At 35.3% G+C, this 576,716-nt stretch overlaps 3 protein-coding genes across 4 annotated transcripts; 1 reads left to right on the forward strand and 2 right to left on the reverse strand.

Moving 5' to 3' along the window:
• The first annotated feature begins 124,769 nt into the window (after positions 1 to 124,769).
• On the forward strand, positions 124,770 to 402,641 carry LOC149087100 (nephrin-like). Of its 2 annotated transcripts, XM_089231349.1 has the most exons (17): positions 124,770 to 125,731; positions 302,186 to 302,318; positions 329,884 to 329,934; positions 334,909 to 335,244; positions 357,408 to 357,518; positions 361,895 to 362,098; positions 364,134 to 364,430; positions 370,554 to 370,844; positions 375,321 to 375,608; positions 376,603 to 376,905; positions 378,018 to 378,140; positions 378,352 to 378,379; positions 384,505 to 384,647; positions 384,770 to 384,939; positions 389,602 to 389,856; positions 396,642 to 396,697; positions 401,711 to 402,641. In XM_089231349.1, exons 2-16 carry the CDS (start codon positions 302,255 to 302,257, stop codon positions 396,666 to 396,668), a joined length of 2,691 nt encoding a protein of 896 aa, XP_089087475.1. In that variant the 5' UTR covers positions 124,770 to 125,731; positions 302,186 to 302,254; the 3' UTR covers positions 396,669 to 396,697; positions 401,711 to 402,641. The 2 variants fall into 2 exon arrangements, with proteins under 2 accessions (XP_089087475.1, XP_089087474.1); XM_089231348.1 differs by lacking the exon at positions 396,642 to 396,697.
• Positions 138,044 to 140,080, reverse strand: LOC149087101 (uncharacterized). The gene has a single exon (XM_089231905.1). The coding sequence runs from the start codon at positions 140,078 to 140,080 to the stop codon at positions 138,044 to 138,046; it is 2,037 nt and encodes a 678-aa protein (XP_089088031.1).
• On the reverse strand, positions 211,764 to 216,911 carry LOC149087102 (uncharacterized). Its single transcript, XM_089231906.1, has 3 exons — positions 213,286 to 216,911; positions 213,041 to 213,177; positions 211,764 to 212,572 (listed from the first exon to the last, which is right to left on the reverse strand). Exons 1-3 carry the CDS (start codon positions 216,909 to 216,911, stop codon positions 211,764 to 211,766), a joined length of 4,572 nt encoding a protein of 1,523 aa, XP_089088032.1.
• Positions 402,642 to 576,716: the final 174,075 nt, after the last annotated feature.

Genomic DNA, 576,716 nt, shown 5'->3' on the forward strand with positions numbered 1-576,716 from the left:
ACGTAGAAACTTAATAATAAACAATAATAATAAAAAATAATCGAAATAAAAAAATGGTTTGCAGGGTCACATGGATTTTTTTAACACGGGAGAAATAACTGAAAAAACAGCCGATACGTGACGCTAAACTACACAAGGCAAAGAAAAGATACGCAAATAACGAACAGAATGCCTCCAAATATGGTTTATTACAGCAGTAGGCCTATGTGTTCCACATGACCACCCCCACCGGGGATAGCACATTGCAAGCGAGCCACAAATCCAGCAACGACCGAGTGCAGCAGGTCCACATACACGGTATACAACGGTGAACTGATTGTGGATTAGGAGCGCAAATTCTTATAATCGTCTCATGTGCATACTTCCACCGAAGTCTTTCGTACCAGTGCCACCTATCGGCTGTTTTTAGTTATTTCGTTTCTCCTGTCTCAAAAAAATTTCCGTGACCTAGCGATGCTAACCCTGCAAAATAGCGTCCTTTACGTTGCATCCCTTCCAATATTCTTCTTGGGTCATGGCATCATCACATGAAAGCAATCCTTCGATAAAAGCTTTTCTGTAATGCGCTTCATATTTTAGATTATTCCTTGTCCATAGGCTGGATAAATGGAGTGGTATTCGCCGGGAGAAAGAGTAGTGTGACCATACGTCCCGTATTTCCTGGGACAGTCCCGGTTTTTTTCCCGTTTTTTACATGACGCCTACTTAGATTTCTATTCTTTATTGAAGTTCAAGATTGAAATTATTTTTCAACTCATACATTATATTATGATTATAAAAAACTATAAATAAGAACATGTATCTCCCACATTTGTCTTGGTGAACGTTTACTTCGTGGAATACATTTTAATCCACTGCAATTTCCAGTAATGCTTCGTTTCCCACCATTGCGATTTTTCGTAATTTCAGCAATATTTGGCAACTTTGTTCACTTTTGGCGTCGTTCTTGGCGATATCCCGTATTTTCCCGTATTTGGAATCATAAATACCCGTATTTCTCTAGAGGAAATATGTCAGCCTAAGAAAGAGGCATGTTATTTTGCCATCATCACTTTTGAGTTCACAAGAGGGATGTGTCGGGGTATTGTCCATTTCCAGCAGGGCTTCCTGCGGCAAATGCTTTTCGGCCGTATGAGCTCTAACTTGAGGCAGGAATACTTAGTGGAACCATTCTGAAAAAAATTGTTTGGTTCATCCAAGTAGTCTTTTGGGCATAATAATTCATAGGCAATTCGTTAATATTTAAATTTTTGAATGCACGGAGTTTTTTGGATTTACCAATTAAAAGTAGAGGGTAATATATTTGATTGCCGGTTGTATTTGCTCAGAGCATAGCAGTGATTCGATCTTTTCGGACCTAAAAATCTAGGGCTGTTTTTTCTTCCAGATTTCTTTTTAGACGATGACAGATAAAATAAACTGACGGTTGAACGAGTAACGGTTAATCGAAGTTTTACTGTATATCTTATTCTCATGGTCGCTTCTATTTCAAAATTCTTCAACGTTTTTACAGCTTCGGACTGATGAAAACAGTTAAATAATTTTACAGACAGGCGAAAATCCAAGAAATACGTTGCGGCAGAAAACAAATGAGTTAGGGAAATATTTTTATAGGATCCATAAAGATATGCATACATATGAAAAAAATAATTTGTGAACCAACAAAAAGTAAACAAGTACAGTGTATATGTAGCCAAATCCCGAAATCTACCAACTGCAAGTTCACGATGCGGCCGGTAATCCCTGGCCAAAGCCCGATAACAGAAGACACGATTCGGGATCATCGTCAAATTGGCATTATTTTTGTCGTGACAATTATGTCTACGGTAATTATGACAATCTGCCAAACCACAGTCACGATGCGGTTATAATTTTTTCTCCAAAATTTGGCGAGGGAATTCTGAAGTTTCACCTATTCTCTCTCTCGTCACATGGGGCTAATCCAATACAGCTGTTTTATATATATAGACATGGTAATGACGTTGGCGATGAAAAAAAATAGATTTGGCCCCTCAGTCACTCGATCTCAACTTAACTGAGGATTTGTGGGACACCACCTTCTAGTCAGAGGATATTAAGAGCTGCCATTTCGTTAGCATGGGATAATATTCCTCTTCAAAGGTTTCAGCAAATTGTAGAGCCCATGCCTAGAAGAATATCTGCTGTCATCAAAGTCAGAGGAGGTCTCATACGATATTAGTGTGAGTAGCAGGGCGTTCTTAATGTTCTGGCCACTAGGTGTATATATCAATTATATAGTTTTTCCGTCAAGTTTTAAAATAAAATGATTAACGGATCGTGACTGCGATATTATGGTTTGCCATTGCAAACTTGGACTTATTTATCACGAAAACATAGACAACTTCATGACGATTCCCGAATATGACATTTCTTTCCGGACTTTGGCCAGGGAATCTCCAGCCGATTCGCGTCTCGACCCATTCCTGACTTCAGCAATAGCGTATATAAAGCTGGTTCTGTAAATTTACTAGAAACCATCCGACAAAATATCTTTGCGTAAGCGAGCGTAAATATTCTAAAGCATCGTACGCGTTTCAAGATCGTACGCATGTCTCGTAAGCAAGCTTTATATGCATGTCTAATGGTAAGAAGGCTTTCTACACACATTTTCGTGAATACACAAATCCATCGGTGTGCAAGCCTACTACGAATATTTCGGTGGTACTAGCAGCATTATATACGGGGAACCACTAATCTGCAAGACCCAGGACAGTAGTAATAACAGTAACTCCTCTCGATTCCCGTCAGCACTGTATGGGCACCGTCAAAAGATGCCAAATTCAAAAAAAACAAAAACATACCGGCTTACTAACCTCCGTTTGTATAAGCACCCATAGAAACAAAATTGTAGCCGATAGATGGGCCACCAAACGTAATGGTGCTGAAGACTCACACAAATTCCAACGAAATTCTATCTATGATATAAGAGAGGAAAAAGAGATATAATCTTTTGTAAGGGAAATATAATTCAGCACTTGAAAAATACCGAAGAATTATTCGAGAGAGATCAAGAATATCCTAAGTTTTTCCGATATGTATTATATTCTAAGGTGATGGATGACCGAAGCTATATATTCTCTGATGGAAACATCGCGATCGCTGAAAGGAGGATATAATTTTTCTTCATATCAATCCTTTTGGGATTTAGATAAGATATACGAGTTGGGGTAAGCGGAGGCCATGGCTTTCTTTTATGTTTTCCCCTTTCATTTTTACTCTGTTATTTCTCTTCTTGCTTCTGGTCGTTGCCATCAAAAAAAAGAGAGTAAAAAAAAAATACAAATATTATCCGAAAATTTTCCAGAAATTTGGATTTTTCTCCCCCTTTTTTGTATTTTTACTTTTTCTTTCTTTTGGAGACTTTCTTTCTGATTTTTATCTATGGAATTTATTTCTACAGGGTTCTCGGATTTTATGCTTGTGTTTATCGTATGAGAGGAAAGCAAATAAATTTATTTTCGTGCATTTTTCAGGATTTTTTTTTTTTCTATTATCATTTTCTTCCGCCATTTGTGTTGCAAACTTTATCTAATTGATAAATTATGGGACTTTTGTATGCTTTATTTATTTACTTAATATGAATTGATGATTATATTGTGGAAAAATATATCTGTTTATACACTTAAGTTTTATATGAATGCTGCTAACTTCTTTGTCACTTATTGTGAAGTACTTAAAAAGCTTAAAGTAAAAAGAAGAAAGCTTTCTGTCAGGTGTACCAAATTTTCGTTTATTAACGAATGGACACTCACTTCTAACATATACGTTAACTAATCTTGCTAGTCGGTATCTATAATCAAAGTAAAATTATGACAAAAAAAGTTCGCTGATTCAGGATTTGAAACGTGGCATGTAGCCCGTTTATGAATTTCACGGACTCTCCTTGTCCTGATTCGCTTCATACGTTATCATGAATCGAACTGAATACAATAAAGATTGATTTTTCCTCATTTACATTCGGTAATACTGTTTGAAATAATTTGAAAACGCGTACGTCTATTTTACGCATGTTTTACGTATGCGTTAGGATTCAGAGGGGCAGAACTGATGACGAAATTTTGCTGACAAGCGGGGGAGGAGGTATCAGAGTTTTGCTGATAAGGTTTGGGGGGGGGGGTCAAAAATGGCTAAAAATTTGCTTGCGTAATACTTGAACGCCCCCTTACAGAAATAACACCGAGTGACTGGTTTGTGACGTTAAACTCCACCTTTTATTGAGTACTTTATTCTAGCAAGACAATGCGCGTTTTCAAATAGCCAACTGGTTTAAATCTTTTCCTCAATGCCTTTAATGCAACGATACCAGTTGGAAAGTCTCCAAAATTCAAATGACATTCTCGATCATTTTGATGCATGGTGTGACATAAATTTAACTAGGCCTCAACAAATATTATGGTCACATCAGAGCTTAGAAGAGACATTGATAAAACTTTCGAGCTGACGTTTATACATTTCCACTCTAATTTCAGTAAATGTTATAATTAAATTCCATTTCCTTATGCGAATCAGTGATACTTTATTTACCATCATGAGTCATCACACGGATGATACATTTTTTTATGTGCATTGATGTGATAATGTTTCCATTGGAATGCACCGAAAATATATAGTCTGTAAAAAATGAAATATTGACTGGTTATTTCAGTTATTATCATTTGATCGAATCAACGAATAACAAAGATGTCGACACTGATATCAACTAATTGTGAATTTTTCTTTCTGGTGCTATTGTACAATCCGGACGACATCACGGAAACCCCCGCTGTGTTGATTCAATGTAATTATTAATACCAATAATTCACGTAACCGGAACCGTGAAAAGTCCTTATCTCCGCCTTTTCAATGATGACTGGCAAAACTAAATGGATATGTGCCTATTCGTGGGTTCCTCCTAATGACGTGGAGTAGAATACGGCAACGAAAACGGTCAAGCTTGTAATCACGATCTGTGTGTGGAACAAAAGAGGAAACCATTACGAGAAACTAATGTTTGCGAATGGCTAATGGTGTTCACTTTGATTTCAATTTAACATTCGCGCGTATTTGTTATGCTAAATCAATCTGTGTAAGCGACTTTTACGAGAAACTGCAGATGACCTAGATGAGTTATTTCATATGAATTAGATATTTTCTGTGTAAAAATCATCGCAAAGTTCTGGTGTTTTCTTGCATTTTCATTTGTGTTTATTTGAGTCAAATCGAGTACAACATTTCTATCCAATTTAATGTATACCGATGATAAATTACGAAAAATTCGATTTTTCATGTTTATGTCGTAGATTACCTTCAAGAATGATTCACGACATTTTCTTGTTTTTTCTCAATGATAGAACGGTTAGTAATTTTGATCTTCTGCTGATTCACAATCTTTTTGACTACTTTACTTCGGGGAAAGCCATTTGAAGCTCCACATACAAAACTTTCGTGTTTTTACTCTGTGATTACTGTCAAAATAATAAACATACTGCATCTGCATCGCTTTTACACAAAGTTAACTGTAGCTGTCACATCATCACCTTTCACGAATAACAAAGAATGATCGATGTACGAATGATCAAAAAAGGTCTCAGAATCTAGGTGCGTTTCTCACCCTGTAACTGGAACATTTTGGGTTTGGTCATACGGTTCTTTCCGGCAGAACACACCGTAAAACTTTAATTTGAAAAACAGGGTGTCAGCGTGAAAGGCATCCTAATGTAGCTAGTAGACAGTGAGAGGGACACACATGATTACTTAGAAATTTAAGTTGCATTGAAGTGAGCAATTCCCCAAGTATATTTACTGGTAAATAAAGTTCAATGAGACTTCAATTATCTCTGTAGATGAACTAACTGTATCTCTTGTCAAGTGTGCTTCTCGTAGGCCTCAAGGACATGCGCCTCGTAAAATTCCTATGAGAAACTTCTTAGTGCACTTCGGAATCGTGCTTTACATGTATTGTTTCTCAGGAATTCCCGTCACGTGTTTCAAAAGTGTTGCCATCTCTGCCTTCCGAAATTATTAGTAAACAATTCGGTTTTTTTTTTGCCTGTCGTATTTTGGATCGAATGTTTTTTTTATAATTCTTTAGGTATGATTACATATATATACTCTGTGTGGAGAGACTTTTCAGAATAATAGATCAGTTTGCATTCGTGCCTCGAAGTTGGGAAACTACAGAAAATCAACTTCAGCTGACCACGGTGACCTCGCGCTGGCAGTCAGAGCAACTAAAGTGAAAAGCGTATCAAAGCAGTTGTGGATAATGTAAATGCGTGACCCTGGTAGAAAACTAGAGGAATACCCCCTATCGATACTGCAGCGCTTTCATAATTAAAACATTTGTAGTTCTGTCAGTATAAGAGCTTACTTTCGAATATTTTTAGCATGAATAGCATGTATATGAAGTAAAACAAGCTTTTTCCCGTGGGGGGATTTCATGGTCAGGATCTAATTGGGTGAGTGTTTCAAATTTTGAGCTGTTTGTTATTTTTCTCAGGCTTCATTATAATTTGATTTGGGTTGGTTGACTTATGAGTTTATTGTTATTGATGTGAGCAATATTTTTAATTGACATGATTATGATAATGATCGGATCGTTTCTAGTTGTTGTTAAAAATATTTTAATGTCATATTTTATTAATGATTTTTGTTCGGAGGGAATAATGAATGTAGAAAAATGTGACTACCTCTCTCTTTACAACGGATGTTTCAAAAATATATTTTTTCAATCAGTATGCTAATTTCGTATAGACGTTCGTTCCCTGATGACACGGCATTTACGAAGATATTCTTGAACAAGTATAATTAATATAATCACCATTCGAGGAATAATCTCCTTTCAAAAGAATATGCTGTAATTTTTTTCCCCTCTGTCTTCCGCCTAGAAAATTGAATTCACTATTATGTCTTTAGCGACCGCGCCATGTTGTCTAAAACATACATCGCAAGCAATCAATAACAATCCGGATATTGTTGTGTTAACGGTCTCTGCTCTCTCCAGGTACTTGGTAGTTGGATGAGCATTTCCGGTTAATGTTTTAATCAGTATAAAAGCCAAGCAATGGCTCCAGAACTGTTAGGCCACAACGGAGATGGAGGCTAAAAAACACAGGATCGAAATGACTTTACGAGGCAAACATAAGAGAACAAAAAAAAAAATTACAACAAAACGGGAAGACGAGCAAGAAGAAAGGGGATCAAGAAATAAAGGTTCATTCGCATCAAAACTTTTATCCCATTAAGGGACCTTTCTTTATGCTTCACTTATTCCCTATCAAGAAATCAGCCTATCGACAAGAAAAGCAACTGTAATCAATTCTTTCAGACCTGGCTGATCTTTTTCTTCCTTGATGAATAAGAAAGAAAAAAAGAAGGAAGGACATGAAGGAAAATGCACAACAGGAGAAAAATTAAGCCGCGGAAGACAGACGTAAAGATAATGAGATTGTGGAAGAAGTCAGACTTTTTCACTGTTGCTATTTGGATCTTCCACTGGGATGGAAAGAAACAAAAAAAATTGTAATTTAAAATATAAATTTGAAAAATTCATTCACTCTGATTCTGTACGTGTGCGTTATATATAACACACTTAGAAACATGGATTTTTGTTGTTGTTGTTGTTGGCATCAGGATAAGTACAGGGCAACAACGTTATAACTGGAAGTTAGAGCATAGGGGGTATTGTATAAAAATTAAGATTATTTATTTTTTTACACACTGTATTTTCACTCTCAAAACTGGTATAGTGTAATTTTTGAATGACTGTTGAGCGTTGTTTAAACTGGAATCATATCTCTACGACGGACGGTTGATGAGATAAAAGCCGTGCTAACACTTACGGGACACCTTGTATAAATAAATAAATAAATATATATATATATATATAATACAAGAGAGAAGAAGATGAAAAATGAAGAGGTAGTGAAAAAGTATCTTTTGAATGACAAATGCGCGTCGGGGAACAAGGGTTGGCATTTTTAATGCAATTAGGCATAGCCACCCTTCAGAACCATACATAGGGGTTCCCCCTGATGAAGATCCACTGCATAGGTTCTATTTCACTCTCATAAAATTCAATTTTTCCTTTTCCTTAGAAAATAATTCAACTGGTAAAATCCGGATTGTGGCAATAGCAGTGATTCATAAGATGAAAACTTCGTCGTCTTTTCTCTGATGCCAGATGTGTTCTGAAAACAAGGCATGTTATGGTGTGAAGACTTTTATGTCATAATTATGGTTTCACATATTGGCGTGTGAATGTTGTTTATGGATCCCAGCAAGATATATCCAATATAAACAAAACGAATGCACCGAGATTTTCAGCGTGGGAAAGAATGTAGTAAGATGTTAACTTCAAATAGAATACTTTTAAAGGGAGGAATTACGATCATACCAAAGCGCCGCTCGGGGTAGTACGACCACTGGGGAATGTTTAAAACATTTTGAAAAACAGTCCGCGAAAAACGAACAGCGAATCTATAACTATAACTAGTCGACAGAAAGCTAGAGGAATTTTCAAAATGTCTGCATCAAAGGATGGGAGTTAAATTCGGAGGAAGATATACAAGGTTGAATGATAAATCCCGGGCACATTTGAAAAATTAATAACAAATTCATCAATAGGAGCGTGGGGATTGCAGTAAAGTACTAATCATAGCCTAATGTTTTTGTTTTTTTTTGGTTGGTTGGTTGGTTTTGATAAATTAAAAAAAGTTAAAATTGCCTCACAGGTGGTGCTGTAAAACGTAAAACTCGATGTAACATAAAATGCATCACAAGCAGTGCATAATTAACGTTCATAACAATTTGCGTTACTTAAAACAATCACATTCCAATAACAGCGCCTTTTTTTTTAGCTCGGGCAACATCTATACGGGGGGATGGTGCTCATATTGAAATGTGATAGTTTTTATGCAACTCAAATCGTCATAAAATTAGTAACGTAGTATTACTGTTGCATTTCATGTGTCGTATCAACGTTTTCAAGAGACAGCACCACCTATGAGTGAAATTCGGACTTTTTGATTTATCAAAGAGAAACAAGGTCATGGTAAGTATTTTATTACTATCCGCACGTTTTTATGTTAATTGGTTGATTTATTATTAATTTCGAAAATATTTCCAAGAATTCTCGCGTTCTTCGTATTTTTTACTAAAACAGTTTTATGTAAATATAAAAATAGGTTTTTTTATATTTACTGACCGTAGGCGAACTCTTCAGGGAGCCAGCTATTAAGACCGGTAGAACGGGCTAATCAAGTTTAGTCTGGTCTGGTGTTTAATAACAGAATCAGACCTGGCTGATCTATTTCTTGATGAATAAGAGGAAGGTAGGAGATGGGGGAGGGAAGTACTCTTTTTTAAAAGTGCTGCTATCCCGAACCAAAAGCTGAGCAAAGGCTTTTAAGGCTTTGATCTCAACTCCTCCCCCCGTTTCATTGAGGTGTTGCAAAAGTTTCATAATATTCCGATGAACAGTTATACAGCTGTAAGCAACTCAAAAGCAGAGAAACTGCAATTATATGTACACTGTATATGCACTGAATGATTATTCTCATATGTTAACTAGGCAAGATTATTTCTAAGAAAAGTGGGAAAACAATTAAAAATACTAGCCTGAAGCTTTTTCGACCACTCTATTGATGAAATTAATTGAAACATTTATGTCTGCTCATTGACGTGAAAACTTGAATATACATTGACATAAAACTTGAATATACATTGACATAAAACTTGAATATACATTGACATAAAACTTGAATATACATTGACATAAAACTTGAATATACATTGACATAAAACTTGAATATACATTGACATAAAACTTGAATATACATTGACATAAAACTTGAATATACATTGACATAAAACTTGAATATACATTGACATAAAACTTGAATATACATTGACATAAAACTTGAATATACATTGACATAAAACTTGAATATACATTGACATAAAACTTGAATATATCATAGAATTTTTGAAATAAATGACGTAAACAGACTTTTAAATACAAAGAAATGTTGAGATGTGCTAGAGACTAATGATTTTCACCTCAAAAGATAGTCAGACAAAGCAAATAACGTATTAATTTCAATAATTAATATTTAATTCCCATAAAAGTAAAATACCTACTCTCTCAAGTAATGCCAAGTATGTATATATAAACACGAGTAATTTTCCATTTTCTAAAGAGGAGGGGGAAGCACATCATCAAAGGGATATACAGCAGTTCCCAGACACGACCGTAAACATGAAAGAAAACCAAATCTCTGGAAGCGCTCAAAATTTATGCGTGTGACAAAGAAATGAAATAATAACGTGAATAATGGAATAATAGCAAATAACAAAAGTAGAAGTAGAAAAAAAGAAAAACACACCGTGTAGAAAACATTAATCTGAGGTGAATTGAATCGTAAAATCTTATAATTTGAGAGTCACAGAGAAAACCTTTTTACGGTAAGATGACTGTTTTCTTCTAATTCGATTATTGTGTGAATCATCTGAAGCATGAATTTGAAATAATATTCGAGGCGCGATATACTACTCTTCACAGAAAATAGAGGGAAAAGATAGTAGTAGTAGTATTTGATTAATATTTTTGCCTCTCTTCGAACAGCAGTAATTAGTTTTCGTGTGACAAACACGTGCAGTTTTGTCTGAGAATTTATTGCGCGAGGGAGGAAAATTCGCCTCTCGCAAACTCACTGTTTTTCTTGTTGGTTTTCGAACCCGAAATTGTTTTCAACCGTTAAAGGAACGTTTACAAGACAATAGTCTCCAAAATTAAATTTTCTCACTGAACAAAGGTATCTTTAGTTTAAGATAAAAGGAAGGATATTTAAGATATTTTTGGTTGTGCTTTCGACATCTTGGAAAAATTCATTAAGGATTTCGTCTGGAATAATAACTTGAATATAAACAACGCTTATGTGTAATTTAGATAGAAATTACGTGTAATAAATCTTTGTACCCGTTGATTATTAATTACTCGAAACTGAAATTAACTAGTGTTATTAAAACTTAATTTTTAAGTAGAAGTCACACCCGGTGCTCACGTTCTCCTTATAAATTATATATTTATATAATTAAATAACTTCGTAAATATTTTATTGTTAAGGCAACACTATGTCTTTATTGTTAGAAGATGAACATGAGTTTTAATCTCTGTTATTCTGAAAACGCTTTGTAGTGAGTAAATGTTGGTTGACCTGTTTTGGTAACTACCAAAGCCAATCTACGAAGTGAAGTAAATAGCATAATTTATTCTGATCCAAAGTTTGAGTAATTTGAGTTCTTTTGATTTTTACGCTGATTACCATTGTTATTGCTCAAATATGTATTTCTATTGAGGACATACACAACAAAATATACTTATGCATCATTCCAACTCTTTACTATTCAAAAAGCGTTTCTATGAGATAGGTATCAATAAATTATTCTAGTCATCTTGTTATGATAAATAGTGATATTTCATTTGAAATGCAACTTGATTTTATTAGAATGAATCCATTTTTAAATTTAAGTAGAATTCAGTTATGTTTACGATCAATTAAATTTACCCTCGAAGTTGCAGGTTTAGCAGTTAGGTGTATGTAATTCTAATTTACTTGAGCTGCGACGTAAATAGTAATGTCATCATCATGCACTTGAAAATTAATCTATTTTTGTGTTGATAGGCTAGTATATCAAATATTTGTACTGAGGTCGGTATAGTATAAAAACTTCAATGAAAACACGAAATTTCTGTAGTTTTCTTTGATGAAAAACAAATTCTGATACGCCACTCGTAATTGGATTTCTCTAAGATTGTGTGTGTTGTAATTTTCCTATATCCATAGTTAGAGTATTTCTTTAAAACAACATTGAATAAAGAGCATTCCAAATGAACAAGAATGTATGCATGTATTTCACGTGCGTATATTTTCGTACTGGCAGTTAAAAAATGCTTTTAAACGGAGATAGAATATCTAAATGTTTACATTCGAATTCCTAGAAAGCAATTCACTTTGTGATGCGCGATGTATACTTCCGTTTATATACCTATTATTTTTCACCTGTGATTTTTCACTTCTCTCCAAGAAGCAATTGAAGTGGAACTATAAAGAATTCATTATGCTATTTACTCTTTCTGAGTAGAGTAAATAGCTGTCAAATTCAAATTTCTAGGGAAGTGATAATTGAATTTTTTAAATAATAATACATACAATTTTTACGAATTTACTTTACTGATTAATATACTAATATTTAATTTGATAATTAGTTTCATAAATAGCAATTATATACATAAATATTTTTTTCCTTTTCTTTCATAATCCCCATTTATTTATTCTATTGCAAATCTTCGATAACTTCTGAAAATCAGCGATCATCCGACTGGATTCGTATACATTAATATAATTAGAAATTATTTACAAAGTAAATCTTGAATTACCTTTATTAATAAGAATATATTATATTATTATTTAATAAAATAAAACAATTATCAATTTTTCAAAGTTGTTGTCCTCAAACACATTTAAAAAAATCACAAATGTTCCTAACGAAATTTATGAAAGACAAAAAAGGAAATATTTACGAATTATAAGGTGTACTTCTAAATGATTTTCCAGAATTATGACCACTAGTACGATAAAAATAATACTCCAAACTCATACAATTTCATTTGATCGGTATTCTAGTAATAGTTATTCGATGGGATTATGTGATGTTTCATTAATGAAAGAAATAATTGAAAAATATATCAGATGAAATCAATATTCAGTACAAAGCAAATTCTCTAAGACGGCTCTCGGCGTTCGGTGCAAAAAGGGGCCATCTGCGGAGGTGGCTGCCAAATAGAGGATTCAGCCACCTCGTTGGACATTTTGTCTGTTGGGGCCTTTGTATTTGTATGGCATGCAAAGCACTTAATGAAGGTGTGTCAAAATAACGGTTTTCAATGTCACAAAAAATTATATGCTCAATTTCTTTATGATGTCTCCCCCCCCCAAAAAAAAAGGAAACCAAAACAGATACGTATACAGTGAAACCTCGCCACAACGTTACTCGATATAACAATAAATGCTTCTTTTCAAATATTGTTTGAAAAACATAGTTTTGTAACGTTATACAGTTGAATCCCGTTATAACGAACACCAAGAGACCGGAGGAATCACTTCGTTAAAACGAAATTTCGTTATAAAGTAATTACATGTTACTTGGCATTGTTCCTATGTAAACTTATTTGGGGATCAAAAAAGTGCTCATTAAAACGAGATTTTCGCTATAACGGTATTCGTTAAAACGAGATTCAACTGTACTCCTCTCAATACAATAATGTTATTCATTACTACGATAAATCTCACTATAACGATATTTTTTGAGGATTTTGAAAACACTAGTACGTGATTTTTATTAATTTTTCGGTCGCGATATCCTTCAATGTATATTTAGATTTTTCACATATATATTTTAGTTCTTCGGAGAATTTTATAATAACAGTATTGTGGTGAGGGGCATCTCCTAATCACCGAATGTGTTCGGTATCACTAATTTTTATGTGATCACCTCGAAGTGTATTGAGATGAACCCCTTTACAAGAACAATACATCTGATGATTTTTTTTTTATCAGCTAGTCAATTAAAATACTAGGGTGCTCAAAAGTGAATTTTTCGGTTATACTAAGAACGTCGATTTCGAAAAGGTACCAACTGCAGCATAAATTCGATGACACGTGATGATAATGTTGCCCCTATGATATAGCACGTGATGATAATGTTGGCCTTATGATATAGCACGTGATGATAATGTTGTTGTACATAGATGTTAGAGATGGTAATGTTGTTGTTATATAGAGGAGACCGGGGTAAAATGGCGGTCACATAAGGAAAACTGTATGATACATCAGTAACTTGCCAGCTATTTTGCTGGCAAGTTACTGGAAAACCAATAATAATTAATGAAACGCACTTGCTATTTGCAAACAACATAGTTCGATTTATTCACAATTGTATATTTTTTCTCAAAAATAATTCAATAAAATATCTGAGTTAACCAGTATTGGAATAATGAAAACCAGTCAGTTTGTTCATTTAAATGCATATGCAATTTAGGAAAATAACACAAAACATGAGTTTTTATAGGAATAAATGTAATATTTAATCTAATAAGAAAAGAAAGGAAATGAATATATATAGTGAGCAAACATAATAACTAGCTTTTACTACAGAAGACACAAATGTATCTCTCTTCAGTCTCCCATCCTGAACAGTATTGATGAGTCAATCTTCCACATCTAGTACAGCGGAACCACGTCTTTCAATCCGAATTTCCGAGCGTTGTTAAGGCCTAGATTTTCTAATCTGGCCATTTACGGCAGCCCGGCATTTATTAAGTGAGCACCATTCCCGCAATGGAGTGACGTGACTGTTACTACTCAAAGAGCACGCCGTGCCACAAAACAGAAAAATAAAAGAATGGCATAATCAACTGCTGAATGGATAACATCATGAAATGGGGGGGGGGGCAGATATTATAGTACATTTGTAAGGTATAAGTTATCCGGCGAGTAAACAAAAATGAGTTCACTCACCACAATCAAAAGCAGTGAATTTGTACAACGTACAATATTAAGTTGCACATTCTAGTTCAGCAGCCAAACAAATACTAATAAGATGGTGATAGTTGCGTCAGTAGTTTCCTACACGGCCGAGAGTCTAAAGCACTTGTCAGGAAGCCCACCATCACCATAGCAGTGGTGGTCGGCTGAGTTTTCTGTGGTTCCCAACTTCGAGGCGCGAATGCGAGCTGATCTCCCCGTTAAAAAGCTTCGCCACAGAAGAGCAGCAGGACTCATGGGCGGAGATACGGGGAGGGGGGCTGGAGAGCATTGCCCCCCAGCATCAAAAGTAGAATGGGCAGATCTAATTTATATGTGTGTATATGAATTGACATCATCATCATCGTGCCCCTCAGCAATAATGACCTTGACCCCACACTTCCAAGTATATCTCCGCCTATGTGGCAGGACTATAACAATACAATTATTCAATCATTACACTTCTCTCATAGTTATAAAAAGTGATGGCAGATGGAATCACTATACACAACAAGCATTACATAGAAACAAACTTCACGTCAGGTTCACTAGACATACACACACACATTCCATACACACCAATTCGTGAGAAATTCCGCAGAGAAATATAAACGAAGTGCAGTTCAGTAGTAGTAGTAGCACTCGTCAGGACTACTCTACTGCATTTCATATTGGAGAAATATTTGTGACCGCGTGATTACCCCGTGACCTGCACTATTCCTGTCTCCCGTAAGCTGAATATAATATTCAGAACAAGAATTTACAGCGAAAGTGAATAATCCCATTTTTTATGATATTAAAAACAATAATTGACGTTATTTTACTGAGTGGAAGAAACTAAGTTCCATAATATTAAGCATATCAAGATATCAATTTCTCGAATAACTCTCATACATTTATCTAGTTTCCTTGCTTATAACCCCACAGAGTTTGAAGTTCAATGCAAGGCGAAAGGCACATAATACAAAGCCTCTGACAATAGATATGGAATTAATAAAAACCATCGAGTAGGTGAATGTACTAACAGATGGAGAGGAAATAATAAATCTTGATTCATATTATCTTAATTAATATAAAAAATGGGATCAAAAGGTTTACATCATGGTTAATGAAAACATTGCACGAGCCATTCAACTTCGGATTAATTGATGTATGTGAGATCATATTCAAGCTTTTGGCGATGAAAGCAAAGATACGATGATGATAAAAAAAGTTATTGGTAAGGGAAATTTATGATACAATTCACATCGAAGTCAGATTGACATTAATTATTCACAGAAAAATAATAATTATTAATATTAGCCGATAATTATGCGTGGTGAACCGTAGTAAATTACGATGGAATGGCAACAATTCATTAGTTTTTTTCTCCGGTGTGTGACATTGATTAATATATACATATTGTTTCTAACCAAATAAAAAAAAACAACATATAATTCGTTATATGAAGAAATTATTTCACGAAAGATATATTCTGATGAAGCAAAAATATACGAGATTCTATGGGCAAGATATAAAAACACGTAAATAAAACGCCAGAGAAAGTCAGCGACGTGAAAGTTTCATCAATTACAATTCTCAACGGAACATTATTATAAATGGTACATGCCATTATTAATAAGGCTCACGTCATATTCTTCTGACAGGAATGTCAGTTGCCTGTTATGTTTGTTGAAGAAGATTAAAGAAATTAATTACTTTCTTGGAGGAACGATGTTTTGGATGCATGCTATCAATTTATATCACACAAGCGGCAATCTTACATACACAAAATATATTTTTATTAAATTTTATTCCATTTTTGAGAATCACTCACAGGGCAATGGTTCACTCCCCAGTGTGCTTCACAGGAGATATTCAAATTCATGCCAGAAAGCTAATACGTAGAATATTTTCTTACCGAGGATAAAAAGGATTCCTGTTTTATGTAACGATAATACGGCAAGCATGGTTTGAATATCATTAAGCACAAACATACTGCGTGTCCAGAAAGTCCTTACCCTGTTCTTTTCTTCCTCTACCGTTGATCGTTGACAAAAACTTATGATGCTTTTACAGAAGTAAATAAATAAATAAATGTTCAAAACACAAAAATCACAAAATCTAACATTTTTTAAATTAAAAATCGTGATATTTGATTTAAAATCTTGCAATTTTTCGGTTATTTCTTGTGTTTAGAAGCTATCTTCCTTTTCTTCTGTCATTGAGAGGTCGGTGCAAAAATATAAGTTAGAGTTTCTAAAACTTAATTTTTTTCCTCCTTTAATGGCACCTAGTTTGCGATTCGCTTGTGTTTTACTATTAAGTGAAATTCTCTAATAATTTCGCTACATATTTCGCAAGCCGGAAATTTATGAATAAATTTGATTACTTGTTCGCAAACAAATGATTTATTGAGCTGTATTGATGACCTCCTTTTATTTTCAAAGCAGTGGAATATCAATCACATTTACTCAATGTATCAATTCAGGAGACGCGTTCCAAACGGTTGTCACTTTTTTTTTGTCAAGTAATTTTGTGTCTTTTTACACGTACGTAGGTCGGTCGTCCGAGATGTAATGCCCGTTTTCAAATAAAAAACTAACAACTTGCATTTTGTTACACTTTTTATTTTGCATTTCCATACATTATACATCCGTATATGCTACTTTTCTACATAGTTCCCATTTAAACTCAAATATTTGCCGTGTAAAACAGCTTTTGAATATCATCATCATAGTCTTCTGCCGCCGGCCTAGGAAGAAAAGCTGTGACCTCGTATTTGAGCTCTTCATAATTTTGAAAAAAAAATTTCTCCCAGAGAGTCTTTATATATGTGATGAGAGTCATAGTGATGAGTCTCTAGAGATGAAAGGCACTAGGAACTACGGCATGACTATATCAATGATAACTATCATTTATCACAAGTACTTGAAATGTTTTGTTGGGAAATTGCCCATTATAATGGATAATAGCGTTAATGCGTTAGCTTTTTATTGTGTATCGACTGACGCAGTTTCTTCATTGTGATGAACGCACAGATGGATCCATTACATCACCGTACACGTCTTTAATTTTTAAATCACTTGGGCGCACAGCAAAGACTGTCAGAACGCGATGCAAACATGTACACAGTAGGACAACTGACTAAAACTGGTTGACCTTGAGTCGGACACCTGCCGCCGGTGAAATGGCACGCATGCGCCAATGGGTTTAACTTTCTACGTAATTACGGAATAACTAATTATGGAATCAATTATGAATTTTGATTTCACAAATCCATGCATAAACATACACTGTAGTTATATTTTTATTACGAATCAATTTAATTTATTCCACATAAAACATTGAATGGAGATTTACTAAAAATTGTCGTTTATATTGATTTCTTGTACTTCGAATAATAAATAAAAATTTGAATTAATTGTCATTTGCTTCCAACTGATTAATTTATACCATCAAACATGGTGATCCGGTGAATATTCAAAATGTGTAACCACATGGAACGAAGAAACTGAAATACTCTATGCATAACCAAGATTCTTAGTGGTTAGAAATTAATACTAAATATTTTTAACTGTCAAAGTTAATTTGCTGTTTTTAGGCAACTGTGGATACTAAGTAATCGTATCGAAACACCTAGCAGATTTTTATTTTCATTTTTTGTTATAAATAATATCTAATAAATAGAATTTGTTATTTACTAGATATTATGATCTGGGAATACGCATTTGTGCAAATTAAGAAAAAGCTATGATTATACATGTTTATGAAATCACTTTTTTGCCAATTAGCTCTTAGAAAACGGAATTCTGAATCTTTTCACAGAAGTCACATTGTTTCAGTAGAATATTTTTGCTCTCCTCCCAAGAGAAATTAATTAAAACATACGTCACTTATTTTTATCATTTTCACATGATGTCTATTTTAAAGCATACAATGCCTTGAATATAATTTTATATAAAATCATATGAGTTATGTTAAATTTACCAACATGTCTTTCATAAATGTGTGTTAACATTCACTGTTTAACCAGCGTAACATTCTAGACTTTATACAGGGTGATTCTAAATTCATGACTCATGGGACAACCTTTAGGCGGTGATAGAAGACTCTTAAACAAGCCTTTTTTGCCGTAGAATGTGCGATCGAATCGCAATAGCAAAGGCAATAGAGAGTGATTTTAGAGAACGTTTTGCCAAAAAAAATACAGTATTTATACAGAACATATACAGTGTTTTGCATAACGAACAAAACTTTTGAAGAAATTTTGACAGGTTTAACGTCGAGGAACAGAGAAGTAAGGTGGAGTCCCTCAAATATATATATAAAATGAGGTTGGAGAAATGTGTGGAATGTGGGAATCTGTGCAAAACTCTGTAGTAAAGAACCACCCAAATAAAGCTGTAGCAATGTGCAATCAATGAATCTCTCCAACGAACACTGCAATTTACCGTTGCCCAGAAATTCTTTAAAAAGAGTTTAAAGCAGGTGTCATTGGATTAGGTTCTTTTTGAAAGTCACTCAAAAAGATTAAGTTTGCAAACAAAAGTGAATCTGTAAATCGACCTAAACGATAGTCTTCCTCTCTCTTTCGTCATTTAGAGTAAGTTAGTTCGTAAAAATTATCGTATTATATGTTTATTTATGGGGTTATTTACATTATGCATATTTTATTGCATTATGTATAATTATTATTGTGTTTCATTATTGATTGAATGCCGTCTTTTTAGCCATTTTTAGGGTAATGAATAATTGTGGAACGTATTATCCGAGTTTCCATTATTTCCTATAGGGATGTTTGGTTCGAATTACGAGCTATTCGGAAAACAAGCACGTTGGAGGAACGAATTAAGCTCGTTAACCGAAGTTCCACTGAATCATATTTTTCCGACGGATTTGTTGCGATATGTGCAATCAACCATTCGAGGGTGAATATGCACCTTCGAATTCGATTGAAGTTTGACTTTCGTTGGTAGAAGTACCATCAAGGTTATGCTGCGCCAAACAATGATCAAGTGGTACAATGAGTTGTGGTAGAATTTGTGTTACCCAGGTTCCATCATGAGGAGACCTACCACTTTACAATAATCTGCATCCTCAAATGGTTGTAGCAAATCCGACGGAAAATTATGATATTTGATTTTGGTGAAGTGATGTGCACTCTCTAAAAACGCCCTGTACTGCCTTTACTATTACGATTCGACCGCACACTGTATGACCAAAAATGTTTGTTTAGGAGTCTTCTATCAGCTCTTAAAGTTTTTCGCAAGAAATTAGAATCATCTTGTGGAGTTTTATTCTTATTTTATCATCTCATATCATACAGTATTATATACAATAAGGATATATTTATTCGGAATTTTTAATTGGGGTATCTGATTACATTTCAGCTAATTTTCTTTAGTTTCAACGATAATAGAAGCCTAGAAAAGCTGTAAATTCAATTCCACATGATTAATCTAAAGTGATATTAACTCAATTAAGAACTTTTTAGTTCATCAATAGAATGAATTTGCTTCCCGTGTCAAGGATAAATTTTCATTCTATATGCATTGCAGACATCGCAAAAAGTGAATTTTTAAAAAAAATGTTATACAAGTGCGAAATTTCAAGTCTAAAAAATAAAAAAGAATGACTGAAATTGAATCAGGATGTAGATAACAGTTGGTCTTTCTTCTTTGTCTGTTCCGAAATATATGATGTGCGTACGCTTGAACACAAAAAACTAATGCACTTTTCATGCCAAGATAAATGATTTCATGCAGAAAAATCTTTATTTCAGGCTTCGAAATGAATTTTGAGAAAAGAAACAAAAGGAAGTGAAAGAGTAATTTATAAACCAAAACTTTCTAAGCAAAACTTTGACGTATCATAAATTGAGTGAAACGCTGGAATTAATTTTGATATTCATCGTTTGTTTCACTTCGTTTTCTTTTTTTTCCTTTCATGTTCCTCTATGATTATTTTTGCTGATATTAACCGAACAAAACATTGCACAGATTCAATTCGACAGTCAATTAATCCTTTTCCTGTCTGAAATATTTACCTTTTATTTCAAACATGAAGGAAATTCGATTAGCGGAAGTCTGAGAAGAACGTGGAATATATATATAAAATAGAATGAAATTTCCGTGCTGGAACTTGTATTTTTGTATTCATAAACTTTCTGCTATTCATCTCATGTTCATTGGTTGTGAATGGTGAAGAGGGAAAAACAAACTGAAATATCTTCTATGAATGAAATTATAGAATAATATGGGAAGTTGTGTTATATATGAATTTTTTTTTTCATTCGAAGTCATCGGATGAAGAGAGAAGGATATTGATAAAATATTAACGTATTGCTGAGAAATATTTCGGCTAGGATATTATTTATGCATAATTTTCTGTTTTAGTTTCGAAAGCTATAAGACTATAAGAGTCAAGAAAATATTGGTAAAAATAACGTGTATTAATAATTATTTTTTCTATGATTTGCAAATACGATGAAAATCCTTTAGTTTAAATGATAGGCTTCTTTCTTTTTACATTTTATTTTTGGTATATAATTCATTGGCATTTACTAAAAAGTATTCAAAAAATATGTAGTTTTCTGTTGCTTTCAACGATTATACATCCTATGTGCTGAAATAATGGGGTTTAGTTCTATTCTGGTGGTCAGTACGGGTGAAATCCGTACTACTAGACAACTCATAAACATAATTTTTATTTTTGTTCCAATTATTTTTAACCATTTTACAGCATTTATATTAGTATTTCCAATATCTGTAATTTCCTATATGTTGGAAATTCCTGATTTACCAAACCAAAAAAATGCATGTAGAAAAATGCGCATCCGTATAAAAAAATCGTAATTCTATATTACCAATTAAAATATCATTTCATTTAATTTTATTCTATGGGAAGTTGTTACTTCAATATATTACAAATGAATAAATTTTTGACATTGCTATGATTATTATCCGTTACATCATGGGTGTTCGGTCTTTCGAATAATGGTGGTCAAAAAAGCCCGAGGGGGCCAATGAGTCACACCGCGGTAACCGAGTCAAAATTTGTTCCCAATTTTTGCTCGCTATGCGAATTGCTCGTTAACTGAAGTTCCCCGATAATTACATCGCCCAGCATCCTCATCCGGGCAATGGCTAAAATGGACAATGGTCGATAGAGCCTGGGCGGTGCACGGAATGAAATGAAATGAAATGTATTGATAATTATGAAAAATTCCTTTTTCTAATTTTTAACATGTTGCAATTCAAAAGTATATGCTCAACCTTATTCTATGAATTATACAGGGTGATTATAAAAACTCAACGTATAAACTTTTAAGGGAGGTAGAAAATATATTCAAAAACGAAACAGAATCACATAGGACTTTATGAACGGAAACCACAGCCTGATCAGCTGTAGGATAAACGATGTACAAATGACAAGCCAATAATGAGTGGAAAAAAACTCTTTATTTAGCGATACTTCACACGAGAACAGTACATGTACACATTAAGTTTCACAACAAGTGATCAAAGTTCTTACCATTTATAGTTACGCACAAAAAAAATGCGATTCTGTTCTGGGTTTTTTTTTGTGATTCTGTTATGTATTTGTGTTTTCTACATCCCCTAAAAGTGTGTACGTTGAGTTTTGAATCACACTGTACATCATGAAATATTATGCAATTAATAATATATTTACTCGGTTAAATCTGTCAATAAATGTCACAATGATATAGATTTCACGCGCTGTTTGTTTATTTTATCCCAGAGGAAATTAATTACTGCGCGACGAATCCATTAATTCCAGGCCATTAGATTACGGTCAGCGAAACCAGGTGGCCCTTCATATAATACAATCAAATAGAAATGCTAATCATATTTACTTTCCTTTAAATTTCTCCGCATTTTTTTTTTACCGCGCATAACTATACTCATCTGTGGGACTTATCATATTCTGGACTTCAATTGCTTCACTATTATTATTTTTTCCCATCTTCCCCGTGTATATATATACAATACCTACGAGAAAAGAACCATATCTGATATCAGCTGAAGTCACTGCCAGAGATAAGGCATATAACTGCGAAAATTGACGCATAAATCACGAATAAATTACATATAAATAATCCCAGGCAAGATATCAGATAGCGTAGTTATTCATTTAATGTCGCCGGAGTTTTCTCCCTTTTTTTTAGTAATTTTCCTAGGGAAGTGGAAAATTTTTCTTCGACTTGATTGATCATTTACCCTGAACATTACATTTCACAGAGAGGAATTTATTTTTTCTTTCGGTGTTGGCTGCTGAGAATGAATGGAAATGTGACACTCGTGCAATATTCTTCTACTGAAGCGAGGTTATAAATTTTCCTTAGAATTGTATAACGGGTCATTTGACTTAGAAAGAAAAACGTTCGCATTATTTTAGTATTTTTCTCCCCATTTATAACGAAAAAAATACAGGAATTACTTACGTCTTATGCTATAAATTTCTAAACATTAAAGAAAATATATAATCAGTGAAGTGTATATGTTACGGTAAATGTGATAAATCGGTCACACATAATACATAATAACCGGTTATTAGGCATTATTACCAATCGTCTTGGTAAGTTTGATAAATTTATCACTTTTACCGGAGGTTATGCATGATACCCACGCATCTTGGTAAATTCGATAAATACTGAAAACATTATCACTTTTATCGGCAATTATGTATAATAACCAGGTGATCTTTTTGCTGGTAAATTTCATAAATACTTGAAATCCATTGCCTATGTCCGTGATTATGCATAATACTCTAATTTAGTTGGTGAATTTGATGAATATGAAAATAAAATTTCCAAATGAGTCTGCTGATAAATGCATGTGTTATGAATGAAGTCGGACGCAAATATAATGATAACAGAGTTTACGATCGTACCCCGATGTAATGATACAATATGCATGCATGAATTATCGTGTACAGTATACCATATAGTACAATTTATCATATTTACCAACGACACGACACTTGGGTATTACGCATAATCACCAGTAAAGAAGTGACATATTTTTAGAACTCATTACATTTACCAACGACGCTTGGGTAATATGCATAATTCCGAGTAAAACAGATTGATCTAGGGAAATTTATCTCATATATTTTGTGTGCTTCTCCATATATTCGCACATTATGCCGCTGTGGTGGTCGAGTGGTTATAGTGACGGACTCGCGATGCGAGGATCCGGGTTCGAACCCCACAGTGGTGGTCGGCTGAAGTTGGTTTTCTGTGGTTCCCAACTTCAAGGCGCAAATGCGAGCCGATCTCCCCGTTAAAAAGTCTCGCCACAGAGAGCAACAGTCCTACAACGATAAATCATTCAATCATTACACTTCACTCATAGTTAGAAAAACGAGTGGCAGATGGCAGCACTACACATAACAATCATTACAGAGAAACAACAAAACTTCACATCAGGTTTCGCTACACGTACATGCACATTCCCGCATGTACCGATTCGTTGGGGGGTGTGGTGTAGTAGTAGTAGGTAGGGCCTCCAAAAAATGGCTCGGGGATCCAAGATGTTATTAAGTCAGCCACCTCGTTGGGCAATTTACCTGTTGTTGCGTTGTATTTGTATTATCTGACGGGTTTTTATACGGTGAAATCGCGATATAATACGCTTTGTGGACCACTAAAAATATTCCTTTAAAGGGATTAACGTTATATCCATCGGCAGCAGTTTAATATTAGACTATAAGCATTTCCAAACAAGAGTTGAAAATAATATCGTTGTAGCGAGGTTTCACTGTATTATCTGATTTATTCGTATATCATCCGATGCATTTCTTACTTGATTACAGGTAGTATTCAGCGTAAAATTAAATTTTGAACCATTTACACCGAATACAATCCCTTCTATCTGCACAAAAGATATTTGAAATTCATTTGACAGGTAAACGCAAATTCAATTAACACCTTACAAGATTACGCATATAAGAAACACACGTTCGATATAATATTTCCCTGTATTATCTGATGTATGAGATGTATTCGTACTTTATCCGATTTAATTCGTATAAAGATTTAATTTCGTGTGTTTTGCATTTATTATTTTATTTATTTTATCCGAAGTGTTGATTTTATCACTGATTTATAATTACCATATTTCTAATTTAAATTTTAAAAAAAATCAACGCTAACTAAAACCAATGTTCTGGAATGAAACGTGAAAACTCACTGTCTCTATTGTACATAGCTGGAAGAAAAATGGCTGATATATGGTTATCCATTCAGATTTTAAGTGTTAATTTAAAATAATACTTTTATAACAATTCAATCTGCTTGTAAAATACTCTTCACTGCGTTAGCATACTTGTAGATGAGGAGCTTTCTGGACAATTTTACTGTATTTTGGAAGTGTTCACTACAATGAACATTCAAAATGAAAGTGTTTTCATTGAATGCCGCTCTCTTTTCTTCTCTTCGAATAAACGATATTATAAAAAAACTGCACGAACACTTCTACTAATGAATAAAACATTAGATTCGTAAGAACCAGACATAAAAATATTAAAAACATGATTTCAAGGAAGGGCCGTTTTAAGAGCATCATGGGCACTCACGCCAAGTGATTTTTCCGAGGCACTACTTGGAAAAATTTTGAAAAATTCAACTACTTCTCGTTCTTCTGAAGCCCCACGAGCCGTGCCACCCGGGCGGGCCGATGCGTTAATACGGCACTGTTTCAAGGCTAATGAGCGGCGCGTATGATAACGCGCAATAAACCGTCAATTTTATATAAGCCTACTCTAACAAATAAGTAATTATTTTAAATGTTACTCTAGAACAGTATTTCCCGAAGTGGACAATATTGCTCCCTGGTGGGCGATGTAATGGTCCAGGGTGGGGGGGGGGGGTGATATAAGCTGCGAGTATAACATAGGACCCTATGGGTTTGCTTGAGTCGGAGGGCGATGAGAAAAATAAATTTCTGAGGAAGGGAGCGATGGAACAAAAGGTTTGGGAAACTATACTCTGGAATAGAAAGTAAGCAAAACTCACACTGATCATTTATGGATGACATTGAACGGCTCTCACATAATAATTATTTTGTATCTGACACTATGCTGTGAAAGAGAAAAAAAACCTTCACGAACTAATGTACGGAAGTGTTTTACCATATTGAACATTCAAAACGTGTTGATAATAGATAAATGTTTCCAATAAGGATTACAAGCTCGTCCATTACACGAGTAAATGCATACATACACAGTTAGAAGTTCTAACCTTTACTGTGGGAGGGGGAGATAACAAAGAAGTACTGGCATAAATTAAGTGCCATTATCTCATCATTTATCATTTTCTGTCATTGATATACAGGATGGACACTATGCATCTCCCCCAAAATCTACACCGTGTGATTCCTTGTCAAAAAAACTTACGTGGGAAAAGTTTTCTGTGACTAATAACTCCGGAGTCATAATGCTTTGAAAACTGACTACGTAAATTCTGAATCTTGCCAAATTCATCGCAATACAACAAATGAAACACCCTATACATTGCTATTTATGAAGCTGATAACTATGTCGTTTACTCTATGAGGAATCAAGAAAGCTAAATATGTGCAAACCAGTTTTTTTTCTCTTGTACTTTTCCCCCAAAGACTTAACAGTAAATTAGAGGAAATCACGGCATTTTTGGCAAAAAAGGATATTTCGGTTAAACAATTTTACAAATATATCTCATATGGCTAACACATTATAATTTAGTGATAAAGTGCTCAGTATGGTGAGCGAGGGTAACTAGGTTATATTATTCTACCTGTACAATGAGGGGAGGCACCAATCGTGAAAGAAGATCGAGCTTGGCTTCTAATCGGATTAAGTATTTCAGTTCATTTTCAAGATGCAACCGACCCTCTGCAGAAGGCCAAATTAAATTTCGTTGGGTGTTTAGCACGTGACTGAGCGGATCAGCGTCACTGACACGTCATCAAAGTTCAGAACGTCATAACTCCCGAAATATTCATCATATCCTAAAACTCTTTTCCATATCAGTTTTTAACAAATATGGTGTAGTTTTTAGAAGGTCGGTAGTAACCTCCCTGTATAGTTCAAACATGCAGAAAACTAATACTTTGGTATATTTAAAAAAGTTTTAATTTGCATCATTTTCTTAGATGGGAAATGTTTAAATTTTTTTACACCACACTATATATGTGTGAGTTTTAAAGTAAAAAACTCTTGTGTTTTTTTCTTCCTGCGGAAACATGGATATTTTGCGCATGATTACAGGAGCATTTTTTTACTTATGGGGTATATAGGGATATGTTATTTTTGTTGTGTTCTCAAGGATATGTATGTGCAATTTCAATGAACTAGAGCTTTTAATGAATTATTAAGGAAAGTATTTTTTTTAAATCTGAATCCAACAAAATTTGAAATTTTTCATTTTTTTTAATTTAAAAATTTTTAACAATTTTAATTTCAAATTAATCTCAATTGTCTTAGTTCATTATGTAGCCCTATGTCAGTTTAGTGAGTATGGAAATAATTCCGTAATGGTTTGTCAAACCATTTTTCTGTAATTATGCGCGTAGTGACAAAAATTAGTGTTTTGAGCGCGTTTAAAAATCGTCAGTATGAATTTAGATGAAATTATTTTTTCTCGAACCCAATGTTTTAAACGATGTTTTATTTATGTCATATGGATGTCCATGGTAAATTTAAAGGACAGGAAGAAATTTGGAATACTGCTTCATTAAAATAAAAATAATTGATTCAGTATTTAAATAAATTCTCATTTTTTTTCATTCGGTTTTTATTTTTCTTTATAAAAAAAATCATATGGGAAAAAATTCTGCAATCGTGCCATTCAAAAAGAAGCGGTACGATATATAATGGGTACAATGGCATGAAACATTGAGACTAATCAATAGCGATGATAGCGAGAAGAAATCGAACCGAAGAAGGAGAAATGTTTCCTTCAATGTTTTCTATTTGATTCTTTTCATTGTCGTCCATCTTGTTTTCGGATGAGGTTCGTTTAATGATGCGTGAGAAAATCTGAAATTTTCTTTTTCGTAGTTTGACAGCTTGCGTTTGACGCTATAGACGAAATGATTCGTGAAAGACGTAAGAAGTGGTTTAAACGAATCCTTCACTATTTTTTCCTCCTCTCTTATATATATGGCAGCATTTATTTGGCTCTTTCTTTTGTCTTTTGAGGAGATGTTCCAGAAAATACTGTAATCGTTTCCAAGTTTCAGACTGAAACAACTTCTCTAATACTTTTTCCCCGAAAGTTTGTTCCTAATTTTATGTAGTACATAAAGTGGACATGAATAAAAATTTTATTATTTGAAGATAACATGGTATTGGTTTCAATTCGAAATTTGAATGTTTACTCTTGAAAAATTCTGAATATTCATAATTCGTAATTTGAGAATTCCGTTTGATATATGGTGTGCAATATCGAAGCGCTCACCAGATAAAAAATAAAACTTACATGACTTTATCAATCAATGTAGCACCCGTTGTGGAGGACGTATTTCATTGGAACTTGGTATATACTTTATTTGGATCATGGGGGAAAATAACTGCGATAAAAAGTGCCGCGCTTTTCACCTGGTGGCAAAAATTCAACTATTTTTTATTGAATCTTTCTTTATGGTTCGTATATCCTATATATACCAACTTTCAACAAAATATCTCCGTCAGAACGGGCAATTGGCCCGTTCGGCCCGGTTTGAATGAATGAATGAATGGTTTTTTTCACTGGGCCATCGATATGTTACCCAGGAAATCTTTCATTAGTGCGATCTTAACGTTCAAAGCGGTACATCTAAATAGTGCACTGTCACGTACAAGGCTTTTTTACTTTGCTCTTTTTGGCAAGTGAAACGTTTTAATTACGTTTCTTTCTGAAATTCCGGTCGTTTCTTAATACATGATTCTGCAGGAGAACGTTGTACGTATAGGTGCGTGACTTCATCTGCTTTTTGAATCGGCAGTTTGATAATTAAATACTGATGAATAGTCATTGAGATATTTGATTAAAACCGATGTGGTTTCGAACTCATATCACTCACTTCATCGACCTTTTACACGTGAATTGACTTCTTTTAACTTTTCTTCTCTATGTTGAAGATATAAAGGAAAAGTAAAGTGGGAAGAAAAAAAAGTAAAGAATGTATGTCGTGCCCTTTTCTTGTTTGAAGTTTGATTACATCGTGTTATTGAAAATCACCGGATATACACCAAGAATTTGAATTTGAAATTATTTCAAAAGTAAATTACTCGTTTTGAGATTGTTCACATGTTATAGGAGTTCACTGTATCCTAAGAATAAACATTACACTTTGATTGATTTTAATTTCGATGATATACATGACAACGCAAGTGATGCAAGATGATATTAATGATCCATCTTCGACGGTGTCGTGCATGTTATTAGTTGAGATGTGTGCTGCCATTTATGCTATTCCATGGTTGCTGATGTGTGGAGGATGTTTTTTTCTCCCCGTTTCTCTCTACTGAAGAAGGGACTCTCTCTTTTCGTGGTGTAGAACACGGGCGATCTTCCCGTGGTCAGATCCAATAATGTCTGGATGATTTCAATTACTGATGTGAAAGCGCATTCTGCAAGCTTTTAGTTTGGTAAATAACATCCTAGTATTAAGCTGTTAACCTTTCTTATATCATTTTACCTTTTTTGGGGCACTTGTTTATATTTCTAATTAAGCAGTGTGATTTTTTTAATTTTGATTGTTGCATCTACATTTTGAACTCTTTAAGAATATTCTAATTTTTTTTAAATAAATAATAATTAATAATTTAATATATAATTTCAATTTAATTACACTTTTTTTTCTTAAACAGTTTTGTTTTCATATTTCATTCATGTTATCCTGGTAATGTTGTTGCTGTGTTTTTTTTTAAAGTTGAATAATGGAGTTTTGGCATATGATGAACTAATAGAATTTTTCAATTCGTAAACGTCGAGGTGCATCTTCCGAAACTATGATTTATGTGTTTATACAGGGTGCATAGGTAACAAGGCATATGGAATTTTACTAGTGAACTATTGTTCCTAGAGGCATATTTCTAATTAGAAAAAGTGTCCGAATTACGTAGAGTACTCAGATATATCATTCACTTTGCAATGGTTGTGTAGTTACAGTAAAACTTTTTTGCGGTCACCGGCGGGACAAAATAATTCGTGTGTAAAACAGGGGTGACCGTTAATCAGGGGTTTGGAATGCATACATTTATTACACGACGGAAATTATTATTAGACCGTAAAAGACAAGGATGAGCGCATCTGAGGTTTTTTCGTTAAGATGTGTTTTACTGTATCAAAATGAAAATTTTAACTTTTTATACGAATACCCTGTGCTCAAGAAACCACGGCCCTGTCCCTGCTGATGCCAGCTAAAAAAATTCACGTTTCTAAGAGCAATATTCACTGATATATTCAAATTTTGAAAGTTGGGGGAAAAACATCAAAAATAACGTATGATTGTTTTTTCACTCTCCATTATGCTGCTTTTCTCAAATTTTCTCCGTTTTTTTAATTCAATCAAATATCTCAGTGAATATTGCAATTATCACTATTAATTATAATTTAATTATGTTAACAATGGTAACTATACATCCCCTCGCAACATGGATGAGGTGCCTGAGGACTATAAGTTATTTTTTTTTTTCAACAACTGGCTGTTGCGAAGATATATTTTGGAAAGAGAGAAAATTCAATTGCCCCTGCGGGGAATCGAACCCACGTCCTTTCACTTTCCGGGTGAACGCACTAGACTACAGAGGCACCGAATCTTTCAATCTTTCCTTGGAGCTCGTGTACACTAGAAGGGACCGTACATGGACGGCCGGACCAGAATCAGGCCAAGCACACAACTGCTGACGCTGCCACCAGAAGGCGACTTATATAAGGATGACGTTACTCTCCGCTACCATACGAAGGGGTTTTTTTTTAACCTTCGTATGATAGCGGAGAGTGACGTCATCCTTGTATACATTATTTGTGTGTGCGTGCGTACTTTTTCCAATTACAAGTATGATTATGAGATCAACGCGTTCGCCAGCAAAATATGTGCTGTTAGCTATGCACCCTCCACTTTCAATACGATACTCAGTAGCAGTTGATACGCGAAATCACTGTTTTAATTTATTTATTAGGTTCCTGTGAAGTCCGATGACTCTTGCTCACCAGAAAAAAAAAAAAAAAAAAAAAAAAACATTGCCATGTAAAAAAAAATGCATGCAAGATCGAAAACTAATTACAAAATTAATGTAATAATCCATGTAAAATTTCAAATATACAGTATAGTTATTTTGAATGAAGTAGCATTTGGCACTCTAGACTGAGAAAAATTGATAGTTTCAGCAGAAGAAGTGTTTAAACATATCAAAAATTTGTATTCATGTCACATTTCATTTTTTCTTCTTACAGCTAATGCAGCATTGATTTTTATATGAAGTAAATGCGTTATCACGAAGCTTGAAAACCATCGGAAAACATTTGCCATCTCTAACTACTTTGAAGATCGTAAGCTGTTTTCTTTGATGAATTTAGACCACGAGATAGCGGTGAAAAACCTCCTTTCCAGGAAGGAACAAGCAACGCTCTACCAATTGCAGCAACTCTAGATTTCTTTAGGTGATTTGTTCCAGATATTTTTCTCATCTAATTCCTCCAGAAAACTAAACACGTCACATTAGTGCCGGAGACAAAAGAATGTTCTGATTCCTTTCACTTGTGGGGGAGAGGGCGGAGTAATTCCCTTTGAAGGTAACGGGTAAAGTGAGAGAAAAAAAAAAGGAAATAAGTTGGTAGGAAACCGTCCCTTAAGGGGCCCTTGAAGGAAGACCGAAACGAGTTTCGATTGACCGCTGGTAGCTCTTGGTCAATTAACCTCACCCTCTCTTAGACTTTTAGGAGTTTTCCCCTTAATTAAATGCTTTTCCTTAAAGAGGTAGTGAGCAAGAGAGAAAAAAAAAACCCACTGGTTCTCAAATGTCTTGTCTACTATAGGTTTTCTTCCGATTTTCTTATCCCACCTCTGTCTAGTTAGAAGGTAGAAAATCGAAGATGTAGAAGTGTTACTCTTGCTCTAAACGATGTCTAAAGGTGGTACAATTTCCCTTCCAACTGATTAATATCATTGGGATCGGTTTTCCTACACTTTCTTTTTATGTTGTTTCATTCCGTAGATAAGGGTGACCCTCGGGAGAAGGTAACCGTCTACTCGTACTAGTATTTCTTACCTCTTAAAGAAGTCGTTATCGGAACTCATTCGCTTTCACGGCTATGACAAATGATTGCCGACGAGATTTGTGTCTTGTAAATGGAGAACAACCACAAAATAAAATCATGGAAAATTCACGAGATGCATGTGGAAAATAAGTTATTTTTGAAAATACAGTGAATAAACTTTTTGGTGAAATATTGGTAATTTAATTTATTGTGTTTTACGGCCCTGTCTGTTTATCTTTTGGGACATGATGATTTTAGCACTATAAGAACATGGAAATTCAATAATTAATAAGATCAACCAACAATATCTCGACTGACTTGGATTGCGGGTTGGATTTTTTTTCTCGGTTTAATAGAAGGAATTGAAAAATTTACTTTTTTGGGTAGAGGGGCATATAGAGATTTCTATTTCCATATGCTGGCTAATTATATTTTTCTGGTGTAAAACTCTCATAGCTTTACTACTTTATTTTTGCGGATATCTAATGATATTCTACTTCAATTTCAGACTGAACCATAGGATTTAAAAAAAAAAATTCTCTGCGAAAAATACCCTGCGTACTTCTCATTTTCTGGAGGATATCACTGTTGAAAAGAAATATAATATAAGTACGGCGTGTCCCATAAATTCGTAAATAGTTCGAAAATTCATAAAAATTGAAGTAGTTGGTAAGAAAGTGATTTGAAGAAACAAAATTTTCACGAAGGGGGAATTGATTTTAGGACAAACAAAAAATAGTTGATTCACGGCAGTCATGCAAGAGTGATTGGACCTGAAAATCACTTCAATATCTTTTGTGTTGGAAACATTCCTAAATCTTCTGCCGGTTATATTCGGGGCTGAGGTAAAATAAATTCACAGTGTTCATCCACAAATATCAACATCAAAATGAAAACTTAACATGCAAGTGTCAGTGGCAGGAAAATTCAGAAATGAGCTGTTAGTCGCACATCTCGAATTAATCGGGCTGTGATTTGCATATTTTCAGGAATTCGGTTCCGTGCACAACACTGTCTATCACAAAAATTTAAACTTATTTTTTCTTTCACCAAGAAAAACCTCTTCCATGGAGATTACTTTTTCGTAAAACGCATTCAAAGATACCATTCATTTAATTTCTAATGAATTTCTAAACTGTTTACGAATTTATGAGACACCGTGTATGTGCAGCATATGATTTGATAAGTTGGTTCAGAAATAATAATAATAATAATCTCTGGTAAAACCATTGCCACTGACTGTCAGCTGTCACGGAAAAAGCTGATTATCATGCGTGTATTTGTAGAGAATTATTCTTTCATATATGAAATATGATACAGTAATCCTCATCTTTAACGCCTTGTCGCGTTCCATTTGATCGGAGCGTCGAAAAATCCAAATAATCTCGTCGGTCCATGAGAACAAACGCAAGTTACTCATAATGTTTTTCTTTAGACCAAAACTAATTTTTATATTTTCGTATCCTACCGGATAAATTCAAAGGAAGGAAGACGGTAATAAAAACAAGGAAAAGGATTAGTTGTCTCAGAGGGTAAAAGTAGGTTTGTTAACGGGACAGCATTCTGTTTACTTATAGACTTTCGATGCCTGCTACCTGCAGAATGTCTATAAACTTCCAACTATGTAGTGAAAGATTTTCCGCAGTGTCAACATTCGAGAGAATCAATGCTTAGTGTTTCCGATTTCTCACAAGACACTATGCTTCTATGCTTCCTTTTTTTTTCTCACATTTCCCATCGAGCAGAGATTCTACAACCATATTTGATTCCTATGTGACTGTCCTCACTAGATAACTTTGAATTGATTTCCATTGTTGGTCAAATTTATGGGGGTGATAGATCAAGCCTAAGCAATATATTTTTTTGTCAAGAATGCATTGTCGGAACTGAAATTCTGTAGTAGTGTGTTCTAAAAATAGCTAAACCAATTGAAATAATGGATAAATAAAGATTAAATAAGTACATACATTAAATCTTAGGTAACAAAATCAGGACCATTATAACAAGTGGTGGGGAGAAAACACTTTTCGTGCCCTTAATTATATTATCTCTGGAGGAAAAAGCTACCATCCAAAAAAACATGCATAACCTCTTCTTCATTTTTAACGGTTTTAAATAATTTTTAGTGATTCTTTTTAAAGTTAGGTTCTGAGTTAAACAAATCTGTACCCAACTAAAATGGTTGTAGTAAAGATATTGACGCAAAATATTTGCTAGTTAAGTTATTAGCTAGTTAAATAATTAATTTCTTTTTTTCAAAGATCATTTTGACAGGTTGTCGTTTTGAAATAATATCAGAATTACTGAAAGAAATAATTTCAGAATTTATGAGAAAAAAAACTTAATTTTAAATAAAAGAAAAATTTTTTAGAATTGATAAAAATTAGTGAAAGTAATTCCAGAAAAACTGAAAAAAATAATTCAAACTTATCCACAGTAATTTCTTCAGATTTAGTGAAAGAAATTTCTTCAGATTTAGTGAAAGAAATTTCTTCAGAATCGATGAAAGAAATAGTTGGAAAACCTTAATTTCGAGAAATGATAGAAGAAATTATTTCAAAACTGATGAAAGAAGTAATAACAAAAAATAATATATAAATCTGTGGGAAAATGATTTTATTGATAATAAAAAAATAATACTTCAGAATCGGGGGAGAAACTTATTTCAGCATAAATAAAAATCTTAAATTTTTTGAGCTCTTGTGAAGGGAAAGTGTTGCACAATAAAGAGACGCCACTGTACATCACATTAAGTCCTTATAAATCAAGATTCCATCTCACAATTCAGAATATCGGGGACTTGACTATGACTTGATTGATGTGGGGGCCCGCAGAATTAATGGGAAGTTCAAATTTTGGCCGCAATGTCTGAAAAGTTATAGTACCTTGGGCTAGGGCATTGGTCCTTAACATTTTTTTCTATTCCGTACCACCAGTGCAATGCGACTTACTTTCCTTACTCACTTCCTATGGACAATGCGCTTTTTATCTGTTAGATAATTCGAGTTTTTCTGAAATTAATTATATTAATAATCTATTAATTAGTTCTGTGAATTATTTTACTTATTTTTCAATTGCTTTTTCGGCTATGGCTAATATTTAGTTTCAACTTTATTTTATGTTCTAAATTCCATTCACTAAACGAAACTACTACCTTTTGAGGTATGAAATAGTATTCATTGAACAACTATTATTCACTTATTGATTCCAGCCGTAAAAACTACATATAAAATGTTTCTTTGACACTCTTAACTAAATTTTAGATACTTGACTAAAGTTTGACTGACGTTTTTCCTGAGTCATGCTCACGATAGTATCAAATCTAGGCACAGCTTGCTAATACAAATTCAAATACAAGGCCACAGCAGGTAAAAGGCCCAACGAGGTGCCTGAGAAACCATCGATCATTTTTGCCTCACCACGGTCATTTTTTGCAGGGACCGAGACCAAGCAATAATTCATTGCTGATTCCGAAAACGGCAACTTGTTTTTACTCACCGACAGGTTGGTGCACTAATTCCTCGGTGTGGGACGCCCTGCGGTAGCAGTCTTTTTCTGTGGTCATGCCGTCGTTTCTGATATACTCCTGCGTCAGGAAATTTCTGACAAGGACGAACCGGGTATCGAACTCACGACACCTCTATACATCCTTTGATACTTTAGGCGAGTATCTTATCGACCTGGGCAACCGCATCCAGCCTTATAATAACACGACATACCAGCGTAAACAAACCGCGAAATAGTTTAGGTACATAATGGTATTTTTTCTTGATCGAAATGGAAAACAAATACTAATCGGAAAAGAAGCTTTCGCAATGCAAATTTTGCGTTGACATATTTCTGCAGTGAAAGCTAAGAGATGAGATGTCGAGTTTTATTGGTATTACAAGATATACAGAAGACTGGATGTTGTGAAGATATTTATTATTTTAGATGTTAATTTTTTAAGGAAGGAAAAAACTCATCTCTGCCTCTACCGGGAGTCAAACCCGGGTCCCTCGATTGCCGGACGAGTGCTCTGACCACTAAGCTATAGAGGAGATAAAGATTTTCCTTCGCTAGAGCGTATATGTGCCGAACGGAACCGTGCAATGGACGGTCTAATAGCTCATGGAATTGATTTAGCTATTGGTATTGATTCACACATTTAAAATAATTAGAAAAAATTCAATTTTTTTTTCATTTCAATTTTCCTTAATAATCAATCAACATGTCATTTTCTTTTTCACAACTCGCTCACCCCAAAAATGCTCTCCTGCACCCCTAGTTGTGCGCGCATCGCCGGTTAAGAACCACAACACCCTCTAGAAGAAACAAAACAACACATATTTGTGAACATCATTCCAATGCCTTCAACGATCGATCGAAATTTCAGTAATTATATCATGAAAAAAAAAACAACTTTGAATGGTGAGTAAAAAAAACAGATTCGGTCGTTTGAAAAATTCTATAGCACATTCCTCTGTATGAAATCGTCAACAGACTTTTGTGTATTGCGAAATTTTGCGTTAAAAATTGAATGCGGAGAAAGTATTACATATGCGTGTATGTGTGCATCCAAAATGTACAAGAAATGCCTGGATTTTTCGATACATGAATCCGAAATGAAATTCTTTCGACAGAATAAAGAAGAGGGGGAGAATAAAGTAGAAATAGTCGAAGATATTTCATGTCACATCTAAAATCGGAATATTATGCGAGCTCGATTTTTTAGGAAGAAAGAGAAAGGAAAAGAAATATTCTTCTTATTTTGAATACAGAAATGAGAATTGAAAGCGCGTGGAAAGAATTTGTTGAAGGTGATAAAATATGTTGGAATGCGCAGATGATTGCTAAAATATTAAGGGGGGGGGGAGAGAGATGAAAATATTCTCGGTTTTAGGGAAAGAATAAAGAATGAAACGGCTATACAATTTCCAACGTTTTCGAAAAGAAATAATAATTCTGTGGTTGAGATTAAAGGAGTTTTGCATATTTCGTTGGTTCCAGTATTTGATCATTAGCGATTGGCTGAATTGCTCGATTTTAATGAGGAAAATTCTAAATGGAATTTGCTATTGAATAAACAGTCTCATGGCTTACTTCGTCTGACAATTCCAATTACGCCCACAACAAAATTTTTGAGTTGACTGCACAGTTAACGTCATCAAAATATTCCACGAGTAATGTACATGATAAAAAAAGTGCTTCAAAATATTCAAAATGTATGGGAAATATAATGGGAAGAAACTTTTTGGTCTTCAATTTTAAAATTAGTTATTTTTTCCAAGCTATGCTTTTGTTTTTTGTATAAATTTTCATTCTAATTATTTTTCATATTACTTCGAATACATAGTACATTTATCAGCTCTTAATTCATTTTTATATAATTTCCAAATTTTCTTACAATTTTTTTATCCCCTCTTTATCTGAAAATATATTTCCCAACATTTCTCTTTGTATTAAATATTTTCTTCGAGAAAAGTGAAAATTGGAGGAGTGAAAATCGTCGTTGAGGTATGATTGCAATTTAAAAAATGCTCAGAAGGAGTTACCTGCACCAATTTCGAAATTACTCTGTACCAGTTTTGAAAGTGAAGAATCTACATTTTTAAACGGTCCCCCTGTGCTCCAATTTCCAAGTATGAAATTTTTGCTGTCTATTTCTCCTGATGCGGAAGAAAAATCTTATTCTCATCCATCTAGAGATAATTTTTCTAAATTATATTTTCAAATATTTTGTTTCTTTATTAATTATTGTTGATAATGTGAAATTCAAACCAGTTTTCACATTTCTACTTCAATTTTTGATTTTCTTTTAGTTTTTCAATATTTTATTATCTTGAAATTTCTAAATATCTTTGAATTTTTCAATTTCTTATTTCTTATATTTGCCAAATTTTGATTATCTTTTAATTTTTCACTTCTGATTTTCTCACACTTTTCTTTAAATTTTCTAAAATTTTCTTCCAATTTCCGAATTTTTAATGTTCTCTAAATTTTTATTTTTTTATTTCCTTTTAGTTTTCTTTCATTTTTATTTTTTTATTTCCTTTTAGTTTTCTTTCATTTTTATTTTTTTATTTCCTTTTAGTTTTCTTTCATTTTTATTTTTTTATTTCCTTTTAGTTTTCTTTCATTTTTATAATTTTTTATTTCCTTTTAGTTTTCTTTCATTTTTATAATTTTTTATTTTATTTTGATTTTAAAATTTTTAATTTTATTTTGATTTTAAAATTTTTAATTTTATTTTGATTTTAAAATTTTTAATTTTATTTTGATTTTAAAATTTTTAATTTTATTTCGATTTTCAAATTTTTAATTTTATTTTGATTTTCAAATTTTTAATTTTATTTTGATTTTCAAATTTTTAATTTTATTTTGATTTTCAAATTTTTAATTTAATTTTGATTTTTAAATTTTTAATTTCTTTTTTCCTTAAAATTTTTATTTTTCAATTTTCAGTTCAATTTTTTGGATTCTATTACTGTTCATTTTTTAGTTCCGAATTATTCTGACTTTCTCATTAAATATCTCATTTTATTTTTTCTTGTTTCTTTTAAGTATAATCCATCGGTTTCTTCACCGAATGTTTTGTATTCTCCCGGCATAACAAACCAAATGTTCTACGAGATTGATGGTTATTCGGAATGAAAGCTTCACAATCATTTTTGCACGACGAAAATAAAAATCCAATCTGGAGCAAAAAATAATAATAATAAAGACCAAATTTCTTGAAACACATTCCCAGCCGAATCCTATCGAATCCAAATCCCGAACATAATTTCGATTTACACAGAATCAACTCCAGGAATAGCCACCGATCCCAAAATTTGTTTCTGCCCATATCTGTCTAACTAACTTTTCTTTACGATACCACTTCCAGACCGGATTCAAAGAGGAATCGTTGCAATTCCTTGAAAAGCTGAACGATGCACACGGGAGTCGTTATAACAGTTCAGCTTACGGTATATCCAATGTCTCTGAAGAAAAATGACTAAAATAAAAATAAAATAAAATAGTGGAATATATCCACCATAGGAATAAGAAGAAAATGGCTTAACTCTCGTCGTTATGTACACTTCCTATTTCACAATCGCCCCGTAACCGACACATACACATACGACTTGAAAACAAGAATAATGTATGTTTTACCATGAAATTCTTATCTTTTTTTTCGACTGCCATTTTAACTCTGTTTTTTTTTCCTTGTGGGGCTGTTTAAAGTGGCTGTGTCTCGCGGTGACTTGGGTAAAGCTATGAGATAAAAAAAAAATGGAACAATTTTTTTTTTTTAACCTCTCTGTCTATATATACGTTCCAAAGTAAATGGTGCATATAAGAAAGCGCAGATTCATGTTTTGTACCGATTACCTGACAGGTCTGGATGACGCGGCTGTCTTTAAAAATATATCAAAACACTAGGTACTATATACTATTACTGATATATATCCTCTAGGTTTCAGAATTATTTATTTCCATGCGTTGCCGTGAAGGGATAGTTTGAATAATGCATAAATGTGAAAAAGCGTTTCAAAGAATTTTGTTTGTTTTTACTTTGCTTGCACAGTTAGTGTTTTATTTTTCTTGTCGGTCTTGAGTGATGTATCACCTGGGTATAGGCATGAAAATAAAATTTAGCGGTTGTTTTCTCATTAGAAAAACTCACTCTCACACGAAACTGGATACAGCATTAGTTTTAATTAATATTAGTTTTTTAAGTTAGTTTTAATTTTTACCTGACGAATTAAGATTTAAATTGATATTCTAATTTTTTTTTCTTTCTGATCTTTGAATTTAGAGACATCAACCAAAAAAATCCATGTAATAATAAATTACTCTGCTTTCTAGATTTGCCCATGTCCATAGAAACAACATTAACGGTAAAAGCAAAACAAAAAAAAAACAAATTCTGTTTTTGCTCTTGAAAATAGGCAATTTAAAAAATTAAATTTAAGTGCTGAAATAAATGAAATTTTTGTTTCGTAAATTGAGTTTGGAATCTCATGCTCAGGGGAAAAAATCAATTGTTTTCGTGTCAGAAAAATATCTTTTTCCAAAACCGATGTTCTCTTTTGGGGACATTGGCCGTTAAAAGGTTTGTGTGCTATGCGTAGAATGTGGCGCTTCGATCATACCTTGTATAAAGTTTTCAGTCTTAGAACTTTTCAATTGCAGAATTTTTGTGGGAAGAGGGTATATACCTGTTTAGTTTGTTGCACTGTGGGAAAATATACTCATATTAAAGGTTATATTAAGGATATTTTTGATATCGTTATTACTGTTGTGCCAGATCTGACCCAAGCTCTGTCCCATATGGGATATTAGCACATTACCCCTGGGGGTTGGGTCACACTGGAGTATCGTTTTTACCTAGTACGAAAGAGTAGATCAACTGTGTCCAATAATACTCATAAATTACCAAAGAATAAGGTAAATATACGGAAATTACGATGACCCCCCCCCCCCAAATGCATTTAGATCCTTATTGCCTCGTATATAAATACAAATACAAATACAAATACGACGCCACAACAGGCAAATTGCCCAACGAGGTGGCTGACTTAAGAACATCATGGATCCCCGAGCCATTTTTTGGAGGCCCTACCTACTACTGCTACACCTTATATGCACCCCCCCCCCCCGCGAAACCCCCCAACGAACCCCCAACGAACTTTAAATAAGACATTTAATATATGAGCTTCTAAATCACTTAATATTTCTGTCGATTCCATCCCTCTTTCTCACGAAAATGCTTAGATAGCCTATATGCTGGAACATACTTGAGTAAGTATTGGTGAGTATAGGGACAATAATTTATTAATTAAACCTTTCCGCTGCAAGAAGAATCGATGAGAACGTCTTTGGAATTCCGTCATTTTCGAGAAATAAACTCACTAGTTCAAGATATATAACTGGCATTGGTTACTTCTTCTTAAAAAGATAGATACTTCAGATAATATCCTGTATCCATATGATATCCAGTATCCCCACATGAGGGTAGAAAAATTCACGAAAATTTGTTCTTTGATTAGCATAGAATCTGTCTCTGCTAAGAGACCAAAGCGCAACAGCGCCATATTTTCTTATTAATATTAAGATTACAGTGGAATATTTGTGAGCATGAACTGCAGGGGTTCATACGTGAATGGCCAATAAATTGGCCAATCAACTTATAAATACCCCAAAAACAGTTACAGACTATACCTCGAATTTCTAAATCACGATCATTACTCTTTTCTGACAATAAAGATCAGTTAGTGCATTGACTCTCTCTCTTTCTTTAGTTCCTACAAACAGAGAGAGAGAGAGAGAGCGACAGACGGAGTAGTGAGAGAGAGAGAGTTCTGTTATTACTATTATACGCAATCTCGAATAGGCAATTACGTCGAAGCCCTCATTAGGCAAGGCTAAGAGCAGCTGCTTCGCATATCGGTTGCTTCTGCAAGCCATTTATTGACTATGTATATTTAGAGAGAGGGAATTTGTGTTTTCCAGCCAATGTCATAGACAAACCCTCAGCTCATTTTAATTCTTCTCGAAGAAAAGTCTGGTTTGAATATATGTAAATACACATATACACATAATGGTTGTCCCAGCTGTTATTCGCACTTGAATAGCTTCAGCATGAAATTATTAAAGAACGATAATTGAAAATGGTATACGTCCCTTATTGTTAAGAACTTTTTTTGCCGTCTAAGATTTTGCTTGTTTTTTATGCATATATGCATAGTTTTCTTTTCTCATCCAATAAAATAGTTTCCATACATTGGTTTCCCTGTTTTACATCGATTGTGAATAAATGTGAAAAAAAAATCGAAATATGGTTACAGAAAATAGGTGATCCGTTCCATTTTCCAGCGAATTGAAAGAAAATATATAATTACTTACTTAATATATATATATATATATTTTGGTTCATATTTTGGGTAATATTTTCGTTTCGATAAAATTATTGAAATTACATCAAAACACCGACAGTGTATTGTTTTATATAGGCTCAACTGCTAATCCCTGATTATTCAAGTCATAGGCAAGTTTATTAGTACATACAAAGTGTTTTGAATTGTTTGTAGAGAGAACTATCTCTACACCCGTTGACTATAGAAGAATACTTCCAATTACAAACAGTTTTCATATGACATGAGGTTTCTTGAAACGCTTTAATTTTTTTTTTTGGGGGGAGGGTTATATACAGAAAAAACTTTCTGAATGAATGAACGCCCAAACAATGCCGCCGAGATCTCTTCCAGCCCAGCTTCATGTCATAGTATGAAACACTGCATTATCAAGTCAAAAGAAGGAGAAAAAAATTATAAATATACAAAACTATAGCAGCACATTTTCCCTGGACAATTGGGTATTGTAGTGATTAACAAATTTTGCGGTAATTAAAGATGAGATTGTGTTGGGAGTTGTGGATAATCTTGCACGATTTTTCGCTTTTAGGCTTTTAGACCCTGGTGCTACAAATGCGTTGGTTGCTTTTTTCCTCTCTGTAGAATTTGTTCCTTTGATATCAGGGAGTTAAAACCTGACATAAAGGATTGTGTAAGTATTGATTTAGGAACTTGGTGAACATGCACTTTAGGGACTTGCATCAGAGGGCAGCACTTAATGTTGAACTTTCGGGAGGTTTTTAAGGTGGCTTCTAGGAGAGAGTACCTCCGGGAAAAGTGTGGTTTATTACATAAAATTTGGCAATAGAATTCTAAAGAAAATTGTTTGTAAGATGAATACTCCTTGAATCAGCTTGACTGAAAAAAATTGAATGAAGTGCAATATTTCTTCACAGGAAATATGAAAATTTAAAAAAAAATAGGTTCTCTGACATTTGTGTTTTACTGCACGCGTGCACGCACTCGCACGCACACACATTTACTGCACGTAGTAAAGTAAACGGAATTATCACATCATAAATATATAAACGTGCATGTAGTACGAAGACAGGATAGCAACTAACAAACAGCCCGCGTCAACGCATGAAAGCGCTGTACTCGTTACGGAAATTGCATTGCATAACATCAGTACTCGCCCTGAATGCAAATTGAAACATATTGAAAATTCCAAAAGAAATAAATTCTCGGGACTCAAGGGAATAAATGTACTACTTCATTAGAGGCAAAAATTTCTATGTACTCCCTATGCGTTAAAACTTCTAATTAGGGAAATGTGGAACTGGCTTTGAAACAGCATTTAGAAAAATTTCATGTTTTTAAATGCAATATTTATGTCGACTTTAAATTTTTCAAAATTTATCAAAAGATTTTTCAGAAGATTGTGGTTTGCAAATCTTAAATTAAATCCAAAGAGTAAAAATTGAGTAAAAAATTCAATTTTCATTGTGACTAAAAAAATAAATAATTTCAACCCAATAACTTCAACATATATTGCCTTTACAATCAACATGTTTTACAACGAAACGATATTTCCAGTGGCTTTCCTAATGTGACCAGTGGTCAGGCGTACCGCCCGAGTGGCGTGATAAGATCGTCTATCAATGTATAAGTTGTCGTCACGGTCCTAGGTTCAAACCCCGGGAGAATGTGTGTGTGTAGATATTTTGCCAAGCGAACCTGGGACGACCACCGATAGATGGCGTCTTCATTTCCAAACCAACTCATAAATAGCAGTAAATTGCAATATAGCCAGAATTGGTGTTTGGTGAAGTAGTGATCAGGCGTGGGTCCAAGGCAATATGTTAGGAGCTTTAGAATACGTTGTGTTTTCTTTTTCTAATTTTATTTATTGGTTCATTTGAGAACCTATAGAAATAGGTTAAATGCATATTTTTCTGAAATATTTTTCTTCCCAGAAAGAAATTCCGATGAAAAGTATCTGAAGCAGTAAACTATGAAAATCATTCATCTTTTAAATGTAGGACACAATAATATAAATAAAATAGCAATAGTTGAGGTCATTCCACATGTGTACAGTCCCCTAAAAATGAAGATTCTCATGCTGATGCAAACACACCAACACAACGATAAGTCATCAAACACTGTAATAATACCTCTATAATATATTCAATAAATTATTTAAAAATACGGAATTTTTCATAAATGCCTTTTCCGAAGTGGTTCTGCATTTTAATTATTATTAGTTTTACCACGCGAGGAATATACAAGAAAGTTTATTTATTTCATTTTCTTAAGTAACAACCCTTCAAAAAATCAAGACATTTTTAAGAAAGCGCATATCATTTGCAATTTTTTTTGTAATGGGAAGTACACTTCTGAAGTCACCGGTTGCAGAGAGAGGCCCATGGACAAACAATTTGAAACACCCTGTATAATAAGGACCACACGTGACGAGTGCGAAGTTATCTTATACTACGAGCCGAATATTGTCATAGAAATAAATTTGCGAACAATAGATTATGGCTTCGTATTAGGAGCTATCTTCGTAATACGTACTAACCTCTATTGTGTTTCAGCAGCGCGATAACGGAAATCGCTTGCTGCTAGTGATTTCTAGACGGGCAGTAATGTTGTTGTAAAACATTATGAGCTTATGTGGTTCTATAAGACGTCACATTGAATGTGTTAACCATAACAGCAGCCTGGAGCAATGTTTGAAAGGAACTTTGCAACCAAGCATTTGATTTTTTTTTATTGTGAGATGGAATGGAAATCCGTATGATGCATGTTCGGCATACTGGTCTAACACTAATAGTTTTCAAACAGTTTTACCTTTGACATTTTTACCTCAATATTTCGACACAGTTTATACAGATTTTGTAACCATGCTATCGTAACGGAAGGTGTTCTTTAAAAGTTTCGCTAAAGATCCCTCGGACGATCGAAATCTCAAACTCATATTTGCGTGTTTTTGACGTTAATACAGTCGATGTTTGTTATGACGACAATTGTACCATGGAAAGGACATCGCTATATAGAGCGTTTAAGTAGATGTACACTGCTGGCCACCGTAAATGCAACACCCTGAAGGAAGCATGCAAATAATATGAAATTTACAACATGCATTAGCGGAGGTGAGATATGCAAATGATTAGAATTTCAGCGCAGACGCACATCACGCGCGCCTGTGGCACCACTTCAAAGCGCTATTTAAGGCTTGGAGATTTTGACGATTTGAAGTACGGCAATTGTGTTTTTCTTGTGGTTTTTTCAAAAAAACGATCAATTATGCCTCGTAGAAAACAGCGATCATCTTTTGATCAAGTATCCGAGTTCGACAGAGGAAGGATAGTGGCCTACCGAGATTGTGGATTATCTTTCAGGGAAATCAGTAGTCGTGTTGGACGAAACCAAACAACTGTAATGCGGATATGTGATCGTTGGATGCAGGAGGGTACGACGGACCGACGTGTTCGATCGCATCCACCTCAGTGCACCACTTCACGTGATGACAGGCGTATTGTGCGTATGGCAGTGACGGATCGCTCAGCCACATCACGAACCATAGCACAGCACATTCAGTCTGTACCGCATCATCCAGTGTCTGCGCGTACCATTCGACGCCGTTTACAGCAGAGTGGTCTGTCCGCAAGACGTCCATTGCTTCGTCTACCCTTGACGCAGAACCACAGACGTCTCCGCTGCCAATGGTGCGATGAAAGAAGGATGTGGACGGCACAATGGAATGAAATTGTCTTTACTGACGAGTCACTCTTCTGTCTGCAACACCACGATGGTCGGATTCGAGTCTGGAGACACCGTGGAGAGAGGATGCTGAACAGCTGCGTTATGCACCGCCACACTGGTCCTGCACCGGGTATTATGGTATAAGGCGGTATTGGATATCACTCTCGCACTCCTCTAGTACGCATTGCCGGTACTTTAAAAAGCCAGCGCTACATCTCCGAGGTGTTGGAGCCAGTTGTTCTTCCTTACCTTCAGGGCTTGCCCACAGCCATATTTCAACAGGATAATGCGCGACCACACGTGGCACGCATTGTCCAAAGGTTCTTCGTCAATCGCCAGATTGAATTGCTTCCCTGGCCAGCTCGCTCTCCGGATCTTTCGCCGATAGAAAACATGTGGTCCATGGTTGCTCAACGATTGACCCCGATTACATCCCCAGCTGCCACACCAGATCAACTTTGGCAACGCGTGGAAGCTGCTTGGTCTGCTGTACCCCAAGAACACATCCAAAGTCTCTTTGAATCAATGCCGAGGCGTGTGGCAGCGGTGATCTCCAGCAATGGCGGCTACTCTGGCTACTGATTTTGGCAGGAACCACACTTCACAGAAGTCTATAAATTTAATCATTTGATGCTTGGTCAACATGTTATCTACAAAATAAATATTGTTGCGATATCTCTTGTCTTTCTTGGTGTTGCAATTTGGCTGGCCAGCAGTGTATTTAGACGGAAAATTGAACTATTATTTGAAAAAAATATATATACAGTCCAAGTTCGTTATAACGGCTTTACGTTATAAATTTCGTTTCAATGATCGGCTCGAAATCTTCCAAATGTTTTCATATAACGAATACCTTCATAGAACGAATGCGTTGTCCTTCCGATATATTGACTACCCGATATAACTTTCGTTTTGGAAGGGATGGTTAGGGTCGTTATAACTAGTGGCGACTGTATTATTCATTTCATTATGTGTACGCAGTTGCAATGAAAACTCATCAGGTAAGAAAAACTTTAAAATTATAAAATTAATTACATCCATGTATCTATATATTGAAGTCTCCAATATCAAGGGTCAACTTTGAACACAATTTAGGCAAACAAAAAACTAATTTTGTACAATTCTTTGCTAATAAGAGTTGCGGCAGAGCTGAGTGTGGACTTTGTATTGAATTAAAGGTCTTTGAAGTTCTAATATAATTACAAACACCGTTGTTAAACGGAATGATATTAATACACTGTAACTACAAATATATAATACCTCTGTTTTTGTATTGGATGTGCAAAACAAGGTGGAATAAATGGAGAAAAAATCGGGACTTATCGTACTGATTGTTATATAATGGAACGGTTGTAATAACGTACGGTCGTTATAACGAGCATCATTTGTGTATAATTTACGGTATCTTGTAATATGTGTGCCATTTATGTTACATTTGTGTTTTTTTTATTAGTTCGATAAATACAGAAATTGTTTGAAAGATGAGTGGAGATGTACTCTGTGGACACTGCGTGCAGATTCTGGGGAAATTTGGCTGTCAATAAAGCTGATAAATGTTCTTCCAGAAGAAAGAATAATATTGATACTTGATTATATTCTGATGAAATAAAATTTATACACCATTCCATTCAACAAATTCTGAAGAAAATTATTTCACAAATTTTTCTAACATTGAAAAAATTTAACGATCATATTTTTCTCTCATAGGGTTTATTGCTTTCGCAAATCAACATACACAGTATACTGCGATACGTATAAAAACCGGTATATAAAATAAAATGCAAGTTGTAGATAAAAGATAATTCGATCTGTAATCCAATGCATTAACCGAAACGCGGCGGCTAATTTCCATAGAAATCTGGAAAATCATTTGATTCTTTTCAGAAACAGCTCGAAATTTGAAGGTAAGTTTCATAAAAAGACCAAGAAACACTGTAGAAAAATGCAAACACTGACAGAAGGCTAAGATAAAAAACTTCGAATGTGTGATGAGATGAGAATTAATTTAATCTTTAAATTAATTCAGTGTATACCAACGTGGGCCTTAACGCCCCCTAGGGGAGCGGTAGAAGCTACGGGTAGAACATGGGATCCTATGGGTTAGATTGCGTTGGGGGCGATGGGAGAAAACAATTTTGCAGAAGGGGGCGATGGGACCAAAAAAGGTTGAGAAACCATAATTTAAAGGAAGATGAAAAACTAAACATATTTTTATGTTAAACTATATACACTATGCAGTCGGGTTGGCGAGCCATAGTGAAAAAAAAGTGTATGATGTGATGCGCTATGTGATATAGTTAGCTCATTTCTCTCTTCGCACACACAGACAGATGGAAAAGATAAGCTTCTAACATGACCAGACTGTTCAGTTCAGTACTGATTACTACCCTACCATCACCACAGTGGTGGTCGGCTGAAGTTGGTTTTTTGTGGTTCCCAACTTCAAAACGTGAATGCGAGCCGATCTCCCCTTTAAAAATTCTCGTCACAGAGAGCAACAGACTTACAAACAGCACAAATGATATTCAATCGTAACACATCACTCACTTCACTTCTGAAATACAGATGGCGGCACAGAAAAATCAAACAAAACGCTACATACGCATTCAGACTGTTGGGTACACACACACAGTTACACTTCCGACACAATTCACTAGGTAGTAAATCGCCCATAGATGGTGATAGACGTGAGTTGTGCTCGGTTTGAAAGAATGAAAAGAAAGGTATATTGATTACTGTGCCCACCGAAAATATTCAAGTTCACGTCTTTTTTCTCTATTTCAGGCAATTTAAAATGAAATCAAAAATTTATCTGTTTTCGTACATACATAAAGGTTTAAAATTAATTTTTATAAAAATATTAATCATCCAGAAGAAATGATACCTGTACGGATGATTAAAAACTTGCATGGAAATTAAGGAATAGAATAAAATATACGATATGAACAGAACCATTAAAGACAGACACATATGCAACATAGAAAAAACAAAATTATGAACATCAAATAAAGAACGTACTGATAAACACACAACACAAAAAGACAAAATTCTTAATATATGACGAGAAAAGTAAAATAAAAATATCAATAAAAATTAATAATATATGGGGGGGGGGGAAACATGAAGCTTACACATACATAGACAATACAAACAAGAGCAAATTTTTGAATGAAAAAGATGTATATAAATAATTAAAGTAGCAAAGATATATTGGATAAAATATTACTGTTCCTCCTAAATATCAAAATAAGAGTCTACATCGTCTATTGAAATTAATAATTCAAATAATGCTCTTTTAAATGTATGTGGGTACATTCTGTATTTCTAGTAGTAATGAATTGTATAATTTCGGGGCTAAAAAAGTAAATGTTTGCGAAAAATGTCTTTCCTGAAAGTAGCAGTACGGTAAATTATATGAGGTCTTCGCTCAAGTACATCATCTTCTAAATTGCATAAGTTTTTATTACGGTTTAAGAAAAGAATAGTACGGAAAAGAGCATTATGATGCAAAGGAAGTAGATTAAGACTTATAAAAATTGTAAAAGAGTGAGACTGACCTCCGACTCAAAGTTTCGCAAAAATCTTTTTTAGATAGAAAATAAAGGCAATAAATTATAATCACCACATCCCATATAACTGAACCGTAATTTATATGTGAATAAAAACTTGCATAATACAGGTCTTTCAAAAATTAGCGGAAATTTTCTTACTTATATAATAAAAGTTATATAAAACACAACGAAGTTTTCTTTTAAGTAATTCATGGACATGGGATTTCCATTTTAAATTGCTGTCTACATTTAAATCCACAAGTATTTAATATAATTTACTTCTTGAATTGAATCACAATTACAAGGAGGTTACGAAGCACAAGCGACGGTGTGAAATTTAAGATTAAGATGAGAATCAGTTTACATAAACTTAAAATTAACGTATTTTGTTCTTTACAAATTTAATTTCTTTTAGATTAAATTAAATTAAATCTCTTAGATTAAATAATTTCTCTCTTAGTTTAATCTTAATCATTCATTTTACAGGGAATGCCTCAAAATCTCTCTGAAAGCGAAAGAGATGTTTATCTGGAAAATAATTCTGAGGTGGAAAAAATCTGGCTCGACTAAACAATATTAGCCATTGGATTCATTTTGATTTGCATGAAAATTTAGCTCATGATGCGTCTATGTTATGTTAACTCATGTATCCATATCAATCAAAATCTTTGTTACCTGAGGCAGTAAAACATCAAAAAAATAATCTTCGTTAGCCGAAATATTCGTAAGCCGAAACATTTGTTAGCCGAGGTATCTTGTATAATGTTTGATTAACCGGTTGAGCGGTGAAAGGTTTTTCGATTTCTATTTGAAAAACGGTGTGAGGTTATACGGAAAAATACTTGTAAAGTGGCGAAGCTTCTTTATCTCAAGTAGTGCTATCCCCCCCAACAAACATGCAGGACAACAGAGAAGGCGTGGTTGGTGGGGTCCATCCAAGTGACAGGTTGGCTACACCTATTCCTAAGTGATCCTATTCTTTACTAATACACACTCAACTTCAGTACCTGTTCTTTTGTTACAGTATTGGCCATTTTTTTTTTCTCCCTGTCGTGGTCATAGACATATTTAGAAGTTCATTTTTCCTATTGCTGTGGAACATCGCTAAAATGACACTTGATACAACGATATTTTTCAAGTATTATTTGGAAATGTCTGTACTCTAATGTTAATCGGCTGCCTCTCGATATAGCGATAATCCCACTACAGCGATATTTTTTCTTAGTCCGCAGACTATCGTTATATCGATGTTTCACTGTATATATATTGTACTTTTCTCACTAATTTATCAGCGAAAAGAAGCGTTTATATTCTCTAAATGCACAGCAACACTATAACGGGGTATCAGGGATTTCGCAACAAAGTTTTTCTTTTCATTTTTATTAAAAAAAATATTTAAGCCCGTTCTGAGTCTACGTAGAGTTTCATGGCGTTACAATACTTTATAATCGCACTTCCTTGCAATTTTTTCGTTCCTCTTTCGCTGACGTTGCATGCGACTTATCATTTTGTGGTATCACTAAAGTGTCTTAGCACATTTTATCCGAGAAGTGTGATGCACTTTTCCAATGCATACTTTTCAGTTTAATCGAATAGCTTTTTCGCAAGGGAAAAGGCTGCACAGTTTTGAACAGTATAGGAAATTTATGAAAGCAACACACATTATGTGTGATAAGGCACAAAAATATACATATATGGTGTACCTTGAATTTCCTAGAAAGTTGAAAATAACAGTAGTCCATGATTTTAATTATACAAATATCGATATTATATCTTATGAGTAAATTTGAAATATGCAATGAATTGGAAAAAAATACCTTCGTTTTTATTTAATCTATTTATACAACACGAAATGATTTATACTTCACGTAAAAAACTAACTGATTATAAAATATATCGATTTTATGTGTATATGGAAGGAATCAATTATTATGATGTATTTAATACATGCCATTAATAATGTAAGATACATTATAAACGCAAACGTTTTAAAAGCCTATTTGAGCCTCGTTTCGATAGGTGGCATGTTCAGCAACGCGATGTATCTTACAGAATTTTTTTTTCTTTTGATGAAATTTACTTTCTTTGATGATATACAGACCAAAAAAAAATAAAAGGTAACAAAAGAAATGGAATATTTGTCAAAATTTTAATTGAATCAACGATAACAACTGCTTTTCAGGGTTTATCTCAATGTAATGTCACATTCAGTTGGTCACATATAATTGAATTTTTACGCTTCGCATAAATTACATGTGTTATCATAGGATTCTATAAACACATTCAAAAAAAAAAAAAAAAAAACCCGCATACATACACACAGTTGTACCCGCTTATAACGAAGTTAGAAAAAACAGCGAATGTATTCAATATACGCGAATTCCAGCTTGGAAAATGATACGATTAAGCGAATAACACATTTTGCACGAGCGATACGCATTTTTCAGTAATCTGAACATTCTTAAAATGCAATATGTGATTATATAGAAAATAATATGTACCGATTATTATTTTTCTTGATATGATTGTAAATGTCAACCGTATTGCGTTTAAATCATTTTTGCCAAATAAGCATGTACAAAATATGTCTTTTATTTTAGTAAGTGCATAAACACCAAACAATTTTTGGTCTCTTTTTTTGAATCATTCAAAGAGAATGAAAGAATTATACAAAAGGAATTATATTATCAAATCCGGACCACAATCATCCCATTCTTTTTTGCATGCATGGTATGTATTACGAAAACTACTATATATACATCGAGTAGCTTTGTGTATCAAAATTATACTAAATACAACATAGGCGTTCTCAGGATTTTCTCAAGAATGGGGGGGAGGAGGGGTCAAATTTTTTTTCTTCTGAAGGAGGGGGAAAGTGAAGTTTTTACTGAAAAATAACGCTGTAATCTCGGCCAAAGCTTGAATCCCTTCTCCCCTTTTCATACGCCAACGAAACATTCCGTATTTGGGGGGGGGGGGATCGTTTCATGCCTTGACGCTGCTCAGAAAACATGTCAATTTCAATATTATTTTTGACAAACCGACATCTCTCTACGATTTTTTTTCTTTCAAATTTCACATAAAAAAGAGAAAATTGAGGAAATTAAGATGTCGGATAATACAGTAGATTTTGCTTTCGAAGACAAATTAAACATGCAGCACAATGTTTCAAAAAAGCCACATCACATACGTTTTCAAATAAAGAAAGTCTTGGTTTTGACGTATACCGCGTATGAGCTATTTCTTTATAAAATTTAGTTCCCTTGGTAGGGTGCAAGTCACATAGACTATTATTGCTTTCAAAAGAGAAAAAAAGTCTTTCTGATACGGTCTTTCTGATCGGTATGTCGATCTCTAAGATATCAATATACCGATTTCTTTGATCATTAGAGTTGCTGTCGCTAGCCATAATTATAAATGGTCACAATTATCACCAAACACTATGCCAACGTGGTGATGACCCTAAATCATAGGAATCGATACATGGGGCCGGTCAAAGCACAAAATTTGGACATTGGCTGGGCAAACTGCCCAATTTCGGGCTTCGCCACTGTTATGCAGGGTCGCAACTAGATGCTTGATCACCCGGGGCAAGTGCGCATTTTGCCCCCCCCCCCTGTAATGTTGAAGGTAAGGTTTGATAATGAAATTTGCTCCCCCCCCCCTCTGGTCCAGGGCTCGGTCGATTGTGCCGAAAATGGGAGTGTTTGTATTCCCCCCAACAGGTCGATTGCGCCGAGTCTGGAAATCGGGTTGTTTGGATATTGGGGTGAGCGCAATCGACCTATAAACGGTTTATCTTCTGCGCAATCGACTTACACCCCTGCTCCCTAGTTGCGGCCCTGCCCATTTATATATATTTATTTATTCAGACCAAGAAAGAAATATCGTTGTATATTGGTTATCGTTACATCAAGAGGCATCAATTTAACATTAGAGTAGTGACATTTCCGCACAAAACTCGAAAAAATATCATTGTTGAAGGATTTATCGCTTATCGTTGTAGCGGGGTTCCACTGTATTTAAAAAATTTGTAAAATATAATTAAAACATTTATAATTAAAACAGCAATTGTGTATTAACAAATAGCACGAAATATTATGCAAGTCTCAAGTTAAATCTATATACATAATAACTTAGAATAATTCTAAAAAAAAATAATAAATTCTGAAAAAAAATTTAATTTTAATTTCATCTTCCAGTCAATAAACCTTTTGTTGGATTTTAGTGGATTGCATACGTTTATTTATGTGTTTATATACAGTGAAATCTCGTTACAATGTCTCTGATACAACGATAAATCCATGGCCCCCACATCCTGGACTAGGGGCCCCTAGGCTGGAATCTTTTGCGGGCCCCCCCCCCCCGACCAGACTTTCGCAGGCCCTTTTATGATGGATTTATAGCGTTAAAAAACAAAAATAATGAAAATCGTCCCGGGCCCCACGGCTGGAGCCTTGCCCCACCCCTTGTGGGGGCTATGGATAAATCCTACTACAACGATATTTTTTCGTCTTATTTAGCAATGCCTATAGCCTAATATTAAAGTGCTGCCTCTCGATATAGCAGTAACCCTTCTACAACGATATTTTTCATGGTCTCGAGAATATCGTTATATCGAGATTTCACTGAAAAATTAAAATAAAATAAAAAAATATTTTTGAGAAAAATTTTGACGTACAGCTTCACATGTTGTGAATATAAGTGTGGAAAAAACAGTTCCCCTCCTTAGAAAGATAAACAGTTTCTCTCCCTCTTTCTTTGTACCACCCCTCCCTAATTCCATTTTAACAATCTAGCATTCTTACTTTCAAGATACCAGTAAAAAAGCCACACCTTATTCTGTACAGACGGTATTTATTGTGCCGGTCTATAACCAATTCATTGTACTGTTCAACTGAGCGCTTCATTCATTTGAAGGATTAGGAGGCGTTGAAGGTGTCAGTCAATGTACAATAGGTCAAGGGGGAAGGAACAGGTCTTCCATGACCCATATATTCGTCACCACCGCTCAAGGATTGGAAAAAGTTTGACCCATATAGTCGTCATCACCACTCAAGGATTGGAAACATTATGACCCATATATTCGTCATTGCCACTTGACTGGTTAAAGGGAACTTCACTCTTTTTTTTTCAGTATGATATCAATGCAATTACAAATTCATGCACATTACCATAGTAAGTCAACAAAAGGAAAATCATTGCTGGCATGGCATTAGAGTAACGTCTGCAGGAACAGTAACAGTAAAACTTAATGAATAATAGGGTGGAATAAAGCCGGAGTTTTAAGGACATCACCACTAAAAATCCCTATTTCAGTCTTTCTCCTTGAATATATATCCTTGGTAGTTCACGCGTATGTCTACCCACCATTGTTTGGTTCAAAGGCTCAGGAGCAAAAGCAGAGTTCTTCTCACTCTCCCATTCTTTTCTTTCAATCTCCATACGAGAAAACTCGGCTCTTTAAATAACTGTCTACTTCTCTTTCTGGTTTTAAGTGCGAGCGCGTTAATTAATGGGTGAGTGAAATTTATTGCCTTCTAGCTTTACTTCGAGTGTCTAAATAATGGAATAAACTTTCACCCTTCCAACTATCCTTTGACTGTATTTCTCCCCTTTTATTCTTTTTTTTTCTCCCGAAAAATTCTTTCTTTTCTCAGAAACTTCCAGAGCAGAACGAACTTTTAATTATTGCTTTTGCTTTAGTTTTTTTTTTATTATATTTTCTTACTTACTCTTGCTTATTTTATTTTTTTGTCTGAGACAGTGAGAGAAGAGCTATAATGTGATAAATGAATTAAGAATATAAAGGCTGTGTAAACCATTAAAATCAGAGACGTAATTGTTAAGTAGCAAGAACAAATCATTCTGTCTTCATAAATAACTGGAAATTAACTGGAAACGGGTATATAGGGTAGATTAGTAAAGTACAAGAGGAGTGGGGAAAAAAATTCGCAAAATTAAGACTCCGTGAAGAGATTCATGAGAAGATGAAACAATGCTTTTATTTATTTTTTTAAGTTTTTTTCCTTATAATAACAGCGTAAAGAACATTTTTATTATATATTTAAAAAGAAACAAATTTGTTTGAGTAATGGATGGATGAATTATATTTCCGAATATTCTGTTTACGGTGACCAAAAATTTTCTTCATGATTTCATCAAACACTCATTTTTCAAATCAATGAAAATTTTATATGGTGTAAATGTTTTTATCAAGTTTAATAGTATCAATCACTTCACTTATTGCTCGCCTCCGGATTTTATTTTAAAAATCCCTTTTTTAAATGTGTGATATGTGATTGAATTAGTATAGTGAGTCTTTTTTTAATTACATCGCTAAAGACAGCATTAAAAATTATTATTGTTAAAACAAGAAAATACAAAATTTTAGCATTCAAGAGAAGAATAATATATGAATATAATTATATTTCAATAGTATTACATTGAACGTCTCAGGTAAAAAAAAAGACTTGAGAATAACTAGAAGTAATTTCTAGAATAAACATAAAACTACGATTTATTCGAATTATGTGCGTATTTATTATATTCGGAAACTAATATTATACAAGAGCTAATTATGGAAAATATTTAAAATTTCTTACTTCTTTGATTGAGAAAAATAAGGGAATAAAAAAGATAAAAAATAAGAAAAAAATAGTGCATTTGATTTTCGCATAACGTTTGGAAGACATGGAAAAAGAAATACTAAAAAGTTCACGAAATACAGTCGAACGTGGTTCGAGAAAAGCAAAAAGTCTAGGGTTTCTTGTACAATTTTTCCAAACTAATTTTGCTCGTACAGAAATCAATATTTTTCCCCTCCAACTTCAAATCCTCCAAAATCTTCGAAAAAAGTTCGAATTAAGGAAGAAATTTGAACATTAAATTAGATAGAAAACTCAAGAGGAATCCGTAAACGTTTGAATTAAACAAATTAGAACCACGTTAACCAAGTTAACCACGTTCTACTGCATGTAAATAAAATTAACAAACACTCATAAATAAAATCAACAAAAATTTATAAGTTATATTTGAGTAGATTGAAATTATGATGTGTATGAATGAAATCATAGATATATACATAAAAATTGAGAGTTCGGCTATATTTTTATAAAATTAAAATTATATATAAATATAACTCTAGAAAAATTATAAATACATTTTTAAGCACAGCTTATGTATATATGTGAAAGTATGTATGTATGTCTGATTGTTCTTTGCTAATGTGAGGAAAGAGCCGTAAGCATATTCCGACAAAAAATAATTTTATCAATTTTTTTTAATGCAGAAATTTCTGGAAAAAAACCCTTTTCCCCCCATTTTTTAATGTTTTCAATCAGATATGCAAAGGTTTTTTTCTATACATAAATGCGCATTTTAACGGGTTTTACATCGTAATTTGAATTTTAAAAATCGGTCAACAAATAACGGAGTCAAATAGGTATTTTTGGTTCCACACGACATTTATGAGCACAAATGTTGCTTTAATCAATGCATTTTTTTTCTGTGTGTGTACAGGTGTTGCTGGGATATTTTTTTCCGCTGTGGTATGAACAACAACAAAATGCAATCACTTTAGTGAGTATTCGAGTTTAATCTTTGTGGATATATTATAGGATTTATTAAAACATTTCCAGGAAAAATTTAGCTTTAATTTCCTGATCCGTGACACATTTTATAATTGACGGACACGAAACAAAGCTGATTTCTTTAAAATAGTGACTTTTTGTATTTAGTGCCCTTTTTTATAGTTTTTGCCATGACAATCAACAAAGCCCCAAGGCCAGTCGTTAGCAGTGGCAGGTGTCAACCTATTTGAGCCCTGTTTCTCACACGGACATCTTTTCGTCGCATGTTCGAGTGTTGGCAATCCCGAAAAAAATTCGTATATCTACATACCAGATGGAAAAACAGAAAAATATTGTGTCCACAAAATTTTTAATTGAAACAAATTTTAATTAATATTGCAGAATATTTTGTCTTACAAAATAATTAATAAGAACCGACAAATTTTTGAACTTCAAAGTAATAAATCTTATTGGCACTTTTAACATTCTTGGATCACTTTATTTCAGATGAGCCTGGAAAATACTGGCTAATTGAGCTATACATACATTAATTTTTTCCGGGCAACGTCCCGGGTATCAGTTAGTTTTTAATGAAATTGAAAAAAGCTTATATAAATCTATTGTGAGTATTCTTTAAAATGAAACTTTTAGATATATAGTCAACCATAACCGAAATTCAATTAAATATAGAGAAGTAAACATAAGGATGATAGCGATATTTTCCTATGAACTTCCATAACAACACATTCACAAAAGATTCACTCTGAATAAAACAACTTCGAATTCAAAACGATTTCAAGAAATCCTATCAAATTTTAAGTATAAGCATTCTGTGAGAAAAAAAATAATGATATTCATACATATCAATTTGATAAAAACGAACAAATTTCTTTGAGTTTTTTAAACATATGTAGTGAAAAGTAAATAAATTATTTCTATAAAACCAGAAAATTGAGTTCAAACACAAACAGTGTGCTGTTGAAATAAAAGTATATAAATATTCAATATGTTTGCTCTCGATTGATTACTTTACGAAGAAGCAATTTTTGTAGAGAATAAAATCATTTACTCAATTTCAATTTACCTAAGATATGTTTGATGAAAACCCCTAAAGAATATCCACACACATGAAATATCAATGAATAATACACAATTTATTTCTCCGAATAATTAATTTCCCCTCTGATATATTGCAAGTTGTTTTTTCTCATAATAAACTCCACCTTCTTGATTAATAATTACTACGAATACTGTCTTAATGGTCAAATTCATCTTCTTTAAGTGGATTAAATGAGTTTTCCAGAGTGCTTTTGAAATATTAATTCAAAATAACCGAATCTAAAACATTTCTCTAGATAATGATACTCAACAAACTGAATCATGCAATTTTATAATGTAAAAATTATAAACTTTGATTGCGGAGAGTAGATTTCCTCCTAAAAAAATAATTCTGTTGAAGAATGTTTCGATACCCTTCTCTGACTTCTGAGCTGGAAAAGTTTGATTTAAATAATTTAAATATTCATTTATGGTTGTTTTTATTCATGGATCTCATAAAACCTTATTTTGTATGTTTGAATAATTAACTAATTTTTATTTAAATTCAATCAAATAATAAAATACTCAATTATACATTCGTTTAAAAGCATAGTATGTTTTAATGCACTTTTTTAGCAAATAATAATTTAGTTTGAAATTCCAGAATCAGAGTAAAAATCTTGTTATATGATAGCAGTGGATTTTGTGAATACATTTTTGTACAGCATTCGTAACATTGTCATAATTATATACTTATGGATATCACCAGTATTATTATAAAGAAAATGTTTAAATCGAGTCAGTAAAGCTTAGATACTGTTTAGAATAATATAAATTTTCTCATAACGTAATAATAACCAGATTAATACTGAGATATTTCTTACTTATAGAACTTGTTTTTTTTTGGAAATTCGTTAACAAAAGCGAAATAAGAATGAGATCATCAGATATATGTAACATCAATGAATTACATGTAGACTGACATTATCACATCAGAATGATTTTTTGCTAAATAGTTCCTTTTAGAATATGAAGCAACCGACTTCTACACACTTATTGCTGCAAATATAACTGGATAGTTTTGTAATTAAATATCAACTTTCATTAAAATACATTTTTCATTTTCAATGGATCATAGAGAAGGTTCTTTTCGAAGATTCGTTTACATTACGATACGTTTATTCATTCGTGTATTATGGTTTTATTTATTCCCTGTGAAAGGGAAATATAACTGCTAATCAAGCAATTTATTTGAACGTGATGATGTCAATAAAAATTTAAAACAAAAAAATGAACTTTTCGCATGCATAAATATGATTTGAAAAATGTAAAAAATCGTATTTCTCAAAAACGTCTACTTTGACTATAAGATGTAGCAGATTTGATTTTATATAACTTGAAAAAATTTAATACGATAAGGAAAATGAAAATAAATTAAACTATTATAGAATAAAAATCTAAAAATATTGCATTTGAAAGAAAAACTACATTTTTTGAAATATATTTTTTTACTTCAAAAATTAATTACAATTAAATTTAAAAAATTAAAAATATTAAAATTGCATTGCGATAATGAAAACAACAAATTTGAAGCGATTAAAAAAGAAATCTGGAACAAATCATTAAACTTGATTTTGAGGAGAATATTTTGCAAAAGCAAGGAATCAAAAAATTCAAAGAACCCTCATTAAAGAACTGGAAAAGAATAGTAGAGGAAATCGAATTGCAAGACACTGTTGGAAAGACAAGTTTGAAATAAAATTTTATATGTTCAATATGAATTCAAAAAGAAAATTAAAAAAATATTGAAAACTAAATTATAAAAAGTCCTCAGAAATCAAATTTGAAAATGTATCGAGAAATAAAATTTTCAAATTCTTCAAAAACTAAAATTTAAAGGTACTTTGAAAGCACAAAATTCAGTAATTATTTGGAAATTTCACACATTCCTTTCAGCACAAAATCAAGTAAAGGAAATATAACCAGATGATTAAAATTTATCTTTTATCACCGGAAAATAGTAATTGTTTAAAACTTAATTGTAATCGTCAGAGCGAAATCTTTTAAAATTTAATCATAATCAAATGTTTATAAATTATTGTTTAACAACCTGAATGCTGATTCTTCTTCAAAAATTTAAATTTGAACGTTTCCATATATTTAATTTTAAAAACTAAATAAAAAAAACCAAGAATGAATTTTTTTTAAATTCATTCGAAAATTAAATATTCTAAACCATCAACTCGCAAATATAAAATACATAAAATTTATCTATAATGCATTAGGGAATCTGATAAAGTCATATAACAAGCTTATAATAATAATCCGTATTATAAAAAAAATATTTTTATTTTATTTAAATCAAACCCAGCAAACAGAAAAATTCACAAATATGCAATGTAAAATTCACAAATATATTGTAAAATTTCCATCAGGATTATATCAGCCTACATTAGGATCAGAGGTGTTTCTAATAACAAAAAAAAAAAAAATATCCGTGGACAGAATAGATAGATATATTGAAGGCACAAGAGTAGGAGTCAAATTCACGCTGGTGTTAGAAAGATCCGGACAGGTGAGTTGTGTATGTGTTGTGTAGGATATATCCAGAAAAAAAGATAGGTTTTTTGAAGCTGGTATATATACTGCCTATATATATTTGTAAGTTCCGTTTCCCAAGAGGTCCACAGCAAGAGATTTTCTTTTTCTCTTATATTTTTCCTACCTCAGACTATTGCTGTAGAGGGAATAAGTAGTGGGGATAAAAAAAAAAAAAACCTCGAGAAGAAGTAGAAAAGCGAAGGATTTTCGTCTCGAGCGGAAATTTGAAAGGGAAGGAAGAATGTCAGGAAAAGGAGGAAACGTCAGACCGGATACTGGCCCTGGAGAAGGGAAACCATTAAGAAACTTACTGTGCGATGGAGGCACAGTAGTTGTAGTATGTGCTCATGGAAAAATTCGGTGTTGCCAAAAAAAGGAAAAAATAAAAAAATTTTTCTTCGTGAAAATGCCAAAGAAATATTCTTCCATCAGATTTCAGTTACCGTATCTTAAGCCCTCCAGGCTGCAATTTTTTTTTTGGAAAAAAAATTTCTTTTCGTCTTTTATTCCTTCTCACCTCTTTCCTTTTCTGGTACCGAAGTCGGCAGCTTGACAATTTTCAACTTTTCCTTTTATATATATTATTAATTTTTTTTTTCTCTTACTGTAGAAAATTTATCAGTGGAGATGTTCTCATTTTCTTCTATCCTTTTGCGAGAATAATAAATAATATATAAAAGAAAATTCCCCTCTCATCAATTTGAGCTCAATCAAAGGTTTTTATGAGATGGAATTGTCCGGAATAACGTTTCTTCTTCTTTTAGTGAATCTAGAAATGAGTGGGACATGCTTAGAATGTTTCTTGAGCACTTTCTTGACGGAAATGTCTGACGGTGTTGTAAATTTTTATGTCTTGGAGCGATTTCCGCGTTCTTCCGTTCTTAATGGTCGATACGTTACTTTCGATTCTTCGTAACAGTGTGGGACTTTTATAACTTATGTTCGGGTATTAAGGAATTTTTATCTGTTAATACAGCGTTTCGGAACCCAAGCGTCAGAGAAATGTCTGAAATAATTCGACGGACAACTTGTGTACCGTATTATGGGACATTCCTATGTTTTTAGTGGTTCCGAATAGTTTTATACATTTGTCCCGGTTGTTTTCAACGATGCTTACTTGAATTTGTAAAGCTTTTGATGGCAACTGGCAACGTCCCGTATTTTACTATATTTAAGAGATCCAAGTTTTCCATATTTTTCTCAATCGGATATGGTTATATAGTCATTTGAATGTTTTTTGTTCGTCAGGAGATTTTTTGTTTACTGCCATTTGTAGCAGACCTTTATTTCCTTAGCCTTCACAAATTTTTGCAGTAATTAGACAATTTGTCATAAATTGCATCCTATGACTACAATTAGTGATATCCCGTATTTACGAACGCAGTTCCCAGCATTTTCTTCGATGGTGTATGGTGAAGTTAAGTACGAAAGTGCAACTTTTATTTGAATCCATATGGATATTATTAATACCAATTACAACAAATGAATAATTTTTTCATTCAGTTAGAATTGAATTATCAAGTCTGTCTGCGCAACAACTATGCTATCGTCGCGGATTAGCTCTGGTCAGCGGACCATAGGTTGAGAAACGCTGTGTTAATAGATAAAGATAATAACAATTTATTTCCACATGCTATATATTAATATTGGTTATTGGTACGTAAATTGTTATCTAATTGTGCGTAAATTTTAACAAAATTAAAAAATAAATAAAATTTTCCTTCGTGAAAATGTCAAATAAATATACTGACTGTAGTTATCGTATCTTAAGCCCTCTATAACGTACAATTGAAAGAAAAAAAAAAAAATTCTATTTCTATTCCTTCTCACCCCTTTTTATGCGTTAACTCTGGTACCACAAATGAAAAAGCTTGAAAGAAAAATGAAAGCTTGACAAGTTTCAACTTTTCTTTTTTATATGAAATGCCATTTCTTTATTTCTTCTCTTCTTTTGCGAAAATAATAAACTGAAAACTTTCTTCTCATCAATTTGAGCTCAATCAAAGGTTTATATGAGACACAATTGACTTTCTTCTTTTGTGATTATAAAATGAGTGGAACATGCTGATAATGTTTCTTCAGCCCGTTCTAGACGGAAATGTCTCATGTTGTCAATTTTTATGTCTCCAAGCTATCTCCGTGTTCTTGTGTTCTTTCGTTCTTATTAGTCGATAAGTTACTTTCGGTTTTTTTCGTAACAGTGTAGGAATTTTTATTATGAAAATTTTATCTGTTAATAGATCAAGAAAATAACAACATATTTTCATATTATATCGTATACTGTTTATTATAATCATTGTAACATATTTAATGTCTGATAATGAAAAGATTCTTGTTTTTCATCAATTTTCCAAAACAAAGTGTGTAATTTTTTTTATGTATTCAATTTTTCTTCAAAAACAAAATTTTGCAAATTACGTAAGATGTACGGTACTCAGATTTTCAATTATTTAGATTAAATTTTCCATATATTTTTTTTCTCCATGAATGATGCAGATGATTTAAACTTCAATGCAATGTTACATTATGTTTCTTGTTTGGTTGCGGTTAGTGTTAAATGTTGATTACATTGTTGATTGTAATCTTGATTGTATATAATCTTGATTATTTTTTATTTGTTTTCTGGCACACCGCATTTTCACTTTCTAAACTAGTTTAAGGGTAAGTTTTGAACGCATTTAAGCAGTTTTTGAATTACAATCATACCTCTTTTACGGACAGTTGATGAGATAAAGGTCGCTTTAGATCTTACGGAACATCCTGTATATTTTGATTGGAAGAGTGTATTCTTAACCTAATTTAAGCGCTTGATCTGATTTTTCAATAGCAATCAACCTCAAAAATCGATGAATAATTTCTGTAAATCTTTTGAGTGAGATGTGGGAAATTTTTTATGGTTCAACAATTGTAAAATACCATGATTTTTCAACCTCGATCAAATGATATAAAATGACATTTTGATATAATATTGAATAAAATCCCAGAGATCAGCCAGAAATGTATAAACTTATTGAATGGGAAAAACTTTTTGTCTCTCTAATAATTTGAATGAATACGCGAAAGGATTCTTCCGGTGAAAAAGGAACCGATCTGCATAAATATAATTTATTGGTCGTGCTATGCTATTTACATAGGTATCCGGAACGACTCAAAATATGGAAATGAAATTTCATTCCTGGGAACTCATATCTATATATAAATCCAACGTTTGCTTATTCTCTGTCCGTTAGAATCGAACGTGGTGATTACCAGCCAGGGAGAAGGCACCTTTACTTTAGGATTTCAACGAAGCATTTCCATTTACCAAGAACTCACAGAAGCCCAAAACTATTGAAATACTGATGTTTAACTTCTAAGAGGATGGAGGAAACTGGAGCAACGCTTTTCCCATCAATGGGCTCGAAGTCGGTAGCGAGGAGATATGAAAGAGGAGGAATGGGACTTCTCTCCCTGTATGTTTCTCGTGCATGTCTCGTATACTCGTGGCGATGGTTGTGGGATTTTGCCTCAAAAGGGAGCGAGGTATATGTATGAACTCGCACTCGCACTCGCGCTCCCTATAGCCTATGTATATATTCAAATGGTAATGTAAATACGGAGACATTAATGAAGGAAAATGACTAAATTTATTCCTCCGTCTCTTTGAATTTTGTCGAATAATAACGAAGTTATATGAGCATTTGTAAGATGGGATGAAAGATTTTTGCGTTATGGCGACGCAAAGTTTCGATTATGCTTTGTAAAATCTTCGCCACTGGAGTTGATTTAGCGAAGTTACGTATATTCGAAGAAGAATGCGAGACGGTCCCACAATGGATTTCGTCATCGAATTCTGAATTTTCTGGATGCAATAATTTTATCTCATTTTTTTCTTATGTTGAGTTTTCAATACGACAAATATACAGGGCAACTGCTAATTCTACCTTTATCTCGTTAACCGTTCGTTGTAGAGGTTATTTCAATTTGAAAATGCCCAAATTTTGTTCGGAAATCACATTCACTATCAGGCTATAATATGTGGAAACATTAAAATGTGTCAAAAATAACATAATCTAATTTTTTGTATAGTCCTTTCTGACTTTGATTTCCCAATTGAAAGTTATTTTTCCGTCTCTTTTGAGCTCAACAAACAAGCTCCCATGGTTTAAATTGCAATACGCAATGAAATAATAGAATTTAAAAATCAGATATAAAGGTGGAAAGCAGGATCATCTCTCTCTCTTGTCGTTAGTTTATTAAGGGCGCATCTTCTGAACATATCTATGAAAATACTAACCTCCTACATATTCCTAGGGGTACGCAAGATGTTTAAACACATTTCTAAGAGTGCGCAAGCTGTTTACACACATATCTTAGAAATACGTGAGATGTTTACACATTTCTGAGAGTACGCAAAGTTCCTACGGAATTCCACATGTACGGATAGAGCATATATAGGTGTACGTAAATCTTATATTGAGATAGAGGAATAAAGACATCCTTCTTGTGCAAGGGACACACAAGCTTCTCACTCATTTCAAAGAGCAAACATACACATTTTACGAATTCCAAGCAGCATGCGCACAATTTCACGCATTTCAAAGAGCATATACGCACAATTTCACGCACTTCAAGAAGCATACGCACAATTTCACGCATTTGAATGGGAATAAATGTAATTACGTAAATTCGTGGAGCATACGCTAACATCCCATGCAATTAAAGAAGCATACACATACTTCCTACGCATCTCAAGGAGCATACACATACTTCCTACGCATCTCAAGGGGCATACACATACTTCCTACGCATCTCAAGGAGCATACACATACTTCCTACGCATCTCAAGGAGCATACACATACTTCCTACGCATCTCAAGGAGCATACACACACACACTGCACACGCATTTATAGAGGTACGATCACCATCTACATTCTTAGCTTCTGAACATGCCCACATTAAAAGCAATATTTTTAAAGGTATAGGGGATTTCTACGCATCTATTGCAGTAAGCATTCCCCCCTACCCCGCTGTACGAACGCTTCCTACAGATTAGAAGAAACACGCGAGGTCCCTACGCATTTCTATTAAAGTTCCTAAAGCGTTAAAGTTTCAGAAAACCCACTGATCTACAATCTCAGGTAATCACCATCACTGATAACATAAACAAAAAAAAACAAAAAAATCAATATTTTCATACAACATTAAAATTTCTATTCATTAAAATTGTATATCGTGCTTAAGAATAATAAGATCCCCGCGTATATATAATAAAAACACTTTTAAAAAAAAGATCAAAAACCAGTCGATCATTAAAATGAAACGAGAAAGATCATAAACATTAATCGATTCACTTATATATATATATAGTTGGGCATATATATATCTTTCTTTTTTCTATCTTATTTTCATGGATGTAAAGTAACTCCCATGTTAATGGATTGACCTAACGATACATACATCTTGCTAAGTTAGATCAAAATAGAATCTCGGGTATATGAGAAGAGAGGATATTAGTGTGTGTGTGTGTGTGTGTGTTGTCTATATATACATGTATATAAGAAAAATGTAAAGAAAAATTCTGAAAAAGAAAATTTGTCTGAAATTAAAATAGCCTTTTCCTGACCCTGATGGAAAAGATTAAAAAAAAACTAAAAAGAAAAGGGTATCTCATGGAGGTAGGAGCGAAACTCATTTTCTCGGTAATTCCACTCCGTATCGATTATCAGCAGTTAGCATGATCTCGTTTGTGAGATAAAAGAGGTAGCAGAGAGAAAGAGAAAAAGAGATAAGCTAGATATATGCATATATATATATATATTTCCCAGAAAGATCCTGGAAAATAAACTAATTAGATAAGACAACACTGATTCGATTCGGAATTGGAAACACCGTTAGCAATTTTTGGCACAGCCTCAAGAGAAGAGGATTCTTCTCCTTGTGGAGGTGGATATTTCCCCTCATTACACGCGCGTGTGTATATGTATGTATATGCGATCCGATCGATATTACAATTCAAAAACAAGGTGAACTACGGGAAATAAAATAAGAAATTGTTGTTGTCGTGAGAATTGTGCTTTTGCTGTAGGTTCATTTCTTGGAGAACCGAAATCCTGGTACTTTATTCGATTAAGAGGCAATGCTAATGCCAAAGACACGGGTCGACTTCGGGGAGATGCTTTTATCGGTACGCTTCGTTAAAAAAAGGTCAACGACTTGGATGTAATATTAGTAAAATATGCAGAAACGGTACGTTCGGGAATGCTTTTTAGTTGAGGTTATTATTATTTTCTTTTACGAAGTAAAACATGGCCGTACAATCTGCATATATAATGACGTTACTGGATTAGACGGTAGTGATTTGAACGATATTTTGTTGTTTTTTTAGAATAATAAAGAATATATATACTCTATTGGAAATATTTCGTTCGGAATACTCGGAATGACAGTGACAAATGAGTAAATGACCAGAAACGTGAATAAATTTTGAAGGGTATTTGAATAATTTTGGTGTTGTGTGGAAGGTTACTCTTTTTCATCGAAATTTATATCTATGAATGGTGCTGATGAATTTAAATGAAATATTTTATTCATTGCGTGTCCGGCAGTAAAGTGGAAACGCAGCACACGCCTATACGTCGATGGAACTATATCCACTGAGAATGCGACAGATATATGGCTGCACGACACCTGTTAAAGAATGACTCGAAAATCGTATTTATGCAATTATGCGCTTCCTGGAATCGGTCACATTGTCGTTGGGAGTGTGTATGATACTGCCAAAACCCGAAATCGGTCAATGCACGAAGTATCTGTCCACATGAATTTGTCAATTTAGTTGCAAATTGATCCGGCCAGTAACCGAATTTCGGGGTTTGGCCGGCCAGTTCGCGGTACAGAGCGGAGACCATGTTTGCTGTTAAAAAAAAGAAAAAGTCAGTTCGCGAAGTGGCCGGGGATTCCACGCCAAAGTCCAATAACAGAAAAAATGATTGGCGGGAATTCGACAGGTTTGCATATTTTTTCGTAATAATTATGTCCACGTTCGCAATGGCAACCTATCAAACCGCAGTCACGATGCGGTAATATTTTTTCCTTCTTCAATGTTTAACAGAAAAACACTATCACTTCAACATGAAAATGTAGAGGAGAGACAACTTTTGACAAGAAAAAAAAATATTCGTTGCATTTATATCAGAGGCATACGCAAGGAGGTGAGGGTTTCTCAGCGCATCCTCCCCCCCCCCCCCCACAAGCAGTCCAAAAATTATAAAAAAAAAATTAAATATCTCGGTGAAAAAATTAAATATCGGAAGAAAATACCCCCTTATATGCTCCCCTTATCACTCCCTTACATGCTATACTGAATTTTTTTTTGTTAATTTAAATGATCTTTGAAGGGTAGTAACTCAAAATTTCTCGAGAAAAAAATTCCTGTGCCCCTTCCAAAAGTCGATCTTGCTGACGCCCCTGACTTATATTACATCGCGCATTACTCAATTTTGATTATGCATATATTTTTACATTGTATATCAGCTCTTTTATATTCAGACGATTTAGTTTTTAACGCATGCTATGGATAACATATACTATAATATTATGCTACAATAAATTTGCACCTTGAGGGGAAAACTAGCGGGGAAAACTGTCTTTCTTTTTCAGCACAGAACAGTCGCTTTAAACCCCACTGATTCCTCTTTACGGTGGATGCAGCAGAAAATCATGATCCTCATTGGCAGAGTTTGCGTAAGTTTCCTGACCCTCAGTTTTATTGTTCATAATGCTATTTAGTACTGATGAAATACCATTATAAATAGTTCAAACCTATTCCACCTTCTATAAGAGCCATTTCTACACACTGTGAATGTCTCCTCTGTTTTCCAGGGTCTTTCCAAAGCAGATGTTGGCATGAAGAATTATCTAAAATCTGGCTCTAAAATAAAAACTGAGTTTGCCAGGTGAAAGGTCAGAAAAAAATGGTTTCTCCAACTCTCTTTGATAACAAAGAATAACAAAAATGTATAGCTAAATAAGAAATGTTGTTTTGTTTGGGAGCTTCTGCTGCTGCGCGAAAACTCGAAAAGCCATTTCAGCAAGCCCAGCAACATGACGCCAACAAATATCATTATTGTATTTTATTTTTCTTACCTGTAGGCATGTTACTAGTGAATATGCGTTGTGTTGTGTGTGCCATCAGCGAATGAGAAGGAATATACCTAAAAAAATAATAAATAACAACCCCCAACAAATGAAAAAAAATATTCAATTTATATACAAAGCAAGAGCAATGAAAATGGCCGTTCTAGCTATAAACATCGATATCTCCTGAACAAAACCTTCAATTTGTAATCAAATCTTTGTACAGGGAGAGAGGTTGAGAAATTATGAGAAGTCACCAAAAATTGAGGGTAAACAATTAAATACTCTCAAAATTACAGCGTTGCTCAAAATCAAAAACTGTCAAAATGACTGCTCTGACCGTTCTAGTGCAGTTTTGACAGATGACTGTAGTTGGCCCTTATACGAAAAATGCAGTCTGATCCTTCTAGTGTTGACTTGTACGAAAAAAAATGGCATTATGATGATGCTGAACTGAATATGTTCCTAGAAAAGCCCGTTGCGGAACTTTGGTGTGTTACACTAAATTTCGAAATATAGGGTGTTTCAAAAAGAATCACCCGATTTGAAATGCGTATATTGCAGAAAACTTTGAACATATAGACACTTAAGATTAATTTTATATTACATGACTTATCAAAGTTTGTTTTACAAACCAAATTAAAGGTGCTCACTTCATCCACCTTGGGATGCACAGCATACGTCTACGCGGTAGTCCAATTCGTCCCAAACTTTTGTGAGCATGTTTGCCTCCACTGCGAGTGGATTTCTGTGGACTATGTGCAAAACTTTGTCGGATGCGCTGCATATTTTCGACTGTCATGTGAGAACGGCCAGAGGATTTCCTTTTACACAGACAACCCGTACCCCGGAATTGTTTGTACCATCGCCTAATGCTCTGAGCGGTATGAAGTAAAACCAGGCTATTGTCGACGAAAAGCACGATGAGCAGTTGTTACGGACTCACACTTCGTGAAGATTAGAACAGAATACGATTTCCATTGTGCAGTCGCCATCTTCACAGACAGTGAAGTAGCGGCCGAAGGAAGAGCGTTAGCGCTACCTCTCGGAAACTGCGTGAAACTAGAGATTTCCCTCTTTCTACCTCTACACTATTCGATCAAACCGGACTAAAAGCTGAATAGTTATGATTTTATTAAATCGCATGATTCTTTTTTTACCCTGTATTTTTTCAATTCACGAAGAATTGTGGTTTTATTTCTGTACAAAAAAAAATAATAGTTTTCACCAATTTTCATTTTTGTTTAATGAACTGGTGCGTTCTGTGTATACTTTATATAAAAGAATGAAGAATATTTTATTTTATTCACAAACTATATCACATCCAGAGCCAACTTCATATTTCTTTCCCTGGAATAGTCCTTATCGAATTTTATATAGTACTTGGCTGAAGCGTGTCTGCAGTTTTTGAAATATGTGCTGGGACTTTTCTAATATCGATTTCGTTTTCTTCAACTGCCGGCAAAATTTCCACAACATATACTACAAATACATGGTTCTGCTCTCATAAATGCTCAATAACTGATTCCTCAACTGTTAGACTAAGAAATAACTTCCACTCGGACAAATGTTTTACTTATTGTAGCTCATCATGCTAAAAGAAATTCTGAAAAAAGTTATGGAATGTACACAGATTTCTGAGTCTTATAAATCATATTCATTTAAAAAAAAAAAAAAATTGCACCGAAATAAGAGATAAAATCGAATTCATTGTTGTACGACCCAAGCCAAATGAATTAGAGCTGTTACAGACGAGTTATAGCTCTACAGTTCTAATGTTCTAAAATATCGATATTTTTGTTGAGAAATAGGAACCATAATTAAAACTATTTAAGCGGCAATTAATGTTGTTAAGGCCAATTTTGAAGAAAAAAGGAAACCATCATAAGCACTCTAACAACACCTTATGTTATGCAACTGAATGAAATCCAAAGAAAGATTTTTTGGTCATTACACACAAATATTTCAAACGTCCCTATAAAGCTTCGCAGGAATGATACTTTTTCTGATATATCCCTGGCATTTGCGAAACTGAACATTTTAAAACTCGGGGTAAGATCTCGTAAATCGTATCTCAATAAATTTAGTCAATCGAATTTCAATAAATTTAGTCAATCGAATTTCAATAAATTTAGTCAATCGAATTTCAATAAATTTAGTCAATCGAATTTCAATAAATTTAGTCAATCGAATTTCAATAAATTCAGTCAATGGAATTTCAATAAATTTAGTCAATGGAATTTCAATAAATTTAGTCAATGGAATTTCAATAACATTAGTTGATCAAATTTCAATAACATTAGTTGATCAAATTTCAATAAATTTAGTCAATCGAATTTCAATAAATTTTTTCAATGGAATTTCAATAACATTAGTTGATCAAATTTCAATAACATTAGTTGATCAAATTTCAATAACACACATTAGTTGATCAAATTTCAATAATACACATTAGTTGATCAAATTTCAATAACACATTAGTTGATCAAATTTCAATAACACATTAGTTGATCAAATTTAAATAACACATTAGTTGATCAAATTTAAATAACACATTAGTTGATCAAATTTCAATAACACATTAGTTGATCAAATTTCAATAACATTAGTTGATCAAATTTCAATAACACACATTAGTTGATCAAATTTCAATAACACACATTAGTTGATCAAATTTCAATAACACATTAGTTGATCAAATTTCAATAACACATTAGTTGATCAAATTTAAATAACACATTAGTTGATCAAATTTCAATAAGGGGCCGTTCAAGTATGACGTCATCATCGATGGGGGGCGAGGTTGTTTCCGATTTGCTGACTTTTGATGACAAGGGGGGGGGGGAGGGTGGGGGGTTGGGTAATGCTTACGTCATCAACCACTCTTTATGAAAATATGAGTTAGAATTCAGAAGGGCAGAGCTGATGACGAAATTTTTTGAACAAGCGATTTTATAGTATCTCGTAACCAATTGAGAAAAATTTCATTAAAAATCTGAAGAGAATTATTATAGAGATTATATCAAGATATACTTATCAAGAAAGTTCAATTGTATATTATGTTCACGATATCATCAAATCACATTATATGCTTCCGTCATTTTGGGCACCCCAATATAACATTGTCTGCCCCTCTAAATGACAGGAGACATCTCCTTTTGTCGTCGAGCAGCACACGTTATGCAATGCAGTCTCGAAATCCTCATGGAACCAGTACACGCTTTGTTCGTACAATCACATGCATAGCTTCTGCATTTCAATCTACGAGTGGTATTCGACTCCTGTTCATAATATCTAACGGTACAACTCCGTCACGTCCGAGGTAACCGTGGCAAGGCCTTTTAACATATGGATCTATCCATGTACCGATTGTCTGAGATAATAACCTTATATTGTAATAAATAACATATTGCCTACTGAAATCAGCATGACATCGCGTCCAGTATATGCTTGACATTCAATAATACAATTAATCATTTGTGTCCGAAAGCAGAATATTCTGCCAAAATTATATGATGTGTGTGATCACCAGATATTCGGCATAATCTTTACCTGATTGCTTTGCTGAAATGGCAGATCGTTTTTCTTTAAATGAGATCAAATACGAAGCATCATTCAGTAGAAATTACGGGGAAACAGTCATGTTTCTCATGAGCATGAAACCTACTAAAACAACCCTCTTGACAATGTTTTCCAACCATTTTGATGACGCAGACCCTTTTAGTAAAATTCAATGCATCGCAAACCCCCCTTCTCTAAAGGTCAATTCTCCGCGAACCCCCTGCAGTGGAGGCCAATTTGCAGCGATCCCCCCCCCCCCACATAAAATCCAAAACGTACTGTTTCATGCAATTTCGCATATCCTAAAAAATAATGTAATGAATGACACATTCCACAGCACTAAATGTGTCATTCACGCAATGGTAGCGAATAAAAATCATACCACGGAAGCATTAAAAATTACTCACGGACACCCGGGAGTCCGCGGACGACAGGTTGGAAAAACACTTCTCTATAGGTTCATCCCAATAAAAACTATTGGTTTTAAAAACAATATAGAATACGGATATAAGTGGGTGCTATTAGATTTTTTTTTCGATTGAGAAATAACACATAAACACAACAATTTAATTTATTAGAATGAATTTTTCTAATTAACTAAAATCTTTGATTAACCCTCTCAGTAATATTGACGAGATATCTCGCGTCTTTAAGAGCTACTTATTGCATTGACAAGCATTAAAATTAGTAAAGTTGATTTATCAATGTGTCGGAAAGCACTTTTCCCTATACACCTTATTTTGCACTTTGCTGAAACTCAGAAGAAAAATTGTTTCACTGAAAAAACATAAGACATTTGGAAGGAGGTTTAGTGATTTTTATTAAGACGCTGGAAAAAAGTTTGACAACCAAAAAATTAGCATATCTCGAAAATCTGTTGATGTAAATACATGAAAGTTTTAGAGTGTGAGAATTGTAAGTTAAACATTTTACATAATGAAAAAAATTATTAGTGTTACACTATCACAGAAAAACCTTGTTGAATTTATATAAAAGGTCGAAACCTGGAGAAAATTATAAGGGCACAGCACTTGGGAAATTATGCACACCATCATTTTAATATCGAAGATAATCCCCCCTTTTCCCTCTTTTTCCCCCATAATCTTTATCATTCTGGATGTCATCGATCGAGATAAGTCATAAATAACTCGATGACATAAGACACGGGGGGGGGGGGGGGGTTCTCAATTTTTTTTCCAACGGCAGTGCCTTATCAACGCTTATCCGCGGCTTCCCAGACAGAAGCTTAACAAAGATTATCTTCGTAAAGCCTTTGTCAATGCCGATGCTCCACGAGGCACCTGACGAGGGTTGACGGTTCACCAGGGCATCGCGGCGCACAGTCTTAGAACCCCTAGACAAGGTCATCATTTTTTCATCGTTTATTTTCATATTGCGTGTCTTTTCTATACACTTCTCGGACCAAAATGAACCACAAGTTCTCTCTGATTGAAACCAGGCTACTGGCCACCCAATAAACAAGTTCCACCGAAATGACTTCAAACCAAGACCTTTTTAGACTTTGAAACACGTACAGAAGCATAGTCCTGTTCAAGCAAATACTGTCTAGCAGAAGTTATTACAGGTGCCTCAGCTAGTACATTTTCATAATGTACTGAAGATGGTACTGAAGGTGATGGTAACGAAGATGGTACATCCTCATACCATCACCGATTCATCTCCAAATTATAGTTTCGACAATATGGCTCTGTCACGGCGTAGGTTATGCCAATAATATTGAATATTACTAGCATGGAACCGATACAATTTAAATTTAATTGCATCGGGTTCATCTGAATTGAACTTTTCCTCATCAGTGAAAACAACATCATTCTACTTGGCACTAGAAGATACATGCTTTTTGGCGAATTGAACTCGCGTTTATATGTGCCGTTTTATATATAAGGTTAGGTATGCACTTCATTTTTCCATACTGGCCATTCAGGTTGTTTTTAACACATTACGAACTGTTCGACTTGTAAAAGGCATGTTGCATTTCTTCTAAATTAGGCAGAAAACTTTTATTCACGTAAAAACTGTGAATAATCGTCTTTTTTAAGAATTGTAACAGAAAGACGCCTTCTCGTGCAAGCTTTTCAGTCCACAATTCTCGGGCGACTTTATGAAAGTGTAACACAAAGTCTCCAATCTTTTAATTCTTCTCCCCCTTCCATGATCACACATCAAGTTTTCTCTGAAAGCAAGCCATGTATTTGTCATGCATATTCAAATATACACTGGACCGTAAAGTGTAGCTTGATCTGCAAGAATAAATAACCGTTTGTTCGATATAATCACAAATGGAGAACAACGATAAATACAAATTCACAAAAATTCCCAATAGATTTCGACACACCATAAGTGCCGCCATTAGATGATGAGTATAAACGCAATCACGTTGACCGGTGATACCACTTGGGTTTGGTTACCAAATCTTAAATCCTGGTTGCTCAGCGGAAAAATATATATATACGACTACTCAAGTCAAGCGTCATGGCCAGAATGAAGATGAACGCCTGCACGTGAACGCTGCTGAACGCTGCTCTAACGCAAGGTTCTGAATAGTCGCTTGCGAATAGTCCCATTTCCAATCAAATCGCTCTATTTCGCAAGCAACCAATCAGAACGTTGCGTCAGACTTACATATACAAGCGCTCAGCTTCATTCTGACCACAAAGTAAGACATCTATTTTTTCCGCCGAGCAACAGGGAGTAAATTTTTGGTAACCAACGTAAGTGAGATTCCCGGTCAACGTGATATTGGTTATATTTATCGACCCAAGACATCACCCATAATATGTCGAAACGCATAAGGAGTTTCGTATTTTTCCGTGTACTTGCTTTTATAGTTGTTGCCAATTTGTGATAATCCTGATCTACTGTGAGAATTTGGAGGGATATACTCTTTTTCATATGATTCGTTGTTACAACATCGGTATTAAAGCCTAAATTATTCGAAGACGCAAGAGGTATTGACTGTTGTTAGATACAACACGCAGTATCTTCTAATTATCTGAGGTTATTCACGAAGACAACATTTCCGTCTTCTTCCTGTACTGCTCAACTTCATCCAACTATCTCCGATGGCCAGCTCGTATGGCACGTATTTCTTACTTAGCTTCTCATCCTAGAGAGATACAGAGAGAAAAAAAATATACAAGACAACACGTAACTGATGTAAACTACACGATCTCTTCCAAATGGATATTAATGGAAGGATCCTTTGTGCTGCATTATTGAGCGATGTCCATTACCACTAATTCAGCAATGAGTGCCTAGTTTTTATTTTGTATTTGTTTCTTTTCCTTTGGTCTACATACTCAACTGAATTTCCAATATATTATATGATTTGGGATCAGAGGCTCCTCCCATTTGTAATACTATCATTTTCATTTCCGATAATCCGCTCGACGGGTACGATAACTGACGACTGAGTTATTACTATGCTTTTAGCCCCTAGTTTTTGCTAAAATTGAGAGAAAGTATATTTGCATTTTAATTAAATGATGATTTTAAAAAATGCAATAAATAAATAGATTTTCTTCTTTTTTGACATGAAGAGAGTAAACTTATTTAATTACAATAACGGAAACAAAGAATATAATATTTTATCTGAATGATAATATTACAAAACATAAATATTTATTATTTCTCATTCGATTTATTTCTTTGTTTTTATTGATTATTTTTATGAATATTTCATTTTTTTTATTATTTTCGTAAATTTCATTTTGATTTTATTTTCATATAAATTTCATTTTGATTTTATTTTCATAAATTTCATTTTTTGATTATTTTCATAAATTTCATTGATTATTTTCATAAATTTCATTGATTATTTTCATAAATTTTATTGATTATTTTCATAAATTTCATTGATTATTTTCATAAATTTCATTGATTATTTTCATAAATTTCATTGATTATTTTCATAAATTTCATTGATTATTTTCATAAATTTCATTGATTATTTTCATAAATTTTATTGATTATTTTCATAAATTTCATTGATTATTTTCATAAATTTTATTGATTATTTTCATAAATTTCATTGATTATTTTCATATTAAAATTCTTATTGCCCATAAAAAATATGATTGTCTTAATCTAAATATGGATAACTTTTCGTCTTGTGTCAATATGTTTAACCACCTGTCGCTCTGTAAATAGGGACTCCAAAATCTAACGATATACTGCAGTGCAAAACAAACTAGGCCCCAGACAACTGGTAGAATCCCATTATGAGAACCTGAAGACACCTGCTTTAGAATGAAACCGAGCATTGCGAACGCTTCTTTAACCACAGCTGAACAATGTTCGGAAAACCTGAGCCGCTCGTCAATGAGGATTCCCAAATCGGTAATCCTAGTAGCATCCGCAATGACACCGCCATTCAACTCGTAAGTGAAACGTGGGTTGTTCGAACCGAAATGAGTGGCCATGCTCTTGTCAACGTTAAAATGTCATGCCCAATTTTTTCCCCCATTTTGCAATACTATTCAAGTTCGTTTGGAGCCTCTCCCTTTCGTTAGCTTTCCCGACTACCCTCATAAGCTTCACGTCATCTGCGAATTTGCTCACAATCCCATCGATACCCTGCTCGAACTTATCGATGAAAAGGGAAAAAAGAATAGGACCAAGGAAAGTTCCTTAAGGGACTTTCAACCACCGCTCCTATCAAAATTTTTCCCGTTCACCATAACCCGCTATGACCTATCTCACATCGACGATTATATCCAATTCAAAATGTTGTCCCCAATCCCAATCTCATGAAAACACTTCCATGAGTTTACCATGTTCTACCCGATCGAATGCCTTCTGGAAGTCAAGGTAATCAATGTCGACGTTTTTGATTTTCCCCAAAGCCTCAGTCACGTGATCATAGAAGCAAATGAGATTGGTAATTCATGTCTTCCGATGTTTAACCAACCAAATCATTAACCAGTTTATCAACAAATTTTTCTATCTACTACGCGTAGTGAATATTCATTTCAGAAAGTCCTTAATCAATATTTTACAGTCGCATTACGTTTTCTAGAAAAATATGTTTGCTTACAAGTATATTTCATAATAATGTAGGGTGTTCTGTTAATGGACCGACAAACTCAGAGCGTTGTTAGTAGACATCAAGAAGAACAAAAATTGCAATGGAACATGTCGCGAGCCACGTTGAGAGCGTGAAAATATGTATTTTATTAATTATTCCAAGAAGTGTTGGAAGTGGTGCCCGGTGACGTCATTGCACAGTCTACAACGACGTAAAAATGCCGGACGCACTCGAAGATACCAGGTATGCTTCTGATGTCTGCCGCAGCGGTGACAATCCGTGCTATGAGATCCTCCTGTGTGCCCACAGTCCACGAACGCATTCAGCGATGTACTGACATCCACTTTTGGTGTCTTCTGGACTCAGAACCTGCATGCATTTTTCGCAATTTTCACCCTCTCAACGTGGTTTGCGACACCATATTCCATCGCAATTTTTGTTCCTTTAGATACCTACTAACAACCCTCTGAGTTTGTCGGTCCATTAAAAAAACACCCTGTATATTTTTAAGTGAGTATACTATTCCAGCAATAACTATAATGCAACAAATTAGATATTTGACCAAAAATAAAAATAAACACTGTTCACAAATACACATTGTTGACTAGAAAAATATCTGACCTCATCAAAAAAATCACGTGCCTTCTTCATTTCAAATTTTTGAGTAAATTATTACATATAGAACAACATCGGGATATACCAAATAACATACACGAGTAGGACGAGAAGCCCTGGACACATTTTAAAAATTAATAAAAGAATCAACGAATGGATATAAAGGCGGAATGGATATAATGTAAAAAGGCGAGATTTACACTATTATTATAGCGTAGAGTTTTATTTTGATAAATTAAAAAAAAAAATTCAAATTTCACATACAGGTGATACTGTAAAACTTGACATAAATATGAAATACATGAAATACACATGAAATGCAACACAGACAGTGTATAATTAATGTTTATGACGATTGGACATTTCCATGAGCTCCTTTTTAAAATCGGGCTATATCTATACTCCAGGTTTACATCTGAACGGATGAATGGGTGATCATGTTGAAATATAGTATTTATATACGATGGGGGCAAATTTTTATAAGCATTAATTATACACTTTGTTGCATTTTATGTGTTATGTCAAGTTTTCCGTTTACCAGTTCCACTTGATAATGAAATTTGAATTTTTTTAATTTGTTTAAAAAAGAAACTCTAGGTCACATGATAAGTATTTCAGTGGCAAACTGCAACTGTTTATATTAATTTGGTTGATTTGTTATTATTTTTTTCATCTTTCCAGGACTACTTGTCCACTGTGTGCCATTATCTTAAAGAAACATAATTACACACCCGAAAATCTGATATCACTAAAAACAATGTCTGATTTCGAAGGCACAAATCTTAAATGATTCATATCTATATATGTTATTAAAAACTAATTTTTCTATCATGAAACCAAGATAATGATATAAAGTAAAACCCATCGTAGATATTAACTATAAAATAAGCGGCTCTTTGAAATAATCTTAGAGGCGGATAATTGAAATAGCCTCATACAATCAGAAGATTTCACAGATAAAATTTTCTATAGCATATTATTAAACATTATCAAATTTATTGACAGTTTCACAGTGAATTCCCCTTAATCGAACCCAATACATTCACGATATACAATTTCACAACTGCAAATATCCACCAATATTATAACTATTTAGGGTGTTTGCGCTCTTGAAACACGCACAAAGTCAAACTTTTGAAAACAGTGAATTCAACTCGAGGAAGATAAATCACTTATAAAAATAATAGAATCGCAAGTGTAAAATAAATCACCAAAAGCCAAGCTAATGCCCTTAATGATTCCGTACTTTGGATGTATTAGCCGCGTTTTAAACGACTAGAACGCGAAGAGGTAATTTTGGAATATTTTCTCGCGGGTGGAAATCCCAAGCGACATTTTTCGGGGTTTTGCTGGAAAAGAAGGGGAAACGGGAAGCGGTGGGGAGAGGAAAAAGTAAATAATACATTAGACGAAGCTCCGTATAAAACTTAATATTTTTACTTTGCCGTCTTTTCTCTGTAATTCTCAACCACTAAGTGCCCCTGACACATTGTGCAGTAATTAAATACGACGTGAGAAAGACGATTCACCAGGGTAATATGAGGTTACGCCTGCTGAAATTTAAATGATTTCTATCAAATCTGATTTGACTCGCTCTCTCTTTTGAAAAATGAACGGGACCTGAATTTTCACCCTCCCCCTCCCCCGGTCTTTTCCGCCTCCAAAACGCCAGGGAAAATCGATTTTTCACAGCCTTGTTATGAACCGCTCCCACGTATTAACTAAATTAATGTTAAAAAAGGAAAGTTTTTCGTATATTTAATCAGCTTTAATTGATTGCTAATGTCAAAACGACATTATTGAAAAAAAAATTCTATAGTTGTATCGGGAATTCATTAAAATACATGGGAATTGGAGGTGATTACGAGAAGTTAGCGTTTTATTTTTCTTTTCTCTAACAAAAATGAATACAGTATTTAATTCATTTATTTCTTGTTTTTACTAGTTTTTCTTGTAACGATGTGTTCGCTTAAAACCATCTTTAAATTTTATGTTTATGGTTTCTCTCAAAATGTAGTTTTCTATTTTTACAACAACAAAATTTCATGTCTTAAAATTGAAATGATTAGATTATTAAACAATTTCAAACTCATTAAAAACCGTATTTAAATTGAAATTTACATATGTACCGTGTGCAATACACATTTTATGTTTGTAAATAAGACATGGGCCTACTGATTGGTTTTCAATTCAGTTATAATCTTATTTTGACATTTGTTATGTAATTAACAATGTATATGCCAATAATATAGTTGACCAATAATTCAATTTATAATTAATATAGTTGACCAATAATTCAATTTATAATTAATATAGTTGGCCAATAATTCAATTTATAATTAATATAGTTGACCAATAATTCAATTTATAATTAATATAGTTGACCATAAATAAAAATTGTGAAGGAAATCAATAAATCAAATTATAGTTGACCAGCAATGAGATTCATTAACAATATACTTTACCCCCAAAAGGGTTCATCAACAATGTGAGTTACGCCTGCTGAAATTTAAACGATTTCTATCAAATCTGATTTGACTTTCTCTCTGTTCTGAAAAATGAATGCGTCCTTCAATTCAGCGAATCAAATTGGCTTACCCCCACACATGCACAAAAATACCACGTAATAAATTCAGGGGAAAAAATATGTAAAATTTAGTGCAGATTCTTCGAAGTTAGTAGATTCCTACCAAAAATTTCGAATATAAATTTACATAAATGCAATAGGATACGATTACGTAATAGATTGAGGTTAATCGTATTCGAATGACTATTTGAATTTTTTTTTATTCGTAGAAACGATATTGTAACAGATTATTTGAGAAAATTTTCATTATATTATTAGCAATATGTTTTAACATAGTTATTTCTACTTTGATAATATAATAACTTGAATTTTTAAGTTGTTGATTAGTATAGAAACTCAAATTTATATATATATTTAAACAACGTTTTTTTTTGTATTTTTGGAAACGAAGCAGAATTGAATTACTAAAAACCTCTCGAATACAAACGGAAGACAATAAAATCATATCTAGAAACAGACATGAAAAAAAAAGTGATATAAATACCTAAGAAAAATATACATGGCAAAACAAACGGACAAGTACAAATGGTTTCGTTTCCTGATAATTTCCCATTAACTTTTGCGAGATGCATTGCTCACTCGAAAAAACAAGTGGCAGCCCGGCATGGCGTATTGCCTTTCTTTTTTTTTTTCGTATGCCGCCTCAGTTTTGCTTTTTATGCCGTATGAGTCATTTGTTCCGGAAAGCCGCGCTTAATCACAACGGACCGCTCGCAAATTACAGTCAGCATTAATAACGGCGTAATCGCCCAACCCTCGCAAAACAAGTCTTATTTTGTGAACCAGATGGTGATAATGTTTCAGCCGCAGATTATTACTGATTTACTGCTTCGCTCTCTCCCTCTCCATTTCTGTGTTCAACTATGATGTATAGATAATCTAGATGCCATATAGTTCACGGAAGAAAAACGAAATTAAATTTCTGTTTGTAATATATAGTACTCCATTTCTAGTTCATTTTTACCATGTCGTATTGAATGTTTTCACATTAAAAAGCATTGATCATCGTTAAGAGAAATGTTTGCTATTTCCAAAGATTTTCAATAATTTGTTTATATGTTTCAATGTTTCTATGAATCACACTTTGCTTCATAGAGAAATTCAAGAGGTAATGTAATATGTGTATAAAAATGATTGGGCAAATTGATGAATAATACAAATACAAATACAAATACAACGCCACAACAGGCAAATTGCCTGTATAATTATATTTAAAATGTGTTCAACTTTTTTTTCGTGAAATACACTTTAATTCACTGCAATTTGCAGTAACCTTCAATTACCCACTGACTGGCAATATTTCAAGAGTTGCGTCCGTAATTAGTAGTTTCCCGTAATTCAAAACGTTTTTGGGCGGGAATATACGATGGCCCGTATTGTACCGTATTTTTCTCGGTAAAATATAGTCAGCCTAGGAATGGAATTTACCGTAAAAATCTTTAGGGTTCAGATCTAAATAAGTGCGTAAATAGATTGTTGGTGAGTTGTGGTTGAATACGCTAACGCCAACTTTAGCTTGGCCTACAAAAGCTGGTTTCGGGATATTGCCTCGGGGAATTTTCGACCTTTTGTACTAGTGTTATACTTATTGTAGACAAGGACCATTCTTGGCCCACAGGCGCATATTGGCGAGATTAGCGTACACTCGCCGAAGTTTGCAGCGAAACCTCACTGACATATAGTTAAGCTCTAGTTTTACGTCTGCTCTATACGATGAAAAAAAGATAAGCAAGTCCATGCATCTCATATTCATATTCTGAATAAGAAATGTATTCATATCCAGTTCATAAGTTAATCAATCATGCCATACTAATACCGCCAAGTATTTCAAAATTTTCTACAGATAAGCGAGAAATACTTCTGTTATTTAACCTTAATATGACCATATATCCGTATGCTTCAGATAATGATAATTATAACAATACAGAGAGATTCACTTTCCACACCATGAATAACTTCATATGAATAACTTACGTATGAATTCGAGGAATGATCCTCGCAGTCGCAAATCAATCACAGTCACATGTCACACATGTGAATACATGGAGAAGCTCTCCGTTCATGAAACATTTACCGTTCTCAGATATTAGGCAGAAGACGTTCGTTTCTGCCTTTAATTGTGCCTCAGTTTTAATTCACGTAGTTCCGGGGGAATTTAAACTGCCTTAAAATTGAAGATCTGGGACGTGAAAGGACAAAACGCTAATCATCGCAGACCAGGAGGAGTGAATATTTGAAATACCTGTTATGCATTTCAGATTTCCAGCGCTTACACACGCATACATTTGTATGTATGAATATTCAGAAAATTAATTCAGGCGTATTTGCGAGGATTTAAACTAGCGTGAAACCTTAAGTCGATAAAATGGAGTCGGGGATCATGCACAGGAGTTAATACCAGGTACTTATACCAAATTGTTTCTTCGTTTCTCCGGGGCATAATGCTTTCTGTAAAGTATTCTCTCGATTGCACTATTATGTTTGGGAATTTTATTTTAATATTTTGAGGGTATATTCTAGATGCTGAGAACATTGAGAGATAACATTAATTTCAGAATTTATAGAAGTTAAATTTTAGAAGTAAAAGTTATATAAGTAAATTTTGTAACTGTAATGGTGCAGTATTTCACATTTTAATATAATTCTATATTGAACAGAGATTAGACAAACCAGTCGGCAGGGTTAACCACCCGAGTGGTGTGGTGGTAAGATGCTCCTTTACCAACGTGAAGGTTGCTTTCACGGTCCCAGGTTCACAAACAGGGGAGGCTGTAGGTAAGATATTTTTCCAAACGAGAGCTTGAGGCAATTACCACTAGACAGCGCCTTCATTTCTAACCAATATCATCAGTGACATTGAATTGCATTATAGCGATATGAGTTGGTGTTTGGTGTAGTGGTAGTCGATAGAGTTGCTTTAAAAAAAATGGAGAGAGGTATTATTAAAGATATCATTTTTCAATTGTTGAAATAAATACATTGAAGAACATATTTCAAACTCGATATAATAAAAAAATACCATAAGGAAATTTATAAGATTAAGGCCTATAATAATGGACTAGCCCTCAGAAATTGCGTATTCTTTATACTTGAGCACATTATCAGCCAATCAGAATCGAGCTGCAACGGCAACATAGAAAATCACTGTATGCGCAATATGAGAAGAGGCGATTTCTTGTAAAAAAGCCGTTTGATACGTTTGGCAGCTTATCGCCAAACACCAGGGTCTATTAACGTTTTGTCTTGACATTTAGTTGCTCACACGATAATATTACAATGAAATATAATTTAATAATACCATAATGTAACGATCATAATAATAATGATATATTAATATATATCATTTATTAATAATGATGACGAGGTCGCGTTTTTTTAATGTCTGCACTTGTATCGTCATTCTTTTGCGTTCGTCTTTGTACTTAAAATAGATGTTTTGAACAATAATTTCGTCGCTTCTCTGTGGTTCTACCCCTAAACAAAACAAACCACACACATGGAAGTCCCTATTTCAGAGGATCGTGGGGACATTCTAGCGGTCTATAGATCAGTGTTCTGAAATCATTTTCTGCAAGCGGGCTGATGTAATTAAGTAAAGAATTTCGCGGACCGGCAGGAGAAATAAGAAGAGGAAATTTCCTAACCTGACTCAATACCTTATGCTTATATTATATTATTATATATGCGAGAAACACAGCGTAGAGCTGGGATCCCTGGTGTTACCTACCAAATACATAATATACAAAATTATATCTGTTATAATTCGTGATGTAGACATTGGTTGCTGGTTTAAAAGCTGCGTGTACTATAAAAAAGAACAATATCCAGCACGGTACTATAACGGTATAAATTTTATTCACCCCAATGTTTGGCCGCAGAGTTGCAGTAAATTTTTGTAGGTCTCGAATATAAAAACATACCATATAGTTAATCTGACGGGCGGTAGGATATCTTTTGTGACAGACAACCCACTACGATGTACATTTTTTTGCAGATGGCAAAGAGGTAGTAAACGCAACAATAGTATATTCAATTATTGTACATAAGAGAAAACGCTATAAGCTAGCGCTTCTGCTGCCCCCCAATGAAATATAAACAAAACTGTCTGTGTTAATGCTTGAATTGAAATTGATTGCTGGTTTTACACTGGTATGCAGCATGAAAATGAACAATATGGGACATGATGACTTATATATATATTGTTTGTTTTTACATTGCACACTACATAGATTTTATGCGTAATATCGGTTGTTTTGGCGCTCAGAAGCACTGATTTTTTGTTAACACCTACAATTTACACCGGTGAGCATCATTAAAATAATGTATGTGGTATAAGAATCACATTTTGTCCTCGATGTCATGCTGCAAACTGGTTTGCGACCAACAGCTAACGTTAGTTAAAATGGTACAACGGATAGTTTTTTTTTATTTGATAGATGTCAGCAGAGGTCCCATATATTTGTATGATAGATATTTTTCCATATTTCTATTCTATACAAAAGTATCAGAACGGGAAAGTGAATAACATTCAAACTCATTCATCAATTTTCAAGGCAACATAACATAATATATCCTTTCTGACACACAAAGAATTACAGTAGAACGTCTCAATAACGCACACCCATGGGAACAAAATTTTGTCCGCTAATGGGGAGGAACGATATACAATAAAACCTAGTTTATACGACTTTCGCATTTATAGGACCTTTGGTTCCATTGATTCCTATACATTTTAATTACCGTGAAAGGGATACATTAGTGGGTATGTGCATAATTACTAGTCGTCTCGATAAAGAAAGTTTGATGAAATTTCACTACATTTATCATTTTCACCGGCGGTTATGGATAATTCCCGAATGAAGTTGGAAATATAGAAAAATATATAACCTTTCTCTTTTCTTCATTAAACCAATTCATAATTTTTACCTGTACATCATACGTGCATTACACCCATATTTTGCCTAAAAATTAAGTTAAATTAAAATAAGTGTGAAAAGAAGAGAAGAACACACACACACGTTCTCTCTCTCTCTCTCTCTCTGTCGTAACAACATTATCGGTCTTGTAATGTTAACTTTCTTCATACGTTTCAAAACAAACAAAATCCAATTCACCATCTTGGACCATGGCTATGATCAGTTAATTAAATAATAAAGTGATGATTCACCAACACGAGCTTGGAGCGTAATCTTAGTTGAATATGATAAATTCTCGGTTTATGAATAAAAATGAATAAATTAGAGGGGTTTTTTTTTGGGGGGGGGAAGAGTTTGCCTGATTTTGCTATTCGCTATCGAGTGTGTCCGATACTGGGGAGTGAAACATTTTAAAGCCCTATTCCATGGGACCGGGGATCAGAAAAGTGTCCATTAATGAGAGGTGTCTGTTAAAGACCAGTGTGTCCGTAAGGAGATATGAAGAAAATTACTGTATATATATGAATATAAGCCACTGTATATATGAATATAAACCACTGTATATATGAAGAAAAATACTAGCTTACTGCTCAGAACCAATTCAGATTATTATTGATTAGTCGGTATTTAAATGATACATAATTTTGTCACAAAATCATATAAAATTTACTATTTCCATATAAATTTACTATGAACAGCATTTTTTGTATATAATTAATTTATTCAATATGTATTTTTCGAATAGAGATAAAAATATTCGCAGTATAAGTACAGCTAGCATCTAAAATTTTGTTTTAAATGTGCAAGCATTGCTGTATGTGTATATAGACCAAGAAATACGGTATTTGATAGTAGCTAACGTTTTATCATATGTTGTGCAACATGATGAGAGAGGAAGAAAAATATCCGAGTAGAGAGAGTGGGAGCATGGGAATTATCATCTCAACATTGGATCTTTTGGTACCACTCATTGTAGTCTTGGAGTATTTTTCATCTTACAGTGTTGTCTTCCACCATGTCTCGAAAGCATTTCGATCTCGGTGAAAGAATCCCCACAACGCTGAAGGGCAACGAGATAATGTAACATCCCATTTTCCTATTCGCTTGATCTTTGCAAAAGAGCAGGATCAAAAGCTCCGCTATATACTGGACACAAAATACCAAGTATGAAATAGGATCGAGATCAATTTCGCATTCATACGGTGTCCCCCCCTCCGCTACAACACACAACATCCTTTTCGTCGAGAGAGAGAAATGCGTTCCATCAAGCCTTGGGAAAGCGAACATACACACAAACATGTACACGTACATTTCCTAAGGAAAACGTTTTAAGGCAGGATCCGGTCAAATGGTTTCAAATATCTATATGTCACAGAAAAGGGATGTGACACTGTTATCCGATTTCTACGGCGGTAATGGAAGCTGGAGCCGGAGCTCTTCTATGTCAACATATTCACTAACATGTAAAAGCGAGCGGGTGAGGAATGATAACTGCACATTATACATGCTCGTTGTTTGTTTACCTTGACTGCTGCAGTCTTCCTTAAACCATTTTTGAACTGGGAGACATATAGTGGAGTTGTTCGGAGAACATTTCAAGAAGAAGTGGCTAAACATACCGAAGATCAGGAGTGAATGGTATTCACGAAGTGCGTCACAGCGTTGTAAGGTATATATCCTGCACGCGTGATCTCAGAATTTATTATTTTCCTGCACAGAACACTGAGGAGCAGATTGAATGTCATTACTCCTGTTATTTGAAATGGACCATCTCCAACCAGAGCTCAGCGTAAAAAGATGGAAAGGTGAAAATCGCCGTATTTATCCTCTGAAAATGGTTCACTTCATAGTGTTCTTTATGTTGTGCAAAAGCGCAACAAATGTATGATAAGTCATTAATCAATCAGGCATCGATAACATTTGCTTAATAATTTACAGATACAATTTTCAAGATTTAATTTTTAAGATTTAATTTTTAAGATTTAATTTTTAAGATTTAATTTTTAAGATTTAATTTTTAAGAATTAATTTTTAAGATTTAATTTTTAAGATTCAATTTTTAAGATTTAATTTTTAAGATTTCATTTTTAAGATTTAATTTTTAAGATTTCATTTTTAAGATTTATAAGATATAATTTTTTAAGATTTTTAAGATACAGTCATTAACAAAAAACAATCAAAACTCAATGGTAAAATTAATTTTGCACGGGGTTGGTATGACGAGCTAAATGACTTTTATTTTACAGCATATTAGAGGTGGGGATGCCCAAAATGAATCAAGTATGAAGCTGGTACGATGACTTCGCATTCATAATACTCTGGATTTTTCAACGTGATGGATTGAAGAATGCTGACTGTATTCCTTTCTTTACCTCGCATCAACACAGGACATCACCATAAGGCAATTAACCTTTAACTGACCATTTTGTATTTGAATTGATTTTCATAATCTTTTCCTTTCATTTCCTCTTCTGATTCTCTAGTTTGGACATATCAACCGAAACATTCATGAAAAAAAAATATCCTGTATGGGTTCTTGACTTGTCAAGTCCATGCAAACAGCATTAAAATCAAAAACAATTTTCAATTTCAATTTTTTTTTCAATTTCAATTTCAATATTTTTTATTAATATGTTAGATGAATCATAACAATACATTAGATTAGTGAAAACCACCAAGGAGACACCAAGGTCCCATACTGGTTGTTACAATGAAGTTAATTCAATAACATTTCAATTCATACAGTGTAAAATAGTCACTATGTACTGATTTTGAGATTGAAAACAAAAAATCATGAAAAAAACATCAAAATAGGAAGGGGGATTGGGGGAAATGTGATTACACAAACACACATATAATACATAAAATACAAATATATATAAATAATGAATAATGCAACGGTCACAGGGGGGTGCTTTAGTGATCATAAAAAAAAACAACTATAAATCAGCATAGGATTATGTATGAATTGGACTGGCGGAGCAGAGTTGACAGCAAGGGTATTTTAATGAATAATTCGACAGCTGGAGGTGAAAAGACAGTAATACACACACAACAGGGAGTGATTGAGATTCCGTGGATGAAATCAGAAAAAATTTTCAATATTGAAAATTTGTCGCATGTGTTTTTTGAGGTTTTTTCTGAAAATTGAAAATGAGGGGGACTGTATGAGATCATTTGGAAGGCTATTAAAAAATTTAGGAATGAGAAAGCTAAAATGTTTTTTGAGGATAGTTTTATGAACTAAAGGCATTGAGTAAATAAAATTGTGTCTATTATAAACAAAACAAATTTTATTTCTTTCTCAAAATTGCGTTATGGAAAAAAGTAAATTTTGTGACATAAGTGTTTAAGTGAACGAAGTTTTTATTTTGCAAAGTAGGTTCAGAGTCTCACACCTTAAAAGAAGAAAAAACAAGTGCTTTCATGCAATTTTTTTCTTCAAATTAATAAAACCGATGTTCCCAATTGTTAAAAGTTAACCACCAGTTGCATTAATTCGAAAATCTTTCTCTAAAAAAAACTACTTCTGCAGTACAGAACTCTGCGCCTGCTCGGTGAATGTTAATATCAATTTTTACTTTCTAGTGACACATGTTCGTATGTCGAATTTTACTTTCGTTCTTTTCTTGGGAGAAAGAAAGGGCTTTGACACATGGTGTGGCATATTTGAAGACATCATTTATCGGTTAGAGAGTGGGAAGATTTTATCATAGATGTTCTCTGGAGATCGGCCTACAGACACGATGATTATTTATATGGTGCTAATCCACCATCATATCACTTATCCGCTCACGCCTGCTGACATTGTTTGTCTCACGCTGTTTTTTGTGTTTTTTGTTTTGTTATGCTTCTCAACTGTTTAACAATCCCTTAACATTTTGCATAAGTTCACCTTATACCCCCCCCCCCCATTACATTTGGAATTGTATAAAAGACAGGGTGTTAAACAGTTTATTACAGATATATACTCAGCAAAGCAATGATGATATATTGGTATTTAGAGAGAAACACCTGATCTTATTTAAAATATGAGTTCATTTTTTTGACAGTCAGGCAGGGCCGTCATTTCAACTTTTTCCAAGGAAGGGGGGGGGCAAATAGCATGTACTCAAATATATACAAAAGCAAGTGGGGAGGAAACACCCCCTCCCGACCCCACAAATGACGGGCCTGCAATCAGGTATTGCAAAGGTGTTTACACAAATTATTATTACTTTCTGATAAGGTAGCATAATGGAAACGATTTATTGTTATTTCGTGCCAAGATGGGACACCGAGATTAGTTCTATTTACAACAATCCATGGATAAGGATTGTTCTAGTATTATCCAAATACAAATAACAAATTACAAACCACTGCAGGCAAATTGCACAGCAATGTGGCTGGAAGAAGGAGAAAATAAAAATAAATAGATAGATTGATAGATAGATAGATAGAACCGCTCGCAACCCCGGTTGTGTCGACGACACCCCCCTCCCCTTTGCCCAGTACTCGCAAGTATCAAATCACTCGCGTCGAATAAAAATAAACATATTGGAAAAATAACATAAAATTTATGGCTGTGGTAGGCCTAAATACAGCTACCTAAAAATAATATGCACGAAAAGTAACTAAACAACTAAAATGTCTGCTCATAGAAATAATGGTTGCCATTCTTTAAATATGGATTAGTTTCTCGACTAATCCCACCCATCTCACCGTATTCAATTTTGAAGGTGTCTATCGTGAGAGGATTCACGTCATGAGAAAATAAGCTCTTCCATACATTTACAACCAACCCTCTTAGAGAAAAACTCCCTGCGACACAACCTAGAATTATAACTAATAAAAAAACCTAGTAGTAGACCTATAGAACCCTAACTAATATCGAACTGGTGTCCGCGAGTCAATTTTATTTCAACGGCAACGAGTGATAAATAGCTACACAGGGGCGTAAGCAGAATCGACTTTCGGAGGGGAGGATGCACAAAATGATGCGGAGTGACACACGATTTTATTTTCTTAAAAGCAATTTTCTCCCTTAATTTGCTATCTTTAAATGCATTTAAATTAACATAAATTGGTTAATACAGCATATAAAGAGTATTCTCTTTCGAAATTTCAATTTTCTCACCGAAACACTATTATTTTTCAGCTTGGGGGAAGGGCATTAGCTACTCTGAGCAACCCACTCCCCGTTCACGTCTCTGCGGCTATATATAGAGCTGTATTGCATCAGCTCCATATGACGTGAGAAAAAAAAATGAGAGGAAAAAACAATTTGTGTATAAAAGTATAGACATATGGTTAATTACTGTCGCATCGTGACCGCGATATGATGGATTGCCACAGTTAACGTGGCCGTAATTATATAATAAAAAACACGTTAACTTGTCCCATGACTTCGAATCATGCCTTTTCTTTTAGGTCTTCCCTATGGCCAGGAATTTCCAGCCACTTCGCGAACTGGCTTTATTAAACCAAACATGCTCACGCGTTAGTATTCCTGAGGAACTTCTAACTTATAGGGGGACGAGCTGAACAGTAAAAAAATACGTGAGGACAACATCCGAGGCAGGCCACGTGGCGAAATCACAGAACGTCAAAATGAAAATTTGTATTAATTTTAAACATGTAACATGGTTCGAAATATTGCATACAGGATAAGATGATCAAAAAACAAAATGCATATAAAATAAAATGGCGCGAAAACACTATACGGACAATTAAATTTGCGAATTGTGCGTAACATATACTTTGGAGAATTATTTGTGTATAGCTGGTGCAAAACAACTCTGTACAGAACAGAAATAAAAGAACACGCATCACTAAAAAGCTAAATTAAACACATTGCAGGGAAAGTAATACAAGACTAGGGGGACTGGATGGCCAAAGCCGGAAATTCGGACATTAACCGGGTCGATTCTCAACGATATTGGCTAATTCCCGAACTGGCCGATTTCGGACTTTGACCAATACACAGCCAATAGGTTGCTAGGGTTACGAGAATTCTGGCCGACTGGTATCATCACCACGTAGAGATAGATCTATCTCTAGATGGTGATGCTAGTATCCGCTTTGATATAAAATATTAATAACGCAGTCCCTGTTTCATCTTTTAGTTTCAGGTAATCTATAGTGAAAGGCAAAACGCCTTCACTCCAAGACTAAAAACACAACGTTATGTCAACACCTAATTTCTAACTTCCATGTTGTTTTTCCCCCCTCCAGAATCTCATCTCTTTTATATCACACTTTACTATCCTATATGCTGTTTTATTTCTTGTTGCCCATTTTTATTGTTATTTCCTGTAGCACGGACATCCGGTTCGTAACTCGGAAGATGAATTTTAAAAGAAAAAGTCTCTTTGTTTTCCCCTCTTTTCAGAATATATTTGATGTTTTTCCCCTCTTTCTCTCCTAGAACGTCAGAGGAAAATTCTTCCGGTTATTTCTCAACTGCACAAATATTTAAGGAATTTCTATCGTGTCGGCCGGAACTCAGAAGACAAGCTCTGACTGCACACTTCTTCAGAAAAAAGTAATAATAATAAATAGGAAAAAAATAAAATAAAATAAAGGATATATATATGAGGAAACGAGATAAATTTTCCTCACGCAACAAAAGCGAGATTGTTACGTTATTGCCGGGCAAAATAAAAACTTGCTTCTAAAAAGTTTTTTCTCGGGATTTTAGTAGAGTTTTTAATCTTTTTGTGATTTCATATCTCGTTTCGTGTGTGTGTGAGAGAGAGAGAGAAAAATAGGAAAATTCATAATCTGATAGTTGCGAGCGGCATTTGTTCACCTGAATAGAATTTGCGAGGATTTAAAAAAAAAATATCTATAGGGGAAATACAACGCCAAGTTATTCATTGAAAAATATTTAAAAAATTCTGTCCGTATACTCCAATGATCGAGCTACCGTTGACGTATACCGTTGCTTGAAATTCTTGTAAGGAAATATTCCTTGGGGGCACAGGATTTTGCTTATGGCGGCCTATTTTTAAATTCCATGGTCTATTTTGGCAATGAATGGAGCGCTCAAATAGTGCTTCTCTGATTTTATATTATTTTTGATGTGTCTTTCAATTTGCTTTTATTTTTGGTCTCTGAACGTCGATTTCTTCCTTGAACAGAAATTCCGCTATTCTTTCTTACTACCTCACATGGATGGATATGATCAGGCAATGACTTACAGTCATATCCTTGAACCAATTCGTTAGAAGTTCCACAGAGGAATATGGACGAGGTGCATGTCTGGTTTAGTAGTAGTAGTAGTCCTATCCTTGAAAACAGCGGTCTTGCAGGCCTATATGTTGGGTTAGGTTGCTCTGGTGTCGCAAATGGCATCTGCCGCTTGTTATGCTGTGAATGAAGCTTCTCGTCCAAGAAACAGAGGAGACACTGGATACGAATTGATCTCACTGGACTCTGAAGGACACGATGTTTTCTTGAAAATAGACATTTGGTATTCTTTAATAGGACCAAAGTGGGACGAAGTCGTACGAGAGCAGTTACAGAGATAGTGCCTTAGATAGCGACCCGGTTGATCTACATACACACTGTTCGTGAGTAGATTCTCCGAACCATTCGCAATAAGTAGGGAACGGGCCGTGTTCCGTGATTGTCTTCACTTGGGATCATACTTCTGTGTTCCATCGTACTTTTGGTTGGATCCTGTGCGCATCTTTGGCTGCCTGTGCAATCCATATCTGCCACCTGCGTATGAGATCGACATTGAGCAATCGCCAGTTCGTATCTTCAATCAGAAATGTCGAGCAAGTCTATTTGGAACGCTAACTACCAGAGGTCAATGAATTAGTAACTGCTACAAAAAAAAAAGTAATTTCTCTAAGTACTACTATTAGTAGTAATAGTAGTGGAGTAGTATGACGTCGTTTTTAGTGTGGAATTCGGTCATATTTTATCGAATGACGTCCTTTTTTGGACTATCCTTCGGAACAAAAATACGTCTTTTGAATGTGTACCTATAATTAAAATACCAATGCCGGTAAATTACTTGTGTATTTGTGCGTTAGCACGATATTTTTATGACATAAAATGTTTCCATCAATCAGAAAACTGCAGTCATACTCTGACTTACGCGATTATCTATGAGAAATGACCAGTTCTTGAATTCACCATAATTCGTTATTGTTATATATGCACTCATTGCCATAAAAATTTGCGCACCAAGAAATAATTGTGGGATCGAAACGAAAGTTGGCCTGAAGGTACATGTCGGACAGATATGCAAATGATTAGAAATGCAGCGTGATTGCGCATTGCGTAATGCTAGTAGCAGGGCGTTGAACTTCGTTCTCCTTGGAGTATAAAACAGGTAAGCAGAGCTTGCTGGAGTGTATTTAATCGTTTGCAAAGGAAATGCTGAGGTAGACATGCCGTTACGCCGCCGTCGAAGACCATATGAGCAGTTGTCAGAGTTCGATAGGGGAATAATCATCGGGATGATGGAAGCTGAGTGGTCAGCTCGGCTAGTAGCTCGTCAACTAGGCCGTTCTGATTTTACTGTGAGGAGGTGTTGGGACCAGTGAACAGAAGAGACGCCATTTACACGTCGACCAGGTTCAGGGCGCCCTCGACAGACCAGTCGTCGAGAAGACCGTCACAACATCCGAAACGCACGCGTAGAGCCAACTGCCTCATTGGCCGCTATCCAGACACAGGCAGCAGCTTCACTACGGGCCCCTGTGTCTTCCCGAACCATCGCAAGGCGCCTGGCTGAAGGACATCTGGTATCGCGGCACCCATTACGTGTGCTGCCAATGACACCCACCCACCAACGCCTCCGGTTGGAGTGGTGTCGAGCACGACGGGATCAGACTGCAACGGAATGGAACCAGGTCGTCTGCAGCGACGAATCGAGATTCAACTTGAGCAGTGATGACAATCGTGTTCGTGTGTGGAGGCCCCCGTGGTGAACGCTTCAATCCTGCCTTCGCTTTACAGCGACACACCGCTCCCACAGCTGGTGTCATGGTATGGGGTGCCATTGCTTACGATACACGGTCACCCCTAATATTGATCCATGACACAATGACAGCCCAGCGGTACGTCCATAATATCCTTCAGCCACATGTGTTGCCACAATGCCTGCCATGAGTGTGGCAGGGTTCTCAGGAGCCATTTTTGAACAAGACAATGCTAGGCCACACACAGCAAGGATGTCACAGGACTGCCTCCGCCACATTACCACCCTTCCCTGCCCTGCTCTATCCCCAGATTTGTCACCAATCGAGCATATCTGGGATCATTTGGGACGGCAAGTTGGACACCCTACGAGGTTGGTCGAACTAGAGGCGCATTTACAGCAACTGTGGAACGAGATGTCTCAGGACATCATACGGAACTTGTATGCCTCAATGCCTGCTCGTATCGCATCGTGCATTTGCGCTAGAGGGGGTCCAACAGAGTACTAAAACTTCTGTTCATCTGTACTTTTTTCTGCAATAAATGATCCTTTTTCTTGGATTTTCTAATCACTTACTTATATCAACGTAGTACTTACATGTGTGAAATTTCGTTTCATTTTGACGACTTCTTCTGGGTGCGCAAATTTTTGTGGCAATGAGTGTATATATATATATAATTTATTGTCTTCGAATTTTTGCAAGTGTTAAAATTCAAACTTATTAGTAATAAGTTTCTACCGTGTAACCACAGGCGTAGGTGGAGGTACAAGGCTTTCTCCATTAAGAGACATAAAATTAAAATATCGAAAGAAAATACCCTTTATATGCTATATTAACCAATTTCTGTTAATTCGAATGTTTTTTTGAAGGGTGGTAACTGAAAATTTCTATGGAAGAAAATTTCTGTTCCCCCCCCCCTCCAAAAGTAAATCCTAAGTACGGCTCTTGCGTGTGACCATGTGACCTATAGAACTTATACATGGAAGTTATTCAAGAAGTCAGGCACCACAGCTCCCAAATTGTTGTTTTTGGTGGATCCGAAACCTTCCCAAACGCATGCTATGAGAGTGATAGGCGCTTATCACTAATAGAACTTTAAATGGAGTAAAAACTACTATCTTCTTTAAAATCAGCCAAAAAGTCTTCAATAGATTGTCAGTATCGCTAACTGAATATTTATGATTAAGCTTCTGTGTATATTTGAATATACATGACAGATACATGGTAAAAAAAACTCATTATGTTGATACATTTTCTATTTTTTTTTTAGTACTTTAGGCAGTGCATGTTTTAATGTGATATCAGTGCAAAATTCGGTTATACAAGTGCGCTTTAATATCTGGGAAGATTCTATTTCCATCGCAGGAATGCATAATCTTTCAGTCCGCGGGACAGATATGTGGTATTTCTGTCACTCGCGGGTCAGAAACTGAAATATATAAATGGTGACCCCCATATCACCCGTATTTTACAAGATATTTCAATAATTTAATCCATTCCGACTTCTCTGTAAAATGTCCTGTTTTCCTCTATTTTCAACGAATCTAATTCTAATTTTCATTTTTTACTGAAATCAAGGAGTGAGATTATAAATAATATAATGATAATTATCACTCTAATATCATACTAAATTATTGCCAGATAAAAATATGTTCATTTTATATATTTTTCAAAAAATATATTTCATTTTTTTTTAATTACATTTCAATATCTATAAGTGAGTTATAACCCTCTGTTTGCTCTATCACGGGTGATTTTCCAGCAATTTCAACGATAGTTGGCAATTTTACTGGACTTTGACAATTGTTTGGCTACAATTAGCAAGTTTTATTACCTTTGACAATTTATCTGACTATAATTAGCAGCTTTACTTTGTTTCTCAAAATATTTTTGTATAATTAAAAGTTTCATTTGACAACTTTTTTTTTGGCTACAATTAATTGCACTTCCGTTTGACTATAATTTCTTTGGCTGTAATTGCCAACTTCACTTACCTTTGACAATGTTTTTGGTGGTAATAGGCAATGACCGTATGAATTTCAATTTCTCATATTTTCCATGAAGAAAATAAAATCAAGGGACCGACTTACTGACACTGGCTTATAGGGTGTAATTTTTTCATATAAAACAAAAAGTTTATACAAATACAAATACAACGCCACAACAGGCAAAATGCCCAACGAGGTGGCTGATAAAAAGATGCCCATAAAAATATGGATGTCATATGTTTCAAAAATACAGCAACCCAATTAAAAATGCAATTAACACAAATTACAAACAATATATACACATGATAAAATATTATACAATGCCCATAAAGAATACTTATGGTTGTCTTATTCTAAGAATGGATAGCTTCTCGATTTACCCCAACATGTTTATCGTATTTCTTTTTAAACGTGTCAATTGTGTTACAATTTACTACCTCCAAGGGTAAGCTATTCCATTTATTAACAACCCTATTGGAGAAAAATTCCCTGCGACACCATAACCTTGCATTGTCCCTCACCAATCGATACTGGTGTCCCCTTGTAAAAGCAGTCGATTGGCGGTGTACTAAAAGTCCATGGTCCATCCTATCCATCCCATTGAAAATTTTGAACACTTCGATCATATCTCCTCGACACCTGCGTTCATCCAATGTAAACATATTCAAAAAATGAAGTCTTTCTTCATAACTCAAGCCCTGTGTGCCAATAAGGACACGCGTAGCTCTTCTCTGCACCCCTTCAACCAAGTCTATGTCCCTCTGTAGGTATGGTCTCCAAAACCTTACAGCATACTCCAGTCCAGGACGAACTAAGCCTCGAAAAAGCGGAAGAATGACTTTAGGAGAACGCGAAGAGACCTTTTTGAAAATGAGACCAAGCATTCTATTCGATTTTTTGACAACCGCTGAACAATGTTCAGAAAACTTAAGTCGCTCGTCAATGAGAATTCCCAAATCGGTGACTCTAGTTGCATCCGGGATAGTGACAAAACGATTTATAAAATCCCACCAAATTTAAGGCATTAGAAATAATTTTCAAAGTAAAAATTATTCAACTCTTTGCAAGATACCATTTGTATATAAACAACAGTAAAATAAAGAAAATTATATGTCACCCTTCATTGGACATTATAATCAATTAAAAAGTCCACTTTGCATAATTAACTTGATGATTTGATGTATTGCTTCAATTAAAAAAATATGCAAAAACAACACTCATTTTCATTCATATTTATAATGTTTATTTCCAATAATTATAAAGTTCCTAACAGGGATGAACCATAGAGGATTAATTTCATTCACTTGATATATTTTATCATAGATATTCGGCAATAAAATTTGATCTTTTACTAAACCGATCTTTTAACTCTAAATGAATTTCTTAAAGAATACGGGGATCGTTTCCTTTTTCTCATCCCAAATTTTATTGAACATTTCCGAAGAAATACGGATTTTATTGATATGTAATGCATTTCCACGTTTTTACTCCGATGGCAGTTTATAGGAATGGCATTCAAACTACCCATTCGGAATCGCACTGACTCAGTAAAATCAGCAATAAAAAATAATACTGAACCATTTCAAATAATAATAAAAATATATAAATATTACTCCACGCTGGAGGAATATCCATAATTTGATGGAAGGGAGAGAGTTTGGAGTTTGCTTAATGCGAAACAGATAATAGATTGGCCAAAACGATGTAAACTCTCTCCCTCTCTCTCTCTCTGTACGAGGGAGTAAAATATTTCCACAATCAGCTGCTAAAAAGGAAATTATTTCCCTTTTACAGATTTTCCTCGCAAAAATTTATGTCTTAGGGGAAAGGAGCGACGAGGTGATGGCGAGATTCCCGACATTATTGGCATTACAATTTCCGTTCTTCCACCCTCGCTGTTAATTCGCCCGCCCGCGGATTAACATTTTAGGAAAACGCGATGGATTCTTCTGGAAAATTACTTGCATTCAATTTTCCCTGGAACGGGATACAAATGACGGCCGTACGAATTCTCCAATTTTTATCTACTTGGAATGTTGGGAGCAAAACTCATCTTGTGGTTATGGCTTGGGATTTTTCATCCACCCATAAATTTGTTTTGAATGTGGACATGAATTTTTATTTGCGTATTATGCAATAAGTCTTCAAATGAAATTTGAAATCTGTCTGAGAGAAGAAATTGGTTTTGCAGATTGAGGAAATACGTGCTTTCGACAGAGTTTTCTTATACAAATTTAATAGTGTAATATATAAAACGATGTTCTGACATATCAACATAAAGGCAGAGGGGGAGGGGGAGATAAGAGAACTATTATTTTGAAATGATATGCATGTTTATGTAAGAGATGACTTCAAAATAAAACTACAACGAAATGGGGAAAAAATATTGAAAAGCTCCAAGTTCTGTAGCTAAGAATATTATAACTTGAAAAAATTAAAAATATCTTTTGATTCAGCAAATTATAATTAAAATAAATCATTGTTTTTACATACAGGGTGTCCTGTAAGTCCTAATGCGTCTTTTTTTCTCATGAAATTTGTCGTAGAGGTATAGTTCCAATTTAAAAAATGCTCAAAATGTGTCAGCGTGTTTCATGTGCCAACATGAAAATTCCAGCCGAATGTCATAAACATACATAAAGGTATCGGTATAGTATGGATATTTGCACTGATTTTCTCCTCCCCCCCCATCTTTCCCTCCCTTATGTCTTATCTCCCCCCCCCCCCGTTTTGTATGTTTGTGTGTCAATAACTTATATAAAAATTATAAATTTATAAATAGCAGAAAATAATCATATAATAGTTGGTGTAAAATCCCTTATCGTTCAGTTACTTTGAACAAGTTTCGAAATTACTGCTCAAAGTATTAGCGATATCTTTCTGAATTTTCACGACATTGAACTACAATTTTGATATAAGTTGCATTATGTATCTGGCAATCAAATTGTGAAAACAATTTTTTTATTTCTTTCGCATGTGCTATTAGTAATCATTTACTATAAATTATCATATCTCATTAAGAATGAAATCGTCTCATTTTAAATTTCTACATAAGATGTCTCATGTAGTGTCAAATTTGTTTATGAATTTTATAAAAATTGGTTCAAAACTCCACATATTATATGCAAAACACATGCAATGAAAATTGGAGTTTTTATAGATTTTTCGTGGTATGAGAATATACGTGTATATGCATATATATCATGATACTATATCATATATCATGAATATACATATATTCATGAGAATATACATGCTATTCCCATGAAAATGCTCAGCAGTATGGCACACAATTAGTTTGATATTTGTTGAATTTACAAGCCATTTGCGGGTTTTTCTAATACAGGGTTGAGGAAAAACTTTTTTTTTCTTATTCAATTTGTCTTCGGTCTCCTAAATACACTCGTGACTAAATTTTCATTGCACATAATGAGTACTAATATCGGGCGCATATGACCGAAATTTCAGTAGTTCCATAACTGACCAAGTTCAGTATTTTTCTAGAAATTGGAGTGAAAATGTATAGGCTCCTAATGGACACATACTTTTGGGTATAAAGCGTGAATACTATAGACCGCCAATAACTGAACACGTGATTTGTTGTGAAAGGGTAATATAGAAAAGTTGTGTGTGTGTTCTCAGTTTTTTTATGATTTGTCTAATAATTATGGAGTTATAATGATTAAAACTGATGACTACATTTCAAATTCTGCCAAATTCACCGAACATGCACCAAACGTATAAATTCGTGATTTCAAGCAGATAACAATGCCATACAACTCAGAGTGATCAAGAAAGACATTTCATCAAGAAAGATACATCAGTAAGATGCTCGTCTACCACCATGAAATCTGCTGTCAGGTCCCAATTTCTAAACAACGGAAAGAATGTAGCTATAAAGAAATTTTCCGTTAATGAACTCGAGGCGACCGCCGATAGATGGTGTCTTCATACCCAATTCATCCCGTTAATGGCAGTGAAAGGAAATTTAGCGATGTAATCTGAGTAGGTGTTTAGTAAATTAGTTCTTTTTTTTTGCTTTCCCTCAAAAAATTTGGCTCAACAGTGGAGGAAAAAAATTACCATATTTTCGTAAAAAAGTATTGATTTTGGGAAAAAAACTTTTCAAATAAATGTGGTTCACAAATCTGACGATGAATTTTGCGATTATAGTGGGGCGAAGCTAACACGTAATAACAAGGTTAACATCACTCTACACGAAGAGGAAAAAGTGCCAATTGTGAAAGAAAATAACTGAACTTGGCTTCTAACGGGAGTGAATATTTCAGTTCATTTGTTGGGGATTTTGGCAGACAAGTCTCGAAGGTTGACGACTTTCATCACGCCTTTCATCACTTCGGAAGATTCCGTTTCTTGAGACTTCCGTTCGGAACTTCTGCAAAAATCCTGTTTTGGCGTCCAGCTTGGGAAAGCTCCGGGCCGCTGGGGGTATCGGGCCCAACAGATTATCAACTGAAGGTAACTGAAAGTTCTCACGTTCAACGCTGCTGTTCAACTTGGTCAGATCGACGCAGAGCCTGATGTCTCCATTCGGCTTTGCTGCTAACACAAGCGGAGCACACCTTGCTTTGCTTGACCTCCTAGACATATCACTAGAGACAACGAGAATAATTCATAATCACATCTATTTACATAGACGCCTAAACCAGAGCGTTCGACATGCTCTCTCGCTCTGTGTTGGAAGTGAAAAGAAGTGATGTATAATAATCGGAACGGGTGAAAAGGCCATGGGGCCGAAGGGATATAGGTTGTTGACTGTTGGACGACAGAGCATGTCGAACGCTCTGGTTCAGGCGTCTATGTAAATAAATGTGAATATAAGTTATTTTAGTTGGCTCTAGTGTATACTTAAATCGCAATATGTCTAGGGGGCCAAGAGAAGCAACATCCGGTATTCTCCTACCTACGGTATATATGATTATTTTACCTTCAATACAAAATCTCAAGAAATGAAACGTGGGATACTAAACTACCCCAAAACCAAAAAAGGGTTCACTTAATAACGAACAATGTAAACTAGGTTGATTAATCCGTCAGTATCCGGATCGATACGACAAAAAACTCAGCAACTGATACGAAAAGAATATAACTGGCAACACAATTTTCGGAATTGATGCTTTTATCATGGTTGGGATACTCGGATATCCCCAGCCTCAGGGCTTGGATAATCGAGAGGTCCGATTGATTCTCTATCAATAAATTTTCCAAAAAAAAGCGTTGCTATACTACGAAATAATTGTTTGTCTTCGGACATACTTTCTGACGTATTTATCTGGTAAAAAACTTGATTTCATTGAAATTAATGTTTCATATACTGCCCAGAAGAAGAGCGTTAATAAAATGATTTATTTATATAGAGAACAACTGCTTATTGAACTAGTCAAAAAATAAGAAAACATTGTATCTCCCCCCCGAACGAGCGATCGTAAGTACAATAAGAGCCCCGCAGTGATGATGACGAAGACGATGTCTCATTTTGAACGAGTGCAGCAATTACCTTGGACGGGATTCGAACACGGACAAGGACCATAAATAAAATGTCTGACTTCCGGCGGAAATAGCTCTGGGTACGTACGCTATTGATGTGGCAATTCTTCTTCTTCTTCTCCGTCAGACATCGGGCCAAGAAAAGCAAGACGAGTATATAGCAAAGTAACATTTCTTAACCGGACTAAACCGTGGACGTGAAGATTTAGCTGTTGAAGGCGGAGGTGGAGGACTCTCTCTCTCTCGCTGGAATATAATTTATGTCCTTTTAGGACACATTTAAAGCGACGGTTACGGTTGATCAAAGAGATAACAAATCATTTACTTCTGCTCTGGAATCGCGATGACGGTTCTAAAGCAACGTACCAATGAGGCTTATATTGCTGTTATTATTATTTTGTCTGCTCAGGTACCAGCTTATTCGCATTTAATCCCTCTTCAAAATTATTTCTTGGATTTATATATGATATCGTCTTAGACTCCATTTATTCATAGCATGTGAGTTTTGTTTACAGCTTATAAAGCCAAAATACAGGTCGCGGTAGCCCGGGTCGATTAGATACTCGCCATGAGTACAGAAATATGTTTTTTTAAGGGTGTCGCGGGTTCGATACACGATTCGTCTTTGTGAGAAACTTTCCTGACGAGGAGGTACAACAACAGATACGGCGACAGTATGACCGCTACCACAAGGAGTCCCAAACAGAGGGGTTAGCGCACCAATTTCTATGTGAGTATAAAAAAATCAAAAATATATCGAATGCTGCTGTTCGGAATCTGGAATAAATTGTAGGTCCCGGTCTAATTAGCCCTCATACGTAGAAAATGACCGTGGTGTGACAAAAATGATCAAATGAGCCAAAATAACTACACTGCTGGCCACCGTAAATGCATCACCCTGAAGGAAGCATGCAAATAATATGAAATTTACAACATGCATTAGCGGAGGTGAGATATGCAAATGATTAGAATTTCAGCGCAGACGCACATCACGCGCGCCTGTGGCGCCACTTCAAAGCGCTATTTAAGGCTTGGAGATTTTGACGATTTGAAGTACGGCAATTGTGTTTTTCTTGTGGTTTTTTTCAAAAAAACGATCAATTATGCCTCGTAGAAAACAGCGATCATCTTTTGATCAAGTATCCGAGTTCGACAGAGGAAGGATAGTGGCCTACCGAGATTGTGGATTATCTTTCAGGGAAATCGGTAGTCGTGTTGGACGAAACCAAACAACTGTAATGCGGATATGTGATCGTTGGATGCAGGAGGGTACGACGGACCGACGAGTTCGATCGCATCCACCTCAGTGCACCACTTCACGTGATGACAGGCGTATTGTGCGTATGGCAGTGACGGATCGCTCAGCCACATCACGAACCATAGCACAGCACATTCAGTCTGTACCGCATCATCCAGTGTCTGCGCGTACCATTCGACGCCGTTTACAGCAGAGTGGTCTGTCCGCAAGACGTCCATTGCTTCGTCTACCCTTGACGCAGAACCACAGACGTCTCCGCCGCCACTGGTGCGATGAAAGAAGGATGTGGACGGCACAATGGAATGAAATTGTCTTTACTGACGAGTCACGCTTCTGTCTGCAACACCACGATGGTCGGATTCGAGTCTGGAGACACCGTGGAGAGAGGATGCTGAACAGCTGCGTTATGCACCGCCACACTGGTCCTGCACCGGGTATTATGGTATGGGGCGGTATTGGATATCACTCTCGCACTCCTCTAGTACGCATTGCCGGTACTTTAAAAAGCCAGCGCTACATCTCCGAGGTGTTGGAGCCAGTTGTCCTTCCTTACCTTCAGGGCTTGCCCACAGCCATATTTCTACAGGATAATGCGCGACCACACGTGGCACGCATTGTCCAAAGGTTCTTCGTCAATCGCCAGATTGAATTGCTTCCCTGGCCAGCTCGCTCTCCGGATCTTTCGCCGATAGAAAACATGTGGTCCATGGTTGCTCAACGATTGACCCAGATTACATCCCCAGCTGCCACACCAGATCAACTTTGGCAACGCGTGGAAGCTGCTTGGTCTGCTGTACCCCAAGAACACATCCAAAGTCTCTTTGAATCAATGCCGAGGCGTGTGGCAGCGGTGATCTCCAACAATGGCGGCTACTCTGGCTACTGATTTTGGCAGGAACCACACTTCACAGAAGTCTATAAATTTAATCATTTGATGCTTGGTCAACATGTTATCTACAAAATAAATATTGTTGCGATATCTCTTGTCTTTCTTGGTGTTGCAATTTGGGTGGCCAGCAGTGTATAAAAAAAAATAACTATAAAAAAAACAAAATAACTATCAAAAATAACTCGACTGTGGTTAGGGAACATAAGTGGTTAGGGATCTAGCTTCGCACTTTGCAAGTCTGAGTTCGAATCCCGGTTCGGGCATGGATGTTTACTGACGATTCCCTGGATGGATCATGCTGATCCCTTGGGAATACGTGAGGATCATGTTATTATAAAAAATATATATACAGTTATATATAGTTTATATATAGTTAGGTGTTCGCTTATCATATGCCCCTGTGTTAATCGAGAAATGTATGTTATAACCGACATGTATGTTATAAGCAAGGTCTGGAAATGGCATTATACAGTAGTTGTATACATGCATTATTGAGATTGTCGCGGTTACAAAATAAGCTTATGCTGCACAAGAATGAATGTAGTGCACCATGAATTTCTGGTTGGATTTCTAGTTTCTGGTTGATATCTCCTGATGAATTTGGAAAATGTACTGGAGTATAGTACATGCACAGGATAATATAGAACGCGAGTTTTCTCTAAATCTAATGCATTGCACTGATATCATTTGAGTTTATGCTAATGGTTATCATGCAAAGTAGTCAGCATTTGTACAATGAATTTAAAAAGGAAAGAACCAATATTGATGAATTTTAACTGTCATCAATCAACGTGTTTTTGCATAGTATTTTAATAGGTAGAAGATTTGACGTAAAACGTAAATGGGTTTCTGCTTTTACCGATCGCAACAACTTTTCGTCACTGTCATCTACCAAATGATCGAGAATCACAGAAAAAATTTTCATTCAATAATTCCAGAAGCATATTCTATACAGTTTTGATGGAAAGACAGATTTTTTTTCAATAACACAAAACTTACTGTTAGAACGGTTATATTTTTACTAACAGGTGACACTTTTTAGCTGGGGACCACTACAGAGCTATCTCTCCATCGCTAATATTATTATTCCGAAATTGAACATCGAAAAACTGGACACACTCCATTTCACATCTCAGAGAGAGAGAGATTTTAAAGCGTTTCCGAGGGATGGGTGTATCCGGAAACTTTATTAAATAACAAAACCAACGTGGCAACAAAAAGATAAAATTATCAGCATAAAAGAATAATCAGCAATCAAAATTGTTATTATTTCGGCAATATATTTTTTTTTTCATTCTAAAATTGTCGCATTCCTACAATTCGAAGAGCCACATGAAAAATGTTTAGATTTCGTTGATTCTAATTTTCTCAATGATGGCTACATGTCATATTCTGGGAAAGATGAGTAAACTACGGAAAAAAGTAAAGGATGCAAAAATTTTGCCTGAAATGATGAGAAAATAGACATTTCGGAAATGGAATATCGGAATCAAACTTCGAATTATCCAAAACATGACGAAAAACACGAATTGAACGGGTAATTTCAACATTAAATCGAATAGAAAACTCAAGGGGGATTCCTAAAATTTGAATTATCCAAAAATTCAAATTAACCGACTTAGAATCAGCAAAGCTCTTGTGTATATGGAAATGAATGAAAGAAAAATCGGGGATTAAATTACCATATGTTATATGCATGGTTGTATGCTATATCCATGGTATGTTACGGTATAATTGTGCACGACTGTATTCATTATTTTATACTTGAAACCAGTGTGGAAGATTCTAGGCGCATTTAGATGAAGAATAGAAAATTATAGGCCAATAACATTCATCCCCATCTTCCAAAATCCTGACCAACCTGTTTAACTTTCTACTACATCTGAAAATTTTAATTACTTTCATAATATATATGACTTCGAATTGTTGGGGAACTCTCGTTTATTTATAGAGATCCGATTTCCCGATAATCCGAGATAATAGTCATCGGACACGTTCCGATTGGAAACGGCATTTTGAGAATCAGAGAACGATACTAAAACGAAGTTAATGAATGATCAAGCGCATTTTGTTTGGAGATACTTTGAATGATTAATGAACTGATTCCCGGAAAACTAAATTAAATTTGGAACGATATTAGAGACCAATAAAAGAACAAGTGCATTTCATGGAACGTATAAATGAATAATGATTTATCATCATAAAAATTAATATTAAACTGCTTCTAAGAAATGTATATTGTTTTGAACTTCGTTAGGCAAAGAAAATATGACTAAATGTTCACCGATAGTAAATATAGTATGTAGTAATATGAATGAGGTAGTTATATAAATGCAATAAAACACATGTAGTCAATATACATTTTCTACCGATATTTTGATATTGACGTTAATAAAATGAAAGATGGGAAAAAAATTATAAATGTCTCATAAAAAATAATAATCCATTTTGATCTCGTATAAGGCACAAAAGAAATGGATAATTTTATAGGAAATCGAATGTCACATTGCATAATATATTCGGCCCCGCTTAATCGAACATCAACGATTCCACTTAAATAATATCCGATTAAACGGGTTTATCCGATTATGTGAGGAAGAATTCTGTGCTTAAGTGGCAAAATGTTGTCACTTTTCCCAAAAAATTGAGTTGCTCGCATTCCGGAGTCTCGTTCTTTAAAATTTTGGAAGGTGGCAACATTTAATCTTTTTCTTTTAATGAGGAAACAACGGAGGCAAATTGTAATAAGTCAAAAATCCACAGTATCGCATGTTGGCAAATTATAATTTACAAATTCGCTATCGTGAAATTTTAAAAAATGTGACATAGTATTTTGCCACCCGAGTACAGGATTACTCAATTGTCATTTTGCAACGTATAAATTGCATATTGAAAACTAATGGATGAAAAATGTTCATATATCTCAAATTTAATAATTAAAAACTAGTACCTGTTCTCAAATGTTTTTTCTTAAATCTTAAAAGCATGTTTTCCATTAATTTCAAATGTTTAATTTAATGAAAACATTATGTGTATAGTGTTTGTTCATAGTGATGCGTGTATTAACAGTTGACATGTTAGGCATAATATTTGATTAAGCTCAGAAAAGTCGTTGAAAATATCATAGGAAGCGGGAGGAAGGAACTTTAGCATTGGCTCTATGAGAGAAATTTTGGTGCAGGAGGAATTTATTCGTTTAAGGAGGGATATCCACTTATCCGTTATCGAGTGTATATCCTGACTATTTATGTGTCAATTTTTTATGTACCACCCAGGACACATCGACGTGGTTAGGCAGTTTTTACTGAAAACATTACAGCATATTCTTACCAACGATTGCCACAACTTCAGTGATCCCGTAGTTAAATTTAGTTCAAGTTGGCAGGATAAAACACAAACTTTGATACTGTCCCGTTAGCAAAAACTATCAAGAACTCAAAGAATTTTTTTTTTTTTTTTTTTTGGCCGAATTGTCAGTGTCATGTCTACGCTTGTCGAGCGGTCCATGAAAAGTCGAGAAAGGTTGACCTATAGTTAAGAGTGGATGTATCCTCAATGTTGGTTTCCAATTTCTTGCATTGGTCTGCATCGGCCGAAATCTGAACATGAGGGTTTATTTCTTATATCCGCATTGTAACATTTCAGTGCCAAACAGCATATCGTTTTTTGGAAGACAGATAACTGCATGAGCACGTTAGGACCACACACACATATGCACGCGCGCGCGCACGCACACACACACACATACACAACACTTCTTTCATATTTATGGTTATTTTTTCAGTGTTAGGCCGGTCTTACACTATAAAAGTTTTCTCAAAGTCATTTTATAAAACTTGAAAAATTCAACCAATAAGATTATCGGTTGCATTTGCTCGAATGTAACCTATGAGCTTTATTGGTTGGATTTTTTGAGTTTTATAAAAGGGATTTTATCAAACTTTTATAGCGTAATACTGGCCTTAGTTGAATGATTCCCCATTGATTTTACGTTATGCAGAGAAGCTATTGTGAAATTCACCCTAGAAATCTTCGGGTTCCTAAGAACGGATTAAATTTTTTATTTTTATTTTTTAAATAACGTGATTTTTACGTATGTCATTCCCAAGGGACCAGCATGATCCGCCCAGGGAATTTGCTAGTGTTACGTTAGTAGACATCCATGCCCGAACCGGGATTTGAACTCAGACCTGCACAGTGAGAAGCTAGTTCCTTAATCACTCGACTGCCAAGAGGCTTAAATTAATGATTGATCATTTTTTAAATTAATTTAATACGTGATTAAATCATTTTAAATTGATTCCTTAGGCAGATATTGTTTTGGAGTGCAAATAACTCGGTTTACGAAATGGACATCAGGAACTAATTAAGTTTTAGATCGAGTGTAGTGACAGTTATTGTGAGGTATGCATAAAGTTATGCAGCGTGCCGTAATACAAATACAAGGCCACAACAGGTAAAATGTCCAACAAGGTTGCTGAGAATATACAGACTCCTTGTGTTTAGACAACAGCCATTTTATAAGCATCTTATTGAGAAGTAACTAATAATTTTAGTTTATTTTTTCTCATGTAAAAAAGTATGAAATGATCACCTTTTTTGTGCAATACGTCTCCGAAGTTGTTGACTTCAGGTGAATCTTGCTCTTTAGTAATAGACAACCACTTCAGTCTAAGGGCTTGCACAATTCTGCTCGTAAAACTTGAAGATATATGCTACAAAATCTTAAAAGCAATGCTGCATGAAACAAAAACACTTATATATTCCTCGAAAGTGATCAAAATGCCCATGTATTCTGTGCGCGTCCTTGATAACTGACTACGTCTATGAGAATGTATTTTTACAGAAACATATACGATACTCTCTATATAAACCCTAATATTATTTTCAAATTGGAAAATCTTCAAGGCTTGTATATCGAACAATAAGATATATGTTTGCCGGATATATACAGATATCAATACGTGAGAATTCGTACTTTAGACACGAATACGTAAAGCCAATGTATTGCTGCGGCATTAGAAGGATCAAAAGTCTTTGTGGACGAACGTGCGCTAGGAAACAGGCAAAAGAATCGGGCAGGAAGTACAATCTATATTTTCTGTGTTCCTTCCTCTTATTCTTTTCTCCATCCATTTCATGTGGACAGAGCCGTCTCAACAAGATATACCAAAAATAGAGACAAGATATAAAAGAAAAACGTTTTAGATTTGGACTCCAGTCAGATGGTCTCAAAAAAAAAAAAAATTCTATACACATGTATGTGTACTTATAAAGGAATAGATCCCTCTGTACCATTATCCGATTTGTGGAGGATGGAGCCTGGAAGTAATGGAAATGGAAGAGCGAAGCCGTTCTGAGTAAATACGCGGAAGTACATGGAATGTCTGTATGGATTTGTTTATCGAACTTCAGATCTTCAGTTCATTTCGAATATAATGCTCCCTGAAAAGAAGATGATGATGTCCCTTCGAATATTTTCTTCAAAAGAATTCATCCCAATAGCCCTGCCTACCCCTCGTTTCCGATCTCAATCTCTACGATGAATTACACGCGCGGGCAGCTCGAAAGTCAGTGAAAAATATGTCAAAATATCGACATCAAAAGATATTGAAAATAGAAATAAATAGACGTCGCGTAGAGGGAAAGTTCAATTGCGGACATTTCAAATATGAAAAATGAAACTATATGTGTAGAATTATTATTATTTTTTCGATATTAAACTTATTCATCCTTAGGGCTTGTCTAGGCTATGTCGGGGTCATTGCTGGCTGTATGACATTAACCATTACAGAAACGCACGTTCAACATTTTTTTAGCCTTGTTATTGAAAGAAAAAGTCAAAATCCACAGACTATGATACAAGAAAATTAATCAGACTTGAAAATTACAGTATACATTTTTCGATACTCAATCCAAAGGAAGAATGTATTCTGTAAAACATGTCTAAAAATTTGATTTGATATCGCCAACTCAGCTCGTGTCGGTATCATATATAGAACCTATCTCACTTTCAAAATCCATTCCACTTCACTATTGAATGCATTGCGGGCGCTGTAGTACAAGTCAGTAAGATACTCGCGTCAAGTCCAAAGGATGTTTGTGAGAGATATCGCGAGCTCTCTTTCTTTCTCTCTGTCTCTGTATCTCTCTCTTTCTCTCCCTCTGTATCTCTCTCTTTCTCTCTGTCTCTGTATCTCTCTCTTTCTCTCCCTCTGTATCTCTCTCTTTCTCTCTGTCTCTCTCTTTCTCTCTGTCTCTCTTACTCTCCGTCTCTCTTACTCTCCGTCTCTCTTACTCTCCGTCTCTCTTACTCTCCGTCTCTCTTACTCTCCGTCTCTCTCTTTCTCTCTCTCTGTCTCTTACTCTCTGTCTCTTTCTTTCTCTCTCTCTGTCTCTTACTCTCTGTCTCTTTCTTTCTCTCTCTCTGTCTCTTACTCTCTGTCTCTTTCTTTCTCTCTCTCTCTGTCTCTTTCTTTCTCTCTCTCTCTGTCTCTTACTCTCTGTCTCTTTCTTTCTCTCTCTCTGTCTCTTTCTTTCTCTCTCTCTGTCTCTTTCTTTCTCTCTTTCTCGCTGTCTCTTACTTTCTCTCTGTCTCTTTCTTCCTCTCTGTCTCTTTCTTCCTCTCTGTCTCTTTCTTCCTCTCTGTCTCTTTCTTCCTCTCTGTCTCTTTCTTCCTCTCTGTCTCTTTCTTCCTCTCTGTCTCTTTCTTCCTCTCTGTCTCTTTATCTTTCGCTCTCCCTCTCTCTCGATTCCATATTCGTCCTAGTCAAAAACTTCCTGACGCTAGGGTAAGCAGCAAGGGCGAGTACATGACCACAAAAATCCATTGCTACCGCAGGGAGTCCCACACAGAGAAATTAGTGCACCATCCATCATCCGCTCGGTGAGTATAAAAAAAGCGCAAATGTCAAACACTGCCGTTCGGATTCGGAAATATGTCCCAGTCTAATTATCCCCCTTGAGCAGAAAATGACTGTGGTGTGACGAAAATGATCAAATTCATTGGTTCAAAATCGAGAAATTTTCTAAGACATTAAAAGAAATCTTTAAATCAAGCGTTGACCAAGCCGATTGTGTGTAATGTGATTTTTGTTTGGATTGTGGGATATTCCTCTCCCATTGTTCATTTCGCCGTGACATTCTTAATGCACTACTTTTATGGCTAGATAGACAAGCTATATGTCCTTCAAAGCCCTGAAGTTGAGTTCAAACACATCAATATTTGAACATGAATATTTCTGTCGTTCTTTAGAATTTACCCACACGGCTTTGAGTTACTTGATCAGCTATTAATGCAAGTGTTTTCATGAAATATTTTAGTAAAAACGAAGTCTTTCTTTCACAAATAAAAAAAAATCAAACATACGAGAGAGTGAGAGAGAGAAGTAATGTAAAAAATCTATAATATTTCCTTATAATATTTGTAAAAACATGATTGTATGTTACACGATAGTCTTGCAAGTTTAGAGTTAAGTAAATAGCTCATTACTACTATGTATATTCTATTGGTTGAGAGGATAAAAAAGTTTATTTACGGATAAGATTTCAAGCAACTCAAAACTATATATATATAAGGTTAAAAAAAAAATTCTGAGTTACAAGCACTTTTACGGTATTTTTCCGGCATAATATTAAATTTTAAATGCAACTTTTATGGGTTGTTTAATTAGTGTGTTGACACCGTATGTAAATCTGACACCAGCATTGAGTACTACGGTACGTGCGAGCGAAATGTTTAGTCTGTAATGAACCAACTTTGTTTTTATCGTTTTACAACATAGGTCTGCAACTAATGCTTCGGGAAACACTATGAATTCACAGTAACAAAAAATATAAACATTTCTTATTAGTGAGAATATTGCATGATGGATATATAGTGTAAAAGCATGGTAATTTATCCGCACGAGTTGGTCTCACTTATGTATAGGAAATCGTAAGAAATGTAAAGGGTTATCATACTTATTATAATATATCACATCATTATAATGTATCACATTATCATAATATATCACATTATTATAATATATCACTATATATTATATATTATAATAAATGTTAAGTATTTTATTCATATATATTTATGTTTACGTATCTTTTATATTTTAAAATACATATGTATATATATATATTTGTTTTGAGACTTTTTCAGAATATTTATTTTTGAAATAGAAAGTAGCAAATGTAATCCGCTTCTCTATATTACGAGACATATTGTGCGAGTAATAGATCTCGATAATCTACTCTAAAAATATCAATGTTTTTAACGTAAATATCCGGATTATATAAATAGGGAATTATTATAATTATAATTAGGATTATTATATAGGGGGAATATGTTTGTATTTGTTTTTGTCTTCTTGGAACAGTCTCTGCTCAGAGCCAAAGATAAAAGCGTTAAAAATACTCTGTTTTAGACAATATTCACATCTAAAAGCACATTTTCTCCGCAAAATATGTACATTTGTGTGAACGAGTTTATGTACAGATTTTATACATATGAAACCGAAAATGAAATAAAATAATAGTTATTATTTTGTTTCATTATTTATTTATACATTCAAAGAAAATTAAAATCAAAAGACACCGAATCTCCAACAACACACTGAACCTTTATTTTTTCCATTTATAAAAATAAAGATAAAAGTTCCAGAAGAAAACGCGAAAAACAAAAAATATATATACGAAGGGTTCTTATGATGGGGGAGGGGGCATTTATGTACAAATGACTTCAAAAACTCCAATCATTTTACAAGAACACAAAATAAATAAATGAATATGATAATAAAGAGGGGGGAAAAAAGCGATGGGAATTCCTTTTTTCTTTGGTTTCCAGTACAAAAGAACAGTTGATATTATTCCAGATTCTTGTCAATATCCAGAAAAAAAAGGAGGGGAAAAAGCAATCATGTGATCTTAGAGCTCTGGTTTTATTTTTCTAATTCAACGTTTTGTTGTTTTCTTATAACTTGTGTTCGAGAATTCCTCGAGGTTCTCCTCCATTTCCCTCTTATTCTATAATATTCAGGTTCAATTTATTTTTATTTAATATATTTTTTTTTGTATTTTTAATGTAATTCTTCAACCAATTTGATAGTTTACGTGTCCACCTTTCCGCATCGCCTTTTTATTTTCTATTTTTTTTTTTCTGAGAGTAACTTCTTTCATTTACTTTCCTTGCCACCGCAAATATTTAAGGAATGTTAAAAGCGCAGAGAATGCAAAGAAAAAGGAGAAGAGATCACACCAAAAAAAAGAAAAAAAATATTATATTGTTTTTTTCCCTCTCTAAAGGTTGGAAACTGTATAAAAGGCCATTTAGTCAAAGGAACATGTAATATTCTAATTTTTATTATTACTTTTTTTAGTATATTATATGATAAAGAAGAGGAAATATTTTTTTGGAAACTTTGAATAACTAATGAAGAAGATACGTTTACATTAATTAGCTGTTTGACAACTTGAAGGTTGGTTTGTCTTTGAAGTCTTTGGTTGGAGAAGTTAAGTAGTCTTTTGTTTTTTTTTTCGTTTTTCGAATATTTTACACTTATTTCATTAGCCATTTAGTATTTTATTCTTTGTATAATACGTTAGTGTTGTAAAACCTATTGGATGTATTTCCAGAATCAAAACTGTTCACTTTAGTAGTGACTTTAGGACTCTTACACTTGTAAATAATTCTGAATTACGAAAGACATATATTATTACTTCAAACCTATGGGAAACTTTACATAAGATTCGTAGATGTTTTATTCAAAGTAGGAAAGCCACAACGGGATGAGATTTTTTTTCCGGTTCTTCAGTTCCCATTTTCTTCATTTCATTGTGATTCAGTCGATGCTTTTTTTTTAATATCAAACAAATACAGACTATGTGATAACAAATATTATATTTGCAAAAATTGCACCAAGTTGATAGAATTGAAAATAAAGTTCAATGTAGCAACTATTCAGCTTTGCTAAGCAAGATTTTATTTTTGTACAGATGGCACTAAAATCAACGCAAAGTGTATATTTTCACTTTAATTAACCAATTAACTAATTAAAAAAAGCCCACTATAACTATTTAAATTGCTGTAATGATGTATTGTTTGAATTATAAATATGCTGGCAGCACAAATTTAAATCCGATTATGCTAAAAAACAAAAACAAAAAGAAATGGCAACTATTCATTTTTGGCAAGAAATGTTTTATTTGTTTATATAGAGCAAACAGTAAAGTAAAGACAAACTATATTTTACCATTGATTGTTCATTGTATATTATTAAAAAAACAGCTGTAGTTAATTGAATTGTTGTGTTGTTGTTTTGTTTCACAACACTAAAAATTTATATCCATGGGTAAAAAAAAACAAAAAATGTAATATTTTCATGGGGGTGAGCCATAGAAGTATCAGGACCGGTATCTAATCTGATTGACCTGTATAATCCTCTGATCCTTCTATGACTGAAAATCGATATGCACTTCCAGATACATTCCAGTCCATGCTGCATTAAACTGCATTACTGTAAACTGCAATAATATAACATTTCCATATTGTTCAGTCAATATGGAAATGTTATATTTCATTAAGTCTTATACCAGGCCACTTTTTTTTGTCTGGTCTATGTTCTTCAAGTAGACCGTTTATAATTTAGTCTTTAAATCAATTTTCTTTGTGTGAAAAAGTGAAATCTTGATATTATTCTTGCAAAACTAAACTAAATTTTCTTAGGTCTAAAAAAAGAGGTATTTTATATTAGAATTCAAATCTCTTTCCATTCCATTTCGAAATGTATATTTCCCGTTTATTTATTCTGTTAATAAGGAAATAAATATAAGTGAAAGATGATAAAAATTAGTTTATGTTTAAAACAACACGAACATCTTATAATAAAATATTAATCTCAATTTAATTTAAAATATTTACGATGCATCAGTAATCATCAGTAACTAATCTGGAAAGTAAATAAAATAGTTCATGAATCATTAACATGTTTTCCATTGTCTATTGCATTCCCAACTGAAATCTGTGAAAGAGAAAGAATATTATATTTTTCAGCAATAAAATATTTAGTATAAAAGTGTGTGAATTTGTAATTTTTTTAAAACTATGAATTCAGAACAACATTTTTTGGTATTGATAATTTTTGTTCACGCCAAAAAAACATAATAGGTTAGAATTCTTAATAAAAGCCATTAGTTCAATCAGGTACAGAATCTCGAATAGTTTTTTATGAATCGATAGCTAGATAATAACATAAATGCTTAACTAATTCCGTTAAATCGAAAGTAAATGGTAACACGCACTACATGTTTACTTGGAATTTCTAGTTTTTCCAATGCTACATAAATATTTAACAAATTCTACCCACGATGGTACTTAGTTTCAAATTTGAAGTATGTGAATTTCCGCTATACTTATTAGAAATCATTAACACGCATTTTCCTCGAATATCATTATTTTCTGTAGAAATAACATTATTGCATTTTCAATAATATTGAAAATAACCCGTTAATACCTACAATTTTTCTGTAATTATCAAAGTTCACTTTTTCGCGATTACAAAGACAAGTAAAAACTTAAAATACAAAATATTTAAACATAATTTCAGACGTATAATATTTCTTGTTTGAATTGAATAGAGATTGCAAGTTTTAAAAAGTATTTCTTTCAATAATTACCGTTGACACACAATATTCAAATGTTTTAAACCATTTACTAACTAATCAATATTCATTTCAGAAATGCACACTCATTAAAAAACGTTCTTATTACTTTCATTGAAGATAGAATAATTTTCCTCAGCAATTAATATTTAGTTTCTTTCATAAATTTTTCTTTCTCTTGGTCCTTTTATCTCTTCTAAAAATGGAAAAAAAAGAGGTGAAGATCTTAGTTATCCACGTTATCATCAATCTGATACCAGCATCAATCGATAGCAAGATAACAACAAAAAAAGCCTAATGAATACCGTTAATTATAAAGTAAATTTAAATACTCACTTTAACGGTACATAAATATTTCACAATTTCTACCCACCGATGATAGATCCCGTTTCAAATTTCAAGTATGCAAATTAATTTTTCCGATTGATATTGTATAATCAAGACATAATCGTTTATAATAACGTTTATATATACATACAACATTTCTAGTTAAACACATTGGCATCATGCATGTTTCTGGAATATCGTTATTTTCTATTGAGGTAACATTATTGCACTTTCAATGGTAAAACGAATCCTTTAATATACACATATAATTTTTTTTAAAATTATCACACGTTCACTGATCCTCGATTACAATGGTACGTTAAACCTAAAATACAAAATATTTGAACATATTACCTTACATAAAATAAGCATTGCCTCGATTGAATAGGGATTTGATTTTTGAAATTTTTTCTCTGAAATTCAGCGTTGATATAGGATATTCAAATGTTTAAAAACCATTTACCAAATGATCAATATTCATTTTTGAAATGTACATTGATTAAAAAACTATTTTATTCCTTTCATGAATGATAAAAAAAAAATTCATATGTATTAATATTATATGTTTCTAACTTTTTCCAATGGAATTTAGTGTATCGGAAGTAAATTGCTTTTCCTTAGCAATTAATATTGTTTTTTCCTACAATTTTTTTTTCTTTTCTCAGTCTTTTAATATCTTCTAAAAATGGGAGAGAAAAAAAAGATCCTACTCTCTCTCGCAGTAATTGGCTGGCATAAGAACTAGTCGGGTAGTCGATCTTATCGTCAATCTGATACCAAACTGCCATCAGTCTCCACTGCCACCATGTCTAGGAGAGAAAAGTCTAAATCCTCGACCCCCCGCATCATCCCAAGCTGATGCTTTTTCGCTCAAACTGATAAGAGGAAAGAGAGTGGGCAAGAGGGAGGTATTACCCAGTTTTCGCGAAAAACCTCTCCTCCCATCTAGAATAATTAACTAATAGTTACTGCAAAGGTGACAGAGGATTACTTTGCTATCAGAATTTTGCTAATAGGGTGCGATAGATTACCCCCGAAACAAACTGCTTCCATAGAAGGAGAGAGAGAGAGAGAGAAGATTGCAATTAAGTGCCCTTCGAGTAATTATTTCTTTCTGCAAATTTGTAATTTTTCAGAAGCTAATTCACAGATTGTTGTTCCTTTAGAAGAAATTTCACTTTCTTCTTCTTAATTTTCCTATCCCAGATAGTCACTAGAATTGTTTTTTCTTTCTTCTATTATTACTTCTTTTCTCCATTAATAGAATTGCGAAGATGCTAATGTGAGAGCAAATAATCTCTTAGAGTGTAACTTTGATTTCTTTCCAATCGAAAGAAACAAACGCAGGAGAAACCCCATTTTCTCCCAGAGAAATATCTTTTTCTTTTGTTTTCATGGTTTTTCTCGTGTTTCCTAGATGAATTTAATTACATTTTCTTTCTTATGGACTAACTATCTCTTGAGAAATAAGAGAAATACCCTATGTTGCTTTATAGTGTTCGTTCCTTTTTTTTTTTGTTCTGGTATAGTTGTAGTTCGGTACGATGTAATATGAGTCGACAACCGGAATGGGATTTAGGTCCGTTTTGTGGTGCTAGAAAAACAGTAAATGATATTGACGATTCGAAATTGATCTACTGGTTTTCTAAACTTTCTATCCTATCATCTCTTAAATCTTCACAAGTTTTTTAGATCGGGAGACAAACGCCAGGAATTTGGTTTATTCTAGTGTTACAATCAGAATTTCGGCTTCATAGACTTTAACTAACCATAATGTGTTCAAATATTTTTCAATTCAAATTGGATCTAAGTTTATTTCATGTACATCACCAGAATATTGACAGCGTGATTTAAGTTTCCCCAATCACATTGTTCCTTTTTACCCACAAGTGCACGGGTTGGGTTTGTGAAACCCATGCATATACATTTCTCTCATTTGCCGACAGATATATACAGTATATGTTACTCCCAAAGTCCGAAGTTGGCCTCTTCCGGCCGAATATGACGAAGCCAATGTCCGAAATTCGGGATGTCGCCGGGCTTTGTACGGACCCTATATATCGATTTCCTATAATTCGGGGTCATCACCAGCTGGCGCATTTTTTATGTGTGATAATTATTGTCATTTACAATTAGCCATAGTTAACCATAATAATGATGGTTAGCTATGGCAATTTTAATGATCAAAGGAATGTGAATATCAATGTCTTAGTGATGCATACATAGGGATCAACATGTAGGAGCCATCCAAGTCCCAGCGAATGCCTGAAATTCGGACATTGATCCGGCCAGTTCGAATAGTGGCTAACTTCGGGCTTTGGCACATACATCAGGGACTCAGAGACAGAGATAGATACTTCGTGAATAGGTGGCAGAAGCTGTTTTCTTCAGACTCTTGATAATTTCACATTCAAACTCATGTTTGACTACACCGCTAACTTTGAGGGCGGTGGATATTTTATTTCTCTGAACTGTTGAAAGATTCATCTGTATCTGGGTCTGTTAGACCCCCACTCTTGCAGTCAAGCAATGTTTTGCCTCCGTGGGGAGGCTTGGCTGCTTTCCTCCATGCTCCCTACAAGTTAGAGGTTCCTGTTGGAATGTTATGTTGACGTGAGAGTGTGTGGCTCCGAGTGAAGCAATATAGTTTTTGTTTGTTAGTTTATATTGTTATTTTTAAAATGACTAAAGAGAAGGTGTGTGTGCGTGCATTAAAACACAAATGCCAGCAAACATCAAAAAATTCATTTTATTGTTGTCTTCATCACCTAGGTTATGCTTTAGTATAATGTTATGAATAATCTAGAATTGTTAATTCAAAAGTTACTATAAAATAGCACATGAATTGTTATTCACATTCCTTTTATATTCATAATGCAGGTGAAATGATACAATAATCAACAAATCAAAATACAATAAATAAAGCCTATGTAGTTATTTTGCATGGAATATATTAAAAGATGGGTCAGTGAGACCCAAAGCTTGCACTCATGGTTGAGATATTCAAGTTTTTCCGTCCCAGTGATCCTAAATCATCAACAATGTGAAAATTATTGCATTTTGATATTTATGAATATTGGCTATAACAATTTTTTTTTTGGCAAGAATCTAATTTATTACAAAATATTAAGGCGCATTAGATCAGAAGTCAAAGTTTTCTTTCGAAAAACGTTTACAGGTACTATTCCGAGAAGTGTTAAGGATGTGTACTGTCAACATCATAACAAACCATCTCAGATGAATTCTGCTGAATCTAAGTCAACCTGGGCCTTGTTGCTTACCTGAAAATTGTTTGCGAGTGAGTTTTAAGTTGATACATGACGAAAAAAAAAAGAACCATTCCATTCGACTGAAAACTACCCGAAACTGTTGACATCGTGGAAGATTTCCAGATATTAACAATTAGTATGTTATCAGCGATGAAATCTCATGATTCTGAAGAGGAATGCGACGAAAATGAGGGAAATTAAAAATTATTGACAAAAGGAAATATACTGCAGACAGCCTAGAAAAATCTGAGCTTGTTTATTGAAGCTCGAAACATTGACTGCGTTGAGGATTTGAAGAAGTTAGAAAATTAAGTATCTAGGTGTGGATCGAGTCCATAGTGTTTCCCCTCTTGTGTAATAATTATTTGGTCTTTAGAACGTGATTTCATGGCCTAAATCGTATGGTTGGGTGGGTTTCTTTCATTAAACTCTCGAATATTTTTATCGTATTGGTTATAACGGATATCGAATGCTACGAATACATTTCACGGTCTTCCGAGCAACTTTGTTAAACCCGGGCTGGAATGTATTTAGACAGCCGACGCTCAATATAACGACCATGCGTTATTGCTACCGTCCCATCAAAACGACAGGTACAATAAGTCCCGGATTTTTTTTTCACATAAATGCCATGTTTTCTTCATCCAATATTAAGACCTACAAAGACCAGTTATTCCGATACAACGTTCAAACTCAGCTCTGCTTTTTCATTTTATTTTACAAAGAGATGTATAAAATTCGTGTTTTCCGTTTGCCAAAATTTCGTTTAACAACGAACATTGACCCTTCATAATGGGGGATTTGGTAAGTAGGTGCGATCAGGCCTCAGAAAGTTAAAAGCTCTTATTTCAGTTCTTCCAAACTTGTGAAGTGCCTGAAATAAGCAGCTTGAAATTAGTAATAAAGAGCTGGAAAATGAATAAATTTATTCGATTTATAGTATTTCTATTTATATATTCTTATATAAATTTTATATTCTTATATAAATTTTATATTCTTATATAAATTTTATATTCTTATATAAATTTTATATTCTTATGTATAAAGTATATAATTATATACTATTTCTGTAAGTATATAAGTATTTATACATTCTCTTATATATATATATATAAAATAATAAAAAAATATTTACATTAATTTTTTATTTGGCCATTTCTTTGGTGATTTTTCTCTACTTCTCAGTCTACATGGACTTGACATTGGACATTGGACTCCTTAAACATGGACTTGTAAAAAATTGTATTGCCCGGCCCGGATGTAAAAGGTTTATCCGTAATTTAAAGAGAAATGAATTGCTTTGCTCAAGATGAATTTCCCCATGATGTTTTACTCACCTAAAAATAACTTACTTTATCAACCCTCTTTAATAGACGCGGAGAATATGAACATGGTCTATAGTCGGTATTCACTGCTGATGCAAACGCGTCACCCTGAAATAAATGTGATAGATTCAACAGTCCTACAGAATTTCTATAGACTAGCACTTTATAACTGAGCTCGTGACAGCGATAATCACTTGCGGTGTCAACAAAGCCATCAGGTAGAGCTTCTGTTGAATATTTGACACCACGCACAAGCAATGTAATTCCAACAGTATAGGCTACCCTGTGTGGTTCCGACGAGCCTAAGTAAGAGCGTCACTACGTCTGAGTCGAACGGCAAGAGTATATGTATTGCGGATGTGAATCCCGGAGCTACTGGGGTGAGTATACAATGGCATGCATTATGTATCTGGGGTCATTCTCTTAGGGTACTTACTGGATTATGCATGGAGCTTCAATTTCAAAGAGAATTGTTGTGTTCGTAGGGATCATGCATGAAATATCCCTGGAGAATATTCTATTTTTCTTTAACAAGAAACGTCAAGTGAATAATAATAATACTCTCTTCCGCTTCGTTGATCCTCCCACTTCAAAAATTTTGATCGAAATCATTCAAAAACACTAAACAACATAAAAAGACGTGAAATGATGAGTTTTTAATGGCAACTTATTTTATCTTCTCTGTCAATTTGACAGAGTATGACTCTAATTTGGGTATGGTTGCCGGGCATGTAAAACCCAGGTTGAGGATGCGGAAAGCTGAGCCAAGGACCCGCCTCTAAGATGCGAAGACTCCTGTGACCTTCTCTACTCATTATATTATATATTCCCATTATATTCCTTCCTCTACCCATTATTTTCAAGTAAAACTATTTTTCACTGAGAGGAGAAAGCGAAGATATTTTGGAAATCGAGTGAAGTCATTTTTTACTCTTGTTTTGGTCTCCAAAAAATAAAAACCACACTATCAAAATGACAACAATAATTTTGGTCTACAGAAACGTATTTCTGAAGTGGGGTGATATTTTGTGTCATTAAAATGTGTATTGTACAAGGTTTTTAACATAAAGATTTCGAATCGATACTTAGAGAGAAATTGAATTTTCTGCATGCCGAAACTAATATTTGGAAAGAAAAGCGATTTATGTCTCCTCCGGTAATCGAACCCGGTTCCCCTTGCATATCGAGGGGAGCACCAGAAACACAATTTTCAATTCCTTATAACACGCATTAGTAGCGAGAAGCGCTGAGTGAAGAGCAGCCTCCAGCCTACAGCAATTTTCGCTCCAGTTTGCGTTTTGTATTAAGAGATGGTATTTTTTCGGCCCGAAATATACTGAGAAAATGAATTTTCTGGATGTTTTGCCGAAACTAATATTTGGAAAGAAGTGATTGGGAAGAAAATTTTTGTAGCCAAGAGAGGCTGCTACGTCTCCACTCAGTGCTTTACGCTACAAATGCGTGTTATAAGGAACTGAAAAGCGTGTCTCTGGTGTATTGGTTAGCGCACTTTCCCGGTATACAAGGGGTCGGGTTCGATTCCGGAGTAGGAAAATCACTTCTCTTTCCAAATATTAGTTTCGGCATACCATCCAGAAAATTCAATTCCTCGGTATATTTCGGGCCGAAAAAATATCATCACTTGATTTTGAAGAAACATCGAAAAAACAAATATAGGACTAATTTGACCCATGACGATAATTTTTTCACTAAAATGTTTTTCAATTCTTGCGTTTTCTTCACATTGTTTTGAAACTATTCTAATTTATTCTAACTATTCTAATTTATTCTAACTATTCTAATTTATTCTAACTATTCTAATTTATTCTAACTATTCTAATTTATTCTAACTATTCTAATTTATTCTAACTATTCTAATTTATTCTAACTATTCTAATTTATTCTAACTATTCTAATTTATTCTAACTATTCTAAGTTTCTAAAAATGACCGTTTGTGTATTCACGTGCAAATAATGAAAATGATATCACAGTTATTTTCATCGTTTATCGGCAATGTTTTGGCAGATACAAGTATTGTTGTCTATAACATGAAAAATGAATGAAGCAGTTTATTGATCCATACTCTTTGAAAATTGTGAGTGCTAATACATTCCATATCCTCTTTTTTGTCTTACTATAAGTTTAAAAAATCATTTTTTCGTAATAAATATGAGGATTTACATTTTCATTTTAATTAAAGTATTTTTTTTATTCTGATAACTGGAAAATCTTATGGGATCAGATGAGCCCCTTTCTTCAGCTTTTCGAATGTTCCACGATTCTTTTGGATAGAAGGATTAGCTTAGCTAATATAAATGATATAAATTAACTTAAATGGACCAATTATCAATTGCGAATTACGAGAAAGGCGATTATCTCAGCACGAATCCATCAATGGAAGAATTGGGGCAGGGATGGTAACGGGTAATCGAAGGCCTGGCTCACTCCGTTTAACAGGTCACTCTACCTGACGGGGTAAGATTTTTACTTCCCCCGAGAATGACCCCTTTAACTTTGACTGTACGAAATGGGTACCCGTACAAAACTGTATTTTGCATTGTGCAAAATCCCATTCTTTCGGGAAATCGCACAAACCATCCCAAGATGGTTGACGTTCAGCGGTCATGCCGGTACACAATGGGATCATTAAGGTTGACGTAATCATGGAAGCGATAGGGAATTTTTGTGAAAAGGTGTGAGATAAGAAAAATGTATGAATAAAATTCATTATCCACCATTTATGTGACCTTATTTATTTTATTTAATCATAAAAAACCTATACGGTCTGTGTTATACAAGGTTGCAGTTATCTTACTTATGTATTGTACACACTAACTCGGATAATCGGAGTCGTACTGCAATTTCAAACCAAACGCTATTACTGTAGAAGTGATGTAGGATTGACTTCAACTGTCATGAGACACACGGGATTCCTTATTTTGACACTGGAGAACCGCGAATTCATTTTTTTAATTTTCAAATTATTTTTGTATTTTTGATACTGGAAAAAATGCATTAAAACATAAATTCAGCAAATTTTTCAATTTCTTTTCAAATTTCCAATTTATTTTCAAATTTCCAATTTCTTGACTAAATAACTTTGTTCAAATTTTGTCTAAATTTTGTTGAATTTTTTTTTGCCAAGATGATGCTGGGTATATTCATATTTGTGTAAATTTATTTATAGAATTTTTTATTTAATAAATCACTATACTAAAAGCTATCTTAAAAACCCTGAAAGTTCAACTTCATGTGATGCCATCTGATGAAAGACAACAGAGTTCATATTCACAATATTTCTAACTCAAAACTTTAAAATCCTTTAAGTCAGAGCATAACTCTCTGAGGTAAAAAAAAATCAGTCCAATGAGAAAGAGCAACCCACACAATTTGCGAAGCCAGGTTGTGTGAAAAGGTTATTTTCATAAAAAAGAACCGAAGAGAAGAGAATATTTTTCTCCGTGAAATATACACAATCAAACGTCGCTACAACGATACACAATATAACGCGATAACACCCTATACAATAATATTTTTCAGATCTGGTTGGAATTGCCTGTAGCCAAATGTTAAACTCTTCCCGATACAACGATTTATGCGTATATGAGTAACGTCGTATTATGCATTATTTACCGTCCAAGTGATAATGGAGTTGTATGTTATTACACGACTGTGCGGCAAACGTTCGTTGAACAACTGCCGCTGTGCGGTCATGTGGGCATCGTGAGGATACACGTTCGAATCCCGTTGTCACACAGCACGCAGTGGGCTGAAGTTTCTTTCCGGCGTTTTCCCGAATTCCTAACTTTTCGAGCGCAGGAATGCGAGTTGATAATTACAAAACTGTCAGAGACAATAAAATTGTAAGTGGTGACAAAAATTGTCTAATTTAAGGAATGTTCCCAGACAGCCATGGCGAGTTCAAGCTGTAAAATACGGGTTATATGTGATCACCTTACATACACAAGTTTCTGGCCCGAGAGCGGTGAAACTATCGCATATCTGGCCCTCAAACTGAAAAAATCGTGCTTTTTGCCGTAGAGGAATGTGTGCGACCTGCATTGTACGTTTAAAGTAGTAGTAGTAGTAGTGCGTAACAAGCCACTGAATTTAATTATAGCTAACTAACTAATCAATTACAATTTTTTTTTCTGTGAATAAATCTTATTTATTCACTTTGTGTTGGGACAAACAACGCCAACTCGGAAGAGATGCCAACAACAGCATAAATTTTAGCGACTAATGATAATGCTACCTATCTCGATATCACGATAAACTCTGTACAACGATATATTTTCTCCGTCCGCAGAGTATTGTTATATCGAGGTTTCACGGAGGAAAAAAACCGAAGTATCGGCAGGTATCGTGCAAAAGTTCGTCAGGTTATCCAAGTACGTTTTCACCTCAGTCTTCCCACAGATCCCATTTCCCTCCCCCATAGAAATGAAAAAAAAAGGAAAAACATCAGAGACGTCAGTTGAGGGAAAAGATCAGGATCACACAGGAATGTGTTCCTCCCCCCACCCCACCACCACTCCCCCAGAATAAAAAGCGCCATCTGTCGTTTTCGATCAGAAGCATCGGAGCTTTTGGCGTCTGCGCGGAACCATTGAGCCTGCAGTCGACGTGTTAGGCGCCGGATCAGACCTGTTCCGGACGCCAGGAGACCTTGCTCAGGACACAAGAGTTTTGCCGACAGAAAATAAATAATAATAATAGTAGTAATAATAAAAAAAACTTATACATATATCAATATCTGCACATATATACATTTATATGTATATGGAGTAAGATCGAGATTTTTTTTCTGATACATAAATATCCCTTTAGTACAGTATCTTCCTGCTCTTCTATTTATCTTCAGATTTTATCTCAGTTTTTATTTTTATTTTGAACTACTTTTCTTTTCTATCTCGTGGACACTCCGGTTGTACTCCTTCGGGATGATGTACAGAAGATCTGTGGTTTAGACAGGAAAGTTGTTTGAATTTTTTTTCCCCCAACAGTAAACTCTGTCAAAAATAAATTCACGTTCTCGTGATTTCTTGAAAACGGAGAAGAACTAAAGGAATATTACATAATAAATTGCAAAGACGAAAAAAACAAAATCATCACGTGGAAGTATGTGTTAAGGTGAGTGAAAATATTAAGTGTGCGAAAGAAAAAGACAGTATTTGCATACCTGAATAGTGATCTAAAAAAAAAAAAGAAAGACAGCTTTCATTTTAGATGTATTCACCTTTCAAGAACTTTCCGTAGTGCACAGTGCGTTTTCCCGGATAATGAAGTGTATTTCATCGCACAAATGAGAGTATTTTCTGTATTGTTATAGGGTATAATTATTGTTAGCCATGGCTGGATCATGTCTAACATATTCATTGACTTACGATACTCGAGAAATGGATGATTGTGCTTTGTGAATTGTTCGACCTGAATATCAGTGCTGCCGCAACGACTGGAAACTGTCGCCAAATACGTGATTTTTTTTTTCAAGAAAAAGTGAAGATATAGAACATTATTTTCTGATAGATCTTGGGAAAAAAAAAAGGTGGAAAAAATATTACATTGGAAATTTTTCGTCACCTAAAAAGGTAAGATATTCCTTGATACCTTTCGTGCATAAAAAGTAGAGAACCCAACTGTTTAAAATCGAAACTAGTTTTAGTATCATTAGTATGTAGTAGAAATAGCGGGTCATGCATAAAATTATTTAGATTTCATGATTCTGTAGAGTTATTGAATAACCGGGATATTTTCCAGACTTCTATTTCTGTACAATGGATAGGAATTAGTCATAATCCTAATACTCTAGCAGTTGTTGAATATGATTTTTTAAAAATAATTTCTAGCATTTAGATAAATTTGAAATTAAGTAGTTTTCAAACGTGGTTTTATCGTAAATGATATATGTTCACATTTTCATAATATTTATGAATTCTGTATCTACAATAATATTTTATCGTTCAAAAAGCTCTCGTTGAGGAACGTAAGAGCTTATTCAGAATTAACAGAGTAATTTCTTTAGCGTGTAGCCAATACATCATTTCTTTTTTTCCCCACGGCTATTTTACGCAGTTATTTTTCATTCGCTAGTATTTTGTAATTTGTTAAGCTATTCAAAATTTGGAAAATTGCACGTTATTAGCATTATCTTATATAACCGATCCTAACTGAAATAATGCAGTTAATTCTTCATTTTTACCATCTTCGTTTAAACGATTTTGGAAGGTTTATATAATTAAATAAGTCCTCAAGATTGATTTACGTTTTAAAAACACGTAAAAACGTTTGAAACAAATGCATAAATTTCTTGAATGCTTATGCTATGTTTTCTCTTAAATGGGAAATTCGAGAACGTTTCTTATAAAGCACATGTGACAATTATTATAATTTAGCACCTTGATATCAAATGTTTTTAACGTATCCCTTTCGAAAAAAAAACTTATTTTTAGACATTTTGTATATTTTTTTAATAAAAACGCCGATGAAGAAGTTATGGTATTTTACATATCTCTGACTGGTCTCGAGTAATATCTTCTCTTCTCGACCTTTTAAATCTGTAAAAGCCCGAATACGCTTCAGAAGTTAGGGTACAACTTTTGGTAGAATTTGACGAACATCAAATACGAATAAACTTTCGAAAATCGTCGATTTTTATTCATTGAAAAAAAAATCACTCATTCATTTCTAAAGTAAGAGGTGATAGTGTAATACTGTTCAGTTAATATCGTTATTCGCTTGCGGAAGTCAAAATTTTCAGCTATTGGCTTCTCCTCACGAAGCATATTATTGCAGTGAAAACAGCTCCAGAGTCAAAATATTTTTGGCCTTTTATCCTTATTTTCGCCTATGAAATACACAGTGAATTTAATTTCTTTTTTTCTTTCTTTCTGATAAAATCATTGAGTTTTCCCGAACGTTGGTCGAATTTTTGCACAAAACTGCCGCTCAACGATACGCTAACCTATGGTGACACCTACTTAAATTCCTGGTTAATATAGAAAATGTTAGTTTTTACATGGATATGTTTTCAAGTCGTAGAATGTGGAACATTAATAATTTATTATAAAAAATAATTTAATGAAGATCATTAATATCAAGATTTAAAATAAATTAATCCATATTGGAAAATAATAAGTCTCAATGCGTGAACATTTTACGCAATGCGTCACGTTTAAAAAAGCGATGTTATTGCACTTATGCGAAAATTTCATAAGCTTTATATATGCAGTATTTCTTCAAAAATATTTGAACAATAACGTAATTAGTTTTTCTTCTTCTTCAACATTCTAATATCGTTAAATAACTTGATCGCACTCCGAAGTAACACAATATATACGTCTAAAAAAATGGAAATAAATAACTTATACAGACACATTTCCATACCGCCGCCAGGCACTCTTAGTGGTTAGCTTCTCACTGTGCAGGTCTGGGTTCGAATTCCGGTTTGGGCATGGATGTCTACTAACCTAATACTAACAAATTCTCTGAACGGATCATGCTGATCCCTTTGGAATACGTGAAGATCACGTTATTTAAAAAAAGAAAAAAAATACATAATTTACGTATGAAAATATACTAAAATATTTCGAAATTCATTTACTTAAGATTTCTTAGCAACATTTCAGTAACATAATGCGTCACATTTTATGATTTTTTTAAACGTCTTAAAATATATGTATATATAAATATGTTTATAGGAACATATTTTATGAATATAAAATAAAATATCTTTACATCTAATTTTATAGTAAAAGCTGTTTCATATTTCGGTCTTCGAATATTCAAAAACATGAATGAATAAAAAATATAAAATTTTCCCTACCGCATAAATTTCATTATATAATAGTAGAATGTAAGTAAATTAAGAAATCATATCAGAATAAATATTAAGGTAAGTATTTTCTGTGAAACTATTTTCTCTACATAAAATTTAGCGAAAGTACACGTCTAAATCATTTTTTTATGTACTTCTAGTTTGTTTTTGACCCAAACTATCTCTCCACAACTTTTGAATTCAGAAAGTATCAAAGATCTCGAAGCTATTTATTATTCGAGGTTCAATCTGCTTCAATTGAAGCTTCTTTCCTCTAAAACGAGTTGAAATTAAATTTATACAGGGTGATTAAAAATTCCTGGGACAAAATTTAAGAGGTGATGTTAGACACCTGAACAAGTATTTTTGATCGAATCGGATTAGCAAAGGCGGTAGAGGGTGTTTTTGTGGAGAGGGCGCAACAATACTTCACCTACTTTACAAAAAGCAAATATTGTATTTAGATGACGGATTTGGTATTGCAATAAGTGCAATCAACCATTCGAGATTGCATAGTAGTGTAATGTGTGTGGTAGGCCTCCTTTGGGTTCAACATGGATAACACAAATTTTACCCCAAATAATTGTACTGCTTAATCATTTTTGGCACAAATAACCATGGTGGTCCCTGCACGAATAAAAATCAAGCTATAATCCGATTCGAAGGTGCATATGCACTCTCGAATGGTAGATTGCAGCACCTATCCCAGCAAATGCGTCGGAAAAACATGATTGTTTTTGATGCTGTTGTGCACTCTTCACTAAAACACCCTCTACCGCCTTTTTATTGCGATTCGATGGCACATTATGTGACAAAAACTGTTTGTTTATGAGTCATATCAATTCTTAAAGTTCGTCCCATGAATTTAGAATCACCTTGTATATGCGAAACAGCATTCAATCATCATGAACGATAATAGGCCTAAGTTACAAACAAGGTAATTAAGTTTCAGGAAAGATTGGATTACAGAATAAATTAATAAAAATAGCAATGACTAATAAGAGCTCAAAACAAAATAAACGTCAATATTTAAAAAAAATATGATGATAATAACTCAAATGCAATCTATCGTATAAAACAGTTATTCATTTGCATTTTTGTTTTCAGTAAAGGCAAACTAGTTTGAATTTTTTGAATGAAACTGCAACTTTCTTTTTGAATAAAATTGTTGTAATTTTATTTGAATAAAATCTTCAAGATGACGAGACATTTTCTTTTCACATATAAAAAAACATATTTTTTCTAACTCCTCCAATTAACTTCTTTATCAAAATATTTTTTTCTTTTCTGATGAACAGCCATTAAAAATTTGACATTCAAAACATTGTTATTAAAGAATCATTTCTTACCTAAAAAAAAGAGAAAAACAATTTCACAATCATCGATTTTTTTTCTCTATTTTCGAAGAATATTCCATTTTCGTAAATAAAATAAATTTGCATTCGTTTAAATTTCGTTTCGAGAAGAAATTTACCACAGAATAAATCACTTTTTTTTGTACACGGGAAACCTATTTGATGGGGAAAAAATTCTTCGAAGAAATTTCGGCAATTTTTCTTTTTTGTTATATAGTATAGTGACAGTACAAGGTATATACGTGCAACGACATTATTGATGAGTGTCTGGGGTAGTTCGTTTCAATGTTACGGGTAACACTTTACGGAGGTCTTACAACGTTATATGGGAACGTGTTTATCCTTGGAGACTCTGTAAAGCGTTCGAAAAGATTCTCAAATAGGATTAAAGTCGAGAGATTCCGTAGGATGCTCGCTGTAAGTAGAGTAATGATTCGATTTTCACCGATTTTCCTGCAGCTCGTAAAAGACAAACTAAATTCTGGATGTTGACTTGTAGTATTGATATCGATGACATGCAATTTGTGATCAATTGCTTCAGTCCAAACGAGAACATGTAGTTAATATTTAAGACTATTGAAGCATTTGCGATAAACTACTAAGAGAAAATCGAAAATACTGTATAGTGAATTCGGGTAATATAGAATACTGCTTTTATTTTTTCGATTATTCCAATTCGAAGCATGATAAAAACCTGGTACCTTAAAATCTATTCTTGTCTTTGCATTGACAAGGGTATCATTTTTAGAAATAAATATTATGTCTAAGGAAAAAAAATAATTTTCGTCGGGTAATGGTAATATAGAATACTGGATTTCAAATGAAGAAAACTGATTCAAATTTATCAAAAACAAGATTTGATGATTCTATGACAAAGAAAAATGTAAATTTCATCACTTGTTTTTGTAGTCTTTGATGTGGTGATGTTATAGTCTATTTACAAGAGTCGTAGATGTAATCTTCCTTCACTGCCCCAAAACAGTCAAGGCGGTTCCACAGAGATCAAAGCACACATTATTTCTAGACCTGTCTCTAGGTGGAAGTTACAAAACTTTCCATCTTGAAGATATACTCTAGCCCAACTCAAATAATAGTTATGGTGTTCCATATTACCCGACACACTATCTGTGAAAAAAATAATGTCTCACTCAAAAAGGAAGTATTAGTACCACAAAGCTGAGCACTGCACAATAGAATGCAACACTTGTTATGCACATTGCGCTTAATTTGAAATTATTGGACACATTTTTAATACTTTATAAACACTGTTGAAGATTTAGCACGCCCTGGAAGTTGAAAAACAGATATTCCCCTATATCAGCCACGATGATGATGATGATGATGACAATCGAACGACACAGACTCTATGGCATTAAGGAAGCATTTTGAAGTTGTTTATCACTGTTGCACTTGGAGGCCATACGTCAACTGAATCTGGAGAAAACTCGGCATTCCATATTATCTGACTATTCCATAATATCCCAATGTACTATACAGCTCTTTATTCTGCATTTTATGTCTGTAAATTGCTAAGCGATCAGCCTGTTGTCGGTATTCCGTGTATTTTGTGTCGACTTCTTTCCGAATTACCGACATTGCTTCGCATTTCTATCTTTTGACATTTACATCTAAATAGAAACGGGCTACTCGTGAACAAAGAGTTGACAGTTCTTTGACAGTATTAAAAGCACTTAAAACGTGTCCGGGATTTCTAAAAAGGAAGAAGTTCTCACAGAACGAATGCATTAAAGGGAATCTCTGACATTTGAGGTGATGCTTCGTGCCGGCAGGAGCTGGTGTATCATCACCAAAGAGTAGTCTTTCTCAATAATAAAGGATTAATTCACAGACAATCTTTAGTATTAATTCTTTATCTCATATTATGAATGGTGTATACGGTTTACATATGAATGCGGTTTTGCTCAAGCTCTCATCATTGATGGAAATTCAAGTTTTGTAGGTTTGTCAGAAATTGTTTCGTACTCTTCAAGTGGAAAAAAAAAATCCTCAAAAATAGTGCATACTACACAACCAGACTCCAATAAATTCATACTTTCCAACGTAAATTTTAGTTCTATGTAGAGGAAGACGTCCTCTTCTTTGTTAATATAATATATACGGAAAACTGATTGTTTGAACAGTTATTGATGTTTAGGAAAAGAAAATATATGACTTCACGCGAACTCGAACCCCAGTCTCGCGCATGCCAGAACGTACTTTACCTCTAAGCTATGAAAGCAGATGGAACGTCACCTCCTTCGATTTTATATATATGCTGAATAGTGTCATGGATGGCTAGTAGCACATCTTTCATTTCTAACTTACAAATGAAATCAAGACCACCAGGTGGCGACGTATGTGCAGAGAAAGACGTCCCGTTCGTTGTTAATTACATTTAGTCCTCGAACCGCAAAAACTTGATTTTGGTTTATAAAACTCAAAATAAAACCCACGATGAACGTTTTTCATTGCTTATAACCACGGTGGAAACTATCAATAATCACTTTATAATTTCTGATGTGTATGTCCCAAAAATGATGAAACACGAATTCACGTCACTCGGAATTTGGTAACAAAGAAAATAATACTATTACTAGCATCACACACACATACAAAAAAAGAAAAAAAATAGATGGAACAATGAGGAGGTTGTTGTTAAGGGGTTGTTAACCTCCCACATTGTCCCAAACAATAAGAATGTTTCTGATGATAGTAAACCAAATATAGGCATAAAATTACCATATGTTCTTCCGACATTTTTGCGATAGCAAGTTTTGGAAGTCCAAAAAACAGAAAGAAAAGCAAAATTGAGAAAACACAAGCATTAAAAATGACCAGAAAAACACGAAAGAATGCATTAGTAACAGAATATTTAAAGGCTACAACCACAAAAATGTGTTCAAAAAAGTTAAAAGAAAAATTAAAAAAAATCCTACCTGAAAATTTAACTTTTTAATTGAAATGTCACAACATTGTGATCTAAATGGCGTTAACTAGCAAGTCAAAGACGTGGGTGAAGTTTGAAACCAATGAAGGAAGATGGATAGCCGTTGCCACTCAAGATATTGAAAAAGTCCGAAAAAGCGTTAAGGGAATCATTTACATTATCATCACAAAAATTTGAAACTTTGCCTGGATTTAATTTATACAAAAATTGCCACGTTTTCAAGACAAATAAATTCAATTGGTCGAATGGTCGATTCAAAGACCACTCGGACGCAGCAAATACAAATACGAACTCTTCGGACGACCAGACATAAACATCACCCCTCCACGACTGATTCGTGTGAATTCTGACCACGAGGTCCTGATGACGGCTCTCCATTGAAGAGCCGAAACGCGTCGACCATTCAACCAATTGAATTTATTTGTCTTAAAAACGTGGCAATTTTTGTATAAATTTACATTATCGAATGATTTTTTTCTTTTTTTTAATTCTTGATAGTTGTATAAAAAATGTTTCTCAGAATTCTAATACCGATATTAGAATTGAAGTTAGATAGAAATTTAACTTTAAATTTAAATTCTTTGCTTTCATGAAAAATTCCAATAAAAGCAATGCAAGTAAACAGACAAGTATGTATTAGTTCAAAAATATTCGCAAATGCACTAGTAAAACAAGTGCCCATGGGAACCGCCTTGATTTGTTTAAAGATGTTGATGCCATTGCACAAGTAGTTCTCAGGGATGTGAAATTTTACCAAATTACTCCGAAAAAAGAATTTTCCAAGCGAATAATCTCCTTGTATTTTACCTGTAAACTCTTACAGATACAGGGTTGGCTAAAAGTCAGTATAAACATTAAAAATTCATAAAAACCGAAATAAAAAACAGGAGCAGCGTCGCTAGGTCACAGAACGTTTTTTAGGAAAGGGAAAAAAATAACTAAAAAAAACAGCTGATATGTGACACTGACGTACAAAAGTAAAAAGTAAAGATACGCAAATAACGAACAGAATGCCTCCAAATCGTCTAATACAGCAGTATGTGTTCCACATGACCACCACCACGACGATAACACATTGCAGGCGAGTGACAAATCCAGCAACGGCATAGTGCAGCAGGTGCAGTTACACGGTTTATAACGGTGAACTGGTTGTGAATTAGAAGCGCAAGTTCTTATAACCGTCTCATTTGCATAATTACACCGAAGTCATTCGTACCAGCGCGCCACCTATCTCCCCTGTTTCTTTACTTCTATCTTTTTCCTGTCAAAAAAATTCCCGTGACGTAGCGACGCTAAACCTGCAAACCGTTTGGTTATTATGATTTTCTCATTTTTATGAATTTTTATATTTTCTACGGACTTTTTGCCCATCCTGTATTTAAGATATTTCGAAATATTAGTAAACAAATTTGATTTTTTTTTTAATTTTTCAGCATTTTTTGTTCAGAATCTTATCTTCAATTCAGTATTTCTATGTATAAATACAAATACAAATACAATGCCACAACAGACAAAATGCCCAACGAGGTGGCTGATAAAAAGATGCCCATAAAAATATGGATGTCATATTTAAAAAATACAGCAACCCAATTAAAAATGTAATTGACACAAATTATAAACAATATATACACATGATAAAATATTACACAATGCCCATAATGAATACTTATGGTTGTCTTATTCTAAGAATGGATAGCTTCTCGATTTACCCCAACATGTTTATCGTAAAAACATTCGATTGGCGGTGTATACACACACACACACGGTAAAAATTTCCAACTCTAAGGAATCCCCAAGGAATTCACACATGCTTGAATATTTGAATGCGTTGTCTATATACGTACGTGGCACCACCGTATTTACGCTGTCAGAAATATGCGTGTTCCGTGTGCTAGTGATGATTCCATCTGTTTTCTTTCTATTTTTATAATAAGAATACTTCTAAAAAACGAATAGGTAAACACAAGCTGAAATACACGTTGAGTGCTTAAAAGTACTTATTCCAACTGATGTTTCTATTCCTTAGCTGCATATACACCCGGGATGAAGGAAACATCTGAGTCTGCGTTTTAATTCATTATCTTGAAAAGGAAAACAATGTTTTCTAATATGTACTGTGAACAATTCAGCGTACTAATCACTAATGTTACGTTGAAAAGATAACATTTTTAAAGGAAAAACATTTTTATTCTTCGAACTTTGGGTATGAATTTCGATGTTACAGTGGAGTGGTTAATTAATTACACGGATTTCATTACTCTGAGGAATGGAAGCAAGTTGATGTTCGTTACAAACTGTCGAAAACAAGAACTACAATTTTCCGCGTTTTTTTTTTTTTTATTTATTATTATGATCACGATGATAACTTGAAGCTTTTAATCACTAGTCAAAGAGGACGAGGGAGTGGCATTTCAGAACCGATCGAGTAGATAATAGATCGATTATCTCGGTCATTGATGTTAAATTATCACTTTATTCCAGTTTTTGAGATAATCTCACGAACCAACGACCCAAATGATGGCCTAGGACGTTGGAAAATACTGTGATTAATATCTAGCAGGTTAAATATCGGAAAACATGTCAATGGATCAATATGTAATTAAGTGATTCGGCCACTGATTCAAGTACGTGCTCGAATAACAACGATCGGCATTTTCCACGTGCCAGCTAAGAATTAGCTTTCTGAAAATCTAGGATGTATCATCAGGCTGCAATCATTCCAGAGTGCATCTTTAGGTATTTTAGACTGTAAGGGGGATCCCTCTGAACTTGTCGGTGGGTACATAACAATCGTAGAGGAGTGATGACTATGGATGTTTGATGATCTGTAGCATTGGAAATGGAACCAAGGCGGAAAAACTACTTTCCAATTCGTTGATATTAATGTCAATACAAATACTTGCGTTGGGATTTTGACTGTCAGTACCAGGCTTCCAGCAAGTATAAGTAGCTGCTGCGGTGGTCGAAAGGTTTTAGTGACGAACTCGCATCGCGAGGATCCGGGTTCGAACCCCACCGTCTCTACAGTGGTGGTCGGCCGAAGTTGGTTTTCTGTGGTTCCCAACTTCAAGGTGCAAATGCGAGCCGATCTCCCTATTAAAAAGTCTCGCCACAGAGACCAACTGGCCTCCAACGATAAATTATTCAATCATTACACGTCAGTCATAGTCAGGAAAACTGGTGGCAGAAGGCAGCACTATACATAACAATCATTACACAGAAACAAACTTCGTCAGCTTTTACTACACGCGCATTCCAACGTGTACCAATTCGTTAGAGGTTCCGCAAAGGAATGCGGACGAAAGGCATGTGTGGTGTAGTAGTAGTAGTAGTTGCAGCAAGTACAAATAAAAATAATTTTTGGTGCGAAGTGAATATGTCTTTTGAATAAGTGTGGTTCGAAACTTCGCTACTTGTGGACAGATGAGATTAATTGAGTAGACATAACTTATTTTATTATAATTAAGCGAGAAACATCGTTTATATGGGACTCCGGCTACTTTACCATATCCGGTCACATATCGCCATACGGCATTAATTTATTGGAGGGAAATGAAAGTGTCATCTATCGGTGGTCGTTGCCAGCTCGGCAGGTAAATAGCTTGTTTCTAATGTTCTATGACTGGATTTCAACCTCTTGATCCTGGCAGTAAGCTTCATAGTGGAAGACGAGCATCTTACCACTGCGCCACTCGGGCGCTGAACTCATTTGCTGTCACCTATAAAACATATACATATACATTATATATATACATTTTTATAGCACCATATCGGTGCAAATTTCATTCGCCGTGTAATATCGGTTGTTATATATTTATGTTTAGCTCAAAATGATTTTGCGGCAAATATAATATAGGAACCGGTATTATGGTGCATAAGATTTGCATCGGTATGTATCATGTAAATAAACAATATATGATACGTGTCACATACTATTTATTTTAAAGCTGCACGCCGGTGTAAAACCAATAGTCAGTTTTACTTGAAGAATTTTTTATAAATAATTTTGTTCTTATATAATAGGTAGAGGCAGAGTTCCAGCGCAAAGTTTCTATATCTCAATCAATATTTATTCGTATTTACTCTTCTATACAAAGGTATCGGAGCAGGGGAGAGGAATAGAACTCTACTGTTCTTCATTAATGCTTTCATTCTGGCACTGGCATTTTATTGATATAGCATCAATACCTGTATTGTCATTATCCCATGTTTTTCATAGTTTCCGAGTTGGGTCTGGTAACTTCCGGGGCTTGAGAATGCACTTCCAGAATTCTAATTTCTGCTTAATTTTCTCCATTGTTTGATGTTGTGAGACGGCCCTTAGGTAATCATCATCCCTATCTTTTTTATACCAGCATTAGCCACGCCTTCAGTGTTGTTTATCAAGTAAAAAGCCCTGCAAGAACTTGAGCTCGGCTCTTATGTAGGGTTTTTATTAGTAAGATGGCTGAATAATTTTGTTTCGCATAAATAGAAATTCCAAAAGCATCTTTCTGACCCCCCAACAATACAACTTCCTAATCATGTAGTTGCTTCGAGATCTCGGAAAAATGTACTAGTGGTTGGAAAACACTGTTTTGAATAATCTTTCAGAATAAATCGGGTGCTTCTCTAAAAACATACCGTATGAAAACCTACCAAAACTATTTTAGCTCATGTCTCGAGAAGCAAAAACAACGTGTCTACGTTTTTGGTATCAACAAACAGATTAAGACAAATCCAATAGTGTCTTTTAACTTTTCTTCCCGAGTTCACCTCAGTATAATATCCGGAAAATATCTGTCTTTTTAACGCTGTTATGTTTTCTGGATTGAGTACCGGGCACTGGAAAAATATATTTTGGAGTAACGGAACTGTTTCAATGCGTATATCTGGAGGATAGATACTATAAAACAAGTGAGCGTTTTTCACGTCGACGAATAGATATTGTTGATACAAATTCAGTGGTGCCTTGATGTAGTATTGATAAGTTTCCTGGTTTGCGTACCAAGTTCGCGGTACACGTCTTTAACGGAATTGCTTTATGCTGTGTGTCAAAACAGTAGGAAACACAAATAGACGACAGTAACGATCCTCCCTCTTCGTGGTCGAGTAACTGAACACGTACTCATTGATGAGTCGTCTTTCAAAACAATAATCATATTTATTTTGATTAAGGAGGATAGAGAAAAGTGCTACACAACGAGCACATCACACCTTACAACAGCACACTCATCATAATAATAATCAGGAAAAAAGACCCCAGGGGGAGCGTTTCTCTTTTCTTCTCTCTGTGGCTCCCGCGCTATATTTTTCAGGGTAGTTTTTCCCTCTTTTGCTTCTTCGTTTAGCAGCTTCCCTGACGATTCGTCCCGGAACCTTACTCGTCCCCCCTTGGGAGCTCATTGTCTATCTTTTTTTTCAAGACAACTGAGCTTACCACATTTAGGAAAAGAAATGAACAAAGAAAAACATGTTCAAGCACACATACAAAAAAAAAATCACAAAATCAACAATTACCATCGTGGGATCAATGAAAATACCATACTGAATACACATTAGTAATACATATGCACTGAAATGCATTCACATTTACAAACATTTTCCGTGTACTTTCCTAATATATACATTCCCCGACTGCTGAACACGTCTAAAAATTCTTTCGGTTTCGAATAATTGCCGTTGCTGTGAACTTCCAGCTTATTAGATAACCCCATTACGTGGTTCTGAATGTCCTGGACTGATTTCATTTTTATGTGAACAGGAGCGTAGTCCACATCTCCAAATTCTACGTCCTGATCAAATATCAGTCCCACGTGTTGTACTCTGGCAATGTATGGCCTCTGCTTGACTTGGGTTCTAAGGGTCCAATGTAGTCAACGCAGCAGACCTCGAATGGGTTTTCGGGTCTCACGATTGGTTGGATGGGTAGGCGATCTCTATACGTGACGGTGCGTCTGACTTGGCATTCTCGACGACTCCTACGAAACTTCTGAACATCCTTTTTGATGGTAGGCCAGTACGACGAATACTTCATGCGTTGTTTCGTTTTGCGCTCCCCTAGATGTGCTGCCAAAGGTATTTCATGGGCCATCCGAAGCGTTTCCATTCGTTTGCAGGTGGGAACGACAACCTGTACGATATTTTCGCCGTTTACGTTCTCGGAGTGAGTGAGAACACCATTCCTTACGCCATAAGGTCTTTGGCCCAGACGTACGAAGTCCCAGCCCTTCTCGAGATCGCCATCTCCAATTAGCAAACCGATAAAGTCCTTGTCTCCTTTATCGGGGACTTGTGATGCATCAGGGATGCAGTTCCCTCCTTCCACGTTCGAATCCAGGAGTTGTACGACCGACATCGTTGAGTCTCCGGTATGCCGAATGGACCCAGTGAGCTGCACACTTTCCGACAGCGCCTCGTACGCAGTTGAGCATATTAACATGTCGTTAACAAGTTTCTTCGACACGGCACAAGTTACAGGAATGTCGCTGTGCATACCATCATCGATTCTCATCGGGATAACTTTCAGTGCCGCTACCTCAGTTTCCCCGAACGCAGATATTATTCGTATAGTGCCTTCTCCGTCGCAGTTCGAAGGCACCAAATCCTCTCTCAGAACTGATATCTGAGCTCCATTATCAATAATCGCTTTAAATTTTTTCGTTCCGCATTTGATGGGTGCAATTTTAAGTTCATCGATTTTCCCCGTGACCTTCGCAGAAGACACAGGAACCGAAACCTTCACCGTCAAAATATTCGAGGCTTCACTTGGTTCCACCGTCATTAATTGACTCTGTGCATTCACAATGGCATGCCCTTTCGCATTATTGTTGCAAACCCTCGATATGTGCCCAACCGAGCCACAAGAATAGCAAGTTGGCTTCACAAAGGTTTTACGCGTTTCGGTTTTGAGTCCTGGCCTGGAATTCGGTGCTTTAGGAGGAAAACTTCTACTGTTACCATATTTGCCAGCTTCATCTTTCACGTTATCATTGCCCGAGCCCACCTTCCTGAAGTTTGACCGCACACTTTCGTATTCATCTAGCTTGTCAGCTAGGATAGACGGAGATATGAAAGAGGCCCATTCGTCCACGAAATGGCCACGTATATCGCCGGGAACGCGTCGTTTTAGTTGGTCAGTAATGACAAGGCTCTTCAGTGTCTCGAAGTCACCAACGTCCAGACCCCGGATCCACTCTTCGAAGAAATTCGATATTTCGAAGACAAATTCTCGCCATGATTTCGCCGGGTTGCGTTGATGTTTGGTGAATTTTTGCCGGAAATGTTCCGCACTTAATTTGAATTTCCTAAGGAGGATCTCCTTAATGTACTCATAATCATCAAACTTCTCTTCCGATTCTCGGGCGATTAATTGGGTTATATCTGACGGCAATAAGGTCAGCAAAGCTGACACCCAGTTTCTTTTGTCCACCCCGATTCTATTCGCCTGGCGTTCAAATATTATGAGAAATAAGGCGATGTCATCCTCCTTGGCGTCAAATTTTGGAACAAGCCTCGTCAGTTCCGTACTGAATGAGGTTAAATTCTGTCGTCCATTTGTGGACGCGTTCGTCCTTTCCATCTCCAAGCGGAGTTTTTCCATTCGAAAGAGGTGTTCTCGTTCTTCACGCATCCTCCCTTCAGCTAGGTCACGCTCTTCTCGTGCTTCCCTGTCTCCCTTGATGACAGCTAACTGCTCTCGGATGAACTCCTCGTCATAGCCGTCACATTTGAGGATGCTATTCCTCAAGTCCAATATGTTCGATCCGTCCTTGACCACCAGACCCAACTCCTCTGCCAAAACCACCAAATCACCCCTCCTTGCACGCCCGAGATATGCCATGTTGCTTGGTATATCGTTTTTTTTTCGCTTATAAATGTTCACACTTAATCTACGTGTATACGTCCACCGTCATATGTTAATGACTAATCATTCGTAAAAAAAAATATATACATATATAGATAGATATATGCTCAATAATACTGACGTATTTCAAACAAACCCAAAAAAAAAAAATAAATAAAATCGTACATTCAAAGATAATTGAAAAAAAAATTAGTATGTGCGATAATACTGCTGTTCAAAAAAAAAAAATCACATTCTCAATAATAAACTGACGTTTCAAAAAAAAATATAATTTTCTGAGCGAATAATACTGACGTATCTTTTCAAAAAAAAAAAAAAAATCAGTACTCGCATAATTACCGCCGTTTCAACACACAACAGAGCAATGATGCTCTCACTTGATAAACAACAGAGCAATGATGCTCTCACTTGATAAACAAAAGGGCAATGATGCTATCACACTTGATAAACAACAGAGCAATGATGCTCTCACTTGATAAACAACAGAGCAATGATGCTCTCACTTGATAAACAAAAGGGCAATGATGCTATCACACTTGATAAACAACAGAGCAATGATGCTCTCACTTGATAAACAACAGAGCAATGATGCTCTCACTTGATAAACAAAAGGGCAATGATGCTATCACACTTGATAAACAACAGAGCAATGATGCTCTCACTTGATAAACAACAGAGCAATGATGCTCTCACTTGATAAACAACAGAGCAATGATGCTCTCACTTGATAAACAACAGAGCAATGATGCTCTCACTTGACACACAACAGGGCAATAATGCTCTCACGTATATCACTAGAACTGATGCTCGCCACACGAACCGCCGGAGCAATGATGCTCGTCAACTATGCCGCTGGAGCTGATGCTCGCTGAATACGCCACTGGAGCTGATGCTCGCTGAATACGCCACTGGAGCTGATGCTCGCTGAATACGCCACTGGAGCTGATGCTCGCTGAATACGCCACTGGAGCTGATGCTCGTCAACTATGCCGCTGGAGCTGATGCTCGCTGAATACACCACTGGAGCTGATGCTCGCTCAATGCGCCACTGGAGCTGATGCTCGCTCAATACGCCACTGGAGCTGATGCTCGCCACCTACGCTGCTGGAGCTGATGATCGCCACCTACGTCTCTGGAACAATAATGCTCGTCAACTATGCCGCTGGAGCTTATGCTCACTGAATACGCCACTGGAGCTGATGCTCGCTGAATACGTCGCTGGAGCTGATGCTCGCCACCTTACGCCTCTGGAGCAATGATGCTCGTCAACTATGCCACTGGAGCTGATGCTCGCTCAATACGCCACTGGAGCTGACGCTCGCCACCTACGCCTCTGGAGCAATGATGCTCGCTGAATACGCCACTGGAGCTGATGCTCGCCACCTACGCCTCTGGAGCAATGATGCTTGCCACCTACGCCTCTGGAGCAATGATGCTTGCCACCTACGCCTCTGGAGCAATGATGCTCGCTGAATACGCCACTGGAGCTGATGCTCGCCACCTACGCCTCTGGAGCAATGATGCTCGCTGAATACGCCACTGGAGCTGATGCTCGCCACCTACGCCTCTGGAGCTGCTGGTCGTTGAATACACCACTTGAACTGATGCTCGCTGAATATGCCATTGGAGCTGATGCTCGCTACATACGCCTCTGGAGCAAATGATGCTCTTCACCTTTCAACTGCAGAGCAATGGTGCCCTCAGGAACCACCCGTCATCAGCAGTCCATGCTTTCTCTTTCTCATAGCTTGACAATGGAGGAACGCTGTGGCCATTTTGCCCTTCTTCATAAGTGTTATTCTTCAAAATGTTCCCCCGATTTTTTTTTTCAGTTCTAAATCCTACCGACTGCGCCAGTAACGATCCTCCCTCTTCGTGGTCGAGTAACTGAACACGTACTCATTGATGAGTCGTCTTTCAAAACAATAATCATATTTATTTTGATTAAGGAGGATAGAGAAAAGTGCTACACAACGAGCACATCACACCTTACAACAGCACACTCATCATAATAATAATCAGGAAAAAAGACCCCAGGGGGAGCGTTTCTCTTTTCTTCTCTCTGTGGCTCCCGCGCTATATTTTTCAGGGTAGTTTTTCCCTCTTTTGCTTCTTCGTTTAGCAGCTTCCCTGACGATTCGTCCCGGAACCTTACTACGACCATGGTAGTTTTCACTCAGCAGAATAAACTAATTGCATTGCAGTGTAAAGAGGTTTAAAAGACGTATTCAAGCGGCAAATTTTATCTGTGTGTCGATATATATAGCACAGCCTCCACCTATTTTTTTTCTTTAAGTTATCTAAATATTTGTGTGAATAGGACGACTTTTTCTAGTTTTTTTTCTCACGAGAATCACATCCAGGGGTGGATTTAGAGGTCGCCGTTGAGAGGGGTGATTTTATAAATCGCTAAAAAATTAGTTTTTGTCTAATTATTATTTTGTCAAAATTATCATTTTGTCTGTATTTTTATGACAGCCCCGTTTTTCTGTTCTATTTTTCCTCATAACGAATTTTTTGAAATATGTCGCAGTTTTAGTCGAAGTTTTCATGAATTTTTCGTTGAAATATTATGATATAGAAGTTCCAGAAATGTCATCAATCATCGCATTTCGGTTGGGGCCGGGGTTGATCACAACGATCACACCTGAAGCAGCGAAAGAACCACGTAATCCCAAGATTATGTCTCAGCTATCCGCTCTGCTCACGCTCTAGTTTATGCTGGAATGCATTCCACATAAATCTTAGCCGAATTACTAAACACTGTCAGCAATTCGAGTCCATGAACCCCACCGGCGCCACAGTGGTGGTCGGCTGAAGTTGGTTTTCTGTGGTTCCCAACTTTAAGGGGCGAATGCGAGCCGATCTCCCCGTTAAAAAGTCTCGCCACAGAGAGCAACAGGCCTACAACGCTACAAATATTCAATCATTACACTTCACTCACAATTTGAAGTATAGATGGCAGCACTGAAATATCAGACACAACACTAGCTACACACACAGACTGTTAGGTGCACTCAGTTTGTTCCAGACTCTGCCACGAAGCTGAGCTGGAAGAGATCTCGGCAACGGGATAAGTCCGGTGGCAGAGACCCTGGCGTTCATTCATTCAGCCCTTCGAGTCCAGGGAAAACATTTTATTTACTACGGTTATTAGGATACAGTCAAACCTCATTAAGCTGACGTCGTAGAAACACCAGAAATATTTCGTACTAACCAAACTTCGTTTTAACTAAGGAAACAGCGATTTAGTTATGTCCAACGGAAATCTTTGATTGCTATTAAGCAAAACGTGTTATTAATAAGCGAGTTTGTCTCGTAAAAGTGTATTGGTATGTTGGTACAGCTAGTATTTCTACGATACATGGATTGTTATTTAACTCTCAGATTTTACAGTCAACCGTCACCCTTTACGGCTAATGACTATGATGCCGACTGCGATGATTAGAGCAAAGAATGACGTATCATTTAAATTTTATCATTGCAATTATACGTTAAAGTTGTCGTTATTATTCCTTCTACTGTTTCTTTATGTTGTTTCCTTAGAATTCTGCTTCGCTCTACCATTTTGTAAGTTGATTGAATTGTTATTATCTACGAATAAGATATTCCTACAGAGTTTCTCGTCTCGTCTTTAGAAGCACTGCAATCGGTTTTCCGTTTTAATAGATCAGAAACATCCGTTCTACAGTAAAAATAAAAATTAGAAAATTGAACTAAGTGTTGTTTAAAAGCTTATGGAGAATCATTCACATACACACAATCATCAGTGAGCGCTCTGCTATCGATTCAAAGGATGAATACGAACTTATGGTGCACGATCTTGGCTTTCTATGATTTACTATGGGAGAAATCTCCTTCATTTAAGGAACATTTAAAAAATGTCCTATTCACTTTAGGCACTCAATTTTTTCCTCTCAATTACTATAGATATCCTTATATAATTTACCACGAGAATGTATGATTTTAATTGTTCGTTATTTTTTTCTTGAATTTTAATTTAAACAATATGCAACTATTTCAAAAATCACCAAAATTTACCCATATTTTGTGCCATAATTTTTTTTAAATAATGTTAATAAAAATCCTCGTGTTAAAGTATGTAACACCACAGTGTTGAAAAACACATAATGTTTCAAGACATTTCAGTGAATGGTTGTCTGAAAAAAAATGTCCCTTTTGTAATAAGACCCTTTGTAATAAGACCCTTTGTAATAAGACCCTTTGTAATAAGACCCTTTGTAATAAGTCCCTTTTGTAATAAGACCCTTTGTAATAAGTCCCTTTTGTAATAATAAAAAAACTTATTCTTGAGAAAACACCATTTTAGTTGAAAATATTAGAATATATAATGACTCCCAGGTAGTTTATATTGAACTATTTTCAAAATATTTCTAGTGCAGGTTAAGCAAATACTCGAACTCAGTTAAACGAAAAAAAGTTGTGTAGTATTTAAAAATTGAAATATATATATTCAAAAATGTTTTTTTTTAAATTAGCGTGCACCAACTCCCTTAAAAATTAGTGCAATGTGTGTCCGTCTCTGCGTGTATATAATATTAATAAAAATGCAAAATATTCCACTGAACATCATTGCATTTCACACGTGTGCCAAGCAGGACAGATGAAAATCACACAAGCCATTTAAAATTGGTCTTAAAGCTCAATGGCAAATTTCAGAAATCGTTAAAAAATATGCTGACAAGAATGCATTTTTTATTTGGCTTCAAGAATAACTTTAAGAATTTTTATTTCAATTCAGTATGGCTCCCAATCAATACGTTTTCTTGACAATGACAATTATTATTCATTACTTCACAATGCCACTTCTTGAAAGCTTTCAAACGCTCCAAGATCCAGACAGCGCCGATGATTTCCACTGCTGCTATAATATTTCAGTCTACTGTTAATATTTTCTCCATTTATTCGTTGCAATGTTTGAATTTCGAGGTTTAGAAAGCGGCTATTTTATACTCGAATACATGAAACAGATGATAAAATAAATATAAGAAGGTATCAAAATATCTGACTAAATCATGCAGAAAATTTCAATATCCATGCTGTCAAAAACATGAATGCTATTCAGAACACAAATATTCAGAAATTCAAGCCCGAAAAGGATCTGTTTTCTGATTTTTATCAATAAAATGTATAAAATACCATCGTAAATAAATGTTGGCAGAAGAGACGTGTCCAGTAGTATATTTGCATATGAATTATATGTACTCCAACAGCATCGCATAAGAATGTATGCATTTTTTTTAGAGATATATATATTTTTAATTCTTCCGAGCCCACTTGTGTTGCGGTGTTATTGAATAACTTCTAGAATTTATGTATCTGTGGGCGACTACCAGACTGAAGGCAGTTCATAATGTCAATGGATGTTTCCCCAGTTGTCACTACTTTCTATTCCGGTGTGAGAAATTGCTCAGAAAACGGTCAACTATCGTTGTAAACTGGCCGTTAGCCAATCGATCGGGATTCTCCTCCCACATGCTTCTCTTTGGCTACTACGGCGGCCAGTGCAACCGATCCACTCTTCTTGTTGTTCTCGTTCACGACAACAACAACAACAACAACCAAAGAAGAACATCATCTTGGTCGAAGATAAATAAAAAAGAATAAAATATAATGTATAGTTCACGAGAAAAGAAAAAAAGTTTTGTGTGTGACTTTCTTCGAATCTTTCGTCTTGGAATTCAGAAAACACGGGGAAAAAATGTTTGTTTCTCCATCGATACAGGTAAAAAAAAAACCGAAATTCAAACGATTTACTTCAATGTCTCAGGAGAAAAAAAATGTTTTCCTGTTTTATCTCGAAAACAAAATAGAATGGATATAAGGGAACAGTAGTTTGAAGAAATACAAGTCACAACTGGTTCACTCTATAAAAACGACCTCTCCATTGTTATTTTATAATCACAAAATAGTAACACGGGGATAGACATCGACATTTCAGGGCGTGATTACATGACGTAATGCGATGGTTCCCAAACTGTGGGTCTCCAGCCCACTGGGGGGGGGGGTCGCGAAAGGTTTCCCACACTCTTTACCTTGAAATAAATTCATTTTCTTCTTTCGCAACTTAACCCTTAACTGACGTGGTGGGGTCGTTTTGACCCCACGCATTCTTCATGTTGGCACCCTTTGCGCCCGAAATACATTTGGAGCCTCTTATTTTCAGTACCTTTCAAGCTAGTTGTTTACACGTGTTTGACAAACTTATGATGTTATTCTACTTCTTCTTCTCTCTATATCATTGATCGAAGTTCCCGTGGGGTCAAAATGACCCTAGCTCATTACTTGCGTAAGTCTTTTTATATTTTTGTCTGACGGCAGGAGTGTTCACATTCAAATGGCGTTAGCGCCAGTTTTCTCGACAACAGTTTCGAATTAGTCGTGAAACATCGGATATCCGAGGTGAGCATGAGGGGAGTGTTGTTAGTGAATTGTACGTGAGATCTGTGTGATCAACATGTCGTGGCGTTATTTACGAGTACTATGTTACCGACTTGGAATTATACTAATTTTGGCGCTTGTGAAAATATACAGTAAATATTATTTTAATTCGTAAATTTAATTTTCTGTTCATTTGTAATCATGAAAATTGCGTTCAAAAATTTTAGTGTATAATGTTAAAAAAATTGGGAAAGTCACGTATCCCTCCATTTTTTTCGAATGTGAGTCCTAACAAAAGAAAACTTTTGGAAAATAATTAAAGAAATTTGAAAATTTATCTAGTGAATTAATTGATAGATGAATGGAGTCGTAAAAAACTTTTATTTTTTTACGAAAATTTATTTTGTTGATTTTTTGAAATGCATTAATAATAGCTATGTTTAAAATGACCCCCACGACGTCAGTTACACACAGAATTTTCACAACGCCAGTTAAATAAATATGTTAAACCTAAAACACACCTTATCTCTCATCTGTGCTACTTATTCTTCATGTACTCACTCACTGGTCAAAAGTAAAGCACACAACTAATCACAATTAGTGAATTAGAAACTACATTGTGTCTGGAATAAGAAACCTCTCCCCATTAAAACTAAAAATCCTAAAAACAATAAAGGAAAAACAAAAATCATTATTTTTCCATGCTTGTGCAGGCAGCCAATGCATGCAACGGTATCGTCGGTACCACTGTATGTACAACCAACGGTACAAATCTTCATTCATTACACTTCACTCATAGTTCGAAAAATAGGTGACCCATGGCAGCATTATAATAGGCATTACACAGAAACAAACTTCATGCCAGGTTTACAACACGCACACACGCAGATTCCAACATTTACCAATTCATTTTAACTGCAAAGTCGCGCAAATGTATAAAAAAATCAGAACAAACAAAATTGCAGAATTGTCGAAATACCAGATGCAAGTGATCCGTCAATTTATTTCAGACGTTTTTGCTGGTCCTTGGGTTCAGAAAGGTTGAGAATATCTGGAAAGAAATACGTACATATCAAATATAACGAAATGATAAATTTGTTATAAATAGTTAAAAATATGTTGATGTTCCAGATTTTCTTGAACAGAAACTTGCATAAAACAAAAATTAAGGCATCACCGATTTTCTCTTCAAAATATACAATAATAAATGACTTCACCCTTGATCACGGAATTTACATGATCCTGTAAACATAAATACGTTAGAACAACGCATACAATCAGAACACACGTTCCGGAATATAATGATAACTTAGAAATTCCTCAGATAAATGTTTATGAGGGGTATGCACTGTTACTAGTACTATTTTTCTTAGTGGAAGGTCCTTCACTGTTGCATATGGCCCTATTTGCAAAGTTTTACTTTTTCCAACCCCAATAGATAACGTATGCATACCAACATTTTCCTAAAACGAAATTATTGATTTAGAGAGAAAAGAACATGTTTTCTGTTACTATGCCGTAAATCAAATGTTCAAAATTCCAATTAACTTTTTCACCGCTGCTAATGTGCAGTCGAGTCTGCTTAACTGTAGCACCGAAAAACTGTTTTAAGAATTTTATGAGTCTGATTAGGATTCAAATGAATATATAATGTTTATACCGAAAACATAAAGTTTAACTAGCTAAAAGGAATTCTCATGATTACATCTATATATGTGATGATGTTGATGAAAAAAAAAATCTTAATTTCATCGTAAAGTCTTTTTTTCATGGAACAACTTCGTTTTGCACATGAGAGAGAAATAAAATCGTAACGAGTATTTCGCTCTTATGATAGAAGACAAATTACAAAATTTATGGAGACTATAAATTGCCTATGGAGACTACAATTTCAAATTAATTAAAATTGAGAGGCAGCATTATACGAGTGACACAGACAGACGACCAAATTATACAAGTGATTCAAACCTATTGCAATTTCCCGCTTATGCTGCTCTAAAATTTGGAGGTAAATTGAATGTGGTGAGTCGCTGCTATGTTTTCGGAACCGATACATTGCTGACATGCTTACTGGATTTTTAACTGAACAAATATCGACACTTATTGCTGACAATATTTCGTTGAGATGAAAGTAAGATGTTCAGCCAATAGTCACGATTTCTTGCCTAGCATGCATTACAAATTACTCATCCTGACCATAATCAGGTCAACAAATATCTGCTAGATATGCTATCAATTATAATTAAGGGTAACATTAAGGGTTAACATTATGTGCTATCAATTTAATCATAAAGTATATGCCATATTTTTTTCCAACTTTTTTTCCAATCGGTTTATACCGTAAAATTTCACTAAATGTAATTTTAGTATTTGTATACTGTATGGAACATCATATAAATTCCCAATTGTCTTTCATTCTTACTGTAATCATGAAATATGGATATTTCAGAAAGCAAAAATGTTCCAAGGTACAACAAGGGGTCTTGTACCACGAAGCATGAACTGTTGTACCTTGAAACGGTGTAGCTGTACATTTTAGACACAAAAAATTAAAATATTACTGGAAAACTAATGTAATGAGTTAGAGCCCGGAAGTTCAGGTAAAATTCCATAAATGTTTTTGTTATTTTTTATTTTCCTGCCATAAATTATTATTTTATAATTCTTGTAGGTTTATTTGTGAATTTCAGAGGCCAAACGATTTGTTAACTTGGATATTTTGAGCATTGAGAACAAAAAATTGATATTTTCTAAATTTTCCAATTCTCAGTACTTTGATTACCATCAGAAAGCCCGCCCCCTCTTTTCCGAGCCCAATTCAAACTCAAATAAGTGATCTGAGAGGTAGAGAACTTATTTCTGTGTTGCGTGCATTAACTTTGCTTTAACCGGATTGTATTCGGCATGAATGATTTTGTTTCAGATGAACGCAATCCCCTGTTCCATATTAGAAAATCAGAGTAAAATTATAAATTTTTGTCTCCACATGCTTCACATAAAATGTCTCGCTCAGGCATTGGACTGCATTGTATATATATAGCTTACCTATGATGACCTATGACTGCCCTGACAGGTTATCAGTTGACGCCATGGCTCACGCAAGGCGGGCGTAGGAAAAACATGATAGTGCTCATGTTGATTTTGTTTTTTTACACCATAAGTGCACTGCTTGCACAGCCATGGCTGCTTGTTTTACATATATATTTACATATTTAGTTTTGTATTAAATGGACCCGAGTCACCCTCATGGGTGTGCGACATATGCAGCCACTCACGGCCTCGCGCTTGAAGGACTCCCGCATATGTGGTAATGCAAAAAAAATCTGCTTTAGTTATAGAAATGATAATGATTATTCCAATAATTAATTTCAATTATGATACAACAAATAAACGAGCACCACAGCTTATTTTCTCTACGGGCTCTGCGTCTGGTAATGGTGGCCCTGAAATTGACCTAATCCTGAGGATCTACTAGCATTTTATTTTGGGCTTGAAATCATTTCAACCCTGATAATAATGCAGTTATTATAAACTATAATTAAAACAGTACATGAATCAAGTGTAAAAGATTTTGCAACTAGTTTTTGAAAACTCAACATTATAGTTTTCGGTTATTTTTTCTTCCTTCCATAAATTATAAATGTCTTTTTTTAGTCCCTGTTTTAGGCATTTTCATTGCATTTTTGCCTGTCTATATCGACCATTTTAGTGCTTAAACTTCCGGGCTCTAGTAATCAGTATTTTTTATATAAATAATATATTTAGATAAAAAATAATCACACACAAATATGATTATTTACCCTATAAGAAATTTTTAACATTCTACTGATCCGCATTATAACTGCCACATTTGAAATTGCAAAACCTGCACAAATTGCCGCCCATTTACAAGAAGAATCTTTATTTTTTCTGATTGCGAGCTGATAACTTACTCTCCACCCTAAACAATGAAATTCACTCCGCCTATTTTTTATTTCTCTCGCTATGATTTTTACTATGAACTTTCTAGGAGGAGCAGTTACTGTGCTGAAAAAAGGGGAAAAATACACACCGTCTCTTATTCTCACTCATTCTCTTATCTAACCTCGAACAAGATCTGACTCCAACCACTGGCACTTGATTGATTGGAGGGGGAAAAGGAGAACATGTGTTTCATTGCAAAAAATAAACTTCAACGTGTTTTTATAAGCCGAGATATTTCGGGGTGGCTAAATTAAAGCAGATCCAGTTTGAAGATATGCCTCGGGATTGCCGCTAAGAGGGTTAATAGCCCTATATATGCATAGAAGTAACTACACTGGAGGTAGAAACGTATTTATATAGATGAAATGCATAATCTCATTCTTCCCAAGTACTCGCCTGACGTCAAATATGACGTGAAAATTTGGTCATTTTCTCTGAATGACGTCAGTCAAAAAAATAATCACGTTATTTCAAAGTCATTTAATGACCACGAGCAATAAAGGTCAGAAAATAACTTGATACTTGATGACCTTAATGAAATATCAAGTCTTTTCATGATCTACATTAACCATGAAACTCATGAAATGACGCGATATTAAATGGTGTAAATGATATTGCGTCATAAAAATCACGAATTTCTTTCGAACTGAAAAGTTATGTTCCGGATGAAAATATCAAAATTATTCAAAATGTTTGTTAAGGAACCTTCAGAGGATGTTTCAAAATTTCCCTAGGCCTATTCGTTACTGGTTGTCACAAGATAAATGAAGTACTTTTAATTGTGATTTTGTTTGAATGGAAATGTAAAACTTTTCAATGAGATGTTCATATAAATTTATCAACACGTTAAATTATAATTGCATCCATGTTTTTTACGGAAGGCCAGAGAATCTGAAATCTGTCAACAATTGAAAAAGATGGAACGCGCGAATTCTTTGACGTGTACGAACTAAAAAAATGAATTTTTTAAATTTTTTTTTTGATAATTATAAATAACGCAAATAATTATATTACTATATTTTTCAAGGATAAAAAAATAAAAGGAACCAAAAATAACTGCCTTTGGCTAAACTTAACAAGAGATTACTTAACGGTAATTGTAATATAACAAATTAATACTTTTGAAGTCTTCATAAAATAACACCAAGTGGGTACTGCTACGATAGCACGATCGGTAGAGGCACGGCGTGAAGATACATAGGGACAACCCTCGTACGGACTGGGCTCGAATCCGACCTGCGCCAGAAAGTGGCAAACCTTTTTTCTCCCGTCTCTTCGAATAGCGCCACCTATCTCCTGAAAGTCGAACTATTTGCAAATGGTCATTTTTTGACGTTTCCAAAATGGACATAACGACCATTTTATCACGTCATGTTCGAGACATTTTATGACTTACAAAAAACGTTTTTATTGACGTCAGGCGACAACTTCGGTTCATTATACTTGTAGAAAGGAAAACAAAATGTTTTTAAATCTTTAGTTCTGTCAGTCCTTTTGATGCTAGGTGACTGCATTAGAGATACAACGTCCGTGATGCCGACACATGCAGTACCTAACACTGATGAACAATAAAGCATTCTCTCATCTCTCCTCCTAAGGAAATTCACTTGGTAAACGTTTTTGTTAGACACATCCCACACTATAAACTTTTCAACAAATTTGACCAGGAAATAATCAGAGGTGGATCGAAGAGAAGAAATGAATGTAGTTGTAGTTCCTTACAGTAAAGAAGTATCGAACTAAAATATAAAACATAAATTGCATTTAAAAGTGCAAGAAGAATAGTAAAAAATTAGTGTGTGTACAGTCGAATCCTATTTTAACGAATATCGTTATAGCGAAAATCTCGTTTTAACGAACACTTTCTAATCACCCAGATAAGTTTACATAGGGACAATGCAAAGACTTGGAATTCCTTTATAACGAAATTTCGTTTTAATGAAGTGATTTCTCCGGTCTCTTGGAGTTCGTTATAATGGGATTCGACTGCATTTTAAGGTAAACTAGGAGAACTTCTTTATACTGTTCCGAGATACACGATCATTTTGTATTTCAAGGTGCACGATGTTGCACCATTTGTGAAAAAAATATCAATAACTTTTTCCACAGTGTTTGGTACGATTGAGCACTTAGTGCGGTTCCTCACAGCCACCTCGTTGGGCATTTTGCCTGTTGTGGCGTTGTATTTGTATTTGTAATGGCATTGCTCATAAATGCTATAGACACATTCATTATAGTTAGTTCTCAAACTTGTAATGATGAGAAGAAACACGGAAAAAACGCGCATAATTTTGTTGCTAAATATTTCCTGATTGCTAAATGTTTCTCAAGACCACAGCCAAAAAGCTGAACACACGTTCAGTTGCAAGGTTATTTGTTTCTAATCTCTTGCCCTCGAAAAAAAAATCAGCTAAAATACAATATCATTAAAACTATTTCAAGTGTTCCAAGATTAACAGGTAGAAGAGTTTCCCTTTGCAGGCGAGAACGAATTGAAAAACTTCCTTTGATTTTTGACATATACTTTTTTAATCGCGTTATGAAACCTCAATCTTTTTTCCCATCTTTCCTTGAATCCCTAGATGATCCACTGCCGATTTTTTTCCCAAATCTGATAAATATTAATCACTTCATTGAACGTTATGATGAATAAGAAATCAATGCAACAGTATCAGATTCTGTTGGAGAGTTGTAACAGATGGCGTTTCATTGTATTTCTCTTCTCTTCCAAATTTAATTCCATAGATATATATATATTTTTTTTTTGATAGTTTACATAATTGATAATTTTTCTTCGTATATGCGGAACATTATAAAGTTAGAAGGGTGAAAAATAACAGGAACACGTCGCGACATTTTTTTTTTTTTTCTAAAGGTTTTCTTGCTACTTATATATTCGATTAACTTGAAACATTTCCTCGTATGTAGTGATTAGAAATTCAGCATTTTTGCAATTTCAATTTTTTCAGCATTTGCTTGTTTTACATACTTACCTATTAATTAGCAAAAAATAATTTCAATTCCTGTCTCTTTTCACAAAATATATCATGCATTAGTAGTAATGGCATCTTTTTTTTTTTTATGTGAAAGATGTTTTGGTAATCCAGATGAAATGCATGAAATTAATTCTGTATTTATAGAATTAAAAGCTCTATATATACAGGGTGTCCTGTAAGTGCTAGCGTGGCCTTCATCTCATCAATCACCCGTCGCTGAGGTATGATTCTAATTTTTAAAAAAATGCTCAAAAAGCTTTCAAAAATCACCCTGTACCAGTTTTGAGAGTGAAAATACAGTGTATCAAGAAATAAAAAAATCTGAATTTTTATATGGTTCCTTTATCTTCTAATTTCAAATTGGAAAGATGATCCCCTGTCTCTCCTGAGGCCAACGAAAAAGAAATGTTTCTCGGTGCAATATTCGCTAACACATTTGAATTCAAAAATCAGGGAATGATTGGGGAAGAACCGTTGCTCTTATTGGATTGCTGTAATTTACGTTGTTTTTCCCCAACTTTTCTCCTATATATGAATTCAAATATTTCAGCGAATATTGCACCTAGAAGCATAAAATGTTTTTGTTCGCCTCAGGAGAGACAGGGTAACAACTTCCTGATTGAAAGTTATAAGAAAGTATAAAAATTTAAATTTTTTATTATGTGACACACCATATTTTTACTCTCCAAACTGGTTCAGTGTAACTGGTGAACACAATTTGAGCATTTTTTGAAGCATTACTTACTTTCAGGGGTTTTCTTTTCTCATTTTCCATCGTTTTATAATTACTCGTGAAATAATTGAAGATATATATATATATATATATATATTGAATTCTTGAATATATTGAATAGTCTTTGTTTTTTTCACAGGTATTTTCACTGATTTCTGTTAATAATAAAGCTCGTAACAGTTTATTGATGTTAAAATGCAGTGTACTGGGATATTCGATGATACGATTAGGTAAAGCATAATAAAATGATATAACGATTGACTGATCAGATATATCGCAATATCGGGTGCGTTGTATTCCTCCAGTTGAAAATAGGTAGCAAGAGAAAGATTATACGAAAAATTATGGAATTTTAAAAATGTTTAGCGATTTCTCCAATACAGTAGTTCCTCGGATAATGAAGAGAATTCGTTCCTGAAATACGTTCGTCAACAGAAACATTATTCCTTATGGAAACATATATAGAATCAGTTTAATTCGTTCCAGGTACTGCCCAAAATTGAAAGGTAAATTTTACAAAACACTTTGTTTTTTATAAAGAAAATGTCCATAAAGCTCATAATTGAATCCTATGAAAACTGAAAAATTATCTGAAATATGAACTGTTCCTAATGTTTTCTTCAACAAAGACGTGTCGTCATTCAGGAAACTCCAAATAATAAAATTTATATATCATTTTGATGACAAAAAAGCTTGTAAATCCAAATACTATTGTGTCAAACGTTGCAAATATAGACTATATTTAGTACAATTGCAAACAAACCTTTTTGTTTCAAAGTAGAGTTTACGTACTTTACCATGTCCTCATACTGTAAGTAACTGATATTATATCGAAATGACTAAAGTAAAATGTTCGTGAATTTTTTACCGGCAACAATCCTCTAAATCACGAAAAATGCTCCGTTAGAATCGTTTTTCTCAAGCAAATGTAATTCCATATCTAGAAGCAAATACTATATACGAGAAATACTTTATTTCACAATTTCCCATAAAAAATAATATAAAAAAAAAAGACACAATCAGCATTGAAGGAAATCACAGACACACGTATAGATATAGATCTTTCCTATTCCATATATAAATACATCCATCCCTACGCCATTAGTCACGTGAAATGCATCATACACGGAGACAGAAACCGACGAACATTCCGTATTCAGAACGAGTAGAACAATGATATCTCTCTAAGGGAAAGCGAGAAAATAAGCAAGAAGCAAAAAACGGGGGTTATAACAGATAAAAAAAAAAAGTGAATAATAATAAAAAAAATTTTATAGAACACCTAGACGACTACGAAAGCTGAGATTTATTGAGAAAACGGGGATATATATATACACACAGCGGAGAGTAAAATATAAAAAGTAAAATGGAGAAAAACTGTGAGGAGAAATGGCTTTATGGCATCCCAGCTTATATTTTCAAAACATGAGAACTATAGCAATAACGGCGTTTTCTCATATAAAAGGTAAAAAAATAAAAAGCATTGACTATGATGGAATTTTACCGTGAAAACGACGACTCGCTCCTTTTATATATATATATATACACACACACACACATATTGTGCTCGGAGGGCAAAAAGATCGAATATCGAAGGTGGCCCAAAGACGACAAACGCTTTTCCTATTGATTTATGTGAGTGGAAACAAGAGAGCAATAAGAACCTGAAAGCCCCTTGCTAATCAGTCAACCAGGACCATAGGATAGAAAATAGTTCCCGTTTTTGTGCTCCTATTTCTTTTTCCCCTTTATCCCGTCCTCTTATCCTTCCCTTTTTGCCCTATTGGCTTTTTATTCTTCTTCTCCATCTTTCTTACCTGCTTCTTCACCGTCATTTTACTCTCTTTGTTTCACCTTCCGGCTTCTGTACTTTTCTTCTGAGCTTATTTTCTGCTGAGTGGAACGCATTTTTCTTTTCATTCTTCTGATTCTTCTTTTATTATCATTATTACATCTCTCTTTTTTTTTTTCATTATTTTATTTTTATCCCATTCCTCTATCTCAGGAAGCTTCTATAATGGCATTTGGAAAGTAACGGATATCGATAGCTATAACCTCCTTAGCCGTTATGGTCCATATCTCCTTTTATCTTTGTTACTTTCGTCTTTGCACCGTTCTCGCTGCTGCCATTCGAGAAAGTTGAAACTTCGATGTTTTTCAGTCAATCAACAATCAGCTCGACCTTTAACCTTGTTCATATATTTGAGGATGATGGGAGGAAAAATGAACTGGAAATGGAGAGAAATATCTGGAGGAAAAGATGAGAAACGTGAAATAACACCTTACCAAATCGATTATTTTAAGAGTCAATCGCGGGCTGTGGGCTGAAAGTGCACGTGCCCAAATCCATTCTCAAAATATTTTGCATTTTAAAATTTTACGTAGGTATTCGCATGATTTGAAATTACTGTTAATTCACCTAATTAGCTGTGATATAACGAAACCTTGCTTACATACTATTCAATACAATGATACATGTTTAAATAATGATATTCTTTCGAATCCCTTTAATCGAATTCTACGTTCTGACGAATATGACTACTGTGACTGAAAATCAGTTTTCCCATATATATTTCTGATTTGAAAATAAATAAATATTTTGCATCAGTTTCAAGCCTGAAAATGCGCCCAATCACTCTTGGATGATGGCCTTAGAAACCTACTTAGTCATCCTCTGATAATCTGAAAGAACTGCCCTTTCTTGGATATAATTCTTAGAATGACGCATAGATGGCGCACAAATATACGAGTTAGTTTTTGCTTCCTTTCATTATTTCCCTATTCTCTGACAGGTTGGACGGTATAATGCATTCTTCCTTTTATTTTGTAACTTATGCGACGTCTGAATTTGATTGCCATCTGACTTTCCCAAAAAAATGGAAGGATTTCTTTTCGCTTGTGCTTCTTTTCTCTGTCGAAGCTTGAGAGAGGGATGTAGTATATCTATCGACTCTTTGCGCCGACAAAGGGTTAAAAATATTTTTCCCCGTGATACTTTCTGAAAGCAACTGAGACATTGTAGTTATTTCTTCTCTAACATACTTGTGTGCTCAACTTTCGAATACATGTCTGTATAATACGCATATAATATAATCGCTGAACTATATCTATGTTTCTTTAACAAAACGGATGGCAGGCATAACAGGAATTTAGTACATGCAAAACATTCACAAATGTAACTCGTTATAAGGTGTATGTAGCATAATGGAAACATTTATTTTCATTTTATGTTCACAATCCGGTAAATTGCATTGTTTCAATTCACTTTCGTTGCCAGGAAAGGCTGGGCTGTGTCAGGAATTTAAAAAAAAGTGCAAAATACAGATTAATAGGTTATGAGCGAAAACGACAAAAGCGGGAAAGAAGTTATTTCGAAGATCATGCAAGATTTTATAATGACCAGTGTAGCCTATTCTTCTTGAATAGGATCAGAATATGTAAAATGCAAGACAAGAACAATCTATGTGATGTGGAGAACCCAAAATATTCCTGGTGTTCTGATACGTACAGCCGAAGTGAAACGACGAAACTGCAAAGAAGTATTACACAAGGATATGTGCATATCTTAGAAAATTGGTTGCGACTTAACGAAGTAGTAGAACCAAAAACAATTAAAAGATCATGCATAACAAAAGAAATGACGAATGGATTACCAAACAGAAAACTATCGGCAAGGAGACAATGACAGAGTCCTGAGTTCGGTTCCAAGCGATCCCGTTCGAGCTTGGAAGAGATAATTTAAGACCCGGCGGGACGCCTGGGAGCCGGACTTTGACTCACATCCACGCATGCGCAAGATATATCCCCAGTTAATCATCAAACCACCAGTAATTTCAGACCTGCTGCCAAGTAATTCAATCTAAAAGAAGGTATATATATATATATATATATATATGAAGCATCTACATTAAAAGAGAGCGGAAAAAAAGAATTAAATTAATGGCTTGTGGAGAAAAGGAAGGTTTTTGGGGGAGCGGGACACCAGAAACAAGATCTGGTACTCAAAGGATAATGATGTCTCTAAAACAAAATTTCCAGAGGAGAGGGAAAAAAATTGAAGGAATAAGTATAGCTTTTGCTGATAGAGCCTAAATTTCGATGTTAAAAACCCCTTCGCGAAGATTTTTCATTCTCCCCCTCCCCCTTTTTATTTTGACCTGATATCTTCTCTTTGTGATTTTTGCTGTAATTAATGCTACTTGGAAAATGCGATATTAATGATGTTTTAACGATTATACCTCCTTTTTTTTTTAAACTTCCTTATTATTATTCTTGTTCTTCTCATCCTCTATACTTTCTCCACCCTGAAAGAATTTTTCTTATAGAAAACTCATTAGTGTTGAAAATCAAGTTCAACATTCGAGGAGAGGAAAGAACTTCAATCATTGTCTAAGAGTATTATACGTGTTTTTTTTTTCTTCTTATCAACATTGGAATATCCGATCATTCTTTTTGTTTTTCGATTAAAAAAATGTTCTTTTACTTATTGAATGTTTATGTAATGTGTGGCCTTAATATGATTTCCCCCCTTTTTTTTTTGTCAATCAAATCGTTCGATTATAAAAATGTATTAATATTCGTCGTGTTATTTGAATTAATCTTTTGGATAAAATTGCATGAGAGTATTTATTGAATAGTTTATCAAGTAACTAAATTTTGATGGTCAAAACTGTAAGGGGTGATAGTTCTCGCCGCACAAAACAAACAACTTTCACCATACAATGGGGGGGGGGTGGTGGCACCTGCGTGGGTGACAGTGGAGAACACAGTACAGATGAATAATAGCGGGGAAATAAGTTCTATTACCGAAAACTTCACAGTAAATACTCAAATGAGCAACGACCAGCTGCAATACATGTGTCACATCGGCGACGGATAGCAGATGAATGACAGATTCTGTGAAATGCGAAATATTCTGCATGATTTTTTTTTCATATTTCTGTGTATATTTGAATGAGTAGTATCAGTGATAATGTTTTCAAAACATTCTGAAGACGTGACCATGCGACCGTTTCCTTGTGAGTGCAACTTCTGAAAATTAAGGTATGTAGTTGTGGAATATACATTTATCCCGGGGGCAGATCGAGTGCGTTAAAAACTGAAAGAAAGATGAGCATGCGCTCTCGATCAGATCTCATTGTTTATTTTAATGATATCAAATTCCATGTAGTAAAATATTTTTTTTCTTTATGAAGGAAGTATCTTGAACACATCGAGAGTGCTTTTCTTCGTTTAAATTGTGTTCTTCACTTTCTTCAAATGCTGTTTTATTTTAATCTGCGAGTCAGTGTCGCAGTCGTTAAAAACTACTTCATTACTTACTTTGCCGTTGTTTTACAGAATTTCTTGATATGTGTAATTTTTACTCAGATCAATCATCTGCTGAAAGAATATAGATGTTCAAGATCGTGGGTAAAGGAAACGCGTTTCCGCTTCATAAGAATGAAATCTGTCTAACCCCCTCGCAGTCTGCTGGGGAAGTATTTTACTACTTCGGCATCATACATTCCCCAATTAATACAGTATGATGAAAATACCCGTTTAGCTAGGCATACCCCGAATGAAATCAAGAGAAAATAATCTCTTGAATCCAATTTTTCCGTCGAAGGCAGTCAATCCATCATGACGAAAAGTTCATTTTCCGTATATAATCCGAGAAAATTCGAATCCCATCAACCTGAAACAGATGTATCAAGTTTTGTGGAACTCAAAACTGTAATTCAGAGTTAACCGTATCTGATCCATTTGCACTCGGATAAAATTGTACATATTTAGGTTCCGATCCTCATACACTTCTTAAAGAGCCAGAAAACCGAGAAATCAATCTCAAATCATCCGCGATAACAAACCGCTGCATCCTGGAGCTATTCCTCCATGAACATCTCCAGTATACATGTGCGTAGGTATTCAAGAAGATCTCGGCTAAACTATATTTAAAGAGGAGCAGAATGAAGTCTGCACCTGGAAATACTCTTCAATATTAGATTAAGTTGCGAGAGATAGAGACCGAGAGAAACTGCATAACTAATGACGGTTATCTCAAGACTCAATGTGGAAGGAATCTCCTCATTAAATTGAGCAGGAAGGACGACTCTGACTCTCTTCTTCTGCCTGCTTCCTCCCCCCCCCCCTCCGAAGGCGAATGCAATTCTGTCGACGACTTTGACGCTGTCTCCGGTCGACATGCAAATAAACAAGTCATCTAAATTCAGGAAACGCAGAAAATGAAACACCCGCGACGAAAATTCGCTGCTGATGAAAATCTTTTCCCTTCACGGAATTCTGTTTTATTCCATATGATGCCGACGACGAGTACTAGTGACATTCCTCCGAATAATAAATACATTCGGAGGAATTAGAGTCGACGCGCTTCGGCTTGTATGTAAGAAAGACCATTGTTTCCTTACATGGTAAAAGTTTTCCCTCACTTCTCACGACCCTTCGCCTTGTCTTCGGAAAAATCGTTCGGGGGGGGGGGGACTGATCTTCACAGCCGAAAGATTTTTGGCGCTAACCATTGTTTATCTAGGCTTTGATTTCGATGTAAACTCGGGAATGAAGCTGTAATGAGCTGTTAGGAATCGACGTAGATGGATATACTGCCGGTCTGTACTCAATTCACCGACGGGGATTCACAAAGAAAGATGTATCTAGTATAGAAAGATTTTTTCACGCATAGGAACATTTTCTTGAATGAAATGAAATTCGAACAATGGTTTTTCGAGTGGAAACTGCAATTATTGTAATGGAAATAACTAGAAAAGATTGAAATTAAATAAAGAAAAATAAATGTCTTTAAAGAATTGAAATATTCACCTATTTTCAACATTGAAAAGAAGCATATCTTCTGCGGGAGTGTGTGAGCGAGTTGCATGTACTGTAAATTATAAATAGTAGTCGCATGTGCATGCGTTTTGATATACTTTTAAGAAAAAATATAGTCTCATAATAATTGCTGTAGCTTTGACTGAAAAAAAATCACTAGAAAATAAAATTAGTTTGACAGAGTGGCATGCCGTATTTATATACGTCTTTATTTATGTATCAAAGTCACAATGATACTTATATGCACAGACGTTCATACACACTCACGGAATCAATGCAAAGAACAAAGAACTTGTATAACTTGAAGAATCTTTCTTACACATTGAGCATTGTTATGTAAACTTGTTACTTTATGTTACCTGGAGTAGTGATTGAAAAATATACGTTAGGTAGAGAATTGTTGAAAAATATTTGGAGCATTTTTAAAAACTATTTGATCGGTGGAGCATTGTTGAAACATATTTGTTTCATTGAGAATTATTGAACATTTTTTCTGTAGAACATTCGTAAAACAATTTGTTCTGTGGAATATTGTTAAACACCTCTGTGTTGACCAGAACATTTTCAAAATACCTTGTTGAGTAGAATAATGTGGAAACACATCTTTTGAGTAGAATAATGTGGAAACACATCTTTTGAGTAGAACATTGGTGAAAACATCTTTTGAGTAGAACATTGGTGAAAACATCTTTTGAGTAGAACATTGGTGAAAACATCTCTGCTGAGTCTGTCAATTTTGTTAACAAAAATTGTTATTGCTATTTTTATATGCTATAAACGCCTTTTTATAGCATCTTTGTTTAACAAACATCTTTTGTTATCTTATACATCACGGGGGGCCAATTTCTTTCTGCTCGTGAGCCAACATAATGGTCGGCTGCAGCGTTCCAGGCCACACCATTGGTGCGAGTATATAAAGCACAAATTATTTAAATTAATTAATTAATTATTGAATCAGTTTCGTCACTAGAAGTAAGAAGTTCGTGAGCAGTTTGTGTTAATCAAGAAATCTGCTGTTAGATCTGATAGCTCAAATAATGATCACAAATGTAATTTGATAGACGGTGCTTTTACTTTGTCGGGAGCCGCACAAAACCATTTCACGAGCCAGCTGTTGGCCAGCATTATTATACATGATCAAAGTACCTTTATTAACCCGACAAGTAGTAAAAAGTAATGTATTTTTTAAATAATATCAAATCAGTATGTTGCTTTGAATATTGTTAAATCGTCGTGGTTGCTTAAAAGTTTCTTTAATTTACTTCGTTGCTTAAAACTGTTTCTTAGGTAATTTCTATTAAAATAAACAGATCGAAAGTACAAATAAACATGTCAACCGCTCAAATCCATGAAAAAAATATTTCTTCAACAATTTATAACCATAATACGCATTCCTAATACCACTTTTAACACAGAAGGAAAAAAAATATTAATTAGTTTGATCCAATATAACAATAATTTTTTCACGCAATAGTTTCATTTATATTGTTCAAGAAACGTATTGTGCAAGAAATGACTGCCACAAGCACAACACATGATAATCTTTTAGTTTCAAATCAATTTTGTGAAAAATTTCGAACTTTTTATATGAATTATATTTTTGTATGTGAAAAATAATATCATATAAAATAGATATATGGAAAAAATAATATAAATCGCGCGCAAAGAATTTAGATTTTGTTATATATGTATAAGAGTAAGCTAAAAAAAATATTAACAAAAATTCGGCATAATGAAAAGTAAATTTTTCATTAAGATAATTTATCTATTTAATTGGTTGAACTTGTAAAATTACTCATTATATTACTACGCTATATTATTTAACTTGTTAAAACAGCGTATATCGAGATCTTGATTTAAGATCATATAATTGCATTAATTTTTTATAGGATTTTTTTATCACACAGCACGGTGCGTTACATCAGTACTAAATAGATCTTCTTTATGGTGTAAAATTATTATGGTGTAAAATACCGTTTTAGCAGAGGGATTTGTTTTTGAAAATATATAATATAAATATTTCAGAACGTAAAATCACGATCCACTAAGGGGAAAATAATACGCATGTCAATAAAAAATACAGTAGGTGAGCTTCTACTCATTAGCGATAAAAATATATTTTATTGTATGCATTTTCAGATTATTCGTACATTTAATTTTAGTCAGTAGCAATTTCCCACGGAGAAATTTCAAATTCTTTAAAGAAAGTTCTGGATTTTTAGCTATTAAAATTGTTAAAAATGTATTGAGTTAATTTTTCTTCACGTGCGCGCCAACCTTAATTACTTTCATTCTGCCGCAAAGTAATCGAAATAACAATATATATTTTTTTCCTTTTAAATGATTAGATTCAATTTTATATCTTCAAGAATAAAAAAATAAAGAAACAATAAATTTCATTCAATACCTAATAGATGTTACTTCCTTAAGATTATTCCAAAAACAAATTATTGAGATAAACAAAACAGAACAGAATTTAATTTATTTCGTCGTTTCCAAACCCAATGTCGCTGTTTGATGACTTGCCAATAGCCTTTCTGAGGCCTGAGGCGTTGTGAAGAAAGACAAGTTTATACATGTATGTTAAAATGAGTGAGTGTGTTTGAGCGGATTAAACAAAATCTTAAATCAAAAGTACAAATGCAGTATGCGTTCCGAAAAATCCAAATTAGGGGGAAAATTAAAATATTCACCAATTCAAAAACCGTTGGCAGATACAGCAGGCTCACAATTTTTTCTGGGCAAAAATAAATAAAGCAAGTTGCAATTATCAATTAAAAAAAAAAGTATATATATGTACAGGGTGATTCAAAACTCAATGTACAAACTTTTAGGGAAGGTAGAAAACACAAAAGCAAAACAGAATCGCATAGGAATTTATGAGTACTTCACAAAATCCAAACTCTGGCCATATCGCGATTTATGCCATTAATGAAATGGGTAGGAAATGAAGGGGCTGTATATCGGTGGTCCCCTCAAAAGTTCATTAGAAAAATATCTTATATATATATCCTCTCTCGGATTCGAGCCCGGGACATCAATGATCACGATGAGAGACGAGCATCTTACCACCACGCCACTCGGGAATGGAATGTGCACCTGGGAACCTCAGCTTGATCAGCTGTAAAACTCTTTTTTTAGCGACTACGAGAGGAATGTACGTGTACAATTCAAGCCTCACAACAAGTACTCAAAGTAAGAAAAAACGTGACACATTCCTAAGTGATTCTGTTTTGTTTTTGTGTTTTCTACCTCCTCCGAAAGTTTGTGCTAAATCACCCCATTATATATATATATATATTCCTTAAAAGATCAGTAGTGTTGAGTCAGTATGCGAAACCCTTTTTGGCCTATGGTATCTGGTTCTCTAGAATGGGTGGTAATCCACTATTTCATTAAGATAGCTATTTCCGGAGTTCTGTGTATAGATGTATATAGTGTATATGTATATAATATAAATCTTAATAAATAATTACTGATGTGAAGTCCTCAGGTAGCATAATTGAAAAGTTCAATAGATATTTTTAAAATTATTCCTAGACTGTTTATTTATATTTATTAGATAGTAAATGTTTTTTAAATTTCTAATTAATAATTCACTGATTATTATTTTATTAACATATACGAGGTGTTTCAGAATAGACTCCTCAAATGAGATAACTTGGAAACAAGCATAGATAGAGAAATGTTGAATAAATAGTACGTTTGATAGGAGAGAACGATTGCAATTTCAAATGCATCAGTTTGCGAAATTAGTTACAATTTTAACTAACAGATGACCATTATTTCACTACTTTTCAGTGTACGGTTTTTTGAACGTCATTGCTTGCAACAAAAGTCCTTAAGCACAGTCTCAGTTGTAACAGTAGATTAGCATCCATTGCAATAGAGAAATTGCAGATAAGTGGCCTTTAACTCCACTCTTCAATTTTGTCATCGCTAGGTAAGGAAATCACTTCGAAATCCAATGCGAGCGATTTAATATATTGTTGCGAGACAATACACCCACTTCTCGAACTACATTGCATCGTGACTTTAGCGTCATTTATTATTCAAAGTTGTTACTAATTGCACAAACCAGTGAATTTGAAATTCCGGTACTGCTTATTGGAAGAACTACTTGTTTCATTTCTCTATTTGTCACTGTTTGTCATTCATTATAAAGTTAGGAAATATTTTCTGAAACAATCTGAACTATGTTATATGTTGATATTAAAATAAATAACTAAACATTGAAGTTATAATAAAAGTACCAAACATGATCCGACTACTACATCAATGACCTCCCTGCCCCCCAAAAGGGCATACTGGGACTCTTTGCGGATGATGAAATTATTATCACCAACAACAGAAAATCTGATAATTGCAGAGAAAATCTTCAGGAGACTCTGGAGGAGGTTGAAGACTGGTGTGAGGATAATGCTGTCGAGCTTAATCATGCCAAGTGTCAGTTCATCTAGCTAAGAAGAAGAACCAAATTCACTAGAGCACCACTCTACCTGGGCAGAGAAGTAATAAGACCTGTGAAGGAAGTGAAATATTTGGGATGTATTCTAAACCAATCATTATCCTTCGTTCCTCAAATAAATCACGTAAGAACTAAGGCTACCCAAACCATGGGAACGATGTCACGCATTACATTTCCAAGTGCAAGACTAACTCTTAAAAACAAAGTCATATAGTTTAAATCAATCATTAGACCTATCATGACCTACGCCGCCCCAGTATGGGCTCATGTTTCAAAAACCAACATGCAGCATCTGCAAAGTCAAGAGAATAAAATACTGAGAACTCTTGTGCGTGCCCCAAAGTACATCAGAGGGGCTGACATTAGAAAAGACCTGAAGATTCCAACCATCCTTAGCTACATCCAACAAATCTCAGAGGATCACTTTGAAAGGATGAGGAACTCAGAATACGAGCATCTGAGAGAGCTGGTCGATTACAACCCACGTCAAAGACTAAAATTTCTCAGGCCTCAAAACGTGCTGCACGTGCCATGGTCGGTGCGTTAGGGTCTGAACTACTGAGCTGCATAATCTTTGTCTATCTATCATAATATTTTTGTACTTTTAATTTGCTATCGAAATAATCGATCAACTGTATTGCATAGAGTGACATTGTGGTTTGATGCACATGACTAATCTTGCACTGCACCAATTTGTATAATTTCGGATAACACACTTGTTTTCCCATGACTTCTTTTGTATGTTAGATTTATTTTTTATTATTATTTTCTCATTAGTGCATTATGTAGCATTTTGGTGAATTGTACATAAGTAATTTCATTTTTGTGTTTTTGTGTATATGTGTATGTATATATATACATTTTTTTTTTTCACTCTATTGATTTTACCGATCAACTGCTCTATTGCATAGAGTAACATTTTGATGAAGTTTGGCTGATCTTTGTGCATTTTACTATTCTGATGGTAGCATTTATCGGACTGTATGTGTTTTTTTCTATTAACTTACAAGCACTTCACATCTACACAAACACGCACAAACTTGTCTATAACCCCCTTCATAGCTAGCAAGAGCAGTCTGTAAGTCGCCAGGCAGCCCCTTTGGGCTGGGCAGCGACGAGAAAAATTAAATTCTGTCTGTCTGTAAACATGATCCGACTAATGATTTTAGTATTATCAACTCTATCGCATAGAGTAACATTTTGATGAAGTATACATTGCTGATCTTTGTGTATTGTCATGGTAACATTTTTCGGACAGGATGTTAGTGTTTTTTTTTTCATTCTTTAATACAAGCACTCCACATTTAACACAAACACGCGCACAAACTTGTCTTCAACCCTCTTCATAGCTAGCAAGGGCAGTCACCTCGGACTGGGCAGCGACGAGAAAAGTTAAATGCTGTCTGTACATGATCCATCTGAAAATGAAACCTGACTGTAGTAAGTCTACCCTAGAAAATATCGCAGGACGTAACTGTGTCCGTAATATGCTGAGTGCCCGGGATGAAAGTGTCCAGTAGTAATATAGCAAGCATTACACAGAAACAATTTCACATTATGTTAACGCACATTCCAGTATCTACCAATGTTCGTTAGAAATTCCGTAGAGAAATGTGTACGAGATGCACAGGTAGTAGAGTAGAAACTACCATCTTACATTAAGAGAATCATGCATGCTTAGTTATGGAAATTATGGAAGCGTTGCACCGCCTGGCATCACTAAAAGTCCCCCCCCCCACTAACCAGGACTAGTGCATGCGAGGACTATGAAGTGTGATGATTAAATAATTGTTCCATTGTAGGCCTGTTGCTTCGCGCACTGACTGTCAATCAGTATGTGGATTCCACAACGTAAAAGGTTCAGGGCATGCTTTAGCCAGCTGAATCTAAAACAATGGCACTTGTTAAACGCCATCCACGAATCGAGCTGGATGCGAGGGCCTCCCACATCCGTATCAATGGCGTTTCCCTGCAGCAGTTGATTTGGCACCACCTTGAATATTACTATAAACATGATAAGGAATCGAAAACCGTTTGGACATCTGCAGAGTCACTAAAGAGGTGCTCATATATTTCATGAACCTTCAAATAAATTTGAGCAGTTTCTCTCATTAATGCAAAAAAATTTTAATACTGTCCATATGTGTGGGTTTTCTCACTATAAACTATTACTTTTGGGTACCTTCAGCCCGGATACCCTGTATATTTTCATTTTTCAAGGTAAGAGTGAGAAAGAAACACCGTTTATATATAGTAATGATATAAAATAGAATTAGTGTCCATGCCTTCTTTGTTGTGGTACTGCAAAGACGATCGAAATATAAAAATTGAGCACAATATGTTCGGTGTTATTTTTTGTTTTCTCCTTTTTGTATCCAGTTTAGGAACTAGTAATGCCTACACCAGCGTCTTCAAGGTAACTTTTTTTTTACCCTAGAATCTTGTTTCAGGAAAAGCCATAAAAAGCTTTCGGAAGCAGCTATAAAAATAGGAACAAGACATTTCAAACTAATTTTGTGAATTATTGAAGATCTAGATATTGCTGGTATATAACATTGTAGCCCCATAACGAGCAATGTGTTTTATGTGGCATGGGATAAGACCGAGGACCCAAGAAAAGAGGCGTTTAACTATTAGGCTATTACAGTATCATATCGTGTTTGAGGCTTTCGTATATTTATTTCCATGAGTAACTGGCTTTTAAAAGGTTATTGTTTTTGGTCGCGATGTGTGTGTGAGGTCGATCAAACTCGGTTTTCGTCCAAATTGACGGTGATTGGAAATCCTATTTAATAAGATTTAATTAGATACCGGAATGGATTCTTATTGAGTTTGCTCACAAAATATTCATGTGATGGTTTGAAAGTTAAACATATCGACTCTCTCTGACGATACTGGGTACATCCGCAGAAAGTTGCGAAACAAATCAGTTCAAACGCTCATATCTCGGGAAGTTTGCAAAATATATCGGTGTTTTTTATGTCTGCGGGTAGAAATCATTAATACAAGTCTAATGATATCACTCTGGTTTAAACATATCTTCTGGTCTTGGCAAAAAGCTCGCTACCCGTAAAACTTTTTACTCTACATCTGGAAAGGTCCTGAATAAAAATTAAAGCCAATGATTTTGTCTGACAGGCATTTCTGAGACAAATCAAGTGATGCTGCCTACTTATATTTTAATACACTTCTCCGTCTAGGCACCAGGCTCGCGACTCGCTTCCTTACCGAAATTGATATATGCTATATATCTAGTGGTTCGCAACGCAAATAATACCAGTTGTAGGCATTTTTTAGACACATCCAATAATGCTACTCTGGATTTAACAAATCCTCCTGTCTGGGCACTAGGCTCACTGCACGCTTCCGCGACAAAATTGTTTTAATCTATATCTCTAAAGGTTTACAACGCAAGCAAAAGCTCATGGTGGCATCCGATAGGCATTTTTAAGACAAATCCAATGGCATCACTGGGATTTTAATACCTCTTCCGGTCTGGACATCCAGGCTCGCGGCCCACTTGCCTGACGAAATTGTTTTTACGCTATATCCCGGGAGGTTTGCCACACAAATAGAAGACAATGGTTTGTCATCTCATATTCTTGAGGCATATCCAATGATACTATTCCAGTTTTAATACCTCCTCCGCTCTTGGCACCAGACCGGCGGCCGGCATTCGTAACGAAATTGTTTTGTATCTCGAGAAGTTCGCAACGCAAATGGACCATATTGGTATCTGTTTGTTAGCTATTATAAAGACAAATCCGATGACACGCATTTCCTTATGTATCCCAAGTAACGTATTCACGTCAAAACTGGCGGCCCCGTCTAAGACGCAGTATAACCCAATTTTTAGGTTATGAAATGGAACACTGATTGGGAAAAATATCAATTACCACAAGAAGTCTCAAATTTTTTTAAAGGCCAGTTATAAAATTAAATACAAACTGAGACAATTATTATAATGTTATTTTACAAAAATTAGGGAAAGAAGAGGATGTTCTCCAGTTTTGTCTATTTTAATTGCTTTATTTTAACTTTTAAATATATTAATGATTTGAAAGCAGTATAATTGTGTTCCTCATCTTCTTTGAATCCTACAATTTTATCCCCTTCTCCCATATTTATGCAACTAGATGGCACACTACCTACCATTTAAGCGTCCATAGACTTCGTAAACTTTCCTTAGGTGAACTTTCAACGAATTCGGGCCATTCGGAATGTGCCTTGTGTACACAACGCTCCTTGTTGTGTACCGTATGTGTTCAAAGAGTTTTCTCATCTGTCTCCTGAATTCGAAAGCTTTAACGGGCTGGGTCATTTTGCTTGTTATATTGTGAGTGAATTTCAAATGTTGAGAACTGGTTTATGTTCTCTGTAGAGAGACTTTATACTACTTAACCGAACATGCACCTAGTGCACATTATCTCAGCGGAATTTTTAACCAATTGGTTGCATGCCGGAACATGTGTGTGTGGCATTATCGTATTCATTTTGTTTATGTCATTATGAGTAGTGTTTGTTTCGTGTTCTTCTGGTACGTCCACCAAAACATGCTAAACTAATCCATGGTTATAGATTTCTTCTTGTACATCATATTGGTGATTTATTTATTCATCTATTCAAGATTTATTGTGGTATGAATTTTGTGATTCATATTCAAAAAATAATCAATAAAATTTCCGAATGTACCGTTCGTTCGTGACCGTCTCGTAGGAAGTCGTGTGTCCTGACCTTAAATGCTCAATATGGTCATAACATCCGCCTCCCATATTTTGAAATAAAGAAGATGAATAATTAAATTTTCATTATAATTTTCAATTATATAGAGAAATTCGATACTTAGAAAGGATGAATACACATACACATCATTTCATAATACCGAAACAATTAAAAAAATATATTATGCTCAATAATAATCACAGTATTTATGAATATTTCGTAATTTCACGAATCCACATGCATAGTGAATTTACTATCTGAACATATAAAAAAAATTGAAACCTCCTTCAATCCATTAATAACTGAAAATATAAATTTCCGAAAGAAAAAAAATCTTTTTGATACATTACATCAGACCGATAAAAAATTACATAAAATAAAAGAGAATATTCATATTGAAATATGACCTCAACCGATCCCGCTCATAAAATGATCGACTAAAAACCACTGCAAATAAAGCTTCTTCATCAAAGGTCTCAGTTTTTTTTAACAAAAACAAAAATTATAAAGAGAAAAAAAATCCACCCCGTATATATGCGAACGCCATCATACTCTGCATTAGTAGCAAACATTAACTTTCCATTAGAACTCCTCCCCGAAATCCATCTAGTTTTCTAATATTTCCGATGGTATGAATTATTATAAAATTCCACCGCAAAGCATTAAAAAAAATTTTCTTTTTCCGAAGTATCTTTTGACTTCCGACCTACACACAACCATTATTTTTTTCCCCGAAAAATATAAAAACGTGTAGAGCTGAGGGGAAAAAAGGATACATATAAAAAAATATTTTACATCGGTTATTGGGTTCCAATACGTAAGAAAAACCAAAGATCAAGAGGGGAAAATAAGAAGTAAGAAAAAAAACAGTAAAGTTGAAGAAGAGTGATTCAAGTATAGAAGAGAAATAATAAAGAAAAAATATCCATTTTTTTTTACGAAATATGAATAATCCTGATATTCCTAGTTCTGATGGAATTTTGATGATCTTTCTTTCGGCATCTACGAACTCGAACATTTCATCACAAAATGGAACGGATAAAGTGAATATCCCAAGAAAAGTCTTTAAAAAAAAAAAAACTTGCAATTCTTATCTAGTTCATATTCTTAGAGTTCTTTAACCAGAACTTTTTCTTTCGACTATATACAACGAATCTCGAACCTTTTATATTTTCTACTTCTTTTTTCCTGAATTTTTTTTTTTCATTCTATAATGCACTCGTATTACAAGCACGCAATAAGAAGAATCGACAAGACGTAATAAAATTTGAAGAAATAAAATATATAGAAAATGATTCATGTATGTATCTACTGTATTTTCATCCGGAATTCCAAGTGGAAAACTTTATTTCTGAATCCATTGATGTCTAATATGAAACCTCTTTTATGGCGGAATTTATTTCTTATTGTTAGTAGTTGTTTGATGTTTTGAAAAATTCCATTTCGGTTTTATTTATTTATTTATTTTTATTTTAGTTTTTTGTCGAAGCACTGATGTATAATCTGGATTCTACAGATTGCAATGTGATTTGTGATGAAATATATTTTGTGCCTTTCTAAACCTTGTTGTCGAAAGTGTATAGAAGTTACGTATATGTAGTTCAGAAAACGGTATTATGGTATTATTTGCAGTCTGAATATTTGCGATTCATAAGATGGTTTTTTGGCTTTTCTATTTTTAAACCTTGTTTGGATAGTTTACACTGGATTTTACACAGGTTTGGATAGATTAAACCTTGTTTGGATAGAAACCTTGTGGTTGAAAACTGTATCTTTAAGGGAGGCTGGGGCACAATCTTAACTTCCTATGGTTTTCTATGGGAAAAATCTCCTTCATTTAAAAAAACATTTAATTTTCTTTTTATATTTGTGTGCTTTAGGTACTCAATTTTTTTTCTCAAATACTATGGATATTTTTATACGATTTAACACGAGCACGTAGGATTTTAATTGTATGTTATTTTTTTTTCTAGAACTGTGTGCCTTTTTTTAATTGTATTAGTAAAAAACCCTCGTGTTAAAGTATGTCACACCACAGTGTTAAGAAACACACAAAGTTGCAAGACATTCCAATGAGTGGTGTCTGAAAAAATGTTCTTTATCTAAGAAAAAAAATTTAGTTTTGAAAGAAGAGCATTTTAGTTTAAAACATAAGCGTGTATATATAATGCCTGCCAGCAATTTATATTAAAATATAAAAAAATATATTTCTAGTACAGAAAAAAACGTGAACATAGTTGAATGCAAAAATTCCATAGTATCTGGAAATTCAAAAATTCGAGAAAATGTGTTTTTTAAGAAAATTACGTGCTCCAGCCCCTTTAATATGGTGCAGATACCGGTACTATTATTAAATTATTGACGTGTAATACTACACTGACATTTTTGTAGATAATTTGATTTTATATCACACACACATATTCAGTTATTGTTATTTTTTTCTAAATACACTCGTACTACAAGCACGCATTAAGGAGAATATATAAGACATAATGATATTTTAAGAAATAAAATATGGGAGATGATTCATTTATACGTTTATATACTGTAGATTCATTCGGGGTTTCAAGTGGAAAATTTTATTTCTGAATCCATGGATGTCTAATATGAAACTCTTTTATGATGAAATTTCGTTTTTAATGCTAGAAGAGTGATTTTATGTTTGGAAAAATTGGATTTGTGTGTTTTATTATTTTGATTTTGCTTTTTGTCTATGCACCTCTCTATTCATAAGCTGTATTCTGTAGAGTGCGATGCCATTCGTCATCAAGTATATTTTCAGTCGCTATCGTCGATGGTTAATCACAGATGAATATTTGTAGTTCTGAGAAAGAAATTACGGAATTATTTTCAGTCGGAATATCTGTAATTCATAAGAGGTTTCTTTGTTTTTTCCTTATCCTTCTTTCAATTTTGTGTGATTATTCTCTCGATTGTTCTTAGAACCTGGTGGTTTAAACTGTTTTTATCTGTAATGTGTGGCCGATTCCGCTAGTGTTACTATCTTCTTATAGTGTAATACTGCTCTAACTTTTATTGTAGGTAATGTAATTTCACTGTTAGTGAGAAGAACTGTACATGTTAAACGTTTATCATATAAAATGGAAGCACCAGATTCGTATTTTTTAGTGACTATACTTATTTTAATTGTTGGTGCACTCGTATTCTGTAGAGACATATTAAAATAGGGGGGGGGGGTTGGTCACCCATTTGCCCCTCCAAGTTGTACACCACAGAAATTAACTGTGGTGTAACTTTACGCGCGGATCGTACCCTAGTTTTTACACGTGTAACACATCACGATACTCATGAGGAATTATTAACATCTTTTATTTATGGAAATCAAAATTTGATTCGAATCTATTGAACGATTTTATTCCTGAATTTAAAATAACTTTCCGGATCAACGATGATATAGGATGCGTCATAGTAGGCCTGATGTAACCGAAATAAAGGCTAAATATTTTTTTTCCCATGAATCTAATTATTTAAACTAACTTATACAAAATTTTCATTTTTTTTTAATATTTACTCTTACCTAAATATATATGTATATATATATATATATATATTTCTTTAGCGAAGCCGCAATGCCCACCCTTCCACTATAAGAAAAACGTATAACATCTCTTGGGACCGTTTGATATTAGATAAACTGAGTGTTCTATTTATAAGTTGTGTGGATACTGGTGCTGGAATTAACTGTTTTTAATCATTTTCCAATTAAAAATTCCTCCGCCATTCTACGCACATGAATCCAAGCACTATCCGAAAAATTAGCTTATATACCTCTACGTCTCAGCCTGGATACGCCATAATAGAATGCTCACGTGACCAAATTTTCCCATAATTTTGGGTCATTATGCATTTTTTTATAGAACTACCCCATATATTCAAAAAAGCCTTGAAATTTCATTATTCACCGAAATCAAAACCTAAAATTGTTTTCCCTATAAAATAATTATATTATGGTAATTATGTATATAGCTACGAATATTCATTTCACATTCCGTAGAATACATTTTTATCAAATTCGATTTCCTATATCCCCCCCCCCCCCAGGGAAATATGATCAATCTACCCATGAGTAAATTTCAGATTTTAAGCTAAAAATATATTTATTATACATACGGAGAGAGAGAAAAAGTGTTTTTGGAGATACTAAGGGCACAAAACGTCGAGTCACATTCTACACGAAACTAGATTATCATCATGTCATCTTTAGGTTGTTCTTAATATGCTCACAATGATTATTTTTCGAAAGTTTGCACGAAAAAAAATAAGTAAACACATATTTTGTTTCGGAACATTATGTTTCCTAAACGATTTTGAAAGAAACGATCTCTTCCACACATTTGTGAAAGAAAACGAAACCCCTGCCGAAGACTACTATACACACATAAGATGTGTTACACCCTAAAAACCCTTCCAGCTCTTCACGGGAAAACAATTTTTCCTGGACCGTCTTTTCTTATTCACTTCTCCTTTCTTTCTATATTCTTTCCTTTGAATTCTAAACCGATTTTCTTTTTCAGTTCTTTCTTTCTTTCTCTTTTTTTGTGGAAAAATTTTCCACGTGGACACGCTCAACCCAGTTTTAACAGATTTGCGCTCCTTACGCTCCATCCGTCGCAGAAGTATCCTTTTCCTACTTTTCCTTATTCTTACTTTTCGCTCCTTTTCTAGCAACTCTGGATGCAAAATGATGAATATAAGAGAGGAAGAAACGAAAGAAAGAAAAATCAAAAGAAAGGAGAAAACTGAGAAATTTGGGTCGAGGCGAACGTTTCTACGCCACTGTGCACACGAAGTTTCCAAATTAGGGTGTTTTTTCTTACTTATTTCTTTCTTTTCATTTTACTTAGACTTCGGAATGCGATAAGACTATGGGACTCCACACACACGCATTTATACATACTCATAGGAGGAAAAAAAACTCTCTTTTACGTTTGTATTCGTTCATCCAGATACAGAAAAAAAGGAAAGAAATGCACTTTTTTCTAGAATTTTCTTTTACTTTTCGATTTTTATGCAAGGAATCCCTTTTTTTCCCCCCTCTAGCTTAGTTTTATTTATTTTTCTTTCTCATTTCGATTTTTTTACTTCGCTTCGGATCCTTTCATGAGTCTCCTCTTACAACTGGATCAGTTGGATTAAAGGTAACAGATGAGGGATGAGTTGAGAGAGCTTTGAGTGATTCATGGATATGCTAAAAAATCCGCTCTTCACTTTCTTTTTTCTGTGATCGAAGCCGAAAATATTCACGCGTAAGTGGAGATTTATTTGATGGTTCACCTTTTATATTTAGCGCCTGGAACAAATTTGAAGGAAATGAATCAGCGTTGGATAGGAAATTGCTTCTTTGAATTTACTGATACGCAGATAAAATTAGTGACGTTGTAATCAAATGTAATTTATTTTCCTGCGTATAATCCGCGTATGGAATTTAAAATAAAAAGAAAAAAAAAAGAAAAATCCTCGGCAGCGTATTATCCATAGGATTAAAAAAGTAATTAAAAAAGAAATCTACCTTCTGCTTCAATGATCAAACTAGTGTTACACTAATTAATGAAATTTAGTTACGAAACAATAGCGTCATTTACACACGAAATCAAATTTACAGTTTAATGAAAAACTTTCAAAAATTCAGACTTATCAGAATACTCTTCAGGCTGGTAACATCATTTTCTGCATATTATCCTCAACGGTAGTTATTCCGTATTTTTTAATGTACTGCCACTTTTTTAACAGATAAACCGCGGATTGTACAGAGTTATATACGATATACATGACGCGTTTATATAAATAATGCATTGCCTGCTTATTATTTTGTTTCTCTCGAAATTTTTTCGGATTTTCAATTTTTATTCTGTTATTTAACGTTTTGAAGTTCTTTAAGATTTCCATACCTCAAGCTGTCTGTTTGATACGATGGATCAGGAGTGGCCAACTGGTGCGCGAGCAGCATGTGGCCCGTGGAGTGATTTTGTGCGGCTCGCGACAAGGTAAAAGTACCGCGAAAAAATTAAATTTGTGATCATTATTAGAACTATGGATTCCAACGGCAGATTTCTTGATTAACAAACGGCTTAGAAACTTGTCATTTATAGTGACGAAATTAATTTAATAACTAACAAATTAATTTAATAACTAACAAATTAATTTAATAACTAACAAATTAATTTAGTAACTAACAAATTAATTTAATAACTAACAAATTAATTCAATTAATAATGGAGCGGCTTATACACCGAAGTTGCACCACTGATGCTGCCCGCGACGCTACAGTTGACCATTATGTTGGCCCGCGAACAGAAAAAAGTTGGCCACCCCTATAATAGATGATTTTTATAATGCACAGAGATGGTTATTCTGATTTTTCACTCGCGTTGAATTTGGCAAGCTTTGTTAAATTTTTTTCATATAAATTTCATTCAAATTTTTGTATGAAATGAACATTTGGATTTAAAAGGTATAATGGGCATCATAATATTTTTTTAATTTGTTTACTATATGAAATTTTATTTTTTATGATTTTTTTTAAAAATGAAATTTTCAGAAATTTTATTCCGATTTGATTTTCTGACCTGAAATTTTCTTTCTGACCATGAACACAAATATATATTTTTTAAAAATAGAAAAAATAATAATTTTTTTCCGAAAACTTTTTTGTTACAATTTACATGACGTTTCCTAAAATTAAAAATTATTAATGATTTTGATTATACTAAGATAATTAATTTACGTTAATTAAAAAGTTATTTAATTGGAAATTTACATTAAGTACAATGAAAAACACTAAAATGATGTCGATTTTTCGAGAATATGTTTTGTAAGTAGCCAATCATCAGATATGAAAAAAATTGTGTGACTTGGTCGCGAAATGTTAAGAGTAGTCAAAATTTGTTTTAATATACACAGATTCGGGCTAAAATATTAAAGCCACCAATCCAATATTTATCTCATACTAAACATACAACATGGTTCAAGGTCATGAGGATAGTACAAACAGATTTAAGATGTTCTTGCAGTCGGTGATGTTTGTTAAAAGACGTTGTTTTTTTCTGTGGTTCTCCAACTTAGAGTGCGAATGCCAGCCTGTCTCCCATTTGTAAAAGTCTCCAGAGAACAGGCAGACCTTTAATATTATACAAAAATTCCAGCATTCACCATCTTAGATCCAAATATGGAAGATATGCATATGACGGAACTATATACCTAGAACACGAAACAAGCACAAATCTTTCAGCATAAAGTGTTACGACCACGCATACCATCAGAACACATATTCCGGCATATACCGATTCTTTAGAAATTTCGCAAATGAATGTGTGTGAGGTACAAGTACGGTTGATTAGTTTGATCATTTTTCTCGAACCACGATTATTTTCTGCACACGAGGGCAAATTAGACGGAGTGGAGTTATATCGATGTTCTACAAAGCCATGGAGTTATATCGATGCCCTAGAAAGTCAAGCAGTTATATCAATGTTTTTGGAAGTCATGGCGCTACATCGATGCTCTAGAAAGACAGGAAGGTATATCGATGTTTTTGGAAGGCATAGCGTTGCATCGATGGCCTAGAAAGCCAGGCTTTCATGAGTCTCCTCTTACAACTGGATCAGTTGGATTAAAGGTAACAGATGAGGGATGAGTTGAGAGAGCTTTGAGTGATTCATGGATATGCTAAAAAATCCGCTCTTCACTTTCTTTTTTCTGTGATCGAAGCCGAAAATATTCACGCGTAAGTGGAGATTTATTTGATGGTTCACCTTTTATATTTAGCGCCTGGAACAAATTTGAAGGAAATGAATCAGCGTTGGATAGGAAATTGCTTCTTTGAATTTACTGATACGCAGATAAAATTAGTGACGTTGTAATCAAATGTAATTTATTTTCCTGCGTATAATCCGCGTATGGAATTTAAAATAAAAAGAAAAACAACGTATAATCCTCGGCAGCGTATTATCCATAGGATTAAAAAAATAATTAAAAAAGAAATCTACCTTCTGCTTCAATGATCAAACTAGTGTTACACTAATTAATGAAATTTAGTTACGAAACAATAGCGTCATTTACACACGAAATCAAATTTACAGTTTAATGAAAAACTTTCAAAAATTCAGACTTATCAGAATACTCTTCAGGCTGGTAACATCATTTTCTGCATATTATCCTCAACGGTAGTTATTCCGTATTTTTTAATGTACTGCCACTTTTTTAACAGATAAACCGCGGATTGTACAGAGTTATATACGATATACATGACGCGTTTATATAAATAATGCATTGCCTGCTTATTATTTTGTTTCTCTCGAAATTTTTTCGGATTTTCAATTTTTATTCTGTTATTTAACGTTTTGAAGTTCTTTAAGATTTCCATACCTCAAGCTGTCTGTTTGATACGATGGATCAGGAGTGGCCAACTGGTGCGCGAGCAGCATGTGGCCCATGGAGTGATTTTGTGCGGCTCGCGACAAGGTAAAAGTACCGCGAAAAAATTAAATTTGTGATCATTATTAGAACTATGGATTCCAACGGCAGATTTCTTGATTAACAAACGGCTTAGAAACTTGTCATTTATAGTGACGAAATTAATTTAATAACTAACAAATTAATTTAATAACTAACAAATTAATTTAATAACTAACAAATTAATTTAATAACTAACAAATTAATTTAATAACTAACAAATTAATTCAATTAATAATGGAGCGGCTTATACACCGAAGTTGCACCACTGATGCTGCCCGCGACGCTACAGTTGACCATTATGTTGGCCCGCGAACAGAAAAAAGTTGGCCACCCCTATAATAGATGATTTTTATAATGCACAGAGATGGTTATTCTGATTTTTCACTCGCGTTGAATTTGGCAAGCTTTGTTAAATTTTTTTCATATAAATTTCATTCAAATTTTTGTATGAAATGAACATTTGGATTTAAAAGGTATAATGGGCATCATAATATTTTTTTAATTTGTTTACTATATGAAATTTTATTTTTTATGATTTTTTTTAAAAATGAAATTTTCAGAAATTTTATTCCGATTTGATTTTCTGACCTGAAATTTTCTTTCTGACCATGAACACAAATATATATTTTTTAAAAATAGAAAAAATAATAATTTTTTTCCGAAAACTTTTTTGTTACAATTTACATGACGTTTCCTAAAATTAAAAATTATTAATGATTTTGATTATACTAAGATAATTAATTTACGTTAATTAAAAAGTTATTTAATTGGAAATTTACATTAAGTACAACGAAAAACACTAAAATGATGTCGATTTTTCGAGAATATGTTTTGTAAGTAGCCAATCATCAGATATGAAAAAAATTGTGTGACTTGGTCGCGAAATGTTAAGAGTAGTCAAAATTTGTTTTAATATACACAGATTCGGGCTAAAATATTAAAGCCACCAATCCAATATTTATCTCATACTAAACATACAACATGGTTCAAGGTCATGAGGATAGTACAAACAGATTTAAGATGTTCTTGCAGTCGGTGATGTTTGTTAAAAGACGTTGTTTTTTTCTGTGGTTCTCCAACTTAGAGTGCGAATGCCAGCCTGTCTCCCATTTGTAAAAGTCTCCAGAGAACAGGCAGACCTTTAATATTATACAAAAATTCCAGCATTCACCATCTTAGATCCAAATATGGAAGATATGCATATGACGGAACTATATACCTAGAACACGAAACAAGCACAAATCTTTCAGCATAAAGTGTTACGACCACGCATACCATCAGAACACATATTCCGGCATATACCGATTCTTTAGAAATTTCGCAAATGAATGTGTGTGAGGTACAAGTACGGTTGATTAGTTTGATCATTTTTCTCGAACCACGATTATTTTCTGCACACGAGGGCAAATTAGACGGAGTGGAGTTATATCGATGTTCTACAAAGCCATGGAGTTATATCGATGCCCTAGAAAGTCAAGCAGTTATATCAATGTTTTTGGAAGTCATGGCGCTACATCGATGCTCTAGAAAGACAGGAAGGTATATCGATGTTTTTGGAAGGCATAGCGTTGCATCGATGGCCTAGAAAGCCAGGCAGTTATATCGATGTTTTTTGGAAGTCATGGCGTTACATCGATGCTCTAGAAACCCAAGCAGTTATATCGGTGGTTTTAGAAGTCATGGACTTATATCTATGTTTTTGAAAGTCATGGAGTTGTATCGATGTTCTAGAAAACCAAGCAGTTATATCGATGCTCTGAAAGTCATGGAGTTATATCGATGCTTTAGAACGCCATGGAGTTATATCGATGCTCTAGAGAGCTATGGAGTTATAACAGTTCACTAGAAAGCCGTGAAGTTATTTATTTATTTCTTCACAACAGGCACCAGTCCAGTTCCAGTGATGGTGCTGTAGAAAGAAATGAAATTATATCGATGTTCTAAAAAGTCATGGAGTTATATCGCTGCTCTAGAAATCAAAGGAGTTATATCGATGCTCTACAAATCAAAGGAGTTATATCGATGCTCTACAAATCAAAGGAGTTATATCGATGCTCTACAAATCAAATGAGTTATATCGATGCTCTAGAAATCAAAGTAGTTGCATCGATGCTCCAGAAATCAAAGGAGTTATATCGATGCTCTAGAAAGCCAGAAGTTATATCGATGCTCTAGAAAGCCAAAAAAGATCCATATTTCAAGATATTTGTAAACTATACGCGTTCACTAACTCAAACCTAGTGAAAGAAGCCCCTAATATTCACCAGAAGAGATAATAGTTCGAAATCTTTGTCAGTATTATACACGGTTTTTTTCTCGAGAAATCCCATGAATGTCTTCGTAAACTTCACATGGGGATATCTGTTCCACTCTACCCATTACTCTCGCTCATTTTCATGGGTTCTAATCGCTTAATTCCCGTATAATCCATATAGCTATAGAAACTAGAATAAAAATATTTCACCGGATTAAAGAAAAAAAAAATCAAATACCTGAAAGAAGATATCCATCTTTTAATCAGGTATTTCGCTTGGGGGAAAAAATAAAGTATTCAGAACACCGCGTAATTAAACGATGCATGTATAGAGAGACCTGAATTTAAAACACACCACCTATTCGGAAAAAGAGTTTTTGAACTTATCACGCGATATTCATAGCACGATCGGGGAAATACTCATTAAAAAAATAATATATATATAAAAGAAGTACCAGATAATGAGCCCAAAGTGATCAATTCCAGAGAAAAGTAGAGAAAGAGGAGAGATCATCCCACCGATGAATGAAACCGAAAAGATTCAACCGGTGAAAACGAATTTTTCGTTAAAGACCCCGGACATAAAGATAAATCTATCTTCGGCAACAGCAGTAGCAATACCAAGAAATTCTCTTCGCAGTTTTGCATCTAAAAGGTTAATTAGAGTTTTAATTCCGTTCTTTCTCTCTCTCTCTCCAGCGCTTTCGCTGGCGTAATCTTATTATTGGGATGGCGATGGTAGTGGAGTAACAGTGAACAGCGTCCACAGGAGAACGGGAGTAACGTTTTAGATTTTTCATTTTTATTCTATTATTTACTTTATTTTTATTATTATTATTACTATTTTATTTTTCATTATTCTCTTCATTTCCGTTTTCTCGTGCTTTTACGCCATTGCATCTCTTCTCTTTCCCCCTTTATTTCCCTCCTCTTCTTTCGATCCGCTACTCCACTGAGAGGCCCTTCAGTGAAGCTTGTTGGTTTGGGTTTTGGGTTTTTGGTCCGTCGGTTAGAAGCATGGTGTCGGTGGTGGTGGTGGTAACCGTTGCCACCAGTTTTCCAATTAGAATTGTTTGCAGGTCTCGGTATTAGCGGTTAATGAGTTTGAGAGTTTGCGTAAACTGTTAATTTGTTTATTCGTTACAGGATGTGGAGATGATGGAGGGGTTGCGGGGAAGGAACGGGATGGGGAGGGCGGTGAAGATTTCTGTGTAGGATCGTTGCCCTCCGAGCACAAAAATAATATTCAGAAATGGAAATAATTGCGCTAATTTTTTTTAATAATCTCGTAGCAAGTAGAATATTTATATCAACAATGCATTATATCCACTTTCCATTCATCGGCTGTAACCTGTTGGTGTCGATATCTGTGTATTGTAATTTCCTGTGTTCCTAGGACGAACATTTTGCATTCCCTAAAATTAATACTTCATACTTAATACTTAATCATACTTCTTCTTGGATCGATGAAAATTTATTGAAACATCGGTAGAGGACGCAGAACAAAATTCTCATCATCTCCACATAAGTTGGACTGCATCCCTGAAACATTATGTAAAGTCTTCCGGCTGATTCAGAGAAAAAAACCGATTTTCGAACTTCAACAGCAGAATTTTAGTTCTCCCAAGTCCGTAGCTTTCGCAAGTGATAGGAAACGCAGTTGTTTTCTTACATTTGTTTTCATCCTTCTCATATTGAAATGCAATATGACTTTATTCGCTGTATTTTAACCGCATCCGTAAGTTAATCAAATTTTTTTTTTATTTTATAGAGATATACAAGCGTATGAATCTCGTTTGGACATGGGGAAAAATGTTGCTAAATTACATTGACAATTTAAAATAAATGAACAATGATGCTAGAAAGCCACAATTTCCCAAACAATTTTCACGACAAAAGTGAAGTTGATTACCACACACAAACTTTTGTAATTCCTGTGTAATAGGATAGGCCTATGCATCTGCCATTGGCAGGTGCTAATGATGTCATCCAGTACAAGGCTTCAACTGTCCATGAAAAGACAAAAGCTAGTGTGCGTGTGTGCAGAACTGGTTATGGAATCATTGCTTTTGCTTGGAGCCGCAAAAAAAACTGTTCGGATTTCGTTCATGTAACTTTTTTTAAATATTGATTGCAAGTTATCTTCTGTAAAACCATGAAATAAAGAAAATAATGACTGAGAGTGTGATAATTTCCATGGAGTTTGAATAGAAAACCCATGGGGAATACCTAAATTTAAAATAATTGAAATATTCAAATTAACTACGTTCCAATAATCCAAATCCCACTGTATTGTGCAAGTTCAGTTTGAAAGCAAGTGTCTATGCATAATTTCAAAACTAGCTACTCCAATGGAGTGCATTCAATGACCGTGTTGTAGTAATTTAACTATGGTGTGTATGAGTATGTAACCGTAATTGAGTGACGTTTGTTATAGAGACGATACAAGTGTGTGCATGTGCATATCATACGCTTATTTGAGCATGACATGGCCGGTAAAAAGGGTCAACTGAAGCAATAATTTTCCACTATTTTGGACCTAAACAACAGTAAAATGTACTGAGAAAAATTTCGTCGGACCAGTAAATTATGCAGTTAAATGTTTTATTTCATCTCTTTGGGCATATCTTTCTTTCAAACTATATTAGTTCATTTATTAAATATCAGAGCTGGTCCGATTAATCGATTAATCGATTCGGTTAATCGACTCGATCAATCCGATTAAAGTTTGCGTAAAAAGTTTTTAATTTATTTTAATTTTTTTAACGAAGCCGATAAGATGTCTTGAATTATGTACCTATACTTAACATTTTGAATAAACGACCAAATTTAAAAATATTTAGATCAATATTTTGATTGAATTTTTCGTTATGGGAAAATACAAGTCGAGTTAATGAAACTGATTGTTTCAGTTTCGAATTGAGTTTGCTGGGGAAATTCAGAACACAAGACCAAAATATATTGTCTCCGTGAATAGCAATTTCTCGTATTTCTCTTGGAAGCATTAGCTCCACACCTCACAAGAACCATTTGGGAGAACTTTATAGGATTAAAAGCAACAATCAGTATCATCTTAAGAGCATCATGGTCTTCCGGGTAAATCGATTTTTCTGATGACCCCTTCAGTCCTAGGGCGTTAAACTGCATCTGTGTCTGATGACCCCTATCTGACTAGAAATGCCTGCCTACCAATTCACATGCTTAATCTCGAAAATCTACACTAGATCTCATTATCACGGAAGGCCCCTTTGCACTTCAGGCCCTCGGGCCGTGCCTGGGTGGGCCAATGCGTTAAGACGGTACTGGCGACTGTATGATCGAAAGTAGTTTCAAAATCAGTGACAAACCTAAAAAAAACAGTTTAAAAAAGCGTCAGGAACTAAGTGAAGATATTCGAGGATATGACAAATATATTCAGCATATTAAATTGCTTCACGCAAGCAGTCCTAATTTTTTAATCTATTCATATATTTATTTACATCTAGCGAATAGGTGCGTTGGGGAGGAATAAATAAAATATATTTTTTCATAGCAATAATTTAATATTTTTAGTTACAAAAAATATTCGATTAATCAGTCGATTAATCGGTCAAAATATTTTGATTAACCGGTTAAAAATCGTAATCTATTCCCAGCCCTATTAAATATACATACGGTGAAATTGTAATTCTAATTTTCAGTTTTTAATCTTTCTTATTTTCACAGATCACAGGTTGAGTGACACAGACTTAAAACAAATGACTAAAATGAAAACACAAATACGTTCTTGCCTTATTTCATCTGACTGGTGTGTAGTGTGCATGATTATTCACTCCTACCATGTTTTCATATCGATGCTAGCAAAAAAAAAACACCATTCTAAAACATCTTGCTGCGATGCGTATAACATTGTACACGTACTAAACTCAAAATGTACGCAATATGTATTTCTCTACGTAGACGTAGTGGGATATTCGAGTTTAATCTAAAATCAAATTTTGAACATGTCATTATCCAAACAGCGATCGATTTTGGAACATCAAGTTATTGAAAAATAAGGACATACATCTTCAGACCCGTATTTTAATCTTAGAGAAATACCCCACATACAATATGTACGTGTACAAGAAGGAAAAATTTTCATTATTTTCATCATATTCAGGATGGAAAAAAAGGGGGGTCTAAAACTTCATGCGCTTATACCCCCTAGAGTAAAATGAAAAAAAAGAAAATGTCAAAAATTCCATCATTTTCTTTATTTTTTCCACAACTCGTACCACCACCACCACGGACCCATTCATCCGCTTTCCCCATCTATATCCGCACATCTAAAATAAAATAAAATAAAAGAAAAACTTCATGTCACAAGCTTTCATCGCAGTTGAAGATAAAGCACGTTGCTCCGGAGAGTTCGAACGAATCAAATATAAGAGCAAAAATGAAGAATAAGGAATAAAATATTAAAAAAAAAGACAACAACAAAAAACAAGAAAATAAATATATATAAAAAAAATATATAAAGAAGGGTCTCGTCCTTTGAAATTTATAACGGCTTGGAATAAGAAAGTGGAAAGCGGAAAAATAAAAGAAATAAAAGAAATATATATATAATAATCGATAGGCCGTCGGCAAAGGCCTGAAAAATGGGCGCTTGAACGATTCCTAAGATCAATAAATTTTACAGGAAGAAAAAGAAAGAAAATTACTGAATTATTGCATTTTTCAAATAGGTAAAAAAAAAAGAATTGCAACAACAGAAAAATTTTAGGTAAAAATAAATAAATTATCGTTATTCCCTATACAATGTCCTTTTTTTCCTTTGTTACTTTTCACCTTTTTACAATCCTTATCTACGTTTTTGAACTTCTTTTTTTCCACATCCTTAAATATTATTATTTTGTTTCCTTCATCTTGTTTTCCTTCATCCATAGTTTATTATCGCTAATGTCTTGTACTTTTCGCTAAAACGTGAACAAAGAAACGGTGTACCCAAGATAACAATTTTTATAACTTTTTTTATTATTTTTTAAATAAAATTTATCTAAAAGATTTTAAATAATTACTATCATTTTTTTTTCGTTACATGTTTCTTTTATTATTTTGTGGGCGTGTTTCTTCGGGCATAATACGCGTCTGTTGAGATTTTATTATGGGAATAATAGACTGGTTTCAAGTTTTGTACCATATTCGGGGTATTATATTATAATGATCATCTAGAAGATGCCATCATTACCTTTGCAATCTTCGTGTAAGTGATTGAGGGACCTGAGTATGTAGGCTATATTACACTTTTTTAGCAATTTCAAATAATAATTACTTTTTCAATAATTTAGCATTGTGTATTATCTTACCGAAAATGGGAAAATAGTTTTAAAATACAAAGTAAATGTCAGTTCCTTTGATTGTTGTAGATATGTAATAATACTAATACAAATACAAAAACAACGCCACAACAGGCAAAATGCCCAACGAGGTGGCTGATAAAAAGATGCCCATAAAATATGTATGAGTTACTTACCTCGACCCGGTGAATATGAATCGCAATACGGGGTTTTCCCGCAGAAACCTTTTATTTTCTCGAACGAAAAACAAAATGTATATAGTAATTGATAAGCCGTCAACAAGGCCAACAAAATGGTTGTGCTCGAACGATTCCTAAAATAAATAAATTTTATAAGAAGAAAAAAGAAAATTGCTGAATTAGTTCAATGTTTTTCAAATACACGAAAAAAATTGCAAGAAAACGAAAATTGAAGGTGAAAATATATAAATTATCGTTATCATCTACACAATGCCTTTTTTCTCTTTTACTCTTCACCTATTTACAATACTTATCAACGTTTTTAATAATTTTTCTTTTCCCCATCCTTAAATATTACTTGTTTTCTTCATCTTACTTATATTCATTTGAGCTTATCATCTCTAATGTCTTGTACTCCTCACTAAAAGGTGAACAAATAAATAATAAATCGTGTGGGAAAGATAACAATTTTTATGACTTTTATTTTATTATATTTATGTATTTATTTTTTTGACAAAAATGAAAATTTATCTAAAATATTTTGAATAATTACTACCATTTTTCTTCGCAGCTTTTATTATTCTGTGGCGTGTTTATCGGACGCATCCGTTGAGATTTTGTTATGAAAATCAGATTGTTTCCACGTTATGTACTCATGTAAACATTGCAATCAATATCTTCATTATCTTCATACCGATCAGTTAGGGATGTACAACTATACATATTTATTTTTTTTTAGAATTTCGAAAATTTTTTTCACGTTATGTACTATATTTAGGTTTTTATATAATAATGATCATGGAAAAAAATGTTGTTAATATCTTTATCTTCAGATAAATCAGGGGTCTCCGGCCTTTTTATTTGGGGGTCTACAGTTTAATTTTAATATCACAAAAAATAATTAATTTTAAGTTGAAAAATATATGAATAATATAAACAAATATTATTTGAAAAGTTTTAATCAAATTCACGTGCAAAAGCACCGTTGCAACGTTGATAGACTGTCATTGTAATGTTGTTATGATGTGAAGAAAATTATACTTGTGCTGACATCTCTCACATTAGGAATATAAAACGCTGTTTACGTCCCTTAATGACTATACAGGGTGTATTGTAGATGCTAACGCGGCCTTTATCTCATCAGCCATTCGTCGTGGAGATACGGTTCTAAATTTTAAAAAAATGCACAAAATGTGTCAAAAAATCACCGGACCAGTTTTGAGTGTGGAGATACAGTTGCTACAAAATAAAAAAATCTAAATTTCTATACGCCCCCTTCCCGCTTCTCCCAACTTCAAATGAGAAAGTTGTTGCCTTTTCTCTTCTGAGCCCACCAACAAAATGACCATGTTTTTAAATGCAATATTTGCAGGGATATTGGAATTTAAATACCGGAAAAAAGTTGGGAAAAACAACATAAATGGGAAAAAGGAAACGTTGCCCATTAGTTTTTGCTGTTATTTCATACCTTTTCTCCAATTTTTCAGTGCTAATATCAAAGTGAATATTGCAGTTAAAAACATAGGGTTCTTTTTTTTTATTGGGCTTAGAAAAGACAGGCAACAATTTTCTAAATGCAAGTTACAGCATAAAGGGACCGTAATAAAATTTAGATGTTTTTGGTTTTTGACACACGCTGTATTTTCACTATCAAAACTGGCACAGAGTAATTTTTTGACTCATTGTGATCATTTTATAAATTGGAATCCTACCTTTACCACGAACGGTTTTCCCTGTTTTTTTTCAAAGGATCTTACTTAAATTTTGAATCTGCACTAGAATCCGAGATGAAGTTAATTTTCGTAATTTCTAAACTATACATTTTGTTATAACAAATATGACTAAATATTCATATAGCATATTTGTAAAATTTATCATTGGAAGTAGAAACATCAGATTGGTTTGATTCTTATAACTTTTCGAATTCAAAAGAGTTATGATTGAGAAAATTCCCATAAAAATATATCAAACATTTTATTCTACGTCGATATCCGTAGATGCGAATGCCTTTTGTCAAGACTTGAAGCGTTCACTTCAGTAAAGTGAAAGTTCTAATCATGCCAGATATATTTTTCGCGATTGAATGAGAAAATTCTGTTGAGCAATTCACTGTTTGCGTATTGATTTTAGAAACGCTTAATTTATTATTAAAGGGCTAGCTTAGCCAACGCTGATGTTTGTCTTTGTTTTCATACGAAAGGTGTATTTTTAAAGAGCTATTAAAGGGATATAGATCAAAATGAATGTTCAATAAGTTTCTAATCTAATGTAAATATATTTATTTAATGTAGATAAAACTGTGTAAGAATGGTTCGGAGCATAATCATATTACTACCACCCTCAAAATGATTTTACTGGATCGCATTTAGATTACTAATTGGAAATGCTATTCATTCTTTGGTAAATCCTCAGTAAGAAACATTTAATTGCAGAGGGAGTTATGGAATTGAAAGTCAATTTTTTCATGTCAGAGTATGCAGGTGCATACAACAATTACCCACGTCTAGCTCACAAGCATTTTTTACCGCTACGATGTATTAGCCCCATGCTGTGTGTATTTCGATAAATATGGTATCATATATTGTAGTATGATTTTTTTTTACGTGAATTCGTCTTTTTTAAATCATCTGAGAATACCTGGTGCATTCGCAAGAAGTTTCATAACGAAATAATTTGAATGCTAATATCACAGGAAGTATTCAGAATCTATCAGTGTTTTGTATGTCTGCAGGTAGATCTCATTATTACAAATCCAATGTTGCTACGTTTTATTACCTTTTTTTTGTGGTCTGGGCGACAAAGCTCGCGGCCCACTTTCCCAACAAAAATCGGTTTACGCTATACCTGAAGGGGATTGCAAGGCAAAGAGAAGCTGATGGTGTCGTCTGATAGGCACTTTTGAGACATATAATGGTGTGGTCTGATGGACACTACTAAGAGAAATCCAATGATGCTACCCAGGTTTTAACCAGAAGTCGAAACCACAGGTTAAAACTTACCTCCACCTGTCTAGGCATCAGATCCGCTGCCCGCATTCGTAAAGAAATTGCTTTATGCCATATCTCGGGTGTTCCGAAAAGCAGATGGAAAACAATGGTGTCGTCTAATCGTCTAATTTGAGACAAACTAGACTACACCTAATTTTTGTCGTCTTACAAAATTATTATAATTAATATTGTATCAATTATTATTGAGACAAATCCATTATCCGTCAAGAGGTCTTGATACCCCTTGGCACTATACCCGTGGCCCATCTTCGTAACGAAACAATTTCACGCTATATCTCGGGAGGTTCACAACGCAAACAAAAGTAATGTTATCACCTGTTAGAAATTCCTATATCACAAATCCGATGATACCAATTTCACTATGTCAGTACTCGATTCAGCCACTGTGCTGGTTGAGTGGTCATAGTGACGGATTTCGCTAGAACGAGCCCCACCGTCGTCACAGTGGTGGTCGGCCGAAGTTGGTTTCCTGTGGCTCCCAACTTCGAGGCGCAATTGCGAGCCGATCTGCCCGTTGAATAGTCTCACTACAGAGAGAGACCTACAAACAGTACACATATTCAGTCATTACTCATCACCCACTTCACTTCTGAAATATAGATGGCAGGACTGAAAAATCAGACACAACACTTACACACACACTTCCGACACAACTCACTAGGTAGTGCATTGCCAATGGCGATAGACCAGAGTTGCGCCAACACTTTCTGTAACACAAAGCCTCCGCGCGAAACTCGTGACGTCACTGCAGTCATCCATTTCACCTATAGTCATTTGATATACTACTACTACTACTAAACCACATATGCACCTCATCCATATTCCTTTGCGGTACCTCTAACGAATTGGTACATGCGGGAATGTGCGTGTACGTTTAGTGAAACCTGTCGTGAAGTCTGTTTCTGTGTAATGTTTTTTATGTGTAGTGCTGCCATCTTACACCAGTTTTTCTAACTATGAGTGAAGTGTAATGATTAAATAATTTATCGTTGTAGGCCTGTTGATCTCTGTGGTGAGACTTAGTCATTTGATATACTGCAAAACTAAAAAAGTAAAGATTTCGCATACCTGCTATATTCAATGGCTACAGGTGAAATGGACCACTTCAGTGACGCCAAAGCTTCGCGCGGAGGTTTCCTGCTATAGAAGGTGTTAGTTGTGCTCGGTTTGAAAGAAAGAAAAGTACACGATGCAAGTCACAAAGAACGTATTCATATCACAACTTGCGGCAGTATTTATGACACAGCCAATCCCGTTCTTTAGTGGAAATTCTCGTGAATATAGGTGTAAACAAAAAAATATATTTATAATTTATTACACATGTATATTGATCGTATAGAGGTCGGGGTGAAAATATATCAATGGCATTAATTCGTTAAAATACATGGGACAAAGAAGAGGCATTTCCTTTAATAGCCGGAGTCAGTTTTATGTTTCCCCTCGGTCCAGCAGCTTGTCTTAATTACGGCTTAAACTCCACTGTTTCTCGTTACAACACTTCGCCTCAAGGTCTCAAAAACAGCGAGTGTCATTATGATACTTTTGGCGACGGGATTTCAACAAAGTTCGTTCCACAGATTTTCTTCATCAGCTGCTTCTTGCAGGGTTCAAAGAATAAAAAGAAGTAAAATAAAACTAAACGACAGGAGGTGCTAATGACATTTCGCTACGACATGCGAAATATTGATTTTGTTAACGCGATTTTCTTTTAAAAGAGCAAGTACAGAAATAGTTCTCGAGTCCTTGAAGAAACTAAAGTAATGTTTTTGCCATTTGAGACACTGAACTCCGAAGCTGTTTTACATTTCTTTCTTAATTGAAATTTTGATTTCTATCCTGTTATGCGTGTGCCCGGATTAAAAATTAAGATCCTATTTGAATTTCTCCCTGAGAAAATCATTTTTCTCGTTGAACAGTTTTTTTAACAGAAGAAAATTAGTGTCGGAAATTTCTCTCCAATGAGCTAATATTTTTCTTAACGTTATATTTTCGTAATTTAGTTATTACCAATTCGCGATCATTAAAATAAAATTCGATCAAAATCGAGTAATGAAAAAATTCTCTATTGGTGGAGGGTGGTGACGGGAATCATGTTTTCAGCACAAATCTTCAGTTTCTGACCGATTTCTGCCGAATTTTGGAATGCTTTAAAAAATAAACAGAGCATGAAATCATCTATATTTATTATCATCAAAAATGTCCGACAAAAAGCACAAAAATATCTGGTATAAGCACACAGGTTTATTACTTCAGCACCTATTCATAAAGTGATGATTTCTAAGCCTAAGACTCTCAAGCAGTATGCACTGCCAAAAAATCAGAAATGTGTCTGCTTCTTTACAGTTGTGCTTTGCTTTATATTTATGTAGCTTTGCATAATGCAATTTCTATAGCCAGTGTGAAGATGAAAATTTAGAATTGCCTTTGCACATAAAGTGAGGTCATGTTCCTTCCATTTTATATATTGAATTTATAGAAATACAAATGCCACAACAGACAAAATTCCCAACGAGGTGGCTAAAAAGTGATGTCCATAAAAAAATTGATGTAGAATATACAGTATGTCTGAACTACGTATATCAAAAATACAGTAACTCAATAAGAGCAATAAAATAACCCGTAATTTGGGTAAAATATAAATATGCTGTCCATAAAAAATTATGGTTGGCTCATTTAATTCAGTATGGATAGCTTCTTGATATTTCTTTTTAAATGTGTCAACTGTGTTAGAATTCACAATCCTCAGGGTAGACTATTCCACTTATTCCCTATTAGAATATTCCTATTTATTCCCTATTTTTCCAACCCTATTACAAACAAATTCTCCGCGACTTTTGCTGGAAGATGTCCTAATCATCAACAACAACTCTCTGCTTATTGCAGAGCATGCGGGGCTGTGATTTCGCAAATGTTTTGAAATATTTTGTTCGCATTTACCTTGAAGTTTGTAACACGATTTTTTTTGTCTTACTATGGTTTGGATCGCACAAACAAGATAGTTATAAATTTGGAATGTAATATATTACTTGAATGCATTTATTTTATGGGCGATTTTTGAGGCTCTGTACGGCTTGTTTTAAAGCCCTGTATAAACGTTATAATTCTAGACCGATTTTTTTTAATGAATTTTCAGTCGCTCTATATACGTAGCATTTACTATGAAAAACATTATCAACTTTAAAAAAAATAACATTTAACGGTCAATGGTGCAACTACGCGTTTTACAAAATCCCGCCCAGTATCCGTTTATTTCTAGTAGCTTTAAATAATCTGAATTCATTAGAAAAATAATTAGTTTTCTAAAAACAAAACATTATTAAGTATTAGCAAGATTAATAAATAAATTATGCCATTGTTCGTCGAGCGCTGGTCGTTGGGAGTTTCTTTTCAGTCACGAAGCATTTTCCAAATTCTTAAAGCCACTACGTGATCGAGAAGCTGCATCATTTGCGAGGTGAAATGGATGCTTTTGAAATTTCTATTCAAGTGAAAATAATAATTTTCAGCCGCATCAGTAATAAAACAAATAATAGACAAAGCGAATGAAAGCCATTTTGCAGCAGTAATGAAGCACTTTATATCACAGAAATTACGCTAAAGTCATGCATGTTTTTTTTTGTTTTTTTTTTCACAAGAAACAGCAGATTTCTAACTACTAAAAATTGTGATTCGCGACACTAAAACAATGAAAAATGCCTTATAATTGGTGTCTTCTGCGGAAACATAAAAACATATCATCTGGTACAACATATGGCGCATAAAATTTGCTACAGCGTGCATTATCAAAATAAACGAGATTCCGAATATCGTGATCATATATTCATTTTCATGCTACAGCACCGGCATAAAACCAACAATCTATTTCGATTGAAGAATTATAACAATTATTTGAGACACATTCAGCGGTATTCAATCAACATACCGTATATACTCGTGTATAAGCCGAGTTTTTTTTGTGGAAAAATTCGTTCCTCAAGTGGGGGGGGGGGGGTCGGCTTATACTCGGGTTAGTTTTTCATGAGAAAATATCGGCCCTACAATCAGTAGTCATTTTTGTAGCAGTGTTCGAGAAACCGGCATTATTGGTATGAGATATATTCGAACCCCACAGAACTGAGAATGTCAAAGCCGAGGCAAAGAAATCGAAAACATCATTGGCTTTGATACCAGGTACCAGGTGGGCTAACGTCGATTGTAAAGCATTTAGATGTGAGCATCAACAAGTCTCTCAAAGACTATTTGAGGAATTTCTGGATCGCGACTGGATGAGTGCCGATGATAAAGAAACTACAAAAAGTGATGCCTTGAAGAAACCTGACATTGACCTAGTGTGCCAATGGGTTCATGAGGCGTAGAATTCTGTTTCCACCGAAATTATTATCCGATCCTTCAAAAATGCATCAAGCTGTAAATATTCTTGTGGCATCAGCAATGCGATGGACGGAACTGAAGATGATATCCTCTTTGAAAGTAACAATGGCGATAACAGTCCAGATGAGGATAAAAACGAAGATGCCGCACCCCCTATGATGATCTGATGGATTACGATGAGCTTGGAGACAGAAGAAACGGATTAAAAAGTTTGAATCATTTTTTATCGTAAATTTCCGTAGCTTGATTATTATTAGTTAATTGCAAATATATATTTAATTTCTCTGAAATGCACGGATCTTTTGGGGTCGGCTTATACACGGGTTTTCAATTTATTGCGGATTTGGTGGTCCTGAAAGGGGGGGGGGAGGGGGTCGGCTTATACACGAGTCGGCTTATGCACGAGTATATACTGTATATTCAATCGTTGCACTTCAGTTATAATTAGACGGTAATAAAGTTTCACGCTTAATACTAGCTGAGCACTCAGACTGCCAGGTACACATATTGCTTCCGGAATGATTGATTCGATAGTAAATGAGTGATAGACTGGAGTTGCGTTCGGTTTGAAGGAAAATGAGTACATATACGATCCGCAGTAAGATGAATGGCCGCTGTGGTGGTCGAGTGGTCATAGTGACGAACTCGCGAGGATCCGGGTTCAAACCCACCGTCGCCGCAGTGGTGGTCTGCTGAAGTTAGTTTTCTGCGGTTCCCAACTTCGAGGAGTCAATGCGAGCCGATCTTCCCGTTAAAAAGTCTTGCCGCAGAGAGCAACAGGCCTATACAACGGTATAATTATTCATTCAATATACTTCAATCAATACGAGTTAAGAAATAACTCATAGTTTAAAACATTGATTGCAGGTGGCAGCACATATAACAAGCATTACACATATACAAACTTCGTGGAAGGTTCACTATAGTTACACACACATTCCAACCAATTCGTTAAAAGTGCCGCAGAGGAATATCGTCGAGGTGCTTGTCTGGTTTAGTACTTAAATGAAGGAAATATCTGAAATATAAGCTCGCGCGCGCTATTTATTTATTTTTTTTCTAATTGAAAGTGTATGTTTCCATAACCAACATTTCAGAAGATAAATTCCTCTGTAATTACTTTCTGGACAAGCTGCAAATATTTTTAGGTGATTATATTATTTATTTTTCATTACGTATATGTTAATGCCAAAGTCTAAAATTGGCCAGTTTGCAACGTGGCCAGATTTCCCTGGCTAAAGTCCGATAGCAAAACATATGATTCTGAGAGTTGGCGTGTACTTTTGTGATAATTATGTCCACGTTTGCCACGACAACCCACCCATCAATCTGCAGTAGCGATGTAGTAATTATACTTTTTTTTTCCAAAATTTGATGGATAAAACTACATGCCCCCTCCCCATATTATTATTTCAATAGTTTTTCCCACAAATTTTTCATTTTTTTCTCTCTCGCCATATGGAAATATTCTAATAAAGCTGCTATATATAGCCATGTCGGCGATGAACAAAATAGATTTGGTTCTACCGTACCGTCTTACATCAGCACATCGAACATTTGCCAGTTGTGTCCGTCACTTCACGAGTTGGCTGGTCAAAGCCTAAATCCTTTCTAAAAATCGGGCTTCGGCCAAACCTCACGGCCATTTCGCGAATTGACCGCACATCGGGCTTTGGCAGTAACATTGATACACATCTCTTGCTTATTTCTTTCAGAATATTTTCTGTTAAAGAATTTTCGTGAATATTTTGCATAAATTTCTTTTTTGGAAAAGAATAATGCAAGAATCACGAAAAAAAGACGATATATAACAGCAGATAGAGAACCTTTAAAAGAAAAAGCCTGGTTTTTTCTTAAGAGAAACAAACGGTATCAGTGATCGCGGTGCTTTCTTTACTGTGGACAGAAAATGACTTTTCTTTATATTTCTAGTTTTTTTCTTCCTTATTTCTTTCTACCGTTACCTTACAAATAATGTATTGACTTTTGTTGAAGCATTTCCTTCACGCCCAAGAGTTTTTTTTTGTTTCTTGTTGTTTCTGTTTGTCCCTCTAGAGTTTTGTTCGAAAAGACCAATAATCGAATGTTTGGCGATAAAGAAAGAAAAAATTCCAAAATATAAGAACAAAAGTTCTAAAAAAGTTCAAGAGTACAAGAACGTTTGGCAACAAAGTGAACAGTGAAAATTTTATTTCCTCCTTTTACTGAATTTTCCCGTAAGAAAAAAATATAAATAAATAAATGAAATTGTAAAAGTGAACGTTATGAACACATTCCATAAACTTTAAACGTTATAATGATACTAATCCTCTTCGAAATTTTCCACTTAAACGAGTTCCAGCGTAGTAGGAATTTTCTTTTCCCAAGCAGGTAAATTGAATTCATGACATCATCAAAGAACATATATATATATACACTTTTTTTAATGTCTGTAGATAATTATATTATGGTTTTTTAGTGTGGAAAAATCTAATTACAGTTAACAAAAAACGAGCATAATTTATATTTCAGTTAAATTAGTTTTTACCGAGGTAAATTCAATCTTAAATATCTTTTTATGCCCTCTTCATGTGATTTTCTGGGAATGCACATTATTTTATGAATTATTTATGGTATATTCGTTTTTTTTTAAAGTTTACAGTTTAGTTAGTTAAACTAATCTGTGCTAAAAAGCGATTCCTGACTGAAATGCCAATGTACGGTTACCGTGGTACTGTACGTATTATAATGATATCCTTTTTAAGCGCAGCAGTTATCATTAATTGGTTTTACCACAGTTCCTGAAAGATAAGATCAGGATTTTGAAAGTCAGTTTCATTTTTGCGTCACAGTGAGGGTGCGACGTTTTCGTTTCAGTAATGGTAAAAAGTCCATATATAGGTACCTTAACAGGTTATCAAACTGTAATGGCCGCCTTGGTGTAGAGGAGCCCCAAAGTTTCTTTTTTTTCTGACAAGAGCGAAAACTTCAGAATTTTCAAAACCTTTTAGTCTTACGTATTTTTTTTTATTTATTTCTTTATTATACAAAGAACTACAGGAAAAACTCTTTTAACTTATTCGTAGGCCGTAACCTACAGATCCACAGAGTGATTCTAAATTCATGGGACAAACTTAAAGAGGTGATATAAGGGACCCAAACAACCTTTTTTGGTCATGAAATGTGTGGTCGAATCGCAATAGCAAACATGGTTGTGGTTGTTTTAGAGAATGTACAATAGCGCTTCACCAGTACTTCACCAATTATAATATTTTTGCAAACGGATTTTCTGCGATATGTGCTATCAACCATCCGAGGGTGCACATAGTTCTAACATAATGAAGTAGACCCAGTTTGGCTAAGAGAAATTTCTAAATTACTTATATAAACACTGCATTTATGTTTCACGGATCAGATACGTCGAGCTCAATATATGGTACCCGTTTCTCTCACGAGTTCTTTTTGTGAGTCTATCTCACAGGAATCGTGCACGTGATTCCTATTGCCATCTTTGGGGACCTCATCTCCAAAATTAGCGTCGTTAATGTGTCATCAGTGTGTTTAAAACGGAGTTTGCACCTTAACCTTTCATATTCGACCACACATTTCATGACGAAAAATGATTGTTTGGATAGAACCGCACACAGCCCCGGACTGATGCAAAGCACTTTACTCCCGTGATTGTTTAGATATGTTCCATGACACCTTCAAGTTTGTTCCATGAATTCTGAATTACTCTGTATACTTTCCTTCTATTGGTAAAGGAAGGGTTATTGTTAGTAGCAAATTGTATTGTTGGTAGCAAAGGTTATTGTTAAATACTCCTTTGATCAGTGCATTTCACACTACATATGTTTTGTCTTGTCATTATATTACTGGGGTATTTGGTTACCACCTTTGATTTGAAACTATAAAAAGTACTCGCATACTACGGATTTTATATAGAATATAATACGAGTAATAAGATGCAACATGGGGGTAAAGTTGAGCGTGTCTATACAAAGCCAGTGGAAGAGAAAATCCAGATTAGGGAGGACGGGAGATAAATCCTTCGAGACACAAGATAAGATTTGAGGCATTAGGGAGGCATGTGCGAATTTTAGGAGGTTCGATCACTCACTGCATTGTAATGTTCGAAAGCATCTGGTTGAATTGGCAATACGATTGAATACTTGAATGTAACTGAAAACTAATTGTAAAACTTTGTTTATTTTAGTCAATATCGTTCTCACTTTTGTTCCTCGTTGAATCTGAATTTAATCACCATCAATTTGATCAGAACTCTTCCACATCTGACCGGTTCTTATAATGAATAATATTTAATAAAATCCTCCTGATTATCTGAAAAATACTTAATGAAATCATAGGCAAAAAAACAATACCTTAACTTGCTGATGGGTCAACGAGCCTGAATCTTGATAGTTTGAAAGTACAAGGTGGTTCGAAATTCACACACATCATAAATTATGAATGTTTTATCAAATGGGATATGACCATTTAACAAGAAATAGCCTATTAAATTTATGAATTAAAATTTTATCTTAAAATAAAGTTTAAAAAAACTAGAATTTACAGTAAATGTTGAAAATGTTGGACTCTTTCATGGTCACATTGGCAAATTCATTTTACCAGGTTGCTCGAGACTTGACGAAGTCTTCGAGAATTATGTATCTGATATTGCATTAATGATGTTAGTGTTGAGTTAACGTGAACAGTCCTTACATTATAAAAAAATGTGTTTGGTGCTCCTATATCACTCCGCCGAATTCTCGTACCTGTTTTTTTCCGATTCCATTGTTGATGCCAAACCAAAGTCTACACTGACGTTATTATTCAGTTCATTTCACTGATGAACAGTGACGAATGGTTCTCCTGGGTTTAAATAAGATAGTGCCACACGTGAAAAGAAAGTTTTCACGTTTTAGTTGAATTTTTGTCGATCGTGTCATTACGCTGGGACTCGAGCCGCCTCTTTCACCAGACTTGTAACCTCATGACTTTTTTGTTTGGCATTATCTTAAAAAAGTGTCATACTGTAATAATCCTCATACGATTGATGAACTCAAGACTAACATCGTTAATGCAATTCAGACATTAAGTCTCGAGCAATCTGGTAAAATGAATTTGCCTATGTGGTCATGAAAAATGCCAACATTTTCAATATTTATTGTAAATTCTAAGTGTTTTTAAAATTTCATTAAAGGTAATGTTTCGATTCATAAAGTTAATCTGTTATTTTTTGTTAAAAATAGCCATATCCATTTGATAAAACATCCATAAATTATGTTGTATGAGCATTTTGAAACGCCCTGTAACAAAATATACATTCACATAGACTACTAACTCAAATCTCTCAACGTTAGCCATGTAATTGTATAAATCTATCGGTTGGCGAACTACCTGATAAACAATGAAATATATGTACGCATTTACATGACGTAAAATGACACTATTGATAAGAGACTATTTTTCTCCGTTAATGGAAACTATTTGCATATGCCAACGACGGACGGAAATAGATTGCACTTTGTTTCAATTAGTTTTACTGAACCAGAAAGAAATTCGATTTCTTTTTTTTTCTTTCCATTTACCATGTCATTCTTCTTTATTGGATACATAGGAAAGTTACAGGTACGCCTTCGTAATCTATTAACCCACTAGAACGCAGATTCCTTGACGTCTTACTAAGACATAAATTGCGGGACATAAATTTTGTTGATTGATGTTGAAAGGTTGATATATCGCTTAGAACATTAGAGAGAGAAAAGAATAATTATTTCCTTCATGTTGTTTTCATTTTTTATTACTTTCACTTCTCGTCTTTCCGCCAAGCTATGGACGATGATTCCACCGTCATTGTTCTTAGTTTTTATTCATTACATTAAAAGTAGTTTATATTAATGAAAGAATGACCGAATTTGATTGTGGATCCTTTACAATATTATTTTTGTAGTAGTTGGAAATTCAACATGATTGAAAATATGTTTTGGATTCTTCAGAAATCTACAAAACAAGTTGGGTTCAAATTTGATACGGTGGTGGTTAAAACGACATTTCCACTTCCAAAGTAAATAAAAAAGAATAACTTTTGCCAGAAACTGTAGAGGAATATTGACAACGTGATGAGGACAAATAACAATTTACGAAACACCGATAGATGTTTCGGCACTCATGGGTGCCGTTATCAAGGTAGAAAAACAAGCACGTTCTGGTCCAACGAAAAACGTGGTAAGAATATCTACGCACCCATGAGTGCCGAAACATACGGCAGTATTTTGTAAATTGCTATTCGTCCTCACGTTGCCAATATTCGTCTATACACAGTAAATAATTCGAGATCTCGGCTGGTTTCTCATAGAGAATGCTATTAATGATCGTTCTTATAACGTCTATGGAAATGAAACCCAACCATCTCAGAAATAATAACTCTTTAATCGTTTATTTCGTTTTATTTATTTGTCATTCTTATCACGATCATGAGACCTGTATCAACACCACCTATAGAACAAGGCCTCCGCACGAAGCTCGTGACGTCACTGAAGAAGGTCATTTTACTTATTCCCATTGGATATAGCAGGTCGACGCATGCGATATCTTTACCTTTTTTTTTGCAGTATATCCAATGGCAATAGGGGAAATGGCCCTCTTCATTGACGTCACGAGCTTCGTTTGGAGGCCTTGTTCTATAGATGGTGTTGCCTGTATTGGGGCGTTTCTGTAACTTAGCCTTTGCAGATGTTTTATGAAAAATGTTCTGTCGCCATTCCCCCCCCCCCAGTACTTCAAAGTGCCGTACTTTTATGATGATTTTTTTTTTGTTCCCATCGAAAATTTCCTGCATCCTAAATTGTAAAGCCCAGTATTCCCCCCCCCCCCCCTAGTTACGGTCCTGATACGAGTATCATCTCATAGTACCTAATACTGTAGTAACGGCTCTGCTCTCTGCTCGAGACTTTTTCAAATGGGAAACCACTTTGCACACATTCGTACCTCGAAATTCGATAACCACAGAAAACCAAATCCAGCTGACCACCACTGCAGCTCCAGAACTAGGGGTTTTTTTTCGTGGGGGGCTGGATTTTGCCGCCCCCAACTTTAAAATGCGATAGCTTTGTAATAAGTTGTTACTTTTCAAATTTTCTTTTGGAGTGAAAGTCGTCATTTAATTTTGAGATCATGAAATTTCATTAACTAGTCAGCCTATATGATCAATTTCTCCTAATCGACATTTTTTCATGATTATTATAATATACAGGATGGGGAAAAATGTCCGTAGAGACTTTAAAAATTCATAAAAACCGGGAAAATAAAAATAGTGCCCATAAAAATAGTTTCATATTTGACTTATCTAAGTGTGGAAAGCTTCTTATTTGACTCCAAATGTTTATAGTATTTATTTTCAAACGTGCCAATTGATTTGCCATGTAAACCGTTTTCTTCACTGCACACTAGTTATTGCACTGCATTTCTCGCCGAGAGTCATTTACAAGTAATATTTAATGATTTCACTGACTTTAGGCAATTATTTTGGTGCGAACCCGTATTTATGATTCCTATTCCCATATTTTCCTCGATCGAATATCATAATTCTAATGACAATGAAATAAAAAGTTTGTGCATAGTATTAGATTAAATCGCATTATATTTTTCGTCGAAAACAAGATCTCCAAAAGCTTTAACTTCGAGTAAAGCGATACCTCGGTTATAACGTCAAAATTTCAAGTAATCTTCGATGTGGTTATGGATTGTTGAAATTCAATTAAATTATCAAACATTTTAATGTTGTACAACAATCGTATCGTACGGAATCTCCTAGTTTGGAATGATGTTTTGGAAACAGAAATTAACATAAGATCACTGCAAACGTCCATGATAATGTTTTTAAAAGACCGAATGCCGGATGCGCGAAGAAATATGGTAATATAATGAAAAACATACGCATTAATTTAGTAATATCAGTAATCTATATATATATATATATATATGATGGCATGTCCTGACTGATTCATCATCGCTGATCTGAAACCACTACTTCACCAAACACCATTTCTGGCCATATCGCTAGATTGCAATTTACTGCCATTAATGAGATGGGTTGGAAATGAAGGCACTGTCTATGGGTGGTCGCCTCAAGTTCGTTAGGGGAAAATATATTATCTATATCCTCCCTCGGGTTCGAACCCAGGACTGTGACAGCAACCCCTAAGAAACGGGGTGGGGGTTCAAAAGTTATACAGAGAAATCACGCCGAGATAAAGTCCCTGAATCTATATTTAATGGAATTCGGTCAGTAGTTTTATTTTATCACGGTAAGACTCGCTAAGATGGGTTTTTTTTTTCAAAATTAGACCCTTAAGGGATTCATAAAGGGGTTATAATGCTATGTAGAGGAATCATGCCGAGTGAAAACTGCTGAAACTATAAATTTGAAATTTGGTCAGTATCTTCATTTTATGATGTAAAGACTCGCTAAGAAGGCATTTCTCAAAACTCACTCCCTAAAGGGGTCTCAAGGAAGAATTTTCGGATCAACAAATTCATGAGAGCGGAGCCGCGGGTAACAGCTAGTTTACGGTAATATAATAACTGTAACAGTATCAGATGTGTTTCCTGCCGCTTCTCCACAACCTCTTCGCTCTAGAATTACACTTATGTGTCACTCATTTGTAACGGTTTCAAACGGTTTTAAAGGTTCTTACCGATTGCTTTTTCAAGACCTGAGTTATGTGAACATTATCTTTACTGAAAGTTTTCTAGTAAAGATATCGACCAAAATCAATTAATAATTAATTAATTAGTATTTATTGAAGAACATTTGACGTACAATAAATCGATCGGAAAAAGCCGCTTAAAGTGGTCACATCGGGACTCTTGATTTCGATAATAATAACCAATCGATAACTATATCCGGGAAAATCTCGGTAATAAGAACGATGACCAAATATCCCGTTTGGGCAAGTGGGACGTATAGAAATGGGATAACTTTGTTTTTCTCTTCCACATAACAGGTTTCAAAATGTTAAAAATCGTGTTTTTTTTAATTGTCCCAAAACAGATTTTTCTCTTTAAGCTAAAATATATTTTTTTCAACTCAGAAACTCTGAAGTTTTAGAATGGAACTGCATAATGTTTGATGCAAATTACAATACTTTCTATGATGTGCGGTACGTTGTATAGACTCCCTCGTAAATGTCTTCCGCCCGAGGAACTGCGAATGCGTCCAGTTGAAAAAACTATCCAAGAACTGTTCAAAGGGTTTTTTTTTTTACCTTATACATTCCTTCACTACAGGAAAGACACTGCAAAAGCAATGCTACACGGGTTCATAACGGCTGCCACGGTCCACAATGGCCTCAGAGCATTTAAACTGAATACGAAAATTTTTGTTGATAAGAGACTTCCTACAAAGTTTTACAAATTGGAAACGATAACTAATTTGAGAAAAATGAGTTTGATTCAACCATTGTTTCAAAACATTCGAAAAGAAAAACGTTCAGTGATCAAAATCGATAATATAAACAGAAGTCCTGATAACAATAAAAACATTTTGTTCCACGTGATGGTATTGGTACGTCCCGTTCTTAACGAAAGTGATAACAATATCCAAATGATAACATTATCAGTGATTTCAATACGTACCGTCGACTATTATCGACATAGTATTGTTATTTGCATGCAAGTTATTCGTTTGTATTTGTATTTATGTTGCAATTTAATATAAATAACTAACAGAACTCACAAATATTTCGTCATATTTTGATTGATCTTACACTTGTCATCCACTATCATATTTCCTGTTTTTGTAGAGCGCTCTACAACACTGTCGTTATAATAACAAATATATATCTCGGAATATACTGAATTGGTGCGCAATTTCAACAAAATATCGCAAAATCGAAATTTAATTCAAAGCTCATCAAGGTTCGAACATAAACTGGTTAATCTCCAACAAGTGAGAAAAACCGATAGAAAACATGAATAATTTGTCGCAATTCTTCAGAAATTCCACCCACTTCCACGGAAAAGAATGCCATTCAATCGGCTATCAGTAGCGCAACCAATTCATATCCACAATAAATAAACGTCTTTATAGCCGTTCATTACTAATCGGTAAAATTCGAATCCCCCTGCATGCCATTGATAAATCTCGTTACACTTTTAAGAATCCCGTAATGAATGAGACCTTAGACACATACACTTGAGTCTTATAATTACGTTCTCCGCCTCTCCTGGACGGAGATAAGTTTTAAACAGAGTTTCAGAGACGCACGCTTGTGTGTGTGTGTGTGTGCTTGCATGTATGTATGTATGCGTGCATGCACGTACGTGTTTGTATATGAGAGTACGTCTTTATATGGAAATTTGTATTATGAAAAGCATATAATCCCTTCGTAAAATCCTGGAAATTACCAGAGAACTACGTTAGCATGTTGCGCTCGTTAAATTGATTGGATTTCTTCGGGGTTTTAAGCTCATATCGCTCCGTTGCTGTTGGTTGTGGGGGACGGCGGTGGCGTTGCCGTTTTGCTGCTCTTCTTCATCAAGATACGTCGTGCTGTCATTATTGGAGCTTAAAACTTCTCTCTCTCTCTCATTCTCGTGCTTGATTTCAAAAGAAGTATCGAGATTAAGGTCAAAAAGGGGGATTGGGAGGCAACAAACAGGATCAATTAACGAGCCCTGGCACAAACCTATCAGTCAGGGGGGGGGGAAGCCCCCTGAAGAGCGTTGGCACTCATTACGGCTAATGAGCGATGACGATGAGAAGCAAATTATCGAGCAGTTCGACGGCAGTGAAAAGGGGAACCGGTGGTGAGGACTCGCAATGAAAAGAAGCAAAGAGTGCACAGTGATCTTTGCGGTGAGGCGCGAGAAGATTTTGCAAAAGTCCACTTCGTTACGTATAGATAAATGAAAAGTCTAAGAACAATGGTTCGTAATTTATTTCTTTGATACTTCTTGAGCACTTTTGGGAAACTTCGTCGATCTTCAACCGGTTTTGAGCGATAAATGCCATCCCTGTGAAGATTTTATGGAGAAGATTCGTTTAGAAAATATTTCATTCGACACAAAGGAACCAGCAAAGAGATGCATGGGATATGGAAGTATTCAGATTTTTTTTTTCGAACAACTGATGACAAAGTCTGGCGTTGAACTAGTGTTAATCCTTAAAAAATATGCATTATTCAATTTAATATTTTTTTCCGAGCCAATAACACTGCTCAACAATGGGTTTTTTTTCATGTCCTTAAGGAAATTTTAATTGTTTAAGAGAATTTGGGTGGCTGCTGGTTTTCCGTGTCTGGCGTTGGTTTTGTCAGATTGGCTCTAGTATTTGAAATAAAGTGAAAAATTAAATTCCAATAGTAAAACCATAATCAGCGCATAAACCACATTGAAACTGTGTATTGTAAATAAATACGGGTGCGATAGCCCAGGTTGGTAAGGTATTCGCCTAAAGTATCGACGGATGTTCGGAGGTGTAGCGAGTTCGATACCCGGTTCGTCCTTCTCACACACCTTCCTGACACAGAGCTATGACAGAAACGGTAACATGACCACGGAAAAAGATTGCTACCGCAGCGAGTCACGCGTCGAGGGGGTTAGAGCACCAACACCTCAGTGAGTATCAAAAAGACTGCCGTTCGGAATCGACAATACATTGTAGGACCCGGTCTAATTGACCCTCGTGTGCAGAAAATAAGCGTGGTGCGACAAAAAATACAAATGATCAAGTGACAGGGGTTACAGCATTTCAACTTTTAACAATTCCGTCTGTAATAAAGTTGATTACCGCACACAAACTTTTGTATTTCCTGAGTAGTCGGATAAGCCTATGCCTATCCTATGAAGTCGTCCAGGACAAGGGCCCAACTGTCCATCGAACTCTGTACGCCTATGTTCTGGATGATTGAATATTTGTATCTCTTTAAGTAAGTCTGTTACTCTCTGTGGTCGCCACAATGTGGTGGGACTTTTTAACGGGGGAATCTGTTGGTATTCCCACGCTTTAGAGTGGGGAACCACAGAAAACGACCACTACTACGACTGTGTCGTCTTCGGGGTTCGAATACGTATCCGCGCGATGCGAGTCATTCACTGGGACCCACACGACCGCTCAGCGGCCAGCTATTCCTCACTGAACAGGGAATGGCGACATATGCTAAAAATCTTGGCGCTATAAGCAAAGAATGATTGAAGTTGAGAAACTTTTGAGGCTGAAGCATCACGGTGTGAACAGAAAAAAAAAATGTATTGGTTGCGTAATTTTCCTAATCTTTCGCCAGCACTAATGACACTATGTCATCGAGAATTTAGTGCTGCCATTTATCTGCCAAATTAGAAACCACCATTACAAATAAATGAAAAAATATATATATATATTGTGAATATTTTATTCAAAATCTTTGAAAGTTACAAAATTCAAACGGTAGTTTCAAACAAAATAAATTTTTTGAAGCTCTCATATCGCAAGTTTGAAGATTTTGGTTGCTTCTTTGGCTGCCCACGTAATAATAATAATAATATAAATCCAATTTGGCACTAATCTTATTAATAATGAATAACTGGTGGTAATGAAAAGGCATTCTGTATAATTTGTGAATACGAGCCGCCTTTATCTTGAAGGTTACTCCTAAAACCAGCTTTGTAATAGAGGAGCTTATTGATATACAACAGCGTTTCTCAACCTGCAGTCCACGGTGATAGCGTAGTTGGTCCGCACAGGCAGACTTGATAATTCAATTATAACTGGATGGAAAATTATTCAATTTTTTTAACTGATATTCTAGTACCATCCGTTTCGATTCACAAGTAAAAATTGTATAATTGTATAAACATACAGCAAGGTTTACTTGACAATGTGAGATTAATATTTGTGTTTATACCCAAAATTATCGTAAGTCATAAAAACGCTCTTTATTAATGATTTTAGTGGATATTATAAATTTAAATTGCATCAATAAAAAAACGGGACATATGTATAAAAAGATATCCAGAACTAAAAATACAGAAACCTAAATACGGGATGCAAGTGATCCATCGAATTCTTTCAGGCATTTTAATGATCCTTGGGTTCCAGAAAGGTTAAGAAACACTGATAACACTGGTTAACAAACACTGATAACACTGGTTAACAAACACTGATAACACTGGTTAACAAACACTGATAACACTGGTTAAGAAACACTGATAACACTGGTTAAGAAACACTGATAACACTGGTTAACAAACACTGATAACACTGGTTAACAAACACTGATAACACTGGTTAAGAAACACTGATAACACTGGTTAAGGAACACTGATATCAAGATAAGAAATAAGGTCCTAGATAAATAAATGTCCATTCCGACCCACCATGAATCGGGCATAAATAAATGAATTGAAAGAAATCTCACTGATATTTTCCCGCTGTCTTTGTGAGACCTCGAATATTTCCCTCGATGTTATTCCCTAAAAATATAAATTATTGAAAGAAAATGTATCATTTTTATCCAGTACGGGCAATATCCCGCATTTACTTCCATTCACACAACACATTTCGAAAATTCAAACGGCATTTCGGTTTCGGTTCAGCGATACCACACGTCGACGAGAAGAATTCTAATTGCTCTTCATGTTAATGTTTAATACTAGTCTCGGCGAAGGTTATTTCCTATGCTTTATCTCTCTCTTCTGTTTTTTCGTATGCTTTGATTCTATTTTTCTTTTCCCATCCATAATGTGAGGAGCTCATTCGTATGCAAAGCATGAAGCCCATCGACGTTTTCCCCGAGACCTTTTGCGGTTTTAGTTAACGACGTCCTCGCGCTCTCATCACGCTGGGGAGTTGTTAACATATTCAACATGCCTCGTTTAATTTTCTTTAATTCGCGGAGTTCGCTTCATTTCGTTCGGATGTTTGTCACTGTTCGCAAAGAATTCGTTTCACATTAATTTCCGTAGGAATAAATAACCTTTTCGTTGAGCGATACCCTGGGGGAAATGATTCCAACACGACATCCTCCCTCGCCCGGCTTCCCACTACGTCGCTTACCTTTTGTACTATTATTATCATGATTATTATTATGCTTCAATGACCTGGTAACTCATTTGGTTTTCCTCTTTGTATGCAAATCGTATGATTTCACTTTGACGAAAATTCGGTAATTACGCCATTGAGTATTACAAAATCAACTTCATGTTTCACGGACGCATTTTGAACGCGTTATCATCACAAAAAACATTGTTTTTGATTTTTCTGTTTGGATATGGAGTATTTTTGGAATCAGGATATTTTTATTGAAATTCCATTTTCTGCTGATATTAGAATATTCAATACACAAAAAATTCAACAGTTATTTTCTAAAATTCTCTTGTAATCACATTCATGCAATAAACATTAATGTTAAATGATGTTAATTCAATAAGGTTAATTTATAGTAAGTAATTGATAAAGTTTTTATTTGAATGGTAAAATTGCTATTTGGTTTTTCACATGTTTATAGAATACGCAGCCAAACGCCAAAAATCGCGTTTGGCTGAGTACTGAGTTCTAGTCACTCATGCTCGTGGAATACCTCCATCTCCTAATCCGATAATGCATACTTTATGCTCGTAGGCATACTCATGAGTATGTGATCGGGACTCTAGAAATTGGAGGGAATGAAAAATAATGTGTTTAAGTGGTTTTTTTCTCAATGAGATACATCTATTCACACACAATAAAACTCCCTTTACCATTTACGTCCAAATTATTTGTATTTTATGAAACAATTTCATAAAATGCCTCCAAAGTTTTTTATCCATCGATTTAGTTTTTCTTTTACCGAGTGGGTAGACGTGTTTGGGATCTTTTAACATTCACTTTGCTTTTTGCGGACTGCCGTATCACCAGCAAAGTTATTCGAGTACACAATGTTTTTAGTAAAATATGGAAAAGGGATATACCTTTTGTGGTTGTTCGTGTTGAACATCTTGAGCTATCAAAACATACATCAACTTTATGTCCAACGTGAATAAGATAGCTATTAATACGCTTAAATTATCGACGTTTGGGTTCACCCAAAATTCCAAAACGAACACGGCTAAGTCGTGTCACTAACATAGCCGTGTTCGTTTTGGAATTTTGGGTAAACCCAAACGTCGATTATTTAATCGTATTATCAAACCCAAAAGGTAATCCATTTCTATGATAGCTATTCTAAACATATTTCCAATTTATCGATCAATTAAGTGACCCTTGACCTTTTTCCAATGTTCACCAACTCCTGTAGTGTCGCTATAAGGGCATACAATAACTCACCACCGATCTAATTGGGTCGTATGTCTTTCATACTTCCGTCGTCGTGACGGATAAAGAGTAGTCCGCGCGGCGAAGGCATATTCAGGCGAAAACTGTCGCTGGTCCGATACGGAGGGGAATTTTCTTTGTCGTTCCCTGGGATCGAACCCGTGAACCGGTCGGTTGCGTACATGGTGGTAGACTAACATCTTACCTCTGCACCACTCGCAACCTCCAAGAGTGTAATCAATAGGCGTCTAATTGTAAAATATTTTTTTCCTACGCTATAAATATCAATGCTTTCCATGACAAAATGGCATGAAAGACATAACATGAAAATTTTTGCATATGAGCCATTCGGAACTTCTATCAATATCCATCAAATATTACAAAATTGCAATTTCCTTTCACGTAGAGTTATTTTCGACATCAGCTAAAAATTGCCATCAAACAAACAGACAAAAAAACAGCGTCTCTCATTCATGTGAAAAAGTGATAGTGATAGATATGATTATCTCCCCCCCCCCCCAATCCGATATCGATACGTAGTATACAAATATCTTCCCTGATAATACAACGTCATCGCTTACTACGCGCGCCGAAACGCAAAACACATAAAAATTTTATAGTACGCTATTGACTCATCAATCGCCGCATAAAATTTTCAAAACACGTCATTTCTCTCGCATAACGGATAACTATACCAATAACCATTCTTCAGGAGACAGATATAATAACAACCAATATACATATACACATATTATATCGCATAAAAATACATTCGAAACAGCATAGACATATATACATCCGTCCGTTACATTATGATATTATTCATAAATATTCGAACGAGCCTCCGGAATATTTCGTTACACATACTTTCCGATGATACAGTACCAGTTCCGGGATTGCTTCCGCGATTACGTAAAAGCACACAGAGTGTATATATGTACATATATATTGGTACATGGTAGGGAGCAAGGATAGAGAATCGATGATACTGCCTAGGGAACTGCCGTGGTAACACTGTGCTAGTAGCATAGAGGTTGGATGGCTGAAGAAGGACACGGGAGAATAGAAAAGAGGATGTCTGATAGGAAAGCGATGCATTTGTTATTCAATCCAGTGCAATTAGGAGTTGTGTTCAGTGAGTACGCAAGTGCCTATTTTTTTTATGTTTCTTTTGACATACTTGTCTCGGTTGGAAGAGTTGGATGAAGAGAAAGTGGGGAAACCGAAACCAACTTCGTTATGAATTCCCCACCAAGACTGACGGGGAGTGTTTTATTATTTTACTTGGAACCACTCTACAAATGCTCTGCTTCATCCGGATGATACCACACGTTCTTCTATCCCATTTCATCCGACATAACATTACATTATATATCGGTGTAGGTCTGTTTCTTCTTTTCCCCTTCAACATGGCGTAACGTAAGGTTTCCATTCCCTTAAGTGTACTTTAAAAATTAAACAGGACTTCCCCGTCTTCCGTCTTGATCGATTTCTCCTGAGACGAATTTCGGAACAAAGCGTTGGTTTCTCTCTCGGATAATTTATTTTTCTGTAGCGAATTACTTGCGCAATTGTATTCTTTCCTTTTGTTTTTTTCTTTGGTAACGTTTAGTTTTCAGTTAACTCTTAAGAATTGAAATTGTTATAAACGATGTGATATATTCTCCAACTAGCATTTATAAACCACGTAGTATCCATTTTTAAACTTGACTGGAGGGTTTATAGCTGATGATAAACTTTTCAAAGCTGATATCCTCTTTCTGATGTGTTTCTTTTAGAGTTGCAGTCGAATCCTGTTATAACGAACTCCAAGAGATTGGAGAAATGACTTCGTTATAACTAAATTTCGTTATAATGGAATTCCATGTTTTTGCATTGTTCCTATGTAAGCTTATCTGGGGGGGGGGGGTTAAAAAGTGTTCGTTAAAACGAGATTTTCGCTACATCGGTATTTGTTAAAACGGGATTCGACTGTATTTCTAGAACGTCAACCGTTTTCTTATGATTTCGTATATTTCCTTAACACGAGCGCGAACATTTTTTAGTATTCTCTCCTAAGCAGTCCTTATGTGTTATGTAAAGACGGGTCCAAACCATATACGCTACGTAATTTTGAGCTGTGAAAAATCAGTTTTGGAGGAGTGGTTACACAGAATCGACCATTGAAATGTGAACGATAACTCACTCGAAAGAAGTGGACTGTAAACACTTTTAATAATTTTACGATGATTTTAATTCACAAATATAACAAATGAACTCGCACGAAATCCCGATCGAGGGAATCGTTGTACAATTGACCAGCTCGAGGTCTCAACTTCTACTCACTCACACACACACACTGTCACACACACATAAAAACGCTTTTTTTTTCTCTCTCTCTCTCTCTCTCCCTGGGGACGGGAGGGGAGCTCTCATCACCTTTTGACCTCTGCTCTCTCCTTACTTTTCTTCTTCTTCTTTTTTACTATTATTATTATTACGCAGCAACATACCGCCGGGCGTTGCAATGTTCTTTGAACATTCAACCAATTGCAATTATAATGTAACAATATATAAAACTGATCGTTTCAAAACCTGAACAAATACAAATTTTAACTAAATACGCAGAATAAAGAAAATTGACACACTCAATTACATTATAAATCAACACCTGTCGATACATAATAAAGCATAATATACGATATTTACATTAATTTTCCATAGGTAAAATACACAATTTTGAAATAGGTCGCTTATATGTGCCTGAAGCCGTTTTCACAGCAACCACTCTAATCTTGTTATCCTGTTTGCCAGGATATGTTTCCGTAATTCGACCTATAGACCATTTACAAGGAGGTAAATTATCCTCTTTAACAATGACCATGTCACCTATTTTTACGTTTTCCTTTTCGAAGAACCACTTATTCCGTTGCTGTAATGTACTCAAATATTCTCGATGCCACCTTTTCCAAATGACTTGTACGAATTTCGTTGTTTGTTGCCATCGGTTAAGCCGATTTTCTGGCACCGAAGTCAACTCTGGTTCTGGAAGTGAAGTGATCGGTCTTCCAATAAGAAAATGACCAGGTGTTAGGGCCTCCAAGTCATTTGGGTCTTCTGACATGGCAGATATTGGTCTAGAATTTAGGACTCCTTCTATTTGAATCAAAACAGTAAGAAATTCTTCGTAAGTGAGCCTTGTCTGGCCGATGGTTCGTTTTAAGTGGTATTTGCAAGATTTCACTCCTGCTTCCCAGAGACCACCGAAGTTTGGTGTTCGGGGAGGAATGAATTTCCAATCTATGCCATCCGAGGATAAATAGCCAGCAAGGTCCTCATCTGGTTGAGCTACAAGGTTGTATAACTTTTTGAGCTCAACATTTGCTCCCACAAAATTTTTTGCATTATCTGAATACAACTTAACACACTTTCCTCTTCGAGAAGTGAACCTTTTAAGAGTTGCAATAAATGCAGCAGTGGTAAGATCAGTAACAATATCCAGATGGATCGCTTTCGTCACTAAACATACAAAAATACACACATATATTTTATTCAAGGTACCCTTTCTTTGATTTTTGTACTTTATAGAAAAGGGTCCACAAAAATCGACACCAGAAATGTTGAATGCAAAATCTCTCGTTACACGATCCTTAGGTAAAACACCCATAATTTGTTGAGCCGTTATAGGTTTAGCTTTAAAGCACACAATACAATCATGAACAATTTTTCTACATACACTTTTACCATTTATAACCCAAAACTTTTGTCTGAGTTGATTTAATAATGCTTGTGGCCCTAAATGCAGATACTTATTATGATAATGTACAACAATCAACTGGGTTAATCGGTGTTTTGTGGGCAATAGAATAGGAAACTTCTGATTATAGCCCAATGTACTATTACTTAATCGGCCACCAACTCTCAAGATTCCTTTTTCGTCCACAAAAGGATTCAAACTTTTTATCGGACTGTCGAAAGGGACCTTACCTTTTTCTTTCAGACCTTTGAGTTCTGGTTTGAACTCCTCACCTTGAATCAATTTCACGAGATGCAGCTCAGCATTATTGATTTCTTCAGCATTTAAAGGACTATATTTTTTCTTGTTTTTACAATTATTAAGAAACCTAAAAATGAAACTCAAAATACGAACAATCTTAATATACACATTACTAAGATTCAAAAAATCACTGATAAATGATCGAACTGAAACACTAAAAGTTTGTATATCACACATATTGTCACTCATACTGCAAATTTTGAATTCACGCTGAAAGTCATCTTGTATGACCGCTGACGGGATCGTTCTGTTTGGGTATTCACTGTCCGTAAGAAACTTCGGACCGTTCCACCATAAAACACTTTGTTCCAGTCTCTCTGGAGCTAGACCTCTGGAAATGAGATCTGCAGGATTTTCTTCGGATGAAACATGTCTCCATTGTTGCACAGTTGTTAGTTCCTGTATTGTAGCTACACGATTTGCCAAGAACGTTTTCAGAAGAAGTGGTTCTTTCTGGATCCAAGACAGCACAATCATAGAATCACTCCACAAATACACTGCTGAAACGTCGAGCTTTAGTGAAGCTTTTATACTCTTCATCAACTTAGCTAGTAACACTGCCGCGCACAGTTCCAACCGCGGAATAGTTGTACGTTTAATTGGAGCTACTCTTGATTTGCTCGAAACCATTTTTACTCTCACGCGTCCGGTAGATGAAGTAGACTTGCAATAGATAACAGCCCCGTATGCAGATTCAGAGGCATCTGCAAACCCATGAATCTCGATCGTAGTTGGCTCAGATATCAAAAGACATCTATCTATTTTTAGGTTATTTATAGACAGAAGAGATTCGATGAACTCGTGCCACTCTTGTGCCTCTTTTGCTGGAAGTGGATCATTCCAGTCAATTTTCAGAAGCCACAGTTTCTGCATGAAAATTTTTGCTTTTGATACCACAGGTCCTATCAACCCCAGTGGATCAAAAAGTCTTGCGATGGTAGATAGAACATTCCGTTTGGTGAATACTGTATTGCTGCCAGCTTTCACACTGAAAGAAAAGCAATCTTCACTTGGCTTCCAGGAAATTCCCAGAGCCTTTATTTCACTCGGGTCGGAAAAGGTATAATCACAATCTGAAAATAATTTTGGAATGAGCGCTGGATTATTTCCGCACCACTTATGCAGATTCATGCCTGCAGTATTGAGGATGCCTATCAGTTGCTGTTGAAGCTCCTTCGCTTCCAGCAAGGTTGGTGCCCCGGATAGGACGTCATCCATATAAAAATCACTGGTTAGGACAGGAGCCGCTAGAGGAAAATTGTTTCCTTCATCCTGTGCGAGTTGTTTCAAGGTTCTCATGGCGAGAAAGGGTGCGCTCACTGTCCCGTAAGTTACAGTTGACAACTCATAAATTTTTATGGGCTCGTTCTTGCCTTCCTTCCACAAAATTCTTTGAAGGCTTTTTTGACTCGGATGAATTTTTATCATTCGGTACATCTTTTCGATGTCCGCAATGAAAGCAAACTCGTGTTTCCTAAATCGAATCATTATTGAAAAAAGATCCTCTTGGATCACTCCTCCGTTATACTGAAGAGAATTCAAAGAATTGTCCCTTGTGGTAATCGTGGAAGCATTAAAAACAGTTCGTAGTTTTGTAGTCGTTTTATCAGGACGGTATACACCGTGATGGGGCATGTAATATGTGACCTTTGGCTCTGTGGTCTCATTCACCTCACTCATATGCCCAAGTTCTAGATATTCTTTGAGAAAATCTTTGTATAATGCCTGATAATTTTCGTCTCTCTCTAATCGATTCCACAGTGAGTTTAGTTGTTTTAACGCCATACTCTTGGACTCTCCAAGGCACCCGGGATCTTCCTTGAGAGGCATGGTGACTATATACTGCCCCTTATTGTCTCTCATATGAGTCTCCTCGTAATGGGTTTCACAAATTTCGTTTTCTTTTGATATTACTGGCTTTTCTCCAACACTTTCAATTTCCCAAAATTTTTGCATTGTTTTATTCAAGTTCTCTTGCTGAACTAGTCCACAATGTATTGTTTGTTTCTCTTTAGTGGATAATGCGCCACTTACAATGTACCCGAACACTGTATTTTGTAGAATTAAATCGGTGCCACTAGGAGAAATTTGTCCTGTCAATAATAGTTCATAAAATATTTCAGCTCCCAGCAATATATCTATCTGTCCTGGTTTGTTAAATTCTGGATCAGCTAAATTTACGTCCCTCACCCCCTCAATAGACACTTCTAACTTTTGGGAGGGAGTGCTATTTGTTATTTTCTCCACTATCAAGAAATCCAATTCCCTCTCATAGTTCTTTCTTCTATTAGCGAGAGAGGCTCTCACGCATCCCTTGATTGGCATTGACGCCCCGTTTAAGCAAGATACAACAAGATTTATTTTTTCTTTCTTCAACTCAAGTTTCTCTGCAAACTTTCTGGTTACAAAGTTCGACATAGAGCCCCCATCTAGCAGCGCTCTACCATTGTGGTATTGACCATCCTTATCTTGTACAAGGCATCTCGCTGTACTAAGTAAAACTGTCTTTTTTTGTTTGTTTCTCATGCAGCTGGTGGCTGTTATGGGGTTGGCATCGTGCTGTTTCGGCGTCGTTATATTGCTCGGGGGAGAATGTGTCATCCCCGTTCTTCCTGCAGTAGCAGCAACAACAGTTTCTTCTTCGCGGGGGAAGTGCAGGGTCACGTGGTGTCTTTTATTGCACTTGGGGCAAGAGAACCTTGACCTGCATTTTTTCACCCCATGGGAAGATGACAGACAATTGAAGCACAAATTATTACTTTTTACAATTTTAATTCTCTCGTCCACTGATTTGCTCCTGTAATCGGAACACTTGTACAATGCGTGAGTTTCAATTCCGCATTGTACGCATAATGAGTCTTTTGAATCCGAGAGAAACACCTTTGACACATTTTTATTATTTTTTAAGTGGAAATTTCCTCGCTGTTTTTGAAACCCACTATTGCTCTCAGTGAGAGATCTACCTCGTGAAGCAAAATATATGTCACTCTCTTTAGCTAATTCAAGCGGTCGAAACCATTTTCCTCCTTGCCTCACACTAATATGAGAAGCAGTTTCTCTATCTAATGTCTCAAACAACTTATCTGCAACAATGAGGTCTTTTAATGTGTCAAAATCTGACACTCTTCTGAGCTTCAGATAGTAATCGAAACTCGTTTTTAACCTCGACGCAAATTGCACATGTGTTTCATTATTACGATGAGCCCTTCGAAAATTCTCTAGACAAACCTGCGGTGTAGGCTCGTACTCTCGTAAAATAATTTCTTTTACCTTATCATAATTTGACAGTTCTTTATCGCTTATGTGAGACAAAACGTTGGTTGCCTTTTCACCCAACAAATTCAATAAAATTTCTGACTTAAATTTCTCTGGCACTTTTTTTGTATTAAATGCTCTTTCAAGTGATGTGAAGAAATACCCCCAACCTTCCGGCTGATTGGGTACTCTAACAGTTAGAGTTCTCACACTTTTTATGAGAGATTCAATTGTGTCTTCCTTTACTTCTGTTTTATTATGTTCAGTGCCGTCACAATTTAATTCTACTCGTACTCTAACTAACTCTAATTCTGTTTTGACGCGCTCTAATTTCATGCGTTCTAATTCAACCTCTCTTAGTTCCTCTGACTTTCTATCTGCTATTATTGTGGCTAGATAGTCTTTTACAAAGTCGGGATCTTTTACACATGCTTGATTTTGCAAAATAAGTTCTTTTAACTCACTCACCTTCGCATTCTCGATGACTACTTCTCCAAGGTCCTGAGCAACTTGGATCAAGTCCTGTTTTTTGGCTCCAGCGAACATTTTGACGATGAAAGTTACGTATTCCGAATTATTTTAGCACTACTCACAGTTCTTTCGTGGTCACTCAAGAACTCAACGAATACAAACTCGCTCCACAGACGTCTTCTCCGATTTGAACGACATTTTTCACAGTTCTTTTTCTCCGTATGAGACGGACCAGATGGACGATAACTCACTCGAAAGAAGTGGACTGTAAACACTTTTAATAATTTTACGATGATTTTAATTCACAAATATAACAAATGAACTCGCACGAAATCCCGATCGAGGGAATCGTTGTACAATTGACCAGCTCGAGGTCTCAACTTCTACTCACTCACACACACACACTGTCACACACACATAAAAACGCTTTTTTTTTCTCTCTCTCTCTCTCTCTCCCTGGGGACGGGAGGGGAGCTCTCATCACCTTTTGACCTCTGCTCTCTCCTTACTTTTCTTCTTCTTCTTTTTTACTATTATTATTATTACGCAGCAACAAAATGCGCTAGTCACGACTCAAATCGGTTTTTTCGTAGGTTGAAACTGTGGAACGCTGCGGTTGTTGGTCTGACTTAAAGACAGACATTTAACTATTGCAAGTTCTATGGACTACGTAGGTCTTCCTCCACTTTCATTGAGTACGGTATTTGTCTACGTATAATTATTTATGTTATATTATTTTTTAAACGATTTGTAGACGGCGTATTGATGCAAATAGAAAAGCCAACCTTATTTTTCTACAAAAATGGGACAAAAAACCCCACTTCAGATTTCATTATTGGCAAACACAATTTTCACATGTGGATTATACGTTGGCAAAGTATCGAAAAAGGCTCAAATTCGATCTCAAAGTATCGAAATTTGCATCTGCGGATTATACACGGGAGATTACAATATTCTTTATTGACAGAGAGAGATATACACAGACACCAGAAAATTTATCAATGCTCATTCATAATTTTGTGGTATTACGTGGTTGTAAATGATTCTTCCGTTGAAAGAAATGTTGAAAAATAATAACCGAATGAAATATTAACACTTATTTTCAATTCCGGGGATAGGATTCAAAGATAATTAAACTTTAAACAGTTTAATGAAGTGTTGTTCAACGCTTGCTATTACGATTCAGTGTTATGTGAGTACATCATGTGTAACTGCTTCTGAGGTGGGAATACATATTCTGACATGAAGATCAAACTTGAAAAAAATTATACTTGAAGAAATAATGAAACCACGGATGAACAATCGACATAAGACCAGAATGGCTTCATATAGAAATGACAATTCCTTGCATCGGTCCGGATGCTGATTATATTCGGTCAAAATTAACAAGGAAAGAAGGTCCAGACATTTAAATAAAAACGAACACAGGGATCGTCATGACTGAGAAATCATATTTTCTGAATGAGACATTCACACCAAGAGTTCTATTACTACTTTACCGGACCTTCGTAAGACAGGTTAAATTCCTACTATTGATAGGTCAGGTTTCTCTGGATTGACACGGTAGGGTGAGGCTTCTGCTTCAGGGCTTAGATTTGTATCTTTGGCATGAGCCCCACGACGGACATTAAGCGGGTGGCACCTTCCCTCGAATCGCTCTCCACTGGCACTCGACTCGGGATTTATTTCCGTTTCGCCCTACCAAGACATGAGCTGAGCAGGATTGGTGGCGTTTGATCTTCAGGTAATTACCGCATGGCCTGAGGCCTCAGGGCTGAGTCAGAGTAAGTTTAATTATCTTACTACTTTACCGCACACCAACTCCGGTTATGTGTGTACCATCCTACCCGGAGGTTGAGATGATTTTTTTATCAGATTTTGTTTCTTCACTATGGAGCCCCCCCCCCACCACCCCACCAAAAATCTCAGCCTAGTAGCGTGCTCGATGACGTAGGGAGCCATTCTTTGGCAATACATGCTTTCAAAAAAACAATAAAAATTGATTAAAAATCAAATCATTGCAAAAAAAATAGAAAACAATAATTCTGCAGTTGGTAAGCAGAGAAAAGTCTAAGTCTTGAGTATCATGCACACACAAAATTAAAATCGCGAACAAAGAAAATTTCTGCCAGGAATTATATGAAATTTCATCACTGTATTAATGAGTATCGTTGGTGTTTTCAACGAAATGAATTCATTCAGTGCACAATGCGATCGGCATCGAAAAGCTGTCTTAGGAATGTATCTTACATTGTTCATTATTTGGCTGTTAAACACTGTTTTTTCATTTAGCTCATGCGATGCCTTCGCAAATTTCTCAAGCGTATTAAAGCATATAATACTGAAGCATATTAAGTTCTCCTTGTCAGTGGAATGTCAATGAGAATAAATAGTCGTGGATTAAGGAGCTCACAAAGTCATACATAGTCAAACCACTTTTCAAAGTAACAAAACACGTGATTAGTGTTTGTCATAACCATCCCTTTTGTCCAAAATTTTTATACACATTAGCGAGAGTTCAATGCAAAAATAAGTCGTAGAAACTGAATATATACTGTTTTAAGAAGTTTTTCCAATCAAGGAAAATAACTTTTGTGTTTACTTTTCCCTACTTTCGGTCAAAATGACCGCAATCCGTCGTTCTAGGTGGGTTTGAAATTTCTGTTGTTCTAGAGCTAATGGACCTTGAATATACACTTTTATAATAACGATTATAATTCGATGTTGGAAAGTGTGATTTAAATTGCTGTATGATATGTCAGAATTCTTGTTTGGAAAAATGTTCCTATAAAGTTCGTAGAAAATTAAAAAAATCAGATGAGTCAGCATATCATTCATTTGTATCAAAATGTATCTCTCTAGATATGCTGCAATATATCGACGACAGTATAACACAGCGTGACAGGAGTGACATCCTTATTATCCGGCAAGCTGCTATTATGGAAGTGTTATTGATTTCCAAAAGGATAACCCGAAGCAAAATTCCCATTGACCAAGTGGCTCGTCTAACATTAGAAATGTTAAATAGATTCATTATCTATGCCGTCTCTCTTGAGACGGGTGGGAGGATATTGTACACATTGGAGGGTACAGCTTGTATTACTTCTCTGTTTCGTGATTCTCCTCCCATTTCCCATTTTGCCCCATAATGGGTGGAATGGATAGCCAAGAGACATGGAAACGAGTGAATCCAGATATTTCAAGCCATCAACATTTGTATATAAAATTAATATCATCACTGCATAATATCAGCTTTGCAATGTGATCATTACCTGAATGGATCATTACCCTTTGATCATGGCGGGGGGAATTGAGGATCCTCTATTTCAGGATATATGGCTCTAAATTAGTCCAATCGTATATATGCAATCCCTTATTAATATTCCTTTATTAATACACTGAAGTGAATTGCTCTAATTCTCTAGTTTATGCTGAAACGTCCATAAAATAATATCTTGTTTTGGTTGGCACGATATTATTCCATGGTTGTAGGTACTCAATTTGCCGTCACCTAGAGGTATCAATCGTCTGCTTTGTGATAAATATGGTTGAATAAGAAGGTCTCATAAGAGGTTCTGGAAATGTACATCACGAATTATAGGAACGAAGGGCGTGGAATTTTGTACTACGTAATGTGTGTCGCTACTTCAGTGATTATACACATCGCGTACATAATCACGTTCGTACATACTCAGTACGTTTGTACATAATCAGCACGTTCGTACATACTCAGTACGTTTGTACATAATCAGCACGTTCGTACAAATGACACTTTGATAGAAAACAGTACTGAACCTAAAGAACCATGTGCACACCACGATTCCCATGTTATTCGATTTCTAACCTACCCGAACAAGGATGAATGCAACTGTAAGTCACAATCTCAGACACCGCGTCCAAGAGGCGCAGTGATAAGATACTTGTCTTCTAAAATGAAGGTTGCCGTCAAGGTACATGGGTTCGAATCCAACCAAGAAAACATCAGAAAAAGTTATTTACCTGTTGAACCTGGGGCGACCACCGATAGATAGCGCCTTCATTTCCTACCCACCTCCACTAGTTGGAAATTACCATATGGCGATATATGACTGGAGTTGGTGTGCGGTAATGCAGTGTCTCAGGCACCCTCACTAGGAACATTAACGCCATCTCGAGACGGAAGAGAACATTGTAAAATATATAAATGAAATTATCGATTTGTGTTTTAGTCCTGGTAACGCGCAGAGAAAATCTAAAACGTCGCAGTCAGTTGTATGTTGCTTCTTTGAATGAACTGCCATCTGTCTTGAAGTGGCCATCATAGCAGCACCTCCTATAGATAGAAAGCCTTCGCAGTCTGCTTGTGACGTCAGTAAGTAGTCCATTTTCCCTCAGAATATTAATGGGGAAAAAATTCCCTCCTCACGTCAGTATCATCGTTGTGAGGAAAAGAAATGATCGGGTTCAGAATTGGCGATTTCTATGCCCCATATCCAATATCTGCGGTATTTGTTTGCCAATCAGGAAGATTCTACGCCAAAAGAAGAAGAAGAAACGAAATAGGATGCTGTCTTTCAAAATGTGGCAAACGTGCTAGGTAGTCCGAATGACATTTATGGCAAACAGTACAGAGGCCTTCTATCTCTAGTAGGTGCTGATCATGAATGCCACAAACCACGTTCGCAGTGATCGTGCTGTTTCTCTGCAGGAAATGAGTTGCAGGTGACTCAACAGCATGTATCTGTAAAATTAGTGAATTATTCGAAAATCGAAAATTCAGTTCGGTAAAAATAAATAAATTTTACATTTATCTTAAACAAAAGGCTGGGAAAGTGATATTGTAAATTAAATGGCTGCTCAATATGAATACAGAAAAGAGTCGTACATAATGGCGGCTCGTGATCGGATATTCTGGGGGGTGGGGGTGCGCAGATTTCAAAATATTTACTGCCAACTATTGATGAAAATGTGTAGTCAAGTACTTACAATTAGTAAAGTACGCCTATTGCACTGAATTCAAAACTGTCACTTTTGTTTTCGAATTGGTTTTTACACTATCTGTATTTATTATGCAGTGAAAAAATAATAATGCTCTATCAACGCAACATTAACGCAAATAAATTAACAACAATGAAAATCGGCAATGGTTTCCGGTAAAACGTTCATTACAGCAGTATGTGTTATAGTCACAAATCCAGCTACGGAAAAGTACAGCAGATCCGGATGTATACATGGCACTTCTCGGCGGATCGTATCTTTCAGTTCCGACAGATTGGATGGACCGGAGATCGATACAGCCGGGATTATATATCCTCATAACCAGAAGTCTGCCGCTGTCAAATTTGGTGACCGAGGAGGCCATGGGAACCTTCAACGTCTGCTAACGATTTTGTCATTTTGTAGCAGTGTGAATATAGTTTCTCCATCTTGCATAAGAGTGACGGTTGAAAGCGCATTTCTTCCACGCAAACATGGCACTACTTCCTCGCGCAGAAGCGTTAAATACCGCTGCGCATTCACCGCGCGCGTTTTACACCCATTTACTGCGCACTGCATTTCAATGAAGAAGGGTCCTATGATAAACGAACCTGTGAATCCACACCACACTGTCACTTTTGGGGGAATGCAATGGTTTCTGCGTGTACTCACGTGGATTAGACGTCACCCAGATGTGACAGTTAGGGGTATTAACGTCGCCATGAAGCTAAAAATGAGCTTCGTCTGTCCACAAGAGATCCAGATGGGATTCTGTACAATTTTGGAGAAAAAGCCCAATTCGCAAAGGCTTCCCTTCTGTACGGTATCCGCTGGTAGATAGATAATGGACCGATTACATTTACAAGTCAAATAGCAGTGAACATCCCATTGAAAGAAAAGACACAAAACATAGATCTTGTAACAACGGAAACGAAAACTGAACCCTCAATGGTATTGAATAATAAACACTCTACATGACCTACAGCTTTTCTATGTAGAAGATAGCGCGAGTATGATTCCTGGTTCACGTAAAACAACTTCACCAACAAGGCTGTATCCTTCGCACACTCAGCATCCTCGTTCACATACACGGTTTACAACGGTGAACTGCTTGTGGATTAGGAACGCAAGTTCTTTTAACCGTCTCATTTGCATATTTCCACCGAAGTCGCTCGCACCGGTGCCACCTATCGGCTGTTTTTGAGGTTTTTTTTTTTTCCTGTCTTAAAAATAATTCCCGTGACCTAGCGATGCAAACCGTTTTTTATTTCGATTATTTTTCCGGTTTTTCATGGATATTTAAAGTTTCTACGGACTTTTTGCCCACCCTGCATATTCTAACCTAAAATATACAACATATTTAGAATGTAGATGGCAGCATCAGTATCCACGGCACGTTTTCCAGCGCGGCCAAAACGAGTGTTCATGAAAACCTGTGTGCTTAAATATAACTCTCCCCCTTTTTTCCCCTTCTCTCGTGTTTCTCAGTAGTGAGGGTATCTAGTATTGGCGCAGGAGTAATACAGAGCTATTTAAATGGAAAGCTACGCCTAACTTTGACCATATAATGTATATATGCCGTGCTATATATATTTTTTAATCAGTTGCCCTCAGAAAATACCGTATATTAGGACGACCCCCCCCCCGCCTCACTTCAGGGCCATCAAAACCGCAATAAATTGGAAACCCGTGTATAAGCCAACCCCAAAAAATCCGTGCATTTGAGAGAAAAAAAAAAACTTATATTTTCAGGCAAAATGAATAGCTTACGGAAATTTACAACAGAAAATGATTCAAACTTTTTAATCCGATTCGTTTGTCTCCAAGCTCATCGTAATCCATCAGATCATCTGGGCTGTCTCATCGCCATTGTCACTTTCAAAGAGGACATCATCTTCGGTACCTTCCATCGCATTGCTTACACAACACTTTTTGAAGGATCGGCGGAAACAGAATTCCATGCCTCTTGTACCCATTGGCACATTAGGCCAATGTCAGGTTTCTTCAAGGCACCACTTTTTGTAGTTTCTTTATCATCGAAATGCATCCATTCGATCAACAAATTCCTCAAATAGTCTTAGTGAGGGTTGGTTTTCGGTGGTTCCCAATTTCAAGGTGCGAATTCGAGCCGATCTCCCCTTTAAAAAGTCTCGACACAGGTAACAGAGAGCAACAGACGTACAAACAGTACAAATGTAATTCAATCGTAACACATCACTCACTTCATTTCTGGAATATAGATGACAGCACTGAAAAAATCAAAACACAACACTACATACGCACTCAGACTATTAGGTAGACACACACAGTTACACTTTCGACACAGCTCACTAGGTAGTAAATCGCCCATAGATAGTGATAGACCTGAGTTGTGCTTGGTTTGAAAAAAAGAAAGAAAGTCTTTGAGAGGCTTGTTGACGCTCACATCTAAAGGCTGTACAATCGACGTTAGACCCCCCCCCCCCCCGATATCAAAGCCAATGATGTTTTCGGTTTCTTTGTCTTGGATTTGACATTATCAGTTCTGTGGGGGTTGAACATATCCCACACCAATAATGCTGGTTTCTCGGACACTGCTACAAAAATAACTACTGATTGCGGGGGTCAATATTTTCTCATCAAAAACTGACCCGAGTATAAGCTGACCTCCCCCATTTGAGAGGAACGAATTTTTCCCCTAAAAACTCGACTTATACATGAGTATATACGGTACTTCTGTGTTCTAATTTAGCAAATTCACTTGATAAATAAAGGGATTCAATTGGTATTGAGTTAGTACCAAATCCATTTGAAAAATTGCATTAATGACTTGAACCGTACACACCCTCTTCGTGTTTGCTGAACTGAAAATGGAAGGAGAGAAAACATTTGTTTACCCCCAGTTAAATTCCCACTGTCTGGCACAACAAACTCAATCACATGGCTCCCGCAAAGGTAAGGCTCACGGGGCTTCACTCCGGGAACCCCAGAGATGAATCTTATTTTTTCCCACACTCTTAATATATTGAGAAGAAGAGTGAGAAATCTGCTGCAAGATGTGGGGAAGATCCGTAATCAAGTCCGTGCCCATTATTTTACTGTTCTGAACCGTGAGGATAGGGAAACAATTGGGAAAGATGGTAACGAGCACTTCTTAAACGTGCTACCTGATAAACATTCTTCTGGGGCAAACGAATAGGCTACAAGCAGAAATGTATTATGTGTGCGTGAGTACATATACAGAGTTTGCACAAATGAATGCCACGATTGAAAAAAAATTCAAAATTCTCACATATAATACAGGGTGTTTTAAAAAGAATCTCATGCGATTTAAAAAAAATCATAACTATTGAGCTTTAAATCCATTTTTACCGAATAATATAGAGGAAGAAAGAGCAAAATCTCGCGTTTCACGCGCTTGCCGACAGATAGCACTAACACGTTTCCTTCGGCCGCCACTTCAGTGTTTCTCAATATTGGCTTTTCCCACAGTTAGAAATCGATTCGAATGACTTCATTTTCCATCAGGACAGGGCACCACCACACTGGAGCTTGGACGTTCGAGAACTTTTGAACAATCGCATTCCTAAACGATGGATCGGCCGTACGGGACCTGACGATTCAGTTAAACATCACTGGCCTTCAAGATTGCCGGGCCTCACAGTGTGCGATTTATTGTTATGCGGTTTTATAAAATACTACTTTTATATGCCCCCCCCCCCTTCCACGATGACATATCGTGTCATTCATTTGTGCAAACCTTGTGTACTATATCCCCTAACGCGCGTGTATTCACGTTATCACAGATTTGTTATCTCGTGTTATACTGGTGCTGCCACCCAAATTTTCCAAGTGAAAATGATTGAATGTTCATGTCAAGTTAGCACAGTTTTGACAGCGCTATCTGCGGGCGGAGAAACTTTTTCAAATGGGAGATTGGCTCAAATTTCCGGTACAAGACACTATTACATTTCAAGCGTTTACTGCAATCATAGCAACGTCAGATATTTTCACCAGTTGACTATAAATAGCAATTAGAATATACCATTAATATATTCAGTTTATCATGAAAGAATATTCAAGCTCGTACATGTTGTTTCAATCATTTCTAGACGATAATACATGCATCCGAATATATTTTTGATAAACACGAAATTCTTTGTGTAAGAGTCACTAAAAAACATAAAAAAATAACGTAATGGACTGTTTATAAAAATTTGAACACGTTATATATTACGACACTGTCTCTTCCAATGGTATCTTTTTTCTTGTCCAAGCAAAAAAGAAAAAGGAAAAGATCCTTTCTCTTTTGTATTCTCCAGTAAGAAAAACGAGACTGCCCACTGAGTTGAGTCCGATTGCAACGGCCCCAAATCTTTCTCCAAGACATACAGTGAGAGATCCAAATATATATATATATATTCCTAGAAAGCAAAAGTATCTGAACATGAAAAGAGAAATAGTGCGAAATATATGTGTTTAGTGTGTTTCGAAGCACATATGAATGAGAGGGGGTAACTTATCTCTCCCTTTTGTACATTGCTTCATTTCTGGTTTTTCTTTTTCTCCCCCGTCCGCGATTTTCTTCAGTGATAGTACTTATTTCCTACGTTCAGGACGTGGTTATATATATATGTGTGTGTTTTTTTTCTAGAACCGAAGCTATTAGCTTCACACATACACAATGCCTTATATAGCATTCGGAAGAATAGGTCTTGTGAAGCTAGAAAATGTCCTCATCTGTCCTAGACTTCTCATTCAGAAAAGCTTTTAAGCGTAAGTGCTTCTGGATTTTTTTGCCGTGGATCGGGGAGGAGAATAAAAAAAAAATATATACATTGAAGTGTTGGATGGGAAGAGGACGACATACGAGAAAACAATGTTTTCTTGGATATAGAGTATTGTGCCAAAGTGTGCCATGGCAGAGGGAGCAACTGCAAAGATACATGAAGAAAAGGAACAGACGGAAAAAGAAGAATGTCTACAGGGTATTTGGAGGGTAAAGGGGAGTTGGTATAAGTCGGAAAACATCTACGAACACAAAAGGGACATTTTGGCGATATAAGATGCAATAGGACGACGGAATTTTTTTTTTTTGCTTTTGCTCTCTAAGGAGTTGGATTTACTTCGATCAACTTGTTGATAAATGGTCTTTGACGCTATTTTCTTTTTAAAAAACAGAGGAAAAGAGAAGGTGGTATTATTTCTGAATCGCCTCCTACAGAAGGATCCGGCTCCCGAAATTAATTTTGTGTTATGGGAGTACATATCTAGATATGAGCAGAGTGTAATGTAATGTGTCTGAGATTTGAAATGCCATAGTTATATGTTCTAGTGTTGTTTTGTTGTTTCTATTCTATGTCGTAAATCATATCGGCAATTTATGTAATCGATATAGTTTTTTTCTTTCTTTTTTTGTGTGTGTGTTTACTTGAGTGCCCCTGGGTTTACTGTTTCCTTGTGAGTTATTTGATTTGATGGTCCTCCAATACTTTCTTTTTTTGATATTCTTGTGTGAGAAAACCTTTCTTGAAACTCGGTGTTCCATTGGGGTATTCCATGCCGTCAAAATAGGGCTGAATTGACTTCACCTCATTGACGATCGATTATGATGACCCATTGCAAATATATGAATATCTAGCAAGAATATCATGTTTCTTGTTGAGATGACATTTGGTTTATTATGAGATCTGGCAAAAAGTTCTTGAGTTTGAAGTCCTGTTGTTTCTTCGGTTCTTCAGTTTCGCTTGACTTTTAATGGATACACGTGAAATTTTTTCACTACTGCTTATCAAAGCCCTAACTTCGTTAAAGACATAAATAAAGCGAAGCTTTGGAAACTCCGTAATGCATTTGATGATTCGGATGATCTCCCCGTTAAAAAGTCTCGTCACAAAGAGCAACAGGCCTACAAGATTACAATTATTCAATCATTATAATTCACGCATAGTTATGAAAATCGGTGGCAGATGGCAGCACTACGCGTAACAAGCATTGCAGAAAATTTTGCACAGAAGAAAATTTCACATTTGGCTCACTACACGTGCCCACACATTCCAACATGTACCAATAGTCGAGGACATTTTCATTCAGAAATGCATTCTCCAACACATAAACACAGAAAAGTGAAATGCCGAAGAATCTTGCAAGAGTTTGAAATGGCATAACTGATACTGCAAGAGGATCTGCAAGTCCCATACGCGTATTAACAAATGTTCAAAAACTACTTGAAGCATTAACAGTGGCACGAGATCCACTATTCTGAAGCTTCTAGAGCTTATTGTATACTGTAGGTTTTAACTCGGAAATTATGTCGAAATACATTTCGGTGTTTTAAAAATTCAGTGGCATCAAGTTTGTGACTCTGGCTCATTCCAAAACATTATCCAACATGGTTTTTATTCAAATAAAATTCGAAAAATTTTCCTTCGGCGGAACACCACACCATTCCGTATTAAACTAATCATTTTGAAAAAGAAGAAGTAACGCAACTCTTATTATTTTATTCAAATACAAAATATACGTACAGATTTGAAGAAAATAACAAACGATATTATATCCTCTTTGTGTCTCTTTTATGGTTTTTTTTAGAAGCTTTCTTTAACGGATTCGTTAAAAAAAAAAAGTAGAATAAGGAGAAGCTGCAGTTGAGTAGGCATCTCGCGTGCTTTTAGAAATGGTTGAGGCCATTCTCATTCAGAAAGGAAAAAAAAAATCTTGGTAAAAAGTTCTAGAAAATTCTCCAACTCACACACATACATACATACACAGAAAAAAGACGAAATGGCAAAGAGCTTTAGCTCAACCAACCAGCAGTGGTCGTAGTAGTAGTAGTAGTCGTATTATTCGTCAGGCAACATTAAGTGACGAGGCGTTCCCTTTGGGCGCGCAAGGAGAATAGTTTAGGAAAAGTAAAAAAATAAAGGATAAACTACGGAAAAAATAGATAGTAGGTAGGACTTTAATGCAGTTCTTTTGGCCCGTTAGTTCTTTTTAACCAGATTTTATCTGCCTTGAAATGGCAAACCACGTTTCGATTCCCGTAGAAAAATAAACAAACAAACACAAAAAAAATAAATAAATAAATAAAATAAGTAAAGAGTAAACTCCACAGCCATTAAACCCAAAGAACGAAACGAGAATCAATAAAAGGTAGTAAGCGAAGAAAAGTACAAAAAAATAGCGAAAAATAAATAAATGAATAAATGAAATAAGTAGAAGACGAAGAAGAAGTAAAAAAGGAAAAATAAATAAATAAGAAAAGTAAAGATCGCTATTGACTTCTTACAGGGACTCCTGTCTCCGGGTCATCGGCTCCTGAAAAATGGACTTGTGGCGTCTTCTGGGAGATGCCATTGAGATGGTATTGTTCGTTGGGTGTCTCTCTCTATCCGTGTTAAGACATTGGCCTTTTTTTTCGTGTCTTTCCCTTTGGTGTCTTTGCATTAGAATGATTATAACTACACGGTGATTTCTCTGTTATCTCTATTTGGAACAACAAGGAAATGTTTGTTTTCTTCGGAATGAACTAGAAGAAGAAAATTTTGGTCCATCTAAAAATATTTATTTCTCTCAATTTGTTTATTCATCCACATAATGCACCAGAATCCGATGTATATGAAGTTCAAAGTTTCATTCTTAAATGAAATATATTCATGCATACGTGTCTGTGTATGTGTATATATGCGTATGAATTTGTAAAAAATTCTTGTAATTTCAGTCTCTCTGTGCACTTTCACTGTGGTCGAGATATGTGTGGATATTTAGCTTATATCTCCTCTGGAGACAGAGCAGGGCCGCACTCGGATTGACCGTGATCTCTCTTTTGTGTACGGTAATTTACCACGGTTGACCCTGAACGGATGGTCTATATCAATATTTTTGCTTGTTCCACATTGATAGTAAAAAAAAAAGTTTTTAGATTTTAAAAAAAATTAACAAATGATGAAAGCCATCTTCAGGTAAGTCACCGTACGGTGGCAAAAAATTCCCCTTGGAGACAGTTCAATTTTCTTTTCATCTTCGTATCACCAAAAACAAATATCACATCCAAGTTCTTTTCTGGCTTGAAATGGTAGCCAGAATTGGCTTTCATCTGTTTGTATTTACAGTTTAATCCAGAATACATATATTTTTTTCCAATGTGGCGCAGCATTGTTTTTTCGGAACTTGCAGCACAAAAAACACAGCATATTCGACGTCAGCCTAATTCAAATGTGGATCTATTGATTACGAAGAAACGATCAATTTCAAACAACGAGGGGCCGGATATAGTGTCCTGTAGCCATTGAACTAGACATTGAAAGTTAAAGGACCGGACACCCCCCCCCTCCCCGCTTCCCATCTCAAGGAGATATCGATGCGTTCCCGAAAAATGGGTGCATTCGGAAGTTTATTAAATTAGTATCACCATCTATGGGGGATTTACTACCCAGTGAGTTCAACTGCACATACGCATTATTGCTATACTACATCTAGTTTCGTATGGTAAATATTCACACTCGCACGTGTGTTAAATTTCCGACTGAGGCACGCTAACTGGAGACTGTAGGGGAGAATATTACCCAAAATTCCATAACACGTGTGTGGGCGAAAGTAAAAACCATCAGCTCAGTTACGATATCGTGAAAATAAATAGAGAAAGCGCAAAATATTTTCTCGTAATGTCAACCGTCACTCGTTAACCGAGTCACAATATGTGTTCAAAATTTTTGCTCGTTATGCGAATTGCACGTTAAAACAGAAGTTCCCACTGTGATTTGCATCACCATCAACAGCATTTCAGCACACTTATACTCAATCGAAGGTTAAACAAAGGCGAATACGAGAAGTAAAGTTAGCGATGCTATTCGTTTATTCACCAAAAACACATTTTCGAATATACATACGAAATACAACACGAGAAATTCCTAAGATCCGATATCACTGTCATTATTTTTCATTAATTAAGGAAAACAGAAAGCAGTTTTAACAACCAATTATAAATAACAACTTCTAAATTGATAATTTCATAACCGTCGTAGTGGTCGAATCGTCTACACAAAAAACCATATCACACATCCTTAATTAGAAGTATTATTAATATATTTTTATAAAGGCTTACAGAATCGTACCAAAATCAGAGGTTCACAACAATCAACAAAACGATAATTACTAGAGTAAATAAACGAGAGGAGAGATAAAGTGTATCAATCACATAAATATATTAGTTTTAATTACCATTAAACTTGATATTTTTTTCGTTTAAATATAAAAAAAATACACACAAATTAACCATCAAGTCAAATGCTACAGATAATGAGTTTCTTGTGTATCTTCACTAATTTAATCCTTCAAACTTCTCAAGACAAATGAACTCGGATAATACTTGCGGGAGGAAAATTCCGGCTGAAATCGGATCGAAACTTTTCTCTTCTCCTTCTTCTCCTCTTAAGAGATTCGAACCCGAATTTATTCGCATATAAGAGAATGGTAGTGCTGGTAAGGGGGAAAGGGGCGTAAAAAAAGAACAAAAACACTCCAATTAGCATGGAATCCTCATCTAATTAACTGGCGCTTGATACTAATTCAGGAGATACTCCAAGAGAAAACTTCCTCTTCCTTCCGATCTCTGCTGGAATGAACTAACTTCCTTTTCTCTCTTGAACAAATGGTGGTATCCTCAGTCTATACCTTGGACGAACGAATCAATATCCAGCAAGTATAAAGAGTAGCTATACGGAAGGAAAGAGAGATGGAAGCCATGACTTTTTCTGCTGTTGGTTTAGGAATATTTTTTTCTGAAGAGGGTCAGTCAGTCTCTAAAAGAAAAATGGCTTCTGTATTTTTTTTTTCGCGTACGTGCACGAATTATTCGTGCTTCGAAGCCGTCCTTTCCCGAGTCTGCAAAATTCACCGAGGACAGTTAGAGATTGAGGTGAACAAATGAGCGAGTGGATGAATGAGTGAGCAAGTTAAGAAGTGAGTGAACGAATGAGTCAGTGAATGAGATGAGTAAGTGAGTAAGCAAATGAGTAAGCAGGTGAGTGAGCAAATATACAAATGAAATGAGTAAGTGAGTGAACAAGAGTACAAATGAATGAGTCAGTGAATTAGCAATGAAAATAGTGGGTAAGTGAGCGAATGTGAATGAGTGATTAAGTAAGTATATGAATGAGGAAGTGAGTGAGCAAATAAATCAGTGAATGAGCATTTAAGATAATGTGTGATTGCGTGAGTGAATAAGAGCATTTAAGAGAGTGGGTGATTGAGCAAGGGAATGAGCAATTAAGGGAGTCCATGAATGAACAATTAATGGAGTCCATGAATGAGCAATTAAAGGAGTCCATGAATGAGCAATTAAGTGATGAACAATTCAGTGACACAGTGAGAAAATAGCTGAGTGAATGAGCAATTAAGTGACCAAATAAGTGGGTAATTAAATACGCAACGGAATGGTTCAGTGTGCAAGGAAGTGAATGCGTGTTCCAAGGAAGTGGATGAGGGACCAAGTTATTGGATAATGGACATGTGCGTGGGTTAATAAGAAAGTGAGTGAGCAATTGAGTGAACGAGCAAGTCAGTGAGCAAGCGAGCGAGTGATTGAGCGTGTGAGTGAATGGACAGATGAGTCAGTTAACGAGAAAATGAGTGTTTTTACGCCCGAAGCGCTAGCCCGCCCCTGTTACCAGATGAGTATAACTATATCACCCAATTAGAATTTTAATTCAAATTTTAAAGCAAATGACGGAATCTTTAGTCTATACCGGTATTTAGTTTTGATATTGCGGACTCTCTGTAGTGAAGATCAATGCATCGTGGACTCTTCCCCCCCCCCCCCGTAGCGTCAGAAAGTCAATTACGACACCATCCTCCTGAAAAATTCAAAAAAATTATAGTTTTTTTTTAAATAATTTGTACATCATAAACAATTGAATAATTTGAATTTCACAGCATAAAATGTGCGATTCATAGGAACGTAATAAAATTAAAATGATCACGCGGACCACTGAAAAAGGAGCAGCAAAAATTTCAAATCAATGGCAGCAATGGCGACACTTTTCAGGATTTATTTTGCCCTGAAACTGGAATATTGCGCTATTACATGGAGTCTACACATTGTGTAGAATTATGTCCACATTGCATGAATTAGGTCCGACCGTCCATATACGGCCCCGTTCAGTGCACCCGATCTCTAATGAAAGATTGTGTTCTTTGTAGATTTGTAGTCTAGGTCGCTCATTCGGCAAGTGAGCGTCGGTTCGGACGTGAGTTCGATTCCCCGCTCGACAGTTGAGTTTTTCCTAAATTCATCTTCGCATCAGCCAGCTGTTAAAAACCAAAGAATGGCATAAGTACTACTGCATTTGATTTATTTTTTTCAGTCATTAGCATGCCGAAGATGAAATTACCTTTGCCTTTTGTACAAAATTGTAAATACTGTAATTGCCGATTGCGATCTTCTTCAACTTGTAGAGTTCCCCCCCCCCCCATTTTTAAGATTCATAATGTATGTAATCCATGTCCTGTGAAACCCGATATGTTCAATTCAAGCATTAGAGAATTTCTCAAAATTTATGTTATGCGATTATGGAATGTTTGAATATTTAAACCCCTATCATCATTAGTGATAACACCAAGTGTGGCACATTAGTGTAAACACAGTTCCTGGTTTAATATTGAAATTTCAAGTTTTCTTTCTTCATCTTAGCCATTATTGCAATTAGATGCATGGGATGTTTTGTTGGCATCAGAAGATACAGGACAACAACTTTATAATTAGAAGTTAGAGGTCAGAGCGGACCGTATAAAACAATAGGAATTTTTATTTTCTTTGTGACACACTGTATTTTCATTCTCAAAACTGGCACAGGGTAATTCTGCGGTGTTTGGTCAGAATATTATATCTACAAAAAAAATCGCTTTTTATCTAAAAGTAAGTCTATACGTGCCATGGGCGTAGCGGGGGGGGGGGGTACGACTTGGGGGTCTGGTGTCCCCCCCCCCCGAAATGTGAGAAAATTACCGAAAAAAGGGAAAAAGATGGCCAAATCCATTGTTTTGTCACTTTGGTCCCCCCCCCCGAAATGAAAGTGGTCCCCCCCCCCCGAACGAAATCTCTGGCTACGCCCCTGATACGTGCGTACGGCTAAACAACATATGCTGATGTATGACATTTTCATTTGTATTTGTGTGTATGCTTTATTTTTGATTTTTAAATGAGAATGAAAATGCTTATATCTCAAAAATGTGATTTTGGAGTTATCATGTTCTGACCAAACAGCAAAGAATTTTTGCACTTCGCCAACTGAGCATTTTTGAAACTGGAATCATACGACGGACGGTTGATGAGATAAAGGGTGTGCTGGTACTTACAGGGCACACTGTATACATATTGTTACCGACTTTTTGTTCTCTTGAACATTTCCACTATTTACCTGCATCTATGAATGAATCTGTCTTGAATTTTCGTATCAGTATTTTAAGTATTTTCCGTATCATGTTAACAATCATTCCGTTTGTTAATGTATTTGTATATCATTGTATTTCCCTTCTTTTGTCCATCTCTATAATTGGGCAATGCTTGCTTGTTGAGATAAATAAATAAATGAATTATAATACTCTCACGGATCTCAAAGGGTTCACGGACCACACGCTGAAAATCACTGGTCTACACCTCGAAGGAGGAATCAATATCAAGCAAGTGTAAAGAGTAGTTTCACGGAGAAAAGCGATGGAAGTCACATGACTTTTTTTTTTGCTGATATAGGAATCTCTCCTTCTTTTTTATCCTGAAAAGGGTCAGTCACTAAAAGAAAAATGACTTCTGTATTTTTTTGCGTATGTGAGCGAATTATTCGTGCTTCGAACCTGTCCTTTTCCCTTGTAACCTCTATTATTCTCCTCTCTCTTTTCCCCCTCTCTTTTCTTTTGTGTGTTTGTTTTTATACATACCTTGGACTTAAACCGCAACTGCTTTTTAGGTTCATCGGAGTTAAGTGCTTTTTCTAGTAACCGCTAGCGATTTCCGCAAAGTCAGGACAAAAAAAAACTGTTAAAAAAAGGGAAAAAAAATGCGGAAAATGTAGAAAATGTTGGTGTGGAATAAGCTCTTGTTGTTCTAACGATGACAGGTGAGTCGAAGAGAGAAGGTGCGGACTAACAAAAGAAATAGTAGAGAATTTTTGTTTTTTCTTACCAGATAAAAGGTAATGGAAGTCCATTTTTAATCAAGTACTAACTCTTCTCCCTTCCTGACATCTCTCTCAAACCCAGGAATTTACTCCAAACACTCTCTCACCAGCAAAAATCTCGAAGAAAACAACTATTCGACGTTTTAATCAAAAGCTAAATTAGTATGAGTTTCATTCGAGAAATAAAAGAGAACTATTTTTCTCTCTTTTTCCAATTTCTTTTAATTCCAAGTCAAAAATAATTAAGAGGAAACAGAAACTTGATTGTAATTTTTTTTTCCTGTCTTACCTTATAATTCTTATCTCTTTTTATTTCTTTGTCTTTCACCTTATAACAATGTGGAAACTCTTGGGACATCCCGGTTCAATTATTTGATGGGTATTGTTTTGTTGTTTGTTCACGTGGGTCACAATTCTCTGACGGAAATTGTACTCATGGAAAAAACCAGAGCCGATGAGAATTGTCCTTTGTATAAGCATCGTTTTTTGACTTTAATCAAAGCGAAAATAATGAGAATCACACACAAATGCAATTTCATCTCCTTTCTTTTGATATATTTTGATCAATCTTCGAATTGGATGATTTAATTTGAGTTTCCGGTAAAAAAACCTAAATTCTCACTATATTTCAGATAAAATGTATACCACGTATTATTAAATCATAAGCTCGTCGGTTTTCGCTTTATTATAATTACGTCACTCGAAAATTCTTATGATTATATATCTGTTTCTGTTCATATTAGATATTATTCAATTTTCTTGAAAACATTGTATCATCTAGTCTGGGTTGGAGTCGATGTACTGTAATTTGAATTTATGCTAATCGAATAGTTACGATGTCGTGGGTTTACTTTCGTAATACATTTGGTTCCAAAGTTTTACGAAACTTTCCTGCTTTTGTAGCTATGATTATGGATTTTGGTTTGCTGGAATGTGGGAATTTAATCAACTATATTACTACTATATTTGCAAAATATAGTCGTAAACCGAATTACTTGAGTAGTTCTTTCCAACACTAGCGACTTATAAAGTCGAAATAAATTCTTCACCGTTAAAATAAAGCCCGTCGAGTTTTTTGATAACAAATGTATAGCGTAGCTTAGTGACCCGTGGGCCTGGCTAAAACTGAAAATGTTGCCTGCGATGTGTGAGCAGTTGGAGAACCCTGCAATATGCCCACTCTCCGCGATGCCTCTAGGAGCCACAACACACCCTTTGAGAACCACTGGCTCTTAGTTTATTAAGATTAGATCTGCCAAGACCGATGACCTCTTTATAAGAAATGCAAACAGGGGGGCGTGGGGTCCTCATAGCTCACGCCTGACATCCCTGGGATGCAAATGTTATTATTTAGCCTATTTATTTTTATAGTAATTAAATATTTATAGACCGTGGAAAATTCTTGCATGCGCTCCCACTAAAGATGCCAGTATTGAGATCAAGAATCCTTGAAACTGAAATCGCTTGCATTCAGTGGAAGAACCAAACAAAAGGAATACGTAAAGCCCTTTGAGAGAAAATTTCGAAAAATTCACAGCACCTTGGATTATCCGGATACTCGAACTTTCGACACGAGAATTATCGAGACTCTACTGTAAAGTTTTCTATAAACTATGCCAGACTTTTGTAACCATCTCTTCCTTTATAAACGCATATTTGTATGAGCCAATTTCAATCTTTGGTTTTTAAAGAGTGGTTTTTCGTAGGGCTGCCAAACTATTTTCTTCTAAACGATGTGGTCAAACACTTTGGTTTGAGGACGAATTTCTAACACATAATTTTGTGATTAATTCATTTTTCATCTGACGTAGAGATATTTTCTGATCAGATGTCATTCTTACAACCCCTCACTGTAGTCGAAGTCTTTGTACGTCGACTTTCTCATCGTGATTTTTGCTTAGAATCTATATTACTGTTATCATATATCCATCACAGGATAAATTCTTCTTTTAGACCGTTTTAAAGTATTCGAAAATTCCTCTACACCTCTGTCATTTTATCTGACAGCTCCCAAAATCTACAAACTTCAGTCTTGGTTTCGTGATGACCAGTTCTTCCTATTTTATATCGCACACACATGACGCTAAACCTTGATTGTCCAATCATACGCAGCCATTAATTTGTGTAAAATGACGTTTGCGCCAAAACTTTTCAGAAACCTTATCTTTATGTTTTTATGAGCTCAGTGTACGTGATCGTAATAATTTTTTTTTGATCTGATATGTATTATACTTGGTCTTATGCTTTTTCTAATTTAAGTTCAAATCATTTTCCTTTTACATTCAACGTCCAATATTTTCCAGAAAAAACTTTTGAAATAGACTGTATGAGAGGGATGGACAAATCTATTGCCCGATGTGCACGAGACATGCAGAAGCTTTGACCGGACATGTATTTCGACCACTTGCGGGCATGTTAAAAAAACTTGAACATTTTCGTTTATTTTTAATTATTTCATCGACAAGCGTTTCTACACACATGCGTAAAATTTCACTGAAATTCTTTCTTTGGCAGACATGATGCAAATAGGTGATCAACGTATTTTGATTTATTTTGACGGTCTTAATATTTAGCAGCTCGATGGATTCTCATACACTGCAACTGGGCAGTTCTGAAAAACGGTAAACCTCACTTCCAGCGAAATAGTATGCCATAATGGTATTCACGGAAGCGAAAAGACTTCATAGTTTGCATTAAAAAAATATAAATATATTTTTCCAAAAAGATTATGTATTAATGTAGTATATGGTCCTTCTATTGTTTTAAATTTTTTTAAAAGTGTTCGAAAGGGATGAAAATTGCGATTGATTCTGAAATTGTTCAAAATATTTGTGTGCCGCACTTCTCTTCTACACAAAAATAAATAGCACGAAATGTAGGACTCCTATACTGCCACCTATGAAATAAAAACTGAAGTATAATTTTCAAGTTAAATTTGGTGTTGGTTTCAAACCGGTGCATGGCATGAAAACTAACAATATATATGTGTTGTGGTGCTATATATTATTTTCTATGATGCACACCGATGTAAACTTTTGTACGCATAGTTTCAAAACACATGTTGCTCATTTATTTTTATACTGCACAGTGATTTAAAATCAACAAAGGTTTAATTTTGAGAATAATAACTGATAATTTTGATTTTATTCAACAAATGACAGCAGGGGTCCTAGCTTATAGGGGTTTTTTCCCTGGTACTTATAATACTAAAGTAAATAAATCCAATGATAATATATTTCGGGAGTGGGAAACTCATTCACGCATTTATTATTCTAAGTTACATGCCCGGACGGGCAGGCATGTAAATTTTTTGAGATTTGTCCAACCTTTCTGTATAACCAAGTTGTGCGTTAAATACAACGACATGTGTGCATAGGGTATTAATCTGAGTTGCTTTCACATCAAAAAGAGGGGTTTTAATGAACGCTGAATATTCAGTGTTGGAACTGAAATATATTCTAAAATGTGAATTTATCGTATATGTATATAATATTTTTCCATTGATATCGAGATTTAGATCCCAAAAATATCTCCAAAATGCAAAAATAAATCAAGATTAGTTTTAAGCGCGCAATTTGCCGGTAGAATATCGAAAACGTCGACGTAAAAGCACATTTTCTTTCCAACTTTGATACATCGATTCATTGCATTCACGACATCAACCTCGACATAATATTAGTCTGAATAAAAGACACTGCAGTAAAAGAGTACTTTTGAAGGATACTTTTCTTTGAATGAACTTGGTTTCAATGTCCATTGAGGGAGCAGTTTGGGAGCCAGATGGCTCCCTACTGAGTTATGTTTATTGGCACTAGCGCCATTTACGTTAAGATGATTGTATTTGATAACCTGCTGATCACTTACCGGGGCAATAAATAAGTATGAGAACCCCTAGCAGTGCTACGCGACTTCAGACACAGAGCCAGGGCATAATATGACCAATGCGAATAGCCCGACGGAAGACATTAAAACTGACAGGTTTCAGTTTATGAGGAAGTCGGAGAGAGAAGTGAACGGGGTTGGAACTTCATGGCGTGTGTGTTCGAAATAATTCGGTCGTTCCTGCAATTTATGATCGCAACAAGGACGGATGTGTTTCACCGCCGTTCCTACCAAATGAGGTGATGTCGAGGAAATCGTAAACATTACTCCAAGACCCGTATTTATACGATAAAACTCGTGAACGGAGAGCCGTGTCGTTCACCGCTGTGATGAGAAACAACTTTTATTTTAGCTTCGTAATTATTATTATGGCACGAATACTAATGAACCTTGTGATAGAGTGGAAGGAATCGAGATACTGGAGCATGCAGTTAATTCAAAGTTGTGTGTATATATCTTCATCGATATCTACAGTTTTATAGTTTTTCCACCTGTTCCCTCACGTACGAAAGCCTTAAGTATGAAGTTGCATTGTTGTTTTCAATCACTTGTGACACCTATGATATAGCCGTGCATGTCGCAGAGGGAAAATGTGTTTGATATAATAATAAACACACATACACAACACAAAAACAATATCGTAATAAATATTTATTTAAATGAAGAGATGTGAAGTTTCGAGTCACAACCGTCACAGCCACATCGTTGGGCAATTTACCTGTTGTGGCGTTGTATTTGTATTTGTAACAAAAATGTTTGCATGCATTTGGTGAAAAAAATTAGCTTTTTCATCAAGTTCGTAAAAGATCTTTATCAGCAAAGCACGTTTTGCTTTTTGAGTTTGAGGGGCCCATCGATAGATGGTGCCCCACGTTGTGCCACCCAGTCTTTCCTTCAACATAAAGTGTGATTCAGAGTTCCATCACGTGGACGAGAACAACTTGACACGTGAACACCTATCCATCCTTCCGGCTGAAACTCCCAACTTCGACCTGCAAATGCGAGTTGACTTCCCATGCAAATAGGTTCACCACAGTGAGTACTATAGGAACAACACGTTTATCTTTCATTAAATACATATATACTTTCAGATTCAATATATACTACACACCGATTTGGAAAGGTCGTTTATTAAAAACACGCATAACACTTAAAGCTGAACAGCACTATAAGTACAACAAAATAATCCTGACACAACTTATCTCTTCCGATTAAAACGGTAGTAAATTGCCTCCATTGCGATAAAGATTGGTTTTGGACGGTTTAAATGTACACACTGATGCGCACGCACGCGTTCTCGTGAACTCAGCGTCATACTGTTTGAAAAAGTGATAGTAATGAATATATTTATGGTTTCAGATACCTCGCCGTGAAGCTTGAGCACTTTCACATGTTTACAAAAAATTTAGCATCTGAACTATAATTAGCATATACGGTACAATACCGTTGTAGCGATAAATGTCGTAACTGGATTTTTATCCTCTAAATTTTTTGTCCATTCCTTCATAAGATGTCTGCGAAGTTTCCCCAACTTTCTGATGAATAGTTACGGCTGTCGACTGATTAGAATAGATGACTTATAATTATGCACACCCAGTATCAGTTAATTACCCCGGTTCAGCAAATCATATTATAGTGAAACCTGTCTTAGACGGACATTGTGTGAGACGGAAACCTGTCTAAAACAGAATATTATTTCAGTCTGTTGACGTTCCACTTCGCACAGGTTTCACTGTAGTTAAATTATTAGCATTTATTTTCTGAATGTAAAACAAAAAGACAATTATTTGCCACTTGAAGCTTCATGGCTTATTCACCTCCTGTGCGAGGCCTATGTGTGTGTGTGTGGTGGGATATACTTTAATATTCTACATTTTGCAATCAGTTTTTAAAACAAAGAAATACAAGTTTAATGGACAATTTCCTGATAGATTCTACCACACGAAAAACATGCCACAAAGTGACTTTATCGAGAACCAAACTTGAAGATATTTTCTTTTTGGGGATGCCTATTGGCTAAAGATGATCACATAGTAGTAGTTCTTTTCGGAATTCGTCTATGCATCACGGCTACAATTTGTTGTGACGGTAGTCGAATCTAGGAAAACAAAACAGTTTTTGATATAGAGGACTTCAGGAGGATTTCGTTGAAGATAAGACGTAAGTGAAGCAGGCCATACATTAGAAAAACAAGGAAAATAAAGATGTGTTTGAGTGTATAATTTCATTAAAATAAATTAAACGCACTTATCGCAAAACACTTTCACGACATTAAAATTAAATTTTGCAAAACCTAGAGAATATCAAAAACGTTAAACTATTGCATGCAGTAACGCGATTTAATCATTTATGCCATTAATACATATTATCAACGAAAGACACCAATACTCGGCATATCGTTTCATTATGTAATAGTTCCTTACCACTTCCTCGAATCGAAATGAATGAGACTGAACCTATTACTGATTGTAATAATATCGTACATGAATAAGTATTTCCATCGAAAGAGTTAGAATAGGGTACTTCAAAATTAATAAAGCGATAAAAATGGTATAAATTCATTTGTTTTATTAAATAATCTCTTCAAGATCTAAAATAATAAGCTCAAAAATTATTTGCATTTTTCTTAGTAACTGACCTCACGAAAACTATCATCTCATACGTTAACAATTCATATACGTAAATAAAACTATTTTGTCTGTATATGGGAGATTTTACTGTTTTCAAACCATTTCATGGAATAGATATTCAACAGAATGAAATATAAAAACTGGATCCAAATGAAATTTCTAAGAACATCTCCTACCATATTCCAAATTCCATCATACGGTTGAATTTTGCATGGATCCACGTACTCTCATGACATGAAAATCCAAGTTTAAACTGAAAGGTCAACATATATAAGAGAGAATTCAAATCTCCATCGTTGATAATATCGGAAAGAAAAAAGTCAATAAAGACAAAAGAACGTCTTTTCCCTTAGAATTCTTCAGACAGAAACGAACTGAAATTCCATTCTTCTCCTATATAAATATAGGAAAAACTACGAATATTACCATGAAATAATGAGGTTTTTTTTGTGTTTTTTGTTTTTCTCTTTTCTTCCCATTTTATCATGATGTACGGACAACATCCTGAGTCGTCATTTAAGAACCCCAAAAAGAAGTTGTCTATATTCATGGCATCATTGGAAACAGGAAAATGGCGGGAGCAAAAGAAACATGGCTGCACACGTAAAAGTTATAGTAGTAAAAAAGGCAAGGGAGAAAAAATAAGGATGGTTACGATTTGTGTTTTATATTCATTTTATTTTTTTTGAAACGACTCCAGAAGAAAATTTTCTTGATTCTATATATCCATATATATATATTTTTTTTCATATATATATATTCTTATATATTCTTCTTAGTTGAAGCATTGCCTGGCGGCGGAAAGCACATAAAATATCATGGGCCCAACGTTTCACTCTTTTTCTACCATCGTGTCGCGTTCAGTTTCGTAGACTACAGTTTTTGACTCCAGCCCGTGAAGTCCTTATCTACGAAAAACCCTGCAATTTCTTTTATATGTATTTATGCTATTTCATTTATATATTTTTCCCCCAGTTTCCTACCACATTTCTCGTATTTGCGCTCCTTAAATATTTTTTTTTTCTCCTCGAACTTTGCTATGGAATTCGTAATACGTCCGTGTATATGCGTATGTGTGTGTATGGATATTAATATAAAAATAAATATATAAGCATCCATATACCATTCGGGAAACATTTCTGAAACTTTTATTCGCGATATGATATCACTCGAAAGATGCTGGAAAAAGGAATTAGTGTGTAATAATTTTCATTCAAGTGTTTCCTTACTATCTGAATGTATTCAAAAGCTTGACCAGAATTTATAATGTAATTTGTATATATGTAGTATGATTTTTCTTTGAGAAAGGCTATCAAATCCATATAGTGAAAGTAAGAATATTCCCAGTAACGCGATAATTTTTTATTGCAACTAATAAATGTTTCTGGCTTATTTAATAATATCATGAAATTTTTTTTATGAAAGATGTCCGTTATGGAATTTGAATATTGGAAACTTTGTGCAATCACAAAGTTGTTACAAAATTATTAAACTATTATCAGAAGACCACTGGTGAAGTGGATGAAAGAGAATAATATATTGTCGAAAACCAGCATGGTTCAGGATGAGGAATTCATGTGTAATCAATCTACCTTTTTCCTTCTATGATCACGGGACTAAAACTTTGGGCAAATACAAAAATCTACGCTGTCTATCTTGATTTCCAAAAGGTATTCGAACGGGTCAAACATAGGGAACTGTTGAATTGGATAGAGGGAGAGAGAGAGAGAGGGTTGTTTCGAGATAGGTGACAGTAGTTTATGCTGAACAGGGGATTTTCTGATTGGACAGATGGGAAATGTGGACTCTATCAGGGTATCGTTGCGATTGTTAGCAGATGACGCGAAGCTAATGGGGGATAGTCGGGAATCCAATCGAACTTTAGACGAACTTGATTATGATTGAAGCACCCGCTAATGAATGGCACATGACTTTCAGTGTTGTCGTGGTGCATGATCGCTCATTTTTGTTCGAACAACCCACTCTTTGTTTACGAGTTGAATAGTATAGTTATTCCCTATGCAACGAGAATCACCGACTTGAGAATTCTCATTGACGATTGGCTTGGGTTTTCTGAACATTGGGCTCAAAAACGCGAATAGGGAATGTTCAGTTTCATTCTTAAAGAGGCCTCTACGCATTCTCCTAGATTCATATCTCTGCTTTTCCGAGGCTTATTTCATCCTGGACTGGAGAATGCCTCAAGTTTTTGGAGACCATATCTACAGAAATATATAGATTCGGTCGAAAGGTTCAAGAGAAGAACTACGTGTACTCTTAATGGCACACGCCAAAGAAAGTCGTGGTTTTTCGAATACATTTACATTGGAAGACCGGGGGGGGGGGAATATGATTGAAGTGTTCAATATTTTCAGCGAGATAGATAGGATGGACCACGAGTTATTGGGACATCATCCATCGACAAGGAGACAAGAGTGCTTAGAATAAGGTACAACAGTATCGATTGGTAAGGGATAATTCCAGGTCGTGGTGTCGCAGGGAATATTTTTCTAACAGGGTCTTAAATAAATGGAATAATTACCTGTGGGGGCCACGCATTCAAACACAATTGACATGTATAAAAAGAAATACGGTGTTTAAATTCGGATAAATCGAGAAGCTATCCATACTTAGGCATACACAAAAAATTCAACATATTCCTCTCTGAGAATATTCAGAGCCACACTGATATTTTCCCCTTTTTAAAATACCCAAATCGGCTATGAAGAGTGTGGCATGGATCGATTCCATATGGATCGATAAGTCCATATTTTTGTATGGAACAGATTATTATATTTTATCATAATTAATAGTTTTTTCAAGAAAATTAATAATATTTAATAAATATTTTGTATTTGGGTTGCTTTATTTTAAGATATAATTGAAATCCATATATATATATATTTTTTTTTCTCATCCATATTTCTTTGAAACCTCGTTGGGTATTTTGCCTGTTGTGACCTTTGAATTTGTATAATTGGTGTGGAATTTTATTCGAGAGAGAGTTAAAGTTTTATTATGAAATCTGAATTTGCAGCATTTCAGAAAATAAAACATGTGCAATTTAGTTTGCATGATGAAAATACAACATCCGTGAAAAGATTCAACACCTGAGTTCAGAATGATAACAGCGAAAGCTTTAGAGAATAATTTAGGTTAAAAAATGCATCGGAAGTGGAGCATTTACTTTCCATCGTCTCGAGTATCTCCGTCCTTAAATGCTCGAAATACACGTTTTTTCGCAAAACTTTTTACATTATTTTTTTCCATGTAGATATCTATTCACTGTCGGTTAAAGTTTTGGAATCGATCCGTGCCACACTCTTCATAGCCGATTTGGGTATTTTAAAAAGGGGAAAATATCAGTGTGGCTCTGAATATTCTCAGAGAGGAATATGTTGAATTTGTTGCGTATACCTAAAATTCAATGAATTACTAGATTGTAGTGATGGGAATATCTTAAGCTTCGCTGGGTTTGCGTTGGATGATTGTTATGAACATGCCATTTTTAAAGATACTACCTTGAATGTATGTGAATATTGATAATCATTTCGTTTCTACTAGGTAGTATTATTCCATTGCGATACTGATCGCAACACCTTAGATATAGTTCCGCATATTTCGAAGAAAAATTCCCATTCGCTATGCATATAGTTTTGCAATTATTGTTGTAAAATTTGATCGGAATTGTGCAGACAGATTCATTAATCGATTACGTAGATGTTTACGTGTTGTTTGATGGGTTCGATTCTACTAATGGATTCAAATAATACATACCGTGTTTCTAATGTGATCTCGATAATTGTTTTACTTCTAGAAACTCATCATTGCCTTTGCTTGGATAAAAAAAAAAGTTTTGGCAAATATACACCTTTTACAAGCAGAGATGTTCGTATACTAAATATATCTGACATGAGATAACTAATAGATATGCTCATTTCCTAAAAGAATATGACTGCATAGATATGACTACAACATAATTGCTCATATATAGCTTATTTAACACTGTTCAACTACACATGTATTAAGCCTTAACTTACATTTTAGTGCATTAGTCATATTTTTGTTACCATCGTTTATGAGGATTTGCCTTGTATTTAATGAAAACGATTATTTGTGGGGGGGGGGGGGGATACACACATTCTTGAACATACATGAAAAAAATTGAAACAAAACCACAAATAATAATTAGCATAATGAATACAAACCATGAAAAATTTCCTAATATATCAATTGTTTTCAAGGAAAATTGGTGAATAGTAACATAAATGCTCCATAACGTAACGAGAAAGATTTCGACGTTTGTCTAAATCTGTATTCAGCAATGATAAATTACGAGCATTGAATATATCACTTACATATACAGCAGTATTCAGCAAGTGAAATGAGAGAAAAAAGCCAGTTGCAGGGGGGCAAATGCTATTTCGGATGTTAAAATTGAAGAACAAAAAACCCTTGATGATAAATAACAGCCTCGAATTTTCTATACAATTGTGGAAACAAATAATTTGTTTTTATTTTCATTTTTCAACTCAAATGCCATTTTCCCTTAATTTACTACAAGATAAAAGTATTTCGTTTTTACTTATTTATTTATTTATTTAAAAAGACATAGTATCTAAAATTTTTCGTGATACAATTTTCCTCTGGGTTAGTAGCACTATCTTAAGCTAAGAAAAGTAAAAAATTGACTATGACGTAAAATGAATGAAAAAAAAGGGGATGAATTTGGAAGGTAAAGTAAGGTTCGGGCAAAATATATACTGTATATATATATATGCAATGTGTTTTTGTGTTTTTTTTTGAAAAATAAAAAAAGGGAAAAGTAGAAATAAATCGCGGACATCCAAAATTGCATTTACTTTAACCTTATTTTCAAGGTAATGGTTTCCTGAAAGGGTTGCGTTTGAAAGATAGGGACGGTTCCTTTTTAAATTCTTTTTCTGCCCACGAAATTTCTCTGCACGAAATGCATGTATGTACATTGGAATCGGTAGAGGATGTGGAAAGAGAGAGAGATTCGATTCAAAAAGATTCCTCCACGCTCGAAGAATCCCAATCGCTTACTACGCAAAGGCTTTCCTCTGTAATAAATAAATATATACCCATCAGGAAAAAAAAACTGGAAGAAAATTTAATTCGAATAAACAAGAAGCCTGATCCCGTTTCAAGGGGAAAAAAATATTTTTTGGAGAAAAAAATTAATATATATATATATATGTGTGTGTGTGTGTACATACATATACAGGGGAAAAGTTTCTGACGAATATAGCCTATATCACGCATATAGTACTCTGGGAAAAAGTTGATAACAATACATTAAACAATTTTACCGTTTTTATCGGTATTTCTCCTTTTCTTTCCTTTAAAAATGTAAACATATGAGATTATGAATAATGGACAATGATTATAAAACACACACACAATATGAGAATCGTATACTAAGTAAGTGTTGAAGGTTATATCAGGAAAATATAATCAGAAGATATCAGCAAATGGTGCGCATAAACGGGTAGTGTCAAGTACAAATACAAATGCAAACACAAGAGCCACAACAGGCAAATCGCCCATCGGGATGGCTACTACTGCTACTACTTAACCGAACATGCACCTCGTACACATTCCTCTTCGAAATTTCTAACGAATCGGTACATGCCGGAATGTTTGTTCTGAGTGTATGTTTGGCTGTAACATATTTATGCCGTCGAGTTGCGCTTTTTTCGTGTTCATGCTGCCATCTGGATTCCATTGTCTGAAGTAAAGATGAAAATGCTTGAATTTTCATGTTTTGTCAGTATCGTGTTGTAGGCCGGAAATCCTGCTCTCTGCGGAAAGACTTTTTGAAATGGGTGACTGAAAAATGATGTGAATAAATAATATAGAGGCCAAATATAACCAAAATACAGCAACCCAACATCAAAGCATATACGTATATAATGCACAATACATAAATACATGCTTCTTTTAAATCTAAGAATGGAAAGAAACAGAATATAAACTCTACAGTCCGTATAAAAATTTAGGTGCAATAGAAGAACTTATTAGGGAGAGAAGAGGATACTCTTGCAGTGATGTCTTGATGGCAAAAAGAAATTATTATTTGAAGAAACATAGAGAAAATAAAATTTTCTGTATACTTCCCCTCATTATAATCTCAGAGATTGTCAAATTTATTCAATTTTATATTTGAACACAAAAAAATTAAATAAATAAAAGAAAAGGGAAAAAATCACCCCGTAAAAGTTGAAGAAAATCCGCCGAAATATCGGTGATTGAAATCCTTGATTTTCACTGTTGTCACATGGTAAAATATTCAAATCTCACAAAATTGCAGGATATTCAAATGAGAATAAAGAGGGAAAATCAGAAACTCTCCTATCACCGATATCTCAGTGAATTTTCAGCAAATAATACGTGGGTAATTTTTTTCCCCGTATATTGAAAAGAATCAAAAGTTTCTCATTGGCAATTTTTTGGTTTGGGGCTGTCTGATTAAACTAAATTTTCTATATTTTTTTTCAAATGTCCATTTTCGGTGGATTCCACTATCACAGCGAAATTCTCCGCCTTTTCGATAGTTTCTTTTCAACTATGTATAGTAGAACTTCATTTTTATGAAACGCCCTTTATTTTTCAATATAGACTATTCTCATAACCCTAATAAAATACAGTTATTATACTAGTCCTTGCAGATCCATGTATGGTAAAATCTCAAAGCATTTGATATTAAATACAGACAGATAAAAAAACAACAGTATATTACTGAGGATATTTTTTCATTTATCTTCGAAAATTGAAAACGAAAATGTAAGGAATACGTAAAGTGAAAAAAAGTTTTTAAATTCCCATCTCTCTCGAACAAAAAATGAAATCTCACATCAAAGACGAATATTCACGTTCGATTGACAGAATAATAATAATAAAATGGAATAGACTTCTCCGGTATGGAGGAAAAATACTCATTTTTATTCTCTATTTATTTTTTGTATTGAAAAACGCCTGAAACGATGACAATGCATACCTTGAGGAAAGAAAAGACAGCAGTAAAGGAAAAAAAAAAATAGGATTTTTGATCCAGACGTGTCATTCTATTCTTGCATAAAGCAATATTCGTCGACTCACTGTTGCGGTAGTACACACACACATACGTGCATATACATACATACATCAGCGACACACAGCGGTGAATACAACGAGATCGGGGGGGGGGGGGAAAGGAGGTGTATATATGTATAAACGTGATTTTTTTTTTTTTGTCACTTCTCTTTCGACTTCTTCATCTGTCACTGAGAAATGAAGAAAATCGCTTATGTGAAGAATCTCTTTCTCGAAAGTTCTGTTTTCACTTCTTATATGAATAAAGAAATGCAAATATATTCATATTGTTTTCAGCATGAAGCCTGAAGCCTTCGATTTGAATGGTTCCTAAATATGTGTAAATGATTATGTGTCTGTGTGTGTGTGGGATGTTGTTAATTATTTTTATCAATTAACCCCTCCACGGTCACGGACGTAATATTGCGTCCAAGCGAGAGTGGAATAAATTCAAACAAGTTTTTCTTTCAATTTCCTCTCTCTTCACCATTGCGAAACTTTATAGTAAACCCTAGCAAATGAAGCTGCTGTGTCTTTCCCTCCTTTCCATTTTATATACTCATGTTGATATTTTTTCGCCACATATATATAATGTATCTTTATACAATATCAACGTAAGAGCGAAGGATAACACGCAGGATGAGGGTGAAACGAGATACCTACTTGTATATGCTCTTATCTATTTATCTATTGTAATTTTTCCTTTTGTATTATTTTTCTTCCCCTTTTCTTTTTCTAACGTGCGGTTAAGTTAGAACGAGAATTTATCGCTGATTCACCATGTAGAGATAATCTGAATTCGGTGTGAAAATCTTGTACGCGATAAATACAAAATTAACACCAGAATCGTGGAAATTCCACACTATATATCACGACGGTAGCAGTCATTTTGACTGCAAGAGAAATAAATATCAACATAGATTATTTTTCTTCACCGAAACATGTTAAAACATTTTCTGTTCCGTTAGTTTGACTTAATTTTGTAATAATACCAATTTTTTTGGAATTTTGGTTAAATGGCTCGTTATGACAAAACTAATCCCATGTTTTGTTACTTTTTAAAAGAGGTTTGACTGTTATTTTTCGAGCCCCTTTAATCCGTGGATCATTTTTATTTAGTAGTCCACTGACAAGGTTTGAACTGCGATACGCGCTTGAGAAATTCGCAAAGAGATTGCGTATGTGGAATAAAAAAAACGGAATAGCCACAAAATCACGAGCAATGTAAAATACAGTACGTAAGAACGTTTTCCGATGCCTATCGCATTGTGCACTGAATGAATTCATTTTGTCAAAAACATCAACGACACTCACTAGTAGGCTAATGAAAGTTCATAATTTCTGACAGACATTTATCTTTGTGTGACTTCAATTTTGTGTGTGCATGGCACTCAAGACCTAGATTTTCTCTGCTTATAAACTGTAGAATATATTTATTTTTGCCCCGCTCATGGGAAAAATAGTGAAAAATGGATTGTTTCGTAGTGCGACATTGCATCAACGGATGCAATGTAGTGAAAGCGCAAAGATTCATAGAAACGCTAAATGAATTGAATAACGTACGACAACGAGTTTCTCAAAAGTGTACCCGTGAATGGTACGGAATGGGTACTGGAGAAAAGCTTATTAATGTTCACATTAAAAGATTCTCTATTTATTTTTCCGTTTGGAATCATATTAAAGTATATATTTTTGCAATCATATTAGTTAAATATATTTATTGCGGTCACAATAACCACAACCGCGTCGTTCCAAGTATATAACTTTATTCTACCACTAAACTAAGAAAACTAGAACATTCTTTTTCTCTCTCTCTCTCTCTCACTCATACACTCACATATATATATATTAGTAATTTAAGATGAGAAAACGTATGAATTTCAACAGCCTGAGATATACCGTTTGTGTGTAATCACATGTCAAAGTAGCTTTGTGATCAAAATTACCGATTAATTCGTTCTAGTGTTAAAAAGAAGGAAAAGAAAAAAAAAACCACAACAACAGCCTGGTTTATCCTGAACATCTCGATATTATTTGAAACATTAACTTACTCCTGTTGGATGTTTAAAAGTCGGTAAACATTGAAATAAATAAATAATTTATTGTAAAACATGATGTATTTTTTGAATATCAAAAAGGCAAAAGCATCTTGAAAATTCCCAAAATTGAATGCTCGGTTCTGAAAGAGTTAAAAGGGAATATCTAAACTATGAAGTATAATTGACTACATTTTTTTCAATAATTTCGTTTTAAATTTACAGCGATCGAATCAATGATATGAATATCAATATACACTGATAATGACGCATTTTGTAAGTAATAATTAGTATTTGAACTTGCTCCACACCCTGAAGCGATATCCATCATTACGCAAGACCAATTAGGTAAAACTAAAATGTCTCTCCGCGAAATTGTCTGACTGAAATAATACTTCGGATGTCAGTTAAGTTAGTGATTATGTGTGCTAAAAGACGTGATTAAGATATCACCCAAATCATAACAAATTATTTGTTAGTCGAGCTTAATTTAGATTAATCACTTCATATATACAGAGAAATTTATAAGCGTCTAACCACTGGGAAGTATTGGGATGGAACTAGGGCAGTTTTGAATTTTCTATCGGGAAAATTGAGAATAATATGTGGTACTGCTGTCGATACGATACCTTAACGAAAAGATATAAATTTGCAAAATTGAATGAGGATCCAAACTACAGCTACTCCATTAGATAGCTTTAAAAGACGGTGTCTTCTGAAGAATTTCGTGTGGACTAGCGCCAGCACACCATTCACTCGACAATATTTCAAACTGGGTGTTGATTTTCGGATTATCGCGACACCTTGAAGGGCTTTCCTTGATCTCCAGATTTTACCAAACTAGAGTATTCCAGTCTACATTAACTGTTAGAATAGATGACTTTATTTGGTGGGCTGAACTCTTTTGCAGCATTACCTTCCCCCCAATAGGGTTGTTAATAAATGGAATAGCTTCGGGGGGTGGGCGACTGTGAATTCTAGCACAACTTGCAAAATAAATAAATTAGGATAAATCTAAAAGCTATCCATACTTAGATAAAACAAAAATAAGTCTTTTTATGGATTATGCATAATATATTATTAATAATTTTCGAGTTATATGATTTTATATTGGGTTTCTACTATTAAACCAGAGATGCACCTCTGCGGAACTTCTAACAAATTGGTACATGTTGGAATGTGTGTATGTGCGTGTAGTGAACCTTCCGTGAAGTTTTTTACTGTGTAATGTTTGTTATGTGTATTGCTGCCATCTTCCATCAATTTTTCCAACTATGCATGAAGTGTAATGATTGAATAGTGTCGTTGTGCAGGCTTGTTGCTCTCTTGCGAGACAATGTATTGGGTTGCTGTATTTTGGTTATATATTTGATATCTTTCTTTATTTTTCAGCCACGTCGTTGGGCAATTTGCCTGTTGTGGTTTTTTTGTGTTTGTATTTTCAGTTATTTATTTATACCACTAAGTCGATGCAATCACCACAAATACAATATACACAAAATTCCGTCAAATAACATCAATTCATACGCACACACACACACTGTGTATGTTTACATTCAACAAAAAAATTCAATTCACACCATATAATACTCGTGTCACACAAATAAGTTTCCGCCAATGACGTGAGGTTTAGATTCTTTTCAGTGGATATGTCATTCCATGTCCATCCTTGACACTTCCCTATAAAATATATTTCCATGTATTTTGCTCGTCTCGGAGATTTGTAACGTTGATACACGGCTGCTTTTTTCTGACCATCTCGGGCAATATATATTCTATTTGCGTGTCATATGGCTATCTTAAATTTAATCGCAACAGCTATGACATTATCTCGTAGAGAATATACAGGAGACACATGCGTATATAAAAATAAGAGACTCGGCCAATACGTGTTGTATGCGCTACCTAAAAGAATCCCCGTGACAGCAGGAAGGGGTGAGGATAATGGTATATGTATTTTATCTCTCCTCACCCACAGAATTCGTACTAAACGAATGCATCGTGGAAACGCATCTGAGAGATGGCATCAATATATATGGAAATGAGAAACAGAGAATCGCCAAGTAAGAAGAACTCACGGGGAAAAAAAATAGAAGGAATCCTTATTCAGCGTTTATTCGGTAACAAATTCTCAGAGATTTCATTGGTTGTGCAACACTGCTGCACCATACCGTGGTGTCACTCCACTTTTGAGATCATACATATGGAACACGAGTAAAATGCACCATCTTTTTATATATATGTTAAGACCGAAGATATATACCTGGTCGGAGAAGGCAGTTGCTGTAAAAACTGAATTTTTTTTCTTTTTTACTTGAAACATAAAATTTAGATCGGAATGGAATCGGTGCTAAATACTTGATTATATATTCAGCTGATGCATCATTTTCGGAAGGGATGTCTGGTAGTGAGGATAGATCGTTTTCAACGTCTAATATTATCGTACGCAGGGTGGTTTCTGTAGTACATACGCGTGATCGGAAGCGCAGGGTAGGTTCTTGATTGATGGTGGTAATGTTCGCCGTTGTTCCAGGTGCGGACATTTTCAGCGAAATTTGCGGTCTTCTTAATGTTCTCATCAAGTCCAATGATATCGATTGCGTTCTCCCCGTCAGTTGCTTTGATGTACTTATAATATCCTGCGGGGAGTAAATATTCTGAAATCAACGATAAGATTCGATGTGCGATCTTCTCAAACTATTTTATTCATCATAGAGGTACAGGGTGTCCCATACATTGGTAAATTCACAACATTGAAGGAATTGGTGTATTTGAATGCAGTTTATGTGAAAATCATTCTCATAGACAGCGATTTATATTTTTAAATTTTTTATGCGGAGAAATTAGTTCGGATTTTCGTTGACATAGGGTGCTGCATGAAATAAATCACTGGAAATATGCGAATTAGAGTCCTATAAAAATGCAGGGTGTACGACTAACATCTTATTTCCTGAATCTTCCTGTTGCTCGCACTCACATGAAGTTTTCATAATGATAGTGACATTCGTGATGTAGTTTTACCTCAGCCACGAATCACCGGCTGAAAATTCACGAACCTATCATGCACAGAAGAGGTTGAAGAAAGGTTCAGATCTAAAATTGTGATTTACTTTCGCGCAGTGTGATTTACTTTTTATCGACAAAAATTTGGACCAAATTTTTTTGTACTTTTTCCCATTCGTGAAAAAAAAATCGCAAATTACATTCAAATATATCAAATATATCAATTCCTTCAATTTTCTAAAATCTTAAATTTATTTCAGATTTATGGGACACCCTATGTCTTCTATATAAATGAAAAACTTTATTGAAATCTGCACTATTATTCATTTCCAGTTCAATAGGCAAAAATATGTTTTGATGCTCTTGACGCACATTCGAATTTATTCATTTTCTCTGAAAGAAAACCTTGTAAAGGATCAAAACAAACGCGTCTTCAGTTAATTATATATTTATGGGTTCCCCGAATACAGTCTTTGTAATTCATGCTGAATTGAAGAATTATCTTCTCGGAAAAGCATATAAGCGTAATACAAAAATTTTCATAATAAGTTTTTCGAGTATGCATCATTTTTAAATTCACGATTTTACAAGAGGAATATTTAGTTTCAACAATCCTAATTTTTAAGATCACAAAAGAAGGAATCTAATAATATTTTTGACGCGTGAGGAAAGACGTGTTTCTTCTCCATGAAAGCCGAGCTGAGTTTGTTTAATTCAGCGAAGTGGGGGGCGAAGATTTGCGATTTTAATTCATTTTTTTTTTACATCGATTGTGGGAATTTTTGATTTTCGATACTTTATAAGTACTACAATAACGTATTCGGAAACAGCCTTCAATAAATTCATAGAGAAAAAAAATTTGAATAATTCGGATTTATTTGATTCGGGTTTAATTGTATTTTTGTAGCTTTTATACGGTCGTATAGTAACTGCAATTGAGGGCAAATTTCTGGGCATTTAATTCTACTCTAAAAAATCGCTAACGAATAAGGCAAATACACCAGGAAATACTAAAAAAATCCTTTTTAAAATATAGCAAAATTCCCTGGTATTCGTTGAGTAATTTTTTGAGTGTTATCAGGCAAACCCATCTATTGTTCCGTATCTCTATACAAATACAAATAAATACAAATACAACGCCACAACAGGCAAAATGTCGAAGGAGGTGGCTGAGAAAAAGATGCCCATAAAACTATGGATGTCATATATTTCAAAAATATAGCAACCCAATTAAAAATGCAATTAACAAAAATTGTAAACAATATATACACATGATTAAATATTATACAATGTCCATAAAGAATACTTATGGTTGTCTTATTCTAAGTATGGATAGCTTCTCGATTTATCCCAACATGTTTATCGTATTCCTTTTTAAACGTGTCAATTGTGTTACAATTTACTATCTCCGGGGGTATATTCTATTCTATTTATTAATAACCCCATTAGAGAAAAATTCCCTGCGACACCATAGCCTTGCATTGTCCCTCACCAATCGATACTGGTGTCCCCCTTGTAAAAGCAGTCGATTGGTACTAAAAGTTCATGGTCCATCCTATAGATCCCATTGAAAATTTTGAACACTTCGATCATATCTCCTCGACACCTGCGTTTATCCAATGTAAACATATTCAAAAAATGAAGTCTCTCTTCATAACTCAAGCCCCGTGTGCCAATAAGGACACACCTCTGTAGGTATGGTTTCCAAAACCTTACAGCATACTCCAGTCCAGGACGAACTAAGCCTCGAAAAAGCGGAAGAATTACTTTAGAAGAACGCGAAGAGACCTTTTTGAAAATGAGACCAATTCTATCGGATATATTCTATTCGATTTTTTGACCACCGCTGAACAATGTTCCGTAAACATAAGCCGCTCGTCAATGAGAATTATCAAGTCGGTAACCCTAGTTGCATCCGGGATAGTGACACCATTCAACTCGTAAGAGAACCGTGGGTTGTTCGAACCAAAATGAGCGACCATCACTTATCAACGCTAAACGTCATGCTCCATTCATTTGCCCATGCTGCAATCCTGTTCAAGTTGGTCTGGAGCAACTCACTATCATTTTGTTTCCCGATTACGCCCATTAGCTTCACATCATCTGCGAATTTGCTAGTAATCCCATCGATACCCTGATCGAGTTTATCGATAAAAAGTGAAAAAAGTATGGGGCCAAGGACACTTCCCTGAGGAACTCCACTTGTGACGTCTGTCCAATCAGAGAATTCCCCGCTCACCATAACTCGTTGCGACCTATCTCTTAACCACGATTCTATCCAATTCAGCAAGTTGCCCCCAATTCCAATCTCGTGTAAACGCTTCAAGAGTTTACCATGTTGGACTACTCTGCTCTTTCGTTGATTTTTTTTTTCGATGTTAATACTGAAATCCACTTTAGATTAAGTTTGTTCTTCATGAGTCATAGACGACTGATTGTAATAAAGCATTTACGAATATAACCTGCTGTTTTTGAGGTAAAGGCCGCTACACGCTACTTTGATGCGACGTGGGACCACGTCACGTTAGAGTAGTGTGCAGCGGTCTTCACATGTTAGTTTTACACACGTAGGAGCCAATCATACTCATACCACCAGTTCAACTTTGACTTTTAATAGCTCTGCTTTCATGATTTCCTAACAGAATTTAAAATTGAAACTTTTGAAACAGATATTGGTAAGCCAAATGCTCGTCTTAAGGTATCCGACTACGTTTAAAACATCATTTTGGAAGAGAATATCGATTTTTTTTAATATTTTATATGAAAACCCTATTCGCTGTGATTCCGAAACATTCCTTGTTTTGTTTATATGATGACGCTTAGAATTGAAGTCCACTTTAGTGTGTGGCATTTTTACGACAACTAACTTGTGTATAAAAACTTTAAATGCGTTTTTGTAAAAATATTTTTTTTGACATTTTACTTGAATGTATTTTTTTTCCTAAAAATCTAGTGATTGTATCATTACAAAGTTATTTTTTGATATTATACTATATCCTCTTAAGGCTATGACCCAAAATCTAAGGTCTTTTACTTGTATTCGTCTAATTACAGCGCAGCAGGGCCACCTTTATCAGTCGCGGGCCCGGGGCGAAAATAATTTCAGGGTTCCTGACCCAATTACAAAAATTGGGCAAATAAAGATTCACGCATTGTCACAGCTTAAATATACAAGAAATTTTGAAAAATGCCTATTCACTAATGAAAATTCAGTATTAATGAAAGAAAAATCCCGCAATTGAGAATAAATGAGATAGGAAAAACCCATAACTGATAGAAATTCAGAATAGAATTAATAAGAAAAATAATTCCAGAATTCATTGAAATTCAGAATTGATGAAAATTCTAGATTCAAATCAGCTGAAGGTTGTTTACTACGAAAAAAAAAAATGTATGCATGCATTTTCACTTTTATTACTATAAATGCGCCCCTCCCCACAACCAAAAACTCATCGCCCGGTGCGACCGCACCTGTCGATACCATTGAAATTTTGATTCATAACTTACATCATCACTTATCCAGTCTATAAAGACAACAACACATTTCAATCATAAAAGTTTTTGCAATTGTGTTTCGAATATTGCATGAGTTTTACCTAAAATTTGACTTACAAATGACTTATGGAAAATTACGAAGTAGTCCAAGATTTATTATTATTTCCACCATTTTGAGACACTTTATTCCAAAATGTGAAATTATTTCGTTGATTTTGCGTTGAGATTAGATTGTTCGGGGGAAAGTTTGATAGACTAATACAGTGAAAGTTCGTTATAACAAGTATGACTTATAACGAGTGATTGCCAAATAGCTAATTTTAGTGATACAAAAATATACTCGGTTATAGCGATTTAAAAATTAGAACGCAGCCACTATAACGTTAAAAAAATTCTCAAAAATGCCAGCTTTCCCTTTTTTTTCTTCCAGAATTGCACCATGATAAGCGTCGTCATGTTTATGCTATTATGTTTCTCGTAAAAAATCATTCTGAGGTATATACTCCTAACAAAGAAAAGACATAAAAGAGTAAATTTTTTAACTGCTTCTTCCTATTCTTGGGCACATCCCAGTGGTTCAGAGACGATGGAACCAGAACATTCGTGTCCAGATCTGAAAAGATCGAGATAAAAAAAACTTTCCGATTTTAGCTGGAATATGTTGAAGAGTTGGAAGTGAGCAGTGAAATAATAATTGTTAATTTTAATTGCTTAGTTGGTTGACAGCATCGCTCTGATATTACGAAATGCTATGCAAAAATGGCTTACAGCATCAACGGATGTGAGATCAAAAATCAATTTCATGACTAGATTTCTGTTTATTCGATAATATTGGAATGAAATTATCTACAAGACGTTTTATTGCAGATAAAGTAGGAATTTTCTACAATTTTTTATAACCTTACAGAGTGAAAAAAAATCGTATATTTATTTATACTCGCTTATAACGAGAATTTCGTTAAAATGAAAATTTTCTTCACGATTGTGAACCGTCGTTATAACGGACGTTTACTATATTATACTGCTTTTATTAATCATAAAAATATGTTACTCTGCGCTATCAATGTCTAAGAAAAAACGTTCCTAGACGTAAAAAAAAAACCACCACAGAATTTATCCGTAGAACATCGTGTACTTGGAGGAAATCTATTTGATGGAAAAAAGGGCTATAGAGGTAGAGCTTTCTTTTCCCTCTCAAACCGTGTGATATACGAAGCCAATAGCAAGGTGTTAAGCAAGGAAAGAGATCAGATGAAGGATATGGTTATACGTTGTTGTTGTTATATGGGTTGAAGCAGTATTAGTAGTAGTAGTTGTAGTCGAGCAGAGAGAGCACTTTTATTCCTTTGCAGCTTTGGCTACACCTTACGTGACTGTTTTGAGGAAAAACTACTCGGTTTACACACATCACGATCTCCTTCAAAGAAGCAAAAATAAAGTATAAGACGAGAGAAATATATATAGAAGAAAAAAAAATATATATATATATCGGGCTGGTATAATGGCCCGTTGTTTTTTTTCTTTTACTTTTATATATCCGTCCTTATTTATTTATCTTTTCTTTACTTATCACAGATGATGATGCTAGATATAGGGCGTCGTGAGTTATTCATTCATCCTCTTGCTCTCCTCCGAACGCATTTGTGTGTATTCGTGTATACGTGAGGTGAAAAGTTCAGGAATCCGAAGAAACGGTATGATATTTTGCGCAATACGCACCTCGAATATCTATCGCGGCAAGATTGATTATGGCTGATCTTCTCTACCTTACTTTCTCCGGTATATTATATACATGGAAGAGAGAGACACTATGACCCAAATTTGAATAAAATATACGTTGTCAGGGATAGATTCGAATTAAGTATTAGACTTTTTAGTTTGAAAACCTATCGGAAAATTGATAAACACATCGATATGCAACTAATAACCATTAATAATGTCGTTTCTTTTGAGATTTTTTTTTGGATATTTTGATTCATTTCCTATTAAATCTTTTCCATTGTAACTTTTCGGACGCAAAATGGAAATACAAAGGCCACAACAGGAAAAAATTCCCAACGGAAAAAAAAATAAGAAGAAGAAACTGAAGAAAATATGAATACAGGAAAATTACCGATCGTCGTTAAATCAAAAGTGAGAAATGTCACCAGTTATCGCTGAAATAGCCCATGGTGGAAAATGAAGAACAATTGCAAATTACAGTGGATTAAAATGAATTCTAGTGGGGAAAAAAGAAGTTAACAATGGTAAATATCAGGCCCGTCATTTAGGGGGGCCCTGAAAGTTGAAATGACGGCCCTGGGGTAAATATGTGAGATGAATAAGTATTTATATATGTACTCTCAATTGAGATAAATGCATAATTTCTTATTATCGGCTAAATAATGTAATATTTTGTTTCAGTGATAATAATTCAAGTACGCTTCGTGAAAAATATGGGACACCTTTATAAGAAACATCGAGTCTGCCCGAAATATTAAGGAATAACTCAGAAAAATGGCCGTATGGTCATCAAATGCAATCCCCGAAACAGTAAGTTCTATAGATTCTCTGGTGGAAGTCTCCCGGTCGAGGAACTGTGAATGTAGCCACTTGAAAGAAACTGACTGAATTGAAGAAAGTCACTTTTTTGTTTTACTTCACACATACTTTCACTCTACTAAAGCTATTGCGAAAGCAACGCTACATTCACATAGATCATAGCTGCTAATTACGGCCAGATTAGGGTAGTGCGGAAATTGTTATCAATAAATGGAACTTTCTGACCTTTACATGGTCTTATGGATTGATAACGATAACTTATAGGGAATAATGTGTCTGGTTCAACGTTAGCTTCAAAATATGGGAAAAGAAAAATGACTTTCGATGAAATAGGAAATTTAGATTAACAGAAGTTCTGATAACAAAAAACGAATTTTTCCCATGTATGACGCTGGTCCGTTCCATACTTTGCGTGATAACAATAAAGTTATAGCAGTACCCAAATGATAACACAATCCGTGAATTTAATAAGCATCGTCGGTGATTCGTGATTTCCTGTAAATGCATGCTCAAAAATATACCCATAATAGATACCGATGTCAAATATAACTAAAATACAACAATAAAATAGAGCAGTTATCACGATAAAACGAATACCATTAAAAGTAAAACTCATGGAAATTAGAGATTATGATAATATGAGATACACTGCAATGAAAAATATGGTTGTCCCTTATATAAGTACTGGTAGCTTCTCGATTCATCCCATTATAAACATCGTATTTCTTTTTATGTACAAACAACATTATTTTCAATGCGATAATTTTCATATCGACATCCATTTTGGTGTTCAAACAAAAAGAATACCCGACGAACACTTATATCAGTTGATGGATGTAGCACATGCATTGAGTTACGCAAGCTCTTATAGGTTAATGCCATCTACCCCTGAGTTTCTCTTCTAAATTACACAATTTGAAGCAAAAGCTAGTGTTCTTAACAAAATTATATGGAAAAAGAACTTAACAAAATGAGAGCGGAGATAGTTCAGAGGGAAAAAAAAGTCAAAAAGAATTTGAGGAGCAAAAAGTTCCAAGAAACACTGTGTAAATAATAATGCAATGTAATGTTTATGTCATGTGCAATAAATGCAGTCGATCCTGTCGATAACGGGCACCCCGGGAACCGTAAGTAATACCCGTCTTACGGAAAGTTCACATAAATATTTAGTGAGATAAATTGAAATATTCCGTTTGATGCGGAAAAGGTTTCCATGACCGGGAGGTGTTGAATGTCTATGGTCCTAGGCTAGGCCATGACTAGGATTTTCGGAAGGGGGCAACATGATTTCTCCCCCACTGTGAAATTCGATGTTTTGGTAAAGGTGTTTTTGTTCACAACCTAAAATTTGAAACATCGGGCAATAGCCGCCTTTATCCCTCCCCCCCCCCCCCAGTTCTGGCCCTAATGGTATATTTAGGTATATTTCTGTATATATATATTTTTTACAATAATTTTTTCCCGTACGGGACCATACCTTAAAGCACTGACTCTTAACAAGATGTCCATGGATCATTAGGTGGTCTTTCTGAGTAGTATCAGATAGTCCATATAAGTTTGGATGAGAAACCAATTAACGCATCGTTTATAAATTATTTTGCGATGAATATTATTCTGTAAATAGATCTGTTAAAGGGGGGAACCTGATTTTCGTCTTATTGGCACAAAGGGCTGTGGTTAAGAGACAATGGTCGAATAACACCTTGTTTAAAATAAGCAATGACCTAAATTATCTTGCGGTAGAACCTATAGGATTTAGTGGGTTTGATTCATCCCAGAGTGTGTTACTGTTTTGAAAAAGAAAATTGAAACACTTGATACACTATTCATAAAAACAGGCACAATCCTAAATCCTAAATATGGCATAGTGGCCTGTGGGTTCCGACTGAAATTGGCAATCAGTGCATACCCCTGAGTCATTTCTTAGCCATCCTGGACTAGTAGTGCTATTTTCGCCATGGCTGTATATGTTTTATTTTAAACTACTTAGAGTTTAATATTACCCATATTGGGTTATTAATCTAGGGGAAAAAGAAAGCTTAAGTAGGCTGGAGGAGAAATAGAAAGCAGAAAGTGTCACTCAACAGGGCAGTGAATGAGAGTATTACCTACTCTCATTTTTATGTTCAGCGTCAACTATAGATCATATTAATAAATGTGATTATATGTTATTAAATGCCGTTAATTATGATTATTTGATTAAATATATATTATCTACAAAATTTGATATTTTGCAGTTGGTCTAATTATTTACACTATATATAGTTGCTTATATACATTTTTCACAATCCCGGTACCTCCGGTCTTTTCATAACCAGAAAGTTTTGGGTCTGGAAAAAGCTGATATCTGATCTTTCGGGTAAGTGGATATTTCCCTAAGATGTTGGTATTCTGACTCTTCAAGAGTTTGGAAGAGATTATTAGCCAGCTTTTGAGCAAAGGCGTGTATGGTGGGCATTCCTATATCGTTTCTTATACTTCTATTCCTTCTATTCCAATTGGCTCCCAGCATAGCTCTTATTGTTTTGTTTTGATATTGTTCTAATTTAACAATGTGTTGATTGCTCGAGTAGAGCCACACTGGTGCAGCATATGAAAGTATGGATCTGATAGCCATTTTGTATACAGTTAATTTGTTCTTGATTGTCAATGTTGATCTGCTTGCAAGTATGCGTTTTAAAGTGTGTTTTGCTACGTCTGCTCTTCGTATTACATAATTGCATTGTTGCACAAATGTCAATCGTTTGTCAATTATTATTCCCAGGTATTTAGTACTTATAACAGGTTCAATGAATTTCCCCCCAACCACTATTCCGGCATCTGGGGGTAGATCTAGTTTTCCTGTGATCCACATAAATACTGTCTTGTCTGCATTAAGTTTAACTCTGCTGTTTTCGCACCATGTTTCGACTTGATCAATTAATTCTTGTAAATTACTTAATGCCTTCTGTGGTTTTCTATCTGTACAAATTATCATCGAATCGTCTGCGTACAGCGCAGTAATACCCTTAATTGCCACTGGAAAATCATTCATGTGATAATTGTGGAGGCAAGGTCCTATAACACTGCCTTGCACTATAGATGATCTAATTCGTCTAGTTGTAGATATTGTGTCATTGATTTTTACATAAAAAGTTCTTGCTGCAAGATAATGACGTACAATTTTAATTATGCTAAAGGGTAGGGCCATTCTAATCATTTTATAGAGCAACCCCTCATGCCACACTTTGTCAAATGACTTACTTAAATCCAACAGTGCAACTGCAGCTGTATCATGATAAATTCTAGCTTCTTGGAGTGTTTCTATAACTCTTAATAATTGTGTGGTTGTAGAATGACCGTCTCTAAATCCATGTTGTTCGGGCCCAATTGTTGGATGAGATTTTTCGTAAGTGTTGATACGTGTTACCACAACTCTCTCGAATAACTTTCCAAAATTACTAAGCAATGAGATGGGTCTCCAATTGCTTGGAAAGTGTAAATCTTGGCCAGCTTTTGGTATAATTTTAACAATTGCTGTTTTCCAGTTAGATGGGAAATATTTGAGCTCCAGCAATCTATTAAAAATTTTGACAATATATTCTAAAATATTATTGGGCAAATTCTTCAGTGCCATATTTGAAATTAGGTCATGCCCAGATGCTTTCCGAATTTTCAAATGTTTTATTATTGTTTTTAACTCATTGATATCTGTTGGAGTGAGAGCTGTTTGTGTTTCAGGTGGAGGATTATCAAAATATTCATTAATAGTTCTAAGCACTCTCTCGACCTGAACATTTGAAGTATTAGTGTTTGGTGAGAATTGCAGTTCAAAGGTATCTGCAAATACTTCTACCTTATCTTCATCTGTATATACCAGTCCATGCGGGCCATGTATAGATGTAAGTCTTTGGCTACGGGGTTTTTGTGCTCTATAAATTTTATAGAACGACCCATCCTCACAATTAGCATCTTCTAGGAACCTTATAAATCGTTCACTTATAAATTCCCTGATTTCTCGACGTGTATTGTTTCGTAATGTTGTATATCTGAGCCTATGTGTAGCATCTCTGGTTCTTCGCCACCTTCTTCTAGCACTATTCTTTTCTCTTATCATTTCCCTCACATATCTGGGGAGTGCTAATGGGTTGTTTTCGTTTGACCTTTCCCGAGTGGAATTATTAACAGTGTCCTGCAGTTTTTGTGGTACACTCACTAGCATTATCTGGTGTTTCAATTCCTGTAAGCACTTGCCTATATAGTGGCCAGTTTGTAATTTTTTTGATTTTTTGTTGTATGGGAATTTCGAAATCAACATCAATAATTGTTGGAATGTGATCTGATGTAAGTGCAGATATTACCTCTACTGCTAACGGAACACTGAGGTTTTTGACCAGTGTAATATCTAGGACGTCTGGTGTTCGGTTGCTGTCATCCGGATAGTGTGTCGCAGCACTTGGCCCGTATGTAATAATATTTTTATTTCTGCAATACTGCTCTAATATACGTCCTGCTGCATTGTAATTATTTGAATTCCAAATTGGTGATTTAGAATTTAAATCACCGCTAAGAATTGTTGCATAATTGCAGTCAAATATATGATTTAACAGAGAGATATCAAATTGATTATTTGGTGGTTTGTATAAAACACAAATTCGGATTTTTCTAGTGCTAGTGAGGTGCAAATCCACTGCCAACGCTTCGCAATCTCGGGAATGTGGGAGGTCAACAATGTCATAATTTAAATGCCTTTTGATATATAAGGCTACTCCCCCTCCTCTTTCGTGCGTTCTATCTTTCCTTATACAATCATAATTTGCTATCTTAGCTGTATAACATGGTTTTAAAAATGTTTCGCAAATTAACATCAGATCAAAATCTTCATCTGCAACAATTTCTCTTAATTCTTGGAGATCACGAATAATACCTCTGGCGTTCCACGCTATGATCTTGAGATATTTTATTTGTTGTGAACTATTATTGAACATTGGTGAAGTTTACCGATAATAGTTTCATAGATATTTCAGTAAAGCTATCAATAAATACTGAGTATTTTTCTTGATATGTCTTAGCTTGTAATATGTTATTAAAACATTTTCTCATTAGACCCATTAACTCCTGTAAGGCGAATGATATCTTATTATTACCGGTATTCACAATCTGGGACACATCTCCATCTATCCTGTTGGGAGGGATCTTTGCGGTTACCTCATTATTTACACTTTCCCTACGTTCAACTGCAATAGTTGATGTGGGTATAATTTCTGGTACAGAGTATACATTATTGTTTGTTTCAGTCATGTTAACATCTTTTGATGTCATTGTGTTTTTGTTAGTTTCTATTTTGTTATTTTCCACCTCTTCGTGGACATTTGCAGCTTTTGCATATGTCTTATGCCTTCTTGTAGGTCTATTATTTACTTCTGTTGGTTTTTGCTGTTGAGGTAATTCCTCAGCTTCAATGTCTATTTTCTCAATTTCATCGTCACTTGAACTTGTGACGGAAAAAAGCCTGGGCTTTGGTGGTCTAAGTTTTTGTGACCTAGTAATTGCTTTAGGACCAGGTTTTTTAAGGTTCCCCGGGTACCTTTTACATCCTCGGAAACTCGCCGGATGATTGAAGGAACAGTTTATACACACTGGTAAGTCCTCACCCTTTACCTTATCACACTGTGATGTGTGATGTTTTTCTGGACATTTGACACAGCGGGCTTCGTTATAACAATTTCGGGCTGTGTGCCCATTCCAGGCTTGGCAGTTGTAGCACTGCGTGTACCCCTTCCTTCTTTTGTATGTTTCTACTCTTATCTTTAAGTAATTTAATGAAGATAATTGATATATTTCCTTGCTTTTATCTGTCCTGGGCAAATCAATGAGCCATAGTGGTATTGGGACCATAATCTTTTCACCATCTTTATGACGGGGGCTCTTTAGCTGTACCACACTAATAATTGTGTAACCCAACTCCACGAGAGATTCTTTGATCTCATCGCAAGATGTTGTTGTATCCAAATCCCTAATAACCACTCTTATGTTTTTGTCTGACTTTAGTGTGAATGTGCTAAAATTTACTCCCTCTTTTTCAAGCATTTTAGTCACAGCTCTATGATCATTTTCTGTTGTTACGTGTAATTGCAGTGTTGTGCCAGTTTTTTTGGCATCAAAATTTAATTCACAAACACCCCTAATTTTAACTGAGAGTTCTTTCCAGTTCTTGTATTTTGTCAAATTTAATGGGGGTATTCTGACTTTTTTCTTCTTTTTTTGAACCAACTGCCACTCATTTGTGTTAGTGGGATCTGGATCATTTGTATTTTCTTTTTCAACATTTTTACTTATTGACTTTCCATTAGCCCTGTTGGGCAAACAATTATCAGGTTGCTGAGATGGGCCAGCCACCTGATCATCTGCTATGAGTTTTGTTTTTTCTTGTTGAGTGTTTTGGGAAGCCTGGGATTCATCCGCAGTCCGTGTTTCCTTTTCAACAATTACCTTTTCGTTGACAATAATGTCAGGAGTTACTTTAGTTTTCTTTTTACTTCGCGTCCCTATCGGATATTTTTCGTCATCCCTACACTTACTTAAATACAATCCAAACGATTGTATAATTTTTTCATACTACAAAGAATTTCGGTACTAATTATTTAATCAGACGCAGCATCTTTTGAATTTTCGTAGTCTCCAACTAATTTTATAATGGTACGTAAGATACCATCAGTTTCACATTCACTATCAATTTCACATAGCCATTCACTGAACTTATTATGATTTATGAACTCTTGAATAATTGGATCCAGTTCATAAAAAATAAACTCTATAGTGTCCTGAAGAGGTAGCTTTTCATCATCTACAGTTTCTTTGATCTTACCAATTATGTTACTAACATTTAACTTATCATTATTTAGCAATACACTATGCGCAAAGCATACCATCATCTTATTTTTACCAACCATGGTTCGCGACATTTGCACTACTATTCACAGATGAAACTCGGCCAAAAAGAAAATGACAACAGAAGCAGCACTTACCATTTTGTCGCCGCTAATACAGTTATCCATTCATCTAGCCGATATATATCCAATAGGCACTAAATGTCTCGGACGTGGAATCCAAGGTATCAAAATTTGCAGAAATACGTTGGTCTCGTTAAGACCTTCCCGCGCAAACACTTTTTCCTAAAAACAGGCACAAGCAAAACAATTCGGAAAAAAAAATACTACTGTAACTCTATGTTAACTGCAAATAACATAGTGATGAAATTGAGTGTCTCAAATTATATTTCAGACGAACATAAATCAGATATGGTGTTATCAATATTTCCTAGAAACGCAACGAACAATATAACCAAAAACTAAATCTGGAAACATCTTGTACCCAGACGGTTTATAAGCACTAAAACTCTGAAACTTAATGATATGTTTCCGTTGCGTACTTTGATTACAATTTATGATAATCATATTCTTAAGGTCCCTTTCATTTCCATCGAATAAGTTAGTTTGCGTTCCTAATTATCATGAAAATATTTACGACAGAAAAAGAAATATATGAAAGAACTTACATACACATATCGGATATACAATATACACACACACACACATATATATATATACAAATATTCTCAGTACTCTCAAATCCAACAAAAAAATACATATACACACCGAATCATAGATAAAATAATTTATTCCATAAGTAAAAGTCAAAACACCAAAGCCCCATGTGCGGTACATACCGGGACAAAAAGAGAAAAAAAATCGAATCTTATAGCATAAATATCCCACGAGAAATCAGTTTGTTTGCATCACTTTCAGGAAACATGCAAACGTGACATCTCATAGGTTCTCCCTCACGGAATACATACATATATATCGTCCAATATCAGGCCGAACCTAAGCCAAGCTTGCGTATGCATATACGTATTTCCGGATGCAGTCGTAAACGAATTTCCCGTTAATGATATTAGCCCTAATTGAATCATGGATTCCCAGCGAAAATCCCAAAGAGAAGCACTTTGCGTTACCCTTTTTCTATTTTTCTTTTTTTTTCCCCCTCCTTCGACTTCCCGATAATCTTGCGTCTTTCATTTCGTGACTTACCAGCGCCATAAGCTAAGAGCGGAATCCTACGGCGCATAAATTAATAGCAAGTGAGTAAGTATTATATACATACGTAGAGGTGAAGAGGGGGAAAAAACCATGTAAAAAAATAACAAATAATTCGAAGAAATATATTCCATCAGAATTATCCATGTATTGGAATCAACGAGATGATCACCAACTTCCTTATGAATTATTACTATTATTATTATATATTATTTATCATCTCTATGCATTAGTTTGGATATCTTGTGATTTTTATTTTATGTCTCGATATTTTCCATCAGACGGTCTTGATAGAGTTTTGTCGTTATAATATCTTAAGATGTTATTCGGAGATTTTTTGTCATGTGTCGTATAGGATGAGATTTTGTGGTAAAAGTCACCATATGTTATATCAGTAGGTTCATAACCTTTTTCAACGGCGACCCAAAGAAACAAGATCAGTTTTGCAACACATGGGACTATTTATTGTTTTGAAATTGGTGAAATCAGTGATGTAGTAAATGTATTTCTAACAGGACTGTAAATAGGGTTTATACGACTCATCTAGGAAGCCCCTGCGAATCAAGTCTATGCTGTGACCCATGGCTGAATAATCTCCGGCTGTAAGTAGATTTGTATGACCCGTCTCGGAAGCCCTGCGAATTAAGTCTATGCTGTGACCCATGGCTGAATAATCTCCGGCTGTAAGTAGATTTGTATGACCCGTCTCGAAAGCACTGCGAATCAAGTTTTGGCAGTGAGCGATAGCTCACGAATGGCTGCAAGTGTACTTGTGCGACCGATCTCACTTGGTCGCACGAATACACTCACCAAAAATTCATCAGAAATTTAGGATTCGTCAAAAATTAATTTTCGACAGAAAAGCAAAATGGCAGAAACTTCCATCACAATAACAGGCTTACGCATTACAACCTTGGAAACCCCTGCGAATCAAGTTTGGTTCGTGACCCATAGCTCAAGAGTCGCTGACTGTAAATGCATAATTGCACGACCTACCTCGGAAGCCCACGAGAATCATGTTTGAATCGGGACTCATAAATCAAGAGCCTTTATCTGTTAGTTGATCTAACCGACCCATCTCGGCGACCCAAGTTTGGGTTGCGACCCATAGGTTGAGAATCAATGTGTTATATTTTGTGTGCGCGTGTGTGTGTGGTGCTAATTCCTCTTTCTCTAACCAGATCATGGCCCACCGCTCTGTCTCATTGAAGATAATATCTATATATAAATCAAATTAATTAAATTAGATATTATTTTAGTAGAAGGTCGAAGAAGAACCGGGCCATACCAGAAAATATGCGTGTATGTGGTGTGAACCCCTAAAGTGAAGTTTGTTTCTGTGTAATGCTTGTTATAGTGCACTCAATTCTTTTCATCTGCCATCTGAATTTTTTTTTGAAAATTGGAGGGATTTTGTGAATAAAGAAGCATTGTGAGAGCTATGGCTGAAAACTATGGTGTATAAATTAATAAATTATAAGCAAGTAAGTAAGGAAAGAGAGGAAAAATGGTGTAAAATTAACAAAAAACCGAATAAATAATTCCGTTAAAATGATATATATATACAGTATATATTAGGTTGGGGAAGAAGAAATCCATTATTTTTACGTGAACTTCAAGACTTTATTTAACATATTTCGGATTACCAATTTTGGTCAAGTACGCACCGTTTTGTTCTATAATTTGTTGCCATTTTAAAACCTGCGTTGCCATTTTTAGCTTCATAATGCCTCTCTCGTAGAAGTCTTGGTCCCTATTGGCGAAAAACTCTAGTAATCGATTTTCACAATCTTTTCTTGATGCCAATTTCTTATCACCAAGGAAGTTTTGCAATGGAAGAAAAACATGGTAATCGCTTTGTGCCAGGTCCGGACTATATGGTGGATACATCAAAACTTTCCAACCAAGCTCCAGGAGAGGTGTTGTGTTCCATCAGGACAACGCCAGGCCACACGCGTGTATAGTGACACGCCAGAAACTCCGGGAGCTTGGTTGGAAAGTTTTGATGCATCCACCGTATAATCCGGACCTGGCACCAAGCGATTATCATGTTTTTCTTGCATTGCAAAACTTCCTTAGTGACAAGAAATTGGCATCAAGAGAAGATTGTGATGAGAAGATAGTTTTTCGGCAATAGGGACCAAGACTTCTATGACAGAGGCATTATGAAGCTAAAAATGGCAACACAGGCTTTAAAGAGGCAGCAAATTATAGAACAAAACGGTGCATATTTGACCAAAATTGGTAATCCGAAATATGTTAAATAAAGTCTTGAAGTTCACGTAAAAATAATGGATTTATTTTTCCTCAACCTAATATATATATGTTCGAAATATTCTTTAAGACGTTAGAATTCAAGATTAGTGAAAAGCTGGGAAAGAACAACATAAATGAGAGAAAGTCCGTTAGATTATGTTGTTCTTTCCAAACTTTTCTCCAATTTTTGAATCCCAATATCTCAATGAATAATGCACAAAAAAGGGAATTTTTGGTAATCTACTTACTGGCTTAAAGAACGAAAACAAATTCAAATAATTAAATGTACCGAAGGCAGTTTATACGGCCATTGTGGGGTGGTCATCTGAAGTTAGTTTTCTGTGGTTCCCAACTTCAAGGCACGAATGTGAGATGATCTCCCCGTTAAAAAGTGTCGCCACAGAGGGCAACAGACCTACAAATATAATTCAATCATAACGCATCATTCACTTCACTTCTGTAATATAGATGGCAGCACTGAAAAATCAGAAATACAACACTACATACACACCCAGACTGTTAAGTACACACTGTTACACTTCCGGCACAACTCACCAGGTAGTAAACTGCATAGATGGGGTAATAAACCTGACTTGCGCTCGGTTTGAAAGAAAAAGAAAGGCAGCTTATACGATTCGATCCCAAAGTATAGGTTTGTTTTCATAAGTTTTAACAAACAACAGTATTTATCATCATTTATAAATTCTTCATTTAATAAAAGTACTGTGTGCCACGTCATTTTGATGTATTTTTTCAGTTGTCGCGCGAACAATATTTGACTAAAAGGTGAAATTATTACATAACAGGGGATATTTAAAATTGTCTCTCTGGTAGAAATTTTGGTTCCAGACAATTTTATCCGTGTAAGTGACGTATATGTTCATCTGTTATCCGATTAAGCCGGTCCAACTGTACTTATCTAAAGCAAAAAAAAACAACATAAGTAAAAATAACCAGAAAAATAATAATTTTAATACATATTTTCCATCAGGATTATCCACGGAGATCCATCGCAATGAGTGTCAAAACTTCCTTATGAATTATTATTTTTAACATATTATTTATGACGTCTATGCCTCTTACTTTAGATATCCTCTGATTTTTATTTACTCCCTCGATATTTTCCATTAGGCGGCTTTGAAAGTGTTTTCGTCGCTGGAATTTCTTAAGATGTTTTTAGAGATCTTAACTTCACATGGTCGTGTCTCAGGATGAGAGTTAGCGTGATAAGTCGCCATCTGTAAAAGAAAGAAAATAACTTTATTCCGCTATTTGATTTTGACTTCGTGGAAGAACAGTTTTACCTTCACAAGATCGTGTTTGAGATCGTCACGGAGTGATTAGAGAAATATTTGAAGTTTTAGTTTTTCCTCCACAAAACCGAAATTCATCGAGAGATAGGGCTTTGAAGATTCCTGATTAATTAATCTCGTGACATTTGGAATGTTGGAATTTCGTGTTTATCGTCCAATCTTGATGTTATCTTCTATAAATGATTTTTACGAAATTCGTAAAGTATTTGCCGATTATTTTTTTTTTGGGTTTATCGTTCGTATATTTGTTAATTTGGCAAAATTTTAATATTTGTTGTCTAGTGAAAGTTCTCGATTAAACAGTTACGGAAATTCAATGACATAAATTTAGTATTTTCTTGTTTTGTAGATTATCGATTCATGAAGTAAATAACTGCAGCAGTAAATGACGCAGATTATAATTAAATTTATAGTGCATTTATATTAATTATGTAAGGAAAAGAAATTTGTGATACGGATACAAAGAGATTTGATATAAAAATTTCTTGTCTGTTTATTAATTTTTTGCAAAAGGAGTGATTGAAAAATTGTTTTTTTTAAGGAAGGGGGGGGGGATAATTTGACTGATTGTGTTGAACATGATGATAAAAAATATTTCTTAAAAATTTCAGAAAGAAAATTAAAAAACAATGAATGATTTATAAATATATATCACACACGCAGCTGCCACAGGGAAGGCATCGAACAAATTGTGGTTGTAATTCAACAATATCATTGTGCAGATAATATTACCAGGGTATATGTAGACTCTAGACTTATTGATATATTGGTGGAAATTTTTTTGAGAATATACTTCACTTTTGTTGCACTATACTCACGAATTAAATTGTTCAAGCTGATTCCGAATGTCTTCTACCCAAATTTTATTCATTAGTTTCAAAACTTTTGCAGTTATTCAGGCATAGTAGTAGTTCCTCGTCAGAGAATAGTTTGTGGTTAGGGAGTGTCTCAATTACCCTTATTTTCATAATAAGTCTGCGCTGTATGCAAATTGATGTATACCGCTGTGGTGGTCGAGTGGTTATAGTGACGGACTCGCGATGCGAGGATCCGGGTTCGAACCCCACAGTGGTGGTCGGCTGGAGTTGGTTTTCTGTGGTTCCCAACTTCAAGACGCAAATGCGAGCCGATCTCCCCGTTGAAAAGTCTCGCCACAGAGCGCTAAATCATTCAATCATACCACTTCACTCATAGTTTGAAAAATTGGTGGTAGATGGCAGCAGTACACATAACAAGCATTACAGGGAAAAACAAAAAAAAACTTCACGTCAGGTTTCACTACACGTACACGCACATTCCCGCATGTACCGATTCGTTGTTCCCTCTTACGAAGGAAAAAAAGGCGTGAAGTGGGTGCTAACAATCCCAATGCACTACCGCAATATTTGCAATTTTGTGAACGGGGCTTTAGTAGTAGTATTATATATATACCCGTACTACACTTTTTTTTTTTTTGCAAATGAAATTTCATCTTAAAAATTAAATGAAAATAAGTATTTTAAGGGAAATATAAATTGTTATTAGTCTTGGGATGTTGGTTTTTTTTTTTCAAACATAATCGACTTCTCCGATCGAATAAATCCTCCTAGACTGAAATTTGAGCAAAATGCTCGGTAAATTTGATTGAAATTCATTATCAACTTATCATATTTACCATTACGAGCTGGGGATTAGGTATAAATGTGATAAAAATCCGCAAAATATATCAAACTTACCAAAATTCTCGGCTATTATGCGTAATTACTGGAGATTATGCGTGGTAACAGGTGATTATGCATGACAACCGATGATTATGGGTGACAACCAATGATTTTTCATAATCACAGGATGTATCACATATACCGCAACATGTATATTTTATTGCGGTAATCGTTCTCGATTTTAGAATTCATTCAAAGTTTATGAATGCTTTGTATGTGTAGTAGTACAAAAGTGCCGGATTAATATTGGGTCACAGATGAAAAAAAAAATTCTGATTGCCAAAAGTATGATTATCATTTATTTTTTGCGCATTTCTGAATTTTGATTTTTGATTTTTGACCGTAAACTATCGGCATGTTATTAGTTTTGTAAAATATATTTTATAGCGGATGTCAAAATGACCACACGATGCCAGTTCCGCACAGAATTTTCACAACGCTAGTTAAGGGTTATAATGTACTGTTGAATACTTTTTCCCAGATAAGCAGGTATAAAATTTTATATTTGTAAAAATTTGGTGTTGTTTGCTATAAAAATTAAATGATCTATATATGACTTTTTAATAGTAAAAATTTTGCAACGCAGATATTCACTGCGTGCAACGGTAATCCTTGTGGAAAACCCCCTAATGATTATGAAAAAGAAAATATTTCCTTTTCGGATGGAAAATCTCTTGTAAAAACATAGTCTATTGAAATAAAATAAATAAGATATGACTGAAATCTGACGTTTCATTTTTACGTAGCAAACGAAATACCACACTAATTAGTAATTTTTTAGTCCTAATTAGTCCTACAGAAGCCAGTTCCCAAAATTTTGTTTTTAAAGACACCAAAAAGATACATTTTGTTAAGAACAAATAATAAATAACACAGCAGTGCCAATTATAATACCGAATAACTAACTTTATGCTCGGAAAAGCAATGTGGTAAATTATTTTCAGATAATATTAAACTTTTTTATTTCACGTTACTATTGTTATTTCTGTTATTATTACACTAATGAGTGAAGATATCGAACACGAACAACAAAAACGAATCACAAAGACGGAAATTACAGCATTTTCATAAGCTTTTCAGTTTTTCAAACATGATTTATTTTTGCGACGCGATAATTATTTATTATTTTTAAGACAGATTATATTAGCATTTTGAATAGGAATTTTTTACTTATGTGATGACACATTCATTATTTATATTTAATCTATTTTTTCTGAAAAATATACCTATCCGATGATATTTTTCAGCGCCTTAAGAACTTTGACAAAAAATTTTGGTTTATGGTAAACTCAATGTCGTGCAGTGAAATTAAAGCCATGGAAATAAAAGGATGCGCTTGAAGATAAATTTTTTTGCACTTCTCAAATGTATTTGGATTCGACAAAAACATCAGAAATAATTTCTATAAAAATATTGCTTCTTCCCTTACTTAATAGTTACTTTAATGAATATACAGTTGGTGGATACTTATTTTTAATGTTTGAAAAGAAATCCTGAAAAGAAAATAACAAACTTTGTGTATAATGGTATTGAGAGAAGAAAGAAAGGAAGATAAATTTGTATATTTCAGTTATTTATGTTCAGAAAAATTTCTTGGAATTTCTTTTTTTAAATTGTTAATTTTCATTTTCCTTGTTTAATTTCTAATATAAATGTATATGAATTGAAAAATTCCGAGAAAAATTATATTGAGCCAATTATTTACGATAAATAGTAGCATATGAATACTTACACACATAAAGAATAATTTTTTCAATGCTCCATACACATGATTTAACGTATAACGTGTTTGTTAATGTAAGCGCACACAACTTGAGGCGTATTTACGGGGAGGGGGAAGGGAGACTTAGTAAGCTATGTGTCCATCGTGGACGTTGAGAGTGGCGGCAAATTCAAAAAATGGCTGGTTAACAAAGTTGAGATTGGCCAGCCCACAGGTTGTAAAATCATAAATCCGCCTTTGTCGAAAGGGAGTGAGGGGCTATAGATTAGTGAACAGCCAAAGGAGCTATTTAGAGTGTTTGGATCATGTAAGTGTTCTGAAGCAGTTCTTCGACCACTGTTCCGCGAGCCGAAAATAATTTCTCCAAATTCTTAATTCTGCCGCTATTGGAAGAAATTGAATGCAGTGAAACGTCTCTACAACGATACTCAATATAACGATAAATACCTCCACAACGGCATTTTTAATGTCTTGCTTGGAAATGCCCATACTACAATGTTAAAATTTCGTCTCTATATCGTTGTAGAGGGAATATTGTTATATTCCCTCTACAACGATATTTTTTCCAAGGCCAAGACTATAACTACCCATACATATTGTAACAGGCGTACAAGAGTGGTAAATTGGATGATCATTTTGTAAATAATTAGCGTGTTGTTGATCGATCGATAGAGCCGATTTCAGTCGGTATAATTTGTTGAGGACTTCTTTGGCTTGATTGGATTTCTTGATAACTTCAGAGCAGTGGCATGTGATTGGAATACGTTGTCAAGATTAATCCAAAAGATTTTAGTGCGCCAGAAGGATAAATCATGTTGCCTTGATGAATTATTCAAATTCTATATGCTTTCCCGTTCCGATATTCTTGTGTGGGATAGAAATGCGCATGAATACTTCTTAATATAGAGAATTCAAGCACTATTCATGTGGATTTCTCTCCTACCCAAAATCATTAGAAAAAAATATGTAATACAAAAATATGCAGCATCTGCTGCCACCTATCATATGAATACAAAATTATAGGTTGTAATTTTTTATGTGAAGTTAGTTGTTGGTTTGGAACCATTTGCAGCGTGAAAACAAACAAAGTGTGTTGTATTGTTATACACGATTTAATTTCACGCTGCATATTGGTGTAAATTTGATGCACTAAAATATGCATGTTAATTTGTTTTTCAGTTTGCAGCAAAATTATTCCTCATAAGATTAGAAAACATATCAACCGGTATTTTAGAGCATAAAATTAACACCGGTATGCCGCGCGGAACAAACCAATACACAAAATCATAACACACGTTGTTCATTTTTCTACTGCACACAGTTTCAGTACTATCAAACAATTTCACTTCGATAATTCCAACAGATAATTTTCTTTTAATTTGATAGGTGGCAGCAGTAGAACCAGCGTAAAGCTGGACTGCTGCCACCCTGTTTATTTATAATAATAGGGTATATTACTTTTGCATAGACCTCCTGCTGTTATCTACAAAAATAAAATCGCGTTCGGAAAACAAAATATCACCCAACGTAAGCACCGCATCTCCATATATATTCACGATAAAATTCAACTTCGTATAATTTCTACTTCCATATATTTCATACGAACATTTTTATAGTAAATGATCACGAAATGCTACGTATAAATTACGAATAGTTGAAATTTAATTGCATCGCATCTGAATTTGATACGATAATGTGCGTAGCTTCCCAGAAATGATAAAAATATTCTCAGAGATAATATTTGTGGAAACAAAAATTACCATATAGGTGCATCACCATTGTAAGATCTCCATTTCTGTAGCAAACCCTCCGCCGCCATTATATTGTACTTAAAAAAGTGTCTTAATGAATACTCGAAGAAATACGGTAATATATCGATTTCATGGATAATAAATTCATCTGATAAAGAGTGACGCGATATTTTCGTCACAACTTTTCTCTCTGAACTTATTAATATGTCATGTTGAGAGGGGCTAATAAATATGTTTCAGATGGGTAGAGATACATCTCTTGGAGACACGAAATGATTACAGATAGCATGGTAATGAATAATCAGTGACATGTGAAGAAAATAGAAACTGAGACGAGGATATTATATCCCTCTTTATGAGCATTATTCATTTTCATTTATGTATCGCTATAAATTCCAATTTCTGTGTGTATTATTCGGAGAAAGAAAAAGAAAAATTTACATAAATTTTTGTGAGGTGAACTCTTTCGCGGATATAGTTGCTGGAGACGCATTAGAGCACGTAAAACATCAAAGAAACAACGCTCCGAAATCAGCCACGATGCGATGCTGAATTTCCTCAGGTTATGTCAGATTTACTGATCCGGGCGCAATTGTTGCTATTGAAAGGATCACTTGTGAGTGTATGCGCACACCTATATCTACAATTCCTCTACGTTATATGAATAAATAAATGCAACACGATCTAATTATCCCACAATTCATGTTTCTTCCATTTCACCAAGTCGTTTCAATGCCAGTGGTAGAGCTTGAAATCAAGCTTTGAAGCTCTTTGTCAAGAATCCAAAAGCACGGAAGTACCTTATTACGGATGACTTTTATTGTATCTCCTCTGAAGTTAAAAAAAAAAAAAAAACCACGTAGATCATTATTCGGCCAAACAATTCATTATTATCGTAGGCGCGTCAGCGTCAACGTAAGCCTTGCAAGCCTTTACTATATGCTTTCAGGAAAACAAGTGTTTTAATGAATCGGTAAAGATATACGGTAAAATCTCAATTTCGCAGATAATAAATTCATCTGGGAAAGGATGCAACTTTTCTCTCTGAACTATTCTAATTATCAATATGTTTTGTTGAAAGGAAGGGGAGGGGGTAATAAGTACAATGAATAGAGTATTCAATAGCATGTAAACGAAAGAAAAATTGAGACGAGGATATTTGACCATTTAAGACCCTGCATGCACAAATGTATGGATAGCTTTTTCTCAATGTGGATTTTTTTAGACCTCAGGGAGTTAAGCTCTGACTTAAAGTATTGTGTAAGTTTTGAGATAGAAATATGGTGTATGAATATTGGGGGTTTTCATCAGATGGCAGCTCTTCTTCGAGTTGAATTTTTAGGGCTGTTTCTCTAACATGAAAAAAAAAGCTTCCGGAAAAAAGTGTGATTTATTACATAAAATTCATGTGAATATGAATACACGTTTCAACCTGTTGGTTAAAAATATTTGGAAAAAAAGACTTGCGCTAACAGTTATGATTTTAATACATTTTTTGAGCAAAAGCATCTTGAACATTCCAAAAAAAATGAATTCTCGGGGTCTGAAAGATTTATATCCCCGTCATGAATATTATTCGTTTTCATTGATCGCATCGCTATAAATTCCAATTTATATGTATTATTCAGTCAAAGAAAGGAAAAAAAACACATAAATGTTTGTGAGAGGTAAACTCTGTATTTAGTATAACAGTCGGAGCCTCATTGGAACATGCAAAACATCAAAGAAACAACGCTTTGAAATCAGCCTCGATCCGATGTGGAATTTCCTCAGGTTATGTCAGATTTAGTGATCCGGACATAATTGTTATTGAAAGGATCACTTTGCGCGCGTATAGACACGCATATCTATAATTCGAATAAATATATACGACGCGATCTAATCCTCCCGCCTCATGTTTCTTCCAGTTCACCAAGTCGATTCAATGACAGCGGTCGAGTTTGAAGTAGAGTCTTTGTCAGGAATCCAAAAGCACAGAAGTACCTAAAGTGACACGCGCTGTGTACCTCCTCCCTTCTCTTACTTCATCAGGAAGAGTTAAAGGATGCATCCTGGATGCACATTCATTAATATCGACCTTCAAGTTGTAAGCCGCCGGATTACGTACCGTCCCAATCGATCGGCTTCCTGGCCGGCATCGCAGTTATCTGATAGTCGCCGTGCTTGTCCGTAAGTGAGATCCAACTTCAGTCGGTACCAGTTGTAGCTGTAGTATATCAGGTTAGACAACACTGGGATGTGAAATTGGAAATGCTTCGGCAGTTCGGTTCGAGCCTGACCGCCCACTATCCCGGGTAATTAGCCTTTCTAATGTCCGCCCGCTGAATGTTGGATTGGATGAATAGAGCGGAAGGTGGAGGAGAGAGGACCGATGGCTGTATGTTCAGGAGAGGGCTGACGGGCGTTTCAACGGATGGACAGCAATCGAGCTGGAATTGGTTGCAGACGCTTCGATTGGTCAGATGGATATATATATATATATATATATATATACACATACACACATTTGGTGGTGCAACACTACCAGTCCTTCTCGTTCTCCAAGTAATTAGGGAATCGGAGCTTATTGCGATCCTGAAGAAAGTATGCCTGGAGGAAGATCTGTCTGTCAGACTGTCTCCGAACCGTCCACTGGGTCGAGTCGGAAGAATGTGGAGGGGGGTATGAGAAATTCCTTGTGTTTATATCGATTTTTATTCCCGATAGGTATGTTTCGTTTGAAGTATTTACGGCTCCTCGAATAAAGATATCGCAGCCAATTAAGCATTCGATTTATGCTTCCCCGAGCAAACGTTTTCACAGGTGAATGATATTCGTATTTCAACAGACGTCATGATTTTATTATACGCCCATTTCTATGTTTACGAAGGATCCAATGTTAGCAATCGAATCATGATTTTATCAATTCCTTGAGTGAAACTTGTTTAAACAATCTCAAGAGCCTGTCAGAAATGGCTACTGATATTTATCGGATAATTATTTTTTTAATTTTGTCTGGATTTCTTTTTCCGTATTCGCGGGGGTTACATTCCAGGGGTAACCGCGAGTAGCCCAAACCCTCAATAACTCTTCTTCAGTCATCCTATTTTGACAGAATTTTCTTTGTGCTGGAGAAGTGGGAATTAAAAGCGATGCTTTCTGGAAAGGACACTTTAATGTCTGTTAGTCGTTTCTCCTAAATTAAAGTTAATTGGTTTGAGTATATATAGTAACAAGGCTTCCTTTACCAACTTTTCTACGAGTAGAAAAAGTACTACATATGGATATATGTACAAATCATGCAATGCAAACTTCGCTTGTATTGTATATATTTTTTATCGCATCCCCAGAAAAAAAGCACTTTATACATGAGAAACATATGGATCTAGGGCATGTAATAGCAGGTGCTGCTACAGCAACGACTAATTAAATTTTACGTTCTTATTTCTTGATTTATTTTACTGTAGACTCATTGATGCTGTAATAACGGCAAACCGCAGAAATGAAGGTAATCTTTGTCAATGTTTCGTATTTTGCTTGCAATTTTTTCAACTTTAGAAACCTTTCAAACAGCAGCCTTCTATAAATATTTTCAGAAGCACCAGTAAAACCTTTAAGAAGTATTTTTAAACGTTTATTCTCACAACACGTATAACTTATATTTTACTCTGATACGAGAACTACTACTTCAACAGTGTTTTCGAAGGGAAAAAAAACTGGGAACGAATACGAAAACAAGGAATATGAAATCCCCAAATACCGACGGCCGACTGTATGTTTTTCTGTTGCTATGAAAGGACCATCTCTTCCCAGGACTGATTTTCTGAGGGAACTAAGGCTCTCAAGTAATCCTTTTTATAAGGAACAAGGATAAACTATATGGTCTTTCAAAACATTCATGACTAATACATACGCAATCTACAGTATTTTATTATTTTTCCGTTTAAGTGGAAATAGTATAGTACAGGGTGTCTACGATTAAAGTTGGAATTTTCTGAGCTGTCTACTTAACTAACCAACACAAAATTATGACACTTCATGAACGTCCTTTCTTGAATGAAGACATAAAATTTAGAAGCATTTTTAAAGATTCGTAATCAAATCTCCACACAGCTTTCGCGTTTCTAAACGTGTTTAACCAATAAAGAATGTTCGTGCTAACTGAACTTCATACTCTACAGCAGCGGTTCTCAAACGGTGCTCCGTGGAGCCCTTAGGGCTCCGTGTGAACTCCCAGGGGATCCGCGGCCGCTCGAGAAAAATAAAAAACCTAGTAAATTTGAAAGTATTTAATATTTTTGAAAAATAAAATAAAATACAAATAAAATCAAAAAAATAATTATTAATATTTTTGAATAATAAGGCAGAAACTTTGATGAATAAATAAGAAATAGGCGTCCGGGGCCCCGCCATACAAATTACATACCGGAATGGCTCTGTGTGTCAAAAAATGTTGAGGACCGCTGCTCTACACTGAAGAAAAAAAGAATGTAAATAATCTCGGTTAAGAATGTCTCAATACCATGCTATGAACCTTGAGCGCTCTGGTTCCCTATTACCAAAAAATTACCATAGAAATGCACCCTGTAGTAGTGAATGTAAGAATAATTATTTTTTCTTTTGCTCTCAGATTCTTTCTTTTATGTTCATTAGGATGCTCCCAAAGATTCATATTTTTCTGAGATAGGCAGTCGTAGTAGACTATTAAATGAATGCAACTACTTCAAATTTAATTACGGACACCATGCCAATTTCTGTAAACTAAAAAAGTGGTTTTTTCAATTTAACTTTGAATTATATCACTTAACACATAGAGTAATTGAAAACATTTCCGAAAGGAAAGGTGGTGTGGATTATGAAAGCAAAAAGTAAAATATGAAAAAAATCTGTAAATGTTAGAATATTCATTCTGATATTTTCACACCCTTCAAAGTAATTGAATAAAATATACAAGCATAAATTTTAATGCGACACCTATTGAAACAGTGTTTATTAAGTAAAATTTATCTCACATAATTTTACCGAAAAGAAATAATTACTTACCCTACAAAATAATATCCCGATATAATATATATTAAAAATATCCCAAGAGAAGATATTAATATTTGAGTTCATAGTTTTTGCTACTTTAACATTAACATCGGACATATTTAATTATAAAATATTTCAAAATTGATAATATTATAGTTATTGATATCTCAAATTTTTTTCTCCAAATTTCATGAACTTTCCAGCTTTAATCTACAGCATTAATATATACACAATCAAGAGCGATACCAATTCTGCGAATCTAAATTGTTTTGGCTGGGAATCGTATTTTAACTATCAGGAATCAAACAAGATCAGTTTTTGTGGCAATCACACAATTTCCATTCAATTTTAAAATTCTTATCATAGATTGTGTAACTTTGAGTAATATCTTGTTAACACATATTTTTCTTTCGCAAAAAGAGAAAAAAATACATTATCTCGACACATTTTTTTTTTCAAACACATCTTGTATGCAAAATATCATTGCATCATATTCACCATATTATAAGTTGAGATATATCAAACAGTTTATCAATGTCGTGTAATATACGCCTAACAAAAGAAGGAGAGTAGCAACAAAAATACTTTCGAATACTTTTTCTTGAAAAATTCCCGAAAATTGAGAAAATATATACTTTTCCCAAAGTTTAAAGATACATATTATTTTTTGGATACATGGTTTTTTTTCCATTCAAGGAATATAAACTGGAAACGTATTACCTAAAGCGGTAGAAAAATATGTTATTTTCGTTCCGAAATAGCTCTTACAGGAACACGGGGAACACTTGGGAAATCTCAGGGAAAGCAAATCAAATGCGAATAAAATAGTGATGGTTTCTCTGATCCAGACTCTTATTATAAAAAACTGTAACTACCATAAGAATAAAATGTTAAAACAAAAGATTTTCTGAAATAACATTTTAATCTAAAGAAGGGATGCACAAACTACTGCTGGAGGGTCGAATGCGACCCGCCAAGGGGTTCCATGCCATCTTCAAAACTCACTCCTGTAGAAAGGTATCAATTTGCATGCAACACGATAGTTATACCTAGGCTGACCATTTTTTTTCATTGAAATACAATATTTTTCAAAAAAAAACAAATCGTATTTCAATGTTAAAAAAGTTCAGATCAAGTAAAGTTGCGAGTTATAACTATACCCAAAGCAAGTTTCCAGTAAAAAAAAAAAATTGTTAAAAGCAAATTAAGTTGCAATTCAAGCCCGAAAAAATTGTCAAAGGGAAATAAAGTTGTAATTCTCAGTCAAAAAACTGTCAAGGGAAGTAAAGTTGCAATCCGCAGCGAAAAAATTATCAAAGACAAGTGAAGTTACAATTTTCGCTGTGGTAATGTCGCCACCCATCACTAAAATTACTGAAAAATCGCTAATCACTGAAAACAATGGGTTTTACAGGTCAAAATTTAACTCACCAAAATAACGCATATGTTGGGTAAATATGCGAGAGGATTATTAATAAATATATATCGATGATATATATGAAAGTATTCTTAATTCTTGATTTCAAAAATTCTACTAAGCCCTGTTGAAAATAGGGTGTATATAGCCAAAGTTACGGGAACATCCCAAAAAAATACGGGTTGCATGGTCACTGTTTATATTCAATTTTCTGGGCCCTGAGTTACAGAAATACAACAAATCTGTAACGCGGACCGAAAAAAATTATACACACCAGATCCAAATAAAATAAATATATATTATTAAATCGTGAATGAACAAGGACTTACATATGTTTCCGAACACCATTAAACATTTTAAAATCGAAATAAAAAAGATAATTCATTACCATCATCTACTTCAGAGGATAATGACGTCAAAAGTATCGTTAACGATTCCGTAATGGATTTATTAGTCATGAAGATATAGTTTCATTTTTGAACGTTTTTCTTCTGCTGATTCGCAAAAAAAAACAGGCTAAATTGCTTATACCATAATATTCTCCAGCGAATGATTCATTCTGTTGTATTTTTATATTTTTCATTTCTTTTGGATATCAAGAGAGGAAGTGTTAACAAGAAAGTAAATGAAAATTTCTCGCTGTTACTTAGAGAACTCGCAGTTAATCCTTTTACATTTCCACGCAAGAGAAACATGTCTACTACTTGCGGGATTGCCAAAAAGAACTGAAATTTCTAGAAAAGAGGAGAACGTGAAAACGGGAAAGAGGATTAGAAATGAAAAAAGAAATTGAGAGAAAGGAAATATATAAAACACGCTATCCTTGAAGTGCCAATTAGAGAAATGGTTCAAGAGATATTTTCTGGTTTTTTTTTTAAAACTTCTCATCGGAAAGTCTTTTGCTATTTGATATACTTACAATTTTGATTTTTTATTTCTTTTATTTTCTTATAGAAATACTTTATGTATTTTCCCGCCATTTTTTCCCTACCCTTTCACATTCTCTACGATCAAAACCATTATCTTACCAACATTATTTCCTCGACATCCAGTTATGAAACATGAAACTGAGTAAGTAACTGAGAAAAAGAAACGCATATATATATATATATAATATGAAGTTTCTCCAAGTAGAAACCACTACATCAATGTCTTGTAATTTTCTCAGAAACTACTGAAGTTTCACTTTTTTTCACCCTTGACGGTTTAACGCCATCTTTTAAAAAAAAAGGCAAAATATTTTTTTGATCTTTCTGGATATCGAAAACTGATCAGTTATGAGCTTTATTTCTTACTTTTTGTTTTCTGTCTTCAGTTTTTCGGTTGGTCTTTTTTTTTACGTATGTTTGTGTATGCGTCCAGGAATTAATTTGATAATTATTTCAAGTATTAATACATTTCAGAACAAAAGTGTGTGAATTAATTAAATATGAAAAAAGCATTTTGATCGTAATTCCACGTTTTTTTTTACCAGGGTCAAACATATAATGACACTTAATATTTATTTTTCATAAGTTTTGCCTTTGCTATCAGAAAGCCATTGCAAAAGCAGCTCCACACGTACACGGGACACAACAGATACTATGGACTGATTACAACATTATGTACGAAAATGTTTGTCAACAAGGGTGGGCCATCTTCTAATATCCCTTTAGACTCCCTTGCAGCCTCATAACGATAACTTACAGAGAAAAACCTATGTCTGGTTAAACCTCAACTTCCGAATGTGCAATATGTATATATATATCGACTGTAAAAAATATTAACATTATCCAAGTCCCCGATAACTATAAACGAATATTATAATATATAACTCGATAACTTAGCTTATAATAATGTTTACCATGTCATCATACTGATCCTTTCCGTTCTTAGCAAGAGTGATGGATAACAATATCTAAATAATAACAGTATCCGTGATTCCAATGAACGGCGTCGACTGCATATTCATTTTCATATAGCAGATGAGAAAGTCAAAACTACTCATGTGAAAGTCGTTAAACTCACTGGTAAAGAAATTTTCATTTAGGTAGTACATAAAAAAGGGTAGATGTAAATATAGAAATGGAAAAGTAATTTTATCCGGTACATATTTTCACAAGAAAAAGAAATACAATATTAGGCAATATTTCTAATTACATTTTATTCGTTTAACACGTCAGAAATATTGTGTATATCGGTATAATCACACTCATAAAGTAAAATTCAAAATTCGAAATACATATTTTCATCCCACTCGGTAAACTCATATAAAGGAAATTAGATCCAATTTTGATAGTTTTTTTAAAAATTGTACCAAAATGTAATCTCCATCCAATCAGATATACACACGAAAGAAAACATTACAGATTTTTAATATTTTATTTTCGTTTTGGAATTCTAGGAAAGCCATCTGCTGATTTATATTGAAACTACGACCATCAAGTAATAAAATCAAAAATCCTTCTCTGGAAACGAAAATAATGGCCTTCATACAAAACAATTCTAAGGATTATTTTTTTTTAATTTCAAAATATCAGAGGTTGTATTTACGGCTGAAAGTAATCAGCCTTTGTGAAGGCTGTTCTTGTATAACTTAAGCAAAATAAGAAAAGTAAGAAGTAAATATGTATGCTTTTTCAATATATATGCCAAAGGTAAATATGATAAATCTATAATAACCGGTTATTATGCATACTTAATAATCGTCTGGGTAAATTTGATAAATTTATCACTTTTAGCGGTGAATATGCATAATACCCAAGTGTCGTTGGTAAATTTTATAAACACTAAAAATATTATTACTTTTACCCGGTTATTATGCGTGACACACAAGTGTCGTTTATAAATTTGATAAATACTTGAAATTTATCGCCTTTATCTGTACGCATACTACCCCAGTGTAATTGGTGAATTCGATAGAAATGAAAAAAAAAATTAATTGAGTCTAGTATGTGTGATGAATATAGTGGAACCCCAATAAAACGCTAATAAATTTTACGATCGTACCCCGATATAATGATACAATACATGCATGGATGCTCATGTATAGTATATCATATACTACGATTTATCATGTTTACAAACTACTCGAGGCTTGGGTACTATGCATAATCACCGGTAAAAGACAAATTTAAGGAAATTTATCAGACTTACCAAAATGCTTGGCGATTACGCATAATAGTTGTTTATTATGTACAGCAACTGGATTTATCCCACATTTACCGTAACATATATATTCAATGTTGATGTTTCTTTGTAATTCAATTTGTTCAAAAAAATCCACATTATTTTATTGGAATACAAAACTATAACCCGTCACTCAATCAGATACAGGGAAGAACAATGTTACAAAAATCTTATATTTTATTTTTCATGCAGATGAAACAATCTGATTATCCACATAAATACAAATTAAAAAAAAGTACAAAAAACATAATGATTATTTCTAAAAAAAAAAATGTCTTCAACACAAACGATGAAACTGTAACCATCAGTAATAAAATCAAAAACCCTTCTTGGAAACGAAAATAATATCCATCATCCCAAACAGTTCTAAGAATTGTTTTTTAATTTCAAAATAGCAGCGGTTGTATCTACGGCTCAAAGTAATTAGCCTTTGCGAAGGCTGTTCTCGTATAACTTAAGGAAATATAGTAAAAACAAAGATATACGGTATGTGTGTGCCTTTTCAATATATATCTACGTAAAAGAGATATAGGGAACGAAAAAGAATTAGACAAAAAAAAGAGAGATTTCCGAGAAGAAAACTAATGGTCGAAATGGAAGTGTAGAGAGCACAGGCATTACATTGCTCTCCTATTCCTACTCTCGGCTTCATTCCACACTCCATTTTTATTTGGCCTTCTTTTTGTTTATTATTTTATTTTATTTTTTTTTCCAATTTTTTTCTTTTATTCTTGAGACAAGCAAAGGAACTCTAATTTAAAGTGCATCAGAGCTTGAATTCTAATTGGGAAACAAAGAGATCCGCCAAACTACTCAGCAGGAGTCTTCGCAGACTTTCTCGTTGATAAAAATACAGAAAAAGAACAAAAAATACAAAATGAAATTCAAGAACAAGTAAAGAAATGCAATAGGAAAAAAAATGTAAATGAAAGATGGTGGCTAGGGAGATGGAAATGATTTTTTTTTTTTTTAATACCATTTCTTACTCCCTGGGAATTTTTTTTTTTCTTCATCTTCATCAGGAGAAACCATTAGTTGTCCCATAATGCAAGTTGGATTACAAAAAAACTACCTTATACTACATGTTTTTTTATTAAACTATTCTGTTTAAGGGTTAGGTTAAACGGAATTAAGGTAAGAACGATTTTTAATTCCTCTGCTTTTTTTTTTTAAATTTCATTTTATTTGTTTCTTATTTGTTCAATGTCTGAATTCCATTTCAATGAAATCGGTATAAGAAATTGTGTTTTTTTGGTGTTTTTTTTTTTGGATTCGTGGTAATAAGATTTTTTTTTTTGTTCCTGTGTGGATGGGTTAAAGTCATTAGAGAGAAAAATAGAAATATACGAAAATGGCAGCAATTGATTTTTCGTGCAAGTGTGATGTTCTTTTGTCAGTATGTTCTACCGATGTATATGGCGACTTCTATACCTGTATTGTGAAAGCTAAGATGGAATTCGTTTCACGATATCTGCAGGATTTTTCTGAATTTTTATAACACGTTTTACTGTGAGATAATGTTTATGGAGAATTTTCCTCGAAATTTATATAGAGCATAATATTTTAAATATTATGGTAAGAAAGATTTTTAATTCATCTCCGTTTTTATCTCATTTCATTTATTTCGTATTTATTCAATGGAAATATATTGGTATAAGTAATCGTGTCTTTTTTTTTGGATTCGGGGTAATAAGATTTTTTTCTTCCTCTGCGGATAGTTCAAAGTCTTTAGCGTATAATAGAAATATACGGAAATGTTAGCAATTGATGCTTCGTGGAAGTACGATGTTCTTTTGTCAGTACGTCTTATCGATGTTTATGGTGGCATATTATAGCATCATCTTCAAGAACAACCATTTTCAATCCACTGCTGTATGAATCTCCTCTAAATTTTTCCATTTTGCTCTGTCTGATACTTTAGCCATCCAGTTGACTCCAGCCACTTTCCTGATCTCGTCAATCCATCTTGCGTGGGGACGCATTCTCGGACGTTTCACACCACGAGGGCTGTGCCGTCGCACAGGCCCACCCGGTCACGGCCCGGGGGTCTCAACAGAAGAGAGGGCCTCACAAAAGGAGATCTAATTGAAATTTTCTAGAATTTATCAGGTACGGACTCAAAAAAACCACTTAGCCCGGAGGTCCATGATGTTCTTAAGACGACCCTTCACGAGGGTACCAATCTAGAATACTTCTGCCCAGCCCATTTCCATTTAACACGTTTAATTCTTTCCATGATATCATATACCTTTGTGTGGTTCCTTATCCAAGTGATTCGTTTTCTGTCTTACCTAGTGAAGCCTTGCATACATCTTATATATATATATATATATATATATATAATATAGCCCGAATAAACGATATATATATATATATACATATATAGAGAGAGAGAGAGCTTTTTATCTTGAGGGTTATAGCAGAATTCACTTTGAGGTACTATTTATGCAGAATTATTCTCAAAATATATTCTCAGTTTCTTAACTTTCAAACTCAGTGTCTTGATATTTTATTATTAACTCAGCTTTTTCATATTTAAGATAAATATATTCATCCCCGGTTTGAACCTGGAACTTGACGGCAACTTCCATCGTGGTAGACGTATGTGTTATGGATCTATGTAAAGTATGTTTCTGTGTTATGTGTTCTGCCATCTGCCATCAATTTTTATAACTATGAGTGAATTATAATGATTGGATACTTGTAACCTCGTAGGCCTGTCGCTCTCTGCGGCGAGACATTTTAATGAACATTGGGAGATCGGCTGGTATTCGCGAATCGAAAAACTAGGAACCACACTCCAAAACCAACTTCAGCAGCCGGCCAACCACTGTGTAGACGTTGGAGTTCGAACCCGTGCGAGTCCGTCACTATGACCACTCGAACACCACAGCGGCGGGTAATACATACTCATAAGTGAAATTTAAACGATATTCATTATCTATTCCAATACCGATTTAATTCGGAAATTATGCATAATCATCGGTAAAAGTGATAAATGTGTGATAATTTATCCAACCCAGACGATTGGCGACTGAACACAATATCCTGTGGTTATGGATAATTACCGATTTATCGCATTTACCGTAACGTATACAATACGCACCTAATGCTAACAAAAATTCGATGGATAAAGAAACTACGCATTATTACGAATTTAAATGTCCATATGATCCTATTTTGATTTAGGAAATAAGTATAACACCAGTATGTTTCTTAAAGGCATTCGGAGTATAAATCAGCCTTGGAAGTTACTTGACATTCTTTGAATACCTCGAATTCTTATACTAACGAATATTACATGCTTTTGTCAATACCCACGCCTCACTTGTCTTGATTAGAAAAAAAAAAAATCCCTACGAATATTCCCAAAACATGCGTAGTGGAGCATTGTCACGCATGCAAAAACGCAAGAAGAAAAAAAAAATTGAAAGATATATAATTTTCCCATTTTCCCGTTCATTTCCAGGAGCCCCGACCAACGTTATAAGCGATGAACAACTCAACTACAGACATTTCAAATCTCTTGTTACAAGTTCCTGGGATATTGCCAGTGACAAGTTTGAGTTTTCTAAGTGGGACGTGACTCGAATAAATTCATATAATATTTCTTTTTTAGGGTCTTATCAGGGAACCATAAAGATTGTGTGTGTGTGTGTATATATATACTATATACATATATAAAAGATGAGGGGAAAAAATCTCGCGAGGAAAAAAGAGACGAGATGAGGCTATTCGTAGCGTGTTATGCTAATTTTCTAGAGTAATGTTGATGAACTGGGCTCTTCGAAGCGTTAGACGGGCAAGAGCCCCGTTTAAGATTCTTCTCAGGGACAGCTTTCGTAATTTATCGCAACATCGTGTTTCCTTGCAACAGAGCTTGTCATAAAATAAGTGTTCCGCAGTTTTTTTTTTTCCCTTATTTTATTATTATTATTTTGCATTTTTTCCTCTTTTTTATAAGAGTGTTTTTTTGGAATTTCTTCGCATACTCTTAGATGAAATACATTCCAGTTTCGCAACGATTTTTTGTCCTTGTATTTTTTTTTCGCACGTTTTTCTCTCAAAGATAATGTTCTTTTCAGTCCTCTTTAGTGAACCAAAAAATTATGTATTTTTAAGAAATTGTGTATATCATAAACAAGACAATAAACTTTTTTTCCCATCTCTCTGTCGTTGAAATAACGACATTAAAATAATAATAAATAAAAAACCATAAAATATTTAATATGGTTTGTTTATTTTATGCACTCGTAATTTGTAGAAACCAAATATATTTGGTTTATACAAATATTACACAATTCCAAATATATTTGGAACTTCAGTATAAAGGATACCGGATCGTGTTTTGTTTCTCTTTGGGATCTCCTTCTTCGTTCTTGTGTGGCATGGCCGATTTCGTCACTTTCCTTCTTCGTTGGATCGCCATCACTGTGCTTAGAGGAGAAATTATCTTCTACGGTTGTGCATCATCGATAGGGTCATCTATGTTGTCATTGATGACGGCCTTTTTTTCTTCATTGAGTTTTACATTTCTGTAGACCACGATACGTTTCATCTCTGGATCGATGAGTCGGTATCCTAATGATTGAAGAGTATCTGACGAAGGTCATTTTCTTCGATCTCTCATCCAGTTTCTTAGAGCTTCGGGAGTTAGCACGTACGCACTACATCCAGAAACTCGAATATTGTTTAGATCAGGATCAGATCCAAGCTTCAGTTTGTAGGGTGTACAGTTCTTTACGGTATTGCTGGGAATCCGATTATGCAAGTAGGAAGCAGCTCGAATTGCTTCGCCCCACATTTGCTTTGGCAAGTTGACTTCAAATATGAGGGCCCGCCCTTTTTCCAACAACATTTGATTCGCTCGTTCAGAAACTCCGTTCAACGTTGTCGTATAAGGCGGAGCAGGATCAATCATGATATCGTTTTCTGTTGCCTAACGAATAAGTTCACCTTTCACATTTTCACTAGCATTATCGCATCTTAATAAATTCTTTCATCTTAATAAATAACGAATGTAGTAACAGAAAAATATTATAAACAATGTAACGAAACCTTTCAAGCAATACAGTAATAACTAATGTAAAAAGAACGGAATAGTTTTAAAATCCGATTAATCTATGTAGTAACAAATAGTGTGGAAACATAATCCTGTTAAAGAATGTAATAATAAACGATGCATTTTCAAAATAATGATAAACAATGTAGTAATAACGAATGGGTTCTAAGACGTGAATATTTTGGAGAAAAAACTAATTTAGATCACCGTAATGAACACTGTTGTAGAAAAAAGAGCATTTTCAGGATCTAATATATTGCCAGCAGGGTAATGAAACATGTTAAAAAATAAATTAAATAATTTTAATTTTTAAAATTGTTCTTCTCTACGAAAGGAGCTATGAAACTCTAATAAAAGGGTTTCTGTATTTTTTTATTTATTTTTGATTGCCGTGCTTTCGCCAAGAAATACGGTACATCGGTACAGTCAGTTGCATAGAATTACCCTATGGAAATCATAATCGCAAAATAACTTAAAGCTATACGATAATAAATTGTTTTCGGGAAATATATGTTGTTGACACACACACACAAACAAATTTCCGAACAGTGAAATTATTTACAGAGCCATACAGCTGATATAAATTGTTTTTCATTCATATAAGTAAGCAATTAAATTTAATCAATTTAACTCGAAAATGTCTTCCTCTAATTTGTACCTCTCTTCGTAAATAGACTGATTGTCTACTAAATACAAATCAGGCCGTTTATACTCGTAGCAAAAACTAATTCGAGTTTTCCTAAAACTTATGAGAAATCTCGCAACAATTACTATTTTTCTATGATTAACAATGCAGGGATACTAATAAATATCCCAATGTCATTAAAGATACTTCTCATACATCTCCAAACAATAATGTAAGTAATTCTTATTTACATTAAAATATAAAATTCACGTTTTACAAACACTCATTTCACAAATATACATATATTTATGAAACTAATTTACTAGCAATCACAAATTTCGCAATATTAAAAATATACAGTACATGTATTTGTTTATACTAAATATGTTATTAGGAGATATTTCCAAGTACATATAATATAATAAATATTATAAAAACGTGCTTTTTTTTTCTTTACTAGTATGCGATTCTACAAATTTTCGATTCGTTTCAATGGTTCTAATGAGCATAGCAAAACAAAGGAATAATCTCATTCCGTATAATCTTTTGCTGTTTTTTTTTTGGAATTTTTTCTTGTTTTTTTTCGTAAGAGAAAGGAATTCGAGTTATCAAATTACTCTGCAATTTAATGACTTGGACATGCAAACGCAGGGAGTAATTTCGAGTCCTGAAATGAAGAAATAACAAAAAAAAAAGTTACAATAAAATATACGTAAAAGAATTCATCCATGGAAGTAATTGGTCAAAAAATAATTTGCATTTTGACTACAATTTTATTTTATTTTCTCTTTCTTGGCATCGCTTTTGTTTTCTGAAATACAATGTTCTGTTTCCATTGAAGTGGGAAATGGTTTTTTTTCCCTACTGTATTTTTCCCGTCTATCTTGTATTTCTTGCAAGTTGTTTAATGCATTTTTTTTCCCTATTTTTTTCGTTGATTGTTATTATTTTGTAGAAATAATTTTGTTTTTCCTGTTAAATGTGTTTTTTTTAAATGGAAAAAAGTCACTCCTCAGCGTATGTTTCTGTGTTTCTTACGCTCCAATGAGCTGTATTTTCCTGTTTATTTTTTTTATGTAATTCAGACAAATCGCAATAGTTAACGCCTATTCAGAGATTTTGTTATGTTGTTTGTAGCGAATAAATAATCTTCCGGTTCTTCTTTTAAAAGTCTAATTTAGTACATGCTGACTTTTCAAAAACTATTCGTGCGTTAAATATTCGCATTAATAAAGTTGTCAGCGTAAGAATTATTATCATGTATGGTGAAAGTGTTTTTTTTCTTCCACTTATTTCAATGGTATGAAACAAAAATTTCAATTTTCAAAGGAGCGCAGAAATTATTATAATGATTTCAGATCCGATTTACATATTTATTTTCAATGAATTTTAAATTTATAAAAATTAGAAAATTTTCTAGTTTTTATCAATAATAACTTCTCTCAAACGAAAATAAATTTTGGAATATCATTTAATATTTACCTTTTTTTTTGCTTATCGCCACTGCTTCATCAGTGTAATATTTTAATTTATCAATTAACTGGAGCTGAAACTGTTAAACCTTTCGTTGTTTCGGCATTATATGGTTGTTTGAATGAAACATACAGATGCCTGAACACAAATCAAAATGGGGTTTTATTTATGTATTTATTCATGAAGGCATAAAAATTATTTAAATTACATTTAAATTGCATTATTTAGATGGAATATATTATATTATATTATATTATATTATATTATATTATATTATATTATATTATATTATATTATATTATATTATATTATATTATATTATATTATATTATATTATATTATATTATATTATATTATATTATACTAGCTATAATACCCGGCGCTGCCCGGGTTTTCTTCAATGAGGCTTTTTTGGATCACGTGATATCTCCCTCTATTTTTCTTGAGGGACATACAAACCGTGTCCAAGTTAACCAATATGGCGACCTGCGCGATTCATGAAATAAGCAAATCTAGATTTACACAGAAACGTACAAATGAATATATATTTTTCTTTTTTTAAGGGGCGCTAGGTATTTCGATCCCCCCCCCCGAACTTATCCATCTGTGTGTTCCAGCTTCCAAAAATCCTTAGTTAAAGCTGTGGAATTTTTCCGATGCACTTTTCACGGGCTCATAACTAATTTTAAAATATCCTAACCCACATGAATTTATGCAAATAAATATCAAAAGCGACAATATGGAGATATCAATTTTCATACTTGAGAAGGTATAAATGAAATCAATGATATTGCTGGAATATCCAACTCAAAAGTATAGGTTTGGCTAATTACTTCATATTTAATCTCCTGGGCTTCGTATATCTCTAAGCGAACTGAATATTTCAAAAATGGAGAATTCAATACAATTTTTAAAATTATTGATGGGGCGGAAAATCCCACTAATTTCCGCATTTCTACAGTAAAATCGACAATTTTAGCACTGATTTCTATGAGGATCACCCTTTTCCTGACTCTCAAAGCGATGCTGATGATGATTATGACGTCTATTCATAAAGCTTCATTACTGAGAGTATATTGAAAATGTGGCAAACCATTATAAAGGCATAAACTATCATACATATACTAACAGGATTAAAGAAGTGACAAACCGTTGTAAAGGCATATACACGTCTGAAACGCATTGCTAGGGAACCACGGTAACCAAAGTAAACGTTCGGAAAGTGATTGTTGAGGCCCAAAAACCATTGTTGCCGGACAGTTTTTTGCCCATTTGGGGCATTTGCCCTGGTCTGACGAAATTTTAAAGTAGCCTATCGTTCAAGTCGGGTCCCATTTGGTATATATGCAAAATTTGGTGACGATCGATCTAAAATTGTAGATTTGTATAGAGAACATACACACACACAGACACACAGACACACAGAAAATCAATTTTATATATATAGATTATATTATATTATATTATATTATATTATATTATATTATATTATATTATATTATATTATATTATATTATATTATATTATATTATATTATATTATATTATATTATATTATACATGTATCACCAAAAAGTAATAATAATTGATAATATATATAATAATATACACTGACTATAAAAATGTTTATGGTTTTCTTATCAAAGTATCGATAGCTTCTCGATTTATCCCAATATGTCTATCATACTTCTTTTTAAACGTATCAATCATGTTAAAATTCATGACTCCCGGAGGTGAGCTATTCCATTTATTCACAACCTTATTACAGAAAAACTCCCTGCGACACCATAGTCTCAAATTGCCCCTTTCTGATCGATACTAGCGTCCCCTCGTCGGAGCAGTGAACTGACGGTGTATTAATAACTCATGGTCCATTCTATCTATTCCGTTGAAAACTTCAAACACTTCGATGCTATCTCCCCGACACCTGTGTTCCTGAAATATAAACATGAACTTGATTCAAGAAATCAAGTCCAAGCCTTGTGCGCTAACACGAGCGCCGTAGCTCTTCTCTGCTAACCAACCCCTCAACCAAGTCTATGTCCCACTGTTGGTATGGTCTCGAAAAACCTAACGTAATTCATTACCTAACAATATTTTTTAAGGAGAGTGAAGTTTTATTTATTTTATTTTCCAAAACTTCGATAGGTAATTTAGTTCTCATTTGAAATAATCATAAATCATCATTAAAATAATTTCGCATAATTTTAGTGAATGTGTTATAACTAACACCAGTATTTTTTTTTCATTATTAGTATTTCTTTATTATAAATAGATTTATGAAAATCTATAACTACCCTGGGAGATGAAAATGGTAAATTCTTGGAAATTTGGATCTTGAAAATTTTGAGGGTTTATTGCGTTTTTAGTTTTCTATAGCTGTGGATGCGTTGGCCTTACAAGCGTGAAGTGTCCGTGTGACCAATCTGCCCTAAGACAGGTTGTGGATATGCGTATTTAAGAAACACGTTCGCATTCAGGTTGCAGTCAATGGCAGACAATACAGTACTGAAAATACAGTTCTATAGTCTATATTATTACTACAACTTGCCGATTCACGGCATCCTATTCCCTTCGGGTTAATCTTTGCTTAATTGCTTGTTCCCAATTGGACTGGATAATGATCCAGAATCACTATTTTGAAAAGATTTAATATTTAAGTTACTTATAGTATGGAAACTTGATATGCTATTATTTTATAAATACAGTCGAACATCAAGTCCAAAGACACCAAAGCAAGGCGAAGGTGAAAAATATTAAAATTATTATGAGCAAAAATTTGGAATTAATCCTTTAATTGACGGACATTGAAATATCCAAAGGAGAAATATTTTGAAGAGGTTATATCCAGAATGAGGTACCTTAGATGCTAATAGATGACCTAAAAAGTTATTATCAATATTTAAAAAAATATATGATATGTTGCAAGTTAAGGGAACCCACTGTATTTATGATTTACATAGATTTTAATAGCATTAAAATATAATTTATTGTTTGCCATCTTACTTTTCGATCATTGTGGAAGAATGCACTGCAACATGTCTTATTCACACATGGTGTTTCCCTCCAAAATGCAAGGATCCAAAATCGTTTATGCTTGGCTTGTCAAGAAATAAGAGACGTGTGCATTTTATTGTCATTAGACAGAACAGAACACATAACAAAATACATAAGAAAGACGTAACAAGATAAAAATGCACAAAAAATAGAATGTAATTTCCAATAAAGAATTTCTATTTTTATTTAAGCAACCTGCCATAGCATTCCATTTACATACATAGTATATACCTACACACTATGCACACGCATGGAATTTTATTATATCTCATAAAAATATTTCATTAGTAATTCCAGATTAACAAAATTATATACCTGTTCATAGTATCATTTCCTCACGCTTCGATAATTAATTAATATATAAATTTTTATTAAATATAGATATTTTGGAAAAATATTCTTGTCCTTGAAAAACATGCATCTGTATTGTGAAATGTGAAAAAAATCTGTAATACAAATATTTTTATTGTATTAGTGTTTAGAAAATTGTTCTCTTTGCAAAACAAAAAATATTATAGTATGATATATGGTGTGATATTATGTGATTAGTAAATAGCTGGATGAAGATTCAATATTTTTGGAGCAGTGTAACTAAAGTTTTTTTTTTTTTCAACAGCGTTTTGTTTGTTTTTGGCACTTGATATTCAATTCTTAGTCTAGTAGATGCTTTATTTTGATTTCGCTTATCAAACCCAACCATTCTTCATTTCCTATTCCGAATTTCATTATCATGTAATACATAGTTTTGTCTTATGATTAATGTGTTACAATCAGTTCTGTTATTGTTAGATGGGTTATGTTTTTATTAGGAATTGATTTCATTGCATGTATAATCTAATTTATTTATGTTAAAGTAATAGGCACCTCTCGAAGCTCAGATTCCATATGTTACAATTGAGTATATATATATCCATTCTTATAAAATAAAAGAATCTTCTTGTATTGAATATTTTAAGGCTATACTTGAGTCTATATTTGTATAATACTGCTTCGAAATTTCGAATATTTTTAGTTATTTTTCGACCATGCAAATTCCATTCCTGTATTCCTGTATTATTATACCCAGATACACAGTTATAGTAGAATACTCTGTTTATTTCTTGGCAGTTTCAGTGTGATATGATTTGATTAAGGAAATGGTTATTTGATACTGGTTATTACAGAATCCCATTGAACAACACTCAAGTAAAAAAATCGAATGATAAAGAGTTTCTTAGAAGCAACAATACCGAAACGAGCTCAAAATATAAAATGTCTCCATTTTGAAAAATATATTTAATAAACTTATTTTCCTTTCGAGTGAAACACGGCCAAGTAAAGGGTTTAACGCATTCGTCCTAATGAACTTCAACTGTATTAGAGCTCAGTTATTTTAAATTACTCGTGGTATACACGAATAAAATAAATAAATATGTTATGTAATATTGAAATCGATTGACCACAGGAATGTTTTGTGAAGAACTTTCCGGGAACTTTTCTCCCGGAACCGGCCGCCAAAAGCGGACGTGGGATCCATGTAATGACCATCGGTGAGAATTCACATCTTTCGTTCTTTTTGACCCCGTTTACGTGACTTTCCGATCAACGACCTGAGACAAAATAAGATACGTGATACTACATCACGTTTTACACCGAATATAAAAATTGAAATGGCGGAAAAACAAAAATTGTTTTAGGGGTTATCTGTTCTGGAAAGTGAGTAAAACATTTTTTCCCAGTGACTTTATGCGTATCCTTGTGGTTTTACATTCTAAGAGCTACGAGAGGGCGCGTGTAAAACACTGCAGCAGCAGCAGCAGCTGCTCATTTTCACAGGTTTCGGAATCGCAAAGCAGAAATGCTGAGTATATTAAATGAATAAATTTATATCTTTTGTTTCGAGGTCAGATTTTCAAAAATTGATGTTTTCATTCATTTCACGTTAGAAACACAACTTGGACACGTCTCAGTGTCGTAATAAAACCACCAAGGTTTTTGTGGTTATTACTCTTTTTCTCCTAGTTATCAAAGCCAATTCCGTTTATTAGATTTCCCCTACAAACTGCATAATACATTCGAGAAGAAAAAGATTGATTAATCATTAAACCACCACCATTTTATTACCACTGAGCTTCAGTATTTCATTCTGTTTAAAGTTTCATAGAAGATCACTCGATTTTTTTCTCCTTTTTGTGGGGAATTCAGATTGTTTTCTCCATGATGCAATGCTTAGACTCAATTAATGAATGGCAGGAATATTAACATTGCAAATACATGTGATTAATTTGGAATATCCATAAGTATATTAGTATTGATGTGGTGCCAATGGTACTTTTATGAAATCTTAATAACTTCTTGTATATGATATATGTGTCATGTTAAAACAATTAGGATTTGATTTCAGTATTTCAAAAATTCAACGAAAGTCATTTATGATGTGTAGTGTTGAATATGTAGTTGTTGTTTACTCAATATAGACATTCTTTCAAACCGAGCACAACTCAGGTCTAACACCATCTATGACCTATCTACTTCCAAGGGAGTTGTGCCGGAAGTGTAACTGTGTGTGTGTGTACCTAATAGTGTGAGTGCGTATGTAGTGTTGTGTTTGATTTTTCAGTGCTGCCATCTATATTTCAGACGTGAAGTGAGTGATGACTCAATATAGACTTCTGTTCAATGGTGTTCGTTCAACAAAGTACAGATAGAAATTATACACTCTGATGGGACCAAAGAATTATACCTTAAAGCAGCGGTTCTCAACCGAGCTTCTAAGGGCTCCTCCCTGGGGGCTCAGCAAATTAAAAGCTCGAGTAAATTAGAAAAAAAAACCGGTAAATTTGAAAACAATAATAATTATTAGTATTTTTTAACAATAAAAATAACTCAGTAACTTTGATGAATGAATAAAAAATATGCCTACGGGGCTCCGCTATAGAAATTATATACGGGGAAGTGTTCCGTGGGTAAAGACAGGTTGAGGACTACTTCCTTAAAGGAATTATTGTTGCTGGAAGAGCGTTTATGCCAAGGTAAAATGAGTGTTGTCTTTAAAGAAACGTATTTGCCACTCTTATTTCTGAGAGTTGCACTGCCGAGGCCAATTTCGGACAACGTAAAATAACTAAGAAATAAGTTCCTAGGCCGATGTGTGGCTGGGAAGAGCAAGTATCATTACTCAAACATACAAGTACTTCGTATGTTTTATTCCTTTGGAAAAAAAAAATCCAATAATTGGGTGCATGCCGGAGCGTAGCTATTCGTATTTTCCGAGGATGATATCACTCTCCGCTATTCATACAAAGGCTTTTTTTTAACAGCTGTGGCTGATGCGAAGATATATTTAGGAAAAAGAGAAAATTCAACAGTCCCTGCGGGGTTCGTGAATCGAACCCACGTCTTTTCACTTTCCGGGTGAACGCACAAGACTATAGAGGCAACGGATATCTCAATCCTTGGAACTCGTGTGCACTGAACTACATGTACGGTCGAACCTAACTCGGTCAAAGCTCAAAATTGCTCATAAATTCCATCTGGGGAAGATTGCGGTATTCATTGCCTCTGTAGTTTAGTGGTCTAGGGCGTTCACCCGGAAAGTAAAAGGACGTGGTTTCGATTCCCCGTAGAGGCAGTTGAATTTTTCTCTTTTTCCTAAATATATCTTCGCATCAGCCAGCTGTTAAAAATAAATAAAAAAAACCTTTGTATTCGTATTTTGTGGCATTTGTGTTCGTGTTGCGTAAGTGCATATGTGTGTGGCCCCTAACGTGCTCGATTAATGTTGTCCGAATAATGAGAATTCATAGGAATGCTGCAATCTGTCTTCAGTGTTAGAATTGAAAGTGACAGATGCCTGAATTTCCGTATTATAAGTTTATATCGCATTGAATGCCCGCCTGCTCTACGCGGAGCGGCGTTTTCGAATCGAAGACCGGCTTGTTGAAGTTGAAAAACCGTAGAATAACTTCCCCCGACCACCACTGGGCCACCGACAAGGTTTCTGGATCGTCTGCGATGCGAGTCCATGTTAACGCTCACACGATTGCACAGTGGCAGCGAAGAGCAACTCCAAGGAGTCGGTTCCTCGGCAGATATGATCCAACGAAGAGCAATTCAAAGGAATAGGTTACTGGGCCGATATTAGTAGGCGAAGAGCAACTCAAAGGAATAGGTTACTGAGCCGATATTAGTAGGCGAAGAGCAACCCCCAAAAACTGGTTCTTGGGCCGATGGGACCCAGCGAAGAGTGACTCCAAGGAATCGGTTCATAGAGTGATGGGAGCCAGAGAATAGCAACTCGAAGACATATATTTCTTTACCGTTATAGACCAGGAAGAAACAACCCTAAGAAATTGGTTTCTCTACTGTTATAGACCAGGAAGAAGCAACCCTAAGAAATTGGTTTCTTTGCCAAAACAGACCAGGGAGGAGCAACTACACAAAATCACTTCCCCAGACCGATGTAGTTCAGTGAATGCCAAGTCAGGCCAGTCGGATAAATACCAGACTGAATTATGCGAAAGCATCCCTGAGTTTAATTAGTCAAAATTAGCTACAGAGTTTCTGAAGGTTCTGGATTTTTAAAGATCAAAATATCTAGCACTGTCGTTGAGGGAAGATATGTAACGCTCATCCGGAATACTGAACAGGCTGCATTTGAGAAATTGGTAAAATATCGAGTTCAAATTATATGCATACAAAAAAGTGGAGTTTTCTACTATTTTATGCATTTCAAAACCAATTCTACAGGTCTTCTCTGAAAGCGACTAGAACCCACAAGAAAGAACTGCCGACACAGTTAATTCTTTCTTAGTAAAATTCCTTCATCGTAAAATTATCATTGGCGTAAATAGTTATCACATGACAATAGTATGATGACATAGAATATCTCATACAGTAAAACCAGTTACCTCAACATTTATGCTTATCATTTTTTGTTTTGTTTTGCTATCCTTCATCTCTTGCGCATGCGCAGTAAACTAATTCCGAATAAAACTATACGTGCAACAAAATTAATTAATAATACAAAGTTAATTGATGAATACAGTTCAATTCTGTATTTCCAATGCATTTCCACCACAAAAACTGCGATTATTGTATTACACGGTATTTCAAGCATTATATACAATCTTCCGTTGGAATATGCAAGTGAATAATAAATAATTCAAATTCCCGTAACACAAATGAAAACGTATATAATTTTTCTTTCAAATATCTAAACTGAACTATCACGAATAATCATCTAAATATGTAAAGATCACCAGTTATTTCGGATGTATTCTACCTTATCATGAAACAGTCTTGGATTATTGATAAAAATAATAAAACGATGAATAAAATATAATTCGTAAATAAGCTCATCTCATACATACAGTTACTCTTCGAAATACACGTGTGTGCATCTGCGAATCAATGATTGGAAAATTCAGAACTTATGACAAATGAATCCGAAATTCCTTTCATAACACTGAAAAAACACGGAGAACTCGCCACAGATAACAAAGCAATAAAAAAAATTGACTAAAAATTAAAATATAAAATACATAAATAATTTTTTGTTTGAAACATCAATAGAAAGATACTTCATATGTATAAGAAGGATGCATATTTTTCTTTCTCTGCTAACAATATAATACATCTTTTCTACTAGATTTCCGAATTCAGTATGGAAGAAAAAAATAGTAAAACATGAATCTGCACAACATTCGGATCGGAAAAACAATTTATTCTTTTCGCTCTGGTAATGAAATGTATTGCATAGAAATGGAAATATCCCTTGAGGTTATTATTGATGGTAAGCACACAAACAAAAAAAGAAGAAAATAGTGCATCTTGTTATTATTAGGTCCTTTATACATATATTGTTTGGTATATGTTTTTTTTTTCTATCGTTTACTTTCCGAACGGCAACTGATGAAGATGTTTATTTTCGCTTCTTCTCTTCTACAGGAACCCAAATTACTTCCTGAAACTAAAGAAAAACAGGATACATACACACACATCTAGCTAATAACACAAATGGAATTTTATTGGACAACCATATTTTATGTGCTGTTGTTTCTTCAACATCGCATTTCAGCAGGTAATATACTATTTTCGTGTATTTAATATTCTATACAAAATCATTTTATAGTCTATTCATTGTTTAGTAATGTTTCAGTATTTTAATGATGCATGTTTAGTGTAATTGTTTTTTTTTTTCTCTTTTTATATATTTTTATACTTGAAACAATAAGTATAAGCCGGATTCTTTACGTAGTTTACATCGTAAATTATAAGCAAACATGCTTCATCATAAAGTCCCCCTTGTGATTCCCAAACGATGTGATGAGGTAATTTTCTATGCCTGGGTGATTAGGGAATCGAAAAATATTTGAAAATATTGTATATTTTATATCTCAATAATAATAATTATTATTGAGATAATTATTCTCAAACAGTGTTTCGCGACACTTGCAGGTGCTACAAGACCGTACGTAGATGGAATGGAATAGAATTCACAGAATAATAGAACTCATAAAATTTCTGAGCTGGAGTTGAATATTTCCGCTCATATTTTCGGTCCTCTTTTCACGTTTACGTTAAGGGCAGTATAGAAGCTGTATCGCTTGTTTGAAGGGCAGATTAAACCGCTCACAATATATTCATTATTAATTCCTATAATTTGCTTTACAAAGCCATATAAAATGCTGCGATGATATCGGTAAGTGGTTGAAAAGTGGTCTGCGCAATCGCGATTGCGAGTCGATCTCTCCGTTAGAAATTCAATAAACCTGCAACGATACAATTATTCAATCATTACACTTCACTCACAGTTTGAAAAATAGATGGCAATGTTAGCACTATAACATGCATTACACGGGAACGAACATTACGTTATATTCACAAAACGTGCGCCCAATTCCAGCATGTATCAATTTGTTAGAAGTTCCGCAGAAGACTATGAAAGAAGTGCAAGTATGGTTTAATGGTAGTGGGTCTGCGTAATGCGTTTCAGAGGGAAAACTGGAATTGGAATTAATGTATATCGTGTGGCTAATGGTACTGCACAATAATTTTTCGATTTCCTCAATTATTTGACCAAAAGATTTATCGGATACTAAAGCGTACGCTGGGGAAGGGGGGGGGGGGCTCAGGGTTATTGAGTTCCCAAAATAACCAAAAATTTGAAGAAAAACAATAATAGTATTTCCGTGAATACAATGAAATATCGTAAGAAATTAAATATCTAAGTAACAATATCTTATTATAGTTCGTGGATACCACGATACAGAATGGTCTTAAATATGGAACTCGCAAATATGTGATATTTCAATAAAAATATCAGAAAACATGCAGTGATTATTTACAAAATGAAAAAGAAATTGATCGATGAACATGTTTTTAAAGATTTATTTCATGCATGGATATGTACAATAATTAATAGCATCAGTAATTAGTGCCTGGGGAGGAGAATATTCGGAAATCAGTTAATAATATATAACACAATAAGATCTCAAATATTGATAGGTAGTTCCAAATTATAATGCCATACTCTATCTTTGAGACAAAACTTTTTGTGCAGAGTTATAAAATTTTCACAATTAAATGAAAAATACTTAACGAAAAATCAAAATAGAACAACAAATTGATATAATCGAGTTTATCAAGTGCCAAAACCTATTAAAACATTGCATAAAAATAGTTTTTCTTACATTGCCCCGAAGATATTAAATATTTATCACAGTGAAAATCAACTTAATTATAATAAAAACATAAATCATATATTTGAGTTCGTTAGAAGCACAGAGTAAGAAAACATTTTGATGAATGTATTGCCAGAGTATATAAAGCAATGTTGCACAGAGTATGGTACAGCTCAGAGTAAAGGGTACAATAATGAAAAAGAAAAATGATGCGTTATAATCATATTATATTTTGCTTCACGATAAGTAACTTAATTCTGACCTTTATTCAAAAATGTGCACAAATGGAAAAAAAAACCCCATTTGAACTTATAGTATATGAGGTAAGGCTGTTGCAAATATATATTTTCAGTATATAAAATTATATAAAAGTAAGCGCGCGCACGCACACACACACACACACACACACACACACATATATATATATATATATAGGGTAGTCGAAAATTGAACTTTTTCGACCACCCACGGTCTCATTAAAATGGCCTAAAAAATTTGGCTCTATTCGGATAAGCAGTTTTTGAGGGAGAAACTACTACTCAATGCGTGTGCGCGCGCTTACTTTTATATCATTTTATATACTGAAAATATATATTTGCAACAGCCTTACCTCATATACTATAAGTTTGTTGAGTAGTAGTTTCTTTAGTTTGTTGAGTAGTAGTTTCTTTAGTTTGTTGAGTAGTAGTTTCTTTAGTTTGTTGAGTAGTAGTTTCTTTTCCCCCTTACTACTACTCATATTGAGTAGTAGTAAGGGGGAGTACGGAAACTTTAATTTTTTTTTTGTTATCACCCTATATAAAACAAATTATGGTTTTCTATGAATAAATTAAACATATTTTAATTGGTATTTTTACTATAACCGTGTAGTGCTGATGGAAATTTACAGCATCAGGTTAATTATTTCGTTCTTTAAATAAAGTTTTAAAACAATTTTCTGGCATTAATTAGAACTAAATGACCAAAAAATTTACGTGATTATTACTTCATTTTCTCATAACGTAGTAGATAAGTACCTCTCCACCTATCTGAAAAGAAGGACCAGTAAAATGTCTGATACACTTTGCTGGGCCACTTGTGTCCCGTATTACGGGATATACCTGTAATTTTTGTTGTTCCGATTTCTGTTACACATTTATCCCGTTTTTTCAACGATACTTGTTTGAATTTGTGATATTTACCAAAGTCGTGAATATTAATTACAATTGGCGATGTGCCCCGTATATTATGGATTAAAATTGACGATCTCTCAATTTACTGAATTTAATTTTCTTTGTGAGATTTAGTCACTAGATCATTTGAACATTTTTTTAAGAAATACATTTTTGTTTATTGCGATTAGTAACAGCCCTTTACTTCCACACTTTTCAGCAATTTTAGCAGTGATTAGCAAATTGCATTTAAGGCAATAAATTGCAGTTTTTACAAAATTCAATAATATCTCAAATTGAATATCGCAAATTTCCTGCATTCTTCTCTAGGATGTAAAATGAACCCAAATATAAAGGTTTTTATTTGAATAAATATGGATATCACTAATATCATAACGACTAAATAATTTTATGGAGTCTGCCTGCGGACCACTTACGCCATCATCGTGGATCACTTCTGGCCCGCGGACCATAGACTGAAAGACACTATGGTAGATAATGTGTTAAGACAAGATGCAATGGTGTTTCTTGAGATCGGAAATGGGTGCTTAAAATTTCGGAAGCTTGTTTCAAGGGTGCTGCGTGAAAGACTTTGGAAATCCTGATTCAAACTATGAATTATTTCTCACAGACACTAGTCATCAAATTACGGTCTTATTATTTAATTTTTTTTCTAGTAAGGGGCCGTTCAAGTATTACGTAAGCAAATGTTTAGCCATTTTTGACCCCCACCCCTTGTCAGCAAAATTTCGTCATCTGCTCTGCCCCTCTGAATCCTAACGCACATTGGTGGGATCAGAGACTTTACAGGGGGAGGGGGCATGGGGAGCTCGTGCCCTCTCCCCCGATCAAAAATTTATTTTTTTAATTGAAATTTCGTAAGAAATACCTTTATATGCTATTATAATAAATTTCTGTTAATTTCAATGTTATTTGAAGGCTATGTGAACGCAAAATTTATCTTTAATAAATTCATTGCGATCCACTCTCTAAGCCATACAATAATAAATCGCATAAAGGCCCTTGGCCCGCGGACCAGTTATAGCACCTGGGGGTTATCTGATGCGGCCTGCCCTCTTCAAACCTAATTTTGTAAAAAAAATGAACTAAGCGACACATCTACAGATCGCTTTAGTGTCCCGTGGTACAATTCCAGAACACTAAAGCGATCCGTAACACATTTAGAGATCCCTTGAGTGACATGTGACGTAGTTTTAGAGCACTTAAGTGGGTTCCCAGTGCGGTTCTACATCACTCATGTTAGATGAGTGATGTAACCCCCCTCACATCGATGATGACGTAATACTTGAACGGCCCCTAACAGTATTCGAGCATTCAAAGTTAAATTGATGCGGACATCGTTTCCTTGTGAGGATGAAAACCTTGGAAAGACACTGGATGCGGAGAACTGGATGTGGAGAACTGAATCCCGGGGCATCTGTTTCAGAGTAAGGCATGCATTGGACGAGATTTCCTTATTTTCGGTCCCAATATATAAGGGGTATATTCTGATTCGGCTTCTTCTCTCTCACTTTGCTCGTTGTTGTCCTCGTCGTCCCCGGACAGAAATCTCTAGACGGTTCTCATGGATGAGAAGGTGGTTTGGCATTTCCAGTGGCGGCTGTTTTCGGGGGTGCTGGGGGGGGGGGATAATGCTCCAGGGAAAGAGAAGATAATGGTGGGTTTTATCAGCGCCCGTGAACGATTCACATCAATAACCGGAGCATACATACATACAGTATGAGGCGCGTGCGCGTTATCTTCGACAGACAGCAGCAGCACCAAGGGAAAGAGAGAGAGGCTTTTCCTTTGCTTTTGCATGCAGGCCGAGCCGTATAGTGTTTGCAGGATATGCTGCCAGTCCCTCGTCATTTCGCGCTGTTATTAGCTAGAAGAGAAGCGTATTTCAAATTTCGCTCTTGTTCTCCATTTCTCAGTATAAAAGAGGACTTCCCAAACGCATACACATATTTCTCTCTCTCTTCAAGGGATCTGGTTCGAAATTAATTTAATCCTCTTTCTGTAAGCATGGACGAGTATTCCAAAATCATTGTGAGGAAGGGAACAATGCGTTTCTGTTTTATCAATAAGCAAAATTCTGTTTAAATGACGCTGGGAGGAATATCAAATCTGCTGATGATATGCAAGAATATGCAACTAATCTGGATATCGTTACACGTTCATGAATGCATCCTGCTTGACACTTGTTAAATGTTATTTTCGTAACTAACATTTGTTTTAATTTTCGATGACATCATAAAAATTAATTCAAACACAAATACAAACACAAAAGTCTCAACAGGCACGTTGCCACGTTGCGGTTGGCTGAAGAAAGATGTCCATAAAAGAAAGGATGTCAAATATACCTAAAACAAATTTATTAAAAACCAGCTTATACCCGTTGCTGCGATCTCAGAAGAAAGTAAATTCAAGGAAACTCGTTATCACATAACATTCAATTTACATTGTGTCATTTTTATTGGAACTTATTCATTTTCATATGGAAAACATTTCAAAGCGTCGTTTTAATTCTATTTATTTATTAGAGTGCTTGTGGATACACGATATTATTTTTGTTTTTCCGTCTGGTACGTACACGAATAAATCAGAAGGTTTTCCGACCGACATACAGTTGTCCATGTGAGAAGCACGGATTCTCCAAATCTAGCCCACACACTTGCAGCGATTGTCCTTGTGCTTTGTTGATGGTCATTGCAAAAGCGAGTCACACCGGAAACTGTAAACGTTTGAATTCAAATGCCAAATCTGTTAGGATCATTGGAATACGTGGCAACAATACATCTTCCCCCTTGAATTTCTCATTCAAAATTGTAGCTCGATGGCATTGTTCATCATCTTTTTCACCGAAAGTCTTGTACCGTTGCAAAGTCGTGGTGGATTGATGTTTCGGTGAAGAATGATAGGCACGCCAATTTTCAATGTTAAAATGTGTGGTGGCATACTTGGCAAATCGAGTGAATTCAAGAATTCCGTTGGGTAATTGACAACTTCGTATTGATTCATCACAGTATCGATGGACGTATACGTTGTCGCTTCGCCTGGTATTCCGTTTTGAACGCTAAAATTGATGGTATTGACATCGTTGTTCGTAGCTGCTAATATAGCACGTGCACTGAGCCACTGATGATTTTTATAATTCCGCGCTATATTTGGGAAAACATTTTGAATCAATTCGTCTTTGGTTGATGTCATCTTACAAAAGTTTGTTGGCAATGTGTAGATCTGTCGATTGCCATCTTCCCATTCCCAATATCCAGCAATTCTTTTGTGAAAGGTTCGGCGGATGCATCATTTTGTAGTTGAACACGCATATTGGTTTTCAAAGTCAATTTCTCTACATGTCGACATAGAACTGATGATTTGAGACATGCATTAAGTTCATCAGCAGGTTTTGAACGTGGTATGACTTGCAGAGTTTGTCGAAAATCACCAGACAATAAAATGAGGGCTCCACCGAAGGGCTGCTCATTTCCCCTCAAATCTTGCAGTGTACGATCGAGCGCTTCCAATGCTTTTTTGTGAGACATTGTGCACATTCGTCCCATATGATAAGTTCACATGTTTGGTGAACTTTCTCCATTCCGGAATTTTTGGTGATATTGCATGTTGGCGTCTCGGTGGTTTGCAAATCAAACGGCAATTTCAGTGCTTAATGCGCTGATCGACCACCATCAAAAAGTGTTGCCGCAATTGCAGATGATGCAATTGCCAGTGTAATTTTAAAATAAAACATAAATCGCCGTTGTCTGTAATCATGTTTCTATCTTTCGCCACCTGAAACTTGGTAAAGGCCAAAATACTGATTTGTCTCTAACTTTTCGTTTGTTTAATTGAAGTAGAAACGCGCACATTATGTTTATATGTACAGCCCTTTAGTCAAAAAATAAAGCTAAGTCGGTGTCGCAGATTGATGTTCCAATGAGTTTTGCTGCCACCACTTCACATTTCATTGTAGCTGATCTGTGGTATACGCATGCGTGGCCACGAGGGCTTGTTATTCTGCCAAGACGATCAAAAACTTAAACTATTTTTTTTATATTTTTGTAAAGGAAATATCGAAAGGCTAAATACGAAAGATCAATTAGATACCTTTATCAGTTATTTTAATAAATTTCTGTTGAATTATTTGTTTTTTGAAAGTTAATAACAAAACATTTTCCTGGAAGAAAATGCTTGTGGAACCCCCCCCCCCCCACCCCTCCGAAATCTTTTGGGATCGCTCCTGCGTACGCCCTGGGTCTCATGGAAATCATTATGAAGGCTATGGACAAATCTGGACCAGGTTTCTCGCACCTGAAGGAAAAATTAAAAAAAAATTAAATGAGCCAAAACTAAAAGAAGGAGTATCTGTAGGTCCTCGAATAAGGAAACTATCGAGCGATTTTATTTTAACATAGAACTCGTTGCATGGTAGTCATTCACATCTGAATGAAGGGGTTTTTAGGGAGCCACAAAGAAGAAAATAACCAACAGCTTATTCAAGAACTGCTACACTTGTTCTCATTGTGCGCACAGGAAGAACAAAAACAAAGATTCCACCAAGCCATTCAAAGACATTATATGGAGAAGGCCGGTGAGACCCTTGAGGCCAGTGATGAGTGATTATTGTTGGCTTTTAAGCAGAAAGAAGACAACAACGGCAAAAACATATATATATTTCTTAAATACTGGAAAAATGCGTATAAATTTCGTTTTGTGTACGTGCATGATTGATATTATTTGTACGTGTAAGAAGGGAAAGAAATGATTGCTTTTTCATATATCACGATGCACGGATATGATAATATAACAATCGTAATAAATATACGTATTATAATTTGCAATTAAGAATATGTCAATTATCTACATTTTCAACATGTGTAATTTTGTTCTTTCTCTTTGTAAAACATCTTTTCCAAAGTGTAATTTTTTGATATGTAAAAAATTCCTTTATTTTATCGTGAAAATTTGAAGAACAAAAATTAAGAATTAAGATTTTTGATTACATTTATTTTTAATGCATTTTTTGAGTATCAAAAGTGCAAAAAAACATCTTGAAAATTCCAAATAAATGAATGATCGAGGTGGAAGGAGTTAAATAAATTTATCAACGTTGAATGAACGTATTCTCTGCACTCTACAAAGCAACATCCACGTACCAGGATTAATCTAGATTCTCAATCAACATGTTAGGTGCATCCGCTAACTTTACTTCCTACCTTTCTTTTTTTAAATTTAAATTGGGCAACCCGTACGTGACATTAACGAACAAGACAACTCAACTAATTTGCATTGAAATACGTCCCCGCAATCCAAAAAAAATAAATTAACATACACAAATTCGTACTCTGCATATGTCATACAGTGAAAGTACCCAAGTCACCGGGAAAATTTTCCGAAACCTCACCCTTCTCTAGAAATCTCGTTGTTCATAAGTTATAGAAGTTTCTATTTGTACCGCATTTCTCAATTTAGTCACTGTCATAAAAGTGTGTTCCGCCATTAAATAGCCCTCCATACGTCTTTTTTTTCACGATATCGTTGAGGTAAGAGAAGAGAAATTTAAAAAAAATGAACAAGAAGTTTCCTGGAAGCATAATTACATTTGACATGTTGAATAACCGGTGGAATGAAAATGAGAAGAAAAAAAAAACAATCTGGGAAATTAATTACTTGAAATGCGCATCAAAATAATTCTCGTAATGCGTGCGTAATGTACCCGGGGCATCCAGCAGTTTTTGTAGGAGCAAAATGAAAAATAACATCTCGCTTGTCTCTTTCGGTTCTGAACCCACCTTAACGTCGCCAAAAGGGTAACATCTCGCAGCCGTCTGTCTCTGACGTGGCCACGATCAATAGCAAACAAATGGCTTTGTTTCATTCCTTTTTTCGCTATTTTTATGTATTTTCACTATTACTTTGTTTTTTTTTTAAAGTGTTTGGAACTCCTCTTTCGTTCCGGGAAACATGGAACCCATGTGTGTGTGTGTGCCTTTTATAAATATATAACAGTTTATTTATTCATTCTTTAGAATTTCTTTTCAAACAATACGCTTCTCTTCTTTCTTTGAAAATTTAGAATGTAATATGGTGGGTTTCCTTTTGGATATAAATGATTTTTCTGAATCTTATCTACAATGATGTCTGTGGGCCTATGTCTCGTTCTTATTTCGAATGATATTTTACTGATTCATCGTGTCTCTTATGCATGCTGGAAAATGTTTGTTTTTTTTGACTGATTATTGACTTCTCTATGAAAAGAAGGATGACAACAAATATTGTATTTCGAAATATATCTTTTAAAATGTGAATGATGATGAATGCGACATAATTTATTGGAAGAGTTTTTTGTGAAACGAATGGTTACCAAAAATAATTTTCCCTTACTCTTTTTATAACAACGGTATGTGAACAAATGCTGTAAGTAAGCAATATATCCTTCAAAATAACTGTATGTAAACAATACGAGTTTCAAGAATACTGTAAATAGCAATACGTGATTCAACAAACGTTATAAGTAACAATATTTATTTCAACAAATGCTTTAAGTAACAATATGTGTTTCAACAAATGCTTTAAGTAACAATATGTGTTTCAACAATGCTATAGATAACAATATGTGTTTCAACAATGCAATGGATAACAATATATGTTTCAACAATGCAATGGATAACGAATGTTTCAACAATGCAATGGATAACGAATGTTTCAACAATGCAATGGATAACAATATATGTTTCAACAATGCTATAGATAACGAAATGTGTTTCAACAATACTATGAATTGCAATATTGGTTTTGTTCAATGTGAGATAAGTTCAATTTACATTAGCATGTTTCCAGTATGAAAGCTGAGTAAGATATGCTGAGTAAAGCAGAATGTGGCAACATCGATTGTAGTTTCAGTGTGATTGGAGCTTCCAGAGAGGAAGCTCCAGAGAGGACAGCAAATTCACGAGTTTTCTGTCAGGAGAGTTTTCTTTAATCTGTGAACCCAATGAACATGTCAAGGCATTTTCAACAGTTGTGATGAATAGAAGGGTCAATAACGACTGTGTTTCAAAAGTGCTGAAATGCTTCATGAATTTTTTGTGGAAGAGTAAGGCACCCCTTTTGTTCAAAGATTCATGTTTAGTGCAAGTTGACGTTCCAACTTGCACTAGTTTTTTTTTTTTTTTTTTTTTTTTTTTTTTAATAACACACAAACACATATACAAACATATACAGAAACACATTAAACATACACTTTTGACCCCAAGGGACATGCCTGTCCTTCCAGTAGGTCTACAGGGTTTCTCCGTAGATTATTTTTCTTAGCAACAGCCTATTATGGTTTAGGTCGGTTTATAATTGTTCAATATACAGTTTATGAGTTGACAAGAACACGTTGTTCACGACAAGGGCACGTTGACATAGAACACGTGTCATATGCCAACTTGCAGTTTTTTACAACAGCAGAAAAATTGTGTGAAAATAACAACCACCAGCTAAATCGAGCGATCAACCTATTTTCTTGGTGGACATGAAGCTATGAATGTGATGACTTTTTCTTGTATTTTTTGGTTTATTATCCTCGTGATTTGGAACAATAACGAGGATCTATAAACAGTTTGGTCTTTTTTAATATTTATTTATTTATTTACATCCACAAAAGGCTGGTTGCACTTATATTGCGGAGAAGAAAAGAAACAGCACGATAAAAATCAAAAGAAAAATACCAAATCATAGCATACTGTACATACATGGGTGGCATTAAATTAAAATGAATATCTGTTCAAGGAACTCGAAATGTCAAAGCTTGTAATAGTCGTGTGCAAAATAATGCGTACGTCGGTGCAGAAACGAGATCGGGTGGAAGTATATTCCAAGCTCCGCCAACCCGACATAAAGATGAATACTGCAATCGGTTCCACCTCGCAAGTGGAATACGTATGCACAGCTGGTGACTTCTGGTGCGGGAGTTCATAAACTTTATGTTCGATGTAAGAGTCGATGTGTAGGTTAGACCATAGACAATTTTAGACAGCAGTCTCAAGTCGTTGATCAGCCTACGCCATTCTAGAGAATGTTGCCACAAGAGCACAAGAGTTGCAGTCGTTCAGAATATGAGAGATCCGGGAGACTAGGCAGGTACTTCGTGAAACACTTTTGGGTTTTATCAATTTGCTCGATGCACTGGCAATACGTGCTTGAGAAGATTTAAAAAATCGTACTAAAAATTTAGGGGATTCAAAATAAAATTCAAGGTAAAAACTATTCAAATTTGCTAAGCGATTTTATCTATTTGTTTACAGCGTTAAAATCGAGGCAAACTATAATTTACCCTCAATTTATCATTTTAGCTAATAAAAAAAAATCCACTCCAATTAATTAAATTGCTGTGCTGATGTATTGTTGTGTATTGAAAATAAACTAATGTGTAAAACCCATTTACATCTGTATCTATATATATAAAATTGATTTTCTTTTCGTGTGTGTGTATGTTCTCTATACAAATCTAGAATTTTAGATCTATCGTCAAAAAATTGTGCATATATACCAAACGGGACCCGACTTGAACGATAGGTTACTTTAAAAGTTTGTGAGACTTGGGCGAATGCCCGAAATGGGCAAAGCACTATCGGGCAACAATGGTTTCTGGGCCTCAACAATCATTTTCGGAATGTTTATTTTAGTTATCGTGGTTTCCCCTAGAAATGTGTTTCAGACGTGTAGGCTATATAACTTTAAAATGATTTGTCGGTTGCTTAATGTTGTCAATATATTTATAATAGTTTACATGCTTTTGTAATGGTTCTTCCCACTTTTTCAATCCTCCCCGTAATGAGGCTTTTTGAATAGACGTCAGAATCATCATCAGCATCGTTTTGAGGGTCAGGAAAAGGGTGATCCTCATAGAAATCAGTGTTAAAATTGCCGATTGCAGTAGTGCGGAATAGTGGCATTTTCCGCCAATCAATAATTTTAAAAATTGTATTGAATTCTCGATTTTTGAAATATTGAGTTCGCTTAGAGGTACGAATCCCAGGAAATTAAATATGAAGTAATGAGCCGGACCTACATTTGAGTTGGATATCCATGCAATAACATTGATTTCAACTTTTTATTTACACCTTCTCAAGAATGAAAATTAATGTCTCCGTATTGTCTTTTAATATTCAACTGCATAAATTCATATAGTTTAGGTTGTTTTAAAATTAATTATTGGCCCATAAAGTGCATCGAAGAAATTCCACAGCTTTAATTAAACATTTTTTGAAGCAGAAACAGGCAGATGGATAACTTGAAGTTCGGGGGGGGGGGGAAGATCTAAATACCTAGCGCCCCTTAAAAAGGAAAACAATTATTTCCACGTTTCTTTTTAAATCACCATTTGTTTCTTTCTTCAAACGTGCAGGAAGTCGCCATATTGGTTAACTTAGACACAGTTTGTATGCCTCTCAAAGAAAGAGGAAGATATCCCGTGATCCAAAAAGCCTCATTGAAGAAAACCCGGGTAGCGCCGGATATTATAGCTAGTGTTCTAATAATAATATAATACCGATAGCAGACCGTACCTCGCAAACCCAAATCTGTGCACTCTAGGGTTCCAAATTTGTCAGTTTTTTTTGTTTTTTTTTTTAAATTTGAAAACGTTACAATTTTTTCAAGTTTTAAAGTTTTGAAATTTGAAATAAAAATTGACACAATTTCTAGAATTTATAAAATGAGTAGTAAATTGTAGAAATAACGAAAAACCATGCATGCGTAACTTTCAGTGATGTCTTTCAATAAACTGTAATTCCAGTTTCTTGGAACTTGTAAATTTACAACAAGTTTCGGGTACTTTAAAATTTCTAGCAGTTCTTTTGAATCTTCAAATATGCAATTTTTATCATAACCATTTGAGTTGTGACAATGTTTAATAATATTTTTGAGGCTCTAAAATCTGAATCAATACTTCGTAATATGGGAAGAGTTCAGAGAGTACGTGAAAATTATGTGAAACAACGAATTTTGCAAAATAATTTAAACAGATTTTTCACCTTACAAACTAAAAATTCTAACGCCGTTTCATAACAATGCAATAAGAAAATGTTATCAGTTACAATGGAATATAAATTGCATCTTCAAAACATTCACCTTTTTTGTTGCTTTTTGAACATGATGGTGTATACAAGGTGCCCCTGTATAGACGTGCTACTGCGAGTATTATCTTATTAACCGTCTGTCGTAGAGGTATGGTTGAAATTTGAAAAAAAACATTCAAAAATTACCCTGTACCAGTTTTGAGAGTGAAAATACAGTAGATATAACAAAAAAGATCCAAATTTTTATGCGGTCAAATTAGAAAGTCGTTGCCCTTCATCTCCTGAAGCTAACAGAAAAATTCTAGGTTTCCAAGTGCAATGCTCGCAAATATATTTCAATTCAAAAATCGGCGAAAAGTCATGAAATAACAGCAAAAATAAACCGGCTCATCGCTCCTTTCCCTCATTCATGCTGTCCTTTCCAAACATTTTCCGAATTTCAAATCCAAATATTTCAGCGAATATTACACTTAGAAACTTAGAATTTTTTTTGTTGGACTCAGGAGATCAGGGCCGCGACTTTCTAATTGGAAGTTTGAAGACGGGGGAAAGATATAAAAATTTAGATTTTTATTTTATTTCGTCACACACTGTATTGTCATCTCAAAACTGCTACAGAGCAATTTTTAACGCCTTTTGAGCATTTTCTAAATTGAAACTATATCTCTACGAGAGAAGGTTGATGAGATAAAGGCTGCATTAGCACTTACATGACACCCTGTATATGTTCATTGAAATAAGATCAATCCATATTTACAAAAACATCCTAAAATGTCTTCTATAAAATTTGAATGAGAGAGAATCTAGTGCGTTTAAATGGATGTTTCAAGTCCCAGTGAAAGCTTTTAATAAGCTTGTAAATATTCCGTACTTTTCTAAAATTAAGGATATGGTCTATCAAAAGGCTTAGAAATGATAAACACTCCCCGATGCTATCATAGGTCCAATAAGTCCTTTCTTTTGATATTTCATCGACTGTACACGCTAATGGAAATATAATGTTGTCAATTTTCATATTACGCAGCTATCAATTTACACGAGCAACACAGATTATTTTTGCTAGTATCCAATACTTTCGGATCTTAATTAAGAGATTGATAAATTTTCTAGATGCTGGAGAATGAAAGAGAAAGTGCACGCTAAAATGAATTTCTTTGAAATGTGTTTGTATGATTATTATTTTTAATATAAAGTATATTTAAGATGTACTTTTCACTCAGAAATGAAAAAGAAAATAATATTTGAAAATATAAAAAAAAAATACCTTTTCGTTGTTAGAAATGTTTTTGTTATCCAAGAAATTCGGAACTCATATCGTACCATTGAATCGCGGTCGTATTGGTAGTTGAAATAGACCAATCATACAAAGACCAATTCTCTGACCAGAGACCAATCTCTACAAATAAAAAAATATATATATGTATTACGTGTTCTTCTTCGGGAAATAAAGTACAAGGAAAACTGATATACTTAAAAGAAAAATGAGGTTACCACAGATGCGTAATAAGGAAAGGATTAAGGATTGGGTTTGAAGACTTCCTGGAGAGCATCGAATGAGAATTGAAACCAATATTGATAAAATAATTTCTATAAACACAAGACCCAAACAAACTTGAACTCATTTGTGAACGGAAATTGTATCAAATAAAGAAATTCTCATGTTCTTCTCAATGATATTAATGGGTGCAAACAAACTATTCCAAGTTAATCATTAAGCATATGAATAAAAATATGTTTAATGGTGAATACTTTTCAAAGGGTGAATAGGAATGAATAGAAAAACAAAGCTTCCCAAGATGATTGAGAGTTTAAAATGTTTTGAATTGTTTAGAACGGGGTGGCCAACATATATCATGGTGAAGCGCAGTTTCGCAGGCCGCATCAGGGACCGCCGGTATATAAGCTACGTACACAAGGGGAGAGAACTCCGGCATATAAGCCGCCCCAGTATGATTGTTTGCTATAGCATTAGGGGCCGCTGCGGGGTTGAGTGGCCATAGTGACGGCCTCGCATAGCGACGATCCGGGTTCAAACCCCACCGTCACCGCAGTGCTGATCGGTTGAAGTTGGTTTTCTGTGGGTCCCAACTTCGAGGCACGAATGCGAGCTGATCGATCTCCCCGTTAAAAAGCCTCGCCGCAGAGAGCAATAGGCCTACAACAGTATAATGATTAATTCATTACACTTCACTCACTATGAGTTGAGAAAAAAACTCGTAGTTAAAAAAAAATTGATTGCAGATGGTATAGCACCACACATATAACAAGCATTACACTGAAACAAACTTCACAGAAGGTTGACTATACGCACACACACACACTCCAACATGTACCAATTCGTTAGAGGTTTCGCAGAGGAATATAGACGAGGTACATGTCTGGTTCTTTAGTAGTGGTAGTATGGTATCTGGGAGAGGGGCACAAACATTTTTATTGGATCTATTAACTAAACTGGGATGGCCACCAACTGACCAATGAAGTGATTTTTTGCGGTCCGCAACTAGGTAAAATTCTTGGGTATTAAATTGATTTTTTTATCATTTCCACAGCAGACCTGATAAACAGACTATTTACATTCTTCAGTCACGATGCTAATTAGTAGAACTAGGAACTTCAAGCGAAATGCCGTAAATGCCTTTTTTGCCTATTTTCAAACTTTTTTTTTAAATTGCCGTTTTGGATTTTTCTTGTTGTAAATTCTTATTTCGGTATTGTGTTGTGTTCATTCGTGAATTTTAGAGGTCATATTCTGTAGAACTTAGATGTTTTTAGCATTGAGAAAGACCCAATGCAGAAAGACCCCTGATTTTTTTTTTCATTTTGAACCCTTTGTGTCAAAGGGCTCGGTCGATTGCCCTCCAGATGGAAGGGTGTGAATTTTAAGCGTGTTCCAGTAACAAGCCCATTGCCACCCAGTCTGATTTTGTTCATTGTAGACGTTTGAATGGGGGGGGGGGCGTGGAAACTTTTTAAACATGTTATTTAATTAACTAGTCATCATATGTAAAAATTATGTAGAATTTGAGTTAACCATTTGTCTGACTTGCCCGTGTCTGACATGAGTAATTTCTTCCCGAAATTGACTTTGCTCGTGTTGCCCCTTAGCGCTACGCTACCGAAAAGTGAACATTTAATTGAATTTGTACAAATGATATAGAAACGTTCAATAACAATATAATGATATCTAGATGCATAATCGTGTAATCTAACTACACAGATACATTATGCAGTTCAGTTACATAATCTATCTGAAAATTAAAAACGAGATAATTTATATTACATGCAAAAACATTCAAACCACAATTCATAACCTAGGATTTTTAAATTTTAATATTAAGTGTAATTTTCAGTAATTGTCTGTTATTCCTAGTCATAGACATATAAATAGAATGAAAAAAAACACATTTTTTCTGTGAATAAAATTATCAACCTATCAGGTAAGTGGTTAAGAAATCGTAAGATCGGTCAAAAATGTGTCTATGCCTTTGAGAGAGAGGAAGAGTTATATTATCATCATACTGCTTTTTTATAAACCTCTGTATTTGTAGCTGAATGCATATTTGGTGTCCTGCTCACAGTGACGATAATTTTTTGGAAAAGGATGCCGAATCACAATTACATTTCGAAATTACAACCGACTAAGCAAAGCTAACGCCCAATAATTATTCCAAAGAGCAGAAATGTGTCATAGGAGACGGGTTCATACTGCGCCGTTGAACACCAGAGTTGTACACCCAAACACGATGATTTTTTTTCGTGTATCTCAAAAACACAGAAGCAGCCATCTCTAAATTTCGATATAGCAGGTTGGTGGCATCCCACGGTGAAGCGGACTAACACTTTCTCGAACTAAAATACCGATATTCAGTTCCAAGACGGTGACTCAAGTTATATGAATACATGTATCAAAATTCTGGTTTCGTGTAATCTGGTGGACGTACGGGATAACCAGGAAATGGTGCGTGTGCGCATCGTTTAACATCTACAGATATGTTTGGCCCATGTGAAGCTAATCCATTTTATCTTGGTACCGTTACGGATTTTCCCGTGATAGTCAGTACAATTTCTTACCAGACCAGACTCATTTTTTGTCCCTTTGCCCAGCCCTAAGGGAGTGATGTTGAGATTATCAAACGTTCTGAACTTTATCTTTTCCTGAGATTTTATGATTGGGGATTTTTACCCTTCTCTCGAGTTACTTCCTCATGTTCGCTTTTCTAGTTTACTTTTTTTACAGCTAAGTACTTGATGAATATTCTACCAATAGACGGCAGCACATTAGTTTTATATTTTTATTCAAAAGCTTACTGAACCACTCGACTGAAGGGATTTTAATTTTTTTCCGCACAGAAAATGCCAGGTTTATTTTTATTCCCCTCCTATTCACAAGCCTATGACTAGGAATAACAGACAGTTGCAGAAAAACATGACATTTTTTAATTTAAAAATCTTGAAATTTCGATTCACTTATTACATTCTTTCTTAGAAAAAGATATATATATATATATATATATATATATATATATATATTTGTTTTTTTCAAAAGCTTTTACTTGAATTTTTTTTTGCCCGAAATATAAATGGAAGACATTATAAAGAGCTTCGACTGTACAATTATTTTATATGACGGCGCACGTGGCGATCTGCAAGCTACCAAGTAACATGAAATTAAAGAAAAACGAATTCAAAAACAATAATTTTCTCAATTAATTAAACATTCAGTTTCTGTGCATTGAATGTTGTAACGAATTGAATTTTTTTTATAATGTTAGGTGATAAATAACAAAAAGAACTAAAAAAATATTTAATGGGCTCTCAAGTCTTTACGCTACTGAAAGAAAAATAGCGAATACATTCACAAATCTCACTTTAAAGAGACAATACGATATAATAATAAATTGAAAACTTATCCCATTGTGTGATTTAACAATCAATATGATTTCGAAACACAAAAAGGTAAAAGAAAGAAGAAAAGTCTTGGAGGTCACAAGATTCCATAAGCCGATTTCAAAAGCGCTTGTTATTCAGCAATTTCCAAGAAAATCTCGAAAATCGTACACATACATATTATATATAAGCCTTGGAGTATATCCATGCATTCATACCGAGGCAAAAGTTTTTTTAACCGCTATTTTCACGAAATTTCCTTAGCTGACGGTGGATTGTAACAGCCTTAGCCATTTTCCACGAAGTTGCGAAAAAAAAGAGAAGAAAAATAATTCTTTTTTTTCCTCCTTGAAACTGAATTTTCAACGAAAACGAAGCTTAAACTATCAAAAAGACACCGGCGGCACCGCAACAAATTTTCGGTAATCCGATTTGGTTGCCGCAACGCAGACAGCATTGTCGCCAAAAAGAAGAACCTCACGAAGCATGAGGGACTTTTATTATTATTATTATATATTTTTTTTTTAGGACTCTTTCAGTTTGTTACGTTGGCTATGGGTGAGAAAATTGGAATAAAAACTTAGTATAAGAAAAGAATAAACGTACAGCACAACAACATACTCCTCTGCTCATACCACCTCAACAGTTTCCTTTGTAATACCCCTTAACATATAGCAGAAAACTCTCTCTCCATCTTGCAAACTGGCTTTTATTATTTTTGTTTCTAGTAAAAGAAAGGTTTCTTCCAGAAAGGTATATAGTAAAGAGAGAGAGAGGAGGGGAAAAAGAAAATGGAGAAATACAGAAACCAATTCAAATGGAATTTCGACACCGATTTTGAGATTTTCCAAATTCTTACCAACAGTACTTTTGTAAGCCGTTTTTGTTCCTGGTTTTTACAAGATTCGATATTTCTCTTTGCGAATTCTTCTCCTTTGGTAATCCTTTGAACTTGATGCTGCAGGGTGAAAACTGAATGGGTTTTTTTTTTTTTTTTTCGTTTCTTCTCCTTAACCCTAGAAAAATAATAATATTGTATAGGAAGATATAGAAAAAAATACCCATTTTTATATAAAATGTATGAAATAAACTAAAATTGTATATTATGGTTTTTTTTTTCTGCTTTAAATTTTTTATTCGCATCAATTTTGAAGATTATTGGAAGAGGGGGGATTGCTATTGTTATTTTATATAAGGGATTCTCTTTGGTGTTTTTGTTTATTTTTAAATAATATATAACTTTTAGAATGAAAACGAAAATTGTACATAAAAGTAGGAGTTGAAGTACTGTTATATATAAACTCGTGTACAGTGTATGCCGAAAATTTATAATAAATTCCAAAAATTATTGTGAAACCAACCGATAGTCGTATGATATCGAGTGTTTTTTTCATAAAATGTTAGTCGTACCGTCAAAAAAAAAATTGTGGGAGAAATACAGTCCGTACCGCTTATTAGAATAACGGATAATGGTGTCAGTCGGGTATTGTTATCACTTCAGTGAGGAACGGAGCAATATCATAACATGGGAAAAAAATCGTGTTTTTTTTTTTTTTGTTTTCGGTTGTCTGGATTACGATGATGCTATTAAATTTTTTCAATTCGAAAGTGTTTTTTTGTGTAATCTAAAGCTAATTTTTTCGTGTGAGTTATCGTTATCCGGCTGTAAGACTATGTGGGAGGCTAGAAGGTGTTCTTCCCCCCCCCCCGCCTTGTTGACAAACATTTCCGTACTTAATGTCGTAATCAGTACATGCTATTCGCTGCAGTTCATATTCATGAGGAGTTGCTTTTGCACTGGCCTTGTAAGTCATATGTATGGCGTGAAAAAAAACTCTTTGCTTCGGTTCTTAATCAGTTTCTTTCCGTTGACCACAAATTTCAAATCTCTTTTCCCGAGAGACATTCTTAAGGTATCTATGAAAAAAGTTTTGTTTACATTACAAAAATAATTTTATGTAGTAATTCATGATGTACATTACACATTTCCATTTAAACGCTTCAGAATGGCTGGAAAAAAAAATGCAGAAAAAAAGGGAGGTCCCGTTTTAGAATGGAATAAAAAGAAAATGGAAACGGTTGAACATCTTGCAACCAATTATATAGGAAAGAAAAAAAGTTACCCCATGTTACTAACACCCGCTTACCACGTGTCCCGTTCGACGAAACGGTATATATGGTCACGGTTTTCGTGAACTAAACTTTTCGGATGTATAAGTAAAATTTGGTTATTATTATCTTTCTTTAAAACTGGGCACATCTCCGGTCTATCGCCATGGGCAATTTACTACCCAGTGAGTTCTACCGGAAGTGTAAGTGTGTGTACACAAGAGTCTGAGTGCGTATCTGTTGCTATGTTAGTTTTCAGTGCTGCCGTATAGATTTAAGAAGTGAAGTGTAATTACTGAATTTTTTATTGACATCAGAAAACCCGAGCCCCGATGTGATCACATTAAGCGATGTAGACTATAGAGTTCAAAGCAGGCTGTTCTGAACTCTACAGCTCAGAACTTCAACGTTTTGATAGTTTGCAAAAATACACTATAATGTGTATTTCCTGCTGTTAGTAGTAGTGAAATGTGCGTTTCTGGGCCGCATAATCTCCTATGGGACACGGAGAATGTCTGTACTTAGTAGTAGAGACATTCGACGTCTCCCATAGGAGCTTCTACGACCCATAAACGCACATTTCACTACTACTGCTGTTAACAGCAGTTTTTGAGTAGCAAAAATTTGACCCAGACCATTTGCAGTTTACATAATACTGTTGTTTATTTTATTTCACCCCACGATATATATATTTTAATTTTATTCCTTGAATTATTGCAATTATCTGAATATGTACATTTTACACTTCATTGACTTACACAAAGTTTGAAAAATAATTTTTCTGACTTAGACGTAAACTGAATATGACTGACATACAGGGGGGGGGGGGGGGTAAAAATTTCGTAGAAACTTTAAAAATTTATAAAAACCGGAAAAATAACCGAAATTAAAACGGTTTGCTAGGTTAGCATCGCTTGGTCACGGGAATTTTTTTGACAGGGAAAGACTCAAAAAACAGCTGATAGATGGCGCTGATGTACACAAGTCAGAGAAAAGATACGCAATTAACAAAAAGATTCCCTCCACATGATTTATTACAGCAGTATGTGTTCCATATGACCACCACCACAGGGGATAACGCATTGCAGGCAAGTCACAAATCCAGCAACGGCAGAGTGCAGTAGGTCCGTACGTATGCATGACACCTGTCGGCGGATTGCATCTTTCAGTTCCGACAGATTGGATGGATGGGATCGATACCTCCCGGATTTCAAATATCCTCATAACCAGAAGTCTGCCGGTGTCAAATCTGGAGACCGAGGAGGTCATGGCAACCTGCAAAGCCTGCTAATGATTTTGTCTTCCCCGAACGTCTGTATCAGGAATGCCTTGACCGGAGTAGCAGTGTGACTACTTGCTCCATCTTGCATAAACGTGACGGTAGAAAGCTCATCTCTTTCACGCAAACACGACACGACCTTCTCGCGCAGAAGTGTTAAATAACGCTGCGCATTCACCGTAGGCGTTTTCCACCCATTTGCTGGGCACTGCATTTCAAACAAGAAGGGTCGTATGATAAACGAACCTGTCAACCCACGCCACACTGTCACTTTTGAGGAATGCGATGGTTTCTGCGTGTACTCACGTGGATTAGACGTCACCATGAAGCGAAAAATGAGCTTCATCTGTCCACAAGATGTTAAAGACCCAGGTGGGATTCTGTTCGATTTTGGAGAAAGCCAACCTCGCGTATGCTACCCTGTGGGCAGTATCCGCTGGTGAAAGTTCATGGCACGACTGCAATCTGTATAGGTACAGTTCAAGGATTCCTTGAAGAATATTGAGTATCAAGGATGGTGGCAGCTTCCCGAGCACTGCTGGTCGTTGCAGCTGATTTGGATGGTAACACTTCTATTTCGGCTGCAACACGAGGTGAACGTGGCTGCCTTAAACATGGTCGTTCGGCTCTTACACGATCCTTCCGCGTTTCCTCAAACCGCTCAACAAGCTTTATGAGGCCTGTCGCTTCGAATAAATTTGTCGCAGTGAGCAAAACACCAAATGTACGTCCAGCTAAAAATACAGAGGCCGCAACAGCAATATATCAAACAAAGTTCGTGAAACCATCTTTGAAATAGATTGTTCTCAACAAGATGAGAAACACAGTCTTTTGGAACACAATGATTGTATTCCAAAAGACAATATGTGATGAGGACATAGTAAACTATTTTCGTCACTAGCAATAATGAATATAAATATTCTGTTGTGGGAGCCAATAGATAAAATAATGTCACAAATTTAGTTTAATACATAGTACTTTTATCTTGTCGGGGGGCAGCACAAAATCCCAACTCTCCGGACAGCTGTTGGACACTTGTATCATATCCGAATTATTTTTTAAGTTAATAGAGTGTTTTTGGTACGTTATATCCAAGGTATATCTTTTATACGCAGTATGTAAAGATGGAGATGAAAATACATGGAAGTATGCGAATAGTTTAAAAATCGGGGATTACAGAACCGTATGTTATGTCCAGGGTATGTTTTAAGTGTACTCGACTGTAAATTATTTTAATAACTACATGAATCCGATGATAATAAAGACTAAATTATTGAAATTGTGCTGGCGTATCCTAATATTGATATATGTATCATATAGTTCGGATAGTGTTATAGGCGTCTGTTAGATAACAGATAAAGTGAGTGTAGATGTAAGTTTCGCTAGAAATACCCACGTTTATCGGAACGTATGGATTTATAATAGAAAATTTAGGAAGCTTATTATAATTAATTGTGATAGTCATTGTGACCACAGTCAATTATCGCAACATAATTTAGAAGTCATAAAAATCACTTTAATTCTTGGTATCAAAAATTCAGCAAGCATTGTTGAAAGTAGGTTGAAAAACGGGAAATTTTATAGATGAAATTGGGACTGCCAAAATTACGCGGATGTCCCGTAGCATACGTCATATATGACCACTCTTTCTACTTTTCTGGTCCACGAGCGGCTGAAATACAGCAAATCTGGCCCCGCCGACTGAAAATATTAGGCAACTCTAGTCTAAATGATTCTCATCGTCACTATCTAATGGGTTAGCTATTTATATGTTCTCCCCATTTTTTTTTCTATGGTGTATGCAACAAGAATGATGAGAAAATTAATCGTAATGGATCGATTTTACAGCTCACTGAAGAACCATGGGAATGTTTTGCTGATTCAGTAATGATCAATAATGCATTTTTCCGCTCAATAAGGACAGAAATCCCATTGGTAACGGAGGATTACGGATTAGTATATATATTGCAGGGGTTTTTTTTTTTGTTTTCTTTTCCAAGCTGATGTTCGCGATATAAAGAAAATTTACTATGGTGGAATATAATTTAGCGGTGCTTGTCCTGGAAATAGCCTTTTTCTTGTCGCGTAATTCACTTCGTTTTGGGAATAGATACAGAAAAAATACCCGACTTGAATTGTCGGGAAATGGACAGTAGAAACGTTTTGGTTTCTGTAGGCAATAAAAAGCATTTATTTGGAAAGGGTATGAGTACAATACGTCGCTGTTCAGAGATTGATGAATTTTATTTTGTTTTGAAAATTTTATGGGATTGTATTGTTGGCTGAGAAAATTCATGGATCTCTCTTTCCCTCCCTCTCTGTACTATCGCCATCTGGAAATGATTTTCTGAATTTATTGAGGTTGCAGTCCCTACTTCAGGCGTATGCATCTGCGTTATAAGGGGTCATTAGGCTGATTGCGAGAGAACGGAGGTTTAATTTCAGATTCAGATCAGCGAACTTTTCTTTTTAAGTCTGTTTTGGCTATTATATTTAAAAGTATTTTTATATATATATATATAGTTGCGATAACTATTATAATACTTCTATTTATCGCATAATATATTGATTTTACTTATCAACTGCTCAATTGCATAGAGTAACATTTTGATGAAGTTTGGCTCATCTTTGTGTATTTTACTATTCTGATGGTAGCATTTATCGGACTGTGTGTGTGTGTGTTTTTTTTTTCCTATTAACTTACAAGCACTTCACATCTATACAAACACGCAGAAACTTGTCTATAACCCCCTTCATAGCTAGCAAGAGCAGTCTGTAAGTCGCCAGGCAGCCCCTTTGGGCTGGGCAGCGACGAGAAAAATTAAATTCTGTCTGTCTGTCTGACTACTAACAGACAGGATTTGTTAAAACTCTTAAATTAGCAAACTTGGCGATATACTGTTGCCAAACGAGAAATGCGAAGCTACGGCGCGAATCATGCAGTTATTTCTGGAACGTTAGTTTCCTGCCCGTCTGGTGGCGCCGCCAATTCGGAAACTGTAAGATGGAGTTTTCTGGAATCTTCTTTTTCTCGAAGGTTCGACCGTATCTATAAAAAAGCGATGTGATCACAAGAGAGTCGTCAGTGTTGTTGGAATTTATCCTCAACGCGAAATTCTTATTTGTAGTTAATTCTAGTTAACAGTTGTAATTAGCTGTTGTCTGTGAAGAAATCTGTGACGTCCTGCCAATTGTTTCATCCTCTGATAATTTCCAGGACTTGTGAGACATTATCCCGAACAATATTTATTGCAAATGACTCTGAGCTGATTTAGATATGGATTGGTTGAACTTTCTGCAAAGAGTAAGGCCGCAATCGTGACAATACTTTCTAGGAATCAAGATTCTTTTATTGGCAATAATTATATTTTTAAGGTAACATTGATATTAATAACTGGAGCTTTGAAGTTCATATTGATCCGATAAAATCAAAAACTGTCTTGATACTGATATGACAAAACTTATAAATTAGCATAAGTTATAAGCATTATAACTTATCCTTTCTAAACTTTTCCATGTCGAAGACATTCTCCAGAATCACTTCCTCAGAGACTCTTCACTCTGAAGCACCGAAAGTTTTCCTCCTCACCGATCTGCTCAAAGATTTGAAGGTCTCGTCTTTGTATTCCTACATAACAAACTAGCTGGAAACTACGTCGAAAAACAAGGTCATGTCGCCACATCTCCGAGGTTTTGAGACAAGAGCATCATAACTTCCAATTATAATGATTCTGACTTTCTGTAATATCTAAGGCCAAAAAAACATACATACAAGATACGTGCCCGAATTTTGAAAAATATGTGTGCGCTTGTGTACATATATGTATATATACAGGGTGATAGATAGATACATAGGACAGCTCACAGCGCCGGACTGATGGAAAGCACCTTACTTCCGATACCTCAAAAGAGGCAGAGTGTGGTTGGGTGATTATAATTAAAATTACCGTGCCTTGAAAAGGTTTTCCCAAAACCTACTCATCCGAATATAGCCAAATTTTCAGGCTCATGGGCAGAGTGATTGAACAAACTTCTATGCAATAAAAATTAGTTCAATGTTTGACCACCAGTTCAAAAGTGGTGCTTTCTTATTGCATTTCCCTTTCTCCCATGGTCCATATAGCGAATATATCAACTTTTAATGAAATGAGGGAGCGGGCCACGAAAACGGCGCTACATGGGTCTGAATAGTGCCGGTGTACCGACATGCACGACATTTGTTTCAGAAGTGTCAATATACTCTGTGTTGCGTCCGTTCTGGCGGACGCATTCCATTGAAACTTTGTATGTACGCTTTATGGGACATGGGAAGAAAAGTAAATGAAATAAAAAAGTGCCACTTTTTCACCTCATGCTAAAAAAAAAAAATCTAACTATTTTTTATTGCATAAATCCCTCTCCCGTGTTCTCATTAAGATATCCTGAAAATATGACTGGATGAACGAACGCCAGAATTTGCCACCGGACTTATCTCTGGAACACTTTATTTTGAATAAAAAAAAACAATAGTAAACACATAGCAAATTTTGGCAATATATTTTGTCGGAGAATTGGGTACCGTCGCGATTAACAAATTTTGTGATGATTACAGACCAGATGGGGTTGGGAGTGGGTGAAGCGTTCCGGAGTTTCGTCAAGGATTAATGTACACATATTCGAATGAAGGCATATTTTAGTATGAAAGTAAATGAAAATATGGCTGAGTTCGGATGAATGGTTTTTGAGAAAAAATATTCAGATATGGGAACTTTTTTTGAATTATAATCAACCTGTATATTTGTAAGTGTTTAAACGTTCATTAGTTCACCTTCTTTCAAGACAATGCTTGAGACAGCTTTACCGATATGTGATGAACTAATGGATATAAGACAATCTTCCGCAACAAAATCTTATTTTCTTTTTTCTCGATTGTTTCCCTTCATATATTGACATTGTATGCTATATTTTATGGCAGTGTAATATTGTGTTATTCCAGATGAAGGAGAATAGGGGTCTTTTTGTGTGCTATGCATAACGGTCACGGAAAGATATTCATGAAATCCGTGTCTGCGCCAGAATACGGTATAGTGCGATGATAACTATCTCTAAAGTGATGAATCTACACCACGCATGTTCAAAATTATGCTAAGAATGATGCCAATCCAAAACGGCAGATAAAATATCTACTGTATTATACGGTTGAAATTCCTTATGCGAGCAATTTTCAGCTGTAACGATAGACCATATTTTGTGCCGTTGTGTAGTCGTGTAATCATAGTGATTGAACCGCATCGGGGAAAAAACGGTTTCGAACCACCGCCTGCACAGTAGTGGTCGACTGTTGTTGGTTTTTTGTGGATCCAAACTTCGCAGCGCAAATTCGCGCGAGAGCCAATCTCTTCGTTAAAAAAGTCTCGCCACTGAGGGCAATGAACCTACAATGATAAAAATATCAATTTCATTTGTCTTTAGTTTGAATTAAAAAAAAAGACGATAGCAATGAAATTTACGCACACAATACTACATATGTACTGAGACACTTGGGTAGTGCACACTTCCGACAAAATTGATTCGGTAGTAAATTTCCCATATCGATTGATCGGAGATGTGCTTGTTTCGAAAAAAATAATAATGGTAAAAGTGCTTGTGTAATCTGTTCCTTCTCCAGGCACAATATGGCATCCTCATAATATCTTTCCATCATCACTCTTATCCTTTCTTTTTGTTTAATTATCCTATTTTATATTTTTTAAACGACTTGTATAATGCCAAAGTCACGCTCGTCTCAACGCTTGCTCAAATACATTCCAAATTTGACTATGGGTAAAGATTTTGAAATCTCAACTGTTGGCATTAGCCATCAAATGTTAGAGGTTGGAAGAAGGGAATTGGATGACTGGTCGAAGGGAACGACCAGGAACTTTCAGCCTAAGTCAAAGGAGCAGCCTTCCTTCCAGATCTTCTAATCAGTCTTTCCACACATTGATTGAAGAACGCCATCAGTCCCAACACACGTTGGCGTATAAAATTACTCTAGAGGCAAATATATGTCAAGGAGCATTGAGCCAGGCTGGGCCAATGTGTAGCCAGCCTTCGCCGCTGCTGCTTCTTTGCATCAGGAGAAGGCAAGTATTGGAACCAAATATTTCCGAATGATTCCTCAAGGCAAAAAGAAAGGTAAAAGAAGAGGTAAAAAAAAAAGATCGAACACCATTTCCCTCCTCGGTTTGGAAACGCAATTAAGGATTCCGCTCTCGGCATCTTTCTGCAGCTGAAGAACGAGTTTTATATTCCAGACAGACGAGGTTGGACTGAGATCTAAGCCCCCCGCCCCCTTTTGCGATGTGCTGAGAACGCACACATCCACGAGCTTCCGAAAATACTTATTACAGTTGATTGATATAATTATTAATTTACATATTTGTGTAAGAGAGAAAACAATTCCTTCGTTTTTCAATAATGATATTTTTCTCCTCTTTTTCATTAGGTATACCAGGTATAAAACTGAGAAGTATGAACATCGAAGAAGATAATTTACGTGAGTGATATTTCATGCATCTATTTATATTCCAACGTAATATTCAAAAATATGTAATCACAAAAAATATACTTTTTTTTAAATTTTTAATTAACAATTCATATCCTTCTTATAAATATCCCTTTTTATAAAAAAAAAAATGAAATTCGGAACTCGTTATTTCTCAATGTTTCATGTTATCATATCCATCTTTTTTGATGAAAAATAATTGTAAAATGGTTCTCTTCTAAATTCTAATTATTTTGTATTCTAAAATACTCCAGTATAGGGTAGGTTCAAACACCCCAATGACGCGTACCATAACGAAACGAGATTACTCGAAGCTACTCAAACTAATATGTGCTTCCTCCTTTCCTTTAATCTCATAAGTACTGTGGAACATTAATCACTAATGAAATTTAAACGAACTTAAGCCACCAATTTAAAACGCATAACAACATAATCACGTCCCTCCCCTTAGATAATGCATTTTCTATTACATGAAATGATTGATCAAGTTTCTGAGAACAAAATACCATATCCTGTTTATTAAAAATGCTTTTAAAACACGCGGATTTAAGGATTAAATTATAATTTGCATGAGCTCTTCAAACGGTCTATGAATAGATTCTTTTAGCAAATGGCAACAAATATGTATCATAATAAATATGCTGTACAGGTTTATTCGTGCATTCGTCCAATAATTGCGTCTGAATCGTGCATAATTGTTAAATTTCAAGTGAACATGCATTGAATGGCTCCCCGCTCGAGTTGTTTTCCTCTCTCTCTCTTCCGTTATTACGTATTCTTGCAGAGTAGTACCACAAATATGCAGGTGAACAATTCTGAACAATCCATAATTTCTTAATCAGCTGGGGGGATTTTGATGGCCGTGTGCCGAGATGAATTACTCGGATTCAGGAACAGGACAGATTTCCCGAGCGACGTAATTCACGTGTTAAAGAGGAGGACACCCCCGTTTTATTAGAAACAATAATTGCAATGTTGGAGTTTCGAAAGCTGTATCGATGACATAAACATCAGGTTTCTACGACAGCCAGTCCTGTTTTGATAAGGATCCCGTCATCGTAAAATGGACATCCCGCTGAAGGATTTTACGAAATTACGAAACAATCCACGTCACTATCGCCCATGCTTCCTAAATTTGCTAGGATAAATCCATACGTTTCGATAAACGTGGATATTTCTAGCGAAACTTACATCTACACTCAGTTTATCTGTTATCTAACAGACGCCTATAACACTATCCGAACTATATGATACATATATCAATATTAGGATACGCCAGCGCAATTTCATTAATTTAGTCTTTATTATCATCGGATTCATGTAGTTATTAAAATAATTTACAGTCGAGTACACTTATAACATACATGGAGAGAAGTTTGTGAATGGTTTAAAAATCGGGGATTACAGAACCGTATGTTATGTCCGAGTAACATAGGACATAACATACGGTTCTGTAATCCCCGATTTTTAAACCATTCACAAACTTATCTCCATGTATTTTCATCTCTATTTCTACATACTCCGTTTAAAAGATATACCTTGGATATAACGTACCAAAAACACTCTATTAACTTAAAAAATAATTCGGATATGATACAAGTGTCCAACAGCTGTCCGGCGAGTCGATATTGTGCTGCCCCCCGGCAAGATAAAAGTACTATGTATTAAACTAAATTTGTGACATTATTTTATCTATTGGATCCCACAACAGAATATTTATATTCATTATTTTTTCTAGTGACGAAAATAGTTTACTATGTCCTCATCACATATAGTCTTTTGGAACACTAAGATTGTTCCACTACTTTGTTTGCAATATTGCTGTTGTGGCCTCGGTATTTTTACATTTGGTGCTCTGCTCACTGCAAAGAAATTTATTCGAAGTGGTTGCCAACTTAATATCTTGAAACTTAACCGACTATCTATAAGCTACGCAGACTCTAATAATTCTAAAGGGCTAAAATGTGTCTTACTTGACAGCGGGGTTGATATTGGACTGTTGACCAAGGAATTTTACACCTGAACGTAGTGATTATGTGCGTCGCAAACAGAGAAGCATTCATATTTAAATTTCTGCACGGCAGGTTGATGGTTTGCACCACCATGACACTTCTTTAAACCGAACCACCGATATCACGGTTGAAGTAGATGACTCATGTATAATGAGTTCATGTCACTAATCTGGTTCGGTATAATTTTAAAATCTTATCAGGATTTCTACTTAAAATATAATTTTAAGGATGTACAGGAGCACCAAAGAATGATGCACGTTCGTGTATCCTTTCACATCTACAAGTAGTCTGTGTGGTCCATGCGAAGCTAGTCCATCCCATCTTGTTACTATCACGTGTTTATTCATTCCAGACATCCCCGAAATATATATATATATATTGCACCATTTACTTATGAGTAATTTTAATTGCCCAGCTATAAAATACAAAATTTATTGTTTTGTTGTTTCTTTTAATAAATTTCCATATAACAATTGAATAAATTACAATTTCACAGCACAAAATACGTTATTCATTGCAATCGTAGTAAGTGAAAATGATCCCATGGACCCCTTGTAAAGTACTCACGGACCTGCAGGTGTCCGCGGAATAGAGGTTCGAATTATTGATATGTTGCATGCAAGTGATATCTTGATGTTTTTGTTGTTTTTTTCACAGAAAGCCGTGAGAATTTTTATAATAATTTATTACTGCACTAATTGCATCAACGACGGAAAATTGTTACCAGTTAGTAACGAATATAACCTATTGTAACAATTTTGTGTTATTTATTCTACGTCTTTATATATAATTAGAAACTACATTGAATATGCTCTTCAAGTTATTGAATTCTTTTTCTTGGATCCGATAACATGCGTCCATGTTCTCTTCATTCTGTTTGTACTGTACTTCAATAAATTTCAAAAATTTATTTAAAGATATCAACCAAGAACTATATTCTTGCAGCATTATTTAAACCTGCTGCATAAACTTATTTTGTCTAGGACAATCTCAATAAAGCACTTTATGTATATTATACAACTGCTATGCATGCTAGTTCTAAGACATTGCTTATAACATACACGTATATATATAGGTTATAGCCATACACTTCTCCAATCATCGAGGGACTACGCCATAGGCAAACTCAACTGCATTCGTAAAGAATGTGGATATCACGATGAAAAAGTATCACCGTATAAGCCTCAAGATAAAAAAAAAACCTCAATAACTCAACATTAGTCATAAATAAGAGAAAAAATGACATTATCACCACATATTTGACATGTAGACATATTTCATTTATCGTGAATAAACCGAATTATTATTCTTTCCCCATATTGTCTGTGTCATTTCTTCGGCCAGTGTGAGGATAAATCTTTCTTTGAATACATACAAAAGAGAATCATTTCTCGTTATATATTTTTGTGTGTGTTAAAAGGAAAAAAAAAACCCCAAACTTCACCGTTCGATCATTGTACTTACATTTTACAACCATTAAAAGGTGTCTGCGACAGGCACTGCTCGACGAGGATGATGGATATGCTCTTGACTATGTGTTTTTTTTTTTATATATATAAAAAATGGGGAATCTTCTGGGGAAATAAAACTTCCTTGCCGTTCGCCATGAACTAATGTGAGTTTTCCAAGTTATTTTAGTTACCATGAATAGAGGAATTTATCCGCCTACAAGTTGTTGGCATACATTTCCTAGCTGTAAATTAGGACACTGTAAATTTATTGTACCGAACATCTCATTGCAACTGATTGACTGAGAAAAACACATTTTATCACAATGTACCCAGATTATTAGCTTTTTTATGCTTCCAAACACCATAGCAAGCTTTTCACCTTGAATCTACGCTCTTATATCGGGGTGCCGTACATCAAACTGATACCTCTTTCTGTCATAGTGATACTTATTACGACCAGGGGATGTTGTAATTTGTGTTGAAAATTTTACACTGGGTATACAGAGTGTCTGATAAATTTGTAAACAATTTAAAAATGCAAAAGTTGAAAATTAAAAGAGTTGGTGTACGTATTTGGATGCGGTTTTACGAAAAAATTACTCTCACGTAGAAGGATATTTTTTTTGGTACAGATGAAAACACTTAGTTCAGTTTTTGTCACTATAGAGCACTGCATGAGATTCCTGTGCACCTGAACCTTTCTTAAACGCTTCTGTGCCCAAAACATTCGTTAAGCTTCAGCTGGTCATTCGTGACAAATTTTTCGTCAGATTCCCTTCAATAGAAAGTCATTTTATAAACTAAACAGTTTCCTTTATTTTGAATCAATTTCACTGCTGTCGTGATATTTTGGGACGCTCGCAAGATGTTAAAAATACATTTTTCTGAAATATGCAAAAACAAAAAAGCATTGGAGATATGTAAAACTTCCTACAAGCATTGAATAGTATGTACCAGGAGTAGCAAACAGTTGGGCCGCATGCGGCCCGTCAAGTGATTTTGTGCGGCTCGTGACAAGGTAAAAGTACCGTGAAAAAATTAAATTTGTGATCATTATTGGAACTATCGATTCCAACAGCAGTTTTCTTGATTAAAAAACTGCTTAGAAACTTCTTATTTATAGTTGCTAAATTAATTTAATAACTGACTAATAAATTCAGTAATTAATTGAGTGGGTTGTACATCGAAGTTGCACCACTGATGCGGCCCGCTACGATATAGCTGACCATTATCTTGGCCCACGAACAGAAAGAAGTTTGCCACCCCTGGTATATACAATCAAATATATGTGTAAAAAATTTGATATTAATGAATGGTAAAAAAGTAATAATTTTAATGATATTTCCACTGGAGCAAATTTTTTTTTATAGATTTTCTCTATGTAAAAAAGTAGGGGAGACCGCTTATATTTATTTCACAATTTTTTTACATTATGTGCATTTGAGATATACTTTCTCTTCTGTTATAATTTTATTGACGTATTTTCTGTTTTATCATCACAGCTTTGCCAGAATATCAAGCAGTGCTGGGTGGCCGCGCCGAACTTCCGTGTAATATAACGCTCTACTCGCCCGACGACAAAGTATCTCTCGTGCTGTGGTACCGAGAGGAAGCGAGAGCTCCTATCTACAGCGTCGACGCTAGGAACAGTCCGCTAGAGAAAGCAAAACATTTCCCAGGGAGTATCCTGGGTTCGAGAGCGACCTTCGAGACTAGCTCGAGACCCAGTGTGCTTCGCGTGGAACCCATACAAGAAAAAGATGCCGGGATATACAGGTGTAGAGTGGATTATAGATGGGCGAGAACTTTCACCAGTAGCCTAATGCTCAATGTTATAGGTAAGACTTTGAACATCTTTCCTCTGATCAATGCCTTATATATTTTTTCTATAAAAACGGTTACGAATTTCACTGACTAACGATTTATGAAAAGGACTATCAAAAATGAGTTTAGAGATTAGTTTAAGCCATGCAGCAGGGATTTGTGGTACAGGCCACAAAATTTATTAACCACAGGTCTCATTATTAGCACAGCCTCTAACGAACAAATAGCGCACTGCAGGGATTTTCTTTAGCGTTTTTCAAATGATTTTGAGCCCATCCACAATGTCTTGGGTTGATCACAAGTGAAATGCGGATTTTTGCAAAATTGTTCAATGCCTCAATTTTGCATTTTCCCAGAAAGAAATCTATGCAAACGTGTTATTGCTCTAAGATCCTACACTTTTGATTCCGGATGACATTAGACATTTTGAGGTTATCGAAACATGATATTAATTTTTTGTCGACAGTTTCTGCTGCAACAACACAATCTGCCAGTGAGATATTTTAGCGTTTTTCAAAATATTGCTTTTGAAAAACTGCCAGTCGTTCCATCATCGGAGGCCCGGATTCAATAAATGCAATCGCCATTAACAACATGACGATGTCACAATATTTTCACACAAATTATATCCCTTCGCCTTCATGAGAATACCTTTTCTAAAACCATAATTGAAAGGGTATACCAATTTCTTCTATTTTTATCAATTTTTTAACTATTTCCGAATTTATGGAACACCCTGTACTTCTTTGTACACAGGATGTCTGCCAGAACTCTGATAACTGGGGCTAGGATTTTAATGTCCTAAAAACTTCTAAAAAGTCTCTGTAAATATGAATTTATGCCCTAAAATAACTGTGAATATGCCCTATAAAGCGAAGAGATATGTCCTACACAAATTTTCATTCCTATCTCGGATAACATTAGTTTATGCAAAATAATATGAAAATGGGAAGTGTTGTACAAAAAATTTTTCGTAATTCAATATGAGTATCAGAAAATCAATAACACCTTTTTCTTCTACAGTTAAAGTACCAAACGCACACAAAGAAACTTTTTAATATAAAACAAGAAAAAAAATCCACGGTTTTTCATCGTCGTCTAGTCATTGAAGACCTCGTTTATGTTTTTCGTTGTTGATGTGGTGCAGAAACTTCAGTATCGCACAGTTCGCAAAACAATACGTACAGAGAACACTTTCTCACCATAGAAACGAATTTCTTCAGTCTCTCTGAAGTCCTTCGCTTCACTTTAGGCACGTTGAAAATTCGATTCCAAAATATAATACACGAATCATTTACAATCGATACAAAAATTATTAACAGTTATTATAAGGGCAACTTCGAGAAAAAATTGAAAATATTGAAGCCCTACAGCTTTTTTCTGGGTCTGCACGAACTTGATCAGATGCAGTGATGGCAATCTCATCGAGCCAAAATTTCCCTTCTAAGTAAGTTTTCCCTCCACAGATTCAGAATTAATGTACAGTCATGTATAGGTGAAAATGCAGGATGATTCAAAAAGAATCATCTGATTTAAAAAAAAAAATCATAACTATTCAGCTTTTAATCCGTTTTGATCGAATAATGTATAGGTAGAAAGTAGGAAATATCTCGAGTTTCACGCAGTTGCCGACAAGTAGAGCTAACGCTCTTCTTTCGGCTGCCACTCCAGTGTTTGTCAACATTCGCTTTTCCCACAGTTAGAAAACGATTCGGATGGCTTCATTTCCCAGCAGGACGGGGCACCAACACACTGGAGCTTGGATGTTCGAGAAGTTTTGAACAATCGCATTCCTCTAAACGATGGATCGGCGGTACTGGACCTGACGATTCAGTTACACATCACTGATCACCATCCAAGATCACCGACCTCACTGTGTGCGATTTCTTCTTGTGGGGGTTTATAAAAAACTACATTTATGTGCTTCCCCTTCCAGCTACATTAGCCGAACTGCAGATACGTATAACAGCAGCAGTGGATGAAAATATTCTCTCAAAAGTTTGGGACGAATTTGACTACCGTATACAAGATATATGCATTCCGAGGTGGACATATTGAGCACCATTAATTTGGTTTGTAAACAAACTATATGATTAGTCATGTAATATAAAATTAGTATTAAGTGTCTATGTTCAATATTTTTCGTAATACGCATTTCAAATCGGGTGATTCTTTTTGGAACGCCCTGTATATAGCCAAGAATTTACCTTTAGAAAAGCGTCGCACAAAATTAAAAAAAAATAATATTTATAATAATTTTTTTTATTTAATAAACAATCTCAAAATTTCGTTAAAAATTTCCCCATGAACGAATTTTGGCCAATTTTTCCCATGAGTTACAATCACCGATTCAAAAATGATTATCTATTTGCAGTCGCACACACCAGTGTCATTGGAGGGCTAGTATTTTTATGCTCTAAAAATTCAATGTCATTGCTGATTCAATTGCTGATTGGTTGAAAAAAGAACTGACTTTCAGTATTTTTTACCAATCAGTAACGACGTTTCACTTTTAGTGCATGAAAATCCTAGTCCTAGAACACACGTCAGAGGCGGGAACTGTGAAAAAAAAAACACTCTGAGGCGGAATTGGAATAGTGGTGAAAAATTTTACTTTTTATCGAAAATCATGGAATATGCAAAATTTGCCTTAAAATTTTGAAAATACGCACTATCACGTAAAAATATCGAAATATGCAAAAAATTAAAAAAAATATGCAAAGGCATAGGAATCAGAGCCCCAATGATAACAAAATGAGCAATGGTAACGTACGCCTTCACAGAAAAGCGATTGAAATATTCTATAACCACACAGCATAAATCAAAAGGAGGAGACGATGAAGGTGCGCTCGCAACTCAATGGTGACGTACGCTGTGCATTCGAAAAGCACGTGAATAAATACAATACGTTTGTCGCCATTTTATGGTTATAGAGTATATTGGAATAGGGCAAGTGTCTCATCTGATACAGTGAACCAACAATGTTGCATTACATGCATATGAACGCAGCAATGTCTCCGCTCACATCAAAGATTGAACGGAGGAACATTAACACTTGACGCTTACGCAATTATTATAATTATAATTGCGTAGCAAAATCGGGTCTTAGTTAACAGTTTCTATAATATTTTCTAGAGTTCCTTTGAATCGGAGGAGAAGGAAGAGGAAGGCTTCAGTTACTGTGAATCAGAGATTTTCGGAATTCGACGCCCCGAAATGTCACCGCCGCTTAGCGAATATCTCCCCTGGGTTGACGTTGTCTTGACGTGCCCAAATACCCATAACGATTATTATAATCAGATTTCTCCGACTAACTTCTCCGTATGAATTCAGTTTCGGGGGGGGGGAAGGGGAAGAGATGAGCTAGAGAGAGAGAGAGAGAAGCGTTTTCCAGGAATTCATGCGTATTCATGAGATTCTCTGTTATTGAATCTTGCGAGGTCATTGATGATTTGGTTATTTTAGCAACTAGCTATATTTGGATTTGAGAGGTGCGAAGATTTTAGAAGCTAATTATTTACTGATGATTTTGAAGACGAGATGGAGGAGAATATTTTCGAGAGAACTTAACTCACGGAATTTCCAGGAAACGTAGTGTTTGCGTGTCTGAATCGGGACATTCAAAGCAATTGTTCATCATTCGAAAATTCTCTTGGTCATGGCGGAAACAAGGTCTATTGAATCGTTATCGAATAGATAAGTTGTTTTGTAAAGTGTCGAAATGTATCTGAAAAGATAAAATAAATTAGACATTCAATAAGAAATGGGGACACACACACAATTAGTAATAATACTATGAATGATTTCGCTGGTTATGTTATTCCATGATGTGTACGCTCGTTTAAGTACTAAAACTAATATTCAGGGTATGATCCAAGTAATGCTTGGCTAGTTTAGTTGATGGCTTGAATTACCGATTGACGATAAAGTCCGGGCCGTGTGTTTGTCCAGTTGGAGTTTTCAAAAAAGCCATGAAGTACGAGGATGTGTCACTCTTCGCTATCCATACGATGGTTTCCAACAGCTGGCTGATGCGAAGGTGAATTTTATGTGGGAAAGAGAGTTCAGCGCTCGCGAGCTCTAAAGAAAGATTGAGAGTGAGAGATTTGTTGCCTATGTAGTCTAGTGGTCTAACCGCTTTTTCCGATCTCGTAAGCTCCAAAATGATTTCCCCCCCCCCCAACACAAAATAGTAATAATAATAATAGAAAAAGGGAGGGAAAAAACTATCGTTTTCTGTTATTTACACGGTAAGCATAATCATATAAGCATAAGCCGCCTGGCAGTCGAGTGGTTAGGGAACTAGCTTCTCACTGTGCAGGTCTGGGTTTGAATCCCGGTTCGGGCATGGATGTTTACTAACACTGACAAATTCCCTGGATGGATCATGCTGATCCCTTGGGAATACATGCGGATCACGTTATTATTATTAAAAAATATATGTATATATATATATATATATATATATAACTACCACGAAGGAACATAAAATTGGGCAAGGTAGCTGAGGTTGGTAAGATACTCGCTTAAAGTACCAAGGATGTTTAGTGTCACGAGTTGGATTCGTCCTTGTCAGTAAATTTCCTGACGCGGGGTACAACAAAAACGGCGACCACAGAAAAAGATTGCTACTCCAGGGGGTTAACGCAACAACCTCTCGGTGAGTATAAAAATAGGCAGACGCTCGGATTCGGTAATAAATTGTAGGCGCCGGTCTAGTTAGCGCTTGTGCGCAGAAAATTACCTTGGTAAGACAAAAATGAGATCAATGATCAAAGAAAAGAAAAAAATCCTTCGTGTCCCTTTATGTTATCAGACTTTAAACATAAGCTGACACTGCTCAGGATGGGGTGTGGAGTTGTTATCAGGCGAAGAAAACTTACAACAGTATCTGTGGTATTGGGGTTGCCGTTTTGTGAGAGTTTTAAGAACCTGAAAGATTTCTCGGGATTTCGCCGCTGTAAGGATTGAGGGCCATTTGCGCGGACAGCTCAAGTTCCTGTATTGACAGTCAAGAAACACCATTTCTTATTCAACTATAGTATATGTTATCGAAATTCTGTTAAGGAATATGTACGAGGTGCATATACGGTTAAGCAGTAGTAGTAGTATTCTCTTCAATCAATGTTGATGATACTTCTTTTCCGATCATTCACCTTGCAAGCTCAGTTTTTATTTTGGTCAGACTTTTTATGGCTCTTCATGCCATTACCTGCTTTGAAAGCTCCCTTACAGAGTTTCATTCATGGGAACAAAACACATTAATGGCTGCAACAACATCAAATCCGTATTCAAAAATGCAATTTGATTAGCGTGTGCGAGACCGGAGAAATCACTTCGTTACAACGGAATTTCCATTTAAAAGAAATTCCAGGTTTTTCCATTGTTCCTATGTAATCTTACCTGCGGAGGAATAGAAAAGTGTTCTTTAAAACGAGATTTTCGCCATTACTGGTATTCGTTAAAACGGGATTCAACTGTATTCTGAAAAGACCGTAATACTCGTATAAAAAAAAGTACACACATGATCGAAATGGAGCAATCTACGGTTCGATATAAGTGCAAAAAAATGCCTATGTATCTTTTCGTTTTTTTTCGATATGTCTATTTTTTTGTGCATATGTTTGAAAAAAAAATCTATTATTCAGAGCTCGTGCAATACTTTGCAATAAAACAAAGTATAAGACATTCTTTTTCGTATATCAGCAAATCTTGTAAAAGTGCGCATTTCTAAGTTCTACAATTTTTGGCGAGAAATGCATTAACTATAGAAATATCCGTTACGCAACTGGACAGTAATAAATGGACTTGCGGCGCACAAAAGTAAAAAAAAAAGTTGCAGATGGATGGCAGGATTGGGGCTGTATATCACGTATTTCGAACAAAGTTGGGGCGTCAGATTCAGATTGTCATACGTAATTGATAACACGAGTAGGGAAGGAAGAATGGCGCGAAATAGAATCTATCAGTGATTCGAATCTGGGAAACTTTCCAACTGTCAATCTCATTTCTCTCCAGTTCAATTAATTTCAGAATTACTGGCGTGAATCAGTTGCTTCTCTCGTCTTGGTGCCACAAAGGCCTCCCCTCACAACAAAATATACATGTTACGCGCAGTGAATGTGATAAATCCGGTTACTATGCATAACTGAAGAACATTTTGGTAAGTATGATAAAGTTTTCCCTACTTTTACTGGTGATTGTACGTAATACCCAAGAATCGTTGGAAAATTTAATAAAAATTTGAAAAAAAATAATATATGACTTTTATACCAGGAATTATGCATAACTCCTCTAAGCGTCATTGGTAAATGTGATAAACAACGCAAAGTTCACCAAATTGCCGATTATTATGCATAATTGTCATTTCGTGTTGGTGTATTGAAATATATTCGAAATGTAATCGGAAAATATATATTCCATTGCCCTGATTCATTATTCGGATGAACGTACTTCTGAGTAGTGTCTGAACCGGATATAATGAACTCTGCTTTACCGAATTTTTCCAAACACCAAATAACTACTTAGACGAACTCTGAAATCGGATCTTCATTTAATAAATTCTATGATTTACCGAACTTGACAACTTAATGTGCGTGTCAATCATACCCCAATATAGCAAACTCCCATTTAACAAATTTTGCAGTCGAACCCCAACATGTCTTATTCGTTTTTGACGAAATTTCTACAACCCAAACGCAATGTAACAAATACTAAAAATTGACGAATTTTACGATTGTACCCCCCCCCTCCCCGACATAATGTTAACTCTCACTTAAAAACCCGAAATATAACTTAACTACAACCAACGTTGATATGACATTATGCATAATTGCGGGTAAAAAGTGCTAATATTTTTTTAGCATTTATTAGATTTGCCAAGGGTTTTTGGGTGTTATCATAATCACCCGTAAAAGTGATCAATTTATCAAACTTACCGAGACGATTTTCTACATAATAGGCAATTTTTCGCATTTACCGCAGATATTTGTGTATTAACATACATATAAATCATGCAAACAATGAAATGTTCATTGGAAAAGAAAACTGAAATATGTATGCTATGGTAAATGTGATAAATGCAGTTATTATGCATACTTACCAAGCATTTTGGTAAATTTTAGAAATTCCCCGAAATTAATCAGTTTTACCGGCCATTATGCACAGTACCCAAGCGCCGTTGTCGAATTTAATAAGTACTAAAAATTATCATTTTTACCGGTGATAATGTATAATACCCAAGCATCGCGTCGTTGGTAAACATGATACATCGTACTAAGTATATGATAATGATAAAGCAAGTGTGTGATAATGCATACATGCATTGTATCATCATATCGGAGCACGATCTTAAAATTTTTTATCCTTATATCGGGGTCCGCATTATATTCACCAATTCGCCAATTATATCAGAGTATTATGCATAATCGCTGGTAAAAGTGATATATTTATCGAACTTACTGAGACAATTGGTAAGTATGAATAATCGTCTTTATCTACGGTTATGCATAATACCTATTGGTTGGTTAATTTGATAAATATGAAAAAATAAATTCCAATGTATCTAGTCTGTGTGATGATTCTAGCCGGATCCCGATACATTGATAGCACATTTTACGATCGTACCCCGATATAATGATACTATTCTTATTATACGTGTTACATAAATGTTATATATTATGTATCATAAAGTACGATTTATATCATGCATACCAATGACGTGCTACTTGGGTATTATGCATAACAGCCAGTAAAAGTGACTATTTTCAGCTTTTATTAAATTTACCAACGACGCTTGGGTGCTATACATAATCGGCAGTAAAAGTGATTAGTTTAGGGAAATTTATCAAACTTACTAAAATGCTTATTAAGTATGCATAATAATCGTCTATTATGTTTAATAACCACATTTGTCGCTTTTACCGTAGCATATATAATTATATTTCTTCTTTTTTTCTGTTTTGAAATGAGAATGTCAAATTCAACCGAATCATCACTATTATTATCACATTCAGGTGAGGAGCTCTCCAGTGATAAATCAATGTTGGAATCAGTTCCATTTCCCGCTGTTTGTGCCTGGAATCCAAATGAATTCTCAGGCGTTTAGATATCGCATTCCTTTATTCTTCCTCTTGTTCATTTCACTACCTGCACTGATGATAGCAGAGATCGAAATTGAATTTGTATTCAAATTCTGAGGATTCTTCAAAATAAGGAAGAAGTAAAGATTTTGGTGGAGTGGGGCAGGAGGAATCAAATTTCCCAAGGAGATAACCGATCACTACTGCCTGCACGTTTCTTTTCAGCAAAAAACACACTTTCATTTATTCCGATGCTTTGTTTGAGAAACAAACGCCAAGAGAGAGAGAGAGCGCGAGAGTTACTCTGTGCTCTCCCTATAGGGCATACATAGTAATGTCGGGAATGGGTGGTGAGTATCTCTGTGCAAAAGGTAAACTGCCAGCGAATTTGCAATTTGAATCTCTCTTCCATTTTCCTCTCCTTCACCCTTCCCGTAAAATCAATATTTGACTCCGCTTGAACTGTCTGGCAAAGCAAATGCATTGCCCGTTTCCGAGAGCGGAAAGATAACTTCTCTGTGTTTTGAGTAACGAATTCGAGTTTCACGGGGGCACAGAAGGAACAGTATCTATCTTGTAAAGTGTATCGCGTTTTAATGGTTCTGAACTACTAAAACAGAATACGCTTGAGCAGCGTACGGACTAAGCCACGGTCGCGTCATTAACTTCGAATTGCAACCCCCCCCCCTCCCTTCCGTTGGACGAATGGGGGGGGGGGTAGAACTTGGATGGTGTTTGGTAAAGGGTTGTTTAAAGAGTTACTAGTCTCCACGAAGGTTACATTCTATGTTTGGTTATTTGATTGCATGTGCAAATCAAATAAGGGTTCGTTGGTGCCCTTCGTTTCCCGTCTCTGTCCCTCATGCTCCTTCCTCATTGCGACAATTACAAATGCTTTAAAGAGCGGAGAGAGAGTATATATCAGTTGTGTCGGAACGATTGGATTTTGTCGTATCTCGCTTTAGGTACCTCTACAAACTGATTCCAAACAGTCGGATTCTAAATTATTTAAATTCGAAACTTTTGAAGTCGACAGTTGGAAATATCCTGTAAGGGCTTTTAGAGTGAAACTCAATTTTCCTCAAAAGTAACAATTCGGATTCGTTAAAAGTTTGATTGTAATTATTACTTCGTTCTATTTTATCGGAAAACTCTGAATGTTGATTGTATCTATTGTGTGTTTGGAATTTTTACTTCAAATATTTTGTCTGGCAACAAACGAGTTTTCTTGCTCGGGGATTGGTTTGTCCTGGTACCGCATTGAGTATGAAAGCTGATGGAGTAAATTTGTTTGTTGGTGTAAACATTGGCGGTGCTTCGAAAAGATTTATGCGTGAAGGCAGGACACTGGTTTATCATCATAAGGTTTTTAAAGGTGCATAGACATGCAAAAGATTCATGCACCCATTGATGTGTGCGCGAAGTTTTATTTATGTGCGGGTAATTAATTAATTATTTACTTACATCAACAAAAGGCTAATTGCACGTCGATTGCTGGGAAGAAAAAAAATAGATAAAAGAAAAGAAGTAAATAAAATATTATACTGTACATCGGGGGGAGAAGGCGGGTGCAATACATTGTATATGTATTACCATACGCTGAAGAGTGGGTGATTCACGAAGTGGATGGTCAATTCGCGAATTGGCCGGGAGTTTTGCCTTAAGTCCAATTTTCAGACTAAAGTGGCGGAATATCCTTGGTCAAAGTTCGATGTAGAAGATTGTCCGGTAGACGCCAAATCCATTTTTTCTTTCATAATATGTGATACAGTGCTATATATATAATGACTGCATTGGATTAACTTCTAATATGTGTCGAGAGAGAAAAACAAGAGAAGAAAAAACAAACTACAAGAATAAAATAATATGAACGCATAGTTTTTTCATCGCCAAAATGAAAGAGCACACGATGACAAATCGAAATCACATAGGAACATATGTGCCTAAACGCCATCTGCAAGCAGCAGACGTAATTTAAAATAATACGTAATACAAGGACGACGAATAATAATAATTCGACCATAATTTATTAAGGAAAAATATTACTACAGTAGATGCTGAAAGTTTTTTTGCCAGACGCACTGATGCACGCATGACATGGATGCTGCATGTATTTCCACACATTCTCAAAAGTACTAGGTGTATGACGAACCCAGGTGTATTTACAAGTGTGCGACGTAAGAACTCCCTGTAGCAACTCCGGATGTCGTTTGTGCACCTATGTTCCTATGTGACTTTGGATACTTATCATACGCCTGAATTGCCCTTTCATATTGACGATGCTTTTTTAAGCACCCTGCATATAAGTACAGATACAATGATCTTAATATAAGTGTTTTGGATCACATATCACATTTCAGATCCACTTTAAGAGTGTTTTTTTTTTTAACTGCACACACAAGTTTCACTATTTTTGAACAAATACAATAAGAGAGACATTTCCATATGATTGAAGTAACAATATCACAAATTATTCTCCTGGATTCTAATTGGAAATTATTTACATTATTATTAGAACGAGTGCATTAAATTTGGACATTTGAGATTTGAATGTTCTTATTCTCATGTTCTAGAGTTTAAATGCTCCAATATCTTACGTATAAACTGTCATATTCTCAAAAGTCAAAATTTAAAAAGAAATTATATTAAATTGTTATAAATAAAAATCAGTGAATTTTATAATATTCCCACACAAAACATCTTTAAAGAAATCAATAATACGATCCGTTTCGAGAAGACAAAGTTATGTTACCAAAAAATGTCATACATATATACTATCTAATTGGATAACATCGAAATACCCGCAAAAAAATGTGATAGTTTCCGTATTATACGTATCAATAACTATTGTGTTTATCGGGGGGAAAAAAGGATACTCCGGGTTATTATCCTTGATTTTTTTGCCACCTTTGCAAAAGGATCAATGAACATCCGTATTGTTTATTATTTCCAGAATCGATACGACATTTTCCTCGCGGATGCTAAGGATTAACTATAATCCCTTCCGTGTAACAGAGGAAAGGCGGCTGAGGTGGGCAGGTTGGTCAGCTGAGTAATTCATTATGAACCACGCTCGCTATTCTGTGCGCATGTCTCTCATTCTATCCGTCCTTTTACCCTGCACCACGCAAATCTGACCTATAAAATTGCCTTATTGATGTGTGTGTGCACGGGTGTGTTCCAAAAGCTACAGAAATTCAGATGCTAGTGAAATTTCACGGTACTGGTTAGATTAGTTCAAGTAATAGACACCCCAGAGTTGAACTCATTTTCACTTGACTTTCAGCAACATTGATGAACAAACTCCTGGCATTTTCTGTAGCCCTGGATGCGATTGAACTATTGTCGTTATTAGGAGGTGTCTATGTTTTCAATACATCTTGAATTCAAAACCCTTATATTGAAGCAATAGTATCTTATTTGAGAATGTTTTATTGAAGATTTTTTTGGTTTTTTGTGAATGTACAATGTGGGCGAAAAGTCCATGACACATTTTGAGAATTGGTAGAAAATCAACCGATTGGTATATAAAAGTGCATCCAGGTTGAACTCCATGAGATTATCTGCATCCGTAGTTGTAGTATTAAAGCGAGCCTTAGAAATGTATATTCGTCTCTCTCAAACTTTTCCATAGTGGCGAGTCAACCGAAATTAGCCACGAGTAAACGAGGGTTTATGAACATTGTACCTGAGAGCTGGAAGAGACCGAAGAAAAATTACGACTTAACCGGACTGATGACATATTAAGGTGATGACTTATCGAGGTCTTACTGTATTAAGAACCATATACCTTAGTTTATATCAGGGATGGCCAACTTCTCTGTTTGAGAATCAACATTATGGTCAGATGCACTGTCGCGGGCTGCACCAGAGACGAAACTCCGGTATAAACGCTGCATGCAAAAGGGAAAATGATTCCGGCATATAAGCCGCATCCATAATGATTGCGAGGTATGGAATCGTGGCCAACAAATTTTTGCCGGGATTTATTAATTAAATTCTTCATTAAATTAAATAATAATTGTAAATAATTATCAATGAATTATCAACTGAACTATCATTTTTTGGCAAAGAATATGAATAATGAATATGTCCTATCACAAAAACTGAAATAATCCTAAAAAAAAACTACGTAAATAACTGCAGGATGGACTAAAATTTCTTACCAGACCACATTCAAATGTCCCCCTCCCCCATGCACAGCTTTTAGGGCTGATGGTGGGATCACAGACGGGGTAGAAAATAGCCTTGGAAGGTGTATTTTAAGTACGTCAGTAAGAACAGACAGTCATCAAGTGAGTAAGTTCATCTGCTTTTGGCTCCTCACTGGATAGAATTTTTGTAAATTTATGTCAAGTCGGGTGTGGTTTACTCTAGAACACTGGACAAATATTTTTGGTGTTGACACATCTGATCTTCCTCAAGCTTCTAAGAAACTCTATTAGATTCAGCGAAGTGAGTAGATCCTTTATGTGCGGTCTTAGAAAATACACACTGATGGCTGGATATTGTACTTTGCTTTCCTCATGGTTGCGAAACTTTCCCCAAACACTTCGCGATAGAAATGTGGTATTGGTATATCTTTTCTCTCGGTTTTTCAAACATGGGTGAACTTAATCATCTCGTGAAATTTTTCTGGTTGGGGGTTTTTAGTCATGAGTTGATGTTGTTAGTTGTTCGCTGCTCTACCGAATCTTTTTTTGTGCGCCCTGCGTATTGTTTATATTGGTTTTATTTAAAAGGAAGATTTTTGAGAGATATTTTGCTCGTCGAGATTACCATCTCCCATCCTCGATGATTACTCAAGTAAGTTTGCTACTGTTATTTCCATAACTCCCACAGTTGAAAGACTATCCCACTGTATTGAAAGAGGTTTTGAGTTAAAGAGTTGAAAATATAGATTGTTTTTGTGAAATCAGAAATAATTTTTTTCTACATCAACCGTAATTTCATCAATCGAAATTAATATAAAAAATATAATGGTTTATTTTTGAAATCTTTTCGGGGGACAGCTGTTGGTCACCCCTGGTTTATAACATACAATAACGTAAAGCACGCGTTTTTATTCTAAAATATTTAGAGAATGAATATCATCACACGGAGTTCGTCACTTGGAACAAATGAAACAATATTGATAAAAAAAGAAAACCATTTATCATCTATAACACAGACTTTTTCTTTTCTTTCTTTTCTTCTTCACTCCATGTACGAAATATTCATTTTGTATTCCAAATATTATTCGCTACCATGCATATGTTTCCGTTTCACAAGTAAATAGAGATATATATTTGTTTCCCACACGTTCCGAAAATCTTCAAAAGAGAGGAAACGGTAGCTACTGCTGTTGCCAATAATCTCTCCATCAAGGAAAGTCATCTCCACAGACGTATATGTGTTCTGAACATACGAAACAAAAGAAATATTTTCTGTATTAAAATAAAGACCAACCACAACAAAATACATATCTTTCACTGTTTTTGTTTCCTATGATCGCTTATATACATATTAAAGCGGAAAAAAAAATCGAGAGACATTCGCTTTACCGTAAATTTGATTTGCTTCCATCATACATCGAATTTTTAGGGGACAGGAACAAAAATTGAGATTTAAATAAAATCTCATCGTTTCTTTTCTCTTTGAAATAAGCAAGAAATGGAATGATATATCTTTTACGAGAGAAGTGAGGAAAAATAAAATATCCGAGCTTTTAAGGGATTTAAATCCCTTACATCATGCAGGAAGAAAAAAATTCAAATGGACAAAATATGCAAGTTTGTAGAGAAGAAAATAGGAAAGCATGTAGATATTGGAAACCTCCATGTTTGAATTTTATATGGGAAAGAAGAAAGATGAAAATTTGGTTTTCAGTGAAGGATTTTCAAGCTCTGTCAGCATGAGAATGGATATTTATTTCATTCTAACATCAGACGTGTATATACATACATTTTATACAATTTATATTTCCATGAATTTGTTATAAAGGGGTAAGGAATTCGTATTCGATGTGGAAATAAATATTGGGACGATTCTAGGAGAAATTTAACCTTGAGGACCACATGGTGAATTTGCAGTGTTACATTACAGCGAATCAAGTTTCGAAAACCGTATATGACGCGAACGAAGTTTGAATATTTTTCCAAGTTTTTCATGTTCATTATATCAGGCTAATTTATGTATTGAAAACAAATTTTATCAATGCATGCAAATAATTTTATTTGTTTCTGAGTTATTTTCATGCATTTTCAATAACGTATTTGAAAACGGTGAGTTTTTAAAATAATTATGTGCATTGTTATACATATATAACAACAAGTTTCTCAATACTCAGAAATTGTTGGGTATATTTTTGAAGAAATCATTACAACTTCCATAGTATCATGCCGTATTACGCATAAAAATCCTTCATATAGATGTTTTGATTTTATTTATGCTAAAGAATGATCTCTGTTATTAAAGATCATCTCAGCAGAAGTCACGTGAAGTTCATTGAAGTAAGAAATTCCAGTTGAAATCATTTGAATAGAGGTCTATACGAATTCTTCTTGGTCGAAGCCTTGTTGAACTCATCTGAGTAAAATTTTAGTTTAATTCATTTGCCTAGGGAAATTCGCGTGAGTAAATGTTGAATTGCGCAAAGATATAGATGAATTCATATGAGTTAAGGTTCAGCGAGATTAATCTGAGTACAGGTCTAAGTGAATTTCCTCTGAGTCAGTCTTGTGTGAATAATCTGAGCAAAAATACTAAATTCAACTTAGCATAAGTCTAGTTGAATTCATCTGAGTAAAATTTTACTCGATTCATCTGAGTGAATGCTAGAAAAATTTATCTCCAAGTAAAAGTCTAAAAGAACTTATGTGAATGAAAATCTAATTGATTCGTCTCAATAATTGAATTAATCCGAGTGTAAGAATGTCAGTAATTCTCAACCATTTGTCACCAGCAGCTCCCTAGTATAGTTTGATAGAAATTTTTCCGAATAAGAACCAGTTCAAAGCATAAATTGGCACACAAATGAAGATCTACAGTTCGTCACGACGCACACTCTGATCGAGGTTTGATCAGTTGACTTCAGCTCTCACGGACCCAAGACAAGGCGGGTGAAATTCATACACGAAATAATAAATTGAGAAATTTTACAAAGATAAGAGGACATCATTTAATTAATTTGGCGTTTCCCAGATTGATGAGGCTGAGTGACGACTTACAAATAGCCTTTTTGATTCCTTGTGAAGAAGAAAGACAATTTTGTACATGCGTAAAGCATGAGTGTGTGTAAATTAAACATAAATCAAGTCCAGCATCATGTCCAAAGTACAAATGCAGTATACGGTCCGAAAGATCACAATTAGGGGAAAAAGTAAAATATTCAATGTGTTTAAAAAAAATCGTTGGTAGACAAAAACCATACAACAGATATAAGATATAGAGATAACACGTACGGATACAAGGATGATTACTAGAGCCCGGATTATATGTAAATGCATATGTGCATATTCATTTGCATATTTTGACCATTAATGCATATTAATGCATAAAATTGAAGGATTTTCAGAATAAGTGCGTATTTTTGGAAGTTTATTTAAGCGTAATCACTTTTTTATGATTTTTCAAGTAAAATAGGTTTCAGTTGCTAATAATGCAGTAAAGCCTCTCTTTTGCGTTCTCCGGATAAAAAAATTTCGTTCGTAAAAGAGGGGTGGCCTTTGACCAGGGATTTGAAATGTATACTTCTAATATACAAGGGGAAATATTAGTTGGCCGTAAAAGAAGGGTGACCGCATTTGACAGGTCTCCGTTAAGAGGGGGGTGGGGTTTACTATTATTTTTATAATATCGGTTTTTCTGTCGCAGGTGGAATTTAGTGAATTATTAGAGATGTTCGTATTTTCCAAATATCAAGTATTCAATTATTAAGGCTATTTCTGGAGATATGTCAAAAGCGTTCAATTTTTTCAGAAATAGTGTTGAAATTCTTTTGTTACTGGTATTTCGTTACTGAGCAGCTACAACAAACTAGAAATTAAAAATGTGTAGAAGTTTTTTGCATGTGCAGGTATATGTGGGGATATTTTTTGTAAATCAAATATGCACTAAGAAATAGAAAATATTCATTTTTAAACTTTTTCATAATTTTTTTAGTGTATATTTTGAGTTTTAATGCATATTTGGACATTTTTGAGTGCATATTTTGGTATTTATAAGTGCATATTTTCAGAGCATATTTCGTCACTTTTTAATGCATATAATCCGGACTCTAATGATTACAATGTACCAGTCGCAAAGCAGATAAAGTGGAATATAGTAGGATGACATACACAAAACAATAGAAATGCACAAGATCAATTTATCTTTTTTTGCAATTTATTCATTTTTTTCTATTTTTTTAAAAATTTGTTCTTTTCTTCGTATTCCTTTTTTTTCTAATTTTTTCTCGAAAATATTTATAACAATCAGTAGAGTGTCCGGTCAGTGTGTGATACCTTTTTTGGCCTTCGGAATATTGTTCTCTGCAATGGGTCGTAATCAACTATCTCGTTGAGATGACCATATTCAGAGTTCTGTAGTTTGTCACAGTGGGTCGTAGATAGCACCTTGAATAGTCCGGTATTCAAGTTTACAAATGTAAATTATATTATTTCAAGCATTTTTTAAAAGTAATATTGATTACTATTTGTACCTTTATAAGCAGTTAACCATGTAAAAAATTTATCTCAAAATATTTTTTAATTAACAATTAAGAACACACTTTCATTTCTGATAGTTTGATTTGAAATTTCAAATTTTTATGATCGCTGCTGACATTGGAAATGTATATATACATACATCATGGCAGTTTCATTGTGACATATAGGTACCGTCACAGCTATGATAATAAAGAAACACAAGTAATATGTGTATTCTTGAAATTCTTCTATAAAAATGTGTAATTCTAGAATTTGAATATTTCGTATCATGGAAAAGTGTTCTGAAAGTTTGAAAATTCCATATTATAAGCTACGAAAATTGTTTAAATCACGAACGTAACGGCAGTGAAAATGCGGGAAGTACAGCACATGTTTTTCCTTTAAAGAGGGAGCAGGCAGACCCGCAACACGAAAATTGTTATGGTACTCACACAGCGGCCACCCAAAAATATAGTGTTATCAAATACAGCAAACTTCATTGATGATTTCAACTGTAATTTTAAAACATTCCACAAATATCTCCTAATGCCAACGACAAGAATAGAGTAGGTTGTGCAAAGCAGTGTTTCTCAACCGCCGATCCCTGACCTCATTCATACCGGGCCGCGAATGATCAGCCGTTTCATTTTTCCTCATCATTCATTTGCCGTTGATCTTGCGTTTGACTGAGCCTTCCACTCACAAAAATGAATGAAACTGGGCCGTGGACTTACCAAGGTTGAGAACCACTGGTGTAAAGGATACACGTACCATACACGTGTTTCCGTAAATCATCTGAGGTAAAACTATGTAGTCCTAGCCTTTGGTATTTAAGGAACGTGTGTGATGGAAAACTGTGCAAAACTGGTGGACTGTTCAGGCGTCCTAATGAGAAAATGGCCTAATAAAAAGACGAAAATGAATCTGCTCAGTCTCGAACTGCACAGGCCGACCGGAGTGGGTTTCCAGCTGCGTCAGTCCAGTCTGACTGAAGCAGCAGTTCAGTAAACATGAGCGGGAAATTTGTGGAAGAATTTAAGTTGTGTAAATTTGAAATATTCGTGGCTTCTGACAGTTGCCAGAGATCCGTGGGCCCGCACGGGTGAGGCTGACAGGGCACCAGCCCTGGGGCTGGATAGAAACTGGCTTCCTATAGCCCATGAAAAGTCAGTCTTGGGGCCACTAGGTATCGGCCTAGGGTCCCTGTTCCCGAGTGGCGCAGTGGTAAGATTATCGTCTATCACCATCAAGGCTACTATCACGGAAAAACATGGCTAGCAAGTTATTTTGCCCTACAGAACCTGAGGTGACCAGCGATATAGATGGCATCTGCACCACTGACACAACTCGATCAGTAGTAAATTGCTGTACAGCGGTATAGTCGGATTTTGTGTATGATTAAGTAGTAATCGCCTAGGGTTCTTTCTCTAATATGTAGGAGTCATTCGGAAATCTCAATGCCACCGCAAGTCCTAGTGAAGTAAAATACGTAGTCATTTGCAAGTGAGTATCCAGCTTCACCCTGGAGAGGCCATATATTGGATTTGTCTGATTAAAAATATAAATTTTTCTGAGTAAAAATATTATTCAAATAGTGTGAGTAAAAATCTAATTAAATTTTTGTGAATAAAATTTTGTGTGAGTAAAATTCTAGTTGAATTTTTCAGTGTAAAAATCTAATTGAATTTGTCCTAGTAAAAACCTAATAAAACTTTTGTCAGTAAAACTTTGTGTGAGTAAAATCGAATAGAATTTTTCTGTAAAAATTCTAATTAAATATTTGTTGTGAGTAAGAATTTAATTAAATTTTTGTGAATAAAAATCTATATACATTTTTCTGTGCAAAATGTAATTGAATGTGAGTAAGAATCTAATTGAATTTGAGTAAGAATCTAATTGAATTTGAGTAAGTATCTAATTGAATTTGAGTAAGAATCTAATTTAATATGAGTAAGAATCTAATTGAATATGAGTAAGAATCTAATGTGTAATTCATCTGAATTATTGAATTAAAAGCCTAGGTGAATCCCCATCTGAGTAAAACTCTTGTGAGAATTACGTAAGCAAAAGTATAAAATTCACCTCAGTAAAATTTTAATTGCATTCATCCGATTGAAAGGCTAAGAAAATTCATCCAAATAAAAGTTTAATTGAATTTATCTGAGTAAAAAGTCTATTAGAATTTCTGATAAAATCCATGAGCCACGTTGACCCGTCACGTGGAACCATGTGTAATTCAGATTTTAGTTTCTGTTGATTCTCGTATAACATTTTTTTCCCCACTCCTATGTTATCCTTTCTCGTAATGCAATACAATGACACTGTCCCTGACTCGTGAAGAACTATCACTCATGTCTGTTTGGAACTTGGTGTTAATTAGACGCGTGCCAGAAGCGATTAATAAACGCGATTGCCTCGTATGCTAATTCGAAGACGCGCAGTTTGTTCGAGCGTATCTTCCAAGATACGCACCAGGCCGTCTGTCTACGAGAGTACGACAGAGTGTGAGGAAAAGGGATTCAGATGTAACACCCCCCCCCCTCCTATTCCTTCAGTAAAACTACAGCAAACCCCCCCCCCCCACATTCCGATTCCTTATCTGATGCAGTGATGGAGATTAATGTTTACTTACGGTATCTGCTTCCCTGATTTAATTGCCGCATCTGTCTTCCTTTAAGAAAAGCAGTTCCCTTGAATGGCAAGGACATTGCTCTAGAAATGGCCGACCGAACGTTATTCGGGCCATTTCCCGAGTCACGACATCCACCTTCTTTGCCGAATGCTCGAGGGAGTGGTTAACGGCCCTTTGCGCCATCTTCGTTCCAGAAAATAAACACGGGGTTAACTTTATATTATGGGGAATCTATATTTGTGAGCTCATTTTACTTACAAGTTGATTTTGTTAGTTTCGGGTAAACAATGGGAAATTATCCGGTTCCTCTGTGGTTAATGGAGACTATACATGGACGGGGAATACAAAAGTACACGAAAGTTCTACCGTGTTGTTTCGCCTAATACCCATTGGGATAATTGTACAGGGTATGCCAAAACTAGCGGGCCTCCATTCGAAAATAAGAAGGATTGTAAGGGAAAAAGAAATACATTTATTGCATTGTTTTAAGATTAGTTAGAAAATTTCGCAACTGCTGATGTTGCTGTCTGAAAAATTAGACTGATATTTTCTAAATATTCTCGGTTTGCAGCACAAACGATGGTGTAATCTCGAATCAAAATTTCCAGAAACCCATGCAAATATCTCAGGTTTTTCATATACACTCATGTCCATAAATTAAGGATAATTCAGAATCACACGGAAATCGAAATCTAAAGTAAAAATTTCACCTGTAGAATTATCACACACATCCACAAGAAAAATATGCAATTTTCAGGAAGCCACCAGATGATGCCGATGGTACATCACAATGACGAGAGTGTAAGCGGGGGGGGGGGGGGTATATAAGGAATGGTGGCAAAGAATTAAAATTGCTCACAAGAGTTCTGTAAGGCGCTTAGTGCCATAAGCGAATAGTTATGACACAGAGGACGCATGTGGATGATTTTTTACGTGGTAGAATTGTCGGCCCCCTGACATTTGGAAAACGTCGTATTTTGGTTTCTTCCCCCATACTGTAGCGTCATCTGCTGCAAAATTTATAACTAATTTTAAAATTCTGTCTGAATGAAAAACGTATTGTTTACTCAAGGAAGACGTAATAAACGGTGCAACTCTATCGCTTCCCGCTCTTTTATTTCTTCATTTTTCAAATGAGCTCGTCAGTTTTGAAACACACAGTATTTGCAATATTTACAAGTAATTATCACGAATTATCATTACTTCCTAAACATCTGAATAATCTTAATAGAATTATGTAAACGTTTTCTATTTTACGTTATAGCAGCACTATGGAAACAAAAGTTAAATATAAAACGAAAATTAATGTTACAGGTATTTTATTCTCGACGAATAAATGGTCAGAACTGATGAGTAGCCATTTTCTTTACTACATTTGGAATTTTATATGTGCCGCTTCAATAGAAGTCGATATATTACGCGGATTATGAGTTCATTAAGGACAAGTAGAATCAGCATAAATCCATAATAAATGGCTAAAGTTCTCTAGTCAATGAATCCTGAAGTAAAATCTCATTCTGGTATAGACTTGAAATTATCGATTGAGCCAACTTCAGCATTTCTACATTTATGCTCCATGAATGAGTTAATATGGGAGATGGAATTTAGAATCAAAAGAGTTTAAAAACAACTTTTTTCATAAAGAAAGTATATTTTTAGCATTATAAATACTTTTTTTCCGTGTTAAATGCCACAACTGGGGTTTTCTTTCTTTCCTTATTTTTTAAATTGGTTATCATGAATAAAATTTTAGATAAGTTATATAATTATGAGTGTCGCTGAAAAAAGTAGCCGAGCTGAATTTTTCTGTGCGTGAACCAATGAAGCTATGGAGGTGTTGTTCGGTGTACATGCGTACGTAATCCTAGTGCGAATGCTTGAATTTTTCCCCTGCCTGCAGAAGCTGCCAGTCACCGGCAGACAGCCGATGAGTGAGGAAGTAGCAAGTCAGCACCGTCGAATTTTTGTTTTTGACGAAATAGCAGGAAGAACTTAAACATCGTTACTACATTAATCGTGATGGAGCTGTCATTTGCGAAGCAGAACCTAATCTCTTGATAGTACTCTTTCGTAATGGTTCCGCGGTGCGTACTCTTGATGAACCACACCACTGGAGTAGAAAAAAGCGGTCAGCATGACTTTCATATTGCATCTTCTGAAGACTAATAAATCGTAAGTCAAAATGAAATGAACGAATCCAGTGCTAATGATCGGCTCGTCTGCAAGTTCTGTGATCCTAATCCGATGACCCTGCGTCACCCCAGTCCTTGCTTGGCCAATAACGATCTTATTTTTGGACGATGAGGGCCTACCAGGAAATGATTCACTCTCCATTGATGTGCGGCGATCTTTGAAGCGGTTGTACCACTCCTTTATCGGTGTAGTGCCCATTTGTTCTTCTCCGAAAGCCTGCGCAATCTTACGGACTGCTTTCACTCGGGAATCACCAAACTTCACACAGAGTTAAATGCAGTTCTGCTGTTAAAGTTTTTCCTGTCATTTTGTCCAAAAAAGAAATGTGTCGACGCTCGCTTAATCTTCCTTAATCCTGTTCTGCAAGCAGGTGAAAATTTAAGCATGCGCCAAATCACGTCTCCCTAGCTTCGTTGGTATATTCACAAAAATTTATGGTCGGATACTTTTTTAATAAACCTCGTGTGATACGGACCATGAGAAAAACGTTTTTCTTCAGTAAAAATTTTGGTATATGCGATTCAAACTTTAATGCCAAAAATGTTTGTTAGTATTATAATATTCTTTTAGTTATAGGTGTAGTAACTTTTGATTTTCATCTGCAGTGCCTCCCAAAGAAACCGTCATATTAGACGAGGATGGCCAAGAGCTGTCGGGAATCGTCGGTCCTTACGACGAAGGAGCAGAACTTGCGTTGTCATGCGAATCACTCGGAGGTATTACACAGTGGTCAACTCCAATATTTTTGTATTTAAAGCTGTGTCAATAACGCTGTTAGCATTTGATCCTGCTAGAGATATGAGTCAGTAGTTTATAGGAGCCCCTAGAGGACATCCAAAAATCGCTCAAAAATCTCAAAATCATGCGTTGAATGATTTTGGGGTGTCCACTAGGGGTTTCTGTATACAACTTGTGTTATCACCTGTAAGAAACACACAATTATTTATTTTCAGTTTTTTTTATTCACCCTTTCAACAGCAGAAATCACTAAATTCGATGTGAAATGTCATATTTTTATTTTATGAAGTGGTTTCACTCTTCCAATTTATAACGGTCGCAAAGTTAGGATAAATGGGGAATGTGTTTTATTGAGAAATCAGCTTTACAAAACATCTAGGGCTTCACAATAAAAGACTTTTAAGAAGGCAATATATCTCATCAATACTAGAGAGAGAGAGTAAAATGTGCCTTTTATGACTTAGATAAACAATCAAATAAACATAATACGTGATAGTATAACCAGGTCAATAAAATTGTTATCCACCAATTACACATTTATAAAATTTATAAAATTGTCACCGCTTTCTTATTCTTTTTTGGGTGCTGAATAATACTAATTATAAATTCCTATTAGCCAAATGACGGAATATTTAACTATGACCTCTTGACACTTCTCAGAAATGCAATAAAAGCCCGGTAATTATATTTAAGTTGTGGTGAATATGATAAATTCGGTCATTATGCATAATCGCCGAGCATTTTTGTAAGTTTCATAAACCTCCCTAAGTTTATCACTTTTACCGGTGATTATGCATAATACCCAAGCATCGTTGAAAAATTTAATAAGCACTAAAACTTATCACTTTTATCGGTGATTACCAAACTTTTCACTTTTATCGGTGATTACCAAACTTTTCACTTTTATCGGTGATTACCAAACTTTTCACTTTTATCGGTGATTACCAAACTTTTCACTTTTATCGGTGATTACCAAACTTTTCACTTTTATCGGTGATTACCAAACTTTTCACTTTTATCGATGCTACCCAAGCGTCGTATCTTTGGTATAAACATGATAAGTCTCGTACTGTATGATATATTATACATGATCATTCATATGCGTGTATTGTGCATTATACCGGGATATTATCGTAAAATTTGTTATCAGTACATTGCGTTCTGACTGTCTCACATGTATCGGACTCATTTGGATATTTTTTTTCATATTTACTAAATTCACCATTTACACCAGGGATTTGATAATGGATTACACTAACTTTATTATGCATATTCGCAGATAAAGGCGATAAATTTCAAATATTCAAATTTACCACGTATGCTTGGGTATTATGCATAATCACCGGAAAAAGTGAAAAATTTATGAAACTTATCTAGACGATTGGTAAATACGCATAATAACCAGTTAATACGTGTAATGACCGATTTACCATAAATATTAACCGTAACACATGTACTTTTTTAACAATGTATATAAATACCCCTATGAAAAAGAACGAAAAAAACCAGGGATTTCAATTTTGAAAGTATTTATGAAAATCTCAAAACGATCAGAATTTTTTCGATATTCCAAATGGAAATTTCTGATAGAAATAAGCATTAAAGTCATCTGGCTAAGACTGCATATACCGTCTCTCATGCGGATTTTCGGTCTTTATTACGTGGATATGACGGAATAATTCGTCATACATCTGCTGCCACGTCATCCTTCAACTTTATTACCTCACCAGTAGTGTTTAACAATCATATTTCAAGTTCCAGGGTTATTATTACTACGGTATTATCTTCGCAATACTTTGCAAAGCTGCATCCTGAAGCTTTTTGTTTTGTTATGTTCTATCTTATAATTAGTAACACGTACAAGAAAAAATACAAGATTTACATGCCACTTTGGTGAAATATTTCCCTGCATTCATTTTGAACAAAAAACCATGCTTGTCATTGTATTTAATTAATTAGGTATTCAACATTTCTATTCAGAAAACTAAAGTTTTACTGATTATCTTTTATTATTGTTATTTTCATGAATTTAAATATGCAGCAAAAAACATCAGTTTCAATGGGGTTTTTTATGAAAAATTCGAACAAAAAATATATTTTAATAGATTCAAACTTCTATAAAAAAAAAAGGACAAAAAAAGGAAAAAGCGTGCGCATCTGTCATAAAAAGGGGAAACGCGAGTATCACACGGAGAAATTAATTGGCCTGATGACTGGGTAAGACGTCACTCTTTGTCACTGCAAATAGGCCGATTGCATATAATTCGAATCTTTAACAGGAATTCATAGAAGACTCTCAATCAATATCCGTCTCATTATGACGCTCACGGCCGGGAAATTACTATATTCTTCCAGTCAATTGAGACATACAAATATATACGTGGAGAGAATGGAAATGAATTAGACACCGTAGGTATCGGAATCAGCTTTTCTTCTCCTTTTAGCCCTCATTTCTATCCTAGTAACGTGCACGGACGATAGATAGAAAGAGGGAGAGAGAGGGAGAGAGGAGTTACACAGGGCGATGCTTATCTGCCAGACTGCGTCCATCTCCCAAACGTGTCCCATTAAGACCAGGGTCTCAGTCCCAATCAAGCTGCTGTCACAGTCAGATGGCTCTTAGTACTCCAGGGACCTGTCAGCTGTCCTTCCGCGCCACTTAAGGGTTTCTTGGAGGCGGATGTGGTCAAGGAACTTTCTTCTACATCTTGCTCTTTGCTTTGGTTTGTTTTTTCTTTTCTTTTCTCTCTTGTCCTATCTCTTTTATCTTTTCTTGCTCTTTCTGTCTGCTTCTCCTTGGAACTTATTCTTCTTGCAATCGCAGACTTTCTTTTGCCTTAGGCCAAGGTAAAACTTCGGTTTGTTTTTGTCCGTTTTCAGCTTTTATCCACACATCTTCACTTCTGAGTTCTGTTTTTATCCCTACACATCTCTATGTGTTTGTTGTTCTAGTAAAAATGCGTCAAATGCGGATATTGTGAAACAACACTCGCGCTTGCTTATCAACCATGCGTGAATCAACCATGTTGTTTTGTAAATAGCCGGATTCGTGAATTCGTCTTATCAATAGTTTCTCTCGAAATATTCAATTCTGTTCTATTTTACTAGCTGAGTGATTTTGTCGGGAAGTTAAGTCTTCGTATTTTTCTGTTGTCACATAAACTGGTAACGCCGGGTCTTCAAGGTCTCCATTTCGGTTTATAATGCTCACGATATGCTAGCATTCTACAGATGTCTCGTTTAGATCGATATAATCCAATAGAAGTTTGAGAAACAGATTCATTCCCCCCGTGACTTCAGTATCTATATTCTCTATACTTCCTTATCCGAGAACTGAGCGAATTTTGGCATAGTATTTGGCTCACGTAAACAGTCAAGGCTTATGTAACAACAAATGAGAAACGTCCATTTGTGAAGTAAGTATAAGCGGCATATTGAAATTTACATGAGTTTGATTCTGTGTCTCTATACTTTCAAGCAAAAGAACTTAAAAACGGATTTTCAAACCTGGTAGTCAGTGAATATGTCGATAGTCTTAGCACTCATGGTATGTTTGGAAGCGGTTGTAGCGATAACGTTATTCTCCCGAAAGTAGGAGAGGTTTGGACAGAGAAAACAAAATTAGCATTTTTATCGATGGAGGGCCCTGCAGAAAAGCAAATCACTGGAAATATGCATATCAGAGTCCTATCCTATGCAGGAAGTGTGATTATTTATTTACACCATATATTAACACCTGTTACTGGCACTTACATAAGGTTTTCAGTGTGATGATGACTGATAGATAAAGCACTGTCGGTGAAATTGTTTTTCCTCAGACTTGAATAGACGGCATAGGCTCTACGATAGCTCTACGAAGCTCTACGAATATTTAGGACACAAAACACTTGAAGAGAGGTTCAAGTCCAATTACTCCTACCGTACTGGTTTCTCTCGCCCTCTAACGTTAGAAATATTAACTTTTTTTTTAGCAGAATAAAAGTCTCCTTTCGTGGGAAAACTTTTTCCCCAAACCGCAATCAGGTATACCAATCCCTTAAGAATTTTTAAGCTATTTACGAATTTATGGGACACCGTGTACATTATCCTGGATAATAAATGAATCCGTTGAGCACGTGATAGAATTTTAATTGTATAGGCTACCTAAGTAATTAATTAACGTGTAGGCTATTTCTGCAAATCTTTTATTTCCGTACCGCATACGTATTATCATAATTTGTTTGTGAAGCTGCCACCTATCTCGTTTCAAATTTTCTGGTGACTTGATACAGTTCGAAAATGGCATAGGCCATTTAAACGGATATTAGGAGCGAAATGAACTTTGCCGCTGACATTAATTCTAGTTTTGTTGCAGGCAATCCTCCTCCGACTGTCACGTGGTGGCGAGCTTCGACATTGCTGGATGACACATTCCAGCTAATGTCGGACGGCGTCGTGAGAAATGACTTGCTTGTCGAAGAACTCAAGCGAACTGATCTTATGTCAGTGCTTACCTGCAACGCCAACAATAACAATGTCACCGTAGCCATTACCGCATCAGTGAAACTAGACTTGAATCGTAAGTTTATATTCGAAATATATTGAAGAGAGAAAAGTAAAATATTATTTTTCTAATTTGGATATTCGTTTCTACTTTCTTACGAAGTAAAATAAATATTTTGAATTTAATAATGTGCGATAGATTGATTTGTTTCAACTACATGTAGCACTTATATTCGATACATGGAAAATGATTACTGAAATTTTGCGGCAAACATGCAAATATAATAAATGATATTAGGACTTATGGCATAAAATTTACACTGATGTGTAAAATGGCAATAAATGATCTTTGATATCATACGAAAAAAAATAATTTTGGTGCTGCAACATCGCGTGTCAATTTTACTTGTACAAATGTATTGTTTTCATTTGATAGGAAGCAGCAGGATTCACAGCGCCCCGCTTTTAATAGCATTGTAATCAATGCTGCTATCTCCAAAACTACCCTTGAAAACAAAGTAACTGCTCATGAAATTTACACCAGCTTGCGGCGTAAAAACATTTTTTTTCAGTATTATTTCATAAATCGTTCACTTCAATGCTTCACACTGGTTTTAAATCACTAAAAAATTTTCCATTTACAACTATGGCGCATAGGTTTGTTTTGATTTGAAAGATGGCAGCAAAAACAACCTCTGCGCCCGAGTGGTGCGTGTCTTCCACCATGAAGGTTACCGTCAAGTTCCATCGGTTCGAATCCGGAGGAGAACATCAGAAACAAGATCTTTACCTACCGATCCTGAGTTGACCACCGATAGATGACGCCTTCTCTCTCCACCCAGCTTCGTTGGTCGAGAATTGCCGTAAGGCGATAAACGAACGTAGTTGGTGTGGGTCAAGCAGCAAAAAATCTCGGCTCAATATTTCTCGGATGTTTATTTTTTTTTAATCGAATACATACATACACACATAATCAGAAAAAAGTACAAAAACGCAGAGAACGTCGAAACCAAAGAAAACATAGATAATCAATAATAGAGTTTTACCCATTAAAGACGACTTTGATTCTTAGAAAGAAAGAAAAACTCTGAGTGTGGAACTAAAATGTCGAATGACAAATTTTCTTACCAGCCGGCGCCAATTGGTTGTTATGAAATATAATAAATCAGAAAGTAGGAAATGTTTGCTTGTATTATTCATTTTTTGCAGGTATATTTCTTATTTATGCTGGTCCACTTAATTTCTGACCCAAATTTTACAGGACCGCACGTATTAGGAGGTTGAAGAAAACTGTTATGGGACTTTTCCGAACTGTATTTATATAATGAAGTGTGTAAAATCTCGGATATATTATAAATTTCAAGAAATATATTCATAATCAAATTATAATTGATAAAACTTAATATACTAACTTTATACGGTCGTATTCACCGACACAGTATAAACTAAAATCGCAGGTTAAACGATTAGCGATCGACACGGATTGGTTAAAATCCTGAATTTAACCAACCCGTTTCAATCTTCATTCCTTTCACCGGTGATTGTAGTTTGAACTGTGTTGATGAATACGGCCGTAAGACTTCAAGTATCATATCGGTAAGTACCGTATAATAAGGGGGAACTTAACAAGATACCTCTCATATGTCAATATTTGCTGCAGATTGCATGTGCAAACACACTTTATGAATACATATTTGTTATGTCTTTTCCGTTTTAAACTTCAGCCCCCATTCCTGAATATATATAGGAATACTTCACTAAGAATTATGAATACTACGAGTAAGTACGAAAATAGAAACTCCCATTCTATGTACCATCCTAATATACAGCCTATCTTTAATTTAAACTTTTATTTTTGGTAGAATTGAAAAAGTTGAAACAGAATTAAATAATAAATTCATTAAATTTTCAATTATATGTAAAAACATATTATTAGTGGTCAATCCGATAATGGAATCAATGTTAATACAACTTGGCAAAACGGGAAAACTTCTTAAAATTAATTTTTTTTCTTTAACTGTGACGGTATGTATATATTCGAAATATTGTTTTCTTTTCGATTCTCCATTATCTATATATAACCTATTGCTTTTTTTTGATCCGAATCGCAGTGAAACCGCTGGAAGCGAGAATAATATCTCCCAGGAGAACATTATCTGCAGGCAAGCGTGCTGAGATCGAGTGCATCGCCAAGGGATCGAGACCGAGCGCCTCGATAACTTGGTGGCTGGGATCAACGCAGTTGCTCAACACGACAGAGAATTCCTCACGGGATCGCAACCAAACCATCAGCCTCCTCAATTTTTGGCCATCGGGAGAGGACAACGCTAAGTTTCTAGTCTGCAGGGCCGAAAATCCTAGACTTCCGGGACAGAACGTGGAAGATGGATGGACTCTGAACGTCTCCTGTAAGCATTGACTTTAAAAGTAATCACAGCCGGGTATAAATGAAACAAATCATTGAAAATCAAAATAAATGAAACGATCAATGCAATTACTACAGTGTTTTCCAAAAGAAAATAAGACCCGGTCTTATATTCGTTTTTCCTCTAAAATATGGGTCAGGGCTTACTATTAGCCGATTATTTTTATTGCGCATAAAAATACATTTATGGGATGTTACGATCACTGAAGTCGATTTTTTTTAAAAATCACTTTAAAAATACTTTATTCAATGACAAACGAAATGCGAAAAAAATCGTGTCAATCGATTAATTGTTTTTTTCCAAAAATGAAGAAAATATTAACGAAGTATAGTTTGAATGTACACAAGAAAAACGCGTTGCACGAGATTTTCTCAGATTCCAGTTTTTTTAGTTCATCCGTAAGATTAAAAAAACTGATATATCAAAAATACGAAATATTTCAAAAATGTTCTTTAAACATGTGTCAGTGAAATGAGCCTCAAACTTTGGGATCTCACTATTCATTAGCATTTCGCGAATTTTTAAACTTTGGAAAAATATATATTAATTTTACACAAATCTGAAAATTCAAAATTGTTTATAAATACTTCTCAATGCCAAATCTAAGATGCACTTTACTAACACGTGTCGAATAAACAAATCTGCATAATCTCAAATTTTTTTGGTGCAGTAGTTCTTTTTTTTCTTAAATCTTACGGATGAGCTCAAAAACTGCAATCTGAGAAAATTGCGTTCAAAGAGTTTTTTTTCTCCCTTATATACATTAACACTATAATTCATTAATTTTAAGAGAGAAAATTAATCGATAGATAAGAATTTTTTTTGAATTTCGAAAGAAATAAATTTTTTTTTCATTCAAAGTCATTTTCGGCAAATTGACTTCAGGGGTCGTGGCACTCTTTGAATAGAACGGTTAGTTAAAAAAAAATATTAAATGCACAGGAAAGAAAAATCTTATTTTTTAATTTGCCAAAGAGATTAGGATCAGTTTTCGAACATCTATGAGAGAATCGATTGCAAAGTGAAACATTGGGATGAAGAAAAAAAATCCCAGTCCATCCCCCTTTTCCTGAGTAATTTCGAAATTTTTTGTAGGGATTTTTTTTTTTTTTTTAATTCTTTACGCGGATGAGCTCAAACACTTGCAATCTGAGAAAATTCCAATCAATGTAATTTTTCTTGGATACATTTACACTATAATTCAGGAGTTCTCCGCGGCACGCTGGTGCGCCACCAAACTTTGTCAGAGGCGCCACGGAGCGGTGAACATGGCAAAGGTTTTTCGAAAATATTCTTTGTTAAACAGCTCTTGGGAGCCGGCGGAACTCGCGGATAAGCATTGGATAGGGGAAAGGGGCACCTCCGGTGGAAAAAATTTAAGAACCCCTGCTATAATTCATTGTTTCTTCCTATTATTTTGAAAGAAAAAATTAAACGATTGGCACGAAGTTTGTTGCATTTGATTAGCAATTGAATGAAATATGTTTTTGAAATCGTTTTTGAAAAACCGACTTCAAGGGGTCGTGGTTATTGCCGCCTTATTCAGGGGTTCATTCATTTGTAGGGTAGATTTGATAAACATTCCACGGTAATTTCTCTTTCCAATTCCCATTTCAAAATGGTCAAAAAATCTGTCTCGTCTCAACACCAACATTGACTCTCTGACAAATTGGTTTTCTATTGTTAATTTGGCCCATACGCTAGCATATCATATGCTTACTCTTCTAAGTGTTAAGACAGTCCTGTCTCCAATAACTTGTTCATTAGGCCTACAATTCCATGATAGGCTGCATGAACACCAGAATTTTGCCGCCGGACTTATCCCGTTGCCGAGATCTCTATCAGCCCGGCTTCGTAACAATATCTGGAAACGGGCTATCATTCTATCGGGAATCCTTACTCTCGTGACCATTTATCATCTAAACTGATATCCCATCTACCACTTGGGTATTTACAAATAATTAATGAAAAAATTGATATATTGTCATTTATTCATAGGCGGAGACACGGGAGAGGGTGTCCCACCCCCAGCGTCAAAGGTGGAGTCGACTGATCCAAAGTATGCGTGTATATATAAATTTACACCATCATCATCGTGGCCTCCTCCCCCAGCAATAAAAGCCGTGCCCCCCCCCCCGTAGACTTCCAAGTATATTTCCGCCTGTGTATTTATTCTTAGTATAAATGTCAATCGTGCTATTGACATTATGTGAGCACCCTCGATAAGACAAAAGACAGGTAATGAAAGGATAATATGCAAAGAAAAAAGAAAATGGTCGAATAATGAAACACATATGCTCATATAAATCATGCCGCCTGGCAGTCAAGTGGCTAGGTAGCTAGCCTCTGACTGTACAGGTCTGGGTTCGGGCATGGGTAACTAATACTTAGAATACGTCAGAGGATCACAAGTTACAAAAAAAGGCAATGCATTAGTCGCGCGTATCAGCAATCACAGAATATGCGTCCGTCTTGAAAACAATTTCAACTAGGGCTTAAGTTTTTGGTGCGGCTTACATTACGAGAATTATAAGAAATCCATCTAGGGCTTATTTTTTTCGTCAAGTCCTATTTTTGGGGTAATACATAGTACACAAGTCTAAATATTTCAAGATTTTCCTCGACTTGTGAACAATAAACACAATCGCGAATAAATGAAACAAAACCAATTAAACCTCTTCAATGAATGGCGATCAATGCAATTAACAGAATCCGTCTGGATATTTTTCAAGATTTCCCTTCCCTTAACAGTAAAAACAATTATTCAGCAGGAACTGCATGGTAATTGATTCTCACGTCTTTATATTCTAATGAATATGTAAATCATGCCAAAACAAACGTCATTTTTAATGTACCGATTACCATATACAATAGTAATTACATCGGAACAGTTATGTATTTTAATAATGCAAACATTTTTTCCAACTTTTTCCCTCCTCTTCTACGATATATTGAGAAAGAAAAAAAAATATATTTATACATGAATATTTTTCCTCTCGGAATGTCCAATCAAGGAGAAAAACAATCATATCGTATCTTTCGTGACACGAAATAATTCGCATCCAATTTTGCTGAGTCTTTATTAAAACAAAAGAAAAATAGATTATTGATTCTCATTTCCTTTTCTTAGTCACAAATTAATACTAAAAGAGTAAAATCCAAACGAGAAAAAAAATGAGAAAGACCCGCCTCAAGGAAATTACATGGGAAAGATATATTCATCTTGTTTTCTGCCAAAGCTCTTTGCTGTTTTACAAATGCCCATGCCAGCCGTAAGTACGGCTTTTGCACAGCGATGCATAAAATTCCTCCGATATATTCTCTCTCTCCTCGCCTTCCCCCCTTCTCTTCCTTATACCGAATACTTAATGATACTTCTCCAGTAAAGTTCCAGGACCCGGTCCCCGTCTTTACCCTATATGCATATAACTTCTGGTTCTCCAAAATGCTTACGGATCCGCATCTTCTCGCTCTCTTCCGCCATCATTGCCGATTCCGAGTCCCGGAGAGCTCCAGAAAGTGGGGTGGGATTGGGTAAAGGTCGGGGGGTGGGGTGGGTTTTATCATTGAGATGCGGAAAACGGTCATGAATTGCAAATTTCCAAATTCCTACAGCGCCAGTCGCCACTTTAATTAAATATCAATTTTTCCGGTCGTGTAACCCTGAGCCTCCTCGTGACTCTTCATTCAGTCGTTGTTCTCTTTTTTCCCCCCTCTCAGTACACAATCTCTCTCTCTCTCTCTTCTCCAATGTCCGTACCCCCTTCTGAAAAATACCCTGGTACGGTATTCCTAAAAGTCTGATTCACTTAATGGACGACGGAAATCGTAAGACATGGAGGAGACTATTTGGTAATTCAAAAGTTAAAAAGGAAGGAGTGGAATTTTGTTTTCTTTAGCCGAAGTGTTTCATTTTGGAATTGACGTTCTTACAGATGTTCAGAAAATGATCCTAATCTTCGGCAAAAGAGAAAAATGATATTTTTTTTCTGTGTATTTAATTTTTTTTTTAAACTCACCGTTCTATTTAACCGTTAGGCTGAAGGAATAGCCGAAGAAAAGCTGCTCTTTTTGCGTTTCAGAGTGAAAAATATATAGATTTTCTTTGAATTGTCTTTCGTGAAAAATAGATTGCAATCTAACTCAGACTTGGAAATTGAGTATAATCGGGAAAATAAAAAAGTGTGGTTCAAAGAAAGAGTCTGGATTCTAACCCATAATCACCGACAAAATAGCGATTCGTTTAGGCAAGCACGGGTGTACAAGTAATCCTGAGAGAAAGCAGAGAAATGATACAAAAACTGCGTCTATATACAGAAACATAAAAGCTTATATATTTATTTTAACGTTTGCGGAGCGGTCGTTTCGAAACGGGACTGGCGGAACTGACTCAGGCCAAAGCTCATAACTGCTGACGCTGCCACGACATGGCGACTTTTGAAAGGATGACGTCACTCTCCGCTATCCATACAAAAGTTTTAACAACTGGCTGTTGCAAAGATGAATGTTTGGAAAGAGAGAAAATTCAACTGCCTTTGTGGGGAACCGAACCACGTCTCCTTCCTCTTTCCAAAATTCATCTTCCCAACAGCCAGTTGTTAAAAACCTCCGTATGTATAGAGGATAGTGACGTCATACTTCCATAAGTCGCCATCTGGTGGCAGCGTCAGCAATTGTCAGCTTGGCCTGAGTTAAGTCTGGCAGTTTATGCACGGTCCCTTTCAATGCACACGACCTCCATGGAAAGATTGAGAGATTCGTTGCCTTTGTAGTCTAGTGCGTTCTCCCGGAAAGTGAAAGGACGTGGGTTCAATTTCCCGCAAAGGCAGTTGAATTTTCTCTTTCCAAAAATTCATGTTCGCAACAGCCAGTTGTTAAAAACCTTTGTAAGTCAAGGACCTTATGGTTGTTGTTAATGATAATGTTGACTTTTTCGATGAGTGAGAGAGAGTATATTGTTCAGTGCTTTAAGAAGTATTTTTCCTCCAGTATTATTGTAGCTCCCAGTCCGACATGTTACAAATCTGAATTTTATTGGTTGCTTATGCATTATAGAATTTAACTGTGGAAAATAGAATGGAAAAGCGAGAAAATCATGTTTTGTTCCTAGTTTTTGTCAAATGCAAGAATTCGTTTTTTGATTATGTTAGAGCTATTGTTTATGAGAGCGTAAGTGTTGTTATCTGCATATTCCTGGATGGACGTCGGATTCTGTATTGCGCATATACTTGAAAGATTATTGTTGTTTGTTGGAGTTCTTGAGCTACCTAGAACGAGACACCTGTCAGCGGTTTAGCCTCGGACGATCCCTCCTCACCAATCCGAGCGAAACACCCTCATAATCCCCGTTTACATGTGCAATAATGCGGTAGCATTGGGAGTCCCAGCACCCATTTGACGACATTTTTCCCCTTTCTCGTGGGGAAAGAAATGGGGAGTAGGAATTGCCCTTTCTTTGTTGAGGATACTCGGGGAGTGTAGGAAACCTCCTTTCCCATAATCCATTACGCGGTGAATTGAACAGGGCGACCGACGTGACCTCTGACGACATTGAAAAGTGGGGTTGAAATGCCGATACATGTAAACGGGTATAGGTGAAAACCCTTGAAGTTGGTTTTAAACCCCTTTTTTCCCCATTTCCCATGTAAACGGGGCTATATACTCCAACTCGGACTAGTGCGGGACCAAGTTACCAGGGGCACTGCGAGGAGGTAGACTAACTGATTTGACCATCGGTAATATAGCACCATCCGACCGTGCTCCTAGATATAGGGTCAAGTACGATGTAAAGCAACAACTTAGGCGTCTCCTGATTACGTGAACTGCTAGCGTTGGAAAAACGTTGAAGAACAAATAAATTTACGTCGGAGACGGCTGTTTACACCAAAAAACCACCATCAGAAAAGATGAAAAATCTTTCCTATATTTTATTTAGAACATAATCATTTCATGTCTTTACTAAAAATCTCTCAAAACTATATATTATTTTTTTTATTGTAATACATGTATCCCTGTATACAAATAAGAATGTATAATCTCCTGATGTTTGGTTGGAAAACGTATGTGCATGATGTTGTTTCTCGTTTTTTTTTGTTCTCGTCTAAGACATACCACGAGTCACGCTAAGTCTAAGAGCCCACGGGAAACAACAGGCAACGACAGAAGGAAGCGACGTCTATTTCCTGTGCGACGTGAAGGCCAATCCCGCGGCATCCGACGTAGGTTGGATTTTCGAAGGGAGGACGTTGTATAATAACCCGTCATTCGGTTTCATCATCAGCAACAACTCGCTTCTACTCAAGAAAGTGCAGCGAGAGCACAGAGGGCGGTACCAGTGTCACGCTACCAATCCAGAAGGACGTGGAGAGAGCGAACACATATATTTAAAGATTATGTGTGAGTTATTTAACCGTGTAAAACTAATACTTCTGGCAATATATTATAAAGGAATAATTCATTGATACATCAAAAAAAAATTATTTTCACACGGTCTATTTTTATATCACAATAGCTTTAAATTTAAAGATATTTAAGTTACACTGCCTGGTCAAATAAAAACAAAGACATAACATATTTCTGCAACACTTACTGTTCAGTCCTTGAGAGGGAGTTTTGTGGTCTGGGTTGTTTGTGTTGTTCTACACTAGAATCATCAATACAGTAAAGTCTGCTGAGTAAGTATCAAAGTCTGATCGATGACCATATTTACATACAGCGTTGAACATTTTCTCTTCTTAAAGCAATGAAAAATTTCGCAATTACGATGACAATATATAGGGTGCATATCTAACAGCAAAACACTGGCGAACCGGTGACCCCAGAAGCATACTTCCAGTTTTAAAATAGGGTCCAAATAACCGTAGACCTCAGACACGTCATTCATATTGCAAGGTGTTGTAAAGTTATTAAAATTAAAATTAAAAATTAACTTTTTATAGAACAGAAACACCGGTCTTCCCTAAGGCCAAAATAAGGTTTTTAAGTGCGATATTCGCTGAGATATTTCAATTCGAGAAAACTCAGCTCATATTACTGTTCCTCCCTTTCTTTTTAGTGAATCTCAAAATGACACAAAATGACCAAAAATTAATGTTCCAGTTTGGCTCTTCTTGGTGCCTAAAAAAGGCGCCAAGCTAGTTAAAACATATTTTTTTAACTAAAAAATATATTTTTATTAAACTAAAGGCCCGTTTACACGAGGCAAGCGCTTTAGTTGGTAACTTAATTTTAACTTACCGATTCTTCTTGAAACTGTCCACACGATAAGTGGTAAGTAGGCGCTCATTGGATAATTTTTACGGAGGTGAGCGCAGTTAGCGCATGCGCGCTTCAGTCTACTCAAATCCACGGAAAGAGACAGACGCACAACGCGCGGGAGAATAATAATAATAATTTTTTATTTATCTGGCATTCAGAGAGGTGCTTTGTTTAAAGCTCATAGCTTTCGTAACGATGGATGAAGATGATCAGGTAGAACTTACGATTACTGTGATCAGAGCCACATTATATGATATTTTTTTTAAAGAATATAAATTTATTCATTTTCACTTACTCAAGGGGGGTATAGTTATATGATACACATTGAGGACGATGTATATTCTGATTCCAATTGAAGAAACGGTTGATAATATTTAAGTTCATTTAATTTTAAAAAACTATTTTCATAGGTTAACAATATTAATTCCACATAATAAAAAAGGAGAAACTCTGAGAGCAACACACTGAGTAAGAAGTAGGTCACGCAAGGGAAACAGTTCGCTTGTCCCCTTTTTTCGCCTCCTGCCACCCACGCAAGGGGGCGAGAGATGACGCCACAGGGGAAAAAAAGAATACACAAAATATTATAAACTTAAGTAAGTCATCGAGAAGAAATATAAGATTTCTCCTCTAAGTTGTAAATACCGATTATATGATATTTTAATTGATGTTAAAGAGGAGATAATTATGAATTATGTAAGCCAAAAATACGGGAGAAGATTCTTGGCATTCGTAGGAAATTCTAAGGGTTAAAAATTAAATAATAAAAATTCATTAAACAAAAATTATTTCCAAATTTTCGAAATCATTATTTTTTAATTTGATCTATAGAGATGATATCTTTATGTTAAATATTTGATCATGTATTTTTACAACAGATGGCAGCAAATTCGTTCTGGACGAGAGAAATATTCGAAACCCCCCTCTCCAGTTTTTAATATATAAATCCTCCCCACCAGATAAAAAAAAATGAAGATTCAAAAATATATAACTCCTGACATCACGTCCACTTAACCGGAAAAAATAGAACCGTTCTTATCTCACTTACCAACTAAATCACTTGTGCACTTGCCAACTAAAGCCGTGTAAACGACCCTTATCGTCTGCATACATTGTATCGTACTTGGCAACTAAAAATTAAGTTACCAACTAAAGCGCTTGCCTCGTGTAAACGGGCCTTAAGATGTCTGAAATTGTTATTATACTGATACTGAAATGCCATTAAAGCATTTTTAGCAAGAAATATACAGTAATAAGATATTTTCATTTGAACGTCATGTGTCTCAAGTCAGAAGTGAGGGCTTATATAGAATTTATTACGTAGGTGTGTGTGAGGAGTCATTCAAAACTTTCAGGACCACCCAGGATCTGCGTGAGACATTATTGGAAATCTGACTACAAATGGTTGTTGAGATACATCGTGAACTCATAAAAATTCATGACTCGGCCCGAATGTCTAATTTATTTTCAGTAAAAGCAATCTAAGAATGTTCAAACATTTTAACTTTTTTTCGCCAGGCATTGTAAATTCATACACAATATCCTTCATTCAAAATGAAGTATCGTGTACGTATAATTCTTGATATCCACATGATATCAAAAGGTCAATTATGTTTAATTTTAAGTATGTTTGATAGAATTTAACGAATGCATTGGGTTAGATAAGAATTCTCAGAAAGGAAACAAAACGAGTCGTCAGAGGATTTCGCGTATGTAAATAATTGCCGGACCGGCAACAAAATTTCTGCGCATGCTATTACAAGGATATACTGAAAGACTCTACGATAAAAATTGTTTGCAAAATCTCTCAGCAGAGAACACTTCAGCTGATACATGCAATAGAAAATATAAACAGAATGTTATTGCATTAATTTATTTTTCTACATAAGTATTAAAAGTTCCACTAAGTCATCTAATATCGCTTTACATATATGTTGCCAATCATAAATTTGCGCCATTTAAAGGCAACGAATTGCATGTTCAACCACAGACCATGAGCTCCACACACGCAGTGAAATACGCACTTGCTGTCATCATTAGTAGGTTCTCTCCCCCCCCCCTCCACATCAATATACAGGGTGATGCAAAAGTTAGTTAACATGCGAAAGTTCAATAATTTACGGTGAGATTTAAAAATTTGCGCACACGCTGGAAACGACATGTGGTGTTTTATTGAAACCTCAAAAAAATCATCAGAAAAATATCCCAGAGGTGGCACTTTATCTGATAACAAAACTGATAATTAGCGTTACAATGCATCGCTTAGCAAAGAAACTAATATATTAATTATTGTCTACAAAACTGTTCCCTGCTATCTGTCGGCTATTTTTGTAATTGTTTTTTGAAGTTTATATGAAACCCCCCATTTTCCAGCAGTACATCAATTTCTATCTCGTTGCGTACTTAATTGAGTGGATAGTTAAACTTGGTGATGTTAACTGGTTTTTTTTTTTTTTGGATTACTCTGTATATGTGAATCGGCGATGAAATGAAATACAATGGCTTAAAAGAATTATATATTAACATATAACTGAGAAAAACTGGTGGCAGATGGCAGCACTACACATAACAAGCATTACAGAGAAACAAAAATAAAAAACTTCACGTCAGGTTTCACTACACGTACACGCACATTCCCGCATGTATTGATTCATTGGGGGGTTCCGCGGGGGTGTGTGGGCGGGGTGCATGTGTGGTGTAGCAGTAGTAGGTTAGGGCCTCCAAAAAATGGCTCGGGGATCCATGATGTTCTTAAGTCCGCCACCTCGTTGGGCAATTTGCCTGTTGTGGCGTTGTATTTGTATTAGTATATAATTGGACAGACACCAACATTGTAATAAATAAGGTCAGATGAGTTACAGCTACTCATTGCAGGCCCGGCTTCACACTTAACACGGTTACCGGCATTGCAAAATCGTGAGCGCAATATGTGTAGGTTTTGCTAAAGTATGTTTGCTCCAGAGGTTTTAAGATCCGGTCATATTTTTACGTGCAAGCCGATCACTCCATTAAAAAGTCTCGCCGCAGAGAGCAACAGGCCTACAAAGGTAAAATCTTCAAACACTCATAGCTCAAAAAATATGTGGTAGATTGCAGCACTATAACAAGCATTACACAGAAACAAGCTTCCCGTTAGGTTCAGAACACGCACATTCCAACATGTACCAATTCGTTAAAAGTTCTGCTGAGGAATATGGACGAGGTACATGTATGGTTTAGTAGTAGTAGTAGTAGTCATTTTTTAGGATTTTAAATGGTTTTTAATGATTAATTTTTCAAGTTAAGACTTGAGGTATACATATTTGTACGCAACTGAAATAGTTCTGGTAAAGATATTGACCCAAATCGGTCGATCAATCAATTAATTTTTTTTCCTTTTAAATCACATTTCAACGTACAATAAACACAAATTTATCAAACAATTTAATTGTCAATACTATTAACAATTTAATTGTCAGTTTTGACGGGTAAAGTTATTTGTACAGGTTTTTTGTAATGATCTAGTATTGGTTAGATCTTAAGAATGAGTTGAAATTACCAAATAATTTTATGATCACTGTATGTTTCGGAATCGATTAAAACTGATGATACTATCGTTTTAATTTATGTTTCAAGATTCACCTGTATGTCAGACCGGTCAAAAGATAGTCTACGGAGTGGCCAAAGAAGAACCAGCGAGAGTTGAATGTGAAGTGGACGCCGAGCCATCAGACGTTAGCTTCCGATGGAGCTTCAATAACACCATGGAGCAGAGAGATCTCGTGTCTTTCACAAGCTCCGGGCCACGATCCGTAGCGACTTATATCCCAAGGACTGTGACTGATTACGGTTCGCTGTACTGCTGGGCAAGAAACTCAGTCGGCGAGCAGCAATCCCCCTGTGTTTTTACAGTCATCGCTGCTGGTATGGTTAAATGTTCTTGAATATACAGCGTGCATAACAAACAGGAAGTATTAAATTTATTGGTGAACCGTTGTTCCTAGAGGTATACTTCCAATTAGAAAAAAGTTTCCAAATAACGTGTAGTAATCAGATATGTCATTCATGTTGCAAGGGTAAAGTTATATAGTCATTAAAATAAAAAAATCATTTTTATACAGTCCCCGTGTGCCCCGACACCCAACCAGAAAGTTGTTGCCCTGTTTCTCTCGATGCCAACAGAAGAAAAATTTCATGTTTTTAAGTGCAATATTCATTGAGATATTCGAATTCCAATTACGGAGAAAATTTGAAAAAAAGAGCTTTAAATGCGGGTAAAACGGTTTTTCCGCATTTAGAGCTGTTTTTTTCCCAAATTTTCTGTGTTTCGAATTCAAATATTCAGGGAATATTGCACTTAGATACACGCAATTTTTTGTAGGCATCAGAAGACACAGGGTGACAACTTCATACTTGGGTTTTGGGGCACACGGGGACTGTATAAAAAGTTAACTTTTTTATTATTTTAATAACTGGACAACCCCTTGAAACATGAATGACATATCTAATTACTACACCTAATTAAGAAACTTTTTCTAATTGGAAGTATTCCTCCAGGTTCAACGATTTGCCAGCAAAATGTCTTACCCCCCAGTTTGCTATGCACTCTGTATAGAATCCTGATGCATATGAAACATCTGCATCTACTATCTCTGAGATGTGATCGATTTATAAATGAATATAAAAATATTATATTCTTAGAATAAGACAACCATAAATACATTTTATGGGCATTGTATAATATTTATCATGTATATATATTGTTTATAGTTCATAGTTTTTGCAAATGATTTTAATTGCGTTCCTGTATTTTAGAAATACATGACATCTGTATTTGTTATGGGCAGCTTTTTCCAGCCATCTCGTTGGGCATTTTGCCTATTGTGGTCTTGTATTTGTATTTGTATTATCCTTACAGGTCCACCAGATCCAGTACGGAACTGCTCAGTGACGAACTTCACGTGGGATTCGATAACAGTCGAGTGCGAGGAAGGGTACAACGGTGGTCTACCTCAGAGGTTCCACTTGGAAGTTTACATACAGACTCACGAGAGTCTCGAAGCTAATATCACGTCTAAAGTCAGTCCAGTATTTCTAGTGACGGATCTGCCACCGTCAACAGAGTACATTCTCGTTCTATACGCTACTAACGTTAAAGGTCGGAGCTCGTCATCGGTCGTCCTAAAGACGCGGACAAGTGACGCACCGAGGTCTGAATCCGGTGAGTTGATATCGATACGAGTTGCATTCATCTCAAAACACAAAAAAAAAACCCTTCGAGTGAGAAATACAGTGTGAACCTCCCTAAACGGACAACTCTCGTTAACTAACACTTTTTAATTCTGTCGGAAAAAGAGGGGTTTTTAGTATTTTACTATCGATTAACACTAGTTCTCAACCTGGCACCACATTACCCCCCTTGAGGAGCTGGGATATCCTAAGGGGGTCACAAGTGGAAATTAATTAGAAGAGAGAGGCGGCTAATGGAGCCAAGAGAGTTATGAAGAAAAATGCAGATGTGAAAAAATGGAGCTTTTTTAAGGTATCCGACTTGGTTTTGTTCATATGACACTCAGTACCGAAGTTACGTCCACCTTGGTGTAGCGTTTTTATACACCAGTAATGAGGGAATAAAATCTCTACGCATGTTTAACCAAGAACGCCATTTTTGAAATTTTACTCAAGTTTGATGAAAATTTTGCGTGTTGATAAAAAGACAATCCTCTACAACGATATTTTTCTTGGCCTGCAGGATATCGTTATATCCAGGTTTCACTGTGTAATACGAGTTTCATGCAAAAGGATTTTATAAATGTTTAGGATGAGACTATATTGCAGTGCTTTACTAGACAGTCCCATGTTTTAATACATTTTTGTTCCTCGAAATTTCTCTCGCATGAATGTCCATGTGTTATTGAAATCATAGGTAAAGGCTATACCCATGACGAGCTATGCCATGACCAGAATGGCAACTAAATACATTTTCATTTATAAGATTCGTCATTGTTATTACTTTGTTTGTTTGTTTGTGTGTGTGTGTGGGAGGGGGGGGGAGGAGAGGGCACACAAGTCATTTTAATTCACAGTGATTTTCAGTAGCTCTTTCTTTTTGCAAAAATAATAATAACTAATCGTTTGTGATTTTGCCTACAACTGGGAACCTATTTTTGCTGACAATGAGCAATATCCTGTATTTTCCCTTTACTTGGCATTCTAATTTATCATATTTTTCTCAGTGAAATATGATCACACCAGTGATATCTATATTTGGCATGATTTGTTGTGTTTCCTGTCAATTAAACATTAGCAATTACAAATTTCTGCATTTTACAGCACTTTCGACGGAGACAATCAATATTATTCTTGGCGTCATGATCGGAGTTGTTGCGGCTCTAGTATTCGTCGCAGGGATAGCTGTTTTTATAATACGTATGCGAGAAGAAGAGCGAGAAGCAGGTAAATAAATCATTTATTATACGTGAGAAACAAAAATTCAGACATATTGCAAGATAAATGATAAATAGCGTGTATAATTGGCTGAGGAATATTAGAGGGTTCTTTTATAACTGCATTAGAATAAGAGGTGATTAATGACATCGAAATGTTCTTATTTGGTCAGTTTTTCGAGTAAATTCATTAATTTTCATCTTTTGGTTTGATCTTTCAGGTGCCAGGGAAGGACCCAGCAGAGAAAAGTGAGTATGATTTATTCAGCTTCTTTATACACATCATTGTTTGTAGTCTCGAGGAATTTTTCTTCTTTCTATACTGTAAAACCAAATTTTTAGTGTTGTATATAATTAGTGAGATACTTCATCAGATCATCCAATGCAATTTATAAAAGTTACTCTCAATTTTGTTTCATACAGCGTTCTCGCGGATTCTTTTCATCAGCTGCCTCCCTAACAAACACGAGTTTAGTCGCCCTAATAAATATGTAAAATTTCAGGGAAGTTCCCTCTTTATAGAAACTGTAAATAGAATAAAAGTATGTTTCGCGATTTTTAGTAGCTATTTTTTTTTTTCAATATCTTCTCGTGGAAAGTGAATAAGAAACACCGATTTTCGATTCAGGATAGATGAAGTGGCATCTTAGTTGATAACAGAAGACGAACAAAACCGTAATTTAGCTACCTTTTTCCGTCTTTTTAACGTTGAAACGAAAGCTCTACTTTTTTTAAAAAATAAATTCACTCGGGCCTTTCAATTCGTCTGAATTTGTCGCCAAATCTCTGCCAGTAAAAAGGTTTATCGCAGCAGTTTAACTTATCTGGAGGCAGGGTTGCCTGGTGAAAGAAAAGGGATAGCCAAACGGATTCAAACTGCTTGCAATTGGCCAAAGGAAATCTAAAATTACAGAAGACGTATAAGTTAACTATTTCATGGGAACAAAAACTTGATATTGCCAGTGGACACTATATCTATCATGATTTAAATTAAACCAAAACTACTCCAAGAAATTCTGTCTTCACTGAATTGAATCAAAAACACTCATAGACTCATTGAATGCAAAATAGAAGTATGACAATAAAAAAAAACCACTAACTTGCTGATCCGACCGTCGACATTCCACGGTTTCCCCAGTATCCATAAATAGATACTAGATTGGTGACTTTGATATTTTACTCACTCGCTAAATGAAAAATTTCGTTATGGTTTGGCGCAAACATAGCACGATTACTGATTTCACGTTTATCAATTTCTTTTTTCGATATTATTGATTGACTCAATAATATTAAGTCAAATTAGTAATTTCATTAGCCATCAATATAATTGAATTCTTGTCCTTATAAACAATCAGAAAAAGCTGCAGCTTATAACTACCTGTAAAAAGAGCACACACGTTTTAGGCATCTTAGCAATATAAGTATTGTTAGAGGATCATCCTCTGCAGACGAAAGCTTCAAAAACATAATTACGAACTTTATGATTAGAAAATACAAAGAAAGGCAGCATTTGATGTCTCCAAGCGGCTACCAAATTGTCTGCTTCCATTAAAAAAAATCCTTTTTTTTTCAACTGACGATTTTTTTTCAATTTCACATTATTTCGCAATTTAAATGATAGCGATGATGATGACGATGGGCTATAGGGTACACTCGAAGTTCGAAGGAAAGGGAGGAGAAGGTGCCTATTTTTCGCACGAGGTACGAGCTCGTAAAGCGACGGCCATAAAAGCCCGGTTTTACCGGTGGTAATTGAATCGTAAACGACTGGTTCACTGGACATTAATCTAATTTGGAGGGAACAACACTTCCGATCCTCAAATTACTGTTTAGGGAGACATAAATTAGCGCATAAAAGAAGTATTTTGAGTCCATTTCACGCTGTTTAGGAATAATTACGGAAGAAGTTTTCTCATTATCGGTTCGGTGCATGTGTCTGCTCTTTGCGTCCCTTCCCATACCTCGAATCGCCCAGCTAAAACTTTCTTTGCTGCTGTTCCGCAATCACGAGAAGAACCAGCCAGCCACGTTCCGAGCAACAAAAATATTATCATTTAATCTATGTCCGCTACGTAAATTAGTATCGAATATGCATATTTATAACTCCTCGATGAAAATGAAGAACACGTTTCTTGCAACTTGGATTCTTACTTGGAAAATCCCCAAGTGCTGCATAATGGGGAAAAATCTGAATTAATGTTTTGAGAATTGAAAATGTTCGATTATATGGTCGAAGAAAAAGAAAAGAAAAACCGATTATCAAATTTTCATTCGGATTCAATTCCAGATATTCATTTTTTAATAACGTGATCTATTTATTGTGAAACTGAATGATATTGATTGATACTTACTTATATCTATTGAATATTTTGGACATCAGATTTAAATGGTATTTATTGATACTGAATGTCGAATGTAATATATTAGAAAATTAAATGGTTGCATGATCGAATGTCATTGATTTAAAAACTAACTGAATGATGCTGAATGGTATCGATTGTAAAATTGAATGGTATCGATAAAAAGATCGAATGGTGTCGATTGAAATAGTGAATGGGATCGATTGAAATAGCGAATGGGATCGATTAAAAGATCGAATGACATCGATTAAAAGATCGAATGACATCGATTAAAAGATCGAATGACATCGATTAAAAGATCGAATGACATCGATTTAAAGATCGAATGACATCGATTAAAAGATCGAGTGACATTGGTGGAAGCATGTAATGCTATTGATGGAGCCATCGAATGGTGGAGATTGAAATATCGAATGGTGGAGATTGAAATATCGAATGGTATTGATTAAAAGGTGGAATGGAATGAATTAAAAGACGGAATGGAATCGATTAAAAGATGGAATGGTATCGATTGCAATAATAAATGGTACCGATTAAAAGACTGAATGATGTCGATCAAAAGATTGAATGATGTCGATCAATGATTCAATGGTATCGATTAAACGATTGAATGTACTGATTGAAATACTCAAATTAACCTTGATTGAAAGAATCAATTGGTGGTGTCATTGAATGCTACGGAATGAAAGATTGGATTCTATCGATTAAAAACTAAATGATGACCGATTGAATGGTATCGTTTGAAATACTAATTGATATCGAATGATTGAAGGATATCGATTCAACACATGAATGGTATTGATTGGTACTGAATAATTGAAGTTATCGGTTGAAAAAAAATGCATTAATTATATGATAGAATGTTATGGATTGAAAAAATTAATGACATGGAATGATCATATGTTTTTGAAAAAAAATGAATGATATTGAAAAATATTAAGTGTTATTGCTGAAAATTTAACGACTGGATGCTTTGGATTAAAATTTCGAAATGAAATTCTGAAATAGGCATTAAAAAAACTGAATATTGAATTGAACTGAGTAGAACTGAATATTTATCTGTTTGATACCCGGTTCGTCCTTGTGAGAAAATTCCCTGATACACGGGAACAACAGAAACGGCGACGTGACAACGAAAAAGTTGATCTAGCGAAACATGATCGATTCTCAGAAAACATGGCGGAATCCACTTATAACCGATTATATCAAGCTGATAAACTTTTCTTCTGACCTAGATCATCTTGTAAGATATAAGGCAATATTTAATCCGGTTGGTTAAGGTCGTAGTATCATGGCTGAAACCAGACAACTGGAATAGAGATAAGCGGGTTTTTTAGCTCATTTTTTTTGTTCTACTCTCATTATTTTTCCTTTGATTCTCAAAATTATTCGAAAAGAAAAAAAAACGGTAATTAAAATGCAAAAAGAAAGACTTAAATTGGAATTCACGGCTGAAAGAATCCTGATCACGAACTCCATAATATGCCAGGATGACGATGGACAATCACCAAATCATCCAAAATAAGAGGGGGGATTCTTTATCTTTCTTCCACCTTCCAGCAATGATGATTAAGAAATGGAAAGATTTCTATCTAGTCTCAGCAGAATAACAAAAAAAATATATTGGAAGAAACTGGAGATATATTAATATTCCAGGATATCCGCAAGCTCAGCAAGATACATTTTACTACACACGCTACCAGAGTTCTCTTCGGGGGTCTTTTGGGAAAATTACGGGCTCTCGATACTATATACAACACTCGTTTATTTCATTTTTATTCCTTCCGAGAACTCTTACTTGCTCTATATACAGTATGTTGGTGGATGGGTATGTGCGTGCGTACATGGTAAGGAATGACGTTTTCTACGACGCTAATCTCATTAGGATCTGGATCGTTTCCTTGTCTGGAATCGTGTCCCTACTCCTCCCCCTACGGCACACACAATCATGCCTTAAGCCCCTCAACCTGCAACCTCTAAATTTCCTTCGTTGCCGATGGCTGATAGGCATTGAGAAATACACAAGAAATAATTCGTCTTGGAGCTAAATTTCCCTCAAATATGAAGGTTTGCATTAGCGGTAACGATGCATTCGCGTAGAAATGTGTATCTGTCAGAAGCTTCATACATTTACGAATAGAGGCGTTATTTTATTTCTTATGACGTTATCAGCAAACAATCTCGAGCAAACATTCGTTAAGATCTTATTTGGGTCTTTGTCTATCGTCGCTGTAGCCGACTTGTTACATGATTCTATTTTCTTTGGGTTGTAAGAAAGCTTTGGCACATATACGGCATCTTGACAATCTTGTTGTTTCAATGTATGTAACTTTAAAAATGAAACTTCCTGATATCATTATGAAGTTCAAGAGCATATTTTCGACCATCATTATGGAATGTATATACACGCACATACTGTTAGTGAAATATTTTTCTCTTAATAGAGGAATTGTTACTCTGCAAATACACAAAATGAATGCTTTATAAAAAAATAAGAACTATGGGAGATACCAAGGGGAGTTTCGTATCCCTGGTGACGCAAAAAACAATGGAGATGTGTTATGGAAAAATCAAGGAAGCATATTTTGTATTAAATTTGCACTTCAGTGCTCGACTGTTTCGCAACTGAGGTGCTCATCGCATTTTTGAGACACAGAAATGTGTTATGACATTCGGTAAAAACTTTTTCTATAAAGCTAACCTGACGATACTTTAAAGTCCCAGATTATAATTTTTGTTTTGAACTAATTAATTGTTTCAAAAACATTGTTTTTGTTTTGTTTTGGTCTTTTTTGTCGTTAATTAGAACTAAACTGTCCTATCAAATAATTTTCATAATAAATATCAATTATCTCATCACATTTATACTTTATTTTAGCTTATTATAATTTTCTTCTTATTCTAATTTCCATAATGTTGGATATAAATTGTTAAAATGAAGAACTCGTCTACTCAATTAATAAAAATGACCTCCGTCTGAGGGCTTTGTTAGTTGTGAACAAAACTTCTAAAAAATCAGGTTTCTGGTCATCCCGAAAGCATGCAAATTTCAGTTATACAGGGTGCCCCGGTATTAGGGTTCTTACGGTTAAAAACTTCTAGAAATAGAGGACTTAGAATCACATTGTAATGCATGGTTAAAAATACTTTCTTTAACGTGGTAGGTGGCATTGTACGGGCGCGGGAGTCCCGGGTGTTTGATTAATTGGCGTGCTCGATCACTGAATCTATCATGCTGGTATAACATATTTTGCCCCTTAGAGATTATCTGTTCTATGGCAACGCTGTGGAACCGGTTGCAAGCATTACAGGGGAAGTCCAAAACACATGGACTTAATCCTCCAGAGTGTTCACAATTCCATGCTTCGCAGGTACAGCTCGTAGACTACACTTTGAGAATTTTTCTTCGATTTCTGTTACTCTTTTGTTGATATACTTTTATTTTTAAAACCGATAGTCATTTACGGGACGTTCTTTCACTTCTGGTGTATTCTGTGTACGTTACTGAGAATAAGGGAAGTATTTCCGACCATGCATTGCGATGCGATTCTGAGTCGTCTGGGTAAACGCTACTCACTCCTTCCTCGTAGAAGTTTTAACCCTGGTACCAGGGCACCTTGTACAACCGTTCAGTTCCATGGCACAATATTTCTGGTTCAGATGAACTGGGTAATGTGTATTAGCTAGCAAGTCATTTCGAATTTCGAAATATGCAATACAAGGTTTTACTCGCCGAAATATGGACTAATTGATCAAACAATGCTAATCAAATAATTTTACCATATGAGGAAGTAGAATATTTCAGGGGAAATTTTATGTTTTCCCGTTATTCCTGATGTGGAAATTGGGTTCGGTAATCATCGGTTTTGGCATTTGTCAGAGTTCCGGAACGAATTAACAAAGAGAGTCCCGAGGTATTGTTCTTTCTTTAAGAATGTTTTCGTAACTCTATCTTTTTATAATGGGAAAGTAATTCAAATAACCATTTACGTTCTTATTTATGTCTTCTTTCAGAGATGCTATTCTTTTGAAAAAAAATCTTGTTGATTCATCTGAACATGATGCCAAGGATCCAGACGTGATTCCTCCGCAAAACGTATACTGCGCTGAAATGGAACAGCCCGAAGTCACGACTACTATGCTACTTCCGCCAGCAGGTGGGATTGATGCAAATTATCGCAAATTATTCACAAATTATTGGAAAAAGTACGATTGAAATTGTTTTAGAATTTATTCCTCCATTACGTGTAACATTATTTTTGATTTTTTTAATACTCAGATTACATGTCGGGTGCCGATGAGCGTCAAGCGTACCGTATGGATGGAGGTGGTTCTGTTGTCGGTGGCGGTGGTGTAGTCACTCAGGATGTGAGTGTTTACGACCAATTGCCTAAGCAAAGTGGCCTTTATGAAGACGGATACACAGGAAGTCTTCAGAGGAATTTGAAAGTTCGTCTCATTCTCAATAACTATGCAGTGCCTGAGTGTGTATTATAAAGGCTGTTCTAAATTGCTTGTATAGCAGATATCTCTGAAACTGTAAACTTTAGAACCATGCTTTAAATTTCAAAAAGTCAAATAACCCGCAGTTAATTAAAATATCAAAGTTTGCTCGATAGGTCCTACCTATATAAAATAAAGAAACTAACTTTTTATATAATCTTCGTGTGACAAATCTTCCAATTATTGAAATGCAGTTTTTGCTTTCAAAAGTAATTTGCAAAAAAATTCATATATTCAAATTTAATATCTATTGCGATATCACAAAAAGCACCATGTTTTGGCATCTGATCACTGTTTTGGTAAGTTTTCATTGGCTCAATCACAAAAGTTACCATTTTTATGGACTGCTCACAAATAGAATGAACTGAACTATTTTTTTTTATATTCGCAATAAATAACAATAATCACATTTTTGGCAATTATTTTGACTATTACAGAATTTTAAACAACTTTGAATATACATTCCGAAATTTTCGAACCACACTCTGAAGCATTGTCGATAAATGCTGAAAGCTCCAAAGTCTAATATCACCGTCAATATTGTATTTAAATTGTAATACCAATTTTTCTCAATTTCTCAGTCTTGCATTTATATTTCACTAATTAGAGTTTTCGGCATACATATATGGCCTACATAAAAAGCTAATTCATACATTTTCCCCCCTGGTAAATTTGAGACATTTTGAGTAACCTCACGCTATTTGAAAACTTGAAAGTACAGTGATCTGTCAGTGAGTGTGTCGGTGCAAGAGAACAAGAAAAAAGATGCATAAGTGACGCCCAAAAGTGAATAACAATATTTACCTACATCTTTTACCGGAAGTTCAGAAAATCCTCATGTAAGTGAGAGGGTGTATGACTGCAAATTTCTAAAATGAACGGTTACGGAGATATCCACGGTGCAAACAATTTGGGACAGTTTGTAGAGGAAAAACTATTTTCCAATTTTCAAGTGAAAAAAAAAAAAAACATGGGGACAAAAACATACATAGAAGCATAGACTTTGAACACTTCTACCTTAAATTGATAGCTATTTGAAATTACGCACGTTTCACTGAAAATCGAAACATTAAAACATTCTTCAGTTAACCATCTGTAAGAACTATGTAAAAAAAAAAAAATACAAGGCAATACGATTTGACGGCATGATTAAGGTTATTAAACAACCAATACACCAAGTATACACTCGTATAGCCCTTTCGCTGATGGTTAGCCCAATACATTCTCCCGATAGACATATTCCGCAGTTACACATATTGAAGATGCTACTTAAAGTACAAAATCGTTTCTAAACGACGTCGTTTACACGATATTCTTCATCACAAGACAGCCATCATTATTTTTCATCCCTAATATTTAAGCGGATCCTAACTCCCACAGTGACGTATTCGACCACAAAACAATAAAGATGACGTTGTATCCGTTTATTGCTTTGTTTTTTTGTTTTTTTTTTCGTTTCTTCAATAAATCGTGAATTTTCCGTTTTAGACAGAAGCCCTGTACTTTTATGAAATTGCTCGTAATTATCGGGGGGAAAAAAAAAAAAAAATTAAACGAAAACCATGTGGGAAACGAATCTTCTCGTGAAAAGCGGACATTTCTTCTTCGCTCTTTATTTTTAACACCGTTTTCCTAAAAATCATTGCCTTTATTTGTTCCCCCCCCCTTTATTATTTTCCCGTTTTGTTTTGTTCTTGGGGGTTAAGCTAAATTTCCTCATCGATATCTTTTCCTAAAAGCCTTAACTTACCCACACACACACGCGCACGTTCATACACACGGTTTTCATTTCTTTATGTGAACCACAAATGTCTTTACTTTTGGCGCTTGAAGTTTTCTAATGGGTTTAATAAATTGATTCGAAACTGTTCCTCTAGAAAACTGACAAAGCTCTTTTCTCCCTCCCTCTCTCTCTCTCTAGCAAGTACTTGGTTCTATTCAATTTAGTTGATCGATTTTGTGATTAGTGCCCACTTTTAGAAAGATATCTCCAGGGAATGTTTCATCTTTTTTTTTTTCATTTATTATTATTTTTCCTCTCTTTTCAGTATAATGTTCTTTTACTATAACCCTACATATATACCACACACACACATTTTGTTCCGTTCCATTTTTCCTCGAAAAGCCTCTTCAAACACCTTTCATTTTCCTCTGTTCAAGAGATTTTCAAAGTTTTATTCTTTCTTTTTTTCGCTACTATTTTATTTTACCGATCAGATGGCGATCTCGATGGGCTATAGACATGAAAACGGCGAACTAATCGATGCTATGAATTCATGAGTGGGAATAACGATTGTCGATATTCATAATTAGTGTACAATGTGGCTGGCTACTGAGGGAACTTTTATCTGCACTTTGAAATACTTCCAGGATTAGAATGTGTAGATGCAACTATTAATGTATTGGGATTTTGTTTCGATAAATGCTGAATTTCAATTATTTAGGTTCCTATTAAAAGGGTGTTCTGCGACGACGGTGCATACTCTGAAAAACAAGAATCCTTGCCCGGAAAGGATAAAGTAGGGAAAGCGCCCAAAGAATAGCGATTACGAACAGTCTTTGAATATCAGCATAGCCTTTGGTTACGTCATGTGGCATCGGGTGATTCTATTGTTGTTGTTTTTTTTCTTCGCGATTCTATACAGGGTTAGAAACGAGTTTATCGACTGCACTACGTATGTTACTTGTTCAACGTTTTCAGTACTAGTTTGGCATCCTGTGAAATTGGCTTCTGGCTTCAAGGCGAAATGAAACTGTGCACATTCTGTAAACGATTTATTAAAAATCTGTCAAAATATCGGAAGATAACCCAACAGGATTCTCTATTTTCCTGACGATGATGGCAAGATAGTCGCAAATGTAGACAAAAGACACGAGAAGTCAAATTTCAATTGATCATGACTTGGTCTGAAAGTATCTTCTCATCATTAAGCTTACTATGAAAGCTTTGATTCTTCCATCGCAATAGATCCTCATCTTCCCTAGGAGAGAAAGTTTATCTGCTTTTTTTGGAAACTATAGTTTTCATACGCATGCTTTCGGATAGCACGCAAAACAATATTTATCACGCGTTTACTAAAAAGAAGTTTATCAGACGCATAGAAAATTTTTGTTTTTATGCAATTCCTCAAATTAAAATATGCTAAACATTCCCACCGTGACATATTGAAAATCTTCAAGCGACATTAACGGGATCCAAAGAAGCTGGATCCGCAAAAGGGGATTATACTTCAAGGCGAGAAAGTTCTAGTTCGATACGATGATTCCCTCAGATCCCTATGATGAGGAATCAAAGAGAATCTCAACTGGGTGATAGTACCGTAATTAAACCAGACTTTCACTGACAATTTGAATGTAACATCATAAAGTGCCTGCGTCGTCCGAGGGAGTACCATCTCGTAATCATTCCTCTACGGAATTTCTAACGAATCAGCACATGGCGTAATGAGTGTATGTGTGACCCTAACACATTTGCGTTGTCAGAAATATGCTTATTTTGCGTTCTTACTGGTACTGCCATCTCTCTTCCCTCTCTTCCATATTTTTTGGAAGGCGCTAAACAGCTCTTCAATAAAGTCCACTTAGAAAAATAAAATGAACACAGATAAACCAAAATAAGTTCTAAGTGTCCTTTAGATCCGAGCACTGATGTTTTTGGATGTTCAAACAATTTTTGCATTTGTGATAATCGAAAAATGCATAAAAAATATAAATTTCAACAAATCTTTATTTTTTCAATTTTTTTTCAAATTTTAATTTTTTTCTGTGAAGAAATAGTTCACTTCGTTCAATTTTTTTCAGCCAGGATGATGTAGGCACATCGTTTTTTCCAGAAAGTTTATTGCTACATTTTATATAATATTTGATCACTTTTGTCGCATCACGGTCATTTTCTGCTCACGAGGACTCGAGACCAGAGCCTTCAATTTATATTTTATTAATATCAATACTCACCGCGAGCATGGTGCGCTAACCCTCGATGTGAGTCTCTCTGGGGTAGCAATGTTTTGCTGTGGCCATTTCGCCGTTTATGTTGTACCCTTGTGTCAGGAATGTTTCTGACAAGGACCGACCGGGTATCGAACTCGCGACACCTCCAAACATCCCTTGGTACTTCAGGCGAGTATTTTATTGACCTATGGCTACCGCGTCCAAATTTTACATAATAAATCACACTTTTCCTGGGGGCACTTTCTCCTGGAAGCCATCTCAAAAAACTCCTTAAAAGCTCAACTTCAACTGCTGCCCTCTGATGGAAGCCCCCAAAGTACGTATTCACCATATTTCCAACTCAAAACTTCCGCAATCCTTCAAGCCAAACTTCCCTCCACTTAACTCCTTGAGGTCATCTACGGGGGGGAGAAAGCAGCTCACGCATTTGTGGTCCCAGGGTATGGAAAGGGGTAAATATTTGGTAGATACGTATTAATATACTCATCTGTCGGCAGAAACTGATTTTAGACGGTATAACAGTTAAAAAAAAGTGAAAAGCATTAAATTCAAAATGGCCTTGAGGACGTTTAAAAACACATATTTTACGTGGCACGTGAATTTTACTATTTGATATGCGTGAGCTTGCTTTCTTCTAACCTTTCAACCTCTTTACAGCACCATAGGCAAGAAGTCTACACCGATTTTTGCCAGCCTCAGTCGGCACTAGGTCCATCGCTGAACCAGTACGAAGGGAGTGTGATGCCTTTCGCTACACTTGGCCGATACGACCGGAGAATGCCACAAATGCCGCCTCAGCAGGTTCAGATGGGAAGTGATAGTAATCCCGAAATGGAGGACGACAGGAGGATTCCACATCGGGGACGAGCGGCTCCTCCCATGCATAATGCGGCTGCTTACCACGGTAACAGGGTAAGTCTTGTTGATTACCACGGGATATATATACAGCATGACGATCTTGAAATATGAAGAGAGAATGGTTACAATTATTACACACAACAACAATTTATAAAATTTAAGTAATCATTCAAACAAAATTCATGAACACGACATAATTAAATTAAACTATGATAAACATTCTTTATATTTGATTGGATGAAAGTTATGTGATTACATAATGGCCATACATGCCCCTAAACATTCAGAAAAAAAAATGGTTTTAAGATTTCTTTAGCCTACGATGCCTATTTCGCTGATTTTGCATTGATCCATTCACTATATTTCCAAGCTTATGATATAACCTCGATTGATATCGCAAGGTATTTTAAACATATTCCACTTAGCAACAGATTTTACCAAATTTCCCCCGCCATAGAGGGTTTCTATATCTTCTCGTTGGACACTTGATAGTTATAAGACTACTAAACTACACATGCACCTCGTCCATATTCCTTTGCAGAACTTCTAACGGACTGGTATATGTCAAATAGTCATAACACTGCACCGCTTAAGCCTTGATGATGATGAGGTTGTTCTACGAAATTAAAAAAATAAATAAATAAATAAAACCGTGTGTGTGTCCCTACTGCCAGCGCAACAGCATCATAGACCCTGGACAAAATAAAAGAAGGATTAGGCATCACTTCAAATTTACGCAATTATTGTCAGAAATTATTGTGCCAGATCGTATCGTGGAAGCTTCTTATGCGTATCAGGCTCCCGTGCCGTGCCCAGGTAGGGCCCATGTGTTGAGATAGCCCAGGATATCTCTCAAATTATATAAATGAATTCCCGTATTCAAATATCTCACTTCTAGTTGATAAAAAAACTTCGAAACAAAAACATTTTACAAATAAATACAAGCACAAAGGCCACAATAGGGAAATTGCCCAACGAGGTGGCTGAAAAAAAAAGAAACTCTAAAAAAATATGGATGCTGAATACAATCAAAATACAGCAACCCGATCTGAAATCATATATCACGAAAGTTATGAATAATACAATTATAATACACTGCCCATAAAAAAGATTATAGTTGTCTTATCAAATTATGGATAACTTCTCGATTTTTCCTGATATATTTATCGCACTTCTCTATAAACTTGCCAATTATGTTAGAATTCACGACTCCCGAAGGTAAACTATTCCATATTTATTAACAACTCCATTAGAGAAAAACACCCTGCACCACAACCTGGAATATTTGCAGCAGTTTATTTGCGGCGTATTAATAACTCCTGATCCATCCTATTCATCCCTGTGAAAATTTTAAACACTTTGATAATATTATCCCGACACCTGCATTCTTCCAATGCAAACATATTCAAGAAATCAAGTCTCTCTTCATAGCTCAAGCCTTGTGTGCGTGCCAACAAGAGCACGCACTCAAGGCTCTTCTCTACACCCCCCTCAACCAAGTCTTATGTCCCTGTAGGTATGGTCTCCAAAACGTATGTAGTTTTCACAACTTATAATTTACCGATGAAATGGGAAATGACGTTTATGAACTTCTAGTTCGAAAATTCGATGCGGAATAATGTAATGTTTTACTGTTTCTAAGTTATTTAGTCATCTAAGTGGTCTGATTTTGTTTTATTTAAACTCCACCGTCTCCTCAAAATTCAAAATAAAGAACAGCTTCGCGAGTATCAGTAACAAGAACGTTTTATTTCCTTTGAAAGCTCTCCAAGTTCCGGGGTTTTTATGGATTTAGTGCCGTTTGATCATGCAGAACCCTAAAAAAGTTGTCGCGGAACACCAGTTGGAAACCCAAACCACAGAGGAAGTGCTTTGTTGCTAAACATAATTTCCTGAGTTATACATAGAGTGGTTATTATTATTTCACGTGAAAACCGTCTTATTCAAACCCGTGACTAACCTCACAGGACATTGCTGGTAAATTTCTCTCCTACCAACACGTTTTATAGGAGCACGTCAAGTTACCAGCAACTCGTTACGGTCCGGCATGGTATCCAAATCCCTTGAAAGTACTAACACTGAGTGTTTCTATGCGGGGAATAAACGTTGAACGTAAAGGACGATCAACGGTAAATCTCCGCAGGCGAAGTTGGCAATCGTACATGTGCTATATCAGATTCGTAACGCATAACTCGAAACTATGCCATGCAGTCATCATTATTGGGCACTGTCCAACTTCAGACGAAGCCATAAGAGTGATAGAGTTAATGGTCGACGTCTGCGCTGGCGGCAAGAATTCGGTCCGGCGTGGCGTTTTGCAATTATAAATGATCTCCACGGAAGTCTCTCTCTCTATACATTGAACAGACGCGACATATTCATATAAACATTGCATTCTGGGCAAGGAAGATAGAATTTTCACTATTAACCTCAATATGGTCTAATATCTATCAATTATTCCTCACAGACTGACCATAATCATTACTGGTACGCCCCAACATAACCAATGCTTTAATGGACGTAATTAGAAATATGATTGGCCTTGTTGTAATCAAAATCACTTCCTGAAGTCTGACGAAACTTAAATAATCTATTCATGCATAATTTCTTGGGACGCATAGCACGAGCAGAAGCCCTATCCAATAAAGATTATTGAAAATATGTTTATGCCCGCTCTTATCCCAGAAACAACTACCGACAATAGTAAACGTGGAAATCACTCCGGAATTAGTTCAAATTAAAATAATTTGCTATCCAAACCAGCGACGGTACCAACCATCTGGTATCATCGCAACCATGTACCATAAAAGTGATTTTATCTCGGATGCGTGTTTCAAGATTTTCACTCATTCAAAGTCGGAAATAAAATCAGATCAAAGGGCATCGAAAACGCTCATTAGAACCAAATGGCTGTGAGTTGTTGCAAAATGAGGATGCCCATTATCCACATAAGAAGAGAATAGGTCACATGTAGAAAGGTGACGAGAACTACTAAGCATAATATCGCATCGGTGTCACTACCACCTCACTTTAGATCCTGTCATCCCATGCAACAGATACGCTCACCGTTTCGTACTTATTTAGCAGGAGCATTTGACATCTGTTCAGGTCGGAACACATTAGACTGTGAACTTGAAACCATCTGAGCAATCGCGAATGATAGGGGGTTTAACATTAAGATCTTGACGAAATTAGTAGAAAATTCAAGAAACCAGCACGCGGAACCAATTCAGTAAACAAAAGAGAGGCCCCTTAAATAAAGTGCAGTTATACCTTACACTCACTGAAGGATCAGATTCTCAGAAAGTTAAATTTAACAACCACAGATGCGTCTACTAAAAACTTAAAGCCCCCTAAGTATGATTTACCACTGAATAAACAATGGAGCTTTTATTACATTCCATGTGGTGATTGTTTCTTGGTTACATAAGACAGACAAGAAGATACATAAAAACAAGATTAAATGAGCACTCTCGCTATGTTAAGAATCAAAAATGTGAAAAAATCGACCATCGGGGACTGTTGGCAAGAGGGTCATAGATTTAAATTTCAATTAAGTGAGTGAAAGGTTTTTGCAAACTAAAAGTCATAAGCGCTGATTTACATTTCTACGAATTCGTAAATATTTGAGCCTTCAAAAATATACTAGCAAATGATAATAAATCTGCATCTCCCGATCGCAACATCATGGCTTGAACTCATTTCGAGCGGGAATTCTTAGAAAATTCGAATACACCAATTGGGCAGCTGCGTTCCGCAAGCGTCCCATTAGGGTACTGCATCAGTCAGTCTTATACGCAGGCTCTCTCTCTCTCCATTCATTGAAGTGAACAGACGTACATTTTAACCGCTGAGCAATCGAGAGTAAAGATTTGGTAACCTACCCAAAGTTGAATCCTCGATCAGCGTGATTAGGGGTAATACATTATTCCTCTGAAGACGACACCTACTGTGTGTATCGAAATACATTAAGAATTTTGTATTTGCCTTATTCGTTGGTGTTTCTTTAGCGATCTTGGGGAAAGTTTATCTACCCTTCCATATGATATTACATGCGCCAGTTAGAGGTAACTGCTTTTTGTCTGAAGATATCATTTCAATTGCTTGAAATGATATTTGCACATGCACCATAGTTATGTGTCCTCATCAGCGAAGATCTTTAGCTGTAAGAAAATATATTGGACAACCAATCGGGAAATCTCTTTGGAATATCGTTCAATTCGGAATAGGAAACTGTAATTTCGAATGCCTTTTGAAAGAGGCCAAATACAAGCGAAAGCTAGAGGGTCCTTAGTGTTGGCAGGGTGTTTAACTACCTCTGTCTTACAAACAAATTTATCGGGAATATTAGTTGTTTCTTCTGAGACACTTTGAGGGCATCATCATGCAACAGCATAGCATCCATGTTCAACATTCGAGGGAGTTTGCTCAAACGCTGGATGTGCAATATCTAGCATTAAGTACTGACTGTTGTGACTGCCACCGTTTTTAACACTCGATGGTACACCCTCATAAAAACGCATTGAGATTTTTTTTACTAAAACAGATGTAAATGAGTGATGTTAGCATATTTTTATAAAACAATACAGCAATTTAATTAATTAAAGTGTTTTTTTTGTGATTAGCTGAAAAAGCTAATAAACTCAAAAATATACAGTTTGCCTTGATTTTTATGTTATCTATAAACGGATGAAACTTTTCTTAACAAAGCTGTGCTGTTTTTACCTTGAAATGTATTTCCAATCCCCTCAATTTGGTGAGAATTTATAAATCTCCCAGTACGTGAAACTTCGACATCCATCAAAAATGACACTGATAAGGAATCAACTCTATCTAGATGAAAAAAAGTTTTATACATACGGTTATGCAGCTGTATTTTTGTATTGAAATTACGCTATGAAAGTTGTACTTTCAAAAAATAGCAAAACAAATTGAGAAAGAAACTGATAATTCCCATTCGTGATGAAATTTTTGGCCATGCATTGGCCATTTATATTCAGATATACGCTGGACCATAAACGCTTAAAGAACTCGATCAGCGGCTGTTTGTCATCAAAAATACGTTCTTTCTTTGCTTTTATCATTGTTTTGGATTTGATTTTCGGGTCCTTTAGAATAATTTCTCTGTCGTAACGAATAAAGTCAGCCTTGCGTAATATGCAATAGCCATATTACACCGTGTAATACTCTATACTACACATACTCATCCCATGACCCGTGTGCCAAATGTGGCCTGCGACCCCTAACCTAATTTCGTAAATGAACTAAGCGGTACATTGTCAAACCACTAAAGTGACCCGCGGTGCAATTCCAGAACAATCACCTCACACATTTTTAGATAAACCTCAGCGACACATGGTGTATTCTTAGAGCACTTAAGAGATCTGCGGCATATTTGAAGTGATCCGCGGCACAATTCCATGGCACATTAGTGACTCGCGACACAGTTCCGGATAACTTAGAGTAACCCGTAGCACATTTTCAGATCAATTAGGTGACTCATGCCACATTCCTAGATCACTTAAGTGACCTGCAACATATATATAGATCAATTTAGTGATCCTTTTTATATTTCCAGAGCACTCAAGTGACTCGCGGCATATTTATTGATCACCTAAGACTTAGGTTGGGTACCTAAAACGGGTCACTAAGGCTGAGTGACCCGGTTCACAGTTCAGATTACTCAGGTCGTCCGCGGCACATTTCCATATCACTTAAGTGACCAGCGCTTAGGTCGAATCACCTCAGTATCCCACGTCACAGTTCCACATCATTTAAGTGGCCCGCTTCTGAATTTCATATCACTTGAGTGATCCGTGGCACAGTTGCAGACCACTTAATTGCAACGCTGCACATTTACATATCACATAAGTAACCTGCGGCGCTGTTCCAGATTGCATTATTAAGTGGGCCGCAGCATGTTATCAAATCAACGAAGTGGACCTCACTCTCCTAAAGGTTGAGCGCCCTTGCACTATACCCGCTGTGGTGGTCGAGTGGTCACGGTGACGGAGAGGACCCGGGTTCGAACCCCACCGGCGCCACAGTGGTGGTCGGCTGAAGTGGGTTTTCTGTGGTTTCCAACTTCAAGGCGCGAATGCGAGCCGATCTCCCCGTTAAGAAAGTCTCGCCATAGAGAGCAACAGGCCTACAACGTAACAAATATTCAATCATTACACTTCACTCACAATTTGAAGTATAGATGGCAGCACTGAAATATCAAGCACAACACTAGCTACACACTCAGACTGTTAGGTGCACTCACTTTGTTCCAGACTCTGTCAGGAAGCTGGGCTGGAAGAGATCTCGGCAACGGGATAAGTCCGTTGGCAGAGCCCCTGGCGTTCATTCATATACTGTGCACTAGGCTCTTGCATATTTTTCCCTGCAAGTTCCACCTCTTCAGGTAATGTGAAACCTTTTCCACCTTATCACACACTTCCACAGGAAAATATCGAAATTCCCATCGCATATACAAGTAATAAATATATAATCATAAATATAACAAATAATGATTTCAAATTGTTTTCCAGTGCAATCTAAACCTCATTATCTAGTATAAAATAACAAATAATATACAAAAACAAAAATTATCAATATTGAATAGATAGAGGATAGGTGAATCTCTCTAAAAGAAAAATTTGTCACCAACGTAATTTCTCATTTCTATCATTAAGAAATCAAATTTCTTCTTCTTTCTTTTGATTTATCTCAAATTTCTTTATCCAAATAACTTGACTGTCTGATTTTCTTTCTCTCTCTCTCTCTTTATTTTTATTTTTAAATCAAAAATCCTAAAACTAATATATTTCATTTTCGTCATTTGAATATATTTTCAGTACTATGTTGAAACGGAATTCCCATGAGAAAACAAGAAAATCGAAGATAATTTCAGGTCAGTTGAGAAAAATACTACTTTCTTTCACCCTTATCATGTTTATTCGGGTGATGGTGATGATTTTTTCCTTATATTTGCCCTCACATGATTAGAATGCTGTCAGAAACAGAATCGCATTTAAAAAAAAAAATGGAATCCGAAAATATATTCAATTGATGACGATAATTATTCGGAAACAAATTCATTTCTTTCTTTACATTTTTTTTTGTTTTATAAAAATATTTATTTCTCTTTTAGGTGATATATTTTATTGACTTGTTCACCTTATTCTTCTTATTTCATCGTACGATAAAAAAAAGTGCACAAAAATTGAGGAAATTAAAAATTTCAACCCCGTTACAATGCATATTTTAAAACTAAATTTTAAGTTGTCCGTACCTGTAGGAATTCAATTTAATATTCAGTATAGAAAGAAATTAAAAATATATATATATTAAAAATACAAATGAAATTTATATTTCAATATGAAATAAATATGATGCATAATGATCCATTGTTTTCTTTTTCATATTTTATCATTTTAATGTATTACTCGTATTGGAATTTCAAGTGGATAAAAATATCGAAATTAGAATATGTATTTCTCATTAATTTATATTAAATATTTTCATTGTGGTTCATATACGTTTAATACATTGCGTTCTTTTGCTCAGATTATAATAATTTTTTTCATATTCTGCCTGTTCTATTTTCTATTCAATTCATTATATGTGCGTATATCTATATTAACATAAACTAAAAATAACGTCTCAGCTTCCTGTGCAACTGGATTATAACGACATAATATTTCAAGAAACATAAAACTTGGAATTTCTTTCGTTTCGGAATACTGGATATAATGAGTAAAAAACACAAAGATATATGGAATTCATCATTATCTTTCCAAGGCTCATTCTGTCTGCTTCTGTTCTAATGGGAAGGAAACTATTATAATGATTCCATAATATAATAACGAACAATCCCTTCATACAAGTATGATTTAAAAATGTCCCTTATTTTTATTAGAAAGGGAAAACATCGAGACATATTTGTAAAAAGACAATGTAGAACCTGATCTCGCCGAATTCCAGGAAAACAGAAAAAAAAATTTGTAGGAAATCTGTTGAATTTAAGTATATTTAAAAATCTGTATTCAATTATATATACAGTGATAACAATAAGCATTTCAAGAAGAATTTGATAACTTTTAGAATGATATCTAACGTATTGCTTACGTGTTCCTTAACGTACAGAAAAATACATGTAAAGCCTTTGGTGTGAGATCTCAGATGTTTATATTTGAATTACATTATGAAATTTAGGTATATATGAAGTTAAACACGTAGTTGAATAAAAAAATGCATAAGTTGATACGATTACTAAAATACTTCATCAAGAAGTCACCAACGAATAAGGCAAATATTCGAAAATTACAAAAAACCCGTAATACATTTCAACACAGTCATCTTAGAGGAAAACAAATATTTAACAACTAATCACGCTGACCGAGGATCCCACTACGGATGGATGACAGATCTGAACTCTCGGTCGCTCAGCAGAAGAAAGTTTTGTCTGCTCACTTCAAACGTCATGGACGCTTGAAAAACAGAGCTACCTGATTGGTCTATTCGAATTTTCTTAGAATTCTCGCTCGTAATGAATGTAAGCCATGCCGTTGCAATCGGTGGTGTTGATTTATTGCCATTTACTAATCTATTTTTAAATATTTGAACGGTCAGGAGACTCATAGAGAGACATAAAGAATTCGAGTTACCACAATGTGCATAGCCTTTATTGATTTTGAGAAAGCGTTTGTCTTTGTCTTCGCATCCGCCGTTTTCAAAGCTAGATGTCATTGGGGTAGAGAAGACTTACATCAATATCTTCAAGAAAATATATGACGAAGCAACTGCAGCCATTCGTTTGGATAAAGGAAAAGCAAAGATTAAACATGGAAAAAGAGTCCGATAGAGAGATAATATGGCACCAAAGCTGTTTAGCGCTGTTTTAGAAGAAGTATTCAGAAAAGTGGATTGGGATGGGAAAGGAATTAAAATAAATATAGAATTTCTGAACCATTGGCGTTTTCCGACGACATTATTATTATCAGCAATAATCCAGACGAACTAAATGAACGAAAATAAATGATACAAGAACTGGTGAAGGCAAGTATTCAGGTGGGTTTGAAAATGAGTCTGCAAAAGACTAAAGTTTTGTTGACCTCCTATTCTTTGAAGAAAATTTAAACGATCTTGCTCAACAACACAAAGATAGAAGAAGTAGAAAGCTATGTTTATCTGGGACAATAAATTACCATTGATAACAAAATATATATCAGGATCGGGTGGAACACTTTTGGCGAAAACTGTGTTATTCCAAAGAGCTACATGCCATTATGCCTGAAAAGAAAAGTGTTTAACCAGTGTTAGCTAAAAGCACTGACTTATGGAGCTGAAACATGGACGCTTTCAAACAGGACGATACAAACGCTACAGAAAACACACAGGAGCATGGAAAGATGTAAGTTAAGCAACACAAGGAGAGACAGAAAAAGTATCACTTGGATAAGAAGCCACACAATATATGGTATCGTGAAAAGAAGAAAACGTTTAAATAGAAATTGGCTAGACGTATTGCAAGAAGACAAGACAACAGATGAACCGCAGGTATTCTGGATTGGTACCCTAGTGGTGTTAAACGTTCGAGAAGATGTCCCCAAACAAGAGGGATCGACGAGGTCCGAAAGTGGCGGCTGGAGTCAACCGGATGGCAAAAACGTCAGACAGCGTGAAATTAAAAAAAAATTAGAGGGGACCTTAACCCATCGGTGGATTTAATGGTTGATGACGATGATGATATGGGCCTTCTTAGCAGCTGTAAACTGACTTAGGGAAAAACTTTCATTTCCCGAAATATGAAATTTATGTCCCTCTTGTCAACAGTGGGTACGTTCGAGGTGAATCAGGAATGTGAAAAATCGACCATCGCCGCTCACTGTTAGCTAGAGGGCCATACATGTAATGTTCAGAAGGCTAGAGTTCTTCACAAAGTGAAGTCCACACCTGATTGGGATTTCTACATGTATTCAAAAATATATTAGTGAACGACAATAAATTAAGACCGCCGATTGCAACGCCATGGATTATATATTCATTACGAGCAGGAATTCTAGAAAAATTCGAATCTACCAATCGGGTAGCTCCATTTCACAAGTATCTGTCAGAGCACTGCATCAGTCTTATACGCAGGCTCTCAGCTTCATTCTGACCATGACGTAGAAAGTGAACAGACATTTTTTTTTTCCGCTGAGCTACCAAGACTTACTTAAGATTTGGTAACCAACCAAAAGTTGAATCCTCGATCAGCGTGATTGGTGAAATTCCTTTTCCTTTCAAGACGACACCCACTGTGTGTCGAAATGCATTAGGAGTTTAGGAATAATTTTTGTATATATTTGTCTTATTCGTTGGTGACTTCTTAACATTCTGCACACAACGTTTAGTTTTGTCTATTCTCCCATAAACTACTTTATATGACATATTCTGAAATATCAAGATAAGGTTGCCCGATAATGAATACCAGAATTTTTATTGTTTACCTCATTTTGATTGATTGGAAAAGTGTTTGCACAAATGAATGGCGCGATTTGAAAAATTTATATTTTCAAAACTATTACACATAATACACATATACACATAATATATTCTGTGAACACTAAAATAAAGAAAAACATATTACATATCATCCCGTTGTTGATCTAGAACTGTTCACAATTAGCAGAATGCGCGATTAGGTGCTTAAATATATTCTGAAAGATGCTTATGATTGTTAGTCAATTGCTTTTTCTTTCTATTTAGGAATTACCATAACTCTGTAGAAGTTCTTGAAACTTTGATTAGTCAAAATCGTACGAAATGTAAACGAAAAGTAGTAATTATTGGATTCATAAAATCATGATGATAAACTTTTTGCTTGAATTATTGCTTCTTTACATTAATTGGGTAATTTCTTAAGTAATAAAATGTAAACACATTGCATCATTACATACTTGTCGGAGTTTGGATAATTTCAGAATCTTTTTCTTTTTTCTTTCTGACCTTTTAATTCGAAGTTAATTGTATGCAGAAGGCAGGAAAAATATTATATTTGGAATCAGTCCAAATATTGGAACATATAACGTTGGAAAATATAAGTGTCCAAACGAAGTTGGACACTTATGGTACCAAATGAGTACAAACTTTGGTACCTTAATATCAATCTGATAATTTAAATACCTGTAACACCCCCCCACCCCCACCAAAAAAAACCTGTATTTTTTTCCAGTCAACATGATTTCACACTTTTTTGTTGTTTCAATAAAACGTTGTGGATATAAATTAATTATTTTCTATCTTTGCCAACATGCCATCACCTGAAGAAAACTTAGCTTGAAAATTGACTTGTTATTTTCATTTATTTTCTTATTAAGGTTCATTTAATTTTCTCACTTAATTGTTAAAAGCTGTATGAAAAAATAAAACTACTAGTTTTTCCTTAACTGTAAAAGAAACTCAAGGAGAAGGAACTCAACTGAGAGAAATACTTAAAAGAAAAACTGTTTCTGAGAAACAAACTGAAAAAAATTACCATTTTTCCGTTGTCAAACATCTTTTGCAGAATTCCTACAGGCTAGTATTATAGTAACCATCAGACGAGTGCTAATATAGCTCTGAGAGTAGAAAAAATTATTGTTCTAAAGTTACTCCGGAATGCTGGGTAACTTTAGGAAAACCGAATCAGGTCTTTCTCCTATTTATTTTATAAATAATTTTAAATGATCGGTCCTGGTAAGCAAAATGAGGGTTGTAGCTATATTATCGTCCAGAAATCATGTTGTTAAAACTCACAGTACGGATACCAAATTCAAAAATGTGCAATTCTTTTGCCCAAAAATTTCTCTGTATATCCTATTTATTGTTTTCATTCCATTTATATATTTATAACTTTCGTACTTCCAGATAATATTAAAAAAATATTGTCTTTGTCTCGTAGGTTTTCTTCACACCGCCCCGAGGAAGAAGAACTATATCGACACCAGTTTGACCCTGAAGGAGCATCGCTATTCAATGAATAAGGAACCGGGAGAAAAACTGAACAAAACCATGAGGAATTCATCAAACTTTATAAAACTATAGCATACAAGTTGTGCTCAAAGTGGCAGAGAAAGAGGAAAGAACAAAAAAGCAAACAAAGTTTACACTTCCAAGGAAATTATAAGGAAAAAAAAAGAATTTACTGTAGGAGGAACGCTCTTCGATGCTTACTTAATCCACTCCAGAAGTGAAGAAGTAATACGATGGATTATGTTCTCTCACAAGTGTATTATATTATATATATATATATATATATACATACATATAACTAAATTTAAGAGAAAAGCGCTGTCTCTTATCGTAGGATTTAAAACTCCAGGAGAAAAATAAAACAGGAAAAACTTTCGCCTGCAACTTGTGTGTATGTGTACTTGGGACAAAAAAAAAAAAGATGTTTCGATTGATTGTGTGTGCAAAGATGTGCATAACGTGTAAATTGTTTTTTCAATCATTCCAATCCACTCTTCAAAACAATAATACAAGAAATTTAAAAAACAGAGTTCGATATTAAATATGCGTTCCTAAGTCAATTAAAATAAGATTATACGTAGCGCATGCATTTTCCTTTGTCTAAAATGCTTGCGGCAACAATCGAATTATAATGTTATTGATTATCCTTATGGAACATAATTGTATTCTGGAATTGAAGGAAAAGAAATATAACAGATTACATTCGAGGTAACTTCGTATGCAGTCTTATCTCGTCATGCATGTAGAGAATTTTCCATGCAGCCAATTGATTTTTTTGTTTTCCGAATCATTTTGCAAATATTGTTATGCGCACATATGCTCATCGTGTGTTTTATTAAATATGATTGTTGCCGATAGAAGATTTGATTCATTTGCTTGTCTTTTCTTGTCGTTGTCTGAAACCTATATAAAAACCAATGTAATTTACATCATTTTATATGAGGTGCTTAGTATACCAAGATGCCGCTGCGCGGTGATGTGAGCATCGCGATGGACACTCATTACGAGGATCCAGGTTCAAACCCCGGTCATGGCCCAGTAGTTGTCGACTGGAGTTGGTTTTCTGCGGTTTTCCCAACTTAACTTTGCTCGTGAATGAAAGCCAGTCTCCCATTTAAAAAGTCTCCACAGAAAGCAGGCAGCAACCAGAACATGATACGTATATACCATGAAAATTCAAGCACTTTCCATCTTTACTCCAAAATATCGACAGCACAAGCCGAACACGTACGACCAATAGGCACAATTTTGACAGCATAAATACATCAGGGCCGCACATACACCCAGAACACATTCCGGCAGGTACGAATTCGCTGGAAATTTCGTGGAGGAATGTGAATGAGTGCATGTACGGTTATACAGAGGTATGCCTATATCAAGATACACTTCAAACACCGCGTCTATCCCTTATATGAGAATCGCTGTTTAAAATAAAGGGGGATAATTATTGTGGCTTTCATTCGTAGTCCTCACCATTCATTAAATATGATGGTTTCTATTTTTATGTATTCATTCGAAGGTAATGAAGTAATGTAGCCCAGCCATGAGTAAATTATTTCTGTTTATCCTTACAGCGGCAAAACCGAGACATCTCTACTAACGTGATCTACTGTTGGCAATCCCGGAATATCTCGGATTCTTGAAACGCTCTTATTTCGGCATTGACAAGCCCAGCTAGTTTTGCGTAACAATCTTTCTCTGATAACAAGTTTTCATCTCTCCCGTCTTGTCAATCAACTGTCTGAGGAAGGGAGGAGTCACCCTTTGTTCAAAGTCTGCTAACAGAAAGGGGGAGAGAGACGATGTTTTTTTTTCTTCAATTTCGAGATAGCATAGTAGTACAAGGTGGGCAAAAATAAACTTTAAAAATGTATAAAAACCGAAAAAAATAATCAAAATAAAAAACGTTTTGCAGGGTTAGCATAGATAGTCACGGGAATTTTTCAAGACAGGAAAAATAACTCAAAAACAGCCGGTAGGTGGTGCTGGTACGAGCGAACTTACGCTCCTTATCCACAATCAGTTCACCGTTGTAAACCGTGTACGTAGTCCTGCTGCACTCTGCCGTTGCTGGATTTGTGACTCGCCTGCAATGTCTGGTGGTGGTGGTGGTGATGTGGAACACATACTGCTGTAATAAACGATTTGGCGGCATTCTGTTCGTTATTTGCGTATCTTTTCTTTGACTTGTGTACGTCAGCGCTACCACCTATCGGCTGTTTTTTTAGTTGTTTTTCCCCTGTCTTAAAAAACTCCTGTCACCTAGTGATGCTAACCCTGCAAATCGTTTTTTATTTCGGTTATTTTTCCGGTTTTTATGAATTACGGACTTCTGGCCCACCCTGTATTACTTGGAGCATATTAACAGAAAGTAATATTTTGTTTTTTTGCTTTTCTTATTATAAATATTACACTGTTGGCCACCCAAATTGCAACACCAAGAAAGACAAGAGATATCGCAACAATATTTATTTTGTAGATAACGTGTTGACCAAGCATCAAATGATTAAATTTATAGACTTCTGTGAAGTGTGGTTCCTGCCAAAATCAGTAGCCAGAGTAGCCGCCATTGTTGGAGATCACCGCTGCCACACGCCTCGGCATTGATTCAAAGAGACTTTGGACGTGTTCTTGGGGTACAGCAGACCAAGCAGCTTCCACGCGTTGCCAAAGTTGATCTGGTGTGGCAGCTGGGGATGTAATCTGGGTCAATCGTTGAGCAACCATGGACCACATGTTTTCTATCGGCGAAAGATCCGGAGAGCGAGCTGGCCAGGGAAGCAATAAAATCTGGCGATTGACGAAGAACCTTTGGACAATGCGTGCCACGTGTGGTCGCGCATTATGCTGTTGAAATATGGCTGTGGGCAAGCCCTGAAGGTAAGGAAGGACAACTGGCTCCAACACCTCGGAGATGTAGCGCTGGCTTTTTAAAGTACCGGCAATCCGTACTAGAGGAGTGCGAGAGTGATATCCAATACCGCCCCATACCATAATACCCGGTGCAGGACCAGTGTGGCGGTGCATAACGCAGCTGTTCAGCATCCTCTCTCCACGGTGTCTCCAGACTCGAATCCGACCATCGTGGTGTTGCAGACAGCAGCGTGACTCGTCAGTAAAGACAATTTCATTCCATTGTGCCGTTCACATCCTTCTTTCATTGCACCATTGGCGGCGGAGACGTCTGTGGTTCTGCGTCAAGGGTAGACGAAGCAATGGACGTCTTGCGGACACACCACTCTGCTGTAAACGGCGTCGAATGGTACGCGCAGACACTGGATGATGCGGTACAGACTGAATGTGCTGTGCTATGGTTCGTGATGTGGCTGAGCGATCCGTCACTGCCATACGCACAATACGCCTGTCATCACGTGAAGTGGTGCACTGAGGTGGATGCGATCCAACACGTCGGTCCGTCGTACCCTCCTGCATCCAACGATCACATATCCGCATTACAGTTGTTTGGTTTCGTCCAACACGACTACCGATTTCCCTGAAAGATAATCCACAATCTCGGTAGGCCACTATCCTTCCTCTGTCGAACTCGGATACTTGATCAAAAGATGATCGCTGTTTTCTACGAGGCATAATTGATCGTTTTTTTGAAAAAACCACAAGAAAAACACAATTGCCGTACTTCAAATCCTCGAAATCTCCAAGCCTTAAATAGCGCTTTGAAGTGGCGTCACAGGCGCGCGTGATGTGTGTCTGCGCTGAAATTCTAATCATTTGCATATCTCACCTCCGCTAATGCATGTTGTAAATTTCATATTATTTGCATGCTTCCTTCAGGGTGTTGCATTTACGGTGGCCAGCAGTGTATTTTGTATATTTAGGGAAGTGACATTCCGTAATCAGAAAAAAAAAATGTTGAAGCAGGTGAAGATTTCCATAAGGTTTAGTGTTTTTCAATATGACAGTTATAATGCGGATCGGGAAAATTTAAAAAAAAAATCGCTTAAAAGATTAAACAGCCAACATTATGGTCAGCGGCAGCGTTCAAAGTTTTTTGCACACTTTTGAGATGGGATTCAAATAAAAACAAATTCTTGATATGTCGCTTTTCAAGTGTCACCGCGAGGACGAAACAGCAGCATTGCGAACCGCCATCGAATCGGACTGAGAGCAGTAAGGTACCCGTGAGATTCAGCGTTATAGCCCATGGAAAATATAACCTTATCGAAAAGATATAGCCCATCTCCAACATTTATCTCCTGTGACTGCAGTCATCAAGAGTTGAATATTGAGTTCCGTATTTCCGATAGGGTTTACTGAAGTAACGAAACTTTCCAATGGATACCTGTGATATTGACATATTTGTAAGGTGTTGATATACAGTATATCGACCAGATCGAAAATTTTATGTTGCAATATATTTTATACGCACAATTCCTGTTGAAGATAATTTATATTTTTTAGAGATTTGTGTAATATAATCAAATATGGCATCATACCAAACTAAATCAATTGCTTCAAAAGCATACTGACCAAAAAACTGTGACTTATTATCACACTTTTTATAAACACGTGAATTCTATCCTTAGAATAATGTATTACTGAGCACTATTTTGTTTTACATCAAACAGAATACTTGACTTTCAATATTCTGTAATTCTGTAAACGAAATCTCATTTTTCTCAGTACAAGGATATATAACAAATATATAGATTTTTTTTCGAATAACGAACAACAGTTAACAAAAACTCTGTGAGTCACGTAAACAAGATAAATCTGCACTCAGTAAAACCAGGATTACTTCAAGAAGGGATTTAAATATATCCGCAACCAAATACCATTCATCCGATTATCCTTCAACTAGTTAGCTCCCGAAATCGAGTCTGTTTCTTTGGTCCAGAGTTCACGTTGAGAGAACTGGAAGAGCATGGAAACAGTCTCTGATCTTTGGGATACTTTTATTTATTCGATCGTTTAGTTAGTATTCCATTAATTTACCAGTATCCACTTGCCTTTACCCACTTAAATTACTGTTTAACTATACATACACTTCGTATGCATTCCTCTGGTGAATTTCCAACGAATTGGTATACTCAGGAACGTATTTTTGTGAGCGCATATGCGTGGCCCTAACGTATTTTTGTGGTCAGAGTTATACTTGCTTCGTGTCATACTGGAGCTGTCATCTGCCTTCCATATTTTTAAAGTGAAAATGACAAGTGTGTGAAATTTCATGTTATATAAGTATCGTGTTGAAGACTGGCCCATACTACTCCACCATTTATACACCTCCTACACATTTCTCTCTCAGGGCCGTCATTTAAACTTTTTCCAGGGAAGGAACTTTTTCTGGGGAGGAGAGGCAAACAACATGTACTCAATGTATGCATATATATATATATATATATATATATATATATATATATATATATATATATATATATATATATATATATATATATATACCATTTTTAGTGTATTTTCAAAGGCCAGGGGGGCCCCCCCGGGACCCCCCCCCTTCCCAAATGACGGGCCTGATTTCTCTGCGGAATTTCTAACGAATCGGTACATGCTGAAATGTGTGTCCCAGATGTAACAACAAAACTTCTTCATACCAAAAAACAAACAGTTTTTTTGAAAATAGACTTTTTAACGTTCAATAAAAACACACGAATAAATGTGTATCCTCAATTAAATATCATTGTGGTGTCAAATAGTATACGAAACAAGTAAATCGATCACCAGCAGTAATTATAATAAAACGAATTGTGGATATTCAACCAAAAAAATCAGAAAATCACGTAATTGAAAATAGATGCACTTAAATTGATGTTTGAGAATTTTCTCTGTTGAATATTATAAATGTGGTACTTTTTTAACGTTTAAATAACACATTTAATATTATTTTTCTCCATGTTTTCAATCAATGCATTCAACAGTTCTATGATATGTAATTCACATGGAGAGATTACAAAAATGATTTTCCAAACATTCACATGGATGTGATTGTTGAAACCTTCGAATTTATCTGATAAACAAATCATAATCGTATCTGAAAGTGAAATAAACGTAACTTTTTCAATGTGCTATTGTCAAGTTGAATTCCAGTATTTAAAGACTTACAGAGTGATTTGGTAGGTTTTGTTTGTTATCCCGTCAAGGACATAAATTCATCTTCAGCTACTATCCCGGAAATGTTTTGAACTGCATGATTTAATTCATCACATTTTTAAAATCAATTTTTAATTTCAATTTATTCATGCAAAAAGGACCAGAAAAAGCAATGCATCATCATTGATGGGATGGAGATTACAAATAAATACCATGTTCCCCTACTGGTTGTTACAATGTACAAATTCAAGAATACATTTTGTTTGCGCGCACGTGTGTGTGTGTGTTTTGTGAAGAACTGTTACACCAGAGAGATTCGTATTAGACCTACACTGAGTGGCCACTTTGTTATGGCCTACTACTGCTTAACCGTATATGCAGCTCGTACACATTCCTACGTGGAATTTCTCACAATTCGGCACATGCTGAAATCTGTGTGTATTTGAGTGAGTGTGTACCCCTACCCCTAACGTATTTATGTTGTTTGACATCGGTATTGTGCTGTGCTATCTGACCAAAAATAATCGAAACATTGATTTGTGGATAACCACTTATTATTCAGCTTCTTTCAGCAAGTAACTAAAATTACAGCTCGCTGTATCGCCGACGTCTTTCTTAATTTTTGCGAAATACAACTGGGATGTTTATATAAGTTCCACTATATATCTGGCACCCAAATTATGAAAACATAAAATTGATATTTCTTGCACATGCGCAATTAAAAATTATTTACTCAAAATACCTCACACTGAATATTGAATTGTTGTATTTGAAACTTCTTTGCAGTATGCCTCATGTATAGTGTCGGATTTTCTGTAGCTTTCATGTAAAATGTTAATTACTCCCCATATACAAATACAAATACAACGCCACAACAGGCAAATTGCCCAACGAGGTGGCTGACTTAAGAACATCATGGATCCCCGAGCCCCTACCTACTACTGCTACACCACACATGCACCCCGCCCCCCGCGGAACTCCCCAACGAATCGGTACATGCGTGAATGTGCGTGTACGTGTAGTGCAACCTGACGTAAAGTTTTGTTTCTGTGTAATGTTTGTTATGTGTAGTGCTGTCATCTGCCCCCAGTTTTACTAACTATGAGTGAAGTGTTATGGTTGAATGATTTACCGTTGTAGGACTGTTGCTCTCTGTGGCGAGACTTTTTAACGGGGAGATCGGCTCGCATTTGCGCCTTGAAGTTGGGAACCACAGAAAACCAACTTCAGCCAACCACCACTGTGGGGTTCGAACCCGGATCCTCGCATCACGAGTCCGGCACTATAACCACTCGACCACCACAGCGGCCCTGAAACAATTTTTCATCCACCTCCATGATGATTTAACACCCTCGCTTAGCGCAGTATAGGACACCAATGCGCTAAGCGAATGCCTTACACGTTAAAAAGATCAGTGCAAATTTCATCAGTGCATGAAGAAACATGCGATGGAAATCGGAGATTTTATATGAAACGTTGATATACGTGTTATTTCCCGGAAATTCACACACGTATTGCACAAAATGAATAAAATATTTATTTGATAATATAATTTTATAAGTTACAAATCATTTGCAGTTTTTCAAGGTACAGAGTTGATCAAAAACATTTTTTCTGTGTTCAATTTTTCGTGGGTCCCCTTAAAACTTTCGAATCCACATTGGAAAGTTTCAGTTCAAATAGTATGTTTACATTCCTGAAATTACAGAACAGCGAGACGCCTACTTAATTTATTTAAAACCATCAGGTGCTCGCAATAAAGTGTATACGAAAGGTCACTCAGTGTATTTTCTGGTTCAAATAGAAATATATGGATACATCCACCGTGTATCGTATTGAATTGACGTGGATATTCCCGAAAAAAATCACAAACAGATTTAGAAAACTATATAACTGAGAACTTACTTTTTTGTGTGTGTGCATTATTTATATATAAACTTACTTTTTTTGAAATACATTATTATACTTATCGTAGAATTCCAATCATAAATGAATTAAAAATTTACTTTCTAATAATGGTTACAAAAAAAAAAAATCTGAAGCTGTATATACTATCATTAGAAATCCAAAGGAAAAAAACGTAATTATTCTCTATTCAACTCGGATTTCGGCTCCATGTTATTTTATGCACCATTTGATTTCTTTCATGGACACGGCCGACTTGGATAATCAACATCGTTCCTTTTCCAATACCATAAATGGTGAAAAACAGAGAGAGAGAGAGAGAGAGGAAAAAAAAATCAGCAGTAAATTAGAAATCCATTAAAGAGTTAACATCTCAATTCGCAATCTATTCCAGGAATCTTACTTCAGAGGCGGAGAAAATATCGGAAACTGGCAACACCCTTTTCCCCGTTTTCTGCTTTTTCTCAAGGATCGAAATTCATAGATGCAAAAATTTTAATAGTCTCTTCTCTCTCCCTTCTTATTTATTTATTATTTTTTGACGCAAAAGATTTCGATCGAAACAGAAAATAAAAAAAAATATATTATATTAAAACCAAAGCTTCTTAGAATTGTAATAATCTTCAAAGATCTTTAATGGACTGCTAATCATTCCTTCCTACATCTACCTTAAAGGTTAAGACCCACAAAATAATGTGTTCACTCGAGATTGGAAATCGCTGCTATGGGAACTGCTATCTGCTCAGTGAGCTTTTACTGCATTATCTTTTTTTTTCTATATATAATAATACCAATAAACTATAATCTGGTAATATCTCTCCGTCAAAGAATAACATGGACGAAAAACGTGCTTCCGGAATTTCAAAGAGTTTTAAGCTTTTTCTTAATGTAATATTTATAGACTCCGTTTGCTGAGGAGGATTAGTTTGATCACCGAACGGACTTATGCATGTGTTTAAAGTAATAATTCATCGCTGAAAGCAGATTTCATCTACTTTTTTAAAATAGTAAAACAGTCAAGTGCGTTAGTGATGATCCGTTGTCTATTTTGTGTATTTATATTGTCCCGTTGTCTATTTTCCCATTTTCCGATAACTTCAATTGCCTATTCAAAGTCACTTTATCCATTCGGTTCTGACGGTAGTTCAAAGTAATGCTAACTTTCTTGGGAGATGAGATTTTCTGAAGGATGAGAGCAGTATAATTACTTCACGATTACCAGATCACAGCAAAAGTGTGGGACAACTAGTTTTTAAATATCACGAAGATTTATGAATAAAAATCCACTTTTATAGTCACATCATTGTAAGGAGCTATAGTTGCAACTTTGCAGAGGTGTAATACCAAAGACATAGTTTACCTCACTTGAATACTTTGGTTCGGGAACCCCTTGGATACTATGCATTTATACAAATACAAATACAACACCACAACAGGCAAATTGCCCAACGAGGTGGCTGACTTGAGAACATCATGGATCCCCGAGCCCTTTTTTACCCTACCTACGAGCCCTACCTACTACTGCTACACCACACATGCACCCCGCCCACAACCCCCCGTGGAACCCCCAACGAATCGGTACATGCGGGAATGTGCGTGTACGTGTAGTGAAACCTGACGTGAAGTTTTTTTGTTTCTCTGTAATGCTTGTTATGTGTAGTGCTGCCATCTGCCACCAGTTTTTCAAACTATGAGTGAAGTGTTATGATTGAATGATTTTTCGTTGTAGGACTGTTGCTCTCTGTGGCGAGACTTTTTAACGGGGAGATCGGCTCGCATTTGCGCCTTGAAGTTGGGAACCACAGAAAACCAACTTCAGCCGACCACCACTGTGGGGTTCGAACTCGGATCCTCGCATCGCGAGTCCGTCACTATAACCACTCGACCACCACAGCGAGTGGGCCACCAATACGAGATTCACAGTAACATGAACAAGCATGTATAAATATATACGCAAAAGTGCAAGACTGTACGAAAAATAAAAATTGATCGAGGGCCTTGGTTTGTGAACTAAAAGACCACGAGTCATCATGTTCATTCCTGTACGATTTCAAAAACCATGAGCAATGCTGAAAATAAAATTCTGTTCAAATTGAAAACAATGAAGTTGTACAAGAATTTTAGGGGAGGGGCTATTTTTTGGGTGCTTTGAGGACCCAATTGACAATATAAATTCAAATTAACGTGTATATACATAAATATAATACAAGAAAATATAACTGCAACTTATAACGTATAAAGATATGACCTATGTATACCAGGGTTGTAAAAAACCCGGTTTTTTATAAAAAAAAACCCAGCCCGGGCTGGTTTTTCTAAAAACCGATGATTTTTAGGTAAAAAAAAAACCGGGTTTTTTTGGGAAAATTGAATTTCTCATTTCCGCAACCTCGACATATTTAATTTAAACATGTATGTACATCCTTTATGTGTACATCTTACATCGTGCCTATATATACATTTTTGGTGCACGTTAAACTATGTATTTGATTAATGAAATTGGCCATACAACGAGGGAATAATTGTTCACACATAAACACACCCACTTCTGCATAATTATATCTGAACCTTGGATTATATACAGAACTGCAGCAAGAAAATTATTTGTGGTAAATCAAATGAATTTGGATAATGAAAATTCTGAGAAATCAGGGTGGTGTCTGAGAATTTTTTTTCTCCAAATTTTTCAAACTCTGCAGAAAATGTATTTAAAAAAGTCCGTCAAAAATAAAACCTTTAGCCATGTAACCAGAACCATTAATTTTTTCTTTTTTAATCGAACCCAAACCTTCAGGAGCTAAAGTCACGCTTTTCTCTTTTTCTTGAGTTCCTCACATTGTTGAAAAATATCCCTGCTTCATTAAATTAAATTCTAAAATATTTTTAAAAGAACAGTAATAATTAAAAAATGATCTCGTTAAGAGGAGGAGATAACAGTCATTCTGAGGATTCATTACTCTGGAGGTGTTTCCCCACTTGTTCAAATTAGTCATTTTTGGGAACTTAAAAGTACGGAATAACGTGAATTATCATTAAATACAAATGTCAATAACATTATTGTATATTAATATCACTTCATACAAGACAACCTGTCATGTATAGCAACAGAATTCCTTCATCTGGCTGACGATTTTAACAGGCTAATTTTCGGATGGTTGGGCTTATATTATGATCATCTGTAAAAATCAAGCTAAGACTTATTTTCTGGTTAGGTGTTACTTTTGGAGAAAAACTATACTTTTTGTTCTGTTCACTTGAAGGTGTTCGCTGCCAATGTTCAATTCAAGAATCCCACAAAGTTATTTTCTTTTTGTTATGAGATAATTTTATTTCTGTCTCTTGATATTTCAGTTATGAAAGTCTGATGTACCTGTATAAAAATTATAAAAATGTAATGCAAACATATCAATATTTTTTGAATGAAAATTCAGTTTACATAAATTGGTTTACTTCTTCACAGAGGGTTCAATTTATTTATACAAGAATTTGCGTGTGAGTGGGAAAATTATAATGTATTATAAATAAGCAATAATTTCTTTGGATATGTTTATCATATATTACACGTCAGGTATATTATATATATTACATATCTAAGTCCATGGTTAAATTTTCTGTTTGCAGTTTCTTGTAACATTTTAATACGTGAATCTCTTACCTAAATGTTTACATAAAAAAAAGTAGTCGGAAGAATTATAAAAAACTGTGTTTGTATTCCACGAAATTATTTATCACATTTTTGCTCCCAAAAAAAAATCTTTTAAAAATACTTTAAAATATACATATTCTAAACACTGCACTATGCAGCAATTTTTGGAATACATAACTAACCTGAACATGAAATTTTAACCTGAAAGCAACACATTTTCTTTGAAAATAAACAATTATCCCCGAAAAAAAACCCCATTTACCCAAAAATCTCAGCCTATACGAACAAATATTTTTTAATTGAAATTTCGGAATACATTTATATGTTGTTATAATCAATTTCTGTTAATTTCAATGTTATTTGAAAAGTCCATGAACTCACACAAAAAATGTATCTAATGAATTCATTGCGACCCACACTTTAAGCCATATAATGATAAATCGCATGAAAGCCCTTGGCCCACAGACCATACATGGCCATGGGGGTTATCTGATGCGGTCTGCCCTCCTCAAACCTAATTTTGTAAAAATGAACTAAGCGGCGTATTTACAGATCGCTTAAGTGTCCCGTGGTACAATTCCAGTGCATTTAAGCGGCCCGTGGTACATTTTCAGATCACTTAAATGACCCGGGACACAGTTCCAGAATACTTAAATGACCCGGGACACAGTTCTAGAACACTTAAGTGATCCGTGACACATTTAGAAATCCCTTGAGTGGCATGTGACGTAGTTTTAGAGCACTTAAGTGACCCAAAGTAGGGTTCTACATCACTCAAGTTACCCGCGGCGCATTCTCAGATCATTTAAGCGATCCGCGGCTTATAACTACGGATCACTTGAGTGATGCGTGGCACAGTTCCAGAGCACTTTAGCGGCCCGGACACATTTCTAGATCACTTGGATCCCCGAAACATTTAGAGATCACTAAAGTGGCTCTGTAGGGCACTTATCAATGGGGAGAATGTTACTTCAAGTGTCCACAAACTATCGAAAGGTTTTTCTCGTTGTTGGTGGGCGCGGTAGCCCAGGTCGATAAGATGCTCGCCTAAAGTACCAAAGGATGTTTAGAGGTGTCGCGAGTTCGCTACCCGGTTCGTCCTTGTCAGAAAACTTTCCTGACACAGGGTTACAACAAAAAAAACGGCGACAAGACCGCAGGGGAAAAAAATTCCCACCGTAAGGCAGCAATTTTTTCTGGCAGTCTTCCATCGAGGGGTTAGCGCACCAACCCCTCGACGAATATTAAAAACAAGCCTGATGTTCGGAATCGGCAATAAATTGTAGGTCCCGGTCTAATTAGCCCTCGTGTGCCGAAAATGACCGTGGTGCGACAAAAATGATCAAATCATCGTTTTTGGTGCACCGAGTAAGATCCATAGGGAATAATTCATATTTTCATAAAGGGTGGTTGATGACGTAATCATTATCCAAACCCCCCTCCCCCCTTGTCATCAAAAGTCAGCGAATCGGAAACTCCCGTATCCCAATCGAAGCTGACGTAATACTTGAATGGCCCCTAATAAAGGTATGAAATTGTTCTCGCTTCTACTAATTATGATTTCAGTGAGAGGAAATTAACTTTCTCCCTTTCTTTTTACATTGTGTTTTTGCTAAGTTCAATTCAGTTTAAGAATCGACCATTTGATTTCCGCTAGAAATAGTGGACACTTTTCCTGAAACACACAACGTACAATTATAAACACAATTATTAAATTATATTCTTTAAAATGCTTGCCATTTCGCTACTGTGGGTGATTGATATTTATTCCCGCAGTAACACATTTCTTCGGTCGCTGTCGAACGAGCGGAATTTTTGAGAGTCAGTGTTAGGTTTGAAGGAACTCGCGCGCATTCACACACTGAGTAAATGTTCCTAAAGAGTTAGCGTATATTCCAAGATTCGCGAGATTAAACTTTCACTCTCTGGAGCACTAACCGAATCTCTCATTTTCCTAGTTACTGGCATGGAATAATTACTTCCCTTCTGGAGGGAACGAGTTTCATAAGCATTAATTATCTAGTTCTTGTGAGTGAATATGCGTATGTGTGTGTGTGTGTGTTTTACGCATTTGACTTTAATCTCAAGATGGCGTTTACGAGAAAATTCTGGATTCCACGATTTTGAAAATTTGAACGAAATCTCCAGAAATGTATAAAGTTGTATGTAGGAGTTATGTGTGTACGTGTTCGTACATCTCCCTCTCTCCGTCTTTAACCTAACAATAAACACTTTCGAGTAAAACATTCCGCGAATGTTAAATATCGCGGAAAAGGCAAAGACCTTCAAATGCAGGGAATAAAGTTTAAAGGTAGTAAATACACGTTTTAATTCCTTTCTCACTCCTACACTATTTTCAAAACTGGATATTGCTCGGATACCCTTTCCCTTGTAAATATCTGCGTGAAACCGCGGACTTCTCGTTGTCGTTTAGACTTGGAGTGTCAACGAAATTAATTGAAACTACGTGAAATATCCCAATTAACACCAACTTGAACTTTTAGGTTGACCCTCTACTCCCTCCGTCTCCCCCAATCCTTTTGAGCATTTATGGCTTCGTTAAATCCAAGAGTCAACACGGAACTCCAGGGTATGACATCAAGGTAATATTTCGTACAAAGAGTTTCGGGTAAATAAATCCAATAATTCAAAGGAAAAAGTTTTAGTCAATTAAGTTTGGATTGTATCAGGTATAGCGATTAGAATTGCAGCTGATATTACATTGTTAATTAGTGATATCAATGGTTTAGAGCAGTGTTTCTCAACCACCGGTCCGCAGACCGGTACCGGGTCCTAGTATCATTCGTACCGGGCCGCGAGTGATTAGCTGTTTAATTTTTCCTCATTTATTTTCTGCTGACCGTGTGTTTGGCTGGGCCTTCGACTTACAAAAATGAATAAAACCGGGCCACGGGCTTGAAAAGTTTGAGAATCACTGGTTTAGAGCAGTATCATTCGACATTTTTTCTACTTGCGTACTGGTCAGATAAAGTGAACAATTTTGCGGATCGGCATGAATGGAATCGACCGGGGGAAAAAATAATAGAAGGTTATAAAAGGTACAATTTTCCTCCTTTCGCTTTCACAAAATCGTTATACGGAGACCCCTGCTGCTATCTATCAAATACAAACAAAGTTATTTGTTATAATACTGCAAGTAAAATTGGTTGTTGGCTCTAAACAAGTGGGTAGCATGAAAATGAATATCATTTCGTATTGCAATTTTTTTTTTCATTTTCATGACGCACACTGGTGTAAATCCTAATACCTGCTACCATTTTTTGTACACAAATAGCAAATAATATGCGCTGGTACCCCTACTACTCAAATAAAAACAAAACTGTTTGTCATAATTCTTCGAGTAAAATTAGATGTTGGTTTTAATGCGGTGAGAAAACAAAAATAAATAGTAAGGAAATCATGAGGTATGACCCCCCTACATACACACACATTGTATTATTTTTATGCTACACATTGGTGTAAGTTTGATGCGCTATAATATCGATTTCTCTAGGCTTTTATATTTACTGAAAAATAGTTTTGTGGAAAAATTGAAAAGATAGCAACCGCTATTATATATGGTGCATAATATTTAGATCGGTATGCAGTATAAAGTTAAGCAATGTCTTATTATTATACCAGCTATTGTTCGTTTTCACATGCGTATGTGAAATCGTTATAAAACAAACATTCAATTTTCCGTGAAGAATTAATAGGCTTTATTTCATAGTTAGCAGCAGGGGTTCAATTACAAAGCTTCTTCAAGCAATGCTCTTCTGCATTTCATTGTATTACTAGTTTATCTAGTAAACTCTAGTTTTAGTTTTTTACTTAGTAGTTTAGTAGTTAAACATGCGCTGTTTCTTTGTTCACACACATACATATACTTGGTTCCAGCTCTATTCCGGCGATATACAACACAGCGACAACTTCCGTTTGCTTCCACTGTTTGATTTTCATTACTAAAACGGCTGAAAAACTTACTTTATTTCACATGAATATAGAAACAACAACTTAACCATACATTCACCTACTACACATTCTTCTACGGAATTTCAAATGAATTGGTGCATGCCGAAATGCGTGTTATGACCTAACGTGAAGGTTTTTTCTGTGTAATTCCTGTGATGTGTAGTGCTACCACGAGTGAAGTATGATGATTGATTAATTGCACCGCGCTTCGTTGGTCTGTCACAAATTGCGGCGAGAATTTTTAACGGGGAGATCGGCTCGTATTCGTGCCTTGAAGTTGGAAACCACAGGAAAAACCAATTTCAGCCGACCACCACTGGGGCGTTGGAACCAGAGTTGTTCGTGACACGAGTCCGCCACTATGACTACTCGGCCACCACAGCCCCAGCGTGAGCCGGTCTTCCATTCAAAGAGGTATCTTCGCAGAGAGCAGGCCAACCTTCAACGAGATACCTTGAAATAAAAATCCAAGCGTTTGCCAATATGTTCTCTATATTTTCACTTCGAAATATAGAGAACATATGACAACACCATATGTGGAAACGAGTGTACCAGTTGAACAGAAAACTAATTTAATGGACATGATGCTACCACAGGTATATGCACTTACTGTAAACATGTAATACAGTCGAAGCCACTGAGTGTGATCGCCTGGTGACTCACGTTTTTGATAACAATTACCTATGGATAACTACATAAGAAAGAAATATTGGTTGTTGTACGATGGCCATGCGTCTCATTTAAAAACCGGCGTTTTTCCCTCTTCTTACGTTCCAGCTCCACGGTCTTTTTTATTTTTAAATCAGCTATTATAAATTTATTATCCTCCATCATCGACATGCACGAACGCAAAACCATAATGAAATGCACCATAGCTGATGCAACAGTATGTATCGTCCGATAAGGGAGTACGGAAATATTTTTTCAACAAAGGGGGGGGGGTATACCCTCTTACCTCTTGCATAGTCTGAAGACACAAAATATACCTTATGAAAACAAAGAGTGTGGTTCAAACTCAGCTGCAAAAAGCGCAAAAAGATTGGGACAGAAAAAGGTTTGATAACATAAACCAAAAATTCCTGGTAACTGAAAACTTATTTTCCTCCATGCTATATGATATTGGTCCGTTCCCTTTTTAGGGGGAAAGTTTTTACAATACAAGAATTATAACTGATACTGTGAGTTTAATGAGTACCGATTGTACTTTCCTTCGTTAGTCTATAGATTTACAGTATGGATGATATTATTATTATTAGCTTTGTAAACATGCAGTTGCTTCAAGAATTTTGCGAAATGTTTCGCGGAGCGGAAGTGGAAGAACACAGGTTTGAAATTTCATTTTTTTAAGTTTCTGTATTTTCATATTATGGATATCCGTAGTTTCCATAACATAACTTTTTTCACTTTTTATCGACAAACTCGATCAGGGTATCGATGGAATTACTAGCAAATTCGCAGATGATGTGAAGCTAATGGGGGTAATCGGGAATGAAAGCGATAGGGAGTTGCTCCAGACCAACTTAAACAAGATTGCAGCATGGGCAAATGAATGGAGCATGACGTTTAGCGTAGATAAGTGCATGGTCGCTCATTTTGGTTCGAACAACCCACGCTTCTCTTACGAGTTGAATGGTGTCACTATCCCGGATGCAACTAGAGTCACCGATTTGGGAATTCTCATTGACGAGCGACTTAAGTTTTCTGAACATTGTTCAGCGGTTGTCAAAAAATCGAATAGAATGCTTGGTCTCATTTTCAAAAAGGTCTCTTCGCGTTCTCCTAAAGTCATTCTTCCGCTTTTTCGAGGCTTAGTTCGTCCTGGACTGGAGTATGCTGTAAGGTTTTGGAGACCATACCTACAGAGGGACATAGACTTGGTTGAAGGGGTGCAGAGAAGAGCTACGCGTGTCCTTATTGGCACACAGGGCTTGAGTTATGAAGAGAGACTTCATTTTTTGAATATGTTTACATTGGATGAACGCAGGTGTCGAGGAGATATGATCGAAGTGTTCAAAATTTTCAATGGGATGGATAGGATGGACCATGAACTTTTAGTACACCGCCAATCAACTGCTTTTACAAGGGGACACCAGTATCGATTGGTGAGGGACAATGCAAGGTTATGGTGTCGCAGGGAATTTTTCTCTAATAGGGTTGTTAATAAATGGAATAGCTTACCCCCGGAGGTAGTAAATTGTAACACAATTGACACGTTTAAAAAGAAATACGATAAACATGTTGGGGTAAATCGAGAAGCTATCCATTCTTAGAATAAGACAACCATAAGTATTCTTTATGGGCATTGTATAATATTTTATCATGTGTATATATTGTTTATAATTTGTGTTAATTGCATTTTTAATGGGGTTGCTGTATTTTTGAAACATATGACATCCATATTTTTATGGGCATCTTTTTATCAGCCACCTCGTTGGGCATTTTGCCTGTTGTGGCGTTGTATTTGTATTTGTATTTATTTGGATTTGTATTTATTTGTATTTGTATTTGTATTTATTTGTATTTGTATTTATTTGTATTTGTATTTGTAACATGTGTCAATATTTTTAATATTTATTAGCTTAATAATTATTTATTAGCTTAATGATTTTTTATTAGCTTAATAATTTTTTATTAGCTTTTATAATTTATTAACTACAATTTCTTTCTATACTCAACCAAACAAGCTTCCTTAAATAATGTATTATATCTTTGTGCAATCTATTTTTAGTTCTTCGTCTATTAAAATTAATTGGTTATTTCGGATGAATTTTATATTTCGAATCTCTTAAAATCAACGAAAAATAACCATGAAAATCACGAAATCCCCAACAGAGAGAAGACCTAACAAGCAAAAAGAGATCAATTTTAAATAAACATTCGGTAATTTCCTCTGCACGCGACTGCCCAGTCTTGAGGAATATAATTGAGAGATAACATCGTAAAAAATGATCATAATTGCATTCCTTGTTAAATTGTGAGAAGGACTATAGAACTAGAGGGCGATTCTGAATTCATGGGACAAATCAAAAAACGAGGTTGATATGAGACTCCTCTAAACAAGCATTTTAGATCACAGAATGGGCGGTTGAAGTGCAATAGCAAAGGTGGTAGAGGATGTTTTTAGAGAATTCACAACATCGTAATCACCGGAAAGGGACCATTCAAGTATTACGTAAGCAGATTTTTAGCCATTTTTGACCCCCCCCCCCCACCCTTGTCAGCAAAATTTCGTAAGCAGCTTAGAATATTTCATATATTCAAAAAGGGTGGTTGATGAAGTAAGGAACCTCCAAACCCCCCTCCCATAAAAAGTCAGCAAATCTAAAAATCCCTCCCCCCTCAATGCTGACGTAATACCTGAATGACCCCAAACAAATATCATACTTTTCCGACTGATTTGCAGCGATAAGTGCAATCAGCCATTCGGGGTGTATCTGCACTTTCGGAAGGAATTTGAGTTTCTTTTTTTGTTTTTTTATTTTATTTCAAGGATCATGAAGGTTATGCTGCACCAAACAATGATCAAGCGGTATAATGATTTGAGGTAGAATTCACGTAACCCCCCCTATTGCGATTCGATCACAAATCCATACGCAAAAATGCTTGTTTGGAATTTTACATCGCTTCGTAAAGTTTGTCCCAGGAATTTTGAATCATCCTGAATACTCAAAACGGGAATAATGCTTCACCTACATTATACCGTATCTCGTGTGTGTGTGTGTATGGATGTATATATATTCAACACCTTCTACTATTATATATTCAAAATTCAACGCAACTCTAATCCATTGTATCATGGACCTAAATAGTATCATGGACCTAAATAGTCACTTATCCATCACATTTCAATGCACCCTAAAAGTTTGTATAACAACGTATCATCTCCAGATCTCATCAAACGTTTTGTATGCGGTTGTAGTTGTAATATACTCGTATGCATATATTTATATACACATTACACCCCCGAAAACATCCATTTCTGTTTTCATCGTGAAGATCCGATCGATAAATTCTATGCCATTATCTCGATCATATCTTGCTGCTACTACTGCTGCTCTCCTTTCTTGTTAAAGCAAAATCATAATTATTTAAAGCAGGTCGGGGGGCGCCACACACACTTCCACTCTCACCCCCCCCCTCTCACGTTCGATATATCTTAGAGCCCCCCCCCCCAACCGCGCCACATAATCTGAATTTCCAAAAAGGTTATTTTTTTTTTATCTGCCTCTCTCTCTTCCCTGTTAAGCTATTTACGAAATTTCTCTCCTTTAAGACCTAGCGTCAGATGAGGGAGAAATATATGCAATAAATTGCGGTTGGGAGCCTGCCCCTGAAATTACCTTTTCGTGTGTGTGTGTGTTGCGGAGAGGGTGTACGTACTGTATGTGTGTGTGGCTTAATGTTCGTAAGAGGGTATGATGGGATAGAAGATGGTGTAATGGAGGACGAGGGGGGTTTACCTGACAGGTCCAGGGCCCCCCCCTCCCCTTTGAAGAATGGTTAAGCGTGCGTGTTGTGAAAGTTGAATGTATGGTGGATGGGATTTCCCCCCCCCCCTTACACATCTTCTCACCCGCTATTTTCTTGAATATTCTCGAGAATACTCTTCCACACTAGATTTAGCTAGTTTCATAAAAGAGGTAGGTATAATAACGTTTCTATTGAATTTTCCTCCCTCTTTCTCTTTTTTTCCCCCACGTAAAATGCTTTATTTTATTTATTTATGTAATTTTTTTTAAAATATTATTATTTGACTTCAAGCAGCGTTGGAATTGTTTACTTCATACTTGTGTTGTTAAAATATATTATGTGAGAACTATTTTCGATTTCGTATTTTGTTTCTTTACATTTATCGTGAGATATTACAGGTGCGCTGATTTTTTTTTTTACTTTCGAAATATTTGAATTTTCGCAACGTGATTACTTATAATCTACGGGATCCGGAAATTTCAGTTTCTGATACTTATCCTCTGGTACGTTTTATCCTCGGATTACTTCGCTCCGGAACTTTCGCCCTGACCGTATGAGTGATCAAGTGAGTGGCCAAGTCACTTATGAGTAAGTGTAACCGGTCGTGAGTAAGTGTGAGTGATCGTATGAGTAAGTGAATGACTATATGAATGATCAAGTGAGTGTCTATCAGTGAGTGAGCGGCCGTAAGCGTGACTGCATAAGTGAGTGAGTGACTGTATTAGTGATCATGATAGTGACCATTAGTGCGAGCCATAGTAATGGCCAGATAATATTTTATTTTTTGTGTATATTTTAATCATATCTGTTCAGTTTACAGTTACGTTCCGAAACCGTAATTGATAAATCCATTTTTTCCGAATGTGGGTCTCTATAAAAGAAAATTTTTGGGAAGAAAATATTTAAAGAAATTTTATCATTTTTGTCACACCACGGTCATTTTCTGCACACGAGGGCTAAGTAGACCTGGACCTACATTTTATTGACGAGTCCGAACGGCAGGCTTGATTTTATACTCATCGAGAGGTTGGTGAGCTATCCCTTCGAGATGGGGGACTCCCTGTGGTAGCAACTTTTTCTGCGGTCACGTCACCGTTTCTGTTGTACCCCTGTGCCAGGAAAGTTTTCTGACAAGGACGAACTGGGTATCGAACTCTCGATAACTCTAAACATACTTTGGTACTTCAGACGAGTATCTTATCGATCTGGGCTACCGCGCCGGAAGGAATTTGAAAAATGATTTAGTGAATCAACTGACAGATGAATGAAGTCATGTAAAAAAACAATTGTTTCTTTGAGGACTCTTTTTGTTGAGTTTAAAATGCATTAATATACTTACTGGGATGAAAATGACCCCCACGAAGCAAGTTACGCATAGAATTTTCACAACGCCAGTAAAGGGTTAATACACTAGCATAATGCGTTTGTTGTTTTTCTAAATTTCATATTTATCGACTGTATCTTGTTAGTGAGAGAGAAAACGATTCGATCACAACATTAAAGACAAACATTGTAAAAACAGTAAAATTACAGAGGGAATCAAATACCCCTCAAAGACTACTGTAAAGACTCCGCCGTTTTTGAGATTTTATTAGCAGAAACTCATACTGGGTATAGCAAATATGTAAAATTGTTTGAAAATATATTGTTGATATTTCCTAAGATGATGTGAGAACAAGTCGGTTGCCATTAAAAAACATCTTCACATTTTACTTTTTATGATTTTTTAAATTGATGCGAAGTAACCCATAGGCGCGAGTCACTTATATATTGATTATTTCTTAGCAAGGCAATGTTTTGAAGCATTGTCAACCCACTTAAAATTTATTTTGTCACCACATAGTACTGTGGAAAACTCATCAAAATTCACAAAAGTTCAACTCATCTCATTGTAAAAAAAAAACAACTAATATGAATGGAAAATTTTGAATTATTCTAACAAAAGAAGGAAAAAATTTTGAAACTAATAGGATTGATAATGAGCTGAATCGAGAATAAAACGTATTAAAAAAAATTATAATTTACATAAACTACTTGGGGTTTGCCCCACACGACTTTTAGATGGTGCAAAGTATCCCCAATTTCGCTCATTTCATTACCATTAAATTACTATCTAACATATAATAATAAATTTGTGAATTCCGACATTATAGGTATGATTTAAAAGACAATTATTTTCCATACACAAAAAAAAAACGCACTTACGTTCTGAAATAGTCGGTTTTTGACAGCAAATTTCAATTTTTTCTTAACAAAATTTCTACGTAAAATCAACTGGCACAAGCAAACGATATTAAAATAGAGGAAGCATCAGTAACTCAATACACATGAATTGATCGATAATATCTCCTGTCGCGAATAATCAAAACAGTTTCGAAATTTTCATTAAAAAATAGCTGCTACTCAACAATGGGTTTTTTTTTCATAATTGCAAAATTACCCCTTAGGCACAAAGTAGTGTCGGATTACGGTGTCTTCATTTCTATAACGTGCCATACATATTTTTTGTCCTGAGAAAAGTTGGGATAAAAATAAATAATATTCACACGCAAAATCATTTTTCAAAGACATCGGATAGCGTCTGAATGCCACTCATCACCATTTGTATCTACAATAACAGATACAACAACCCCTGACAATTCATGAGGTGTGAGAAAGGATTGTAAAGATCAGTGTATCGGAATATTATTCCCAAAGATCTTACGTAAGATTTTACCTTTTTTTCGTTTGTCATCGTACAGTTCTAATTCAAATAACAATTTTACCTTATTTTCATTGCGGTAAGCAAATACCATACGACAAAAACGGCATCTATTTTTCATCATTTTGTTGCATAAAATATGATAATCCTACTCATTTCTGTTCAAGCAATATTTTATTTAACAATGATTGTTATTTGCCCGTAAAGTCAAGAACACGAGCTCGTCGAAGCTTCTCGAAATTGCCATGAAAGAAAGAAAAAAAAATAGTAGTAATAATAACGACTGTGTGTGTGTTGCTTGTTAGTTCTCTTTTTCCTCGAAATCGGATTTGCATATCGATTTCCAATACGTATATAAATATCGACATCTACAAAAATCTTTTTCCAATATTGTTTCTTTGAAATTCTTATAATCATTTATTACCCGCTTTTTACTAATAAATCTTGGAGGAAATGCATTTTCAGTGAAAAAATTCGTGATTTTATCGGATTTATTAATCCATTTACTTTTTTTTTATTACCGCTCATAAAATGAACTTATTTATGGATCAGGGATCGATGAAATAATCTAAGTATTTGAGCTCGAGTTGCACGTCTTCTTTAGCAAGACCTTCGCCAGATTTTCCCTAATAAATGCACATGAGATTAATGTGCTTTTCCGAAGAAAAATTCCAGAAATTTTTTACGAATATTTAACTAACCAGTGGAGACTGAGTCAAGTCATCTTCATCGCCTTTTATGTCATGTTAGAAGGGAATCTGTAGATCAAAGCCAATTCTGAGTGATTGCATAGAAGCTTGACTCAGCTGGGATTCAAAATCACTCTTGACTTCGGTACAATTATTGAATAAAGTCATTCCTTCATAGATTTAGTGCAAGGGTGCTCATCCTTCAAGAGAGTGCGGGCCATTTCATTGCTTTGAAACGGGTCGCGGGCATATAAATTAAGTGATATGAGACAGCGTCGTGGATCACTCAAGTGATCTTAAATGCTATCCGGGTGGCTCAAGTGAGAAAGAACTGCACCATTGAGCGCTTGAGTGATCTGTAATGGCCTCGCGGGCAGCTTGAGTGATCTTGAACTGTGATGCGGGTCCTTGACTGATGTGAAACTGTGTTGTGGGTCATTTAAGTGATATGAGAATGTGCCGTGTGACACTTCAATTATCTGGGACAATACCGTTACTTAAGTTATCTGTAAATGTACCGTGTGACACTTCAATTATCTGGGACAATACCGTTACTTAAGTTATCTGTAAATGTACCGCGGACAATTATAGTGGTATAGAATTGTATCGTGAGTCAGTCAAGGGATACTTAAATATGCCACGTGTCACTGAAGTAACATAAAATCCTTTAAATGTGCAGCGGTGATGCGGATCTGCACTGCGGGTCACATAAGTGATCTATAAATGGGTTCTGTAAGTGTGCCTCAGGTCACTTAGTTTTTCTAAAATTATAAAATCATGTTTTGCGGTATCCGGCAACATCGGATGACTCTGGGACACATTTGGCCCGCGAGTCATTTGTTGAGCATGTATGTCTTAGAGCACCGGTTTCCAAACTTTTCAAGTCATGGAACACTTTTTAAGAGAAAAGTTTACCGCCGAGCACGAATGTTCACAGAAACGCCGAAAGTCGCGTTCGACCCAGGTGCATTGAGATTTTATACAGTATATGTCATCACCATACGTCCCGATCTGGACAAAATATCTCAGTCAAGGGAGCCTGGCTCGTGTGAGAAAGGAAAAAAAATTATTTCTACATGAAATGTGCTCTCTAACTTTTTTTTCTCAGATAGTGGGCGCATTCTCTTTTATTTCACCTGCACAGACCTGTAGTTTCCCTGCTCACAGAATTTCGTTATTTGTGACAAAGCAACTTGCTACCTTATAAAATAGAGGGATTTGACTCTGATTGGCAATATACGCTGTGTGCAGGGACGCATTGAAAGTCATTCTCAGTCTCTAAACGTCCATACTTCACATCATGAAAAAATGATGCCTTTCTTTATTATCTAACAGGTAAAAATAAAATTTTATCCATAAAATGTGCCTTCTGGAAAATGTTGAAAATAAGCGTGCAGAGTAATATTACATGTAAACATTATTAAACTGAAACTACTGCTGTCACCTACCAAATAAATACTACAACTGCTGCGATTCTTCAATTGAAATTGATGATCAAACTTCAAGTAATGCACCGTATAGAGAAAGTCAATATTGCACGAAATTAATAAATATATTATAAACAATAATATTAGTTAAATTTTCAAGTTTGCTTCAAAACTTTAACAGTTGTTTGCGTGCGGTAAACGAATATTAGCGAAATTCCCAAGACGTAGTCCTCCTAGTTTTATTTGTAATCGAAAGGGATATAAACTAGAACGGATTCTAGCCTATATTTTCGAAAAGTCAAGGAGTATGTTTTGCACATCTTAATAATGTTAGTTTACCACGCACAAACAACAGCCGTTAGAATTTTGAAGACAGCTTAGCAATTCAACTAACATTATTGTTCACAAAATATTTATTAATGTATAGTAGTAGTCTTCTAATATAGTAGAAAAATAGACTTTCCGGCGCATTTCTCAAAATTCGATGTTCAATTTCAATCGATGAATCACAACAGTTTCATTTTTTATTTAATGGGTAATATCCGTAGTTCGGTTTAATGATATTTGCATGTTTTATAATATATATTGTACTATATAAATATTTTCAATATCTCCTAGAAGGAGCATTTTTAATTATAAAATTTTATTTTTACCTGTTTATTCATTGTGGGGAAAAGTAAGCATCAAAGAAGCATCATGTTTCGTGGTGAATAAGTTTGCAAATTATGGAAGTTTAAAGACTAAAACTGCTTCCCGGTGCACCGAGTTTTTTGCTGAGCAGAGGAAAATCCCTATAATGTTTAAGGTAGCGTGTTATTTTGTCACGAATTCGAAATTCTGTGCGCAGAAAAACAACAGGTCTGTGAAGGTGAAATGAAAGAGAATGTGCCCACTACCCGGAATAAAAAGTAGATAGCACATTTCCATGTAGGAATAAAAGTTTTTCTTTCTCCCATGAGCATCTTGGTGCGCCCCCACAAACTCCGATACATTTTACCACACTGAAAACATTTGCTTTCGTTGACCAAAAAAGAAGATATAGCTCTCAGTTTCAACATAGCATGAATGTAAATTTTTGAAACATTTAGAAAAATGATTTATTTATTTTCCAATCCCTTTGCGGGCACCAAAGTTTCACGTAAGCGGAGTAATACGTAATCCTTAATTAGGGGTACGGGGGGGGGGGGGTTCACGTCTTCTTCTTAAAGCCATTCTTGGTTTTAATGACAAGACCAGACCGGGTGGAGAGTTTGGATAGTGATTACTTACGTTATTTGGTGTGCAATTATTAAAAAGAGGGGGAAATGGGGTTTTATTCAAATCAGACGAAAATCGAATATTTAAAAGAAATAATTCAGAAAAATCTCTAAATTACAGAGCGAAGAAGTTCTTAATTACAGAGAAAATAAGCTCTCAATTATAGAGTGTAGTAGCTTTAAAATACAAAGTGAAGAAGCTCTTAAAATACAAAGGAAAGCAGCTGTAAATTACAGAGTAAAAAAGCATTAAATTGCAGTGTGAAAACACTTTAAATTACAGAGTGAAGAGGCTCTAAATTATAGATAATGTGGACTGCCTTCATGCATTTTAGAATACTACGTGTGAAATTAATATATATATCTTTTCTTTTTCTCATTCGCCCAAACATTATTTGAGCTTTTGTTTTGGACGTATGTAAGTACATGAATTTTTATTGTGAACGAAAAGTTTTTATTTTACGTGAAAAATACTTATACGACAAATACGACAATGCACTGAATTCAAACTCCATTTATAGCTCGATAAACCTTGAACATTTTTCCTCGTTCGATCATCTTTTCTTGTTGGAATTTATTCACGTAACGCCATTCCGCTGTTCCTTTTAATAACTATCTACATCGAGAGCTTGATGATATGATGCGTTCGCGTCAAGTGATAATCTCTCTTTTTTTTTCTCTCTCTCTCGTATATCGCGTAATGTGTCAAAGCAATTCCAAAATATATAAAAATTGGGGGAAAAAAAAAGAATTCCCGTTTCAGGAGACACATCTAACATAAAATACCTGTTATCACGGCTATAAAAATATGTGGAGGGAAAAGTTATTTTACGCGTTATACTGGTATAATTTTTTTCTTGTACATTTGAAGCCCCGTGAATTCGAATGTAGTCTTTACATGAACACTTTCTAGCACACATTTTTTCCTATCCTCTATTTTTCTTTCCTTCCTTGCATTTCTTGTTCTATTTAGAGATTCACCAGCCTTAAAAGACGGTGACTTTTGAAATTTCCTCACCGTATGCAAATGATCTCTCAAATGGTTTGTGTTAGATTTTTTTTTCACTTTTTTTTGTGTTTAAAAAAGAATATGGTACTTGTTCAAGTCTCGTCTTATTTTTTTCAAGTTGACATATGTGTGTTTTTTTTGCTTGTTTAAAGTACTGTTCGACTAGTACATTGATCTTGCGACAGTCTCTGGCGTTTAACCATGTCTCATGAGTTTTTCAACTTCAAAACACCGATAGTATCTTTTAAGAAGTGTTTTGGCGTAGCGAGTGATGAACCACATCGTTCCCAAAATGATTATTGCTAGTTCAGAAGTTCCGAATCTTATTTTATTTCGGGATAATAAATATATACAGATACAACCTGTATTTATTAGGTGTCTCTTTCGAAGTAACTACCCTGTGCACAATTATGGATTTTCCCCATTATTCATATGAAAATGTAATTGCAGATTGCAAGCCCTTTTTTTTTCTCCCATCCTCTAATGTAGGGGTCTTCAACCCGTGGCCCGCGGGTCACACACTGAGATTGATTGGAGGCACAAGGAATCTCTGAGGAAAATTTAGATTTACCAATTTTCAAAAGCATTTTCAAACAACAGAAATGTATTAATATAGCAAAAAAGGCATTTTTCTCCACTATAATTTGAAATGTTTTTTTTAAATCATTCAAAATTAATTGTATTTTAATCTTTTTTTAATATTTTGAAACATATTTAGTTTGTGACCCCCTCCCCCTCTGCCGTTAATGAGTGGATCGCGGAACTCGACAAATGTTTTATGTGGCCCTCGAGCGTAAATTGTTGAAGACCCCTACTCTAATGCCTTCGCGAAAGATTCGGGGGGTGTGGGGAATAAGCCTGATTGTGAAAGTATCTGAATGCGATGTTTTTTGAATATATGTATATATATACATCGGTTTCAAGTTAGTTTATATCATCTTTTGAATCTGAGTAATAAAAAATACGAGACTTCTCTAAGATGGCCACTCGGCATTCAGCAAAAAGTGGCCGTCTGAGGATGTTACCGCCGAATAGAGGTTACATGACAGGAAAAACGCATTTGAGGGGTCGTGTCAAACTTCTCTCGATACAACGATATCCTTTATACAAATACAAATACAACGCCACAACAGGCAAAATGCCCAACGAGGTGGCTGAGAAAAAGATGCCCATAAAAATATGGATGCCATATATTTCAAAAATATAGCAACCCAATTAAAAATGCAATTAACAAAAATTATAATTAATACATACACATGAAAAAATATTATACAATGTCCATAAAGAATACTTATGGTTGTCTTATTCTAAGAATGGATAGCTTTTCGATTTACCCCAACATGTTTATCGTATTTCTTTTTAAACGTGTCAACTGTGTTACAATTTACTACGTCCGGGGGTAAGCTATTCTATTTATTAACAACCCTAAAGGCGACGGCAATGAGAAGATGTAAATTTCATTCTTAAAGACATGAACATTTATTTACAGACACACGGAAAAGTTTGACAAGTTATACGCGACATCCATTCTCTACGACGAAATACAATCAACTGATTAAAACGTTCGAAAAACTCTCTGGCGATCCGTTGCTAGGTTACCATCCATCGCAAGGCGAAAAACGCTACAACGGGAAAACGTGACATCGTGACGTCACAGAGCATCGTTTATGATCGGTCACTACACACTCCCCCCCTAGTGTCAACGAAATTTGTGATCGAATATCTGTCGGGGAAGTGGACGTGACGACCGGAGCGAGTCACAGTTGCTGGTACTGCTTGTGCTGGCAACGCTGTACTGGATGACTGAATGGGCACTTCTGAAGGTACCTTAAAGCTATCTCCAAGGGAAGCTGGAATCAAACGATCAATGGAGATCCTCTTGCTTGCCCCATTGATGCCAATGTCGAAAAAATTTTCTCTGCGATCTTTGACAGGAAACGGGCCTTGATATGTTTGTTGTAAGGCAGGATGTGGTGCGTCGTTGCGTACGAAGACATGCGACGCGGATTGCAGATCACTAGGAATATACGTCGGCGTGTATCCGTGAGTTGTTGTAGGCACCGGCTTCATTGAACGCATTAGCTTTTGGATTTGATGGACGAAATCGGATTGTATAATGTCTGGTGTTTTCGAAAAATACTCGCCGGGCAACTGCAATGGTGTTCCGTAGAGGATTTCTGCGGAAGAGCATCCCAGGTCTTCTTTCACTGCTGCTCTTAGACCCAGTAGGGCGAATGGAAGAGCATCAACCCAAGCAGGATTCGATTGAATACGGCATCTCAGGGCAGTTTTCAGCGATCGGTGTTGTCTCTCGATCAGCCCATTTGCTTGTGGATGATAAGCAGTCGTTTTATGATGTTGGAATCCTAGATATCTGCTCAAGCTTTGGAAAAGCTGGCTCTCGAACTGCCTGCCCTGGTCGGTGGTGATCCTATGCGGTATGCCGAATCTTGAAAACCAAGTGGCAATTAATGTTTTGACGACTGTTTCGGCAGTTTGGTCTGGCATTGGAGAGGCTTCGATCCACCTGGAGAATCTGTCTATTATCGTTAGGAGGTACCGAGAACCTTGGCATAATGGTAATGGACCAACTATGTCAAGATTGATATGCTGAAATCGGTTGTTAGGTACCTTGAATTCAGCCAGCGCGGATACATGCTCTAGTCCACTCACGACAGTCAGATCTAATTGAAGGCCAAACAAACCTGTCGCTCAGCAGTTTTGATGTTGCTCGGATGCCAGGATGTGATAAGCAATGCAATGATTCAAACGCTCGCCGTCGCTGAGAAATTGGTACAAAAGGCCTTATTTTGCCGTTTGACACATCACACCAAATTTCGGTTGTTGCGTCAGGAAGGCTGAGTTTTTTCAGTTGTAAAGATGATACACTAGAATTTAAGATGGTTTTGAGATCGTTGTCATTCTCTTGGTCAGCTGCGAGTTGCACATAATCTAAAGGTGTGGGTACAGAAATGGCCGATATTCTAGAAAGAGTATCAGCTGGAATATTGTCGACACCTTTTATTGTCGACCCTGTCGTAGCTGGCGTGGTGAGCACTTTTCTGGTTTCTGCCTGAACGCATACACCAACGGCTTATGGTCACTACAAATGCAGAACTGTCTTGCTTCTAGCATATACCTGAAGTGCTTGACAGCAGAATAAGCTGCAAGTAATTCTCTATCGTAAGCAGAATAACTTCTTTGTGCGCTTGAAAGCTTCTTCGAGAAGAATGCAAGTGGTTGTAGCTGATTATCGTTAGATACTTGATGCAAGGCGGCACCTATAGCAAAATCACTGGCGTCCACATGTAAAACTAATGGTGATGATGCTGAAGGATGGTGCAAAAGAGTGGCACCAAGATTAGCGAGCTGAGTTTTGCATTTTTCGAATGCTTGTCTGGTCTCAAGAGTCCAAGGAATTGATGTCTTGTCATTCTTCTTGGTGCTGGACAAGAAGGAATGAAGTGGTGCTTGCACAGCTGCTGTAGATGGTAGAAATCGCCTGTAAAAGTTGAAAGTTCCTAGAAATCTTCGAAGCTGCTTGATGTTTTCTGGAAGAGGAAATTCTTGGATTGCACGAACTCTGTCTGGAAGAGGCTTCGATCCGTGTTCATTGACCAAATAGCCCAGGAAGGAAATTTCCGGTACATTGAACACGCATTTAGATGTGTTGATCGTCAGTCCGTACTTATCGAGTCTTTCAAACACTTCTCTAAGGTGCTTGTGATGTTGTTCTGCGTCATGGCTGGCGATGAGCACGTCATCAAGATACGAGAAACAGAAGTCGAGATTGCGTAGCACCTCGTGGATGAAGCGTTGGAACGTTTGTGCAGCGTTTGAGAGTCCGAACGGCATGACTACGAATTCAAACAAACCAAAGGGAGTTATGATTGCTGTCTTGGGAAGGTCGTCGGGATTTACAGGAATATGATGAAATGCTTTGACCAGATCTATTTTAGAGAAAATTTTACATCCATGCAGATTCTGCGCAAAGTCCTGTATATGTGGCACTGGGTAGTTATCCGGCACAGTAATTCGATTCAGACTTCGATAATCACCAGTTGGTCTCCACTCATTCGGTCCTTTTGAAACCATGTGCAACGGGGAAGCCCAGTTTGATTTCGATGGACGACATATACCTTGGTCCAACATCATCTGGAATTCGGTCTTGGCAATCTTGAGTTGAGCTGGGTGCAATCTGCGTGGCTTTGCGAAAACAGGAGGACCTTTAGTTTCTATGTAGTGCAAGGTATTATGGGAAGCTTTCCTCGAAAACGGACGAGGTCTTGTTAATTCGGGAAATTCCTTCAAAATTTCAGTTATATCACTGTTTCCTGAGATTGTTTTAATCGTTGTCGAAGGTCCATTGTAAGTAAAACCTTTGCACGTGAGAGAAGTGAGTGGATCTATAAGTCGCTTGTTTTTGATATCGATGATGAGTCCGTAGTGAGCAAAGAAATCCGATCCGATAATTGGTCTCTCAACGTCAGCGAGGGTGAAATGCCATTTGTAATTCCGCCGTAAGTTCAAGTCCAATTCCAGGAGTTTCAAACCGTAGGTAGATATACGGGAACTATTTGCTGCGAAAAGCTCAAAAGTTGTCGGTTTGCCGTTGCCTTTGTAAGGTAAAATTGATATATCAGCTCCAGAGTCAATTAAAAACTTCATGCCGCTTTTCCTTTCCATAATGAACAAACGGCTATGGTGAAGACTGCTATCGCCGCCACCGCATGCCGTTACTGCGGGGGGCTTGGACCGTTTCCCTGAATATTCTGAGCGTTGTAAGCGCAGGGGGACTTGCATCTGGAAGCTTTATCTCCGAACCTGCTATGATAATAACACACTTTAGGGTTTTCATCGGAGTCTCGATATCGCGAGCGATTCCTAGAACCAGAATAACGTCGGTCTCGACTGGAATTTCGATAGCGGTTCCGGCTATTCCTCGGATATTTGTCCAACTGCTCAACTCTTTTAGTCAGCTCCGAGATTTGCAGTTTAAGGTCTCTTATTTCCGAGCAAGACGAGGCTTCTGCTACATGACCGTAATTGGGTTCGGTGAGCTCAGCTACTAGATCAGCTAACTCGGCTAGCTTGTCCAGTTCTTCGCTGCTAGCTGCTAACACCGTTTGTATACTCTTTGGTAGCCGTTGAAACCACAAATTTTTGAGGAAAGTCTCATCGCTGATTCGCCCTGTCGAAAGCGCGCGCATTTTACGTAGCAACATACTAGGCTTCTGATCACCTAGGGATAGATCTTCTAATAATATCTTGACCTCTTTCGCGGCTGAATGTTTATACACAGCGAGAAGTCTCTCCTTGAGTTTCGAGAACGGATCCGATGCGGGAGGATCGAAAACAATGTCACTTACCGTTGACAAGATCTCCACATCTAGGCAGTTGACTAGGTAGTTATATTTGGTTCCTTCGGCAGTAACATGGTTGATCTTGAAGGCAGCGTCGAGCTGGACGAAAAAAAGTTTGATCCTGTCCTTCGAGAATGTCGGCAGTTTCGCGTGGACAGGCTTGAATTCGAAGCTCGCTCTCTTGCTGTTCAGCCATGGCGATAAGTTCTTGCCAGGTTCGGTATCACGTCCGGGTCACCAGTAAAGGCGACGGCAATGAGAAGATGTAAATTTCATTCTTAAAGACATGAACATTTATTTACACACACACGGACAAGTTTGACAAGTTATACGCGACATCCATTCTCTACGACGAAGTACAATCAACTGATTAAAACGTTCGAAAAACTCTCTGGCGATCCGTTGCTAGGTTACCATCCATCGCAAGGCGAAAAACGCTACAACGAGAAAACGTGACATCGTGACGTCACAGAGCATCGTTTATGATCGGTCACTACAACCCTATTAGAGAAAAATTCCCTGCGACACCATAGCCTTGCATTGTCCCTCACCAATCGATACTGGTGTCCCCTTGTAATAGCAGCTTTACTTCGATATACCCCTCTATAACAATATTTTTAGGAGGATTTCGAGACAACTACAATGTTTATTAGTTCTATTCATTTTTTGCTCGGCATGTCCTTCAGTATATTTTTTATCTCATCTCAAATGTTTCAGTTCTTGCGAGGACGTCTAATAATATCGGTATTGGGCATCACCTAATCACCGAAAGCGTTCAGTATCACTACTTTTTTCATGATGCACCAAACTGTGTGTAGTGATAAATCCCTTATCACTACAGGGGTAATATGAAATATTTTGTCACGAATAAATAAATACTCAAAAGCACATGTTTTGGTGATACTGAGAACACCGATTTGGAAAAGTTGCCACAACAGCATTAAATTGATGACACATGATGATAATTCCTCTATTTTTTTCATAGCCCGGTATTTTTATGTATAAAATGAGGTTTCACTGTAATTTATGCAGAACTTGAAATACCAGATCAAAGTTGCATTAAGAACTTAACTTTCAAGCGGCTTTGTACCAGATCATCAATTCACTTCCTTAATCTGTATTATGTGGTTCTTTCTTTATAATCACGTACTGTAGACGTTCTTTCCTCACATTTATTTTACTCCCTCACTCTGGTTCTTCTGAATCTCAGCGTGCTAAGGTGTGAAGAAAGTATCCGCACAGCCAAAAATTTCAATTCTTTTACCTATTGAGGCTATTTTTGTATGGTTTACCCCGTCACAACGGGATCAAATTTTAAAACGTCTTATCAGCTAGCAGCAACCATATAAGATTAGACTTTGTCATCCTATTTACAAATGCATCCAATCTGATAATGTTACACATGAACAGAAAATCCGATTGATCCGAAAAGGTATTTATGCTGATGTATAAGGATTACAAATTTACACAAAGAGAGCTATCAGCTCTGAATGCATTAGAAGAAAACAACGCATAAAAACTTGTTTTTTTTAACGCTTATCTATAAGAAAGTCGCCGTTGACTGATATAGAGGTGGCCGCGGAATAGGGGAGATTTTTATATTATGCCCATGGAACCTATTGTACATTCCGAGAAAAACTGGCCGTGAAGGGAAGTTGGCCGGGAAATGGAGGTGGCCGCCTATGGAATTAATTCATTCACGCCGACTATTTCACTATAAATAATAAAAACTGGTAATCCATAATACCCGCTCTTCTTATTCTCCTATAAAATCCATTATTTTCACCTATCATATATAAAATAAACTTTTTTATGGGTCTGAGATCGATGAAATAATCTTTTGAGTTCACAAGTTTCACTTTTTATTTAGCGAGACATTCGCAAAATTTTCTCTAATAATTGCATATGACAGATTAATTTCGAAGAAAAATTCCCGAATATTTTTTTGGATATCTAATTAGCCAATGACAATATTGACTCATGTCATTTCCATCATGTTGGCCGAAAATTTGTAGATCAAAGCCAATTCTGAGCAACTGGATAGGAAACAAGCATGTCATGATACTTCTATATGTTTTCTTTTACATAGTAGTCTCACTTCTATACCGAGAAAGTTTTTTTTGTCTCCCCAGGAACGCTGGTTTTACAAATGGGATTAACTTAAGAATCAATTGCTTACTATAAAGAAAACATTCTCAGAACATTCATGAATATTATCAACTGATATACTGTCTTGTCCAGATCATCAAACTCCGAAAAAAAAGGTTTATACATTGAGATGTAGTTTATACAGTAAGAAGAATATCTAATAGAAACATATACTCTCAAATCGAAAATTATTATCGGCTCTTCTTAATCCGATTTACGTACTACAGGAAATGGCAGAGTACGCGCAAATTATTCTAAGAACGTTGTTAAACCCGAGAGGGGAGAAAACCGTGTCTGAAAGAGGAAAATGAGGAGAAGCCGAAACAAATTCTGCTACTTATTTCCATTCCCTCCACAAAATTATCATTTCAAGTAGTCGCCTTTGGGCACGACGATGTTGTTTGAAATAATTATTTGCCATTAACTCTCCGCATACTCCGTGAATCTTTCGTGCATCAGCAGGCCGCCCTTCCCATGCAAACGCCCTTCTGCCAAAACCTCGTGCCATCCGTGCCCTTGCAAAACCACCCTGTTTATTAGCTTTGTAGTTAGCTCTTAATATCGTTAGGGGCATAATCAGGTTATGTCAACCGGAATATGTTTTCCGATATCTACCGTGGACGAAACGAAGGCAACATGGCAATGATGCTTCGTTGCCGGAACTAGTTATAAAGAGTAGTATGTATTTTGTACGTATATTAAGGATGAGCTTGCTGCTTGCTGCGCAACGGCATACGCTCTGGTTGTACCTTATGCTTGCTTTGCTCCTTAATATACCGTGTCAACGAAGAAGACCGTGGAGTCAGTGTGTATTCCTCACCGTCCGCAAATACTTGCATATTTGGACTTTCTCTTATTAAGCATTTCTCATACGTGCGTGTATCACATATAAAAGCCATTCCGTAGTGTACAGAATGGGATTTCGAAAATGCACCAATGATTTTGTTCATAATAAGTTCAACTTTTAATCAGTCTTGGAGCTAAAAAATCGTAAATTTTCATGGTTTTTTTTCAACACGAAATTAAAATTCAACATTCGCAGTTGCAAAATTTTCTCAGAGGCTATCAGGGTGCAACAGGGTTTGAAACATAATAATCTGGAATATATTGGAAAAAAATTACGAAGAAACAAATCATGGTTCAGCTAGATTTCGAAGGTATGGAATCTTTAATAAATTGGAATATATCTAAAATAAATCTAAAGAACCTTGAAATTATTTGAAATAAATCTAAAGAACCTTGAAATTATTTGAAATAAATCTAAAGAACCTTGAAATTATTTGAAATAAATCTAAAGAAGCTTTAAAATTATGCGTAAACAATATACGCTTAAAAAAAAGAAATGTACATCTAGATTCACTTTTATTTTCAATCATCATGAATATACAGGGTGTCCCAATGATTCGTAAATGGTTTAAAAATTCATAAAATCAGAAAAAGAATGGTTTGTGAAAAAATTATTCTCACGAAAGAGGATTCCTGTTGGTGCAGGAAAAAAAAATAGTTCAAACCTTCGTCAATAGAGGAAGCTGCACGAAAGCGAGTCAGTGGAAAGATGCAAATTAGAGTCGTATAAAATGCAGGGTGTACTATTAACACCGCAATTTTGAATTTTCCTGTTCTGACGCTTACATCATAACAAGGTTTACATTGTGATGTTGGCATTGGTGAAGTTTTTTTTTTACGGCCACGAATCGCCGGATGAAGCTTTGCGAACGTTTCTAACATGAAAGAGATTAAAGTAAGGTGTTGGTCCGATGACTGCTTTCAGACTTTCATGCAGCACTTTCTGTCGATGAAAATTTAAACTATTTTTTTCTCTGTAGCAAAATAACAATAATAATAATAATAATTCCCGTTCGTAATAATAAGTTTTTCGCAAAATCCATTCAAACAAACCAATTTATACAAATTTTATGAATTTTTACACTATTCACGAACTTATGGAACACCCTGTGTCTCTATAGTATATTATTTATACTCCCTATGCATATTATTTATTTTGGTATAATATGCCTTAAATGTTCCTAAGAGAAATCCTTTTGTTATTTTTTCATGAAATTACTCAGTTCTAAAAAAGTTTTTCATTCATGTGCTTTTTACCTTATTTAATTACGTTTATCTAAGAATATCACATTCAATAAAACTTTATTATACGCTTTTCTGATGACGATCTTCCACCAATAATCTGTTTAATGCTATTTTTCTACCCCAACACTGTATTCAAAAACATTATTTTTTCCTCTGTCTATACTTTATTCAAAGATACTTTTCTACTATTTACTTCAAAAGTTATTTAACATTATACTCCACAGACATTCAATGATTTATTTACTCCAAATTTTATTTTCAAAAATGTATCTTTATCTTAAAGAGAACAGCATTCTAAGATTTTCCCCACATAATGTTCCATTCAATAATGTTTTCAGTAATACTATATTCAATAATACGCTTTAGACAATCTCTATGTCATTTTGGTTTTGTTTTTTTATGTCAATCAGGCACTCAATAATAACTTTTTTCTTTCCCTAACAACCTGTTCATGATTCTCTCACTTGATAATCACACAACCAATTATTTATTTTCTTAAAATTTTCCTTTCACAAATTTGTCTAAATAACAACGTGCAACAAGATTTCTTTCAATAGCACTGTATATTTCAATCAACAGTATTTTTTTCAACAAGGATTTTTCAGCGGTACCTTATTCAATAATAGTATGTGTTACTCCTTTGATACTATGTATACGAAAGACCAATACTCCTTCAATAATGTTTTAAACAATATGTCCCATTCAATATCATTTTTAAACAATAAAACAATACTCCATCTCACTTTTTTTCATGTTTATTTTTTTTTCACCAAACGCAACCCCTTCCAATTTTTTTTTCGTTTTTTCCTACCTTATTCAATAACAGTGATTACAACGTATAGAAATATAAAATTCAAAAACATTTTCCCAAACAATATTCAACTCTACTGAATTTTTTACAATAACTTCAACTCAAATTTCAAATCTTTCCTATTTATTTTTTTTCATGAACTTTAAATATTAAATTAAGTTCAATATTGTGTTTAACCCTTTGCACTCGAAACCTTTTTCGCTCTGGCGAACCAGCAACTCGAGACGATTTTCCGCATATTTGGTGAATTTCTTACAGCTAACTTAAAATTATTTCACACACACAATTTAACGTTTAAAACTTTTATATTTTAACATTTTATATATCTTTATACTTCAAATAAATAAATAATAACTTAAAGAAATCTAATGGTTCTTTTATGCGTGAAGATACTTGTGGTTCTTCCGCCGGATACAAACGATATTCTTTGCGGTATTTCTTTGGATTCTGTGCACGTTATCCATTCCGAATTTTCTGTCTCTTCCGCGGAATCACTGTCGCTTTCACATTCACTATCTATTAGCATGATTTTTCGCCTTCTTACACCTCTTACTTGAACGCCATCTTCATATCACTGCTTTCCTCCTTTCTATGTCAAGTAGTATATACATAGACGTAATTTCGTTCTTCGTCAACGAAAAATCAAACTCTTCTTCACTCGAACTGATTCCTTCATCGTATTCCATTCTTATTGGGCTCCGTAACTTTGGAAATAATATTCCTATTGTCACAGCTATTGAGTTCGAACTAACGCGAAGACATATATAACAATAAATCTAAAAAAAACGTATTTCAGATTAAAGATTGGCAGTTGTTTTACACGCATTTATTATTGAATACACTCATGAAGCGATAGTGCGCAAGCCAAGTAAACATCGTTATCGCTCGAATTATCGCGTCAAACCGAGTTGCGACCGAGAATCACCTCTCGAGTGCAAAGGGTTAATAAGGTTTTTCAAACGTTTGAAATAATCAACTTAATTTGATTTCTCTCAGTGTACCGATAACACTTTTCTTTAGACAATTTTTTGAACATGATAGTGATACACGAATTTTTGAACATGTATTAAATTTCGTGCATTACTATAATTATCTCACCAAAGCGCTCTTTCTTCAATTATATAGTTTTTATACAACTTTTTATATTTATTCTTGAAAATTCTTATAAACACGAATTTCTACAAATATAAAAACAAACAGAAATAAAGATTTTAGACCAGATGAGTTAATTAATCATCAATATACATATGTGCATTCCAAAAAAAAGCAACATGAAATGAAAATCATTCTAGCTATATATTCAATTTTATTTAGGTGTTTTTGTTATGTTACAGAGCTACGTGATAATAATAAAAATGAAGTTTTAACTAAATTTAGCTTTTGTTAATAGGTGACGCTACCATTTCCTGAATTATCTACATTACTTTTTCACACGCGCTCATTCTATATGCGGTTATATTGTTTACTTTGAGAATGACTTCCAAGTTCGAAAGCAGATTCACCAAAACACACGAAAATGCGTTCTTCATGGTGAAGGTAGAGAAGTGTTTTAAATGTTTCATTTTTATTTGGAAATTTCTCTCTTTCTGTGCAATGTCAGTTTCATGCAACCGAGCTCCTGCCGACGGAAGCAATTCCCAACCATTAGCGATATCCTTTATGAGGTTTCACTGCACTTTTAACAACTTACCACCGCATTTGCCGAACCGACGTTGCTTACGTCACTTGGGTAAAGTACCACCGAGTCTCCTTCCATCGAGGAGAAAAATTTTTAGTGCCTCGGTAACGGCGAATTTAATTTAAGCTTCTACTGCGAGGAGAGAGCGAGTTCTTACTCTCAGCACAGGACAACTATCAAAATGATTCATGCGCCGCAAATTATTCACAAAGTAGGACTGACAGCACAGAGTAAGAGAATTTCACCAAGAGGTTTTCTCTTTAAAGTCTGAATTTGCTTCCTCATATGGTTTGTGAAAGAATTTCTGTAAGTGTGAGGTTGATCACAAACCTTAGTGTGTATTGCTTTTTAGCAATACATAACAATATAAATACTCACATATATTTCAGGTTTCAATCTCCATACACAGAAATAACATAAATATAAGAATTTAAAAAAAATTACCAATTATAGCCTACGCATTACAAGAATAACGTAGATGTCGATTGACGAGCAGAGAAGATATTGAAGATACTTTGACGTGATAATCAACTTATTTAAATTACTGCTGCTTCCCGCGTATTATCCACTAATGCAAATTTCGCAGCTTTGAGAAAATATATCATCGCATAGTCAGTAGCGGTGATGATCCATGTGAAAATTTCATTCACCAACTGTAGACGGGACGTTCATTCATAAAGGGGTTGTTTGTTCTGTTTTCATAGAAAGAATGACAGTTTTTCCATTCACATCCATAGACTATCTATAAATATTCAAAAACTTATTAATTTCAAAAATTTGTAATTAATTTTCAAAATATATAGTTCTTATCTCACGGAGAAAAAAAAATGTAGCTAAGGACTCCGGGTATATATAATACGTGGTAAGAAATTTGAATGTTTCATCTAACGTATGATCACTGTTTATTCGATGGGTAAAAATTTTGAGCATTCTTTTACTCCTACTCAGATCGTGGCCGGCGTTGTCGTTGAATGAAGCGATATAAAAAAATGGTCAAAAAAGACTAGGACCATACTACAAAATGCGTGCGTGCGTGTTGTGAACCTAGCGTGCAGTTTATTTTATCGTGCAATGCTTGTCACGGTGCTGCCATCTGACATCAATTTTTGTAGTCATACTTCAATGATCAGTTTTTCCCACTTCAAAAATTCAATTCATTTCAAATCAAAATCATCTAATTTGCAAACCATGACTAAAGTGGGCAGCAGTTCTGTCAATATTTTGTCATTACCACCAATTTGCCTAACACCAACTCCGGATACATCTCATAAAGCAATTTATTACCGATCGTGTTGGGTCGGGAATGACAGCGTCATCTATCGGTGGTCGCATCAGGTTCGATAAGGAAAAGAAGTGTGTATGTGTAAATTAATCATTAGTTGCTAGTTATCGTATAGAATAGAATGGCTACCGATTTTTTTAAATCGTCTGTACATTCCGAGTTCAGTTGAAGGGAGGATTCATAAAATTTGTATTCATTATTCTTTGATGATTGATGGTTTCCAGTCGGTGAAAACTATAGCTTCGGCTGTCCTCCTAAAATGCTTAGTGTGTCCACCGATTACATTTTTCAAAATTGGAGTTTCAGGTAGGGATTCGATTTTTTAAACTCCAATGAACCACCGCCACATCAAGAATCATTAAGCACCGCGACAGTTCATCATGACACGAGAGATTAAAATTTCGAAATAACAATAAATTTCCACGACGTGACGTAACGGTGTTCCCAAGACGTGAGGGAACGTAAATTATCTGCAAATTCTAAATATAAATGTGCTTTCCGTGTAAGAGAGTCACTCGTCTCTTTTGTTAATTCACTTAATGGACATCGGCCATCACGTAATATATTTAATCATTAAAATGGTTGAATGCGACACCACAGAGTATATTGTCTTCGCGTGTGTCTGTCTGTCTTCAGAGAGAGAGAGAAATCCTCGGCGTTCCAAAATCGCATTTCACAGTATTTCCAGTTAAAAGACTCGACCTCTTCTTATCTCTTAATTATACCTCGGCAAAAGTTCCCTTTTAACACAAAAGGGCCGAGTCAGAGGCAACTGCAACAACTTCTCCCGCAGTTGTCCTTAAGACTTCAGAGCTCAAAGTATATGGCCTGATGCCAAGCAGCCATTCATTATATAACGTGGAGTGGCGGTAGATGTTTGAAGGGAAGGCACACATACAGTACTCATGTTCTACTGTACGAACCTGGAAAGAGGGGGAGAGAGTAGGAGAAGAGAGAACTTTCACTCTTCAAATCCAAGCCAGCCTTACCCTTCCAATCCTTGACTGCTTTTCTATCTTTACAGAAAAGTAGGTATATTTATGATGCCGGCTTTAGTTAATGGAATGGAATTTTCGTCGTAGTATTATGCGGTGAATTCCACATTTTCTCTCCTCTCTCTCTCTTTACGGTGTTGCTTCTCGAAGATGTTATGCATTAGCTTTAAAAGCAATAGTTTAATTCCGTCGAGAGACAAAAGGAGAGCAAGGAGAGAGAGCGAGAAGCTCTCTTTCCATCCAGAGCCGCCTCCGGTCGACGAATTTAAAATTGTTTAATAACAATTTTCGTCGCGGATCGCAAACTTTTGAAAGATTATCCTTGTTCGAACTAACGGTGGAGTTTGGGAGGCTCTCTTAAAAGGAAAACGCCGCTGTGCTTCCCTATCCGCCACTTATCCTTATCCGTAATTTAAAAAATTGCCTGCTTTTGTCGATGCGGAAGTTGATTTATATCGTTGCGTTTCCTCCATCTCTTGGAAATTCCAGTCGGCTTCTCTTTGGCTTGGAAAAAAGCATCGGTTATAATGGAAAAAAAATGTCGTTCGAAAAATATGATTATCTCGATCATATATGCTCTACATTGGAAGAGACAAACTCTATCCAAGTCATGGGTATACTACGACCCGCGGGCTAGATACGGCCCACTTAGAGGTTCCATCCGGCCGCCGTAGATTTGAAAATACAAGTACAAGGTGCGGTCAATAAGTTCGGCGAATGGTCTCAGAAATGGCCAAAACTGGAAGAAGTGTCCACAAAATAGTACCAAAAGTTTCATACAAAGCAAAAAATTCGAGCAGAGAACTTGTATTTTTTACAACCAATCACGGACCTTTTCCAAATTACCTTCACCGCTTCAAAAAACGAGGAACTCGAGATCGCTGTCTTTGTGGTGAAATTGACACTCCCATCCATTACTTGACAGCATGTAAATTAACTGCACATCTAAAGCACATGGCTGTGCCCGCTGTTAAAAATGCCACACTCTGGATCAGAGAGGTTTTTAAAAACATAAGTAGAATAAATAAAGTCAAGAAAATAATTAGATGGATTGAATACAATGAAGAGAAAGTCATCCCACAGACGCCATATCAACCAATAGCACAAGGACAAATTGCAGCACCTCGCCGTTCACAAAGAAAAAAGAAACTGATCAACTATAAAGAAGACTGACTTAGGAACAGTATAATGCAGTAGAAATCGAACGATTTAAATTGATGATGAAATCGATTATGAATTTTATCTGATTCATTATTGATTTCAATATGCGATTTTTAGGATTTTATATTCGAATTAAGATTAATATGGAATATAGGATTGTATGCTTGATTTCCGGTTGTATACGTAGATTGTGATCTCGCAACTGATATTTACTGAGATTATATTTTATACTTAGATTATGATTTTATTGTTGGTATGATTGTAATGTATATTTTGTAATGTACGATTTTTATAAATAAATTGCCAGAGGTATATATATCCAGTCCGTGAGGACAATGAGCCGATATTGCATTTGGCCATGTGGCCTGGGTATCTTTCGGTTTGACGGTCTCAGAAAATGAAGGAAACAGGAGAAACAGACAAAATACATTTATTAGCCTTCGAAGTTATCTCCATTAGCTAGAATACACTTTTGACAACGGTTGTAAAAACGTTCAGCAAAAGCTTTTTTTGGAATCGCCCGAAGCAACGATGTCACTCTTACTTGGGCGTCCAGTACGTCAACAAAGTGCAAGCCTTTCATGAGTCCCTTGAGCCGGGAAAACAAAAAGAAAGCTCGAGGGCCTTGCTAATCCCCGATGCATCCGCTATCATTATTAAAGCCATCCGCCGACTACCCACAAGCATCTGCCACACTTGTTCAATTATCTATGGTTTTCTGCTCGTTAATGGTCGACAACAAACCCAGCTCATCATCAACAGATTCCTTTCCGTCGCAGAAGCGTTTGAAAAAGTCGTAAACACATTTTTTCCTCACTGCATTTGTTCAACTACACTTTCATCAGCATTTAATGGGTCTCAATCGAAGTTTCCCCCCCCCCCCCATTTTTGTAGCATAACTATATATTTGCACATTGTTCCTTCGGATTGTGACATCAACTTTCACATTCAATGCGTTGCTCCGGGCAATTATGCTTCAACTTAGTGTTTTTGACGCTAGGTGGCGATTTTTTACATGCCTCTCAAAGCGCATGCGTGAACGTACGTTTCTAACACACGATGTTCTTTAAATATTGGACCATTCACCGAATTTTTTTGCCGCACCTTTTAGCATAGAATCTTTCAATTTTAGTGCTATAAAAAATCATACACAGTGCAATTAATTACTCAATTCCTCTTGCCGCATTTACTGGCGAACCGTTGACCATAGAGGAATATTTCATATTAGAAAAAATAAATAAAACTCATAAGTCATTCATGTTGCAAAGGCGTTGCATAGTTATTAAAATTAAACAAAAAAAATAGCTTTTTAACAGTCACCCTGTTCTCAGAAACTCAATTGAAAGTTGTTTCCCTGTCTGTCATGAGCAAAAAGAAAAAAATCACGTTTTTACGTGCAGTATTTGTAAAGATATTTGAATTGAAAATCGGAGGAAAGTTGGGAAAGAACAGCATAAAAAAACGGACGATGCTTCTTTCCCTCGTTTTCCCAACCTCTCTCCGATATGGGAATTCAAAAATATCTCGGCGAATATTGCACTTAGAAATGTAGAATTTCCTTTGTTGGCGGCCTTAAGAGAGACCGGGCAACAGCTTTCTAATTGGAAGTTAGAGGACAGAGAGACCGGATTTGGATTTTTTTTATTTTAATAACCATACAATCCCTTGCAACATGGATGACGTATCTGAGTTCTAAACGTTATTTGGATACGTTTCCTAATTGGAAATATACCTCTGGGATCAACGGTTCGCCAGTAAATTGCGGCAAGTGGTGGTAATGGTGCCAATCACCCTGTATGTAATCCTTTTGCATATGGAAAATGTAGTTGTGAGAATTGATAGGAATAACCGTTACTTTATAAAAACATTCGCATTAGCAAAAATATAATGAAACACATATTCAATAAAGTCATTGAAACATAGGCCGACTTATTGTATTTTTCACAGTTGCAAAGGATAAACGTTTGGGTTTTTCATTTGCAATGAAACCATGACTTTCTTCAAAGTGTACAACAAATTCCCACTTCATTTCTGACCATAAAAATTCCAATTATGGATCATTGTCCAAAAACGTCCAGCTCGCCAAAATTTCTTCTTTTTTTGATTTTTTGACCGCTGTTAAAAAAGTTTGTCCATCTATGCTATGGGCAGTGTGCGTGGGAAAATACAAATGATACAAGTGACACGCTTCATTCCATTTAATTTCAATTAAGTACATGAAGAGCTGGAAAGAAAGAGAGAGTTTTTGGGGGAAGACCGGCCGTTGCCAGATGATATGAATTAAGCACCCAGAGTTGAGCTTCAGTCTTCTTAATATTGTTTTCTCTATCTTAGTATATTTATCATTTAGCAGATCGGTGAGGCGGAAAAAATCGTGTTACAGTGAAGCGTCCGAGGACGCAATTCTTAAATCGTTGTAATTTGTAAATGCTGCTCTTAGATGCTAAAGCCCAAGCTGGGGCATCATATGTTAACACTGGGCGAACGATTTGTTCGTACATCAAACCCTGTTCTTCAAAACTGAGTTTTTACTTCGGATAGCAGAATCCCTATAGATTCTCCAAGAGGATCTGAGCTCTTTTGATTTTGTTCTTGGCGTAGCTCCTGAAGTTGTCTTTCATCCAGGTTGGCACCCATTCACTTGGTTTGAGTGGATCACCCGATATCTTGTCACTCTATGATGATCTTCGTGTTGGATGGGATATCTCGGTTTGTGGCGTTACTCTCCGCTACCGTACCAAGACTTTTAACAACTAACTGTTGTGAAGATTAATTTTTGGAAAGAGAGAAAATTCAGCTGTCTTTGCAGGGAATCGAGCCCGCCGCTGTGTGGTGGTCGAGTGGTCATAGTGACGGACTCGCATTACGAGGATCTGGGTTTGAACCCCACCGGCGCCACAGTGGTGGTCGGCTGAAGTTGGGTTTCTGTGATTTCCAATTTCAAGGCGCGAATGCGAGCCGATCTCCCCGTTAAAAAGTCTCGCCTCAGAGAGCAACAGTCTTACAACGTAACAAATATTCAATTATTACACTTCACTCACAATTTGAAGTATAGATGGCAACACTGAAATATCAAGCACAACACTAGCTGCACACTCAGACTGTTAGGTGCACTTACTTTGTTCCAGACTCTGCCACGGAGCTGGACTGGAAGAGATCTCGGCAACGGCATAAGTCCGGTAGCAGAGCCCCTGGCGTGCCCATTCATTCAGGGAATCGAGAGCCCACGTCCTTTCACTTTCCGGTTGAACGCCCTAGACTACTATACACGTGCACATGAGCTCCAAGGAAAGATTGAGAATTTGGTTGCCTTAATAGTCTAGTGATGTAGGGCGTAGTAATCACGTAAGTGGCACGAGGCGCTGTTCAAGATCATTTGAATGCAGAAGATTTGGAAGTACGCCACGGGCCACTCAAGTGATGTGGCGCTACATCGCGGGTCACATGAGTAATCTGGAAATGTGGCGCTTTTCTGATTTTCAAAGAATTATGTTTGGGGGTCGCGGGCCACATCAGATGATCCCGGAGGCTACATTTGAGCTGCGTGACAGGGGTGGAGCATGTAAGAAATATACTACTTCCTCCCATTTTTATGAACTTTCCAACTATTTATGGACACCCTGTATTTTTCCTCTAACATCTGGAAGTTATTAATCAAATAATAATATTTGTTCTCAGAGTCACCATCAAATGCCATCATCTTTATTATATTGAGTAATGACCGTTTCAATTTGTACACTAGTAAGACAGCCGCGCACCGTGTCATTTGGTCTCTCTCGCTCTCTCTGCCCTCCATCTCTAAATGCTTCCAAGTTTCATCGTCCTCATGTACTGGAAAAAATTCTTCTAGTTCCCACATGAAGACGAATTCCTACATCTTCAAGAATTCCGGGCGTTTTTTCCGATATCCGCAAAGACTTGTACATATCCCACTGCTATTTTTTTCTGTTTTTTACGAAGTTTTTTTATCTCATCTGGGCTTATTGATACATGATGAAGATTAGAGTATATAAATATAAAGCGTATGAACGAGCAATACTCAGTATATATATATTTCGGACTGTTCATTAATCCTTAATACCGTGGGAAAAGATATTTAATCTGTATCAAGGATATACTAAGGTATGATATAGTATACAGGATGTCTTGTAAATGATAGCACGGCCTTCATCTCATCAACCTTCCGTCGTAGAGGTATGATTCCAATTTGAAAAGTGCTCGATAGGTGTTCAAAAATTACCCTGTGCCTGTTCCAAGAGTGAAAATACAGTGTGTAACAAAATAATGAATCTAAATTTTGATACGGCTCTCCTGTCTTCTTACTTCTAATTGGAAAGTTATTGCGTTGTGTCTCCTCATTAAGGAAAAAGAAGAAAACATCAATGTTCCTTTGTATGGAGATATATGCGAATTCGAGGAACGGAAGAAATTTGGGAAAGAACTGCATTCGATGCGGAAGAACCGTTTTACCCGCATTTAACGCTGTTTTTTTCCTCCCGCCCCCCGTATTTGAATTTGAATTTCTCTGTGAATATTGCACTCAGAAACATGGAATTTTATTTTGGTGGCATCAGGTGAGGTACAGAGTAAGAACTTTATAACTGGAAGTTAGAGCTCAGGGGGACAGTATGAAAATTTAGATTTTTTTTTTATTTTCTTACACACTGTATTTTCACTCTCAAAACTGGTAAAGGGTAATTTCTGAATGCCTATTAAGCATTTTTCAGATTGAAATCATACCTGTACGACGGACGGTTGATGATATAAAGGTCTTGTGCTAGCACTTACAGGACACCCTGTATAAACGGTGTTATCTAGCCTTTAGTAGTTTTCTGTAGTTTTAACGCTTTATCTACACTGACGGTACTTTTTGAAGTACGTACCATTTCCATTTTTTAATCCCATAACATCTTTTACGTACGTTGTTTGGTGTTGGTATTTTCAAGTATAAACACTGTATAACCATTTTACAATTATCAGATGACAGCATGAGTGTGGTAATATCATTTTTATTAACCTACATACGACACCAATGAGTTTTATTTACGTTGTGAACCCCTTGAGATATACCATAAAACAATTTCGTTACGAAGCGTGCCGCGAGCTTAGTGCCCAGACCGGAATAGATAATAAAACCAGAGCAGAATCACTCGATTTGTGTTTACGAGATTTACCCGAAAACATCAAAAACACTGATATATTCTGAATACTTCCTAAGATATGATCGTTTAAATGATTCTGTTACGCAACTTTTCGCGAATTCTCCCAGTAGGCCGCAGATGATTTAAAAAACCTCTTCACGTCAAAAAAAAAACTACTCGATATCTCGCCTATAATGAATCTCATGATGCGAAAACGATCTCGAGATGCGTACCCAACAACACACATACTCATCACCTCCATTTTTTTTGTTTTCTCATATTCCATTTTTTAAGGTTAAAAAAAAGTAAAAAAATTGCTATCAAGGGTCTAGAGAGCGTGTAAACCCTCTTTTCTACACAAATATGAAATAAAAATGGCTTTTTCCCCCCCTCTCTCCCTCTCTAATACTATTTTCCGTAAATATCGTTGGAAAAGTTGAAGTGTTTACGCCATGGAAAAGCATAAATAAAGGAACACCTTTTCATAAATAGGATGTTGAAGGGAGAGGGCAAGGAAAAAAAACATTCTCACTGAGATTTCATCACCATACAATAAGTAAAGCACAGATATTTTCATTTACGGGAATAAATAATTTTTTTTTTTTTTTGTATTTTTACAATTTTGAAGGAAACTTCTCCAAAAATTCCTCATCCGGTAGGAAAATAAGCAAAAAAAATAAATAAATAAAATAGGAAAGACGTAATCTCGCCAACGTATTCTTTCTTCGCATCTTTACAAAGGTAATTTAAGAACCGGAGATTGCCGCTTTTGCACTTCGCTTATCTAAATGTGTTTCACGCTCGGCGAAACGAATCTACTACTGGGTTCACGCTCCGGTAGAAATGTTTGAAACATGGCCGCCATACTCTTTCTCAACACACATCTAAATTTGTTGTTGTTTTTTTTTTCCTCTTCCCTTATTCCTTTTATTTATTTTTACACTACTTTGCTTTGAAACGAAACAAATCTCTCAGAATGAGAACCGAATGGACATATATGCGGGTAAGACACCTCATTCCTATACGAGTTACAAACCGTATTCCAGATACGTATAAATTTGTTTTTTTTCTCCCCTCAGAATACTGATCTGTCTACGGGATTGAACATTATACGGATCCGAACCGGTATAAAGTAAATTTTTAGAGTTGTCTGTCTCTATGGAATTTTTCCTCCTTATTCGCTGTAGAAATCGCCGTACGTAAGAGTGATAATGTTGAACGTGTTCGTGTATATTTCTCCATTCCTATGAATACACAAGATCTTGAAGTGTTCAGATGCGTCAGTACCTGGGAAATAGGTAGGGGAATGTATAAATATAGCATAGAGCCAAACAAATTTCTTCTAGATAGCATTGCAAATACCGGATTTCAGTATTGAATGAGAGAGAGGGAGAGGATTCGTGGAAATTTATTATTCGGCATTGTGTGTAGTCGAACAAATGCTGTTTGGGTATATGCATAAATAAGCAAAACGAATTTGACGAGTTTAATTGCGGTGGAATTTGGTACGGAATGTCTTGGAAAAAAAATAAGAAAATGTGGACACATTTGAGGTTTAAAATAAACTTATATTGAAAATTTGAGTGGAACACCTAAACACACGCATAAACAGGAGAGATCCCCATTTCTGACTTTCGAGTAATTTCTTTGCAGTTATTAAAATGTTAGATGAAATAATCAATTAATTTATTTCTGATATACTTTCAGTCAAGAAGTATACAGTCGAATCCCATTATAACGAACTCAAAAAGACCGGAGAAATCACTTCGTTATAATGAAATATCATGTTTTTGCATTGTTCCTATGTAGACTTATCCGAGGGGATTAGAAAAGTGTTCGTTGAATCGAGATTTATTCGCACTAACAGTATTCGTTAAAACTGAACTCGTCTGTACAAGAGAGTGCGTTAGTTGGTTGGGATACAGATATGGCGTCACCATATACTTTCTCTCAAGGTATCTGATCCCCCCCCCCCCCCTTTATCATTTTATTTATTTTTATATTACTTTGCTTTCAAACTATACACATTTCTCAGAATGAGAACCGAATGGATATAAATTTATATGGGGGGGAGGGGGGGGGGGTAAGACACCTCATTCCTATACGAATACCTACCGGATTCCAGATACATATAAATTTGTTTTTCTGAGAATACTGATCTGTTTACGGTATTGGACATTATACGGATCCGAAGCAGTCTAAAGTAAATTTTTAGAGATGCCCCTATGGGATATGTACTGTAGAAATCGCTGTACGAAAGTGCGATAATGTTGAACATGTTAGTGTATTCCCCCATTCCTATGAATACACCAGCATTTGAAGTGTTCAGATGTGCCAGTACCTGAAAAATAGATAGAAAATATATAAATATAGCATATAGAGCTAAAAAACTAATTTCTTTTAGATAGCATTGTAAATACAGGATTTTAATATTGAATCAGAAGATTCTTATAAATGTATTATTCTGCATTTTATAGTGGGAACAACTATCCTTTTGTAATACATGGTGTATGCATAATGTTTCAAAAAATTTAGTGCCTGTGGGGTGCTTTTACGGAATTTTTCTAGAAATGCAAAATGTGGGTATTTGAAGATCGAAATAAACTTATAACTGAAATTTTAGTGAATCGCATATACAGGGGAAATCACCATTTCTGACTTACGAGTTCTTGCATTGCAGTTATTGAGGGGTTAGGTGAAATAATTAATTAACTTATTATATATGCAATATTTTTGGTAGAGGCTTATGTATGAGAATGCGCCGGTGGATACAGAAATGACACCACTGTACTCTTTCTCAACACATCCATCTTTTTTAACTATATTATTTTATTTATTTTTATACTACTTTGCTTTGAAACAAAACAAATCTCTCAGAAAGAGAACCGAATGGACATATAAGCGGGTAAGAGGCCTCAGTCCTATTGGAATACCCACCGTATTCCAGCTATGTGTAAATTTGTTTTTTCCGAGAATACTGATCTGTCTACGAGACTGAACCTGTATAAAGTAAATTTTTGTGATGTCCCTGTGGAATATATCCTACGCCTTATTCACTAAAGGAATCGTAGTCCGAAAGCTTGATAATGTTGAATATGCTACAAATTCCTATGAAGACACTTTAACTTGAAGTGTTCCGATGCGTCAGTACGAAGAAAATAGAAAGAAAATATATAAATATAGTATATATAGCCAACAAATCCCTTTTAGATAGCATTGCAGATACAGGATTTTAGTATTTATAGAGGATTCGTGGGGGGGAAATATTTTTCTGCATTGTATATAGTGGGACAAATATTGTTTTAGAATATGGGGGGGGGGAGCATAATGTTTCACGAATTTCAGTGTAGTGCAGTGGTTCCAAACCCTTTTCAGTCCCCGAACCCTCAACTAGCTCGGTTCTTTTCCGCGTACCCCTATCTCTGAATCCTCCAGGGATGTTCCCCCCAATCTGTTTCATCCATTACAGATTCCGAAAACTTCTACAAAAATGTATATGTTGAATTAAATTTAATGGTCTATTTCATTATATATATTTTTTGTTTTTGAAGAAAGCAAACGGATTAACACAAAGATTGGGAAAAATAAAAATTAAAGGGATAATTTGTGACTGCATTTGAATTTCAAAGTTTTGAAAAATTAGGCTCAAAAGAGAATAAATACAATCTCAAAAATCCGGAGCTTCATTCAATTTGCTTCTATATTTATTTTTTATCTAAGTATATGAAGAAAAAGCGCGTTCAACAAGCTCCTTGCTAGTAAACGGCAACAAAAACATTGCTGAATTTCTACCGTTCACCGTATTCGTCACCGCGAAGATCCTAAAAACTGACTAGGTTCACCATTCCGCCATTGAAGAGAATCTTCAGAGTGGTATCTGATGTTCCAGGAATTTCTCCTCCTCTGCAATCGACAATGAGAAGCCACAGTTCAAAATACTCTTCTTTGAAAGGATTAGATATTCACCGATCATCCATTTACGGTTCTGAAAAATATTTTTCAAACGAAGATTTTAATCTTTAAATGTTCTCAGTTATCTCATCACCGACAGTTAAATTTAGCTCGGCTTGTGAAAAGAAATCGTGAAGTGTTTCGGACACTTCAAGTTGTCCTTTTTTAATGCGCTTTGCCCAATTCCTGTCAATTATTGAACTATCAATAATTTCTGTCAATTTTTTTTCATGTAATCACTATTGTCAACAACATGAAAAATGCTGCAATTTTTTTTAAGTGAAAGATTGAGTTTATTAATCTGGTGGAAAATATCACTCAGGTATACAAGGCTCTGCAGCTATTAAAAATCCAGTCACCTTCCGCTTCCGCACGGATGCAGTTTTTAGGGGGCCGTTCAAGTATTACGTCTGCACATTTTTAGCCATTTTTGATCCCTTCCCCCCCCCCTTGTCAGACAAATGTCGTCAGCACTGTCCCCTACCTCCTAACGCATATTGGTGGAACGTACGCGGGAGGGGTATAGGGGGCTCGTGCACCCCCCCCCCCCAAGTGAAAAAAAATATTTTTTTAATTAAAAAATTTCGAAAGAAAATACCTGTGTATGTTATTATAATCAATTTCTATTAATCTCCGATTGATTATTAATAATCCAATGCTATTTGAAGGGTAAGAACTTAAAATTTCTCTTTGAGAAATTCATTGCGAAACACCATTTAAGCCATATGTGGTAAACCCTTGACCCGCAGACCAAATGTGGCCCTTGAAGGTTATCTGATGTGGTTTGCCTCCCCAAACCTGATTTCGTAAAACTTAACTACGCGGCACATTTACAAATCCCTTAAATAACCCGTGGCGCAATTCCAGAGCATTTAACTGGCCCTTGGCACATTTTCAGATCACTGAAGTAGACCTCAAAGATCACTTTCACATCCAAAGGACACTTAATTAACCCGAACACAGTTCCAGAACACGTAAACGATCCGTAGCACATCTAGACATCCCTTGAGTGACATGTGTCACAGTTTTAGAGCACTTAAGCGGGCCTCATTGCGGTTCTACATCACTCAAGATACCCGCGAAACATTCCCAGATAACTTGAGTTATCCGTGGCATAATTACGCCCTACCCATTGTCATCAAATGTCAGCAAATCGGAACCCCCCCCCCCCCCTTGATGCTGACCTAATACTGGAATGATATATAGCCACTTATCCATGGTGTAAACCACGTGAATAGTACGTGGTTGGTAGAAGTTGATTTTAGGAATAACATGCACACGCCTCAATGCAAACACTCACAACAAAAATTAAACGCACCGGGCATTAATTTATTTTTTGTTTTTATGCACAGCCCGGCATGCGTCAAAAATCAAATCTAAAATACCGAGGATGAGTGACCCGCGACAAACGAAAGCGCCAATCCTCATTGGTTGTTGGGCGCGGACGGGACGAGGGCAAACCGATCCTTCCAGCAGACGCATCTCCTCTTTCATCGAAGATTTTATTGACGGGGAGGCCAATATTACAACTGACGATATTAGTGACAACCTCTACCTAATTTTAAAAATTATTTTCAATCTTTTTTTTGATTATTTTGTTCTTTTGTTAGCTGGGTGGCAGCCATTAACATTTTCTTTTCGCGTACCCTCTAACGACCTCTCTCGTACCCCCCACCCCCCCCCCCCGGTTGGGAACCGCTGGTATAGTGGAATGTTTTTACGAAATTTCTAAAAAAAAGCAAAATGTGGATATTTGAGGTTCAAAATGAACTTGTGTATTTAGAATTTTAGTGAGTGACATACAGAGAGGGAAATCACAATTTCTGACTTTTGAGTTGTTACAAATCACTGTAACTAAGGGATTAATTGGTTTATTTATTTTTTACAATATTTCTGTTTGAGGCTTACAAAGAAAGCGCTTTTTGGTTGTGATATAGATATTAATTAGTTTACTTTTATGCTTTTAGGACGCGTAAACATGAATGAGATGTGCGTATATGATTATAGTTTTTTTTTAAATAGTGATTATATCATTTGATTGTATGTGAGACGTTTTATACAGGGTGTCAAATAATTCAATTTTTTTTTTGTAAAATGTAATTTTTCATATTTTCTAACTGTTTTTTCCATAAAATCACATTTTTGAGTTGCTGAATTTTAAAATATATTTGATATTCATACTTTCATTGACATTTTATTTTTTGTCACGTCGTTAAGCAGGTCGCCTGATATGGCCTTTGCTTTTTGTAAATTGTAATACCTAAAAGAATGAGCTTGTGTGTCTGGTTGTGTCGTCGTTATATGCGTGGTTGCTGCTGCCACCTGTAATCGAAATCGGAAGAAAAAGTTCAGAAACAGAGTACCTCGCTAGTCGTGCAGTGGAGAGATGCTCGTCTACCAGCATTAAGATGAGCGGCAGGTCCACGGGTTCGATTCCAGAGAACGGCAATAAAAATGTCTTTCCCTATCGGACCTGAGGTGACAGCCATAGAGAGCAAGAGGCCTTACACCGTAACAATTATTCATTCATTACACTTCACTCATTATGAGTTGAGAAAAAACTCATAGTTTAAAAAAATTGATTGCAGGTGGCGGCACTACACATAAGCATTACACAGAAACAAACTTTACCGAAGGTTCATTATACTACATACACACACATTCCAACATGTACCAATTCGTTAGAAGTTCTGCAGAGGAATATGAACAAGGTGCATGCCCGGTTTAGTAGTAGTAGTTGATAGATGGCACCTTAGTTTGCTCTTGCCGTAAGTCCCTTCAGTACAAGAAGGGGGCAGGAGTATAAGATGTCTCACTCTCTGGGGAGCAATATTTCCGACCTAACTCTACCAGTTGTGAATTATTTGATCATTTTTGTCGCACCACGGTCATTTTCTGCACACGAGGGCTAATTAGACCGGGACCCACAATTTATTGCCGATTCCGAACGGCAGGCTTGTTTTTGTACTCATCGAGAGGTTGGTGCCTCTAACCCCCCCCCCCCCACCCCCGAGTGGGGACTCCCTGCGGTAGCAATTGTTTCTGCGGTCATGTCGTCGTTTCTGTTGTACCCCTGTGTCAAGAAAGTTTTCTGACAAGGATGAACCCGTTATCGAACTCGCAACCCCCCCCCCCTAAACATCCTTTGGTACTTTAGGCGATCATCTTATCGACCTGGGCTACCACGCCCACCAGTTTTAAATCATATGACGAAACGATCAGAGTTTTTGAGCGATGGAAAGGGTATATTCTATAAAAGGAGTCGTTGGGATCAATCTTCTGGCACTTTTGCGTTTAATTTCCGATCACTCATTCCACGACAAGAAGAGAATATCTTGACATGTTCTACTGCCTTCCCTGGACACCTTGTCCATTTTTTCGAACCACCCTGTATCGATATTATCTGTGATCACCTCAGCCATAATGTTTCTATTAACATTACTATTGAAAGACCATGTTGTTTTCTACTTCGATTGTGAGATATTAGTGCGCGTTACTCAGAGTGGAATGTTCTTTTTATTGCATCCTTTTAATGATTTATATATATATATATCACCAAATACTTTTAATGAATTAATATGCACGATCAAATAAATCAGAAAATTTCAAACAATACAGTCCAACTCATTGCAGACACAATAATTCGTAAGCTATAAACATTTTATAAAGACAAACTATTTCCTCAGACAATGGGCACGTTAAAATTTCGCAATAATTAAGTCATATTCAAACGCAAAAACGTATTTTCCTGAAAAATAGGAAGCGTTCTAATTTAATACATTAAACACCACACAAATTAATGCCTTTACCATTAATTACCGAAGAGAAGAATTTATTCAATAAAAAAAAAAATCCTTCCATCAGTGGAATTCTGCTTGATTAGAAAACACAACAAATATATCCTCTTTTTATTTTTAAAAGAGGAAAAGTAAAATGCAGATAGTGCTTAATAAATGATTCTTCTAAAAACGTCTAAAAACATTAAATTCTCCAGAAAAGCAATACTTAATTCAAACCGATTTAAAAACAGAAAGAGAGAGAGACCGTACTTAATTATTTCGTATGAATTGATTCACTTCAATTTGAAAGAAATTAAATTTATTTTCCTCCTTTTAATTGGATTATTTCTTTTGTTCGAACTGTTCGGCCTACTTTATTTACAATCACGTTGAAAGCGATCATCATCAGCATCGTCCACAATTTTCTAACAGTATTTGCTTGCTTACAGCATTGATCATTAAAACAATAGATGAAGGGTGGCTGGCTCCGAGTATCCACAATTCCCTGAATATCCCTATTGAATTTCTATGAGTATTTTTAAGACACTCGAGTAAGGAGAGAGCGTGTGCTCTAGAAATGCGTGCATGGAAATTTTTAGTGATAGACAAGAAAAGAATGCGGAAAAGGAATGAAAATAGGAAAAGAAAAGCTTCTTGAAGAGCCCTTCCGTGATTGGTTTATCTTCGTCTTTTTTTTTTGTTATATTTTATTTTGCTATTCAAAATCCATCGTCTTGGCATCTACGGAAATTTGAATGCATTCTTGTCTCCGGATGAATGGAATTTCAATAGAAATTTCAAACAAATTTTCCACACGATTTTTCTTTTTCTTTTTATTTAAAGAAAAAAAAATCGTTCTCTTAAATGGAACTCTCATTTTCTATTCAAAAGTATAATTCAATATTTTCATTCATATCATAATCATCATTACCATTTCACTGCGTTTATAAATTGAACTTATCCCCAGACTTCAAGTTCTTTTAGAAAGAAGGAGAGAGAGAGGAAAATGTGATTGAGAAGAGATACTGTGTGTGTGTGTAGAGCTCTCTTCTTTGAATATTACATAACATCTTTGGATAGAAAAGTTTTTCCTATACGACGAGACAGTTTTCGTTTATTATGAAGAGTTTGATGGAACATGTATGAGAGGTTATAATACGAACTCATTTAAATAAATCGGTTATATAATTTCCGAAGTCGTTGGTTCTTAATTTGAACTTGTTTATTGATGGTAGAAGTTTCGATTTTCATGTCGGTATGTGATAAATGGTATATGTTTGTCTATATGAAGACTATATTTCTGCTAAAGTATAGTTAGGGAAACAATATAACGCAACCCTGTGTGCATTCATGAATAGACCCTGAAGTTTCTACAGAGAGTAGCAATTTTGAAGTCATTGTTTGCTTAGATAGTACTCTAATGAGATGAATTAATAGGAAAACTTTATTTCAACCCTTTCTCACCCACATTATGAAAAAAATGAAATAATCATCATTTAGTAGAAAAATGGTAGTAGATAAGTAAAATATAGTAGATAGAATTCTGCAATTGTAACTGAAATGGCCTACCAAAAATTTGGTAGGCCATTTCAGTTACAATTGAAGCCGTAAACAAAAAGAATTGTTTCAAAGAATTATTTATAACACAGTCAGAATAAGAACTAATTAAAAAGAACTAATGGAAAGTTTCATCAGCTCTATAAGGTTATAATGGAAATAAAAGATACCAGTTCAATTATGTTAAACAGTATATCATAATGAATACTTATTTTTTTTACCAGAAAGAGAGCCATAATTTGCTTTTTACATTTGTTAGTGAACATTTTGTAGAAAAGCAGTGATATACTACCTCAAACTTTCTTGAAATGCAGTAAATACTTTTACAGGGGCTAAATAGTTAACTGGTGTTTATTAATTAACGTATTTAAAAAGTTAGTTTCCCCATTCTTGTGCTGTCATCTAGTGAACGTAGAGTAGTTCAACATCCTTCATATTGTACCGCTTAAAAATAGCAGCACCAAACAACGTATTCAAGGAGACGATTCAGGTGAAAAAAAATTAGTGGTGCTTTAAAGTACCCCTTCTGCTGCCCACGTGTTGCGAATGGTACACTATGGTATGAGAAGTGTCACGCGAACGCGTTACAAAAATTAAAGAAACTCTAATCCATTTTTCAATCAAAGAAATTCTCTCCACCTTTTAAACAGTCATTTTTCTAAGGAATGATTGTCTTGCAAGTTGCCAAAAATTTGTATGTTAGGAACTCTTTAAATAATAATTATGCGATGAATTTCTATTCAATGTGTTTCTGTTCAGTTTTTCATCATTAGGATAATTGCTAGACGTCTCATGTGTACGTGATTCAGGATCATCCTCATGGGGGATATGCACTGTATTACCGTATTTTAACGTGTATATGGAACCCCCCTTTTGCAAAAAATTGTGCCCTAAAAATTGGATAGGTCTCTTATACATGGATAGTATTACAGATACATATTTTCAAGTTTTTTCCTTAATTTTTGCTCCAAAAAATCGAGGGAGGAGGGGGTGTCCTTATACACACGATAATAGATGGTGCATTGCATCGCATATAATATAGTAACATGAAATTAATTGTGTATCCGGTGGAGGGGAAGGTCCTCTCACAGAGCTTATTGAGGATGCGGAGGGCTAAGTACTCTGAGTTCATAGCTTCAGGTGTCTATGCTGAACATGGTGTAGGTGAGATGAACTTCTACCGGCACACGTGCATATACAATCTGCATTGCGATGATCGAACTAATGACAGAAATAAAACAGTTTAGAGCTCAAAAGAGTAACCAACTGAACATTTTTATGAAAATAAGAGGACAGCCAAACGATATTTTGCATTGAAACGGAGATAATGTTCATATTCAGTAGAACGGCGTGTATGGTCTGCGCATTAAAATTCGTAGAGGGGCGCGCAAATCGAAAATAATCTTGATTGTGGCACGACTTGAAAAAAAGGTTCGCCATCCCTGGCTTAGTTGCTCACTACAACGTACCACTTTATTCGAGAAATATCCAGATGTAATGAATTGCTTGAATGCCATTATATAACATGACGCTTTGATAAGAAAGCACTGTTACATTTTCCAAGTTAATGATTGTGTAATACGAAATAAATCATTGCTCAAAAATATTTTAGGACCAACATTTTACTTTTAAAACGTTTCAGCATGTCCATGAAATATTATCCCGGTAACGTATTGTCACGAAGACTGTACGAACGTTAATTCTTTTGTTTGTAATTTATTAATTTACGCGTTAGCGCTCTTTTGTTCGAAAATACACTCAGATTCGCATTCTTTGTTGATAGATAAAACATGATTATTTATTCTTTTTCCTCTGTTTGTTCATTTTCTACAAACGCTGGGATCAAGTGTAACTTTAGAATAATTTGAAAACGTATTCTTAAAAAGCGAGTTTAACAGTAGTTTGAACATGAAAGTAACAAGTTTATAAAATGTTTTGCGCCTGAAAATTTTAAAAAACAATTCGTAAAATTTCATGAATAATTTTGTAGCTGCCTTTTCACTAAATAGAAAAGTAATCGAATATCTCAAAACGAACACGTTTTTACTCCTTAAACATGTTTCTCTGGTCGTTTCGATTTAAATTTATTTTATTTTTGTATTTTGTTAACTTGATTTGAAAAACACAGATCAAAGTAAAATATTATAGATATGATACGAGTTAATACAAAAATACCTGTTATATAATCAAACGTCGCAATTATACAACAGCTGCAACATTACTTTAAAATTGACTGGTTGTTGGTAAGTTTTAAGTTACTCTGACAAGAGATATTTATTTTCGATTTTGTTGAGATACTGTTGCTTGCATAGTTATGAATGTATACGTAAAGTACTGCAAGGTTTGTAATTCAATAGCAACCCATAAGAGGGTTGACTACTGAGGGGTGTTTACAGACAGTGCAACAATGAAAAGTGTATTATTATTGTACTATTTAATGAATTAACGATATTTTAAAAAAAATTACTCGTGCTCCATAAACATAAATTTCTGATTAGCATCGCTCATTATGTCACATTATGCCTGAGGGTTTTTGGGTAACACAACATCAGCTACTCTCCCTCACCTAATGTTCCTTCAGAATATGTTCAAATATTGTATATAGACAAATGTTCCTTCAGAATATGTTCAAATATTGTATATAGACAAATGTTCCTTCAGAATATGTTCAAATATTGTATATAGACAAATGTTCCTTCAGAATATGTTCAAATATTGTATATAGACAAATGTTCCTTCAGAATATAGTAAATATTTCTTGTGATGAGTGCTCTGAATTCAAAGATCTGTAAATTACCCATTTGGATTGATATTAATTTTTTTTTCTAAACATACACACACACTACACTAATGACACGCTAGTACAAACTTGTCTTTTCCTACAAATGCCACACCCAGGCAATTTGTAGGTCGGAAGAGAGCCTGCAAAGGCTAGGAACCGACGAAAACATTTCAATCAATTCTGGTCTGGTTGAAATATTGTTACTGGAATTTTCTACAAAAATATTTGGCACGGATTTTTTTTAGAATAATATCGATAACAAAAAATGCTTTTATAAAGTTTTTACATTTCTTTTCAGTTTCGTAAAAGATGCATTAATCGAAAGACCAGTGTATTTATTGAATTGAAGATTGCACAAAATTCAATTTGAACAATTTTCTGTCCCCAATATTCTCTCACACTGTATAAAATCCATATTAATCTAGAAGTCAGTAACACAATCTTTATATAAATCCGTTTCGACATACATCTATGAATAAAACGTATATACCTATTTATAGAGGCGAGTGTCCTTCAGCAGGGCGACATCCAAGCCTACGTCCATTATTCCTATACGAACATTACCATAATTTCTTTCTGATCTGATCAAATTTCGCATCACAGAAAAGATGGAAACACAGAACTGGAACGTAATCTAGTACATATACGTTTTTTATATATATATTCGTCATTCTATCGCTCAGTACCTGCAACGGATAAGAAAGCATTAAATCTTGCTACGGTTTAGAGGTCAAAGATACGACCAATGAAATATAAAAGACGAGGGATAAAAGTATATACTGTACATACAACACACACATATAAAAATGTCTGTTTCTTTCTTTTCTCTTGTAGAACGTGATTTTTTTTCCCCTGCTTTCGTCTTTGTAGGGCACTTAGGTTTATTGAATCCACCCTTATCCTCAATCTCTGTAATGCAACCAAAGTGAAGTACTTTGGGGAGAATTTTCTGCGTAGTAAGAAGATGGCGATATAGGCGAAGAGTCGAGAGATTCCCCTGGAGTCATCGCCATCAGTTATTGGTACAAGGGGACATGGAAATCCTTTGATTGACTCTTTTAGAAGGGATTGAAAGGTTAAAAATATATATTTTTTCTGAATTTAAAATAAAGAAGAAACAATAAAGAATTCAAGATTCCGAAAGCACATTTTCTTCACCGTTTGGTTCTGGATTCAAAGATTCTCCGGGAAAAAAGCACGGGTTATCATTTCTATTATTCATTCCACATTTTCGGAAGCGTAGGAGAGAAAACATCGGAAACTTTGGTCTTATGTAAATACTGTAGGTAGAGAATTCAGTGAAATGATCTACCTAGGCACAAAAAACACTTCTCAATATTTTTCAGCATGGTATGTCTTGTGAAACAGTATTATAGTACGTCTGTGCATTCATCTCGGTTTATACATATGTTATATTCCTAAATTCACTCGTATGGATTGTAATTTTGTTTTGCCACCACGGTCTTTCCATGCACTCTGACTGGCTAATTAGTCTTTGAATATAAGAATATACAGGGTGATTACTGAATTCCTCTTTCCGCATTTTACAGGCGAACCTTTGATACTAATTGGATGCACCGTTTCACTAGTAACCGTTGATCCTAAATGGATGCACTGTTACACAAGGAACTGTTGATTCTAGAGGAATACTTTCCATTAGAAAAACCATCCAAATAACGTGTGGAACTCAAATAAGTCGTTCATTTTGCAAAGGGTTGTATAGTTGGCAAAAAATAAAAAATACAAAAAAATTTTATACCGACACCTTGTACTCAGATACCCATTTAAAAAGTTGTCCTGTCTTTTCTGAGGCTAACAAAAAGATCCACGTTTCAGTGCAATATTCGCTGAGATATTTTAATTAAAAAAACGGAGAAAGTTGGGAAAGAACGACATAAATTGACGGAACAAAAACCTTTGCAAAACCTTCCAAAAAGCAAAACCTTTTTAATTGGGTTTATGAAGGCGGATTGTCCTTATAAAAAAGTTTATATTTTGATAGCTATATACAACTTCTTGTAATATTAATGACATATCTGAGTTCTCACGATATTTGTGCTCTTTTTTCAATTGGAAGTATGCATCTATGATCAACGGTTCGCCAATAAAATGCGGCAAAGGGGAATCGCGGAATCCCCCCTGTATATAAGCAGTTATTAGAATCATATCAGCAGTGATGAATGTGGAGCGCAATAACAGCGATACTTTTGGTATGAGTGTCTTCGCACACTAATACTAAAGATGTAGCTACCATTATAAATGCGCGTATAAGATCTGCAGATACAAGAGGCTAATCATCCATCAATTCTAATTGGATAAAAAAAAAAACCTACCACCACCGACTGAAAATTATGATAAAATTGAAGAAATCCCTCACATAAAAATATGGTTGTCATAGCTCACATACAGCAACTAGTAAAAAAATTTCAAATAATTAAACTATTTCAAATAAGTAAACTAAACAAAAAACGTTAACTAAATGCAGCCGGCCCACTAAATGTATCACTGCCCATTAACCTCCATGATTCACCCCCATATGAAGTTATTTATTTTTTCCCTACAAATACCGATGTAAATAAGTGCTGTTATCACATTTTCAATTGAGAAAATGCATCATAAAAGCAATTTAATTAATGAAGGTAGATTATTTTTTAATTTGTTACAATGACTAAAATTTAGGGAAAAATATTTTCTTATTATAAATATTTTATTATATTATTATAATTGTTGCTTTATTTAAAACTGCTATCTATGAACACAGATATAATCTTGTTTGGAGAACTTAAACAGTACATTGAATTTTATTTCCCAATTCGCCCAGTTTGGTGAAATTTTATAAATCTCTGAACACGTAAAAGTTCAGCAGCTATCAGAAAAAATGATATCTTCAAATAATAAACTCTCTCCAGAAAATAAAAAGTGTTGTACTTACGTAGCCGAATTTTGTACTGAAATAACACTGGAGATGTAATTGATAAAATAACAAAACATTCGAAAATAAATTGTCGTAATGGTGTTTTTATAGCGGGGAATTGTCATGTATATCCAAACATATACGAGACCATTGTGAGAGTTAGAAATATTGTAGCTCATAAAGTAGGGATAGCTTACTTCCACTAAGCTAACCATATATATGTTGCCGCGAAAACCCGAAATTGGCCGGTTTGTGACGGGGCTAGCCGCTTCGCGAATTGACCAATTCCGTTAAATATTGACCCGGCGAGTTTGTGTAGTGACCGACGGTCCCTGGTTAATGTCCGAAAACAAAGCACAGGTTTGCGTATTTTTTCGTGATACTTATTTCCACGTTAGTTATGGTAACCCATCAAACGATGCGGAAATCATTTTTTTCTTAAAATTTGGCAGAAAAAACAATAGGTTTATATAATTATTTTTATAGTTTTTCTCCGAAATTTCACTTTTTTTTCTCTCGTCACATGGGGCTAATCCAATACAGCTGAGATATATATATATAGACATGTATCATACGTTGGCGATTATAAAAAATGAATTTAGCTCCTACCGGGCAGTCTTACATCAGCACATCGATCTCTGGCCACTTCGCGAAATTTCCGGTGAAAGTCCGAATCATTTCTGTAATTCGGACTTTTTTCCAAAACACATGGCCGCACCCCGGGCTTTGGTATAGTAACATATACATTAAAAAAAATTTCACTACGGCAGAGGGCAAGATATTCCATGCATTTGCAAAATACCGTTAGAAAAAACTCCGTGTGAAACAACAGACTGAAATTGTTTCTAACCAACTGAAACTGGTGTTCTCGAATCAAAGGATTTGAATGACGGTCGTGAACATTGCTTCTTGATCCATCATATCAATCTTATTGAAATAAATCTCACGTACTTCAAACATTATCTCAACGACACATGCGGTATTCCAAAGAAAACCTCGTATCTCTCTTCATAGCTCGAGTCATGTGTGTCCACTAATGTTCTAGCGACTGTTCTTTGACAGAAAAAGTCTATATCTTCCTGATGACATGGTCTCTGAAACCGAACCATGTAAGTATCTATGCACATTCCATCTGTCCAAGTTCAGTCCTGTGCCAATAATAATCGACCAATATTCAAAAAGCGAGGTGAACAGAAACGTGGCTATTTCTTTTCCGATGCCAAAAAATCTGCACGGAATATCATAATTGATGGTTCGGTAGACTTTAAAACTTCTAAACAGTTACCGCATTGCTTTTAATTTTAAATAAATATAAATTTTTGTATTTATTTAAAAAGGTTTGATTTTTTTTTTTTTAATTTTCAAGCAAATAAATCCATTAAAGAATGTTTGGCAATAACTGTCGGACATGAAAACATTGGTTCAGGCATGCATTATGTTATCATTATTCTTCATGCCCGACTGGGAATGTGCATTTTTGGAGATACGGGGTGATTATAAAAAAACTATCCCGACATATGGGCCCCTAACTATCATATCATTCACAGAAACTGAATGAAATTTTGGCATAAGGTATTTTGATGTATGCGCTCAAGAATGATATGGAAAACAACAGTGTCACTCTAACAGTTACGGTTACAGTGAGAAAATTTCGAAAATATCAAATGGCAACACCAAGTTTTTTGTATTGGAATGCGATCTCCATACTGAAAAACACTAAATAGCGTTGGAATGGCACCTGTAGCACGAAAATCCCCGGAGCTAGGCAAGGAAAAAGTAAAAAGGACTTTGCCGTGCACCAGAGCATTAATGTTCGTTTCATTCGTCACACCGTTTCTTCGGCTGAGATCCCAACCTGATTAGTCCTCCACAAGCTCATGTGGAAAATTTGTGAAACACAATAAAATGCTTTATTTTATGCTGCTTCTCTGTCCTTATTGGTTGTCCTCACTTTTAGCCTATCTACCGCCGGTGATTTTCATGCTACAGTTGCCGTTCGAACGCTATTTAGGGGTTTTCACAATGGAGATCACATTCCAATACAAAAAACTTGGTGTTGCCATTTGATATTTTCGAAATTTTCTCACTGTAACCGTAACTGTTAGAGTGACACTGTTGTTTTTCATATCATTCTTGAGCGCATACATCAAAATACCTTATGCCAAAATTTCATTCAGTTTCTGTGAATGGTATGATAGTTAGGGGCCCATATGTCGGGATAGTTTTTTTATAATCACCCTGTATGTCCAGCACTAGTGCCTCTGAATTCGGAATTGAAATCTACTAAACATTTTAACACGAGGTTTTCCAGTCTAGCAGTAAGTTTTCAGGAATGAAAAAAATCCTCATCAGATTTTATCGGTTGTAAATTGCCAGATACTGGAGATATAACTGGAGTTAGCGAACGTTAAAAGAATACGTAATCAATTACGATATGCTATCTATTTTGATTGGACATAATTGTTGTTTTACTAATCAATGGGGATGGAGATTTATTCCCCCCTCCCTCCACTGAGGAGTATCCACGGTTCCACGTATGAGTGGTTATATTTATTTTCTGAAGACCGCAAACATGGTGTGTTGAAACTTGTAGGAAGTTTACGATGTTTCTGCTATTGCCATTCTAGTTGGTTATATTAGTTGCTGTGTAATTGCGTCATTTCTGTGTCTTTCTTTCTCCTTCAAAGTTCTTCTACGTGCAGTTTAGGAATAAAGTGGGTTTCTTCATCCAAGATGATTGATATCTTTCTGCGTTAAGTGGCCTCAAATCTCAAAGCCACTTCGCACGTCGAAAAGTATGTAGTCTTTGGCTAGAGCCTGCTTTCGTTGTTGCTTTTTTTCCCATGTGTTCTCATTTCGTATCCATGTGTTAGTTTGCTTTTTTGTTCTACCTTGTTTCGTACATCTTATGGTTTTTCCCTGACGTTATCTTCTCTTTCTCTTTCCTGTTTGTATTGTTCAGTGCAGACGTGATAAGGTATAAAGGAGGGTATATTCGTCAACGTCAGATCTGAGTGCACTTTTTCACTTGAAGACAATCTCTTGGGTCCCATTAAAGAAGCGGCCCCGGGACTTGATCAGGTGCGACAGGATACTCTGCAATAAAAAAGAATGTGTACCGCTTACTTTTGTTACTAAGAAGCTCTAATTAATCATGTTTAGCACAAAGCTTGACTGGGTCTTAGTTAAATTTCACGGAAGTTAAATAGGTTCCAACCAAGGTCCAGAAATCAATGCCGTAAATATCAATTTACATTAGAGTAGAAATATTCAACCCTTTACCATTTAACTCACATTTTCGAACTCGTCAGCAAGATTTCTGCTTCTTTCTGTGTAAATAAATTAAATTCAATGCAATTTAAGTTTTATAGAAAATAATTCTGTCATTATTCCTCTTGATTTCTTCGGTGCTTTTCAAAAAGAAGAAAAAAACTGAAAATTATACCATTCTTTATTTTTAGTACTTATTATGTTTGATTTTGTTATCATAACATAATGAATTCTGAGTTCGAAGTCATGAAAATTACAGTTTATTACAAATTATAGTTGTGTCATCTTTATTGATTAGTTGTAATATTTCCGCAATCCATTCAGAAATAAACAGAAAAAGAGATTTTCATTCAAAGTTTTTGATAAAAATGAGGAAAACTAAATTTCTATTTATTTTTTTTTTTTTGTAAATGGGAAGTCTTTCGATTTCAGCTTTGCAAACTCTCAGCCAAAAAATCAGTAAATATGCTGACATTCAAGGAAGTTTAATACTTGGGAATGCGAAGATTAATACTAAGCAACGTTGAATTAAAATAAAATGGATATCTAAAAGGTAGCACAGAACTCTAAGGTACATACTGTTTACAAAGGTTTTTAACAGCTGGCTGATGCGAAGATATATTTCTTTGGAAAGAGAAAATTCAACTGCCCCTTCAGGGAATCTAACCCACGTCCTTTCACTTTCCGGGTGAACGCCATAGACCACCACTAGGCTTTGCACGGATAGCGGAGAGTGACATCATCCTTGGACATACTGTTTAGTGAAATTGAATTATGTGTAATAATTAAGGAAATAATTCAGATGAAAAAGAAGAGATCAAGTGCATTTTCAGGTACACGAAATCTTAAACCATTAAATTTTCTTATAATCTTACACCCGTTTACAGGATGGCATGATCCAAATTGTAAGATAGATGTCAGTACTTCACTACCCTCACACATACAATAACACAACTTACCTTCAAGACAGATTACATTAATACCGAAATTGATTCACCAAACGATATTGTGTAAATGGTATATCTTTGTGATACTGCTCAGGTGATAATGATTGCGGCTGAGCCACATGTTTGACAGCACAACATTAAATAGCCTTTGAATGTCTACACGTCATGGTCAGATTTTTCACGAAGATGACTGAATCTGAGTAAAAATATTTCCTAAATCTCAGCATGCTAACATAATATAAACAAAATTACTGATACTAAAATCACAATGATTTTTAGCAACATAATTTCATTTTATCAGGGATAAATGTTCCCAATCCATTTTAAAACAACTTTATTTTGAGTTGATGGAAAGAAAAAAAAAAATTAAATTATATGGTGTTACGTGTTTGGGGGGCAAACTTCAACAATCTTCCAACACTTTTCGTCACACACAACTCTTTATCCGTATTATTCTGGGTAAAAGTGGACTCACCTATATGCATTTCCTCTTTTATAAATCAGATAAATATACACTCTCTACATTTGTATGTTTATAAGCGTTTTGAAATGTTTCATAAAATAAGTGGCCATCTCAGTCTGAAGTTACATATAAATCCGAAACGTTATTTAGATTACCTCTAATTACCTCTGAACAAAATAATTCAAATTTTCAAAAAAAATTTCCTCTATAGCTGTAGCTTCTAAAATATTTAATTTACTTCCACAGTTAATAATTGAACAATCTTCAATCTCCTTTTTTTAAGAATTTAAAATGATGGTTATTAACTCAAGAAAAAATTAAACTTACCTATACTTGATATTATAATATAATCTCCTTTCGTTTTTCTTAAGTCGCTAAATGCCGATTTTTTTTTTCAAGTCTAACAACTCCCATTCGGTTGTCATTTATTTTCTTTATATTATACTGCGTATATGATTTTTTTCTTTCATGGGGTTTTCCTCTCTAGTTGTTGTTTGTACTGACGAACATGTAATGTAACAATTATTATTTTCTGGAGCTCACAAGCTATCTAATCCCCGAAATGTTTTCTGTCTGTGATTTGACTGATTAAGTAAGATTATCTATCTATTAAAAAATAAATAAACAGTTAACTCCACCATCAAACAGAGTCAATAAATGGTGACGAGACAATATTTGTGACTGCGTATAGTTTGGATAGTTTTATAAAATACTAAAGCTTTTCTGTTATGATGATATTGTGAGATAGCCAGAATGGATAATGATCAAGTTTTTTTTTTTTAAAGTTTGATCTCTAGAAGATTGCCATCAGCAGACTCTTCTCCGGCAGATGGATGAATGAATGATCCACCAATCATCAAAAGTTCATTCCCGATTTTTCGGGGAATCGATTTTTCATTTTTTTGTTTTTGTCGTATTTTTCTGGAAAATATATTTTTCATTTCTTACTATCTCTTCGGGGTTTTCGTCTCGAATCTCACGACTTTTAAATGACACTCAGACGCTCGGAGCCTGATCTCAACGGGGTGCTAATTGCGCCGAATTTTTCTTTTTTAAATTTTCGTTTTCTCGAAAATTTAATTTTAATCTTTTCTCTTTCGCTTAACGTTTACGGAAGACTCTTCCCAGTAATACCCATTCGGCTATCGTAGTGTCTCAGAAGTCTTTAATAAATCATCCATCAAGAGATCGGAGGCTCAAAAAACCCAAGAAAAATAAGACAGAGAAAGACCGGAGAAAATGAGGACAATGGCCTTGCCTTCGAGATGAGAATCCTCTTCTACACTCGGGCTCACCATACCACACACACACTCATACTCATTACGACCATCAGATGTTCTCATTTCGGAACACCCGCCGGAACAAGATTTTTACTTCCAGGACCAATGAAAATTGTTTTCGGAAAGAGAGAGAGAGAGAGACACATTCTACTTTCATTTTTTTATATATATTTTTTGGTGAATCCTAAAAGATCTTTACCCGCTTTGTCCTGATGGCGTTTATTGCTTGATGCTGGTTGGTTGGTGCAGCGATCCTCTGATGTATGGCGAATGGGAATCGTTGACAGCCACTTCTTGGTCGATAAACGATTTAGGAAATGTCGATTTTAAGGATGTGAAACAACCTATTCTCTTGCGGTGGCGGAGGAATGAGCGGCAGCTGTAATGACAACACCGCGAACTTATCTGAAAATAATTGACTGAAAAATCGATTTTTCTCGGTGATTAAAATTCATATCTCGATCTGTTGGAAGAGGAAAGAAAATGAGTTTTATTCGAGAGAAGTTTCGAGAGAGAAAGTTCTATACAAGAAGAAGAATAAGGCTAGTTTCTTAAAGACGCGAATCACGCTATCCGAGAACTTCAAGACATGTCAGTTATGTACTGGCATATGAGTAAGAAAATTGCACATATATTATTTGATGGGGTGCATGTCAGGCTGTCGTAATGGGAAAAATGAAAGGATATGTTCTTTAATCGATTTCTATAAGCGATTTTGATTGAATTATTTTCTGGTTTGTCACTGAAAATTGATTAAAAATCTGGAATTTCATTTTATCGAAATTTCTGAAAAATGACCTTTTTATGGAGGACATTTTTCATTAATGTCAGCTATTTCTACAAATCGATCAATTGTTTCTCTTGATCTTATTTTCTTATAATCTTATGTTCAATCTATCGTAAAAAATGGACAAAAATAAATCAAGATGAAATTTGAATGAAATGAAAGTTTTAACATTTTTTTTTAAGCTTATGAATGAGATTGAGAAAAATGGCTGCAAAAAAACTGCATCAAAACTGAAGAAATTTTGTAAAAAGGCTTATGCAGCATGCGTTAATGAAATCAGCCGTAATTTTGGATATTTGGTTCTTGATTAGATTTTTAAATTCAAAATGTAAGAATAGTTTTTAAATTTTAAGAGGAATGGTGCACGATTTGGCTTCCCACGCTTTTCTATGGGGAAAAATCAAAACTTTTTTTGGAACATTCAAACAATATATATTCCATTCACTCTAGGGACTCCTTTTTTCTCCAATGCCTTCCAATATTCAAATTAATTGGAGAAGATTTGCCACCTGAAGCATTAAAATAATTATATTCCAATCCGTTTGATTATCACTCAAAAGCCATTAGACCCTTAAGTAATTTAAGAAATTGTTTCCTTTTTCTCTTTTCAACTTTCAAGTACTTAATCCTAAGAGCGAAAAAGTATGCCCTCTCTAAAACCCATCCATGCTGTTGTAATCCATAAAACAAATCCTTAATATATCATAGATTCCCACAGGATCAGTAGATCAAAAAAAGATTGATTTGCCATCCTTATACGAAAATTATGAATATTCGGACTATCCGTTAATCTTTCATTCTAAATTAAAAGTAAAACAATAAAAATATTTAGAATAATCGAGGAATAAAAACGGTAGTGATGCAAAAAAAAAAAAAATTTGCAGCATATACTAGTAACATTTTTTTTATATATGAGAGAGAGAGAAAGAGAAAACTCGAACGTTTTTAAGATTATTAAGTATTCAAGAACTTACATCATAAATCTGTCACTTTTATTGTTTGCATTGCATTCGCTGTTTCAGAGCCGTCTCTGTAAAACTAAGAACCCGTCTCTCTCGAAAACTTTTCCGTTTACGTCTTTTGAGGCGGAGATAAATAATATATAGATTCCCCCATGGAAAAATTAACGGCTCCGGATATCAAAAATTTACTTGGCTTTTGGCCACTTTCAAGACTGGAAGGCAATGCCAGACAATTTGGGATAACACAGAAAGAGTGAGAGAGAGAGAGAGAGAAGATAACATAAAATAAAAAAAAAGGCGAAGAATTGCAGGTCAAAATGTAGGAGCTGTCAGTTTTCGAGACGATTTTGCGGAAGAGGAAGGAAAAAAGGAACAAAAAAGAGGAAAAAAAATGACACGGGAGTAGAGTACGTTGTCCCTTTTGGATCCGGAGCCATTCATTTTTAGTCGAGGAAATTCCTCCATAAAATAAAAGAAAAAAAAGGAAATTAACGATAAAATTTCCCTTTTTGTAATCCACTTGTTAAATGTTTAGGAAAATCCATGTAAATATTTTATTTTTCAAGAATTTGCCTCTCTTAACTTACTGCCGGTTTTGAAGTGATTTTTTCATTCTTTTATATAGCCCAACTTGGTTGAATCGAAGCTCAAGGGGAGACAGCGACAAGATCCGAATTATCCAAAATTTGAATTATGCAATTCATGAATATATAATAACTATAATTATAAAAAAAATGATGTGTTGTAAATTTCTATGACAGTTTCCTCTTCTTGCAACTAGTGTTAGTACATATACAACGAAAAAAGATAACGAAAAATTTCGACTATTATCATTGTAACGTATGATGATCTCAACGGAAATTGCTATCGGTGCCGAATCGACCTTCATGTCTTCACAAGAGACTCAGAGATGGTATCGAGATGGCATCCTTACACCATATACTCACAACATCTCTTTCTGTTACGGGACTTGATGCCATGTTTGTGGACGATAAAGCAAAAGTCAGCACTGTGTTGTCGAGCATTTCGTTCAGTCTGCCTCGTATGGAATAGCCTACCATTTCTTTTGATATGAACCAAATAGAAAATATACTAGACATCCGTGAAAAACATTCAACTTCTTCCTATCATCCTTGCCAAAGGATTTGGCAAGCGTTAGAATTTTTGGCTGATGTTTGGTCACCTTTTGCTTCATTCCGTTGTTTACCGATCCTTTCCAGAATATAACATGTAGCCATTATTGAAAAAATTATAATCAACAAAATCTAAACTTTTTTGTTGGGACTCTAAATAACAAGCATTTTTTTTATTTGCAGTTGCACGTACTAGATTGTGTATTTCCGTGAATGCTGTAGTTTTACCATCTCTTGGATGAATTTATTATCACCTGCCAAGAGCAGATTCAAATGTCACTACTCAGGAAATACGAACGTCTATGTGCGTGAGTGGAAATCTTTGCACAGATGTTCGATTTAACCAAAACGTCAGAAAAATGATCGAATTAAACAGGTAATTTTAACATTACATTGAATAGGAAAGTCAAGAGGAATTCCTAAAATTCGAATTCCCAAAATATTTGAAAATAACTTGTTATAATTATCAAAGTTCGCTGGTATTTATGTTTGCTTATTTTGTACGGCTAATATAATTACTCTTTTTTAAATAAAAAAACTTTATCCTTGGGTTGTTATTTATGTGTTTGCACATCATATGAATAACCATGGAAATGACGATTATACCCCTCAAACTTTGGTTTTGTGGTGAGGGAATCGATATTTCTCATTTGGTCATTTACCAATAGCTGACTGGGTGACTGCAGTGTTGGAAATCACAAAAAATGACTTTTCTCTCTGATAATTATTAATCATTCTAAATTTTAAAAAGGATGGAATTTTCCCCAACTTTAGCTCTAAATACACTTCGTCTTTACACTTAAGCCCCCCCCCCCCAACCCAAAAGTATAATTCATGATATTTTTATGTGTTCTTCCTCATTTACATGGCCTCCAAGTTGAGAATTTTTTGTAAAAGGTGCTCATTTGAGTAAGAACCCATACTTTCTTTGAAATTCTCGCGATGAGAGCCAAGAATGGAATGTGTTTCAAGAAACATTGGACATTTAATTTTTGCATAGATTTTTATGGTTCCCCAAGAGCTCAGAATAGTTTTTTGGTCCAGCAATTACCTAGTAGGAAGCCGTGCAGCATACGAACGTAGATTCATTTATCAGTCTTTGATTTTTGAGGGGATTTTTGACAGGGAAGTCCTTTTTTTTCCACATCCTCTACTGTAATCCGTATAATTATTATTATAGTAATAAATATCCGTAATATTGTTCTTTTGACTTTCCTTATCATCATAATTATCGTTTCACTTTTCATTTTTTCGTATTGGGACGTTTGATTCGTTACACGAGTGTTTCGGATTACGAGAACATTCACGGGAGGAATTATGCTGGTAAATCACAGTTCCACTGTAACACCAACTTCCTAGCACATTGGGTTTTGAAGCAAACAAGCAAACTTTACAGTTTTTTGAAAGCAGCTCAATAAAGCAGGGGTGGCCAACTTCTTTCTGTTCCAGGGGTAATATAACGGTTAGCGGCTGCGACGCAGGCCACATCCGGGGTGTTGCTATGGTGTATTAGCCACACTTGCAAAATTATCTGGAAAACTTGCAGGTTGGTATACGGCATGCGTAGTAAGTAGTGAAAATTAAAATAACAAAAAATAAATTTAAATTTTCAAGTTAAATACTAATTTAAAATTAAATTATCGTAATTTTAAATTAATTACTTGCGCAAATTTACAATTGCGCTCTTTTCATTTAAGTTTTAATTTTAATCTTGACATTAAACTCTCTATACAGCAAATACATACTGAATTCACATCTTTTGATGTAAATTTACCAGTTGATGCTTGTGATGGGTTTTACGGAGTATTCTAATTCTTTTTGAAACATTGGCCGCACGCGGCCCTCGGGCTATCTGCTGGATACCTGCACGGTTGGCAAGAACCCGGGTTTCTTTAATTGAAGGGTTTTTTATATTGAAGAATAAGGAAAGAAAGTTATATATGCTGTAAATAAATATAATAGACTGGGTAAGTTATGACAAAAATATTATGGATATATAAGTATATTAGTAATAATTAGCACAGAGCATTAAATCAATATTAATAAAAATTTTAGCTGGTTTCATGAGTACTTAAAGCATAACGGGAGTTCAAATACCTCTAGTGGAGAAACACTGTTCCCTAATGATAAGAAGGAGTATAGTTTATTATAACTATGATTTTCAAAAAATAAAAACCCTAACAAACTATTTGTAAGCAACTGAATTCTGAAACAGATCAATCCGACTTGACTGGATGTTTTCCCTCTTGGATACAGAATTTCACCATTTTTCTCTGCTGCTTAGCTAGACAAGTTATGTGTATAAACTGTTCAAGATCTAAAATTTTACTTTGAGAGAAGTGTAAATTTCGATGCCAAGGACTGGAGGTTCTGGAAGAAAACATTCCATTGAATGGACTATGGTGAATAAAACTGATAACAAATGGCAAGTGACTTATGTAAGTTTTGCAATATCATAATTAGTGCAAAAGTGAAAAAAGTCTGCGCTGATGTGGATAAGTGCAAGAAATCGGAAGCCCCCTTCCTTGTTTTAGTGTTCATGAAACACTGATGATAATGAATCTTCATGCATTGAAGAGACATCTACTTCATTGAAAATAAAGCAACCTCTTGAAAATGGTTTCTACACACGAAAGTTCAAATATTATTGCGGATGCTGGAACATCAAAAACAAAAGTCAAATAGAACAATTTATTTTTAAAACAAGCGACTGCCAGAGGTTAGCTCTTAAATGAAAAGTATCCATACTTTTTTCATGCTAGTAATATACCTTTTAACATAACCGATAGTGATGTCATTTAGAGAAATGGTTAGTGCTTTGCATCCGGGTTATATCCCTCCTAATAAGAAGAAATTAGCTGGATCATTATTAGATGAGGAAGATAAAACTGTTGATATGCTAATGACAGAGAAATTGAAAAAAAAAAAAAACATATAAATGCCTCTGAATTGCGATCACAGCATCCGCAATATCAAACAAAACTGATATTAAATTGATAAATTGTTTAGGGAAAAAAAAAATCAAAATCATGAAAATGTTCTGAAAATTACATCAATTCGTCACCCAATCCACGCTCAGCAAGTCCATTGGCCTAGAGTGTACTGTGGGTATTCTAGGGTCATAACAGACAATTTCTCTAAGATGCGGGTGTTCAGAAGATCGTAGCCTGTCAAAATGAGCATTGGCAAGCTCCTTGATATAGTCCAAGATTAGTGGTAAGTCAAGATCTTTACGGATGTTTTTTCCTCTCACATACCAGGGGGCTCTGGTAAACTGACGAAGAATGATGTTCTGCTGTGTCTGTAATCGTTTCATATTTGCAAGACTGGCATGAGCCCACACTGGGGCAGCATATGTCAGAATAGGACGAATAATAGTTTTAAAAAGAATTACTTTATTCCTCAACGTTAGCCTGGCCTGTGGGAATGTGATTCTGGATAACATCCCAACTGTTTGTGAGGCCTTATTTCTTAAGTACATCACCTGAGGAGAAAATGAGAGCGACTTATCTAGTATACAACCTAGATATTTGCCTTGGAGTTTTCTTGTCAAGACCGTATTGCCGATGTATATGGGAGTTCTTGGAAACTTGTACCGTCTTGTGAAGAGAATATATTGACATTTTTGATGATTCAACTTTATATCGTTGTCTTGGCACCAGTCCTCAACGTCTTCAGTTGATTCTTGTAAATTTTCAATACATTTTTTCCCTTTTTTGTGATTGGTCAACAGGATGGCATCGTCAGCAAATAGACCAAGCATTCCGCGCTGAGGAACTGGGAAGTCATTGATGTATAGCGCAAAGAGCAGTGGTCCCAAACAAGAACCCTGCGGGACAGACGCTCTTATTGGTCTAACAGTTGAGAGACAGTTGCCATTTTTGACTTGGAATCTTCGATTGGAAAGGTAACTGTTTAAAAAGATGATGAAATAGTCAGGCAAACCCAGGTCAATTAGTTTGGATAATAAGGTCGTGTGATTCGTTTTGTCGAAGGCCTTACATATATCCAGACAGAGAGCACAGACATGTTCCTTGTAGTTGAACGCAGTCATCACGAACTCGGTAACTCTGTGCAGCTGAGTAACGCAAGAATGCCCCCACCTGAATCCGTGCTGCTCACTTCGAAGAATGCTGTTGAAGGACAGGAAAGCGTCAAGACGTGAAATATAGATACGTTCAAAGACTTTAGAAATGTTACTGAGTAAGCTGATAGGTTTGAAGTTTTGAGAGAAAAGTGGGTCAGTTCCAGATTTATGAAGAGGTTTGACAATAGAAAGTTTCCAGACATTAGGAAAATAGCTTGTCTGAAGCATGCTATTAAATATATTAGTGAATGATTTGAGGATAGAAAGAGGAAGATTTTTAAGAGCGAGATTTGAAATTTCATCATGACCAGAAGCTTTTTTAGTTTTGAGTTTGTTAATCATGCCACTAATGTCGTCAACATTGGTCAAACCGGCAGCACCCATTCCGCGCAAGGCATCCGAGCGAACTCTATCCAGGAATTCTTGAACTTTTCCATGATGAGCTGAAGCAATACTTCGAGATTGCAGACTGTTTGGCATGAATTGCTTTTCATAGTTATCAGCAAACGTTTCAACAATCTCTTCATTTGTATACAACAGTTGACCTTGTTCGTTTGTAATTTTGTCCACCGCTGGAGATTTTCGTTTACAGATTTTCCACGCCTTCCAAAGTGAGCCATCGGATGCTGTGGCCTCCTCAATGAAGTGGGTGAATCTCTCATTGATATATTCAGTTGTTTCTTGTCTTATTTCCTTTTCTAGTCTGTTTAGAGTGGTTTTGTCAGATCGTCTTCTAAATCTTTGCCAGAGTTTTCGGACCCGGTTTTTTAGTCTGATTTTGTCCCATAATTCTTCCGAAATGCCAAATCTGTTTTCTTTTGCCTTAATCTTCCTGGTAGAGGCTTGAATAGCTGTTTTAATTTGTTCAATCACATCAACTACTGCATTTTCAATACAGTTCGTCGTCAATTCCGCTGAGTTCCACACTGGTAATGTTTTCAGCGTAGAGCGGAAGATTTCCCAGTTGGTAACCAGTTGATATGGAATATCCTTTGGTCTAGTTATATCGATGGTGAAAATAATAGGGTTGTGAGTTGAATTAAGTTTGGCAGTTGTTTCGAAAAAGATGTTGTGCCTAAAGTTTTTGGAGATTCCATAGTCCAGAACATCGGGTCGATAAAATCGACTAGTAGGATAATTGGTTGGAATGTTCGATGAATGAATGCACAAGCAATTATTCCTACAAAATCTTTCTAGAACTCTACCTTGTCTATTTGTGGAATGGCTGAAGAATGTAGGGCTTTTACAGTTCCAGTCGCCAGCAATTAGTACCGGATTGTTGATATTAACGAGATAGTTTAGGAGATTGATATCAACATGTATTAGGTGGTTTGTAAATTGCACAAATGGTTATTGGTGATCTGTTGATGAAGATGTTTACTGCCAAAGCTTCCATTTCAGTTGAAGAAGGAATCGAAAGTTTTTGGTGAGGAATGTCTTTTTTAACGAACACCGCAATTCCACCACCCCTTCCATGTAGACGGTCTTCACGTAAACAGATAAAATTAGAGATATTGGAAGTATGAGAAGGTTTTAAAAAACTTTCACAAACCAGTGCTACATCAATTTGTAGGTCATAGAGTAACTGTTTGAATTCTTGTAGTTCTTGTTTAAGCCCAGTGGCATTCCATGCCAGAATTTTCAGCGGTTTGCTGATAGTTGACACTGGTGTATTAATTTTTGAGCGCTGAAATAAAACCAATTAGAATTTGAATAAGGTTATGAGCCTTATCTTCAGAAATGCCCATATTGACCGAAAGTTCTCGCACAACATTGGAAAAGTTCTCGATGTTGTTCTTCTGTGAATTCTCCACTGTTTCATTAGTAGTTGAAGACATACAAACTGAATGTACAGACACATCAGTGACATCAGTTTCATCAATGACAAGGTAAGGTTCTGGCATTTGCCTGTTTACAGAATTATTGTACGATTTGGAAAGTTCAGACGGCTTGACTATGTGATCGCCGAAAGAATCATCACGATTATTAAGATGTTTGTTGAATTCATGAATTACATCTGTGAAATTAATTCCAAATTGATTATTTTTGTAATCTAATATTTTCACTTCCTCGGCTTCGTTATACTTTCTGTTCAGCTCCTCGACCAGTTCGGCTTCCGTGAGATGCACTTTGCCTATTCCAAGAATATGTGGTCCCTTTAAGACTTCGTCTACAGAACGTTGTAATACCAACGGGATTGTACTAGCCTTGACCCAAGGATTTGACTCCGTTTTAGTAGACAACTTATTTTCAGAAAAGTTGTTTTCCCCATTTCTGTCTCTTCCTCGTTCTAAAACTATGTTATTTCCTACGCTGCCTAGAAGGGGAAAATCTCGAAGCGAAGGTGGAAGCTTGGAGATGAAGGTTCCTCCAGATTCACCTGTGGAAGCAGGTCTGGCAGGGCACTTAGAATGTTCCTGTATGAGGGCCTCCACAGAAGTAACACTTTATCTTGTTCATATCTCCCTTAACCAAGCAGCTTCTAGTACAGTGTCCTTCTGAACAAAATGCGCATATGGCTTGATTATGGCAAAAATAACTTGTATGTCCGAATTTCCAGTTCCTGCATTGCAAGGGAAAACGATTTCCTCTGTATCTTTCAATCTCTATTGGAACCCCGTCGATGTCGACCAAGTTGACAATTTCTTTAGAGTTGATCGGAACTTCCACCTAGAAGAGCGGGAGTACTCTTCCTGAAGTATAGTTTTTGAGATTGCATACTTTTATCACATCGAATCCTTGTTTTGATAAGTCATTAGTGATGTCAGAGTGGTTAACATTTGCTGGTAGACCACGTATTACAAATTTTAAGGACCTTTCACTATTGATTTGGTACGTATGATACTCGAACCTGTTATCGTCCAAGAACCTTGTGACGTTCCTGTGATCATTTTCACTAAATAAATTTAACAGAATGTTCTTCCCTGTCGTTTTAGACACTGGAGCAAATTCACAATTGTTTTTTATATCTCGAAAGGTTGCAAGAAAGTTGGATCCCCAAGAGGATCAGACAATTTGGGGTACATTAACTTTTTTTCGTCTTCTGTTGACTTGAGTAAATTCATCGTTGTCACCATTAGGATAATCATTGTCAATTCTAGATTCTACCCTACTCAGTTCCACTGAATCCGACTCTCCATTGCACTCTCTAACCCCACCTGAGTCTCTCACTGGACTTCGATGACTTGTTGAAGCGATTGCAAACTCATTTGTAGATTTATCTTCAAATATGGGGGTAGCAGTAGCTCCAGTGGAGTTGTTATTTCCCGTGGAGAGCATCACCTCATTTGCTCTTGTAGACATCTTTTTTGCCTTTTTTCTAGCTTTTGATCTCTGTGACTTCGTCAATTTTGGCTGATTATCTGGCTCGTCAGTTGTAACCATGGAACCAGATCCTGGATTGAAGAGACGGCAGATAACGATCTGAAGTTTTTGCCATACATGCATTAGATGGAGGGGCCTTGGCAACAATGATATTTTTGTTAGCATGCTTGTCACTTTTAGAGTTCTTGGTTTTCAATTTTCCCACGTTGAATCTGCTTTTTTCGTTGCCATTACCTTCGTCACGGATCACTGAATTTCCAGTTAGAGATGGCAAAACTGGATTAGCCGTTGAATTAGATAACTGAACGCAATCGGAGAGTTCCTTGGTGATCCTATTTATTAGTACCGGATCACCATGATCAGTGTTAGTGTCTGAGTCCGAATGTCAACATTGCTCGATTTAAATTATTCCATACTTAAATACCATTAGTTTATATTAATGCATGTATTTTTTAAACTTTTTTATCGCTATAAAATTAAAACCACATCATGAGAAAAATGTATATATTTTTGTTCAAATTCTGTATATATTATAAAAATAGTTAGACGATTGATTCTTTTGTTTTGAAAGATATTCGATAGGTGGCAGCATATTATATAGAGGATGTTGTTGTCAATGGTCAATTACAATGGCTTGTCTCATCGATGCTGGAAAAGTATTTCAGCTACAATTGTGATACCAAATGCTCTCATTAACGAGGATGTGTCCTCATTCTTCACGTCTTTTTTTTAAGCGTCCACGAAGGTTGTTTTTTTTTGTTTTTTTTTTTAAATCCCATCCCTTTTGATTTTTTTTTTCGTGTTTCTGAAAATAATTTTATTTCTTTCTAAGGGGAAAAAATAAACGCGTGATCATATACATATATGTCTGTGTGCATTTATATAGGTTTCTGTCCTACAAATACGCTTTTACCTAGGGGTCATCAATTTTTCTGACTTAGCGGGTTAAAATGAAAAATTCGTGTACCCGGGGACCAACACAAGTCTTATAGTACGGTATATCGATTCACATAGTGGCGTCTTAACGAGTGGATGAAACTGGGACCAGGGCACCGTGTCAAACAGTGATCTCTATGTTAGTGAAGAATTTTATTTACTCCGAAATTAGAAGAGTGAATTATATACGAATTCTCATTAATTCTCAAATTATTATTATTTTTTTCATCAATGAATCTTTATTGATTCTGAAATTATTTCTTTCGATTCTGAGATTGTTTCTTTCGCTAATTCTGAAATTTCTTTCAAGACTTCTGAAATTATTTTTCATTACTTACGAATCTTCGCGAATAATTCTTCCACCAAATTTGACAATTTCTTCTATCAAACCTGCAATTATTTCTTACATTAGTTCTGAAATGTTTTCTGAAAGTGGTTATGAAATTTCTATCTTCACTAATTCTTGAAAACGTATTTCTATACATTTTGTTACTATTGTAAGCCTTTTTCTGATAGAAGGTAAAGGTTTTCTTGAATACGTTTTACATTGGAAGGGCGCAGGTGTCTGGAGATTGTGATAGAAGTGTTTAAAATTTTCACACAAGGGATAGATAGGATTGACCATGAGTTATTACACCGTCAATCGAGTGTTTGGGGTAAGGAACATCATTATCAATTGATAAGGGAGAGCTCCAGGATGTGCTGAGCAGGGAATTTTTCTCCAAGAGGGTTGTGAAATGGAATGTGTGTGTGTGTGTGCGTGTGTCTCTCTTTCCCTGCACATGTCTACACGCTTTCACCAATAACAATCGGAATTCCCAGAATACAGAGCTGAGCTGCATCATTACACAGAAATAAACTTCACGGAAGGTTCACTATACCTACAGATACATCCCAACATGCACCAATTCGTTAGAAGTTCCGCAGAAGAATGTGGATGAAGTGCATGTCTAATTTAGTAATAGTGGTAGCAAATACGTACTATTCTTAAAACGGTTCAGCTAGTTTTAGGATAATATGAGAAAGACAGTTCGAAAAACATCTCTAGAAGCAGGAAACTGCAACATGCATTTTAAGAATACCATTGTTTGCTCACAACAATTTAATGAGACATACTGAAAGTGAGGGGATGTGTGTTATACCTGTTCCGTTCACAGAAACAAAGAAAACAGCATACAAGCAACACTAAACGCTTATCCGTAATGGCACCATCTGTTGCGAAATTAGGAAAATAACTTCAGAAATAGGTGCGTGCGCAGGCATCTTCCTTTCTTAGTTTTCGAATCTGTAAACTCTATATTCGTACATTACACTTTCAAAAACATTTTTGTATGTGCGGACCAATGAAATAAGGGAGCAATTATATATGCGGACAGCAGAAAAAAATGAAGAGAAATAATTTGGGTAAAAAAATAAATTGAGGGGTTTATATATGGTTTAAATAGAGGGATCCCCGACCACATCTTATTACAGCTACGATTGAAATAAAATTAATATGCTATACATACAGTGTTTTTTTTTATCTTTAATTCAAAATTAAAATTGTTACTGTAGCCCATCTGTTGCTAGCATTTTGTTGCTTGTTACTAGCATTTCTTTAAAGCTGAAGAAATTGGTAAAAACAATTTCTTCAGCTTTGTCTGTGAAATGAAGTGCTTGATTAACTTCCATTCCTCTGCTAATTTATATCATTGACAGAGCTGAATATATATTATGCATATATATACATAAATAGAAATTTCAAAAAAACCTTCTCACCCTCGCAACAATGAAGCTTCAGAATCATGTAATTCCCAGACCAGCAAGCGGTCGGAGACTACTGCTACAGAGCTCCAAATGTGCCCTCAAATCATGCTGCCATCTATAGAGCGAAAACGGCATGGGAAACGTGTGAACTTCCGCGCTATACCATATATTACCTAAATTATGAAGGGTCCTGGACATATTTCATAAATTTTTATTAAAATAAGTTTGCATAGGAATAGTGTGAAAATCTGGAGTTCCTTTATAACGAAATTTGTTTATACCGAAGTGATTTCTCCTGTCTCTTGGAGTTCGTTGTAACGGGATTCTAAACTCAGAAGTTCACAAGATAATTGCAAAACTAATTTCTAGAAAACAAAATGTGCACAAGTATATCACCTCAAAAAATTTAAATTACTCCACATGTAGATTATATACATATAGTGACTGAGTTATTTATTTATTTTTTTCATTATAATGACGAAAATTTTATTCTTTCTTTCAGGAGGGGGTGACTATCTACATATTATCAATTACATTCAAGCGATTGATGGAGATTTGTTTTCGCCAGAAAAAACGACGCAAATCCCATTTTGCAAAGGTAGGTGGTACTCAATGCTTGAAGTGTCTGTAAAGGCGTCTTCCCAATTTGGGGAATGGTTCCAACTGATAACACAAATAAGTGTTCCAAATCATAATTTTGAAATTCTATTTGAATACGTGAGCTGGCTCTCGTTTAAATTAAAACCCCCTGCACAAAATAACCATCATTCATTGAATTAAGATAAAAAAGGAATAGTCTAGTACCATTGACGGGGTTGGGAGACTAAATAGCTCGTCTGAAAATTGCATATGAGTGTGCCTATAAATCCTTTTAAGCTGGAAACATTCAAATTTCACGTAGTACATTACTGCTAGTGTTATCTGCAAAATGAAGTGCCAAAATGTACAGGGTGATCCTTATAGAAAAGCCCTATGAATTCACTAATTAATGTTTTAATAAGTGAATCCATAGTGCCATATAATTCCGTATTTTATACTTGTAATCGCTAAACATTAGGACAGGGATCTTCAATGTTTCAAGCAATGCGGGACAAATAAAAGTTTTCCTTGAATCCCGCGGGCCACCAAGTCATACCATAGTATTCCCCGCTGTTAAACAGGATTCCTCAAATCACACATTCCCACTTTCACTTACTCTTAAATTATTTTCTCTTGTTAAATTTGTACAGTACACATTCCAGAGCCAATAATAAATGAAGCATATATATATGATCCATTTTATGATGTACCTCATTTTTTGGGGCTAGTTTCATAAAAATCACCCTGTACTAGGTATAATTCGCATATTCGAATGCAAAAAAAATATTTTTTTTGCATAATTTTAAATTATCTGTATAATTCAATCAGCATAATAAAAATTATTAAAAATATCGCACCCACAAAAATGCTGTCCCGCAACCCCATAGGTGTAGACACCACTGGTTAAGAACCAGTCTTACACAAACCATGCCTTCAATGAACTATTCTGCATTTAATTCGCGATGAAGGAGGGAGTACGAACTGTTATAGTGTCATCTACGGTAGCCCAATCTAAGGTTGATATCTAAGGTTGAAATATAATTATAATTATAGGCTATCTTCTCACGCCACTTATGAAAGAAAATTTAAATTCACACATATAAAAATATTCCAAGATTTCTCATGGAATCTTTAACTTGAGATAATTATAACAAAAAATTACACAGAAATGGTATAGAAACATACTTTCAACACTAAATATTTATTTAAATGAAAGCACTGTTATATTGATAGATGACAGACCGATGTAAACGATCACAATCTTCAAATCACTATTCACGTACGAAGCATTTCGATACAGTTGTAACAGATTATATAAACCCCAATAACCATGTACTGTATATATATAGTATTGCCAATTACTGCCAAAAAAATTGTCAAGCATTATAAGTCCTGAAAATATTTTTTTTTGTTTAAAAAATTCAAGTAATCCTCGTTGAAAGCAGAGGGCGATAAACAGGAAATTTTATGCAAAAGTTTGGACAACGAAAATTACAGCTCATAAGGTCACCCCACATATACACATTTCTGGTAAAAAAAATATCAATACAGGATGGTCGGGAATAGGGTGGATAGTCTGGAATCAAACCTATAGGGAGTTGCTCCAGACAACTCCCTATAGGACAACAAATTTAAACAGGGCTGGAGCATGGTCGAACATTTTGTTCCAACAACCCACGTTTCTCTTACGAGTTGAATGGCGTCACTATGCCGGATGTGCAACTAGGATCACCGATTTTGGAATTCTGATTGACTTCGGCTTAGGTTTTCTGAACATTGTTCAGCGGTGGCCAAATAAGCTAATTGAATGCTCGGTTTCAAAAAGATTTCTTCCCGTTCTTCTTAAGTCATTCTTATGCTTTTCCAGGCTTAGTTCGTGCTGGACTGGAGTATTCTGTAAGGCTTCAGAGACCATACTTGCAGAGGGACATAGACTTGATTGAAGGGGGCTTGTTTGGGGGGGGGGGATGATCGAAGTGTTCAAAATTTTCAACGCGATGGATAGGATGGACCATGAACTGTTTACACGCCATCAATCAACTGCTTTTACAAGGAGACACCAGTACGGATTGGTAAGGGACAATTCTAGGTAATAGTGTCGCAGGGAATTTTTCTCTAATAGGGTTGTTAATAAATGGAATTTCTTACCCCGGAGGTAGTGAATTGTCACGCAATTGACACGTAAAAAGAAGTACGATGAACATGTTGGGGTAAATCCAGAAGCTATCCATACTTAGAATAAGACAACCATAAATACATTTTATGAGCATTGTATTATATGTCATCATGTGTATACAGTCGAATCTCGTTTTAACGAACATTTTTCTAATCTCTAAGATACGTTTTCGTAGGAACAATGCAAAAACCTGGAATTCCTTTATAACGAAATTTCGTTATAACGAAGTGATTTCTCCGGTTTCTTGGAGTTCGCTATAACGGGATTCGGCTGTATATCGTTTTTAGGTTTTATAATTGCATTTTCAATTGCGTTGCTTTACTTTAGAAATTTATGACATCCATATTATTTATGGGCATCTTTTTCCTCAGCCACCTCGTTGGGCATTTTGCCTGTTGTGGCCTTGTATTTTTATTTGTATTCACACGCACATTCCGATTAGTGCCTAGGCTAGCCACATTTCGTTTAAAATAGACGGAAAATCGAGATCCATACCGATAACCTAAATTATCACAAAAAAGTTTTTCAAAAGCAAGTGAAGTTGCCAAGTGCATCAAAAAACATTGTCAAAGGCAAACGAAGTTGTAAGTTACAATCGTAAAATTGTGAAAGGCAAACAAAATTGCCAGTCACAGCCAAAAAAAGTATCAAATGCGAGCAGAGAGGTGTCATTCACAAACAAAAAAATTTCAAAGGCTAAAAAAGTTGCCAATTAGATAAATTCTCGCAGCCAAGTAAATACAAATACAAGGGCCACAACAAACTTTTAAATTCAGTCAATTTGTTGATTTCAGTAAAGCAAGTAAACTTGAGAAATACAGCCCAAAAATTGTCACAGGAAAGTAAAGTTGGCAGTTACAGCCCAAAAATTGTCTCAGTAAAGTAAAGTTGTCAGTTACAGCCCAAAAATTGTCTCAGTAAAGTAAAGTTGTCAGTTACAGCCAAAAAAATTGTCAGATATATTAATTTATAAGTCATGAAAATAATCTTAATTATTATTTTAAACTTCAAGTAAGCCTCGTAGACAATAAAATAAACAAACAGGACATTTTATTAAGTAGTTGGGACGACGAAAACCATTGAAATGTTCCGTGAAATATGGGCCATATGATCACTCTCCAAAAAAGAGTTTCTAGCCCGCAAGTGGCAGAATTACGGCATATATGGCCCGCGAACTGGAAAGGCTGCGCACTCCCAATCTAAAGTAACAATAAACGATCCATGTAAGGAATTAATATCAACGACAATCACGGTACTTAAAATCTTCTATCTCAAGTAACTAAATTTAAAGTAATAATACGGAATTACATGAACAGGGGAGTCTAATTGCCCTCTAAGGCCATAGAGGATGGTTCGAGAAGTGCTTTTATCAAGAACCTTGCTATTGCAACAACGGCAGTTGCTAATGCTCAAGGTAATAGCCTTTTTTTTCGTTACGGAAAACACTATGTTGTTCATTACCATTGAATTAGAGTAAGATTCATGTCAAAAAGCAATTAACCTTAATTAGGTGTGATAATGAACCCGAAACCAAACTTTAAAAAGAAGCACCTCCTCTGTTGGATGTCGGTCGTGTGTTTAAAGATAGCGGTAATATCTTTTAAAAGTTCTTGAGAGCTTTTTGAAGGAAACCAGGAAAAATTCCTATTATAATTTATCACCCTGTTGATCGAAAATATTAGGCTTTCATCCCAAGTCCGTTCGCGAAGGAAAAAAATGTCGACATTATAAACTCAGCTAAGATTTATCATTTTGAAATGAACCTTCAAGGTTTTTTGCTGGAGGATATGAACGTACACTGGGAATGCAGTCATGACATAACCTGTATTGATAAATTAAAAGTAAAAAATATCGATTTTGGCATACAAGTATAATTCGCTTTGAGCGATTTCAGTTTAGGGGATTTCGCGGTTACGCGGTTTTAAAATTCATTTTAGAAATTTCAACCCGCAAAATATGGTCTGTAGTTTGATTTTAATCCTTAAAATGTGCTTGGAAATTAGAGACATGACATAATTAACCCCTTCATGCAAAGATTTCGGACATCAAATTTGATGTATCGGCGATAAATCTGGTAACTTTGTCCTGACCGCATGTTGAAAAAAAGAAGAAACGGAAAGAAAAGCATATAGCAGAAAAAGAAGAAAAAATGTGAAAATAAATACAGAAGGAAAAAGTATAATACAGTATATACATAGATAAGTGTTGGCTCTTCCCGTATGCTTGGTAGCCCATCGCGTTGTGTAACTTCCTACTGAGATTGAGGTCTCCTTCTATAGTGAAGAGCAACCCCAAAATCCCCGTATTAACCCAGGTTTAAACATATTCTAAACTAATTAGAAGTTATGGAGAGACTTGAAAATAATTACGTATACTCCCATTTAAATTTACATTGAATTTATTTACATTATTATGATGATTCATTACAGATTACACAGGTACATGCACATTAACAATTAACTTTTTCAGTGATGTGGAGGCACTTATTCTAAAAACATGACAAAACATATTGAGCATCACTTACCCCTTTAAAGATCCTAGACCACAATTTCTTCGACGTCATCCTTCTGTCCTAAGACTCTGACTCCCTCTCCCTCTGATCTAACTCCAAAAATTCCTCTCTCACTCTGCGGAAAAAATGTCCCCTTTCTCTCTGTTAAAATCTCTTTATATTTTGATTGATAATTTCAACTCCACCTTTTTGCGCTATTTCAAGACTTTCCATTCGCTCATCTTGAAATTCTCTTTTCCCGTCTGAACCACTTTTTAGTATTAAACATAATTTCATTGGCCCATCTCCTTCTCTGGGAAAATCTCACATTCCCATAACCTTTGACCCTACCATTTAATTTAGATCCGCTCCACGTCCATAGAAACCGTCTAGACGCACATTCCTTCGTAAATCAATGCATTTGACCAGCGACAAAGATTAGCCTTATCTTATTTTTCATAAGATTTCCAGTGCCACGGTCTTCAGCTTGACACGAATATTATTTTACCCACCTAACATTCTCAACTAGGGTCCCGTTTTATTACATTTTCCTTCATTATCTCCGACTACATACAACTGCATTCCAAAATATAGCTTTTCCCATAAATTCAACAGTCTGTCTCCTGGGATTAAACTTTCCCATCACATGCGATTCCCTATTACCCAAAATTTTGCCTCCTGACCTACATTCTTATACTATAGTAGGTTTCTTTTACCTTCACTGTAACTTCTTACTTTTCTTTCTTTTCTGCTCGTTTTCCCCATGGATCACTACTACTATTATATAATATCTATAAACTATTTCGATTTTCCCTAACTACCATCAATTAACTAATCTCGTTAAGATTAACTATCTTTAATTAACTCATCAAGTTAACATAAGAGAGTATACAGTAGATTTCTATTTTCAACATCACCCTATGTGTTTTCTTTCGCTCTTACATGTATGTGGTATTTAAATGCGTAGTATTTAAATTAAGATAATGATACGTAAACTCAGTAGCAATTGTATAACATGAAGAAAAATGAGAATTTATTTAAATTGATGAGAGCAGATGAGAGCTGCTGCCACCCTTTGCAAAAGACAAACCTCAATTATTGCGAGTATATGAGTTTCTTCTATACACTCTCAAGCACAGACAGCGTGACCCCCAGACAGCATGACATATATTTACACTACCGATCGCAAGCATATTCCAAGAATCCGAAAACATGGGGGTATAACAGGAAACGTTTCTTTATACGTAGAAATGCATGTTTATATTAGAAACATGCATTTTACGTTTGGGAAACGTCGCTAACAGGAGTATAGAAAGGACAGGGGGGGGAAGAACTTTGGTTTTTAAGGTTACAACGAAGTTTCGCAATGTTGAGGAGAGAGGGAAGAAGACACAGAGAACTCTGGATTGAATTTACTCCACTAACGTTCAGACGAAATTTCTCGTCCGTGATCATAAAGGGGTTAAATTGACAAAATTTGTTGGGCATTGATGTAGATGAGACAAATATGGAGGAAATGTCCAAAATTCATTTCACCGGATCTCGCCAATTGAGCATATTTTAGTAACATTGACAATGCCGTCAGAATTTATATCGAAGAAAACGATCCTAAGGAATCTAGAATTGGCAGATTTGCGAGAAATATTCGGAATTCTCTAGCTTCGCTTCTAAAGTATTTATCAAGAGATGAAGAAAGCTCTTCCCGACTACTTTCATTAAAAAGATTATCGGTCTATCATATCAGGCTATTCAGGATAGAGAACATCTACAGTCACTAGAATCAATCTGAAGTAGTGAACACAGAAATCAAAACATATTAATTAAAGTTATTCATATAGCCTAAAGTGACGAGATTTATTTATGTTAAAAAAAAAATTATTATGCTAATGAAAGTTGGTTTTTCCTTATCATTCTAAACGAAACCACTCTTCCATCCCTATCTCACCCATGTTAAATTTAAAGAGAGAGTATAAAAACATCATAAACATTTGTCAAACACGTGTAAATAACTAGCATGAAAGCTACTGACATGAGATGGTCCAGATGCATTTATTTCTCAAATGACGGCGAGATGAAATTTGCGTGGAGTCAAAATTACCCCACCACGCCAGTTAAGGGTTATTGGGAAAGTATTGTGAAAATGTGGTATCAATTGGAAATATATATATATATATATATATATATATATATATATATATATATATATCGGTGAATTTCTATTCGAGTATATACTACAGGATAGACTTACCTCGGTTAACAAAAAAGGAGCTATCTTTATCAATTGGCATTTCTTGGAAAAAAATGGAACTATGGTGCATGTGAAATTTGAATTTCATTTATTCACAAAAATCCCTCAGTTCGGTATATTCCTTTCATCATGCTAAGAGGAAATAATATTTTCATTAGGTAGAGTATACGTTTTTTTTTTTTTAATTTCCATATTTTCTCCTGAGTTATTATTATACGACTAACACAACCAAATTTTCGTATTCTACTTTAGTTTTAGATAAATGGAACACATTATCGTAGAATATTATTCCTTTCCGACATTCTACGTGAAACCTCCCGTAAATGCCATGGGAATTTTCGATAAACATTTTCATTAATTTTCATTGCATGTTCATTCATGTCATAAACAGAATATTTGACATTTAAATGCGTATTAACTTGACATTTGTCTTATATGTATGTACCGTAGTTGTAATTTTTTATCAAAAGGTTCTTAGATTCTATACGGTATATATTACGAGTTAATCTAACAGAAGTTTTATATATCGTACATATTGGATAGTAAAAAACCCAGTTAGATTAGATATTCCAGAGGGAACGTTAATTACGTGTTTGTGTTATTTTTATCGATGTATGAGACACACGAAATATTATTATTCATTTCTGTATTGTCGATAATCTTTCCACAAACATCTTGGACGTATTTGTATGTCACTCAAATAAATATTTCTTCAGTATAATGAAGTACGAAGTAAAGTTAATTAATGTGACTTTTCCCAATGTAAGTGCAGTTATTCTGTTAGGTGTGAATATGTAGTGAGCAGAAAATAATTTGAAAATATTGTTTCAGTTCTTTACATAAATACAAGAAAATCAGCCAAGGGGCCTAGAGACCGATACTGGATGATACATTGCAAGTTTATAATGAATAATAAGGAAATCAGTTGCTTATTAGTGAGCAATGTCACCAAACTATAACGAAGAAATGAAATGATAGAAAAACACACAGTTCTACGAAAATGGGGAGGGAGTTTAAAAAAAATAATCAAATGTAAAAACAAAACTTTCGCATAATTTGAAGTTTTTTTGCAACAGCAAGTAGTGAAATTATATGAAATAGACATTGCATGATTTTCGGATAAGTACAAATAACAAAAATCAATATAATGTGGCAATGCGCAAGATCAAATGGATTCATAATTTAACTGATTGAGGAGCATAAGGCAAATCAAAAGAAAGTCTCGATGTCACTGATTGAAAAAATATATATAAAAATATGCTATAGTAGTACTAATTTATTGGTGATATTAATTACTAATAAATTATCAATATTAAGGATATCAGGTGGTAAAGAGTTGAAAAATTCCTGGATGAAGTAAGTAAAATGCTTCTTAACAGTTTTGTGGAGAAGTGGATAGTAGATTTGTAGAAATAAAGCTGACGTAGGGGAAGGATTCCAAGACTGTGAAAAAGTTGTTTTGAAGAAGTCAAATAGTTACTTGTGATGAGTCTTATTGCTGTTTTTTGGAGTTTCACTATTGGTGTAAGATTTGAAACAAAGTCGTTACCCCAGATGGCCTAACCATATAAATGAAGGGAATATGCAAAATATTTTATTTTAGATCAATTCTATAAGATGGCGTAGTTTTTATTTTTACATAAATGCACGAAACTTATTTTATAGTAAAGTTTTATGAAATATTTCTACCAATATATGACACTGTAGAGATGGGAGCAGTTACTTAGTGTAACTCAGTGGCGACTTGTCACAAAAACGTGAGGAGGGAGCGAAAAACATTTGCATTTTATTATGCTACGGGCGGGGAAAGATTTTTGCATGGACAAGTGAGGCATTCATCCTGGTTCTCATGATTTTCGATATATTAATGATTTAATATATACAGGGAGATTACACCTGAAGTTCCCGTTTTCTGATTATCCGAATACAGCCAAATTTTCAGGATATCTTAATGAGAGCATGGGGGAGAAATTAATGCAAAAAAAAAAGTTAAATTTCTGACCATCAAGTGAATACCTATAAATGGGACTGTTTTATTGAATTTCCCTTTCTTTCCTGGACAATATAGCATATATACACCAAGTTTCCATGGAGTACGTCAAATAGAATATAGACCTGAGCAGTTCCAAAATACTGCGACTGCTGACCTATGAAGCACCCGTTGTCATTGAGGTATTCCATCGAAACTTGGTACATACACTGTATGAACCATTCGGGAAATTCAATAAAGAAGCCCCACTTATTTACGCACTTGTAGGTCAAAAATTGAACTATTTTGTATTGCATAAATCTCTCTCCCACGATTTTATTGAGATATCCTGAAAATTTGGTGGTATTCGAATGAGTAGTTTTGCAGAAAAACTACTCAGAGTATGGGAACTTTAATTATAATCTCACCCAGTATTTAAAGAATATATTTTCACTGTGACTAATAAAATACATTTTATTTCAGTTGTAGGAGATGCCACTAATTTCTGCTTTGCCCAAGGCCGTGGATACTTTCAGTCTACTTCATTTAAGCAAATTAGTTTTTACATTGTCTTTACACCTATACGCATTCCTATATTTCACTAAAGGGGTTATTCAAGTATTACGTAAGCATCGGGGGGGGGGGGGTTTCGGATTTTCTGACTTTTGATGGCGGGGGGGGGGGTTGAAGGTTGCTTACGTCATCAACCACCCCTTTTTGAAGATATGGAATATTCGAAGCTGCTGACGAAATTTTGCTGACTTTTGTTGACAAGGGTGGGAGGTAAAATATGGCTGAAAATCTGCTTGCGTAATACTTGAATGTCCCCCAAACCCATGAACTGCTCCGTCCATGAAACATAAAAGTAAATAAAATTTGTGCCGTGAGCATAACCAATATCTATACAACGTTGAAAACCATCATTAGGTTCAGAAATTGCCACCGAGAATCATTTTTTGCGAATTCTGAAAATTCATATCCTTCAGAGAGAGATAGATGGCTTTTTCTCAGCCCATATAATGAAGAAATTTTCTGGATTTTACTCCGAGGTGAACTCGAAAAGCAAAGTCCTCTGACGTAATTCGGGACTCGAACCTAGGTAACAGGGCCTGGTTTCGAGTCTGTATAAAATATCTGTTTCCTTAGTTCAAATCCTTCTTTCACGATTATATTCCAATTTCGAAAACAGGATAGATGTGGAAAAATATAGGAAATAAAAGAAATAGATACACCAGAAGAAAGACAGCATCAGCATCCACGAGCGCTTTTTTCCACGCGGCCAGAAGAAGTACAACAACGACTGTGTAATAACCACCAACAGTCTTCCAACTGCCAAGGTTGTCTCTTGCCTGCACATGAGCTCACGCGCAAGCTTGAAATTCTTCTGACGATATGACCCGTGTTTTATGGGACATTTTTTCCCCCTTTACTAGTATCAAATTCATTTGATTGTGACATCAACCCACAATGATACCGTGTATATTTGAATATACATTGCATGTTTGGTCCAAAAATCCATTCTACCAATATATTTTTTTGAAAATATTTGGTATTTTTTAGAAAGTACATCTCTTATGGTCATTACAGTACAAAATACGCAATTTTAGTGCCATTGCTTGTTTTTTTTCCCTTTAGAGCTGCTGGAATTTAAAATGTTTAAAGCATTATAAAATCGTACTAAAAATATTGGGGGAACTTGAAATAAAATTCAAGGTAAAACCTATTCAACTTTCCTAAGCAAGATTTTACCTGTCAATAGATAAAATTAAAACAACCTGTATATTTTACCACTTTAGCTAATCGAAAAATACATTCTAATTAATCGAATTGCAGTGTGATGTTTTATAATGTTTATAACGTTTTCTGATGTTTTCGAGAATTTCTGACGTTCAAATAAAATTTCGAACGTTTTCTGATCTCTAAAACATCTCTAATCTCTCAACCGTTTTCTAATGTTCCCATCCTTCTCTAATCCTTCAATTGTTTCAACGTTTTTTAAACGTTACCTAATGATTCAAATGTTTTCAAAAGTTTTGAAACTATTTTTTTTCAACAAAAATTATTTCTGTTTCAAAGCTTTTAACAATAATGTTCACTAATAATTTTGCTTAACAAACTGAAACTTATACGTGATTATTACAATAAAATATAAAAATACAGAAAATTCGGTGGATATATATATCTCAATTGAATTGAAGACGAAATTCTATATTCATCACTACTGATCTTTTCAAAACAAAATTCGAACTATTCAGAGTTCACGGCTTTTTTAATATTAAAAGCATTCTTGAACATTTTCGAAATATTCTCGAGCAAGATTTGAATTTTTACGTTTCGTTCTAATCGAGTTTTCTCGAGGGTGACGGTGATTATTTCACTCCCACCCACCCATCCAACACCTTCATAAGGTGCTCCCTGAGAACACCTGATCCTGGAATATCTTGAGGTGATCTTCCGAAAGGAAAGGGAAATTTAATTTCTCTTTTCCCGGGCGTTTCTTTAACCTTCATGAATTCTCTCGGATCTTTTCTCTAGCAATAGTGAGGAAATACCAAATATAATATTACGTGACGTATTTATGCTATAATTAAGATCGATTATAGATATTGGATATTTCCCTCAGATTTGTATTAGTTTGAAAACTCATCAGAATGGAAAGAATTTCGGTATATATTTGAATGAGGTTTGCGAAAACATGGTTATCACGAAGGAAGATTATTTTTTCTTTTTTTTTGATACAAAAAAAAATATATATTAGTTCAAATTTTCGGCCATAGATGACACTGCGCGTAACTGCAACTGCTGCACTTCTACCAATGCCAACGTCGCGGTTAAAACCTTATGTGAGCGCCAGTAACAAGAACATTCAGAAATGAGATGTTCATACACCCTGCATTTTATGGGATTCTGATTTGCATATAAGTAGTAATTCGCTTCAGTGCAGTGCTCTCTATCAACAAAAATTCAACTAATTTTTTCCCTGTACCCCCAATACAAAATCCTATTTCATGAATATAACTATTAAGCAAACTGCATTCGAATATACAGATTCCTTAAATTTTAATTATTTTTTTAAGTATTTACGAATTTATCAGACACCATGTAATATGCTTATATAAACACTTAAAACCTGGTACTACTGCTACTAAACTATACATGTACTTCGTCCATATTCTTTGCGAAACTTCTAGCGAATTAGTGCATGTTGGAATGTATGCACCAGTGTTGTGAATGTTTCTGTGTAATGCCTGTTATGGCTAGTGTGCTGCCATCTCCCATATTTTTTTCTAATTATGAATGAAATGTAATGATTGAAGATTTTACCATTGTAGGGCTGTTCTTGTCTGTGTCGAAACAATTTAACAGAGAGATCTGCTCGCATTCACGCCTCACGAGGTCGGGAGCCACAGCAAACCAACTTCAACCGAGCACCACTGTGGCGAAGATGGGTTTCGAAGCCGGGTCCTCGCTATGTGAGTCAGTCAGTATGTCCATTCCACCACCACAGCAGTTGAAGCCTGGGACGGAAAATTTTCCAATTCTTTTGTTGCGTCGTCTTCAACAACAATATTTTTTTCGAATATCTACGTATTAGGTAAATGTGTTAACGTTGCAACTCTGTTTAGTGTTACCATTAGAACCCTGTCACTCATGCACCCATGTGTCCTCATTAGTATAAATACAGTTTATATAAACATTTTTGTACTTATAATAATTGTTCCTTAGCCCCCTCTCACACGGAGCGGATGTGGACGCGGGTCCGGAAGAAGTTTTAACTATTGGAATATACTGAGCTTTTCAGACGAGCTGAAATTCCCCGCATCTTCGAAGTGTTCATGCGGGTCCGGACGACGTCAAAACCTAAGTGCGGGCTCCGCATCCCCACATACAAGTTTTGACAATTAGGCTATTCGGAGCTATTCACACGATGCGGATGCGGAGCGAATTCGTCCGCATCTTTGGCTACTTTTTAACGGAATTTTTTTAATTATTTTGCCATAAATACCCTTAAAAACACCATATGAGGGTCCCTGTTCATCAAATATGATGTACCCACATACGTCTGTGCCTCCGTTTCCTTCTGAGATGAAGGAGATATAGCAACTTTAACTGCCTTTTGCCCATACTTTACAATTTTATACAATAAAACCTGCCAACAACGGCCACCGACGGGACCAAAATTATAAGCCGTTCTGTTCATTACGAATATTTAATTGACTGAATACTTTAATAACTTTTAAATTTAATTAAAAATTTTTAATTTTTTTCTTTTCAGATATTTAAAATTATTTAATTATTTTAAATTATAATTATTTTAAATTATAATTATTTTAAATTATAATTATCTTAAATTACTTTAATTTATAATTATCTTAAATTATTTCAAATATTTTTATTTTTTTAAATTTTTGATCTTTTAATTTTTTTAAACTTAAAAAAAATACTTTTATTAAACAATGGTATCACTCAGTTATTGTTCACTCACAGGGCCGGATTAAGACGTTTGAAGGCCCTGAGCACTTGAATATTTTTGGTGGTTCTCCCGATACCTACAAGTATATTTTACTCGATATTCAGTCTGTAAACTGAAAAAAATGATGAAATCTTATATTTCAGAAGTGACTAAAATCTAAGGATGGGATTTCACTCTAAAAGGTTTATAAAAGTTATTTTATAAAACTTGAAAAAGCAACCAATAAATTTATCGGTTGCATTTTCTCGAATGCAACCGATCAGCTTATTGGTGGCATTTTTAAATAATTATTATAAAATTTCTATAGAGTTATCCGAGCTTAAAAGGCCGGAATTACACTATAAATTTGTACAAAATATATTTTATAAAAGTTGAGAAATTCAACCAATAGGTGCATCGGTTGCATTCAAGCAAATGCTACCGGTGATCTTATTGGATGAATTTTCCACGTTTTATAAAAGAGTTTTTACAAAATTTCATAGTGTAATCCCGGCGTAATACAGAATTGTGATGTAAATATTTCTACGCACAGACATTGTGAAAATCTCCATTTCAATGCAAATTAAGCTGAAATTTAGCAATTGAGCAAGTTGAAGGATTGATTTTGATGGTTGAGATTTTCTTTTTAGCTGTGTGAAGATTTTGGAGAGAATAGTTACAGAAAAATTAAAAACCACTTAATTGCTGCGAAGTTTGGGAAACGTATCTAAAGATTGATCTGAATCTGATATTTATAGACGTAAAATTCAGTGGAATACTACAGACGAGAACGTAATTATATATTAAAAATGAGGCTGAAGGGAGCGATTCATTATAGAAAATTCACTTTTTGAAAATAATTCAAGAAATTTCCCCAGTAGAACCAAGAAAGCCCCTCAGGGAAAGCACCAGATGTCAGATAATTGCTTCCAGAAAGCAGATGCTTTTGGGTATATGCACATCTGTATCTTGCTCAACATAGCAGAAAACTTTTTCCCAATTTTTTCTCGCGTTGGGTTTATAAACCCGATTATAAGGACTATCAATTCGTTGAATGAAATGAATTCTTCAAAGAAGATAATTTATTCTTGAATTTGAGAGTTCTGCCTCGAAAGTTTTCTAATGGATTTTGATCTAGATATTGAGATTTGAGGAAGGGTAATATTTAGGTGACCAGACTATAGGCCTATATGTGCGGAATATCGAAATATGGGGTTGGGCAAAATGTACTGAACGCATTTTAAAATTGGTAAAAAGTTCTCCACTCGACATGAAAAGGTGTGGTTTGCACTGAAATACTTATCAGGACCTAGAGGTTTCTTTTTTTTTTAATGATAAATTAAATAATATACAGGCTGTACTGTTAATGGACCGACAAACTCTCAGTGGGTTGTTAGTAGTCATAAAGAGGAACAAAAGTTGCAATGGAATATGGTCTATCAAACCACGCTGAGAGGGTGAAAATCGCGAAAAATGCATTCAGGCTGAGTCCATAGGAAACGAAAATTGGATGTCAGTTGGTCGCTGAATGCGTTCGTGGGTTCACCCACCCTATCTGACGTTACCACCATTCATGCGACGCCTGCGGACACACCGGAGGATCTCGCGGATTGTCGTCGCTGCGGCAGACATCAAAATCATACCTGGTATCTTAGAGCGCGTCCGGGAATTCTTTTTACTTCGACATAGACTGTGCAATGACTTCAGCGGCAGCCACTGGCAACAACTCTTGTAATAATTAATCAAATAAATCTTTTTGTAGTTATTATTGTACTTTTTGTCGTTCCAGCGTGACGTCGAAACCTGCGTGCGCTTTTTCGGGGTTTTCAACCTTTCAACGTGGTTTGGGACACTATGTTCCATTGCATTTTTTTTATATTAAATATCTGTTTCCTTGATAGACGGCTTTTTCTCAGCTCAATATATCTTCCCATCTGGGAAGGGGGGGGGCATTTCCTGAAGCTAAGAAAGACTATTAATGCCTCTACTTCAGCGCCTCGCGCCACAACACGTGAAATAAGGAAGGCAGAGTCGTGTCTGCAGTGATGTAAATGGAGCCGCTGTGGTGGTCGAGGGGTCATAGTGACGGATTCGCATCGCGAGGATCCGTGTTCGAACCCCACCGGCGCCACAGTGGTGGTCGGCTGAAGTTGGTTTTCTGTGGTTTCCAACTTCAAGGCGTGAATGCGAGCCGATCTCCCCGTTAAACAGTCTCGCCACAGAGAGCAACAGGCATACAACGTAACAAATATTCAATTATTACACTTCACTCACAATTTGAAGTATAGATGGCAGCACTGAAATATCAAGCACAACACTAGCTACACACTCAGACTGTTAGGAGCACTCACTTTGTTCCAGACTCTGCCATGAAGCTGGGCTGGAAGAGATCTCGTCAACGGGATAAGTCCGGTGGCAGAGCCCCTGGCGTTCATTCATTCAGTGATATAAATGGAGCCCGAATGCCATGGTGGTAAGATGATCGTCTATAACCGTGAAAGTTGTCGTCACGTCCCAGGTTCAAACCCGAGGGAGGATATACATAAGATACTTTCCCTAACGAGCTTGAGTGTGACCACCGATAGATAACGCCTTCATTTCAATACTGCAATTTACTGCATTAATGACAGTAAATTGCAATTTAGCGATATGGCCCGAGTTGTTGTTTGGTGAAGTAGTGATGTAAATGGTATCATGTTTGCCTGATATGCAAGAGGGTCTGGGTTTGAGTCCCGGTGGTGACCAGATGACTTCTGTCCGAGTACAACTCAGCGTAATTTCCACAAAATATCAATTTCCCTGATAAAGTCCCGACAAAAAAACGAATTTTTTTCCCATGTTATGGTACGTACCGTACATGACGAAAGCGATAACATTATCCGTAGTTCTAATAAGCGGCATCGACTGTATAAGTGATGTCGACCTCTTTACATTAAAACCATATGTTTACCCTAATTGAAATTTTATAATTATATTTTTTACTTATAAAGAAATATTCTAAACAAGAAATATCGCAGGATGTTCTATAAATTCGCAAATAGTTCAAAAATTAATAATAACTGAAAAAAAATTGAAATATTTTTTGAAATGTGTGGTTTGCAAAAAAAAAATTATTCCCACAAAGGGGAATTTGTTCTTTGGATGTTCAGAAAAACTCTAGTTTAAACTTTCGTCGATAGAGGGCCAACCATAAATGAAAGCAAATCACGAAATATGCAAATCCTTTAACATGTAGGGCTCATGATTAACAGATAATTTCGGAATTTTCCTGAAACTTCAACTACGTACTTAATACTTCGCTGCACACCAAACCGTGTGTCACATATCACCATACCGCGATTCACTACAGAGTTAGGGTCAGAAATGAAGTTGCCGTCTATCGGTGGTCGCCTATCCAGGATCGAATCTGCGGACCCTCACGGCAACCTTCATTGAGGTAGATGAGCATTTTACAGAGAGATTTACTCAATCTCTCTGTTCCGACAAGAAATATAAAATATATAATAAAATAAAACTTCCAACTTTATAATTTCTCCATAATGATAAATATGGGGACGTTTGATACAATTGACTATTCACCGCAATTTATTGAAATTTCAAACATTTCAAATGACTTAGAACTCGCGTATCTATCCGTAATGATCTAGCAATATCCATTGAGGAATTCATTAAAATCTCTCTTTTATGAAGCGGCTTATTAACGTATATTCCAACTAAACTCTCGATCCATAAATCAAAATTTAGGAAAATTCCAAACGAAACTTTATTGAAGTCTTCTTGTATCGCAAACTAATGACCGGATTCGACGGAAATTCTGCTAAAAAGGGACATTTCCAATGGTAAATTGAATTCGTCGAGCGACAGTCCGATCGATACCACATAAATTCCTGGTAAAAGTCTTCGTGATTAAATGCACATGTTACTCGTTAATCAATGTTAACTTCCTGGATTTCGACCACTTGATCAGCCTCCTTGACAACACACACTCACGGATATTTCCCTCTCTATCTGCAGGAATGAATAACCTGAAGAAATTATTCTCTGGAAACTATTTTGAAAAATCAATTTTAATTCAACAAAACCACTTGATACTTTACGTATGTCAATCGGTTATTTCAAATGCAGAATATATTATCTATTACCGATTAAATAATTATACTAATCTACAAGGTTTTCCCAACATGGAAAAATTTTGCTCTTTTCAATAATTTTTTCGGTGCTGATTCCAGATCTGACCTTAAAAAATGGTCATCACGACTAGTTTTTTGTGTGAACCAGGAGCAGATAGAGAGCCATACATGCCAGTTCTACTGAGACTACAGGAGATCTACTAGAATAAGACGTCAACTACATCCAGACAGCGATCTCATACATCTGTTTAGAGAAGAGGAGCCATAGTAGTCGAGAACAGTATGATCCACGTCGGCTTACCGATAAGCTGGATACAGGCAGCAATCACTGAAGAATTTCTTTGGATCAAATCAAACCATACGGTGCAGCGATTAAATCAACCCAGCAGCAGATTGACAGTTTTCATTGATGTGGTAGTACCCGATGTACGCATAATGGCACCTGTCTATGTATATATATCTTTTTTTTAAACTCAAATAAATGGTTAGGTTCCTCGGAGGCACTCGTGTTCTCAGGAAAAATGTGATAATATCACCGAGTGTGACGTGACAGATCCTTGGTATCTCTCGGTTCCTATCACTATCACTAGTTTTTTGTTGTATGGTATTTAATTGTGAATATCTCTCAAAAAAATATATATGTGTGTGAATGATACAAAAAATCATATTTCTGTTTTTGCCATCGAAAACTTAGGAAATGACAACACTGATTTTATCTCTAATTACAGCCAGATTCTTCGTTTTCTTTAAATGAAAGAGAAAAAAAGGCTTTATGTTTACGTACAACAATTTAGTCGAAAAAAATAGAGCTAAGTGTATATATATATATATATATATATATATAAATAATAACCCTTTGAGCAGTTCTGAAAATTTCGCTACTCTATATTATAACTGTCTTCGAGAAATTCATTTAACTTTCTAGAAATTGCCGCCTATTTTCTCTGGAGGAAATTTTTTTTTGTTTCCATTTTTTCTTCTCCCTCCCACACGATACCGGAAATAATAATAAAAAACAAGGAAGACAAAAATAAGACATAAGAACAATTTTTTTTTCCATTACTTGTTCCGTAAACATAATCCTATACTACACCAGAAATGAGTGGAAGAAACACCGTTCCTCTCTACTGTTGTCAAACTTTGAACAAAAGCTGATTCCGCCTACTGGCAGTTGGTTGACTGGTTTCGGGGAAGGGATGGAAAACATGTTTGACTGTGAAAACTACTTCAACGCAACAGCTTACCACGCCATTACCGAAGTTAGAGAGTTTTTAGGAAACGAGATATCTCGTCATTGCCACTGTAAGAGTTAAGTGAACTTGGAGAGCGCTTTGGTGTTTCAAACAAAGCAGAACTGACTAAATAACGTGTATGTACATTATTGCTGACCCTCGTGGAGGCTTATAGTATAAAACTGCAGTAGTTTGCTAATTTTTCCATCCCCGAAGCGTGAACGTAAGCCAGTCTTCCATTCAATAAGGTATCTTCGCAGAGATCAGGCTGACATTCATTCACGACATGAAAGTTCAAGCATTTACCATTTTCTCTTCAAAATATGGAGGACATCGAAATACTATATAGGAAAGCGAGTATTCTATTTTCTAGAGATACGAAGATAGAGCACGAACAAATAACAAAAAAATAGCTTTTTAAATAAATAAATAAATGAATATATATATATATATGTATTTATTTATTATATATATATATATATATATATACACACACACACACACACACACTCTACATATGTACTCTACAGATTATCTAGGTATCAAATCAGTTAATCTGCAGATTATATACGTAATGTGCACATTAAAGGCATTCGAGCTTTAGCGGTAACATATATATATTGTAACACCTGGGGCGCGGTAGCCCAGGCCGATAAGATACTCGTCTAAAGTACCAAAGGATGTTTAGAGGTGTCGCGAGTTCGATACCCAGTTCGTCCTTGTCAGAAAACTTTCCTGACACAGGCGTACAACAAAAACGGCGACTTGACCTACAGCAAAACATTGCTGTCGCAGGGAGTCACCTACCGAGGGGTTATCACACCAACCTCTCGATGAGTATAAAAAACAAGCCTGCCGTTCGGAATCGGCAATAAATTGTAGGTCCCGGTCTGAAAAAATTATCCCTCGTGTGCAGAATATGACCGTGGTGCGACAAAAATGTTCAATTATAACACCTGAGGTTGCACGCCTCATTTTCTCGTAAACATTAATGTTTCGAAGTATATTGCATTTTGGCACATTCGTGTTACGCGAATGAAACAATGCGAATGAAAGCCATATGTTCCACTTTTAAAATTATTTTCAGTGCATTGTAAGTATCGGTGATGACATTTTAATTCTGTAGGTTAAGCCTCAAAATTGAGAACAACTTTAAAATTGACATATTATTCGGAAACTTCGGATTAGAAGATGGAATAGTGCCGAGTTCTCTTCAATCATCGGCAAAGCTTCCGGATGGTGTAACGTTTCTTGGACTTGGATCTGCAATTTACGACTTAGATTTCTGCCAGTGTGTTAGAAGATATAAGTACTTTTGGTTAAAAATTTGAAGTTTGTGGCTTTCGGAATTAGTTCTTGATGTCTTAAATTCATAATCTGTTTCTGAGCTCGGATAGTTTTAAGCCAAAACATTTCCAGAAAAATCATTCTGAAGAATACCCGAATGTCTAGAGAAATTCAAAGAGATCTCTTATAACTGTTGCATAAAATGCTGCAAATCGGTTCTAATAAATCTTCTGCGTGAATAACGCGTAGTAATATCCTATCAAAGTAGCCACAAGATTTCGAAACGAAGATGTTATTTTGCGTAATCTCCCACAAGGTGATTAAATTCTTTTTATAACAAAGCATTTTCGTTTGGGAAAAAATAAATGTGATGACGCTTCAAAGTGCCCAATATTATCAAGATTCTTCTTTCGAATAAATGTCTTCGAATTAGATTCAATCTGAAAGCGAAAATTACTGATGTCATCCATTGAATTTTCAGTAAACCTAGATATACATCATATTAGTAGTCAATATATTCAGTGCATCTTATTGGTAGGAACGTTAATGAGAGAGAGAGAGAGAAGCAAACGCAAGTTTGAGGTTGTTCTCTTAATAAAGCCGTTGACAAACGCATGTTTCAGTAATCAATTCTGTTTTTTGAGAAGAGTAATGGTTTGGTGTATAACAACCCAATGTGAATTAAAAATGTGTCTAGAAAGACTGGCTGAAACCAATTGATGATTGGTCTACAGAGACGAGATATTTTTGGCGAAAGGTTTTTTTCAAGGTCAAACATATATATATGATTCATGCGCATTAATTCCTATAGGCAACGCCAAAGGTAGCGATTCAGTATTTATCAGCGATCACAAAACTTGCTGATTTGAGCATGACTGCAGCTGAAGAGAGCTAAGAATGAGAAGCTTTCCATACGCAACAGGTGCTTGCTTGAGTTCGAATTTTATATAATTTCTACTTTTTTATTTATATTTAAGCTCCGAAAAATCATCATGATTTTCACATATGCAAAGTTACTGTTTAACGCGGCTACTGTGGTCATGGGGTCATCCACTGGCTTAAGACTATAAAATAGTAAAACGTCCTGTAATGTAGAGAACTACTAATTTTGGAAAGAATTTATGTGGTTTCTGCCAGGTAACAGCACTAAGCAAGGCAACTGAGTTATCGTAATTTACAAGTGGCCGACCAAGCAGCAGCAGTGGTGGGGTTTTTCCCATCTCTCAATCTTTCAATCGTGGATGTTATACTTATATTTGCCAAGTTAGGCAGGTGCCTAATTAGAACGCCATTTCATGTTTTTAACTATAGTATGTTTGAAATTTGTTAAATCTTTCATTTTATCTTAACTCTCCTTCCCAGGCTACGGGAATTTTCGCATAAAACTCCTCTCAAAACGGCTGCGCAAAAAAAATTACCCTTGTTTTTCAGTTGTCTTTTGCGAAAGGTAGATGATACTGAAACTCATACGTTACATGTACAGTGATACCTCGGCTAACGAAGTCAATTCGTTCCGGAATCACGTTCGTTAGCCGAAATCTTCGTAAGGTGAAGAGTTCGTTGGCCGAGGTGTCAATGTGCAGTGAAACCTATCTGAGACGGACACTGTACAAGATGGAAACCTGTCTTCGACGAAATCAAAAAGAGAGTCTCTTCATTGGTTAATGCATTCATGTGGGTATGCAACTTTAAAAAATGGAAATCCGTCTAAAATAGAATATTATATTCAGTCTCTTGACGTTCCGTTTTGTACTGGTTTCACATTGTTGTGTAATACAATCGAGAAAAAAAAGTGTGATACAAAAAGAATATGGGTTCGAACCCACGTTCGTCAACAAAATAGTGATTGGGTGGAGAGGCAGGCACTCTATCACTACTCAAAAATGTGCAATCGCCTCATGTAATTCAAGCAAATATGTTATAGAATAGAGAAATAATTAGAAAATAAAAACTAGAATATATACGTACACCATCTATACGTCATTTTAAGAACTTCATGTCAAAAAAGTTATTAGAAAATAAATAAAAAAATCAGATCTCTCAAGATGATGGAGAGCTCGCTGCTACGCTCATCACATCCCTGGATGAAGGATGAGAGCACACTCTGAGGATTAAAAGATCTTTCATCTCTTAAAAGAAAGCCTGTTGCATAAAGACATGCATTGCATCCAACAAAATTAACGTTTCACCTTCCCAAAAGCCGGAATTTCTACCCAAAACACCATTCCTGTTTCATTTCCGTCAAAATGAATAAGTGATACTTCGGAAAAAGAGAAAGGACGGAAAACAGCACACGTTGAAGCGAATTGAGTTGGTTGGTTCATTCCTGGCTACAAAACAAAACGAGACAGACATAACAGTTGGAATGCGACTGCTCTCCATCTAAAATGCGGTTGCCCAGGTCTGAAGTGCCTCGCCTCGGCACCGAGACTTAATTCAGTCTCGTACCAAAAAGTTCCACACGATTAATTTTACATGAGTATCCCTTTACGCAAAGAACAATGCCGGGATATGTGAGCTTTGTTATCTCTGTACAAGGACAAGAGAAAAGGGCGAAATTAATTATCACTGGTGAAAATCCGGCCGGCCGCATCCGCTGTACCAACGAACACACACACACCAGTCATTAAGTAAATCAACTCCGGGGGAGGACAACGAAACAAATCATTCCTCCATGTCACGATTAGGTAATGCTTCTACGCGTTATGAGTTTTTCGATCCCCAGACACCATGATAATTATATTGCCGTGCGAGTAAATGCCAAGTATTGAATTTTATGAATTTATCCCTCATTTGTTTCAACGACGTTACCACGGACATTGCTCGAACGGAATTGTTTCGAAGGTTCTGATGAATTATACCTTTTAAGATCGTTAGTCTTTTGGCTGTAATCGATGACGAGAGAATGATCCGTATTATTTTTCATCGGCGAGATGAATGGTCGTGGGAAATAATGAGTCATTTCATTGAAATAAAGAGAAAATACACACGTTTATGACTCAACCGTGGACCAGCGACTATCATGGTTGGTGGTGGGATAGGTACTTGGAGGAAATGAATACGCACAAAAAAAAACAAGAAGATTAAGAACTTTTTTGGAACAAAGTTATTGTGAGAATACGTTCTAACATAGAATTTCAACTGGTTAATATATTTCGAGAAGATGTTCAATTGAGTTATTTTGAGCGATGTGGCACTCGACACGAGAACGTAAAAGACAACTAGAGATAAATTCGTAAATTGCAGCTGCCAATACAATGTCCGTGCCCAATTGATAGTTTTGACATAAAGAGTAGGGTTACCAGATTCGAAAACTGAGAAAGAAGTATGCCTTCGCATTCGAAATTGACCTTCCCCCTTCCTGCCGAAATTCAATGAACTGTTGATGGAAGCGCGTTGAAATTGAAGAATATGTGTGTCCAAATGCCGGGTCGTCTTAATAGCCTCGTATGTTTTTGGGCAAAGTTATTTTTCTGACGCAACTACGTGCTTAAAAACTACAAAACAAGTTAACGTCTTCAGCCATTGAGGACAAAAAAAAACATTACATGAGGCCCAGAGGGCCAACATGCTATGCTACGGTATCTAGATTCCCACACAGTTGGCGTTTTATCGGCTGGACAAACACAGAAGGTTAAACAGAAGGGCCCAATAATGTTTGAGAACTTTATTAATTTTGAGAATATTTTCAATTGAATATGTATTTCAATTGCTTTTTAAATTATTTTTCATCGAATATGAATTTAATCCTGAAATATATTTTTTAAATAAATATAAATCGCTATCAATTGAATTTTTTTTTCATTAAAAGTGAATCTTCACTTATTCTGGAAATAATTTTCATTAATGACGAAATTCTATTTTTCCATGGATGGGGGAGTAAATTTTTTTAATGAACTTATTTCTTTCGATAATAATGAAATCCTTTCTCTCTTTAATTCTAAATTATTTATTTCAATATTAGTAAAATTATTTGTTTTTCTTTCTCATTTATAATTCCTAATTACTTTGTAATTTATTTCTAAATTCTTACTTAATTACTATACTTAAGAAAATACTTCTTTTACAAATTCTGGAACAAAAAAATTTTTTTATTCGTTTTTTTTTTCTTCTGCATTTCTATAAACTCTAAATCCGGAGGACCACTGTAAAAAACTTCAAGGACCATGCGTTAAAGACCCCTGCTCTAAGACAAAGATGTTAAGATGCATCTCTTCAAAATAGCAACAACACGTCGAAGCAACAATTGATGATAAGCGCATGAGATCAACAATAATTAAATGGAAACTATGAAAATACACTTAGTCCTTATTGAAGTATTTTTCCCTCTTTTTTGACGATGACTACTAGCGGCAATATTAATTCCGAAAACGTTGTTTTTTTACAGATTCCGCTACCGTTATGCTTTGTATGTTAATTAAAATCAAAGTGAGAGCAAGTTCTTACGGCAACCAACGAGATTTAAAAAAAAAATAGCAATAATTCAACAATTCCCAAAATGATCACATCGATCTAAAATCCAATAACATCGAACAACTCCTCAGTTACAGAAATTCACAATTTCTAATATTTTTCATCGTTACACGGCAGCCTTTCCCCTCAGTGTATTATCAATAAGTCAATGAATCATTTTATATGGCGGTGATTCCATTACGTTTATCGAATACCTTATCCTGTATGGAAAAGGGGAGAAAAAAAATATTCTGAATCTTCAAAGATCTGGAATCTTGAGAAAGCTCAGGGAGTAGAAATACGAATTTTTTTGGAATATTTTTTTTTTCGCTCTCTCTTACATAAGTCGATATTGCAAAAAAGCAATTTAAATTTGTAAGATCGATGTCATGATGGAATGCCTCCAGTATAGAAGAATGCAGGCCCAATGTCTCTTTTTTTTCATCTAGGAGACAGATTTTCAATTTGATTTAGATATATATCTTTCATGTGAATTCACTGAAGAATGAAAAAAAAAAACCTATTTTCATTCCTTCACAGAAATGTGTTCAAATACCTCGGGCATTATAGGAAAGTACGTCATGTTTAAGAATTCGCCTATCGTACCTCAACATTTCACATAGGGGATCTCAATATTGAGAGTCGAATGTTAACATTTTAAATGAAATCCTTTTATATTAAATGTAATTCATTATTTCCTTAGGGTTTGTAATATTGAGGTTTACGTAGGAAGATCGAGTTGATAGAAAACATGACATTTATGTGAATGTGGAAGAAAGTAGGATGGGAATCGTGAAGGAGTATCGATATTTTTTCCTGCAATAAAAATTTTTACCGGTTGTGGAAAAGCATAATAGAAAGTGGTTTATTTCTTAGCTTAGATCTCTATTCACCTGTTCATTTATGTCTGTGCAATACACGCTAGATCATGGGTTTACTAACTGGTGTTTCGCAGAACCCTGGGATGCCATGACAACTTTTTAAAGAGTTCCGCATGATAAAACACCGAGGAACCCTTAAATATCCGGGAACCCAGAGAGCTCTCTAAGCAGAAAACTTTCTTGTGACAGATACTCACACATAGTTGCTCTTTATTTTGAACTTTAACGAAAGAAAGCCGAGTTAAAAAAGCAAATCCAGACCACTTTTGCCATGATCGCACTTCTCTCTTTCCCTCTCTTCCCAATAGCGAAACCACAAACCCCGCGCTTACACACATAAATGCATATGAAGCAACACGTGGGTTCTCTTTTCCCTCGCAACTAATTCTACGACACATTTTTCTTGCACTGAGACATGTATAGGATTGCTCAACATTATCACATATCTCTCGTAATAGAAATTTCTCACGTTTTCATGCATGTGCCTCTGAGCTAATGAAAAACCTTGATAGATATCAGGCGATTGCTTTCAACCAATAACAGGAATTTCCACCGACTTGGTGTGAAAACACATGAGGCTTTTTCGGCAGAGAGTGATCAGGGTTTCATGGGGGTTAGTCGCGTGTAAAAACAGGAACGAACTCGCTCTCTCATCTTTAGATAAATTAAGATGGAGGACCCTGAGACGAAGTCTAACTTGGTTACGAATGATCGTCCAGGGCTGCTTAATTGGAAATGGGTGAGTGACCCATCTTTCTAAATGTAATTGTATTTTGAGTGTGAGAATGTGAGAAACAATTAGCTCCTTTAACTAAGTGTGTTATGTATAGGGTTAGTGATGAATAAAAATTAACTTGTAATTCTGAGAGTGCAGTATCATTATTATTCGCAATGTCCTTTTCATGATTTCTGTATCATATTATGTCGCGCCAGAAGCTTCAACATAGCCTCTCCGCGACACTCTCCTGTATGACTGAACAACTTAGAAACAATAAAACATTTTTTATACATTATTGTATTGTTTATGTATGTATTATTATAATAATACATTTTTTCACATCGAATTTCCAAAATAGAAGCTCATGTTATTTTCCGTTTCATAAGAACATTGTAAGTTGTAAAAACGATGTTTATGTTTGGAAATTTTTTGTCCATTCATGTATTACAGAAGTCACGTGCACTTTACGGGAAACCCAAGAGCATCTTAACACAAGAATCCCACCCAGATCTCCGCGGTAAACTCATTTGTATATTGACTTCCACGATAAGATCTGGCATAATGATTCATGGGAAATAAATATGTATATTACGAGGTTGTGCCGAAGCTCCTTTTCATTTCTCCTCTGGAGCTATGATGCTGTAGCGGCAGAATTGTTTTTCTTTTTTTTGGATAAATATCCAAAAATTTATTTGAATAACTATCTAGGGTTCCGTGAGAAGTTTTACGTTGGAAATCCCTGCTCAAGATGAATGTCCTTCAACCGGTGGTCCGTGGGATTTCCTGCTGGTTTGCAAACAATTTTGAATCAATCCATATATCTACTATACATAATTTTAATTTCAATTAAATGTTTGATCGTCTCTATATTGATTCTTATTTCTCTCGTATCCCCCAGTGGGATTGCGGTTAATTTCTCCCATTTACTTACTTTTTTTTTTTTGCCGGTCCTCGAACAATTTTTCTCGCTTATATTTATCAAAATATATCTCCTATTCATTCATTTGAATTATGTTGGCTAGAACATTAATAAATGAGTTCGATATCCATTCGTTTTCGCGTTCCGATATTTTTGTTTCGAAGAGAAATACGCATAAATATTGATTGAAATTAGAAATTTTGTGCCAGGACGTCTACTGCCACGTAGTAATAAAAACTATTCGTTATAAATCATCCATGACATATTGGCGGCTTGTTTCATCTTGAATATAAATAGTAGATGGCATGATACCACATATATTGTTTATTTTCCTGATGCATACCGATGCAAATCTTATTTGCGATAATACCAGTGATTTATGTTCTCAGCAAAACTATGTTTTTGGTAAACATAAAAATATAATAACCACACAGTATTATGACACGTAACATAGACACCAATATGTATCGTGAAGATAATATATATATGGTATTATACCATGTGTGTGTACTATATATTTTCCTACTGTACACTCTTTGTGAACAACAAACAACTTATTTTACTTTATAACAAAATTTTGTTTTTATTTGATCGAGGAGAGGGGGATTCTCAGCGCAAACAATTTTGTTTTGTTATGTGTGTCAAAAATGTCTGCATAAAAACATAAAGCAACCAGCATTATGACTCATAAAATTTACACTGGTGGGCATCATGAAAAGAAATAAGAAAACATGGTGCCATATAAAGGTCATTTTCATTCTTCACATCAATTAATAAAATCAACAACTAATTCTACTTAAAGAATTAGAAGACATAATTTTCTTTTTATTAATTGATAGGTGTCTGCTTTGCTCCCAGTCAACACCTTCTATAGCAGAAAGCCTCCACGCGAAGCTCGTGCCGTCACTGAAGTCATCCAATTCACTTATAGTTATTACATATAGTTATTACATATACTGCAAAAAAAGATAAAGATTTCGCATACGTCAGACCTCTATATACAATGGATATAGGTGAAATGGGAGACTTCAGTGACGCCAAAGCTTCGCGCGGAGTCTTTCTGCTAGAGAAGGTGTTGTCCCAGCACAATGATGTTTCCCACATGACAAAACATAAATTAGAAGGCTTGAAAATTTCCCTCCAATAATTTTTGTTTTTTGACGACTCGTAAATTATTTCTTCCGTTTATGGCGAAATTGATAATCTCTCAATGTCACCGGTCCACCAGGAGATAAAGGTTGAATAGCACTGCTCTAGATCATAGTTCTCAAACTGTTGTGGTTTAACAGGTCCTGCATCTCTTGTACTGAGAAGATGAACGATTTGGACCCTTATTACAATAAGGGAGTAAACTCAGACACCCCTTTACAGAATATATATTTTTTAATTTTATTGTAAAGCAATGTGTGAATTCTATATTACGCAAGCTTGTGGAACCCCTGAGCTCTCACGGTATCAATGGATCCGTGGATCCTTGGTTTTAAGAACAGTTGCTCTAGTTATTTAGGGTGTTTAATTTACAAATCAATATGTGTCAGTTTAAAACAGCAAAAAAGTAGGATGATTTTAGTGGCTTATATCGCAGATATAAGAGGTGATTTTAATGTTGAGAAACAATTTGATAGCCTCTAGTCCAACACTTTCTGAGTGCGCAACTAAAGAATAATTCCTTATTACACGTTTCGCACAAGAGTCAAATAACAATATAATTGGTTCATCACACAAGTCTAATTCACAACGTTGTAGTGAACACCGAGTTTGATCAAAACGAAACAAGTATAAAATATCTTATAATGTCCTCCATGCATTCAAATAAAAAACAAAGAGGAAACAATTTAAAACGAAACTAATGAAATTTTGAATAAACCAAAGGAGCAAACATGAAACATATCATATATCAACATATCATCAAAGTATTCTGTGCAAAAAAACTTAACCGAGATGCTAAAATGTCGCCTGCTGCTGATACTCGTAAACATATAAAATGCTTTAGGTTATATTCGTGAATTCAAATGTTTTATATTGTCATGTAAATGTAACATACTTGCATATACTATCTTTCCACCTTTCGTCTGGTGAGTGGGTAGTTCAGAAACCACACACGCTACTACAATAGGTCTGGGATGTTACCTTGAATAGGGTTTCGGAGACTTTTGAGGAAAATTCAGAGACAGTTTAATCTTTTCACTCCCGCGCTATTGTTGAGATGGAATTGATAATAGCGCGTTGCGAAGAGCCACTACTGCAGCTTCATAAGTATATAAGATGAGAGCTGACATTGATGCATTTCTGTCCGATTAGAAACGGTAAAAGGAAAGAAAATCGTATTAACAGAGCTCTCATCAAATTGTATTGAAATATATACAGGGTGCATAGAAGGATACTTCCGTGTTGAAAAGGTTCTCACGCACAAGTAACTTGTAGACCTCAGATGAGTCATTCATATTGGAAGGGGTTGTATACTTATTAAAATATTTAAAAAAAACCTAACATTTTATTTAGCCGTCGGGTTTTAAAATATCCATATAAAAAAGTTGTTGCCCTTCTCGCCCCCCAAAAAAATATCCATGTTTTGAAGTCAAACATTCGATGAGATTTTGGAATTTGAAACCCCTGAAGATGAAGGTAGCAGCCGTAGCATAATCTAATAGACAAGCCCATTCTATCCTTCATATGCTGTTATTTCCCTTAATATAAATAGTTAATTTTCTTTATTTGAATAATTTTACAATCCCACACATCAAGAATGACGCTATGAGCTCTATACGTTATTTGGATACTTTTCTAATTGGAAGTTTTCTGCTAAGATAAACGGTTCGCGAGTTATTCGAGGATAAAGGTATGTGGCGTGTTTTCTAAGTAAGTACCGTTTTGAAATTCTGGCACTGCAGTGCTGCGGTCGGCACTCCGCACACCCGCGCTGTGTACCTACACCTGTTGGCAAACCTTAGACGCCACTACGGAAACATTCGACCATGTTTAAGTTTGTTTGTGAGTATTTAAAATGTCTCCGATAGATTAAGAATGCCTCCGACTGTGAAATACGTGCTGTGATTCGTTTTCTTAAAGCTAAAGGCGTGAAAAGCGGCTGAAATTCATCGTTTGATCAGTAAAGTGTATGGGGGAACATTATGAGGGTGATAATAAAATTAATACACGTGCGAGTGTGAATATTTACTATATGAAACTAGATGTAACATTGTACATGCTACATTCCCATGAAATTTCCTTCAAGTTCTACTTGGAGAAAACTGTGAGCTGATTTGCATTACTGAAAATTGACTTTGAGGGGGATAGCTCATGAATAGGAGCCACTACTTGTGTGTGCGTGTGTGTGTTTTCTTTAATTCAATTCAAAACTGATAAGCAAAAAAGAAAAAAAAACAACGTGATTTCCCTTACATTAAAGATAATTAGATTTTTTTATTTTTTTTTGGTTTATTCCTGGTCTCATGAACATTATACGTATTGACCTGGACAGGTCTGAGTGGGAATTCAGGAGTCCTTGGGCCTTGAGTAATGAGGCAAGTATTGGTAGACTGGTCTGCATTGATGCTAGTTGCATTTGTTGAAGCCTCCAAGATATGTATGAGCTGGCCTTTTTTTTTTTTTTTTTTTGATATGTAATAAGCCTGCAATAGAGTGAAAATCCGAATCATTCAGATTCGAATGGACAAGTTCGAGATTCATTTTGCTAGCACATGTCGAATAAACATTTCTGCAAAATTTTAGAATTTTTGGTGCAGTAGTGTTTTTTGTATTTGTTTTTTTTAATCCTCAAAAACAGAAATTTGAAGAAAATCGCGTTCAAAATGTTTTTCGTACTCACATTTACACTCTATAATTCACATTACTTCTTTCTTTTATTTTGCAAGAACAAATTGAATGATTGACATGACATTTTTGTATTTGATTTCGAATTGAATGAAATATTTTTTTTTCAAGTCATTTTTTAAAAAATTGGCTTCAGCGGTCATGATATCACTTAACCCTCATAGCGCCTAACCCGCGCTTGGGTTAGTTTTTAAGAATCTTGGGTTCGTAAAACTCTTTCAAAACGATAACCCTGAGCCCAGATACCATTGTAAGTTTTCTTCTCCTGATAGCATGTTCTTCCCCTTTTAATACCCGTCCTTTTAACCTGAATACCCATAGAGGTGGGACGGGGGAATGCATCATTGAGCTCCCATCTCCTGTCCTGTCAATGCAATCAACTGCCAATGGCGGTGTCAGCGTCTGCTCTAATTCTCATAACAGAAGCTTCCCCTTCGAGGTTGTATAAGATTATGCTTACAGAATGAATAACAAAAAAAAATTTAATTTTTTAAATTAATTTTAATTAATTTTTTTTTCTTCCTTGTTTTATTTTTATAACTATTATTTTGTGTTGGGTGGGGGAGCAAGATTTTTAACCCGTAACAATATTTTTTTAACGAAATCAGAAAAAAATATTCTTCTTGAAAATAGGTGATATTTTCTAGAAGGTTCCTGATCCGCATTATAACCGGAAATCTTAGCGATTTCCACTGTGACGGATTTCCAATGCTGAACGGGTAAAAGGGTTAAAATATACATTTATCAATATGAACGCAATTTACGTAAACATTTCAAGCTAATATAACCGATTAAAGGTTCTAAGTATACGTTACAATAAGGCAATTAACAACCATAAGAGATTCCATCCAAGAGTAACTAGTATTTGTCTCTCTTCGAACATACTCTCTATACCGTCTTTGAGAGACTTGGGAACTCACGCAATATATGAAATTCCAATCCTTACTTTAAAGAGAGTGAAAGGAATAAGAAACAAAACATTCACAGTGTGGTGACATTAATGGTTATAATCATTCTTAAGTGAGGGGACTTGTTTCCATTAGATGGAGTGACGACGTCGCATTGCCACATCTAACCAGAGAGAGAGATAGAGAAGTTGAGTCTCTTCACACACTTCTCTCCCCAAGTCATCTTCAGGAATATAGATTACGATCGCACACCGATCACCCATTCATTCGGCATGAGGTCTTACAACCACCTCTCGTCCCAATGGACGCTAATGCTCGATTCTAATTTACTAATGTCGATGCGACATAAATTTCGTGCGTGTCATAATATGGATTGTCGCATTCCGTGTAAGATGCTTCAGCGCACGAGGCACACAGAATCTCATCACATCACGGAAATTGACCGCGACAAGAGAGTGGAATGGATCGTGCATGATTCATCAATAACATTTTATCTAGTCTCTAGAAATATTTCGCACATACACATAAATGGAGTGATGTCGGTTAATAAGTACGCGGAGACTGTTAAAAAAATACGTATAAATCATATTCATACTAAATTATCTTAAAAAAAAACCAATTTTTAAAGCGTATTTTGAACTCTATGAACAAAGTTTATAAATAATCCTTATCTGATTTTTCAAGAAAAACCGATGTTATTAAATGATTTGGAACTGTGTTGTCAGTATGAGATGAATCTCATTAACAGTTTTTATTATTATCGGTATTATTACGCCATGAAATGTTATGTAATAGTTATTAAATAAATATATTTCCTTGCAGTTATATTGAGAGCTGATGCAAAACTTACAGCTAAGAATAGTAATAGTCAATGATCATTTTAACGAGTCCCTCATCGTTCCGTGGATGTTATATTGGGAAGTCTTTATATCGAAAGGTGTAATCTTTCTATCACGGGGGTTAGTATGTATTTACGCTTGTGGAAGAGGAAGATGGTGTCATTTCACAAGAATGTGACTATCACAAAATGTTACGCATTAAGGGTATGTGGTCAGCGAACAGCCATTCCTGTAAGAGGAAAATGTTTTTGTTCGTTAATGAATTCTTGGTCTCATTGACCCTCGTATGCAATGAACAGTCATAGTATGACCAAAATAATTCAATCATATATGAAACAGATAACTTTCTTTTATGTTTCTTACTCACAACGTATTTATTGCTAACTACTGTATGTCAAGAGATTTATTGTATAGACAATGGAAAAACGGGTTAGGGGACAATATAGACGGAAGGGGTCTATGCGACCCATATAGCTTTTTGCGGAAATGTTCGTGCATTGTAATATTGTGAAGCATGGTGCAATAAGACAGAATAGAAGAAAGAATCATGAGTAAAAATATTTTATGTTAATATATTTTTGATATTACAAAGTATTCTGTGTAAACGACCTCTATTGATGTGCGTCAGTGTCGAGGAAAATCCAGACTGGAACATTTTTATTTTCTACCTTATTTTGAATTCCTCAGTGTTTCGTCGCTTCTAGTTTTTAATGGAATCAATAAGCGTGATTTTGTTTTATATTTTTCGCATTTGGAAGCATCTGACAATAATCGTTCCGAAGGGTTTCGACCAAGCTTGTCGATTTCGATATGAAAAAATTCACTCAATTCCAGTTGTGCAATTGATATTTGTACAACCAATGAGTTCCGCATAAATATTTTTGAATTGACCTGTCTTAGGGGTCATTCAAGTATAACGTCAGCATCGGGGGGGGGGGGGGGAGGTTGTTTCGGATTTGCTGACTTTTGATGACAATGGGGGGGAGGGGGTTTGAAGGTTGCTTACGTCATCAACCACCCCTTTTTGAAGATATGAAATATTCTAAGCTGCTGAGAAAATTTTGCTGACCGGGGGGGGGGGGAGGGGGTCAAAAATGGCTGAAAATTTGCTTCGTAATACTTGAATGGCCCCTTATTGGCGAGGAAGGCCTCACGATGTTTCATATACTTTCATGTGCAGCAGATTTGTCGCAACCAATACACAGAATATTATTGAGATCTCGGATAAATTCATGGAAATCAGGTGGTTTTTAGATGTACGAGTAGTTTGCGTTTATTGTTCCAAAGTTTTATTTCGCATCAGCTAGACAACATCGCAGGCATAATTTCATTCTGATCCCCTCATTCGTTATCATTATTAGGAGACCGGGGCTTTTTGTCACACGGGTAGATTATTACACACATTATTTCTCGGAGCATAGATAGTAGCCACTGTCCATAATTGTACAGTATGTTTATCTAGTTAAAGGGATTCTTCTTCTTAGTATTCAACTTCTTCGGACGCTTTCGTAAATTTTTAGAAAGATATTTCTGAATTTTAAGTGGGTTGGTAATTTCTCATTAACCCGGTTTTTGTTTTATTTTAACGGCGTGAATGTAATAATCGATTATGCCACTTTGTACGAGTGGCAACGCTTGGTATAATATCCAAAATTACAAGCGGCAATAAGTAAAATTTAAAAAAAAATCGTAATTAATAACGTTGTCATCAACATTCATAATGTCTGAGTGCAACAAGCAAGAGAAGTATAGGATACATCCAAAAATATCTGTATAGAGATCTAAAATTAATTAATTATTTCGATTTCCTTTTTTCATTTTGATGGGCAGACTGATAATAAAATAAAGTTAAACAAAATAATTCATTATCAATTTTATAAAGCTTATTTAGTTCTGCCATTTTCAATGATTTATAATGAGTGAATTCCAATTGATGTTGTGAAAAAACGTACCCGATGGTTTATGACAACTTTCCCCCATATATGGGGTTGGTTGTTACACTCGACAAAAAAGTTTTAAAAATTTATATTTCATAGAAAGTGTGAAATTTTTGTATTCCAAAAACCTCTAATACATGTCAGTTATTTAAACTTGATGTAGATATATCAAACATTTTTGGAGTGGTTTGAATAACATACCCGAAATTGATTGAAATGTAAAAAGTGACAGCCGTACCCGGTCTTCCTACTGTCATTTGCTTCCCAAATGTTCGGTCAAGGGTGGTTTTCATTCCCCTCTAAATTCTCATCGTCACCACCACTGATTGTGGGTTTTTCCGCCACACAATTTTTGCATCTAGAGAAAAATTACATTTCATTGAATCTGCGTTTCAAAGCCAGCAGCAAATTTGAGCAAGTGAATGTCTCTATTTCACGGGGCAAACAATTTATTGGACAAAATGACAAAAATAGTACAGATTTTTTTGTACAAGTTAGAGTACAATTGACAACAAAATCTGAGACACCTGGTGACCGACATCTGCAGATAAGAATGAATCAAAAAAGAAAAAAAACTATCATGAATGGGGATTACAGCGCATTAGATTCACAAAGAGAAGTTTGACCATACAAAAATCAATTGCGATAAGGTCGGTAGTATTATACGGCGAATGTCTTCTGAAATATACGGGAGGTTGAGTGTGACCCTCTTCCGTCTTTCTAGCTATATTGGTTCGTATCTCCGTTGCTAGAAAGATAATAAAATAATCTTTGATGTATGATAACAGCATGATAATTCAGAAAAAGTCGAGAAATTGTTAAGCCTTTGGTTTATTCTTACTTAAAATGTGGGAAGAAAAAAGAGCACGCAGAGTCACAAAGACCACTGTCCGTCGTTCTAGCGTTAAAGTATGGTGTTTCAAGCTCAGAAAAAAAAATAGAAATACATTTGTTTGTGTTTTCAGTAAATAGATAAATATATATATTTTCTCATTCTACGAGTTAATTGATATCAATACGTAAATAATATCGTGTTGACAACAAATCAAACATGGAATGTCTTCACTAATTAAGAAAGACATTGTGAATAAGGCATCATGGTGAAGAACCGAAAGTTTTAGGAGGAAAAAAAAACTGATGGGACACTTAGGCTTTGAAAGAAAAAGAGAAAAAAAACAAAATATTTCCTGAATAATTCCGACAGAAAAAAAATTGACACATTGTCTCACAAAAATTTTCTAAATTCCAACGAAATAGTTTGTTGGTTTTTCAGAAAAACACGAGTATTTCCAAATATCCCACGATTAGAGATCGTATATTTACGGTACTTCTATAAGTGATTGTCAAACTACCTATAAAAGATCGTGAATAACTGATCTTTTTTTTATCGGAACTCGTCTTTTATTTCGTCTGAAATACATTGATTTAATTATTCATTTCATCCAATCGTACAAGTCATTCCGAGTTTGTAAATATTTCTTTTAACCAAACTTTTTACTAAAAATAGCATAAATTTATCAATAAAATTAGTCTGGCATTCAATACATATTTTTACTCATGGTTCTTTTCTATTAACTGTGCATATTTTTCTGATATAAATATTTAGCACTCACTAACTTGTAAATTAGGCATGATTGCTATGTATTTAAACGGATATTTCTTTTTAGATGTACTTTCTAATCATTTGTTTCTTTTTTTTGTTTTTCAAAAATACCCTTTACCAACACAACTTTTTCTTCTAAAAATAACATTTTTTTCTATTTGCAGTTTTTAAAAATAGTCTCGCATACAATACATTCTGCGAATTCTAATGAAAAACACTCTTCAACTCTTCCCGTGAAATTGAAATCACTAAACACACTGTGAAATTCCATACCTTTTCCGTAATGAATTAAGCTTTCTTTTGATTTTCAGCAGTTGTGAAGTATAAGGGGAATAGTGAAAACTGTTCCTTTGGGGAAAAACGTTTAAGAAAATATCTTTGCTTGATAATGCTAAAATAAGAGGCTTTTAAGGAGGCGAGATATCTCGCTAATGCGTGTGCATCTGAGAGGGTTATACTTATTAATGTCAAAAAAATTATTTTTAATATTTACTCTTCCAAAAATTTACCAATTTCTTATAAAATGAATTAAGGTTATTATATGTTCACAATATAGTAATTACTCCGAAAAATTACCATAAATGATAATCTATCGAACACAATTGTTCAACAATGGATGCAATAAAGATAAGCAAGGAATGACTTTCTGATGCCTTAACTATCGTTCAACAGTAGGAATACCAACAATTGCATAATCACAATGATGTTGAATGATGTGAAACGCCAAAAAGCTGCGATGCTCATTCATTGAAACTTCAACGTAAGCCAACGTTAGGAAAAGAAAACACATCTGTTATAAGTTCTTTCAAAATTTATTGTGAATAGCTGCCCACCTGAGCTAGAATATAAGACCAATCGTATGTAATTCATTTGGGATGGTCTGACTGCCCATTTTTGTATACCTGTATCTGTTCTCTATACCAGGATAAAGTTTCGCACAGAATCTTCGATTGAGCTCGATTGTCACTCACAGGCTTGTACACTCTGCACACTGTTTTTGTCACTCACATGCACGCACACTGCTTTTGTCCCTCATTGACCTGGTCCCTCACTTTCCAGGTCACTCCTTTGCTCACTCTCTAAGTCACTCTTTTGTTCACGTATGTGCATGCAAACTCTCTAGGTGTCGCACTTTTGCTCACCCACGTCTTTGCAGACTCCTTACGTATCACTCTTTTGCTCGCTCACTGACCTACACCCTTGCTGTCTGAGCAGAGGCGGATATATTGAGGGTAATATGAATTTAACAATCCTTCTTCTGCCCTACTAATTTTCTTAGCCACTCATTCCTCAAATTCGCCACCCCTCTGAACTTACCGACCTGGGCTATAGTCCGCTAAGCTCCCCTGTAAATGAATACGCCACTGTGCCTAACATGGGATAGTATTCAAAGTTAAGACAAACTCGACTTTTTTATACTTAAGCCGGACTGCAACTAACAATGATGGAAATTTAAAAAAAAATGAATCGGCATTTTGAAGGGAAGACCCAACCTAACATTGCCTTCAATAAGAGAAATCAGAAAATTTCTAAACCTAACTGTATAGTGCAAAACTTAGTACGCACTGAAAAAACTACATGGAAAATGTTTTCTCAACCAAAACACTTTCTGCCCTACTGAAACTATTAGGGAATATGAACACAATAGCTGACAAACGTGATGGCCCGCTTTAAATGTAATCTGCAACAACCGTCAGGGCTGCTAACATATTAAAACAAAAAACCCCAAATTGCCCTAAGTAAGGCCGTGGCCTCAAGTATGCGCACCTCACTGTATTTAAGTTTATTTATTTATTTATTCACGTCTCAACACGCAAAGATTGCCCAATAACAGAGATGGACAAGAGAAGAAAAGTACAAAAACACAAATACAACAAACTTAAAAAAAGAAGAAAAAAAAACGAGTCGAACAATAGAAATAGATACGGGAAAGCATAATAACATGAATATTCAATACTCACACATAACTTTTAAGAAATTATCTTATAGTTGAATTGAACATATCAGGTTTCACATCACACTGATTATATATATTATCTCAAAAATAGGGGACCGTCGTAAAATATTTGTTCGGGGTTTAGGGAGGCAAAAAGTCCACCGAACAGGACTAATCAATTATATTACTGACAATTTTATACAAAAATCGTAGGTAACTTCTTCTTCGGCATTCCAATCATTAGATATGGAAAAAATGTCGGAGTTCAGTTGTACTTACATCATTGATGTAGACGTGAAATTGTCTGTAAAACATGCAACGTAGAAATTTGTTCTGGACTCTTTCTAGAATCAGTGAGTCTAGATTGTTGTGCAATTATCAACCATACATGCTACCAGTTCGAAACTTTCTTGAATCCCATAATCACGCCAAGCTTAATTCGTAAAAACGTGATAGATAAAAATCAATACTGAAAAACATCGATTTAACCATTCCAGTGGGCACTAAAAATCGAATTCAATCATAGGAAAGATAGTTATAAACAAATAGGGGGGTATCATCTAATATTTCCAATAAAATTCCCGTTAAAGGAATAAACCAACGACATCGAAACTGCTATCTAATATACTCGCACGAATTCTTTAGTCATTTCCAAATATGGAAATGAATGATTCCCTCACGTAAAAATCATTCAGAAATTGAATTTCTCAGCGAAAATGCATCATTTGCATTCCCAATTCCCGAATTACTTAGCGTTGTTAATATACAGTATTCAAGATTCCGAGATGGAAGGAGATATTGGCGGTGGGGGTGGGATTAGAGTTTTGGTAATTAATTATTTTTATCCCGGAGTAATTTCCGTAGAGATTGCCGAGTTCCAAGATCACGACATTGTTTATAACAGTTGAGAAGAGGCTGCTTTTGCAAAATTAATCTTCGTTCCACGGGATTTATCCTCTCTCTTTCCACACACAAGTACTTCTGTGGGTACAGATAAACATTTCAAAACCGAACCCTTTCCCTATGGCGAATAGTAGTGCATCATAAATGAACAGATAGAGACTTTTCTACGGATCGACGCTCTTTAAACGACTCGAAACTGCACCGCGAGAGTTTAATTACTGGTACATTCTCTCTACTGCCATTTGATTAAGATTTGATGATAATAATATAGAGAAAAAAATACATTAATATGCTCGTCTTGAGATGCTGCAAATCATACGAATAATTGCTGATATGATACGCGTTTCGGCGGAACGTATTTTCAATATTAATTATCATGAAAATCCTAATTGGTACTTTTCCTCTTTTTGTATTCAAATTTTTATATATTTGGTTGTTTTGAATGCGAATATAGATGGAGATTTCTTAATTAAAGAGATTCCACAAACATCTTCATCAACTCATATATCTTTTTCTACAGCATTGATTGGAATCGTTGAGATTAGATTAATATTTGTTTTTATTTCATTTCACTTATTTATTCATCATTTCAACAACAGAAGAAATCCGTTTACAGAGGTTTCTCTTCTTCCCCGTTAATGTTTTCATTCGGATTAATGAATATTTTTCTGACTTATATAAGGTTAAATGGAATATAAACTTGTTAGCATGCACGTTTGAGTTTCTAAATTAGATTATCTACTGGTAACAAGAATCGTAATTTTCATTTGAAGTATGAAAATTCCTACGAATCTTATGTGCTTAGTAATAATTAACTTTTTCACTAGAATAATTGAAATATTCGTCTTAATTATCATGTTTGAAGGTCGTAGCAGTTTCATATTTTCTATATTAAACTTCGGAAAACTGTCACGTGTTTTTCTTGTTCATTTTGTTTCATGTTGGATATATTATGGATTCTCTTATGAAGTGAATAGTTTAATATAGACTCCAAATAACTCCAAGCAATTGTTCGAATAATTCGAATTGTGAAACACGCAGCTCGAATTGGATGATTTAAAAATTCCGGGGTTTTTTTGTTAAAGTTAATGCTATAAATAGATTTTTTTTAGATAATTAAATAAATGAAAATCCGTAGAAAAAACAGTAAATCCTACAATTATTTAGGTACTTCGCACTTTCTAGAGAAATACTGTATATATGAATCCAGTACGGGTTTTTTTTTTCAGATGAATGGTCAATATCAGCGTGTGGAAAAGTAATTTAGACCAGGATTGTAAAAATTACTGTCTCTGAAAGCGATGAATTCCTCAACTGCCCGATGAAGTGATGCGCAGTTGGCAAATCAATTTTTTGGACAAAGGATTGATCAAATCCGGAACAATAGTAATCTAATGGAGAGAATATGCAGCTTACGGTAAATTTCATTAAAAAAATTATTGATTAGTTGTGTGGTTGTTTAGGACACTATGTCTACTCACAAGTGCTGGCTGCTTGATGCATAATCTGTCTCATTTATCAGGATTTGTTTTGTAGACACAAATCCCCAGAGCAACATTTTGTGAACCTGCATAGAGTGGATTTCCCATTCATTGTTCCTCCACCGATGAATTTTACTGCAGTCGCTGCATAATTTACTGAATTGAACTCGTTAAAGGTATAACAGCCTTAATTGTGGGAAAAAAATAAAATCCACGACTTATACTTGATGTCTAATTTTCAATGTTTTACGTACATTGAATGCAAGCTGGCAAGCAAAACTTGTCGGAGAATAGAAAAATAGGACTAAAAATAAAATTAGAGCATATATACTTACGCATTCTACATGCCATTTTAAGAATTTCATCTTAAAAAAAAAAAAAGGCAATGGAAATCACCAGAAGATGATTTAGCAAGCTACTTACACACATCACTGACGGGAGGGGTGAAAGGGTTAAACATTTATTTCAATTAACTATGAACAAGTAAAATCGAATTGTATACCTTGTGATTTCAGTACATTTTAATTGCATATATCACATCAAAGTCAAACGAAAATTTTTTTGTGCTTTGATGTGATAAATATCATATCACAGCACATGCCCAAAAACATGCTAGAAATTTTTATCAATCATTGGATGAATCAGTTTCTACATTTGAGGTAAATTGCTCCATATCCCTGTACACAAAGACTTGGATTCGCTAGACCTAAAAATTTTCAGACGGTCATTTTAGGAGTGACATAAAAAGATTATAATGTGAAAATAATTCAAATATTCATTTCATATTATATATTCGCAACTTCACAATATTAGCTTAGGATAATACCAGTGTTTCACATATTAAAAAAGTAAATAAATTAGTGTTTGTGTGCTTATCTATATGTGTTTTTTTATCTCTAATCGATACCTTTTTTCAATATTTTCAATACTATTGATTGACTAACACTTCAATCATAATACAATATCTTCACACTTCTTATAGCGCATAACCTATGATAACATTTTATCTGGTAGGGGCATGGTCCTCCCCCACGGTCTAACTTAATTTTTTTGGATCTATTGTATTTTTCTAGAGCGAAAATGGCGCGCCAGATAATTTAAAGTATTTTCTATATTATACCATATCAAAAGCCATTTGCTAAGAGCACTAATGTTTTCGAATCGGCAGAGATATGATAAAGAGGCTATCAGCTGAGCCTACACTCAGCGAGGACCCTCGTTCCGGCATTCAAGACTTCAAACGGAGACACAAATACCAAAGTTATTAAAACACCAACTTACGTAAAATAAGAAATCACAGAATAGAATCGAATCCATCCGGTCATTAATGGATGAAACAAAAATATTATACTCCTAAATAAGAATAAGAGGGGAAAAAACGCGATTCGAAAAAGACAAAAGGGAGGGAAAATCGAAACAGTGAAAATTCCTGAAGTAGGGGAATAATCACATCAGAACTTAATTAAGGCTAAGTAAATGGGAACAAAGAAATGAATTAATGGCTATGGCCATGCACACACATACACATACATTACCCATGCATATTCTTAATGATATTTCTTTTTTTCGGATGGGTGATAAATATCCCTAGCCTTCATCCCCATTTCTTTTTGTTTTTGTATTTTACCCTTATCCCCTTATTTTTCTACATTAACCTTTTTTTCCCCCCGTCTTTGAGGTGTATTAAGTTTTCCAACAAAAGGAAGTTAGCGGTAGTAAGGAAGTAGGTGATATTCCGGGTGCGACAAACTCTATTAAGTGATACGATTTTTTTCGGTTCTCCACTCGTAACTTGGTAACTTTTCACTTACGCCACAATCTATTGTTTTCTCTTATCTTTACTCTTCTTTTTTTTGTTTCCTTGAGGCTTTTGATCACGGAGAAATAAAATAGAAAAGTATCGGGGGGAGAAAATAATTACATTATTATTGCCTGTTTCATCTTCCTTTCTTTAATTCTGATTATTTTATGAGGTTGGGATATTTATTTTGATATTCATTCCAGATGTCTTTATTATGCAGATTGAATATATTAACGAGAAATACGAAATCTTGGAATATTATGTAATTCTCTGTGATTATTTATTATCGTTGCATAGAGTATATTTTCATTTCGAGAAAAATATAAATAATATTCTTCATTACAGTAAGAATGTTGTTGTTATATATATATATTTGTTTTTGTATGGATGGAATTAATGAAAAAAATTCTATATAGATTGGTTATTTGAATTATATTCAGTCTGAGTGTTGATTAAAAGTATATTTTTCATCAGATGAATACGTTTTTGTTTGTATGTTCTCTAGTTAATGATGTAATATTTTATGTTTCATATTTATGTTTTTGTGAATAGGGGTTAATTCTAAGCAGTAAAATATTATATTCGTCAGACTGGGACGTATGGAATAGGACTAGTTTTGATTATAGTGTATGACGTTGCCAATCAAAATGTTCCTTTCTTTCTTAAACTCAAAAATTTAAGTTTCAATAATTCTATTGGTCGTAATTAATAATTATCCAATACTTGAAAATGACCCAATAATTAATAATAATCCAATAATTAATAAAGGATAGGATTTTTAATTTTTGGCTCAAGGACCAATTAGGTCAAACTGCACCAAAACGAATGACCAATTAAAAGTAACATAAAATTTGTTATTTTCATGTTAGGAAAATAAAGGGATATATGATAAAAAAACAATGATACGTGAAACGTAAAACAATCACGTAGATTTTAAGAAACGATAACTTGCCGTAAAAACCAATAGCTTTGATGAATGTAAAAACGCAGAATGCATCGTTATGGTCAAATAGCATGTCACGAAGTGATAGATGAGTTTAAGCAAGAACGGTCGGAGAATGATGACGATCTGATGCGAACAAATGGTCAATGGACTTTGACAGTGGAAGAACTATGGTTGGCTCCCTCATTAGGAAAAATATGATTGCGTGCCGCGACTGTGTACTATATGCAACCGGGCGAGCAGGACTTCCTCCTTTCAGTTAGTCCTGAAGTTCGAAACATAATAAATGACTAGCATTAACCCGCAGCTTCACTCGCGTGAATATGGTCATCAGAAACTTGTGCTGCAATCATTTACCACATAAAACATTTGCAACACGTCGGGGGTTAAATTTTCCGAAGTCCCGTCGTAGTGATTCTCTGTATTATAAAATATAATACTCAGCAAATTTCATATTTATAGCTTCTGCTTATTTATTTTTTTTAAACAATACGGTGAGTCAAAAAGAAATCAAATGTGTGGTAAGAGCTAGTGCTGGACTTGAATGTTGCATATTTCTTCTGTTCGAAAATGAGCCTCGAAAGGAAACAGTTTCGATTAAAGAAACACTTAAGATCATTTCTGAAGTAGATGCCAGAGTAAAACGTGGCAGAGAAACAATGTGGCATTAAACTACGGCATATCTCCAACTACTCATTCAATATTTTCGGAAAATCGGACTAAGTTGGAATTTCAAATTCAAACAGCAGTTATTGGATCGCGTAGGAAAAAAGAGTAGACTTTCTCAAATTTTCAAGATGTGTGCATGTAGCTGTCCTCACAGGATATTTGCTCGACTTTTTCTATAAACATACATGGTTTTAGGAAATTCATTCCCAAAATGCGCCAGAGTTACAGGGCCGGCGGCAGGAATGAGATGACGAGGCGGTGACCTTATGACGGTTATTTATTATTATTTAATCTTGGGAATTTTTACTGATCGAAATAATTTTAAGGGAAAGCGTGAGTGGATAAATTAGCTCAGGTAAATATAATACTTCTCAGCGTAAAATCGCTATTCAACTCTTTGCTATTCCATGGTTAATTCATCTCAACACACCTCCTTTCTTGCACTTCCAAAAAGTGTCACCTATCTCTAAAGAAGCTATTGTAGTGTCTGAAAAAAATTAGGTCCCTTATTTTTTTTTTGTTAAGAATCTTTTCGATCTTTATCAACATTGTTCCAATTGAGTTTCCTTTCTTTAGTCGAATTCCCCGGCACACGTTTGGATTCCTTGTTCATCTTCCGACAGATGTCTCTTTCAGCCAACACCATAATAGAAGAATCTATAAGGTGGTGCTGTTTGGCTCCGGGATGTTCTGACTGCCCGTCAAACCGAAAGATACCCAGGCCACATCGCCATATGGCAATATCGGCTCATCGTCCTCACGGACTGGATACCTCTGGCAATTTATTCATAAAAAAGCATACATTACAAAATATAAATTACAATCATAACAACTATAAAATATAAATTACAATCATAACAACTATAAAATATAAATTACAATCATAACAACTATAAAATATAAATTACAATCATAACAACTATAAAATATAAATTACAATCATAACAACTATAAAATATAAATTACAATCATAACAACTATAAAATATAAATTACAATCATAACAACTATAAAATATAAATTACAATCATAACAACTATAAAATCATAAACTAAGTACAAAATCACAATCTAAGTATAAAATCATAATTTAAGTATAAAATCATAATTTAAGTATAAAATCAGTTGCAAGATCACAATCTACGAATACAATCGGAAATCAAGCATATAATCCTATATTCCATATTAAAACTTAATTCTTAAGGCTGGTCAGCAGAGCCCTTGATGATAATGAGACTGTTCAACAAAACAAATTTTTGTATAATTAATTTAAAAAAATGTGTACCTACTGCAGTTTCAATAACATCATAGCCCCATGGTAAAATAAAAGAGGGCTTGAGCAACTCTTAATTTACATATTTATTGCCATAAATCATTGTGCAGGATCTTATAGTACAAGTTCCTATTTAATTGAAGTTCCCCTTAATGGCCCCGCAAAGGCAGTGAGTCTGGCAGGACTCCTGCCCGGGATAACGAGATAATACTCATCAGATGTGAAGCTATTTTTGTTTTTCCACTATAAATTCATATTAGAAGAGATCCGTGAAGCGTCTGATCTGGGGCCCCACCAAAGATCTCAGTCTAGGGCCCTACTGCGGGATGTAGGACCATGGATCTCCGTTCTGTGCCTGGTTGAACTCATGCTTGGCATTCACGTGGTTGGAGCTCTGTCAGTCTATTGGAAGGGATAGTCAGGAATCGAGAGCTTCGATTATAACCATCGCCAGAAGAAAGCATCCGCACAAGAACTCTGGCATATGGCTGTAACTGAAACAATCATGATGCTAATCATTTAATCAAAGGGTGTTAACACGGAGCCCGCGACAAACCTCATTGTTTTTGTTTTCTCTATAAATTCACCATTGGAGAGGCCCCCACCAAAAATCTCAGTCGGGGGGGGGGTAGCTTCAGGATTGTTGGGGGGATGATGAACACCAAGGTGCTCGCAGTAAAAAGGAAACATTTTATTCTTACCTGAAATGAGCCTTTTATTTTTATTTTTTGCAGGTAGGGGAGGGCAGACCCATTTCGCTGCTCACATAATTTCGATATCTGTGCGGAATGATAAAATAACATGCTGCCTTATATAATATAGGGACATGTAAAAAACTGCGCAGCAAAAAAACTGTGTACACGGAAGCATTCATTCTCAGACTCTAGACGTCCATATTTTATAAACTTATTTACAATGAAAAAAAATTATGCCTTCCTTAGCACTTTTGTCCATAACCAATAAACGGGTAAAAATAAAACTTCATTAGCAAAAATAGGCCTTCTAGAAAATATTGGAAAAAAATTATGCATTGCAGCATTATATTGCGTGATAATACATCAATATGAAGTAGAACCCCCCTTCCACCACCTATCGAATAAAACTGTTACAATTCTTCGATTAAAATTAGCAACTGGATTTTGATTAATGTGCCGCATTAAAAAGCGGTATGATACGATATGAGTGCGAGTCGGTGTCTAATTGAAAAGTCTCTTAAATTAAAGTCTCTTCGCGGAGAGCAGGCAGACCATCAACATCAACACGATACTTGCATAAGTATAAAATTCAGGCATCTGTGGAGTTTTCATTTGAAATTATTAAAAACTGACGGTAACAGTAAAACACGAAACAAGAATAAATCTGGCGACAGAAATACGTTAATTCCACGCCTAATGCACACAAACAATACGTTTCTGCACATGTAGCTGTTAATTAAAAATTCCTCAGTGGTATCTTTATGAGGTACGTATACAGTTGTAATTTCACTAAGGAATGCTCCTATTGCTGCTACCGGCATACTACATGTGCTTTAGTGGTAGTAGTACACATGATGGTACCCTCTTTCTCCTATAAATGTGAAGAACTTCTTTATTCAGGTGAAATGGTGACCACCACTGATGCGATTTCGAAGTCAAAGATCGCTGAAATTCCCTATGATAAATCAGGTTGATGTTTAGTCGAGTACTCTTTCGTTTTTAGGCGAATCATATTTTAGATGATATAGTGTCATAATTGTTATATTCTTACAATACGCTATTTCAACCGAATAAATGGAATTTGTCATTAGTTATATAGTGGGATGTATGTTGTTATTACTATTGGGTGTACAGATTCACGAACTACGATTTGAGTACAAAATCATTCAATAAGAAATACAGAGTGTCCCATAAATTCAGAAATAGTTTAAAAATTTATAAAAATTGAAGGAATTTATTTAGATGAAATTTCGGTGGAAAATAATTCTCACGAAGGGAGTTTGTTTTTGTTTCGTGCGGAAAAAAAGCTCGAACTTTTGTCATTAGAGGGTGCTGCATGAAAGTCAATGGCTGAAAATATGCAAATCCGGGTCTGATAAAATGCGAGGTGTACGATCAACGGATCATTTCTGAATTGTCCTGCTACTGGAACTTGAGGTTAACTCTTAACCGGCGTTGTGAAAATTTTGTGCGTAACTGGCGTCGTGGTGTCATTTTGAACCCAGCAATTACTAATGCATTTTAAAAATTGAACAAAAGAAATTTTAATAAAAGCAAAAGTTTTTTATACGTGACTCCATTTATCTATCAATTCACTAAATAATTTTTCAAATTTCTTCAATATTATTTTCCCAAAATTTTTCTTTTATTAAGACTCACATTCGAAAGCAATAGAGGGGGATACATGACTTTTGAAACAATTTTTAATTACATATTAAATTTTTGGAATGCAACTTTCATGATGAAAAACTGAACAGATATGATTGAAATATACTCAAAAAAGAAAATTTGCATGTTAAAAAGATGATATTTACTATATCTTCAGACCAGACCAGAATTAATAGTTTAGCCGATCCCTAGCCCTGTAGGGCCAACTGTCGGCATAAAGATTGGGCAAGAAGCCCTATAAAGAAGAGAAACAGTGTTAATGCTAGTAGATAGATATGTGTATGTGTAAATGTGTTATGTTACATAACACATTTAAACTTAAACATAACTTACGTATGTAAAAAATAATTAAAAACTATATTTTCACAAGCATCAAAATTAGCCTTATTTGAAGTCGGTAACAAAGTACTTGTAAACAACACTGTGACGTGTTGATCACACAGATGTTACGTAAAATTCACTAACAACACTATCTTCATGATTGATCACACATTGATGCATTTCTTTCTCAAGGGATGGTGAGATTAAAATGGCATGGGGTCAAAATGACCCCCCATCACGCCAGCTATCATCATCATTCTTTGGTATCCCAATTAGGAAATGGTTAGGCAAATTTTGTCCATTACTCTAACAACAAATCACATTAATCAAATATGAAGAAACATGATTCTGTGAAAATTTCCCAGAATTTGCAGAGCATTAGGAAAGAAAGGCATAGTATCTGTCACCATTTTATGAATTCCTATGCGTGGGAAATTATAGAAAACTGCAACCGATAAAAGAGAACCATCTATAAATATTTGAGGCTGCTCCTGTCTGCGATACCCTTTTTAAGAAAAGAGAAGATCTGCCAAGGATATGACCAATTATCACGCCAGTTAAGGGTTAACATAAGGTTTTCATTGTAATGCTGACATTGGTTGATGAAGCGTTATTGACAACGTTGTTTTACTTCGGCCACGAATCGCCGACTGGAGCTTTACAAACGTTTCAGACACAGGAGAGATGGAAGCAAGGTTCAGGTCCAATCCTGATTTGTTTTCATTCATCGCACTCTATTAACAAAAAATTTAACAATTTTTTTTTTCAGTATCAGAAAACCCTCCTCCGAGATTTAATATTTACTTTATCGCAAACTAAATTAACAATTTTCCAATTTGTATGAATTTTTAATTTATTTACAAATTTTCAGAATACCCTGTATATACTATACTATACACCAATAAATTTTACTTCAAAAACTTACCAAATTTATTTGATCGGTTTCCTATTGCCGGAATATTATCAAGAGAGACAGAGTTCTTTATCGTATTTTCATGTCATGGGGGGGGGGGGATGTTAATGCACCCTCATCGTTAATTCGATTCTGCCATTTATAAATTCAATTAGATTCACTCACCGAGATTTTGGTAAATGACAGATTACTAATTTGATTTCGACAAACTAGTTTAGCTACATAACATAGCTCTTTGGATTTTCACGCGATATTAAATTATTGGAATTAGCTAGTGAGAATGACAGATGGCTTCTTTCCCTTGATGAGGAAACAGAGCAAAGGCAGCAAAGATTCCAGAATTTCCCCCATCCCCCCCAAGCTGAGCGAGTAGCTAACCGTGCGTTCCAAGTTTAATCGACGTCAGACTTGATTTTGAGGAAGCCTTCTCAAGACATTTTCTTTGTAGAGTTAGTTGGCATTATACGCACATGATTAACTTTAGCTATCCTAGCCTTTTTCTTATCTAGGTGGAACATCAGCAATTATGGAAATATAAAGCTGAACAGCGACACAAACGAAAATTTCGCGAAATCTTCACTAATCAGGGGGATCAGGATGTTATCAACAAAAAAGAATAGTTTCCGCGTGTGATGCCAGCGGTTTTATGAAATAACTACAAAGTCATCCTTTATCCTGTAATGTAATTATATACTGTATATTATGACTACTAGGAGAAAGAGAGAGCCAAAATTTACGGTAAAATGTTTCTAGCTTAGCTTCGGTGTTTCTCCTCTTTTCGCTTACAGCCAGTGAAACTTAGCGTATATTTTTGGAGTAAAGATGATGTTATAAAGAAAAATGTGATTTTGTATCGGATTCTAATTAACAGGGAAGAATTCCATGAGAGAGAGAAGTGAAAATCAGCACTTCCATTATGACAGATCCTTAGAGTAGAATAGTAAAGAGAGTAAAAAATATACAATTTTTCGAGCATAAACATTATAAACAATCAACATCATAATTGATTAAGCTAATATTATTTATTTATGTATATGGTATGTATTACACGTATATTTTGAAAAGTCAAGTATCCCATTCTACTGGCAGCCCATTACACTGAGATAGCATAGTAGAGACGAAATGAAGAATGTTTACCAACATTTACCTCGTTATTATACTTCAAAGAAAAAAATACCCGCGTTTGGTGTGCTCTGTTAAAATGCATTCTAGTTGAATTCAATGGCTCTGTTCCCAAAATGTTCCTCAAGAAAGGCAAAAAACCGTTGTAGTAAGACCCCATCTTGCATGAGCCACGAAATACTTCGTCGAAGTACTCCACCCCAGAAGACGAACTGTTCCAAAACTGGAACGTTCAGTAGTTATCGCTGCGCCATTGATTGCAACGACTGCTTGCAAAGGACAGTTTATAACCTATTTATCGGACTCCAAATATCGATTACAGCCTACAGTGCCCAATTTCGTCAATATTTGGAACTAATTTTAAAACTTCTGTACCAGATTTTTACGGCTTTCAGAATCAACATAACGCTTACTTTACTCTTCTATCGTTCACCGTTCCCGAGTGGTTTCGTTTTTAAATCAGGGAGTCCTTTTTGTGGGAGCAGTCAACCACCCTTTGCTAGCAGTCCTTTGTGGGTTTGCTAGCAAATGGTGGTGTGGGACACCCTGTACAATGTGTACAAAACTCGTGATTTTTAAACTGGGGGAAAAAACATTATTCCCCGCATTCCAGAATAAATAGCTGTATACGTAAACATTAAATCTGTGCTCAGATGGCTAAATGTCATGTCACTTTTCAAAGAAAATTGAGTTGCCGCATTCCGGAGTCTCGTTCTTTAAAATTTTGGAAGGTGGCAAAATTTAATATTTCTCTTTTAGTTTATGAGAAAACAACGAGGCAACTTTTTAATAAGTCACAAAGTCACAGTATCGCACGTTGGCAAAATATTATTTACAAATACACCATCAGGAAATTTTAAAAAGTGACGACATTTTGCCATCTGAGCTCTAAAATATGAGCACTATTAAACTGTATATAAAACATATTAGCATTAGTTTTGGGACAAATAATTAAATCCAGTACAAATAAAGATAATAAATTTTCTTCCAATCCCTTATATTGTAGATGTCAAACAAAAACTTAAAACGACGAAACAAAAATCATTGCTAATAAATATATTTGAAAAATGTAAAATATGATTTCGACAGCACATATACTCATAAGACAATTTATCGCAAATTCTACTCAATATTATTTTGTTTATATTGCTCAATATTATACTTTTGAAAAATAGCAACTTACAGCAGGGATAGTAATATTCTAGCTAAAACAAGAACTGAATAACTTTGATAAAAATTAGCATTTATATAGATATTTTTATTACGTTTATATGAAGTTTATAATTGAATTTTTTTTAGGCTATAACTTTATCCCCATATCCCATGAAGTGGTTTCCGTGGATTTGTTTCGTAGAATTCCGCAATAGTAATTAAATACATGCGAGTTGAACGGATCCTTTCGCATGTAAATCATAGTGGACTTGATTTGTCTACATATACAAAATATATATGTTCGTCATTTTTATCATATATCGTACAGCTACTTTTCAGGTATTGTATACAAGGAGGTGCTGCTGCTGTATGCCTTTCTCAGTTGGAATTCATTCTAGAGGGTGGAGGCTTAGCCGAAATAGAAAATTTAAATATGAATCCCCATTTTCTTCTAGACATGTATGACTTCCAACGGGAAACTTCTTCGAAATCTGCATATTCAAATTCAGTTATGCTGGAAGTCATATGTGGTGGCCGTGAGAGAGAGATGGAGGGAGTTCTTACTGGGTTTCTGTTCACCTTAAGCCAGGTGTGCGCGCTAAGAAATCAAATTTTCAGGGCATGCTGCGAAATTCATCGCTCTCCATATGCATAAAGTAAGACTTCATGTTGTTGTTCTTCTTCATCTTTCTCTCTATACTATATTTATTATTATTTTACTTTCTTTAGTTTCCTTCCAAAAAATGAAAACTTATTGAAACAGCAAACTGTCCACGAAAAAGAAAGAGGTAAAAATTCACAAATTTAATAATCTATGAATAATTCAGTCTGCTTCATAATAATGTATTCCATTTCATAAATTTCTGAATCTATATTGTCGATATGGAATATTTCTCCATACTTATTTTTTTCATCAGAAAAGAGTAATATGCGAACAAATTCACGAAAATGAATAGATTCTGAATGCGATAAGAAGATACAAAAATAATAATACTAATTTCAAAGAAATTTCAATTCGCAATTGTATATTCGATTGAAATATTAAAGGAAAATCTCCAAATATTGTGTTGATTATTCACGAAGAAATATTGTAAAATAAACAAAAATTTATCTTTATTTAAATATTGAGATAAATTTGAATCTTCTTACAAATGACTTTATTTCATTCGGGTTTTGAAATTGAGAAAAATTGAGAAAAGTCTAAACCAAACTAATAACCAGAAGAAAATATAAAAGCATCGCATTTTGATTTGGCGCCTATGTAAACATTATCTGGAAAGTACTGGGACGAATTGATTTCTCCGAAATATTGAGAGGAAATTCTTCTACTGAACATCTACCGCATGCTTCCATTTGAATATTTAAATGTAGTATAAATATTTGAAAGAGGTTTTGTAGGAATACTGTTTATCTCACCTCTTGTCATCATTTCTATTCACTGCTAGATCTCGGAAAATTTTACCTATTTCGTCTGTAAAATTGATCATTCTATTGCGATCAAGTTGAAATGATTCCACGACTCTTATTCCACAGTCTCGATCTTTTCCGATCCATTTCTCTTAGTATAAAGTAAGTAGCCTTATAACTATCAAGGGTTCCGTGAGAAGTTTTGCGTTGGAAATCCCTGCTCTAGATCAATGTTCTTCAACCGGTGGTCCATGGGATTTCCTGCTGGTTTTCGGAAAATTTTGAGTCAATCCATATAGCTACTAAGGGGGCGTTCAAATATTACGTCAGCAGATTTTTAGCTATTTTCGACCCCCCTCCCGTCAACAGTTCAGAATATCTTTGAAAAATGGTCGTTGATGACGTAAGCAACCTTCAATCCCCTCTCTCCCCTTGTCATCAAAAGTCAGCATATCCAACCCCCCCCCCCCTCGATGATGACGTAATATTTTAATGACACTTATCATAGACTGTTCCTTTATCATTTTCAGATGCTGGTGCCGAAACCGAGCTTGTCGTTTTCTTCTCACTGTAGAACTTTTTTTTTTCTTTTGACCTCAAGGAGTTAATCCCTGACTTGAAGGATTGTGTACGTTTTGAGTTGGATTCTTCACCAGCATATCCACCTCAAACTCTTTTAATACAAATCATATGGGTGATAGTACACATTAAGATGATATTTTTAATCATTGGTGGCATTCTACTCACACGAAACAAAATGCATTGTTCTTTAAGGAGCTTTTTGCATTTTTTCCTTGGAGCTATGATGCTGTAGGGGCAGAATTTTTTTTTTTGGATACATATTCAAAAATTTGTTTGAGTTCCATGAAAGAGCCTTGTTATCATCACGGGTTCCGCGGAACAGCCTTATAACCATCAAGGGTTCCGTGAGAAGTTTTACGATGGAAATCCCTGCTCTAGGGCAATGTTCTTCAGCCAGGGTCCAAGGGATTTCCTGTTTGCCTACGAAAAATTTTGAATCAATCCATATAGCTACTAGGGGCCGTTCAAATATTACGTCAGCAGATTTTTAATCATTTTTGACCCCCTCCCCGACCTTGTCAGCAAAACGCTGACACCCCTTCCCCCCTCAGTCAGCAGCTTAGAATATCTTTGAAAAAGGGTGGTTGATGACGTAAGCGACCTTCAAACCTCTCTCTCCCCCCTTGTCATCAAAAGTCAGCAAATCCAAAACCTCTCCCCCCCGCTGCTGACGTAATACTTAAATGGCCCCTTATCATAGACTGTCCCTTTATCACTTTTCAGCTCCTGGTGCCGAAAACGAGTTTGTCGTTTTCTTCTCACTGTAGAACTTTTTTCTTTTGACCTCAAGGAGTTAATCCCTGACTTCAAGGATTGTGTAAGTTTTGAGTTGGATATATGGTGAGTATGAACTTTTGGGGTATTTCATCAGGATTATCATCACTTAGAGTTGCATTTTTGGATGGGGGGTTATATATATATATATATATTCTGGCTTCCAGGAGAATTGGCTCCATGGGGGAAAAATGTGTGATTTATTACATAAAATTAAGCAAAAAAACTCTGGAAAAAATTATTTAAACACGGATATACCCTGCATCATCTTGGCTGAAAAAAAATAAATTTTAACGAGAGAAGTAAACTATTTCTTTTCAAAATTTTTTTGAAAAAATTGAAAAAAAGTTAAGATTTGCTGACCATTTGTTTTTAATACATTTTTTCAGTATCAAAAATGGAAAAAAAGAAAACATTTTCAAAATTCCAAAAGAAATGCATTTCCTGATCAAAAAGCTGTTAAGAGAGAGGCAAAAAATAGAGGTTAAACCAACTCGTGAGTTGTGTGGTTCTGTTCGGATCAGGTAAATAGCATTGGACAACAACTTTTGTGTCTGCATCCTGAAACAAAATTAGTCATTCCTTATGTAAACTCGGTGTGCTGAGCACGTCCGGGTCAAGACTTTGGAGTTATTGTTTTTACGACAAACATTTACTATTTACAACAACACGTACTTAACCCTACCATTTAAAAGAAAGCAGACATAGAAATTTAGAACCTATCGCTGTGGTGTTATAGCGACTCTGCTGCCGTTTTAAAGACGGTGTTCTTAAGTCCCCGTGATCACGTGATGCACTCGAGGTCGTAGACCCGACTCTTGCGGGTCGTTTGCGTGGGATGCCGCAAACCATGAAAAAGCTAGATTGGCTACGATTTTCTCGGAAATTAAATACTTAATGCGCATATAACACAATATAATACATTGAAACATAACGTAAATATACATAGGAAACAAAATAAATGATCACAGAGAAAACAACACAAATATATAGAAACTTTCACAATATATACAGGCACGACATTAATATACGTAAAAAACAATGCAATTACACATAGGTGTTGCATAGAATGCAAATGTAATACGGCATAGTAGCTCATTTATCGGCGTCTGACACGTTACTTCGTTCAGCATTGTGCTTGCACTGGACATGAGGAGCATCTCTTACAAGTCCAACTGTTGCCAGCCAGCATCGAGGTTGAAAATTTTCGCTGGCAACGTTGTTCTTGGTCCTTTATAGACTTTTGCTGTACACAATATTAAGTCAGTTACCACCATACCATTTAAGTAAGCTCGTAAAACATTTTTTAACTCTCAATAGGATAATGTCAAAAGCCAATAAAACATTTTTCATTATGATTTTCATGTTCAGCAGGTCTGTTTAGTGTGATCTAAGTAACTCTTCAAAGTTGCATCCGACGAAATCGTTGCACATCACATACATGCTACAACACAGCTACTCAAACTTTTTTACTCGTCGACCCCTCCTGATCAGAATTATTATTTTTTTCTCATCTGCCCCGTTTTTGAGTGATCTCATACGTTCCCATATAATATTCGTAATAATGTCCGCCTCCACAGGTGGACAATAATGCAGATTTGGCAAACATTGTGCTATAGAATGAAGGAATCCCGCACTCTGTTCACTATGGAGTTTACGGGTGACAACCCTACAACGCTAAAAATATCCAATCATTACACTTCACTCACAATTATAAATATATATGGCAGCACTGCACATTCACGCACAACACCATATACGTACTCATCAGACTGTTAGGCACGCACAGTCACACTTCTGATACAACTCAATTGGTAGTAAATCGTCCATGGCGGTAGATGAGAGGTGTGCTCGGTTTAGAAAAAAAAAAAGAAAATCAAGAAAACGAAATAGTTATAAGAAAGAAAGTGAAAGTAAAGAAAAGAAAATGGATATCAGATTACACAGTATCCAGCTGACCCATCACGTGTATATGGCACAACTCTGGCGAGAATATTGGAATAATGGTGATTATAATACCTATACGGACCGGTCAACTTCTACCACTTCTACTAAACCAGACATGGATGTCGTCCATATTCCTCTCTCGGATTTATAACGAATTGGTACATGTTGGAATGTGTGTGTACGTATAGTGTGAACCTTCCGTGAAGTTTGTTTCTGTGTAATGTTTGTTATGTGTAGTGCTGCCATCTGCAATCTTTCTTTAAACTATGGCTTTTTCCTCAACTTATAGTGATTGAAGGGTGAAGAATGAATAATTATAACTAGTTCTTATAATTATACTATAACTAGGAACTCGCATTCGCACCTCGAAGTTGGTAACCGCAGAAAACCAACTTCACTTCAAAAAATATAGAAGGCAGATATCTCTCAACCAGCAAGAACACGGAGCAAATGAACACTCTGACAAATGAATACGTTAAAGGTCATATATAACCTCAGCACACACATTTCGTCATGTACTGATTTGCTTGAAAAGGAATGTGTACGTGGTGCATATGCGGTTAAGTATCATTTGTCTTCCAGTGCCTTGGTCTCCAGGCTACTCGAGATCGATTTCAGTATCTCCATGTGAGAAGGTCCCAATGTTTTCATGTGACTTTGCAGAAACTAGGTCGAGAGCTATGATGCCAAGCCACATCCAATACCACGTTGATAGAACATGTTTTTTTTTTCTGGAACTGGAATTCTGTTTTATGCCGTAAGTAGTTCCTAACTAAGTAGTAAATCAAAGTAGTTTCATCAGCTACATGCAATCGATGTCGAGATATCAGTAAGTCAAATTTGAGTGAACAATATTAAAGGGCAAATAAATAAAGGAATCAAATCAAAAAGTTTTTAAAAGGTATCAAATCAGCCAATATTTATCTTTCATGATCATTTATTAGAATGATTATCACTTATGATAATTTTTAAATGCATTTTAAATAAATGATAACAATTTCAGGGAAAAACTTCAAATCATGAAAACCATTGCTCCTGTGCAAGCAATTTTACGAATATCATATCCGTGAAGTAAAACAGATTTCCTTTGAACATATGAAGCAATCACTTTTTTTTAAAAAAATCTCCGAAATATACATTTCTTATCAAATTACCTAATTTAAATGTGAAATATTGTATCAGTTTGAATACTACTTGAATATAACACTACCAATAAAAATATACAGTGTCAGCGTGTCTCGCTAAACAGTAATCTTTGAATATATTTTATCAGCGGAATTAAAATGGGTATTTCCCAATGAAAAACTCGAACGTTAGGAAACTTCAATAGAATCTAAATCAATTTAAATGTTATATACGGTGCCTGCTTGTTACCCGACTCTCGACGAAACATGTCGGATTTAAATTGATTTCACGAATCAAAGGAACATAACTAGCTGCCACTTCTCTCTCTCTCTCTGTTCTCTCTGAATTATAAAGATCTTCTAATAAGATCAGTTTGTCGAAACTATGTACTAATTAGAAATAGAAATCAAAGATATTTTTATAATTGGGTTATTCTCCTGCGGAGAAAAGTAATCTATTGAATTTTCAAGTGGCACGTGCCCAAAATGCTATAAATAATTGGGAAAAAATGAAGAGAAATATGTGCGTATAGAGATGATATATATATATACAAGGCGCATAGCAAACAGGCGGTATGGCATTTTACTGGCGAACCGTCTATCCTACAGCTTTAGTTCCAATTAGATAAAAATTCCAAATGATGTGTCGTAATCAGATATGTCATTCATGTTTCAAGTGGTTGTTCAGTTATTAAAATGAAAAAAAGAACAATTTTTATACAGTCCCCGTGTGCCCTAAAATCCAAGTACAGTACGAATTGTTGCCCTGTCTCTATAGATGCCAACGAAAAAAATTTTTTCAAGTGCAAATTTAACTGAGATATTTGAATTCGAAAAACTGAGAAATTTTAGCGGAAACCGCATTAGATATATGCAGGTAAAACGATTTTCCCAGATTTTTCCACATGATGGCCCTCATTTTCATCTACCATCTGAAATCTCTGATCGAATGTTTCACAGTTGAACGAAGTGTGTTATTGGAAATGCTGTCTTTAAGATCGGGTAAAGTTCTTGGGTTGCCACGATTTATCAGATGTTAGGTTTTATAACAGCTGCTGCGTGACGTTGAAAATTATTGGGAATATCTACATGTATAATGCAGGTTTTTTCAAAGTAATACTCCCTCTTGTGGCGATAACTGTACCTTTTTTTTTTTAATGAAAGAAATTCCTATCTCTCTTTTTCTGTTAAGGTGACACAGGATTTTTGAGTACTTTCCTGCAAGGCGTATGCCGTGATTATTTTTCAAGTTAATTAATTACAAAGAATTAGTTTGATGTCACTGTTTTGAAATTCATCAAGTGTTTAGTTTGTATCATTTTACAACAAATTGTTTTTAATTTTCCGTACACAAAATATGTGAGTTTAGAAGTAAACAATTCATGCGTTAAATTTCGTCCCTGCAAAAACATGGGTGTCTTGCACGCATGGTTTCAGGAGTAATTTTTACTTAGACCAATGGTTTCTACTTTTTTCTCAAAGACATGAATGTGAAATTCCAATGAAGTAATAGTTTTAAGAGAAATTATGAGGGAAATTTTTTTAAATTCTGAATTAAAAATTTTGAAATACGGCATTTTTTCCAATTTTATTTTAAAATTTTAATTAATCTCAAAAATCCTAGTTGCTTCTATGTCATATGTTGATTTAGTAAGTTTAAAAAAATGCATAACGATTGGTGAAACCATTTTTGAGTAATCAGGCGAGCAAAGAAAAATCGCGTATAAAAATTTTGAAGTACGCATTTTTCCGATTTTCAATTTAATCATAAATGCAGAAAGTATAGAACAATATAAGTGTGGAAAAAATGCTAAGACAACACGTGGCTGTTACGAGCAATCACATTTTATATTTTAGGCATTAGCTGTAAGGATTTACTAAGGTAATCTTTACTCTGCGGAATATAAATTTATGGGACAAAATGGCAAAAAATACTTGACAACAAAATCTGAGAACTGCTGAGCGGATTTTTGTTCAAATAATTATGAATGTGAAAAAAGTTTCAAAAATAGGAATTGCACATAAATGCATAAAGGGACTATCAGAACTCAATTGTAACATGTTGACATTACAATGTGAATGTGTTCTGAAATATATAATAACAGGTCAGTGTGACCTCTTCCGGCTTTCTCTGTATACCCGTTGGTATCTCCGTTGTTCAGAACTGAAACGAAAAAAGCTTTTACAGTCGGGAAACTTTTAAGCCTTTGGTTTATTCTTGGGAACAGAAAGAGCGCGCAGGGTCGGAGACACTGTCTGTCTTTCTAGTGTCAAAATGCAAAATGTCAAATATATATATATATATATATATATATATATTTGACATTTTGCATTTATATATACATATATATATATATATATATATATTTATCGAAAAACAATCTTCAAAAGTCATAAAATTTCAATTTGTCCGTTAGATGTGTTGTATTGACTTTTTAATGTTTGATATTGTTCTCGAAATATATGAAGTTAACGGATATATACTCAATATTAACCATGTTCAACTACTTATACAATTCTTCATATTATCCGGCTGTTAGTATGAAATTTCAGGTGTGGAAAACTGCTCTAAATCACGAACTCGTGTTGTGTAACTATGAAAGCACTGGAATATCCAGACATCCCGGTCGACGTCTATGGAATAAAACAGAATATGCGCAGAATTCCTTTTTGGTTTTTAATAAGGCTCGGACGCCAGACACCGTATACGACATTGTGTAAACTTTTACAAAATTATTTTTCCCGAAGAAAAAAAGGCTATTATGGGCCGAAACGTAAAACTTTTGTTCGAAAAATAATTTTTATGGATTAAATGTTGATGAGTTTTAAACTGGGACACATTTAACTTCATCATAATTTTTTTTTCACTTGCACATCATTTTTCTACCCATCTACTTGGCAGTAAATGAAATTGTGTCTCAAACAACATGAAATTCTTGTATTTTGTTAGTAAATGCATATTATATGTTGAGCTCGTTTCTGCATTGATGCTTCTAAGCAACTCCTGAACATTCGATTTTTACTTGCGAGCTATTCATGAAGTTTCTATAATTACCAACAAAATGACACGTGTAAAGATAAACATGTCTCATATTTCTTGGCAAGAAAAGCAAGAACGACTTTTAGTCATTGCGTTTTGAAGGGAAATACCATGGGAAGAGGAGAAACATTGCGCTTGTGCATTTTCTAAAATGTCTGTTGACAAAAAATAAATGTCATTTTTAAACTATTCAAATCTATGTGAATCATATAAATACAGTGTGTTCCCTGAAGTGCAAAATCCCATTTTATTTTTCAAATATCGACAATATATTTTTGTCATCCAATACCCCCCAATACAATCCAATGTCAACCCCCAAAGTTTTTGCAATCGCTTTTTTGCTTAAAAAATTTGGTCTCGTTAAAAAATTATTTATATACATATTGATTTTTTGACATTTGGCTAATTAATAAAATATCTTATGCATTGTGTCCCATAAGCTCGTAAATACACTGCTGGCCACCGTAAATGCAACACCCTGAAGGAAGCATGCAAATAATATGAAATTTACAACATGCATTAGCGGAGGTGAGATATGCAAATGATTAGAATTTCAGCGCAGACGCACATCACGCGCGCCTGTGGTGCCACTTCAAAGTGCTATTTAAGGCTTGGAGATTTCGACGATTTGAAGTACGGCAATTGTGCTTTTCTTGTGGTTTTTTCAAAAAAACGATCAATTATGCCTCGTAGAAAACAGCGATCATCTTTTGATCAAGTATCCGAGTTCGACAGAGGAAGGATAGTGGCCTACCGAGATTGTGGATTATCTTTCAGGGAAATCGGTAGTCGTGTTGGACGAAACCAAACAACTGTAATGCGGATATGTGATCGTTGGATGCAGGAGGGTACGACGGACCGACGTGTTCGATCGCATCCACCTCAGTGCACCACTTCACGTGATGACAGGCGTATTGTGCGTATGGCAGTGACGGATCGCTCAGCCACATCACGAACCATAGCACAGCACATTCAGTCTGTACCGCATCATCCAGTGTCTGCGCGTACCATTCGACGCCGTTTACAGCAGAGTGGTCTGTCCGCAAGACGTCCATTGCTTCGTCTACCCTTGACGCAGAACCACAGACGTCTCCGCCGCCAATGTTGCGATGAAAGAAGGATGTGGACGGCACAATGGAATGAAATTGTCTTTACTGACGAGTCACGCTTCTGTCTGCAACACCACGATGGTCGGATTCGAGTCTGGAGACACCGTGGAGAGAGGATGCTGAACAGCTGCGTTATGCACCGCCACACTGATCCTGCACCGGGTATTATGGTATGGGGCGGTATTGGATATCACTCTCGCACTCCTCTCGTACGCATTGCCGGTACTTTAAAAAGCCAGCGCTACATCTCCGAGCTGTTGGAGCCAGTTGTCCTTCCTTACCTTCAGGGCTTGCCCACAGCCATATTTCAACAGGATAATGCGCGACCACACGTGGCACGCATTGTCCAAAGGTTCTTCGTCAATCGCCAGATTGAATTGCTTCCCTGGCCAGCTCGCTCTCCGGATCTTTCGCCGATAGAAAACATGTGGTCCATGGTTGCTCAACGATTGACCCAGATTACATCCCCAGCTGCCACACCAGATCAACTTTGGCAACGCGTGGAAGCTGCTTGGTCTGCTGTACCCCAAGAACACATCCAAAGTCTCTTTGAATCAATGCCGAGGCGTGTGGCATCGGTGATCTCCAACAATGGCGGCTACTCTGGCTACTGATTTTGGCAGGAACCACACTTCGCAGAAGTCTATAAATTTAATCATTTGATGCTTGGTCAACATGTTATCTAAAAAATAAATATTGTTGCGATATCTCTTTTCTTTCTTGGTGTTGCAATTTGGGTGGCCAGCAGTGTAGTTTATAATTTTACAAAAAAATTGCATAAATTTGTATGTAAATAATACTAATAATAATTTGTATGTAATATGTATAAAATTTGTATATTTCAATGCAGTTTGCGAATAAGTTGTTTTTACTAAGGGGAATATTTTATGGTAAAGGAAAAAAAAAAAGTTAAAAATTTTGTTAATAGAGAGCGCTATACAAGTCACTGGTGATTGGATCTTGACTTTTCACCAATCTCTTCTGCGTCAGGAACGTTCATAAAGCTACAATCGGCTGACTCTGGCTGTGATAAAACCACTTCACCAGTACCGCTTAACCAACCAATGTCAACATCACAATGAAAACCTTATGTAAGCGCTAGTACCAAGAAAATTCAGATATGGGCTGGTATTCGTACTTTCCATTTAATAGGATTCTGATTTGCATAATCACAGGGATTTGCTTTTTGTTCAGTTCCCTCTATCAACAAAAATGCGAACAAAATATTTTTTTTTTCTTCTGTACGAAGATAAAAAACTTTGTGAGAATACGTTTTTCGCAATCCACAGTAAAATATACCAATCCATTCCTTCAAATATTATAAAATTTTCAGTTTAAAAAGTATAAAGATTACATTACTGTTTCTTAAATTGAAGTTAAATATGGATAATGGTAATATTACCATTTCGTAATTATTATCATTTATGTCATATATTATACCAATGTAAAACTGTGTTATTCCAAGATGAAAGAGAATAGGGCTTTCTCGAGCTCGGTGCTCTGTAAACGTTCAACGGTCACAATATTATGAATAATAAACTTTTTGTAAACCGTATTCAAATATACTAATTAATTCCTCTTCACTTTATTAATTTAAAAAATATTTTGCATCCACCCTGTACATTTCAAAAACCGAAATTTCGATAATTATATAACTGGAATAGTAACATTCAGTAACTGTTTCTCTAGTATTCGTATTATTTTTTATTCCATTGGAAATAAAATACCATGGCGTAACTGAAGCCCATATAAATGTAATGACTATAAGGTTGCTGTGGAACTGCAATCATCCCATTCGAAGTAGTACTGTATAACATCATCATTTAATTGAAACCAATTTTCTTTTAAGGAATTTATTTTGCTGACTCTCCTTTTGATTCGCATTTGGGAGACTATGAGAAAAGAATCAAAGACAGGCTGACGCTCGAATGTGGAAAGATATCCGGGATGTTGTTATATATAGAGATTCTGCGTGGCATTTCGTAAGTAACGCAAAAGCAATCGGAACGGAGAAGAGACAAGAAAAGGAAGAAATCCACGCTGAAAAGAACATAAACGCGAACAACAGCTGTCATTTTGGAACTTCAAAGATGTTCCTTTTCTATTTTTACTTTTATCTTCGCTCCATTTTCTTTTCCTTTTTCTTCAAGATGTTGAAGATGTCCAGCCACGAGAAGAAAAAGGAGCATGTGGCCTTGGAAATAGTTGTTAGGCGAATAAAACTTTACTCTTTTCTCTGGTGTCTTCTTTTCAAAGGAAGATTGGCGTATTCACTGAAGAAAGTGGGAGCCGTAACATACAGCAGGTTTTTGAAACCAAACCAATGTAGAAATAAAGTTGAAAACTTTGTTTCCGCACTAGTTATTTTTGACTGAATAACCTTTCGGTCTTAAATCTCAACTTTTCTACTAAATTCGCAGTAAATCTGAAGATCATAGAGATCGGAATGGACATGATATGTCGTTCATGAGTAAACAATCGTTAATAAGGAAAGATCTGGTGTGATATAAAGCCATGCGCTACGAATATATATTATTTATTGTATTTATATAGAGGAAAGAGTTTTGATTTGGTTTCTTCAAATGGTGATGACGATTTCTCGCCGTTGAATGGTGGAAGGAAGGTCCAAACACCATTTTGAGTCCTTGTTGTCATTATCTCGGGGGGGGGGGGAATCGGCAGCCGAAAAGGTATATACATAATTACACAACTTACAGAAATGCTTGAGAATCCACTCAATGGAAAAAATAAAGTTTGAAGGAAATGATATCAGAATTTTTGAAAGAAATCATTTCAGCTTTGGTGAAGAAAATAATTTCAGAGTTGCTGAAAGAAATAATTGTAGAATTGGTGAAGTAAATAATTTCAGAATTATTGAAAGAAATAATTTCCCAATTAGTGGCAGAAATTAATTCAGAATTGATGGAAATTCGTAATCAAAAATAATAATAATCCCATAACTACTGAAAGGAAAAAAAATCAGAGTTATATACTGAAAGAAAAATTACAATATTATAAATTTCACTAAAACAAGAAATAACATTAAATGTACATGCGTTCATTTCTCCAAGCTCATTCTTCACTAGCCTCATTTCCCACAATTGAAATTTTTTCGACGATATTAGCAACAACTGGCAATTGTGTTCGTGCGCGTTTGGCAATGACTGAGAATTGACCCGTACCATATATATAAAGGCTTGTTTTTAGGTTTTTACGGCATTTTTTTAAGGAAAATGCATTTTTTATGCAGCATATTCTGTCGGTTTTCAGGTCACAAACTCCATTCTGATAACATTAATGAAATTTATAGTCTCTATTAACAACACAATGAGTGCTTATAATCTTGAGGAAAAAAAAATCCAAGCATAGAAAACATGTCAATATTATTCGCCACTAAAATCAACACCATTTTGATTGAAAAGGTCCTTTTCTTTTGCCGATGCTACAATGCACGCCTATGAAATTCTTTTCATGGTGGTGAAGAGAAAGAAGAGATCCCCGTCACACATATCTTTTCCACGCGATAATGAAGTTATCGGCAGGAGGGCTTTTCTGAGATGGTACGTGCTACTGACAGGTTCAAAATGGGAATTGTCATGTTTGTATGTCATGTTTGGCACTGAAAAAAAAAAATCTTTTCAAAATGCTTAATATCCTTAAAAAAACGGTTTGTTTATCGAATTTCCAATAAAAAAGTTGTTTGTAAAATAAATAAAAAAATCGATTTTTTTTCATAAATGTTTGTTTTTAAAAAAATTCTTATTAAATTTAAATAAACTCCTGGAGTATATGCCCACATAATATCGTAATTTTGTTTTATTATGCGGAATTTAGATACGGGAATTATATCATTATATTCCTTGAAATAATTCACATCACTTGTACGTTTTTGGAGAACGCGAGGAATTTGGTTTTTCTTAACATAAATGGAATTAAGATAGATTATTTTTTGATTTTTCAGTGAATCTTTCGCAAACAAAAACCAAAAAAATTTTGAAGCAAAAATATGTAGCTATTGATGTTTACTAATATTAATTAATTGAAATGCTCTATTGCTATTTCGAATATTCAGCATATATTGACAAGTAATTTTTGTGTGGGTTAAATGGAATACATCAATGCATACCAAAAAAAAAAAAGAGTTAAATATAGAGTCCCGGTTTTTTTCGCTACCAAGTTCACTGTCCCAAAATAGGCTTTCAGGACTCCTATTTGCCCCGGTTTTCCTGTGCACAATCAAAGAATAAATGAAATAGAATAATTTTCAAGTGCAGTTCGTCGCACTGGATATGAAAACGGATTTAATCCTCTGCAACCGAAATTTCTCTTTTCCCCACTTGGATTCGCATTTTGTCCCGGTTTTCAATTAGGAATTCCTGGAATTGTCCCGGTTCCTCGGGTATCTTATCTGGACACCCCAGTTTAACATCATCATGATAGTAGACGAGGTTGAAGCTAGTAATATTTTTCGATTCGGCTTCATAATGTGGTAAACCGACGGGCCCATTCTGATATATCATTCTAAAATCATCAGTAAAACATATATTCTGGAGCTTACACAGACAGACAGAATTTAATTTTTCTCGTCGCTGCCCAGCCCGAGGGGACAGCCTGGCGACTTACAGATTGCCCTTGCTGGCTATGAACGGGGTTATAGACAAGCTTGTGCTTGTAAGTTAATAGAAGGGGAAATAACAAATATACGATCCGATGAATGATACCATCAGAATACTACAATACACAAAGATGAGCTATGATATATATTCTTGCGCTTCACCTATAATTTTTTATTTTATATACAATTTTTCTCATAAATTTGTCAATGGTTTAAATTTACAATCAACAATTTACAAAAGTTGAAAGAATTACTGTATGTATTTAAATACGGTTTGCGTAAAACTTATTCTCACGAATATATGTATATATATTTTTTGAAAAAACTAAAAATTTCCAATTTTAGTCGATAGAGAGCACTGAACGAAAGCAAATCATTAGAAATATGCAAATCAGAATCCTTTAAAATGGAAGGTGCACGTTCAACAGCTCATTAATGAATTTTTCTGTTACTGGCGCTCACATAAGGTTTCCATTGTGATTTTGACATTGGTGAAGTTGTTTTAAAAAAAAAAAAGCTTTATTGAAGCAGTACGACCCGGTTCGTCCTTGTTAGAAAACTTTCCTGACACAAGGGGTACAACAGAAACGGCGACATGACCGCAGCAAAAAATTGCTACCGCATGGAGTCCCCCATCGAAGGGTTAGAGCACAAACATCTCGATGAGTAAAAAAAAAAATAAGTCTGCCGTTCAGAATCGGCAATAAATTGTAGGTCCCGGTCTAATTGGCCCTCGTGTGCAGAAGATGACTGTGGTGCGACAAAAATGATCAATGAAGCAGTACGAACGTTCCGGACTAAGAATAGTTTGAAGAAAGGTTCATTTCTGGAACTCCTATTTGCTTTGATACAGCAAAAAATCGTTTCTTATGTTTTTCATTATTATTCTCAAAATTGAGAATAATGAAAAAAAACATTAAAAAAAACCTATCGTTTTTTCTGTTAAAATATTTATGTGTACGCAATAATACTCTACTTCTCGAAGGGAAAAGAAAAACATCGTCTACCTCCCCCTTCTGTTATCAGACTTGGACAAAAAACAGTTGATTCCGTTCACTGGCAGTTGATTGACAGCACGGGGAGGAGGAGAACATTTTATCAGGTGTAGAAAACCGTACTGTGGTATTTGGGCTCGCCGTTGCATTAAATAGACGTAGCTAAAAACGACAGATAATTGCATGATAATGGTTCATACGAGGAACCATGACCACCATAATGGAGTTCTTGGGTTTTCTCGATGAAATAAATGCTTAAGATTTAAAAAAAAATATATTTCAAGTTCTTAAACAAATTTTATTTCTAAAAGTTAATGTGTTTTTATGTTCAAGGTTTAATTTTTTTTTACAAGTTGAGCATTGCTCAATCGTCATAAGAGGAAAAAAGTTTTTTTCAGAATCTTTATTCTGACGCAGAGGTACTATTTCCTCATTCGGAAGAAAGATGGCGATGCATATGAATACCACGCAAATCTGATCGAAACAAACTTTCATCCCACCAACATCTCGGTGAGAGACGTTTGAGACAAATTCTTCCGGATCAGTTATTATATAATCAGTTATTATATAACTGATATATATATGAGTTATAATATACTATTACTATACATCGATATAATGGATTCCACATTCGCACTATAAAGTCAAACTCTGTATAACAACATCGAAGACTCCAAGAAATTTTTTAGTTATGACATAGGTCTCGTTACATCCGAAGTTGACGTTTCCAAGACATTTTTGGCGAAAATCGGAGGTAATCACGTATTATGTATGAAGTTTCCATTTCCATACGATGAGGGTGACTATATTTGATCGAGAAAAATACGGGAAATTTTAGTAATGCGGAACATCGCGATTCTCACAAAAAGTTTTGCCATTCACCATGAACAAAAGACTGATAAACATTGTTTTAACATCGCAAAGTGCATCATGTAATATTATGTCACCATTAATTTTGCCGTATGTTAAGGGAACTAGCGCACCACCGAAAATCGATTCTGCAAATTATTTTTTAAAGAATACGCAAATTTAAAAAAAAAATACTTTGCTTTTTTTTCTTATCTGTGAGAGACTAGTCATTTTTTGTCCGGAATCACTACATTACTCTTTCGGGTAGATATAGCGGAAAATCATGATCATTGTCAGAGTTTATATCGGAAGTCTCCTCAGCCTTAGATACATTGTCAGAAATATCATTTGGTACTTATATAGCATCATTATCGTTGAAAAACATGCCCATCTTCTATATAAGAGCCATTTCTACACACTTTCAATGAAACTCTGTTTCCTAGAATGTTTTTTCAAAGGAGCTTCCGTGCCACACGAAGAGTTACTGAAAGTATGATAAAAACAAAAACTGAGCGTGCCGATCAGGAGACCAGTCATAAAAAAGAAGTTTCGTCAACTCTGATATTAGAGGCTATAGCTAAATAAGAAATGATGTTTGAATTGTGAATACAAGAGCTTCTGTTGTCCCCGCGAATAGGCTTTCTTAGCTAACCGAGTAACACGATGCAACAAATATTATTAATTTTTTATCTATATGTCACTAGTGAATATGTGTTGTGTTGTGTGTGCCTTGCGGGAATGATGGGGATAACCCTAAAACAAAAATATAGATAGATAGATAGAACCCCGCTCACACAACCCCGGACAAGTGCAAAGCAACTGCAAGCAGTTTCCATTACCTCAAAAGAGGCAGGGTTGTGTCGGAAAGGTTAGAAAAGATTTATAGTGGTGTCTCCTCTTGCCCTGTGCTCGCAAGTATCGAATCACTCGCGTCGTTCTCCCCATGAAGACAGCTATAAAGTCGATGTAACGTATAAGATATTTGACTAAAAATTTATAGCTGAACCCAATGACTAGGGAGAAAATTGCACGTGCGCCCAGTAGCTCATAAGGGCTGGAGAGCGAAGAATGGGATTTCAAAAGAAGTGTGGAGAAGACTTGTGGAGCAAGTAAGAAGAAGTTTCATGTTGAGGTGGAAGATTTCAGAATGGTTTAATGAACAACATATACAAAGCATATACAACACCTCAACAGTGACGGGAAACGAGGAAACAAAGCCTCCGTCCACAGTGCTGAGCAGTTTAGCTTCCCTTTGTTTTCACGGAATATATATGCAATATATACGTACACAGATGAAAACACACAGAGTCTCCACTGCAACGGGTATAGTCAAACACCGCCCCCGTTCACTGTGCTTGGCATTCGCATTTGAATTACTCACGTATATTATTTACATAATATAAATTTTCCTTTGTTATAAAATTGCGAATGCACTTAAACAATAGTATAAGTGCAATATATACTGGGATCAAATATCACTATGTGCTCATACAAATATTCATGGTTACAAAATTATAATCATGCTATGTCAGTGTATATACTAAAACATTTGTATTATTCATCGGTTGTTTACGGCAGGTTCGCTGAGTGCGTTGCCTTCAAAATAGAGGGTGTGTGAGGACACTAACAGTTACTTTAAAAAATTACTGTTAGATAGATGCACTTGATTTCAGGTAATGGATATATTATAGTACAGGAGCCTAAGTTGGTCGATTCAACTTGGGTCTGTTTCTATTTCAGATTCTACTTAAGCATCACTGGTGGAATGTTCACCATTTTATTATTCTTTTAGTTCTTTATTATTCTTATTTAGTTTATTATTCACCAGATTGCGCAAGTCTTGTTGTATTTTTCTCGTTGCAGATCTTTGTAAAATAATTTTCCGTTTCCATAAGATCTCTCGTCCGTGTGGTGGTGCTTCTAAATGGTATCCCTTTGTGTACTCACATTGTATCACATAGTGCATCAAGCTTCCCGAATCGTCGCATCTACACGAGCTAGTCGGGCTGATTTTGAATTTTTGCATGTACATTACTATTTCTCACGGCATGACTTCTTTCATTTTACCCGCTTTTTGTATTGCGTCGAAGACCAAAATTTAATTTTTCTGAAAATTTTTTTGCATAAGTGATAGTGATAGTGACAGGAACCGAGAGACACCCAGGCTCTGACAAACCAGTCACGGCCCAGGCTCTGTCCCTCCAGGGATATAAGCCTTTTACCCTTGCGGGTTGGGTAACCCAGGCTCTGTCACACCCAGGCTCTGTCACACCCAGGCTCTGTCACACTCAGTGATATAAGCACATTGTCCCTGGGGACTCGGGTGCCTCCGGGGAAACCTAACCATTTATTGATATTGAGAAAGATATATTACATACATGGGCAGGTGTTATTTTTTTCCATAAGTGGCCGCCATCCAGATTGCGTATAATTCTTCTCGGAATACAGTGTTGTTATTGAGCAATCGGCAGTTCCATTTGTCCGTTACTTCACCCATGTGGATACTGATGTAGGCTGCTCCTACGCCGTTCACAGTCTTGAAATCATCCGTAAAAATTATTCGATTTGTTGATTCTTCAGTATCTGTAGTCAAGACCTATGTTGGAAGAATATCTTTCACCCGCAGATACGTCCATGGCGAATGTTTACGATCTACATCTGTAGGAAGATACGTTGAGCAAAACCATACTTGTACAACGGTTGCCACAAGGAGAAAACATAAAACTAACACATAACAGTCAAAATGAGTGCTCTTAGCCTGTCTAGATATAAATGTCCTTAACTCCAGTACATAACCCTCAATTTCTTCAATTTTTGTACCCAAGAAGAAGTAAAGAAATTATAAAAGGTCCTCAAAAATTGAGTGTGTAAGTCAAATACTACAATATCGAAATTATAGTGCTGTCAACATCAAAAATTATCAAAATGAATCCATCCGCTCTAGTATTAACAAATTTAGTATATAAAAAAATTAATTAATTATAAAATTATTGATATCAGAATCTTTTTTTCTCATTATTTTCAGAAAAATTATTAAATTTTCAATTTTCCGATCATTCGACCATGTATCATTTCCAAATTACAGAACTAAAGTAATTCGTAACAAATGACCTGAATGTATATATTTAATCATATAAGAATTTTTTTCCCATTAATCAGAAAAAAAAATTAAATTCAATTTCGAATCCTTCACCCATAAAATAACAATTTTTTCATGAAAAAATTTTACTCGATAGACAAAAAAAAACCAATTTTTTTCCCAAATTTTCAGGTTTTTATACAGAAGGAAAAAACAAATAAAAATATATATAACAGAAACCAAAAAAAATGCCAAAACCACACCCACTGTGTTTATAAGCGTCCAGGGAATTCACGGAACAGCCAGAAAAGAGAAAAATATATTTCTATGTGAAAAAATCTGTTTTTTTTCCCTCTTAATGCATTTTTTTTCGTTTTTTCAGACATTATTTATAGTATGCATTTTCTTTCTTTTTTCCCTGTTTTTCCCTTTTTTTTTCACTCCGCTTTGCTTTTTCCGGTGGGATATTTTGTGAATGCGCGTTCCTCGCGTATTTACATAGGAAAATATTTGTTTCCGCTTCGAAGATAAACATATAAAACAACATGTGTGCGTCGATTAATTGATTATGCATGCAACACGGATAAGAATTCTCTAGCACGTTTTTACATTCCGTGTAAAAATATAATGTTGTGCGACAGTCGGATTCTCTCTCACACTGGATTCATGTTCATGCGCAAGTGGGTGAAGAGAATAAAAACAAGAATCATAGAAAATAAATATCAGTGTATTTTGTGAACTTTTTTCGGAGAAACACAAATTTAATGCTCTCATACCATATGATTTTCAGTATATTGATGAGAAAATATATATAATTCACCGGTTGGACATGATTTATGGAAAATTCACCGACAGCAATTCAACGTCAGAAAATTCACCGACAGCAATTCACAGCTAGGGAAATTCACCGCAAGGGTAGTTCACCAACAACAATTCGACTCTAGAAAATCCACCAAAAATTCACCGACAAAGAATTGACAACTAGGAAAATTCACTGACCAACAACTCACCGCAGGAAATATACCGACAGCAATTTACCGCAAGGAAAATTCACCGACCAACAATTAATCAACGGAAAATTCACTGACAGCAGTTCGACACGAGTGAGTGAGCTAATGTTTTAGCAAGTAATTGAGCGAGCAATGACCGAGTATGTCAGTGAGTGACAGAGGGGTTAGGGAGTAAGTCAGCGACAAGCTGAGCTACCTAGTGATTAAGCGAGTTACAGAGTGAGCAACCTAGTGAGTGAATGAGCAAGGGAGTGACAGAATCAGTGAGTGAAGGAACATAGTGAAGGAACATAGTGAGTAATTGAGGGACCTAATGAGTAAGTCAGGGAATTAGTGATTGAGTGAGCTACAGAGTGAGTAACATAATGAGTGAATGGGTGAGTGAGTGAGTGAGCGACAGAATGATTGACCTAGTGAGCATGTTAGTGGCAGAGCGAGTGTCATAGTGCGTGAGTGACAGAATGAGCTACCTAATGAGTGAGTGATGTAGTTCAGGCATCTTCAACCTGCTCTTCACGAGCACCACGGTGCTCCCCGAAGTACCCAGAATGATCGAGTCTCATGACAGATTTCGTGCTCGTGAGCACTTGAGAAACGTCCCAATTAAATACCTTGAACAAATTACATTCAAGGATTAAAATCATTCTGATTTCACGCATACGTATGTTAAACTTGCCGGAAGGAGTGCTATTCTTTTGATGATGGGTACAGGCAGTGCTGGCGACTAGGAGAAGGTTCAAGACCTCTGATCTAGTGAGTGAATGTGCGAGCGAGTAAGTGATGGAAAGAATTAGTGAATAAGTAAATGCCCTACTGATTGAGTGAACGACCTAGTCAGTGAGTGAGTTATTAGAATGAACTTGATGGGTAAGTCAGTGACAGTGTGAGTCGCTACCTTGCTGTGAATCGCATGGCGGTGAATTTTCCGGACATGGTTGAACATAGTAATAGTCCAGGAAACATTTTTTTTTTGGATAAAGAAAATACGCTTCTATACTCATGTTTATTTCATATCTGTCCTTATTGGAACGCCATCGGCCAGCAGAATCAGGATATAACCGAACACACTGATTGCTGGGACTGTGACGCAGCTGGTACTAACGGTGTAAACACATTCCTTTTTGTTATTCATGTCATCTACAAGGATCTTGTTGATAATCATGTCCCGCTGTGTATATACGGGATCAGATCCCGTTTCCATGTAATGTAATAAGTAGCTTTCTATATATGCAGTTTTTTTCATCCTCCATCGGACAATCTCAGAATAGGTATAGATACTAGCGAAATGAATGTAACCAAATAGAACTGAGAAATATGAGTTAAAGAATTTCATTATAGAAAATTCTAACTCATTATTATTTTTTCATTAATCAGATGATTTATGACAATATATTGCTATTAGCATAGAATATTTTTTTATAGTCGTGGGAATTATTTCTTTCATAAGGCTAAACCGAATATTCTATACTGCAATTATACGATGGGCTCACGTAACTTTTCGCTAGTTATACTACTAGGTATGGTCATTCGCCTTTTTTGTGGCTGATTCAGTAGTAACCGGATTTCTTTTTTTCTTAATTTTCTATAAAATGGCACTGAAGTGGACATTAATAACATGTTTTGGCAGAAAGTGTCTCAAACTGTTCAACACGATTGTAAATTTTATATTGCTTATTCCATTTTCTATGAAAAAGTCCTTTTTGCTGTCTAATTTTAAGCAAAAGTTTTGTAATTTTCAAAACACGATCAGAAATGTTCATATGAGTGAAATAGTTTGTTTTTTTTCACAGCATATTTAGGTAGTGGTGCTGCAGGTTATGAATCAAAATTTAAAGGATTTTATGGTGTGGTCATAAGTTACCTTCAAAGCTGCTGATGTGTGAATTTTTTGAAATTTCATTTTTTATATATCGTGTATAATACACTGTAATGAGAAGAACATGTGACATATCTTAGATGTTGGCTCATCACCTTAAAATATTGATTCGTGCAGTTGATGTAACTATTGATTCGAGCAAAACTCGTTAAGATACATTCAATTTTTTTTTTTTACAGGAAGTGAAAAAGAAAAAAAAACCTTCTTAGAATGAATTTTTTTGAGCTGACCTCTTATTGAAATGTTAATGTTATGCCGTTCAAATGTTAAATGTTAAGCAGTCAGCTCAAAAAATACCCTGGACAAAAGGTTCTTTTAAGGTTTTTTTTTTTTTAATCTGTATGACGCTTGACGAGTTTTGCAACTATACAATTCATTTAAGGAAGGATATCATATTAAAATTCTGTAATGACAGAAACAATACACTTTTAAAAATCATGTTGCAAACCCTGATAAAATGTCAAAAATAGCATTGTTCGTGAAAGGGTTTAAAGATTTCATTCATAGATTGTTTCTCTGTAAATACTCAGCGTTAAAATTAACGTAACTTCGGTACTAAGCATCATATGGGCAAAACAAGGCCTATTTTGGATTCACAAGGAATTAGACTTTCATGTGTGTATAAATATGTGTGTATATATATATATATACATCATATATACATACATATACATACGTATACATACATAGGGGGTATGTCATTTTTCTGGCATACCGTTGATCCTAGAGGAATACCTCCAGTTGGAAAAAGTTTCCAAGTAACGGGTAATACTCAGATTTGTGATTCATGTTTCAAGGGGTTGTATAACTACTGAAATTAGAAAAATAAATTTATACTCATTTGTCCAAAAACCCAAATGGAAAGTTGTTGCCCTGTCTCTCCTGAAACCAATAAAAACATTCCACATTACTAAGTGCAATATTCACTGATATATTCCAATTAAAAAAAACGGAAGAAATTAAAAAAAAAAAAAACAGCGTTAAATGCGGGTAAAACTTTCTGAATTTATGGAGTTGTTTTTCTCCCCAACTTTCCTCCGTTTTACGAATTCAATTATCTCAGTGAATATTTCACTCAGTAACGTGGAACTTTTCGTTGGTATCAGGAGAGACAGGGAAACGATTTTCTAATTGGGTTTTGGGGCACACGGGGACTGTATAAAAATTTATTTTTCCGTTATTTCGATAACTACACAACTGCTTGAAACACAAATGGCATATCTCAGTACTACCCGTTATTAGGAAACTCTTTCTAATTGCATGTATACCATTAGGATCAACGATTCGCCAGTAAAATGACAAACCTCCTGTGTGCTATGCATCCTGTATAAGTAAATAAGTAAATGGATAAATAAATAAATATTTATATTTCGTTCCAAAATCGCGTTTTCAACGTCGGATACCTTAAATAGACAAGTGATCGCTAAAAGGGAAGCAAAAAATAGATTCAAAATCAAAAAGGTTCCATCTTGGGAGCAAAAACTCACGAAACATGTTTTCATCTTGGGAGTACAAGGGTCAATCGGGATCTTATTGCCAAAGAATTATGTCACTGACATAGATTGTGGGTACGCAGACAATTTACTTAATGCTACATCAAAGATAGATACAGAACAAAGGAATATGAACGCGAAAACGTTTCTTCCCTTGCAACGAACCGAATGACAATGTAACAGCGCTCCATTTTGAATCATGAATTTCGGGGTCTGTCTCATGGACTTCCCCGCCTTTCATTAGGGCAAGCAAGATCAGCATATCATTGTACATACTAACTGCAATTAGCTTTCGGCATGGAAATTAAGGAGGCAACCCCGCCGCATCCCGTTTCGTCTATACTTATATACATACACGTCCATACATCAATCGCTTACTTCGAACTTCCCTCGCCTGTCAGCAGGAGTCGTGTTTAGTATCCTATCGTTTCAACGGGAATAATGCTAATTTGTGAACTCTGAGTGGAGGGTCTGTTCTCAGAATATATCAGGTTTAATGGGAAACAATGAAGTCTTCTGTGCCACCTATCGACGATTCTGCCTTAATGCCACCAATAATATCGGATGAATTTGGGCTGAATGCTGCTGCTTCTGCCAGTTCCTCATTGTTCGCGATGGACTCGATAAATGATCCGATGGAATCGTTTCCGATAGTGGTGATATCAGTGATATAATGATCACCATGAAGTCGATTTGTTTTCTTATCGGTGAATGGTGGATTTGAATTTCAAGAATAAAATTTATTCTCATGGAAGTGTGAAACATACTTTGAAGTAATTGAAGAATTAATAATTAATAATAGTAATTAATAATAATTCATAATTAACAATTACAAATAAACTATTTCAATTCACTTTCTACAGAACAAAATAAAATAATTAATCTCGTTCAAAACAATAAGAATTAATATTTGAGAGAAATAGGACAAAAATTATTATGATTATATCATCAGGCTGATATAGGGGGCTATATAGTAAGGTATAGTAGGGTATATAGTAAAGGGTCTCCTTCCTTGTAACATGGGCAAAAAGCTTTCTTATGAAAAAATGTTATTAAATTTATTATTTATCTATTGATTTGTATTTTAAATTTTTATCACATATTTCACAAATACAAATATATACATAAAATTCAAACTTTGCTACACAAAACAAACATATAATACACAAATACAGGGTGTCGTGTAAGTGCTAGCTTGGCCTTTATCCCATCAAACGTCCGTCGTAGAGGTATTTTTCCAATTTAAGAAATGCTCAACATATGTTTAATTTGATTATGAATGCTATGCGATACGAACCTACAAAATTTTACATACCTCCGAAACTAAATTTTTCACAAATTTTCAAAAAAGTGCATTAAAAGAGCAACATGATAAAATTGCATGAAATCAATGTGATTGAAGACAAAAATTATTCGAAATAAAAAGTACACTGCACAGTTTGTAAAATGATAAAAAACATTTCGACTTTATTGACTCATATTTATTCAAAATTAAATTTTGAATTTTGAAAATTTTGAACAAATTTGAAAAAAAATTATAACCCAAGTGTATTTATGAATGGATCTCAAATATTTTTTCGTCATTTTATGAACCGAACAACTTTCCTTATAATGAATGAATAATTTTTTATTCAATCACATGGCCGTAAGCATTTTTACTGGGTTTCTTTTAGGAAACTTGTGAAAAATCAGGTATTAGAAGTATGCAAAAATTTTGTAATGGCAGAGGATAGCGTACACAATGAAATATATGATTTACAAATTTGAAATAAATCAATGAGTAAAGATTAGTTTTAATAATCTTTCAACATAAGGAAGTTTTTCACCATGTTAAAAAAAATTGGTGACCATTTAAACATTTTTCAAAATTTCCAAATTGATTTTCCGAGTTTTTTTTTTTTATAATGATGCTATTCAAAAATTCAAAAGTTTTCTTAGAAAAAACCAAACATGCTTTGTTTCTGAGTAAAATACATAGTATCTACTCTATTAAGAGCATTAGAAATTTAGTTTAAGAAATATATGTGTATGTGTTACAGGGAATTTTATAAATCCGGTGAATTAAGCAACATCACTGGTTACTATGAATAATTACCAAACATTTCGTTAAATTTAATAGTTTCTTTTCATACACTTGAGAATTGTTTTTCATATTTATTTTTATTTAATTCAATTTTATATGGTAAAATACGTATCGCGTACGGGCAAAACGAATAAACTGATTGAATGCAAAAGAGAGAGAAACGAATCGTTGATTTTTATAGAAATAAACGAATTTTAATCTTGGAAAAATCTTTTCTAATGCTGATATTATTGAATTTCTCACTATCAATGGTGTGCTTCATCATTCAATCAAATGTTCATTTTCAGTAATTAATTATTGAATGCTTGATTCACAAACACAACATTTTCTATAACGCGCCGCGATCGTTTTTCCATACCATTTTCTTTCATTTTTTAATGAATATACAGTATTTCTATTATGATCGGAAAAAAATGAGCTTAGTTTTCAAATAATACTATATTTCTGTGTGCTCATCCATTTCGTTTTTATTTTTCGTTTAGAAAAAACAGTGAAAAATGTTTAAGATTGCCACTTGTGCAACGTTTAACGCACATACTGCACGCATGTGTATTATTTGTATATACAGAGAACGATATCGCGTTTCGAATTATAATTATCTCTAGACTATTTTTAAATTAGATTTCATCTAGAAGCATCGCACACACTACCATAGCATATACATAAGATATCCTATTATGATTATGAAACTTCGATTAATCTACAAAGTACAATATTCACAGATATAGGCTATATTGGAATTCGGAAAACGGAAGAAATTCGGGAAGGGACAGTGTTGAATGCGGAAAACCGTTTTACCCGCAGTTAACGTTGTTGGGTACACTCCCGCGAAGGTTCCTGGCATAGTTTTTTTTTTCTTTTTTGATCTTTTTTCCCCTTACTTCATGTCTTGAATTTCCTTTCTTCTGAGATAGCAGCAACGCGCGACGGGTAAGGTAGTATCGTATATAAATGTGAAAGTATGTATGTTTGGTTGCTTATTCTTTATAAACTGAAGAGCCAAAAAAACTGGTACAGGCACGCGTATGCAAATAAAGAGATATGGAACCAATCAGAGTACGGCGCTGCGGTCGGCAACGCCTATATAACACAACAAGAGTTTGGCTTAGTTGTTAGATCGGTTACTGCTGCTACAATGACAGATTATCGAGATTTAAGTGAGTTTGAACGTGGTGTTATAGTCGGCGCACGAGAGATGTGACATAGCATCTCCGAGGTAGAGATGAAATTTGGATTTTCACGTACGACCATTTCACGAGTGTACAGGGAATATCGGGAATCCGTTAAAAAATTAAATCTACGACATCGATGCGGCCGGAAAAAAATCATGCAAGAACGGGACCAACGACGACTGACGAGAATCATTAAACGTGACAGATGTGCAACCCTCCCGCAAATTTCTGCAGATTTCAATGCTGGGCCATCAACAAGTGTCAGCGTGCGAACCATTCAACGAAACATCATCGATATGGGCTTTCGGAGCCGAAGGCCCACTCGTGTACCCTTGATGACTGCACGACACAAAGCTTTACGCCTCGCCTGGGCCCGACAACACCGACATTGGACTGTTGAGGACTGGGAACACGTTGCCTGGTCCGACGAGTCTCGGTTCCAATTGCTTCCAGCTGATGGACGTGTACGGGTATGGAGACAACCTCATGAATCCATGGACCCTACATGTCAACAGGGGACTGTTCAAGCTGAAGAAGGCTCTGTGATGGTAGGGGGCGTATGCAGTTGGCGTGATATGGGACCCATGATACGTCTAGATACGACTCTGACAGGTGACAGGTACGTAAGCATCCTGTCTGATCACCTGCACCCATTCATGTCCATTGTGCATTCCGACGGACGTGGACAATTTCAGCAGGACAATGCGACACCCCACACGTCCAGAATTGCTACAAAGTGGCTCCAGGAACACTCTTCTGACTTTGCGCACTTCCGCTGGCCACCTGAATCCCCAGACATGAACATTATTAAACATATCTGGGATTCCTTGCAACGTGCTGTTCAGAAGAAATCTCCACCCCCTTTTACTCCTACGGATCTATGGACAGCCCTGCAGGATTCATGGTGCCAATTACCTCCAGCACTACTTCAGACATTAATTAAATTAATTAGGCATTAATATTAGGCAGGTTGTACAGTTTTTTTTTGGCTCTTCAGTGTACAACTCATATTTATGCACACATACGAAACAAAACCGATTGAACTGTAGACTACTTTGAAAGTTCGTCAGAGCAGGTTAAATTCCCGAAATGAGCAAAACAACCGTCGGGCAACAATGGTTCCAGGGCCTCAACAGTCACTTTCGGAATGTTTACTTCGGTTGTCGTGGTTCCCTAACAATTTTTTTTTTCAGACATGCCCATGCCTTTACAATGGTATGTCACTACATGTGATGCTGCCAGTATTATATTCATTTCTTTATAATGGTTTGTAACTTCTTCAATCCTCTCAGCATTTGAACAAAACCCGGGCAGCGCCGTCTATTTTTGCTAGTGCATAATATATTCCAGTCACTTTTCCATTGATGCGTAAGCAATATAAATTAGTGTTATACTTTACTATTTAAATAAGCGAAGTATAAAATTCCGGAATCGTTTAATATATATTTTTGACACTAAAATTTATGCGTACAGGAATTACACTTGATATTCAACAACTTTTCTGAAACTTCCTGGTGGAACGTGTAATGAAACTGAACGTAATGAACGAAGTATGCTGTATTTGAGAAAAATACCTCTGTTTATCGAATGTTGAGGGACTTAGAGGTAACGATAACCCTATAAAATTAATGTCACGTTGATGGGTCGGCAGGGCTTCCGTATTCTCAATTTCGCAAAGTAATTTCTCAAGCACTAAGTTAATTTTGATGAAGATGAATTCATCTATCGTATGAAGATCGATTGATTTTGTTGACATCAGCCACACGTGACAAGATAAAATTCGTGTAAGATAAGACGTCATTATTAATCACTCGCTATAAAAGTAGAACCGATCCCTGATAGTTGCGGAAAATTTAAATACAAATAAACTTTTTAAAATATTCTACTATTAACCCGTTATGAGAGCATGTTAATGAAGTGCGTATATTTTCTTTTTTGCTACTGTTTATGCATGTATATTTTTTATTGATACAAAGTTAGTTAGAGATGGTATTTTTTCGGCTTGAAATATACTGAGAAATTGAATTTTCTGAATGTTATGCCGAAACTGATATTTGGAAAGAAAAGTGATTTGCCTCCTCCGGGAATCGAACCAGGGTCCCCTTGCATACCGTGTTATGAGGAATTGAAAAGCGTGTCTCTGGTGTATTGGTCAGCGTGCTTGCCTGTATGCAAGGGGACCCGGGTTCGATTCCCGGAGGAGGCGAGTCCCTTTTCTTTCCAAATATCAGTTTCGGCATAACACATCCAGAAAATTCAATTTCTCAAAGTTAATTAGATTTGGGAAAGAAATTAAATATGTGATTGGAAGAATTTTTGATGAAATCTGTTAATACAGTCGAATGTGCATGATTCGAACATGTTTATTCGAATTTTGGGAATTCTCCTTGAGAGTTTCCCCTATTCAACTTAATATTGAAATTCCCTATTCAATTTGATATTTTCCCCCATTATAATTTGGATAACTCGAAGCTTGATTTGGATCTGCCACATTGCCAGATGCCTCTTTCTTACATTTCTTTCATCATTTTCTTTATTGCAGGGTTTATTCATCTTTCCTAAACTATAACATGTATCCATTATCAAAACAGTTAAAAAAAAAATCGGAACTTCTGTTGTTATGACTCTAAATTGAAAGTAATAATTTCGTTAATAGTTCAACACGCACACTGAATTTGTTACTACTCAGGAAATACGAAACAGAGAGTTTGTAGTGGTGATCAATTTCAGTACAAACGGAATTGTTGAAAGCTGGAGTGTTACAATCCCTGTTGTCAAGTGAAAATGTTTAAGAGATTCGTGCCTTTCCAGAATAACTGCTCGTTTATTTTGGATATCTCTCTCTCTCTCTCTCTTACACACACACACACGCGTAGCTTAGAAAACATTTTCACCATATTGAAACGAGATTCATACGCTTCTCTGCAACTTTATAAAAAGAAAAACTGTAGTTGAATTACGGATGCGGTTAAAATGAAGAAAATAAAATCACATATCGAATCTTCCCATTAAGGACGAAAACGATTTTAAGAAAGCAACAGAAGTCCCTATTACTTGCAAGAACAACGAAAATGTTAGAAAAAAATAACTTCAGCCGTTGTTGCTCGAAAATCGCATCTTTAATCATCATATGAATTAACTTGAAGAGTTTTTGGATGTTTAAGAACACCTGGAAGGAAACACATAAAAATTTAAAATTTACAACTGAAATAAGTTTCGACATACATCGTTTACGCTTCACACTAAGGCTGATTGTAACAACGAGGAAATTGGCAGAGTAAGTGATAGCTTATTTGATAAATTTTTATGCAATTATGAAGAGTTTTTTGAAAGTCCAGTTACCTTGTATGTATGAATTGGATGATCAGAATTTTGGATGGTTCGAACATTTTTGCTCTTCTCTTTAGCTTCATATTAACCAATGCAATACATATAGGATGTCCTGTAAGCATTAGCGCGGCCTTTATCTCTCTTAACCATCCGTCGTAGAGGTATGATTCCAATTTTGAAAAAATGCTCAAAAGCTGTTCAAAAGTTACCATGTACCATGCACAGTGTATCACAAATGAAAAATCTAAATTTTTAAACGGTCTCCTTGTCAATTCACTTCCAATTGGAAAGTTGTTTATCCGTATTTTCTGTAGTCAACAGAAAAATTTCCATGTTTCTAAATGCAACATTCGCTAAGATATTTGAGTTCAAAAATCGGAAAAAAGTAGCGAAAGAACAAACAAAACCAATGGATAAACGCATGTTTCCCTCGTTTATGTTGTCCTTTCACAAATTTTCTCAAATTTTCCAATTATAATATCTCAGCGGATATTGCACTTGGATATTGCACTTGCATTCCATATCTCAGTGGATATGGATACTTGGAATTTGTTTTGTTCGTCTCAGGAGAGACAGAGCAACAGCTTACAAAGTGGATGTTAGAAGACCTCATGAAAATTCAGATCTTTTTTTATTTTGTTACACACTGATAGTTCACTCTCAAATTGGTGCAAAGTAATTTCTTAACGACTTTTTTGAATTTTTTACATTGAAACTGTACCTCAACGATGGACGGTTGCTGAGATAAAGGTCACATTATCACTTACAGGACTCCTGTATACAGCCAACGCTCGTTATATGACGACCCACATTATTGTGACATTTCCATTTGAAAGGTGGCACAGTTTGACCAAATTGGTCTTAGCGCCAATATGTTCAAAATCTAATGTAATCCATTTGAAAGGCCAGTAGGATAAGTCTCAAATATTTTCATGAAACGATTATCCTCTATGTTTGCCTTTCGATATGGTATTCAGCAAAAAAACAGTATACGTTTGATAAATATGCAAGATGGATATATTTGTATGACTATAAATAATTATATGATGGAGTCGTAATTATCATAATGTAATTAAAAAGTTACGAACATGTTCTTCATTCTTTATTTCGACTTAGCCTGGTCGAAAGTAAGGGTAAAGTACGGGTGAATATGGTCACTCTATAAATATAAATTTCTGGTCTGCAAGTGGCAAAAATGCCGTATATCTGGCCAAAAAGGCTGTCCACCTCTGATTTAAACCATCGATATTTCAATCAGTTTTCATCAAATAATACGGAATAAATTCATTTTGGTATAAATTTGTTCGATATATTGATTTTAGAGCATATGCTACTAGTTACTTTTTCGTCTTGGGCCGTATAAAGATTTTTAACCCCTTTACGATCAAGGACGTAATATTTCATCCACACCCCTGTCAAATAAATTCAAACCAACTCTCTGTTTTCTTTTCTCTCTCCTCATTATCGCGAGACTTTGTTGTAACCCTACAAAGTTTTGTTGTTCTTTTTCCTTTCATTTCTATACAATTATTTATCTCTATCTCTCCTCTCTCTTATCTATACTTATATGTTATACTGTTTTCCTTTCATTTTGGTCTTTTTACCTTCACCTTATTTCCCTTTTTCTAACGTGCGGTTAGATTGACAAGGTTAACATATTTATCGCCTATTTGCCAAATAGAGATCGTCCAAATTTTTTGCCAATAGCTTGTAAATGAAATTGTTAATAGTCTGTACTTGCTGAAATTTCACAGCACTGAATATATTTCAGTTCAAATTCTATCGAGTCTTGCGATCCGTATTCTACATAGACTTTTTGTTCTGGCGAACTTCCTGCATCTGGAGAGACATCCATCGGAACGATTTCTGCATCCCTGAATATATTTTTCGGGCGAAGCCAAGTTCTTACACGTAAATGATGAACGAACTGTTATAAATTTTGTAACAATTGACAGGAATGCGAAGTTTGAAACATCTGTGGTCTATAATAGAAATGAGTAAACTAGATAAGATGTCGGAAGATCGAAGTGAAAGCTTATAAATATCTCTGTAAACATCGCAATATTATTGGACATCTAAGATTATGTAGAGAGAGAGAGAGAGAGAGAGAGAGCGATTGGCAAGGGAAAAGAACTTGGATAGGGCTGTCATCTTATCGTGTTTGACGAGGCATCCTATCAACGGGGATTTCTTCTCCGGCCTTGTTATAAGACGAGTAAGAAAAGGTATGTCTATCGAACGAAGAAGTCGTCAAGATTGCGGCTCTCTTACAGCCAAAATCTGCAGCTGACAGCGAAAAATGGAGAAGCACGACGTTCAATCCAATCCTCTACTTCGTCAATCTTCGTGTTAGACATGAAATGTCCAAAAAAAAAAATATCGGGATGTATGGAAGTAACTGATCATGACACAATATTTCTCCGTGCCTTTTTTCTTCTATTCCGTGGAATTTTTAGGGGATAAGAAATTTTCAAATTCACATTATCAAAGCTATTGTACCTGTATCGATAGATAATGTTCCCCCTTACATGATTGTTGAGATTAGCGTAATCTAAATTCGAACAAGATACTTTTTGGATCAGTGTTTCCCAGCCTTTTCTTCACCTTAGCCTCCCTCAGACCATATGCTTCCCATCGCCTCCTCTGAGTTACCCTGCCCTTACCAGGAATGAAACTTTTTTTTAAATTTATTGAGTTTTTTTCGTTTAGTGAATTGAAAGCGAAGAAAAAATGTATAGATACGGTCGATTTCAAAACCTCTCTCGGCTTAATTTCAGTGAGTTTTCTCTTTTGGGGACACTATGTTAGTCCGTCTAAACGTTTTCCCCCCATCCTGGTAAAGTGATGTTCTGGAGCCTCATTCTTAGCTGGAAATGTGACAGCTTAGACTCCATGTTCACACACTCACTAATAAAAATCATAGTACTGCACCAGATCTAAAAATGTGTTTCTTACGGACATCAGACTCTTTAAAATCGAAATTATTCAAAATTTTTATGATGTACTTTTTTAATTAAAAAAATGTATAAAAATCAAGAAAAAAAACAAATCCATATTTCACGTTTTCGAAAAATATCGCCAAAATGAACATAATGTGGTCTGATAGAAGAGTGTTCATCATCCTTCTTCAACTCGCGGATATAATACACAGGATCAAAAGAATCACCCGATTCAAAAAAGAATCCGTTTTAAAAGAATTTCCCGTTTCAAAAAGAGTCACCCGATTTGAAATGCAGATATTACGAAAAATATAGAACATAGACTCTTAAGGTTAATTTTACATTACATGGCTAATCATAAATTGTTTTACAAACCAAATTAAAGGTGCTCAATACTTCCACTTCGAGATGCACGTAATGTGTCGATGCGGTAGTGAAATTAGTCCCAAACTTTTGCGAGTATATTTGCATCCACGGCTGCTGTTATGAGTATCTTCAGTTCGGATAATGTAGTTGGAAGGGGTGGCACTTAAAAGTATTCTTTTGTAAAACCCCACAGGAAGAAATCGCACACTGTGAGGTCCGGCGATCTTGGAGCCCAGTGATGTTTAACTGAATCGCCAGGTCCCGAACGGCCGATCTTGAGAAACACTGAAGTGGCGGCCGAAGGAAAAGTATTAGCGCTACCTATCGGCAAGTGCGTGAAACTCGAGATTTCACTCTATGTACCTATAAATTATTCGGTCCAAACAGATTAAAAGCTGAACAGTTATGATTTTTTTAAATCGGATGACTCTTTTTGAAATACACTGTATTTTTATGCTGCAAACTGATGTAAATCTTTTATGCTGTTATAACGGTTACTATCGTTTTAAGTTTGCCGCAGAATCATTTTGTGGTGACCATTAAAAAAAATAGTAACTGCTTTTATCGTGAATAAAATTTACACCATATGTCCCATTAAAAAAATATGGTATCACATCATTTACTATTCATTTTCATGTCGCACGCGGTTTAAAAAACCAACAATTAATTTTACTTGAAGAATTGCCACACATAGTTTTGTTTTTATTTGATAGGTGGCAGCAGGAATCCCAGTCCAACGATGTTTCTGGAATAGTAAAATTCATAAGTTAGGTGGTAGTATAGAACAGTCACAAATTATTCTTCTATATTCTTTTGTTTTTCGTCGGTTCGCAAATTATATTTCCCATTGTTGCCGGTCCGTTAGATTGTTATAATGTCTCCAATCCACAAGAAGAAAAAGTTTGAAGAACATTATGATATATATAGACCTCACGCGAGCTCTCGAGTCCGAATTCTGATGCACGTGCGATGCCGGGTTGATAAAATTTCATATCTCACACAATATAAGTTGTTATACACTACTACTATATAATTATCGCAACTATTATAAATCAACCTCCCATTCTAGAACCATCAATTATCCAAAAACGCCTGACAAAAAAAAATCTCACCATGTCGAACAACTGTTTCATTTTCAACCACGTAAGATCCATAAAAACAAAATTTTAAAAAAATCTGAGACGTTTCAAATCATATATATAAGCTTGAAAGAAAAATTACTTCTATATGGTCCATTTCCTACGAGCAATGGTTTTAATTACAGTCTCGATAACATATATCAGATCCAGTAGGACTTCACCGTCTCGTATAAGGATTTCCTTTTTTGTTATTATTATCGTTATTATTATTTTTTCCAGTCTGAAATGACGGACCTACTAGATATTGCTGAGTATTCTTTCGTTATTACTATTTTCATTTATGTCGGTGATGAAGAAACGGGAGTTAAGGTGGCAAAAAAAAACGGGAAGGCTTTTCATCAAGATCTAACAAACAGACTTGGAGCAAATATGTGCTCGATGCCAATAAAACTTGGCTTACTCCCCAGTCACGGCTGGACGAGCAAAGTCGTCGACATAACAAAGAATGAATTTTTATTATTATTATTTTTTTAGTTCCATCTACTACACCCCGGTGCTAAAAACTGAAAGTTTTATGTTTCATTTGTCCAGCGCTGTTTTCCTTGGACACTTTCCAGGAACATTTTTGTTCCTCCATCGCCCCCACATACACACACTCTCTCTCTTTTCAAATCTGTGAAAGTTTGTAAAAACCTGTGATGGAGATAACAGGGACTAGAGAAAAATATAGTATGGTGTGCGGGAAAAAAGAGGACCTCCTCCTCGTAAAGTCCGAACTTTTCTTTTTGAGTTTTTCAAGCGCATGAAGTCCTCTTTTTTCTGATTTTTTTATTGTGAATATATATAGAGCACATATATTTATAGCTTCTCTTCCTAAAACACATTAATACCACACATGTTTCATTTCTCGTTTTATTTTATGCACTTTTCTGACCTGGAAGAATATGATAGACAGTGATTTTGTTGTTTATAAGTACTGTTATTAAATATATTGTGTTATACATCTTCCATGTGAGAAGTATCCTAACGCGCATGTGTGCGCAGTTTTACGTGTACTTGGAAAACTATGTCAGTATTAGGTTGCTTTTTGTGAAAAAATACATAGTTGATTTAAATTTTTGAGACTACTTCGACTTTTAATATCGGCAGCGTGTATCTAACGGAGTATATGCAGACCTTAAACATGATACATTATGTGAAAATTCAAGCGTTAACCATCTTCACTTCTGAAAATGGAAGACACACAGATGACAAGACCAGCAAGTATACGAAACTATCACAGCTCTGACGACATATGTATGATTGGCGTCACGCATGCACACTCAAGGCACGCATTCCGACATGTACCGTTTCATTAGAAATTCCCCAGAAGAATGTGTGTGAGGAACATGGGCGGTCGGACTTAATTTATATATAGGCCATACCTCACATTGCTGACACTACCACCAGATGGTGACTTATCCGAGGATGATGTCACTCTCCGCTATCCATACGAAGGTTTTTAACTGGTGCGAAGAGGATGCGAAGATGAATTCATGTGCGGTAACGTTCAGCGCACACGAGCTCTAAGGAAAAATTAAGATATTCGCAGTCTTTGTAGTCTAGTGGTATAGGGCACTCACCCGGCAAATGAGAGGACGTGGGTTCGATTCCCCGCAAGGATAGTTCAATTTTCTCTCTTCCCTAAATCTATCTTCGCATCATCCACCTGTAAAAATCCTTCGTATGGATAGCGGTGAGTGACATCATCCTCGAAAAAAACAGAACTGTCTGTTATGCTTCTTCCAATGAAATTGGCCGATGGTTTCAAACGAATTCCCAGCATAATAATGAACAGTGTATGGGGAATACTGAAATATTGTTCACTTTTATTCTGCACACCAGTGTAAAGTTCTACGCACTAAAATGTTTTTAAATATGTTTTTTATATTTGCCGCAAAATGACTTTTTGTGCAAGTGCTGCTGGGAAACATAAAAGCAATACGGGCCAGTATTTTGGCGCATAAGACTTGTGCAAATATTCAACATGGAAACAAAAAGTATATGTTATCAAGCAACATATTATATATTTTCCTGCTGCCCACCGGTTGAAATCAGCAACCAATTTGATTTTGAAAAATCAATGACAAATATTTTTGGTTCTATTTAATAGGTGGCAGCACTGGGCTTAGCACAACGTTTCTCCCTTTTAAGAAACATTAATGTGCATTCCCCTTTAAAAAAATAATACTTTTACTTCGTATATATATTTATACAGAAATACACGCACACCTTGAAACAGTCAAGAGCTAATATAATTTGAAGTGATTCATCAATGTTCAAGGACTTGTTATTTCTTCTGAAACACTCAGATGTTTTGCAGAAATCTTTGACAAACGTCTTTCATTTGTACGTCGCTGCTCTGAAATTATCAAGGAAGCCAAGTAAAGCAAAAGGGCCTTTTGCAAAATATGTTGACAAAAGTTGTCATGGTGATAATTGAAATATGATGGAGAAATTAGGAGGCGTTATAGAGAGCTCTTTCCGTTACGGTCTTATCATGGTCAACCTGACACACGAGTTGCAGTTTTTTTTCTGTAGTTTTACATCCACTGCTGATGTGGCTTCATTATTGTTTCTGTAATGTAAAGCACTGCACTAACTTGTATTCGGATTTTTTTTTGGTTTATGTTACTGACACGACTGAATAATATATATATACATTATTATTTTTTTTTATGTAGATCGAAATTTTAATAACATTCTTTTGACATGGCTAGTGGCTTTAAAAATTTGTGCGAAATGTTTACCTGAGCAGCTGTAAATGTACACGGACCGACACTCGAGCGATTTATGAGGGTTTATGAGGTTCCAGAATGGATGAATGACTTTTAAAATCATATGACATGAATGTCGCTCTCCACTTGTCAATACAAGATATACAGAAGACTGGATGGTGTGAAGATATTTATTATTTGAGATGTTAAATTTTTATAATAAATATCTTCACACCATCCAGTCTTCTGTGTATCTTGTATTGACAAGTGGAGAGCGACATTCATGTCATATATATAGCCCTCTGGTGGCTCGTCGTCCATGAGCTATTAGCTGATCGGTTTCACCGTCCATTGCACGGTTCCGTTCGGCATATATACGCTCTAGCGAAGGAAAATCTCTATCTCCTCTGTAGCTTAGCGGTCAGAGCACTCGTCCGGCAATCGAGGGACCCGGGTTCGACTCCCGGTAGAGGCAGAGATGAGTTTTTTCCTTCCTTAAAAATTTAACATCTCAAATAATAAATATCTTCACACCATCCAGTCTTCTGTATATCTTGTTTTAAAATCATGGTTAAGCAATTTTGTTCATAAAAATGGCTTCGACTTGTTAGGCAGTATCACATTTTGGATGTATTCTGACCGGCAACAGGTTTCCTTCCCCGATTAGTCCCATTTTATGTTGCATATAATGGGTTACTGATGTGGTATTAGATGAGGTATCTCGAAGAATGAAAACTCTGCAACACTTCTGGAACAATACAGGCAGTTGACGATTGCATTATTGTCCAAGAAATGTTTTTGTAGCTTTCTTTGGTTTTGCTTGTACGTGTGTTAGTCACTATTTAACGATAGTGCTTAAAATATTCTTCCAGATTATATACATGCACATGTGTTATCATTTCCTCTTATGCGCATCGAATATTCCGTAGGTTCGTGTACGTATATATTCTTGAATATACCTTTGTTTCAAGTGGAAAGAAATGTCTAAAAATGTTTGGAAGATCACATTATCAATATCTCACGTACTTTTATGGTTTTCTGTAGACTTGCATAATATCGAACACTTTTGAACAGACGGAAACCTCATGTACTCTCCAAACTTCTTCCACCCTGCACTTTACTGCAACTATAAAATTTACTAATTCAATATGTGCGCCGGCCATAAACTGTGCAGTCTATTAGGATTTATATAAATATAATAAACTGTCATCACCTTATTGTGAAATTTACATGCTATCCACCAGCACAAAGCCGTTGATAATAGCCGATGGTCACATTAATATGACTTGACTGGGACATAAATGATTAGCATATCATATCATCAGTACTGTCTCTAGATAAACGTACCGTCACTGTAATTTCATCAGAATAGCATACACTTTATATCTTGAAGGAATTAAGCAGAAAACCTTAAGGATTAAATGTTAGCGTCCGTGGCTCTATATTAAACTTTCGTCGTTGGTATTTGCATTAAGATATTACCCCCCGATCCTGTAGTATCAGAGATTAACAGGATGGCGGGAATAGCCTCCGATAGCGTGTATGTGTATTCATTTGCACTCTCTGTACCTCTCCCAGTGCAATTTCTCTATTAATCTCGGGGTTGTTCCGTCACACGCAGAGCTGTCACGAACAGAAACCTCGTCATCTTCGACCCCGCCATGACACCTGCTGAACGTGTTTAATATCTTTGGACCTTTACGCCTACGACGAATTAACTGCCGCGAGCAGAAGCACCTCAAAACTTCTAACACATGACAAACAACTTAACGAAACCAGGGCTAAAGATGACATTTTAATTTAGTAAATTATTTAATAATGCAGATTCCTTCCTGGTGGAATTGTTTCGAGGAGAACCGTCCTTATCTCTCTCTATGAATCAAATGCAGTAGCTGCTTCACAGAACTTTCACATTAACTCGATCAAAGTTATCTAATTTTCAACCACTTTATAATATTTAAATTTTGTGTTTACGAGCATGCATTCCCAAGCAATCTCTATTATTAAAATAATCTCAAGAAATATTTTAATATATTTTACTTAATCTAATTGAGAATTTATCTCACTATTTTACTATTGTTCTAAAGTTATATAATGATACAAATTAGAATTGAAAATGTAATTTCTTTGAAAGACTTTCAACGGCATGAACAATACAGTAATGAGGGTTTACATCATCATTTGTATTATACGCATGTAGAATTGCACTATTTTCAATGCTTTCCACCTCGCGGCACACTCTGGGTTATTTTTGATATTGTGCGGTGTACTAGAAAAAAACATTCTTCGAATTAGGAGTGGCTGGCTTTCAGCCACATGCGTGTTTGTGCACCACCGAGGTTGGTGGTGCACAAACGAGAAGCGGCACATCTGTTGATATTGAGTACTAATGCAACAAACTGAAGTACTGTACTGGGTGATTCCGTAATTCCATTTGCCACATTTCACTGGAAAACCATTGATCCTAAAGGCATATAGTATATACTCGTGTATAAGCCGAGTTTTTTGTTAAAAATTTGTTCCTAAATTTTGGGAGGTTTTATGGCTTATACCCGGTTAGCATTCGAGGAGAAAAAATATTGACCTACCATTTCACCAGTTGCTGAATGGCCTACGCATGGCTAGCTTGAAAATGCGCGACGTCATTGTACTACTTTAGATGACGTTAATAATCAGTACAGTGATTTTTGCAGCTCTGTTCAAACTGTTGAGAACCGATAAAGTTAAAGTAAAAAATAAATGAAAAGCGTCGTTGGCTAGCTGGTGGAATTACGTCGATTTTACAACCTTTAGATGTGAATACAAACAAGACTTTCAAAGATTATTTAAGTAATTTATGGAACAAATGGATGAATTCCGAAGATGAGATAATAAGTAATAAGCTCGGTATTCACCAACTGTGCTAGTGGGCTAGTAGTGGAATTCTGTTTCCACCAAATCATCATCAAATTCAAATCCTTTAAAACGTGTTGTATCAGTAATGCGAACTGAAGGAAGTGACGACAATGATATAAGCACAGTGTAAGGTGAAAACGAAGATGCCACACAGTGTTGGATTTCGATGTACAGCTCAAAAAATCAAAAGAAGAAATGGATTAGAAAGTTTGAATCATCTTTCATTGTAACTTTTATTGCATGAAAATATACGATTCTTTTCATTCAAAGAAAGTTAGAAACAGAACTTTACGGAAGTAAGTTGCTTTTCATCAGTCCGGGGTTGTGAGCGGTTCTAAGTTGCAAAGGGTTTAAAATACAAAATATCAAAATAAAAAAATATAAAAATTAAAAGTATTTTCTTTTAACAAATCTGACCGGGAAACAACCGAAGGTGAATGGAAGAGAAGAAATGGATATAGATGGAGTTTTTATAGAAAAGAAGTATGGAACTAAAATTTAAAACATAAACTGCAACAGAAAAATAATTACAAATTATTGTAGGTTGAGTATTCCAAGGGGTAAACTAGGAATATTTCAAGTTTATACTGTTCCGAGGTACACGATCTTTTTTGTCTCAAAGTACACTGCTTGCGCTATTAGCGAAAAATACCAATAACATTTCCTTTAGTGCTTGGTAGGATTGAGCATTTGGTATGGTTTATCAGATGATTGCATAGATTATAACTACTAAATATAGTTCACTAATCTTACAATGTTGAGAAGAATCGGGGCAAAAAAATGTGCGGGGCGAAATATGTTCTTTTAATAAAATATGCAAATTGAAATATCTCTGTCAAGGTCGCATACAAAGAGCTGAACACGTTCAGTTGTAAGGTTATATATTTCTAATCCCTTGCACTCTCCAAAAACATCAGCTAAAATTACTTCAAGTGTTTCAATGTTTGCTATGATTAAGGCACAGCAGTTTCCCCTGTATAATAATATTGCAGCTCTCTTGCATGATAGTTACTAGTCGATAAATACGCAAAAATATACGATTATAAGCAAAAATTATTGATAAAAAATATTTTTGCTTTTACTTGTTTTGACGAATTGATTTTCATTTTTTTTACCTTAAATGATAATATAAAATTTATTGAAAATGATCTCGGT

This window comes from Pholcus phalangioides, unplaced genomic scaffold (genome assembly GCF_987345545.1).
Source record: "Pholcus phalangioides strain wild (caught in Gottingen) unplaced genomic scaffold, Ppha-v1.0 ptg000004l_1, whole genome shotgun sequence".
Classification (NCBI taxonomy): Eukaryota; Metazoa; Arthropoda; class Arachnida; order Araneae; family Pholcidae; genus Pholcus; species Pholcus phalangioides.

What these genes read in the sequence shown, in the direction of transcription:
- LOC149087100 (XM_089231348.1), top strand. Translation starts at nt 302,255, where the DNA reads ATGGAATTTTATTGGACAACCATATTTTATGTGCTGTTGTTTCTTCAA. An exon ending in CCTAATGCTCAATGTTATAG is followed by an intron (nt 335,245 to 357,407) that starts GTAAGACTTTGA and finishes TTTCATCTGCAG; the next exon opens with TGCCTCCCAAAGAAACCGTC. An exon ending in GTCTTCAGAGGAATTTGAAA is followed by an intron (nt 384,940 to 389,601) that starts GTTCGTCTCATT and finishes ACCTCTTTACAG; the next exon opens with CACCATAGGCAAGAAGTCTA.
- LOC149087102 (XM_089231906.1), bottom strand. Translation starts at nt 216,911, where the DNA reads ATGTTCGCTGGAGCCAAAAAACAGGACTTGATCCAAGTTGCTCAGGAC. An exon ending in TGCAGTATGAGTGACAATAT is followed by an intron (nt 213,178 to 213,285) that starts GTGTGATATACA and finishes TTTCATTTTTAG; the next exon opens with GTTTCTTAATAATTGTAAAA. An exon ending in CAAAGGTCTGAAAGAAAAAG is followed by an intron (nt 212,573 to 213,040) that starts GTAAGGTCCCTT and finishes TTGTATGTTTAG; the next exon opens with TGACGAAAGCGATCCATCTG.
- LOC149087101 (XM_089231905.1), bottom strand. Translation starts at nt 140,080, where the DNA reads ATGGCATATCTCGGGCGTGCAAGGAGGGGTGATTTGGTGGTTTTGGCA.